Source organism: Lepus europaeus, chromosome 9 (genome assembly GCF_033115175.1).
Source record: "Lepus europaeus isolate LE1 chromosome 9, mLepTim1.pri, whole genome shotgun sequence".
In the NCBI taxonomy this organism is placed as follows: Eukaryota; Metazoa; Chordata; class Mammalia; order Lagomorpha; family Leporidae; genus Lepus; species Lepus europaeus.
In genome coordinates, this window is record NC_084835.1 from 3,203,460 (window position 1) to 3,695,163 (window position 491,704).

The window sequence follows — 491,704 nt, forward strand, 5'->3', positions numbered from 1 at the left end:
TGGTCACAGATGCTAGACAACAAGGCTGCCTTCCACGTCACTGAGACTTTGCCCAAGTTCCCTCTGCTCAAAGGTGACTGGCCGGCAGGGCAGTTCATCCTGCATTTCAGTGAACGGAGAACAAAGGCAGGGGCCTGCCCTATTCCTACCTCCGCTCAGCCTCACTGGATGCCCAGATCCTGGACCCAGGGAATATCTTACTGCTCTTAGTTTTATCACAAAATGTTCTCTCTCCTGCTCTTGCTCTTTTTTGGACACCAGCTACAATGTGCCTGTTGGGCAGCCACACGTGTGTGGGCTGTGTGCATGTGTGGACCGCGTGCACAGGCTGTCTTCTGGCCACCCTGCAGTTCTAACAGTTGCCAAGCCGAGAAAAGCCCAACACCTGCTCTGAAGCCAGAGCTGAGCTGGACACTCCAGAGGGTGCACAAAAAAGGCACCCCTGTTGGGGAAGAGTTATTATGGCTGGAGACAAACTCTCAGAAAGATGGAATTGAATATATGTGAATCTCGCTGGGGTGTCTATGAGTGAATTTTTTGGGGTGCATGGTGGTACAAGAAACTCCAACAACTGGCACCAAAACCATGAATGTCTGTGTTGTGCTGGGACAAGTGTCCCTGGGTCGCACAAGATTCCCAGAAAGGACTGTGTCACTCAGGAGGTTAGCCAAGACCAAGAAGGAGCAGCAGGACTGGCGATTCTCTTTCCAGATATTTCTCAGCATCTGAGACAGTGTCTGTCACATCGGGTTAGTCGGCACCAAAAACCAGGTGGAATTCTACAGTGGGGTGTCTTGCCATGTAACGAAGAAATCCAGTGAAACATTTGAGGCTCAAAGTGGCATCCACTGGGGAGTGAGGTCTTACCTGCCGCACAAGAACAGCAATGGCACCACCAAAACCCGAGCTTTGGTCTGCAGCCGAGGGCTGTATCGGGCGCAGCTACACCTCCTGCTTCAGCACTCTGAGGATGAGTTGGCCAGCCCTTCTTGGCGGGCAAGTCAGGTGGCCAGGCAAGGGCCAGCCAGAGAGGCTCTGCAGGTGCAGCTGGCTGTGAAGCCCAGTCTTGCCCGCCCTGCTCTGCCCGCCCTGTCTGGCTCTGTGGCCAGGCAGCAGTGGAGGTGAGCTTTGGGCAGGTAGATTCCATAGCAGTTCTCGGCTGCAGACGGCTAGCCAGGCCTGATCTATTTGTGGCTTCCCTGGGGTAGTCTGATGTGCTAGTTTTGGACTTTTGCAGACTTCTGCTCCATCTGTAGCTCTGGACCAACACGGCAAAGCAGTGCAGATCCCTTGTAGGGCGTTTCAAGGGCACGGTCGTAAAGGGCCATTTTCACGGTGGCCATCATCTTGACCCGTGGCCTTGGGAGTCAGAGTTTGGGTTTTCTAGGCCAGCACTGTACAACAGAACACAATATGGGCCATACATGTCATTTTTCATTTCGTGGTAGCCACATTAAACAAGTAAAATAGAGGCTGGCGCTATGGCACAGTGGGTTAAAGCCCCAGCCCATGGCGTTGGCATCCCATGTGTATGTCGGTTCAAGTCCCGGCTGCACCATTTCTGATCCAGCTCTCTGCTATGGCCTGGGAAATCAGTGGAAGATGGGTCAAGTGCTTGGGCCCCTGCACCCACGTGGGAGACCCAGAAGAAGCTTCTGGCTCCTGGCTTCAGATCGGTGCAGCTCCAGCCATTGTGCCATCTGGGGAGTGAACCAGTGGATGGAAGATCCTCTCCCTCCTCTCCCTTCTCTCCCTCCTCTCCCTCCTCTCTCTCCCTCTCCCTCTCCCTCCTCTTCCCCCTCTCTCTGCCCCTCTGCTTCTCCCTCTCTCTCTGTGTAATTCTGACTTTCAAGTAAACAAATAAATCTTTAAAAAAAAAAAAAAAAGATGGCTCCGGTGCTTGGCCCCTGCCACTCACATTATTGAAGCTCCTGGCTCCTGGCCAGCCCTGGCTATTGTGGCCATTTGGAGAGTGAATCAGTGGGTGGAAGATCTCTCTCTTTATCTCTAACTCTGCCTTTCAAATAAATAAATCTTTAAAAACAAAAGTAAAATAAACAGGCAAAATTCATTTACATTTAGGAAGCTATTGCTTCAACATGCAGTCAGCATGCGAATTATAGGTGGGATACTTTGCTTTCTTGTAGACTATCTCTTTGAAATGCAAGGTATATTTTACACCTACCTCACACCTCAGTTCCAACTGTCCACAAATTAAGCACCTAAATGGTTAGTAGCTTCTGTACTGAAAGGTATTAGTCTAGAAAATTCTTCCAGGAAAAAATGCTGTCGAGTAAAAGCAGCTCCCTTCCCTCCACGGATCATGGAGAATGACGTTCATCAATCGCACGTGATCACGGGAGCCTCTGCATCGGAGCGAAATTGCTGTGCAATGACCTAGCAGCACCCACAACCTGCAAAGTACTGAGCCGGTCTATCTGTACCTGCAGGTAGGCGGGCTCACAAAGCATGCGCATGGCAGCTGCCACATGTTCGGTGAACACGTTCTGCTGACACTGATTACTATACATCTGCTTAAATGTGCGGTGCAAGGGTCAAGACCTGCTGGGCTGGGGAAAACAAGCAGGAGTGGACATGGCCGCTGCCCCTGGTGAACCCGTGGTCTGAGAAGGGAAGATGGCAGGTCAAGCAGGTAGTGGACAACACAACTGTGGTGAGGATGGAAATCCCCCAGCTCAGCTGTCAGATGTGACAAGATGGTCATTGGGATGCCTTTGTGAAAACTACACCTGTATCTACGCTAGGAGCACATGCAACCCTAAGCCTAACCCTTCACCCTTTACCAGTCACATCAACACAGAACGCGGAAAAGCAGAGCCAAAGACAGAAAGTGGAGCAGGTTGTTCTCATTAGAGAGAAGACAAAGGTAGGAGCTGCTTGGATGTGGCAAACTGAGCGTGTGGGCTTATATGTGTACGCCTGTGCACGTGTGTGTGCACTTGTGTGCCTGCGTGTGCATTGGGGGTGCTGTCTGGACGATGGGGAAGGGTGGCATGAGGTGTCAGGCACCAGCTCTACTACCCATCGACTAGGGACAATGCTGGACAGAGGATGCCACGTGGACACACGACTTCCATCTCAAAAGCCCTGCCCATTCCGGACTGGGCGCTTCCATGACCTCGCAAATCCCAGGCGCACCGACCTGGGGAGGCGGCGGGACACAGGAGTTAGGTTCAGGGTTTGGGCATCAGGCGGCCCAGAGTCCTCGTGACTTGACGTTGCTGTGCCCCAGTTGTCTCAAGGGTCAGGAATGGTCCTTCGATGGGATCTGGCGAAGCTGGACACACAAAGCTTGCAGCCCGACAGCCGTCAGCACTCGCTATGACTCCAGCCAGGACTCACGAGGTCCCGAAGCCCTGGTCTCTGCACCCAGCACTGTGGGCAGCAGGCACCGGTGACCCGCTTTGAGACCACAACGACTTGTCCAGGGGCTCGGGGCGGCTCCAGAAACGCAAGCTGTGTGAGTGTCGCCTCGACGCGGGCTCAGGGTAGCTGGACATGGCCCTCAGTGTGGTCGCGAGAAGCTCCCCGCGTGCACCTGCGGGCGTGCACCTGCCTCACCGCGGCCGTCAGCGCACCTGAGTTCTGGAGGCGGAGCGGCAAGACGCCCCGCACCGGCCCTGGGGTTGGACGCCGCTGGCTCCCCGCGCCCCTCGCCCACTCCGTTCCCTCGCCCCGGCTCCTGCGCTCGCGGCGGTTCCTCCCCTCGAACATTCGCCGGCCCCGCACCGCCGGGGCGCAGTACCGCTCAGCCTCCCCGTCTCCGCGAGCGCGCGCGCGGCGTCAGGACGCCCCGACCCGCTCGGCTCCCCGGCTGAGCACCCGCGCAGAGCGACCCCAATCGATGCCGCGGGGCGCCCAGGAGCGCACGCACTCCGGGCCCGGGCGCCCGCGGCGGGGAACGGCCAGCAAAACTTCCCGCAGCTCCGACAGAGCCAAGCGCCGGCGACGCCCAGGCTCCCGGGAAGGAGCGCCCCGAGGGGACCCCGCCTCTGGGGCCCCAGCGCCAGGCCGCGCACGGTCGCCAGGGGCGCCCCGCAGGGCGCTCCCCGCCTGCCCCCCACCCCCCGCCGCGCGTCTATTTGGGGCTCAGCCCGCGGCCCCGGGGGATGCTGGGACTTGTAGTCCCTCCCCGCCCCAGGCGCCGCCGCGACCCGGGAGGCGGACTACATTGCCCAGGGAGCTCCCCGGCCTATATAAGGCGCCGGCAGCCGCTTCCCGGCGCAGTAAGCATGTGCCCGGGCTGCTGAGCCGCTTCCTCGGGCTGGCCGGGGCGGGCGGCGCGCGGAGGCGAGCGGAGGTGGCGGGCGGAGCGCAGAGCGAGCAGCGGCGAGGGCTCGCCTCGGTGGAGCGGAGCGCGCTCGCCCCGCAGACATGGGCTCGGCCCGCGGCCGCTGACCGGGTCCTCGCGCCGGCTCCCCGGGCACCAGGTAGCGCGGGGTGGGCGGAGGTCCGCGGGGCGTGGGCCTGGACCCCCGCGCGCACAAGTTTTCGCCCCGCTCCCGGGGAGTTCTGGCGGGCTTGCGCGCGCTCGGCGTGCACGTGGGGGCTTCTTCGCTGTTATTTCGTGGGAGTCTGGAAGGGCCCCGGGTGCCCTGGACCCCGGTGCGCGGCTCGGGGGGCTCCCCGCTCTGGGCCGGGACGGCGCCCCTCCGCCCCGGGCTGGGCACTGGGGCAGCAGCTGCAGGAAATAGGTGTGTGTGTGTGTGTGTGTGTTCGGAGGGGCCGTGGGGGTGTCCTCCGCGCGGCAGCCAGCTTCCTAAAACTGCCGCGCGTGGAGCGTTTTCGGGGGCGGACGAGACCCGGGCAGCGCCGCAGCCGAGCGCGGGGATGCGGGTTCGGCGTCTCGGCCCCGGCGCGGGGAAGCGGGTGCCTGGCCGGGGTGGGGGGGCCCGGACGCTTCCGCGCGTGGGACCCCCGCGCCCCGAGTTGGCGCGGGGCCGTGCGGTGCTGCCCCGTGGGCCCTCCTCAGTGCGTGCGTGCGCGCGCGGGGTCTTCCCGGGGAAGGGGGCGTTCCTGGGGGAGAGCTGCCCGCGGGGTCTCACGCTCCGCCCTCTGTCTTTGCAGGCTGTAGGCGCTGACCGCACCGCTGGCTGCGCGCGTTCTGGCCGCTCGGTGCCTGACCTGGGTCAGGTGAGTGCTGCGGGGCCGGGGGGAGTTTTAGGAGCTGGGGAGTGGGGAGGTCACGGTCGCCGCTTTGGGGCTGGGGACGCTCCGGAGGGCGCGGCGTGGCCCGAGCGGCGCTGGCGGCTTCCCTTCGCCAGGGTGCCGTGCGCTTCATCTGCGGAGAGATGTAGCCCAAAATTAACTGCCTCTTGCAAAAATAGTGCCTTTCCCCGTCGCTGTGTGTGTGTGTGTGTGTGCGCCCGCGCGCGCTCCACCGGAGTGGGCTGGACCGCGAGAACGGAGAGCGGCTGCGGGCGAATTGAGAGTTAGAGCTTGAAAAGGGGAAGTTCCTTCTGGAAGCAAAACACTGCGGCCGGACCGAGCCCGGGCCCAAGCCCCCCGCTGGCCCGGGCCGCCGCCGGGTCCCGTGGTGGGGTGGGAGCTGCGGGCCGGCGGGCTTGTGTGTCAACACAGCAGCTCCTGTGTTTTCCCCAAAATGGTCAGCCTGCGAGCCCGGGGAGAGAGGGAGGTTTCTCAGGCTGTCGGCTGAAGCCTTTTCTCCTGCTCTGGATCCCGGCGGGGTCTAGGGGTGCGGAGGGGCCGTGTAGGTGGCTGGGTCTCACCAGGTCTTTAACCTTCCTTCCAAATATTTAGCCGTTCCCTGGGCTACAATCTTCGGGCTTTGCTAATTAGGAAACAAAAGCCAGACGCTCCGTTACAGTGGGGCAGGGCTTTTGTTTCCTGCCGATAAGATCTTCAGGGGTCCTGGTGCAGTGGGCTCGGAGTTCTGGCTCCTCCTTGGAGTCCTCTTGTTTACCGGCTGTGCCTGCCCTCCCGGGGCTCCACATGGGGTCCGGTTTCTGCCTTCAGACCACGCTGGGCTGGAGAGAAAACTGGCCCCTCCGCTCTTGTCCACTGGTTGCTAAAAATAGTTGGGAGTAAGGCTTTGAGTACTTGTGGGCCAGGCCCAGGGCCATTCCTCATCGAGATCCCGTAACTCCAGGTGAAGAAGCAGGTGCAGAGGGCAGGCCTGGGTCTGGCGGCCGGTGGGGGAGGGCAGCAGCACCACTGCTGTGCCCCTCACCTGCCCTGGAGGGGAAGGGGAGAATGGTGAACTACTGCCCCGATGAAATGACGGGCGTGTGTCCACCCGTGATGCAATCACAGCTTTGGCCTTTATGTGAGGAGGAAGTGATGTGGCCAGAGACCTGGGGCTTTGAGGATGCTTTGGGTGCTAGGCTGAGTTCTGTTTGGAAAGCTGCGGGTTGAAAGCCTGCACCGGGAGAGTGAACAGAGACAGCACACCCGCCAGGAGCGCTGTTGGGGTTCCGTGTCTGGCTGGCCTGCTGTCGAAGTGCGGCGTGCTCCCCTGCACCCAGGGGTCGGAGCACGTGCCTCTCTCTCTCTGCACACACCCTCCCGCGTGCTCTGGGCCCCTGGTGTGGCGTGGTTTCCAGGGATTTCCTTCGTGTGTGTGTGTTGCACACAGTCTGATCTGCAGTAGCTCAAATCACTGCAGAAAATCCCATCAAGGCGTCCGTCTGACGGGGCGGGGCAAGACCCTTCTCAGTGAGAGGCTCCGGCCTCTGAGAGCCTCGGGTGGACGCTGGAGTCACTGCTTAGCACGCTGGGGCTGCCCTCGGGAAGCACTGGCTGCTGTGTTTCCGGGGAGAGATGGAGTTTCTCAGTGCCCTTGAGAAAGACCTCTTGTCTCCGAGGGAGACAGGACAGGAAAGGAGCCTGCCGTCCGGTGGTGGCCGCCCAGCCCACGTGGCCCCGCAGCTCCTGTGTCGTGAGCTCATGGAAATTCTATCTGATTCGTTCACAGGCTGCTCTTAAGAAACAAACTGAGTCGAACACACACCAAATATGAACAACAGGAAAAACCACCAAAATAATGCTGGGCCTGAAGTTAGGTTTCTGGGTCAGGCTGTCCTTGGGTACATCTAATTAAGGAGTGCACAAGGCCGGTGTCCCGTCTCATTTGCTGTTGGTTTCATCTTTTCAGATGAATCACGTTGCATCTGCAGGCTGTCTCTGACTAGAAGTGCATGTGCTTTTCAAGTTCGTTTCTGCTGTTTCCAAGTGTGGCCTGCCTGCTTTGATGAGCGCAGTGGAGGCTTGGAGTCACTGACACCAGCAGTGTCACTGTTAGGATTCCTCCCGATTGTCACCGTGTCTGAGGGGAGCACTGATGAGGGTGAGCTGAACACGCTGCTGTAGCTATCGCCTGTTGAACGTGGGGATTTCCCGAATTGCACACAGTTGAAGGCCGCTGGGGCAGTTGCTGTGTTTGACCCTAGTGCCTGTCAGTGTTGCTGAAATACAGATGCAGGTTTTTTTTTGTTTTTTTTTTTAAGATTTATTTGTTTATTATTTGAAAGGCAGAGCTATGGAGAGGCAGATGCAGAGAGACAGAAAGCTCTTCCAACTGCTGGTTCATTCCCCAAATGGCTGCAACGGCCAGAGATGGGCCGATCTGAAGCCAGGAGCTTCTTCCAGTCTCCCATGTGGGTGCAAGGGCCCAAGGACTTGGACCATCTTCTGCTTTCGCAGGCCATAGCAGGGAGCTGGATTAGAAGTGGAGTAGCCAGGACTTGAACTGGTGCCCATAGGAGATGCTGGCACTGCAGGTGGTGGCCTTACCGACTATGCCACAGTGCCGCCCCACCCCCTTTTTAAAAAATTTATTCCATGAAAAGAGTTACAGGGAGAAGTAGAGAGAGAGAAGTCTTCCCATCCACTGGTTTACTTCCCAGGTGGCCACAACAGCCAGAGCTGGGCCGATCTGAAGCTAGGAGCCAGGACCATCTTCCGAGTCTCCCATGTCGGTGTAGGGGTCCAAGGACCTGGGCCATCCTCTGCTGCTTTCCCAGGCTCATTACGGAGCTGGATTGGAAGTGGAACAGCCGAGACTCAAACTGGCACCCACAGGGGATGCCAGTGCTGCAGGTCGGGGCCTTAAGCCACTGTGCCACAGCGCCGGCCCTCAGGGGTTTCATTCCTTGTGCAGCACATCCCTGGGGCACCTGCTCTGGGCCAAGGGGTGTTCTGAGTGCTGGGGAAGCTTCAGGGGCCACAGTCCTGTTCTTCCCTGGGGACTGGCCAATCTGAATAACCAAGGGGTCTGACAGGTATGAGGGGGAGGGGGACACAAGACAACCAGTGTGGGCATGGAGGTGGCCTGGCAGGAGCCTTGTGCGCTGCTGGAGGGGACGCGAGATGGTGCAGCTGCTGTGTGTGTGGCATGGCGGATCTTCAGAAAGCTGAAAGGGTTGACATGGGATCTGGCTCTTCCCCTGGAAACCACGTGCCCCAGAGAGTTGAGGGCAAGGACCTGAACGCTGTGCATTGGTCACGGTGACCGAGAGGTGGGAACTGCCCCTGTGTGCAGACGGGTGAGGAAAACAGCAGGTGGATTGGGCACACCTGGCGCAGTGGCCCTGAACAGGAGGACGTTCTGACCGTGCTCCCGCCTGGGAGGCCTTGAGAGCGTGGTGCTGAGCGGCGTGGGCTGGGTGCAGAGGCTGCACAGCTGTAGTGCCGCCTGCACAGGGCGCCGTGAATGTGCGTATGTGCAGAGGTGGAAGGGCGTGTGGTGGGCGGGCGAGACTGTTTAATGGGTACACAGTGCGAGGGAAGACGCGTGAGAAAGGTCTGGAGATGGCTGCACAACAGAGTCCATGAGATTTTTCATTGTGGTTGTAAAGATTTAATTATTTGTTTGAAAGGCAGAGTTACAGAGAGAAACAGAGAGCTCATCCATCTGTTGGTTCCCTCCCCAGATGGCTGTGGTGGCTGGGGCTTGGTCAGGCAGGACCCAGGAGCTTCTTCCAGGTCTCCCATTGGGTGCAGGGGCCCAAGCACTCGGCCATCACCTGCTGCTTTCCCAGGTGCATTGCGAGGGTGCTGGCTGGAGTTGCAGGTGGCACATAGTTAACCCACTATACCAGAATGCCAGGCCCATTGTGTGTGAGCTTAATGCTGCTGAACTGTACGCTCACAAGCAGTCAGGCGTGTGTGTGTGTATTTTATCGCAGGAAAAAAAATGAACAGCAGCAAAACAGGGTACAGTAGAGTTAAGGGAGTGCTGAGGCGGAATTGGGAACCGGGGATGTGTTCTGCAGCGGGCCTCATGGAGCGGAAATCTGAAGCAGGTGAGCCAGGCACATACCTGGGGTTCAGCGTGTTCCAGGTGTGCAGAGCAGTGAGTGCCAAGGCCCTGGGCTGGGAGTGGGCGGCACTGAGGGCGGCTGGAAGCTAGGGTGGCTGCAGCTGGGGGAAGAACCGATGTCCAGGTCTGTAGCACCAGATTCTGCAGGTTAGTGATGGGCCTGTGCGTTTGTGAGCCCTTAAGGGCAGCTCAGCGCGAGTTTCTCTGTCACCGAGCTCCGTGAGCCTTTCTGAAGAGAAAGCTGAGGCTGGCAGGTGCGCAACCAGGCGGAAGCTGGTGGGGCACAACCCACGTTTCCAGACTGTCCGGTTCCTCACCTGGGATCGAATGCGCTTCAGTCGAAGAAGTCTCTGATAAATAGGTGGAGTTGTGGTGGTTTGGACAAACTCTGAGGCCCTAATGACAGTCCTGGGGCTCTAAGGTCAGCGTTCTGAGCCCTGCTGCCACTGGCCATGTGTCCGGCCAGGTTTTAGGGGAATGACGGCAGAGGCCTGCTGTCTCTCCAGCATCCTGGAGACATCTACGAAACAGATTTCCCCATACACACGTGGACCCTTTCACATGTGCGAACGGAACCCTCAGCTTGTGTGGCTGCATCGGGAGACGCTTAGGAGTGAGGCTAAGAACAGACACAGAAGCGGTGTCCCTGGGCCCAGGGCCAGGGTCCCGGGCTTTCCCCTCCCTGTGCTCCCGTGCAGGTGCTGTGTGTTTGAGTTTCATCCAGGGGCCGTGCACTGCCTCCCATAATTGACCTCTTCTGCCCAGTCGTACCCACGGATTCTTGCTAGCCGGTGGACACCTGTGTTCTGGTGTTTGCAAAGCTGTGGGTGCGCCTAATGGGATTTCACCCAAGGATGACACAGATGGATCACTGGGCTAACAAGGCCCAGTGTGGGTTTCGTAACCATCGCACAGCAGGGGTTTTCTATCTCATCTACGTTGTTCCTGTAAGAAGGCGGAGTGGAATCTGAGCCCTGTGCGCCGGTCGGCTGCCTGCAGAGCAAAGCCTTGTACTCCTCTCCCGAAACAGACCTTGTTCCGGGTGTTCTCGGGGGGCGGGCGCTCCCCTCTGGTAGTTTGTGCTTGAGGGGACCTGTGACCAAGAGATTCAGGCACAGCGGTTGAGAGCCTGGCAGGGTGAGCCACTCGTCCCTCGGCGTTCCGCGGACACCACGTGTCGCCAGGCTCCTTCCCGCCGTAGCCCTGTGGCGCACTTCCTCAGTATGAGTTTGTGTCTTTAGGTTTGGGATTTTTTTTTTTTTTTAAGTGTTGGCACATTACAATTACCACAGCTGTAGAAAAAGTACAACACATTTCCTTTTTAAGATTTTTTTCTTTATTTTGAAAGGCAGAGTTAGAGAGGGAGAGAGATCTTCATCCTCTGGTTCACTCCCCAGAGGGCTACAATGGCCAGGGCTGGGCATGGCCAAAGCCAGGAGCCAAGAGCTGCTCCCCATGGCTGACAGGGGCACAAGCACGTGGGCCATCTGCCCCTACTTCCCATACGCTATTAGCAGAGACCTGGATTGGCAGTGAAGCAACCTGGACACAAGTTGCTGCCCTTACGGGAAGCTGGCGTCACAGGTGGCGGCTGTACCTGCTACGGCACAGTGCTGGCCCCCTGCAGAAATTTTTTGAACATGTGTTCAGACATCTGCATAAAAATGCCTACAAGTATTTTATGTACAGTTAGTGACACATGTATTTAACAGTATTTTTAACCCAAAGCAGGTTTATTGCAGATGGCTTGTGTCTTAGTCTGTGTGTTTCTTGTACACTTCTTTTTTCTGTGCACTTTTTCAGTCATGGAAGAAGCTGGGGGTTAGATTGCTGCACTGATGCGTTCAGTGTAGCCTCCTGTCTCCTCTGTGGTCCTCATTTGGTGGTCAGACGGAGAGGCTCCGTCAGGGTCAGGTTCTGTTTTTCGCCCAGGCTCACTGTGGGAACACACCTCAGGAGTGTGTGGGTGTCGGGAGGTCTCCCCCAGGGGTGCCAGCGACCTCCTTGCTCACCGCCGTGGTCCTGAAGTTCGCGTGTGCTCGTGCCTCGTCCGTCAGCGAAGCTGTTGTGAGCTCTTGCTTGTTGATCACCGTGGAGTGCGGTTTGTACGGCAGAGGAAGCAGCGCAGGACTCTGCCCTGTGCTTTGCCTGTCTCAGTTTCTTGGCTTGCTCCCAGCGCGGCTCTCACCTGGGGCCGTGGCAGGGTGCGGGCACGCGATTGGAGAGGAAGAGCCGCCGGCACCCAGGCTGCCTTCCTGCAGCAATGCCCAGTGCAGTGTCGGCACTGCCACTGTGGGAGGGCCCTGCACCCGAGGCCAGCTGGGGTGTGGGCTCAGTGCTCTGTGAATGCTGGGTGTACACGTTTCGGTTCTCTGTGTCGTGTTCCTCACCGAGGGTGACATTGCCTGCTGTGGTCAGCAGGTTGGTCTGAGGCTGTCCACACAGCCCGGGGCGTCTTTGGCAGTGTTCTCGCTCTCTGTGTGATGGAGATGCTCCAGGCTTGTCCCAGCCCAGCCTTTTCTCCGAGAGGTCCTCTTCCTCGAGAGCGGGAGCTGCTGTTTACAGACCTGGGCCACACGGCTCTCTCGTCCTCATCTTACAGGGGAGAACGCAACTCCAAAGGAAGAGAGCTTACAGCTTGAACATGGCTTTTTTAAAGATTTATTTATGATTTGAGAGGCAGAGCTACAGAGAGAGAGACAGAGAGAGAGAGAGTTGTCCATCTCTATGGGTTCATTCCCCAAATGGCTGTGATGGCTGAGGCTGGGCCGGTCTGAAGCCAGGAGCTTCATCCAGGTCTCCCATGTGGGTTCAGCGGCCCAAGCACTTGGGCCATCTCCTGCTGCTTTCCCAGGCGCATCGGCAGGGAGTTTGATGAGAAGTGGAGCAGCCGGGACTCAAACTGGTGTCCTTGTGGGATGCCAGTGTCACAGGTGGAGGCGTAACCTACTCCACCACAGCTCTGGCCCCTGAACATTTTTAGTGAAACAATTGCAAACCACAGTGGATGTAGCCTCATCTTTTAATAAAGAATTCAGAACATAATCTTAGCTTTAAAAAAAAAAATTGGTCCGTGTTTTAGCCTCTGGGTGCTTGGACAAGGGCACTGGTGTCCTCCCCAGATCAGCAAGAATGTCCCTCTGGTCCTGCCTCTGTGTTGTCAGGCTCACTCGCTCCAGAGGCCCTGAAATCAGTTTGTTGGCCTTGCTAGATTCTTTCAAAGAAACCTGTCTTTGTAGAGGCAGGACAGAGGGCATCGAAGTGTTGTGCGCGTCCAGGTGGGGTGTCCACGTCTGAAATGCTCGCGCCAGTGGTGTTGGGGTTTCAGATGTTTTAGGGTTTTGGAATATTTGCATTTACATGAGACACCCTGGAAATGAGCGAGGACGTGGAGTTTATTTAAGCTTCATGTACACCTTGTAACAGGGCCTGGAGGTCACTTGATCCAGTACTTGAATGATTGTGTGTGCGACTGGGTTACATGGTGTGCACTTTTCTAGTTGTGGCATCATGCTGACTCTGAGAAAGTTGGAGATTCTTGGAGTTTCAGGTCTGGGATCAGGGAGGCTCAGATGATGGTGAAGAATGGTACCTAGCGACAGATCTCCCTCCGCCGTCCTCCGTCTCACGTACACACTCGGGGCGAACACTGGGTTTCGTCACTATTGTTTATGAACTGAGTTGCAGTGAAAAGTTGGACCCTCTTCGGCGTCTGTCCCCGTGTGCTCCTGAGTGGCATTACTGGCCCTGTGGCTGTTGTGTCCTCTTGGGCCCCATCTGAGACCCACGGGGCAGAACCTACGTTTTAGCAGCATCTCCAGGCGGCTGATTCACACCTGAGCCAAGGGTTTACCTGCCGCAGGCTGCCTGTCTCTGGCTTTGAGTTCAGAGACGGGAAGAAGGAGACCAAGAGCTGCACCTGCAGCCTGCTCAGGACTGGGAAGTTGTGGATGGAAGCCAGAGGCAGCCACCTGGAATCGGCTGTGGAGTGTGTGTTAGGAAGCCGCTCAGTGGCTCCTCTCCCTGACAGCCTCAGCTGTGTGTGGCTCCCCAGGAGGAGGAGGGCACAGGAAGACGATGGCAGCTTGTGGGTTGCTCCGTGTTCTGTGTGTCCCCAGGTACTTTGGGAAGTGATTTTTGTTTTGAAGCAACAGCTGAAGAGCGTGTTGGACATGTATATCTGCATTGCACAGCCTGGTGCCACTCCCCGACATGACATGGATCTGTTAGTGCACGTGTGTGCGCACGCCTGTCCGCATGCATGTGTTGCCATGTCATGCCTGCTGCACCCTCCGCACCGCTCGGCCATCTGTGCCTTAGGGCCCCACCCGGTTCTTCCATTCCAGCAGCTAAGGGCCCCTGCCGCTGTTGCCCTCGTGGGACTTTTTATGTTTTTTGAACCTGTGGGGTCACCTGGCCCCAGGAGGTGCCCCTAGAGTATTTGGTGAGTCAGGTAATTTGTGTCTGGTCCTGCTTAGGAGGTGGTCAGAAGCCTCTGGGGTGGAGACCCCTCTCCTGCGTCAGTCTTTCCCGAACTGGCTGATAGCCGGCAGGGCCCCCCTGTGTGGAGAGCAGGTGAGGGCCACGTGGCCTCTGGGTGTCCCTTGACTTGTGGCCAGGGAAGGCTCTCTGGGGTGCCAGCTGTGCCATGCTGCTGAACGGGGAGAGGGCTCCCCCTGAGGCTGTGCTGGCTTACCCAGCGAGCCCTGGGGTAGGGACACCTGAGTGCCAGCGCTGATGTCCTCTTGGACGTGCACAGAGCCAGGAGTGCTCGTCTCATAGCTCTTCTGTGGGCCGGGCATAGGAAGGCCGGCTGCAGGTCATCGCCACCATGCTGTGTAACACCGGATGCCAGCGGCAGTCTGAGCACACCCTGTGCCCGTGGCGCTGGTGCCCTTCAGGGGACGTTTCTGGTTGCCACATCTCAGGATTGGGCTGGGGGTGCTTCTGGCATCAGTGGCGGGAAGGGCCCCCCCCAGAACTCTTCCCCCAGTGTCAGTCACGCCAGGGCTGGGAAACCCAGGGCTGGAGTCGCTTCCCTGGACCTGGGGAGGCTTTGAGCTCCCTGAGGATGTTGCACTTGTTGTGTGGGCAGAGGGGGGTCTGGGGCTGACTTTAACGTTTTATCAACATAATCACAGCCTCCCAACTGCCCACGAGCACTGACCTCGCTGTCTGGGGCCCCGTGGTCCAGCTGTGGTGGCTGATTGGCCACCAGGAAATCTGTGTATCCCGGGCCGGTGGGTGCTGGCACCTGTAGTGTGAGGGATTTGGGGCGTGTGCCCCCCAGTGCTGGTTGTCTGTTCCTTCAGCCTGGGGGAGCAGGAGACGAGCAGAGGTCAGTGTGGGCATCTTGAGAAGAATCTGTGGGTTGTGCACCTGTCACTCAGCAGGCGCGTTGTGGAGGGCGAGCAGGTGTGTGTGTGGGGGAGGGGGGGTATCACGAGCAGTGTTTCCACCAGAGTCACTGAGCTTCCCTCGACACCTGCCGTTTCAGAGTCGGGACCTCTGATTGGTGACTTCCTTTGGGACAGCTGCGAGTGAAAGCGGAACGTGACGCTGCAGAAGGGCCTTTGTGTTGGCATGGGGACGCGCGTCTGAGGGCGCCCGGGGAGCCACGATGGGGCAAGGGGGCTGGGTGTGCACGTGTGTACACATGTATGTGCATGCGTGCACAAGCATGTTGGGGAGGGGCTGGCGGCGTGTCCAGGCTGTTTGTGCAGTGGATCTCACCACATGTCTGCCCAAAGCCAAGCCGTGGTGGTAACCCGGCAGTGCCCAGGGACAGGGCCGAAGACGCCGTGCAGAGTGGCTCTCCTCCCTCTGGAGTGTGCCCGTGGTTCCTACCCGTGTCGGCAGCCATGTTACCATATATGTCCCGGGCACGGGTGTCCTCCTGGGACTCGTGCTCCCCTGCAGGAGTCTCCTTGGCCCCAGGCCAGCGGCTCGTCCTGGGCGTGCTCTGCGCTTCCTTTAGAATGTCTCGTGGTTTGCCCGGCACCTTCGCCTCTCTACCTGGGACTGCTTGGCCTGCAAGTGAGGCCTGGCCTTTTTGTCTCAGTCCCTGGGCACGGGTTCGGGGGCGGCAGCTGTGGCTGCACGCAGCTCTGGTGCGGTCCAGCCTTTGTTTGTGAGCCCCTGGACTTTAAAAGCAGCTTTTCTGATGCTGCTGGTTTTCAGGCAAGCCGCGACAAAACCAGCACTGGAGGACTTGGCCAGGGCACTTTGGTGCTGGGCTGGAGGTGGCATGGACGGGCTTTCCCGATGCAAGGGGGCCCGTCCCAGTGCACGGTGCTCGGGGTGCAGGGGCGGAGCCTGGTGGCTGCAGGGTCCACGGGAGCAGCTGTCCTACCCGGCTGTGCCCGGAGGTTCTGGTTTGGTGGGGAGCGGCGAGGAGGGTGGTGTGCGGGTCGGTGCTGATGTAAGGTAAAGACCTCCCCTCGTGCGTCCTTTCTCTACAGCTGATCCTGCGCTGACCGGGAGCCCTGAGAGGACGAGGGGCTGATGGGAGTGCGATGTCCAGCCGAGGAGGCGGTGGAACAGCCCTGGGGGACAGCAGGCTTCCTGTGTCCTCCCTGGGGGCTAAAGAAGCGGGACTTGTCTCAGAGAGAGAGCGAGCGAGCGAGAGAGCGAGCTCCCATCCACAGGCTCACTCCACGAGCTGCCTGCCAGGGCCAGGGGTCCCAAAGCCAGGAGCCCACCCCAGGTCTCCCACGTGGGCGACAGGAGCCCAGTTACCTCAGCCTTCATCGCTGGCATCCCGGTCAGCGTCAGCAGGGAGCTGGAGGAAGGGGGAGCCGGAATCCCGCCGGGCACTGTGCTGTGGGGCGCAGGGGTTCCCTCCCGCCCCTTAGCTGCTAGCAGCCCCTGCCTCTCTCCTCTCACTGAATGCTCAGCACAGCTGTCATTCCCATTCTACAGATGAGGACACTGAGGCCCGCAAAGAGGAAGTCGCTAGAGCAGTGCTGTTAGAAGCACAGGTGCTGTCTCACGCCGGCTTCTCTCACCCCTGGCCCTGTCTGTGCTTGGCGCGGCTGGTCCTGAGGACCTGGAGGTCACTTCCTGTCTCTCGCCCTCCCGGGGCGCCTTCTGCCTCGGGGCCTTCGCATTGCCTGCAATGCTTCTTCCGACTGATGTGTTTGCTGCTGCCTTGGCTCTGAGGTCCTAGCTCAAATGTCTCACCTATTTTTTTTTTTTTTCTGACCAGCTAAAATTAAGTGTCGCCCAGTCATATCGTGCACTTCTATGCTTGGGTTTATGTAACTGCTGGCTGATTTGCTTGCTGGTTTCGTCTCTTTGGTTGGCTGGTTTATTCTCGGAGTGCCTCAGTGCGGCGGAGCTGTCACCAGAGCGGGACCTGGCCCGTCTGGCTTTGACCTGTGTCCCCGGCACTGGGGTGGTGGTGGCACCTGGTGTCGGCGCGTGCGTCCACATGAAGGGTTCTAATCAGGACGCCCTCTCTCTGAAGCCCTGGCCACTGAGGTGTGTGCGCTGCATTTTCGTCCTGTTGTGTCTGACGTGCGTTTGCTCAGTGACAGCCCCAGGAACTGGTGCCATAGCCAATCAGAATCAAAAGTGTACAGTCGCCAACGCGAGGGTCTCAGGAGCTCTGGCCGCAGCCACAACTGCGCGCTCAGGTGGCTGGGAGGTGCACCCCATGCATTTACCGTGTTCCAGACAAAATGCGACCTTGTTCCGCAGTAAGGAGGCGCAGTTTTTAGGAACAGAAGCTTAGAGAGGAGAGTGGCTTCCTTCTTGAGGGGAGGCCAGCGGATGGGCTTCGCGCCTCTGCTTTGCGTCGTGAGCCCTCTGGAAAAATCCATGTGCTCCTGGCCGATGCCGAGGCCCTGGTGCTGCTGGGAAAACTTCTTTGACCTTGCAGGTTCCCTGACGGGGTCCCGGGAGCCTGGTGGAGAGCCGCTGGCTCTGAGGTAGGGGGCTGGAAGCTTGGCTGGCGGCGTGGAACGCTGGCGAGGGGGAAGTGGAAGGCTTACGTGGCAGGGTGCAGATGTCCCCGTGTGTGGGTTTCTAGCAGATCTTTCTGTTCCGAAATAAATGCATGGGGATGCTTTTCAATAGTTTTTGCAAAACAAAACTGCCTCCCAGCTAAAGCTCACCCTGAACGCAAAGGAACACTCAGAACTTGTCCCTGTTTTCCTGTTGAGCGAGATCGCCCTGGGGTGCAGAGCTTGTGCGGTGGGCTGGTCAGTGAGAGCTCCGTGTCCGAGATGGGCAGCTTCCTTCATGGCTGTCTCACTGGACCCGTGCTGGGGGTCCCCGTGGCTTCGGCCCCCCACTGCGCTGTGCAGGGCAGGCCCCGTGAGGTAGCCCGGAAGCCTTTGTCTTTGGCTCTGTCACGGCTGGGGTTACAGCGCTCGGAGGAAGGTCCCCACAGATGAGAGCCCCTCGCACCCCCCAGCTTTGCTGTTCAAGGCGGGCGATTCCAGGTCAGGCCCTTTGCGTGCTCAGCACGTGACGGGAGGTGAGAGAGCGGAGGCAGGCGTGGCGGGTGCCCTCGGGGCCTGTCCTCCCAGCTTGCAAGGCCTCACAAGGGTTGCACGGATTCCCGGAAGTCCCTGCCCAGCCCCACTGGCCAGCTGCGTTCCTGCTCATGAGACCAGCGGCGGGCTTTGTGGTGTGGGGACCAGTGACTGCCGTGAAGATGGCCCCTGGTTTCCCCCAGACGTCCACCGCTTGTTGGGTTGTGTTGAGAGTTCAGGCTTTGCTGGCTTTTGAGTTCTGAATGTGTGTAGGTGAAACTCCAGATTTGTTTTTTTAGAAAACAAGGTAAAGCAATTAGTGAAGTGTATGCAAGAGAAATAATGGATGCGAAAAATAACAGCCCATGAGTTTTGTGCAACAGTCGACGCTTTTAGCTAAAATAAAAAGAAACAGACACAAACCCCAAGCCTGCGTGGCGTGGCCTGACAGGAGGCCGGCAGTTCTTTGGCTGTGAGCGTGGCTGCGTCTGTTTGAACACCACGGCAGGGGAGACTCTTGATCCCGAGTTGTTGAAGGGCCTGCCGCCGCCCGCCTCCCAGCGGGGCCAAGGTTTGAACTCTGATGTGCCTTCCGGGGGTCAGCCAGCCACCGTCTGCCTCCGGCTCTTGGAGGCCCCCGCATTTCCTGCCCTCTGGTCCAGCTGTGCTGATCCGTGAGAAGCACATTCCAAGTAGGGCACTCCCAGGTTAAGGGCGGAGGTGAGCGGACACAGAGAGGGAACGGAAGTGAAGGCTTCCACTAAGAAGGCAGCTGGGCGGGACCTGGCCATGGCGGAGCCCGGGGTGGGGGTCAGTGAGCCTTCGGGTTGTCACAGGGAGCCGAGGTCGGGAGGACGAGCGCACAGGCTGCGAGTTGGTGAAGCTGTGGCTGACACGCAGGTGCTGGGTCTGTTTCTCCGTGTCGCCTCTTGTCACCACTCGCAAGCCTTTTTGGACGTGGGGAGAGTGTGGTCCATGGGACAGAAGTTGGGTTCCTTCCAGGGGTAAGAGTTAGGGGTTTGGGGATGGGTGCTCGGCGCAGTGGGAAACCTGTGTCCCACATCAGAGCGCCTGGGTCAGAGTCCTGGCTCTGTACTGGATTCCAGGGTCTAGCTCATGTGTTCCCTGGGGCGCAGCAGGCCGTGGCTCACTTAGCTGGGTCTCTGCACCCACATGGGAGACCCAGATTGAGCTCCCAGATATGGCCTGCACTGGCCCTGGCTGTTGCAGGCATTTGAGAGATCGGCTGAAAAGTTGGGTGTCCTTGCTCCAGACAAGCGTGTACAAAGAGTGTGGGGCATTCAGGCATCAGGTGGGACCCCCAGGGCTGCGTTCACCTGCTCACCCGTCCCAGGCTCGGTGTGGGGACTGCGATGCCTGTGATCCTTGAATCCAAGGGCTGTGGTGCAAGGAAGCAGCTGCAGGGCAGCAGTGTTCAGACAGGGCTGGTGGACCCAGGGTGGCCCGGTGCTTTGTGGAGATGTGCGCCGGGGTCCCAGAGCCTAAGTGGCGACTTCTGGCTGGAGCTGCATCGGTGAGTGGAGTTGGCCGCTGCTGGGGGTGGGAGAGGAGCCTAGTGTCTCAGGCACCAGGGCCAGTGTTAGGGTGCCCACAACTGCTAGGACTGGGCCGGGTGGAAGCCAGGAGCTGGAAATTCAGTCCAGTTCTCCCGCGGGAGTGGGCTGGGCGCCATCATCTACCTCCCAGGGTGTGCATTAGCAGGAAGTTGGATTAGGAGCCGAGTTGGGACTTGAACCCAGGTCCTGCGGTACGGGACATCAGAGTTGCAGGTGCTATCTTAACCACTGCACTAGATGCCTAACCTCCCCAGCTGCCTTTTTTTTTTTTTTTAAATATTTAGTTGATAGGCAGAGTTACCAGGAGGGGTGGGGGGAGGAGAGACAGACACTGTTTCACTGACCAAATGGCTGGAATGGCGAGAGATGGGCTGGTCTCAAGCCAGGAGCCAGGAGCTGCTTCTGAGTCTCCCCTCTGGGTACAGGGGCCCAAGCACTTGGGCCATCCTTTGCTCCTTTCCCAGGCCATCAGTAGGGAGCTAGATCAGAAGTGGAGCAGCTGTGACTCAAACCACCTATATGGAATGCCACCCAAAAATGTCTTCTACAGATTTTTAATAAATGTTTCCAATCTGGGATGCAATCAAGGTTTACACGTTATAATATTTGGTTCGGTGTTTTTTTTTTTTTATTTAATTTTTTATTTGACAGGAAGAGCTACAGACAGAGAGACAGAGAAAGGTCTTCCTTCCATTGGTTCACCCCCCAAATGGCTGCTATGGCCAACGCGGTGCCGATCCAAAGCCAGGAGGCAGGTGCTCCTTCCTGGTCTCCCACGTGGGTGCAGGGACCCAAGCACTTGGGCCAACCTCCACTGCCCTCCCGGGCCACAGCAGAGAGCTGGACTGGAAGAGGAGCAACTGGGACTAGAACCTGGCGCCCACATGGGAAGCCGGTGCCGCAGGCTGAGGATTAGCCAAGTGAGCCCCGGCGCCAGCCCCAGTTTGGTGTCTTTTATCCTAGGTAGTCTTCCCGCCATTTTTAAGAAAAACGGGTCGGATTTATTTGGAGAGTCCAGGCCCATGGTGTTGTAGAAGGGCCCACATTCTGGGTTTCGGGTTCCTCCCCGTAAGCACTTGTGCCATGGCTGGCAGCTTTACCCACTATGCCACAGTGCCGGCCCTCCCAGGTGACTTATAAGTGGGTTCCTTTATAGAGATAACTAGCATTTAGGGATATGAGTATGCCAGCGACTGTACCAAGCACTTCGTTGTTTTCAAGTTGTTTTTATTTGATTTGAAAGAGCAGCAGAGACCGAGAGAGACACAGAGACAGAGATCTTGCATCGTGGGTTCATTCCCCAGATGCTGGGAGACCACATCCGCGTCTGTGTCTCCCTTGTGGATGGCAGAGAGCCCCCAACTTGTGCCATCCCTGTTACCTCCCAGGGTGCACACTAGCAGTAGATGGGAGCCTGCAGCAGAGCTGGGACTCACACACCGACATTGTGATACTGGGGCCGACGTCCCAGGTGGAGCCTCAGCTGCTGTGCCGAGTGCCCGCCCGCTGGTGCTTTATTTTATTTTATTTTATTTGAGAGGCAGAGTTACACAGAGAGACATAAAGCTCTTACATGCGCTGGTTCACTCTTCAAATTGCCGCAACGGAGCTGGGCCGCTGCAAAGCCAGGAGCTTCTCTCTGGTCTTCCACATGGGTGCACTTGGACCATCTTCTGCTTCTTTCCCTGGCCATAAGCAGAGAGCTGGATTGGAAGAGGAGCAGCCCGGATACGAACTGGTGCCCATATGGGATTCTGGTGCCGCAGGCAGGCGGCGGCTTAGCCTACCTCGCCGCAGCACCGGCCCTCCTCGGGCTTTTTCAGTTACTTCATGTGCTGCTCACGGCAGCTCCAGGGAGTGTTGTTCCCATTTTACAGACGAGGCACGGGCAGCGGAGGGGCTGATGGCTGACGTGGGTGGCTGACCGTGGACGCTGATAATGGAAGCTGAGGTGCAGAGGGCCAAGTGGGGCTGGAGCTGAGCCCGGCCTGTCGCCCCCTGTGGCAGAGGGGCGAGTCAGCAGAGGCCTGTGTGTCACCAGTGCCTTGCAGTTTTGTGGCACGTTGGCGCCAGCTGTTTTTCCTCCTAGGTGGTACCCAGCTACTGTGTGAGTGACAGGCAGGCCCCCCTTTGCAGGCACAAATGGCCCCTGATCAGATAAGGGGGCACCCCCACCCTGCTCCTGAGCAACAGGAAGTGTCTGGAGGCCTCTCCTCCTCCCACCCTCCAGCACAGAGGCCTTTGTTTTTCCTCCCAGGATGTCCCTGTTAATTGCACCAGGACCCTCCCCCACACCCCCATCAGGCAGAGACCTGCAGAGGTCTCCAGCCTGCGGAAACCTCTCCCGGGCTTGTGGGCCAGTCTGTCCTCCCCACGCCTGTCCCCAGGTGTGTTGCCTGGTGGAGGCTCACGAGCAGGTGGGCTGACCAGCCTGTATTTTGGGGAACACGTCCCACGTGGCTGCAGGTCACTCGTCCTGCCTATGTAATACGCAAATTGGTTCAAGAGAACAGGTTTCATGGTTTTATTTATGAAAGCGTTCTGTGACCATGGTAGAAAAGTTAGGGAATGGCACAGTGGGAGGATTAGAACTCAGCACTCTGCCTACAGAGGAGAGCCTACTCCCCGTCGTGTCCTCGGGGTGAGGACCTACGCAGTTCACGTCTGGGCCCGTGTCCTGGTGGCTGCTGTGGACGGCTACGTGGGCAGTCTCGTGGCTCTGGCCCTTCTGCTGGCCGACTGCGTAGGCCTTGGGCAGCTTCACCTCTTCGTGCCTCGGTTTCCCAGCCTTGGAATGGGCAGCGCGTGGTGCCTGCCCCTGGCTGTGGTCCTGAGTGTTCGGGCAGAGGACACTGTGAAGGCTTCGCCCAGTGCTGCCGTGAGGGTGCCTGATAGACACGAGTAGTTGCTCCTGGTCACGGAAGCCACGCAGACCTGTGCTGTGGGCGGTCAGCTGCAGGCCACACCGGGACGCCTCGCCCTGCCTGCTGCCCTGTGTGCTTCTCCCGTGAATGGCCTGGGCTCTTGAAAGAGCATCCAGCATCCACATGCATCGTGGCCTGGGCAAGCCTGCGAGGAGACTCCGCCATGCTGGAGGTCGCCCTGGCCCCCGGGCTGAGCACCTGCCTGCCCTCCGCGTTCCCCACCGCCCCTCCTTCCTTCTGGAGGCCGGCGTGTGCAGACATCAGTCTGGTCCCACTCAGAATCCACATTGATCTCCAGTAATTGGCTCCAGGAGTACACCGGCTTCCTAATTGTTTATGATAAAGCCTTTTTAAAAATTGTTATTTTTAATTTGAAAGGCAGAGCTGGAGAGAGTGAGATTGACGTTCCTTCCTGGTTTCTTCTCCACATGCCCACACAGCCAGGGCTGGCTCAGGCAGAAGCCCGGAGCCTGGAACGCAGTCCAGTCTCCCCTATGGGTAGTGGGGACCCAGGTGTTTACGCCATCACTTGCTACCTCCTAGGGTGCCCATTAGTGGGAAGTGGAGCTGGGACTCAGACCCAGGCCCTGTGACTCGGGATGCAGCTGTCCCAAGGGGCGTCTTGACTGCTGTGCCCCAATACCTGCCCTGGTTAAGTGTTTCAGTGTAAGGAAAACATGGATGTCCCTTGATGTCTGTCACCTGTGCCTTCTTTGTGGCTGTGGTTTACAACACCGGATGGCCATTAGGAAGAAGCTGTCTGGTTCCGGGGAGAGGACCTGGAGACCAACACGGAGCAGAGCGGGCTGGCCGCACTGTGCCCCCATGCACTGTTTCTATGTCTCGCCGAGGTGCTGGCCCGGCTCTGTTCTGTGTTCTCAGTCACTGTCCCTGTGGGTGACCGAGCCCTGTGTAGTGGAACGCTCTCTGACTCTGCCGTGTCTGGGTGCCGTGGATGCGTAGGGGCGTCTCCTGAGCTGCTCCCAGCAGGGAAGGCAGGGTCTTCATGCTCGGCTCGCAGCAGCTTCCCCTCCTGCTCGGGCTTCCACGCTGGTCCCCGCTGAGGACCACTTCCTTAGAGAGATGCGGCACCCACGGAGCGGCGGGAGGAGAGGGAGTCCTCTGCACAGCATCTCAGCTTCTGCAGCTTGCCAGGTGGACGATGTCTAGAGGGGGTCTGGGGAGGGGCCTGGGGTTTGACGAGGTCTGTGTTTCAGGTGGGTGTTGGGCAGACCCCGGTCGGCCTCCGCACCTCCACCCCAGGTGTCTGGGAGCTGCCGTCCGAAGCAGCACAGCCAGCCTGTGTCTCTGAGTCTGTGTTTAACGTCCTCCGTGTTTATGGCTGCAGCGAGAGCTGTTTGTGTGACCCGTGTCTGCGTTTTTGTTGCTCTTTGTGTGCGTGTTCAGTGACTTCTGGAGCGCCCCCGACAAGCCGTGAGCTCCTGGCCAGGGGCCTTGTTATTCCTGCCCTGATCCTGCGGGCTGTGCCGGTGGCTGCTCAGGCCTTCTGGCTCTGGAAGTGTGGGTGGGGAAAGAGGTTTGGGTGAGGCGTGTGCAGTTGCTGAGTTCTCCGGTGGTCGCTGGCATCTGGGGATTGGTCACCAGGTCTACTTTTAGTGTGTTTGTCTTGGTGTTTGGTCCCGCAGCCCAGGCATGGTAGCCTTGCCAGACCCGAGTCTCATCCCAGGTATTTCCTTCTGCCTCCCCATTCCGTGTGGGGACTGGAGGACGCTCACGTCTCCCAAGTCAGACTTTCAAGCGCCGTGATCACCGCCTTTGTGTCCCAGGGTCGTCAGTGAGTAGAGTCCGGTTCTGGGAGGTTGGTTAGAGACAGATGTTACTGTGCTTGGAATACCTGAATCGGACTCCGAGGCGGGATGTCGGCGCACGTATCCTGCGAGTGCGACTGCTAAGAAGGGGTCCCCGGCACGTGAGCTGGGCCAGCTCCTGGGACTGTCTGCACCCTCCCAGCATTGCTTTCCCGCTAACGATGTGCATGTTTTACTTTGTCTAGGACTTTGCGGAAAGACATGTCCGACAAAATGTCTAGTTTCCTGCACATCGGAGACATTTGTTCTCTGTACGCAGAGGGATCAACAAATGGATTCATTAGCACCTTGGGGTAAGAAAATGTGGCTTTTTTTTTTTATGTTTTAATGTGGCACGATTTGTTTCAGACATTGTAACATAAGCTTAAAAATTGTGATCCCCTCCCCCCAAGATAAAAATGCTGCCATTTTCCTCAGCATTTCCAAAGGTGGCAAAATCACAAATAGCGAATCTCGCGTTAGCCGAGTTTAGCCTCTTGCTCGGACAGAGGCTCCCCTCGGGCTGAAAGAGCCAAGCCAGAGTCTCTGTTCATTCAGAATTCCATGCAGTTGTTCTCCCGTGTGATGGGGGAAGTGCTGAGTGGGTGCAAGAGGAGGTGGGTGGAGGATTTGCCCTGCCAGCCAAGGGCCTCTTAGCGGCCACGGCTCCTCGCTCGCCACGGAAGCCAGGACCAGGCCTCCCGGGGTGCTCGTGTCTCTCTGAAGCAGAGCTTTTCCCCTTTGGAGCTGCCGTGTGCCGTGGAAAGTGACAAACCGGGTGCAGCCTTGGAAGTCGGTCCTGGCCTGCGTGCAGTGCTCCCCCCCGCCTCTGTCCACCCCTGAGGGGGAAGCTCTGTTGGATTCGTCTCCCCTCCTCGCCCCTCCTGTTGTCCAGAAGAGGAGGTGAGATGTGGGATGGCCACCGGGGCAGGCAGGAGCCCCGTGGAGACTGGACAGCCCTCTCTAGCACGTCACCATGCTGTGCCGGAAGGTGCACTTCGGCCCAGTGTGGCCTGGGTGCCTTTGGCAGGAGCTGGTTCCTGAGATGTGGGGGCAGGAAGGCTGCCGCCTCCCCGGCACCCCCGTCGTCACAGCAGCCAGCTCCTCTTGATGGCGGCCGTTGTTGGAAGCCTGAGTGGTTGGTTCCAGTTAGCGCAGCACTCCAGGGACTCGGGCTACGTCACCCGCAAGGAGCGAATTATTTCCCCTAGACGACCGTAGCTCAGTTAGACTGCACTGTCACCCTACGAATATTTTGTTTCAAGAAGGCCCCCTCGGCAGCCGGGTAAGCAGTCCCAACTCCTGTTTCCACCTCGGGCTTCTCCACTCCATGAGCCCCTCACAGATTAACTCTGGCTTTGCACACAGCCGCCGCCTCCTGCCTGGCCACCCTGGCTGCCCGCCCTCGCCCTGCCCTGTCCCCTTGTCTGGCTCCCTCCCCTGCCATCCCCTGGGTGAATCGTGCCCTCTTGTATTTTTCAGCAGTGGCATCATCAGTGATAAGTGGCAGTGGTAAGCGCCCCCTCGTGCTGTGGGTGTTCACGGTGTGCCCGGCACTGAGCTGTGTCTTCGGCCCCCTGCCCTAGTCCTCAGTTGGGGAGCACTGTTCTGGTCACAGGACAAAGCTGGACCTGTGGGCTTCAGTGGGTGACATCACTTGCCCAGGGTGTCGTGACTTGGAACACACAGGCCTCCATGCCCAGGGTTCTGGACTGCCACTGCCTGCAGGGCTGTCCCTCCCTGGCTTCCCAGAGCCGCCTCCACACCGCATGTCCACAGCTCCTGACTGGTGGCCCTGTCCAGCCTCACTCCCAGGTCTGCTGTGACCTCACGGCAGTGCCCTGCCAAGCCCCTGACACCTGGGTGCCTCCCTCCCTGCTTGCCTTTCTCCTGGGCATTCATCAGGTGCCAGCCCTGCTTCCTGGTGTCGGCCACCAGTGTTGGAGGCGCATCAGTGCCGAGCCCCTGCTCCCCGTGGCAGCGTGAAGGCTGCTGGGTTGTGTCTGGGCTCTGATCCTTCCTTCCTGTGCCTGTTCTGTGCCCTTGCTCCAGGACACACATGCTCAGGACAGCTGCTGTCAGAATGCAGTTGGAAGACTGCACGTGACCTCCGCTGCTGCTCTTTTTTTTTTAAGATTTATTTAATTGAGAGGCAGAGAGAGAGAGAGAGAGAGAGAAAGAGGTCTTCTATCTGCTGGTTCACCCGCCAGATGGCTGCAGTGGCTGGAGCTGTGCCTATTTGAAGCCAGGAGCCAGGAGCTTCTTCAGAGTTTCCCACGCAAGTGCAGGGCCTGAGGACTTGTGCTGTCTTCTATTGTTTTCCCAGACCTAAGTAGAGAACTGGATTAGAAGTGGAGCAGCCAGGACCCAAACCGGTGCCCATAAGGGATGCTGGCACTGCAGGCAGCGGCTTTACTCGCTGTGCACCGCGGCAGCCGCCGCCGCTGCTCTGACGTGGCTGGCTGACGCTCCAGCCCTGTCACGTTGGCGTGGGTGGTGCTTGCCCGCGAGTGGCTTCCTCTCTTCGTTGGCCATTAGAGCAGGACTTGGGAGATTCTGCCTGTGCCTGCACTGTACTAATGGGTGGTGGGGACACAGCTTTCCTGACCCGGGGGGAGCATTGGGAACATCACCCTAGTTGGGAATGCTGAGCCCGGCCGGGTGTCATCTACAGAGGAACAGGCCGCAGCAGGGGATTGAGACGCTTGTGCTAGGAGCTCGTGCCACCTGCACTTCCATTGCCTTCGCCCTTTCATGGGGACGCCCATGCTGTCCCCAGAGCCCCAGGGCCTCAGTGCGGGGCTTTCTCAGGTGCACGTTGTGCTTTGTGTTTGTGGTGGACTCAGCCACTGACCACACTGCCCTTGCTTGTGCTCCAGGTCCTGTGTCTTGAAGCTGAAGGAGACACCTGGTAGGGACTCTGCACGCTTGTGCTCACTCACGCCATACGTGTGGAGCGGCTGCCCCGGGCGTCTCCTGGGCCACGCTGCCGGCAGCTCCCTGTCTTCACCAGAGCACGTGGCCTGGAGCACCTGGGGAGCCAGCCAGCGAGGGCCTGGGGGTGCTTTGTGGAACAGGACGGGCTCTGAGCCAGGGCCTGGAAAGATGGGCGGGGCTACAGAAAGGGAAAGGAGTTTGGAGGGAAGGCCGCTACACCACGGGTGAAGGCTGAGCGTCTCCTGGTCCCGGTGCTTCCCGGGCGGCAGCTCGGGGCCAGGGAAGGAACCCCAGGAGACCTTGGCACGCGGGCTGGGAGCACGTCCGGGGCCGCCTGGAAAGCGAGCCAGTGTCGGCGACTTCTCGGAGCCGTCCTTCTTCATCTGTTTGGAGGAGTAGGCTTTGGGGGTGGTGCCTTTGGCGGGGCTTCCTTCTTCCCTTCCCCTGCGCCTGGTGGATCTTACTTCCGTCGCCATGCGTGTGGTCCCCTCACCTGACACTGCTCCCCGTCATCCTCCGACCCCTTCAGTCTCAGGCGTGCGTGCAGCTTCTTGGGTGGCTTCGCTCAGGGCTCCTCCCTGCCTGCACGGTCTTCTTCCTGCCCTCCCTGGGCTCCGAGAGGCGGAGGCCGGCTCCTGTTGCCCTCCTTCCCGGGACCCAGCACAACGCCTGGCGCAGAGTCCCCTCCTCTGCCACCTTCCGTTGAGTGCTGTGGCCCCCGCGTCAGCAATAGAGCAAACTGCTCAAGTCCGTCATGGGTGTGGCCGGGGACAGGGAGCCCCACTCCGTGGTAGCCTGATGTGTCCCTCACAGAACCGAACCCTGGGCTCTGGCTTGGGCTCAGCCCCAGGTGTGGGCTCACCTCCAGCATAAACAGCTCCCTGGCTGGAGAACGTGGTAGGCTAACGTTCGCACAGGGAAAGCCTGGGATGTTGGATTTTCGCATAGCGCTTGGAGTTTCATTTTCCTCTGTGTGTCCTGATGTCGCATTTATCTGTGTCTTCCCTGCAGCCTGGTTGACGATCGGTGTGTGGTGCAGCCAGAAACCGGGGACCTTAACAACCCACCTAAGAAATTCAGAGGTAAGACGGTGGCCCTCCCTTGTGGCCCATGGCTCACTGGGAAATTCAGCAAGTGCGTGGCCCCATGCATGCTTTGGATGTCTGTGAATAATTCCAGGTTTCTTTACTTTCCTTCTGTGTGGTTTTGATGCCCTCTGACTTGGAAGATGCATCAGGTCAGTGTTGAGATTGGGATCACCTGTGCTAGCGTGCCTGTGGCAGGTGCTCATTCAGGGAGACGCCCGGCACTGCCCAGGTGTCCCCGAACAAAGAGGATTTACGGAGCCAGCAGGAGGAGCGGCGGCCATCCCCGCTGTTCTCGCTGTCCGAGCCGCTGCTGCTGTGCTCTGAGCCGGCAGCCGGGAGGAGGTGCTCTTGGTGCAACAGACACGGGGCGGGCGGCCCCCCACGGCCACCGACTGGCTCCCGAGTCTCCTGTGTCGGGTGTCTTCCGCCTCAGACAGCCGGGTTTATCACAGGAGGTGCTGGGAATGGAGTTGGCGTCCGCGATGCTGAACACCTTGCTTCTGCGTTTTTGTTCCAGTGAGGGTCTCAGCTCTTGGCACAAATTAAAATCATCTGGGAAAGGTTCTGAATTTAGTAAGTGCTAAGGGCGCCACTACGAACACCTGTGGAGGTTGGCGCCTGGCCTCCCGGTGTCTGCTACCAGCAGGCCGGGTTCAGAACCCACTGGCTTAGGCGTTTGACTGCTTCACTCCCTAAGGGCTCAGAGCCGGCAATTTCCAGATTAGGTCGGCAATTTCCAGATTATGTCGGCAATTTCCAGATTATGTCGTTGGAGCGCCACATTCTTGTTGTTTAATGACTTAGAACCCTGTTGAATAAAAGCTTTTAAGAAGTGAGAACCTAGTAGAAGGTGTCAGACAGCTGACCCCAGACGGTTGACGTTTTCACCTGAGGTGGGCTGGCCGTTCGCAGCGGGGGTGGTGTGGTCTGGAGTGCCGGCAGCCAGAGGCAGCTGGCGCCTTCTCTACTCAGGGCCTCCCCGCGTCTCCTTCCTGAGCAGTCTGGACCGCGGCAGAAGTGGAGGGGCGGATCTAGTGAGCGTGACCCGGTCACTCGCGGAGTTGCCCCACCCTGGATGTGAAAAGGGACAGGTGCATTGGCTGTGTTCAGGAGGCTGCTCCGTGTGCTCGGGGGTTCTCTCCACCCGCGGGGGAGTGACAGACCGCATGGCCAGTGCCTTGTGTATGGTCCTATGGCGGCTATGGGCAGGGTGGCCACCGTGACCTGTGACTTCGGCTGCCCAGGGAAATCGCCTGGACAACTTTGCAAGCCTCAGATGCAGAGTTGCACCCTCGGGAGCTCTGGTTTCCTCATCGCCGTGGGCTTTGACGGCTCCCAGGTGATTCTTTGGTGCAGCCGGGGTTAAGGGCCCCTGCTCACAGCCTGGGCCTGCTGATTCGGGCGTGGCTTTGCCGTGAGGACCTCAGGAAGGGATCGGGGTCGGCCGCATTGCTTGGGTCCCTGGGAGCTCTTGCACTTGGGCTGTGGGACCTGGGGATGAAAGAGGGAGCGACTTCAGAGCGCTGCACTGCATGAACCTGTGATGCGTACACGCCTGTGATGCACACGCATGGGGCTTCAGAAGCGTCGTGTGTTCTGTTGCAAAAATACTTGGAAATCCATAGGTAGTAGTTTCATAATACAGATTTTCCACGAACTTCCAGAAGACCCCTTATCTGCATGGGTTTGGTTGTTTTTGCCATAATAAATACCATACCATAATAATCATACCATAATAAATGCACCTTTACAATTTCCATAAACTTTTTTAAGTACCCGCGAGTAACATGAGGTTTTGAAGTACTTATGAGCAGGATAGCCTGCTGCTTGGGTGCCTGCGTTCCCTGTTGGAGTGTGGATGTGAGTTCTAGCTGCTCCACTCCCATCCGGCTCTCTGTTAATGCGCCTGGGGAGTAGCAGGTGATGGCTCAGCTACTGGGGTCCCTGTCAGGTGGGAGACCCCGTTGGAACCTCTGGCTCCTGGCTCGGGGCTGCCCAGGCTGTTGGGGCTGTTTGGGGAATAAACGAGAGGATGAAAGATCTCTTTGTCTCTCCCTCTGTCACTCTGCCTTGTGAATAAATAAATGAATCTTTACTAAAAATATTTAAACATTTCTGGAGTGGCTACATTGAGCTAACTAATGTAATTATTACCTCATATACTTACCTCTTTATAAAGAACCTGTTCTGACGGTCACCACGTTGTGCAGCGGCTCCCCGGTTTGTTCCTCCTAGCTGAAGTCGCCCCACCTCCCCACCCCAGCCCCTGGTTACTCCTGCGACCTCCGTTCTCTCCGCTTCTGTGAATAAGGCTTTTATAGATGCCATGTGTGAGTGACCGCACACAGTCTCTCTGTGTCCTCCAGGTCCATCCGCGGTGGCCGCGTGAAGGCAGGGTTAGAGCGAGCAGATCAGTGGGATCCCAGCAGGGGAGCAGCAGGAAGGGATGCGAGTTCTCCTGACACTGGGCTGAAAGCGCCTTGTGCTGGGAAGTGTATCTGGCGGCTGCTCTCGTGGGACGGGTTTGGGAGAACAGCGACCGACCATCTGATAGAGGCTGTCGCTGGTCGCAGGACAGTACTTGATTTATTGACTGCCTTTATCCGTGAGTTAAACCCAGAGCTTTCTGGGGCTGAGCTGCTTTGTAGTGGCGGGAAAATCTGGCTCAGAGAGCAAGCTCTGGGCTGGCTTTGTGAATGTGGGTCAGGACCTGCTCAGCTCCGCCGTGGGCCAGCCCAGGGCCTCCTGGCGTGGACCGGGGGTCCTCGGGCCTCTGCCTCTGTGAGGGCGGGCAGCAAGCACTTAGGCCTCCTCCAAGGCATCCTCCGCTGTGCTGCAGCACACGGTAAAGGGGTTTTTTTTTCTAAAAGGAAGAGAGAGAACAGCCTGGCAGGCCCTGCTGCCTCTCCGGGTAGAAGCGTGCGGGGCTGTGGGGCCCTTTCCTGGTGGGGTTTGCGCCCTGGAGGTTAATAGCAGCGGAAGGAGCCCTTATCCGAGGATCTTGAGCCCGTCCCACTTGCTGTGGCTTCCCTGTGTCCTTGCCAAGTTACTTCCTGTATTGAGAGCTTTGCTGAGCCGGTCTCAGTAAGCGGGAAGCCAAAGCCGTGTTTCTGAGGTTCCCTGTGGCTTCGCCCTTGGGCTTTTCATTTCGTGAACTCTGCTGCCCTGGTGGTTACCGGCAGGATTCCTGGTGCAGACCCAAGTTCCGCTCATTCTCAGGTGTGTGACCCCTGTGTTTTGCCTGCTGTCTGCAGACACTGGTTCTCCCATCTGCGGAACGGGAGATGGTCATAGTTCTCACCTCCTGGGGCCGTGCGAAGAGCCTAGTGCTTGCTGAAACCCTGGTGTTAGTTTCAGAAGAACGTTGTTTGAAAGGAGAATCACCGTTGGCAGTGGGGAGAAGCTGGGGCCGGGGAGATGAGTTGGACACCTTTCCACGTCCCCGAGCGCTTGGTGCGAGTTGGGCGGGGTGGGGGGAAGTCGGACAGCAGCAGGCTAGCCCAGCAGTCCAGTCTGAGCTAACATATTAGGGGTGTTTTTTTGTTTTTGTTTTTAATTTCATAGGGAGGGAGGGAGGGAAGGTTCCGCAGTGGCCAAGGCTGAGTTAGGCGGAAGCTGGGAGCCTGAAACTCAGACCAGGTGTCTCCCATGTAGGTGCCAGGGACTCTACCAGAGGAGCTGTCACCTGCTGCCTCCCAGGGTGCGTGTAGGCAGGGAAAGTGGAGTCAGGGGCCTGAGCTCGGGATCTACCTGGGGCCCGCTGATGTGGGAGGCGGGCAGCCTGACTGCTAGGCCAGAAGCCTGTCCCGAGGCCCTGCTGTCCACCTGCTGCTGGCCTTGGTGATGAACAGGATGTGCTAACTACAGACTGCGTGCTGTAGGAGACCTCGGGCTTCTCGGAGAAGCACACCTGCCTTCCAGATAGTGAGTGCCGGCCATGCCCGGGCGCTGACCGGGTGCAGAACGTTGCCCACGGTGCACAGGTCCTCCAGGTGTGTGACCCCCCTGCGAGGTGTAGGCGCTCCTGTCCTGCAGGTGAGCACACGGAGGCGCTGAGACTTGGGTCGCTTGCCCACCTGGTAGGAAGATGATGGATTGCACACGCGCTTGTTGGCACCCAGTGTGTGCCAGCCTTCCGTCGTCTGCAGGGGAGAGGGGCAGATGCTCTTGTAGGCGTGCACAGCTAAGCCTTGTGGGGAGCCAGTTGAGAGTCTGGTGCTGTCCACTGCAGGTAGCAGAGCGTGGTGCGCCGTGTTGGTGCTGGTGTGCCGGATGCATTGGCTGGTGGCCTTTGCCACCGCACGTGGTAGCACCTCACACCAGGGCACATGGCTGTCATGGTTTTTCAACACTTGTTGTGTAGTACTTTATGTTTTCCAGTAGACTGTAAGCTCTGTGAAGACAGTGGATGTGGGTTAACTCCCCAAATGGCCACAATGGCCAGAATGGTGCTGATCCAAAGCCAGGAGCCAGGAGCTTTCTCCAGGTCTCCCACATGGGTGCAGGGGCCCACGCACTTGGGCCATCTTCCGCTGCTTTCCCAGGCCACAGCAGAGAGCTGGATCGGAAGTGGAGCAGCTTGGACTCAAGCTGGTGCCCACATGGGATGCCGGCACTGCAGGCAGTGGTTTTTACCTGCCATGCCACAGCGCTGGCCCCCCGGCTAGCTGTTTTGAAATAGACAACTTTGTTGGTCATGATTACCTTCCTGTCCAGTTATGCACCTGCAGGGTCACACCTGTTACACCTGACGCCATTTAGGGGTCAGGATTGGAGCTGGCTCAGCACCACTGACGTGGGAGGGGTAGGGTCAGACCAGAGCCTCCCAAGCTGGGTCCAGTGCTTTCCCGCTGCGCCCTGTGGCCTTGTGTCCCCTGCATGGTCTGCAGCTGAGGGTAGGCTGCTGTCTGCAGGGTTCTGCCTAGCCTTAGGACCACTAAACCCAGACGAAGGCAAGGGGGAGGATGGAGTACGGGCACTTTTGGTGCATTTTTAAGGCATTGCCAGGACCAGCAGTAGGATCAGTGGTGTGTTACAGCATCGCCTGTGTCCTGTCCTGGTATATTACCTACAGCATGGCCCGAGTCCTGTTTGGGGTGGAAGTGGGGGTGCAGCCTGGCAGTGAAACCATCTGGGGGCACTTGCAGGGTGAGGTGTTGGCTGAAGAACTCACTGCCGTAGTGTGTGCCTTGTAGAGAGTCGGGATGGCCGAGTGTCGTGGCGCAGGATGGGTCCCCTGTAGAGTCGGGATGGCCGAGTGTCGTGGCGCAGGATGGGTCCCTGTAGAGTCGGGATGGCCGAGTGGCGTGGCGCAGGATGGGTCCCTGTAGAGAGTCGGGATGGCCGAGTGTCGTGGCGCAGGATGGGTCCCTGTAGAGAGTCGGGATGGCCGAGTGTCGTGGCGCAGGATGGGTCCTTGTAGAGAGTCGGGATGGCCGAGTGTCGTGGCACAGGATGGGTCCCTGTAGAGTCAGGATGGCCGAGTGTCGTGGCGCAGGATGGGTCCCTGTAGAGTCAGGATGGCCGAGTGTCGTGGCACAGGATGGGTCCCTGTAGAGTCGGGATGGCCGAGTGTCGTGGCGCAGGATGGGTCCCTGTAGAGTCGGGATGGCCGAGTGTCGTGGTGCAGGATGGGTCCCTGTAGAGTCGGGATGGCCGAGTGTCGTGGTGTAGGATGGGTCCCTGTAGAGTCGGGATGGCCCGTGTGTCGTGGCGCAGGATGGGTCCCCTGTAGAGTCGGGATGGCCCGAGTGTGGTGGCGCAGGATGGGTCCCTGTAGAGTCAGGATGGCCGAGTGTCGTGGCGCAGGATGGGTCCCCTGTAGAGAGTCGGGATGGCCAAGTGTCGTGACACAGGATGGGTCCCTGTAGAGAGTCGGGATGGCCGAGTGTCGTGGCGCAGGATGGGTCCCTGTAGAGTCGGGATGGCCGAGTGGCGTGGCGCAGGAAGGGTCCCTGTAGAGAGTCGGGATGGCCGAGTGTCGTGGCGCAGGATGGGTCCCTGTAGAGTCAGGATGGCCGAGTGGCGTGGCGCAGGATGGGTCCCCTGTAGAGAGTCGGGATGGCCGAGTGTCGTGGCGCAGGATGGGTCCCTGTAGAGAGTCGGGATGGCCGAGTGTCGTGGCGCAGGATGGGTCCCTGTAGAGAGTCGGGATGGCCCGAGTGTGGTGGCGCAGGATGGGTCCCTGTAGAGTCGGGATGGCCCGAGTGTCGTGGCTCAGGATGGGTCCCTGTAGAGAGTCGGGATGGCCGAGTGTCGTGGCGCAGGGGGGTCGTTTCATCTCCGTGCACTCCCGGTGCGGTGATTCCCAGGATCCCTTCCAGGCGCAGCCTTGTGCGCAGTGGCAGACACCGGGTCCACGTTGTGTGGAGGGCGTTGAGTTCTGGAGCCCTGTGCAACCAGCCCAGAAGTGGGTTCCTGTGTCCTGGGGGTTCTGGTCTCTGTCAAGATCAGACGAGTGATGGACGCACCAGGCCTTGCCCCGAGGCCATTGTGGACACAAGCTGCTCTTGGGTCAGTAGGGGTCACCTTGGTGGCCGCAGCACACTCAGTGGCTTAGCTTTCTCTCAAAGCGCCCTGTTGGACTGCAGAGTGTTTAAGTTGTTGCTAAGCAACAGTATTTCTTATTTTTCTCTTTGGGGAAGTCATTGGGGGAATGAGCTCCTGTGTTATGGATGCTCTTGTGCATAGGGTGGGGTGTAAGTTACTCTGTTCCTCGGATTCTAATCCATGGTGGGTAGGGGACCAGCTTTCTGGCTGTCGAGTTAAGTCAGGAAAGTCAGCCTGTTTAAGGCATCTGTCCAGTGCATGCCTGAAGGCGCTGGGATGGGTTTGTACATGCATACAGCTGCCTCATAGGAGAGCCTTTGCAGGTTGTTCGGAATTCACAAAACCAATCCAAATTTAATCAAAAGATTAGTGTAAGTAATCTTCATTTCAGATTTCCTAGCTTACCTCAGTCTTGCACGAACAGACTCCATATAAAGGGAACAACACTGTCATTTAAATCTGTTTCCAGGCGACACAGGGGCCTCTTTGTGTGTCATGTCTTCCCTGGGGACGGTGCCACTGCCACTCACGCGGGCGTCCCTCACCGGGATCCTCCTTTGCTTTGAGGTGGGAAATGGGGTCCCTTAGGCCCAGGGAGCCCTTGCTACTTGGACAGCTCATGCACTCATGGAAATAGACCCCAGAGCCCTGCTGATGTCCACTGCCCTTATAATATTTTTTTGAAGATTTATTTGTTTGAAAGGCAGAGTTACAGAGAGGCGGAGGCAGAGAGAGGTCTTCCATCCGCTAGTTCCCTCCCTAGGTGGCCACAATGGCTGGAGCTGCGCCGATCTGAAGCCAGGAATCGGGAGTTTCTTCCGGGTCTCCCAGGCAGGTCAGGGGCCCATGCACTTGGACCATCTTCTGCTTTCCCAGGCCATGGCAGAGAGCTGGATTGGAAGTGGAGTGGCTGGACCTCAAGTCGGCACCCATATGGGGTGCCGGCACTGCAGGCGGCGCTTTACCCACCATGCCACAGTGCCGGCCCCTCCACTGTCCTTAAGATTCCGTGGCTCGGGGAGAATCCCTTTCTGATCGGTTTGCGGAAGATGCCTCCCGTGCAGGAAGCACACGTGCCTTCTTGTCCGCCCAGCCTGGCCACCATGGCTTCCTCTGCTGAGAGCGACACAGATTCGGGGACGCCAGCAGCCAGCTGGGCTGTGCCATCACCGTGCCGTCACCGTGCCGTCTGGGCCCCTGACGCCAGCGTGCAGTGGTTTGGGGCAGGCAGTTTACCATGCTGCCTTCTGAGCACCGATGAGTTGTGTGAGGATCCCTTGCTCCGAGGGTGATTCTCTGTCTTCCTCATTTGATAAATGAGGGAAGCAGAGAGATTGTGGACATTGCCTGGGGTCGCAGAGCGGTGCTGTGTCACAGTGGGGTGGGCACACCTGGTGTCCAGCTGCTCTTGGAGGCTGCTGTCTGGGCCAGTGATCAGAGAAACTTCGCTGTGTGTCCCATTACCCTGTGTGATGAGTGATGCGCTGTCTACAGATGCAGGTAACCATGACTACCTTGTTCAGTGCTTACGGGCAGTAGGTCGTCTGCTGATTGGATTTATGTGGCTTCCTTGGTGCACATCATTTAATCCTCACAAACCTCAGGAGGCAGGTGCCTCGTAATCTGCGTACGAGATGCGGGTTGTTGGTCCCAGAAGACAGAGCTGGAAGAGCAGAGCCAGGCTCGACACCATGAATCCTCCTCTCAACTCCTGCTCTCGGCTGCCTGTGAAAGGACCGTCCTTGACAGAGTTACCGGGTTTCTTAGTCACTTTCCTCTTTGCCATGTGGACTCAGCTGCGGCCTCACCGCCCGCTCGGCCTCCGTGGTGGAAGTGGCGCGCCCTGACCGGGGGATCCTCAGGCAGCAGGAGGTCCTGGGATCAGAACCCCCATCTGGAAGATCAGACGCTGTCTGAATCCGGAGTTCCAGTCCATGCTGTGCAGCTGCACCTTAGCGTTTTTAGGAAAGATTTATGTATTATTGATTTGCAAGGCAGAGTGCCACAGCAGGAGAGGGAGAGCCGGACTCAGCTTCCGTCTGCTGGTTCACTCCCCACATGCCCTCAGTAGCCAGGGCTGTGCCAGGTTGAGGCCAGGAGCTGGGAAGTCCATCCATGTCTCCCTCATGGGTGGCAGGGACCCAAGTGCTTGGTCTGCCACCTGCTGCCTCCCAGGTGCATGAATGGGACACTGGATTGGAAGCTGGGATTTCAACCAGCCATTGCAATGCGGGACGGGGGCATTCCTGCTGTTGCTCCTCTGTGCCTCCTTGTGGAATTGGTGAGAGGAATCGGCGCAGCTCTGCGGATGTCCTCTGCGGTTCCCTGGTGCACTTAGGCTAAGAAGCAGTGGACTCAGAGGGCTCCCAGGACCTGCACATCCGCCTCAACTCACCTCGTGCCCTGTCTTCAGTCCCCACTCCACGGTCTGAGCTCTGCGTGAGGGGTCTGCTTGCTCCTGACTGTCTGGCAGGGCCTTTGGCCTCTCGCTTGTGTCTGATGCTCCACCACCTTCTCTGGACCCTGTCCTTCTCATGCCCACTCCTTGTGAGCTCAGGAGTCCACGCTGGGGGTGGTTGGCTGCCCTTCTCCCAGTGTGGACTTGGAAAGGAGATGCCAGGAGCGTGACTGTCAGCCCTGCTTTCTCTGGCCTGTCACCATGGTGAATTGTTGAACCTTGCGATGGCTCTGTGTCCTCCTCTGAAGGTGGGAGACTGTGTGTGCCCCATGGGGTTTCACTGAGGATGGCATGACTCGAGCCCGGGAAGCACTGCACGGAGGGTCTGGCCCGTCTTCCATGCCGCTGAACCGTGTGCTGACGTTTGGGTTGAGCCTTTTGCTGTTCAGCTCTCATTTTGATGTTGGCCTCTCTCTTAACTGCGAGGTTGGGGTCCCCGAGGCTGTGCCCGGAGTGGGTGTTTCCGTTTGCGGACCGGGTGAAAAGAGACCTGCAAGGCGTTGCTTCTGGAACTCACACCTGCGTGGGAAGCGTCACGGTGCTGCAGTGGGTGTGGGTGGGCCCTGGCCTCTGCGCTTGTGGGCCACTCAGCTCCTGGGAGCCTCTGACAGATGTCGTCACCCTGGGTTCTGAGCCTGGAGCAGCAGAGAGCGAGGCCAGTGGGTCCAAGTGCCCAGGGACAGGGTCGCGGGTCGGAGTCACTTGGTTCTGTAAGTGCCCAGCAGAAGCCTGGTTCTCGGGCCTCAGTGGCCCCCAGCCCCCCTGGGCTGCCCATCTCTCGGCAACTCGGGACAGGGAACTCAATGCGCTGGGACAGGGTGGGGCGCGGTCCCTCTCGGCCGGCGGTGTGGGTGTTTTCCCACCGCCGGACCCAGCTGTTCCGCTCGCCTCGGCTTCCTGTGGAGCCTCTGGCCAGGAGCGCTGGGCCAGCAGCAGCTGGGGAGACTGCAGACCGCGCCGCGCCGGAGGAGCGCAGGAAGCCCGCTGGTTCAGGCCAGCAGGGTGGGGGTGGGGGACGGGGCGGAGTCCTGGGAAGGGGGAGTTTGTGAAGCTTTGCAGAGGTGGACGGCTGGAAAAAGCAAAGGCCTTTCCAAGCTGCGATCCTGCTGAAGCAGGTTTTCCAACTTTATTTTTACAGTGTATTTGAGAGGCTGAGAGGAGAGAGACACAGAGAGGTGTTCCATCAGCTCACTCACTCCCCAGCTGCCCGCATCAGTCATAGTGGGGCCAGGCTGAAGCCAGAGCCAGGGGTCCAGTGTGGGTTTGCCACAGCGGCGGCAGGGACCTGAGTGATGGAGCCCTCACCTGCTGCCTCGCCTCCCAGGATACATAGGAGCAGGAGGGTGGAATCAGAGCCTAGCCGGGGTTTGTATCCAGGCACTGTGCTATGGGATGCAAGAGTGCCGGGCACCGTGCCAAGTGCCTGAGTCTGAGGTGCACGGGGGGCAGTGGAACCGGTGGTCGGGAGCACCGGCTGGAGTTGAGTGTGGGTTCAGGTCCCTGCCCCACCAGTTCTCACTGTGTGGCCAGGGCAGGTCCCCGGGCCTCTGTGAGCCTTGGTGCCTGTGCCCGGTGGCTGTGGTAGAGAGTGGTGCGGAGGGTGGAGTGGGGGCTTCACTCAGCACGCAGGCACCGCATGGGCCCGGGCGCACGGTCGGCCGTGGCTGTTGTGACCGATTCTGCAGCCAGCGGCCTCAGGACGCCTCTTGCCAGGTTCGGACTCGGTGGCTCGGTGGGGAAGTTCAGCCATGGTGTCCACACAGGCGTGTGCAGGCGGCCAGACTTGGCTTTCCTGAAGGCCTGCGACTGTGGCCCTGGTGTCCTTGGGACGGCCTCGGTCAGAGCTCGGTGCTGAGGGGACACTTGCTCAGGCGGTAATCCTGCCTTCTGGATGGAGTTACAGAGTCAGCTCGGAGAGGAAGTGGTGTTTATCTTACTCCAAACAGCGGGGATTCCAGGGACTCTTGACAGACAGGAGGAAGGTGTCGCCATATGCTCCTTCCCCAGAGCTGCCCCTCCCACCCCGCGCACAGTTTCCAGTCCCGGGTAGATCCCACCCGTCAGTGTGCAGGGCGGCCCCGCTGGCCTGGCTGCAGGGTGTGGGGACGGCTGCTTCCATGGTGCTGGCCCAGGAGCCAGGGCGAGAGGCCAGCATGGCTCTCGGTGACACGTGTGCTCTTGGCCTTGCCCGGGGGTGACGTGAGGAGCGTGGCCGCAGGTGTGCAGCAGGGGTCCCCGTGTGGCCAGCACTGGTGGGTTTTCCTCGAGGAAGCCTTGGCCGCGGGTCAGTGCGAGAGAAACTGCAGCTTGAGCCGTCGTGCGGTTCCTCCCTTTCTGAGATTCATAAGTCCTCTCTCTGCCTTCCGTCTGGTATTTTTCCGGGTACATTTGAGTTCCAATTTGGGTGTTTCTGAGTTTTCTGGATGTTTGCCGCTGCTAAAATTACATGTGTCTAAAAATGTGATCAGTGGTGACACTTGCACGGAAGCTCGCTCAGACTGCTGCTCACGGGGGTCTGTGGCTGAGGTCCCCTCCCCCTGAGCCCTTGCCACGCAGGTGGCCCTTGGGGTCAAGGTAGGAGACGGGCCAAGCTGGCCGCAGTTAGCCGTCAGCCGGTCCCCTCGGCGCAGAATACTGCGGTTTTGTTGCCATAGTTTCACTGAAACTCTGACCTTAGCCACAATAACACACAGTTAGAAAGAACCAGCTAATCGGCTTTCTAAAATTAGTGTTCTCTACTACATAAACCAGGAGGAGCAGAGCATTTAATTAAATATTCCGCAGGCTCTCAGAGGGCCAGGAAATGTGGTCCCGTGGCCTGGTCGGGGGCGGAGGCGAGCCCCCGGGCCGCAGCCTCTGCTCCCTCGCAGGCGGGGAGGATGTGACTGGTTCTTTCCTAGCACAGATTTTATTTTCAGATCCGCAAGGAATGGGTTTATTCAGCGTGCGGAGGGAGCGGAGCAGGGCACAGGTCATGTGTGGCCATTCTACAGGGTCTGATGTGAAACCGTGCCGGGCCAGGGTTCCCTGGCTGGTGATCTCGCGGTCGGTTTGGTGTGAAGGAGTGATTTCTGGCTGCCGTCCAGGTGTTTCTGCTCGCGTGTGGACTGCTGTTCCTTTGTAGCTTCATGTGTGATACATGGAGCCACAGCCCGTCTTGGGTGCAGCTGTGTTCTGCTTCCCGCTCGCACAGCCCATTGAGCCCTGGGCAGTGTTCCGTCTGGCGTCTCTTCTACCCTCTTACCAAGAGCTCCTGCCATTCGCATCTTGGCCCCAGTAGCTCCAAATGGCACCCACTCTTCCTGGTCGCCTTGGAGAACTATGGTACTGGTGTGGCGGTGAGGTGGCTTCCAGGATTTTTGGGTTTTCTTGAACTTGCATTGTTGGATCTTTGTGTATTGATAAATGTTGATAAATGTTGTCGATTCCTTTTTTTTTTTTTTTTTTTTTTTACAATTTCAGCTTTTAAGTTTTACCTCAAGGTAATTTTGCTTGTTTCTAGTAAGTAGCGATGGAAAATATGTCCTTGGCAAGGCTCCTGGAAACACAGCCTGGATTGAGCTGGCATCTTGACGATTCGCAAGGTCACGGCACCTGAACGGGCGGCCACGGTCCCTGCCCCTAAGGAATTTGCCATCTTGGGAGGGAGGTGACTGAGAACTGCTTTGTGGATTGTTCTGGGGAATGTGGAAGCCCAGGCCTGCCTCTGCGCTCTGCCTGCCACTCGCTCGCTGTTCCGTCAGCTCCCTGTGCCCAAATAGGTTGAGTTCATGATGGTCATACCTGGAGAAGAATGCAGCAGAGAGCCTGCTGGGGAGGGACCACGCGCCCTGGGAAGGACTTCCTCTGCGTGCACGGAGGCTGTGGTGCTTAGCACCTGTCTGAGGCCGTGTGTGTCTGGTTGCGTGGTGGAAGGGAGCTCGTCAGAGCTCTCGATGAGGGTGATGGCTGGAGTGGGCTCGCGTAGGCAGAGGGCCTTTTCTTGTTTCCCGCAGTCCCCACCCAGCAGTGGGGTTCCACGGAGGGCGGGGCTGCTGCAGCCGCTCCAGGAGGGACAGGCGCGTGCCCTGGAGCTGGCGCACCCGCCGTGTGCCCTCCCGTCGTCTCTCTCAGCTTTGCTTTCTTGCCTGGTTTTGCTGGTGCGGTTAAGCTGTGTGTTGAAGATGATTCCTGAGGTGTTTGCTCTTTCCCTGGGAGAGCCTGTACAACAGTGCAGAGCCCTGTTTCTCAATGGCAAAACGCTGTGCACGGCTAACTGTGCATTCGTTCCCTTGGGGCTGTGTCTTCAGGGCCCCTTTTGTCAGTTCTGTTTCCTATAAGGATACCCTCACCCTCCGCACCCTCTGTGTGACCCCACGTCCCTGAAGTGGCTGTGATGGCTCCCCAGAGAAGTCTGCACCCTTGTCCCAGAACCTGAGAAGGAAAGAGAGACTGTGGAGGTGAGAGTCGGGGGAAGGTCCCCAGTTCTTCAGAAGGTGTGCTGCTTCCGGCACAGGGCCTGCTGGGAGGGCAGCAGTAGCCAGGAGACCTGGGGCTGGGAGTGAGGTGGCCATGAGCCGGGAACACGCTGAGCTGTAGCGGTCAAGGAATGGATTTCCCCGGAGGCTCCAGAGAGCACGCAGCCTGGCTGTGCGTTACATTCCGACTGCCGTGCCGTGGAGCGGTACGTGGCACTGCCGAGGCCACCGTGGTTTTGGTCATCAGTCACAGAATGAGGACACAGCAATGCTGTGTCTAGCTAGAGTTACACGTTTGTGTACTTGTTTTTCTGGGTGAGTACTGATAACATCTTTCTTGTTTGCTTATTAGTCATTTCAAAGAAACACATTTCTTTTTTTTTTTTTTTTTTTGACAGGCAGAGTGGATAGTGAGAGAGAGAGAGAGAAAGGTCTTCCTTTTTGCCGTTGGTTCACCCTCCAATGGCCGCTGCAGCCGGCGCATCGCGCTGATCTGCAGCCAGGAGCCAGGTGCTTCTCCTGGTCTCCCATGCGGGTGCAGGACCCAAGGACTTGGGCCATCCTCCACTGCCTTCCCGGGCCATAGCAGAGAGCTGGCCTGGAAGAGGGGCAACCGGGATAGAATCCGGTGTCCTGACCGGGACTAGAACCCGGTGTGGCGGCACCGCAAGGCGGAGGATTAGCCTGTTAAGCCACGGCGCCGGCCAAGAAACACATTTCTTTATTGATGTTTTTCCTGTTGCATGTTAGTTTTTTTAAGATTTATTTATTCATTTGAAGGAGTTAGAGAGAAGGGGAGACACAGAGAAATCTTCCACTCACTAGTTTACTCCTCACATGGCTGCAACTGCTGAGGCTGGGCCAGGTCAGCCCCATCCGGATCCCCAGCTTGGGTGCAGGGCCCAAGCAGTTGGGCCGTCCTCTACTGCTTCCCAGGCCCATAGCAGGCAGCTGGGTCGGAAGGGGAGCAGCTGGGACGAGAACTGGTGCTCAAATGGGATGCTGGTGTCATAGGCAGCGGCTTAGCCTGGTGTATCGTGACAACGATGCCTTTGTATAACTTTTGAAGTTCATTAATTTCTGCCCTTTTAAAAAATTATTTCTTCTATTTTTAAAAAAGGATTTATTGTTGGATAACTAACTTCGAAACCTCTGTCTTCTGGCATGGTGATGTTAATTAAGCGTCCTAAACTGTAAATGCCCCTAAACGCGGCTCTAGCTGCGTGCCACACATGCTGGTGTGTCGTGGCGTTTGTCCTCGCCGGTTCTGATCGTTTGCTTGTATTGATTATCATGTGCTGTGCTCGTGAGTTACACGGCTATGTTTTTAGTTCTCTGAATTGTGTGCAGAGTTTGTAGTTCGTTCGTACTGCTCGGATACGTGTCGGCTTGTGCTGGAGGGGGCCTGCAGACCCCACGGGCTTGCTCTGCAGTCTGTGTGATCGGCTTCTGCGCGTCGCCTGGTGGTCACGGGAACACGCGTGTCCCAGCCCGGGGTGCAGCGTCCTCACATGAGTTCCTGAGCTTTTTTGTGCTTCTGTTGATCAGTTGTTGGAAGCACTTGCTGAAGTTTTCCACTGCTAGTGTTTTGGGTTGTGAAGCTTCTAGACCCTGGTAATGGTGGTAGTTGTGTGAATTTATACGTGTGTTAGGACTCACCAGAACTGTGCGTGAGGTGAGTTTTATTATTTTATAAGGAACACTTTTATCTCTAACAGTGTTTTATGTCTTAAAGTCTGCTTTGTCTAATATTAACATACCCACAAAGATTTAGTTAATGGTATAATATTTTAAATTGGGTCTGGTGTTGTGGCACAGCGGGTTAAGCCACTGCTTGTGGTGTTGGCATCCCAAATCAGCTTTGGTCCGAGTCCCAGCTGCTCCACTTCCTACGCAGCTCCTTGCAAATACACCTGGCAGGGAGGTAGAGATGGTCCAAGTCCCTGAGCCCCTGCCACTCACGTGGGAGACCTGTGTGGAGCTCCAGGCTTCTGGCTTTGGCCCAACCCAGCTCTGACTGCAACCACTGGAAAGTGAACTCGTGGTGAAAGATCTCCTTCCGTTTCTCTCCCTCTTGGTCCTTCTGCCTTTGACATAGAAAAGTGTTTTTAAGATAAAAAAAATTACCTGTTCTTCTGTTTTAGACATTCATAAATTGTTCATAACAGATTTTTTAAAAAAGAATTTATTCATTTGTTTGAAAGGCAGAGTTACTGAGAGGCAGAGGAAGAGGTAGAGAGAGAGAGAGACCGACCTTCCATTTGCTGGTTTACTCCCTGAATGACCACAGTGGTCGGAGCTGGGTGGATCTGAAGCCGGGAGCCAGGAGCTTCTTCTGGATCTCTCCCCCGTGGGTGCCGGGGTCCAAGGCCTGAGACCACCCTCCACTGCTTTCCCAGGCCCATTAGCAGGGAGCTGGATTGGAAGTGGAGCTGGTGGGACTCAAACCAGTGCCCATGTGGGTTGCTGGCACTGTAGGTGGTGGCTTTACCTGCTGTGCCACAGCACTGGCCCTGATAACCAAATTTTTAAAAAACCGTGCTGAGCACGTTTACCTGTGAATGGAGATGTGTGGTCCACTGACATGTGTGGCCACTTCTGATCCTGCCCCCTGCTGACTTGGAGGTCACGCTGTGTTACAGCAATTGCCCCAGGTACTGCAGTGTGAGCACTTAATAAAGCGTGGAGTTAGTTGCTGTCCTTATTCTCTCCCATAGCATTGGAATTCCTGTCACCCTCCCTCCCTCCGAGGCCGCTTCAAAAAAGTTTGTGGGAAATGGAGTTAAAAGATAAGTTTATTTTGGTCCAAAAAGTTTTAGAAATCTTTGCATAGTTTTTGCATAATACTCATTTTCCGCGGGCATTTGGAAGACCCTTTGGCTGTGTTCATGTTAGTGTGTGTTTTAATTGGAATGTGGGTGTTAGTAGGATTTTGTTTTCTTCGGTCAGTTTTGAAAAACTGGTGCTGGGGAGCAGCAGGTTGAACCTGCCTGCCTGCATCCTGTGTGAGCACCTGAGTCCCTGCTGCTCTGCTGCTTTTTTTTCCTAAGTTTTATTTTATTTATTTGAAAGTCAGAGTTACACAGAGAGAGGAGAGGTAGAGAGAGAGAGAGAGGTCTTCCCTCGGCTGGTTCACTCCTCAGATGGCCCCAGTGGCCAGAGCTATGCCGATCTGAAGCCAGGAACCAGGAGCCTCTTCTAGGTCTCCCACGCAGGTGCAGGGGCCCAAGGACTTGGGCCATCTTCTGCTGCTTTCCCAGGCCACAGCAGAGAGCTGGATCAGAAGAGGAGCAGCCAGGACTAGAACCGGCGTCCATATGGGATGCGGGTGCCACAGGTGGAGGATTAACCTACTACAGCACAGTGCCGGCCCCTGCTCTGCTTCTGATCCAGCTCCCTGGGGAAGCAGCAGAGGCCTGGGTCTCTGCCGTCCACATGGGAGACCCAGACGGAGTTGCAGACTCCTGGCTTCGGCCTGGCCCGGTCCTGGCCATCGTGGCCATTTGAGGAGTGAGTCAGCGCATGGAAGATATTTCACCCCCTTCTCTGTCTCTGAGTCTGCCTTTCACATAAGTAAATAAGTCTTTAAGAAAACATGTTGTCTGTAAAAATTTGAGTAGGTGAAATGGCTTCAGGTCCCCCTCTGTCCTCCTCCCCTGCGGCGTCTGGGTATAGGGTGCCGTCTCCCTGTGAGTGCCACGCTGGGGCCTGGCAGCCTGTGGGTTTGGAGCTGCACCTGTGGGGTTCTTGGTAACCCAGGTGAAGTTAGGGTCCTCCTGCGAAGTATTTGTTCTGCTCCCTTGCCTGACAGGCTGCTGGCTCAGGACGGCGTTAAGCCAGGGGTTCTGTTTGTTACTTTGTTTTGTACATGAGTTTTGGGGGTCTCCTCCAAGACTCCTCACAGTGACAGCTGGGGCACGGGCCCTGTGGTCACGCCGTGCTGAGGGTTTTCTGTGTGGCGCCCAGTGCTGGAGTCAGGATGTTTAGTACCACACCCTCCTCCTCCTCATAGTGGGTGCATTGCAGGTGTGAACCTCCTGGGAGGAGGGTCGGTTACCTGGGGTAGGGCACAGCTCTCCCCTCTCCAGAGGTGGGATCTCGGCTGCCTGAGCCGTTGTTCTGCAGGTGCATGGCGGCCGTAGGGCTGACTCAGCCCGCGCTGTGGCCCGCGTCCCTGCCGCTGTCTCTGGGTTCCTCGCCAGCTGACCACCCTGGCCGCGTTGCTGTCAAGCTGTGATGCCATTCTCACCTTCCTGTGCCTCCTGTGCTGATCATTCGGGTGCGTGGGCTGTCAGCCACAGGAGTGGAAGGGAGTTGCCTGCAGCTTTTTGTCTGACTGCGCGCATTTTCTTTTCTTTTCTTTTTTTTTTTTTTGACAGGCAGAGTGGACAGTGAGAGAGAGACAGAGAGAAAGGTCTTCCTTTGCCGTTGGTTCACCCTCCAATGGCCGCCGCGGTTGGCGCGCTGCGGCCGGCGCACCACACTGATCCGATGGCAGGAGCCAGATGCTTCTCCTGGTCTCCCATGTGGGTGCAGGGCCCAAGCACTTGGGCCATCCTCCACTGCACTCCCTGGCCACAGCAGAGAGCTGGCCTGGAAGAGGGGCAACCAGGACAGGATTGGTGCCCCGACCGGGACTAGAACACGGTGTGCCGGCGCCGCAAGGCGGAGGATTAGCCTAGTGAGCCGCGGCGCTGGCCGCGCATTTTCTGAGTGACAGGGAGCAGGGCTCCTGGGGGTTCGTGCACTTCACTGTTGCACAGAGACAAACATGAGGACACTGGTGAGTTAGAAATCCGGAGGTGGGTGCCGTCGGGCTTGGTTTTGCTTTGCATCGTCAGAGTAACTGCTTTTCCTTCGTGTTTGTGTTACCTCGTGCTTACAGAATGGCTGCAGTGGCTCTGTGCATTGTTTGCTTTCATGATGAAGGGTAAGGGGTGAGGGCAACACAGGGAGCCCTCCTGTCTTTCCTTTGCTTTGTACATGGCAGCAAGCAGTTAGCTCTGTGCACCCCGCAGTTTGTTGTCACTTCAGTGGTCAAAGCTGTGTTTGGTGCTTAATACCCTACCCACGCTGCGTTTGGAGAGTGAGGTTCTGAGCCTGTGTCCGAGGGAGCGAGGTGTCGGAAGTGGGGTGGGTGGGCGACAGGTTTCTGAATTGGGCTGTTGGTGCCATTCTGGGAGGGCGGGTGTGGTTTGCTTCCATCTGCCAGGGTCTTGGTCCTTGAAGACCACTGGCGTCTCCCAGTAGTGTCTGTACTGCCTGTCCGTGTGATGGAGCAGGTGTGTCACTGTTGAAGTCACACGTGAAAAGTGTGTGCAGGCGACCAGACGTGTCCACTGCCTGCAGCGTCCATCATGGCCACATAGGACTGGGACTGTCGGTCACAGCAGGAACATTACCATAAAAATGGCCGCTTTCTGTGGTTGGTGGTCTTGCTCCGGGGAGTGCGGCCCCCGCGGTGGTGTCTGCCCTGTGTTTGCAGTGCCCCAGCTGCCCCTCTGGGTCACTTAGCAAAGGCTTGCTCTGTCGCCCAGGTGACAGCGCTGTCAGAGTGCTGCTCCGTCCTCTGCCCGGCTCTCATTGGAACAGCTGTTTACACCCGGGAGCACTTGGGGTGTCCAGGACAGTTTGTTGAGTAACTGTCAGCCTCAAAAGGAGAGAGCGAGCGCCACAGTAAGCACAGAGATCTGGTTTTCTTTCCACACCGTGGCCCATCCTGTGCATCCTTGGGCTGTGGGTGTGGGGGGGGGGCGCGAGTCCTTTTACTCCTGAAACCCTTTCCTTCTTTCCTTCTTTGTGTCTGGTGTGGGGGTGGAGGTTCCATGTGACTTACGAGTGTCCCTCTGGAAGCCCCTGTTTTGAGTTCAGATCCTGGCTACAGTGTGCTCTGGAGTAAAGGATTTACTGTCTGGATTGGCTCATGTTACTTGGAAACCACACAGCCTGGAAGGGTGTGGGGGTGAAAGGGAACGTGGACTGTGAGGAGCACGGCCCGGTGAGCTGTGGGCGTGCATGATCACCACTGCCTCAGTGTTTCCTGCCCTCTCTTCCTCCTCTGGTCAGAAAGGAGCATTCTTCTCCTGGGGAGGACGGGGCGGAGGGCGCAGGAATGTTCCAAGGAGTGCTGCAGCCCGTGAGCATGCACCCTCAGCCCTGCACTGCTCTGACCGTGAACACGTACACCCTCAGCCCTGCACTGCTCAGACTGTGAACACGTACACCCTCAGCCCTGCACTGCTCTGACCGTGAACACGTACACCCTCAGCCCTGCACTGCTCTGACCGTGAACACGTACACCCTCAGCCATGCACTGCTACAGCCCGTGAGCATGCACCCTCAGCCCTGCACTGCTCTGACCCTGAACACATACACCCTCAGCCCTGCACTGCTCAGACTGTGAACACGTACACCCTCAGCCCTGCACTGCTCAGAGCGTGAACACGTACACCCTCAGCCCTGCACTGCTCAGACCGTGAACACGTACACCCTCAGCCCTGCACTGCTCTGACCGTGAACACGTACACCCTCAGCCCTGCACTGCTCAGAGCGTGAACACGTACACCCTCAGCCCTGCACTGCTCAGACCGTGAACACGTACACCCTCTGCCCTGCACTGCTCAGAGCGTGAACACGAACACCCTCAGCCCTGCACTGCTCAGACCGTGGACACGTACACCCTCAGCCCTGCACTGCTCAGACTGTGAACACGTACACCCTCAGCCCTGCACTGCTCAGACCGTGAACACGTACACCCTCAGCCCTGCACTGCTCAGACCGTGAACACGTACACCCTCAGCCCTGCACTGCTCAGACCGTGAACACGTACACCCTCAGCCCTGCACTGCTCAGACCGCGAACACGTACACCCTCAGCCCTGCACTGCTCAGACTGTGAACACGTACACCCTCAGCCCTGCGCTGCCTCTGCCTGGGAGTGTGCACGCCCTCAGCCCTGCACTCCTCTGCCTGGGAGTGTGCACGCCCTCAGCCTTGCACTCCTCTGCCTGGGAGTGTGCACGCCCTCAGCCCTGCACTGCCTCTGCCTGGGAGTGCACACCCTTAGCTCTTGCAGCTCCATTCTCACCAGCTTTTCCTCATTTCAGCTTTGTGCGCTTGCTACATTATACCCATTTTCTTGGCCAATGGAAGTTGACCTCCTAGGTTATGTAACTTGGCCCAAATAATTCTAGGCACAGGTAGGCCTGTGGCTGGAGGCTAGGAGTCAGCTCCTGGTGGGTATCCTGGCTGGCTTGCGCCTACCCCAACTCAGACCTCTGACTGCTGGCTGCAGGTGGTGCCCTGCCTTCAGTACCCAGACGTCTGCCGGCAGATCTGTGCTTGAAGCCTCATCTGCTTTGTGGCTCTGCCTTGAGAGTGGTGAATAATCTAATGGCGGAAGTGTAGCGTGGTGCTGCAAACTCGGGGACAGAAACCCGCACCGAGACAGCCACGGCTTTTCTCTCTGGAGTTGCTGTGTGCCGTGTCGTGCCGCCAGTCTTGGGGGTCATCCTGGAGGCAGCTCTGCACTAATAGAAATGAACCCCGGCACAGAGAATCCGAGGGCTGGCTCATGGTGCTCAGGTTAGGAGCTGGAGCCCTCGAGTCCTAACCTTCCCTGTGCCCCTGCCCAGCACCGTGACCCCCAGTGGTGCCTCTACTCCTTCCCCTGTGATGTGTGTTGGACCAGATGATGCAGCAGAACCCAGCTTCCCTTGCATGTCCATCCCGCGCGAGCCCGGGCGGCTGCAGTGCCATTACAGTCGCGCTCACTGTCTTCAGTCGCGCAGGTGCCCTTGCCCTCCTGGGGTGTTCTGCTCTCTGCTTTGTGGAAGAGGAAGCCTGGCATTTTGCTCTTCTCAGTTTAAGAAGCTCTTAAGAATCTCAAGCTTATCACCCACTTTAATGCATGAATTAGCAGCATCCATGCATTCATTAAAACTGCCTCGCACAGAAGGTAGACATTTTGCTGAGCTTACTGTCGTGGGAAGCTCTGATGGACGCAGCGGAGAGACCGCTTGTCTTACTGCCCTCGAGTTCTGCTCCTGGCTTCCCTACGTCCCTGTGCCCCAGTGGACACGGCTCTCTCCCTCTGCGGATGTTGTGAGGCCTGGTGGCGAATCTGGAGACCGCATAGCTCAACCTGTGTCTGGTACTGACTTTGCTGTTCGCTGGATGCTGATGCTTTGGGAGCTCAGTGACTTAGCCGGTCCCCAGAATCCCCGTCAAAGAAGGTGTCTCCTGGGTCTGTTGCTCATCTTCTGGGTGAGCACGGACACTCATTCCCAACTGCCCTCCCTCCAGTTACATTTGGAGTCAAAGCCACTTTCCGGAACAAGGAGTTCACCCTCAGAAGCACCAGAAACATCCCCATCACCCTCCTGCAGGACTTACGGGGAGCAGGGGCAGGCGGTTGGTACAGTAGTTCAGAAATCACTTGGGCCGGTGCTGTGGTGTAGCAGGTAAAGCCACCACCTGTGACGCTAGCATCCCATATGGGCACATGTTCGTGTCCCTGCTGTTGCATTTCTGATCCAGCTCCCTGCTAATGGGCTTGGAAAAGCAGCAAAAGATGGCCCAAATGCTTGGGCCCCAGCATCTATGTGGGGAATGGGAAAAGAATTCCTGGCTTCTGGCTTTGGCCTGGCCTAGCCCTGCCTGGCCGTTGGAGCCATCTGGTGAGTGAACCAGTAGATGGAAGATCTCTGTCTCTCTCTGTGTCACAATCTCTGTGTAACTCCAACTTTAACATGGGCTTTTCTGAAGCCAGGCGCTTCTTCCAGGTCACCCATGTGGGTGTAGGGGCCCAAGTATTTGGGCCATCTGCTGCTGCTTTCCCAGGCACATTAGCAGGGAGCTGGATTGGAAGTGGAGCAGCCAGGTCTCCAGCTAGTGCCCATAAAAATCTTAAAAAAAAAAAAAAAAGTCACTTGGGTTGCCCGCATCACATACTGCAGCGCCTCTGTGTCCAGTTCCAGCTTCCTCCTGCCGCACGTCCTGAGAGGCAGCATGACCTGAGAGGTCATGGCAGTCGGGCTGGCTTCCTGCCATCCGTGTAGGAGACCCTGATTGAGTTCCTGGCTCTTGGCATTGACCTGGCCAGTCCCAGATGTTGCAGTCATTTGGGGACAGAACCAGTGGCTAGAGATCTCTATTTCCCTATCCTTGTCTCCTCTGTCTTTCTAATAAATAAAGTAAATAGATTTTTAAAAATCTACAGTGTTAGTTTTGTAGGTAAGATGTGAAACAGGATACTGGCCTGTTTCTTTGCAAGAGGGCCTTTGGCTGTCATTTAGATTGTTTTATTTCATTCTGTTAAATTCAAATTATTTCCCTATCCACTTAGGGGCGTAGCTACTCGACTATTTCAGGCTGGGTACCCCCTCCCTTGTTTCTCATGTCAAATTAATCGTCAGATGTTGTCTTGACTGCACACGCTGGTGAAGACTCCCTGGGGCAGTGGGTGGGCACTGGCCCCACTCACCAGAATGCATCATTTTTTCATTGCTCTCCATGGAGCGTTTCTCTGAGCTCAGCTCAGGTTCGGTTTTAGTAGTGGCAAAAGTTAATATTTAATCTGACTGTAAGTGGGAAGACGCTGCCAAGATAAAATTCCAGTTGCATGGAGACCGCTGGAATCGAATTTGGCAAAGTCATGAAGTTGATCTCCGTCATGCTGGTCTCCAGCTCTTTACCTCTGCCGCAAGCAGACCCAGGGTTTGGGGCTACACATTCGGTTTCCTTCTCCCCAGTGCCTTCCTCCCCCTTGGGAAGGCACAAGGGGTGTGCGTGTGTGGAGCAGGAAAATTCGCGTCTTCCCTCCAAGTACTCGGCTCTCCATTCCTCGTTTCTTGTGTGCTGTTTGGCTTTCATTCAGTCCGTCACGTCGAGCGGCTGTTGTCTCCCTCATGCGGAAAACAAACCTCAGCACCTTCTCCTGAGAGCCCGTATGGCTCCCGGCGAGGCGTGCAGGCGGCGGTGAACCGACTCTGTCCTGCTGTTTGGACCGGTGCCGGTGACCCTGGCCTCGGTCACCTCAGCTCTTTGAAGGTGACGTGAAAGGCGTTGTGGTGGGGGTGTCTCACTCAGATCACGAGTTCTGTTTTGGGGCAAGGGACTCCGTGACCCTGGGCTCTGAGGATCTCTGTGGACTGCGTGCTTTGTGGACGTCAGAGAAGCAGGTTGCTGTGTTGCCGCTCCGTTTCTCACCCCGGCACGAACCCCATGTAGACAGTCTGAGTGTGAGCTCCCCCTTTGCGGGGGTGGCTTCGCACGCGCTCTCTTTGCGGGGGTGGCTTCGCACGCGCTCTCTCCTTCCTGCTCCCAGGATGTGCCCAGTGCAGGGCACTCTGGGCAAAATCCACAGAAAACTGCTCAGGCCATGTCGCCTTACTGATATTTAGGAATTACTGGCTAATGTCAGAATCGCGGTTTTTACAACCAGCAGTTTCAATACAGGTGAAGCTTTTCCTTTTCCTGACAGACAGGTACTCCCATGGGAGTCTGCTGTTGTCCCCCTGTGCGTTTTGTCACCAGCACATGGAACACGGAGTTCACAGACAGCTGAAAGACTCCCCTAGGCTGCTTCAGTGCAGCCACTTGAAGTGGTTTCTTTTCTGAGTCCAGAAATATTTAAATCAGGGACTCCGAAGCTTCTGGAAATCGTGACAGCTCCACAGGAGTGAGCTTTCTAACGCTTTGCGTGTTGAAGTTTGGGTGTTTGGTGTCCGTGAGCAGGGCTGCTCCCGGGCGCGCGGACCCCGGCTTCGCAGAGAACTGGGCCACTCTGCCCCCAGTGGGGGTAACTGCAGCCTCTCCTGGCAGCGCGTGCTCCGTGCCCTGGGGTCCCGTGTCTTGCATTGTGATTGTGGCTTTTGGCTCCTTTTCCCCCAGAACTGTCTTTCAGGTTTCTGAGACACATTGTCGGGATTCGTTCGTGTTCACTGTCTGTCTCCTGGCCGTTTCTCTGTGGTTCCCGTCTGGAACATGGCCCGCGCCATAGGAGCCTTGGAAGAAGGAAATGAGCTAAGAGAAAGGGACACGGATGTTTCTGTTAACGGAAAAGCCCAAGTGGTTTTTCCCCTGCCCCCCGGGAAAACAGAGCGCGAGTCTCTCCTTCCGCAGCCCTTCGGTGCCCTGTTGGCTTTGGAGACGGCTTCTGCTGATGAAGTCAGCGTCTGTGGCGTTTCCTGTGCGTTCCGCCTGTCTTCCTCGTTACGACATTTCACCTGTCAGCAGAGCTGCGGCCAGCGTGGCACAGCCAGGAGGAAAGCCGTTGTTGGCAGGTGATCTCCGGTGCTGGCAGTTCCTGGTGACCCTCAGCTGTCTGAGCATGGCCGTTGTCCTGCACCTGGGCTGTTTATTTAGAGCCTCTCCCGGGAGCAGCACCCAGCTCCCTCCTCATGCAGGAGCGCTGCAGGTGCAGTGCCGGGAGCACACGGTGCGGACACACTGCCTCCAGAGTGCCTGGCGTCTCCCCAGCCACCACAGCCAGGGCCGTGCTCGTGGGCTCTTGGGGTTTCATGAAAGCCACATGGTGCCAGGTACATAAGAAATGCTCACAGCCCCTTGTTGTGCTTGCGTTGGGCGTATGATGGATGTGCTTGATTTGCTTCATGCGAACAAAAACTCCCGTAGAGCACAGTTTGACCAGTTGTCTTTGGGTCAGGTTCTGTCTGTGACCGCAGAGAGAGGCACACAGAGAAGGCTCATCGGCTGAAGGGAAGATGACCGTACCAGGAGCTGCGGGGCTGGAGCTGGATGGCACTGCCAGAGCTCGTGTGGCTGTCCTAGGTGTGCCGGGCGTGGAGTAGACTGCTGCCATGCCCGCTGTGGGGCGGCCACCTGCAGGGGGACGTACCAGCCGCAGCCCTCACTGTGCAAGTCGGGAGGCCAAGGACGACGATGCAGGAAGGAGCTTTTCTGCCACATGTGTTACGTTGGCTTCGTTCTGGTCTTGATGTGCTTGTAACAGAAAGAAAAGACCATGTGGAGTGTAGATGGAAGAACACTGGGAGAGGAGACCGTGCTGTGGAGTCGCACGGCGACTCTGAGCTCGTATGCTGGAGCTGGCTTTGGGGGCTGGGGTCGAGCGGCGTGAAGCTGTGGAGAGATTCAGAAAGGGCTCCCTAGGAAGAGTCCATCTCCTGATGGCCTTGGCATGCAGGATGTATCGCGAGCACGGAGCTTTCTGACAGTGCTGGCCGGAGTTGCCCATGCTTCTGAGTTAGAGAGCTGACCGGTGTTTTGTTCGTGAAGGGTTGAGATGTTGTAGTGTTGATGTTGGTCCCTGCTCATGGAACGCGGTCATAGCAGAGCTGCGCCCTGGCCTTGGCCGCGGCTTAGCTGTCACTCAGCAAACCTTCCTCAGTTCTCGCTCAGTTGGCAGCACAGGCTCCTTTGTAACGGGCGAGTACCGAGGTGGTTCCCCTTGTGAAGGGCTCTGAGCATCTCTGACTGCCCCAGGAGTCTGAAGAACAGAGGGGCAGGTTCTGCGGCTGGTGAGTGAAAGCGATCGCCTCAGCCGACCTTGCCTTCCTCTCTGCCACTTCTCTGAGACGGGGCCCTGCTCCCAAACAGTGTGACCTCTGATCGGCTAACTAATACATTACTCTGGAGTCTCACCTCGCAGGCTCGCAGTAACATGGGTGTCTGATTCTGACATGATTCAGTTTTAATGAAGAAACCATTTGGATGGTGACTTCTGTGGCTCCCCTGCTGGGCTGTGGGCAGGGACTCGGTGGACCCCAGCACAGCACAGCAAAGCGTGTGTCACAGGACAGGTCCTGCACGGGAGCTGCTGTCCAGGGTGCCATGGACAGAGGGAGTTGGCTGGGAGGGCCCGGCCATCACAAGCATGGAGCAAGGTGTATTGAGCTGCGGTCACAGACAGAGTGATAGGAGAGGTGGAGGGCCAATGACAGGACAGCGGCAGAGCCCTAGGTGCTATTCTGACAGGTGTACAGGTGTAGGGTGTGTGAAGTTGAGGCTGAAGTGGTTGTTTGGTGCCAGATTGCGAAGTCCTTGGTTAAACAAGATGTTTGCTTTTGTACTACTGTTATCAATTTAAATTTCCTATTTATTTTTATTTGCTTATTTGAAAGGCATAGATGGAGAGGGGAAGGAGCAGGAACAGAGGAAGAGAGAGATTTTCCATTCATTGGTTCATCCCTCAAATGCCTGTAAGAGCCAGGTCTGGGCCAGCATGAAGCCAGGAGCCCAGAACACACCCGCGTCTCTGTGTGTGGCAGGGATCAAGTACCGGAGCACCACCTGCTCCCTCCCCGGGCGTGCACTGGCAGGAAGCCGGAGCTGGGACTCAAACCCAGCCCCTCTGATACGGGACGCGGGCGTCTCGAGCACCATGTAATCAGCTGCACCAGTGCCTGCCTCCCGTTAGGATTTCAAGGAGAAAGCTTACTGCTCGCTTGCTTTGCCTTGGCGTGGTCCCGTGAGGTGTAGGGTGGTGTCCCGTCTTCCAGACGAGCAGTGGCAGCTCATGACTTTGATTAACTTCACCAAGGCTGCAGTTGGTGGCAGTCAGTGATAAATTCTGTTACTTTAAAAGTTTTCTTTTCTCATTTTATTTGGAAGACAGAAATGAGAGAGAGCAGGATGTTGCATCTGCTGGTTTGCTCCTGAAATGCATGCAGCAGCTGCGGCTGGGCTTTCCAAAGCCGAGAGCCCAGAGCTCCATCCGGGGCTCCTGTGGGTGACAGGGGCCAATCCCTGGAATGATGGTTATTTCCCAGGGTGTGCAGGGTGAGGAGGTGGGATCCGAAGCAGAGCCAGGACTCAAATCCTGGCATAGCAGCGGGGGATGCAGGCATCCCCAGTGGTGACTTCTCCAGACACCCTCTCCCCGAGTATGTTCCTGTGGGCAGGGTCAGAGGACACTGATGTCTCTGAGGTCATGAGCCCTGGCCTCTCATTATGGTCAGAAGTGAGCGCAGTGCCTGGCACATGGTGGGACTGTGGGCTTTGAGATAAGGAGTTTTTGTCCAGTCCCTTAAGTTACCAGTACTTTAGTTACCCAGTACTTGATGAAGATGACATGGCAATTGTATTGACCATTTTAGTAGAGCTTTTCATGGGCCATGAAGCAGTTGAATTAACATTTTAAAAAAAATATTTATTTGAGAGGCAGAATTGCAGACAGTGAAATGAGGTCTTCCATCCACTGGTTCACTTCCCAAATAGCCGCAGTGGCTGGAGCTGGGCCCATCTGAAGCCAGGAGCCAGGAGCTTCTTCGACTTCTCCCAGTGGGTGCAAGAGCCCAAGCACTTGGGCCATCTTCCTCTGCTTTCCCAGGCCTTCAGCAGGGAGCTGGATTGGAAGTGGAGCAGCCGGGACTCGATCTGGCACCCATATGGGCTGCCGGCGCCACAGGTGGAGGCTTACCCTACTGTGCCACAGCACTGACCCTGAATTACCATTTCTGATGCTTTCTGTGTGCCAGGCAGTGTCCTGGGTGCTGGGGACCTGTAGCGGTGAGCTCCATGGTGGGCTGGGTTGGAGCGAAGGAGGTCACTGAGGGTTCAGGAAGGGCAGGTGGGGAGGGGTGAGGGTGAGTGAGGTCGCAGGTTGGAGCAGTGAGAGAACCGACAAGGCCAGTGTGAACAAGGACTGCGGTTCTGGCTCACAGGGTGACCTCAGCTCACCCTGAGTGCCGGAGACCAGAAGTCCCTCTCAGCAGTGGCCATCGGATGGATGATGCAGGCATGGCCGTGATTTCTTTTAGTTAAAAAAGTTTATTTTTATTTGTTTGAAAAGCTGAGGGAGAGAGGGAGCAAGAGAGACAGACGTTTTCTGTTTGCCGGTTCCCGTTCCATCAGGGACTGGGCCAGGCTGAACTGAAGGACCTGGAATTCAGTCCGTACCTCCAAGTGGGTGGAACATCACTGCTGCCCCCAGAGTGTGTGTTACCAGGAAGCCGCAGTGGAGAGCGGAGTCAGGACTTGCACTCTGCTCTGTTAGCTGCTGTGCTGAATGTCCGCCCCAGCACAGATTTCTTGTCTTCCCACTTGTGGGTGGGTGGTTGGGTTGCACCTGTTGGTGAGTGACAGTATAGATGTGTTTCTGATGACGGTCTGAGAGAGCGCAGGATGGCGGTGTGGGTACCCTTGCCCGTCCATCCCTTGGCGGAGTTCCCTTTCCTCTGAGCAGGTGGCACCAGCTGGCGCCTGGGAGCAAGAGGATTCTCTTAGCAAGGGAGTGACGGGGGCTGTTTCCATCTGGCACCAGCTATGCTGTAACAATGTACCTTATACCAGAGGGCTTCCAGGTTGTGGTGTTGGAAACCTTAGTGATTTTATTCCCAGGCTTACAGAATCCCGTCTTGAAGATCATGGTCTCTGGGGGCTTGGACTCAGTTGGAGGTGTTCTGGTTTCAGCCATGCCTGCCTTCCCTCTCCTTTTAATGCAGAAGCTGCCTTAGGTGTGATTTCTGTGTGATGTGAAGGTGGAAGCAAAATTGTGTGTTCTTAACACACTTTAGTTTTTATGTAGTAGTTTTAGGCTCATAGGAAAAATGAGAGGAAACAGATTTCTCCTAAGCCCCTTTCCCTGCTCTGGCTACCCCTTTACTGATGTCCCCCACCAGACTGGTGTGTTGTTACAGGAGTTGAGGGGAGTGGTATTGTTGTTACAGATGTTTAGGGGAGTGGTTCATTGTTACAGGTGTTCAGGGGAGTGGTTTACTGTTACAGGTGTTGAGGGGAGTGGCATTGTTACAGGTGTTGAGGGGAGTGGCATGTTACAGATTTTGAGGGGTGTGGTGTGTTGGTGTGTTACAGGTGTTGAGGGGAGTGGTGTGTTGTTACAGGGGTTGAGGGGAGTGGTGTGTTACAGGTGTTGAGGGGAGTGTTGCGTTGTTAGAGGTGTTGAGGGGAGTGGTGAGTTGTTAGAGGTATTGAGGAGAGTGGTACATTGTTACAGGTGTTGAGGGGAGTGGTGCGTTGTTACAGGTGTTGAGGGGAGTGGTGCATTGTTAGAGGTGTTGAGGGGAGTGGTGCATTGTTAGAGGTGTTGACGGGAGTGGTGCGTTGTTACAGGTGTTGAGGGGAGTGGTGCATTGTTAGAGGTGTTGAGGGGAGTGGTGCATTGTTAGAGGTGTTGAGGGGAGTGGTGCATTGTTAGAGGTGTTGAGGGGAGTGGTACATGGTTACAGGTGTTGAGGGGAGTGGTGCATTGTTACAGATTTTGAGGGGAGTGTTGTGTTACAGGTGTTGAGGGGAGTGGTGCATTGTTACAGGTGTTGAGGGGAGTGGTGCGTTGTTACAGGTGTTGAGGGGAGTGGTGCATTGTTACAGGTGTTGAGGGGAGTGGTGCGTTGTTACAGGTGTTGAGGGGAGTGGTGCGTTGTTACAGGTGTTGAGGGGAGTGGTGCGTTGTTACAGGTGTTGAGGGGAGTGGTGCATTGTTAGAGGTGTTGAGGGGAGTGGTGCGTTGTTACAGGTGTTGAGGGGAGTGGTGCATTGTTAGAGGTGTTGAGGGGAGTGGTGCATTGTTACAGGTGTTGAGGGGAGTGGTGCATTGTTACAGGTGTTGAGGGGAGTGGTGCGTTGTTAGAGGTGTTGAGGGGAGTGGTGCGTTGTTACAGGTGTTGAGGGGAGTGGTGCGTTGTTACAGGTGTTGAGGGGAGTGGTGCGTTGTTACAGGTGTTGAGGGGAGTGGTGCGTTGTTACAGGTGTTGAGGGGAGTGGTGCGTTGTTAGAGGTGTTGAGGGGAGTGGTGCGTTGTTACAGGGGTTGAGGGGAGTGGTACATGGTTACAGGTGTTGGGAGTGGTTCATTGTTACAGGTGTTGAGGGGAGTGGTGTGTTACAGATTTTGAGGGGAGTGTTGTGTTACAGGTGTTGAGGGGAGTGTTGTGTTGTTAGAGGTGTTGAGGGGAGTGGTGCATTGTTACAGGTGTAGGGAGGACTAGAGTGGCAGCAGCTGGAATTAAGCACCCGTGAGCTGGACATTTTGACAGTTGACAAGCACTCTTTGACACACTTGTGTCTCCTGCCATCCGTCGTTGACAGAGGTCACTCTTGGTATTGCGTTCTGTGGGGTTGCGCAAACGTGCAGTGCTGTACAGCTGTCTTGCAGACTTGGAACAGTGTCACAGCCCTAAAACTGTCCATCTGCCTGTCCCTGCCTTCCTCCTGCCCCTGGCAACCTCAGAGCAAGTCACCGGGGCTCCAGGATGTCTCGTCAGCGGAGTGTGCGGTGCAGCCTTGCAGAGGGGCTGCTTTCCCTGGTGGTAAGCCAGGCTTCCTCCTGTCTCCGTGGTTTGGGAACGCAGTTCTTAGAGCGTCGGATGGTATTCCACTGTCTGGATAAAGCCTGGTTGATGTTGCACTTCTGAAGGACAAACTGGTTGCTTGCCAGTTGAGGCAATTGTGAGTAAGTCTGGGGTAGACACTGTTGTGCGAGCTTTCGTGTGCATACAGATTTTTAGTGCCTTTTGTTCAATGCCAAGGATTCTCAAAGAGACTTTTTTTTTTAAATGGAGAGATGGCTAGACATGCAGACACTGGACAGTGTTTGGGTGTTGGTGACATCCATCACCAGCCTTTATTAACGTTGTGCTCAGCGCTTTGTGTGTGTCACCTACTCGGTTCCTGTGACACTTGGCAGACGGAAACTCCTGAGGGAAGTGACCGCGGCATGGAACATCGAGGGTTCCCTGTCCCCATCTGGTGAATCGCCCATGTAGTGAGTCACACTGGGTGACTTGAACCCCGTGCCTCAGCTCTTCATCTCTGTTGAATTTCCTTCTGCCTGCTTTCTCTGGGCCTCTCTGATGAAATGTATCGGCTGAAGCTTTGCCTATGGTTCTAAAGCATTGACTTGTGGCTTTCTGAGCTGAAAGATTTGTATGTTTGTTTGTTCAGGGTGCAGAGTTCAGCCTGTGAAGAAAATGCCCTCAACATCCTGGGCTTGGCCGTGCTGAAGCTGGGAGCCAGAGACTCCCTCGGGGCTCGCACGTAGGTAGAGCCTCAGCACTGGAGCCTCCCAGGATGCACTGGTGGGGTGGGTGGGACTCACAGTGGCACTCAGTGGGATGCTTGTGTCCCAGGCGGTGACTCAGTGCTCCCACCCCTCAATTATTCAAAATGTAAATGTGACTTAGAGCATTCTTGTGGCCGCCTGGCTCACTTCATAGATGCGGGTACTTCACTCACCGTGTGTTTGCACGTTTGTGGTGTGGTCCACTGAGCCGGAAAGTGAGCCTCGTGGTAAGTACAGCAGCTGCTTTTCTCTCTTTTGTGCGAGCTCCCTCCGCGCCCTCTGAGTGTCTAGAACTTGAGGTAGCGTCAAGGTGGTAGGCCCTGATGTGGAGCAGGGTTCTGAGTGAGAACTTCTCCCGTCATTTCGTGGGCGTGGTGTGTGCAGGGAGTCTCCCAGCACGATGCCTGGTGGATGAAGAGTTTGGAGAAAGTTGAGAATGTGCGAAAGGCAAATAGTGTAAGAACAAAGAAAAGCGCTCCAAGTCCAGGAAAAACCCAAGATCTTCCTGTTACATCGGACGACAGTCACATGGCCATCAGCGTATGGGTGCAGAAATGATTCATAGACGAGCCCAGAGCCCACGCTTCCACAACAGTGACGCTGATGGTCGTCCCCAGAGATGTGAAGGTGTCAACGTGTAGTTGGGCAGAGAGGAAGGCACGCACGAGCCCTGGCCGCCTCAAGGTTGGGTGGCTGAAAGAGCCTGTGCTGTTGAAAATACAACGTGAACAGAAACGAGCAGGCCGGCAGCTGCACTGGAGGAGGGCAGCCACCGAGAAGTGACGGAGAAAGCGCTAGGCGCGGAAGGTGGCTGCGGGGCCGGCACAGGGCGCTGTCCTTCTCACCCTAGAGTGATTTATTCTGCAAGCTGCTTTTCCAGTGGGAATTCCCAAATCCCCCCCAGAACAGTGTGGTGCAGTCAAATAGCGTGCACCTGCAGCTTCCAGTGTTCCCCACTGTACCCTTGTGTTTTGCACGTGCGTGTGTGTGTTTTGCTACTGCATATCTTTAAAAACCCAAATACCATGCTGTTTCACTACCAAATAAGGGTTTAGTTCATGGGAAAAATAGCATTAGGAGATACGTTTATTTTGATGCACCATATTTTAAATCAATGTGTAGTTTTCATAATTCTCATTTCCCGGTTGGCACTGTGGTATAGTAGGTTAAGCCTGTCTGTGGTGCCGGCATCCCATATGGGCACCGGTTCATGTCCTGGCTGCTCCTCTTCTGATCCAGCTCCCTGTTGATGGCCTGGGAAGACAGCAGAAGATGGCTCAAGTATTTGGGCCCCTGTACCCACATGGGAGACCCGGAAGAAACTTCTGGTTTTGGTCTTTGGATCAGCTCAGTTCTGGCCCTTGCAGCCATTTTGGGAGTGAACCGGTGGGTAGAAGACCTCTCTGTCTCCCCCTGTCTCTGTCACTCTGCCTCTCAAATACACATGTAAATATTAAAAAATGTTAAAACATTCTCATTTTCTGTGAACTTTATGACGACTCCTTGTACTCCTTAATGCACTTGAAAATTAAAAAAAGTCTTGTGCTGAGGTGGTCACGGTTTCTAAGTGCTGCACTGTCGCCCCTCACAGAACTGACCACTGCCGTGCTGGGTTTTCTTTGTATCACAAGCACTTGGGTTCATGTGTTCCAGTAGGTTACCAGGATAACCTCTTCTTGTTAAGAACAGTTGATCTGAGTGGCAGAAACAGAGTGCTGCTGTCTGCTGGTTCATTCCCCAAGTGACACAGTGGCTGGGGTTGGCTGAGGCTGCAGCTGGACGCTGGGAGCTCGGCCCAGGCTGCCCGGAAGCAGGAGGGGCAGAGACCCGAGTCTTCACTGCTGCCCCAGGGTCTGGGTCAGCAGGACGCCAGACTCAGCAGCTGGAGCTGGGACCTGGGCCCAGGTGCTCTCCTGTTCCAGGTCTTCAGAACCAGGCCCAGCGCCCATCCCCCTCGTTTGTCATCCTCCTCCTCCTCTCGCGTTTCCGTTGAGCCTGTTTTAATCTGGCACGGTCTTCTTTCCGTTTCCATCATGCCACTGACTTCCTGAGGAATACTTGCTATTAAAATTGTTAGCCTGAGTTAATTTCACTGAAAACTTCTAGTTAAAAGTTCTAATTTGGTTAGGTTTAAAGGTTAAGAGTATATGTAGTTTTATCTATTTTAAAAATTCCTAATTCGGTCTCTTTATTTTCAATGTCTAAACGTAGATATCTGTGGTGCAGGGAATTGCTTTGGGTATTTGGGACAGGGTCATCAGTCTGGTGGGCGAGGCCTGCGTGCCGATGTACTGGGCCACAGCTCTCAGTGTCTGGTTCCTGATCAGGTTCTGGGGATGTGCTGAGAGCTTGGATTTACTGCTTACATATCCCTGCTCATGCACACTGTGCGCACAAGCAGCCCGGAGCCCAGGGAGGTCACCACGAGGGGTCACCCAGCACCTGGGCAAGGCCTTCGCGATACTGTGAGTGTATGAGCTGTGTGCTGCTCCCTACTGGGACGTGTGCCTCCTCGCCTCTCACCTGGCACCACACACTCCCGTGGGCTCTGGAACGGTGGGAGAGTCGCTCAGGCGTTCTGGGTGTCAGTTTCCCCATCTGTACAATGGGCGACAACCGTCCGGCCTCCTAGGGTCTTACGGAGATTCAGTGACTTCCTGTCTGTGAAGCACTTGGGACAGTGCCTGCATGAAGTACACGATTGGGAACAAGAGCTGCAGTGACTGTGCCCGGGAAGCTGCTCCTGGCAGGCATACCCGCGGGAGTGGCAGGTGTGGAACCCTGCGAGGCAGCTTCGGGGCTGCTGTCCCTGGGGGGAGCGCCCTCACGCACTAAGCTTTTTGTTTTTAAATCTAGTCCCAGAGTCATTTCGGTAACCTTGTGAACTTGGCAGTTACTTGTCGACAATTTGCATTAAGAGCTGAAGCCTGTGAAAATGCATTTCTGGGTTCAAGCTTACCACGTTTTTTGTGTTCACTGTGCTGTACTGACCTGAAGGAAGGGAGAATCTGTATTCATTTTATCTCTGATTTTTGGATTCATAATAGGCTTTGGGATGTTTTAAATTTGTCTGGAAACTTCTTTGCTGTGCTTTTTTCCCCCCATCATGGTTTTGTCCTAAAACGTTTATGGTTTAGTAAGGAAAGACTTAAAGGATTTTTAAAGAAATTGAATGTGCGTAGAGCAGCAGGAGCAGCAGACCTGCCAATAACTGTTTTAAAATATAAACAGACGGCTGTTTGCTCTGCTGTAAAGGTCACATTTAGAATTCAGAGCCCCTGAATCGCAGGGTGACTGTGGTTCTCAGAGAAATGATTTAGACAAGATGAATCGAACAGCTCCCAGGCCATTGGCATTTGTTCAGCTTTGTCGTTAATGCGTGCTTATTTTCTGAACATGTGTGACTGGGATTTCAGTAGCGTTCATCAGATACCTTGGTACTCTAAGGCTCCCGTAATCGCTGTTTTGTAAGGCAAGTGGCTAGGCTGCAGTGCAGAGTTGACTCAGGCAGCTTTGCGTTCTGCGTAGTGCACTTCAGGGTGTGTGCCTCTGCCTCTGTGAGGGTGGCGCTGGACTGAGTGCTCTCCTGTCCCTGGCGCTGATCTTGGTGCTCCTGGTGGCCTCGGCTGTTTGGGGTTTCTTGTGGTTCCAGGTGAATTTTAGGATTGTCTCTTCTACAACCTGTCTCCAGTTTTATTAAAAGCCTGGCTGGCATTAATCACCGATTTTCATTTTTATGTCTGCTGATTGTGTGTGCAAATTATACTGCATGGGAGAAGCAGTTGGACTAATTGTTTAAACTGGGGTTACTTAGGCAGGGCTGCCTGACGTGTTTGTGTTACACAGAGCACGTTGTTTATAGTGGAGATCATTTAAGCGTGCATTGCCAATATCTCGGGTTTTAGATTTACCAGCGCCTGTGTTGAGATTTTCCAGAATCTTCTCACCTCAACAGCTGGTGATTGTCCCCTGAGTTAACTGCAGGACTTTGGGTTTAGGAGCAAATAGCTCACTTCTGCAGGTGGCACCCATGTCTACACCACACCCACCGTCTGACAGGTGGACGACGCCCTCCAGAAGTGCCTGTGCCCTGAGGGGACGCTGTCCAGGGCCAGCAGGTGGATTTCCTACAGGGTCACCGCCAAGAGTGAGGCTCTTGTGGAGTGTGCCCGGAGCGGGACTGGGCTGGAGGCGGCAGTGGGGCGGAGTGGGTGGGCGGGACGTTTTCTGTTAAGGCTGTGAGGATCCAGCTCTGTGTGCCTGAGGTGTGTGTGAGGGACCTGAGGTGAGAGCCATGCTGTGGGTGTGGCTGTGAGCAGGACAGCGACTGGATGCCCTGGCCCGTCCACGCCACATGGACCAGCGTGCCCTCTGTGGACAGTGGAAACTGGTGGGGGAATTGGGTTCTTTGGTCCCTAGGGTTGAGGTGATGAGGTTTGGATTCTTGCTGAGCGCTTGTGCCCTACACCTCAAGGTGTGCTGTCCCTGGGAACACCGCTCCTGCTTTCCCTGCCCTTGTGTGTGAGGGGTATTTTGGGGGCCTGTGCACCCACAGGCCAGTGTACTTGGGTGTGGGAAGTGGCGAGTTTGTGGTCGTTGAGTACACCAAACTGATGGTGCTTACAGGTTTTAATAGGGCCGGTGCCGCAGCCCGAACGACAGGTGTTTGTCATCTCCCTGAATTGAGGTGCTGAAGAGTGGGTCCTCTTTGAGGGCGTTGCAGCAGTGCCTTGTCTCGTTGGGCTGCCAGTGGCTGCTGTGGCCTGTGGCATTTCTGGCCTTTGCTGCTTTGCTCCCCAGATTTCTGCAACAGGCAGGACTAGGCCAGGTGAAACCAGGAACTTAAAACTCCCCCCGCTTGTCCAGTGTGGGAGACAGGGACGCAGGTGCCATCACCGCCCCTAGGGTGTCCATTAGCAGGATGCTGGAATGGGGAGTGGAGCTGGGACTCAGACCCAGGGACTGTTTGATGGGAAGCCGCGACTTGACTGCTGTGCCAAGCCGTTGTCCTCAGTTTACCCCTTTTATAGGAACGTCAGTCACCCTTCTCCAGGGTGACCTCATCTTAACTACTTACACCTGCAGGGAACCCATTACCAAATCAGACCGCATCCCGCAGGCTGCTGGCACCTCGGTCTTGGAGCTGAGCCTGTAGAACCATAAGAAACAGCATTTGTGTTGCTTATGAGCTGCGCGGCTGGCAGTGCTGGCAGCAGCTGGCGCAGGCTCGGTTGTGTTCTGGCGTCCTGGGCTAGGGCTTCCACACTGGATGGACACAGCTGAGCCCACAGCAGAGCTACATCCAGTTCCTGCCCTCTCACACGGGACAGACGGAGAAGCCGCAGAAGCGGTGTTTCAGCCCGGGCACCTGGAGCCCTGACTGTGTGTGCAGCTGATAGTGGCGCACTGCCGGGCTCCGGACTTCTCTGTGATGGGGCCCGGGGGAGGCTTCCCATGGGGCATCTCAGCACCCCGGACCAGGCTCTCTGGCCTCACGTGGCCCTGCAGAGGCCCACTCGGCTGTGGAGGGAGCTGTGGCTCGGGTCCTCACCTTTCTCACTGACTTCAGACCCCATGCCTCGTGGGGTGGCCTTGCGTGCTGTGGGAGACTCTCAGTGCTGCCTGCAGCTTCCCAGCGTCTCCTCGGCTCTTTGTCCCCGAGTGATCCTATGCAAATGCCATGTGAAGAGTCGCCAGGTCGTGTTAGTGGAGCCCTCTGAGGCAGAAGCACTCACAGACGCTGCACGCTCCGCTCCTGCTGCCAGAAATGCCCAGTCGTTGTCGTTCCTGCGGGCTTCACCGGCTCCCCCCGCGAGCCAGCCTGGCCGTGTGGCTGACTGCAGGGGCCAGGTCCGCGAGGTGTCCGGTTCTCCTGTGCACCCGTCTGCATTCCGCAGACTGAAGTGGCGTGGAAGCGGTGCCGAGACGGAAACTGGGCTTCGGTTGCAGCTCCTAGGGCATTCAGTTGAGTGCAGCCCTGAGATTTGAGTGTTGGAGCAGTTTGGGAGGTGGTCGCCGTGTTCGCTGAGAACTGTAGCGGCCAGTGCAGAGTGGACAGCTCAGGACTGGAGGTGGTTCTGTGAACTTTCCATCGGTCACTGTTGGACCCAGGGTTTGAGCGGGGTGTTCAGCTGGGCTCCTAGTGAGTCTGGGGTGGTGTGAGATCGGCTCTGCTCTGTGATGGTCTTCCCGGGGACAGGACCCCTGTCCCAGGCACTTGGGCAAGTGTGGCAGTGAGGGGACAGGAAATGGTGAGTTCACAGGGCAGTAAGGAAGCCGGTGACTTGGAAGGGCATGGGAGCCCGGGTCCAGGCCAGAGGTGGCCCGTCCTCAGAGACCGCGACGACCACAATCCTGCCTTGGGCTGCACGGGTGTTGGTGCGCCGGCCCCAGCTCGTGCAGCCTGCTTTTCCCCGGCAGTGCTGGAGTGAACCCTGGCTGCAGTTATGGGCGACGCCGCGTTGCCCGGGAGCTGTGTTCCCAGGGTGTGTTGACCTTTCTCCCAGTCTCCCTCACTAGTGAGTTGCTGTGTGTCGGCTCCTGGAGCCTCAGCCTCAGCTCTGAGTCCATAAGGAGCTTAAAGGTGAGGAGCCAGTGGGTCAGCTGAGGCAGGAGTCGGCCAAGTCAGAGAAGCGGTCAGAGCCGGGTTAGAGTGGGGCATGCAGGGAAGGAGCCCGCACCGAGTGGCCCCAGGCACGTGGGTGTGCGCTTGCTTGCACGGCCACCCTCACAGTACCTGGACACATGGCACAAGCACAGGCATCCCCCAGATCCTCACCTCCGGCCCATACTACGGACTCCTTCCGCCCACCCTCCCTCCTGTCTCAGCTGTGGGCATGGCTTTGGACGGTCCCCAGTGTGTCCTGCACTGTGGCCACCACCAGGCGTCTGGCACCAGGAGCAGTGAGACCAGTTTGCCTTCTCTTTTCTTCTCTCTGCCTCTCCCTCTTTCCCAGATGGGTGCACCTGCCTGGGTATGTGTGAGCCGTGAGAGGGAAGGCACTGCCAGTGGAGCCGTCTGGCTTGCAGACTGGTGCTGCCACCTTGGCCCATGTGACCTGGCAGCGTCACTTCCTCTCCCTGCCTGGGCTCCCCGTCTGTGAATTGGAGGTGTCGCTAGCGCTGGAGTGGGGATTCAGTGAGTCTGTGTGCCGGCTCTCAGGGCGTGACCTGAGCCCTCAGTAGGAGTGAGGCTCCCGTTCGGTTCCTGTGGGGTGGGGTATCCTCCGCTCTTCTCTTCAGCTCTGCCTCGGTTTCCCCTTCTTGCAGCACCAGTGATGAGCAGGGAGGCCAGCTTGCTGCTGTAATGCTGCAGGTGGGTAGTGACAGGGTGATGACGAACAAGACGGACTCCTGTTTTCTTGGAACAGAAGCCGGGGGGGGGGAGTCTCACCTGCGAGGGTTCCAGCACACTGTGGCAGGGGTCAGGCACCAGCTGCAAGCCAGGCACAGATCCGATACCTGCCATGGCCTTGGGGGCTGGGCTCCATCACGGAGGGCTTCCCAGAGGAGGTGGCACGAGTTGGTTCTCAGGAGAGCGAGAAGTTTGCTGATGGAATATTTAACTGCGCTGACACCCAGGATGAATCCGATGTGTTGAGTCCAGAAAGGTGCCCATTGGAATTGGCAGAGACCTGGTCTCCTGAAACCTCAGCCAGAGTCGCTGTGGCCGTGTGTGGGGGCACCCAGGTCTGCTCCTTGGGTCGCACACTTGGGCCGCACAGCCCTGGCAGTCACGTGGTGCTTTGTGATGAGACCTTCTGGTGCACAGGATGTTGTGGAGAGCTACAGGAGACCCGAGGAGAGGACGCCTCACCGTGCTCAGCGCCTCCACGGCAGAGCCTGGAGCTCCGTTGCCGAGGGCCGCGTCGCCTCCCTGGGCCTGCACACACTGGTGTCAGCTTCCCTTTGACTTTCCTTCCTCTTCCTCCCCACCCTCGCTCACTCCCATGCCAGAGCTTTGCTGGACACCTGCTGGCTGCCCTGGGTGCCTCCCCGAGGGGAGGTGGTTGTGAGGGATGCGTGACAGTGCCCAGTGTGGCTGGTGACACGGAGAGCTGTGTGGGAGAGAACAGAGCCCGGCCAGAGCTGAGGGAGGGGGCTGGCTTCGAGGTGAGGCAGGTCTTGCCATGTGGACAGGGACCAACGAAGTGCAGGAGCCCCCGCCCCCAGCAGGGGAAGGGGCCTGGGAAGTCTCGGAGTTGGGACGGGCAGTAGCTCGAGTGCGGAGTGTGCTGTGGGTGTCCCTGGGTACAGGCACTGGTGCCTGTAGGTGAGGCTGGAAGCGTGGTGGAGGGCTCCGCGGTCAGGGTCTCGGGCTGCATACGGACTGGTGCTGCAGGATCCAGGATCCCACGAACACTGCGAAGCCAGAAAGTGGCATCATTAACTTTGCTTCTAAGGAAGTTAATTCCATTGATCGGGTGGAAGTAATGCAGTCTGTCAGTCTTTTGTGTAATTTGTGAAATTTAATTTTGATGACATTTGTAATTTCCAATGCTACGACTGTATAACATCATGGTGGCAGTTGTGCACATCTATAAACTGGTCATATGCTAGGTTTTTGTAAGAAGTCATTTTTGTGCCCATACTGAATGTCAGAGGGCAAAGCTTGGTGCACCAGAGGTTCTACGTGGGTGAGGGTGTGTTTGGTACAGCCAGCAGCTGCAGGGTCTGCAGCGTGCATCCGTGTGGCCTTGAAATAGGTGCTCCGCTCCGTGTCGGCCATCGGCTTGGTGCCTGAGAGGTCTGCGTCCTGCAGTGCCTTGCCCGATTCCTGCCTTCAGCTCTGGCTCCAGCTTCCCATCAGTGCAGACCGTCACGGCTCAGGTAGTTGGGTTCCTGTCTTCTCTGTGGATGGGAGACCTGGATTGAGGTCCCAGCGCCTGGCTTCAGCCTGGCCCTGTAGGCATTTAGGGAGTGAACTAGCAGATGGGAGTGCTCGTGCTGAGTATATTTTTGTCTCTCTAGGGCCCTGTACTTTCTCTGTGTGTATCAGTGGGGATTGGGACCCCATAACCCCCAGACTGGGAAGCATCTGCGAGCACAGCTTGCGTGGCCGTTGTGCAGCTGTCCTTGGAAGCATTCGTGGATGTTTTGGTCTCTGAGAACAGATCTTCGAGATGGTCATGGGCCTTGTATAGTTCTCGAAAGCAGTTCTGAACCTTAACCTTGAACTCGGTTCTCTTGGCGCTCTAGAACAGCTGTGGGGTTTGAAAACCAGCTAGTGAGAGCATCCCTGCGTATTTAATTACGGTTTCTGAATGACTGTTAGAGCTCTGAAGACAGCCGTATGCAGGTTCAGGGACAGCACTTTCTGGGAGAGTTTAATGTTTTAGGCCATTGGCCAAGCAGGACCGGTCTCTCCTGATACTCTGGTTTCTCTGAGTGTGAAGCCTGAGAGCAGGGGCTCTGTCTGTGTGCCCACCTCTGCTCTCTGCAGCCCAGCTTCCCTGTGGACAGGAGCCCAGTGTTTTTCCATGCTCGCGCTTGGAGGCTTCCTGTTGCAGTATGCGGTACAAATCCAGTTGCCAAGGGCAGTGACAAGATTCAAACTCAGTGGCAAAGAGGAGGCTCTGGGCTAGGCTTTTTTCCAGTGTTCTAAGCTCGTGGGCCTCGTAGTGTTACCAGGTTAGAATGGAGACCACTGGAATATCAGTTCCGGTTCATTGAGGACTTTTACCCTTCTCCTGAAATTGCCAGCCCTGGGTTCACGTGCCGGTGCACACTCTGCCAATGTGAGCGCAGAGGACTGGTCTCTGGGTGCTGCTTTTGGCGTGATACCCAGTGTAGGGAGCCCTGCCGCCACTCACTGAAGATGAATGTGCATTCTAACAAAAGGACTTTGTTTCTCGAGTCTGAATTCTGATTGCCTTCAGAATTACTTTGTTTATTTATTTTACAATAAACTATAATTATGGCTAATTCTGCAGTGGCTGGGGACAGATCAGGCAGATCCGGTATCATCTCAATCTTTCTGGAGCTCTTATCAGTTACATTTGTCTGCATTTGACCATTATGGGGGCTAAGTTCTTCTCAGTGGATGGGGAGAGTTGATGAAGCCCATCAGTCTTGTGTCTGATGTATCTGTTGGGGTGAGATGGCAGCATGGCTGGCTGTTGGGGTGAGGTGGCGGCATGGTTGCTGTTGGGGTGAAGTATTGGCTTGGCTTAGCTGTTGGGGTAAGATGTTGGCTTGGCCTGGCTGGGTGTTGGGGTGAGGTGTTGGCTTTGGCCTGGCTGTGCTCATGTGGTTCTCACTGTCCAGCACTTGTGATGATGGCTGTGGCTCCAGCAAGCAAGCCTTGGTGCACAAGCCTGTGAAGCCACTGCATTGTATTTGCTGAGCCCACAGGTCCCTGGACATCCACAGTCAGGGGCACGACAGGCCCCTCCTCCTGTGGTAGGTTGCCAGGGTCCATGGCAGAGGGCGTGGGTGCAGGGTGGACTGAGATCTGGGGACACATGATGCCACTCGGGGGTAAGGTTAGGACACTGTACTGAGAGTGAGCGCCTCACTGCTTCCAACAGGGCTTCTAGAGGGGTTGCTTGGTCGATAAGAGCAGAAACCCCCAGAGCTCCCTTTCGGATTCCTGTCCACCTAAGGGGTGAGCTGCTCCCTGATAGCTGGGGAGGCTCTTCCTGTGTCTGTGGGAGTCCGCGGCCCTTCCCTCCACTCCTATCCATTCTTGCCCTTATGACCCAGTGTGACTGCCTCAGTCCCAACCGTGTGTGACCTCGTGGCCTTGAGTGCACCATGCTGTCGCTGTCTGGGCCTGCCTCAAAGGCCAGAGTCCTCAGAGTGTCTCTGGCTGAGTCTTCTCTCCTTGCTGTCCTGCTCCAGGGCCATCTGCCCGGATGCTGACAACTTGTGAGTTTCTGTCCCCGGCTTCTATGTCTCCCTCCAACCCTAGATTCCTGTGTACCAGTGTGACTTCCTCTTCCACATCTCCGTGGGGCATATCTCATCACATCGCAGACTGACACTCAGAACCGGTCATTTGGCTTCCCCTCGTCAACCTGCCTCACCCAGTCTTCCCTCAATGATTGACAGTTACTGTTTCCCACTTGGTTAAGTCTTAGAGTGTTTTTAGCACAGTGGGTTAAACTACGGCTTGGGATGCCACATCCCATATCAGAGTGCTGGTTCAGGTCCCCACTACTCGGCTTCTGATGTTTCTGATCCAGTTTCCAGTTAATGCGTCCTTGGAAGCAGAAGATGATGGCTCAAGCCTTAGGCCCCTGCCAGCCACATGGGAGATGAGGATGGAGCTCCTGGCTCCTGGCTTTGGCTGGCCCAGCCCTGACTGTTGCAGGCATTTGGGGCGTGAACCAGTGCAAAGGTATCCTCCCTCCCTCCCTCCCTCTCATTCTGCCTTTCAAGTAGATGAAAATAATTACTTATAAAAACATTGTTAATTTAGAAAATTATTGTGGGTGGGGTGGAGAAAGCACACACACAAACACAGACACCTGCTCACTCCCCAGTGCCCACAGTGACTATGAGACTAAACCAGGGGCTGAGGATGGTGGGTACCTGGAGCCATCATCACTACGTCCCAGGATCTGATCTCGAATCAGGAGCTGGAGCTGGGACTCAACACAGGAGCTCTGTTGGGGGCATCTGAACTAGTGTCTTAACTGAGGGCAAATGCCCACCCTAATATTTTCTATACAAATGATAGTCCTACTGTAGGGCATACATTATAAAACATACTTTTAAAAAAAGATTTATTTATTTGAGAGACAGAGAGAGAGAGAGAGATCTTCCATCTGCTGGTTCACTCCCCTTATGGCTGTAATGGCCAGAGCAGGGCCCATCTGAAGCCAGGAGCTTCTTCTTGATCTTCCACGTGGGTGCGGGGGCCCAAGGACTTGGTCCGTCCTCTTTGCTTCCCAGGTGCATTAGTGTGGAGCTGGATTGGAAGTGGGGCAGGTGGGGCTCGAACCGTCGCCCATATGGGATTCCAGTGCTGCAGGCCAGGGCTTTAACCCTGTGCACCACAGCACTGGCCCACAAAGTGCATTTTTAAAACTTAATCTGGTAACAGATGGAAAAATAATTGAAAATCTTTTCCAGGTTGTTTAGTATGCTTTGCATTTTCGTTAGTTAACACTAGAGGGTTAACATGTGTTGCTTGTTTCCAGACTATGTTCAGAAACAAGATTGACCATCGCAGGCATTGTTCGGCGTCCAGTTGCACGTGTTAAGAACGTCTGTGCTGCTGTGAAACGGCTCCACAGCCTTTCTGTCTTGCAAATGTGGCCCTGTCCCCAGTAGCAGGCCATTCCCCTGCCCCGTTCCCCAGCCTGAGGTAGCCGCTACTCTGCTGTTCCTCTGAATTGGGCTACTTGTACTCATCTGAGTGTCGTCACGTGACACTTGTGTTGGGACTGGGTTATTTCTTATCACGTAAAGTCCTCACAGTGCATCTGTGCTGTGGCAGGTGGCAAGTTTCCCTTCCTCTGTAAGGCTAAAGAACAGCCCGCTGCATGGATGTGAGGGCCGTTTTCCAGAACCTCATGGGAAAATGGAATTGAAAGCTGTGTTTACTTTGGGGCACCAAAGCCTGATGTCCACGCGTTGGGGTTCATTTTCATAGTATGCGTTTTCCGTGAACTTTGTGTAGGTCCCCTGTGTAGTGTATTTTGTTCATGCGTTCATTCATCAATGGGCATTTGCTCTGTTTCTGACTTGGGCCCTTGAGAACCGTGCCGCCACGATGACCAGTGTGCAGCTGCCTCTCTGAGACCTCGCTCTCGTTGTCTGCGTGTATATTCCCAGAAGTCTGACTGCTGGAACACATGGGCGCTCTGTTTTTAATTTTTGAGGAACCTCCATAACTTTTCCCCATAGCGGTGGTACAATTTGGTAATCCCACCAGCCCTACATAAGGACGCTCGTGTCCCAGCTCAGCCGGGGCCTCCTTGTTCACATTGCTCTTGTCCGTTAATGCCGTCCATCAGCACACCTCTTGATTGCTGCTCTAAACACATCACCCGTGTGCCCGCTTCTCCTCGTCCCTCACTGGACCCGTTTTCCTGATCTCCATGGTCGTTGTCGTCTTCTAACGGCTCTGCCCCTTCCCAGCCTTGCACCCTGCAGTACGCTCAGTGGAACATGCAGAGTGGTCGTTTCAAGCCATGAGCCGGGTCTGCTTACCTGTGCTTAGCCCTTCCTGCGGGGATAAGGTCCAGCGTTGTCGTCCCGGTTTATAGTGTCCTCCCTTCCTCACTTAGTGTGAGACCCCTTGCTCTCTGTGCCTTACACTGTGTGCTGAGGGCCTGATCTGGGTGGCCACTGACAGCCATTGCTCGCTTCACCCTTGCCTTGTGACCTCTCCAGCCCCCTCTGTAACCAGACGCTGAGCCCTTGCCCCTCTGGCACCATCTTGGTGTATGGACTTTCCCTTGGCTGTCTCCAGCGGAGGCTACCCACACCAAGAGTGCAGGGCTCTGTCTTGGCATTGGCCAGTGCCTGGCGCTTAGAAGGGGCTCAGGAAATATTTGTGCAGTGAATGAGTCACGGACTGCTCTCTGCCCTGGGGTCTGACGGGCTTTGGCCGTGGTGGCAGACCACGTGACTGTGTGCACGTGGTACTCGTACTCCAAGGAGAAGGCCTCTGAGATGTCACCACCTGTAGCCGGTTTCTCTGGCTCTTGTTTGGTTTGTGAGACGTGGCTCCTGAGGATCGAGAGGGAGAGTAGCGATGTGCACCCAGGGTCTCCTGAGGCTGGCAGTGCAGGGGTCCCCACTGACCTGGGTCCCCATTCTTAACCAAGGCCAGGCTGCTCTTAGACCACCTGCAGTCACAGGAAAGGAGCAAGGACACAGCCTCATTTGCACAGTGAATGCTGGAAGTGTGTGAGTGTCGGTGTGTGTTTTAGGTTTACTTATCTGAGAGACAAGTTAGAGGTCTTCCATCCTCTGGTTTGCTCCCCAAATGGCTGCAACAGGCAGGGCAGGGCAAAGCCTAGGCCAGGAGACATTAACTCCATCTGCATCTCCCCCGTGGGTGCAGGGGCCCAAGCACTCCGGCCCTCTTCTGCTGCTTTCCCAAAGGAGTAGGTGGGACTCTAGCCCATGTCCGTGTGCCATGCTGGGGTCCCAGGCAGCAGCCTAACCCGCTGCCCCACCAGCCGGCCCCTGGAAATGGGTTTTGGGTGATCACCAAGGCGAGGCTGGAAGCTGCGCCTGCAGGAGGTTGCTGGGTTGACATGTCTGAATCACACGATGGCGTCTCCCTCTACCCTCCTTGTTAAAGCTTGTTCAAGAAACCAGAATATCTGAAAACAATGGCTTTTCTTCCCGTTTGCTCCGGTTATTCCTGCCATCCTCCTACCTGCGGTGTTATCCCTGGGGACTCTGGCATTAGAGTCAGGTGGACGAGCCTTGTGTTCCCTGCTTGGACTGGGGATGAAGTTATTCCGGTGGAAACGTTGTTAATGTTGGAGGACCTGCGCACGCGCACTGAGCTGAGTCCCGCCATGCCACGCGTTGCAGGAGAACGTCTGACGGGAGAGTTCCAGGTCTGCGCACGCGCACTGAGCAGAGTCCCACCATGCCACGAGTGCAGGAGAATGTATGACTGGGTGATTCCAGGTCTGCGCACGCGCACTGAGCAGAGTCCTGCCATGCCACGAGTGCAGGAGAACGTCTGACGGGACAGTTCCAGGTCTTCGCACGTGCACTGAGCAGAGTTCCGCCACGCCACGCGTTGCCTGAGAGCATCTGACGGGGCGGTTCCAGGTCTGCGCACGCGCATTGAGCAGAGTCCCGCCATGCCACGCGTTGCCTGAGAGCATCTGACGGGGCGGTTCCAGGTCTGCGCACGCGCACTGAGCAGAGTCCCGCCATGCCACGTATTGAGGACAGTGTTCCAGGGCCGATGAGGTGGGCCTGAACGCTGGCTCTGCCTCGTCCCAGGCCTGAGCAGTGCAGCCCAGCAGTGATGATGAAAACCTGGACTCTGGTCTCCGGGGCCTGCCAGGTGGCCAAGACTGTCCCACGCGAGAGATCCAGGATGGCTGCAGGCGCCGGCCCAGGGCGGCTTCGAGAGGAGGAAGCGTGTTTGTTTCTTGGTGTGGGTACCGATTTCACCTCCGGAAGATGCAGGTTCTCCGCTTAGGATTTGTGCGTGCTGCCCTTCGGGAAACAGGCTCCTGAGTGATTACCGAGCCGTGTGGACCGCTGTGAGGTTCCCTGCTGCGGTTGGCTGCTCTGCCCCGACCGGTGCTGGGTGAGGCCCGCCTGTCCTGTGGGAGGCTCAGGCCTCAGGGGGCGCCTCAGCGGGCGCGTCTGTCACCTGTTCCTGGCCTCCCTCATGGGGGACAGGGCTTTGCCCCCAGGGAACCAGAGCAGGCAGGTTCGATTCCAGCTTTACAGTAACATGCTTGGAAAATAAAATGTTGTTGTTGTTAGAAACCGGAGATAACACCAAGACATCAGAACTCTGAGGGAGTTGGGTGAAGGTGGTCTCCCCAGCCTCCCTCGCTCTTGGCGTGGATAGCTAGCTGGTTGAAATGAGTCAGAGCTGAAACACAAGTGTGTGTTGATGTTGGTGTTTTGTTATTGTAGAATATTTAATATTATTAAGAGCTGACAATGACCCTGTATTGGAGGAGGGTGCTGTTGATGATGATGTGTGTGCTAAACAGTGGAGGCGTGATAATGACTGAAACAAAATTGACTTATCTATTTAAAAATATATTGTTGGCCAGAAAAAAGGGCTTGTAATCCCGAGAGACAAAATGGTACCGTGGTTTCCTTTCATTGTAGTGAATGGATGATCAGCGTTGTAACAAGCAGTAGTTAGCAAGCATTGGAAGGTGGCATACAATGAACTTCTTGTCATAGCAGGAGCTCTGGGGGGTGGGGAAATGGCCCTGTTGGGCATTTGGGTCTGGTGGTGTCCATGGCACCGTTGGACAGTGGGTTGCTCTGGTGGAATTGATGGGACCCTTGCACAGTGGGTCTGGTAGAGTAGATGACGCCATTGGGCAGTTGGGTTGGCAGAGTTGATGGTACCCTAAGTGTGGCTCTGTTAGGTAGTTGAAGGATGTAAATCCAGACTTGGAGTGCCTAAGAATTACCTTGGTCACTAGTGAAAAATGCCAACTCCTACAGCTTCTCCCACACCCTGTGGACCTGGGCAGGGCCTGGGTTTATGCATCTTCACAAGCAGGTGTAGTACAGATTCAGAGCCATACTCTGAGCAGGATTACCGGGGGTTTCAGTAGGGAGAGAGGGCAGGGACTGCAAGTAAAAAATGGTAGCACTTAGTGATAAAGAAGACGTTCCTTTTTTTTTTTTTATTTTAAAGAAGATTTATTTATTTGAAAAGAGCACCAGGGGAAGGTGGAGATAGATCTTCCATGTGCTAGTTCACTCTCCAAATGGCCGTACCACCTGAGGCTGGGCCAGGCCAAAGCCAATAGCCTGGAACTCTGACCTAGACTCCCACACAGGTGGCAGAAGTCCAAGTACTTGGACCATTACCTGCTGCCTTCCCAAGTCATTAACAGAGAGCTGGATCAGAAACAGAGAAGGGGCCAGCGTTGAGGTATAGTGGGTTAACGCCCTGGCCTGAAGCACCGGCATCCCATTTGGGTGCCAGTTCTAGTCCCGGTGGTTCAAGTCCTGGTGGTTCGAGTCCCAGCTGCTCCTCTTCTGATCCAGCTATCTACTATGGCCTGGGAAAGCAGTGCAAGATGGCCCAAGTCCTTGGGCCCCTGCATCCACATGGGAGACCTGGAAGAAGCTCCTGGCTTCTGATTGGCACAGCTCCAGACGTTGCAGCCATCTGGGGAGTGAGCCAGCAGATGGAAGATCTCTGTCTCTCTGTCTCTCTCTCTCTGTCTCTCTCTCTCTCTCTGCCTCTCCTCTCTCTCTGAAACTCTGACTTTGAAATAAAAAATAAATAAATTTTAAAAAGAAGCAGCAGCAGCAGCAGCAGAGAAGCCAGGACTGAAACCAGTGTTCCAGTATGGGATATGGGTATCACAAGCAATGGCTTAACCCACTGGCCACAGTGCCAGCCTCCCAGGCTAATTCCTGAGACAGAAAAAGAAAATGTGTCCAGAAGGCACTCATGTGGCAAGCAGCCTGTAGCGTCAGAGGCACTGGTGGTGGGGCAGGGAGTGACAGTTGATTCTGTTATGCAGTGGATGCACAGTCTAGCTGATGTTCTCATTCGAAGTTGGCTGCAGAATGAAGTTAATGTTTCAATGAGAAGATCACTTTTGATGCTTTTACATATCTAACATGTCAGAGCTGGCATAAAACTTAGATTTGGGAGCCTGTGCCATGGCGCAGTAGGTTAATCCTCCACCTGTGGTGCCCGCATCCCATATGGGCGCCGGTTCTTGTCCCAGCTGCTCCTCTTCCAATCCAGGTCTCTGATGTGGCCTGGAAAAGCAGTAGAAGATGGCCCAAGTCCTTCGGCCCCTGCACCTGCGTGGGAGACCCAGAAGAAGTTCCTGGCTCCTGGCTTCGGATTGGCAGAGCTCCGACTGTTGCGGCCATTTGGGGAGTGAACCAACGGAAGGGAAACCTTTTTCTCTGTCTCTCCCTCTCACTGTCTGTAACTCTGCCTCTCAAATAAATAAAAAATCTAAAAAAAATTAGATTCACTTTTTGTTCTACCTAGTCTTTTAAGCATTGGCAGAGGTTTGGCTAAAATTTTGAAATTATTACTATTATTTTGATTGATTTGGGAGGCAGAGAGAAAGAGATGGATGGATAGAGTGTTCTCGTCTGCTGGTTCATCCCCAGAGGCCTGTAGTAGCTGGGGCTGGCCTGGGATAGATGCTGGAAGCTAGGAACACATCCAAGTTTCCCATATGTGTGACAGGAATCCAACTACTTGAGCTGTCACTGTTGCCTCCCAGGATCTGCATTGGCAGGAAGCTGGGGAAAGGACCCCAGGCTGCAAATCAAGCCCAGGACTCTGATGTGGGACTTGTGCACCTTAACTGCTAGGCTAAACGCCTGACTAATGCTTGGACTTATGTTATACACACACACACACATACACACATATGTATATGTATATATTTTTTTGTCAAACTCTAAGTGGGTACCTACTATATGCTCAGCCCTGGGCTGTGGGTTTCTACTATTTGAAAACATAATTCAAACAGTCCTTGCCCTCCTGGAGTTTACAGTCTGATGAAGGTGTCAAGCCCAGGAATTTCTGCTGTAGTGAGTTACCGTCTCATGGTGCCAGGCCATTATAGGAAGGTTGTTTTATTAGGGAACACACCTGGCGTTACATAGACCCCTGCTGACTTTGATACTGAGATGGGACTTGGGTGCCTGGTGAGCCATGCAGCTGTATGCACAGCTGCCCTGGAGTGGCAGTGCTGGCTGGCTCTGAGTTCTTCTGACTTGCTTGGGGGTATACGGCTGTGTTCCTGAACTTTGGCAGGATCTTGCTGAGAGGGGAGATGGCATGTGTCTAGAGGGAGGGCCCAGGGCCCGCCTTTCCAACCAGCTTCCTTAGTTTGGGGACACTGATGCTGTGTGGAGGTGGATGTCAGCACCTGGGAGGTCAGAGCCCTGCTGTGTCAGGGAAGGCGTCCTCATTTTGGTTTTCGTTAGTTTGGATGTACCGATTTGTATTTTTTTTCAGCTTTAGTATATCATATATATAAGAGCTTGTAGTAACAAGATATTCCATGGCTATAGAAATACCTCTGCTGCTGAAATTTGTCCAGAACAATGACTTCATGATTCAGAGTTCTCTTTTTTCTAACCCTAACCCTTTTTTACCACATGGATGAAATTATAATGTCATTTGAGGGAGAAACACCCAGGGTTTCTTAATTTGCCATTTGTCATCTTGCAGATGAGCCTGTGATCACAAGGGTGCCGATTCAGGAAGTGTCAAGGGTGCCAGGGGCGTCCCTGCGTGGCCTGCAACACCTGGCTGGTTTCCCTTCTCCTTGCCCTCAACCCTGCACGAGTGCCCGAGGAGCAGACGCTGCGCTGGGAGTCTTGCAGGGCAGTAGTCTCCCTGCCTGAAGCTCCCTCAGCAAGCCCCAGCGTAGAACTGCACATCCCGTGTGCACCTAGCAGCGTTAGCCCTTCTGGACCACAGTTTGTTCATAGGAAGCAGCGAAAGAAGCGCTGCGTTCAGACAGTTGGGATGCTTGACACTGTTCAGCTCTTTGAAGGTTGGAACTGAATAAAAAGAGCTTTTGTGTGGGCGCGACTCTTTAAAAATTGATACAAGGTTATTAATTACATAAGATTCTGTAAAAATAGATTTTTCTTCCATTTATTACCATTTTCTGGTTTCTGCCATTTTCTGGCTTGTCCTTTGAGTGACAGTACTCATGAAGGTCTCAGGGGGTGTCGTTCCCTTTGACCTCCTTGGTGTCTTCCTGGTGTGTGTTGGTCTCCACATCAAAGTGAGAAGTTCCATGCCTGGCCTCACAGGGGCTAACCTGGTGGTTCTTCCAGGATGCTTTGCCTGCGCGGTTTGTGAACGTCATGGTGTAGCTGAAGCGTGGCCAGCCCAGGGGTTTTGTGTGCCTGCGTGGGCTGCTTCAGTGCCGTAGCCATATGCTCAGTACTGTTCCCCCCGATGTTTGTGCTTGAGACTGGAGTTAGGAGGCTGTTGTGACTGCTGTAACAGAATGGGTAGAGTTTGCAGGGAGCATAGGGATTGTAGATGACCAAGCCTCCGTTTGTCCTCACTGTGGGTATTTAATAATACCTTTTAGGTCGTCCATGTCAGCACAGCCCTGTGTGGGCTTAAGCACTGCCGAAATGGGTGCCAGTGAACTCAGTGTCACGGGAAGAGTGGTACTCAAGGGCTCCAGGCGCCTTTTGCTCCGTACGTTGTCATTCTGCGGTGTCTACCTTTGTGACTAGAGCAGACACTTGGTTAACCACATGGTAGTGTTGGTTTCAACCATCAGAATGTTTCATTTGTTTCCACCTAATTAGTTGAGTGAGTCACTCAGTGACTGTCATGACCAGGACGTTCTGATACCAAGGGCTGTTTGGGGCTGGCTTTATGTGATAGACTTGGGATGAGACTGACTGGTATGGTACCCAGCCCAAGCTCATGAGCTGTGTGATCTTGGGAAGACACTTGACCTCACCCACCCAGCCTCAGCTGCTTCTAGAAGAGGAGTTGTTCTGGTGGTGACAAGAGATGTTGCAAAGCCCCTCCTCAGTGCGCTAAACACTGTAAGCCTTTAACTTTAGCCACACAGTCGAGCATTTGTTGAGCTCCGTGAGTATTATTGTGTGATGATGATTGTACATTTTAATGTCAATTCATGTTTCTAAATGTTTGTTATATGTGACGGCTTAATTTGTATATCTGTATAATACATGAGGGAACCTCACAAAGTTAATGGGAAATGGACCTCAAAGGTAAGCATTTTATTTTTTTGTTTTTTTAAAGATGTACTTCTTTGAAAGACAGAAAGAAGGAGAGGCAGAGGCAGAGAGAGAACTGAGACAGGCTGAAGCCAGGAGCTTCCTCCAGGTCTCCCACATGAGTGCAGAGGCCCAAGTACTTGGGCCACCCTCCACTGCTTTTCCAGGTGCATTAGCAGGGAGCTGGATTGGAAGTGGAGCAACTGGGACTTGAACAGGTACCCTATACATGCATCTTACTGTTTCTTGCACTAAAATAAACTTACCCCCCTCCCCCAAATAAAGTAAGTTTAGTTATTTGAAAGGCAGAGTGACACAGAAAGAAGGAGAGTCAGACATTTTTCTCTCTGCTGATTCATGCCCCAAGTGCTCACAACAGCCAGGCTGGGCCAGCCCAAAGTCAGGAGCCCAGCGCTCAGTTCAGGTTTCCCCACACGTGTGGCAAGGACCCAGCTACTTGAGCTGTGGCCTGTTGCCTCCCAGGTGCATTAGCAGGAAACTTGACCCGAAGCAGAGATGGAAATTGAACTCCTGTATGGAATGTGGGCATCCCAAGTGGCAGCTTAACCTGCTAGGCCACAACGCCTGCTCCTAAGCTTACCATGAAATTCAATTTTCCACTAACGTTTTGAAGTATCCTCATGGATACTTTCTACAGCTAAAAACCTTAGAGCAACAAGTTAGAGGAAGCATCATGTAGGTTCCGTAACTTGACCCACAAGGCCTAACTTTGTGGGAATACATTTTCTTCTTTCCGGATAAGTGGTGTGACATTGCTGGTCGCTTCCTAAGGTGGTCAGAGAGCAGAAGTAGTGGTCAGCTGTCAGTTGAGTATGTCCGTCTTTGGTGGTTTCCCTTTGAGTAGACAGTCTTGAACTGTCCAGGCTCTGTTCTGTAGCAAAGTTCACGTTAGCCGGTGTGTTGAGTGAGCATTCCCCTCGTGGAGTATGGAAAGTTGTGTCCTCACCTTGTGCCGTGTGGTCACCCTGGGCCCACACAAAGAAGGGTGGACCCAGACTCCACGTGGAGTTGTTTGCCTCATTGCTTTCTTTAATGTGCGTCCCCAGCTCTGCTGATCGCTGGCGTATTTTATCTGGATTGTATGTTAGGTATACTAGGTAGAATTGACTTTGACTGTTCAGTCAAGCCTTTGAAGAGATTTACTTGCTTGTTTTTACCATATAGTACGTTTCTCACGTTCCTGATGGAGCATGTTACCATTATCAGGCACCTTGGGTTGAGGAGGATGGCTGCATGTCAGATTATGTAAGGAACCGTCTAGCGATGGTTCAGATGGGTTTTGTCCAGTGTCTCACTGAGCTGTTCCTGGTACCCACGTCACCCCTTCAGAGGTGCCTGCCCACCCTCCCATGTGTTATTTGTAACAACTATGGAGCCTGTTGTTGCGTGGTTGTTATCACTGATGTCTCTGGCAGTGAGGATGGGGAATTCAGGAGGGATGGTGTGGACAGGTGGTGTGGCGAGGGTAGCTCGCGTCGTTCTGCACTCACTGGCTCATCCTGCTGCCCCAGGGTTTGGTCCTAGGCCCCCAGGAGACCACGGTAGGGACAGTTCCTGGAGCTGAGCTGATCCAGACAACCTCTCTATGGGCAAGCCATAGGATCCCAACTGAGCATGCCCAGTGTTCCTCCATGACCTGCCAGTCACCGCATGGAGCCCTGCCCCTGGGGAAAGGGTTTGAGGGGAGCACCGTGAGGCAGGAGCTGTGCCCTGGGACGATTACAGCAATGAAGGAAACAGCAGGCAGGGGAATGAGGGCTTAACCTTGGACAGGCAAGCGCTTGTTTTTTTTTTTCCTGTAAATGCCATACATTGCTTCAGGTGTTGACGCAGATTAACTCTGCATCTGGACCGCACAGCTTAGAGGACTTAACATCTGACATTCAGATGTAAGCCAGTCCTTACTCCTCTACATACCATATTCAGATACCACCTGCTTCAGGTCGTGATGCAGTTGCCAAGTACTGCCCCTAGGAACTGCTGGGAAGGGACCCACAACCTGCTCTGCAGCTCGGCCCCTGAGCCATCAGGAGCAGGATGAGGACGGAAGTCCAGGGCAGCCCCCAGCGTGCCACAGAGAGGCCCCAAGCTTCTTGTTTAGGACACTGCCTGTGTGGGTGAAGCACGCCCTACCATGATGCCCTGGGGCTGCGCGCAACTCTGGGAAAGACTTGTTTGTTGGTGCCAGGCCAATGTGCGGTGTGTGGGTTATACTGGCTTTAGTCGCTTGCCATATTCTCTATAAAGCTCCTTCAGGGAGATCTGGGGTGGAAGTGTAGTCTGTGCTGGGAATCAGCCCAATTCCGTATCAGATGAGTCTGGGACAACAAGCAACGCCCACCCCATTACAAGTTTTATATGAAGCAAACATCTATTTTTGCTTTGTGCAGACTCCACTGGATGAAAGGCTAAAAATAACCAAACGCTCAGAAACCATTTGTGATGCAAAATGACTGTAGGGAGAACTGTGCTGTTGTCTGCCCTGGTTATAGCTGAATGGTGCAGGCCAGGGATGATGCCCCAGAGTGCCCTGGCTAGGTCTCTGTAAGCCTTTTCTGGTATGGGAGGGACTCACAGCGTCATCTTGCCCACACAGACTGTTAAACCGAAAATAATTTAGAGGAGGGTTTTTTTTTTTTTTAAATTGTGGTGGAATATTGGTCCATTTCTTAAAGATTTTGAGTTTGTTTTTGTTTTTTTTTATAAGGAGTTATTGGAAAAAAGGGAAATGGAAACAAACAGATGAGAAGTTAGTACGTCCGAAAGAGTTGTTTTGCCTCTGAAAATGTTGGGTGCATTCTCAGTGCTGGGGTTGCTTCTTCAGCTGTGCTATGCACGGGACATAAGTTGTGTAGTGCGTCTGGGCTGGCCTGAGTTGCCGGTGTGTTGCCGGGAAGTGTGTCCCATCAAGTGTGTGGTGTCACATTGCACAACTGGCGTGAGAAATCCAACTCTGAACTTGGAGATGGGACTCCTCTTTTTTCCATCAAGTGGTTTCCTTTGCTCCCTAGCAAATGAACAGGCTTTCAGATCCACAAATGCTGGAACACGCCGAGGGAACCGCTGCCTAGTGCAATGCCGCCAGGCTGCGTTCTGTAGGAAAAGATGAGCCAATTGACCCGATTCCCAGCGTGCCGTGCAGGGGTGGATGGGCGCCTGCTCTGCCACCCCCCTCTGTGTGCACACTGCACACAGGATGGAGGCGGGCAGCCGTGGGTGCCTGTCTCTGCTGCTCGGCTGTGCTCCATCCTCATCCTTTAGGGAGAACACAGGCGAGCTCCTAAGTGGCTGCCTGTGTTGCGTGGAGAGGAAGTGGGAGTCGGGGCTGATGTTCTGGAAGGAACGTGCCACGGAAGGACCCAGTACTGTGTCTGAGCCTCTTAACCCTCTGTGCATGATCCTTTTAGGCGGTGGAAGCGTCTTACCATCTGTTAGATTCTGCCCTGAAATGCTTCCCTTTCAGAAACCGAAATGACTCAAGGAAAGTGAAAGCAGTGCAAGGCTTTGTGGAAAAATTTATGGAATGCGTCCTCCTTCTCCCAGCTCTGTGTGTGTGAGGGGAAGGCACGTCTTCCGGAGGGCTGTCCGTGCTGCTGGTGCCTCCAGGAACCTGTGGAAGACCCTGGAGATTGCCACTCAGGACCCCTGAGAGAGGCCACCCTTACTGCTCGCCCCCCCCCCCCCAACTCTTCAGGTTGCCATTCTTTCCAGTATTTGCTTCACTTCTCGTCAGCGTTGAAAGAACACTAGGCATGGGGGGGGGGGGGGATTTTAAATATCCAATCCTTTCTCCTGGAGGGGAGATTTAAGCCAGGAAATTGGATCTGAAGCTTCTTTGTGAGGGGAAAAAAAAAAAAAAGAACCACGGTTACGTAAATGTTAAATGGACACAGTCTCATAAATGTTTCTGCTGTGAGAAGTGGGAATGCGCTGTGTAATCTCCTGTGTGGCGCTGCCTGCGCTGTGTCTGGGTGCTGTGCTGTTGCACGACACAGACGCACAGTGAGGAGCAGCAGAGTGGGGTCCGCTGGTGGCAGTGACGGGGCCGTTCACTGCTGGTACTTCACAGGGGACGGCGCCGCTACTCAGGACTTCCTGCAGGCTGCCGTTGGCTGCGGCAGGGCCTCCGGGCCTGTCTCTGGTGAGGCATCCTTCCCCTCGCAGTGCAGCCTGCAGGAGATGGAGCCTCGTGTCTGCGTCCAGCTGGCTGGTTCTGGGGAGATGCAGCCGGGCCTGTTCCTCCCTGGCTTTCAGCTTTCATTTGCCTTATTTGGTAAAGCTGTGTGCTTCGTTATTCCTGGAAAGGGCTGTTTCTCCACACTCAAGGACCGTTTCCCGCTTCCTCCGGTTTTGAGCCGAGAGCTCCTGGCGTCCGCTTTGTACCAGGGGAAGCCTGCGGTGTCATCAGAGCGCTTGCTGTTCGCAGGGCTGCTGTACGCTGCTCAGCCTGCCAGGTGCTGCCTGGTGACGTGTGCATCAGTGTCTACTTGCTCACCACTCACCAGAGATCCTAGCTGTGTGCCTCAGTCTGCTTGGGCACGCCTTGCTCCTGTTTCCTGGGGTCTTTTCCGGTCTGCAATGTCCTCGGTTTGTCCCAGTTCCGCGTTCTGTCCCCTTGTTGGAGGCTTTTCCGTCCCCTTTAAGGAACAATTTGCTCATGTCAAGGGCCCCAATCCTGAGCTTTAGCAAAGCTCACAGCTGATTAGCCCTGAGCCCCTCCTGCAGTGTTCTTGATAGGAACATGTGTTCTTGTCGTGTTCTTTGTGTGTGTGTGGTAGATGAAGCCATATTCTTGGCTTCCCCTCCCTAACAAAGCAGAACAGACAACACATCTTTCTCTGAGATCTAGCTTTGTTTAAAAAAAAAAAAAAAAAAAGAGCTCAAGTTTGAGAGAGAAAGGAAAATGTGGCTGTTTTCTTGGAGCTGATACTTGTTTTGTGTTTTAGCCTAAAAAGGAAGTCTGTAGACCCTCGGTGCTTAGATAGTTGTGTCCTTTGTGCTAGAAGCTGGGGATGCAGGAGGGGCAGGCCTGAGGTTGGTGTAAGCAGATCCTGCCCTCTGCCCAGGGAGCAGCCCGGACTTTCTGTTTTTTCTAAGTAGAAGGAAGTTGAGTTTATTAAGGGTTTGCAGGGAGGGGGCGAAGGAATGTTCTTCCCTCTGGGAGGAGTGCGGAGGCTGCCACTCAGTGGGAGACTGGGAGAAGCTCCTGAACGCACTTGGATTTTTGAGAACTTGTTGGTGGAGCCTTTTCTGTCTGCTGCCGCCTCTCCTCCTGCCCTGCCTGTCACTGGGAGTCTTCCTGTTCTCCTCCCACCCCCAGCGCCCTTCCTGCGGTGTGTGTTAGCCTCTGGGTGCTGCGTCATCGTAGGGCATCTCAAGAGGCCAGTGAGGAGGCCCGTGGGTGACACCCAGCAGTTCCCAGGGTGAGAAGAGAAGAATGACGGGCACCAGCCTCTGGCGTCTCTGTCTGGTCCGTGCCTTCCTCACCCACCCAGACCTGTAGGAGAGTCTTGGGGGTAACCCCTGAGAAAGAGCTGCGTGCCGCCCCCTGCCTGGCCAGTGGGTTAGGCGTCTGCACCCTCAGAGCATTGCTGTGTGGTTTGGAGATTGCTTTCCTGTTGAGAAAGCCCGCTTGACAGCAACCTGCTGTGGGTGTGCGTTCATGTCTGCCTCAATCTGGGCAGGCCTGGAGACCCAGGCAGCAGCCTGTCCTCGCAGGACGGGCCCCGCCCTGCCGCTCTGGAGAAGCGGTCTGCTGGACACCTCGCGGGTCCTGGTCCTGGTCTCCGTCACACAGAGTGAGGATGACTGTGCCTCTAACACACGTTTCACGATGCCACTGTCCAGAGTGTTACGCACATGCCGACAGCACGAGGCTGCTGCTGGCCATGTCCTTGTTTAACTCTTGGGGAAACGGAGGCGTCCAAAGCAGCGCTGGTCAGCCCACACGTCGACCTGGCAGCCTGGCTCTAGAACCCGTGCTGTCTTTCCCTCCTGCCTCTGCCTCCTCTTCCTGTTGCGGTCACTCTTAGGCTGCATGTGGCTGTGCTTCTGGGACTCAGCTGACATCTGGAGCGTGTGTCGTTGGCACTGCCCAGATCACATGAGCTGTCAGCTGACTGCTGGTGGCTCTGTGAGGTCCCTGTTGCTCCCCTGCATTGCCACATGCTCGTTCCACTCCCTTCCAGTGCTTGTCTCTGCCCCTCCTTTGCCCACCTCTCATGTTGGTCTCAGACCTGGGCTCCATTGCGGTTTTGTCCCTGAGCTTGGCTGGCCTGGGAACCCCCCGGAAGACTCACGTAAATTATAGCCCTGGGGACTGGTGGAGGAAGACTTGGGTCCGAGTGCTTTTTCCATTTTTCCTGGAGATTGTGATGCCTGCTTACTTGGCTTGAGGACATTGCTCCTCAGACTGCACTGCATGGGGGAGCTGCATGGGAATCTTGTTAAAGTGCAGCTTCCGGAGTGGTCTGTGTGCCCCCTGATTTGCTGTGGGGCCCACACTCCTGGTGCCCTCATGCTACTGGCTCATGGTCTTCCTTTTGAGTAGCTAGGGCCTGGAGCACACATCTTGCTCTTTCAGTCGGTTCTGTAGGTTGTGTCCCAGGGTGGCTGGAGTTGGAGGCTCCTGACCACCCACTTGCCTCCAGGGTTAAGTGACAGGAAGGAGCAGCAAGGATTGGAAGTGCAGCCATGTGTTTGTGGAAGGACTGGTTGGAGAGGCGGGCAGCCTCGTTAATTAGTGCTGCCTGGAGTTGACTTGAAGACAGCTCTGCTGCACAGGTTTGCGTCACCCCCCTCCCCCCAGCTGTGTGCAGTGCCTGCTGGAAGCCAGAATGGGAGCCGTGTGGGGAGACTCAGCTTGAGGGCATTTCAGCTGCCTGGGTGTGCTCTGCAGAGGCCGTGTCAGCTCCCCTGGGGTGAGGTCAGCCATGTGAGTTCCCTAGGCCCACCGAGATGTTTGGTCCTGACACTTCTGCTTGAGTGCCCCTTGGTCATCCCCACCCAGTTATGGGAAGGCCTGGTTGCGTATCAGGAAGGTATCCTGTGCAAGAGAGGGGTGTCTGGTGTTGCCGTGAACTGGCGAGCTGCCCGGCACAGGTGGAGACTCCCTTCTCCTTTTCTGACCGTGGACTTGCATGTTCTCACCAGGGTGCTCGGTAACTTCCCAGGGTTTGCCCTTGGTGTTCTCACACCCGTATAAAACAGAGCTGTTCCTCAGGGTGTTTGCACTTGCAGTGGGTTTGGAAACCTGTATTCAAAGCAGTGGGCCCTGTGCTTGTGAGGCTTGCTGGCTGTTGTCTGCTGGCGCTCAGGCACAGCAGCTGTCCACACCTTCTGGGTCCTCATTGTCACTGTTTAGCGTGGGTCTGGTCCTGCCCTCACTTGTCCTTGGCCTCCTGCACTCCCTGGATGATTCCCTCCAGTCCTGGAGAGTGAGTGAGCTCATGAGTAACACCTTCGTCTCTCCTGCCCCATCTGTGTCCCACGCACTCAGCCTGTGCATCCCACTCTCTCAGCAACACCTCCACGTAAAGACGCCTTACGAGTGTCTACCGTGAACCTGGACCGTCTCCCTGCTGCACCCCTGCTCTGTGCCAGGTCTTCCCCTCCTCGAGTCTGGAGACTGCTTGTGTCTCACACCTTGCAGGGTCTGACCTGCTCCATTCTGCACACATCGCGTCGTGGCCCTCGAACGCATGTTTGCGCTGTCTTCCATCACGGCCCCCACCTGCCTGCTTCCCACCCATGCTCCGAGCTCTTGTCATCTCTCAGCCAGACCCAGATTTCTTGAGCTTCCTTGACAGTGTCCAGGAACTGTATTTCACGCTGCCACCTGGTGACACACTCATGTACAGACGAGCAAAACCTTCCCAAGGCAGCACCAAACCTTTCTGCTGGCATGGAGTTCTGGGAGCATTATTCAGTGCATTCTGGTCACAACATGGGTCTGTGCCTTTGTCCTTGAAGGTGATCCATCGAACTGGCAGCATTGGCATGACTCAGCTTTCCAGAAATGCCCATATCAGCCCGTCTGTGGGCACCATGGAATCGTAACCTGCATGATGGGAGAGCAGCTGGCAGGAGAGGCACTGGGCTGGCATGGCTGTGGGGGCTCCTTTTCCAGCCAGTGCCCTGGCGCCCAGCCCTGGTAGCCTGTGACCCACTCCACCGTGTGTAGAGCTGGACTGCCCTGCAGTAAGGTCATGCCTGGAGGAATTAAAAAATCAACATGAAGTGGAACCCAGGGTCTGGGATCCTCACAGAGTCGTTAGATCAGAACTCCCTGTGCAGCGGGGACTGAGTCCTGTTGCCCTAGGCCTGGCCCCTGCCTTCCTCTGCAGGTAGACCTACCTGTGGCTCCTGCCTTGCTCAGCTCCGGTCACACTGACCATGTTGCTGCTCCTTTGTGCGTGCCTGCTTCCTGCCCAGAGTTCTCTGACTCCGTCATTCTGCAGAGCTTCATGTCTCGGCACAGGTGCTGCCCGCCAAGGGTGGCCACCTTCCTTTCTTTCCCTCCTCGTCCCTTTGTCTGTCTCCGTCCTTCCCCGTTGTCGTCATAGCAGCCCTGCTCCTGGTGCCATGTTGGGCACTCTCTCTCCTGCTGTGGAATTGAAGCTTCGAGGATGGGGCCCTTTGTGTCTTGTTCACCACATTGTCCCTGGTGCCTGGGCCAGTGCCTAGCACAGAGACAGAGGCTGGGTCGGCATTGGTGAGTGCTTGAGGTGGGGGAGGGTGGCTATCTTCCACTCTTTCTGGCTTTTTCCCACCGGGCTGCCCTTGCCACACAGAGGCAGGAAGATTGCTTTGTCCCTGGTCATCCTCCATCCTGGTCCTCTGCGTGTTCCATCGCTTACCAGGGGTTTGCTCGGTTTTCCGGGGGAGAAGTAAATCCTGGCTGTTGGCTTGAGCAGCTCCACCTTTCCTGTCCCCAGGTCTTCACTTTGCATGGGCTTTGCTTTTGTGGTGGGCCTGACAAGCTGTTGCCACCCAGCCCTGCAGTTTTTTCCTTTGGAGGGATTGATGCTGTGTGTTCAGTGTCAGACCACATCGTGGTCTGCAGCTCCGGGTGTGCGTGCTCTTCTCAGCTCTGCCCAGCTCTCAGTCATGGAATCCGGTCCCTCTGGAGCCCCAGATCTCAGCACGGTGGCCAAGGGAGTGCTGTCCCACCTTCTCGAGCTGGGGAGGGGTCACAGGCCCATACCCTTGGAGCAGGGGCTTTGTGGGGCAGAAGGCAGGCTTGGTGAGGGAGTGTGAGTGGTGGCTTGGAAGACGGAGCTTGTCAGCAAGGCAGGCTGAGAATGACCTGGGCTGGGTGTTTGGTGCAGTGTTGAAGATGCTGTTTGGTTCGCCACCTTTCCGTGCTGTGCTGAGTTCAAGCCCTGGCTGTCGTCCCAGCTCCAGCTTCTGCACACCTTGGGTGGCAACAGGTGATGGCTCAGGTGCTTGGACCCCTACCACACAAGTGGGAGCCCCATGTTGAATCCCCAGTTCCTGCTTCCAGGCTTTGGCATGGCCCATGGCTTGTTCTTGTGGGCATTGGGTGATTGAACCAGTGGATGAGAGCTGTCTGTCCCTCTCACATAAAATAAAATAAAATTTAGGAAAAGAACCACCAGCTTGTCTGTCATCACTGGGGAACGGCCTGTGTGGTGTGCTGGGGTGCGGGGGTTCGGGGGAGGCTTGCTGCAGGGCAGAGGTCCCCGCGCTTGGTGTGGGGTCCCCTTCCTGTTACCGTGTTCGGGTGTGGTGCGGGGCTGAAGGAGATTTCCACTCTTCTGGTTGTGGCTTTGGCACTTGGTGCAGTGTCTAACAACGTCAGTCCTTGATGCTTTGCCTGTAGCTCCCCTGTGAGATGGGTTCACGTGTTCTGTGTATTTGGATGTTCATTTCCCTTGTCTGCGTCACTCCTCTGTGTAGACTGGCCGTGTGGACAGGGTTGCTTTCGCCCTGATGCCTGATGCTGTCATTGAGGCCACGCTTTCCATTTTCAGAGAATGAATGTGAGACCCAACAATGCAAGCGGTCAGCGCCTGTTTCGTTTATGACAAAGGAGTGACTACAGCAGCAGGGGAATGAGGGACAGATGACTCTTTTTCTTGTAGCCTTGAATTTGATTCAGAAATGTCAATTGAATAATTGTGTGTGAAGGTGTGACGTTGGCTCCTTGGGAGGGTACAGGTGTGAATAAGATGGCCATGCTCCCCGTGGGCGTGTTGAGTACCAGGAGGAGGAGGGGCAGCTTGTCCATTAGAATTTTATGTAAACGCCAGGCAGACTTGTGTCCTGCGTGGGGGCCTCAGTGCTAAAGGAAGTACAGTCAGACCGGGAGGCCATGGCTTCTGTACCTAACTGCTTGCTGAATGCAGGTGGAGGAGGAGTTTGTTTTCTGTGGTTTTACCCTGTTGTTCCCTAAATAATACAATTATTTGAATTGTACTTCTTCTGTGTTAGGTGTTACAAATAATAAGCCATATAGGAGGAAGTGTGTAGGATCTATCTTAATACTATGCCATTTTTAAAAAAAATTTATTTCTCTATATGAAAGGCAGAGTTAGAGAGAGGCAGAGAGAGAGGTCTTCCATCTGCTGGTTCACTCCCTAGATGGCTGCAACAGCTGGGGCTGAGAATCCGGAGCCAGGACCCTGGAGCTTCTTTCAGGTCTCCCACGTGGGTGCAGGGGCCCAAGGACTTGGGCCATCCTCCACTGCGTTCCCAGGTGCATTAGCAGGGAGCCGGAGTGTTAGTGGTGTAGCTGGACTTGAACTGGCACCCGTATGAGATGCCAGCACTGTTGGCAGAAGCTTAACCCACTATGCCCTAGTGCTGTCCTCAATACCATGCCATCTTAAGAGATTTATTTATTTATTTGAAAAACGGAGGTTGTTGATCAGTCTTCCGTCTGTTGGTTCGCTCACCAGATAGCTACAGTGGCCAGGCAGAAGTCAGGAGCCAGGAACTGCATCTGCGCCTCCCACTTGGGTGGCAGTGGCCTGATCATTTTCTGCCGCCCTCCCAGGCATGTTAGCAGGGAGTTGGATCAGAAGTGGAGCAGCTGGGACTCGACCCTGTTGTTTCACAGGTGGCAGTTCAACCCAGTGTGCCACAACACTGGTCCCAACCATGCCATTTTATGTAAGGGCTTGAGCGTCTGTGGATGTTGGTGTCCGCAGGGCATCCTGGACCTGATCCCTCATGGACACTGAAGGAAAGCTGCCTAGGATCTGTCCAGAACACACTGGAGAAGGGAGGTGAAGCTGGTGTGAGTGCAGACCCTCAGGTGATTGCTGGCCTTCGTTCTGGGCAGGGGGACCCTGTGCAGGTTTCTGTGTAAGGAAGCACACGGGCACAAGAGATGCTGAAAATTGGGAGACTGGAGGTCAGGAGACGACTGGGAGAGTCCTTATGGGAGGAGATGTGTAGGTGGTGGGACCAGGGCCTGCGGCTTTGAGAGGAGAGTGTGGACTCCATTCATTTTGTTCGTTGGCTTCTGTGGATGCGAGTCTTAAGGAATCGAAGGTAATGTGGCAGTCTTTCCCTACTGAACAGAAGACGGAGGTGCAGTCAGTCAAGATGCAGGGTTAGGAGAAGGGGTAGACTGGGCTGTGAACAGGGACAGAGACGGACTTCACGGTGGATTGTGAGCCACAGCCACGAGGCAGGTGGTGGTCTTGGAGATGCCTGGAGGATCTGCTAGGGTATGAAGCTGACTGGACACCTGCACCAGATGCTTTTGTTCTGCTCTGGGGTTGAGGAGCGAGGTGAGAGCTGGGGGTGCTGCTGTGGGTGGCTTCAAGCCAGAAGTTGTATTTCTGAGGAGGGTAGATCTGCAGGTCTGGAAGTGCAGATCCCAGGAACTTAGCTGTTCACATTCCAGGAAGCAGGAGGGAGAGAAGGGTGAAAGGTAGCACCTGTCCATCATGTGGCCAGAAGCCACTCTCCTTGGCCATCTCGGTGTGTCGGGCTGGGAAGTATCTGTGTGTGTGTGTGTGTGTGTTCAGTCTGGCCCTGTTACCATCTCCCTTGATGGAGTGATCTTGAATAAGGAAGGAAGGCGTAGTAGGGACTGAGTGAAGAGCAGCAGTCTTTGCCACAGAAGCGCAACCTGAAATTCCAGGTGTAGATGCTAGTGTTCCTGGAGGGTGTAGAGGGCGGAGTCATGGGAGAATGCAGCAGGTGTACATGGAAGGGCTGTGGGCAAGTGCCGATGGCAGGATCCTCGGCACGTGTGGGAGGCTGGGTGAGGTGGGGGATGTGGTTCCTTATTTGGACATCAAAGCCCTTCTCCAGTGCTCGTGTTAGACTGGTGTATAACTTGGGCCGGACTCTGAGCCTCAGTTCCATCTGGGACTCCCGGCACAAGATCATCGGGAGGAGTTGTTAAGGTGGCCGCCATGTGCTTAGCCTGGTCTTGCATACTTGGGTGTGTGTCCGTCCCAGCTGATGTTGTCACTTTGTGCAGGAGGAGCAGGGACATGGACTTCGGTGGTCTGTGAACAGAGTGTGACTGAGAAGGTTGAGAACTGCTTCTGGGGAGGGGAGGAAGGGGTCCCGCGGCCCTGAGGCGGAAGGAAGAAGCCGGACGAGTTCACCACTTGAGGAGCTGTGGGAGCGCTCGGGTGCTGTGGCTGGGCAGCAGCCTCTGAGATCAGGCCTGTGGCCCTCGTCTCACAGAAGGGGCATGGCAGGAGGTCTGTTTCTGTTCCGAATCTGACTGCGTGTGACCTGTGTGCCCCCCACGACTGATGAAGTTCAAACCAGAAGTAAAATCCAGACCCTTTGAGTTGTGAGGGCTTCCTTGTGGGCACCAGCAGCATTCAAAGAATTAGGCTGAGTCTGAATTCAGACAGATGTTCTAGAAGGGTCTCTGAGTGTTACGAAGCTTAACACTTCAGTTGCTGTCTGTGTTTCAGCACAGTAAACTGCTTTGAGCCACAAGTTGGGGGGAAGTCCCATAGAGTTTCTTTGAACGGATCTGCCTTCATAGGGAAAGCCAAATTGACATACAAGCTAATGAGCTCTTCCCATACGTATTCCTTTCTTGTTTTTAAGGTGTTAGATTTAAGTAATGTCCATGTCTGCCCTTCATGCCCTCATCTATGGGGACAGATCTCGGGATTTTTGGCTGAGTGTGCGCTGGTCTCCTGCGCTTGTCCCTGGTGTTTACCGTGCTGATGCCTTGTCTGCAGTGACATGGTGGGAACGTGGAGTCGGGGTCCACAGATGGGTTTTCAGGTGGTTATTACAACAGGTGGAAGGTGTCAATGTGCTAGCCTGGGGCTGTGTGGGTTCAGTGAGTGCCTCTTTGGCAGAGTTCTTTACATTTCGGTTTATGAAGACCTCTCCCCTCCCTAAAATCGCTCTTGTGATCAGAGCAGCTCCTCACCACCACCTTTCATTTTATAGCGTGGCATGCTGGAGCCCAGGCACTCCCCTGTGGTGGAACACTGGGTGAGACGGAAGTCACTCCAGGGACGGGCAGCAGTGTGGTTGTTACTCCAGTGGAAACATTGGTTTCACGTTGTTTTTCTGGTCAGTAAAGCTGTGCGGGCTTCTAGAGGCCAGCATCCCGCTGTGCTGGTGCGTCTGCCGCAGGGCCTGGGTTCTGACATGCCCAGGACGGGAGTCAGGACTGTGGGCAGTGGACAGCAGTGCAGCTTAAGGGGAAGCAGTGAGGAAGTAGCTGTCCAGCCTGTCCCGGGGGCCTCTGCTGCACCTCCGGGCACTTGCTGCTCTGCAGAAACAAGCCCTGCGCTGCCAAGCGCTGCTCTGGGTTTGTTTGACTGCAGAGCTGGGGAGGTGGACTTGAATATGGAATCGCAGGTGTAGTGGTAGTTAACGCCCCAGTCGCCATGAAGCTTCGAGCAGGGGGAACATGTCTGTGCACTGGGTGTGGCCTGAAGTCCACCAGCAGGCAAGGTCTGCTTAAGGTCCTGGGTTCTGAGTGGAGCTACTTTTCCATCCATGTGTCTGGGGGAGAGCAGCAAACAGGGTTCTTTGGGGCTCTGGATTTGTGTCTGTGATGAAGACATCCCTGAGGCCCCTGGGGAGCTCTGAGTGCAGGAGGGAAATGAGGCAAAGCACGAGGCCACAGGGATGCTAGTGCCAGGGAGGGGATCGGGAAGGCAGTCGTGGGGGCTTCTCGTGTTGCAGAGGACTCGTGGCTGGCCTCATGGAGGCTAGAGGGTGCTTTAGTTACACTGTGCAGCCGCTGCAGGGGCGCTGTTGTAGGCATCGCAGATCTGCATGGTTGAGCCTGCTGTGTTAGGGAAATGGCCAGTGAGCTGGTCTGCCAGAGGTCACGAGGTTAATTTCACCTGTGGACTCTGTGCGGTTGCTGTTCTTCCTGCCCACACTTCCTGGTGTGGCTGACCCTGGCTGGCTGGTGGCTAAAGTTCACTTATGTTCACCTCTGCACTTGGTTCTTGCAGACATGGCAGAGGCCTGTGCATGGGCAGCATTGGAAGGTTCAGGCTCAGAGCTGGGCTGCCAGCCCTATCTGTGAGGGTGCCTGCTGTGTGCTTCTCTGCCCACTCCCACCAGCTTGTTTCTCTTTGGTCTGTGCCTTCCTTAGTGACAACAAGCATGGCCTTTCAGCCCCTCTCCACAGTCCGTGTGGTTCTCATGGCTCTGGATTGCACCAGAGCTGGGCTTCAGTGAGTCCTCCCAGCTAGAATGTGTGGCGTTCACCTCCCTCCCGGGCTGCCAGGTCTTCTCCCCACTTGCTTCCCTGGCTGGATGAACAGGTATGAACAGGGAGGTGAAAAATACAGGTGGAGATGTTTGTGCAAGCCTTGTGATTGCCTGTGTTGCCTTTGTGTTGCACCTAAAGCAGGTGAGTAGCAGGTGAGTTCCCACTTTGGCCTGGGAATGTTGTCATACCTCGGGTCCCTGTGCTGCCGGATTCCAGCCTGTCCCTCGTTGTTCTTTTAGCAGTGTGGTGTCTGCAGCCACGGTCATTTTCCAGGAGTAGACTTGGTGCACGGGATCATTGCCAGTAGGTTTTTTGTGTTTTATTTATCTCTTTTTCTGGCCATTACCTATTTTTGGAAGAAAATCTATCGAAATACTCCCATTTGGAGAATGATAATGGTAATCATTTTTTAAAGATTTATTTATTTATTTGCAAGTCAGAGTTAGAGAGGGAGAGAGAGAACACGTACTCTTCTAACCACTGGTTTACTCCCTAGATGGATGCAACAGCCAGGGCTGGGCCAGTATGTAACCAGAGCTTCTGCATCTCCCACTTGGGTAGCAGGGGCCCAGTCACTTGGGCCATCTTCTGTTGCTTTTCCCAGTGCATTAGCAGGGAACTGGATCAGAAGTGGAGCAGCCTGGGAAATGAACCAGTGACCATATGGGATGCCAGCATTGTAGATGGCAGCTTTCCCTGATAACGCCACAGTGCTGGCCCTGATAATGTTTTCTAAGGGTTTCCTACACATAAAACGTGTCTCCTTTACTGCAGTTCTCAGATGCAGACCCATCACTGACCATGTTCCTGTTGAGGATATGGGATCCTGGAGAGGATGACGCTTTGTTTACCATCACAGACCTGGTGGCAAAGGAGCTGCTCTTGGATCAGAACCTGTGTTCATAGCCTCAAGTTTGCTGTTGCAAGTTAGCAACCCATAGGCTAATTCTTGTGCACTCTTGTTTTTTATTGTTTAACCTACATTGTGTTTTTCACTTAAACCTTATGAGATTTTATACTTTAAAAATCAGTTCTGACTTTTTGGGGGAAAGATTTGGAAGTTGAAACCACCCTGAGTTAGGTTCCCAGGTGGCAGCTGGCTGACCTCCGCCCTCCTGTGAGCTGCATCTTCAGAGCCTCGAGTAACCATTGTGGACCATTGTGTGTGTGATGCTGCGGCTGAGCCATGGCAATGGGGGACAGGAGAAGCCACTGATCCCAGAGTGACAGTTGTGGACTCAGACTGACTGAAGCCTTCACTTAGGCAGTGGTGCCATTTTTACAGCAGGGGTCCTTGGGCTTTTAGCCTTGACTTCTCTGCCCCTGCATCAAGACAGACCTGCTGTCCCCGAGTCAGTCCTGCTGAGGCGAGACCTTTGCGTGCCATTGTGCACTGTTGCAGGACGGTGCTGTGGTTGTTTGGTGTATGTATTTTAATAGCTTTATTGGTGTGTAATTGCATATAATAAAGTCCACCTTTTAGAAGTGTACAGTTTGATAAGTTCTGACGTACGTGCACGTCTGTGACACCAGCACCACAGTCAAGACAAGCAAGTTCTCTGTTGCGCACAGCTGCCTCTGCCTGCCCCTAGTGATCCTCCTGCTTCCTGCTTCCTGCCCTATCACCATAGATTGGTTTGCATTTCCTAGGACTGTGTACACAGCTGGAGCCCTCCAGCCTGTGCTCTGTCCTTTGACCTCTCAGTGTAACCTGTGCACGTGTGTCGCTGCAGTTCTGTGTGTCAGTGTTCTGGACTTGCTCAGTGCTGTGCACTGTTGCACTGTATACTGCGGTTTCCACTCAAGGTAGATATCGGTGCACTGTGTCTTCTGGTTTCTCGTTCCCACATCCCCAAATTCCTTGGTGGGGTGGAGTTGGTGTTAGGATTTCTAAGGGTTAAGTTGATTCCATGGTTCTAAGGCAGTACCAACCCCAAGGTTTTTGTTTGTTTTTTTTTTTTTCCTTTCAAGGTTTATTATTTGAAAAGCAGAGGGAGGGAGGGAAAAAGGGAGAGAGATCAGTCTTCCATCTGCTTTATTCTTCAATTGCCCACAACAGCCATGGCTGGCTCTGGCGGAATGCAGGAGCCAGGAACTCCATCCAGGTCTCCCATGTGGGTGGCATGGGACCAGGTCCTGGGGCCATCATCTGCTGCTTCCCTAGGTGTGCTAGTAGGAAGCTGGATTGGAATCCGAGTAGCCAGGACTCAAACCAGCACCCTGATAGGGGATGCCAGCGTCACAAGCAAGAACTTACCTGCTGTGCCACAACACTGGCGCCGACCCCCAGGGTTTCTGCTGGGTGGCCTTGGCAGTTTGAAGGTCTGTGGGCTGCAGCGCAGAAGGACGCCATCCCCTCGGACCTTCCTGTTTCACACTTGTGGTAAGCGTTTAAGTAGCCTCAGTCTTGAGCTTCCAAACTGAGAACACTTCTGGCGTTTATCCAGGGTATGTGCGTGTTTACGTGGCCGCTGTGTAAATGAGAGTCTGCGGGCCATCTCACAGTTGTGATGTGGAGGTTCTGGGAATGGAAAGTTCATGATGCAGACACATTCCTGGGAAGAAGGTCAGGATTGTGTCATTGGAGCTGACTTGGTGGCTGTCCCTCCGAGGGTGACCTGCTCTCGGAGAGCCGTTCCTGCAGTCACCAGGAACTGTCACAGTACAGGGATGGAGGAGAAGTGTGAGCACAGCTCATGAACCACATCGTGATTTCATGGCCTTCCGAGAAGTTCGTTCGGTGTTACAAATTGCATTTATTCCTGGAAGATGACTTGATCCAAGCTGACCTCACCAAATACGGTGCCACATCCATTGCCTGAGCGCCATTGCTGGAGGAGAAGAGAGGATGGGGCCGTTGTCTCATACCGGCCTCTGTCCCCAGGGCGCTTCTGGAAGACCTTTCCTCCTGCACTGGGCAAGCTGGGTTTTCAGTCCTGGGCACTGCCCCCTCACGTTCACGTACGTTGTAGTGCATCGTTGATGGCGATTTTGTTTGTGCGTGTTTTAACTTTCGGAGAGACTACGCTCATTTTACGTTTTTAATAAAGTGTTTATTTTTACTTGTAGGATTTCTTAGTTCCTGTAATTTTTAAAACTAAGTGATCAAGAAATCATTTTTTTCTCTTGGTGGTGACTGGGTATGAGGAGTGTTTGGGGAGGACATTAATCACCTATTAAAAGGGTGTCAGCACACGTTCTAAGACCACTAAGTGGGGACTAACGCTGTCTTCATAAGTGATCGGGACATGTGGGTTTCTTCAAGTCAGAGAATGGAATTGGATATTGGTCTTGTACTGTGCACAAGTGTTCACTCAAGGTGGACCAGATGTCTAAATAGTAGTTGATTTCCTTCTAGAAGAAAATAGGTGTAGATCTCCATGGCCTTGGGTTAAGGGATGTTTCTCGATATGAGACAAAAGTGTGAGTAACAAAAGACAGATCAGGTAGATTGTGCTTGATCAAAAATCAAACATCTGTGCTTGAAAGGCTCCCATCAAGAGAATGAAGAGACGGCCCCCGGGCAGGGAGAAATCATGTGCACATCATTTCTGGATATCACAGCAGTGTCCAGGATATGTGAAGAACTCTCACAGTTCAGCCGCCAGAGACAAATAACGAAGTTGAATAGCGGACAAGAACCTGAGGAGACATTTCTCCAGAGCCAAGGCACAAGTGGCCAGAGGTGCAGGAGGAGATGCTCAGGTCATCGGTCATCACCGGGGAGCGGGACCCTGCAGCGAGAAGTCGCCAGGGCGACCTGGTCAGAAAGAGGCACAAGAAGTGTTGGGGACACCAGGACGTCGGAGCACTCAGCCATCGCTGCTGGCGTTTCGTAAAGTGACAGAGCCGCGTTGTACGGCATTCTGGCTGTTGCTCAGAAGCTTACACTTAGAATTACCAAATGACTCCTAGGTATGTACACAGAGAATTAAAAACACAAAGCTACAGAAACGCACAGACGTTTTTAGTAGCATTGTTGATAAGAGCTAAAAAGCAGCCACAGCTGAAATGTCCGTGACCTGATGGACGGGTACATCGATGCAGCAGTGTGGACACGCAGTGGAGTGTCATCCAGCCAGAAAAAGGAGCGTGGTGTAGACACAGGCTGTGGCAGGGATGACCCTTACAGAGGTGCTTGGTGGAGGGAGCGTGTTGTAGAAGGCTCGATATGTTAGGACCCTGTGTGTAGTGCCCAGAACCAGAGACAGAAAGTAGACTACTTGTTGCCAGCCTGTAAGCGAGGGGTAAGTGAGGAGCCAGTGTTAACGGATGTAGGATGTCTTTTTAGGGCAATACAGATGTTCTGGGATTAGTTAGGTGAGGGCTGTCCCAGCTCTGTGAATTTTCTAGAAACTGCTGTGTTGCATGCTGTCAAAGGGTGAATATTGTTGAATATGAGTGAAACCTCACCTTCAATAATAACTACATGGAGAAAATAGGCATGGATGCTGATCAAACATAACAACATGTGCACCAAAAACAGATAAAGTCATAAAACATCAACTTGTTTTTTTAAAAACAAGTGAAGGGGCCGGTGCTGTGGTGTAGTTGGTAAGGCCACCACCTGCAGCGCCGGCATCCCATATGGGTACTGGTTTGATTCCTGGCTGCTGCACTTTGGATCCAGCTCTCTGCTATGGTCTGGGAAAACAATACAAGATAGCCCAAGTCCTTGGGTCCCTGCACCTGCATGGGAGACTGGGGAGAAGCTCCTGGCTTCAGATCAGCACAGCTCCGGCTGTTGCAGCCATCTGGGGGAGTGAACCAGTAAATGGATGACCTCTCTGCCTCTGCCTCTCTGTAACTGTGCCATTCAAATAAAAAAATTATTAAAAAAAAAAAAAGATGCAAGGAAGAGGAAAGAAGGCATGACCTGCTGTTGGGATGATGGCTTTCCAGTGTGTCTGAGGACTGGTTCTGAGGTTACTGAAGCCGAGTGACAGGCAGGCCCCAGGGACCCAGAGCCCTCTCCTCCCCACATGCTCTGCTCCCTCCAAGTGGGATCAGAGAGCCAAGTTGGGTGCTTAGGGGTGGGGCAGGCCTGCTGAAGGTGTAAGGCAGCAAGGGAACGAGGGGAGTGGAGTCTTACATTGGAGTAATCCTGGGGCTGATCCTCCTGGTTCCTGAGTTGGTGCTGTTGGCATCAGCTGCTGTTATCAACGGCTACACGGGCTTTTACAAATTCTTGCCTGGGGCTGGTGTCGTGGCACAGCAGGTGAAGCCGCTGCTTACCACGCTGGCATTGCACATCAGAGTGCTGCTTTGAGTTCTGGCTGCTCAGCTTCAGATCCTTTCCCTGCTAAGATGTGCGGGAAGACAGCAGATGACGGCTCAAGTAGTTGAGTCCCTTCCACCAGCATGGGAGACCCAGATGGAGTCCCTGGCTTCTGGCTTCAGCCCAGGACTAGATGTGGGTGTTGTGGACATTTAGGGAGTAAACCAGTAAATGGAAGATCTCACTCTGTCACCCTGCCCCAACTCTGCCTTATAAATAAATAAATAATCTTGAAAAGAAAACCCATTGCCCATTGACTAAGTTTTGTAGCGCCATGGGAGGATGCACATGTTCTCTGATTCTATCCCTTGAGTGGTGAGTGGTTGACATACCCATGCTGGGGACCAGTGGAAGGCAGGACCAGAATAGAGGCCATCTGGAGCGCTGGAAGGGGAGTGCTGACCGCTGTGCGGTTAGGAGAGGACAGGAGCATTCTCCCTGGGGAGCTGCACTGTGAGGTGCGCTCGAAGTGCAGTGCATGAAGCCTTCCTCTGTGGGAAAGGGCGGCGATGCGGTGGAGGCGGGGCAAAGCCCCGGGTGAGGGCCTGCAGCCGTGCTCTGGGGTGCGGTTCTGAGAGAGCCGATGTGCATTTGCAGTGACTGCAGTGAGACGTCTTGAGGGGACACTGGAGAGGACATCAGGGCCACCCATGGCATCTGGACATTTCCGTTGTTGCCAGCTTTTTGAGGCGGGTGCCCCAGGACTCGGGGATTCACCCTGGCTGCTGGCAGTGACTTTGAGCCTTTCCCAGAGTCACTGCTCCCAGTGGCCCTGCCTGGGGAGCCTCAGCGTCACCCGGAACGTGTTTGACATGTGCTGTCTGCTCCTCCCAGCTCTCCTGAGTCAAGATCTGCAGTGAACAGAATCCCTTGGTGATTTGCCTGCGAGCTGTGGTTTCCTTCAGATCTGTGTTTTTCAGTGTGGCTGGAGCTACTTGCATTAGAATCAAGGGGAGAACTTGTGGGGAAAAAAAAAAAGGATTTTGAGGCCCACCTCTCCTCACTGTGTGGTTGCTGCACAGCCTGGAGCAGGACCCTGGTGGAGTGCTCTGCCTTGAAGTGAGGCGTGGAGTAAGCACTGTCCAGACCAGTCAGTCTCCAAGGGCGTGGCCGGAACACTGTCACTTCCAGGCCTTCCCACATGAGGGTGAGGAACAGCCAGGGTTGGGAATCACAAGCCAACAGGATTTTAAGATTTTGAGAAAGGGCATTCCAGCCTCAAGTAGAATCGCAGGTGCGGGACCCTCCACCGAGCTGAGCGGGGGTGCTCTGCCCTCTGTCTCGTTGACTGACCCTGCTGTCCCTTGGCTAACTTTGCGGAGCTGGTGTCACACAGGAGGGGCGGAGGGCTTAATCCTGTGGTTCTGATGGGGGTCCTTTGGTGGAATCTGGAAATAGTTTGTTACTATGGGGAGTGGGGTGCAACTGACAATGTACAGGCCACTCTCCAGAGAATTAAAGGGGGGCCCAGATGGCAGGGGTGGCATGGGGAAACCAGCTAATCACCTGTCTTGTGGATTGATGGCTCATTTTAAAAAAAAATTCATATATTTGAAAGGCAGAGAAAGAGTGAGAGAGAGATTCCGTTGGTTAGTTCACTCTCCAGTGGCCACAACAGTCAAGCCAGGAGCCAGTAACTGCCTGCCGGTCTCCCACGTGAGTGCAGGACCTAAGCACTTGCAGTCCTGGGCTGCTTTGGCAGGCCATTGATTAGCAGGGAGCTTGATTGGAAATGGAGCAGCTATGGCCAGCTCCGCGGCTCAGTAGGCTAATCCTCTGCCTGCGGCGCCGGCACCCTGGGTTCTAGTCCCGGTCGGGGCGCCAGATTCCGTCCCGCTTGCTCCTCTTCCAGTCTAGCTCTCTGCTGTGGCCCGAGAAGGCAGTGGAGGATGGCCCAAGTGCTTGGGCCCAGCACCTGCATGGGAGACCAGGAGAAGCACCTGGCTCCTGGCTTCGGATCAGCGCGGTGCGCCGGCCGCAGCACGCTGGCTGTAGCGGCCATTGCGGGGTGAACCAACTGTCTAACTCTGCCTGTCAAAAAAAAGAAATGGAGCAGCCAGGACTCAACAGCAGCGCTTACATGGGGATGCCTGTGTCACGAATGTGGCTTAAACCCGCTGCGCCACATCGCTGGCACCTGGTTGGAGCCATTCGGCGGTGTTTTTCCTGAGGGTCTCTGCTGTCAGAAGCTGCTGTTTGGGGTGAGAGTGTGTGGTATCTTTGGGGTGGGTATTCTGCAGCAGATCAAAATCTTGGCAGTCATTGTTTTTGGCAGACACTTGGACTTGACAGTGCTGTTTGGTGGTAGGTGTTGGCCAGAGTAAAAATAAAGTGTAAGCAAAGGAGACGTAGTGCGTGAAACAAATCACAGAGCTGAGTTCTGTGTACAACAGGTGCGCATGCGTGGCTTCATGTGCATCCTGAAATGGTAGTTCCTTCCTCCTGGGCTGCTCGGAGGAGCGAGGGCCTCTGTGGAAGGAGTCTGTTCCTGAGGGTGTGCCTCTGTGTGGAAAGATCACTGTCTGTGACAGAGCGGACAGCCACTCTTGGGAGGGGGCGGGAAGACCACGGTGGGCGTGGCTGAGTCACCAAGTCCTCAGTGGGAGTAAGCAGGATGAACAGGCTTCCTGGGGTTCTAGCTGTGCATATGTAAGGGGTCCAGGCCAGCCGGGACAGCTGACTTGGTGGTCTTGCGGTGGCAGCCCAGTAGGGGATGGAAAGGCAGCAGTGGGGTCCTGGCTGTCCCTGCTCGGGAGCAGGCGACCTGGGCCACTGCACAGAAGAGCACATGAATTCTGGGGCTGCTGTGCCACTGTAAAGCAGCCGGTTTCTCACGGCCCTCTGACTGCCTGACCAGTGGCTTGCCCAGCAGATTCCGCCAGGCTGACGTCAGGAGCCAGCTCTGGCTGCCTCTTCCTCCCTGCGGAAGGCTGGCTGTACCTCTGCTGCAGTGCCCCCGGGTTCCCTGTTGGCTCCGCTGTGTGCAGCGGGATCTCAGGGGCTGCCAGGCTGCCCTGACTTTGTACCTGCAGCGCACAGGCACGTGCTGAAGTTGTCTAGGATCAACTGCTTTTCCTCTGTGTGGTGGGAGTAGTTGGGGGGATGGAAAGAGAATTTTCCAGCAGAGGCTTGGGTTGGTCAGCCCAGTGGTTCATGGACACGTGTGTTCACACCAGCAGGCCCCCTGATTGCTTTTCTGTAGGTGTGCTGTGTTCATCGTGGGCCCCGGGACTGAGCATGCTGGAGCCCCCTGTGCCTTCAACTCTGAGAGGTGTTGAGGACCGGACCCTGCACAGCGGGGTGTGAGCCTGAAGCCCGCGCTGTTTGTTATTCAGAGTCCAGCTTGCTCTCTATTTTTTGGTGAGCTGTGTGGGTTGAATTTCTTACTTGACAGCACGTACAGCTATGACCCCCTCTCTAAAATATCTTGGTTTGCAGCTGGATTGGAGACTTGGGCCAGGTTACATATAGAGGGGTGCCCCTCCCTTCTTCCCTCCCTTTATTCCTAAATTAGAAGAAAGACGACATTGCCTTGAATTGTATGGGTACTTGTTCAGTTTTTGTGAGAATTTTGTACTTGAAAATAAATTTCTTGTAGGTGCGTTTTTTTTTTTTTTTAAGGTTTATTTATTTATTTGAAAGAGTTACAGGGAGTTGGGAGAGGGATCTTCCGTCCACTGGTTCACTCCCCAGATGGCTGCAATGGCCGGAGCTGTGCCGATCCAAAGCCAGGAGTTAGGAGCTTCTTCTAGGTTTCCCAAGTGGGTGCAGGAGCCTAAGGATTTGGGCCATCTTGTACTGCTTTCCCAGGTCATAGCAGAGAGCTGGATTGGAGTGGAGCAGCTGGGACTTGAACCGTCGTCCATATGGGATGGTGGCACTGCTGACAGTGGCTTTACCTGCTATGCCGTGGTACTGGCCCCTGTAGGTGCGTTTTGAAACTTGGTGTTATACAAAAAGTGAAGGCTGTGTGTATTTAAAACAAGAAGTGTGTGGTCAGTGTGCAGGTGTCCAGCACCTGCCGTTGGCGGTTCCCTGCTCACAGCCAGTGGTGTTCTGACCCCACGTTCCTCCTCCTGGTTATCATGGTGCGGGTATCATGTGCCAGGGATTTTGTCTTTCGACTGCTGACAGTAATGCTGGAAGCTGTTTGCTTGGACCAGGGAGCTGGGGGCAACCCTCCCACGTCCTGGACATGAGGCTTCAGGCCCAGCAGACCCATGGGCTTGGGTGTCCAGGGGCCAGCCGTGCTGTGATCTCTCTCTCATGCCTTTCCTCTTCTCTGTGATAAACAATGACCCAAAGCCCTGAATCTGAGAAGACAAAGTGTGTGTTTCCCAGCAGTGCAAACCAACCAAGGGAGACCTGTTTTCCCACTATCAGCAGTATCACCCTCCTTTTTGTGAGTGTGAACAGTGTTTTACTGCTTCTTCATTTCACATACAAGGATACTGGAAAAAGTTTGTGGAAAAATGGAATTAAAAGTTAAATTTATTTTAGTGTGAAAACGTTGAAATCCACCTATAGGTTTTTCATAACACACATTTCCCATGAGCATTTTGAAGATCCCTCATTCGTATGGATTTTTTTTTTCTTTTTAAAGCTTTATTTATTTGAAAGGCAGAGTTAGAGAGGCAGAGAGAGAGAGAGAGAGAAAGGTCTTCCATCCACTTGTTGACTCCCAGATGGCCTCAATGGCCAGAGCTGTGCCGATCTGAAGCCAGGAGCCAGGAGCTTCTTTCAGGTCTCCCATGCAGGTGCAGGGTCCCAAGGACTTGGGCCATCTTATACTAGTTTCCCAGGCCATAGCAGAGAGCTGGATTGGAAGTGGAGCACCTGGGACTGGAACCGTCATGCATATGAGATGGTGGCACTGTAGACGGTGGCTTTACCCGCTGTGCCACAACACCCACTCCCTGTATGGATTTCAATGTCATTTGCACCAACGTAAACTTAAATTCCACACTCAACAGACTTTATGTAGTACCCGTGTGTGTGTGTGTGTGTGTGTTCATACCTCTGCATGTTGGTATGTCAGTGTCCACATGCCTCACACATGGGGCACGATGGGAATTCTTCAGGCAGAGACTCCCACATGGCCCCCACACAGGTGGAGACCAGCAGCACCCTCTGCACCCAGTGTTGCTTCCCCACAGTGGACACTGCTGTTGCGACCCTGTTGTCATTGATTTTGCCTGTTCTTGAGCTCGAGGTGAATGGGTGCAATCCATGTGATAAACAGACTCGTTGTGCTTGGGTGTGTTTGCCCTGAGCGATGTCGGTGAAGGCCGTCTGTGCTGCCTGGTGTGCAGTGACTTGGTGATTGCAGCAGCTCCTGGCGCGGCCGTGTGGCCCGAGCGTGCCATTGGTCTGGCCCTTCTGCCCTCAGAGCTGGAATTGATTGAGTGTTCACTTTGGGCCAGGAGCTTTTTGAAAGGGTTTGTGCGAAGGAGTTCATTGACTGTTTTAAAAACTAACTCGTGGGGAAGCCATTGTGGTCATTCCTTTGTTGGAAGCAGGAGACAGAAACATAGCACTCAGGTAGTTCTCCCACAGCTACGCAGCTGCCTGGGGGCGAGCTGGTCTGTAAACACAGCAGCCACGTTGCAGGCCCCAGTTCCCTCGAGCACATGAGGTTGGCTTTTGCTGTGACCTGTGACCCCGAGCATGAGCTTCTGCTTATGCCATTCCCACTGCTGTTGACACCGGGACAAGGCTGCTCAGCCAGACAGGGGTGGAGCAAGGCAGTGAGTGTGTTCCCAGATGCCCTGGCTCCTAGGTTTTCTGCACTCTCTTTGGCATCAGTGATGCCTTCGCCAGTTTCTACTGCCAGTGGAGAGTTGTTTGTTGAAGCTGTGGGTCAGCAGGCTGCAGACAGCGAAAACTGATGGACTCAGCCCTAGGGGTGGTGTTGAGATGCAACGGGTTAAGCCACTGCCTGGGATGCCAGCATCCTATAGCAGAATCCTGGCTGCTCTGCTTCTGATCCAGCTCCCTGCTGATGTGCCTGGGAAAGCAGTGGAAAGTGGCCCAAGCTTTACTTGGAATCCTGCCACCCATGTTGGGGATCTGAATGGTTTTCCAGGCTCCTAACTTCTGCCTGGCCCAGGCATGGCCACTGTGGACATTAAGAGAGTGAACCAATAGATGGAAGATCTCTCCAGCCCCTCCCACCCCCCATCCCCTCTCTCTTTTTAAAGATGTATTTATTATTTTAAAATAAGAGAGGGGGACACGTGTATATACACACACACACAGAAAGAGAAAGAGTGAGAATCTTCCATCCCCAAGTTGCCCCAGTGGTCAGCGTTGAGCCAGGCCTAAAGCCAGGGACCAGGAGCTTCATCCAGGTCTCCCACATGGGTGGCAGGAACCCAAGCACTTGGGCCATCTTGTGCTGCTTTTCCCAGTCCATTAGCAGGGAGCTAGATCAGAAGTGAAGCATCAGGATATGAACTGACAGCCATATGTGATGCTGGCGTTGCAGGAGGCAGCTTTACCCACTAAGCCACAACTCTGTCCCCCAGCTTCTATTGCTCTGCCTTTGAATAAATAAATAAATTTTAAAAATGAACCTCAAAGGAAACTGCTGACAGATGTTGGCTGGGTCACAGAATCAGCAGAGAGGGGGATGTAGGGACACAGCTAAGCTCAAGCTTCAGAGCCATTTGCAAGGATGCTGCCTGCATCTCAGGGGCCCCTCGCCCTATTAAGGCTGCTATCTACCTTGCACGTAGACATTCAGCCCAGCTGCCGCAGAAGGCTCTTCCTGACCTGTCTCTGTAGGGTCTCTCTAGGCAGGGCCAGGACAGAGCTTGGGATTATTCAGGCAGGCACTGCCTGTGCCCTGGCCACTGGCCTGGAGGGACTTCTAGTCCCTCTGTCTTCCACAGTTGCAAGGGGCCTGGCCTTCCCAGCTGATGTACCTCTGCCTTGCTTGGGTCAAGATGATCCATGTTCAGTGATGCTTACAGATTGAGAATTAAGAATATAATGGCCTGCGCCATGACTCAGTAGGCTAATCTTCTGCCTTGTGGCGCTGGCACACCAGGTTCTAGTCCTGGTTGGGGTGCCGGATTCTCTCCCGGTTGCCCCTCTTCCAGTCCAGCTCTCTACTGTGGCCGGGGGGTGCAGTGGAGGATGGCCCAAGTGCTTGGGCCCTGCACCTGCATGGGAGACCAGGAGAAGCACCTGGCTCCTGCCTTCGGATCAGCGCGGTGCGCTGGCCGCAGTGCACTGGCTGCGGCGGCCATTGGAGGGTGAACCAACGGCAAAAAGGAAGACCTTTCTCTCTGTCTCTCTCAGTGTCCACTCTGCCTGTCCAAAAAATAAATAAATAAAATAAAAAATAAATAACTGCCCCAGCTGGAGTTAATTCTCAGAAGTTTCTCCTCACTTGCCGGCTGCCCGACTGATGGGCCGGGGCGTGGGGTACCACGGACGGGACAGGTGAGGAAAGCGGTGGCAGCCTGCGTGTGCCTGTCTGAGGTGTGTGTGGGGCAGTGGAGCCATAGCCTTTGTCTACGAGTAGAAATGTCTGTGTTTTCTACAGACAGGTAACAGGAGGTATCTTTGGCAGTCCCCCTTGGAAGATGTCCCTTGTGGCTTGGAAGGGGGACTCAGTGGGCAGCAGATACGGGGCAGGTGGGATTAGAAACGTGAGCATGTTTCTTCCTGATAAGAACTGTTCAAGCATTCTTCCCCCTTCCATGTCCTGACATTTCCTCCTTGGCCCCGTAGTGACCGAACACATTGTATGCAGAGGCTGAGATGTGGCAGGTGAACCCTGTCCTCCCGAGGCTCGTGGTCTCGTGAGTCTGTGCCAGGGTCATTCTTAGGGGGTTATCTTATTTCCACCATCCCTGTTTCAGAACTCCTCATAGATCTTAACCACCTTGGTGGGGAAGGAACAGTCCTCCTTTCCTACGTTGATGATCTTTCTGCTTTTATCATATTCTGTTTCCTTTGACTGTTTTTTTTTTTTAAACAAAAAATTATTCATTTTGTTTATTTGAAACAGGGAGAAGGACAGAGATTTCCATCTGTTACTTATTCCCCAAATACCCGCAGTAGCCAGGCCTGGGTCAGGTCGAAGGTAGGACCCCAGAACTCCATCTGGGTCTCCACATGGGTGACAGATAGCTGAGTACTTGAGCCATCACCTGCTGCTCCCCAGGGTGTGCATGAGTAGGGAGGTTGAATTAGGAACAGAATTGGTAGTCAAACCCAGACACTCTCACATGGGATTGCAGTGGTGACTTAACCACTGCACCCGGTGCCTGTCTCCTGTCCTCCTTTTCTTTTCTTTTTTTTGACAGGCAGAGTTAGTGAGAGAGAAAGGTCTTCCTTCCATTGGTTCACCCCCTAAATGGCCGCTACGGCTGGCGCGCTGCGCCGATCTGAAACCAGGAGCAGGTGCTTCCTCCTGGTCTCTCATGCAGGTGCAGGGCCCAAGCACTTGGGCCACCCTCCACTGCCTTCCCGGGCCACAGCAGAGAGCTGGCCTGGAAGAGGGGCAACTGGGATAGAATCCAGCACCCCAACCAGGACTAGAACCCGGGGTGCCGGCGCTACAGGCGGAGGATTAGCCAAGTGAGCCACGGCGCTGGCCTCCCGTCCTCCTTTTCTAAACAGGCAAGTTGTGAATGACCAGATGTAGACCTTGTGCTGGCTGAGTGAGGATAGCTCAGCCAGTTCCAGCTCTGTGAGGGCTCTAGGATGGGGTTGGGGTGTGGTGGTAAGAGAATGAGATTTGTCTTCAGGGCCCTCCTGGGCAGGCTGTGGTAGGTACTGGTGCAGTGCACCACTGGCTCATTCTTCCTGAGTGTCACTGCTTGGCCCCCTTGCATCTCAGTGAGGTCAGGTGACTGCTGGTCACTGGGGAGCTCTGTGCATGAGCAAAGTGCGTAAAGCTGCTCAGAGCAGGTGTACCTCCTCCTTGCGCTGTTCCTAGACCATCCTGCTTGTGGTGCGTGTGAGGGTTGCTTTGCAGCCTGTGCCTACTGGGGGATGCTGGGTTGTCCATCACAGGCTGTGAGTGTGCACTTAGTTGAACTCTTGCTGGTTGCCTCATGGTGGCTGCCAGCCTGTGTACAGAGAGCTTTGTGTCTCCAGTTGTACTGGGCAGGGTCCTGTCTAGGTCTCAGTCCATTTGGGCGACTCTGCAGGATGCCCCGGACTGGATAATGCACAGTGAACAGAAATGTCTTTCATGGCTCTGGAGGCTGGGAGTCCAGGGTCAAAGGGTCAGTGTCCGGTGTCTGATAAGGGACTGGCTGTCTGTTCCCTGGATGGTGCCTTGAACCTCTGCATCTTCTGGAGGCTAGGGGCACAGCGCTGTGTCCTCAGAGGACAGAAGAGCCCTTTGGACCATTTGAAACCCACCTGGGGTTGCGCAGCCCTGAAGGCCCCAAGGGCCCGCCTCCCAACAGCGTTAGATTGGCTGTTAGGTTTTGACCCGAGTTTGGGGAGGCAGACAGTCACACCGTAGCATCTGGCTTCTGCCATCATCAGTCTTTGCTCACAGAGTGGGCTCTGAACAGCAAGTGCGCAGCTGCTGAGGACCATGCTTGAGCTGAGCGATGTGAACATGGGCACTGATTCCTGCTCATCTTTAAAGAGTGAAGTGTGGGGTCCAGGGCCGTGGGGAGTAACCGCCTCACATGTCTAGGGCGTCGTTGGGATCCGATGGAGAGATCCTGGAACTGAGCAGAGATGCGCATGTCCTCAGGGCCACGGTATTCTGTGCTTTAATTGGTTCATTTTATGTTCTGTGGATTTCATCTGATAACCGATCGCTGTCCAAGTCAGTCAAATACTGATTAAAACACAGCGGAAAAGAAACACCCGTGTCTGGCAGCTCATACCTTCCTGCTCTCCACAGGCAAAAGCACAGATATTTTCTTGTTTGTTTGTTTTTTTTTCCCCAAGTTTCCGGATGACACACGTCGGGACGTCTGTAGCCTGACCTGTTTGGAATACCGTTTGTGACTTATTGCTGCTGTTGGTTGTCTCCCTGACCCTGTTGTGTTTTTGACCACAGTAGCGGGTGGCCCTTTCACAAGCATGACTGAGTCTAGCCTCCCTTAAATGCTCACTGTGTTCTTGAGCGGACAAGTGCACGGGCTGTTTCCCTGTGACTCCACCCAGCCCCTCCATGCCCGACGCTCCCCCTCCCGCCCCCACCCTGTGCTGCAGTGTGCAGCAGAGCTGGGACCTGCACGGCGGTGTTGTGGGACTTCCTTGCCCACATCTGTTGGTGACACTGATGACCGGCTCTGAGTGGGACATTGGAGCTGGGCTCGACCTCCTCTTCGATACCCGAGTGCCTGTTACACAAAAGCTATCTTCATTTCTGGGGGAGTTTAGCTTGCCACAGCTTCCTGATTCGGGCTGGACTCTGCTCTGCTCCCCTAAGTCACTGGGATCAAATGCAGCTCAGCATTCGAGGTTGAGGGTTACTTGGGGTCAGTATTGGCAGACACCACCCACCCCATGTGTTGAAGCTGCCAGATGGTGAAGGACTGCTCATGTTGTTCCTGCGCCTGGTCTTGGTAGGAGGGTGGGGGATGCAAGTGCCCCATGAGACGCTTGTGCCAGGGACTCAGTGGGCTCTTTCACCTGCAGAGTTGTCCTCCAGTTCCAGGGTGCTTTCTTATTTTTCTCTTGGGTGATTTCTTTTTTTTTTTATTTTTTTTTATTTTTTTTTATTTTTATTTTTTGACAGGCAGAGTGGACAGTGAGAGAGAGACAGAGAGAAAGGTCTTCCTTTTTGCCGTTGATTCACCCTCCAATGGCCGCCGCGGTAGCGCGCTGCGGCCGGCGCACCGCGCTGCTCCGATGGCAGGAGCCAGGTGCTTCTCCTGGTCTCCCATGGGGTGCAGAGCCCAAACACTTGGGCCATCCTCCACTGCACTCCCGAGCCACAGTAGAGAGCTGGCCTGGAAGAGGGGCAACCGGGACAGGATCGGTGCCCCGACCGGGACTAGAACCCGGTGTGCCGGCGCCGCAAGGCGGAGGATTAGCCTGTTGAGCCACGGCGCCGGCCTCTCTTGGGTGATTTCTACACATTCGGTTTCTTGTTCAGAATCCTACTTAACAGGTGGGTTGACCTGTTAACTCCCTTCCTTTACAATCTTCTTTCTGCCTCCTGTTTTCCTCTCCATCCCTTTCTTTCTTGTTTTTTTCCCCATGATTTTTGCTTTCTAGGAAAGTGTTGCAGATTTCTATGGCTTTGTCATGGTGTCTCAGATTTCTTGGGATCCTCCTTGAGGGCCATCCATTGCTTTTGTTGTTTGTGGCTGTTGTTCATAGTTGTGGTTTGTGACTGTCTTTTCTATTTGTGGTCTGTGAGTATATTTTATAGCTTGTTTGTGGGTGTAGTTTATAGCTGTGTTCTGTGACTAGTTTATAGTTTGGTTTGTGACTGTAGGTTATAGCGTGGGTTGTGTCTGTAGTCTTTAGTTGTGGTTTGTGGCTGTCATTTATAGTTGTGGTCTGTGGGTGTAGTTTATAGTTGTGGTCTGTGACTGTAGCTTCTAGTTTGGTTTGTAGCTGTACTTGATTTGATTTGTGCTTGTAGTTTATAGCTGTGGCTTGCGACTGTAGTTTTTAGTTGTGTGTGGCTGTAGTATATGGTGGTGGCTTACAGCTGTAGTTTATAGGTGTGGCTTGTGACTGTAGTTTTTAGTGGTGGCTTCTGGTGATGGTTTATAGTGGTGGATTGTGACTGTAGTTTATAATTGTGTTTTGTGGCTGTACTTTATAGTGTGGCTATATAGTGTAGTTGCTAGTCTTGCCTCTGTGAGTGTTAATGACAGGTTTTGCTGTTGCTTTCTTCACCGTTTCCCCTGTTCTCTCTTCTCTGGACTCCTAGTCACTTTGCCCAGTGTTCTCTGTCTCTCCTTAGAGCTGGAAGGTTGCATCACTCATCCTCCATGCCTGACCACGTATCCTGATTTCACAGGGAAGCCCTGCATACGTACTGGGGGTTCTGGGAACTTGTAGGTGGGTTGCTGCATTGTGAGTGCCACTGTGAAGTGGCCACATCGTAGGCCATGGCACTCACGGGGCCTTACCGGAGCCTTGACATCTTTACAGGAGGACGTCTAGGTCAGGGGTCAGCAGACATTTCCTGTAAAAGACCAGACAGGAAATAGTTCAGACCTTGCAGTGCCACAGACAGAACTGAGGCTATGACGTGACATGAGGAAGACCGTGCTCCAAAGTGCTTTCTTACCCAGAGTCGTGCTATTTATGGATGCTAGAATTTGAGTTTCACGTAATTTTGTGTGTTATAAAATATTTGTATTTTTTTCATAACTATTTGAAAACAGTTGCATAAGAGCCATTGTTAGTTCACAGGCCACTCACAGCTGGCTACAGTCTGCAGACTGGGCTTCGGTGTTTGGAGGAGGGGAGGCTACTGGGGTGGGACCTGGGCCTCACACCCTGCTGTGTGTGCAGCCGTGTGGAGCCCCTGATGGCTGTCTCTGTTCCTCACTCCTCTAGTCCATTGTTGTGCCGTCTCCAGCATGCCGTTGAGAAGGGGATGGAAGGGTCTGACTTCCTCTCTGTGTGGTGCCTGCCTGTCAGTTGTCTGCTGCAGGCTCCTCACCTGACTCCTGCCACCCTTGGTGTCTGGCGCCACTGGTTCTGGAGGGTTCCGAGGCTGGGTGTGCACAGTGACTTTCTTCCCTTGGGGTCCTCTGTGCACACGCAGGCACCACTGCCTCTCGCCCTCATCCTTTTCCTGGAAGGAGCAATGTGGTTAAGGTTTTTTTTTTTTTTTTTTTTTTTTTTGGAAAGTGGGTAAAGGAATAGACCGGTTCTATGAAGTGGGAACTTCTCACCCTGCTTAAGCTTTCTGTAGCCTGCCAGGCAACAGAGTTTTGAGATTTGTGTGGGGGACAGGGCCCTCCCTGGTACAGAGGACTGGCTGTGCCGTGTTTCAGGCCTCAATTCCTCCAGCTCCTCTCCAGCCACCTGCCTTCCACTCCGCCTGCTGTCCCCGACCCTGCACTCTTAAATACCTGGCTCTCGGGGTTTCCAGCCTGCTGGTTGACGGACAGCCTCCTCGCTCCTCAGAGGCACCTGAAACACAGCCTGGCTGGGCTGAGCTTCTGGTTTTGGCTGCTCGCCCTCCGGCATGCTGGCCCCTCACTGGCATGAAAGCGCCTCAGACGCCCGAGCTGGACCCAGTTCTTCCTACGCCTGGGGCCCTGTGGATCTCCCCACTGCCTCTGGGATGACGTGGCTGCCACCTGCCTACCCAGTGCAGCTTCTGCTAGCCTTTCTGGCCACGTCCCCATCATTCTTGCTTCTGCCCTTGCCCCTCCAGTCCCTGTGCTGTTCTAACATGATCAGTGCATTTTCTGCCACAGGGCCTCCGTGCTTGCGCCCCCTGCCCAGGAGGCTTTGTGCAGATGTTCACCATGGCTGGCTTCTCCTCTCCCACCCATGAGTTCCATGCCCCCTGGAGCGCCCACCCCATGGCCTGTAGGATGCCAGCTGTTGCACCTCAGTGGCACCATGTCCACACATGTGAGCCTGCCCCTCCGTGCTTTTTGCCTGTGCTATCAGGCACCTTCTCTGTTGGGCTCCTTTGCCCCCAGCACTGGACTCACATACTCTGAGCAGCCTCCTCTGTCCCCGCCCACAGTGGGTCTTGAGTAAACAGCTTCTGTATTTGCGAGCCACAAGCTGGGAGTCACGTCAGAGGACCTGCCTGGTGTTACCCCTGGAGTCTGGGGTCTACAGGCTCCGGGGAGGGTGGCGTGGTTGGGGAGAGGTCTCAGCTGTTCTTGGCCTACTCGCTTCCTGACTTTTCGATGACACGGATACCACCGAGGACCTGCTGATGGTTTTGCTTTCTGCCCGCATTCTGCCCCATCTCAGGATGCTCCAGGCACATTGATGTCTACCCCGTACCTCTTTGCTCTTAGCTGTATCCTTCAGTGCTGATGAGGTGTTTACTCCTCTGTGAAGCAGTTGAGCCAGGCCCTGGGTCCTGTGTGGATGGTGGCTGTTTGTCTGTGGCGTCTTCTCCCTGCTGTGTGGCTCTTCCAGGTTTGAAAGACCCAGCCGCACCCCTCTGGCTAACTTCTCTTAGGCCAACTCACTCTGGCAAATGCTGAAACTTTGGAAGATTCCAAAGAAATCTCTTCAAAGCTTAGCAGAGTTGATTCCTCTACAGCCTGAAATAACACCTGTCACATAAGAAATTCTTCCGTGGCATTTCTTTGGGAGGAGATCAAACCGCACTCTGTGCCTGGGTGCACGCGTGCCGGTGTTGCCTCCCCTTGGACATAGTCTATGTGTGCTCTGGTTCCTCTGCTTGGCACAGGGCTGGGGCCCAGGGAACTCGAGTTTTGCCCTGCTGTGCCCTCTGAGGAGCAAAGGGCAGCACAGACAAACCAAATGACAAGTTTTGGAAGTCTCCTTGAACATTACGTTTGAATTGCTTAATTCAGTCTCCACTCTGAATCAGTTGCTAGGCAACCAGAAGACAGGGAAGAATCAGCAAGACTAATCTGGTTCTGTTAGTAGCATGTTACCGTGTCTTACATTTGCATTGACAGTTGGTTGTGAGTGCACCACATCCAGCACAGTGCTTGGCTTTGCCTAGAGGAAATCCTTGGTATGGCTGTGGTTGGGTTCGCCCAGGGTAACCCACACACACCCCTTGGGTGATGCACGGGCCTTTGCGGCAGTGGCGTCTGCTGTGGCCAGCGTTGCCGTCCGTCTGGTGTTAAGCAAGGTCATGTGATGAGCTGAGCAGGGTGCCGCCTGCTGCTTCTCAGCCCTCAGCATTGTGGATCCAGCCTGATTGTTCCAAAATCACCGGAAATGAAGTTGTTTTGAAATGAAGCCCATGTAGCTGTCATCCTAGGAAGTCTGTTAAAAAAAACAAAAACAAAAAAAAAAACAGAAAGATAGTTTTACTCTATCTTGTTGTTGATGGAAATTGAAACTGCTGGCCTCACTTGGTCCACAAGTAAGGGGTGCTGATGAATGAAACATGGTGAGTGCTTTTCTTGTTTTAAGTCATGTGCATACTTACGGGAGTCACCGTGGCCCAACCCATGCAGCACGTTTCGTCCTATGTTGAGGACAGGACATTGTGTGCTGGCTGAGAGCCTCGAGATCGTGTGTGGTGATGTACCGTGAGTGGAGAGCAGGGCGAGAAGCTCTGTTTCTCTGTGCTGTCATTGCGTCGCCACTGCTGGACACAGATGGCCATGACCTGGCCCTGTGGCATGACATGTGCAGACCATCCTTGTCTGAACTGGAGTCCTCCCTTGTCTGTTGTTCTCTGAGGACCTGGACAGCATCTTCCATATGCAGCAACAACCACTCTCAGCAAGTGGATAAGAGTCTTGTTAAGACAGGTGTCGCTGGTCTTCTATTTCCCTGGAAACCGGCCAGGGCATGGTAGACGTTTGAGTGATGAAGTTTACCCAAAAGGAAGAAAGTGCCTTTGGTTTCTGCAGTGGACTCACCTTGGGTTTCTCCCAAGCTGGGTTGAGTTACTGTGTGCTGTGTGTAGTAGCAACAGTTGGTGCTGGCTAGGACGCAGGCAGTCTGAGTTAGAGGAAAATCCTGGTGTTTAACATGCAAGTTTTTCTTACTTTGGGATAGTTACATGGCCAGGATGATAGCCAAGTGTTTACCCGTCCAAGGCCTTTAAAGGGAGCCTGCATACATATTCAGTTGTAGCCCACTCTCTGGGGGCGATTTTTCCAAAAGAGTGCTCACCCCAAGTCTTAATTTTGTGCTACGAATCCTTTCCTTTTGAATGCCCTGTCTGCCAAAATGTAAACTCTACAGGGTGTGATATTGAGTTTTTTTTTTTAAGGTTTATTTTATTTATTTAAAAGATAGAATTTGAGAGGGAGAGAGTTGGAGATCTTCTATCCTTTGTTTCACTCCCCAGATGGCCACAATGGCTGGAGCTGGGATAGGCCAAAGCCAGGAACCTGGAGTTTCTTCCAGGTCTCCCACAGGGTGCAGGGACCCAAGTGCTTGGGCCGTCTTGCACTGCATTTCCCAGGCACGTAAGAAAGGAGCTGGATTGGAAGTGGAGCAGCCAGGACTGAACCCAGTGCCCGTATGGGATGCCAGCATTGGACGTGAGGGCTTACCCTGTTAGGCCACAGCGCGAGCCCCAAGAGCAATTACTTCTAATCTGCTTTGATGACATAGCCCTCTCCAAAGATACTGAGTGTGTGTGTGCACTACCATCTTGATATTCTCTATGCACTGAAAAACAAGCAGGAAAACAAATTCTTGAAGGAGGTGAGAATGCGATGGTCGTGACCCCTGGGAATGGTGACTTCGTAGCATCATTAGTGCCTGAGATCTGGGGGCTGCCTTAGGGTAAGGTTCATTGTCAAAGACAACATTCTAAATGTTTTTTTAAATATGTTTTTAAACGTTGGGGTGCCTGTTTCTGGATCTGACTAGATCATTGTTTTTAAGTGTTAGTGTGGCGCTTCCATGTACTCGTTCACTTCCCAAATGGCTACAAGAGTTGGAGCTAGGCCAGTTCAAAACCAGGAGCTCCTAGGTCTCCCACTTGGGTGCAGGGCCCAAGAACCTGGGCAGTCTTCCACTGTTTTCTCAGGGACATCATCACGGGGCTTGGTTGTAAGTGGAGCAGCTGGGACCCTAACTGAAGCATCGCAGGTGTGCAGGGGGCAGCTGTACCTCTGTGTTACAACACCGGCCCCTTGATTTCTTTAGAAAAATCTTTAGAAGTCAACCTGCCTGCATCATGAGGCTGGCTGTCCCATGCAAGGCGGCGGGGAGTCACTATAGCCCAGGGTTTCCGAAGAGCCTGGTCACGGGCCACAGCCCATTTCCTTGTATTTCCTGTGTTGCTTCCGGTTCTCCACATGGTATCTCACCCAGAACACCCAGGAGGCTGCCTTAGGCTCCCCCTACACCATCTCTGTTGGCTTTAAAACATGGAATGGGACCAGAGAGAGTTTAGTGGGTGTTAGGAGAGGCAGGTCTGTGTGCATGGCAAGGGCTGTTGGAGAAAAAGAAGTGAGTGGGCTGTGGTGGGCTCCAGGGCTTTGGGTCAGAGGCCGCGTTCCAGCTCTGGCCTTCACAAGCTTTGGGACTCACTGCTGGCTTTTTCAGCCTCCATTTCCTCTTCTGGAGCCTCCCACAGTGCGGGTCAGGACAAGACGCGTGCAGGGCCCGGTCCAGTGTCACCTGCACCACCCGCGTGGGTGACCGTGGAAAGCCGCCATCTCGAATGTGTTGTGGCTCCAGCCCCAGTAACCGTCCCTCTGTGTCTTGCCTGCAGACTGCCTCTTCAAGCTGTGCCCCATGAACCGCTACTCGGCCCAGAAGCAGTTCTGGAAAGCAGCCAAGCCCGGCGCCAACAGCACCACCGATGCGGTGCTGCTCAACAAGTTGCACGTATGTATGGGTCTTTGGGAGGGGGTGTGTGTGAGACAGGTTTGTGGGCTTGAGATGGTATATGTGCTCCTGTGTTGGTGTGTGTGTGTGTGTGTGTGTGAATGTGTGTTGGGGCAGGGTGTGTGATGAGCTGGATGGGTGTTGATGTGTGTTTATCTGTTTTGGAGTGGATGGGATGTGTTCGGTGTGTGTATGAATGTGTGTTGGGATGAGTTGGGGGTGTGGTGTTTGTGTGTGTATGAGTGGTGCGTGTGTGTGTTGGGGAGAGTGGGATGTGTTTGTGTGGGAGTGTTTGTGTGTATCTATGTATTGGTGGATGGGAAGTGTGAATGTGTTGGTGTATATATGTGTATGAATGTTTTGGGGTGTGTGTGGTGAGTGTTTATTGGGGTGAGTGGGATGTGTTTGTATGTGTGGGAGTGTTGGTGTGTATGAATGTGTGTTGGAGTGTGTGGGTACATGTGTGCGGTGTGTGTGTATGAATGTGTGTTGTGGGTGAGGTGTCTGTGGTTAGGGTGGGTGGGGCGTGTGTAGTGGGGTGAGTGGGATGTGTTTGTATGTGTGGGAATGTTGTGTGTGTTGGGGTATGTGGGTGTGTATGAATGTGTGTTGGAGTGTGTGGGTACATGTGTGCGGTGTGTGTGTATGAATGTGTGTTGTGGGTGAGGTGTCTGTGTGGTAGGGTGGGTGGGGCGTGTGTAGTGGGGTGAGTGGGATGTGTTTGTATGTGTGGGAATGTTGTGTGCGTGTTGGGGTATGTGGGTGTGTATGAATGTGTGTTGGGGTGTGTGGGTGCATGTGGTGTGTGTGTGTATGAATGTGCATTGTGGGTGAGGTGTCTGTGTGTTAGGGTGGGGGGCGTGTATAGTGGGGTGAGTGGGATGTGTTTGTGTGGGAATGTTGTGTGTGTGTGAGTGTGTTGGGGTGTGTGGGTGTGCATGAATGTGTATCATGGGTGAGGTATGTGTGTGTTGGGGGGGTGTATGTGTATCTTCGTGTGTCAGGAGCTGGGGGACACTGTGCAGCCTCCACCTCTAGCCCCAGCCCCTCCTCCATGAGGAGAGAGATCTAGGCATCTGGAGCCATTGGGAGAGTTGTTCTTGGGACGTCTGTGGCCCTCAGGGTGCCTTTGGGTGGGCAGGGTCGTGCACACAGGTTCTGGAAGCATGTGCCTGAGCGGAAGCCCTAGCTTTCCAGCCCTTGTCCGCTGACCTTGGGCGAATCTGCCCCCTTGTCGGTAAAGTAGGGGCGATGGTGGCCACGTTGGGATTGCTGAGTGTTGCTTTATAGAAGGCAGCGGTGGCCCGTACTGGATGCTGCCTTGGTTTTGCGGGGCGGTGTGTTTCTTCTTTAATTGGCATTGAAGGCAGAGCTCGGCCCACGGCTGAGGGCTGTGTGACCGTGGCATGTGTCTGAGCCCGTTCTCCTGTAAGATGATGGCGTTGTTCCTCCCGTGCCTGCATCTGAGGCTCCAGGTGTGAGTCTGGTGGGAGGACCTGACGCATGTCCTGTGTGGTCTCACTGCCCTGTAGCTCCTCTCCTACCCTGCCCCCGCCCTGTGATGCTTGTCATGGTCTTTCTGACGTGTTTGCTCCCTGGAAGGTAAGCGTGGCAAGGGCTCGCGGTTCTGTCCCTTTTCCTTGTTTCTGTGTCCTGGGCCCACGGTGCAGTTTGTCACACCCTTGCTGCTTGAACAGTACCTGAGTGAACAGCGCTGCTTCCTAGGCGCAGTACCCGTGAGCTTGCAGCGGCTCCAGGGTCTCCCTCCCAGCCAGCCCTGTTTTTGAGCGGCCTGTGAGAGAGGCCCAGCACCCAGGATTGGCACAGGTTGCAGTGGGGTGGGGGTCGGTAGGGTCGGGCTGTAGGCACCCTCATTGCTCGCTCTGGGTACCAGGAGAAGCCAGGGCTCCTCGGCCCGGCGTGAAGACATGCACACAGCACTCCTGCTTGGTCCTTGTCTGCAAGGTCACCCCTGTGTGGGTCCTGCTCCTCTGAGACTGGGACCTGCGTCCCAGCGGTCCTCGCTCCCACCCCTGCCGTTGCAGTCCGTTTCCTGAGCACTGCAGACTCTGAGCAGGCTCCTGACCTTCGCTGCCCAGCTTGTCCTCTGGGGGCATTCTCCTTGGGGCCCCTCTTCAGCAAGGGCCTTGGGCCCTGGTGATGGTACAGGATACCTCCGCAGGTCCTCCCCAGCCCTGACCAGAAGGCTCCACTTGTTTATTCAATCGCTGTGCCCAGCTGGATCTTCCCAGAGCTGGTGTGCTCTGCACAGTGATTGGCACCTGTCACTTGTCAGAGGCCAGGGCATCACCTCTCTTGTTCACTGGAGTGTCCGTGCCCATGGATAGGGAACAAGAGCAGGCAGTGCTCAGGTATCTGCTGAGGGGAGCGGGTGGGGTGCTGTGCTGGATACTGGTAGAAAAATGGGCACAATGTTTGTACTCTGGGGGCTCACAACAAATACCCAAGTAGTGACAAGATGGTGCGATGAGGACTGCATCACAGGCCACAGAGAGTGGCACCAAAAACTACCTCGGCTGGGTGAGGATGTGTGGTCCAGTGGTCAGAGAGGGCTTCCTGGAGGAAGAGGGACAGGTCAGCCTCTGCCTGAGGCCCCTGTGTGAGTTCGAGGATTCTTTGACGGTCTTGATCCCTGCATTCTTACTATTCCAGCGTTTGTGTTAGACATTCTCGTCTCGGAAGACTGCTTGCTCGCTCTCTGTTTTTAAAAAAGAGATTATAATTTTACTTAGTTATATGAAAGGCAGAATGATAGAGGGAAAGTCAGAGAGAACGTGCTTCCATCTGTTAATTCATCCCCCAAATGCCCACAACAGCCAGGACTGGGCCAGGCCAAAGCCAGGAGCCCAGAGCTCCATCCGGCTCTCCGTGTGGGCGGCTGGGACTCAAGTGCTGGGCTGTCACCAGGCACAGTAGCAGGCAGCTGTGTGCAGGCGTCTCAGGCTGCAGCTGTACTCACCGCACAACACTGGCCCCACTGCTGCTTGTAGCCTACATTGTACAACCTTATGAATGTAAAATAAGACTAATAAAGAACCAAGACCCAGTTGAAGGCAACAGACTCTACAGGGAAAATAAGAGGGAAGTAGCAAACTGTGTGGCAGGCTGTGTGCTATAGCTGATGCGTGGGAACGATGCTGGGTGAGGCGTAAGGACGTCAGTGCTGGCACCTCTCTGTGCAGGCCCCGTGAGCGACGCAGCTGCAGTGGGCGACGCGGACAGCATGTCGCTCTGACATGATTTTCTAGAACAGTTGTGAAGCACGCAAACCACACGCTTCCCTTCATTAAGGAGGACTTGCACTTTTGGAAGATGTACAAGGGTTCTTCAAAAAGTTCATGGAAGCATGTGTTACGAAAAACCTGCATGGATTTCAAAAAATTCTTTAGCCCCAAAGCGAGCTTGTCTTTTAATTGCCCTTTTAGTTTGTCTTTTTGTTTTTGTTATTTGTTTGGAAGAGTTAGAGATCTTTTATCCTCTGGTTTACCCTCCGGGGCCACATTCCCCTGCCGAGGCCAGGAGCCTAAACCTCTGTCCAGGTCTCCCATGTGGGTGCAGGGGTCCAAGCACTTGGGACATCTTCTGCTGCTCTCCCAGGTGCATTAGCAGGGAGCTGGGTCAGAAATGGAGCAGCTGGGACGTGAACTGGAGCTCATATGGGATACTGGCACAGGCTGAATCTATTGTGCCCTGTGCCACAGTACGGGCTCCTTATTCACCCTTTTCTGTGGACTTTTTCAGGTAGTGTCATACTAGCAAGAGTATCAATGAAGCCGTGCGCAACTGTGCTTTGTGTGGAGAGGCAAATGGCGTGCGGTCCAGGTTCTGATGAGTTTTTAGCCGAGGTGACCATCCAGCTTGTGTGGAGTGACGGCTCACTCTTGTGGGGCTCCACCACCCACGTCCCTGACCCCTGTCTGCTGAGTAGCACTTCCTCCTCTCGTGCCAGTGCAGTGTCCGCTGAGGGCTGTGCTGGGAGCGGGAGCGTCAGCTGCACGGCTGGGGAAGGTTGCCCCAGCCTGCAGGTGTCCCTGTGGAGAGCGCTTTCCTGCCCATGTGGAAGGGCTGCGTGTCTTGGGTTGTCCCGCTCTGCTTGGCTGGTGTGATGTTCCTTCTGTTCGTGGAGATCTTGTCAGTGTGCCTCCCACTCCTCCTCCTCCTGTGCTCTTCACAGCAGGCTTGCTGGTTCACATTCCTCTTGGCTCTGCAGGACGCCACCGGGAATGAAGGGGGCTGAGGGGTGGGTCTCCTTCCCTGCTGTCACCGTGTGGGTGGCTGGCCGGGGCCACTGCCGCCCCTCTGGGTTTTCTCCAGAAGGTACACATCGGTGCTTTCATGTGTGGTATCTCGATTGAAATGTGGGCGGCTCATTCAGTTAAGGCTTCCAGCATGCATTGAGGGCAACACAAAACAGCCCTGGCGGGGAGAGGTCCTTCAGCCCCGTTGGCACCTGCCCGTTAGGTGTTGTATTTGGTCAGCAGTGATGCTTCTGCCTGCAAATGAGCAGAGGAAAAGCAGAGAGAACCTAGCCCTAACGATGCCCAAGAACTCCAGCTCCTTATTAAGAAAGGGGGAGGTTGAATGAGCTCTTCCATGCTGATCGCAGGTGTCTGAAACCCTGACACAGTGCTTTCTCCTGTATGATGCTGCTGAGGAGACTTCCGGGTCTGGAGTATGGACTTGGTGCAGGTCCGTGTTCCTGCGTGCTTGAGGTTTTCCCGCCTCGCGCCCGGAAGCCGTCCTCGTGTTTCAGGCAGTGGTCAGAATGAGCTTTTGGGCAGCCACCTGCCTCTGGGGGCAGTGGGTTTTCATTTTTATTTTTTGTCAACTGCTGTGCATCTTGCCAGCGCAAGTGAAGACTGTTGTAGATTACTGCCGCTTAATGGCTTTGCCGTCAGTGACCGCTCCACTGCCTTGTGGCGACGGGCAGCCCCGCACCCCTGAGGGTGTGGGCATCTCGAGGGAAGACGGCACCTCGAGCCTGGCGCGGTGTGTGCTCCTTCTCAGGAACGACTGCGCTGTGGCCCTCCAGGTGCTGCTTTCCTGGAGTCCTTGGCAGATGAGCTGCCCTGGCCCGCAGGTCGCGCACTGATCACTCCTTGGTTGCTGTGTGCTGACGCCAGACCTGTTACCTTGACTTAGTCACCAGCACTGCTCTGGTGCTGGGAAGCGACCGCTTAAGCGGAGCTGCAGCCTTGCCCAGCGGGGAAGCACCAGGCAGTGACCAGCCCTTCCTGTCTTGGAGGGCCTGGCCCTGCACTGCCTGCTATTAGAGCCGTAGCTGAGTATCCCTGACATGCTTCAGTTTGCTCACCTTAAATCAGAAGCCTTTCCTTGCAGTTCCGGTGACCTCTCTGGTCATTTGATAATGGCTTCTCTGTGTGAAGTGAAAGGACAGGTGAATGCCATGGGGCTGACCTCGATGTTGCTGGAGAACGTGGTGTGGTAACCGCAGGAGAGACTGTAGTGTAGACTTCTTTCTTCCTTAGAAGTTAGAAGCAGTCCTCAGCACACTGACCGAAGGAAGAGATTAACAGGTATCTCAATGATGAGACATTTTGAAAAATGAAAAGGTAATTTAGGATGATATTTTGCAAGATGCTAGCTACATGTCACAGAAACCTGGTGGTGATTTTTTTTTTAAGATTTATTTATCTTATTTGAAAGGCGGAGTTGCAGAGAGGAAAAGGCAGATACAGAGAGAGAGAGTGAGAGAGAGAGAGAGAGATTGAGAGATCTTCCATCCACTGGTTCACTTCCAGGATGACCACAACAACCAAGGTTGGGCCAGACTGAAGCCAGGAGCCAGGAGCTTCTTCTGGGTCTCCCACATGGGTGCAGGGGCCCAAGGACTTGGACCATCTTCCACTGCTTTCCAAGGCTAACATTAACAGGAAGCTGGATTGGAACTGGTGCCCATATGAGATGTTGGCACTGTAGGTCTGTAGGTGGTAGCTTAACCTGCTGTGCTACAGCACTGGCCCCCATGGTGGCGATTTTTTATTTATTTGGAAAGCCTAGTGACAGAGAGTGAGAGAGATCTTCTGTCAGCTGCTTCAGTCTCCAGAAGGCCACAACCCTCAGGTCTGGGCCAGTCCAAAGCCAGGAGCTCCACTCTGGTCTCCCACATGGATGGCAGGGGCCTGAGTACTTGGGCCATCTTCAGCCGCATCACAGGTGCACTAACAGGAAGCCAGATCAAAAGCAGAGCATCTGGAGCTCACGTTGGTACTCTCATACAGGATGCTGGCATTGCAGATGCTGGCTTAACCTGCTGCACCACAGTCCCAGCCCGCATGTTGATGATTTTGAAAAAAATTACACACATAAGTGTTGCAGGAAAAAGAAAAAAAAATTGGTATTCCTCAACCTTAGGCCTCAGCAGTAACCTTGGTTTTCATTTCCATTCTGTTCTGGTGTTGCTGCCTTTTACTCTCAGGGGAAGTTACTGCTCGCCTTCCTCCAGCTGCGTGTTGACACTCACATGTCCTGCCTGAACAGGACTCTCTGGCCTGACTGTTATGCTCACATGGTCACTGCACAGTGTGGCAGTACTGTGATTGTAGACAGGCAGTCCCAGTGGGGACCGGGGCTGGAGTGGGGTTGAGGATCCTTGTGGTTGCTGGCGTTTCGAGACAAAGGTCTTCTTGTGTCAGGTTCCCTGCTTGGGAGCAGCTCCCAGAAGTGGAGATGCTCAGTCCCTGGAAAGCCCCCCTGGCCACACTGCCTGAGCACCCAGAGAAAGGTGGCACCAGCTCACTGTCTCGTGGTGGGAGCTGTTCTTGGAATGCACTCCAGAGGTTTAGCCTGAGATCTCGTTCTGTCCAGGGGTGGAGGCCACCATAGCCAGCGAGCCGAGGCATGCTGTGCACCTTGCTGCCTTTTGGAGAAGTTAGAGTTTTGAAACGTTGATGAGAGACACACACAGGTAGTGTTTTGGTTCTGTCCCCAGGTGTCCTTGATGGCAATGGCAGGCGCTGAACTGAGAGGTAGGAAGGCAATCTGGGTCTCCCATGTGGGGGCCGGAACCCAATTAATTGAGTTGTCACTGCTGGCCTGCTGGGCCCCTGTGCGGGAAGCTGGGGTCAAGAGCACCAGGTGTCAAACCCTGCTCCTGCAGTACGGGAGACAGGCACCTCCACCTGCTCCCCACTCATCAGCCCGCCGCCGTGCTCATCATCCCTGAGGGTCCTGTCGGACGTTTTCTTCTGAAAACGGAATTTGACTTTGAGGATAGTTACCTAAGACAGAGGTGTGAACGCACTTGGTTATTTATGGGTTTTGTAAATGGTGAAATGAGTGAGGGTTTTCTTCCTAGGAACTTAACAGGAAGTCTGGTACCCCAGTGTGTTACACGTTTCAGTAGTGGTATTCTGGCTGGGTCATCGTGGAACTTTGTTAACGGATCTGACAGCTTTGACTCTTCGTTCAGCAGGGTTTAGAGGTGGTCTCCAAGAATATCTTAAAGAGAAGTCCTTAGGTACTTACTGTTCAGCTTTTTTATTTTCTGTTCTGACTTTACTTTTTGTATGTAGATAAATACCCTTGCTTTTCAGAGCTGCTGCTGGTTAATTAGTCTTAAGTACGGAATATTTGCTCTTTTAGTGGTCACTTTTATGTTTCTTTTTAGATAAACCAGTGAGCCCTGAAATGCTGCTTTTATACTTAGCTTCTGCATAGATAGGAATTTTATCATTTGGATTCCTGTTTCTTAAGCAGAAGCCCTTGGGAATCCTTAGGGTAAGCAGAGACCCTAAGAGTTTCCCTATTACAGAGCTGTCCTTGTATCATTTGAGTCCAAGAAATGGGACTGTGATGTTGAGCAGAGAAAGCTGCTAGACATGGTTACATTCCATTTCACTGAGCCCACGGCTTAGCTGCACTTCCCTCTTGAGTTTCCCAGCAGCGTGGCTCAGCAGAAAGAGCAGCTGACCCCCTGCAGACCCTCACCTCCATTCCCAGGGCCTGCAGCACAGCAGAGATCTTGGCAGGGCCGAGAACCGGGAGCAGTGTGGGAGAGGCCACATGCAAGGAGAGGGCAGGGGTGGTGTGTGGGGCAGGGCCGTGTGCGGAGAGAGCCTTCGCTGAGGACACCCAGGTGGTGCTGTTGAGGGCATGACTTCTGAATGCGTCTGCAGCACAGAGGGCTCTGTCCTGTCACCATGCAGCAGGCAGGTGCCTGGTCCTGCAGGCGGGGGGTGAGCGTCTCAGTGCACCATGCCCTTGGCAGTTGCACGGTGTGGTGGGCTGGAAGAGACCCACGTGAGGTGGGCTGGAAGAGACCCATGTGTGGCGGGCTGGAAGAGACCCCATGTGAGGTGAGCTGGAAGAGACCCATGTGAGGTGGGCTGGAAGAGACCCCATGTGAGGTGGGCTGGAAGAGACCCATATGTGGTGGGCTGGAAGAGACCCATGTGAGGTGGGCTGGAAGAGACCCCATGTGAGGTGGGCTGGAAGAGACCCCATGTGTGGTGGGCTGGAAGAGACCCCATGTGAGGTGGGGTGGAAGAGACCCATGTGAGGTGGGCTGGAAGAGACCCATGTGTGGTGGGCTGGAAGAGACCCATGTGAGGTGGGCTGGAAGAGACCCCATGTGAGGTGGGCTGGAAGAGACCCATGTGTGATGGGCTGGAAGAGACCCCACGTGAGGTGGGCTGGAAGAGACCCCATGTGAGGTGGGCTGGAAGAGACCCATGTGTGGTGGGCTGGAAGAGACCCATGTGAGGTGGGTTGGAAGAGACCCACGTGAGGTGGGCTGGAAGAGACCCCATGTGAGGTGGGCTGGAAGAGACCCACGTGTGGTGGGCTGGAAGAGACCCATGTGAGGTGGGCTGGAAGAGACCCACGTGAGGTGGGCTGGAAGAGACCCACGTGTGGTGGGCTGGAAGAGACCCACGTGAGGTGGGCTGGAAGAGACCCACGTGAGGTGGGCTGGAAGAGACCCCATGTGAGGTGGGGTGGAAGAGACCCATGTGTGGTGGGCTGGAAGAGACCCATGTGAGGTGGGCTGGAAGAGACCCATGTGTGGTGGGCTGGAAGAGACCCATGTGAGGTGGGCTGGAAGAGACCCACGTGAGGTGGGCTGGAAGAGACCCATGTGTGATGGGCTGGAAGAGACCCCACGTGAGGTGGGCTGGAAGAGACCCCATGTGAGATGGGCTGGAAGAGACCCATGTGAGGTGGGCTGGAAGAAACCCATGTGAGGTGGGCTGGAAGAGACCCATGTGTGGTGGGCTGGAAGAGACCCATGTGAGGTGGGCTGGAAGAGACCCACGTGAGGTGGGCTGGAAGAGACCCACGTGTGGTGGGCTGGAAGAGACCCACGTGAGGTGGGCTGGAAGAGACCCATGTGAGGTGGGCTGGAAGAGACCCACGTGAGGTGGGCTGGAAGAGACCCATGTGTGATGGGCTGGAAGAGACCCCACGTGAGGTGGGCTGGAAGAGACCCCATGTGAGATGGGCTGGAAGAGACCCATGTGAGGTGGGCTGGAAGAAACCCATGTGAGGTGGGCTGGAAGAGACACCATGTGAGGTGGGCTGGAAGAGAACCATGTGACCTAACGTCGCTGATCATGCGCCACCTGTGAGATGGTTGGTTTCTGTTGAGGTTTGTGTCCTGCGATTTACTTTTCTTAAAAGGTGAACCTTCCCACAGATGCTCCCACTCCAGGGAGGTGCAGCAGAGCTAAGCTTGAGGTCCTTGGACGGATTCTTAGCTCAGCCAACCCAGCTGATTATTCAGATCTTTCCTTGTCAGAGCATTCCTTAGTTTCAGAGACCCGTGCATGACGATGCTGGTTAAAGTTGGTACTGGGAAGCCTGTTACAGGTCTGGAGCACAGCTTGTCCAGTTGTCTCTGCTGTCCTGGGTTTGCGTTGGGCACATGGAGTGAGCCTCATGAGGTGTTATGATCTGGGCATGGCGACAGCTGGTACGAGGGAAAGCCTGAGGAAGTATAGACACACTACCCGGGAGCACGGGGCCCTTGGCAGCCCATGGATGGGGGAGCTCAAGGAAGGCAGCGTGGGGACACCCTGAAGCGAGCCCCTGATCCTCGGTTATGTTCATTATTGACTCTGTCCCTTGTACTTCGTCCCTCTTTTACCTGGTCTAGGTTTGGGTCAGCACAGCGGGTTACTAGTTGCTTTGGAGGAAAGTGGCTGCCTCTGGCATCGTGGTTGTATGGGCGCAGTGCCCTCAGGTGCACGAATGAACAGTGGCTGTCGGACGGTGGCTCTGGCAGGCTGTCCTGGAACCCTCAGCCTCACTGCATTCCTGGTGTGCCGGGTCTGAGCCGGGCATGTCTCCCAGCCTCATTTGTCACCGTAGAGACTTGGAATTGACCCAGGTCTGGGGTTGGGGATTATCTCTGCCACTTAATAAATGTATGATTAAGAAAAATGTTAAGCAGAATTTCACACGTAACAGAAATAGGGAAAACAGTGTTAGAACCCCTTCTGGGATGTTGAGCGAACTTTTTTTTAAACATGTCTTGTGTCAGTTTCTTCTTCCTTGAAATTGGGAAAACTGTCTTCCCGTTGAGTGGCTGTGACAGTGGTGAGGTGCTGACAGCTGCTCACAGGCCATGTGTGCCCTGGGAGTAGGCGCTGGGCTATGGGGCGCCTCTGAGGTGTGGGTGCTACATTTATCTTTTTTTTTTAAGACTTATTTGTTTATTTGAAAGTCAAAGTTACACAGAGGAGAGGCAGAGAGAGTGAGAGTGAAAGAGAGAGAAAGAGAGAGAGGTCTTCCATTCGTTGGTTCTCTCCTCAGTTGGCTGCAATGGCCAGAACTGAGCTGATCCAAAGCCAGGAGCCAGGAGCTTCTTCTGGGTCTCTCACACAGGTGCAGGGGCCCAAGGACTTGGCCAGTCTGCTGCTGCTTTCCCAGGAGAGAGCTGGATCGGAAGCGGAGCAGATGGGACTCAAACTGGCGCCCATATGGGATGCCGGCGTTGCAGGCGGCAGCTTTAACCGCTACACCACAGTGCCGGTCCCCACATTTATCCTTGTTTACAAGAGAGAACACTGAGGCTCGTAGATGTCAAAGGTCAAAGTCACAAAACTGCAGACCACCCAAAATCAGCCTGAAGATCCAGTTATATCTCCCTCCACGGCCTCAGAGAGGACTCTTTTTAAAAAGTGTTTGTTTTTATTAATTAGAAAGGCAGAGCTACACACACAAACACAGATCTTCCATCTGCTGGCTCACTCTCCAAGTGCCCACAATAGCCAGTACTGGACCAGACCAGATCCAGGAGCCAGAAACTGTCCAGGTCTTAGATGTGGGCGGCAGGGGCCTAAGTACTTAGGCTGTCACCTGCTGCCTCCCAGGGAAGTAGGAAGCTGAATCAGAAGCAGAGCTAACTCAAACCCAGGCAGTCTGAGATGGGATGTGGGTGTCCCAAGTGGAGCTGTACTGCTGCACACAGAGAGGACTCTATGAACTCATGGGGGTTATGCCGACTCCCTCTGACGCTTACCCATAATTGTTTGACTTTCCTCTTAAACAAATGTTCATGCATTCCATAAAGGGAAAATACATTTTAAAGAAGCTGAGAGGGCCAGCAAAGCAGAGGTGACAAGGCTTGGCTTTGAAGTGCTGGGCTCGTTTGCTGTGGTCTTGGGAGTCCCTGGAGGTTGGCGTGTTTCTTTGGCTCTTGTGTTAGGTGGGCACATGTGTCGTGCAGAGAGCTCTAACCCACTGCACTCTGTGACTGATCTTCTTCCTCCTCATACAGCACGCTGCAGACTTGGAAAAGAAACAGAATGAGACAGAAAACAGGAAGCTGCTGGGCACCGTGATCCAGTATGGCAACGTCATCCAGGTGGGTCGGGCGGGAACTTTCATGTGCCTGCGAATAGAAAGTGAGCCCTTGGCACGGGGCGAGACCCCTGCATGGCAGGAGCCGTGGAGACGGCCAGGAAGTACAGTTTCTTGACAGATGCTGTGGACTTGGGAGTTTGGGTTGGTTGTATCACAGTGCAAGGATCTACCCCTCTTCTGTTAGCTGATAATTGACAGGTCCAGACAGTTCACTCAAAAGGAGTCTGGCTGTTAGAGTTTTGATTTGTGTTGCTGGAAGCTTCTTCCTGTGTCGTAGAAATCGACTTCCCATCAGTTTTGTCTCTTGGTCATGAGATGTTCTCGGGAAGTCGTCGGGAGCATCCTGGACCTTCATCATTTTAAAAATCGATCATTCACTTGGGTGCACTTTTATTTGTAGCACGTGACTGGTGATCATGTGTATCTTGGTTCACATATTGTAAGGTTCACTTGGCTCGTGGGAGCCGGTGCAGTCCAGGCAACAGCTTTTACCAGCACTGCTCCAAGGATGTGTCTGATGGACTCGAGCCTTGCAGGTGTGTGAGCCGGCGCCATGCCCATGCCCTTCTCGACTTGTCCAGTTACCGGATCTCTGGCCCGAGCTCAGAGGGCAGATAGCACTTCCCAGCTGGGGAGCACCTGACCTGTTTGCTTATCTTGCTTTGTTACTTCTCTCATTGAAAGGTTTTGTTTATTACTGCCTTAGCTTGACTGACGACAAAGGAAATCCTTCCCATTTCCATCGGTGTTAGGAGTAGAGCAGTGCTAACCAGAGGGAAAACCAGAAACAGCGGTAACTGAGCTTTGTGTTTGAATGGGTTATTTTACCTTTTGAGACAATGAAAGTGGATGCCAAAGCTTCTTAGAAGGTTAGCTGTTGCCTGTCCACTCTTCATGCTTCAGTTCCACACAAGTGAGCATGGATACCAGGGCCGAGTGAGCTCCGAGTTCACGTGGCCCAGCCAGTGACCTGGGGCTCAGGTGCAGGACTCGCTGTTGAGGTCAGATTAGGCTTCCACCTGAACAGGAAAGAGGCACCTGGGACAGGAAGCCGGCACTCCTGGGTGATTGTGAGATTTGGGACAGGAGATCTTGCTGTGTCTTGTTTGTTCGTGAGTGAAATGGGGATGGTCATGGTGTCTGCTTCCCAGGGTGGCTGAGAGACACCCGCCACAGGGGACACTGTATTTGTAGACTAACCTTGGTCATCAAGACTCCCCCAGCCCGGGTCTTGGGGTCTGCCTGTAGGTACTGTAGGTTTGCAAACCTGTGCTGTCACCTTGACAGGTGTGTGGAAGGTCAGCGACCAGTGAGGGCTTGGAAGATGCTGGCTTCCCCTTGTCTGTCTTAGCCAGGGGATGTGAGTCAGACACATAACTGCTTCTGTTAGAAGATCTGGGCGCCTGTTAGGATGCCCCGACCCCTGTGTCTGTTGCCATGGGAGAGGGGCAGTGGCAGGGGACACCCTGGTCTCAGCCTTTCTCCAGGGACTGGCTGGGAGCGTTTCTCCTCTTTTCCCTTAGCAGCCTGTTGAGTAAGGAAGCCCTGCCTTACGTTTCCTTGTGTGCAGCAGCCGTCCAGCACCTCACTGCCTGCCTCGATCTGTTCCTCCCACCCCTTCTTGTCAGCACTGCCCAAGAGCCAGGTGCCTGCAGAGTCAGAGTGGCAGTGCTCCTGAAACGACAGCCCCTGGTGGAGCTGCCTTTCTCCTCCCTGAAGTTGCATCCGTCAGCCCCACCTGAGCGAGGCTGTGTGCGGGCTGCAGCTCCTTGGCCCCTCCCCACTAACAGAGGCTATGTTGAGAAAGAAAAATATTTCTTTGCTGTTCTGCCCTCTGCTTCTGCTCCCCATGCCCTTGGCTCCTCTGTGACGGTTCCCAGCCGCGGGCACTTCGTGCTTCTCTCAGTTCACAGCGGTGGGAGGCAGGTTTGATCCATATTTCATATGCCTGAGAGAGAAGCCGCGGAATACGCAGAGCCGCGAGGCTCACCTTGTTCTCTGGCTGGGTTTCAGCTCCTGCATCTGAAGAGCAATAAATACCTGACAGTGAACAAGAGGCTCCCGGCACTACTGGAGAAGAACGCCATGCGGGTGACACTGGACGAGGCGGGGAACGAAGGCTCCTGGTTCTACATCCAGCCCTTCTACAAGCTGCGCTCCATTGGAGACAGTGTAAGTCCCAGTGTGCCACAGGTTTCGCACTGCACCTCCCACCGCCCTGGCTGCCAGACTCACCTTGGGGAAGTTTGGAGTTGGAACCAGAGGCCTGCCCTGGATGCAGAGAAGGGAGCTGCTGTGGAGACGGGAGTGTGGACACGAGGCTGACGGAAATACACTGCGGTGTTTTGTTTCTGGGCCTCTGAAAGTATCACACACACAGCCCATTACCTCACTCACTGAGCCCAGAAAACAGCCATCCCGCTGTAGCGTTCAGGAGGGTCCCTGTCTCCCGGTTCCTGCCATGGTGCAAAACTGGCTTCTCACTTTGGGAATCTGGTTTGTGAAGAAGGGCGGGGCAGAAATAGCTGGTGTGGGGAGAAGTGTGATTTCAGGACCAACCTCACTTGTTCCCAGGTGGCGAACAGGTGGTGGCAGTGGTGCCTCCTACAGTGGCTGTCACCGGCTCTGGCTGGGCCCTGTCCCTGAGGGCACAGGCATCCCTTCCGGGGTGACTTTGTACTATGTATTTGTCAGCTCAGTTCCTAAGCCATTGTGTGGGCCCAGAATTAACAGGGAGTCTCTAAATGCCATCACCTGTGATTTTGACCTTGTAGGATTCTGAAATAGTGCCTTTTCCCTGAAAGGAAACAGGTGCCCAGCCTAGCCTTAACCTAAATCTGAGTTTGGACACTTTCTGGTAGTGCCATTTATGTTTATAAGCTTTCAGCAGTTAATAGTTGTGTGTGTGTGTGTGTGTGTGTGTGACTGCATTACATGTAATGTACATATACAGAGGTCATCGGTATCCATATCTATATCTACCTGTCTTTCTGTCTGTCTCTTAGATTGCTTAGGGTCCAGTACCGGACACTTGACTCACAGTGGGTGTGTTGGTTCCTGACTGAGGCCAGAAGGAAAAGTCCAGTGAACTTAGGTGTCACCACAGTGTGGGTGGCGCTGACCTCATATTCATTTGGAGTTGAGAAATTCTGTCTTGTGTGTTCCCCAGACAGATCAAACAGAAAATAGACAGGTTTTGCATCTTTTTTTTTTTTTTTTTTTTTTGACATCCAGAGTGGATAGTGCGAGAGAGAGTCAGAGAGAAAGGTCTTCCTTTGCCGTTGGTTCACCCTCCAATGGCCGCTGTGGCCGGCACAACGCGCTGATCCGAAGGCAGGAGCCAGGTGCCTCCCCTGGTCTCCCACGTGGGTGTAGGGCCCAAGGACTTGGGCCATCCTCCACTGCACTCCCGGCCACAGCAGAGAGCTGGCCTGGAAGAGGAGCGACTGGAACAGAATCCGGTGCCCTGGCTGGGACTAGAACCCGGGGTGCCGGCGCTGCAGGCGGAGGATTAGACTATTTAGCTGCGGCACTGGCCAGGTTTTGCATCTTAAGCAACCTTCTCCTCCCATTCCTCTTGCTTCTGCCCCCAGAATAAAATTGTTTTCAGTTCCATCTTCAGCAGTGCCGCTGCTTTCCTCTGCTTTAATCTCCTTGGCTGTGACCCGGCTGAGAAGAGATGAGGACTGGGACAGCGGGGCTTGTCAGGCAGCGTTTTAGAGATCCTGGGTCATGGGGTGAATTTAGTGGTTGTGACTGCTGTCTCAGAAAATGGAGTAGAGTGGAAGGTGTCAGGCTGTGTTACACGTCATGAGGATAAGTGTTGCTTTAGGGGAATGAGAAGCAGGTGCACACAGGCACATGACCACGCGTGGCAGGGTCATGGTAGAGAGTATACTTTCTTTTCATTTATTCATTTATTGGTGTTTGAATACTTTTATTTGAGAGACAGGGAGGGAGGGAGGAAGAACATGCTTCTGTCTTCTCATTCCCTTCCCAAATGCCCTGCATCAGTCAGGGCTGGGCTAGGGCCGAAGCTGGGAGCTGGGAACCCATTCCAAGTCTCCCCTGTGGGTGACAGGAACCCAAGTACGTGAGCCATTGCTGCTGCCTCCTTGGATTGGAATGAGCAGGAAGCTGTGGGCAGGGCTGGAGGTCAGAGCTGAACCCGGGCACTGCAGTGTGGCCTGTGGTGTAGCCAACTAAACCACGAGGCCTAACACGTGCCCAAAAATGCACTTTTTTTTCTTTCTAAGATTGATTGATTTTGAAAGAGTTACAGAGAGAGGGGTAGAAACAGAAAGAGATCTTCTGTCCACTGGTTCAGATGGCTGCAAAGGCTGGCACTAGGCCAAGCTGAGGTCAGGAGCTAGGAACTTCGTCTGGGATTCCTCTATTATGGCAGGGTCCCAAACACTTGGGCCATCCTCTGCTACTTTTCCCAGGCCATTAGTGGGGAGCTGGGTCAGAAATGGAGCAGCTGGGACTACTGAACACATGACTGGTGCCCGTATGGGATGCTAGCATCGCAGGCAGTGGCTTTTACCCTTGTACCACAACATGGACCCTTAGAATGTACTTCCTAATGAGGGCTGTAGTAGACACAAGTGTTACTGCTTTAAAGACACAAAGTTGTGGCTTTGTTTGTTCAAAGATACAGACTTAGCTCAGACAGTGTCCTGTTCTCCGTAGAATTTGGTTTGACCTCACTTCTGCAGAGAGCGCGGCTGAAGGTATCAGATGAGAGTGTTTTCTCCCCACTCGGGTTCCCTGGGAACAGATCTCTGACCACTGATGGTGCGGGAGAAAGCAGCCTTAGGCAGATGCAGGAGCCCACCGGTGCCTACTTCAGCTGGCCCACGTGGCTCTGCCCAGAGTGTTCATGGTGAGCCTGTGGCGTCGGTGCTGAGTGAAAGGCTCTGTGCTCCCTCCCTGTGCAGGTGGTCATCGGGGACAAGGTTGTGCTGAACCCTGTCAACGCTGGTCAGCCTCTGCATGCCAGCAGCCACCAGCTCGTGGACAACCCAGGCTGCAACGAGGTAAGGGGGCTGTGTGGTGACTGGGGGAGGGTCACATGCAGGAGGCGCCGTCCTGGGCCACGCTGACAAGGATGCTGGCAGTGATGTGGGGCATTGTGAGGAAAGCTAGACTCAGCATTGGGGCTGTCACATAAGACTGTGCAAGTCTGTGCTGTGGGTGGCAGGTGTGGGTCTGTATCCACCCCTGCAGCATGCTGACAGGTGTGGGTCTGTATCCACCCCTACAGCATGCTGACAGGTGTGGGTCTGTATCCACCCCTGCAGCATGGTGGCAGGTGTGGGTCTGTATCCACCCCTACAGCATGCTGACAGGTATGGGTCTGTATCCACCCCTGCAGCATGGTGGCAGGTGTGGGTCTGCATCCACCCCTGCAGTGTGGTGGCAGGTGTGGGTCTGTATCCACCCCTGCAGCATGCTGACAGGTGTGGGTCTGTATCCACCCTTGCAGCGTGCTGACAGGTGTGGGTCTGTATCCACCCCTGCAGTGTGGTGGTTGGCAGGTGTAGGTCTGTATCCACCCCTGCAGCGTGGTGGCAGGTATAGGTCTGTACCCACCCCTGCAGCATGCTGACAGGTGTGGGTCTGTATCCACCCCTGCAGTGTGGTGGCAGGTGTGGGTCTGTATCCACCCCTGCAGCGTGGTGGCAGGTATAGGTCTGTACCCACCCCTGCAGCATGCTGACAGGTGTGGGTCTGTATCCACCCCTGCAGTGTGGTGGCAGGTGTGGGTCTGTATCCACCCCTGCAGTGTGGTGGCAGGTGTGGGTCTGTATCCACCCCTGCAGCATGCTGACAGGTGTGGGTCTGTATCCACCCCTGCAGTGTGGTGGCAGGTGTGGGTCTGTATCCACCCCTGCAGCATGCTGACAGGTGTGGGTCTGTATCCACCCCTGCAGTGTGGTGGCAGGTGTGGGTCTGTATCCACCCCTGCAGCATGCTGACAGGTGTGGGTCTGTACCCACCCCTGCAGTGTGGTGCAGGTGTGGGTCTGTATCCACCCTTGCAGTGTGGTAGTTGGCAGGTGCAGGTACAGATCATCTGCTCCAGGGCTCATTTGCTGAACCTGCTTCACTGTTGGTGGGGGTGGGGCGTCCTTCTCAGTGTTAAGCTGGGGAGGATCCCTTCCACCATTTTTTTTTTCTGGGCAGTGGGGCATCTTTTTCTGATTGTCTCCCTAAGAAAGGTGCCTTTTCCTGATGCCTAGGAAGGGTGCACCCAGAGTAGCAGTGCCCACAAGGGGATCCAGTTGGGACAGCTCGTTCCAAGGAGCCAGACTCCAGAGTGCTCTCACATCAGAGCCTTGTGAGCCCTGTGTGGGTTTTGCAGCGTTTGGGGTTTCAGGTTTTCAAATTAGGATGCCCGTCTGGTGAAAGTCTCTTCTGATAGTAGAACACACACAGTGGTTAAGAGGGCTGCGTGAGAAACGGGCTCTGCCATGTCCCCCAGGTCAACTCCGTCAACTGCAACACGAGCTGGAAAATCGTGCTTTTCATGAAATGGAGCGACAACAAGGATGACATCCTGAAGGGGGTAGGTGGGCGCTGGGGGCGGGGCGGGGCGGCCGTGTGAGGTGTGGCATCTGTCGGGGTGACAGCAAGGTCCCCATCTCTTGCTGGCGCGCAGGGCGACGTGGTGAGGCTGTTCCATGCCGAGCAGGAGAAGTTTCTCACCTGTGACGAGCACCGCAAGAAGCAGCACGTGTTCCTGAGGACCACCGGCCGCCAGTCGGCCACATCGGCCACCAGCTCCAAGGCCCTGTGGGAGGTGGAGGTGAGGAGCCTGCGGTGTGGCCGGGTGGGCACGCGTGGGCTCACAGGATGCATGCCTGTCTCTGTCTCTGCGTGGTCCTGCGTCTCTGGCAGGCAGCTGCAGCCCGCCTCATTCTGGAAGCACACGGGCCTTCGCCCACAGGAAGATCGTGCAGTGCCATGCGGGTGCTCTGCGGCTGTCAGGGAGGGAGAACCTGGGGTGAGGTGTGCAGGAAGACTTCGCAGAGGCAGTGGTGCCTCACTGGTAGCCCTAGGGTGACGTTGTCTCAGAAGGGTTGTGCCTCCTGTGAGAATGACGTGGGGGTTGGAAAGACGGGGCAGGCTGGTGACTGAATGCAGTGATGGTGTGAGGTGGCTGGTATAGGGCAGGTGTGGGCAGTTAGCGAGGGAGTAGCATCCTCCAAGTACTGATTGGGAAGACAGGTCACCGTGCCCGCAGCACGTGGTCCTGCAAGTTGTGTGAATTTTCCCCGTGGCCACTGTTCCCCCTCTGCACACCCGCGATGTTGCGTCTGTTGTGAGGTCGCATCTCCCCTGTCCGTCCTGCTGGGTGGTTAGCTCCTTGAAAGCTAGAACTCTGTCGTGGATGTTGCAATTGAGAGTTGGCATCCCGTTTGTCCCTACCACAGGGTTTATACGTTCTATGCTGTGTCTGAAAACCACTTTCCCATGCTCTTTTCATGTGAGGAAAAAGACTTTGATCATCTTTCCTCTTCCCAAGTTATTTTAAAATAGTGAATGTAAACTAAAGCAAGAATTGCAAATCAAGCCACCAGGGACACGTGAGGTGTCCTTGTCCTAATTCAATGCGCTCCCACCACTGGGCTGTTTTTCTGTGGACAGGATATTTTTTGTGAAGTTGACATCACTTTGTAAACACGTCTGCCCCTTTCTTGAATGTGCTCTCACAGACCAAAAAAAAGCACCTGTGTCAGCCCGTGACGGAAGTCATTGCGGCTGACTTCAGCAGCATGAAAGCAGGTGCTGTGTCTTTTCTCCTGCAGGGGATGGAGGTGAATGGAAGATGGTGGCTTTCTGTGGGCAGCCTTTGAGGTCTGGGTTTGTACAAGTTCAGGGTGCTGACCGGATAGGCCTCTGGAGAGCCTTTTCTGTTTTTTCCTTCTAAGGAGAAACAGCTGTCTCATTCTTACTCCGCCAGACGCTGTCTCCTGCCAGTTTTCTCATGAATTTCCTAGGAAAGCACTGAATGTCTTTCTGTACATTTCTTTTTCCCTCGTAATTCCTGGGAATTCTGGTGGTGTTTTGTTGGTAGCCATCATGTTGGGTTCCTGTTGTACTTGGGCAGCTCTCTGCTGCTGGCTGGCACCATGCAGTCGAGCCTGGTGGCGTGCGCGTACTGTGGGAGCCCCACGTTGCCGTCTCCTCTTCTCCTGTCCTCTCTCTCCAGGTGTCAGAAGCCCAGTGCACTGGTACCTGCTGTGCCTGGTTCAAACGGTCACTGAACAACTAGCCGAGCACCTAAAAGGAGACCTGTAAAAGTGAAATGGACACTATGATAAACAATGACTTGATCAGCCCTTGTCCTGACTGTTGAGGAATAACTTAGTACTTTATTCCTTTTAGTATTTTTTTTGTGTGTGTTCTGCTTAATACCATTGGTTGAACTCATTTTCTTAGGCATTTAAATTTAACTGAAAAGTGATTCCTGTTAAATATAAGAGTGGGAATAAGAGAGGGAAGAGATGTACAGTTTGTTACATGCTCACTTGGACTTACCCTTAATGGTAGAGCTAAAAACATGCCAGGGGATTCCAATTCAGTCCCATCAAGGTGGCATGTACCAATGCCATCTTACTAGTCAGAGTGATCAGTTTAAGTTCATAATTGATCATAATGATAGAATTAAGTGTCAAAGAGATCACATAAACAAGACTAGTGTCTGCTAATACTAACTGATAGAATTTAAAAGGAGAGAACGATCCAACATGGGAAGTGGGATACACAGCAGAACTCATAGATTGGCAAAAGCCCTAAACAGCACTCTGGCCTCAGAATCAGCCCTTAAGGCATTCGAATCTGGCTAAAAAGCCCATGAGAGTTTCTCAGGCATGGAAAGCCAAAGCACTATGGCAAGAAAAATGACCTAAATGAAAGATCTCTGTGAGTGAGATCCCAGTGGAAAAAATAGGCCATTAAAGAAGGAGGTACCTTTCTCTGAAGAAAACTTCCACTTTGACTATGGCCTTGTCTAAATAAGGTTGGAGTTTGTGAACTCAAGAGGCTTCCATAGCCTTGGCAGCTCATGACAAGAGCCTCGGTTGATTACTGACGTCATCAATAGGAATGTCAATTGTTAAATCAGCAGTAGGAATCACTGTGCGCTCACTCACCATGTAGGATCTCTGTCCTTAATGTGTTGTACTGTGCAAATTAACGGTAAAACTACTACTCAAATAGTACTTTATATTTTGTGTGTCTTTGTGGGTGCAGTCTGCTGAAATCTTTACTTAGTATACTTAGTATATTCTAAGTTGATCTTCTGTATATAAAGATAATTGAAAATGAATCTTGATGAAGAATGGGGTGGGAGAGGGAGTGGGAGATGGGATGGTTGCAGGTGGGAGGGAGGTTATGGGGGAAAATCCACTATAATCCAAAAGTTGTACTTTGGAAATTTATATTTATTAAATAAAAGTTGAAAAAAAACAACCAATCACTGAAGATGTGAAGGCAGAAAGGAAGGCGAGCACAGGAGGCACCAGTCTCCATCCTCGCCCTGCTTTCATTGTCTGCAGATGCAGGTCGGCGTCGTCTGGCTTCGTTGCTTCAGCCTGAAGAACTACCTTTCTAGCAGATCAGGTCTGCCCATGACACATTGCCTCCTCTCCTTCACCTTCCTTGAAGAATTCTATTTTGCTCCAAGTAGCACTGCATTGAGCTAGCAGTTCCCATACCACACATTTAGAGGGCACAGTTCAGTGTTTCTAGGCTCGTTAGGTTGTGTGTCTGTTACCATAGTAATACAGGAGTATCTTCATTATCCCCAGAGAAACCCTGGTGCCTGTTGGGAGCCGTTCTCCATGACCCCTGGTGTTCCCTCCCTGCTGCCTCGGCAGGTGAATCCCGCCCGCCATCCCCCACCTCCATGGCTGAACCTGGTGGAAGCCTACAGCAGGGGGCCTTTAGTATCCAGTTTCTTCCACCTACGATGCTATCTGCATCCAGCTCGGGCTGCTGTAAACCAGAAGACTTAGAAACAGCAAAGCTTTGTTTTTCGGAGTTCTGGAGCCTGGAAGTGCAGAATGAAGCTCCTCCCCACCCCCACCCCCCCAAGCAAGATTTGGTGTCTGCGAGGGCACTCTCTGCTTCCCTTGCATGCCCGGGAGAGATGCCAGTCTTGGGGGTCCCACCCATGGTGGTGCTCCTCCCGTTTGTTAAGATTCTGTCCTGATACCTAAGTAACGTTCCCTCTTGTGGCCAGCTTTCAACATAGGGATGTGGAGGCGGCCGACATTCAGAGTTGGTTTCCAGAGCTGGTCCATGCTGCCCCCTGATGGCTGGCTCTTACGGTGTGTGCCATTGTTGATTTACGTTTGGTCTGCAGGCACTGGGGCCCCTGTGAGGTGTGCTGCTGTGAGCCATCACGAGCAGGCTTTTGTGTGGGGAGGAACTGTGGCCATGTGGTGACTGTGGTTGACCTTGGGAGTAGCTGGCAGGCTATGTGGCCCAGTGGCTACACCAGGTCACGATCGCCCCCAGGGCCACATGACAGTTCTCACTGCTTCTGCAGCCTTTGTTTTTGAAGGTGTTTTTGCTGGATGTGGGTTTGTAGGTGGAGTTTTTCCTTGTTGCAATTGGAAGATTCTGGTCTGTTATCTCTTAGCTTGGCTGTATCTGGTGTGAATTTGTAATTTTTGCTCCCTATCCTCCAGATTCTATAAAGATTTTTCTTTTGTCTCTAGTGATTATGATGGGTTTCGAGGTGTGTATCTTACTGGAGTTCCTTGGGTCTGCGGGCGTGCATCAGAATGGGGAAACTTGAAGTCACTGTGCTTTGGATCATGGAATCAGGTCCTCTTGCTACCCTGTATCAGCTCTAAGAATGTTGAGCTTTTGGCTTTTTCACTTGTTGTTCAGCCTAATGGGGTCTCTCTGGACCACCTGTGGTCCTAAGTGCAGAGGAGGCCCCTGTGCAGAGTTCTGGAGCTTCCCTGTATGTAGCCCTGCACCTGCCAGTCCTCTGCCTCCATCCCCCAAACTCCCATCCATCTGCTTATCCCCGTGAGCCCCATGTGCTCTCTTCCATTCCCCTGCCTGGGCTGCCCACCAGAGAGGATCCCAGGCCAGCCACAGAGCGTTCCCTGTTTGGTGCCTGTCCCGAGAGAACCCCGTTTACCGGCTGTCTGTGGTAGCTCCTCCACGTCTTGTGGTGTCAGATGTCTGCGGCACCACCAACACAGCCCGTTGCTGTGTCCTGGCGGGAAGCTGCCATGAAGTTAGCTTTCCTGCTCAGTTGGCCCGGTCTTGGTGAGCTCCTGTGTCGACGTGCAGTCCTGTGTGGGCATCCGGCACGTGAGGGCACACACACGTTGCTCCGGGACGTCTCTGACTTGGTGCACGAGTTCCACACCTTAGTTTCTGCTTTGTTGGGACTAAGGCTCAAAATCAGAAAAACCACTGACATTTTTCCTCTCCGTGGCATAGCGACTGGAGACTGTTCCTTCTTGGGATACACAGTGGGCATTGCATACTCACTTCTGTCCGTCTGAGCTGGAGGCTGCCTGCTCACCGTGGGCTCCCCAGAGGACACTAATGTTGTGGGCACCGAATCCCCGTGCTGAGCTGTGACCTCCACGCAGTGTCGCACGTGCCGTTTTCCCCTGGTGTGGTTCGCCTTTCTTCTGCCGCTGACAGCTCTTCCTCTTACAGGTTGTGCAGCATGACCCGTGTCGGGGCGGAGCCGGTTACTGGAACAGCCTCTTCCGGTTCAAGCATCTGGCCACGGGGCATTACTTAGCAGCAGAGGTGAGTGGCGGCCCTGTGGTGTTTTCCTTTGCAGGCTCACATGTGCGGCTGACCGCTCACTCACCTGCAGCCTCGGGGGACTCAGTCGGCTTGCTCTCCTTCCTCCTTTTCTGTTTCCTTCTGCCTCATTTCCCTAGAAAAGAGCAGGGCAAAGTGGTGTGCACTGTTTAGTGCTGGACAGGGGTCCTGCTCACAACGTGGCCTGAGAGTCCGTTACAAATCACAGCTCACCGGTTTGGCCCCTGTAGGCCACCTGCCCTGCATCTCACATGCCGGCCCCTGCCTGATGACAGTGCCTGCGCCTCAGCTGTGGTGGAGATGGGGCAGGTGGTATGTGAAGTCGGGAGCGCCCTGGTGCAGCGAGCAGTAGGAGAGCTCCTGGGGAAGTGCGAGCCCTCGACGCGTTACTGGAACAGACGGGCTTGTTGTGGGAGTTTCAGAAATCAGAGTTCACCCGCCCTTCTGTGTCTCTGGAGGGTTTTTGGAGAAGGAAAGTTCCCATGATGCAGGGCCGCACAGGTGCACTTTTATGTTAAACCATGAAGCAACCTGGGGTGTGGCAGACACCTGGCTCTGTTCCACTGGAGGGTGGTGACGGCCTCTGTGCTGTCTGCTGCCCCGCGACTGTTACAACGGTGCCAGTGCTGCTTCTGTGACCCACACCTCCTGAGCCCCCGCTGGGGCTCCCGATGCTTGCGTGAAGCAACCATTTCTGCAGCATTTAAAAACTGATGAACAGGACATCTGTGTTGAAATTTGAAATGGCGCCATAGGAAGTTAGAGACCCAGCTAAGCAGCTGTGAGACGTGTTGATGACGTCATTTGCCAAGGATCCCTGGTGGTGGCGTTTGTTCACTGTGTTCGAAGGTCAACCTAACACTTTCTCGAAGCGTAATTTTTAAAAAAATTTTCAACTCAAAACAAGATTGTCGATGGCTGTATATTGATCTTTTGTTTATTTCAGGCTTTCTGTTGCTTTGCAAGTGAGTTCATTGTGGTCTCCTCTTGCCCTTGGGAGCCGTGCAGTGGTCACTGGTGGCCTGTTGTGTGTACTGTGCTCGTGTGCCGCGTGTTGTGCTGTGGCATGCTGGTCCCGTGAGTGGAGGGAAGGGAAGCGGCGTGCGCAGGTGTTGACGTCTCCTGCAGGTGGGGGCCGGTCCTGAGAATGCCGCGGATGCTTTAATCTCCTAATGGTTCTTTCTCATCAGGTAGACCCTGACTTTGAGGAAGAATGCCTGGAGTTTCAGCCCCCAGTAAGTATGGGCACAGGAGCCTTCTGGTCTTGGTGCGGTAGGGTGAGGCCAAACCACCTGGAACCCATGGAGGAGGTGGGCGCTGTGGCCTCCGAGTGCTGGGGGAGGGGACAGCTCAGGCTTCCTTAAGAGGCGCTCTTTTCCTTGTGTCCCGTGGCAGGAGATGGAGCCTCCCGTGTCCTCATTGTTCCCAGGGCCCGTTGGCCATGGCGTTCTGCCTGAGTGCTTGGTCAGGGTCCCCGTCTGGAAGTTGGGGAAGCCCATGGGGTGTCTTGCACACCCAGGTGTGGACACGATGGCCTTTCACACCCTGTTGTCTCTGTGCTGCTCACTGTGTCAGGAAGAGGTCTGCATGGTGGGTTGTGACTCTGAGACCCGGGTAACGTGCACATCCTGGTGCCTTGGGCGTCTGACGGGGCCCTCTCCACGCTTCTGACTTTGCTCTCCCCAAGTCAGAGGTGGGCTTCTCTGTATGGTGTGGTTTGGAGGCCTTCTGGATGTGTGATTCTGTCAGGCGTTTAGGCCTCCATGCTTGCAGGTTGGAGAAGGCAGCGGCTGTGGTCTGGAGAAGTGACAGGGGTGAGTGAGTCAGGCTCCTGTGGAGCCCTTGATCCTGGTCTGGGGGGACTGCAATAAAAGGGCATTCCAAGTGGTGGCTGCTGTGTCGGGCAGTGCCCCCGAGTTTTTCTTTTCAAAATAAAGCTTAGGAAAATGTGCAGGTTTAAAACAGACTAAGGGAGGGGATTGGGGGGAGAAGACTGCACACGTGGTTGTGTTTGCAAAGTGCCGTGAGCTGGCTTCGGGAAGAACCTTGGCTCTGAAACGGAATGCGTTGGTGCTGGCTGGCGGTTTCTGCTCTCAGCACAGGCAGGCCCGGGAGCTTCTCCACTCTCTGCCCTCTTCCTCTTGGGACCCTCGTCACCCTTCCTTCCAGCCTCGCTCTGCTGCAATGAGGAGACTGAGGGGTTTCTGTGCTAGGGGCCTGCACGCTGCAGGAGGGAAACCCTAGCTAGCAGCTGCTTGTTTTCCCTGCGCTGGGCTTGTCCTCAAAGCTGCTCTGTTTGCAGAGGAGGAGCTGCCGTTGTGGGGACAGAGTGATCCTTTCTTGGGAATGGGCTGAGCTGGGGCCGCGGCCACTGAGGGCTGGCGTCCCTGGGCCCCGCTGGCCTCTGACGTGTGAGGACTGCCCTGTGCCGTGCAGGGGAAGGGTAGTGGGGGAGCAGACAGACCTGGCTTCCAGTTCCAGAGCTGCACTTCGTAGCTGGGGCCCTGGGTTGAGTGTCTTTGCCGCTCTGAGCCGTGCCTCCCTCGTCTGGACAAGCAGCATTTTGAGCACGTCACTCCCTTTGCATCCAGCAGGGGTGTGGGCCGCTGCAGGTCAGGGGAGGTTCCAGGTGGGAGGCAGCAGCCCTGCGAGGGGTCCCAACCCCTCCCGTGCTGGGCTCTGGTAGTGCGAGGTTATTCTGTGCTCTCCGGCTTCTCTGTGCCAGGGTGGTGGATGTGTGGGGAGGCGGGCTGTGGATCTGGACTGTGGAGCTCTGGGTAGCCCGATGCTGTGCTGGTGGTCTGTACACGCGGAAGGGTGTGGGAAGGGGGCCGACCCCACACCCATGAGGCCAGCTTCTGCCTCCATGGACCAGGTGAACATGGAGAAGCTGGGTTTGTGTCAGCCTAGGAAAGATGCCTCTTGCACCACCCTGCCCTTTGGTCTCCCCTAAGTTTTGTCTTGCAGGCACCTTTTTTTTCCACTAGGGGGCAGGCGCCAGCCACAGTTGATATTTCCCTGTAGGATGTCCTCGCCTCTCTTGGACTGCACTGCCAGCCTGGCTGCCCTGAGTCTCTGTGGTTGGGTCAGAGTTTGGAAAGTGGGATGAGGGGTGCTTTTCCGGGTAGCAGCAGTTTGGAGCCAACACCTGTTGGAGATCCGTCCTCCTGAGCCGGGAGCCACAGATGTCCTGGCGCTCACCAGGTGCTGCTGACACTGGCGCAGACAGGAAAGAGGTCCGGGGCCTGTCCAGGTAGAGGAGAAAGCGGAGGCGGGGAAGTGCCGAAGACCTGGGGCCTTGAAAGGACTGTTTTTCTGTTGTAGACAGCTGCTGCTGCTGCCTCCGCTGTCCCAGGTGGGGTTCGCTGCTTCTTTACCTCTGATGTGATTTTCTTTTCTTGATTCCTGGTCTTGCTGGTGCTGTCACCTGCTTTCCTGTTTGGGAAGGAGGCGTTGCTCAGGCGGGGCAGCCAGCGTGGAATGTAAGGAGGAAAGCGGGCCGACGTGGTGGTCTTCTAGGGACGTTCAGCAGGGAGAACAGTCCTGGGGTCCCAGAGTCGTGTGAGCTCCTGAGCCCTCGTGAGCAGGTGTCTGGGCCCGCCTGCTCCCTGATTCAGGCAGCTCAGATGGGGCCCAGAGCTGTTGTCCCTGTCTCAGCCACGGAATGGTCCTCAGGCCCCTTTCCCTGCGTGTCATCGGCAGCCCTCCTAACCAGTCATGGACGTTTGTTCACTTGTTTGGATTTCTTCTTTGTCCTGGGAAGGAGCCAGGTCTTACTGTTGGGTGCACCGTTCTCGCCGTCGGCTCGCACAGCCCCTTGTAACCAAAGCCACGGGCCAGGTTTTCTGCGGTGGGGCCTCCGTGGCTGCTGCTGGGGGCGACTGCGTGACACGCGTGCCCCATCTCGAGCTCTCGCCTCACATCTCTTACTGCCAGCCCACATGGCCATAGCGTGTGCAGGCAGCACGGGCCGCAGAGTCTGCGCTCTCGGCTCAGGCGGCTACAGGACGGCCCTGGAACTCTGGTCCTTGCCCTGCCAGCTGCTGACACTGCTGTTCCTTGCCCGTTCCTGCGGACGTGGCGTGATTGTGACGGGTGAGGACTGGCGCTCCGAGTTGTTGACTTGATCCCTTCCTCCTCAGGTGGACCCCGACCAGGACGCCTCTAGAAGCAGGCTGCGGAATGCCCCGGAAAAGATGGTCTACTCGCTGGTCTCTGTGCCTGAAGGCAATGACATCTCCTCCATCTTTGAGCTGGACCCCACCACACTCCGGGGAGGCGACAGCCTGGTCCCAAGGTCTGATTTTAAGATTGCTCATCCTGAGAGTTTGGGCTGGTCCAGTGGCCTGGCCACACGTCTGGGCATCCACGTCATTGTTGCCTTTTCTGAAGTTCTTGGGGAGGATTTGATGGAAGGTGCGGCCTGGCTGCCCAGTGTGTGGTCAGATTGTTTTCGTGGATGGGCAGCACTAGTCCCCAGCAGTCAGACGAGAAGCGCGGTCTCTCAGTCAGCAGCCTAAGCTGTGAGCCCAGACAGCGCAGGATCCCAGTTTCTATTACTCCCTTCCTCTTCCCCAAGCCTGGGGGGCCTCTAGGCCAGCTGAACAAATAGATGGCATTCTGGAAAACGCAAACTGTGAAATTCACTGTGTGCATAGGGAATGTTGTTTAAAGTTTTAAGAAGTTCTGCAGGTATTCTTTAGTTACATCTAACTTCCAGTTCTCTTGCTTGGATCACATTGTTTGAGCTATAACTGGACTGCGCATGGGATGACAGCTCCTTGGAAATTCAGAAGCAGTGTATTATTAGTAACGGCAGCACTTGCTGAGCCTGGCTCCATTCCAGCTGCAGTGTTCAGCACGTACTTGGCTTATGTTACGTGATTTCATCCTCGTGACAGTTTCTCTGAGAGGGCCTCCGTCACTCACTCGTCCTTACTGAGAGAGACGGAGGCTCAGAGAGCCGAAGCAGCTCACGCGGTCAGGGAGTCCTGCGTAGAGCTGCAGTCTAAACTGTGCCTGCCTTGCTGCGCGTCCACAGCCAGCCCGTGACACCATCGACTCAGGCTCGGGTGCTCCCAGAATTCCAGGAGAACCTCATCTTCTGCTGGGCTCTCCTGCTGTCCCTGTCCATGGGACGACGCTAGGCAGTGTCCTGGTGGAAGGCAGCCTGAGGGAGCCTGCAGGGCTTTGTGGCCGCTCAGTGAAATGGCTGCCCGTCCATAAGCTCTGCTGCGTCCTTGCTGCTCTGCTAATCTGATGAACGCCAGAGCTGAGAAGCCCAGGCTGCGCACCGCTCTGCACCGTCCAGGTGTGCACACAGCTCTGCAGCTCCGAGGCCCTGCTGAGGTCACGTGAGCGTGCCACGCAGCTGGCCTCAAGCATTCCATTCAGCGATTGCTAGGCCAGCAGAGCTGGGCCAACAGTTAGAAACGCCATGTCCCGTTGGTCATCTCTGCTTCCTTCTCCCAGGCTTAGGCTGATGGGCCTTCTGTTTCCTGTTGACTGGTCGGTTCTGGACGTTTCTTATACATGGAGCCGTATGTCACACCGCCTTCTATGGTGGTTTCTTTTCCTCAGTCCTATATTGGAGATTCAGCGTGCTGTAGCGCATCAGTACTTCACTTAATTGTATTACTAAGTCATAGTCCACTATTTGGCTAGTCCCATACTTGAGCCATCTGTTAGCTGATTTCCATTTGTCTTCATTTTTTGGGTGCTGTGTACATCTGTGTCACATTTTTGTGTGGTCACTTGTATTCAGTTCTCTGTACCTGGGAGTGAAATTGCCAGGTCATCTGTTAGCTTGCTGTGTAACCTACTCAGGAGCTACCGACTGTGTCTCTAAGTGGATGCCCCAGTTTGCATTTGCACCAGCAGTGTGGAATGTTCCAGTTTCTCTGTGTTCTGCCCAGCGCTTGCCACCATCTTGCTTACCCAAGCCCTCCTGGGCAGGCTGCGAAGGCTGCTGTTGTGGTTTGGACTGCATTTCCCTGTGCACTGATGATGTCCACCTCTTTGTCAGCTTATTGCCTGTTTGTATATCTGCTTTTGGAGAAATACCTATTCACAGCCTTTGCCCTTTGTTGACTACTTAAAGGAATTGAGTTGCCTTTTTCTTACTGAACTGTAGGTGTTGCAGATATGTGATTTGCAAATACTTTCTCCTGTTTTTTAGGTTATCTTCTCAGTTTCTTGGAAAAGAATCTTTTGAAACATAATTTTTATAGTTGATTTGTCTTTTTTTCCTCTTGATTACTTATGTACTTGGTTTTATATCTAAGAAACTATTTCCTAATCTGAAGTCACAAAGATTTATGGTGACATTTTTTCAAAGAGTTGTTGGTTTTTTTCTTTTTTTGACAGGCAGAGTGGATACTGAGAGAGACAGAGAGAAAGGTCTTCCTTTTTCCGTTGGTTTACCCCCCAATGGCCACTGCAGCCAGCGCACTGTGGCTAGCACACCGCGCTGATCCGAAGCCAGGAGCCAGGTGCTTCTCCTGGTCTCGCATGCGGGTGCAGGGCCCAAGCACTTGGACCATCCTCCACTGCCCTCGCAGGCCACAGCAGAGAGCTGGACTGGAAGAGGAGCAACCTGGACAGAATCCAGCGCCCCGACCTGCGCTAGAACCCGGTGTGCCGGCACCGCAGGCAGAGGATTGGCCTATTAAGCCGTGGCGCCGGCCTGGTTTTTTTCTTTACACTGCTGTCATTCCTTTTGAGATAGTTGTTACATGGCTTGCGGCGGGGCTTGTGGCCCCACTCCCTTCCTCTTCAACGTGCAGGATGGGACCAAGTTTGCAGGAACAAACCGTGTTTCAGTGTAACTTTCAGCATGTTGAGTGTCTGTTTTGCAAGTTGTTTCAGCACATGACTTACACCATTCTGTTAGTCTTGCTGGCATCCCTGGGGCCCTGGTGCTCTGTGCTCCCTTGCAGGCTGGAGCCCCACTGTGGTCCCGTGGGAAGGGACAGCTTGAGGTTCTGGTTCACTGCCGGGTGGCGTTGGCTGCTGGAGCCCCTGGTTCTCTGCTCTTTCCTTCAGTGCAGTGCCTACCGAGCTCTCTTTGTGGGCAGGTGTCCTAAGGTAGATGGGTTACAAACCCAGAAGCCCAGGAGTCGCGGGCCTGGCCCCAGCATGTTCACTTACCGTCGTGCACTCCATCTTTGCTTTTTACATGTTCATTTATTCCTGAGGTGGGCATTTGACGCAGCGGTTCGGATACCACTTGGAACACACACGCGTCCTGTGTCCGAGTGCCTGGTTGAGTTCCAGTTCCTCTGTTTCTCACGCAGCTTCCTGCTGATACACATCCTGGGAGGCAGCAGATGATGGCGGAAGCCCTTGCATCCCTGCCACTCATGTGGGAGACCTGGGTTGAATTCTGGGCTACGTGCTTCAGTCTGGCCCAGCCCTGGCTGTTGTGGACACAGGGGAGTGAATCAGCTGATAGGAGATCTTTCTCCATCTCTTCTGCTGTCAGATGAAAAAAGAGATTTATTTAAAACAGTTTTCCAAAAGAGTTTCCCTGCCTTGTCCGCCCACGTGAGAGTGAGACGCGCATAGGGCCTGCGGGTCACTGCTCTGTGGGGTTGTTCATCCCCTAGGAGGAATGCAGTGCTTTCTTTGAACAAGTTCAGTTTTGAAGATGAGAAAGTCCAGGGCTCGATGTGTGCGTGGCCATGAAATGTTCACGGCTAAGGGCGTCTGTATGGCAGCTGGTGGAGGGAGTCCTGAGCCAAAGGAAAGCAGTACTCCCGGGCTCCCTGAGCAGGAGCAGTAGATGTGGAGTAGGGACTGAGGTGGACCCCGGGAGACGCCTGCCCCGCGGCTCTCCTGCAGCTGTCCTGACGCCACGGGGGGACAGCGGAGGAGCTGGTGGACACTCTCTACCCCTCCGGCACACGTTGGTCTAGACCCCTAGACTGTGGTCAGCATGGCCCCGGCTTGGCTTATACCTTAAACGTGAGGCAGTTGGAAGCAAGTCACACTTTCTGTCATTCCTTTTTTCCATTTGTGGTAGTGAAAGTGAGAGCGAGTGGCCTCACCGAGAGCCAGGAACTCACTCTGTGGGTGCCAGGAGCCAGCTCCTGCAGCCCTGGCTTGCCGCCTCCCGGGATCTGCACCGGCAGGAAGCGGGGGTCAGGAGCAGGCCCGGGGTGAAAGCCAGGCACTGGGATGTGGGGTGTGGATGTCCCAGTGGCGTGCTTGTCAGAGTCCTTGCTGCCACCTCTCCGGCCATCTTGGCGGGCTCGAGACGTCCAGGGAAGGGCAGGAGAGGATCTTCGGGACCAGGCTGGGTCTGCCCCGCACTTCTCCTGGGCCCATGCTCTCATCTCCTAAGAGAAGAGCCTGAGAGTGGCACTGTGTGATGAGAAGATGGACACATCGTGTGTGCTCCGTTGGCCATGCTCACACCGCCAGCGCCTCTGCCGCTGCTGATCCTGGCTTTGCCTCTGAGCTCTTGGGAAGCAGAGGAGTACATTAATAACCTTTTCGTCCCGAGTTGTACTGTAGTTTCCTGAAACTCCTTTTTTTCTCAGCATGATTCGTGATTGTCTGTTTCTCCTCTACAGAGGGTATAAAATGGAAGCTGTTTGATAACTTATCTTCCTTCTACTTGTAAATTTGAAGGTCTCATATTTTGTTAAAAACACTTGAAAAGTTTTTGCCTGCCACCAGTTGAGTAAATACTTGGTCATATTTTCTTCTATGAATTCTATTTCAATTTTTTTCTTGATGGTTCCATAAGTAATGTGTCAGTCATTGCTTTATCAGCTCTGGTGACAAACACCAGTACACAATCAGTACACAGTAACACCAGTACATGGTCAGTACGCAGTCAGTACACAGTGAGCCTACATAGTCAGTACATGGTCAGCACACAGTCAGTATATGTTCAGTACACAGTAACACCAGTACACAGTCAGTACATGGTCAGTACATGCTCAGCACATGGTCAGTACACAGTAACACCAGTACACAGTCAGTACATGATCAGCACATTGTCAACACATGGTCAGTACACAGTAACACCAGTACACGGTCAGTACATTCAGTGTATGGTCAGTACACAGTGAGTATGCTGTCAGGACATGGTCAGGACATTGTACACAGTCAGCACATTGTCAGTATATGTTCAGCACATGGTCAACACAGGGTCAGTATACAGTAACACTAGTACACAATCAGTATAGTCAGTCTATGGTCAGTACATACTGAGTACCCGGTCAGTACATGGTCAGCACACGGTCAGCACAGGTCAGTTCATGGTCAGCACACGGTCAGTACACAGTCAGGACTCAGTCCTCTCACGGTCAGCACACGGTAACACCAGTACACAGTCAGCAGGCGCTTCCCATTGCCCCACCCCAGGAGGCTCTGTGCTGAGGGGCTTACTCGTAGGTGCCGTGTCATGGGGAGCAATGCAGCCTGCCACATCAGCTTGGAGTCACTGTGAGGGGCTTTCTGTTGTCAGTAGATCCCAGTGGGGCTTAGACTGGAACTGTTTGCTGCTGGGGCCCCTCTTTCATATGTGGCCCTTGCTGTTTTGAGTCCGTAGATAGCAGGCTGGTAGCTGCCACATGTACACACTGTGTACAGTGTCCCTTGGTGTCCCTGTCCCTCCATTCCTTCTTTTCTTCCCTGTAGGAACTCCTATGTCCGACTCAGACACTTGTGCACCAATACCTGGGTTCACAGCACAAACATCCCCATTGACAAGGAGGAGGAAAAGCCGGTGATGCTGAAAGTAAGTCCCAGAATTGGCTGTTCCCCTGGGTCACGTGCTCCTGATGGGAGGCTCCTGTGGGCACAGACGGGACGCGCAGTGTCTGAGGGTTTTGTTGCTTTGGGAGGAGTGAGATCTTCACATGGGATTCTCGCCTGGGGACCTGGGTGGAGCCCATCCAGAACCTTGATTTTCCTCTGTGGTTTCTGCCCTAGTGGTGGAGCAATGTCTGCATGTGATGTCCATGTGATGTCTGTGTGCAGCATGGTTTTGGCTGGATGGTGCATTGTGTCATTGATTTATTTCTTTCTTAAATGTGCACTTGTGTTTCCTGAATGTTCTCCCAGTCGCTCTCCTGTCCTTCTTCACTGTTCCTTCCTTGTCGTTTGTCTGTGGTGACGGCAGTGCTGATGGTGAAGGCAGCTGGCGTGTGTTTCTACCTTTGTGAACGTTTTCAGGCCTGCAGGAAAGCTGAAAGCACCGAATAGTGCCTCCTTTGGAGTCACTGATGACGTTTGCTGTACTCCCCTTCCTCTCTGTACTCACGAACGTGCTCTTCAAAGGCAGGGCTGTGGCCAGCTCCGTGTGACGACCGCGGCTGTGGAGTGGCCGCAGTGCTCCCTCTCCTGGCTCTCCACTGGCCCAGCACCAGCATGGGCACGGCTTTGGCTGGCCCAGAACCCTATAAGCACAGTGTTGAGTCGTCTTGCCTGTCCACCCTGGAGAGTCCCCCACAAAACCCACCTTGAATTTCAGATCGGCACCTCCCCTGTGAAGGAGGACAAGGAAGCGTTTGCCATTGTTCCTGTTTCTCCTGCGGAAGTGCGAGACCTGGACTTTGCAAATGACGCCAGCAAGGTGCTGGGCTCCATCGCTGGGAAGCTGGAGAAGGGCACCATCACCCAGAATGAGCGCCGGTGAGGGCCCCACACTCCTGCAGCCGTCCTCACCCCTGGGGCTCCCACGTGCACAGCCGTCCTCACCCCTGGGGCTCCCACGTGCACAGCCGTCCTCACCCCTGGGGCTCCCACGTGCACAGCCGTCCTCACCCCAGGGGCTCCCACGTGCACAGCCATCCTCACCCACGAGGCTCCCACGTGCACAGCTGTCCTCACCCCAGGGGCTCCCACGTGCACAGCCGTCCTCACCCACGAGGCTCCCACGTGCACAGCCGTCCTCACCCCTGGGGCTCCCACGTGCACAGCCGTCCTCACCCCAGGGGCTCCCACGTGCACAGCCGTCCTCACCCACGAGGCTCCCACGTGCACAGCTGTCCTCACCCCAGGGGCTCCCACGTGCACAGCTGTCCTCACCCATGGGGCTCCCACGTGCACAGCTGTCCTTACCCATGGGATTCTCTTGTGCACAGCCGTCCTCACCCACGGTGCTCCCACATGCACAGCCGTCCTCACTCACGGGCGTGTCTGCAGTCCTTGTAGAGGAAGGGAGGGGCTCTCTGAGCGTAGCAGGTCTTAATGTGTGCAGGTCTTCAGTCTGTGATTTCTACGAAGTAGCTACATTTGCACTCACTTTTCTGAGTCTCTACAGTGGTGCAATCTCTGTCCCAGGAACCCTGTTACTGAATGTCCGGGCTCTGGTTACTCTGAGATGAACTTGGGCGGCCGATGTTTTGGGAGGGGGCCATCTTTTGGTGGACAGTTTTTTGCAGATAGCTGTCTGCGTTTCACTCTTTTTGGAAATGGGAGGGAGGGCGAAGCCTCTGTTGCTGTGGCCCTGGTGCACTCCCACCTCTGATCATGTCCCCACTCCCAAGGTCTGTCACCAAGCTGCTGGAAGACCTGGTTTACTTTGTCACCGGAGGAACCAACTCTGGCCAAGATGTGCTTGAAGTAGTCTTCTCTAAGCCCAACAGAGAGCGGCAGAAGCTGATGCGAGAACAGAACATCCTCAAGCAGGTGGGTGAGCCGTGTGCACAGGAGCTGCCCTTGACTCAGGCGCTGGGTCACTGCTGTTGCAGGCACGGGCATGACGACTCTGGCTCAGAGGGCTCAGCCAGCCGGCTCTTCTGCGTAGAGCTGACTTGTTAAGTTGTAATTCACAGCAAAACTTAATTAGCAAGTGCTGGGTCCCCTTAGGCCCCTGTCCTGGACCAGTCCTGCCTCCCACACTGTGAACATCACGTCTAGAGGGTGCGTTGTTGGGATTCGTGGACCTGCGCTGATCTGCCAGCAGTTCCGGTAGTCCATAGTGTGTGCCAGGGTCCACTCTGAGTGCCATGAGTTTTGTCGGTCTGGGCAAAGGCCCGGCTTGGACCCCCCCTTTCTGGTACCACACAGAGGGGTGCCCCGGCCTGAAGTCCTCTGTGTCCTGCTGATCCCACCCTCCCTCATCCCTAACCTTGGAGACAGCTGAGCTGCCTCCTTGTTTCGCCTTTTCCCAAGTGGGACATCACTGGGCTCGTCCCATCTCGAGCCTGTCTGGACTGGCGTCTGTCGCCTGTTTGCTGAGAACTGGAGCCTCCTCCGTGTCTTTGCGTGGTACTCATGCTGGCTGTGTGTCCCCCTTGTGAGAGTTCATTGTCAGGAATGCGAGCAGCACTTGCCTGACAACTTGTGATGCACAACGGTGAGACAAAGGGCCACATGTCGTGCTGGCCAGGTCTCTTGTCTGCAGATGTGGGGTGTTCGGTAGACTCAGAAGGTCTTGGAGCAGTGTCTGAGTCCTGGGGAGACGCTTGCAGGGGATGTGTGGGGAGCACCGTTCAGTGTAAACCTGATGCACTGCGCGTGCAGACAGACGCGGAGGGCTGCAGGCCTCAGAAACGTGCACCCTGTTGTGCTCTAAACCTGCTGGAGACTGGCGTGTGCCTTACCATGGAGCCGCCGCCACAGCTAAGCGACAAGCATGCAGGTTACAAGTCCCACAGGTCACTCACCAAGGAGGCTTGGCCCTTGGGGCTCCCTCGTGCTTGCTGCTCTGTGACGGACAGAACTTTCAGTGCTCCATCGTGTGTCAGCAAGGTCGTCAGGCCGGGTCTGTTAGGGCCGGGGTTTCAAGTGTGGACTCCCCACCTTAGACCTGCAATCAGCACTTTGGTTCACCTGCACGGTAGTGGCTCCGAGTAGGCCCGAGTGCAGGAGACGTCGTCACTCACATGCCCACTTACTGTCCGCGTTGACCTGGACGACCGCCCTGGGACGTGCGTGTTACCTCTCCCATTTTGCTGATGAGAAGACAGACACTGACTTTGCTTGTGATCCGTACCGCTCGGAAGCGGTGAAGTCGGGAGTCTGTGCCCTGCACGCTGCCCTGTGGAGTGTCTGGGGGCCTTTACCTGCAGGGAGCCCGAGGCAGGGAGTGCCCTCTCCCGCCGAGAGTGGAGGCAGCTGCGGGGTGCTGATGTGTTTGGGGGGCAGAGCTCCCCAGCACGTGCAGTGAGTGAGCTGCTTCTCCTCTCTGCGCTCCCAGATCTTCAAGTTGCTGCAGGCACCCTTCACCGACTGCGGCGACGGCCCCATGCTGCGTCTGGAGGAGCTGGGGGACCAGCGGCACGCACCCTTCAGGCACATCTGCCGCCTGTGCTACCGCGTCCTGCGGCACTCACAGCAGGATTACAGGAAGAACCAGGTGGGGTGCCGTGGGCGGGCGTGGCTCTCTTGCCTCTTGAGTTTTCAGTGCCCCGTGTGCATTTCCTGAGTCCTTATGGAACTGGTCAGTGTTAAGCCTTCTCTTGGAGGGTGACACGGACTGGGAGCCTGGGACGAGTGTGTGTCACAGAATCCCTAACCAAGGTCTTAGAGCAATAACACATGTTGACCCATACATCTGTACAGTTTTGATGACCAGCTGGACAAAGATACCTAGGAGGACTTTCCCCTTCTACAACTGTCTTGAATGAAATTGCTGGCTTTGCGGCACCATGGCTCAATAGGCTAATCCTCTGCCTGTGGTGCCGACACACAGGGTTCTAGACCCGGTCGGGGCGCCGGATTCTGTCCCAGTTGCCCCTCTTCCAGGCCAGCTCTCTGCTGTGGCCCGGGAGTGCAGTGGAGGATGGCCCCGGTCCTTGGGCCGTGCACCCCATGGGAGACCAGGAGAAACTCCTGGCTCCTGGCTTCGGATCAGCGCGGTGCGCCAGCCGCAGCACGGCGGCCATTGGAGGGTGAACCAACGGTAAAGGAAGACCTTTCTCTCTGCCTCTCTCTGTCACTAACTCTGCCTGTCACACAAAAAATGATAATAACAAAAAAAAAAAGAAATTGCTGGCTTTGAAGCTGGCAGTGCAGCGATGGTGTTTTTATGTTGTATACCGTGAAGGTTTGTGGGTGAAGTGACTCCTGTCCCTGTGTAAATGTGCTGGGTTCTTTCCCTTCCTCCCTCTTGCCTGTTCTCTATCTCTGCTGGGAACTTTGCTTTTGTTTTCCCTCTGGTTTCTGTTTTGTGATAATCAGAAATCCTTCTCTGTGTGTGAGAGAGAGAGAGACAGACGGACAAATGCATAGGGCTGTGGCATTTTACCCGTGACAGAGAAAGCGGAGGGGGCCACCTTGGTCCACACCCAGCTGTGCTCAGTGTGCGTTCGTTCAGCACGAAGCCTTGGGCACAGTTAAGTCCTCTTGAATTAGTAACAAGTTCAGAGCTGAAAAACAGTTAGTGACCTTTCAGGAAAAGAAGTCGTTGGGTGGCAGTGTGCATGGGGTCTTCGTTTCTGCGTGCAAGAGGAAGGGGTTTTGCTGCTGGACGTCGTGCAGCAGGCCAAGGAGAAAGAAGGCTGGGAGGGCGCTGGCGGCTGCTGTCCAGGTGGGAGTTGAGGAAGGCGCTCTGTTCTCACTGCCCCCGTGAAGTCATGTTTGTCACGGATGCTGCTGCTTTGCTTGTTCTTAGCCTGACCGCGTTGTCTTACGTGCTGCGTGCTGATCTCTCTCCTCTGGCTTCCCGAAGGAGTACATCGCCAAGCAGTTCGGCTTCATGCAGAAGCAGATCGGCTACGACGTGCTGGCCGAGGACACCATCACTGCCCTGCTGCACAACAACCGCAAGCTGCTGGAGAAGCACATCACCGCGGCCGAGATCGACACCTTCGTCAGTCTGGTGCGCAAGAACCGGGAGCCCAGGTGAGGCGGGGAGCGCCTGCGCCCTGAACCTGGAGACGGGGCCGGGAGGGGCTTTGCACCTGGCTCTGAGCCACGCTGGGCAACAAGTAGCAGGTGTCCATGGCTCTGTGATGCGTGGTGGCAGGAACACGGTCCTGGATCAAGACCCTGGCTGTGATTCCCGGCTCTGTAGTTCACCGGCCAGTGACCTGGGCTGTTACGTGGAGCTGGTCGTGTCTTCTGTGAAATAGGGAGTTGTGAAAACTAAAGGAGAGTAAGTGCCTGGCATGTGGTCAGTGCCTAGGAAATGGCTCTCAGTGTAGCTACTTGTGCACTGGCCAGCGCCCCTAATGTTGGCCAGAACCCTGCCCTGCCCAAGTACCAGTCTCTCGCACATGAGGCTGCTGCCCAAGAGTTTTTATCCTCCATGAGTGAGTTCTGCCACAGTTGGTGAATTCCCATCATTGCAGTTGAGGGGAAGCAGTGGGCATCCGGGCATCCCAAGGGCTTGCACTGCAGTGCAGCTGTAAGACAGCACTTGCCGCTGCAGGAGTAGCTGGCGTCTCCCATAGTCCACCAGGAGCAGCTGGCATCTCCCATAGCTCACCAGTGCCCTGCGGTGAGCAGAGGCTGGGCTTTACCCGGGCCGTGTGTCTGAACCCGCGGCACAACTGAGAGGTTGTGCATTCATCCTTTCTTTTTTTTTTTTTTTTTTAATTTTTTTTTTATTATTATTATTTTTTGACAGGCAGAGTGGACAGTGAGAGAGAGAGAGACAGAGAGAAAGGTCTTCCTTGGCCGTTGGTTCACCCTCCAATGGCCGCCGCGGTAAGCGCGCTGCGGCCGGCGCACCGCGCTGATCCGAAGCCAGGAGCCAGGTGCCTATCCTGGTCTCCCATGCGGGTGCAGGGCCCAAGCACTTGGGCCATCCTCCACTGCACTCCCTGGCCACAGCAGAGAGCTGGCCTGGAAGAGGGGCAGCCGGGACAGAACTGGCGCCCCGACCGGGACTAGAACCTGGTGTGCCAGCGCCGCAAGGCGGAGGATTAGCCTAGTGAGCCGCGGCGCCGGCCCATTCATCCTTTCTGTAGAGGAGAAGCGAGAGCACAGTGGGGCTAGGTGATTTCTCCAGGGCACGGCCCCTCACAGTACCCCCAGCAGTGTCTGTCCCCGCCAGAGCCTGGCTCCTGCTCCGCTTGCCCAGCATTCCCCGCTGCTTTCTCGTGTGAGTTGCTGTCTTGTTGTTTTCCTTCAGATTTTTAATCTCTCTACTTGGCTTCTCTCTCATGTTGGGTGTCTGGCAGTGCCGTGGATATTGGCACTGAGGCCTGCGTTGCCGACCTCTGTTACAGGCATGGCAGGCCTGCCCTGGAGGGAGTGAGGCTGCAGGAGCCAACCTCCGCTCTGTCTCACACCTCTTCGCTTTGTTTCCGCTGCGCAGGTTCCTCGATTACCTCTCTGACCTCTGTGTGTCCATGAACAAATCCATCCCAGTGACCCAGGAACTGATCTGCAAGGCTGTCCTGAACCCTACCAACGCTGACATCCTCATCGAGACCAAGTGAGTGGGGCTGGGGACGCTGCAGGGCGAGGGACGTAGGAGGGCTGGAGGGCAGTGGGCAGTGCTTCCATGGGTGTGTGCCCTCCTGTGGTGTGCACTCTTTTGTGGTTTGCCTATTCCTGCAGGTGTGTGTGCTCCTGTGGTACACAGTGTGCATGCTTCCGTGGTGTGTGTGCCCATACGGTGTGCACTCCTGCAGGTGTGTACGTTCCTGTGATATTATGTACAGCATGCATGCTTGCATGGTGTGTGTGCTCACACAGTGTGCACTCCTGCAGGTGTGTGTGCTCCTGTGGTGTGTGCAGTGTGCATGCTTCCATGGTGCGTGTGCTCACATGGTGTGTACTCCTGCAGGTGTGTGTGTGCTCCTGTGTGTACAGCATGCATGCTTCCGTGGTGTGCATGCTCGCATGGTGTGCACTCCTGCTGGTGTGTGTGTTCCTGTAGTGTGCACAGCATGCATGCTTCTAGGAGTGTGCACTCCTGCAGGTGTGTGTGTGCTCTTATGGTTTGTGCTCACATGGTGTGTACTCCTGTGTGTACAGCATGCATGTTTTCGTGGTGTTTGTGCTCACATGGTGTGTACTCCCGTGGTGTGTGTGCTCCTGTGTGTACAGCATGCATTCTTCCATGGTGTTTGTGCTCACATGGTGTGCACTCCTGTGGTGTGTGTGTTCCTGTAGTGTGTGCATTGTGCATGCTTCCATGGTGTGCGTGCTCACACGGTGTGCACTCCTGCTGGTGTGTGTGTGCTCTTATCATTTGTGCTCACATGGTGTGTGCTCCTGTGTGCACAGCATGCATTCTTCCATGGTGTTTGTGCTCACATGGTGTGCACTCCTGTGGTGTGTGTGTTCCTGTAGTGTGTGCATTGTGCATGCTTCCATGGTGTGCATGCTCACACGGTGTGCACTCCTGCTGGTGTGTGTGTGCTCTTATCGTTTGTGCTCACATGGTGTGTACTCCTGTGTGTACAGCATGCGTGCTTCCATGGTGTTTGTGCTCACATGGTGTGCACTCCTGTGGTGTGTGCCGTGTGCGTGCTCTCACTGTGTGGGTGCTCAGGATGGGGATTCGGCAGTCAGTTCTTCAGAGTGAATCTCCAGGAGGCAGCAGGCATTGGGTCTTCGTTTGGTGCCTTCCTGGGTGTGGGAATTGTTGGAGTTGTTGTATTCTGGCTGCCTCTGCATGGTGATGTCACTCACTTGTACCTGGATTCAAACTCATGCAGAAGAATACTATAAAAGGTTCACATAAAGATGGAGAGTTAAAAGGTAAGTTTATTTCTCATGCCAAAATTCTTTGAAGAGTGAGAGTGTGTATAGCTTTTTATGGTATCCACTGTCTGTGAACTTTATGATGAGCCCCTTTAAAGCTATCAGGAAGCTTTTGACACACATATAGTGTTTTTAACTTCAAGGTGGAGAGCCAGAGATCTGCCCCCCACACATATGCACACGGGCAGGCAGAGTTCCCGTTCACTGCTGCGATCCTCAAATGCTCACAGTGGTGGGATCTGGGCCAGAGCCAAAGCTGTGAGCCAGAAACGCAGTCCAGGTCTCCCACACGGTTGGCAGGGACCCACTTATTTGAACCGTCACCTGCTGCCTCCCAGGGTGGCGTTAGGAAGCTGGAGAGAGTTGCTGGGCTGGGAGTGGTACCCCAGAACCCCTATGCGGAACACGGTGTCAAAACGGCTAGGCTAAATGCTTGCCTCAAGATTTGAACCTTCCTAAGTGTGATCAGCAGTGTAAAATTCTCAAGAGCCTAAGTCATAGTCAGTGTTGGAAAGAGTTTCCAGTGAGCAAAACATATTTGATGGTCCACACGAGTTTAGTTAACGCAGGTCACCCATTCTGGGCAGAGGAAAAGTTGTCATGGTGCCAGTCATACAGGAAGTAGTTTTAAAAGGCATGTATATTTGTATATTTGAAAGACAGAGACACAGAGAGACAAGGAGACACAGAGGGAGACATTTTCCATTTGCTGATTCATTCTGCAAATGGCCCCATGGCCAGGGCTGGACCAGATCTAAGCCAGGAGCCAGGAGTTTCTTCTGGGCCTCCCGTGTGGGAGCAGGGCCCAGCACTCGGCCGTTTTCTGCTGCTTTCCCAGGCACATTTGCAGGAAGCTGGAGCAGGAGTGGGGAAACCAGGACACGAAGCATTGCCCAGATGGCATGCCAGTGTCCAGGGGGTGGCTTAACCTGCTGCGCACAGCGCCGGCCCCACATGGATAGTGATGGTATTAACGAAGTGCCAGCGACCTCAGTGATTTCTGTTTGCGCGCACGTGTGTGTGTGTGTGTGTCTCATGAATGACTTAATTTAGGGTACAGGTCCACGCAGGGTTTCTCCTCCTCAGTGCTTTGGCTTTGGCGGCCAGATGACTGGGGGAAGGGTCCCTGCTGTGCTGTTGTCGGCCGTTCTCGCCACTGGGTGCCAGCAGCCCCTTCCCTTGCACTGGTATCTCCTGGCGTCCACTGCTGGATGTCCACTGGGCGGCACGGTCACCGCCGGGGGGACCCTGGGTCACAGTCTGAAGAAGGTGGCAGCTCTGTGGGTCTGTGCCGGCAGGTGGTCTGGTGCCTGAGGCTGAAGCGAAGCTGGCGACCAGCAGTGCTGAGTTCTCCTCGTCTCTTGCAGGCTGGTTCTTTCTCGTTTCGAGTTTGAGGGGGTGTCTAGCGGAGAGAGCGCCCTGGAGGCTGGCGAGGATGAGGAGGAGGTGTGGCTGTTCTGGAGAGACAGCCACAAAGAGGTGCGCAGCAAGAGCGTGCGGGAGCTGGCCCAGGACGCCAAAGAGGGGCAGAAGGAAGACCGGGACGTCCTCAGCTACTACCGGTGAGTGGCCGCGCGGGTGCCGGTCAGGGCACACTGCCTCGTGTCTGCTGGTGACGCCAAGGGTCTGCCGTGACCGCCAGGCAGGAAGGCAGGCGGTCTCCCGGGGGCCGAGTGTGTTTTTGTCCTAGCTCGGGGAGTTGGTTGCTGTCGGCTGTCTAGGCCCCAGGAAGGAGGATTGCTCCCTTGCGTCAGCCCTGAGTTGTGGCACATGTGGGTTGTAGGGGTCAGGCTGTGGGGTGAGGCTGCCTGGGTTGCAGTCCCGCCCTCTCCCCTCACTCGTTTTTGGACTGCTCCGATTTCTTCCTCTGCACCTGGAGGCAGTCGTGCCCGTCTCAGAGGGTTTACAGGCAGCTCGAAGGCGTGTGTGCATCTGTGCGCTCATGGATAGCTGCTTACATCTGTGTGTGTCGCCATGCGCCAGAGAGCACGCACTTCCCCAGCACCTCCAGAGGCCGCCTGGGCTGTCCTGGCTCCTGCTTTGCCGTCGTCATCCCCATGGTGGTCGGCACTCCCAAGTGTTTTCTCCTTGGTGCGTTCCTGCTTGTGCTGCTTGTCACCTTCCCTCTCTGGTGCCTCCTGGGTCCCGCTCTGGGGCCTGCTGGAAGGGACAGGCAAGGAGTGTGTTGAGCCAGTCAATGGTCAGAGAAGAAAAGGGAGGGGTAGGGAAGGTGCAGCAGTACTCCCAGGACCCCTTAATAAGACGCCTGAGACTGCTGCCAAATGCCCCTCCTCACTTCCTGTCTTCTGTTCTTGCGCCTCCCATTCTTGTGTGTTGTTCACATGCTCAGTGCTGTGTGTTTTACTACGTGTACACCTGTCTGTCAGAACGAGTATTCCGTGTGATGAATTTATCAGCGTGGCCCCGCAGTCCGGGTAACAGTCTAGAGCTTGCTCCCTTCCTCAGTGGTGTCTGTGTTGGGTGCTCCTGCCTGTCAGTCGTAGTACAGAAACCCCACGTTCGTGCTGGAGTTTCCCACACCAGAGATGTCCTTGTGTACATCTGTCCCTGTGTGTTCGTGTCTGTCGCTTGCACACCAGGAGCTGGGTTGGAGGATGCTCTGATTTTGGACTTCCCTAGAGAATCCTACAGCATATGTTAGCGTTGTCCATTCCCTTTGTTGTGAGTGGCAGCTTTTGTTTGCATTGGTCTTGGCTAACTTTGCTGTTGGGATGCTTTTTTTTTTTTTTTTTTTTGACAGGCAGAGTTAGACAGTGAGAGACAGACACACTGGAAGGTCTTCCTTTTCCGTTGGTTCACCCCCCAAATGGCCGCCATGGCCGGCGCGCTGCCCCGATCCGAAGCCAGGAGCCAGATGCTTCCTCCTGGTCTCCCGTGCGGGTGCAGGGCCCAAGCACTTGGGCCATCCTCCACTGCCCTCCCGGGCCACAGCAGAGAGCTGGCCTGGAAAAGGAGCAACTGGGACAGAATCTGGCGCCCTGACCGGGACTAGAACTCAGGGTGCCGGCGCCGGAGGCGGAGGATTAGCTTAGTGAGCCGCGGCGCGGGCTGTTGGGATGCTTTTTAATCTCTGCTCATCCTAAGATTATGGAGTGGAATCAATCTGCAGTTGCCTTTCCCCAGTAGCTGGTGGGCTGAGTCTTCTCAAGCCACAGTCACTGGTAGTACTGAAGGCCAGTGTTTGCCGGGTGGGAAGCTCCTGGTGCTCTGACCGCTTCACACGCAGGTGTGCCTCCTCTCTGCTTCCTGCATCTTCCTGCAGGTGCGTGAGGAGGGTGTCTGTCAGGTTCCCGGAGTTTCCTGGTGAGTGTGTGAGGAGGAAAGGGAGGCACCTCCCAGCTGTGGCTCAAGTGTAGGAGTTAGAGAGTGGCTGACATGACAGAGCATCCTAAACATATTATAAAAATTTTAATCAGACTCCGTGTTGGTGATACCTGTGTGAAGACACAGCTGAAGTGTACCAAGCAGACAACAGCTCAGGTCTCACTGTGTTTTGTAAGATAAACAAGGACGTAGTGAAATACGGTCAGAGAAGTCCCTGCCCGCCCAGCTGCATGGACGTGTGTAGGGTCATTCCCCAGCCACTGTCCCTTCCGGGCACAGAGCTGCAACCAGTTGCCACCTGGCCATCTAGGGAGTTGATGTCCAAGTCCTGTGAAGCGGGACCCCTTCCTCAGCCCTGGTGACTGCTGGACAGTGACCCAGGGGCTGCTCTTCTCACCTCAGGTACCAGCTGAACCTCTTCGCTAGGATGTGTCTGGACCGCCAGTACCTGGCCATCAACGACATCTCGGGCCAGCTGGACGTGGACCTCATCCTGCGCTGCATGTCGGACGAGAACCTGCCCTACGACCTGCGGGCGTCCTTCTGCCGCCTCATGCTGCACATGCATGTGGACCGAGACCCGCAGGAGCAGGTCACGCCCGTGAAGTACGCCCGCCTCTGGTCAGAGATCCCCTCCGAGATCGCCATCGACGAGTGAGCACCGCTCCTTCCCCTGCCCTGCGACCCGGCCACGCCCCCGTGCAGTGCTGGAGACCGCCTGCAGGGGCCAGTAACTCACAGCAGAGGGTGAAGTTCAAGTCAGACTAAGCAGAGGGCACCTATTTCATCCTCTGGAATATGCAGGACACACGACTGTTTTCCATCTTGTTTCTGTCTTTGTTCTGCAAATGCTTGTGTGTGTGGCATCCAGTAAACAGACGGCACAGCTGGCTGTGCAGGGTGCAGGCCCTAGACAGGTGCTGAAGCACACAGTTGGTTTGGTGCTGAGGACAGGTGCAGCAGGGTCGCTGTCGGGCGTTGAGGGTGTTGACTTGGGGCTCAGGAGCCCTGGAGGCCTTCAGTGGGAGGGGCCGAGGGTCTCACTTCCCTCCTTCCTCCTTGTCTTTCAGCTATGATAGCAGTGGGACTTCCAAAGATGACATCAAGGAGAGGTTCTCCCAGACCATGGAGTTCGTGGAGGAATACCTGCGAGACGTGGTTTGCCAGAGGTTCCCTTTCTCTGATAAGGAGAAAAACAAGCTCACCTTTGAGGTAATGCTCGGTGAAGCCATCTGTGTGTGTTGTCTGCTTCTTCTTGGCCGTTGTTATGTTTCAGTAGGTGGTGCTTTTTCCCACCATGCTCTGCTTTTAATGAAAAAGAATTGAGCCCAGTGTTCTTCCAGGATAACTCAGAACTGATAATCACTGGCTTTGCCTAACAGCTGTTAGGTACTTTAAAGGAGTGTGCAAGGTGAATGGAATCATGGGAAATGATGGGGTGTTAGGCCTGCTGTGTTCTTGGTTGTAAAAATGATGGGAGAGAAACACTGTGCTCGGGGTCTGCTGTGGATGAATGAGGTGGCAAACATGATAAATAATAAATCCTCATTACCTGGCAGTGAAAACGCGGACAGCCCTTGCCTTTTTGGAGGTTGGTTTTTATTTATTTATTTATTTATTTTAACTGGTGATGGTTCTGTAGTTGCTGATATCTGTGCCTTGCTGGGTGCAGCTTGGCTGGCGCAGTGTTGGCCTTGGGCAGCTAGGCAGATGGATTCATTTGATTGCTTTAACTATGAAAACAAAGAGTAGTTTGGCAGGTTTTTTAATTTTTTAAAAATTTTTCTCTTTTCTGAAATTTTTTCAGACACTGCAAGCATAATACATGGCTTCTCTTACATAGAGAAGGTTAAAAGAGCTGAGAAGTATAAACTGGTTGACATCCAGTGGAGCCAGAGGACATTGCTAGTCTAATGCCATCTTCTTTTCTGTATACAATAGGTTGTGAATTTAGCTAGGAATCTCATTTACTTTGGGTTCTACAACTTCTCTGACCTCCTGCGGTTAACCAAGATCCTCCTGGCCATATTAGACTGCGTGCACGTGACGACCATCTTCCCCGTCAGCAAGATGGCCAAGGGAGAGGAGAGCAAAGGTACTGTGGTAGGCAGGGGGTGGTGTGGGCGGGCCTGGCGGTGCCTACGTCTCAGCCCATCCCATGCTGCCCATGTCACACCTCCCTGTCTTCCTCCCTTCCCCACTCTCCAGTGTCAGCATTTTATAGACAAGTAGATGGCCAGTGCCATGGACACCCACACCCTGAGACTTTAGAGCTAGTGGTGAGCCCCATGTTGCTGTCTTTGCTCTGTGATTAGATATGGGAGTCTATTTGGCTGGACACTTTGAAAAATCACCTTGCTCAGTGATGTGTGTCTCTCTTTATGTACATGAGTCCATTGATGATGAAATAAAACCTGGCCTGCATCTTGGTATCTAATTATGTTAGGCAGAGAGAGAGAAAGGGGCCAAGGCAGACGGGGGCGTTAACAGTCCTGGTGTGTTACAGAGCACAGTCCTCCCCTGCCCCGGTCACTTTATAGGTGGTCCCAGCCTCTCCCATCCTCCCATGGAGAACATCCCAGAAGAATTCTCTCTGCTCAGGGCCAAGTGGGTTACCCAGTGTGATAGAGTCAGGTTACAAAACCTTGGAAGGAATTTGACCAGTTTCACACTCAAGAAGCCCTGTGTCAGGGAAGAGCAATGACTGGAAGATGTGGACCCCACGCCCTTACAAACCCCAGTGTGGACGAAGCCTGGAGGCGGTCTCAGATTCATCTGAAGGTGCCTGGCCACTCTGCCGGATGCACTGCCTCATGCCGCCTCTCTGCCTCACTTTCCCTCTGCTCGCTGCCTTCCGTGTGAGACTCCGACGGGAAGTGGAGCAGTTCTTCTCCAGCCACACCCACTCACATCCACACGGGGAATTCTCCCTGAATGGAGAGCCCTGCCTTGGTCTGTTTGTAAATACCTTGGTCTGCTTTAGAGTCAGGGTCTGCATGAGCCCGGCACTGGGTGTGAGTGACCGCTCACTGGCCTTCTGCAGCCGCAGCACAGGACACACATTGCTCTACCGCCCACGGCTGGCTGGGTCCTGGGCTAGGTCATTTGGCATTTGCAACAGCTTCAGTCCTGCCCTCGAGCGTCCTTATCCCCATTCGATAGACGAGCGGCCTGAGCCCTTGAAGTGGCTGTAGTGCACCCTAGGTGAAGCAGCGCCAGGCAGGGATTGTGCGGCGTGGCCTCTGTGGCCTCGTTCCCTGCACAGTGCACGTGCGCAGTAGTTGATCTGTAGAATTCCCACAGAAACGCTCCTGGTGGATTCAAGAGCCCACTGTCTTCCCACCCCTCTCAGAAGACCCCTTCTTGCTGGGCACCAACATCCCAGTCCCCGGATGCTGAGGGCCATGGAGTGAGGGTGCCCTCCCCACGTGTGCAGAGTGCTGTGGAGCGTCATCCCGACCCTGGTCTCTCCTGGCCCTGCAGGCAGCAATGTGATGAGGTCCATCCACGGGGTCGGGGAGCTGATGACCCAGGTGGTGCTCCGGGGCGGGGGCTTTCTGCCCATGACCCCCATGGCTGCTGCACCTGAGGGCAACGTGAAGCAGGCGGAGCCCGAGAAGGAGGACATCATGGTCATGGACACCAAGCTGAAGATCATCGAGATCCTGCAGGTACCCATCAGCCTGGGCGGGGGCAGGGCCGCGGCAGGAGGGTGCTGCCTCACTTTGCCTTGGTGGAGCCTGGGGAGCAAGTGATGGAGTGCTGAGCTTGTTCTTCAGTGTCGATGTGAGCGGCTCCTCTTAAACCCTTTAATTATCACCTCCTTCCCACCGCTCCCAGCAGCACCACTGTTCCTGCAGCGCCTGTGACTGCTTCATCCTTGGCTTCCACTCTTTCCCACCTGCCGCTTGGCTCGGACTTCACTCCCCTGCCCTGTGTCGCTGGATCCCTGCCTGGTGTTCGTCACTCGGTTCAGGGTTCCCTTAGCTCTAGACTGCTTCCCCCTCTCCTCCCTCTCATTCAGCAAGCATTTACTGAGACAGACGGTATCAAGTGTCTTTAAGCACTGGGGACGCACCAACAAGCGAATGGGTCAAATTCCTGCTACTTGGGGACCTGATTCTGGCCAGGGCACAGGCGTGTGCTCAGCTCAGCCTGAGCTGTGGCCGACGGTGGAGGGGCTCGGGCTGCTGCAGGATCCTGGAGGACCAGGGTGGCACGGAGGCCTCTGTGGCGGAGGGCGGGAGTGCTTTCGTCTCTGCGTTAAGATGATGTGGTCGGAAGTGAGGAGTTAGCCGTGGGGCCACCCAGGAGGTGCTCACAGCAGAGGGAGCAGCGTGAGTGTGGAGTGTGAGGTGCGGACACGTTTGGGAACAGGTTGGTCCCTGAGGGCATGAGAGATGAGTCAGGGGAGCTGGTCACCACTCAGGAGCTAGGTTGGTACCAAGCAGCTGTCTTTTTGTCGTCGTTTCAGTTGAGAGAGGATTCGTGTGAGAGAGCATGGTTGTCAGGGCCACTTCCTGTGTAAGCAGGAGGGGGTGCAGTCCTGGTGGGAGACCCCCACAGCTTCCGGGGGCCTTGCAGCTCCCCCAGCGGCCTGAGCTTCCCTCCTGCTCCATGGCGGAGGTGTCTGCCCAGCAGCGCCTGCTCCTTCCTGCAGAGAATCCTGCTGGCTCTTCTCCCCGTTGCTGTGTGGCTTATTCCCGTCCTGGGACACAGTCGGCACTCACATGCTCGTGCCTGAGACTGCACTTGCCACAGCCTGGAAAGCGTCGGTGGGACTGCACCATGTAGTTCACCCAGGGCGGGAGGAAGCTCATGGGGTCTGTGCCTGACCAGAAGTAAGGAGAGGCATCTGGGCCCTGGGCTGTGTGTCCCCAGAGACACAGGGTCAGGTTGATCAGGAGTGACAAGGCATAGGCTGTTGCCATGGTGAATGAGAAGCATAGGTCAGCCGGGTCCTTTCTGCACGTGTTTGCTGACTGAGTCGTGTGCGGGGCGTGGGCTGGCCCGGGGAGGGCTGCAGAGATGACCGGGACAGGTTCCGCCCAGGCCTCAGGTCTCCTGGGGCGTGGGTGTGCTGGAGCTGTGCGCACGGGAGGTTGTGTTGAGAGGAGCGGGCTTGTGACTCCGTGTGGCGGGGGCAGAGAGTGTCTGTGGAGGAGGCAGGAGTCCGGCTTTCAGCAGGGGTGAGATCCGTACAGAAGCAAGGGGACCTTGTTGGGGTTCTGAGCAGCTTACGCAGGTCACTTGGGGTTGCACACAGTCATTGGGGACGTGGAGCGTGTTGAGAAGGCATGGGACCCTAGGAGGGGGAGCAGTGTGGGGCACCCTCAAGGAGGCGCTGGTGCCTGCAGGGTTCTGTCTGCTGCAAGCCCCTGTGCTGGTGCTAACCTAAAACAAGTGCCTCCGGGGGATGAATGGCAGGGGGTGGGGTTGGTTCTGTAAGTGGCCAGGAGAGCATGATCAGGGGTCAGGACCTGGCAGGGTGGGGCTTGGGGGGAAGCCATGAGTGCGGCAGAGGGCGGAGCAGCAGGCTGAGCAGCCGAGGTGAAGTGTGTGGCACAGACAGAAGGGCCGGTGGTCCTGAGGTTGGCCAAGGTTGAGGGAACCCTGGCAGGCAGCAGTAAAGGCAGGGCTGCCTCCGAGGGTGTCCCAAGGTGGGGTCTGCAGAGGGTCGGAACCCGCAGAGTTGCACAGGGATGCCTGAGAGGGGTTTGTACCGAGACTGGCTCGTGCAGCTGTGGGGCTGGGCCCTCTGGTGACTCGTTCTGAGTCTCAGGCCTGAGGCCCACGGGGAGCTGAGGGCTGGGAACTTGAAGCTCTGAGGTCCCAGCTCCTGGAGGGAGAGGGCAGATCCACCCTCCCTGCCCCTGCCTCTGCTTTCTTCCGGCCCTCAGTGGCTTCGGTGACACCCACCCATGTTGGATGAGAGTGGGGCTTCCTCCTGCCGTGAGCCCTGTGACTCAGAGGCTGTCCCCTCACCGGCTGCCCAGGCATCCTCCAGCCCAGTTGCGATGACACCTAGTACCCCAAGTTTACCCAAGATACCAAAGAAGGTGTCTGATGGTTGGCGGGACATGGGCCGGTGACCGTGCCTGGAGAGGTGACAGCTCCGAGGTGGGGCCAGGTTGTCCCTTGGGCTCAGCATGGACAAGGGGAGAAAGGAAGGAAGGGTGTTCCTGAGCCTTTGAATGGTGCAGGCTGACGGGACTTGCCTTTCGGTCCTGCTGGCAGTCAGCAGACCAGGGACTCTGCCGTGGTGGGCGGGGGGTGGGGTTCAGGACTTGCAGGCGGAGGGGGCCAGTGTGTGTGCCTCCATCGGAGCAGGCAGCTACGTTTTGGTAGTAAAGAGTGAGTTTTCTCGTCTGATCCCTGCGCTCACAGTAGCTGCCTTCGCTCTTCTCAGTGCTGGGCCTGGAGCCGGTGTCCCGTGCTTGCTGTTTGCAGTGGCGCGTGATGTGGGTGTGGCCAGGGTGCAGTCTTGGTGCTGGAGGCCCTCAGCACAGCTCTTAGCCTGGTTGTGTGCGGACAACCAGTGATGTGGCTGTGTACCCAGTCTGTTGCTGTCCCCGATTGACTCCGCAGTTCATTTTGAACGTGAGGTTGGATTACCGCATTTCCTGCCTCCTGTGCATATTCAAGCGGGAGTTTGACGAAAGCAACTCGCAGACGACAGAAGCAGCATCCGGAAGCAGCAGCCCTGAAGGGCCCAGCAGTGTGCCAGGTCAGTGACCCTGCGTCATCAGGCGTGCTCGGGCTGGCCTCAGGAGAGCTGGGTGCGCATGGCAGCTTCCAGAACAGCGGAGGACGGAGGCCTCTGAGGATCACTGTAGTCAGAACAGCTTGCTGGGATTCGTGGATTTTGAGCCAGGGGCATCATGGGGCAAGCCCAGATTCCTTTTGGGCTAAGTCTCATTTCCTTCTGCTAGACACGTGGCAGCCAAGGTTTCCACCGTGTGTTTGCCTACAGCATACCCCTCCTCCAAATACCCCAAGCCCCCAAACAGAAAGTGTCACAAGCAAAACTCTAAGGGCCCTGGGTGTGCGCTGCATCCCGCCCTCACACTGGCCCTTTGTCCCTGCCCGGTCAGGGAAGCGTTGTTGGGCACTCCTGCTGCCAGGCCCCAGGCTTCCTTGGCACAAGGTTGCTGCTGTCCAGCGGCCTGGTAGCGGGCAGGGAGGGCAGAGCGCAGGCCATGGAGCGCTGAGTGGGGTCTCTGGGCTCGCCTGGCTCCCCAGCGTGGCAGTGTCTGAGTCTGGAGGATTGGGCATGAGCCCAGCAGCTGCGCCCCTGGAAGACCAGCTCTGTTCTGAGGCCTTCCTGACCCTGAAGTGGCGTCTCTGACTTTGCAGGTGCTCTCGACTTCGAACACATCGAGGAGCAAGCGGAAGGCATCTTTGGAGGAAGGAAAGTGTGTTTTCAGCTGCTGTTGTGGAGGCGGCTCTGCCGTTGGGAAGGCTGCCCTTCTGCAGCTCTCAAAGGCATTTCCGTGACTGTCGCAGTACATGTTTAGCCTCTGGGATTAGGTGGTGCTGGTGCCCTCCTGGGGATTCCTAGTACTCAAGCCAGAGTCACCTTAGTTGGCTGGACTGTGCACATGGACATGCACATGTGTGTACACGTGTGTGCGTGTGCCTGCACACATCCTGCCACAGCCAGAAGAGCTCTGTGGTTTTCTACAATAAGAGGGCCCTCAAGAAGTTGGTGGAGAAAGTGTGTTCTGAAGAAACGTTGCGTGGATTTCAACGTTTGTTTGCACCAAATAAACCTAACTTTTAATTCCATTTTTCTACAAACTTTTTGAAGGCCCCTTATGCATAGGTACATTTCAAGATTTTTTTTAAGTGAAGGGGAAATTGCAGCAGAACAAAGAGCTGAAAGAGAGCGAGCTAGAAACAGATCAGGGAGAGCTCATGCTGTCCCCTGGAGGAGACGTCTGACGCCCGTGGCTCTCCTGGCTCCCTCAGCAGAGAAAGCACAGGCGTGTCTGGCGTCCCTGATGCTGGTGTGTGAGCCCCTTAGGAGGCATCACGTTGCTCACTGCTGGCTTAAAACATTGTCTTATGTATGTGAACGCATCTGCCCAAAGCCTAAAGTGGATGGCAGTACCCCCCGCTCACGGCTCTGAGAGCCAGCACGCTGGGCTTGGTAGCCGGTTGCTGGTAGAGTGCGACTTCAGAAGCCGGAGGGGTCAAGCACCGGGGTCTCGTTACCTCTCGCAGCTCCCTGAGCGGAGGGGTGATCTGGCTCTTTCTTCTGTGCTCATCGCTGGGCCTGTGCTGTGAGTTTCCTGAGGTCACTTCCTGGGGCCATCATGTCCAAGTTGTTGCTTTCCTCAGCTTTCTGGCCCCTTGGCAGGGGTATCTGTCCCCTGCCCCGCTGCAGGTACCCTGGGCTTCCTGCCAGTGTGGCGGCCGGTGCAGGGACGAGCCTGCCACAGGGACGAGCCTGACGTATGCGGGTGCTCGTCATACCTGTGCTTGCACTGCACTTGCTCCTGTCCTGCTCCCCTGAGCAAACCCCACCGCTGAGCCTGGTGTTGGTGTGGGAGGGACTGCATGCAGAGCGCACGCTGCCAGGGAACCCCCCCCCCATGTCAGCCATGCTTAATATTAAAACCCATGGCATTTGGGTGTGCTCCATTCTTCCTAATGATGGAAAATGTGTTTCTGAGAAGCTACACGGGTGTCTGGGTCCAGTGTGATGGCCCTCCCGCAGGAGACCCGGGCCTGCCGTGCCCCTCACACCTCCCTGTTCAGCCCTCTCATCAGCCTGTGGCCAGGGAGTCCGACCCATCTGTCACCTCTCTGAGGGCAGCCAGGGGCTGGCACAGCCGTTGGGTAGCAGTGCCCACTGGTGATAGTGTCTGCAGCTTGACCCAGGATGTGCTTGTCAATCTTTCAGTGCCATAAATTAACACAGTTACCTCACAGGCATTGAGATAACCTCGGATAGGTCCACTGTGCCCTGTGAGGTTGGTTTGTGGCAGCGCTTCTCCAGGAGGGGCCTCTGAGTGCACGGTAATGCCTGTTCCAGTTTGTGACAAGTTAGGCACAGAACAGAGCGAGCACGTGGGCCTTGTTAGGCTTTAAAGCCTCCAAGTGCGTGATCAGGGGACTTGGGATGTGCCAGGACATCAGAGAGCTGCAGTCCAGAAACCCAGCAGGCTGGGCCTTCACTCGAGAGTCTGCAGGGTCTGGAACACACAGGAGTTCTGGGACAGAGGAGAACCACGTCTGTGTGCAGTCCTCAGAGTGCAGGTGAAGCCCTGTGGGAGAGCCCTGTGATCCTGGCGGGGGATCTGGCTGTAGCGCCAGTTTCCTGCCGCCAGAGGGCCGGGGCTTTGGTTTCAGGTTCAGCCCTGGTGACATATAGTCATATAATCTCTGCAGTGTTGAGGACACGTCCAGATGGTGTCGGCATAAGGAGAAGTCAGCACACGGGAAGTGGATAGAGCACCAGACATCTAAGTTGCCGGGGGTGGGTGGGAGAGGCGCTTTGTGGCTCATGTGGCTGTCCCTCTCATGTGCTCTCTAGTGAGGAGAACACGCCGCTGGACCTGGATGACCACGGCGGCAGGACCTTCCTGCGCGTGCTGCTGCACCTGACCATGCACGACTACCCGCCCTTGGTGTCGGGGGCCCTGCAGCTGCTCTTCCGGCACTTCAGTCAGAGGCAGGAGGTCCTGCAGGCCTTCAAGCAGGTAGGTGGAGGGCCGGCGCCAGGCTGCGCCTCTCAGATGCCCCTGTGCGCATCTGATGGCTCGTGTTCGTTCAGGTCCAGCTGCTGGTGACCAGCCAGGATGTGGACAACTACAAACAGATCAAGCAGGACCTGGATCAGCTGAGGTCCATCGTGGAGAAGTCGGAGCTCTGGGTGTACAAGGGGCAGGGGCCCGATGAGACCATGGACGGTGCTTCTGGAGAAAATGAACACAAGAAAGCAGAGGTGAGCAGAGTCTGTGTCGGGCTGCAAAGCAGACGCAGGTGTTGTGGGCCAGGGTGCATCCTACATGGGTTGAGTAAATGCAGGAAGGGCTGGGCTGAGGACTGTGTCTGAGAGACCAGCCTGTGACATCCCAGGGTGACAGCTGTCTCAAGATATCAGCTACAAAATCACCTGTGGAGTGGATGAGCACCAGGTCTCCTGTACAGAAACACGTGGCCATAAACTTGTCCTGTGGCCCTGGCTGGCCTGGCCTCTCTCATGGAGTGGGTGTGAGTAGATGACATGTACAGACCCCATACGACTGCTGGACACCGTGTACAGCCCCCATTCTTTCCTGAAGGGAGTGCTCACCCCAGCCAAGAGACAGTGGTTCGAAAGCTGCATGTACCACAGCTGTCTTTGCTTTGCTCCCTAGGAGGGGAACAACAAGTCGCAGAAGCACGAGAGCGCCAGCAGCTACAACTACAGGGTGGTCAAGGAGGTGAGCTGGCCTGTTACTGTGGATTCTCTGAGGTGCTTCCATTTCCTCCGACGGTCAGCTTGAAGCAGCAAATGCTTCAGGTTGTTTTTCTGGATGTGAAGCTGGACAGGGTGAAAGTAGAGATGAGAGGGTAAGGGTCAGATCTGGATTCTGACCCCAGCTCTGGCGCTGGGCCGTGTGTCTTCATTCCCTCCACCTGTTGCGGGCCCCAGGTCCTGCTGGAGCTTTGCACCAGTGTGACGGATTAGCTGTCGGGATGCCGAGGATTTAGCCCAGGACTGGTGTGCGTGTCTGCCACCAAGAGCTGCGGTTCCTTAGAAAGGGTCACATGAGGATGTTCAGACTAGGGGCCGGGAGCTGTGTGCATTGTTACCCAAGAGTGATCTCCCCGTAACATCCAGGCGGTGGTTCTGGTCGTCTGTTTCGCTTGGTCTCTCTCAAACTGCCCCTCTTGCTATTGAAGCCATAATCCCTGCGTGTTCTGGAAGTTGCATCCGTAGTTGTCCATTGATTGGGTTCCATGCAGGGAGGAGGGACGCTTTCCCTGTTGGCGGTTTCTGTGTGTTGTGACCCCTTGTGCGTCCCTGCCCCCTGGTCCTGCGTCCCTGGCCCACTCCGGTTGCTGTTTGCTGAGACTGGTCTTTCTCTGCCAGATTTTGATTCGGCTCAGCAAACTCTGCGTGCAGGAGAGCGCCTCGGTGAGGAAGAGCAGGAAGCAGCAGCAGCGACTGCTGAGGAACATGGGCGCGCACGCCGTGGTGCTGGAGCTGCTGCAGATCCCCTACGAGAAGGTGGGCACCCCCACGGCTGTGACCGTGACAAAAGCAGTTTCAGGGCAAGTACGTGAACCACACAGAGCATGGTTTAGATGCTCCTGCGAGCATGCGGCATGGCCACTCCGGAGGTCCTCAGTGGTCAGCCCACAGCAGGCCCTATGTTCAGGTTGCTCTGGGGCTCTGTGATCCGAGTTTCCTCCCCACCGGCTGGAGGTGGGGTTTGCCTCCTAGGTGTTGTCTTTGGTGGGGCTTGGGGGGAGGGGAGCAGTGCTTAGCGTCTGTGTAGGGTCACATGGCATCCAAGAACACATGTGAAATCCAGTGAGGAGCTGTGCTGGGCCCGCTTTGTTGATAAGCAGCACCCTGGGGTTTGGGGAGCTTCAACATGCCAGGGCTCAGCCTCCAGCCTGTTGGGTTCACGAGTGACCGTGAGAGAAGGCCTTGATGGGCATGAGTGGCCTGAAGAAGGCCGCCTGCCGACTGCTTGCAGGGAGTGGGCCTCAAGGTGCAGCCTTTGCATTATTTAGCTCCTGTTGTCCCCGAGAACACAGCCAAGGGGGCTGGCTGTGTCTTGAGCTCTGTGTTAGAGGAAGCTCTGCGGCTCCAGGGGCTCAGGATGGCCCACGTATGTGGAGCCTGGGCTGACTCTGCTCCCTGGAGCCTGGGCCTGCACCTGCTGTGCACCTGCTGCCTCTCACTGTGTGAGCTTCCCCAGAGGAACCCTGTAAAGCAGGGGCATCCCGCCTTTCCACAGCCATAAGGAAAACCAGGCTTCGTCCCTCTTAAGAGGGCAGGTGCGTAGCTGACTGGCAGTTCCTGTGGGCTTGCCTGCCCTCTGAACTCGCCTGGTGTCTGGACTGAACCTGCCAGTCCCTTTCCCTCCCCAGCTGTAAAGAACCTCAGGGGTAGTTTGTGACCATGGCTTTCTCTTGGCTGTTGTCGGTTTCTTTAGTGAGAGACAGACGTTTGCAGAGCACTGTTGGTCTACAGGCGCACATGTTTGTGTGGACACACACGCGGAGAGCACAGATCCCACCAGGCCACCTCCTGTGATAAGATGTCTCCTGAGCTTTCTGGCTTTGTAAAACTCCACCTCAGCTAGGAGCTCCTGAGTCCTTGATGCCAGCAGACTCGCTTTCCAGTGGGAGAGATGGACATGTGCGCAGCCAAGGCCACGGCTGCCAGCCGGCTGCAGCTCTCTGTCCCTCCCACTCTGAGTTCTTAGAGCTGGAAGGCCCCCCGTAGCCCCGGTTAATGAGAGACACAGGTAGTGCAAGTCTCTTCTGGATGGTCTGTGTATTTGCCATGTCACCTGCGCCAGACAGTTGTGTCCTGTGTTCTCAGCTGTTTTAGACTGGAGGTGCAGACCCGGATCAGTTGGAGCCGAGCACCTGTATACAGCACTTCAGCTGTGGGTGGTGGTTACATTTAGGGGCTTACAGGAGTACTTGCAGGGGGTCTTGGGCTCGGCTTCTGGAACAGGGCACCTGAGGTATGAACTGCTTCACCCCGAGGACAAAGCTTGCTGAGCTCAGTGTAGATGAGAACCAGTTGCTGACGTTCCCTGAGTGCTCGCTGTCCAAGGCTGCACGTGGGTGTTGTCAGTTCATCTTCATGACAGATAGAGGAGTCGTGCACTTCCGTGTCTGAGAAGGTCAGTGCTGCTCCGGCCCACACAGCCAGGAAACCGTCTACCCTGGTTGAGATGGGTGCCTGCATTCCTCACGGCTGCACCGTCCTGCCCGAGCGCAGCTGCTGACGCCAGAGTCGGGGACGATCGTGGGAGTGTGGGTAGGAAGGACGCTTTCCACTTGGGATTCTCGTCCCACTTCACTGTACTGAACACGTGCTTGTTTAGAGTTGGGCAGAGTGGCCGTAGGTTTCTGAAATGCTGCTCCCTCCGAGTGTTGAACTCGACGTGTACTGACTGTGCTTTTGGTCTGGTATGAGGATCACGGCGTCTGTTGAGTAGAATCACAGAGGCACGCGAGGGGACTGCCCAGGGCAGCTGTTGTCCCACTTGGCCAAAGGCAAACCTAGGGCTCAGGGTAAAAACTGGGGAGACAAAGGAAGGAGTCACGTCAGCACAGTTGCCTCAACTGAAACTCAGGGGCATTCCCACCCCACCAGAAGTTCAGGTGAGCCCAAGTGTGCTGGCTACCTTGACCAGGTGAGCTAGGGGCCTGGTAAGAGAAGGCCCCACCACGTGTGTGGTCAGCCCAGCTCTGTGGTCAATGCCTGCATCCAGAAGTGGCTGTCAGAAGGTTTGGTCATTGCTGTACAGTGAGATCTCCCGTGTGCACTCTTGCCTTTGTACTGAGTAAAGCTGTTTTTGCTCAGGACTAATGGGAAGAACTCATCTTTATTGGTAAGGTGTAACAGGACTGGGTGCTGCTCAGCTTGGGTGCTGCGGTGCCTCTGTGCTGCCGTCTACATGCAGCAGACCCTGAGCAGACCCTGCGTGAGCCCTACCTCGCTCGCTGCAGTGCTGGGATGCAGGAGAAGCTGGTGTCAGCCTGCGGTCACAGCTCTCTCTGTCCTTCTCCTCCCATACAGGCTGAGGATACCAAGATGCAAGAGATCATGAGGCTGGCTCATGAATTTTTGCAGAATTTCTGTGCAGGCAACCAGCAGAATCAAGCCTTGCTGCATAAACACATCAACCTGTTTCTCAACCCTGGGGTAAGGCGGGAACCTGTGTGCATTTCCCTGGGTGGGGAGTTGGGGGCGGGGGGCAGCACGGTCTGTGCCACTGGGCGCTCTGGAGGTTGTTCCTTCCAGAAGGGAACATTCCGACCACCTGCCTGGAGGACATCCGTGCACCTGGGGGTGCATAGGAGTGGCAGGGGAGGGGCAAGGTGGTGGGGGACAGTGGCCGTTGTTTCTGCTTCTTGGTCCCATTCCTCATTGTGTAAACCTCAGCTGCACAGAAGCAGGGGGTCCTTCTCCACCTGCACCCTACGGACAGACTTGCTGTCCGCCCACAAATGTGTATCCACAAGAAACAGCATCTGTCACGCGTTCTAGTTAGTTGTGTGTGACTTAAATTTGTTCATTGAGCATGGTATGATTTCTGGAGAAAAATAGCACCACATTCTACATATTGTCGTGCGTCTCGCTTTTCTCCCGGGGTGCATTGTGCTGCCCTTGCAGACTGGAGAGGTACAAGATTTCCTCATTGGTCTTCACAGCGAAGTGGTGTTGCGAAGAGTGGCCATAGGTTTTTGCAAACGTTCCCTCAGTGGTGGGCGTCTAGGCAGGGTCTGGATTTCAGCTGATGAGCAGGGCTGCAGAAGACACCTTTGTGCTCATACACACGCATCCACTCCTCAGCACTGGGTCGTGGTCACTACCTGTCACTTTGAGGAAAAGAAAGGGCAAGAGGTAGAAACGTAGAAGCCTCTGCTTCATACCAAACATAAAATTCAAGAGCTCAAAATGTTGGTATAAAAAAATAAGAAGTGAATCTTTTGAAAGATACCATGAGATGGCCGGCGCCGCGGCTCAATAGGCTAATCCTCCGCCTTGCGGCGCCGGCACACTGGGTTCTAGTCCTGGTCAGGGCGCTGGATTCTGTCCCGGTTGCCCCTCTTCCAAGCCAGCTCTCTGCTATGGCCCAGAAGTGCAGTGGAGGATGGCCCAAGAGCTTGGGCCCTGCACCCCATGGGAGACCAGGAGAAGCACCTGGCTCCTGGCTTCGGATCAGCGCGGTGCGCCAGCCGCAGCGCGCCGGCTGCGGCGGCCATTGGAGGGTGAACCACCGGCAAAGGAAGACCTTTCTCTCTCTCTCTCACTGTCCACTCTGCCTGTCTAAAAAAAAAAAAAAAAAATACCATGAGAATGTCTTCTTAACTGCGTGGTGAGCACAGCTGGCTGACACACTGTTGGGAGTACACTAATTATAAAGGAAAATAGTGTCGAGTTTGTCGTCTTCAAACTGTCACCAGCTGACCCAGTTAGGGACCAGGCAGAGAGGAGAGGCATTTGCAGTGCATACATTCAGCCGAGAATTCATCCCCAGCGTATTGGTAACAAACAAACAAGTCAGCAACTGACTTTTCAGATGGGCAGGAAGGGAAAGACTGCAACACTGCAGAGGAGCTCCCAAGGGGCTGTGAGCATTACGAGGTGTTCATCAGAGAAGCGGTGAGGTGTGACCGCCAGTACTAGCTGGTAGCAAGGATGTGGGAGAGTCGTGATGTAGAAGGTAGATGGTTGGCGTTGTGCCTTCTCAAGGCAAGCATGATTTTACTGTGACCCAGGAAAACCCGGGAGAAGGGTGGCCCTTCCGTTCACGCACACGCACGCCCAGAGCAGCACTGTGGGAGCATTTGTCACGCAGAGGAGGCTGCAGCTGGGGCTGCCCCGGTGCTCTCCGGCTGTGGACTGGATGCAGACAGCATGCAGAGTAGACTGGGGGAGGACACAGCTTCCATACCTGTCGGTGGGAAGAGTGTGTGAGGTTCAGGAGCAGGTGGAAACTCCCAGCAGCCACAGAGGCGGGAACAGTCACCGTGGAGTGAGACGGGGAGGCTGTGTTGTTGCTTGGTCCAGGGCTCTGCTTGCTTCAGTCCCTTGGCTGGGCACTCGGGATTGTATACTTTTTATGTTTGTTACGTGTCACTGCAAAGGTTGAATAAAGAAAGAACAGACTGAGATAGGGAGAGTTAGCTCCCAGGGTTGAAAAGCTTCTCTCTGCTTTTGGTGTATTCTTCTCTCTGTCCTTCGGCTCTGCCCCCACGTCCCTGACCGGTCCGTGTCCCCTGTGCTCACTCCTGTAGATCCTCGAGGCCGTGACGATGCAGCACATCTTCATGAACAACTTCCAGCTGTGCAGTGAGATCAACGAGAGAGTTGTCCAGCACTTTGTTCACTGCATAGAGACCCACGGCCGCAACGTCCAGTATATAAAGTTCCTGCAGACTATCGTCAAGGCAGAAGGGAAATTTATTAAAAAGTGCCAAGACATGGTCATGGCCGAGGTGATGATTGTGGATATCTCTTCGCCTCTATCTGTTGTTCTGTAGAAACCTAAATAGTTCTGTCATAGCTGTGGGAAGGCCCCCTCTTCAGGAGTCCAGGAAAGGTTGGGGAGAGTTACGTGCACATGCCTGTTGGGTTGTGCGTGTGCGCATCAGTTCTTGTTGGTGAGTTTTGGTGTTGACAGAGAAGCACAGGTCTTGCCTGACACAGCAGCATAAAATCTGTCTATGTGAGGAAGCCTGGCTGGAATCCCTCTGAGAACGGACAGCTGCAGCGTAGTTAGGGCCCTGCTAGACATCCTGCTCCTGTGGATTAAGACTTCACCTCTCACCATTCGCCTCACTGAGGGGTACAAGAGCAAGCTTCTGCTCGACAGTTCACGAGGAGACGCTGGTCTGTGCGCGAAGGAAAAGCCGTGCCTGCTTCTGTAGCGGAAGTGCATGTCTTGTGACACAGGCGCTGAAGAGAGGTGCCCGGTTCCGTGGTGTGGCGTTCTTCCATCTTTTTAAAGAGGAAAACCTTGAGTGAATCTGCCTGGTGCTTGCTCTGCAAGCCATGTCCGTGTGTCAGCCCAGTGACAGGTGGGGTTGTACGATGAAGAGAGTGAGTTTGACCTGGGATACGAATGACACTGTACCCTTTCTGCTGTGGGGCCCTTGGGCAGCTTTTCTGTAGAAGGAAGTGCAGTGGTGTGCACCTGAGGAGGTGATGGGCAGGAGAAGTGAGAGGGCGACATCTACTGGACACCTGCTGCACTCTTGAGTACTGTTCTCAGCAGCTGGAGTGACCATGCCCTTCATCCACACAACAGCACCTGACTTGGGTGTTGCCCTTATCCCCGTTTTTATAGATGAGAAAACTGGTCCATGAGCCCACGTGGAGTTTCCTTGGTGTCTGGACGTACAGTTGTGTTAAGGAGCCGTGGATGATGATCATACTTATTTTGCCTTCTGTGTCAGCCCCTCATGGCTTTGTTTCATGTAGTGCTGCAGTTGCTTTATTCCTTGGGATTGGGTGAGAGACCACTGCCTCTGGGACAGGTTATCAGTGGAAATGGCTGGAGTCTTTGTTGAGTGTTGAAGGGAGAGCACAGCTTAACTAGGAGTGGATCCTTGCTGACCGAAGAGGCAAGACATTGCAGAAAAGATTTGTAAAGGCGGTACTTCGTAAAGCATAAAAAGATGGGAGCGTTTAATTGAGAAGAATTAGTCTGATTGTCAGGTGTGGATGTGCAGCTGCAGCCGTGCAGTTGGTATTGCTGCATGAATGCCTGTGTGCAGACTTTCTCTGTCCCTAAGTGTTTTCAGGACCCCTGTGGTCTTCCTGTATCTGTGAGTTGGAATTATGTTGCTGAGGGTTTGTTCAGTTCTCCATGGGAATGAGATCCCAGTGTATACAGCTGTGCCGGTGAGACAGGTCTTGGAAGGTGTGTGCTCAAAGCACGTTGCTTTCTGCTGACAGATACCTCCAGGCCACCCCAGCCTTGTTCCTCCTGCAGCTGGTCATTCGAGGCCGCCCCAGCCCTGCAGGGCCGCAGTGTGACCCAGCCCTGTTCCTCCTACAGCTGGTCAACTCCGGAGAGGATGTCCTTGTGTTCTACAACGACAGAGCGTCTTTCCAGACGCTGATCCAGATGATGCGGTCAGAGCGTGACCGCATGGACGAGAACAGCCCACTCATGTACCACATCCACCTGGTGGAGCTCCTGGCCGTGTGCACTGAAGGCAAGAACGTTTACACGGAGATCAAGTGCAACTCCCTGCTCCCGCTGGACGATATCGTACGCGTGGTCACCCATGAGGACTGCATTCCCGAGGTGAGTGCACCCGGCCGCCGCGCCCCCTCAGCTCTCCCTCAGCAGCGCCTGGGCCTGGTCCTGCAGAGCCCCACAGTGTCCGTGTGGAGGCCTGCAGCTGATGGGAATTTCAGTTCACTCAGAAGATAGGCCCTTGAGCGTGTGGTGTGTATGGTAGGAACGCAGGGGACGTTGGTCTTTCCTCTGTGTCCTTAGGCAGCTAGGGAGCTCCTGCCTTCTGGAGCTGACTCACTGTGACGAGCGGAGGTAGCAGCTTCAGGGACGGGAGACAGAGTGTGTGGGACACAGGTCAGGCAGATGTAAGACTGCGTTATCAGTCATTCTCTACCACAAAACTGGCCACAGCAGTGATGGTCACCACAAGAAACAGTGTGGCAACGATAAGCCATCAGTAAGGAAGTTAAATAAGCTATAATTCTACCACGCACAGTAAGTACATGACTTTTTAAAGGTTAATTTCTATGTGAAAGGCAGAGGGGTAGAGTCATTCTCCAAATGCCCACAAGAGTGGGACTGGGCCAGGCCAACGCAGGGGCCAGGAACTCCATTCTGGATGTCCCACATGGGTGGCAGGAACTCAAGGATGTGGGTGGTCATCTGCTGCCTGTCAGGTGCATTAGTAGGAAGCTGCATCAAGTACAGAGTAACCCAGCCTTGAACCTGACTCTTGAATGTGGGATGTGGTTGCCCCTAGAAGCTGCCTAACCCACTGCCCCACAGCCCCCGCCCACCTGTAAGATTCAGAGCTGGTGCTCCTGGACCTTCCTGTTCCCGGTCATATATATTGGTAACCAAAAGACAAAGTCTTCTCTCCTAGTATGTTTAAAGATACACACTATTTCTTTCTACTTTAAATTAATGAATTCAGCATACACAGCATGTATGGTATCAGATACCTATGCTATCAAATATCTGTACTGTTTTTAGGGTTTTTTTGAGACATCCAAGTATCACAGATGCTGAAAAAGGAAGAATCTCCCAGTTTGTTTCCTCCACCCACCCCACAGAAAGTATTTATTATGTCCTTTGATATCATTCTAGAGTTTTGCATATAAGCACAGTGTATACGCTCTATTTCCCCATCCCTGTTTGGTCCTGTAGCATTGTTGCTTCTTCTATATCAGTCCCTAAAGGGATTACAGATTGCGTCTTTATGGTTGCGTAGAATTCCAGTCCATGAATGTCCCTTGGTTGCGTTTGTGAGTGTTGAACTATCTATCTAATGAGATGACACATGACACTCAGTAGTTACAAGAAAAAAGGGTGGCATGTTTGTCACGCTCCTGCCTGTGTGTGCAGCATGGTGTCTGACTTCTGGATGCTCGTAGGTGAGATAGGTGGACATGATGTTTCAGCACAGATTCACTTTGCACTCCTGTTGGTGTGGTAAGGGAGCTAGAGTGTGTGTTGCAGGATTGCTTGGAAAAGAATTAGAACAAGTGTTGGCTTGCTCTTGACCCTTCTTTATCAGAAAGTAGTAACTATCCATTACCAGGAGGATTATAACCGGCACAGCCCTGGGACTTGCACCCAGGTGAAGAACACAGAGAACGGCGTCCCGTGCTGCTCCCCTGGAAGGGCACCCTGCTGCACCCTTGAACTGTGGGGTTTTGTTTGCCAGGCGTCGTTCTTCCTTTGTGACGGTGGCACCCTGATTGACGTTCGGTGGCTGAGGTCCGTCAGTCCCAGCAGAGGCTCATGGTGTCCTCTCACGCTTCATGTGCTCTTTCCCTCGGTCTGCAGGGTGACTTGGCCTTCTCTCCTCCAGTCCTTTCAGTCCCAGCTCTTGGCTGCCAGTATCAGCACAGTGCAAGTGTCTTGGCCCAACGTGGAGGTCTGTGTGCTGTGGGTGTTGCCCGGTGTGTATACTTCTGTGCACTGTGTGCATCCTGGCCCGTGCCTACAGTGTGCCTGGTGCACATGTCCTGGCCCCTACTTAGGCTTCTGTGCGTGGTGTGTATCCCAAGTGTGCCTCTTGGCCCCTGCATTCACTGTGTGCTGTGTGTGTGCCTGGTGTACATAGCCCGGTCCCCGTGCACACTTCTCTGCGCTGGGCCTGTGTGTAGATGTGGACGTGCAGGGTTATGGGGTGCAGGTCTTCACTGTGACTCAGCAGGGCTCTGTCGTTGCTGGTCCGTTCCGCTTGCCTCCTCCTGCCCTCCAGGGCTCCTGCTGCTCCACGGCCTGCCCACAATGCCCACATCTGCTTGATTGCCTTCTGTGTGGTGGTATCTCAGCGTGGTTTAAATTTTAAAACTTTGTACGGATACTTACTGTGCAGTTCCTGCCTTTAAAGGCTACACGTCTGAAGTTTTCAGGATACTCTGACTTGCACAGTCGCTGTCACAGCCTACCCCCTGTTGCAGCCACTCTCTCTGTCTCAGCACCCCCAGCCCTGGGCATCAGTGAAGCTTCTTTGTGACTTCACGGGTTTGCATCATCTGCACGTTTCCTTTGAATGAAACTGCACTAGGCCGTCTTCTCTGTTGGGATTCTTCGGTTTCGTGGGGTTGTTTCAAGGTCTGTGCCAGGTTATCTCACATGTCAACACTTCGTGCCTTTTTATTGCTCAGTGGTACTCCATTGCACGGTTCATGTGGAGTTGTCCTTACGTACTGAGTTGCTTCCACCCAGTGGCTGTTGGGAACAGTGTAGCTCTGAATGTCCCCGTGCAGGATTTTGTTGTGGACATGTTCCCACTGGTCATAGTGGTTTTCATGGAATGCTAGAGGAGGTCCAGCTCTGCCCCTTCCAGAGTGCTTTCTAGACATACGAGGTTCCTCTAGGAACTGTTGGGTTGATGTGTTCCTTGGCGTTGCTCATGGGCTGCCTGTTGCTCCCAGACAGATCTGTAGATGGCCGGGGACGGCGTATCTGTTGCAAGCGTGGCCCAGCCTGCACCGTTTCACTAGCTTCACAGTGCCTTTTGAAGAAGAGGAGTTGTTTATTTTAATGCAGTCAGACTTCCCCACTTAAGTGGCCAGAGCTTTTGCATCATTCTTTGCTTTGCGGTCCTGAAAATACTCTGTTCCAAAGCCTTTTTTTTTTTTTAACTTCACAGGTGTGCATATTGAAAACTGGCACGTCACAGAACGCAAGCCGGCAGGGAAGGGAGTTGGCCGCGTCTGTCTTGCTTCTCACACAGGAGATGTGCGCTCATCAGTCCCACACTTACATTTGAGTTTTCATGAACCTTGTCTCTGTGGCAGGTGAAAATCGCGTACATTAACTTCCTGAACCACTGCTACGTGGACACTGAGGTGGAGATGAAGGAGATCTACACCAGCAACCACATGTGGAAGCTCTTTGAGAATTTCCTGGTGGACATCTGCAGGGTGAGGCCTCTAGGGGTGTGTGTGAGTGTGTGTGCACGTATGTGTCACGTGGCAGCCCGTGTGGATGTGCGGAAGACGGGTATGCCTTGTGGGAGATCACGCCATTTCAGGACTGACGTGTGAGTGAGGACCGGGGCAGGGCCAGTGCCCTTGGTCGGGTCTTCTTTTCCTTGACCACACGTGGCTCAGAGGACGTGGCTGAGCGCGAGCACTCCCTCCTGCAGTTTGGTGTTGAGAACTCTGCCGAGTGCTCCTCTCCGTCGGCTTCTCTCCTCCCCCAGAGCTGGCCAGGCTCCCAGGCATTTGACTTGGTTGTACCCTGAGCTTTGTGTTTGTTCTGCAGCCAGGAGACCGCTGTGTAGCAGAGCACAGTGTCCATGGAACTGAGCCAGTGAGGTTGGTCCCAAGATTACTCTTAGGATAGTCGTGAGCCACGTCCCAGTGTCAGAGTCTGATGTGAAGAGTAGGAGGTGCGTGGTGGTCTCCCAGAACATGGTGTTTTCTGCGTCACTGTGCAGTTCCTAGTGTGAGGCAGGAAGCCTGCGTGGACTTACTTTCCTTCTAAGAGAGAACTACATTTAATACTGCAGTATTGTTGTCACACACACACACACACACACACACTCTCTCTCTCTCTCTCTCTCTCTCTCTCAAATTTCTCCCAGTCTTTTAATCCAGTAATGGGGGGCTTTGGGCTGTATTTTTGTTTTGTTTTTGTTTTTTAAGATTTATTTTCCTTTTTTAAAAAATGACTTATTTATTTATTTGAAACGCAGAGTTATAGAGAGGCAGGAGCAGAGAGAGAGGTCTTCTGTCTGCTGGTTCACTCCCCAGATAGCCTCAATGGCTGGCGCTGTGGTAGTCCGAAGCCAGGAGCCAAGAACTTCTTCCAGGTCTCTCACATGGGTGCAGGGGCACAAGGACTTGGGCCATCATCTACTGCTTTCCCAAGCCATAGCGGAGAGCTGGATCAGAAGTGGAGCAGCCAGGACTTGAACTGGCAATCGTATGGGATGCCGGCACTGCAGGCAGTTGCTTTGCCTGCCACACTATAGGCTCCAGATTTATTTTCTTTATTTGAAAGAGTTGCAGACAAAAAGGAGGAGAGTTAGAGACAGAGAGATCTTCCATCTGCTGGTTTACTCCCCAGCTAGCTGCAGTGGGCAGGGCTCAGCCAGGCCAGAGCTAGTAGCCTGGAGCCTGATCTGCACCCCACTGCCACCCCCGCCTACTTTTTGTAATTTGGAAAGTTTTCTGGTTAGGACAGTGTGATGGATGTGTTCAGTTCTGTGTCTGTCACAGCCCCTGGTGGCACCCACACAGCCGTGAAGTGCGCTGACAAAGCAGCAGTCTGTGTGCAGTCACGCTGTGTTCATGGAGCAGCCCCAGCCATAGCTTGCGGACCCCTGTCCTGCCTGGTCCAGGAGCTGCCAGCCCTGACTCCTTTTCCTCTGTGAATGCCTCCTCACACTGCAGGCAGCGCCACCATGTGTCCACGAGGCTTGGTCGGTTTTTCTTTGCTTCATTCTTTGTTTTTGACAGAAGCAATTTTGGATCCGGAATTATGTAATTAATGCATTTGGATTTTTTAAGTCAGGTTTTACTACCAGCCTCCTAAGTGGCCAGTCTCATACAGCAGAGTTGAGTAGGGTGCCTCTTTCTGCTCCCCAGGGTCTAGACTTGCCAGACACGGGCACGAAGCTGCAAGCGATGGCCCTGTGCGCCCTGCGCCGTGGGAGTGTTCTGTGGTTCTGTACCGCAGCATCCACACCCGTTCTGCTTTTTTCCCCAAGATTAGTTTTTTATTCTCTCTCTTAAATTATGGACTTTCAGCTCTAGTTTTTCTTTTTAAGATTTTATTTATTCATTCAAATTTAGAGTTACGGAGAGACAGTGAGAGAGAGGGAGAGGGAGACAGAGAAAGATCTCTCCCATTCTCTGGTTCTCTCCCTAACTGGCCACAAGGGCCTGGGCTGGGTCAGGCAGAAGCCCGGAGCCCGGACCTCCATCTGGGTCTCCCACATGGGTGGCAGGGGTTCAGGCACTTGGGCTGTCATCCGCTGCTTTCCAAGGTGGTCTAGCCGGGAGCTGGCCTGGAACTCGACCAGCCAAGACTCCAGCTGGTGCTCTTAATGGGATGGCAGCACTGCAGGTGGTGCCTTCATCTGCTGCCCACAGCACAGGGCCCCTTTTGTTGTGCTCTTAGGGAAGAGTTTAGTGACCTGCAGACCTTTGCCTTCCATTTGTGGGGTCATGGTTTTCTTTTCTTTTCTTTTCAAAGTTACTTATTTGAAAGAGTTACGGAGAGAGAGGGAGAGAGCTGGTTCAGTCCTCAGATGGCTGCAGTGTCCAGCACTGGACCAGGCTGAAAGCAGGAGCCGAGAACTTCGTCTGGGTCTCCCAGGTGGATGGCAAGTTCCCAAACACAGTAGCCGGGAGCTGGATCGGAAGTGGAGCAGCCAGGACATATGGGATTCCAGTGTCACAGAAGTCAGTTTGACCCACTGTGCCATGGCACCAGCCGCCAGGGTTGTGGGCTTCTTGCTGTTGCAGGGTAGTTTTAGCTGTGAGGTTTTCAAACATGGGGTTGCCTTGCAGGCCTGTAACAACACAAGTGACAGGAAGCACGCAGACTCGATCCTGGAGAAGTACGTTACTGAAATTGTCATGAGCATCGTCACGACCTTCTTCAGTTCTCCCTTCTCGGACCAGAGCACAACTCTGCAGGTATGGCGAGGCGGGGTGCCCCAGAGACCCTCAGTTGTGGCACAGGGTGCTGGCAGGTGGGGTGGGGAGCACTGGCAGGGAGCCGCCTTGCAGAGCCCTGCCATTGGAGGACCTTGGCTTTTACAGTTTCTCTTGGGTAGGGAGGTATCCAAAGTTGTCTGCTACCTAGTGGCTGTTAGTTGTTGATTTTCTCCATAAAATCCTTTGTTCTTTTTTTTCCCCTCCATCTTTTCTACCCCTTTGATCCAGTGTTAGAGAACCAGCTCCAAATTCATGCTCCCAGATTATTAACACAGGATATGTGTGTAAACACCCGGGAACCTCGCTTTCATCTGAGGGCACACGTGCCTGCTGATTCTCACAAATGCTGTGGCCAGAGCAGGACGCTGTCCAGCTGTGACTGCACGCCGCGTGCATTTCAGAATGTGCACTATTCCTAGGGACTGGAGGTGGCCACAGAGCCAGCGATCGAGTGCAATGTACACGGTTGCCAGCAGCCTTTAGTGTGTCTCTCCAGCTGCCTGACTGTTGTTAGGGCCCAGGCACACGAGTTCATGGGATGTCCTCCCTGAGCGCTTTCCTGCCCGGAACTGCCAGGAAGCTGCTTTGCTTAGCAAGGTAGGATCTGCTTCTGTAATAATAGGAAGAGACGGTTTCCATGGCAACTCCCGTTCTCCTATAGGGCATGAGATGATATTGCAAAACCAAACTGTCAGAGTAAATCCATCACAGGAAACGCAGAGCCGTTAGCCACATCCTCGCCCCCTACTCTTTCCTTCTTACCCTGCTCTGTTGCTAATCCATTTTTGTCCTGCTGACGAGGAATTGTCAGGGAGGTGAGCCTTCGCCATAAATGTTACAAATCCCTAGCAAGGCCCACGTTGTACAGACGTGTTGAGAGTCCAGAGTCCAGTTTGCTCAGGAGGTGCCTTAAGAGTTTATGGAGCCTGGATTGCGAGCAAAACGACTTGCAGTGCTTTCGCAGTCTGTCTGATTTGGTTTCCTGTTGAAAGGCTGCCCTTAGCTCCCTGGCTGGATCGACCCTTCCTTCAGTACTTGGGAGGAAGGAACATGAACTTTGGTTTGGCTGTGTTTTGTTGAAGACGTCAGCGGATTCCCAAGAGGTAGCCAGAAATGTGGAATCCTGGGAGCAAGAGTGGGATTTCGGAGGCTTTGAAATAGGACAGGGTTGGGTTTGAATTCCAGTTCTGTCCCTTCTCAGATCTGTGAACTTGGCTGGGACATTCAGAGCTGCCTGTCTGATACATCACATGGTTATTCTGAGAGTTAGGCTGCAAGTGTGTGCAATATCCAGGGCCACACTTGGCATAGAGTGGGTGGCCTGCTGAGTCCCTCTGGACTGAGCTCCGTGAGAGCGAGACCTGAGCCCTCTTGTGCGTGGATGTCCCATTCTCTGCTCCACTCCAGGTCACTGGTGCTGTGGCCAGCTGCAGTGCTGACCGGTGAGGGAGCAGATGAATATGTAAGACGCAAGAGAGTGGTAGGAGCAGAGACAGCATTTCCCAGTAGAAGTCGTAGCCAGGACCACAAAGTGGCGGACAGGGGGAGGCTGTAGTGAACATGGGTAATGAAGGACGGCGTGTAGGAGAGGCCAGAGAAGGTCATGGGGTCATCGTGGAGGCAGGATGAGATGCGGGTGCACGCAGTGTCAGGAACTAAGACAAGGCAGTCTTGGGGAAGAAGGCATTGGGCCAGCCTATCGTTTTCCCCAAGAGGCTGAGCAAGCTGGTGCTCCCACGCTGCCCCCTGCATTTGGATGGTGGAGAGGCACAGCTCTGACCTGTTTACTCATCCTTGGTACTTGCGGAAGGGAGCGGTAAATACAGGTTCAGAGGAATGAGCATCACCAGAGGACACTGTTTCCTCAGACTGTGAGGTTCCCATCCCCATTCCAGTGCTCGCCACCCAGCAGGGCCAGTGATGAGGCCACGGGTGACTTCACAGGGTCATGGGATATAAGAAACACTTGGCTCCTGGCCTTGCTGCTAGGAAGTGCTTGGGAGAGGTGGCAAGGCCCCTACTTGGCTCCCTTGGAGTCAGCACAGGGACCACTACCCCACTCAGAGCTGAGCGTGAGGCTTTCTCAGTCACTTCCATGGAGGTGTTGGAAACCCATCTCTGATGAGAGACAGCAGGTGCACAGCGGAAGGGCTGTCCTAAGGATAGTACAGGACCCCGGCCCCCAGGCGCCCTTGTGGGAAGAGTGTGGTTGCTCGCTTCCTAGGGCTGAGGTCCACTCTGCTCCCCGGTTCCTCCTCAACTCTTCATGCTTTCGCGTGCCGTTTCTGGGCCAGTGTGCTCGTCTGTATGGAAGGGACTCCTGTGCCGTAGAACTGGCACCAAGGCCCAGATGAGCTCCTTTGGGACACCTACAGGGGTACTCCAGAAAGTTCATGGAAAGCCAAATTAAATTTTTTTTGTACATAGTTTTTGAAACCCATGCGTGCAAGGGGTCCTCAGAAGGTTTGCGCAAATGCGTTTTTATGAAAACACTGCTTGGATTTAAAAGACTTTCTACACCAAAATAGACATAGCTTTTCATTGCATTTTTCCATGAGCTTTTCAAAGTATCTTTGTACTGCAATACTTTGTGTAACTAGAATTCAGCTGAGCCATGTGTGCAGGGAAGCCTCTGAAGGTTTTCTCATCAGTTTTTAGACTTTGCTTTCCCACCAGCGCTTCCCACTGTTTTTCTTTCTTAGAAACCTCTTGAGAGTTTTTCAGCACTTTTGTACTGGCTGCTGCTGCTGCCTTTTTTTTTTTTTTTTTTTAAGATTTATTTTACTTTGAAAGAATTAGTACAGAGAGAGAAGGAGAGGCAGGGAAAGACAGAGAGAGGTCTTCCATCCGCTGGTCCACTTCCCAGTTGGCCGCAACGGCCGGAGTTGCGCCAATCCAAAGCCAGGAGCCAGGAGCTTCTTCTGGGTTTCCCATGCAGGTGCAGGGCCCCAAGCACTTGGGCCATCTTCCACGGCTTTCTCAGGTCATAGCAGAGAGCTGGATCAGAAGTGGAGCAGCTGGGACTTGAACTGGCGCCCATAAAGGATGCCAGCACTGCAGGCTGTGGCTTTACCTGCTATGCCACAGTGCCGAACCTCTGGGTTTTTTTGTTTGTTTTTGTTTTCTTTTAAGATTTATTTTACTTATTTGAAAAACAGTGACAGAGAGGGAGAAACAGAGTGATCTTCTGTCTCCTGGTTCACTCACCAAGTGACCGCAGCAGCCAGGGTTGGGCGAGGTTGAAACCAGGAGCTGGAATTTTGTCCAGGTCCCTTACACAGGTAGGAGGAGCCCAAGTACTTGGACCATCTTGTGCACTCTTCCCAGATGCAATAGAAGAGAACTGGATAAGAAGTGAAGCAGAGGGGACTAAAGCCAGCCCTCTGATATGGGGTGCTGGTGCCCCAAGTGCTGACCCGAACCACTGTGCCACACTGCCAGCTTCTCCTGCTGTTTTTTTGGGTGGCATTTTGTCCCTCATCTCCCCCAGCCATGGGTCAGAGGTGTAGCTGACCTCACGGAGGCATCTTTGCCTCATGAGTCTTAAGCTCCCCTTTGGGATCAAAATGCTAAGTTTTTGGTGCTTTCACAAAGTGAGTGAGGGGCTCTTTGAGTCTCTGCACTCTGAAATGTGTGCTGGTGTCTCCCTTTGTGGAGAGGAGTAATCCTCTCCTCAGCTAGCCTCTGAGTGCTGCTCTGAGGTGAGTGTTGCTGCACAGGGCCCACCAGAGCCCCCTGTCTGTTAGGTCATTGGGGACGTTGCCAGACAGAAAGAGGGGGGCAGACTCAGCTGGGAGCCGCTCATCATTTGTTTCTGCTGATGCCAGAGGTGGTTCTGTCTGGAGAGCTGCAGGGTCTGTGTGCCGCAGTCCGCGTGTCTGTACGTGGGGCGAAGCTGAACTGAAGAGTGGTTTCCAGGCTCACTTAGCTGGCAGCGCCTGGACAGGAACACTGGACTCACAGTGCCAGTCACGGTGCCTAGTGCCCCTTCCTGAGCTCAGGTGCATTGGTAGCATCGAGTTTCTGTGTCGCTTAACTGCTTCTGCAGTTCTCCCTTGGCCAGGCGACTTCTTTTTTTCTTTTTAAAGATTGATGTATTTATTTGAAAGGCAGGTAAAATTCAGACAGAGAGAGAGAGGTCTTCAGTCTACCGGTTCATTCTCGAAATGGCTGCAGCAGCTGGGGTTGGGCCAAGACGAAGCCAAGAGCCAGGAACTCCATCTGGTCTCCCACTTCGGGGACAGGAACCCAAGCACTTGAGCCATTCACTGCTGCCTTTCCAGACGAATTAGCAGGGAGCTGGGTCAGGAGTGGAGCAGCCGAGACTTGAACTGGTGTTCATGTGGGATGCCAGTGCTGCAGGCAGCGGCTTAACCTGCTCACCTAACACTGGTCCCACATCAACTTTATGAATCTGGATACAGCAGCTGTCCAGGCACACTTTTGTGCCACTTGCTCAGGGGACCCTGGGCCGTGGTCCAAGGCAGCACGTGTTTCTGGTCTGATCACGGGTGTCTGCCAAGGACAGCCTTGTGCTCACGCCGCCTCTCTCTTGCAGACTCGCCAGCCCGTCTTTGTGCAGCTGCTGCAGGGCGTATTCAGAGTTTACCACTGCAACTGGCTGATGCCGAGCCAGAAGGCGTCTGTAGAGAGCTGTATCCGGGTGCTGTCTGACGTGGGTAAGGCCTCCGCACAGCGTGGCTGTCACCTGGTGGAAACGAGCCCCTGTTGAGTAGGGAGTGTCTGCTGTGGCTCTGCCCGGGTCACACAGGCAGAGCCTGAGCCAAAGCCGTCATCTTGTGCTTCCTCAGCCTCCCTTGTATCTCCCAAGCCAAGTTCACCCCAAGTAAGAGCAGGAAGCCCCAGAGAAAGGCAGTCTTGAGAAGCAAGCTGTCGTGGCTCCGTGTTGAGCAATTCTTGGCAAGTGGCAGTGCACACAGCTCACCTGAGGCCCCAGGAGGTCTGTCTTTCAGGATGTCCAGTCCAGCAGAAGAGTTTGACCACACGGAAGCGCCCCTGGAAAGCGGCCCTCATGGTCCAGGGGATGCCTTTGCTCAGAAGTGGACCTCCAGCCCCCTAGCACCTGTGTCTCCCCTCCTGTGGGCAGCTCTGACAGGAAGCTGACAGAGTGGCTCCCCTCCCCAACTCGTCCCTCCGTTCTGCGGGGTCCCTGTGAGGCCCTGGAGGCGTGAGTGTCGTGCCTGCAGTGGCTGCCCGGATCCTGAGGCACCTGCAGAATGCGGGGAAGCGTAGATGGCACTGCGTGCGCCCAGTGCCTGGTGGCTCTAATGCCAGCCCACTCCTGTACTCACGGGGGGCGGGGGGGGGGGGGGCGGGTTCTGTTTGTTCCTTACGCGACAGCGTCTCACAGTCAGAGGTGAAGCTTTTGAAAGTGCATGCCCTGCAGGCCCATGGCACGAATGGCATGAGCTCTGAGAGAGACAGGGCAGAGATGGAGAGTCGCGGGTGGCCCTGTGCTCTCCGCACATCTGCCCCTCATCAAGATGCTTCTTGAGACCAGAGACGGTGTGGCAGTGATGCTCACTGAGGTTGGAGCTGGTGAAATCTGAGCGCGCTTGAAGTGTGGAAGGCTCAGTTGAGAGATGCACTCTCCATGGTCTTGGTAGTGATGAAAGACAAAGCAGGTTGATGTCAGTGAAACTGCATAAAAACAGCACAGCCTTGGTCGCTCATACACTCCAGAACTCTGCCTGTTCCCCTTGGGGAGTCTCGTGGCTAAAACCACACCAAGGTCACTTGTTGCAGTTACTGAATGGAAATAGAGCATTCCCTGCAGAGGGTTCTAGCTGAGGTCATTCATTTAAGATTTCATTTCATTTATTTGAAAGATAGAATACAGTCAGAGAGAGGGAAAGACAAAAAGAATGGTCTTGCATCTGCTGGTTCACTCCCCAAATGGCCGCAATGGCCAGAGCTGGGCCGATCTGAAGCCAGGAGCCAGGAGCTGCCTCCGGGTCTCCCACATGGGTGCAGGGGCCCAAGGACTTGAGCCATTTTCCATGGCTTTCACAGGCCATAGCAGAAATCTGGATCAGAAGAGGGGGCAGCCAGGACATAAACCGACACCCATATGGGATGCCGGCATTGCAGGTGGAGCCATAGCCCATTATGCCACAGCGGCAGCCTGTCAAAACTTTTTAAACATTTATTTATTTGAGAGAGAAGGAGAGAGAGACATGTGCGTGCATGCGCGCGCACACACACACACACACAGCTGTTATCCGCTGACTGACTCCCCAGATGCCCACAATGGCCAGGGCTGGGCTGGGCTCATTCCGGATTGCCCACAGGGGACTCAACTACTTGGGCCATCATTCGTGCCTCCTAAGGTCTGAAATAACAGGGATCTGGACTCAGGAACTTGAGCCAGAGATCGAACCCAGGCGCTCCAGTGTGGGATCCTGAAGTCTGAATCACTGTCTAAACCCCTAGGCCAGTGCCCGTCCCTTTATGATTCCTAGAATGCACGCACCCACCCGCAGCCCTACGAAGCTGTTGGTGAGGAAACACTTCGAACTTCAGCTCTGGCTTGCCCACACTTGGTGAGCAGGGCGTGTTTTGGTGTTGCTCCCAGCTGCTGTCCCCCACGGTTCATGCTGGGAAGCTCTCATCCACAGGTGGGTGGGGCTGAGATGGGCTCCTGTGGCTTCGTAGGGAGCAGGAGGCAGGCCGGCCCGGGGCAGGGGAGGGAATCCTCCTGTGGGTCCTACATGCAGGAAGTCTCCTGTAGATGTTGTGAGCTCACACGTTGTCTTTGTCCTGTGCAGCCAAGAGCCGGGCCATTGCCATTCCTGTGGACCTGGACAGCCAAGTCAACAACCTCTTCCTGAAGTCCCACAACATCGTGCAGAAAACAGCCATGAACTGGCGCCTGTCAGCCCGCAATGCTGCCCGCAGGGACTCGGTCCTGGCAGCGTCCAGAGACTACCGGAATATCATTGAGAGACTGCAGGTAATGCCAGTGCTGAGGCAGTGCTACCTATCCAGGCCCATGCTGAGTCCCACACACAGCTCAGCTCCCGCCATCCAGGGGACATGGATGCTTCGCTTCGGTCAGTGAACGACTTGCCCACTGTCATAACACGTGGAGGATCATGGGTACGGAGATGCTTGAAACAGGAGAGGTCCTCAGGAAGTCATGACCGTCAGAGGTTGTTTGCAGATTCACAGATTTCTTCATGAAGATTGAGGTCTCTGCTCGGACAGGGGAGGAATATTTAAGTATTAGAAGAGGTGGCTTGGGGTAGCACCATCAAGGTTCGTTTCTTTCCATCCATCTGGGATGGTTAACCGTTAAATCGGCAGGCACACAACTAGGCTAATCACTGAGAGCAGATGACTATGAGAATGAGCCAGGTGATAATGAAAGTGCTGCCCAGTGGGACCTGGACCCTCCCCTTTTCCTCCCGGTACCTGCCAGGATGTCTACTCTGTTTGTTCAAGCATGGTCTCGGGCCACATCCTGCATCCATGTTGTAGCCCTGCTGCTTAGACGTGGTATTGGCTTGAGTGCTCCGTGCCTCCCTCTGCAGCAGCATGCCCATGGTGGAGTCAGCGTGGTCTTGAAAGGGCTGGTAGCATACTCTAGCTCTGTGTGTCTGTGGGAACGTGCCACAGCGGTGACTGGATTCTTTGATTCTCTGGAGATTGACTGGGCTGAGGCAGGTGTTTCTTGCTCGGGACCTTAAGTGAAACTAGTTAGGTGGTGGCTGTGCAGGCCTCATGGGTCTGTGCTCCTTTGCTGCTGAACACTGGCGTTGGTTGTCAGCAGGCCGCTCAGCTGGAGTTGGTGGCTGAAAACCTAGTGCAGCCTCCTCGTGTGGTTCCTCACAGCATGCTGCATGGCTCCCAAGATGAGCTGTTCTGCAGAGATCAGCGGAAGCCACGTTGCCTAGCTTGGAAGTCCCACGGTGTCAGTCCTGTGCTCTCCGTCCCGGCACTCTGAACCTCAGGCAGGTTCAGAGCAGCCATGGATTAGTGTCCCGTTGTGAACGGAGTGTGTTATGGTGGCTCACCTTGGCGCACAGAACACTCGAAGTACATAGGGCAGCACTGGCTTGTGGTGGGTGCTGTTAGTTCAGAGTGGGCGTTAGAATCGTTACTGTTATTGCTGTGGCTAATGTTATTACCAGAGTTAGGTGGGATAACTGGCCCTGTGAGGTTACGTAGCCTGCCTGGTGACAGGTGAGTTCAGTGATTTGTTTGTTGGCCCTTTTCTCAGAACGGGCGTACAGTGGCGAGCACAACCAGGAATGGGCTTCGTGGCTATGGCCTCCTTGTCTGGAGGGGCAGTGATGTCCGTCCTCTCATTACACAGATGAGATCAGACAGCGAGGGGCCAGGTGCTGCCAAGGAGGAGGGGTAGTGTGGTGAGGTTGGGATGAAGGCCCTTGTCTGGCCTCGAGTGGGAGTTGAGGGCAAAGGAAGGCATTGCTGAGGGAGTGGCGTTCTAACCAAGACTGGGAAAGGAACCAGCATGAAGGAAGATTGTCAGGCATAAGAGAATGGGGGGCATTTGAAGACGAGAGGAAGCTAGCGTGGGGCTGGGGCTGGTAGAGGCGGCAGGGGTGGCCGGGCTGCTGGGGTCCAGTGTCGGCCCTTGTCAACACAGACTCCATTCTTGAGCAGAGCTAGTCCAACGGGTAGAGCACTTCCTGATGCCTCTGCTTTCTGAGCACGTGTGACCTGGACGCAGACTCCATGCCGTGCAGATAAATTACCTGTAGTCAAACAGGTTTTGCGTTCTCTTGTTAGACGTGTTATGCATGTTAGATAAAACACGTAGGTGAGTCCTTCCACAGCCAAGTTGTCAGAGAACAGTCGCTGTCAGGCAGTGCACTCGTGTGGGAATCCCGGGCAGGAACCCCCTAAGCTAACACAGGTGTCTCCTTGCTCATCACTTTGCTGTCTTTGTCTGTCTCTCCCTGATTGCCAAATGCTGCACATTTGACAATTCAGTGCGAACCCATTGCAGATTAATTTCAGCCTTTGCAAAACATGGGATTTCGTGAAATTCATGAGTGTGGTCTTAGAGAACCCCCGCGATCCCACGCAAGGCTGCAGACAAAGAAGACTTTGCCGGAGTTACGAACAGTAACTGCTGAACATGAAGAATTGCCGGGGGTTTCCTGAGGGAGGCTGGTGAGCGCCTCACAGGGCTTTGCACAAGTAGCCCTCTTTTTTCAGTGCCGTGCAGCCCCGAGTAAGGCAGGGGCTGCTGCGAACTAGCCTGGTTGGGAAAATCACCTGCTCTCCCAAAGAAACTGGATTCATTCATCCATCCTGTACGTGCCCCACATGCCACTGAGTGGCGACAGTTGTGTACGTTTTGTGAAATATGAAACTATCTCCGTGAGGTTTGACTTCTAGATAAAGGAGCATTCTGTTCGTCCTTGACCCCATTGGGTTCCCGACAGAGCTGAATGTGATCTGAGTGGCTCTTCCCACGCGTGTCTGTTAGGTTAGCCACACCCTCCCGGGGTGTCTGCCGTGTGGTCCCTGCCTCCTTCCAGCTTGCTTCGAGTCAGGGTCTGCACCAGGCACCGAGCCGGGCGCAGCGTCTCGTGAAGACGATCTCGCATCTGTTCTCTATCGTTTGCCTTTAAATGGTGTTTGCTGTGCTGGTTTTGCTGCCCGTTCACCTTCTCTGTTTTCCTTTCCTGCAGCTGTGTGTTTTACGTTTGAAGACCATCATGCTCTCGGGGTACATGTATTCAGCATGTTGATATGGCATGTTCTCTTGTGTGTGCTCTTGTTGATAAGACTTTGCATTACGTGATAACTCACGCTCACTGGAAATAATCAGACAATACCGACCAGCAGCACTGTGGAGGGGCTCCATTAGGTAGAGCTCCCAACAGGCCCGCCATCTGGAGAAAGCCAGTAGTGATGTTTTCCTAGGATTTGCCCTATCCCCTGTAGATAACTGATTCCAGTTAGAGAAACAGGGTCGTGGAACCTAGGCTACCGTTTGACCATCTATACGCTCATACTGTGCATATCTTTCCGTGTTGTTAAATATATTTTTGAGTCATTTTCAAACACATGGAATGACCCTTTGGGTAGCATAAAATCTCAGAGCAGGGGAGGAGGGGGTTATGGGTTTGTCTGTGCTTCGTTTTTGGTGTCGGGAGATAGTCCTTCAGGTAATGGCTAGGCAGTGTCTAATCACTGGGGAGTAGTGCCAGCCAGTGCTGCAGTGCCTCCCGCCTGGCCCGCCTGTGCACCGCGCTTTAGGACAGAAGCCAGTTTTCTCCACCTCTGTCTGCGCCCGCGCCGCCAACCCACACTCTGCTTTGATTCCAGGACATCGTCTCGGCGCTGGAGGACCGGCTCCGGCCCCTGGTCCAGGCAGAGCTGTCTGTGCTCGTGGATGTCCTGCACAGACCCGAGCTGCTCTTCCCAGAGAACACGGATGCCAGGCGGAAGTGTGAAAGTGGCGGCTTCATTTGCAAGTAAGCGGCGCTGTCTGAGGTGGGCACTGTCTAGAAGGAGCTGCGATGCCCAGGCAGACACCTGCCTTGCTGGGTTTTAACTTTGCTGGCTGCGAGGTCATGTGCCGGAGTTCTCTTCTCCCCTTCCTGACACGGGTGTGTTTTTAGTGAAGAGTGCTCATTGCAACCACATGCCCGTTCAGTCCCTTTCCATTCCAGTGTTGACAGCACCCAGCATCTGGGCCTCCCGTGACGTCATCATGACCTCACCATCTGTTCCTATTTTGCTGTTGCCTGGCCTATGCCTCGGGGTGTGATGGGATAGGAATAGCTGGTTCTGTGAGCAGCTATCTCCATTTAGTTTTCACCCCATGGTTGGTTGGTCGGCCAGAGAGTGGGCTCTGTTTGGTTCCTGTACCTCTGGGCCGCTCTGAGGACTGCAGATGCGGGAACAGTGTGTCAGCCACAGCCTCCTGAGGTTCTTCAGGCTTCTGGCACGTTTTAGGCATTTTACCAACAGTCCTGAGCGGGTTCAGCCCCTGAGCTGAATGGGCAGAACCCTACCCGGCCGCATCACCCTGTTGCCTGTCCCTGAACACAGCTGACTCCTGCTCAGCAGGTGTCGCTGCTGAGTCACGGTTGCCAGCCAGCTGTGTGTGCACCCTGGAGTACGCACGGCCATGGAGCTCTTCTTGTCCCATAGCTGACCTGGGATGGTAAGCTGAAGGGCGTTTTTCTCCGAGGCTCAGGACTGCTGGTTTTCCCACCCAGGTTAATCAAGCACACCAAGCAGCTGCTGGAAGAGAACGAGGAGAAGCTGTGCATTAAAGTCCTGCAGACCCTCCGGGAAATGATGACCAAGGACAGAGGCTACGGGGACAAGGTGCCGCCCTGCTTTGCTGTTCCATGGGCGGGAGAAGGAAGAGGGAGCAGCGGGGGTGAGAAGTCCCCTAGCTCAGGCGTGGCCCCTGAGGCGCTCACTTTTTCCCGAGCTGCTTGTCCACCAGTAAGGGAGGCTAAATCTGGGGACTGCGGCCCTTAAAGCCAGGTACTTAAGGGTTCCTCAAAAAGCTCATGGAAAAGTGGAATTAAAAGATCACATTTCATCGCTTCTTGGCCTTTTGGCTAAGATCAAGTGTAGTAAAAGACTACATTTTCCATGAACTTTCTGAAGTCCCAGATACGGCACCATCACTTCTGGGTTGCTGGCTGTGCAATCTGAGGCTGGAGGAGTTGGTGATGCCGAGACCTTGATGTGCTTGATGCCCCATGAGAAACGAATGCCCATGTACCCCAGGTCCCGTACTCCTGAGTCCTGGATTTGGCAGAGCTGCCTGCGGGTGCACCTGCCGCGCTCTGTGTGCGGCTGTACAGCCCTCCCGGGCACCCGGAAGCTGCCTGTGGTTCTGAGTGGAATTCAGGCTGGCTGACAGGTCACTGCTGGTGCCTGAGGTTGTGCGGAGCCGTCCTGGGGTGCGTTGCTCCTCCGTGTGTGTGTTCCTGGTGCCTCTGTGCTGGGTAGAGCAGGCATAGGCAATCCTGTTGTCTCTCCTGGTAGCCCCAGCAGGTGTGGGTTTAGGTCTCAGAAGTTTCTGTGTGAAGGTCATGGTGGCCTGAGGAGTGCAGGCCCAGCCGATGGGTGATGCGCTGCCTTAGAACACCCCGTTCCTCGTGTCCCAGCTCCAGGGAGAAGTCTGCAGCCTTCCTTGCCACGTGTGCGCCACTTGGGTCATGGCAAGCATGGAGGTCAGCAGGCCTCTTGCTTTCTAACCTGAGCACCGTCTCCTGTGCACGTCATAGCAAGTTAGCGAGAGTCCCGGACAAGAGAAAACAGAAAAGCGGTCATCCCTTCTCGCAGGGCACTTCCCACCACTGACTCAGATCACAGGGATGCCCCTGCGAGTTTTTTACATGCACAAAGAGTAGGTAAATGCTGACTGCCCAGAAAATGGGTCCCTGCTGCTCAGCAGAAATTGGTGGTGGACGTCTGCCAGATGGTTTATCAGCACCGGCAGTGGGAGCGAGACAGCCTGGTGAGCCGGCTCTGGGGCTGGCTCCACGCCTCTGCAGGCAGCTAGGCAGGCCTGCTCCAAGCAGAGAGGGAAGGAAGGAAAAGAGGGAAAGGCCAAGGACGGAGAACACACTTCTTAGACAAAGCAGTAGCAACCGTTGATTTCACAAAAGGGTCATTTTTCTTAAAGTAAGCTTTCAGGACTGTTCTCACACTGACTCTGGCTGGAGAAACCCACTCACCATGGTGGGGTCCGAGGTTGCCAGGGGGCCTCGCCAGCCCGGTGAATGTCTTTGCATCTGTGGGCGCCAGACTGACCTCCTCTTGCTTGGAGTGCCTGCTCCCCTCTCTGGCCAGGTGTTCCAGGCGTGGTGGCCCACCCCCACCGTGGCTGTGAGCAGCTGCGATCCTGCACGTGTTTCCCTTTGGTCTCCCTGGCGTCAGAGAGGAGCACCGGGAGGTGCTGAGTCTGGCAGATGACATCCTCAGGCCCTTTGGGACCGTGGGGAAGCGATGCTGACCCCTGCCCAAGCTTCCCCTGGACCCCACTGGGGCACCGGGTCACAGGCCACAGTGTTGTGACCCTGCGTGCTCCGAAGCTCAGAGTGGGTGATGGAGCCTGGGGTGAAGAGGTCAGAGAGGTGGGCACTGAGGAGGAGCTGCTTGTGCCCTGGCTCACGTCCCTCCTTGGCTGGGGAGGACACTGGCACACGGAGGCAGAGAGGTTTGGAGAGAAGCTGGCACCTCCCTTGCAGGCTCTCTGCAGCTTCCCTCCCCCTTTGTGAGCATGGGAACACTATGGGCAAGTGCGGGAATGCCCTGAAGCCAAGGGATGTGCTGGGATCCCGTGGGAGTCTGTGGCTGCAAACCCTGCAGGCGCCCCAGAGATCACGCAGAGCTGCGAGCTCAGCTTTCTCCAGCGGCCTGCTTGACTGTAGGGGGGAAGATGGGCCCAGGTGCTGCGGGTCCCAGGGCGTCTAGAGGAAGCTGTTGGCCTCGTCCCGTCCCGGTTTCCTCTTCATGGCTCTTATGAGGAGCTCATCCCATGACTGACACCTTCAAGCAGGTGTCCAGAGTTGCCCTGCTCCCCTCCCCTCCTCCTGATCTTCACAGCCAGAGAACGGGGTACGGGGGCGCCCTGACATCCTCTCATCCTGCCCCTTCTCTGTGGACCAGGAGGCCGGGCGCTGGAGCGACTGCCCAAGGTCACATGGGAGGTCACATGGTCACATGGTCAAGACCAGTGTCCAAGTGTCCTGCCTCCTAGCCCCACCCCAGGCCAGGTCCCTGTGTGTGGGCCATGTTTTCTTGTCTTCTTCCTCAACTGTAATCCATAAACAGAAGACTTGGGTGCCATCGCTTATCTTTTTCATTCAACTTAGAGACGTAGCCAAGGTCACAGATGAACATGAGGCTGAAGTGCCTGATTGCTATGCTGGTGTGCTTACTCGTGCCACCTGCCTGGGAGCTTTGAAAGGCCAGTGAGAGCCATCGCCCCTGTTGCCAAAGAGACAAGAACAGTGGATTGGCTTGCTCTTCGCTGCCAGCCACTGTAATAAGCATGTTCCTTCCTGTCTCAGACCAGCCTGGGAGTAGTCAGCACCTCTGGTGTTCACCTGAGGGAGAGGACAGGCCTGGAGAGGCTCAGAAACTTGCCTAGGGTCGTCTCCTAACCAGGAAGCCAGGGGAACACACCCAGTCTGCTGACCAGAGTCCTGGCTCTTGAGCACCACATCATGAGCAAGTGGGACGACGTCACTGGAGCATTGTGGGGCCCGCTGCGTGCAAATGCTCGTTAAGGTCACTGACAGGCGCCATGACACTGGGCGCATGACGCAGTGGTGCTAGAACTCCGGGCCTCGGCTCCGTGCTGACAGGCTGTAGTCTCTGGTACGCCGAGTGGTCGGCGCTTGTGATGGTGCCATGGCCATCCAGGAGCCTCCATTTAGGTCAGCTCTCATGCAAGGAGTCACATGAGCGAGTCTGCAGCTGATGTCCCCTTGTCTTGATCCCTGCCCCAAGAACTCCCAGAGGTGCTGTGAGGAGTAGGGCTGGCTGAAGAAGATTGTCAGCAGATTCTGACTGATCACTCAGGAATAAGAAAACACGAAACTTGAACTGTCACGACTCCAGAACACAGAGAGCCAGACGTGTGCATTCTTCTCAGTGGTAAACAGAAAAATACAGAAGTATTTACAGTTGTCACCAGGGGCGGATACTGTAGCACAGCAGGTTAGGCCACCTCTTGGGACAGCTACATTCCGTATCAGAGAGCCTGGATCAAGTCCTGGCTCCTCTGCCTCAGGTTCAGCTCCCTGCTGATGTTTCTGGGGGTCGACTCAGGGCCTGGGTTCTCTGCCACCCATGTGGGAGACCCAGATTAGGCTCCTGGGTCCTGGCTTCAGCTGGCTGTTGGAGCCACATGGGCAGTAAACCATTGGATGGAAAAATCAATCTCTCTCTCTCTCTTTCCACCTTTTTGAAAAAAAAAGGACATGAAACTATCACTAAAGTACTGGTGCACTAAGGTTTTGTATGATACTTGATAGTGTCTTTCCGTGTGTTCAGAGTGAATCCCTGTATAGTTAGTTCTAGCAGGGCTTTAAAAACAACCCTGTGTTGCCTGCTATGCTCTGATTTTAATCTGCAGGTTAAACCATGTCTGTGCTTTTTTAAAAATTAACCTTCCTTTGCAAAACATCTCTAAAGTGTGATCTGAGTCTGTCTGTAGGGCACCCGTCAAGCCCCTCCACCCTCCCTGAAGCAGGAGCCTGGCTGTGTTCATGGCAGCCTCTCTGGGGTTTGTGACGGGTTTTCAAATGAGCTGCTGTTGGCTTACGCTCCTGGTCAGGGATCTTCTTAGAGAAACTCAGAGGCCTAGAATGAATGTAAAAGGATATCTCAGCGTCTGTTTAAAATCCCCTTTTCCTCCTGGGTAGGTGTAGCTGCTTCAGTCCTGGAGAGTCCCTCACCTCGGCACTTCCTGGCATTTCATGTTGTGCACACTGACAGCCCCCCCTGTGAATAGCCACAGCTGCTTTGCCCCGTTTCTGACGGTGGCTTGAATTGGTCAGATGTGCTAAGTATTAACAGCAGGTGGCAGGAGTCAGACGCGGAACGCCCGGCGTCCTTGGCAAGCGTCCTCGTGGCCTTTGCCTGGGTCGGGATGCTGCGGGATGGCTGCTCCGAGGGCTCCGTTCTGGGGAAGCAGAGCTCTTCGGTCCTCAGCAGCACAGGGCTGGGCTGCGCAGGTCTCGTTTCCTGCCGAAGGTAAATGAGCCCCAGAGCAGTCCGTGCTCCTGATCCCACTGAACTGTAGAGCGAGTCTGAAGAAATAATTGTCTCCTAAGATGGCTTAGTGCCACTCCAGCCCCTTGGTCTCCTCTGTCCCCACCCTGCTCTGTTAAACACTCGTCCCTGGCCTGGGTCACAGTGAGCGCAGGGCTGGGGCGGATGAGTGATGTGAGAATCAAGTGAGGCTGCGTCGTACTCCTGTGACCCAAAGCAGGCGTCCCTGGGAGCTGCGGTGGTGCCCAGAGCCCTCAGGGTGGGCGCCCTCTCCCGCCACTGTGCGCGAGAGAGGCACAGCAAGCTCTGCGCTGGCTGCTCTGTGCTCTCCTAACACTTCTTTCTTTTTCTCCCCCCCTCTTCTCTTTTCTAGCAAATTTCCATTGATGAAGTGGACAATGCCGAGGTCCTAATTTTGTGTTTTGTTTCTTCATGTCCCCTGGTGGTGTGTCTGTGACACCCTCCCAGTTAACCCTGTGATCTGTGCCTCCTGTCTCTGCAGCGTCTGGTCTCTGGCTCCGTGGGGTCTGTCGTATCCATGCTTGCCTCATCCCTCAGCTTGTGTGCCACCCGTCCTTGGAGATCCTAAACCAGTCATTCAGGGAGTAGAACCCTAGCTGAATTTGTGGTTAATGCTGGCCAGTAACTCTGCTCTGAAATTTGATTTTGTTTCCTTCTGTTAAAATAAAGAGCTTTCCTATCTGAATGGAAGTCCTCTGATGTAAAAAGTTTGAATGTACCAGTAGAGTTGGAAAGCAGTGAGAAAACCCTACAGAATCCTTTGGTATTGAAGAGTGTTGAGTGTGAGGATCGTGTAAAATTTCTTGAGAGGCGTTGTGAATTCCCAAGTGTGGGAGCAGCGTGGGATTGGGAATGCATTGTGTCCATGGCCTATCTCCTAGGAAGGCTACCTACAGATTCAGAAATTGGGCTGTCAGCCCCTGGCTTCTGTAGGTGATGTCAGATCCGCCTCACGTGGCCCATAGCTGCCCTGGGAAGTGGGAGGAGGTAATTTTGTTTGGATTTTGGGAGCCTCATCAGTACTCTGTTTGGGGCATTTTTTCCTGCCGTACGTTGCTGTGATTTTAGGCAGCAGTGCATCCCAGGTCAGTGGGCAAGCTGTGTGTGTCACTGAGAAGGTTTTGTTGGTTGGCAGGTGGAGCACTCTGGAATGAAATCTTACTTGACTTTTGAAAATCATTTTTATGACCTGCTTTCAGTGTCTGATCAGCTGAGAGCTTATTCTGAATGGGGCAGAGAGCTAGCAGACGGAACGTGTTGTCTGTTCCGGAATCTACTCAAGCCATAGGCCATGAAGGCGGAGCCAGTAAGGAACGGGTCAGGCCCAAGGGAGGCTGCGGCACTTGTGGAACGCGCCCGACACTGGTGCTTGCGAGTTAGCCCACCGTGCTGAGAGAGGTTAAGTGGGTGCTCGGGGCTCCCATGACTGACCCAGCCCAGCGACCCCGGCTTGCCTCTTGTCTTCTACCTCCAATTGTTCCCCCTTCTTTTTATCCAGTGTGAGCAGCTGTGGGGACCATGCTTTCTGGGGGCAGCAGAAGGTCAGCGAAACAAAGGGGTCCAGCAGTTTCATTAATTACTCTCCTGTAATTTTTACCATTTCCTCCTCAGTTTTCCCTTTTCCGGCTTCTTTATGCTGTCAAAATGCCCTCTGCTGAATTTTCGTGTTCCCCTCCCGGATGCACCTGCTCCCGCCTGGAGCTGCAGATGCCTCCCTGGTTTGAAGTTTCCGTCTGATCTGCTGGGGCTGAGTCTGTGTGTGCTTAAGTCAGGAGAGGATGCCCTTCCCTCCACGGAGTCTGTGGTTATTAATACACTGTTTTGCACCATAGTAATCAGTTGATGTGTTTGCCTGCTCGAGATAGAACTCAGCTCTCCTGGCTGGGAGTGGACGGCTTGCTTATGGAAAGATTCCGCAGTTGGAGCAGGTGCGTTTATAATTATACTCTAGGAAACAGAATACTGTCTGTTTATAAAAGAAGAATGTTCTGGCAGGCACTTAAACCCTTTGAAAATTCCCTGAGGAAGCAACTGTGGATCCCCTCTGCCCTGTTACCCCTGGCAACCGACAGAGCCCTGGGACACCAGCACCCTGCTCCCAGCCCCCCGGCTCCTCTCTCTGGCTCTCCTCCAAGCGGAGCTGCCTTCTTGGCCTGTGTTCTGGAAACTGCCACAGCTCCCAGGGCTTCTCCCGCCAAGCCTGTGATGAGGGTGTGTGTGGAAACCTGCCGCTGTCAGCTGGGCCTCTGCACATGCCTCGCTAGAGCCCTTGCTGGCCCAGGGTAGGGTGGCCTCACACCTAGACTGCAAATTCTGAACCCAGAGGGAAAGAGCCCCTGAGACCTGCTGTGCAGGCCCCTGATGTGTGTGGCCACTGATGGGGGGAGGGCCTTGGAGAAATGTGCCCAGCTGCTGCCCATCAGGGCTTTGGGAAAGTGGGCAGCATTGAGCAGCAGTGACCCTGTAAAAAGCATGTCTGTTGGGGACCTTCCTGGCTGCCCTCTGGGACGTGTTTTTGTCTGGACCCAGCATGGGGAAAGGGAATTTTTTTTTTTTAACAAATAGGGAGGCAGCATGTCTCCATCTTTCCCCCCAGTTGGATGTTTCTGTTGGGGGCTGGGGTCGGAGAAGTCAGACATGTGTGTATTCCTGGGTGGCCACCACCCCAGTCAAGGTAGAGAATGTTTCGATCACCCCAGAAAATTGCCTCATCCACCCCCTCCCGGAGACCTTTAAACAGACACAAATTGGGGTGAAACATACGACCTCTTAGATTGAAGCACAGTACATGTGAGTTTGGAGTCAGTGCTGTCCCAGAGAAGCACAGTACCTGTTCTGGAGCTCACAGATTTGGGCGGGAGATGGTCACACAGATTATTCCACAGGGACGAGAACTGTTAGAGAGGGGGCAGACGTGCCATCTTGAGAACTTGTCATCAGGGACATTGGCTGGGCAGGGAGGTAGGGTTCTGGCCGAGGCAGTGAGTGAGCCACAGGCCGGTGCAGCCAGCAGGTGCTCATGGGTTCACACTTCCAGGCTTTATAGTACTGTGTGCAAGGTCCACGTGGTGAACAGAGCAGAGCCCTACCTCGTGTGCACGCATGGGTGTCGTGGGGAGTTGTGAGGGTGTTTGCCGTGCTCAGGGGATATGTCCTTTTCTCTGTGTGAGAGGTGTGATCTCTTTTGAGTCATGATTGCCAGGTGCCCTGGAGCTTCCGGGGCCTGCGGTAAAGGCCAGCAGCTGTGCCTGCCCTTCCAGACCCAAGTTCCTGGGTGCCTGCCGGTAGCTTCCCCCTCCAGAGACAGCTTCCACCAGCAAAAGATGCCACTGACAGGGAACTCTAAACTTCAGAGTATAGAGAGTGCTGTGAAAATTCACCAGTTTCACCTCAAGGGGGCGTTCTCATGACGTCCAAGGCGGGGTGGAGGTGTCCTACTTTTCTCAGGGCAGTGCACGGCTGGCTTGGGCACCTGCCAGCGTTCGGGCGGCAGTTACATAAGAGCTGCTTTTTCCTGGAATTCAGGCTCACTGCTGCTGTGTGACCTTCGGTGTAATTGCCAATAAACGCGGTGGTGCTGTTTACTGTCAGACGCCGGGGACCGCAGGGCGGGCTCAGGGCACGCACTGGCTCGCGCAGACTGTGGAGGGCTCTGGGTGTTGGAATGCTGAGGTTATTCCATCCTGACTGAAGTTGTGTGATTGTGTCGAGTCAAAGTACGTTTTTAAAAATGGACCTCAGCGTTGAGTTCTGATGAACTCATTCTGTAAAACACAAGTGGGGCGACTGTGTTGGAAGTAGGCAGCTTCTGCTTCTTGGTGTTCCCTAACCGCAGGTTTGGTTAGTACAGGGAACTGTGCTAGCAGATGCAAAGGCCCAAACTTGTTCTATTCGTGCTGTGCTACGAAGGAGTTGCAAAGGCTTGAGAGGGACAGGCCTGGCAAGCTTACGTGCAGCCCTTTCCTGGTCTCTTTCCCACCTTATATATAGTTTATGAGCTGGTAGAGAGGGACTGAAGACCAACTCACAGGGGTTGGAGGTCACTCGTCACCTTTAACATGCTGCTCTCTCGATCTGTAGAGAGGTCCAGGTCTGCGCTTGGGTTCCTGTTCTTCCAGGGTAGCTGTGGAAAGAGACGTCCGTTTTCGAAGGAACATTCTAGAAGCCCAAAAGAGCATGTGGGATCTCTGTGGAATGCCAGAGCAAGCAAGGGGTATTGGCAGGCAGGGCTCTGGGTGGACGATGTGGGAGGGCACCATTGTGCAAACAGCAGAAACAGTAGCCCTGGGCAGTCCGTAGGCTGCTGCTGCTGCTTTAAGAATGGCGAAGTCTTCTCTTCCTTGTGGCAGGAATGCGTCCCCGTCAGCTGGTGGGAACATGATGTATCTGAAGTGAGTGTGTCGGGGTCCCCCACCCACATGTCCGGTCCCTGCGGCAGCGCGGGGTTGCCCTGCCCTGAGAGGTGGCCTCATGGGAAGGGCACGTGGGTTCGGTCACTTGAGATGCAGTTGAGTTTCAAAGCCAGTCATTTGCAGGCTTTACTCTGTTGGTGTTCGTTGTTGGCGAGCTGGCCTGAAAACACTGAGGGGACTTGAGATCCCACAGCCTGACGGAGCAGGCACTGAGGGGCGGTAGCTGGTTCCCAGGTTCAGGGGTAGGCCGTTGTGGATCACCTGTCAGGCTGGGTCAGCCCATCCCAGGAGCAGGTGGCAGCAGCGGTCCTGGGATGGAGGAGGGAGATGAGAGGGAGTGGGAGACGTGCTTGTGCCCTCATTCTCCATTAGTAGGTGTTCCTTGAAGACCTGTCTTTTCCACTAAGAAAAGCAGTAACTCAGGATAGCACTGTGCCAGGAAACCCCACTCATTCATTTATTCACATTCTCTTTTGTTGTGGGCATTCCCCATGGGTGTGTGTGGCTGTTGGAAGGCTTACGTTTGCCAGAGTTACAGCTTGTGCCCGTGAAATGCCCTCCACCTCAGTGAATTAGGAGGAGCGCCCTCAGCAGGGGAAATGCAGGTTTAGGCTGTTGGTTATTTCACCCCATTCTTTACCAGGCGTGGTCTGCCCTTTTCCATGCCTGAAAGTGTTTTATGTCTCAGCAGATTGTAATGTTTTGGGAACTTGCCTGTTAGATATTATGAAATGAAGTTTATTGAAAATATGCCAGGCATTGCTTATGTTGAAGTCAAAAGGAATCCCCAGCAGTGTCTGCTCCAGTGACCTTGAGCTCCTGGAAAATCTCAGGAGGTGGCAGAAGCCCCTGGCACGATGGCTCAGGGTCCCACAGAAAGCCAGGGTGAACACGGCCCCGTGATGCCTGTCCGTGCTCTCAGGCTCCCATTCTGTTCCATAAAGGTGTGGCAGGAAAGATGGCAAATGTTGATTCCTGCACCTGTGCAGCATCTTCTGTGGTCTCAGACAGCTGCATGCAGCTCTCAAGGGGAGGAAAAAATAATCTGAATTTTAAAAATGGAGTAAACTGGTTTTAAGACAAGCATGATGGCAGTTTGGGGAGGAAGCAGACTCAAAAATGTCATAAATTTCTGTTCACTGAGAGGGAGCCCTTGGAATAGAGTTCACAGTGTTTGTCCATTGAGGGTGTGTGCAGGAGAACTGAAACAAAGAACACACCGAGGTTCTGGTTCTCTTCTTTCCCTGTACCGTGCTTGTGTCTGGCAGGGGAGCCAGAGAGCAGCTCTGGGCTCCTGTAGTAAATTCCCCCCCGTTTCGCCTCTGTTCTATTCTGATGGGTGACTGGGAGCGTGGCTGACGCAGACAGGGAAGCAGCTGCTTTGCCGTGTCTCTGGCTGCTCCGTAGTGGGGCAGTCCTTTCCCCCCAGGGCTGCTTCTCCTCTGTGTCCCCTCTGCAGGAAGGCTAGACAGCAACAGCGAGCACGCGAGTTGAATTCCGTAGTAGGCCGGATGCAAGGGTAGAGTTGACTGTGCGTTCATGGATTATGCCATTATGTCACTCTGGAAACAGCACCTGCTCTTTTCTTCTTGCCACACTGTGGTCCTGCGTCCCGCTGTGTCCCTCGCTGCCCCCTCAAGGGGCTCCCGCTGACTGAGATAGTGCAGCTCGTCGCCGGTAGAGGGGCTCTTCCGTCCAGCACTCACTGAGCTGCCCTGCGTGTTGGCTTTTCATAGACGCCTCAATCCTATTTCATTTCACCTGTTGGAAAATAGAAGAAAGATGGATATCATTAGGCTCTACAGCGAGAGGGTTTTTTACATTTTTGGGATCAGACTGCTGAAGGAGAGCGTGTTGAGCTGCACTGAGACCCCACCCGATTTCACAGCTTCAGTGTTCCTGTGCTTTCAACACCTGCTCTGGCCCCACTCCCAACAGCCTCCTCCTGGCCTCCAGACAGGTGTCCTGAGTCTCTGCAGTGCTGTCGGAGGCCAAGGTCACACAGTTGCAGCCTGAACATTGGCTTCACTCCAGTGCCCGGACGGCACCTTGCACCCATCAGCCATGCCGCCTGTGCGTGCCGGCTGTCCAACGTGGACTGGGTGGGGTCTGGCTTACCTCTGACATCAGGCCCTGCTCCAAGCATGTGTCCTTCTGGAGGACACAGCGTGGCACAGTCTTCACCTGGGCTGAGCCCTTTCCTCACCTCACCCTCCCTTAGCCGCCATACCCCACACCCCCACACACCCAGTTCATTTGCCCATCTTTGGGTTCGTCCTGTTGCTTCGTCTGTGGGCTAGGTGTATGAAATAGCAGCGTAGTGATGGAGGCAAATGTCTGTGGTGGCCAGGGAGGGGCCAGGAAGTCTAGGCCCTGAAGCTTCCAGGTAGCCTTGAACGCAGAGACCTCCGAGAGGTGTCGGAGGGGAAGCCTCGTCCCCTGCACCTGAGCCGAAGCCTGAAGTCGTACCCTGCGCTCAGGACAGGCTGCGGGAAATGGAGTGCGCCAGGAGAAAACCTGCGACCTTGGAAGGCACGTGTCGCCCAAGTGGCCAGGCATAGTGTTCTGAAGCTGCTGCCCCGTCCTCTTGGTCTCTCTGAGCATGGGTGGTGTCTCCGTCTCTTGCTGCGTGGCCAGAAGGACACAGAAGGTGGTGGCTCTTTCCTCCGCACCCTTTGGTTTTAGGAAATAGCTCCTCGGATTGTGGTGGGCTTTCTGCTTCTTAGGTGGTTTTAAGTGTGTGTCCCATCTCAGGCCAGTGTCTTGCAGCGCAATCACATGTGGCTTCCTTTGTAGGAGCAGGTGTGTGATCACCTGCACAGTGCAGCCGGGTCACCCTGTCTTTGATCTTCCCTTCTGTGTTCTGTCCTTGAATGTTGTTCTCTGAACTTCTCTGTGGCCCACGAAAGGCTTGCGCTGCGACTAACGTGCTCCGTTTTACTCCCACCCAGCTGCCACCAACTCCGGATTCCGACAACTCCACAGAGGTGTGTTGCCCACCTATATTTGTGGTGCCAACAAATATGGGTATTTCTCAGTTGTCATGGTTGAATGTCTGACCTGTTGTGACAGAGTGTCAGTCTCGGTGGTAGACGTCAGAGGGAGGTCTCCAGGCTGGCTGTGATGGGGGTGGCACTGGGGCAGGAGTGATCTCAGGTTCTCCAGGTGAGAGCTTGTGGCTGTGTGTTGTCGTGAGATGGTCCGCTGAGAAACCGTGATGTTGAGACCTTCTCACTGTCACATGGCTGGTGGGGGATCCTTGGCTAAGATGATGTGATTTTTTAGGTCTGAGTCTCAACAGTTTTGGTAAAAGCCGCCAGTGAGCCTGTGGTTCCACAGTGCACTCCTTCTGTCCTAGCCTCCCCTGCTAACTAGAATTGCCAGATGAGGCCCCGGAATTTACTAAGTGTGTGAGATCGTACAGGAACTGTTGGGGGAGGCATATTTCCAAATATCCAAATTGGCTCTCAAAAAACTGCTTTCAAATCCCAGTGGTGTGCGCTAGAGTGAAGTACACTTTATGTGAAAGGAGTCTATTGAGTTTTGAAAATGAAACACAAATGATGGCGTGGGGGTGTTCTCTAGTGATCCGCCTCTAGTGTTCCTGCCGAGCTCTGCATGGTTCCTGTCTGGATGGGGCACTTGTCTGCTGGTGGGCAGGGCGGGGTAGGGAAGGGGAGCTGTGGCCCGTGAATGTGGCTGCTCAAGTGTGGGCGTCCGTGTGCTGGGCATGTGCTCTGCAGAAATGCATGTATGTGTGTATGAAGCCTGCAGGACTGTGCGGATGTCTTGTGTCGCAGAATGTAACGGAGAACTTCCTGTTCACAGTCCTTGCAGAAAACGGTGTGCTCATTTTACACGGTGCTCCAGGGCGGGGGGACCGGGTCATTTGGGAAGCAGTGTCTGAAGTCATTGCACACGAACACTGGGGAGAAACACGAACAGGCCTGTTCTCCTGCGCGGTACCTGGCTGTGTCTGAGCTCTCGGTGTGTGTTGTTTGTGACTGTGGCTGAAGATGGCAGTCTCCTTGGTGTCGTCCTTAAAACGGAATCTCTGCATACTTAGCAGGAGCTTGAACCAAGTCCACCCCTGAGGCAACTGGAAGACCATAAAAGGGTACGTAGCCTTGAGTCCTGGTGCAGGGAGCCAGTGACTGCGACCCCTCCCTCGCTGTTCCTGGAGACAGCGGTTGCTGCTGTTGCTCTCGTTCGATCAGTATTGGTACAGGACCAATCACAGCGTTTCTGCCAATGGCCAAGGCCTTCCCGCCAGAGTTGTGCCTGGTCTGAGCACCAGCGTTCCTGCCCTCTCCTCTGGTGGAGGCTTTGCGCTCAGTTGATGTCCAACAGTTTGCTTCCTGTAATAACTGGTGATCATTACAGATCATTTATCATAAGCAAGAAAGTATGATTTAAGAGTTAGTGAGGGCTCTCCCCAGCCATAAAAGTTGCTCATGTCCTCATATCCCCTTGTCTCTCTTTTTTTACACATACGAGCGTGTGTGTCAGCAAGTGTGGTTACACATTCAGTGTCGTGGAGATTGTTCCAAGTGCACAACTTCCATCCCCTGCTTCTGTCATTTAAATCCTGTCTGAGGGCTTGAAAAAGAAAGTCTCTGAAAGTTCACAGCTGCCGAAAAGCACCCGGGTTAACAAGTGGTTTAGGGCTTCTTCCTTTGACAAAGAGATGAATAATTGTGTGCGTCTTGGAATGGATTCTTCAGGGGGGAATTCCTCATGCCAACGACACATCTCTTGTTGAGGCGGTGCCCTGCTAACCGTGCTCTAGCAGGCCGTGTGCGGGCATGAGCGTGCTGACCAGCGCTGCTCCTCACCACGTGGGGAAGCTGAGCTCATGCCATGGCTTCCTGCGAGCTGTCCTTGTGCCCGTTACTGCACTAAGGTGTTGCCGGGTGTCTGACTCAGCAGCGTGGCCTTGATCCTCATTGTACTGCTCAGGAAACTCAGACCGATAAGCTCCTTGTCCCTGGGGTGGGAAAGTGGAAAGGTGCCATGAAGATGGTGTTGGAGAGCAGGTGCCCGGGGATCCTGGCCACTCCCTGCCCAGTCCCATCACATCCCAAGTGCTTTCTGGTCTCTTGCTCTGATGAGGAAATATACCGTGTGATTTCTCAGACAAGGGACAGAGAACGCTGCAGGCCGCTGTGCCCCCCACCCCACCCCAGCTCTCCTTCTCCCTGGCCATGGCCACTTTGCATTCATGTTTTCCATTTTGCCTACCTGTAAGAACTGCCATGGTCCTGGAAATAGCTAGCACTGTCCCTGTTCTAGGGGCACACTCGGTGCAAATGACCCTCCCTTTGTCTTCATTGGGAATGTGAGTTGTTGGATTTCCTACCTGGGACAAATATCTGGTGCCTGAGTGCCTCCTGGAGGTGTCCTCACTGGAGAGGCCCCCTGGTGTGATTGCAGAAAGGGCTGCACAGCCCAGGGTGGAGCTGAGAAGTGAGCCTGCTGGGAGGTCTCCTGTTGGCTGTTGAGACTGATATTGAAACCATCAGGAAGGCTTTCCCAAATTAGACCTCTGGCTCAGAAAAACAGAATTTTCCTTCAACCTAAGTTTTCACACCAGGGATTTGCATAACTTTTAATAATCCTTACCCATTTTCTCTTTCTGTCCTCTTTTTGTGAAAATTTCTCATTCCTTGTTCTTAAAAAAAAAAAAACTTTAAAAAACTGCAAGCCCTACTTGCTCCTTTATTTATTTATTTTGGCTTTCTCTGCATTAAAATTTTGTAGAGCGATGGTGAGCTGAATATATGCCAAAAAGCTTATAATTAAGAGGGAGAAAGATAAAAGTTTGTGGGGCAGAATGTGTTCTTTTTCTTGCATAATGAGCACGTTTCATGAGACTCCTATGGGGGAAAGTGTACACTGGATGCATCAGTTGCTATGGCAATGGCTGGGACTCTTGGAAGGGAGAGCACAATGCTGACACACAGCCCAGGGAGTCTGCCCTGGCTTCCTGGCTGCAACCAGGGGGCGTCCCCTCGTGCAGCCCCTGCTCAGATACGGGCTGACCATGGCTTTGCTGTTTAGCCTAAAACCCTGAAGGGTTGAGAAGTAGCTGTTGTTGCCGTCCTGGGCATTAGGGGCCTGAACTAGTGAATGGACACAACCAACCAGTCTTCTCTTACTGCCTTTCAAATAAATGTTTAAAAAATATATAAACATTAAACAAAGAAAAGGAAATCAAGCTTAATGGATCACGTTCATCATGAACATCGTCTTTCCTTACGCACTCCCGTTTCTTTTTTATGCTTTCTTGAATGTTGCTTTCTGACTTGTGTTCTCTTAGAGCACTGGCCCCAGGTTCCCAGTAAGTGCTTTGCAGTGGGCTTCTGGGTTTATCCTGGTGCCTGACACAGGAAGCCACGAAGGCTTCAGCTTTACCCGAAATGCTGTTTTCCCAGCTGAAAAGGAATCTGGTACCAAAATTTTTCCCTGCCTAGCAAGCAGTTTAAATTATTTAAATAGTACTTGAGGCCTTAGAGGCAACTTCCTTATTTGACATGCTCCTGGAACTTCGGGTTTACATCCCATGCAGGTGGGAAGTGAGTCTGGTGAGTGGGTAGAATTACTGTCCGTTGCTCAGCTGCCAGGAAAGACACATACTTGTCAGTGCACTGGAGAAAGGCAAATCAAGATTTTTCATTTCTGCACGCTCATTTAAAACGTCAGCACCTGCGTATGTCCCCATCGCCTCTCTGCTGTTTGTCTTTCATCATGTGGCACCCCAAAGGTTTTGACCAGCAGCATGAGTTACAGAGATAAGCCTGGCCGTGCAACCCTGGGAGCACCAGGTCTCCAGGATTTCCACAAACCCTGCGAGCTGCCCGGCATCTTGGCCTCCCCGTGGCGCCCCTCCCCCGCTGTCTGGAAGCCTCAGAACTCAGGAAGGAAACCACTGTTCCTTCTGCTGACTGCCGTCACAGCTGCAGGTGTCATCAGGGCGACTCTGGGGTCTCTGCGTAGAGACCACCTCCAGATCAAGTCCTCCTCTCTCCCTCCCAGAGCTATGCTCAGGCTGCACCCACTCCTCCCCACCAGGGGTTCCAGACCCTGCTGCTTGTCCTGGGGAACAGACCAGGGGCATTGGGTGGTGGCCAGGAGTGCTTAGGAGCTGTGACTGAATCCTGCCTCTGTGTGCTGGCTGGCCACTGCAGGTGGGTGTTAGCGACCACGTCCAAGTAGGGCTCTTGGTTTCTTGGGTAAGAGAAAGAGTTAGTCCACCCTGTCCAGGAGTGCTTTGCTCTGATGTTGATCAGGTGTTGTGTTGTGATGAGAGGTTTTGGGGGGCTTGACTCGACCTCAGCACGCCCTGCTGCTGTCCATTCTCGAGCGTCTCCCTGTGCTCGGCCGTAGTATTTAAGGCACGTGGCGGGCACGCTGTCGTTTCCTTCCTCACGCTCAGTGCTGTGGATTTATTTCCGATGGCAGTGTTTTTTTCTTCGTGTGGCCCCTGGGCTCTTTGTAAGAAAGAGTGATCGTATGCCAGCTCGTGCTCTGCTGCTCTGGTCTCTTAATATCTTCCAGAGATCCTGGGAGCAGGCCGCACACACAGGGCGACGTTTTTATAACGCCGTGTGGGAGTTCACCTGTGAACTTTTCAGTTCCTCCAAATTTTAGCAGTTTACTCTAAAGAGATTCTTGTTGTTGGTGGTTGCCCTTTTAAATTTCTGTTCTTTCTTTATGACTGCGTGTGCCAGTATTTAAGCTATTTCATATCAAGTCTGCGCTCTGTGTGTGTGTGCGTGTGTCTGAGAGAGAAAGAGAACATCTGGTTTCCTGAGAAAATAGTGAAGTTCACGTCACAGTTCTCACATGCTTTTAGTAATTTATTTTTTCACTCAGTGAAACTAGGCCAATTATAACTGAGCACCCCTGTGGTTTTTTTTTTTTTTTTGAGTATTATTTGCTTAGTTATGCATTAAGTTCAGAACCTGATTTCATTATCCTGTTTGAATTAAGGGTGAGGCGCTCAGGCAAATTTTGGTCAACCGTTACTATGGAAACGTCAGACCTTCGGGAAGAAGAGAGAGCCTGACCAGCTTTGGCAATGGCCCGCTGTCACCAGGAGCCCCCAGCAAGCCTGGGGGAGGAGGTAGGCTGTGTGGTGTGCTAATGAGCATCCCGTGGGAACCCCGCGTGTCACAGGGCAGGTGCGCTCGTCTGCCTCCCAGGCTGACACGCTCGCAGGTGACTGCGTTCCAAGCTGTCCCTGAGCAGCTTGCTCTGTCTTTGGTCTGCCATCTAACTGTTGCCCACGCGTTTTCCCTGCAATTAGATATTGGCCAATCCTTCTGCCCCTTTCCCAAGCAGTGACCCTGCTGGTGATGTGAGAGTGATTCAGGGAACTTGATTTTCCTGAACATTTTCTTGTGGTCATTGGGAGTCACGTCTCCCCATAAAATGGTGAGGATGCTGGCAGCCGGGGTGGTGAGAGCTGCCATTGATTACATACTTGCTGAGTGCCAGGGGCTTTCCCAAGCCCTTTGAGTGCTTGATCTCATTCTCTCCTCCAAGTTACTCATTATGTAGTTGCTGTCTTTATCCCAGTTTAACAGAGGAAATAGCAGCTTGTTAGTGTCTGGTCTGTAATTGACAGCTGTGTTTCTAACTCTCAGGCCTATGTTCTGTGCACCTGTAAACTCTTAGGGGGTCTTACAGAAAATATCCCTGTACAGAGGTGCTTAGAGCACCAGGAGCTGTTTGGGATAGCTTTACGCATAATTATGGAGGAAGCTGGAAAAGCCCTGAGCAGCAGCGGGCCTTGCCTGGTTTGGGTTTGAGGACAGCCTGTAGCTCAGTGCTGAGAGCACGGATGGGAAGTCTCTGAACTGTGCCTTGAGGTGACTGGGGCGACTCAGGTCCCGGGTAGGCTCCGTGCCCAGCACACCGATGTGTGGCTCTGGAATAAAGGTGTCTGAGCAGCTTCTCAGGCCACGGGTTGGGTTTCTCGCCAGGTGCAACCCTACTGTGGATCCATGGGACTGTGTAGGTGCAGCTCTCAGGGCATCTGGAGCTTTGCTTTTGGCATCCTAGACTCGCCCACATTCTCAGGCAGAAGTTCCTCTGAAGTAGCTCAGCGTGATCCCCGCTCTCTGTGGTCAGATCTTCCAGCACATGGGTGCGGCACCACGGGCTAGAGAGGGAGCGCCTGGAAGTACGCCCACCCAGATGCCGTTTCAAGGAGCTGAGGCAAGGAGGATGTGCAGCCCAGTCCACTGCTGTCATGGTACAAGGGCTACAGGCATTAAACAGGGCCGAGAAGGACTCCTGGGTGGTTTTCTGCTTTCTGAGACCGAGGGGCGTATCTCTGCACGTGTGTGACCGGTCCAGTTCCTGCCGACAGTGACGCAAGGCAGGTGCTCAGAGAAGTGCTTTACAAACGCAGTTGGACTCTGGGCCACCAAATGGCTAGGCCTGTTCTTTTTGGGAGCGTTTGTCTCACCTGCAGCTCTGGGAGGACAGGGCCTTCATTTGTTGGGCTTACTCCCCTGTCCCAGCTCTTGGCCACGTGCCAAGCACTGAGGAACTGTACCTTATGGTAGAGTCTGACATTGGGGTTAGATGTGTGTGCTTAGCAAGAGGGGTAACAGTTGTGACTGGCTGTGTTGGACTGTGTTTCCTTGGGAGTGTTCTACGGATGCTTAGGTTTGGTTTTCCTCTTAAACTCAAACTAGCTCTGCATAAATCTGCCCTAAGTGGTTGTATTTTGATGTCAGGGAGCCTGCTGGATGGCGTGAGGTCACTCACTGGAAGTGTATCATGCTCGTTGCTCGGATCTGCCTGAATTCAGGTGCTTGTGAGTCGGGTGTCCCTGGATAGTGACTTCATCTCTGTTCATGATCCACACCCTCACCTGGGTTGTTAAGAGGGTTACACCAGGTGATGCATTAAGTGTCCCGATGTCGATGCGAACTTAAGTGTGCAGTAAGTGTTAGGTCCTCTGACTGTGCCTCATGCAGCCAAACGTTGTGTGTTTCCAGGAGGAGGTTCCGGATCCAGCTCCGTGAGCAGGGGCGACATGAGCCTGGCCGAGGTTCAGTGCCACCTTGACAAGGAGGGGGCCTCCAACCTGGTGATCGACCTTATCATGAATGCCTCCAGCGACCGGGTCTTCCACGAGAGCATTCTCCTGGCCATCGCCCTTCTGGAGGGAGGCAACACCACCATCCAGGTAGGAGGGCAGCCCGGCTGCTGGTGTGACATCCTGCCCGGCACAGGAGAGCCTCCTGTGGGAGCCGCAGCCGCAGCAGGTTTGTGCGAGGGACGGTTCCTTCTGAGAGCGCAGGTTTCCGTGATTTTGAAAAAAGCTAATTCTGCAGGTGTCCACTGTGATCATTCAGACTCATTTCCAAAGCATGGTTTTATCTGAAAATTGATAAAATGCTGAGGATGTGCTCAGAAAATTGTCCCGGATCTGGAGGTATGATAGGTTCTTCATAAATATTTACTGGATGAGTGATAAAATGGACTTTGTTTTCATTTAAGTTTATAGGAGGTCTTGTCACAGAATGACCCTCGGGGAGTCTGGATTGTGTGTGCTGTTCAGAAGGTTTGGTTTTTAATTTTAGCAACTCTTATCTGCTGGAAATTTCTCTGCCTTTTAAGGATTATATTTAAGAATAAAAAGAACTGGAAATCTTGGTAGAAGTACTTCAAGAAACAGTTATAATGATTGTAGTAGCGTATTAGTGACGTAACTTTGAATAGAAATAGCATTGGAAGTGATTTCTTGCACTTTCTGTTCTTTGCTGGCCCTCAGGACGAGGGTCACTTGGATATTTGTACATGGACCTGTGCACGCACACACACAACGATACAAGTGCTTTGATAAAAGTTTTATTGAGATACTCGCACGTATGTATTTGACTTGACGTTTTCTTGTCTGAGTTGAAATGTGGAGTCTGGGTTGGTGAAGTATTGATTCTTCACGCGAATTAGAAAAGGGTGTTTCTTCCTGTGGGCACAAGTACCCCTGGCCAGTGCAGCTGGCCTGGCAGGTACAGTCGGGTTGGATTTCAGCCTCCACTCCTACACTGACCCCAGCAGTCCCCTTTCTCACCCTCCAAGCCCCTGAGCCCCACACACGTGGCACCAAGTTGAGATTTGTTCCCATGACCAGCTCTGCTGCTTTTTGCTTTTTGTGGGAGTGTGACATGAGGCGTGTGCGGGGCTGCCTGGTTTGGGCACAGGTGCGTCTGGCCTGAGTTAGCGCTGCCCCCAGTGCTGTGTTCTCGGTGTTTGGGATCCATACGCTGGACGGAAGCCATGCATCCTCTGACCACATGGCCTGAACTGAATATCCCCATGTCCCTGCTGCTGTCCTGGGGTTCGAGGGCAACGGTTTCCAGAACTTAATCCTGACATGACAGATTTGAAAGGCATGGGCCGTGTGGTGGGTTTTTCATAAATCTCTGTGTTCAGTTTGAAGGGCTGTGTGAGCACATCATTCTGTGCTTATCGCCCTCCAGTTTGTATTGCTTGGTCCATTGTCGCTAAGGAAATGCTGTTGATAATGGATGATAGACCTTCTGCCCTGTGGCCATGCGAGAAGTCGGAAACCCTTGATGGTTCTTCCCCTTCCTCGTTGTTCTTAAAGCTTTACTCACTGAGCAGATTTCAGAATCTGAGAGCCTCAGACTTGAGCAAGTTGAGTGTGTGAAGGATTCAGAGTCCGTCACAGGCATAGTTGAGTGCTGAAGTTAGTGGGGTGCTTTGGAGCCGTCCAAGAAGTGACAGCTTCTGCAAGAGGCTGTCTGCTGAGATGGACTCTGGAGCGTAGCTGTGGTCGGAGAGGCAGAGGCTGGGCCTGGAGCTGGGCGTAGGCGGCTGGGCCGCAGCTGACGCAGGCGGAGGCTGAGATGCAAGGCCAACAGTTCTGTTCACAGCGCAGATGCACTGCGCTCAGGAGAGGCAGAAGGGCCTGAAAGGGGGCTGCGGTGTGTGTGTAGCAGCAGCGCAGCCTCTCGGGCCTTGGGCTGGTGTTGAGAACCAGGAATCTGGCAGTATGGGGCAGACTGATGGAAGAAGCAAGGTATGGCACAGGCCATGGTTACTTAAAAATTAATTAGCAGAGCAGCAGATGCGTCAGGCAGTCAGGTCTACAGATGGAATGTCCGCAACGCAGTCCATCAGTGATAAATCCGTGTGTCCACTGACCCAGGATTCCTGCTGAATGAGCAGGCATCAGCTGCTCTTGCCAGGGGTGACCCTGGGAGAGGGTAGCCGTGCTAGTTGACTTCACCCTACTGACCTTTTTGTTTTTGTTTTTGTTTTTGTTTTTGACAGGCAGAGTGGACAGTGTGAGAGAGAGAGAGAGAGACAGAGAGAAAGGTCTTCCTTTGCTGTTGCTTCACCCTCCAATGGCCACCGTGGCTGGTGTGCTGCAGCCGGCGCACTGCACTGATCCGATGGCAGAAGCCAGGTGCTTCTCCTGGTCTCCCATGCAGGTGCAGGGCCCAAGCACTTGGGCCATCCTCCACCGCACTCCCGGGCCACAGCAGAGAGCTGGCCTGGAAGACGGGCAACCGGGACAGAATCCTGCGCCCTGACCGGGACTAGAACCCAGTGTACCGGCGCCATAAGGCAGAGGATTAACCTATTGAGCCGCGGCACTGGCCCCTGACCTTTTTGGTTCCATGTGTATCCCATAGTATTTTGTTGTTTACCTTAAATATACACAGTGTAGCTGAGGTTTTTTTTAAGGTTTATTTTATTTATTTGAAAAGCAGAGTCACAGAGGACGGAGGGAGACAGAGATATAGTCCATCCAATAGTTTACTCCCCAAGTGGCTGCAGTGACTGGGACTGGGCCAGGCCCGAAGCCAGGAGCCAGCAGCTTCATCTAGGTCTCCCACATGGATACAGGGGTCCAAGCACTTGAGCCGTCTTTCTGCTGCTTTTCCCAGGTGCATTAGCAGGGAGCTGGATTAGAAGTGGAGCAGCCTGGACTTGCTTGAACCAGTGCCCACATGAGATGGCACTGCACGGCTTTACCTGCTGTGCCACAAGTGAATTTTTACAAGTTAGTGAGCAGTAGTTTAGCAATGAAGTGGCAAAAGCATCTGATGGAAGTTCCTGCTGGGGCCAGGGCTTTTGCAGGGAGTAGCCCAGGGAGCACGGGATGTTCCCATAGCCATCTGAGTCCTGCTTACCCAGGTGTGCACAGGTTTGGAACCCAAGAGCCACACTCTGAAAACTGGTGCTTTCCTGCCACCAAGTTATGACTTGGTGCATACCAGAAAACACAGGGGAGATGGCCTGAGCCTGTGGAGGCCCAGAGAGGGAAGAAGGATAGGATGTCCCCTGTGAGACTCCCATCGCTGCCTGCCTGGACCCTTGGGCACCTCCAGGGCCCCCAGAAAACGCTGGCCGAGACGGCACTGACATGGGTATGGGTACTGGGCAGGTCTGAGGTCCTCATTGGCTCTGGCAGCTCTGCTTAGTGGGACTGAGGTGGAGTCTGAAGGCAGCGTGGGTTTCTGGAGAGGAGGCAGTGGGGCAGATGCCGGGGCCCACAGTGCTCCCGGTGGTGACTCCTACTCCCGTCGGGTCAGGGTGGCTGCTAGTTTGCTGCGCACACTCCTGTGCCAGCGCCATGTGAAATGCTGCACAGTGGAGGGGGCTATTAGTGCTGGAGCAGGTGGGTGGTCCAGTGTGGTGGTGGCCTTGAGGGTGTCTCCCCTAGTCTGACCCGCCGCCCCATAGATGCCCTGGGGTTCCCAGAGGATTTCTTCCAGCCTGGGGTGACTTTGGGAGGGACACCTTGGATGCGAGGCTGTATCTGGGGCCAGCAAAGGCTAGGACCTGAGGCTTGAACTGATGGAGACTTTGCACTTCTCGTCTGGAGCCTCTTCAAAGGAGGGAATGACCAGTGGGAAGCGTGGGCAGTGGCTGCCACTCATGCCCAAGTACCTGGCCTACGGCGTGGCTTCTGCTGGAATGCCCCACCCCAGCCTCCCCGTCTGCCTGATGTGGTCTCAGGAAGGGGCACGGTGACAGGCTGGGCCTCCTGAGGTGGCTTTTTCCCAGGACCACGTGGAGGAGAGGGCAGCAGCTGGGCGGCACAGTTCCAGAACTGTGGGCCCCTGCCCTGGCAGCCCTTGGCCACACAGCACCTCCTGCAGGCTTTGGAACTGTTTCCCAGGGAGCACAGAGACGGGGCCTTCAGCGCTCGTCTCTCAAGGGTGACGCACGAGGGCTTCAGGTCACTTGCAGCTCTGGGCTGGGATGCGTCAGCAGCTGTTTCCCCAGGAGACTTAGCACTCAGCAGTGATGGGCAGCAGTTCCACTTCTGACATCTTCAAGGCCATTGCTGAGGCGCATGGTTCCCTGTGGAGCTTGGGCTTCTTCAAGCCGGGAGCCTGGGTTCTGAGGCTGGTGTTACAGACAGAGGAAGTGGCAGCTGCCTGTCCTTTTAAGGGGATGTCACTTTGGCCACCTTCTGCCGTTCAGAGCTAGCCCAGTTGCAAGGGGCATGTGCAGGAGAGAGGGGATGGCTGGGGGCCTCCACCCCTGTGCATGGTTGAACCTCTGCCATGGTCAGTGGAGCCCCTGAACTGGTCCAGAGCAGCAGAGCAGGGGTCACTGTTGTCTGCACGAGATATTGACTCACTGCCTTCCCTGCCTCAGGCTGAGATTCCTGGGGGCCGACAAGCCCTAGACACTCTGAATGTCGTTGTCCAGACCTTGGAGGAGAGAATGGATGGAAATCTACAGATAATAACATTACAAGCCCTTGGTTAGGCACCTTGATCCTGAAACCCTGTGCCTGAAGTGCCTGGAAGCCAGATGCAGCCTGTTTGCCAGTCTGACACCGTGGGCTTCGTTCTGGCACCTGCTGTCCCAGCCCTGACTCCTCTGTTGGTGGGAACAGCTGAACGCACCTCCCCTCCAGCTCTCCTACCTGCTGCTGTCAGAGCAGCTTGGCCTTCCTGCTGCGCCCTGTGCTCATGGGAACCAGGCTAGAGCAACACAGCCCTCCTGCGAGTCCCTTGAACTGGGCGCCCCTCGTCAGGCTGGGATTGGACTCATCTTGGAGAGCACCCTGCTTCTCTCCCCATGCTGGTGCCAACCTCTTCCTGCCGGCCACTGGGAAATATATTTCCTTTCTGCCTGATGCAGTGTGGCAAGTGGGGAACTATACAATAAGCACTTGCCTGTGAGTTAATCTTCGGCACACAAGGCTCCTGGTATTTATCCTGCGGCGGCCTGGCAGTTTCTCTTCCTTCCTCCTGGGCTGCTCCCACCAACCCCTGGGTCCCTGTCTGCACGCCCTGCCCTGCAGGAGCACTGGGCCTCCCTTACCTGGAACAGGGAGAGGGCGAGTCTCTCTTTCACCTTCCTGTTTTATTATTAAAGACCAGTGCAGGTGTTTGGGGGTGTTTGTTCCAGCGTGGCCTTGGAGAAGCACAGTGCGCGTTGTGGCTGGGGACTGGCTGCCCCCAGCTACAGAAGCACAGGGCTCCGCGTGCTGCCCAGGGCTGTCCTCTGCTGAGGGCTACGCCACAGACACACCCAGAGCATTTTCCTCTCTGCACGTCTGCAGTTCCACATGGAAACTGTGAGGAGTCTCGGCAGGCTCAGTGGGGACAGGGACCCTATAGGCACGGAGCCCCCCTCGCGCCGCACCTGGTTCCGAGGCTGGCTGCAGAAACCACCCCGAGAGCCAGCCTCGGATGCAGTCTCACGCCCCTCCTGGAAGTTGCCGTTGGTCGAGCTGTGGGGAGAGCACAGGAGGGCGGCCACCTCTGACCCCAGTGAGTGGGGGAAGGGAGCAGCTGGGAAGGGCGAGGAAGGCCGGCGTGCGTGGGAGACTGGCCTTGCTGTGACAGGGCCGTCACCCCGAGGGGGAGGAGAGCAGATGACGTAAATGGGTGTTGTTCCTGGCAGGGAAGTGAGAAGTGAGTCACTTGGAGTGGTGTTCTCTAACCTCAGCTCTCATCCAGTGGGCAGTGCGGGCAGGCAGCTCCTTCCCCATGCAGCCAGGCACTTGGCGCACGTGACAAGGGAGGCAGTCAGTGGGGCCCCAGCATGGCTCAGGGGCTGCCTCCTTGGTCCCTGGAGCTGCTTTGAGAATTGGTGGCATGAAAGTTGAGGTCTGGGGAGACCCCATCAGAGGGCCCCCTCTGTGGGAGTGAGCTTGTCCTCTGGGCTGGAACCGGGCTCTGGCCTCCCCGCCTGCCGTCACCTTGGCTTTCTCAGGACTGCCACGGCCCCTGTTCTTCATCAGCAAAGGAGCGCTGCAGACAGGGCGAGAACAACGCGGGGGAGAGGTGCACGGCCTGCTGACCCCTGCAGAGCCATGGCTGCAGCGGTGTGGGGCAGGCCAGGGCCATCCTTGACCCTGCTGGGCCTGGGGTGGTCATACAGGTGGTTCTCAGGGAGGGCCTCAGGCAGCACCTGGCTCACACAGGGTTCAGAACGGGGTGTTTCTCATCCTGTTAATGAAATTCCTGTTGCTGAAAGCCCACATTTTATCCATTTGCTTGCCATCAGGCATCCCCCTGCAGGTGGCTTTTTTGGGTGCAGGTTTGTCACCCTGTGGCCTCTGTCTCATGTTGTCTTTTTTTTTTTTTTTTTTTTGACAGGCAGAGTGGACAGTGAGAGAGGGAGAGACAAAGATCTTCCTTTTCCCTTGGTTCATCCCCCAATGGCCGCTGCGGCCGGCGCGCTGTAGCCGGTGCACCGTGCTGATCCTAAGCCAGGAGCCAGGTGCTTCTACTGGTCTCCCATGTGGGTGCAGGGTGCAACGACTTGGGCCATCCTCCATTGCACTCCCGGGCCACAGCAGAGAGTGGGACTGGAAGAGGAGCAACCGGGACAGAATCCAGCGCCCCGACTGGGACTAGAACCCCGGGGTGCCAGTGCCACAGGCGGAGGATTAGCCTGTTGAGCCACGGTGTCAGCCTTGTTGTCCTTCTTATCACTGTGTGTTTTAAAGGACTTGAGAGGTCACTTCCTGGGATGGTGTTACCTACACCGATACCTGGTCTGCTACAGCATGAGGTGGACACTTCTGTGTGGTTTCAGGTGCTCTCTGGAGCAGGTGTTTGGCACAGCACTTCAGACACCCGCATCCATACTGGAGTGTCCTATACCCATACTTGGGTTCAAGGCCCGGCTCCACTTCCAATGCCAGCTTCCTGCCAGTGGCCCCCCTGGGAGGTGGTTGGGTCCCTGCCACCCGTTTGGGAGACCCAGGTAGAGTTCCTGTCTTTTGGATTTGGCCTGGTCTAGCCCTAGCTGTTGTACAAGTGTTTGGAGAGTGAACTAGTGGATAGAAGCTCTCTATCTGTCTTATCCTGTTTTGTTCTTTCTCGGTCTCTGTCTCTCTCTCCTTCAAATAAAAATCAAAAGTTTTAAAATTTTTTGAATAAAAAATAGTATCTCAAAGCATAAGTATAAAAGAGAGAGGTAAAAGTTAAGGGTTTTTTGATCAAGACCTGTGTGTGTGTGTGTCCTCTTTTTTCCGTAATTATGCCTTTGACATCAACACTTACCTGTCTCTGCCTTGCCAGGAAACTCAGCAAGGGTCATTTGGGATAATTGGTCTAAACCTAGGTCTTGAGGTTGAGATCCGGACTTGAAAAGCAGTTTACCACCTGGCGCATACCGGATGCCTGGGAAGGTGGCCGTTCCCTGGCTCAGTCCACGTACCATGGACACTGGGTAGTGCATGGCTGCCTGACCCCACACTTCTGCAGTCCAGGTCAAGAGATCCTCGGGAGTGCCATCAGCTTCCCTGGTTGTGGATCCTCACCGCACATGTCCTCGGGGGAGTGTGTGTCCTGGCTGCTCTCTGTTCAGGAACTGGAGACCAGCAGGGCTCCTTCTCCTTTGCTGATAGCACGTGGCCCCTTCAGGAGTCTGCTCTTGAGGCCTTGCCAGTGAGCTGTGGGAGGGGCAGCGTGGGGCGGGGCGATCTGTGGAGGCCACGTGTTCTGTTCTCCCTTACCACCCCGCCTGTAAGCTGCGATTCATGTCTGTATGGAGATGGCGTCAGGGGGAACCTCAGGTTCTCCATGGCCTCTCAAATGTGATGGAAGAGCCCAGGGAGAGGAAAGAGAAGACGTGAAGGTGGCCTACTTCCAGCCTGACTTTGCCTGAACCCCTTTGGGCCTGTAGCAGGTGCACTGTTTGCCCATGGCTGTTTCTTCCTCTGGGTCAAACAGGAGGTCAGTGTACCCACCCCCAGCTTGCCTTAATGACCTCAGAGGCCAGACTTCCTCTTGCCAGCTGCCACGCCGGCATCAGATTCTGCTCTGTAACCTTCTGCTATGTTTAGAGATTGGCCAAGGATGGCCCCAGGGCTGAATCCTGCCAGCCTGCTGTGTTTATAAATAAAGCTTTATTGGGACACAATTCTGGCTATAGCTGCTGTTGTGGTGCGGGGTTGAGTTGCTGCCACAGAGACTGCCCGGCTCATGGAGGCTGAATGTGTGCTAGCATCTGGGTCTCTAATCCCAGCTTCCTGTATACTCAGCTGTTGATGGGAACAAGCCGTGGCTGTTCCCTTTTTCTGCATTCCTCATTCCCTAGCAAGGCAGTGACGGGTTTTAGGTGAACATGCATCAGGTGAGCATTATCCTGCGTCCCAGGATACTTTCCCCACACCTTGGCTAGTAAATGGGGGTTGGGGATAAAAGGTCACTCTGTGTGCTGGTTTGCTGAGCAGGTGGAATTCCCTGTGGAAGGTGTCCCTTGCTGCCATGCCCTCCCCCTCCCTCTTCAGGGCTGTTTGGAAGGCAGGGCAGGATAGGGCAGGGCAGGGCATTCCTTCGGGAATTGTGTGTAGATGCCTGAGAGTCCAGGCGTGGGGTGCCGGAGCCTCTCCCAGCGTCCTGCCCGTGAGCGACAAATTCCTAGGTTAGTCACTTCCTCATGGTGCAATGCTGGGCTGTTTTCTGTGCCTCCTTCGGAAGTTTTCCTAGAGATAAATACAGGGTCCCCTTGGCCACATAGGCTTACCCTTAGTACATCTGGCCCCCAGGAACCTGGTTTGCAACTTGCTTCTCTTCTCTCTGGTTCTGCCTCGTGACCTTACTCACTCCCAAGGCATCCCGCTGCCGCCATTAACAGCCAGTGCTCCCAAAGCCTCTGAGTTACCATGACCACAGGCACACTACCGCCCCCACCCCACACACACACTCTGTCTGCCTCTGGTCCTCCTGTTTGGCTCAGTGGAGTCCCACTGCCAGTCTCCTTGCATAAGTTGAAGTCCTCCATCTCGTCTGCCTGCCTTTCACCAGGAACTCATGCTCTGCCCGTCGTACTTGGCAGGGTTTAACAGCCAGGGATCTGGGGGTCTGTGGACTCACAGTGGGCCCGATCATGGGCCTGTGGAGTCAACGGTGTCCCCTGTGTGCAGAGCCTGGGTGCAGCTGGCTGTCTCCGTGCTGAGGCCCCTGCCTCCCACCTTTGCCAGGGGAATCCCTGAACAGGAACCTGACCACCTCTCTCACCATCCTGACACCTTTGGTGAAGGACTGAGTCTGTTGCCGGCATATGCAAGGTCCTGGCATCCTGCCTGTTGTGTCCACCCGGCTTTCCCACGGCCTCCCTCCGCCCATCCTCCTGCACCTGCACCCGCACCCGTGTGCTTGCAAGGCCCAGCCGTGCTGTGGTCCAGGTGGCTCTGCTTGCTCATGGGAGACATGCCTTCCTACCCTTTGCCTGGCAGGCTGCCCAAGCCCTGAAGGAATGCCCGCTCCCTGGAGGGTTCCTCTAGCTCCCAGGGGCAGGGCAGGTGATGGCTGCCTCGGAGTGTGCAGGGTTGACCCTCAGGCATGCAGACCACGTGTGTCTGCACCCGGGAGCCCTGGAGAGATCTCCCCAAGTGATGAGCCGGGGTGGACAGCCCTGCCTGGCGGCCTGTAGTGCTCACCATGGTGCTGGACCCTGCGTGTTTGTTCCTCAATGGCAGCTCTAGTTCCTCATTTTATTCTAGTTGCTCAGGAGTTGATGTATTGGTTAAGGCTTCTCACATGCAGGATCCTAACCCTAGGCACAGAGGCTTTCTGGGTGTAGGGTCTTCGCATAGAGCAGCCACAGGAGGACGATTTCCTGCCTGTCCACTCCCTGAGGGAGCTGGGGTGGGGACCTGTGTGTCTGTTCCCTGTCCCATTGACCCAGGCATGCAGCCCCTCCCAAGGCCAGGCCCAGTCCGCTCCTGGGCACCTGGCTATGATGAGTCCTCTGAGAGAACCTAGTGCCCCCCCCCCCCCCGACACACACACAAGCATGGGCAGCGTAAGGATGCATCGGTGGTGGCGATTGCTATGTCACAGGGTGCCTTCCTCGGGGCTGGGAGGGAGATAGTATCATTTGGGAGGGGTAACCCTGGCCCACCAGAGACGCTGGAGGGCCTGTCTCCCTGTATTTCTCACAGCGACTTTCGCCAGTCGTAGGAGCAGTGCTCGGGGCTGGGAGCCAGGCCAGTGGCCTCTGCCTGGTCTGGTCCACCCTGCACAGTGGTCTGGCAGTGGGCACAGTTCAGGCTGCTCGCTCAGCCTCTCGGACCTGCCCCCACCCATGAGAAGCTTCCCCGTTTCTCACGCAGGGAGGTGGCGACACCCATGCTTCTCTGAGCTGGGCAAATCAGAATTTGTGGCTTTGCTTTCTGTTGCTCACGTGGGTGGTGGGCCCTGTCCGGCAGGTAGCCTGCTCTCCTGGTCCTCAGACAGGTGGGGCAAGGGTCAGTGGCTGTGCTTTGTTGAGTGACGGAGCAGGGAGCCTGAGAGATGGCTACTTGCAGGCTGGGTACCTCATTTGACAAATCCAGACGATGCGTCCCACAGGCAGATCTGTGAAGGCTGGCAGCAGCAAGGCCACGTGGAGCTCCCGCTCCCTGGAGACGAGGCTTCTCTTGTGCTCGGGCCCTGGGGAGAGTTCTTTGGTGCTCACATCTGAAGGACCGTCTCTGCCTGGACAGAGGGTGGGGCTTCCTGGGGCTCAGCTCTCGCCCAGTTTTGCTCCCAGATGCCGAGTACGGTCTCCCAGGACCCCAGTCCTTGCTGTTGAGTATGCACGTATGCATGTGTGTGTGTACATGTGAAGGGAGGGGGAGGAGAGACATGTTGCCTTTTTCAAGATCCTACTGCTGTGCGTGTTCCTGGGCACTGTATTTTGGCCCCGTGGGACAGCCTGAAGGGAATTGTCCTGTGGTTCTCCAGAGTTGGGGTTTACCTACAGATCGGGGTCCCTCAGAAGTCTCCTGATTGCCCCCACCCCGGGCTGCATGTGTCCATGGGAGCGTACCACTTCTTACTTGGGTGCCGCCTCCCTGAGAGCAGTGTCCATCTTGTTATGGTTGGGGTAGGAGTCAGCTGTGCTGCTTGTTGGATCGAAGAAGTGGAGTCACACCTGGCTATCCACTGAGTTTCACTTATGTAAAGATTTATTTGTTTGAATAGAGCATCACAGAAACAGAGAGCGAAATCCCATCATCTGATTCACTCCCCTAAATGGTCGCAATGGCCAGGGCTGGGCCAGGTTGAAGCCAGCAGCCACGAACTCCATCCAGGTGTCACCCGTGGGTGGTAGGGGTCCAAGTGCTTGGACTGTCATTGGTCACCTTCCCAGTCTCACGAGCAGGAAGCTGGATTGGAGCTGAGCAGATAAGGCTCAACCCAGCGCTGAATTTGGGGTGCTGGTGCCGTGGACAGTGGCTTAGCCTGCCGCTCCAGGGTGCTGGCCCCCGCGGTGGATCTTAAGGGTACATTACAAACCACACCAAAGGAGCCCTTCAGCTCCATGACAGAGTGAACTGTTCTCAGTTTCTGCTCCTGTCCTCGTGAGCTGCCTTTCCTAGTTGGAAGTGAGCTGGTCCCACTTGTCGGAACAGCTCTTGCTCTGTTCTGTTACTTCAGGTTTTTGGGAATTCATCTTTAAGGGGGGCGTGGAAGCTGGGTGGCCCTGTGTTTCGCTGTCGCAAACCCCTCTACTATTTCCAGTGAGCGGTTATGTGTGTGAGTTGTATGCCTGGCTTGTGTTTACAAGAGGAAGTATCCCATTTAATTTTATTTTCACACCAGAAGCCCAAGTGTGAAGAGAACATGGTGTTTTAACACTCCCTCGGTTATCAGCTGCTGCGCGGAGGCTGTGTATTGTCACATACAGTTTTCCCCGTGTGTTTCTACATTTGTTACCAGGCAACGTTGCTGCACAGGCACGTGGAGTCGAGCCGGTGCCTGCCAGACCCCCGCTGCGCGAACCACAGAGCAAGGACTGGTTTTCCTCCATGGGGACCAGGAAGAGGATGGGCAACAGGGCTGGTGCACTGGGGTGAGGGACAGGCCTCAGCACCATGACCACAGGCCAGGGGTTGGGGCAGGAAGTGCGGCTTCTGGACCATGCCGTGCTGAGTGTGTCTCTCCCAGGTTAGACGAGAGTTTGTAGTGGGTCACCAGAGGTCTGCTGGGAGATTCTTGACCTTCTTAAAGCCGCGCCCACAATATACTCTTGCTCTGGTCGCTTTGGGTGCTGCGTGGACACTTGGAATGGTGTAGTGGCCAATGAGCGTGGTGCAGGGCTGCTCATGGTGGATGCCCAGTTCTCTGTCCAAGTTTGTGCCTTGTTAAATTTGACTCCCACTAGTTCTGCTAGAAAGGAAGTCTTGTGGTCAGAGCGCCAGCTGCAGCGACCCTCACTGCCGGCCCCTTGGACACTGCACGATGAATCTTGCTGTGTTCACAGATGTGTTGACAGCCCTGTAGAGTCTGAATACTCTGGTGAGGCGGAGCCCCGTCCCCCGCAGCCTTTGCTTTGTGACTGACAAGGGGACATTTGTGTCCGGGACCCTTGCTGCCAAGGGTCAAACTCACCTTCTCAGACTCAGAGGGAGCTGTTCGAGGCCAATACGTTGGATCCCCAGCCCGTGGTAGGTTTCTGGAAGTATCTCCATGGCAACAGCTTTTAAAAGCGTTTGGTGACACCAGCAGGTTAGGTGAGCAGTCGGAGTCAGCTCAGCTTCACAGAGTCAGAGAAGCACGCGGCCCTTGGGCGAGTCTGTGCTGCGCCCCGACAGGCACTGTAGGTCTGGCCAGCTCTGGGCCCTTGGCTCGCGTTTCCTTTGTGGGGGTCCTTGATGTCAGTGTCTTCAGGGAGACGACCCTTTGCCCCCACTGAGCACTTACTGTCTGTCTTTGTTAAGAAGGAAAAAGATAACGGGTTGAGCCTGAGTGGGGATTTAGAAACAGTTATCTTTAATTTTATATATTTCCACAGGCATAAATACAACTTCAGCTTCCTTTGGAAAATCGAATGTGCCTTGTTCACGGGTCTTTGCTCTTGGGTGTTAAATTCACTACTTAATTTTCATCAGGAAGTGTTCAGGGAGGAGGCCCCAGATTGCTCACCTGACTTCTACATAGCTGCTTTATTTTTCTTGTATCCTCGAGGAGGACTGGACTCTGAGGGCTCCTGCCTTGGGCTGTCCTGAGGGCCCTGACCTTGGAGATCTCTATCCTGCTGCTTAACCTCTGCGATGACTCCTGAGCAGATTCAAGTCCTCACCAGCAGGCTGAGGCGAAGCGGGGAGGGCCAAGGTCGAGCTGTGTGTTTGGGAAGCACGGGAGTCAACAGAGAGACGTTATGTAACTCCTATTTATATCCTACCCCCGCGCTGGCAGGCTGCTCGGGCGGGAGCCGCCGGCAGGGGCTGCAGAGGCTCTGCTCTGCATACCTTCCAAGGTGCTGGAGACCAGCTTGCCCTCCATGCCTGCGTCAGGGGGAATCTGGCTCTGGGTGGGTGGCCATAGGTGGGCTGAGCTGTTGCCATGGTGTTTTCAATCCCTCTGTCGCTCAGGGAACTCACTCCCCCTTCCTGCACTCTTTCCTCCCCACCCCTTCTTTTTTATTTCTTTTTTTTTTTTTTCCAGCCCATAAGCTTCCCTGTTTCTCAGGCCCACGCACGATTCTTGGAGCTGTCTCCGGAAACAGGATATTTTCCCTGTCCGTCCCATGAGCTCTGTCCTGAGGTGCATTGTCTCCCCTGTCCGCTGTCGCTTTTCCTGTTAGGTTTCACTACCAGTCCTCTGTATCGGGGCCTGGTCACTGTGTTCTCTCCCCTCTCCAGGGTTGGGTTGAACCCTGGAGGCAGGGGTGTGTGTGGTTCTCCTCTCCTCCCTCTGCCCCCACCCCGGGCAGCCTGATGGCTCCCCTGAGTCCTCTGGTCTGTTGTCAGAGCGACGCACAGGAAAACAGGAGCGGCCGTGTCTCTCAGTGACAGCTCCTGGAGCTCAGACAACTCCCATCACCTGAAGGCTGCAGGTTGCAGTTACTCAGCCTGCACTTTGTTAAAACGTGGCTGCTCCCAGATTCTGGGCAGGGAGGCCTAGGGAGCCCTACGAGAACCCGACTGCCCCGGGGACACCCGCCTGCACCCAGCCGCTGGTGGCCGCAGGTAGCCGAGGCAGCCGTGAGCAATCCCTTGCTTCCCTGCTGGGCAGAGATGCTGAAGGTGTGCAGGGAGGTCTCCGAAGGAGGAGTTCCTTGAGAACGGGTTTCACATTTTTTTAAAAAGCCAAACCCACCCTTGCCCAGCCCAGTGTTGTGCAGTTCCGCCGGCAGGGCAGAGCCGGCAGCCCGCCCCGTCAGCTTCTGTTAGAGACGTGTGCATGAGGCAGCCCGGATTCCAGACCCAGGCGGTCACTTCTTCCCTTCTGAGCAGTGGGAGGGACTTTCCCTTTGGAGATCTTCCAGGCGAGTCCGCCTTGTGGTGGAGGCGCTCCTCGGAGACGCCCACAGCTTGCTTCTGCCCTGGGGATGTCTGGGGCGCCCCACGCTCCCGACCCGGGTCCGACCTGAGGTCACTGCCCCAGCTCTGCTGTGCGCAGGGAAGGCCCTGCCCCTGAGGACGCCTTCTGCACTTGTCCACTGTCCTCACGGAGAGGCCCGGGTCACGGGCCCTTTGCTTGTCCTGCCAGGTGCTAGTTGGGAAACATGTTGGTTGAGCCTCCTTGCCACCCGAGCCTGCTGTGGTGGCGTCTGGGAGGGAGATGGGTCCTGAAGCGAGGTAACCACAAAGACCTTTCCTTCTGCTCCACAGCCAGCAGGCAGGTGGTGAGCCAGCCGGGCTGAGGGTCTGCACCAGGGGCCTGGGGGAGGTTGCACCGTCTCCAACCAGCTGCGTCCCACCCCCCGCCGCCAGCACACGGTTGAGCACTCATATAGAATCTGGTCGCTGAGCAAAACCACAGCTGCCGTGGATGCTGCGCCGTGCTCGGTGGGAGTTTTCCCACAACTCTGCCTCCTTCGGGATCCCTGCTCACTGATTCACAGTGAGGATTAGCAGTGGTGACCACCCTGGAGGAGCTTCCATCCTGTGGGAAGGCAGCTGGGCCCTGTGGGCTGCTCAGGGACGGCTTCACTCCTTCACTCCGGAGCTGCCCCTGAGGCTGAGCCCAGCGAGGAGAGCTGGGAGTGTCCCTGCAGATGCCCCCAGGCTGCTGGGGAGCAGGGAGGTCAGCCGGGGCTGGGGGAGCACAGCAGGGGGTGGGGACCAGAGGCGACTGCCTGCCCGTGGTAATGCGCCTGTCATCAGGAGGGAACCGGGTCAGGTGACCCCACGGACCCTGCCAGCCCCTAGTCAGTGCTTCTAAAGGGCACCGGGTTGGCTGGCGGAGCCCGGCTTGGGTCTCGCTGTGATCCCCAGCAGTGCTTCCAGAGCCGCGTGTAATTTCATCTGCCCGCCTCCACGGCCCCATGGATGTTACCTGACCAGCCCACACACAGGAACCAGGCCTGCAGGGTTGGGACGTTGGAATTCCCAGAGTGTGTCCACTGGGGGCCAGCCTCGGGCTGTGGCTGGGGCAGCTGGGGCTGACTGGGGGTGCTCTCTCTAGGAGGTGCTCTCTGTGGTGGATGGTCAGCTATTTGTGAGCTGTGTTCTGTCCCCTGGTGGGCCAGGGTTTATTTTTCTTTGGATTGTACGGTCCAGTGGACTTGTCACAGGTGTGAGCTGTGGCTGGGCCCATATCCCTCTGGCAGGACAGGTGCTGTGGGCTCTCACCTGTGTGCTCTCCTGTGCTCTGCCCCGCAGGCCTCTCGGGTGGTTCTCGTGCTCACCGCCCACACCTCCTGAAGCCCAGGAGGAAGGTGATAAATGCCCTGTGCAGACCCCTGTCCGTGCACGGGCACCTTGAGAAGGGTGCAGCATGTGCAGAGCCCTTGACTGGAGACACGCAAACGGGTGGACTGGGGGTGGCTGCTGGCACGGGTCCAGACTTCCAGGTGCGTTCCCTGGGAGCCAGGGAGCTCTGGAGGCAGCAGAAGTCAGTCGGTGTTGATCGAGTGCCCCCAGAATGGAAACAGGACCTGAGGTGTTAGCTCTGAAGACCAGCTCCTCCGACTCTGGCTGGGCCTGCGAGAGGTCGGCCCCATGGGGCGTGGGAGGAGCAGGGTGTGCGCACTTGCGGGTCTCCAGCACGGGCCCTCTTCCCTGCTGGTGAGTCAGGGCTTGCCCGAGCGCCTCCTTGCTGATGCTTTCCCAAGGCCCTCTGGCGTGGTTCTTTGTAGGTCTCGTGATGCAGCCTGGAGCTGCAGGAAGCAGGCCTCCAGGTGCTCCCCGCCGCCCACAGACCCTGCAGCCAGAGTGCACGGGCCAGGATGGGCCCCGAGGGTTTCTCACAAGCCGCCTGAAGCCACGTGCTGTGGAGTCCCGGAGCAGTCACGGAGAGTGCCCTCCACAGCCGCTGGCCCTCGGTTCTAAAGGATGGTGGTTGCACTTTTCCCCAGGAGTAACCGTCCTGGACTCCAGCGCGCTCTCCCCTGAGAGCTAACCAAACCCGCTTTGGCTTTCGAGTGACTTTGTATTTATTTGCTTATTTTTATTTAATTCATTTGTAAGGCAGAAAGACAGAGATCTTCCTCCATCAGTTCACTCCCCAGATGCCTGCAACAGCCAGAGCCATGCCAGGCTGAAGCCAGGAATCAGCTGAATCCGAGTGTCCCCCGGGTGGCAGGAACCCAAGTACTTGAGCTGTCACTGCTGTCTAGCAGGGTGGGTGTTCGCCCCAGAGGCTGACATTGGAAGTGGACCAAGACTCGAACCCAGGCCCTCCAGTGTGGAATGTGGGCATCTCGGGCAGCATCTTAGCTGCAGGGCCAAATGGAAGAGTCAGCAGAACAGCTTCCTGCTCCCCGCCAGGTCACCGCGGAGGTCCCTCCGTGGTCCCTTTCTCTGTGGGTGAATCTTCAGGGTCATAGTGTACGATTGGGTTTCACTTTTTTCTGAGGTCGCCTGTCCCTTGTCTTCTGTGTGTTTCTCCCTAGATGCTTTCCATCTTCCTCCTCATGGCTGTGGTTGGAAGACTCAGGTGGTGGCGCCAGTACAGCCCCACAAACCACAGGGCCCGGGGCACCGGTCAGAGGCGTCATTGCTGAACCCAGCAGTGTCCTCACACTGGGTTCTTGAGCCCCTGGGCAGTCTGTGTGCTGATGGAGACTGCGCACCGACAGCTTCACTGTGCCATCAGAGCTTTGTACAGTGACGCCGCCTTCATTTTTTTTAGAAAAGTACAGTTTGTTGGTTGCGCGATTGTTGATGACTGTGTGTGAACCATAGGCACCCTGGTTCGTACAGGGAACTAGTGTGCTTGGGAGACCAGGCGGAGCGTTCCAGCAAGTGCTGGTGTTCAGGGCAGAAAAGGAGAGGCACGGGGAGCAGGTTGGCCTTGCTGATTGCTGGAAAGTGCATGAATTCACCCTGAAAAGTATCCTGAAGATCCGCCTCTTGGCCTTGGCGCTCAGGCCCTTGGCCAAGTCCAGCGAGTAGACTGACTGAGTAAAGCTCTCCTCATCCCCACCTCGTCAGGAGCAGCAAGGATGACCCCCGTCCACACCTGGCCTGGCGGCTGGAAAGTGACGTGCCGTGTGCGCCAGGGAGGAGCTCCCTTTGGAAGAGGAAGTGGGAGCGTGGATGTGTTTCCGCGCCCTCGCTTCCTTGCCTCCACGTGGTAGAGGTTTCCTGTATTTCTGAGCACGTGGAGGCAGCAGGCAGCCCCTGAGGTTGGTAAACTGAGAGCTCCACTTGAAAGCCCTCAAACCTGGGAGACACTCTGCCTCTTCGAGTGGGTGACAGTGTAAACCGAATGCTTGTTTGGTAATTAACATACCGTTTTCATACACAGACCTTCTCATACAATCAAGAATGACTGAAAATAATGGGAAACAGTTCCTGCTGGAAGACCTGGACTGTATCTCAGCCGAGGATCTGACACCACACCGGCCTGAATTCTGCCCTGGGGTGTATTGGGCTTTGAGAAAGAGGAGCAAAATATTTATCCCTATGGCGACAGAAATCCAAGTGGTTCCTAGAGCTAGTGAAATTCCAGCCAGGTTCTTTTTTAACTTCCTGTGTTGGGACAGCTCCTACTGTCAGTCCAGAGGCCATCTTGACCCACCAGGACTGGCTGGATCTGTTTTTCTTCGTCGACCAGACTTTGGTCATCACGTGACACGCAGTCATTGCTGGCCCACTGGTCTCCTCTCTGCTGGAAGGGGCTTGCTGTGTCCGGTTCCAGCAGCACCCTGCGTTTCGCTAGGAGTCACACTTGTGCTTTCCTGCCTGCAGCCTTCCTGGGCTCCCAGCTTCCACGGTTGAGGACAAGGCGGGGCCCAGGGCCCAGGTGAGGCCGAGTAAGTCGTCCAGGGTCACGTGCCTGGTTATGGAGGCGGCCAAGCTGGGACGCAGGTTCCGGAAGGCCCGCTTCCCCAGGGCACCATGCCTAACCAGGTCAGGTGTTTGATTACCTAATCCATGGCTCTGGATGTTTGAATTTTGATTGCTATCACTGGTTTCTAGGAAAAGGACTCAGACCCAGAGCAGTCACTGAATGACAAGGCTTTTGTTTGACCCCTGGCCCAGGCACAGGTGGTGGTTTGGGGGCCCCTGTTAGCGAACGTGTTCAGCGTTGTGTGCTCACTCGTGCACCCGACACGTGGCCCTGCACTGTGTGGTAGCCTGGGTTTATGTCTTTGAGAGGTGTGGGAGTAAGAGAGGAGGGCAGCTCATACAAAGCCTAGGTCTTTGGCGAGCATGATGGGCCCTTGCTCAGGTGTTTCCGCAGAGCAGGGAGGGTGAGAGCGAGGACAGCATCTGGTATCGCCTCCCCTCACCAGCTGCAGGGCTTGGAGAGTAGCTGACCACCCCTGTGCCTGGGTTTTCTCATCAGTGAAGTGGGTGCCATGTCACGCCCACCTCGGGGGGTAGTGGGGAGGGCTGAAGAAGATGGTGTAGGGCACTCAGACAGGGCCTGGCACTCTGGTGCCTCTGTAATGTGATCCAGAGATCGTGTCCCAGAAGGCACGGATTTCCCATTAATCTCAGGTGGAGACTTGACACTTGGGTGACCACCACCATCCCTGTGTCACCCCTTCATCACCCCAGAGCCTCTGTGTGAGGAAGGCCAAACTGGCATACAGAGTTGTGGGGCTGAAATGGCTCCGGAGTCCCAGAGACAACACCCCTGCCCCGGGGCTGGTGTGAAAAGCAAACCCAGAAGCCTCCTGGAGGAGATGTTGGCTCACTGCCCAGCGGCTGCATTTTTAAAATTCTTGCACTTGGCCTGAAACCTGACACATTCCGCAGCAGATAAGCGACCACGTGCAGGGAGCATCCTGGGCCCTGCTGTCAGGGCAGTGCCTTACCTGGAGGTCAGGTGGAGAATCCTGTCTGATTGCCTCACCACCTTGCTCCAGAGGCTTTCCCTGGGGGGGAATCAGGACCCCCAGCTGTGCTGAAGCTCTGGGCTTGCCACTCCCCCAAGGCTCCAGCAACCTGTGGTTTTTGCCAGGACCTGTCCTGGAGCTGAGCTGCCACAAAGGGCATCTCACCTGAGAGTGGTCTCGTGGCCATGCAGGTGTGTAGGTAGGTGCGTGTTCTGGGAGCCCCGTGGCCCTTGGCGCTCACAGCTTATCTAGCCCTTTATTTTTGGATGGCTTGTGGGGGGGGGGGTGGAGTGGGAGTGGTACTTTCCTTCTTGACCTGCCTTCCCCGGGTCTGTGTCCCAACCAGAGATTTTTCTCCCTCAACCCCTTTCTCAAATCCTCTAACTGGTGCTGTGACCTCTGGAAACCGGGAAAAGAAGCCTGCGCCCCACCCTTCCCCAGGTCTGCAGCGTGGCTGCCACTGTGCACCAGGCCCTGCTCAAGTCCCCGAGCGCTCGAAGCCCTGTCCTGTACCTGGGCAGCTTCCTGACAGGTGATGTCTTCTTGGCCGTCTGCCCAGACGGTGTTGACAGTGTCTGGAAAAGCTTTGCATCAGACATGCCCTGTGGGGAACCAGAGGGGAGTGGACAGGGTGTCCAGGGATGGACAGTGGCAGCCAGCCTCCAGAGGTGGCCCCTGGTCTGGAGCGGTGCCCAATCCCCCAGCTCTCTGGGACCAAAGTGAGCTTTTTTCCCCTCTGTTTTTATGATGATGCGATTGATATAAGGGGCCATTTCACAAAGTTTGTGGGAAAATGGAACTAAAAGTTTATCTTATTTTGGTGTCAAAAATCTTTAAAAACCCATTCCTATTTTTTTCATAGGATGCATTTTCTGTGAACTTGCTGAAGTGACTGGGTACAGTCATGAGTGTTGATTTTGAGTGTAGGCTTGGTTAGGCTTGACCAAGGTTTGTATCCCTGCTGTTGTAGCTGTCTATAGCTGCTGTGACAGTTGCTACAACTTAGTAGCTAAAAGTGACCAAATGTATTATGTCCCAGGTTCGGTGCCAGTCCTACGCAGCCAGCAGGGCTGGGTTCCTCCTGGAGGTGTCCAGACCTTTCTTGGTTTCTGGGGGCCATCTACCCACCTTAGCTCAAGGCCCCATCCTCTGTCTTCAGGTTCAGCCACAGGAGGAGTCGGGTCCCTTGCATGCTGTGCCCCCCATACCTCCCGTTCCACTTTGAAGGACCCTGTGATTACAGGGACCCTTCTGAGCAGTCTGTGCTCGTGGTGGTTTAAGGTCAGGCCATGAGCAGCCCCTGCCGTGTTGGCCACTTTCCCTCCCGTCTGCCTTGTAATGGGACACACAGGTTCTGGGGCTGGACAGGCATGTCTGAGGGCACCAGGGTCTCTTGTACCACTGTGTCTGTGGAACCGAGTCCAGCAGGGTCAGGGAGAGGAGCAGGCCCGTGGCCGGTGGAAGCTGGAGGGCCATGGTCCTGGGTCCCTCAGGGCTCCTCCCTCTCCCTGCGAGGACTGCCTGTTCGGGAGGAGTTGAGTAAACAGGTGTGGGTGCAGGGCTTTGCATTCCCCAAGTCTGCCAGGCACCCAGCAGCAGAGAGGGCAGGTGAACATCCCCACAGCCACAGCTGTGCCCAAGCCCCTCGCTGAGAACCCTTCCCTCAGCCTTGCTTCCCCCCTCGCCCACCCTCAGAGGAGGGCCGTGTCTTGATTCTTCACTTGCATTGCCCTCCCCCTGCTGTGTACGTCCGGCACCCGACAGAGTCTTGGGGTCCCTGGGGAAGGCCAGGCTGCCCTCTGTCGGGGCTGACCCCTGAGCCACACCTGGCTTGGTGCTCTGCGTGTTGGCACCTGGGCATTCCAGCTGCCTTCTCTGGTTCATTCAGGAGTGTGAGGTGGCTGCTGCCTGCAGCCCCTTCCATCTCCTGCAGGGGCATCATGGCCCTAAGGACACAGCAGGTTTTGTGTGATGCTGTGTGGGCCTTGCCTGGGGCCCCGGGACCTCTCAGTGGTCAGTACATGTGGACTGCCTGCTGCTGTGACGGCTCATCCGGCCTCTGTGAGCACCAGGAGGTGCTGTTGCCATGTCCATTTTGTAGATGAGGACGCTCCTGTATCAGAGACTGTCCCTTTCCAAGGTGACACTTGCCAGTAGTAAGTGGTTGAGCTGAAGCTGCAGCCCCAGCGCCTCACAGGCCAGCCTTCAGGGTGGTGGTCTGAGAAACACAAAATAGTGCAGTGGAGGGGGTGGGAGGAGTGGTGGTGCCGAGCACTTGGCCTGCACCCTGGGGGCCCTTTCTCAGCGGTTCAGAGGCTGACGGCTTGGCCGTGGTCCCAGAGTGTTCAGACCAGGCGGTCAGGGGAACTGCTGCCTGTGGACCCCTCTGTAAAGAGCAGTGTCTGTCACTGGGAACACCGGTCAGGTTCCTCCTGTCCATCTGAGCAGCGTAACCAATAGGCCCCTCCTGTCAGCTTGCGCAGTGCTGGGTGCCACACCACAGCCTCCCTGATGGCCCCTTCCCAGCCTCCAGTCCCCACCCTCTCGGATTCTGGTTTTCCAGGCCCAGCCTTGTCTTCTGGACCCAGCTGTGCACTCTGATTTTATCGAGTATGTTCTTGCTAGAGCTGCTTCATCTCTTTTGAGTGAGTGACTGAGGCCTGGCTCAGGTCGTGCACAGTAATCTCCCGGCCACTGCAGGAGCACACGTGGGGCCCCGACTGTGTCCACTGACATCCCTTGGTGACCCAGCTGACCCTCAGGAGGTGTGGCTCGCAGCAGGCTGTCCCGAGCGCTGTCCTGCAGCTGTAGCGAGTAGCCCATCCCTCCCCTCTGGGCTGTGGGTGAGGTGTTGCCTGGCTCGTCTTGGTGGAAAATTTGGTCACCATACTCTGGCAGCTGTGGGTCTCGGGTTCTTCTTCCCCATTTGCCCCATTGTGTTTGTCTGTTAGTCTCATATTTGAGAAACTTCCCAGATGTAATTTCTTTAGGGGTTTACTTCTGTCACACCCACTGAAGAGAAGGCTCTGATCGGGGGAATCTGTTGGGAGGGGCCGTGAAGGTTGGGCTACAGTCGCTCTCCTGTCAAAGAGCCATGGAGGGCTTCTGTCTGTGGGGCCTCCCAGGTGCTTGGGGCAGCTATAAACTGGACAGGAGAGGAGCCTACCTTCCCAGGGCAGCCACACGAAGCACTGGTGAACCAGGGGCCTTCGCTGCTGTGAGGAGAGGCCAGCAGGGCACATGAGGACAAGCAGTTAGCTTAGGGAGCAGCTTTAGGGGTGGCCTCCCTGAAGCAGTGGCCACAGGGCTGAGACCACAAGATAGCACCCCCCCTCTTCCCACGGGAAGAGCCAGAAATGGCCCCGGGAGCAGGCGTTGGCACTAAGTGTCGGTCACTAGGTAGATCAGGATGTGTATTGAGTGCTGTGACTTTTATTCATGGAGCTCCCAGTTTCATGAGCAGAGGGCCTGGGCCCCTCTCTGCTCACGACCCATTGTGTCTCTGTAGCTCACGAAGTGGATCCAGCTCATGTCAGATGCACAAGAAATGGTGGGTGGGTAGATAGGTGGGTGGGTTGATGGGTAAGTTGGTGGATGCATAAATGGATAGGTGGATAGGTGGATGGATGGATAGGTAGATGGTAGATGGTAGGTGGGTGGATGGATGGATGGGTAGGTGGATGGTTGGATGGATAGGTAGGTGGTAGATGGTAGGTGGATGGATGGATGGATAGGTAGGTGGTAGATGGGTAGGTGGATGGATGGATGGATAGGTAGATGGTAGATGGGTAGGTGGGTGGATGGATGGATAGGTAGGTGGTAGATGGGTAGGTGGATGGATGGATAGGTAGGTGATAGATGGTAGGTGGATGGATGGATGGATAGGTAGGTGGTAGATGGTAGGTGGATGGATGGATGGATGGATGGATAGGTAGATGGTAGGTGGATGGATGGATGGATAGGTGATAGGTAGATGGATGGATGGATAGGTAGATGGTAGGTGATAGGTAGATGGATGGATGGATAGGTAGATGGTAGGTGGTAGGTGTTAGGTGGATGGATGGATGGATGGATGGATAGGTGGTAGATGGTAGGTGGATGGATGGATGGATGGATGGATAGGTAGATGGTAGATGGGTAGGTGGATGGATATTAGAAAACTTAAATGAGAATGAAAGGCAGGCAGGGGCAGTAGAGGACCCTCAAGGCTTGAGCTTGGTTCCAGAGCGGGAGTCTCTGAGGACTCAGTGAGACCCGAATGATAAGGCAGGTTGTGGGGGAGGTAGTGCTGGTGTTTGGCAGTGGCTGGAGGGAAGAGGTTGGATCTCGGGAGCACAGGTGGGAAGGACAGCTCCTGTGTTGTATGTAAGAAGGACTGAGACCCAGAGGAACAGCATGACCCAGAAGAGCCTGGTGGACACCCAGAGCAGTGTAAGGCGGGGTAGCTTAGGGGCCCTGGCTGGCAGAGGGCCGGGGACCAAGGCCCACATTGGCGGTCGGAAATGGGGCACCTGAGGACCGCTGAATCAGGCAGTGGAGGTGTGCGGTGGGTAGTCTGGGTGGAGGGCTTTGTTCTGGGACCAAAGCCTTGTCCTGCCTTCTGCAGGGAAGGGCTGTCTTTGCAAAGAGCAGATGTGAAACGGGAGGAGGAGATGCCTCCTGTGGAGCTCTGTTGTACTCTGGAGATGATCACATTATATTTTTATGTAAATAATCCACAACAGCATGTTGTTTGCAAGGGGTGCAAAGCAAACCCTCTTGAGGGAAGTTGAGACACCATATTGTGTTTCCCCATCAACATTGTGTACTGCCGTTTGTGAAGGGTCCAGAAACAAACTCGCATGCAAGAGGCGAGCTCCCTGTTGGTTTTGAGCTGCTCCGTCTCACCATTCCTTACCTGTCCCCTTTGGTCTGATATGCAAACACCCCTTTTCACGAGGATTCTGGGATCCCGCCAGCTCAGGGTCATCCATGCCCACTCTGAGCTCTGTGAGAGCCGTGTAATTGCCTGAACACTTTTCGCCTGACTGTGGATGCATCCTGCCATGCTGTTCCTGAACCCTGCTGGGGCAGATGGCCTATCTGAGTCCCCTCTGTCTGTCCCAGACTTAGCTGGGTGCATAGATGTCCTTGAACAAGTGGCTGGCCCTGTGGCAGTCCCATTTCCGTTGTTGGCAGGGTTGTGGGTCGCGTGTACGGTGTGGCTGGGGGCCAAGTCTGCCCAGCACATGGTGGCCGTGTGTGTGTGGCCACCCGCTCCGTGGGGGACACCTCCAGCATTGGGACCCGGAGATCCGTGGTGTGTGTAGAGCAGCTTTCAGCCATGGTCTGAACATAGGTGTGGGTGGGTTTTGTGCTGGCTGTGTTCTCTTTGTGCTTTGGGGGCCGTGAGTGGGGCTTGTCTGGCCCATTGCTCACCACGCTGAGATTCTCTGGTTTCCTCCCAGCATTCTTTTTTCTGCCGGTTGACTGAAGATAAGAAGTCGGAAAAGTTCTTCAAGGTCTTTTACGACAGGATGAAAGTGGCCCAGCAGGAAATCAAGGCGACTGTGACAGTGAACACCAGTGACCTGGGGAACAAGAAGAAAGACGACGAGGTGGACAGGGATGCCCCATCTCGGAAGAAAGGTGAGCGCTCTTCTGTGGCTTCTAGATGCCCACGCTTCTCCCCAGGCACCACGAAGAGGAATACCTCCCTGGCTATGGTGGGATTCTCACTGAGGCCCTGTGCTGCAGAGCCATGGCATCTTCTTCCAGGCCAAGCTTGAGGGTCCACCCAGAGTCTGGTCCTGTGGCTCCCATTTCGTGTCAGAGGAAGCTGGCCCCTGTCAGGTGACCTCCCTGTACCATGTGAGATATTTGGGAGTTGTCACAGCTTCCTGTCTGTAGTCTCCCTAGAAGTCAAGTCAGCCAAGGCCAAGGGTGTGGCCAGGCCTAAGGGGCTGGAGTGAGAAGGCCAAAAGTGCGTTGATTGACATCTGTGGACCCCACTGGCCCAGTTGGGGACTCGGCTTCTCTGCCATAGCACTAGTGACACCTGGAGGCTGCCTTGTTGCCAGATGTGTCCTGTGCAGCCTCTGTTCCCCAGCCCAGGTTGTTGGCATGCAGTGCAGCTGTGCCCTGGCTGGGGCTGGGGGAGATCACCCCTGGTCCAGAGTGGAGTGACAAGGGTGTCTGCATGCCCTAGGTGCCTGCTGTGAGACACTCCTTACCGTCACCACACTGCATTGCTGAGCCATTTGAGGCTCACAGATGGGATGCACTTGCTCAGGGCCCAAGGGAGCTGGTGTTGGAACCCAGCCAGTCTTCTCTGCTCACCCTCTGACCATGATTAGCTTCTGGGGCTAGTCTGACGATTGGGTGAAATACTGCACACCAAGTTCTGGGTCACGGTGCCGTGGCACTTGGGAAAGGGTTAATCAGTGGTGTTACTGTAACAGTTGTTGTCGTGACGAGCAGGATTTGGAGCCTCACAGGGACTTTGTCTAGGCAGAATTCACCTGTCCCATTGCACAGGTGAGGAAGCTGAGACCCAGAGCCCTAGCGTTGTGAGGATGTCTGGACTTGCGTTCTGGCTTTTCCTGTTAAACAAGTGCAGGCTGAGATCAGTGTTAAAACTTGGAGCCAGGAGTCCGGGCCCGACGCACAGTGTTAGTGCTGTCCAGGGACTGAGGGAGGCCCTAACTTCACAGTGTTAGCCGGCTGGAGGGTCTGTAGTGAGCATGGGGTCTCGGGTTGCTGACCGTCCTGAGGACACAGCTGCACCTGCCATCCCACACTTGCCTTGCAGCCAAGGAGCCCTCAACCCAGATCACGGAGGAGGTGCGGGATCAGCTCCTGGAGGCGTCCGCTGCTACCAGGAAGGCCTTCTCCACGTTCAGGAGAGAGGCTGACCCCGACGACCACTATCAGCCAGGCGAGGGCGCACAGGCCACGGCCGACAAGACCAAGGACGAGCTGGAGATGAGCGCTGTCATCACCATCATGCAGCCCATCCTCCGCTTCCTGCAGCTGCTGTGTGAAAACCACAACCGAGACCTGCAGGTGAGATGGGCGGGGCAATCAGGCCTTCCCCCACCCCCTCCCACTTCCCCTCCTCTTCACCCCTCCCTCCAGTCATTGTCCCACTGTCTCCACAGGGCTAGAGAGGGACCCTGAGTCTCCCCCACCTGCTCTGTGTGCAAGGGGACTTCAGAAAGTTCACAGAAAACTTAATTTAAATATAGGTTCATTTTGGTAAAAAATGCTTTGACGTCCGTGCATAGTTTTTCAGTAATACACATTGCCATGGACTTGATGGAGACCCCTTGTGTATTTGCTTAGTGTGCGTGGGAACGTGTGCACGTGTGTCTGGTGCCCTGCCACAGTTTGGCATCTGGGTTCTCGGATTAAAGTTGGATGGGTGATGAAGGGCTAAGTAAGCAAGTGCATCAGCTAGGTGAGATTGACAAAACCTCGGGCGTGGGGAGTTCTGGTGGCAGCACTCTGCTGCGTTGCAGGTTGTAGCACAACCTGGGGGAGGGGGTGCTGTGCCATGAGGGCTGGGTCAGGGACACCGATGCGCACACGACGACGGACTCAACTCATGACGTCCTTGTTGCTCAGGGCTGTGTGGCTGCTTCCAGTGTGTCATGCAAACAGGTGCTCAGATCTTTGACGGACTGACTGCTCCAGATACCTTGTGCTCATTTTGTTGTTGGTTCTGGGTGACAGCCGTGGCCCAGTGTCATCAGGCAGGTAGATGGTCTCGACCAGCGAGGGGTGTGGTGGGGCCGGGAGGCAGACAGGCCTTGGGAGCGATAGTGGCAACGTCAGTCTCGGAGGGTCCTTCCTCTTCTGCTCCTCCCCTGAGTGTTCCTCCCCCACCCTAGTGTGCGCAGGCCCGACCAGCCATCTTCCCATGGGAGGTGCAGCAAGCTAGACGTGCCTGGGGAGCCCTCTGGCTCCTTGGCCACTAGGAAGAGTCGCACGGTCCATCTCCCACTTCAGCCTGGACCCAATGATGGCTGTTAAGTGCAGGGACTTAGGTTAAGTTGTGGGGGAAAGGGATGTTTATTTGATGATGTGTTGGGTGTTCAACTCAGTTGCCAGTTACAGGTACTTTAATTGTGCCAAGAATATAGGAGTGTGTCCTTTTTACAAAGGTTTCAGTGAGGCCGGCGCCATGGCTCAATAGGCTAATCCTCTGCCTTGCGGCACCAGCACACCGGGTTCTAGTCCCGGTCGGGGCGCCGGATTCTATCCTGGTTGCCCCTCTTCCAGGCCAGCTCTCTGCTATGGCCCGGGAAGGCAATGGAGGATGGCCCAAGCGCTTGGGCCCTGTACCCCATGGGAGACCAGGAGAAGCGCCTGGCTCCTGCCTTAGGATCAGTACAGTGCGCCAGCCACAGTGCAGCGGCCATTGGAGGGTGAACCAACGGCAAAGGAAGACCTTTCTCTCTGTCTCTCTCTCTCACTGTCCACTCTGCCTGTCAAAAAAAAAAAAAAAAAAAAAAAGAAAGAAAGAAAGAAAAAAAAGGTTTCAGTGAAAGCAAGTTTTCAATGACAAGAGCTTCTTTGCACAGAGAGCTGTGCTGCTCTGGCCTGCCAGTCCTCTTCTGTGCCTTTGGATGGGAGTGTTTGATGGACACTCGTGTGTTCTTTGCCTTTTTCTTTACTTGGCCCTGGAGCAGGTTATGTTGGTGCACAGGAATGGATGCGGTGTTTGCCGTCGGTGCTCTTAATGCTGGCGGCTCCCGTGCCTAGTGCACTGCTGAGGGGCCTTTCGGCTGATTCCTGTCCCCACCGTTGCACGGTGAACAGTGAGCTCCAGCACACGCTCTGTGAGTGGATGCAAGTGTTTCCTAGCAGTGGGATGACCAGGTCCAGGTGACACATGCCACTTTCTACCATGACTGTATCCCTTGTGGAACAGTGCGATGAAGAATGACCATGGTCCTCAAGTTATGTTTATGAAATGCATGAAGTTTGTATACCTGAAATAAAAGGTTTTGGGGGGAAAAAGAAAAAGAATATTGTGGTAAATTGTTGCTTGTTTTTAAGAATTGATGCTGGAATCTGACAAAAACCTGTTCACTGCAGTTCGCTGTTTTGTGAGGCATTGAGCCTGGCTCTCCTTGCTTTGTTGAGGAAGTGCCTTGCTCCTGCACCCCCATTGGCATCCTCAGTACCTGGAAGACACATCCTTGGAGATGCACGCACAAGCACACACTCACACACTACTCTTGCCCCTCACTTTAGTGGTGGAAACAGGTTCCCCCCATGCCCTGGGCTGTCGCCAGCCTGTTACACCCTTTGCAGGAGAACTGTCTCCAGCTCACCGTCCAGACCACACAGTCGTCTCTTTAGCATGGTCTCTACCCTTGGCAGTGTCACATGCCTCTGAACTTAACCCCTGAAGGGAGAGCAGTACGCAGGAGCGGGGGCAGGGGTAAGGAGTGAGTGGAGAAACGCAAGCTCCAGAAGTGTCTTGGTGTCTGGGGTCAGTCCTGAAGGAGGCGCTGCTTCCCCTGAAAAGCAGCTGGAGACCCCCTGGAGAGCAGGCCAGGATGCTGATGCCATGCCGCAGCCCAAGGCCTCGGGTTGGTGACACTGGAGGGCCGTGCTGCACCAGCTACGTGGGGACTGCCAGCACAGTAGAGTGAGTGACTTTGTCCTCCTTCCCTGTCTGTCTTCCCCACCTGGGCACTGTCCACCTGCAGAACTTCCTCCGTTGCCAGAGCAACAAGACCAACTACAATCTGGTGTGTGAGACGCTGCAGTTCCTGGACTGCATCTGCGGAAGCACAACGGGAGGTCTGGGTCTCCTCGGCCTGTACATCAACGAGAAGAACGTGGCCCTCATCAACCAGACCCTGGAGAGTCTGACCGAGTACTGCCAGGGGCCGTGCCACGAGAACCAGGTACTCACACGTGGGAAGAAGAAGGGTGGTGTTTCGGGAATGTCGTTGGCAGAGACTGCTTCAGAGGCCACGTGGTCTCTGTCCGTCAGGAGTCAGTGGAACCAGGGGCCTCTGTCCAGCAGTCGAGAAGGTGCTTGGCATGCCGAGACTTCAGGGGTCAGCCTCGGTTTCTGCGTGGCCTGCACTGGTTTGGTTTGGTTTGGTTTGGTTTGGTTTAATGTAGTTTCATTGTCCTCCAGTAACTGGCCTGTTGCGGGGGCGATAAGGTGGGAGCCAAGTAAGAACCTGGAGACTGATCTCTTAAATGCTAGAAAAGATTGAAGAACTGGCTGCCTGAGAGGGCTTGAACCTAGCAGAGGAGAAAAACGAGCCACTGCCCACGAGGCTACTGGCAGTCACAGGGGAACACTGAGCTGAGATCTGAGTGCCCGGGTCCAGGGAGAGAAAGCCCAGGTAGCTTTGAGGGCGGCTCTCGAGGGGTGCCGTGGCTCCTCACTCAGGCGTCTCTGTTCTTGAGCAGGCATGGCTGAGTCAGGGAGTCGGAGACTGAGTCTTGGCATTGGTGTTAGTAGGGATTTTGACTCCAGATGTGGCTCCTTCCTGGCTGGAGAGGGCTGGGCAAGGCTTGAAGTGGTCAGACTTGACCCAGTGGGCAGAGGCCAGGGCAGGTGGAGCTGCTGTGGTCCTTGGGGAGCTGGGACCTTCGCTGGGGGAACAGTGGTGGTGAGGACGAAGGCCCCAGTACTCCAGATCCTGCTGGCTCTCGTCTGTAGCTGTGCTTTCTCTCTGTGTCCCTGATGAAGCGCGTGGTGTCAGCCTGATGCAGATGGAAAGAAGCAACAACACAGAACTAGGGCGGGCTTGGGAGAAAGGCTTTATTTGACGTGTAAGTGAATTGCCTTATTTCCTCAGGTTTGCATTTCTGCCCGACAGGCCTGCTCAGAGGAGTGGGCTGGAGTGGACGGTGCTACGAGGAGGAGCCCTGCGTGGGGGGAGCGATTAACTTTGATACTGTGTGCATTCACAGGAAACTGGCAAAAGTACCAAACATGAAAAATGAGTGCTGAGGGGAGAATGGAACACGCTTTTAGAGGGGGCTGCCCAGAACCTGGTGTACACCATGACCCCGTGTTCCCTTAAGAACAAAGGCCAGCAGCCCGCGCCCTGTGGATTAGACACGACCATTTGATCAGTTCCAGTGCATGGGGACTTTCCTGCTATTTACTGTTAATTCTGAAACCAGAGATCTTCATCTGTCTTATTTTTACCACTTTCTCACGGAAAATCTGCAGCTCCCCCTGAGACGTGACTGGGAGCGGCGAGCCTGGTGTTGAAATCGCACCGCAGCCTGCTGATCTTTGACGTGTGATTTACGACCGTGTCTGTCACTCTCTGTGTTTGTCAGAACTGCATCGCCACCCATGAGTCCAATGGCATCGACATCATCACCGCCCTCATCCTCAACGACATCAACCCTCTGGGGAAGAAGAGGATGGACCTGGTGCTGGAGCTGAAGGCAAGTAGCAGGCAGAGCAAGACTGCGCGTGTGGCAGTGCTCACCTCTGCGTTTTGCCCCCAGCGCATGCCATGGCCAGTGTTGTGAAACAGAACAGCAGAGGTGGTGTCTGTCCAGCAAAATGCGTGGTCCCAGTGCGAGTCTTTCCCTCCCAAACAAGGGTCCTGTGAGACGGTCAGGTCGCGTGGAACAAAGTCGCATTGCCCAGGCTGGGGAACAGCTGCAGACAGTGTCCAGCAGCTGGAAGCCACGGGCAGAGAAGCAGTAGAATCTCCTTTCCATCTGAGCCACCTGAGAAAGGGGCAGTTAGTGGACTGGACCAGCAAGCCTCTGTAGAGGAAGCGTGTTTGCACTGGATCAGGCCAGCGCTAGTTCTCCCCTGTCACTAACTGAGCAGACGGGCCAGTCGGTCGAGTGAGTTTAACACAAGATGTCCGCTGACAGAGAACGTGCTACAGGCCCTCCTAGTTTTCTGTACTTGTGTTCAATGGTAGATGCTTGATAAGGAAGCACCAGAAGTGGTCTCACTCCCTGATGAATCCCACAGTGGTTTGCAGGTGGTAAGAGTGGTGACCCAGGGGCGTCAGCCTCCCAGGTGTGCGGGAAGCCGATTCGCCGTTCCTGGCAGTGACAGATTACCTGTGCCCAAGAATCCCCCTCTGTCGAGGGCTTCCGTAGGCTCTCTAAGAATCCAAAGACTGTGTTCTGAGAATTGAACTCGCAGCCCAGGCTGATATCTCAAGGACATTTCCAAAGGAGACAGCCTTACTGAACATAGGTCTTGTGTAACCATCCCCGCACGGGACGTTTGCAGTGTGGCCCCGTCACGCCTGTGCATGGTGTGAAAGAGCCTAGACCTGCAGAGTCTCCTGGCAAAGCCACTCTGTATGCATTGCATTGAGGGCCTCTGAGGGAAGAAAGACCTTTAGGGGAGGTGGTGACCCAGGTCCCGAGGGCATACCACTCACTGGTTTTTATGTTAGTATTTAACGCTGGAGGTCCAAACTCAGGTGATTGGAGAGTGGTTCAAATGGGGTTTTTGTTAATGTCTCTTTTTCATTTATTTGAAAGGGAGAGTTAAAGAATGGGCGAGATCTTCCATCTGTTGGTTCACTCCCCAAATGGCTGCAACAGCTGAGGCTGTGCCAAGCTCAAACCAGGAGCCCAGAGCTTCTTCCGGGTGCTTTCCCAGGCACATTAGCAGGGAGATGGATCAGAAGTGGAGCAGCCAGGACTCGATCAGGCAACCATATGAGATGGCAGCAGCACGAGCTGCAGCTTAAGCTGCTGACCAGCAACGCCAGCCCCAAGATGGGATTTTGTGTTTCACTATTTTTTTAAAAGATTTTATTTATTTGAGAGGTAGAGTTACAGAGAGAGGGAGAGACAGAGAAAAAGGTCTTCCATTCACTGGTTCATTCCCAAATGGCCTTGATGGCCAGAGCTGGACTGAGCAGGAGCTGGGCTGTACTTCCAGGTGTTCTACCTGGGTGCAGTAGCCCAAGCACTTGGACCATCTTCTGCTTTCCCGGGCTACAGCAGAGAGCTTGATAGGAAGAGGAACACCCAGGATGTGAACCAGTGCCCATATGGGATACCAGCACCACAGGTAGAAGCTTAGCCTACTGAGCCATAGCGCCAGTCCAGTGTTTCTCAATTTTTAACTCCTTTTGGCAAGTTTTGGTTTAACTCGACTTGATCACAGTTTATATGCCTGACTGACATTGATCAGAGTACCTGGTGAGCCTGAGGCCGGTTGAGAATGGCTTGGGTACCTGCATCCGTGTTTCGGTGCCCTTCTGCAGTAATCTCTGGGTTGTGGCAGAGGTGTCTGCCCTGTGATGGGCAGCTCCCTGACCCAACTGCTGTGACCAGGCTTAGGGAGGGAGGGGAAGATTCCAGCAAGGAAAAAAATAGCACCAGCTTTTGAGTGCTGCACAGAAAGACATAGACATTATTGTAGCCCAGGACTCAGCGAGGTCAAGCCGAGAAGTCCAGGGTGTGCATACGTGGCTGTTTCAAATGTCGTGAGAAATGATGGCTTGGCAGGCGTCCCTGCCGGGGGACTCATGAGTTAACTACCCCCAGCTGTGCCCTCACAGCGGCTGTAGGAGGTGAGAGTGCAGAGCTGTGGGTTATGACCAGGAGGAATTGCCTCCAGCGCGTGTGTCCTCAGCCTGCAAGGCCAAGTGGCCGTGTGTGACCACACCCACCAGAAGACATTGTGGGTTGGTACAACAGGGTCATCATGGGGTCATCGTCATGGCACCCTCCAGATCCTGGGCTCCACAACCCGACTGAACCAACCGTGTATCAGAAATACTTGGGAAGGAAATGGTTTCTGTGCTGGACCTGTGCAGACTTCTTTTCTTGTCGCTATTCCCAAACAGTGCACTTCGACAACTGATTACATAGCATTAAGTCTTCCAGAGAGTTATGGGAGGCTGTGGGCAGTGACTGCGGGCAGCTGCTAAGCAGATACCAAGGGGTGAGGGGCCCCGCACGGCGCCTGTTCTTCCGTCTGACTCCTGCCAGGGCTTACTGTGGCTCACAGCACGGCGTAATGCTTAGGCCTCTGCAGATGATGCACACATGCGTCCTGGTCAGAAGCGCCTGATTCTCTGGGTGCAGAAAGCTTTTGATGGGCTTGGCCCGTGGCTGATGTCCCCGGGTGTCTGGCCAGGACGTGGGCTGTGTTCACCAGGCCAGTGCATTGATCAGCATCAGCTGTCCGTTCCACTCCTCCATGTGCTTTCCCTTTGCTTTTCCGATTAGAACAATGCTTCCAAGCTGCTCCTGGCCATCATGGAGAGCAGGCATGACAGCGAGAACGCCGAGAGGATCCTTTACAACATGCGGCCCAAGGAGCTGGTGAGTAGAGGGATCCCCGGTGGCGGCCCCACGCGGGCTCCCAGCTGCAGGTCTGCTGCCTTGAGCTGCCTGAAAGGGTCCCCATGTCAGAAGTGTAATGAGAGCGTTGACTCAGGCCTTGCCAGGGAGAGAAGGGCAGGACAGCGTGGAGCTGTTGTCCAGCACAAGACCACAAATGCAGCTCCCCTCCCGCATGGTCCCCCGTCTGGGAGCCCAGCAGACCCCGGTTCACGTCCACAGTTCTGCCCCTTTTGGCTGTGTTGCTTTGGGCAGATACTGGCCCCTGTGAACCATCATAGACAGATGGTGAGCTCCCCGGTCCAGACGAGAAGCGTGTGCAGCCCTTAGAGCCATGCCCAGTGTGTGTGCGACCTGCAGCAGAGGAGGCTCCTCCATTCTTGCCCAGTCGTGGCTGGGTTTCTGCTGTTGCTGGGAGGACTTGGCTCTGTGCCAGCAGTCTGGGCACCGGAAGCACGTGCGTTGGAGGCTGGTGTGTGTTCTCTTGATTTGGGGAGTCATTTGTAGAGAAAGCCTGATCTCATGTGTTCTTAAGGGGTGACATTCACAGTCAGTGGCAGTGCTGTCAGCTATGAGATCAGCCACTCTCAGCGACAGGGCCACCAGGCGAAGGCAGAGCCCTCTGCAGCTCCCCTCTCCCCTCGGCAATAAACCGTAAACCGTCACTGACAGACTGAAGTGAGGGCAGTAAAGCGTGATTGCCTCCTGGTGACCTGAGTCTGCACTTGGGGCTGGGCTAAAGTCCTTTTATGAATCACTTTAAATAACGTGAACAGCAGCCTGGACTTTGATCCCCGAGGTCAGGGCAGGTGTACAGGCGGTGCTGGGCGTCCTCACCAAGGTTATGTAACTGCCTGCATACTGGGTGGCCCAGTCAGTGGGGCTGTGGTTCTCGAGTGTGGACAGAGGAACATTGCAGGGGCCTGTGTCTGGATTCCAGGAGTGAGAACAAGCCCCTGCTCTCCTGCCTTGGGTGTAGGGCAGCCAGCAGCTGACAGTCTGGCCAGACCCAGCTCCCAGGGTGCCCTCTGGGTCAGACACGATCTCTTTGGCTCACTGGAAGAGTCAAAGCTACCTGGAACAGATGTGGCTGAGAAGTTCTGGTACCAGAATACATGTGTGAACAGGTGTATGTGCCTGTGTGCAGGCCTCCATGTGTGTGCCCTGGCCCCACCTCCTGTTCTGGAGGATCCTGGCAGGGAAAGGCCGGCAAGTGAAGCCCTGTCTGCACACCTGTTTCCAGGGCCGTCGCTGTGTCAGCACAGGCGTGCGTGGTGTGGTCTGCAATGACAAGAAGTCACTGCACGTCACGGCCTTGTGCAAAGGCAGGAGGCCCGAGTGCCTCCCCGATCATCAGAGAGGACTCATTTCTAGTCCAACATAGAGGGCAAAGGTACTTTCTTCTTCTTGGAGCAGTCAAATCTGAATGGTTCCTTTGATAAGCACTGGCCATGCTGTGGGGCACTGCACTTGGTGCTAGGGCAGGGTTCGGGTGTGACAGTCTCCGCCCCTCTCTCAGGGCTGCAGTGAGTGGCAGGAGGTCAGAACAGGAGGTGAGCCACAGGCCTGGCTGCTCAGGGCAAAGCCATGTCTGTGTGGGATGAGGAGCCAGGCTCAAACCCCAGCTCTGTTGCTGTGACTTCAGGTGTGTCCTTGTGTCCCTCTGTGTCCTCATCCCTGAAAGGTGGGCGTTGTCTGAGGCGTGTGTTAAGGTGTGGCTAAGCACGGGCTTCTCACTGGAGAGCTGCCTGGTACTGCTCTCGCTCAGGCTGCTGTTGCTTGTAGTGTAGGCCTTGGGGCCCAGGGGGAAGTCTGGAAGCAGAAAATAGTTTGCCCAGCTGTTCCTAACAGCTAAGCAGTTTCTTATTGGTCTTCCCTGAGATGGCCAGAGTTGGAAGTGGGGTGAGTGGGTGGAAGCAAAGGCAGAGACAGGAAAAGGCCGGCTTCCGGCCTACTTTGGTGTCATGTTTTTTTGAAGACACTTTTTCAGCCAATGCTCCCTTCTAACGTACAAGGTATGAGCCGGCCCCAGGAAGTCTGTTGGTCCAGGCAGAGCAGACGGGGTTCTGTCATGCTGTTGGGGAGGCGAGGCTGATGGGTACTTACTGCCCGCAGCAGTGTTGGGCAGGATTCTGAGCCAGCAGGAAAGGAGGGAGGAGATGTGCCCCAGCTGAAGGTGCCGTCCGTTTGGGTCTCCTCAAGTCAGGAATATGGTCTGGGCCCTTCCCGCAGGTGGAGGTGATCAAGAAGGCCTACATGCAAGGCGAAGTGGAATTTGAAGACGGCGAGAATGGCGAGGATGGGGCCGCCTCCCCAAGAAATGTGGGGCACAACATCTACATCCTGGCTCATCAGGTGCAGCCCCACCCCCACCCAGACATCCCCCCCACACACACACACACGCAGTGCCTGCCCTCCATAGTAGTAGTAGTAGGTGCTGTCCCACCCCCACGCTGACACCCCCTCAACACACGCACACGCACACACACACACACACGGTGCCTGCCTGCTGTGCAGAGTGGGGTGCAGCATCTTCATTGTGTCTGTGCTGTCAGCAGCCTTGCCTGAGCGCTGTCCTGTGCTCTGAGAGGGGCTCCCGGGAGCTCCTGGCAGCAAGACCCAGCGTGCTGAGTCCCAGGACTTCTCCACCCCTCGCCGAGACGGGGTCACAGCCTTGGAAATCCCCGTGCTCGTTAAAGGCACCCGCTGTGGAGCTGTGACCCTCCGACCCTTCGTGCCTTTGTCTGGAGACATTGAAGGGAGTCTCAGGCTCCTCGTGAATGTGGGTGAAACGTAGGGACTTGCTCCTGCGCCGCCTGTCGTTTGCCGTGTGGCAGAGATGGCGAGGCCCTCTGTCGTGCCATGGCACTCTGGTGCTCTGTTGCATCACTCTCTTCCCCGGTGCTGGCGTTTTGAAGGTACTTCTTTTTGGAGGCCAGTGTGCCTTGAGCTTTTTGGGCAGGTGGGCAGGTGTAACCTGCTAGTGGCTTGGGCTCCTGTCCGTTTGCCTTCTTGAACCTGGGGAGAGGAGTGAGGTCTGTGATGACCATCAGTGTTGGTGGGCCCCTGCTGCGCATGCTGGCTGAAGGACCTATACCACCTCCCTGGCAGCAGCCCTCAGAGTGGGTGTCTGCGCATTGCAGCAGAGGTTCTGTGGGGCTGCACAGAGAGCCCCATCTCCCGCCTGTGTGACTGAGGAAATGGAAGGGAGGCAGGACCTCAGCGGGCCTGAGCTTCCCCCTCCCCACCCCAGGCTCCCTAAGTAGCCCATGTGCGCAGTACCCTTGAACGGCAGGTTGCAAGCCTCCTGGGCCTGTGCTGTTAGAGAGGAGTGTGCGTTCTGCTGTGGAGAGGCCTTGACCGCTGTGACCCTGCCCTTGTGTTGCAGTTGGCGCGACACAACAAGGAGCTGCAGAGCATGCTGAAGCCTGGCGGCCAGGTGGACGGGGATGAAGCGCTGGAGTTTTACGCCAAGCACACGGCACAGATAGAGGTGAAGGCAGAGCTGGCTCTGAGTGCGGGTCTGCGTTGAGGCCTTTGGGGTGTCCAGTGCCGGGGCTGGTACATTTGCATTAGTTTGTATGAGAGGTAGAAATGTGAGCGATGACCCCATGCCCCATGTGAAGTGCTGGTGGGTAGGGAGGGGTAAGGCCAGAGAGTGAGTGGGCGGCGTGGTGGGAGAGGCCGGCAGGGGCCCTGGCTGTGGGAGCAGCACAGTGTCCAGAAAAGAGCTGCTCAGACCTGGGGAGTAACGGGAATGCCCTGAGTGAGGGGGGCTGCTGGAGCAAGGCCCGGGGGCAGGGGTCCCTGAAGAAGAAGGAGAGCTGTGGGAAGGCAGAGGGGAGGCGAGTAGCCCAGAGCCCGAGGGAGCTGCCTCCCCTCCCCCTCCCCCGCCCTCCCAGAGGTCTAGAATTCACAAGGAGCAGCAGGGAGCTCCTGGGGAGTGCTGTGATCACACCCGTATTTTAAACAAAATGAATAAATGTGGGGCTCAGAAAGGCTGGATCGTTGTCTCCTTGTCGGTGTGGAGCTGGCATGCTGATTCTGTCCGTCTGACCCCGGAACCTGGGCACATTTTGCATCACCTGCGTCGGCACTTGGCAAGTCTCGAAGGTCCTGTCCAGGCTGCAGGCTGTAAGGGCGATGTGCCGTATTTTGGTAATGAGGACATGCACAAATGTAATCTTGGTCCTTCAGACTCGGAAGGACTGACACACTCCCCTGGACAGTGTGAAATGTTCAGTATGGAGCTATTTCCAAAGTCTGCTCTCAGCCCGTGTCTCAGGTCCTTGGACAGAGTTCCTCACTTCAGCGGCTGTCAGCCCTGACAGTACATGTGAGCAATTGTTCTGTTGTCAGCCATGCCAGGGTGTGGGAGAAGCTGTACTGGTCTGTGTGAGGAGACGGTCCCATGGCTTATTGTCGCCTGGAAGCCGGGCCCAGGGGCCGGCTGTGTGCCCAGGAGGCCGTAAAGAGCAGCGTGAGGTGCCTGGGGGCAGTACATCGGGGAGACATGGAGGATTGGTGGTCATTGTGCTGAGCTGCTGGGCTCCCAGGAGAAGGCTGCAGCTCGGCCAGGCTGAGGCAGGGGTGAGGAACCTTTCTTCTGCCAGGGGCCATTTGGATATGTGTAACTGCTCCGGAGTGACTGCATTTCGAGTCCCTCCTGCGGTTGCCTTGGCAGGACCGGACCGCATGACTTCATGGGCCCTCCACGGAGGCTAGAACCCGCTGGAGCGTGCGGGCCTCGTGCCCACCTGCCTCGTGCGTATCCATGTCATGTCCCCTCAGCAGGAGCGGTCTGATAACTCCGGCCAGGCTTGGGAGCCCTTCATCTAAAGTCCACGCCCCTCAGGCCTTCTGGAGCCCGGGCTGTGGGAGCCTGTGGCACCTCTGGGACAGCCTCCCGCAGTGGGACCCGTCAGCTCTGGGTGCTTCGGGGAGCAGGGATGTCAGGAGAGCAAGCATCAGCTGGTCTGTCAGCCTGGGCCTCAGCTGCTTTCCTGACTGTGGGGAGGGAGGTCAGTGAGAGACCCTCCACGGTGCTGTGGCTGCAGCCCTCCTGAGGTCCCTGTGACCAGCACAGGCTGCCCGAGTTAGAGCAGGTGGACCAGCCGGGCACAGAGAACACCCGTCTGCTGTCCCCCTTGGAGCCCAGCCCAGCGGGTTGAAGAGCAGCAGGTGGAACCCAGAAGGGGCCAGGCAGAGTCATATGTGAAGGTTGCTGAGGCTGTGGTCAGAGGTAGGGGGGTTGGCAAGGGGTTGTTACCAGGATTCTTTTCTTCACAGAGGACCTCAGGTGAGGCTTGGCGCACCCCTGCAAGGTGCATCCCAGCCGTTAGCCACGTGTGGCTATTCAGTTAATATTAAATAAGTATTCCTTTGCTTGGATGAAGTAGCCCCCTGCACTGGTACTCAGTGGCCGCAGGTGACTGTGGCTGTCCCCTGGGCAGGGCAGAGCAGAGCCATCCTGTCATGGCAGGAAGTTCTGTTGGATCACACCAGCTTGTCTAAGTATGGGCACCAGGCTCTGTGTAAGTAGTTCCAGGGGTAGTGTTTAGCCTAGTGGTTAGACACCCACTTGCTGTATCACAGTGCCTGGGTTTGAGTCCCAGCTCTGACTCCTGACCCCAACCTCCCTCCAGTGCGTATCCTGAGAGGCAGTGGGTGATGGTTCTTGTAACTCGATCACTGCCACTCATGTGAGAGACCTGTATTTCTGGCTCCTGGCCCCATCCTAGCCCCTGCAAGCATTTGGGGAGTTAAACAAGGAATGGGAATGCTCTGCATCCGTCTTTGTCTCTCAAATGAAAAATAACTTTTTAAAAAAAATTTAGGCAGTTGAAAAAATTAAAAAGCACGTGGACCGGCACCATGCTTTGAATAAATGTGGGTGGCACAGAGCCTGCTGAGGTTAAAATCAGAGGAGCTATTTTTCTAGCCAATCTCACACACCTCGTGCATGCTTGCAGCCAGTGACCCCAATGACAGGTGTGTTCGTCTCGTCCCCTTCCCCACCTCAGATCGTGAGGCTGGACCGAACCATGGAGCAGATCGTGTTCCCTGTGCCCAGCATCTGTGAGTTCCTGACCAAGGAGTCGAAGCTGCGGATCTACTACACCACCGAGAGAGACGAGCAAGGCAGCAAGATCAACGACTTCTTCCTGCGCTCTGAGGACCTCTTCAACGAGATGAACTGGCAGAAGAAGCTGAGAGGTGGGCGGGGCCCTGGAGCGGGAGCAGGCTGCCGGCGATCCTGGTTGCTTCTGCCTCTGACCACCAGGATGTCCAGAGGCTCAGGTGGCCCAGTAGAGGGGCTCTAGCCTGGGTGTGGGGCTCCCCGGGCTCAGCGTGGATGGGCAGCTGCCTACAAGCTTCCAGTGGCTCTCTTGAGGTCTTGGTGTAGAAAATAACAATGGGGAGGGAGACCCGACAGGCCCACGCATGAGCCGAGGTCCTGAGGCTCTGGGCTCTGGGCTCACCCTCCCCTGGGAGCTTGGATTGGAGCCCTTGGGTAGTTTGACAGGTGACAGGATTGCTGGCCAAGTAAGATGTTCACGGCTCACTGGGGACATCTGGGCTGGGATCCTCGTTTTGAGCGTGTGTGGAGCTGCCTCGCTCTGGTTTCTGTTGGGGTTTCGAGGTGACCCTTCACTCTCCACAGGGCACTGGGAACCACCCCCAGGAAAGGACCCAGCTGTATTTCCATCTGCTCACCAGGGCCCTGGCTTGTAGCTCGCTTGTGAGCCTTGGACTGTGGATGGCTGGGGGTCATCTGTCTTCTCTCCAGTCCCTGCTGGTCTGGGTCAGCCTGGACCAGCTTCCCCATCTGTGTTTCTACTCTACTTCCCCCCACCTCTCTGCACCTCCAGATTCACCAGTGGCTGAGAAGCTGTGCACACCTCTGTGCACTGACTCCATTCTCACTCTTCTCTGAGGGGTGCCTTTAAAATACTCTGACACATCCTGTGGGACCAAAGCCATCCTCACCAGCTCCGTGTCTGGTGATGGCCCGAGGGCCAGGGCACCTTCAGCAGGTGCAGGCTCCTTGCCTTGCACTCAGGCATTGTATGCCGTGTAGTCAGAGTGTCCCTGGGCCTCCCATGGATCTGGAGGAGGGTCTTCCAGCTCAGCCATCATGTTGAGCACTGGGACTCTGGCCCAGTGCTCTGCTTGGGCAGTAAGAAAAGACACGCCCGCTTCCTTCATAATCCCGTGTCCTGGTGTCCAGTTGCACAGGGAGGAACTTACTGGTAGCTTCGGTCCTTCCCTACAGTGCTCTGTCCCTGCAGCAGTAGGGGATACCCCTGAATCCAGGTCTCCCATGCTCCATGACAAGCAACTGATTTTTATCCTGACTGGCATCTGACATTGATGAGCTTAGCTCATTCTCTCAGAATGGTGTTCTAAGATACATTAGTAGCATGTGGTTTTTATAGCTTCTCCAAAAGGCTTATGAATCAACACAGAGGTTCGGCCTCTTGTGAGGAGGGAGACGGATCCTCACAGCTCTTCCTGGGAGTGTGGGCACCTTGGCCCCAGGGCGAGCTCTGCGTCCTCGCCCGGTGCCTGCGCTGCTCCCAGATCCTTGCCTGTCAGGCGGGGACTTGGGGTGAGCCGGTGGGCAGGCGGGTGGTTCCGGGAGGGCCGTCTCCTTACTCCAAGCCTCGCGTTGCCTTCCCTTCCTGTGACCTTGGCTTTCTCAGCAGGTTTGGGTTTCAGGGAAGCCTAAGCACAACCATAATTGTCAACCAGCGGATTTTAATTGGCTTCAGAGCTGTCTGCTGGAAGCAGGGAAATTGAAAATAACGGAATTAAGTATGATTTGCATATTTAGGAAAGGGAGAAATGTACTCGTTAGAAGTGCGATTGAAGTCAAATGCGTTTTTCTCCAGTAAGTAGCTTATTTCTCTGCTAGTAAGTCAGCTGGAAGGATTCTCTGGCTTCTTGGTATAGCTGCTTTCCCCCTTTCCCCAGCTTGTCAGAGTGGTGATCACCTTTAAACCTGTAGTTAGGACTCCGGCACAGAGTGGGGTCTCTCGGCAGGTGCTTTCTTGTGCCAATTTTAGAGCACCCAGTTCCTCTGCTTCCACATACCCCCTTCTCTGCTCTACCTGCACAGCATGCACACGCACACACACACATATGCCTTTCTGTGCTGTACACCCCCTCTCTGATACCCTACAGCCCCTGTGAAGTGAGCACTTGGGACTAGGAAAAATGGAAGGCAGCGAAAGACGACAGCCGGGCCGAGATGCATGTCAAGAGCCTTGTCTGATGCCTCCCTGCCCCTGGGTTTTCTGTCACAGTTTTCACACTGATAGGAATAGAACTGGGAAATTCTGTTTCTATAGATGTGTGTGCTGAGCCGCTAAAGTCACTGGCAAGCCCCAGTTCCTTTAAGATAGAAGAGAGCTATGCAGGAGTTCACCAGGAGCTGCCTGGCCCTGCTGCCTGTCCAGGCTGGTGTTACTCCCATCTCTGGGCTACAGTGTTCCAGGTGTGTTGACCCAGCCAGCTCTCAGCCCCTGCCAAGTAGAAAGCATGCAGCAGGATACAGTGGGGAGTTCAGCAGTGCGTGGGCAGTGACTCCCTTCCAAAGGAACTTCCGTCCAAGGAGGGCAGATGGCACAGCCCCCAGCATGATCGCCAGGGCCGAAATGCAGCAGTGGCTACAGTCATGAGTGGGGAAGGGGAGGCCCAGAAGGACCACTAGGACTTGCAAAGACACAGCCTGAGAGACCGGGCAGGGCCGGCAAAGCCCTTTCCCATGGCATCTGCACCAAGTCACCACAAACCTGCAGCTGATGACAAAGAACCTGTCGGCTTCCCGCTCTGGAGGTCGAAGTCGGAGCAGGTTCTTGTCCACTGAAGTCAAGGTGCACGTGGGGCTGTGTCCTGAAGGCTCCAGCCTTTCCCAGGCTCTGCAGACCTTGGCATCCCCTGGCTCCTGGCCCCTTCCTCTGTCCTCGGCCCTAGGCATGCCCAGGGGAGACTTTGTCCTGCTTATCCCTAGCTCCCTGTCATTCCATCAGCACCCTCCCCTAATAACTCCAGGAGAGTCTCCATCTCCAGGCGCTTGGTTCATCCCACACACACGTGAAGTAGCACATCCATGGGTTCTGGGGCTGGGAAGTGGACGTCTTGTCCGGGGTGGTAGTGGGAAGCAGGGAGGGACTTACTTCTGCCTATCAGAGGCTGTGTTAGTGGCTTTCTGTTGCTTAGTAACAAATAACCTAGTGGGTTAAAATAAGCAGTACTTTCTCACAGTTTCTAGGGGTCAGGAATTGGGCGATAGCTTGGCCGGGTGGCTGTGGGTCAGGATCTTTGTTGGCGCACGGTCTTGGAGCATGCCTCGCTTGGTGCTCACACAGGGCAGCTGTCAGGGGCCTCTGTCCCTCTGCTGTGGGCATCTGTGTGGTCCTCTCATGTGACTTTGTAGCGTGGCATGGACTGATTCAAGGGAGAGGGCAAGGCGGAAGCCACGGTCCTTCTATGACCTGGCCTGGAAGCAGGCCCCCACATCTGCTGTGTTGTTTGCCGGAGGCGAATGATCAAGTCCAGCCCACACTGGAGAGGAAGAGGAGTGAGCTGTTCTCTGGCAGGAGGAGTAGCAGAGACTTTGTGGGCAGATTTGTAAGTCCCCAGAGGGAGCATGTGCAGCCTGGAGACTGCGGGTGTGTGCGGGCAGCAGCAGAGTGTGTGGCCAGGGTGTGGGAGCACAGGGCGAAGATAGGTGGGTACATCACCCCCTGGGCGGGGAGAGATGAGCGGCTCGACTCCTCCTGTACCTGGGTGCACACAGCTGATTTGGAGGTGGACGCCAGCTTCACCGTGCCCTTGCTGTTTGAGTAGAACGGTGGCCTCGTGTGAAGGTTGTTTCTGAGTCCTGTGCCACTGTTGGGAGAGTGTTTAATGCAGCTGTTGGGAGGATGCTCTGGTACTTGGTGTGGAGAGGCCCCTCTGTCAGGAATGCTGGCTTCCGCAGAACATCCCCGCGCTTTTCCAACTCCTGCTATTGTTTGTGTTTCCCTTCCTCTTCTTGTGAGCCTTTGTGTATATACCAGTGTGTGCATGCCCGGTGGTGTCCGTGAACCAGTGTGCCTGTACCCTGCTGTGTGCGTGCCCAGTTCTGTCCGTGCCTGGCTGTGTCTGTACCCGGCTGTGTCTATGAACCAATGTGCCTGTACCCTGCTGTGTGCATGCCCAGTTCTGTCCGTGCCTAGCTGTGTCTGTACCTGGCTGTAGCTGTACCCAGCTGTGTCCGTGATCCAGTGTGCCTGTACCCTGCTGTGTCTGTGCCCTGCTGTGTCCGTGCCCAGCTGTGTCCATGCCTGGCTAAGTCCATGCCTGGCTGTGTCCTTACCCGGCTGTGTCCATGCTCAGCTGTGTCCTTACCTGGCTATGTCCATGCACTGTTGTGGAGAGGGTGCTACAGGTTTTTTGGCTTCAGCAGTGGTCACTTGTCCAGCAGTTGTGTCTCCTGTCTGCTCTGGAGTTTCCTACCCAGATCAGATGTGGCCTACATCCCAGAAGAGATGGCAACAGTTGTGTCCGGAGAGAATTTGTCACCTTCTGTTTGCCTCGGCAGTAACTTCCCCACGTGCATTGTTCTGTTGAGTCTCCTGTAGAGCTGTGACGTGAGTCACTCTGCTTTATCTCTGCCACTGACCCCAGCAGGTCACTCACTGCAAAAATCAGGTCATCGCGGCCACTGCCTTTGGCTGGGCCTCACTCTGCCTCATTGTAGGAGGGATTTTCAACTAGAGGGCTGCTCAGAGCTCTGACACTGTACTCTCTGAGAACATTGCCTGTCACCCAATGCAGACATGATACAAGGAATCATTCAGTTACCCAGGGTTCTGCTTATAGTACTGTATCTTTATGTTGGATGGAAGCTTCTGGAAGCTTGGCTGCTGCTCCAGGCATCATTGTGGATCTGGTTTGGCCATGGCTGCAGTCCTGAAGTCTAATAGTGACTTCACAGGAAGTAGAGAGGCACAACAGAGCCACGGCCTCGCATGCTCAGGCTTCTCTCTGGAGGGAGACGTCATGGCGTGAGGCTGTCTCGTGGTGACAGCCACTTGCATGGACGTGGAAGTTACCCTGTCCCTCCCATCCGTGAGCATCAGCCTGAGCATAAGGTGGCTTGTGTCCACAAGTGCACTCACCTCCTGGTTTCCCGTCCCCAAGCCTTTTCAGGAGCAGTGGTGACCAGACGTAGGCAGAGGCATCACAGTCTCGCTTTGTGAGCTCATGCAACAGTCTGAGGAGGAGGCAGCATCCGTCCTGGGGCATGGCACAGCAAGGCCAGCTCCGAGTGCTGGGTCCCCTCCTGCCACCCACCCCACTGCCCACACTTCTAAAACCCTGACTGAATTCTTGGGCCCCCTAGGCATCTCCTCTGGTCCTAGAGAGAGCCTCGGGGGAAACTGAGGCCTCTGAGCTGAAGTCCAGACGAGTCCCTGACCTCAGGGCTGGCAGTGCTGACTGGGGCCCGAGGGCTTCCCCCTTCTCTTCTTCCTTGACCCTGTGCCTTGCGGCGTTCCCCAGACAGAAGTGTGCCCGTGTTTTCTCTGTGGTGGTCGGCGTAGGGAGCGGGTGGACTGGGGTGGTGCTGGGCGGGTCAGGCTGTGCCGCGGCCTCACCCTGCTGTCCCCACAGCTCAGCCCGTGCTGTACTGGTGTGCACGCAACATGTCCTTCTGGAGCAGCATCTCCTTCAACCTGGCCGTGCTCATGAACCTGCTGGTGGCCTTCTTCTACCCATTCAGAGGCGTGCGAGGAGGTACCGCTTCCTTGGTTTCTGAGGGCCGGGGGGGCGGGGGGGGGGGGGCGACGGCTCGGAGCCGCGGGGTGGCCGTCTCGTGCACGGGAAATTCAGAGGTTTCATCTCCAATGCTACTGAAAGTGAGAGGACTGTTCATCGGAGTGGAGCTGGGCGTCTCTTAAGTGTAGTTTATAGGCCTTGACTGTTCCCTGCTGGATGGTGGTCTTTATTTTTAATTTGTTGAATTCTTTATTTAGCAGAGTCATTAAGCCTTTCCCTATCATGTAAATTATGTCAAAAAAAGAAGCTGGAACCCAGCACATAGTAAGCACTCAATAAATGTTAGCATTAAGAAGCATAGGTTTTGGCTGGCACCACGGCTCATTTGGCTAATCCTCTGCCTGTGGCGCCGGCACCCCAGGTTCTAGTCCTGGTCGGGGCGCCGGATTTTGTCCCGGTTGCTCCTCTTCCAGTCCAGCTCTCTGCTGTGGCCCGGGAGGGCAGTGGAGGATGTCCCATGTCCTTGGGCCCTGCACCCGCATGGGAGACCAGGAGGAAGCACCTGGCTCCTGGCTTCAGATTGGAGCAGCTCACCGGCCACAACGCGCCAGCCATAGCGGCCACTTGGGGGATGAACCAACGGAAAAGGAGGACCTTTCTCTCTGTCTCTCTCTCAAAGTCCACTCTGCCTATCAAAAAAAAAAAAAGAAGAAGAAGAAGAAAAGAAAAGAAACATAAGTTTTGTATCCACGTGGGCTGTGCATGTGGCCTGTGAGGAATCGTCTGTTAGCACAGTGGTTTTCTCCACTGGGAGGTGACATCCTGGAGAGGTTGAGAAGCCCGGCCAGGGTCACACACTTCTGAAACGTGAGGCTTTTGATATTCCTCCACCACAGTTGAGAACTTGATTTCAGCCTAGAATTGCAGGAAGTGTCTGGAGCACATGCACATTTCTGTTTCCTCCAGGGCTTGGAGGGGAGGCGGGAGTGAGAGACGGCACACTGTGCATCCTCATTTGTTGAGCCTGTCCCTGGCCACTGCTGTCACTCACAGGCCAGTGTGGGAGGTCCCCAGCCTGTGTGGGCTCCCTCACTCACTACCTCTTCGTGCTGTCCATCGGAGCCTTACACTGTGCTGGTAAAGGCGGATGGGTGGGAGGGGCTTGGTCTCGTCGGTGGCAGTCTGGAGCTGTCACTTTTCTGGGGCTCTGGTGCCAGACGTTGAAAACGCTCCTGCCAACGTTCACGACCTCTTTTCTGGGAGGTAGACTTTTTTAAAGATTTATTTTATTTATTTGAAAGGCAGAATTACAGAGAGAGAGAGGGAGAGACAGAGAGGTAAGGGCCCAGCTACATGGGTCATCTGCTGCTGCCTTCCCAGGCACATTAGCAAGGAGCTGATCAGAAGTGGAGCAGCCGGGACTTGAACCAGCACCCACTGGGATGTCTGCATCACATGGGTCAACTTTTCAGCTGAATCTGAAGTTTTCCTTGGGACTTTGGGCAGAGCCCCTGTGTGTGTGTGTGTGTGTGTCAGGAGAGCCCAGAAGTACGACACAGAACCAGCGCCCGAGCCTGAGCAGGCACCTGTGGCCACAGCCACGCGTTGCAGGGCCAGCTCGGACATGGTGGCATGTGGGATCGCCCAGCTCAGACCTTCTCATTTAAGGAGCTGGATTTCTGTCTGGCCTTAAGTTACGGCGCAGATACCATTTGAGTGATGTTTTCCTTCCCAAAGCACGACCTCAACCCAAGCCCAGGAGGGAGTTTTTCTTACAGACACCTGGTCAGGGATCACAACCCTTGTGTATGAGGAGGGTTAACCAGAAGGCAAGGTTTCCCCCGAGGGACATCAGCCTGACTCAGGCTGCCGGTCAGCACTGGTGTGAGCCGTGTGGAGCCCCCGATGAACTCAGGCGGCTGGGACAGTGGCCGCTCTGCCTTCATCACGGAGACCGTCAGGCTCTTCACGGCTGCTGATTGGACCACTAGCCTCTGATCGCTCTTACTCCCATTTCCCACCTTGGGCAGGTGGTCCCAGTGTTTGTGCCTGTGTGTTACATGATGCTAAAATCGAGTCAGCGGCTCTGAGACCTCGGTCTGGCTTCAGAGATGCCTGCAGGGCCTGGGGGTCAATCGTAGCGGTCCTTGTCAGGATCCCTGAAGCGTCCTGTTCCTTGCCCATGGAAGTGTGACTCCCACTGCATGAGATGCCTGTCTACAGGCCTTCCACCACCACTCCCCCCCTTTTTTTTTTTCCTTAGGATTTTGTTACGTCTTGGAAAGAGAGAAATCTTGCATCTAGGTCAGTCCCCAAGTAGCAGCAATGGCTGTGGGCCCGGTGGAAGCCAGGAGCCAGGCACTCCATTTGGGTCTCTCCCGTGGGTGCCAGGGGCCATCTCCTGCTGCTCTCCCAGTTACTGGCTCACAGGCCACAGCTTAACCTGCTGTGCCACAGTGCCGGCGCCATCCCTTCCCCTCCAAAAGGGTGAGTTCTGAATGTGCCAGTAGCTCTGACTTCCCCCTAGAAGCCGAAGCTTCTGGTTTTGGAACCACAGTCCTTAGCACCTTGTGCTGGTAGACTATGTGAGACGTGTGGTGAGATCGGAGGGGAGGCAGGTAGAGTTCCTGTCACTGCCAAGTGGCTGAAACAGCCCAGACACGGCAGTTCCCCCTCGGGGACTTTGGTTCTTTGTAAGAAGTGCTGAGGGCCTTGCCTGGAACCAGTGCTGGCCGCCTTCGGGAGAGGGTTTGAGATCTAGCTGTTGACAGGAGGTTTTTCTTGGGTATCAGTATTTGTCAGCATTTGTTGCAGCCTGAAGATGGGATTTACAAAATGTTCCTCTTGAATGTGTGTAATGACCTTGTTACGTGTGCTGATGTGATTCTGTGGCTTACAGAGTTTGTGGCTGCCCAGAACACAGTGGCCTTAAAAGCTCCTTTCCAAGGGCCCATTCTCCCCTCCCCCTCACATTTATTTCAGAGTGAGGAGTCCCAGTCTTTGAAAAGTGCGACAGTTGGGCACCTACACATTGCTTGCTGTGAGCATGTCCTGATGATTGAAGTAAATAGTGGTACTTTGTGAACTTGATTGTTTCTGACATTTTCACACAGACAGGCAAGAAACCACAGCCTAGGTTACTGCCCCATATCTGCCAGTCCAGCTTTGACAGTGGTCATTCTGCCGGTCTTGTTCTATCCATTCCTCTGCTGTGTTTTCTGAAGCATTTTAAAGAAGTCTAGACATCTTGTTGTTTTGTCCATAAATATTTCAGCATGCCTCTCTTACTTATAAGCATACTTTAAAATATGTGTGATCACCATGCCATTATCATAGCTCTAACAAAACTAACAGCAAGTCTTGTAATAGTCTGTCCAAATTCAGATGTCCCCAACTGTCTGAAAGATGTTGTTCAAGAGTTGTTTTTCTGAAATCTAGCACTTTTTTTCACACTGCTTTTGTGGTGGGGAAAAGGCTTGGTTTTACGGTAGCCTCTTCAGAATTTGAGGTCCTTCCTTCTACTCATCACATTTGTTATCCTGAGTTCTTTTTTTTTTAAGATTTATTTATTTACTTGAAAGAGTTACACAGAGAAAGAGAGAGAGAGAGAAAGAGATCCTCCATTCACTGGGTTACTCCCCAGATGACCCCACAGTCAGAGCTGGGCCAGTCCAAAGCCAGGAGCCACAGCCTGGGAGAAGGTGTTTACAAAAGTTATTTGAAAAGCTTATATCCGAGATATATAAAGAATACTTCTAACTCATTAATAAAAAGACTGCGCTATTAAAACAGTGGACAGAATGCATGATCCAAAGTTCAAGAAAGAAGATACATAGAGAGATGCTCAATGTCACTAATTGTCAGGGAAACAGAAGTTAAAAACACAATGACCATCCCACTACACACATGCTAGAATGGCTAAAATGGGACAGACCAACAGCACCAAGTGGTGACGACGTGGAGCAAGTGGACTCCAGTGGGAAGGCGCCGGGAACACAGTGTGCTTGGTGTCCCACCCTCGCGTCCACGTACTTCCCACAAGAGTTGCAAGCATCTGTCTACCCCAAGATCTGTACCTAACTGTTGTAGTAGCTTCCCTCGTAATGGCTCCAGGCTGGACAGCACCTTGTTGTGCACTATTGGCTGGACAAAGCGTAGCCCATCCATGTGATGGGGCTCACCTCAACACTGAAACCAGCGAAATACCAGTGCATGCAGCAACTTGGGGTCTGGCCAGGGAGAGAAGGCAAGTACGAAGACCACCTCCTAATATGGGGTGTCCTCCATTTTTATGAAGTCCTAGGAGATGCAGGGAACAGATCATTGACTTGTACTGGGGATCAGGGAATGGTAGGGGTCGGGACCAGACATAATTGTGAACAGGCACAAGGGACGCAGTCGTCACTATCTCGAGGCGGTGATAACTGCAGTGGTTGGTGGTTGCACAGTTGTACTGACTACTGAGGTTCACCAAACTGTGCCAATACAAAGGGTGGTCAAGAACCACTGGCTTCAGGAACATAAGCCCTCCAGCCATTCACAGTGTCACCGTGGGCCATCGAAGGAAGTGGAGACTCTGAGTCCTTCAGAGCGAGATGGAGAGGACAGGGCCAGCCTGGTAGGCAGTTGGCAGTTGAGAGGATTAGATAAATGACAGCCAACACAGAGAAGGCCCTGTGACGGCTCACGGTCGTTCAGTGCACGCAGGGACTGATGTGTGCCCCAGGATCCACTTGCAGGATTTCTGTGGTGCTTCTGCCTCTTTGTGTCCGTGTCTCATCAGCTTTCCCCTTTGGAGGGTGTCGGAAAAGTAACAGTTTGGGGCAATGGTTGTTGAAGAGAAAATAATTTCTGATTGGCATGGACAGAGTGAGACAGAGTGGCTGCAGGAGGAGCTGGGGAGCTGGGCTGGCCTTGGGGCTGGCGCTGGGTCCCTGCCGTTCGGAGGAAGTGGACCCTGTGTGCAAGTGGCCTTGGCCACGGCCTGCCACTTGTTTACACCTGCAGGAGGCTCACTGTGTGATCACATTTGCAATCCGGGCTATTTTTTTAATGAATGTTTTACAGAACTGTATTTTTAGCCGAGTTGGTTCGTATTATGTAACTGAGCTGTCTTGTGGGATGTTCTAAATAGAATTTGCAAGAGCAGGAGATGACAAAAACCGGTACAAGTTCTGTGTCTCCCAGGATAATCCAATTGTAGGATGATGCTCATGACACGGAAGTTGCTTCCTCCTTCCCTGGAGGAGGCTCGAGGCAGGCAGGGCCCTTGCAGTGTTGTTCTGTGCACTTTTAATAGAAGCTGAGTGGAGGCTTCTGCATCGCCACTCGGAAGGGTGAAGAGTGCGGCACAAATGGGTTTTAGTTCTGAGCCAGCGTCTGTGAGTGCCTCCTGGGCACCAGGCTGTAGGGAATTTCCTTGGGGAGGAGAGAGAAAACTGGCAGAAAAGAGTGTTTGTCAGGCCAGCATTTGGCACGGTGGCCAAGGTGCCACTTGGGATCCCCGCATCCCGTATCGGGGTGCCTGGTTCTAAGTCCTGCTCTGCAGGTGCCCCCGTGCTAGTGGTGTGGACCCGCAGAGGGCTCTAGTGGTTGGATTCCTCTCATCCATGGGGGAGACCCAGATTGAGTTCCAGGATCCTCACTTATCTTTCTGGGTTACAGGCATTTGGAAGATCTTTGTCTCTGCCTTGCTAAGAAAAATGAATATAAATACTTGTTTTTAAAAAGAGGAGAAGGAAGATACTTGGGCCACAAGTGTACACACAGACACACACACATTTTAAATACACAGTGTTCTGTAGGGATGACCAGAATCTGAGGGGACCATGGTGAAGGAGGGAGCAGCTGGCAGCCCCTCGTGAGCAGGAGGAGCGGAGACCTAAGCCCTAAGAGGGTGTAGCAAGGAGAGATGGATTTCCCCCAGGCAGAAGGAGGCATGGAAGTCAGAACACAAGAGTGGCGCTGGGCTGTGCCTGGGGCAGAGGACTTGAAATGACAGTCGGAACTGGGGAGATAAGAGGAAGCCTGCCCTGGTCTGTTGTCCACCCTCAGTGGAGTCTGGTCCATGAGCTCCCTGCCTTGTCCCTTCAGGAACGCTGGAGCCGCACTGGTCGGGCCTCCTGTGGACGGCCATGCTCCTGTCCCTGGCCATCGTCATCGCCCTCCCCAAGCCCCACGGCATCCGCGCCTTAATCGCCTCCACAATCCTACGGCTGATATTCTCGGTCGGGCTGCAGCCCACATTGTTTCTGCTGGGAGCCTTCAACGTGAGTATGCCATCTCCATGGACACGTTTCTGTCGGCTTCTGTTCCATCACCTTGCACTCTGATCCTGGAAACTTTACCCAGGGCTTTTGTTGAGAACACCACCATTTGGGTAAGGCTGTTAGAAAGGCAGGAGCGGGGGACTGCTGCAGGTGCAGACCTCCCTCGTGACCCCCTCAGGGGACAGGGAGCCTGCTCAGGCCTCCTTGGAGCATCCGCAGCCTCGAAGTGAAGGCACAGCCCTCCTAGCAGGTGCATGGGGAGGAGGACAGTGGTGAAGGCTTGCTGGATTTCTTCCGGCTCAAAGGATTGTTGGAACGAGAGACTGTAGCCATCAGTGAGGTGATCAGAGGGTAGCAGCACCCACCTCTGGCAGGGGTCGCATCTGGTAGAGGGGCTGTTGAGACACAGGGATGGAGCAGGGGGCATGGAAAGGAGAGGTTCAGAGACGGTTCAGCGTGGCAGCCCTGGGGAGTGCTGGTGTGTTGCTTCAGTCACAGGCTGCTCCCGCAGGATCTTGGTTAGAAGGGGGCTGCCTGAAGCGGGACCCTGGCTGGGAAAGGAAGGGGGAACTGGGACAGGCGAGGCCTTGTGGGCACCTAGAGTGCTCTCTGAGGCTTCTGCTCTGGGCAGGTGAGGAAGCTGCATGCAGAGGGAAGTGATTTTTCAAAAGAAGCTTGGTTTGCTGTTCTGTGCAGCAGAAAGCATCTTCAAATGGCAACGGTCGCAAGGCCTTCAGGGAACCAGAAGCCAAACCAAGGGGCGGGCACAGGGGCGGGGCAGGGCCAGGAGCAGAGGAGCCTGCTGGTTGCTGTCTGCGGCCCCATCGGCCAGAGCAGCGGAGCCAGGACATGAACAGGAGACCTGCAGAGCTGAGTTCTGCCTCTCTCTACTGCGATCCAGTGCCACGCACAGCTCCGGGCCGCGGGATTCTGCACCCTCCAGGTCTGTGTGTCCACAGAGCGTTCCAAGTTAAGACAGGCTAGATGCAGAAAGGGTGCCGTGGTGCAGTCAGCGTGGGAGTTCTGGCTTAGAATGGATTTCCCAGACCTGAGCACATGAACGTGAATCCTCAAGCTTCAAGAGAGAGAACCAGTGCGTTGGTGCTTCTCCATCAGGACAAGAGTGGCATAGAAGAAAGGTTAAGAAACTATTTCCCGGAGTGGGAGGGGCCTGAAGTGTGTTTGTGTGTGAGCCAAGCAGTGATTGATCTACAGAAGCGTTCTGGAGGTTTGCTCAGCCCAGCAGTGTGCATTCAGGTGGGAGGGGCTGGAGGCGAGGAGCGCCCTGAGGCTGCAGTGGAGGAGTCGGGCCATGCCACACACCGTGCGGCGGGTGCAGGGTCAGAGCCTGAGCCCAGCAGGCTGCCGCATCGAGTGTCGCTGTCTTGACGGGGTGACATAGGTGAAACCATGGGGTGACATAGGTGAACCCATGCAGGCCAGGGACGACAGTGCCACTAAAATGGAATCACGCCCGGTCCTCAGGGGAAAATACACTGAATTTGTCGACTTAGGGGCTTGAGGTGATGAGACAAACTGGTGCTTGGCAGTGCACGGCCGGATGCCCGCGTTGGGGAGGGGACATGGGTGTGGCTGCAGCAGGAGGGACAGGACACTGGGAGTGACTCGGGACCTAAACTGGTCTCCCAGAGATCACCTGGATCTGGTGTGCCTGACCTTGAATCCTTCCATATTCACCCGTTCCGGCTGATCTGCTGGAAAGACTGAGAGTGCACAGTCAATATTTAAATGGTTCAGATGCTGGGATAATTACCTAGAGAGAATAAAGAGGGGGAAGAAATGCCCCCAAGAGCCAGGAGAGCAGCCAGGGCCAGACAGACAGGGTGTCAGTGGTTTCCGAGCTGGGGAAGGAGGCACCCAGTGCCATGAGAGCTGTGAGGAGGAGGGGGAGCTGGGCCCTGCCGTGCTGCCAGGAGCCAGGCAGACGCTCCAGGCAGGCGAGAGACATGCCACAGGCCCTACCAGCTGTTTGTCCAGGCAGGAGAGGCTGGAAAGACAGGTCTGTGAGCAGCCGAGTGTAGCCAGTAGGAAGTGGGGAAACAGGCTGAGGCCTTAACTAGGGGCGACTGCTGACGGAGCAGGGCAGGAGGTACAGGGGATCGAGGGTCCAAGGGAAATGGGGTGCTCTCTTGCCAAGAGAAGGAGCCTGGGCATGTGTGAGGCCCTGGAATGTCAGCCAGAGCGTGGTCCCCTACCTTCTGCCCTCCCCATGCACATGCAGTCGATGAAGTTTTCCTGTGCGCTTGTGGAGGTCAGGCCGAAGCTGGAGGAGGCTGGCAGATTGGGTGCTGAGCTGTTGGAGAAAGCCAGAGGCCTTTGTGGTGTGGCCTCCTCGTCTGTGTGAGTGCAGGGAGCTCGGATGCTGTGATGGCCCAGGTCCTGAGCGCAACTGTCCTGGCACCGGTGGCCCAGGGAGCTAGGGCAGCCACGTGTGATTTTAGCAAGTGTGTCCCTAGAGCTGTCTCCCTCTTTGTCCTCTTCTGAGTTTGCTGTTGTCCTGTCACTAGAGCTGGACCTGAGGCCTGGGTCTGCCACCCAGCCAGGGCAGTGCTATGCAGTGGATCCTTTGGGCTGCTCTGGTTGCGGGTGTCGACTGCTCTGGTCGCTGGGTCATGGTCACTGAGGTGTAGCTGAACCCAGGGACTCGGAGCGTGGCATCAGGGCCTGGCTGCCTTCCTGGTCTCTCAGATGTAGCCTGTGTACTGGAGGTGCCTGCAGGGCTGGGGACATGTGGGGGCTGCCAGCCTCTCCAGAGCTTACCTCCTCTTGGGTTCAAGGGCAGGAGGGAGTGGAGAACAATGGCAGGATTCCCAGGGAGGAACCCAGTGCATCTCATTGGCTGCGTTTGGTCACGTGCCTACTGCTGCACCTGTCATTATGCTTAAGGCAATGCAGCGTTGTGATTGGCCGGGCAGAGTCCCACCCAGCCTCCAGGACTGATCTCAGAAATGGTGGATCCCTGAAGATAATGTGGGAGAACAGAACTCCTCCCAAAGTCTCTTGGCTTTTTTCCATGAAAGTTCCAGTTTTCCCTGTCAACTTAGGAGCAAAGACCGTTGTTGGCTGCGGCTCGTTAAACTGAAATCATGAACGATGCATAGAGGTTTGTGACCTTGCTGATCTCAGGGCTCCTGGATTGAGGTGACTTCTGTGTTTGACTAACTCATGTAAGAAGCTTGCGAATGATTCATGCCTCATATTGAAAATCCTAATCTTGCTACGTGTTAACTCTGTTTTGGCTGTCGACAAACGCCGCTGATTACTCTTGCCATGAGGTTATATGACTGCCCTGCCGTCAGTTCCATGCCTGAAAAGCAGAGTAGTGAAATGACTTAGACCCACATGGTGGTTCTTAGCGGGCTTGCCAGGGCCTCCGTGCAAAAGACAGCCCGTGTTTGACAGAAGCGCCCTTTGCACACTCAGTCTGCGCCCTTTGACCTCTCCTGTCATTGTTGTCAGGTCTGCAACAAAGTCATCTTTCTCATGAGCTTTGTGGGCAACTGTGGCACGTTCACAAGAGGCTACCGCGCCATGGTCCTGGACGTGGAGTTCCTCTATCACCTGCTGTACCTGCTCATCTGTGCCATGGGGCTCTTTGTGCACGAATTCTTCTACAGCCTGCTGGTGAGTGCCTGGAGCCGGAATGTGTGTAGCTGCATAGCTGGGGTTGTCCTGTGTGTGCCGTCCCCCCAGGCCTTCTCGTCAGCGGGGATGACGTGCCTGGCCCTGCAAGATCGAGGCCCCACTCCCTCAGCCGTCAGAGGCTTGGAGAGGCAAGTGCAGGCGACAGGCCTGCCGCCAGCCTCCCGGAGGCCACACCCCATGCTGCCCGTCACCTCCCTCGCTGCAGGAGGACCACCCCGTGGCCTGGCTCACATATCCCTTGCCTTCATTTCAGAGAGTCAGCCTCACGTCCCAAGGGCAGTGTGTCGGGACCGTCGTGTAACTGTCCTCACAGGGCTCTTTCTCCGTGCACACCTGCAGTGACTGTGACTGAGCCCCGTGACAGTGGGTGCAGTGGGGTTTCTGGTCCAGGAGACCTTTTCAGTGGAAGGTGTTGTGTTCCTCCAGAGCCGAGTGGTTTGCATCCTGAGGGTCTGTAGGGTGAGCTGTTCTGCCTCCCTCTTCCTAAGCAGGGGTGCTAGTTCCAGGTGCAGTGACAGGTGTCCTGAGCGTGCAGGGAGCCTCGGCCTGCAGAGCTGTAGATCAGAAGCCATTTGCTCGTACCCACAGAAAATGAAGGGCACATAGAGTCGACCTGTGTGCTAGCAGAAGCATGGAAAGACTGGAAACAGCAAAGCGTTCATGAGGGTCAGGGACAGTCAGGACCGGGAGTGTGAAAGAGGGATGGACGCAAAAGGCAGGGCGGCGAAGGCCCTTGGGGAGGTGCTGCCCATGTGGATTCTGGACAGTTACTTACCTGCCTCATGCCTCAGTTTCCCCACCTACAAAAAGAGGAGATGGGTGTATCCCCCCCACACACACACAGGGCTGCTGTAAGAGCTACAAACAGCTGTTGGGTCAGGGCCTCAGAGCTGTGTCCACTGTCCTCGTCTCCCTGTGTTCCCTCCCCTGCCCGAGACAGTGTGAGGAGGTGGCCAGCATTCGCTCATCCTTTTAGTGGTGAGTGTCACTGGGCTAGGGGACTCATTGTAGAACGGGCCTGGCTGTCCTTTGAGGTCAGGATGTACTTGGACTTGCCGTTGTGTGGCTGTTCCGGTCCCTGTGATCCTGTGTCCATGTCTGAGTGTTGTGGCACATGGTCATGTCCACAGTGCCATGTCCTCCCTCAGCAGGGCTCAGGGCTTCTCTGTACCCATTGCAGGGTGTCCATTCCCAAAGATCAGACAGCGCTGCCTCCCTGGTAGAGAGCTGGACTACACTCAGTCTGCTCTCAGTCACTGTGGCGCCAGCCAAGGCAGGCGCCGGGGCAGGGGAGCATGGTGATGAGCCTGCTCCCTGCCCTCCCCGACCAGCGCGGTCTGCAACACAGCAGTCACCCTTTCTCTTGAGGGGCTACCGTGGCTCCGTCTCCACCCCTCTCGGCCCCCTTGGAGCTAAATGCCACCTTCCTGTCCACTGAGGAAGCTGGGACTCAGGTCATCCAGTCAGCACGGCAGCTCCCGTCCGAGGACATCTAAGCCTGGTGAAGCCGTGCAGCTCAGGTCCCTGCCGCCAGACCCCTCCCCGTGCCCAGAGAGGGAAGAGAAACTGGCGGCCCGGGCGCTTTTGGAGAACGGACAGGATCAGAACAGAGAGAGCGGGTCCAGGTGGTGCCCCTCGTGTGTGCTCCTGGGGTGTCTCCACCTCCGTGCCTGTCTGTGCAGTGCTGAATGTGGCGGGTGACAGCTGCAGACACAGCGGCCACAACAGCTGGGGCTGGGGCTGGGTCAGGCCAAAGTCAGGACCCTGGAACTCCATCCGAATCGCCCCTGTGGGTAGCAGGGGCCCTAGCTCTGTGGTCGTCTTCCACTGCTTTCCCTAGGCACACTAGCAGGGAGCTGGATTGGAAGTGAAGCCGCCGAGCCTTGAGCGCACGCTCGTGAGGGAGGCCGTGCCACGTCTCAGCCGTGACGTGCTGTGCCATAATGCTGGGACTGTTCGTGGTTTTACTGTCAGGAATCCCCGACCAGTGAAGTCTCTGGTTTGTAGCCACGGAGCACACGCACTTGGCCTTCGTAATCTGGAGTTGCTCTGAGTCCCACTGCCTGTTGAGCTGCTGGAAAATTTTTAACCGACGGTAACAGCCGTGCTTAGGCCTTTGTACGCTTTCCCCCCTCGTGGCTGCTCTTCACCCCCTCTGACGAACTCCCTCTACCCAGAGCCCTCCAGTCCTGCTCATGGCTCAGCTTGGTGTCAGGGTGGTGGGAAGTTAACTGAGAAGAGAATGAGCTCAGATAGTAAAACATGGACTTGGACCCGCAGACAGCTGGCCCCGTCCACTCATGTGTGGGTAAGGAAACTGGGCCCCGCAGTGGGCAGCTGGCTTCATCCCTTCTCAGCAGATTGAGGGGTGAGGACCCAGCCTGTGGGAGAGGACTAAATGTCTTCCAGAAGCCAGACTGCAGGCTAGCTTCCAAGGGGGAGATGGGCTCACTGCCCCGGCTTCATCATTGCACAAGTCCTGCGTGCTGATCCATAAAAATAGGGGTAGCCATTTAGCCTAGTGGTTAAGGCGCCCGAGTCCCACATCCAGATGCCTGGGTTTGATTCCGGGCTCTGGCTCCTGAGTGCATCTTGCCACCCCTGCAGACCCTGGGAGGCAGCTGTGGTGACTGAGGTGGCTGGGGTCCGGACCACCACGTGGGAGGCCTGCATTGAGTTTCATTTGCTGGATCTTGGCTTTGGCCCTGGACCAGCCCTGGGTACTGAGGATGGGAGCACACATGTTCTTTCTCTTTGTCTTCCCCCTTTCCTCCCCCCACCCCGATAAATAAATAAATAATAATTACAATTTAAGAAAGTAAAAACCAGCCTCCAGGCCCAAGAGTGACCCCAGACAACTCTCCTCCCATTGCTCCTTACCATCCCCCGCCCCAGCAAAAATCTCACCCTGGGCCTGGAGCCCACCCCCTCCCTCCGCCCTGGTTCTCCCCCCAGGGAGCCTCCATGTGCCATGAAGCTAAGTTCTTGGAAAGAGCAGAGGGCAAGCCTAGACTGTGAGCCTGATGGAGCCTGCGGGGATCTCCCTTACTAGGGGAGGGGGTTAGGAGTGTGGGCTCCCTGGTGTGTCCACCACACACGCCCCTGCTGTGTGCCAGGCATGTGCCCCTCCTGCCCCGGGTCTTCATCAGAAGTCGGTGGTGATGCCCACTGCACTCACAGACAAGTGCCCCTCTGTATGCAGCCGTCTGTGCGTTTCTTCTTGATCAGTCTGCAGGTGAGGAGATGGGCTGCGAGGGAGCGGGCAGCCCCGGCCCTGTCTCGGGAGCCTCTACAGCTGAGCTGTGACGCTCTGCCGAGTCTCTCTGGCTGGCGGGATGTCTGCCTTCCCCAGGAGAACTTGGGCTGCGGGAGCAGGCGCACGGCCCTGAGCCGGCACTCGGTCGGCCTGTCCTCGGTGCGTGTGGGCAGAGGCCCTGGCACTGCCTCTTCCTTTGGTGTCTGGAACTCGTCTGCCCGGTGGGGTCTTTCCCATTTCCAGGACCTGCAGGCTGCTCCGAGTGTTACCTGAAGTCGCGCCTGTGTCCTGCCCACCCCACCCCACCCCTCGTTTATATTTCTGATTTTTGCCAGACCTGTTTTCACTGCTGAGACAGGAGGCCGGGTGCCTACTGCTTTGGACTCCCAGGAGGGCGGGCAGCCTGGCAGCCGGCGGCTTGTTGTGTGGTACTGACGCGTATCAAATGAGAGGCATCTTAAAAACCACCTTGTCGTCCTTCTGTTTCTGAAGCTCTTTGATTTAGTATACAGAGAAGAGACTTTGCTCAACGTCATCAAGAGTGTCACCCGCAATGGCCGCTCCATCATTCTGACGGCAGTGCTGGCTCTGATCCTGGTCTACCTGTTCTCCATTGTGGGCTACCTCTTCTTCAAGGATGACTTCATCCTGGAGGTAGACAGGTTGCCCAACGAGACGGCTCTCCCAGGTGGGTATGGGATCTTGATTTTCCTGCTTTTCAAAGAGTATTTCCTGATTATGACGGAATTAAAGAAGATAGTGATGTTAGCAGTGTAGCCGTTCCCCTGTTGTGTTTCTTGTCACACATAGCACGCAGCGGCTGGGACCTGGTTCCCACTCAGTTCAGAGGGCAGTGCAGTGTATCAGAGGCTGAGGGTGAGTGGCCAGGTGTCCCATCCAGCTGATCACTCATGGCTTTTTAAACTAGTGCCACTCAACTTTTTCACAGAGCAGGGGACCACAAGTAGATACTGAGAGTGAGAGGAGTGTGCATTGGTAAATCCACTCGCAGAGATTTAACCTTAAACACAGACTGCTGACTCTGCACGTAGAAACAGACATGTTTGGCAGAGTGCGCATGGTGGTGTGGAATTGGGAACAGTGTCCGTGTCGGGGGCTGTCCCACAGAGCGCGGTAATTCCACGGCATGGAGTGCCCATCTGTGGTGTACATCTCTACAGACACGCATGCCGACCTACCCAGAAGGTGGAGTAGAATCACTGCAGTAGGGTCTTTAAAACAGTCTGCGTGGAGCCAGCGCTGTGATGCTGTGGGCTGAGCCAGCACTGGCAACACTGGCATCCCGTATCGGAGTGCTGGTTTGAGTTCCAGCTGCTCTGCTCCCAGTCCAGCCCCTGCTGATACGTTTGGGAAAGCAGTGGATGATGGCTCCTGTACATGGGCCCCTGCCACCCATGTGGGAGTTCTGGATGGAGTTCCTGGCTCCTAGCCTTGACCTGCTGTCTCTGGGGCTTGTTTACAGGTACAGGTTTTACCGTGAGCTTCTGCCATTTGTACACAGAGCACAAGCAGAAGATGCTGCCGGTTTTGAGAATGAGAGGTTGACCCTGTGCTGGAGCCCCGAGGGGTCGTTAGGACGGCTGGCTCTCCCCAGGGCGGTGCTCCCGGCTCTGCATCTGACAGCCTGAGTTTGGGGGAAGCACAGGACGTGGAGGGCTGAGCCAGGCAGGCTTTGTCTCCCTTCCCAGAGGTGGTCATGGCCTGTAAACTCGAACCGCCAGGTTGGACTTGGGGTCCGAACCGGGCTGGGCCAGGACGCTATACAGGGCCCAGCGATGCCACTGCTCCTCTTGCACCCCAGTGTCAGTCCTGCTGGGGTCTGTGCCCTCAGCCGCGGTTGTCTTGCAAGCTGGAGAGGTGCTGTGAAGTGCGGTATTTCTGGCAGGCTTAAGTGACACGTCACTGTGGGGAAGTGTACGTCACCCCTCTGCTGTGGGTTCCGTGTTTGTGGAAGAGCTGTCTCATCAGCCGTGAACTGGGTGCTTCACACATGCTAGCCATGCGCGCCAGGCTGCCATCACCTGCCATTTGCTTCTCCCTCCCAGAGTCCGGCGAGAGCCTGGCGAGCGACTTCCTGTACTCTGACGTGTGTCGGGTGGAGACAGGGGGCAACTGCTCCTCCCTGGAGCCCGGGGAAGGTAGGACCTCCGCGTGGCCCCCACTTAGATCAGCAGATGAGAGCAGCATCCAGCCGGGAGTGAGAAATGGGGGTGGGGGGCAGAAGGAAGTAGCTGCTTGGTGGGTCGTTCCTGTGTTCAGTGAGTGCCCGCTCTCGCCTGTGACTGTGGTGTCTGTCAGACACAGTAATCAGGGAGGCAGCTGGGCAGACGGACCCCCGGGGAGGAAGCTGCCGGCTGGGACTAGCAGTGTCGTGCTGGGGAAGGGTCACCCGTGGTGAGGCAGAGGAGCGGTGGCCAAGGAGGAAGGTGGAGTTGCAGGTGCAGGCAGCAGCGTATCCGAAGGCTTTGTGGCACGAGAAGATACGCGAGGAGGAAAGTGGCAGAAACCAGAGCCAGAGGTCTAAGCAGAGGGCCATACACGTCAGGACAGAGAGGTTAAACCTTCTCCAGAGTGTGATGGGGAGCTGTCGATGAGGTGAGCCAAGACGGGAGAGAGACAAGGCAGGCAGAAGGTGAGACTCTGCCTCCATCACCCAGGAAGACAGCACAGCCGCCAGGGGGGAGCAGTCACAGACTGGCCCACGGCGAGCGCTGGGTCCTGGACAGGACCCTCAGCCGAGACACGGCACCGAACCCCCGTAGCTGACCGGAAAGCACTGCCGTGTCCATAGCTGGGCTGGGAACTGAGGACCCCGAGGAGACAGGCGGCGTCTTGGAGCTCCACAGGCTGGGGAGGCAGTGGTGGGAACAGAATGGCCTCAGGCGGCCTTGCTTTGAAGGGAGGGGTTTGACCCTGGGCCTGGCGCTGCTCTGTCTCGTGCAGGCAGCTGGTGATGGCATGCGGGGAGGTGGGGGTGCTTCTGTCTGCGGCATGTGGGGGTGTCCTTGCCGCCTCTGAGCCGTGACTACGTGTTGCAGAGCTCATCCCCGTCGGGGAGACGGAGCAGGACGAGGAGCACACGTGCGAGACGCTGCTGATGTGCATCGTTACTGTGCTGAGCCACGGGCTGCGGAGTGGGGGCGGCGTGGGCGACGTGCTCCGGAAGCCCTCCAAAGAGGTATCCTCGGCCCCAGGGGAGGGCGGGGTGGGGCCAGCAGGTGCTGACAGAGACGAAAGGGCTGGCAGAACCTGCAGGACGGGGCTTCTCCTGTCTGTACCACGTGCAGTCCACACAGGGCGGGGGGGTGGCTGCAGACTTCGTGGTCCTTCAGGGCGACCCCATTTCTACGGTCCTCCCAGTTGGGTCCTGTGCACCTGGGGAGTTCAAGTGCAGTCCCAGGTGTGAAAAGAGGCACTGAGACCGTTTTTCAGTTTGTTGCCTGCTCTACAACCCTTCTGTGTTGACAGTGGTGCCCTGGGGGTGGGGAGGCATGAGGGAGCCCCCCCGCCAGTGCATACATCCCCCTCGCCCTGCCAGGAGCCCCTCTTTGCCGCAAGAGTGATCTACGACCTCCTGTTCTTCTTCATGGTCATCATCATCGTCCTCAACCTGATTTTCGGGGTCATCATTGACACCTTCGCCGACCTGAGGAGCGAGAAGCAGAAGAAAGAGGAGATCTTGAAGACCACCTGCTTTATCTGCGGTCAGTGTGTGCGTGCGGCTGCTCCGACCCCTCCCGCCCCTGCCCTGGCACGCAGTAGGTCAATGCCTCGCAGGCCGGCCGGCCCGCCCGTGGGCAGCCTGAGCGTGCCTTGCCCCGTTCTCAGAGGACCGCAGGAAGGAGCTCTGCTCCAGCCTTGGCCTGCGCACCAGGCCTGCATGGACAAGATGAGGCCCTGGAACTGGTTGTGGAGCTGAGAGCCGGTGCTCGGGCAGCAGCCCCGGGTCCTGACGGCTTCCGCCCTGCGTGGCCACGTGGCCGCAGGTCCGTCACCTGCACCACAGGTGCAGTAAGAGACACTTCACATTCTCATGAGAATTGGGGCCAGAGAACTTACTAACAGTCGTAACGTAGAGCTACAGGAACACACATGGTCACGTGGAGTGCCAACGTGCAAGTAAACGCAGGCCAGCTAGGTGGAGAGCTAGGCGCTGGGTGGTCATTTCAGGATTACTTAGGAAGTGATCAGTACATGGAGGAATTCCTTCTTGGTATGTGCATTTTTAAATGAGTGTTTTCCACTTCCAGACTGAAATGCTGTCGTCTTTGGCCCCTGTAAAGCTTTTCAAGCGTTCTGCTTGGGGATTTCAGGTTGCAGGGCAGGTGTGGGCAGCGTGAGGCATCTGTGCCTCACGCCCTCGGTTCCCCGGACTCTGGCCCTGTGCGTCTTGGCTTTGTTGTGCCCGTGCTCTGTGTCTGAGCAGTCTGAGTAGGAGCGGCTCACGTGACACATCTTCTCACGTGTGCACAGCGTAGCTGTTGCCGCCAGGAAACTGACACGGGCTCAGGACTAGCGTCTGAGCCGCAGGCCTCATTCCCACGTCTCCCTCATCCAGCCGTCCTCTCACAGTCCCCGTGGCGTCGGCTGCCGTGGGCACAGGGGCGAGCTCAGTGGCTGTGCTGTGCCCTGACGTCGGGCTCGTTGGAGTCTGCTCGTAGTGGGAGAGGGCAGAGTGTTTCCTGTAGGAATGCGTTGGGCCTGGTGTGCGTTCTGTGGAGAGGCCCAGGAAGCCAGCCCACCTCATACCTGGTGATGCCACCTTGGAGAGGGTCTGACGCCAGGCCTGCACTGGGACGTGACTTGGGGTGGGGAGAGGGATACGTGGGCGCTCCGAACACTCGCCATTCCCAGTGCTGAACTTGCCCGCTGCAGTCGGCATCCATCCGTGACTCGGCTGTCAACTAACGATGCTTAGGGTGCATTGTTCCTCCTGCATTTGTTAGCTGGCTTTTTATTTTAAGGAAGAATGTTATTGTTTGCATTTGTAACTTTGTAACAGCATGGACTCACGGGATTCTGCTTTATTTCGTTGGTTCTGTTCCAATGCTGACGTAGTTTGTTGTCTCGGACCACACTCAGCATGGCCGGTGAGAGCCCCTCCATCTCCCGTCCTGCCACCGTCATTTTCTGTGACTTGCTTGCTTTTTGGGCCAAGACAGTCCCAGCCCGGACTCTCCTCTCACCTTTGGTGACCCAGCCCACCTGGGACCTGGGTACCAGGTGTGCCGGCACTGCCAGGGCTTGCGAGGGCCCCAGCCGGGGGCAGAGGCCTGTGTGTGCATGAGTGTGCGTGTTCACACACGCCTGTGTTCACGTTGTGTCTGTGTGCGCGTGTGGACAGGGTGAGTTCATGTCGATGGCTCCCGCGCCAGTCCCCAAGGTGCTGTAGTGCGCCTCTCAGGAGGTTAGGAGTCTGTGTGTTATCCACAGCATGTCTGTGTGCTTGCTTGGTCCTAGAGAGGGTGGGAACTCACTTCAGGGTCACTCGGCAGGCCTCGGCAAGAGAGAAACCCGGCAGGTAGAGTCCCAGGCGCTCCCCGCGTCCGTCTGGGCGGGCAGCAGGAGCAGGGAGCCGGCCTCCTCCGGTTGCCTGCCAGGTGGCAGGCTTCTCACTGGCTGACAGCTGAGGCAGGCAGGGGTGACGCAGCACCTGGTCAGTGGCAGAGGTGGGAGTCGGCCTCCAGCCAAACGGACTCGCCTGTTGTCGTGGCACTGTGCGCACCACGACATGGGATGCGTTTGTGAGGCCAGCAGAGCCCACGTGGTCGTGAAGCGGGAGGGAGACCGTGGCTGCCTCCTGTGGACGGTGCCAAGGGCGTGGTTTCTGTGCCCGGGTTGCTCACGTGGGGCCGCGGGCTTTGTGTGTCTTTTAGGCCTGGAAAGAGACAAGTTTGACAATAAGACGGTCACTTTTGAGGAGCACATCAAAGAGGAGCACAACATGTGGCACTACCTGTGCTTCATCGTCCTGGTGAAGGTGAAGGACTCCACCGAGTACACGGGGCCCGAGAGCTACGTGGCCGAGATGATCAAGGTGAGTGGGAGGCGGCCACCCGGCGCAGGTGTGGGCACCGCCATTTCTGCTCGGCTCAGAGCGTGGTCCTGGCACGGAGGGCAGCTTCACGGTGGAAACGGGCCCTTCCCAGGGGGTGGTGCTGTCCCCTGACCTCCGGGTGCTGGGCCAGGTGACCCTGAGACCCAGGCAGCTGCAGTCAGCCCTGCCTGGCCCAGGGAGATCAGCCCTGGAGCGTGAGCAGGGGCCGGATACAGCCCACCTGCCCTCCTCTGGCCAGTCTCCATTTCTCCTTTGACGCCCCTGCTCTGTTCTGCAGGGAGCGCCCCAGTGTCTGTCAGCGCAGGTGCGTGTTGGCCTCCCCCAGCACTGGTCAGCATGGCCTCCACCATGCCTCTCACAGGCACTGTGTGACTCCTAGGAAGAGACCCTGTGCTGGAGGAGCCAAGTCCCACTTCATCTTCCTGGTGGTGGTGGGGCCCTGCGGGCTGCCAGCCCCTCTCCCGGGGTTCTGGGAAGGCAGCCAGCGTGTGCTGGCATGTCCCAGACCGGTGCCTCAGTTCCCTGCACGTGACGCAGTGGGAGGCATGAGCACCAGCTCACCCTGGGCAAGGTGGGCGTGAGCTTCCGAGAAGCCCCGGTGATTCACTGCCTCCGCTTCCTTCCCGCCGCCCTGGCCGGGAGTGCTCGTCAGGTTTTCCCGAGCCGGCCTTTCTGCGTGTGCATGGTCAGGAGAGTCTCTCCGGGCTTGTCCTGCCTCGCTCCCTGAGGTCAGCTGTGTTCCTGTAAGTGTCGCCATTCACGTGCCAGGTGCAGGAGTGTGTCTCACGCCCTGCCTCGCGGTCCCATTGTTGGCCGGGGCCCCTCCCAGGCCGGGCTGTCACCTGCACCCTGGGCTCCTTCTCTGCATCTGGTTGTGTGCGGCGCAGGTGTTAGCAGATGTGTGGGTCGTGCGGGAGCCTTGTGAACATTCACGTCCTGCTCAGTCTGCAGAAGCCGTGGGTGCCTGCATCCCCTCTGAGAAGTAAGGCTCGGGGGCGGGGCAGGGCAGGCAGCAGCCAGAGGAATTAGCGGCCAGGCCCATTAGGTGCCAGCGTGGAAGTCGTCCTGACTCTGTGTCCAGTCCTCTTCTGCAGTTCTTCCCCGTCCAGTCCTGTAGCCGCTGTTAGGACCAGGTAGGGACCAGAGAAAGAAGAGAGCGTGCATTTGACTGGCTCGCAAAGGGGCTGAAGGGGGAGGAGACGACGGAGCCTGAGACCCGCAGAAGGGGGAGAGAAAGATGCCGTCTGGAATGGGATGGCCGCTGGGAGCAGCTCGGTGGGGCTGAGCCAGGGAGCGGGGCTGACCCCAGGGCTCGGGCCCTGGAAGCTGTGCTGCTGTGGGAAGCCGCCGTGCTGCTGATCTGGGCCCCTGGTTGTCACAGGCGCCTGTGGCATTCCTGGGGCCCATCCTGCCTCTGCATGTCCCCTGGTGCCAGGTTAGTGCCTGGCTGTGCGGTCACAGCCCAGCCACTCTGTGGGTCACAGAGACCGCAGGAAGTCCTGTGAGTGGTCACCTGATGAGGATTACGGACTCGGTGACCTGTGTCCTGCCCCGGACCCAGCCAGGCCGCCAGCACCCGGTCCTTCCCCATCCGCCTCACTCGCCAGTTGTCTGAGATTTACTAAGAGAAAGCGCAGACCAGTGGCGTGTCAAGCAGCTTAGGGAAGCGTGACACACACCCCCACCCAGCCAGAAGCAGGGCGTGACCCTTGCCAGGGACTCGTCCAGGACCCTGTGATACCAGCGTGTGGGCTGCGTGAGCCTTAGCATAGTGGCAAAGCGTTCGCATTTCACCCACACGCAGGCTCTCTTGGGCCGTAAACGCTCTTGATGACTTGTGATACACAGTGCAGCCTGAACGCCATGCACGGAGCTGTTAGACGCTGCACTGCGAGGGAACAGTCTGCTCGTGTTCAGTACACAGTTTGTTAAAACTATCCTCCATCCACGGTTGGTTGAATCCACGTGTGGTTAAATCCACACAAGAGGAACCCAAGGAAGGACATGGAGGGCAGTCAAAGGCATCTAGGCCTGAAGCCACAGGAGTCCCTACCGGGCGCCTAAAGAGCGTGCCACCCACAGTGGGGCAGGGAGGGGCTTGGGTACTCCTCTGACTCCTGCAGCAGGGCCAGAGCCCCAGGGGTCCACAGAGCTGCGGTGGAGCCGTCCACCTGCTCTCGACTTGGACCCTACCTGCAGTGCCCCTGGGAAACAGAGCGGCCGGGGCTCCCGGGCCTTCTTGCCAAGGGGGAGACCTCCCACCCGCCGCTTCTGCAGGCGCAAGTCCAGCCATCGTTCTGCGGAGGGAGGAGGCCTGCCTGCACCCGTGCCCCAGGTGGGCAGTGCTGCCACACACACTCTCCCTGGTTCCCTCTGGAGCTGTCCTGCCGCCGTGTGACAGCTCTTCTCTCTCCCGCTGGAGATGGTGTGTTTCTCGCTGGCCCTGAAGGAACTCCGCAAGAACCGCTCGGGCCCTGCTGTGGGTGCGGTGGCCGCTGTCTGTGCAGACCCCACAGAACATGCAGTCTCTCCTGTGCTCTGCTTTCACTGGAGGTGGGACATCCCTGGGAAGCCAGCCTGGTGTCCACCAGTGTGAAGTGTGAGGTTCAGCCCTGCTCCCTCCTGGCCCGTAAGCCTGGGCAGATGGGACGTTGCTGACCGAAGTGCCCCATGTGCACACTCGTGGGTGGGAGGCGTGAGAGCCACGAGTGAGACCTGGTGGGTAAAAGGTACTCCGGGGTCCAGTCGTGGATTGAGAATACTCTGAGCAAAACCAAGTACTGAACAGGAACAGACTTCCTTCCTCATCATTGTTCCTAAGCACCTGCAGGCAGGTGTTTGCATAGCGTTTACATGAGTGGGTGGTCCTGCCATCTGGAGAGGAGCAAGGTCCCTGAGAGGTGCTGGGCTGGGTGCAGGTGCAGCCAGCTGGGGCCTGGCAGTGGCGATGGCAGAGGTGGCGTTTCCTGTAGCTCCGGGACCACGAGAGGCCCAGGCCCTCAGACATCAGATGGCCATCTCAACCCTAAGAACTTCCTCCTGTGGAAAATCCCTCTGCCTTCCTCTCTCGAAACTGTAAATCTTTCGGTGACCTTAACTTTTGAGGTTACAGTTCTTTGTTGAGTTGGTCGCAGATTCTTGTCAAGTCCAGCTACAGGTTTCGTTTTGCTTTCATGGCCCAGTTATGGCCTCATTCGGTTTTGGGAGCGGGAGCCTGCGTTCAGCAGATCACAGCCGAACAGTCGCGGATATCGTGAGATTACACTTGGGTCCCTGGCAGCTCTGTGCCTTAGCCCAGGCACCTGCTGGCGGGCGGTGCGAGGACTCGCAGGCCGGAGGAACCACAGTGTAGAGTGCCGGGAGGACCCTGGACACAGAACAGGGGTGCAGCCTCGCGCTGCTCATTCAGGCCCCAGCCGGCTGCGCTCCCAGAGCATTGTCACTGCAGGCTGACCACACCTAACCCCGGCTTGCAGGACAAACCCTTTTCCTTTTCCCGTAGGGACTTGAATCTTGGTGCTATCGGAGTTTTGGCGATAGCCTTTTTCAGTAAGCTTGTGTCGCTTAACCTTGATACGCACGTACATTTTCACAGTAACGGATGTGCTGCTCAGCTCTTTTTTGAGTGATTCTAGCACTGTTTGGCTGCATTTCTCCTGCTGTAGATGACAACGTAAAGGGATGTATTTGTGTGAATACGTAGGAAATTCATCCTGGGTGCTGAGGGTTCGGAGACAAGGGCACAGCTGCCCAGGTCCAGGGCAGGAGGCTGTCGTCCTCAAAAGCTACAAACTCGGGAAATGTTGAAAGGGGAGCTGCTGAAGATGAAATGGTATATTAAACCTAAGGCCTCTCTTTGGCGAATGAAATACAGATTTCATTTCCAGCCCGTGGACTTCTGCCTCGCTGCCCTGAGTCTTAAACAGCACACGTAAAGCAGGGGATCAGGTAGACGGCTGGCCGTCCACACTGCAGGTGCCCCGGGAGCTCAGGCTGCTCTGTGGCTTGTCTTTGCTGGGACAGCACGTTCACCAAGTGCTCACACGGAGGGTAAGATGGGACAAGAGCCTCCCGCACCGTAGGGGCCTGAGCAGCCGGGAGTGCACCAGTGTGCAGTTTGAGAAGGAGCAGGCTGAGCTGGCTGGATATTAGCTGGTAAGAGGTTGTGTTCAGGTTCTCAGTGTGGAATAATCCCCTTAGCTGTCCCCGCAGTGTAGTTGGTGGCACTCTCTGCATTCGTACCAACGGACACTCCAGGGCCACACAGCCGGACCAGAGGGGCTGGGTCAGAGCCTGACAGCGCGTGCAGGTGTGGCTGCCAGCAGGGTGGCCTCTGTGGAGGCACTCGCGGCCCTCTCTGTCACACACCTGCAGCCACTGGTCCGGCTGCACCTGGCTTTTCTGAGCAGGCTGGCTCATCCCCTCGGCTCCCCACTAGCAGTGCTGGAGTTGCTGACTGTGGAAGAGGGCAGCTGAGCAGAGGCCGCACGGGGCAGGGAGCAGAGGGAAGAGCTAAGCTGGAAATCAGCAGGACAGCTCTGTGGGCCAGGTGTTGACTCCCAGTGGATAGGGTTTCATTCTCAGCTCTGCCCCCAGCACGGTGCCACTCCTAAAAGTGCACGAGAAGTGGATTAAAAGATGTTTATTTTGGTGCAAAAAATGATTTAAACCCATGCATAGTTTTTTCTTAATATGCATTTCCATCAGCTGCCTGAAGACCTCGTACGCATGTATTGCAAACATTTGCTGACCAAAATAAACATCTCTGAATTGCATTATGCAGCAGCCGTGCTGACGTCTCCTCATGCTGCAGAGGGTGGTTGAAATGACGTGAGTGCTCGTGAGAGTGGCTCGTGAATGCCTGTTCACCTGAGGTTGCTAAAAGCAGGTAACTGCTGGGCCCTCACCTAAGCCTGACAGGGGTGGCACGTCTGCCCGCCAGACTCCGGGAGAGACAGCGGCTGTCAGTCACAGGGGAAGGGACTCAGCGGAGCCATAGCCAGATGGGAGCCCTGTGACTCATCGCGACAGAGCAGCTCCCGGCTCGGACAGCAGGGGCAGCCGTCACCCTGCAGGCTTCTGCTGACTCTCAGAGCTGGGAGACAGCCCTGTCTCCCTCTCTCTTCCTCTCTCCCTCTGCATTCCCACACACCATACACAGTATCCTATGGGAGGTCATCTTTTAAAAAATTATTTTCTTGGAAGATCAAGTGACACAGAGATCCTCTAACCACTGGGCCAGGTCCAAAATGGCCACGGCAGCTGAGGCTGGACAAGGCCAAAGCCAGGAGCCCAGAACTCCATCCAGATTCTCTGCATAGGCCACTCGGCCCATCTTCCGCCACTTTCCCAGGCGCATTGGCAGGGTGGCTGGATTGGAAGCTGAGCAGCCAGGACTGGCACCTGCGCTCCGCCTGGGACGGCCGTGCTGCAGGCAGCAGCTTTAACCCCTGCACCGCAGCGCTGGCCCCCGTGGGAGGTTCTCCACTGTGCTGCGTTCTCTGCGTGCCTGAGCCATGCGGGGATGTGGAAGCAGAGGAATGATTGTCCAGACCAAGAGGGGGAGCCCAGGTCCTGCACCCCTGTGTGCCCAGCGCGTTCCTGGCAGTCAGGAGTTTGCACCAGAAAGCACTGGAGACCTCTCCTGAGCATGGTCCCCAAGTGCAGGAGCTCTGCTGGGATTCAGCAGGGTTCAGGACATGAGGGGCACCGGGACGCAAGGGGCCCTGTCCCCAGCCCTTGGGTCGGCCAGTGCCGTTCACAGAGGCCAGACTGGGAGCTGAACGCCGCCGTCACCACCTCCCGCTTGGAAAGGGGAGCTCGTGGCAGCCTCACCCCTCTGACGGCCAGGAGAGCCGGGTGTGCTGCACAGCCGCAGACGCACAGCTTTCTGCCTGCGGAACCCAGCGACGCGGTGATGGGCCCGGGGAGAGGAGCGCTGGACAGCAAGGGCGGCCCCAGGCTCCTGTGGACCACAGTCAGATAGGATTGAGGCCCTGGGGCGCCTGAGAGCAGGGCCGGCTGGGCGAGGAACTCAGCCTGGAGACGCAGCCGTCGTGAGCTCAAGGACGTTAGAAACTGGAGTCCCTGCCAGACGAGACGTGGGCTGCAGGAGAGAGAGCGAGGCAGAGCCCAGAGGGCGCCCCTGGCCTTCCCTGCACCCGAGGTGTCCCTGTCGCCTGGCAGGTAGGTGGGCAGGGCCTGGCAGTCGGCGAGGTGAGTGGGCACCCTGTGCCTCGTGCAGGTGGGCAGTGATGAGCACAGACTTTCCCGCAGGCTTCTGGTGAGGCTGCGGGGAGGAGGGAGTGCCCTGGCCGGCTCCTGGGCCGAGGCTCTTGCTGTGACAGTGCTGTCACTGCTGTACCAGCAGCTTTCCTGCCGAACCCTGGAGTCCAGGGTGTCTGGTAAAGGTCACTTGGGCTCCCGACAGCCCTCCACGGGGCACAGGATACAGGCTGTGCTGCCCTGTAAACCCGATCCCCAGAATGTGGCCCGAGGGAGGGAGGCGTGAAGAGGGAGCTGGCGTTGGCTTCTGGGTCGTGGAAACGGTGCGTCAGCACCACCGGACTTGCTGGCTTCACGGCCAGCCCAGCTCTCAGCCTGCCCTGTGCTCCTGAGCTGGCGCTCCGAGGTGGCGGCTGCACCAGGCAGCCCCAGCTTCCCCGCCCGTTCTCACCATCCAGCGTCCAGGGAAAGCAGTCACTGCTCGTCCTGCGCCCACTTCCTGTTCGGAAGCCCCTGGCTGCTGCTCCTGGCACATCCTGCTCTTCCTGGAGGGTGCGGAGGGGGTGGGGTTGCCAAGCAGAGCTTGTTTGGGAAAGCAGCACCCAGGGAACCAGGGCTGCCAAGTCTGACCCTGGAGACCTTGGCCTTGGGATGTGAGGTTGGGCACAGCAGGTGTCAGGTACCACCCGAGGGGGCCACGCTCCCCGGAACCAGTTCTCCCCACTGGTTAGTTGACTGGGTCGGGCAGGGGGCTAGATGCACATCTTGGAAATGTGCATTCTGTTCTCGTTCCAGGAGCTTTGGGAAGTGCCCTCATGTAACACAGCTGTGCACACACACATTTCTGCCAACTCAGCAAGCCTGAGCGGCTCCGCCTCCGCTACCCCCTCCCCAGCGGGCCTGTCCCATTTGCCCTTCCAGTGCCACACCCCCTGGTGACAGTTTTAAGTCCTTTGCCTTACGTAACTCCTTTGTTTCCTGTTGGTGCTAGTGTTGGCCGAGAAGGACGGAGCTAGGCTGTGGTGTCACTTGCTGCTGACAAGTGTAGCCATGACATGCTCTCACCTGGCGTGCGCCCCCGGCCTGACTGGCCATCAAGCACGTCCCTGTAGCTGCCTGCCTTGAAGCGCACATCTTTGAGTGCAGCCTACTGGCACGTCTCGGGCACAGCGGGACCGGGAGAGGACAGCATCCCATCCGTATGGGATGCCTGGGCTGTAGGTCAGGGCTTTAACCTGCTGTGCCACAGCACCAGCCCCCTAACTTTTAAAGTTGAAACCGGTGAGCACGCAGGGAACAGGCCTGTCCAGCAGCTGGTGGCCCGGACTTCAGTCCTGCTGCTTGGGTCCCCTGGGAGCTGGGGGGTAGTGTAGTCACTGCAGTGGAAGGTTTCAGGGTCGGACCAGACACTGAGGTTTTTCACTTTGCACAAAACCTGTCTCCTCAGGGCCTCAGTGTTACCACCTGTAAAATGGACCAGGTCTCTGATGCCATCTGTAGCTCTCAGATGCCACGAAGCAGCTTGCCACATGGTGCCGGGAGTTTGTGTAGATGCACTAGGGAAGAGAGGGAGAGGGGCCAGCATGCAAGGGGCAGGCGTGGGAAGAGACTTGGAAGGGCCCGAGGAACTGGATTAACAAGGACACGAAGCCGTGTGGCCCCACCAGCCACGCACGGCGGTGGTGACTTCGAGCAGAGCCGCTTCAGTCCAGAAGTCTGCCAGAGACCGAGCCCTCGCCTGGCACAGCTTAGCGGGCCCCTGTCATGTGCACGCCGGCCTGTTTGTGCAGCTAGTGGGTGTGGGGGTGTGGCCAGACAGTACTTTTCCCAGAAATAGCAACAGAGAACTTGGAAAGCTGTGGAGGCCTCAGATAAACAGTGGATACTATATAAAAGTAAGAGATCAGAGTTCGGACTGACAGGGTCCAGAAGGGAACAGGAGAACCACTGGAAATGGCGACAGCCCCATAGCCATGAGAACATGATGGAGGTTTCTTTACCCTTCGCTGAATGAAAACAGTGGTGTTGCCTAAGCAGAATGTCACAAGATGGCTTGGATGCTGATTTGGGAGAAGGGTGACTTAGCTTGGTTCTTCGTTACTGATCTCAGCTGCTCGGGCCCGACCCTGGACCCGCTGGAGGGCAGCTTCCCCAACCCCCAACATCTGGTATCTCTAGCCTGTCAGCCCCAGGTGCCCAAGACCCTGCAGGCCACTCCCAAAGCGAGCCCGGCTTTCTCACGGTTGTACCTTTGGCCCCAGAAGGACTTGAGGAGAGTGATCCTGTAGTTGGCTCTGTCCAGGGATTTCATCAGAAAGGGGTGTGGTTCTCTGTGCTGGCGGGAGCTTGTCTTTGAACAAACCGTGTCCGGGAAGGGTAACTGCCCAGCCCAGCCCAGCCCAGCCCAGTGGGAGGTTTTATAATGTAACTTACTGGGTCACGTTGCCCAGAGCTTAGCATCTTAACATGAGAGCAGCTTAACAACCTTTACTGGCATAGTCGGTAAAAGAAATCAGTAGCTCTGAAAAAAATGTATAATTTTTTATTTTAAAGACAGAAGGGGAGACAGGGGTTCCCTCATGCCCTGGTTCACTCCCCAGATATGCACAACAGCAGAGGCTGGGCCAGGCAGAAGCTAGGAGCCAGGAACTCCATCTGAGTCTCCCATGTGGGTGACAGATAACCCTGGTACTTTGAACCGTCACCAGCCACCTTCCAGTGTTAGCAGGAAGCTGGAATCGGGAGTGGAGCTGGGACTTGAACCCAAGCCCTCCAATGTGGCATGCCAGTGCCTCAAGCAACATCTTGAACTACCGTGCCAAAAATTCACCCTGCCTAAAATTTTTTTAAAGATTTATTTATTTGAAAGGCAGTTACAGACAGTTTGAGAGAAGGAACAGTGGAGATCATCCATCGGCTGGTTTGCTCCTCCACGTGGCCACAATGGCCAGGGCTGGACCAGGCCGAAGCCAGGAGCCTGGAACTCTATCCAGGTCTCCCATGTGAGTGGCAGGGCCCCAAGCACTCAGGCAATCGTCTGCCGCTTTCCCAGGGGCGTTAGGGAGCTTGATTGGAAGTAGAGCAGCCTAGACTTGAACCAGTGCTGAGACGGGATGCGGCATCACAGGTGGTAGCTTACGCCTCTGCCACAATACTGGCCCCGTCTACAGTTTTATCCCAAAGCAAGAAAGCTCCCTTTGCACTGACATCGGAGCCAGTCTGTGGCCCACGGGGCTGCCTGTGCTCCAGCGCTGTGACCTGGCGCAGATGACAGCGATCTATGGCACACAGGTGCTTCGAGAAGCTCTTGGAAAATGGAATTGACAGTTGAGTTTATTTTGTTGCAGAAAACTGTTTGACATCTATTCATAGCTTTCGTCCATCAAATGCATGCTGTGAACTTTTCAAACACCTCTTATCTATTCGGAGTTTCTAAATGTATTTTTAATTTTTATTTCTTTTGAGAGGCAGAGAGAGAGGCACAGAGAGCCACCATCCAGTGGTTCACTTTCCAAATGCCAGCAAAAGCTAGTGCTGGCCTGGGGCTGCAGCCAGGAGCCAGGAGCTCTCTGTGGATCTCCCGCGTGGTGGCAGGGGCCCACGTCCTTGAGCCTTCGGTGCTGTCTCCTGGGGTCTGCACTGGCACGGACTCGGGCAGAGCTGGGTGCTGAGCCCAGGCACGCGGAGGCGGGACACAAGTGGCTTAACTGGCATCTAACTGCGAAGCTCAATGCCACCCGGATTTCTAAAAAGTTTCTGCAGCAAGATAAGCATCTCTGAATTCCATTTTCCATGAACCTTCCATCAGGCCCTCCTCCTGCTGCACGGTGCTTTCCGGTTTATAGGCAGCACACCCCCGTCAGACCCTTACAGCAAGCGCGGTAGCGGGCTGACTCGGCCCCTCTGTTCTCGGCCTCAGCTCCGGGTATGTGACGCTGCGGATCTTCGTGCTGACAGGTTGCTGAGTGTGGCGCAGACGCACAGAGCTCGTGAGATGCGGGATCCTCCGTGTGAGTCCGGTCTGCTGAGCTCTGCGCTTGGGGGCTAACCCACAAGTGGGAGGTGCGGGGTCCGTTTCCGACTTAGCAGACTGCATTTCTGGATCAGGACGTAGGCCGTGCTCTGCTCCCTCACGCTGCCCAGGTTGCCGTGAGCTGCCTTTTGCGTGGCTGTGGTTGCGACCATCGCCAGACCAATGCTGCGCCTCTTCCTGTCTGAACTCCCGCTCTCCTGGTGCTGATCGATGTGGGAGAAGTGTCACCCGGGAGAGTTTCCTCATAAAAATCCTCAGGGCCCCAGCTCTGTATCCCTCTCGCTCCGAGTCCCTGGTCGGGTGTGTGAGGTTGTTAACAGAGAGGATGTGGCAGTTTGAGTCACTGAACACAAATATCGCCGTGAACATTATCCGCTCAGGGCTACCGGGGTTGTTTTTTTTTTTTTTTTTTTTTAATTTATTTTTTTGCTCTGATCCTAGAAAAATGAGCTGGAAAGAGTCTGCCCTTTGTTCTTCCAGGTGGCAGTAAGCCCCTAGCTGAGCAGGAGCAGGTGACCCAGGGAACAGGGAGCGCGTCTGCCCCCCTCCCCTCTGCTCACTGCTGTCACCTGAGCATTCCAGGCGGCCTGGGGACATCCAGTTTGCCTGCCTTCCTGGTGAGGGAAGCAGAGGCGGTCACAGCAATGTGACAGCAGCCCCTGTTTCTAGGATCGCCGCCTGCCCCGGGACCCCCTGTTCCACCCTCAGGCCGCCCGGCCAAAGCGCCGCTGCAGGGGAGGCAGGACCCTGGCCCTGAGCTCACTGGCTCCCAGGTGACCGTTTGCTCTGCAGGCTTTCTCAGAGCAGCCTCTTCAGCTGAACCTAGCAAAGGGAAAAAAACAAACAAGAAAACCAAAAAACCGGCTTCTCAGAATGATTAGCATTTGCATCACACAGTCCGACTTCCTCCTCCCCCTCCTCTCACCCCCTCCCCTTTCCAGTCAAGAACACTGTACGGGGCTGGTCAGTGCCACCCCCATGTCTAAAACTCCCGTGTGTGCTCCGCGGGGACTTTTCCAACCTTACCTAGAAGAGAGCTCACCAGAACCTCAGCACTGCGGCCAGCCTGCTTCCTGCCGCGGCTTCAGTTTGGAGGAAGCGCCTGCACGGGCAGGGCTGCGGGAGCACAGGGCCGTCGCCGCCGATGGTGCCTCAGGCCTTGGTATGCGAGGTGCCAGCAGCAGGCACGGAGGGAAGCCGCAGCCCCTCCCTCCGCCCACGACCACACGCACTCACCCAGGATGAATCCGTGTGTACGCAGTGTCTGGGTGGAAGTCGACTTCCCCAGCACTGCACGGGCAGCCCAGGCAGTGAGCGGGAGTCCGGAGCTCGCAGACAAGCCGGCACTTTGTCCTCAGGTCTTGGCTGAGCAGGGACCCGCCGGACTGAGGTGCTCTCTCGGCTCCCGTGCTAGCAGTCGGGAGAGGCCGGCACTTTGATTCCAGGGCTCCGATCCCCTGCACCAAGGAACCTTACACCGCTGTAGCGCCCGCCCTTCGGCTCCGGATGCGAAGGCAGCTGGAAATGGGAGAGCGGGAGCTAGAATTGCTGAGTAATTTTAACTGCTGGGTCCTCCATGGTAATCTGAGATGTGATGCAACAGCCCAGAGTGATTATTTAATTAAAATACTGGCACTGCCCACTGTGTGCAGCCACGGTGACAGCGCAGCCTCGCAGGCTGCACCTTCTCGGTAGTTGAGCGTGTGTTCTGTGGCTTAGGGTTTCAGCAGGATGCCACCTACCCCCATGTTTCAGTATTGGGTACCCAGGGAGACCCTGTGGGAAAACACCTAGACCGGGTCTCCTGTGCAGTCAGAGCTCAGGGCCCAAGGTGACCTGCAGCGTGGAAGATGGTTCTTGGCAGTGTGCGGCTTGTTTCTCCAGACTTGATTCAGTTTGATGTCCTGCTCTAAGACGTGTGGGGTTTAACGTGGATGTTGGCAGCTGTTTGTCATTAACTAAACGTTCTAAAAAGCAGCGTTCTGGCTTCAGCTGCGTGCTCCATCTGGGCAGGACCGCAGGCAGCCCCCGTGGGGAAGCACAGCGTCGTCATGGCTCCCTTCTGCCCACGGCAGTGAGGGCAGGCAGCCGGGGCGCAGGGGCCTCCCTGCGTGCAGGCTGAGGCGCTTGGGCCCAGAGCTGGGGCTGCCGTCTGCACGGCTCATCTGCTCCTGAGAGCCCAGCACGCAGCCCCGGCCGCGGCACAGGAGTGTACGTGGCTGCTGGGTGCAGGCGGTCTGGTCTTCTTCACAGCCTTCCCTGCAGTCACCCACGCTGTGAATGAAGGGCGGCTGGCTGGGCAAACCGTCTTCCTCTGTCCTCATCCAGTCGCTTGTTCCAGAGAGTTCGGGCGCTGAGGGTATTTAAACGCCGTGTGTAGGCTTCAGCATGAGCTTCCCGGTGTCTCTGGAGGACCTTACTCAGGGCGACAATACGGGAAACCTCTGTTTTCATGTAGGGCTTGCTAAGCAAATGAACATAAGGAAGATTTTGAGAGCCAGGTTTTTGATGAATTTGCTAACATTTTGGGCAGTTGAGGCCCCTTTTGCATGTGACAGAAGGGACCCGCAGCCCAGTTCTCTGGCTGCTGTGTCTGTGCTCAGACCCACCCACCCTGTGGGCCTTCCCTCTCTGCTGCTCTTCCACCTGGCCTCCACGCTCTTGCCGCCCACACCAGGGTCACCTGGGGACACCTGCTCTCCCTTTGCAAGGCCAGGTGCCAGTGTGCCTGTGCTGTGAACTGCGGAGTAACACAGCCGCCCCCAGCCCATGTCCTCTCCTCCCACAGCCAGGACGCGCATTCGTCAGTGGTGCCCATGCAGGAAGCAGGGGAACCAAGTCCCTATTGTGTTCTGGTTGCTCAACCGAGCTGGGCTCCTACTTCCTGGGCCCCTGAGGTTTGGGGCAATTGCTCTGAGAGGAGTCGCAAGGTGGCTTGGCTTGTCTGTGCTGTTTGTCTTTTCCCCACTGGTGGTTCTATGTATGGCTGTGTTTGGTAGTACGCAGCCTGGAGTCCAGAGAGTTGAATGGCCTTACTGGAATACAGGGAATTGTGATTTACTGTAAACAGGTTACCATCTCCCGTGCATAACAGAGTGGCAAACCGGGGCTGGGGCCATGCCCAGCCTGCGCCAACATTTGTTAATAAAGTTTTATTGGAACACAGCTGCACCTGCCCAGTGCAGAGCACGTGCTGGACAGCAGAGACACAGTGCTGCCGGCTGCGGCCTCCCCATGACGCCCCTGCGTTTGTCTCCCCGTGGGCCACAGGAACGCAACCTCGACTGGTTCCCACGGATGCGAGCCATGTCCCTGGTCAGCAGCGACTCGGAGGGCGAGCAGAACGAGCTGCGCAGCCTGCAGGAGAAGCTGGAGTCCACCATGAGACTGGTCAGCAACCTCTCGGGGCAGCTGTCGGAGCTCAAAGACCAGGTGGGTGAGGGCGCGGCCCCGTGCACCTGCTGGTGCTGCCAGGGGCGGCTTCTCACAGGAAGCAAACCGGAGCGGGGGCGCTGTAGTGCGCTCCTTCCCTCGGACTGTGTAGATAGCAGCGTGCCACCGTCGCCCACACGCTGCCGAGGGGCCAGGAGAGGACCCCCGTCCGCTCAGCCTCTGCGCCCTGGGACCTCAGGCTCCAGTCCGGCCAGAAGCGTCTTGCCCATGGGCCGGCTCTGGCGTGGTCCTCGAGTTTCTGGCTGAGGTAGTTGCTCGGTGCGCCTACCTCTTCACTCCTCCGCACCCAGGAAGCCCGCAGGACCGGCTGAGAGCCAGCCACTCTTGGAGGGGCTTCTCAGGCTTGAGTGTGCACACATGTGTTTTTTTTTTTTTTTTTTTTTTTTTTTTGCTTTGTAAAATAATTATTTTTTGTTAGTTTGAAAGGTAGGGGGCAAGAAATCTTCCTCATGCTGGTTCACTCCTCAAATGCCACCAACAGCCGGGAGCCAGAAAGCAGATCCAGGTCTCCCTTGCGGTAGCAGGGACCCAAGTACAGGGGCAGTCAACTGCTGCCTGCCCGGGAGTGTTAGGCATGGGAGGCGGGAACCAGTCACTCCGTGCAGGCCAACACCCATTCTCCCCGAGTGTGTGTATTTTTGTCCAACCCCGTTATTCCAGAGCCCCGGGATACCGTCAGGCCCTAGGGTCTCACGTGCATCTCAGTACACACACAGGAGCGGACTAATGAGAAAAGCCCGGCCTGGGGTAGGAGGGCTGCCCACAGCTCTGAGCCCACTGACAGTGAGTAATCACCGGAACGCAGAGTGACGGAACACACCCCGATTACTGTGTCTTACTCACTCTGCACCCCTGCTGTGACACACGTGACCGAGCGGCCCGCGTGCAAGTTGTCGGCTCCCGCTCCTGCCGTGCCCACCCCCTGGCAGGCTGCAGCTGCCTTCTCCCCGTGAGACTGTGGCCACAAGAACGGATTCCAACCTGGGCGCCTGAGCTTCCACTTCAGGACACTGAGCGAAGGAAGGGCTCAGCTCTCTGAGCAGCAAGGCCAGTGGGCCGTGGCCGCCGCCCGTCGGGGAGGCACCGCAGCCCTCGTGTGCCAGCCCGAGCTCCGTCCTGCACACTCACCCCTCACCCTCACCCTCACCCGCTCGGAAAGTCTTTGCTGGTTTGTTCCTGTTGGAATCAGAAACCAAGCCTATCCAGTTTAGTACAGAGTTCTGGGTACGGGTGCTGGGGTGGTCTGGCCACCCTCGCCTACAGGGCTGCGACCTCACGGTGTGATGCGCTCAGGGGCAGTGGTGCGGCCCGCCTTGCTAACAAGGAGCCTCGCTGGAGGAGTGGGTGGAGCCGAGGGGTGAGCAGGACAGATGTGCAGCAGGGCCAGGGTGACCGCTGTCCTCTTGCCCCCCGCCCGCCTTTCCTCCCCACAGACCCCACCCAGCCCCACGTGACGGTGCAGGCGCTCCTGAACCCCCGTCGGGGCTCGCTCGTGTGCATGTTTTGGTCTCCGTCTGCTGGGTTCCGTCAGTTTACTCTGCCTGTCGTGGTTGGCTGTTGGAGGTGTTGGTCAAGCGTCAGGGCCGTGTCATCACTGAGGACACAGTGACTGTCGTGTGCCACCTACCGGATCACGGCACAGGCGTGGCATTCTCACGGTCCACGGTAGGGTTGTTCCTGCAAGTGTGCTTCCACAGCTTCGTCCAGGATGGGTTCACTCCGAAGTCCTTGTGTTGTTTTCTTAGGATTCTCGTTGTCTCTTCCCGTGCACTTTGTTTAGGACGCCTCGTAGTAAACCAGAGCATTGGCTTACGGGGTCGCACGTGGCTGAGGTCCGTGAAGGCACTAGAACCGCACTGCTCATGGCTGTGTTCCGGCTCTTGGTACCTTTTGGGTGCCCTCAGTCCTCCTGTCTCGCGTGCCTGTGCGGAAGCCTTCCAGGGGCAGCGCTGGCTAGAGATGGGCAATGTGTTCCCTGCCTCCGCGGACTCACACTGGAGTGTGGGAGACAGGACTGACGAACACACCGAGTGTGGGAGGGGGTGGCAGTCTGATGGCAGGTGGTGCCGGAGCTCGGTGGCCAGGGACAGACAGGCCTTCACCCCCTTCTGTCCACGCTCAGCCCTCAGCCGCACCAGGCACCGCGTCAGCTTTCTCTGTGCTCCTCGTGGCAAGCGTGCCTGACTGACGGAAAGAGCAGAAAGTACTTGTGTGCTCGTTTGCACGCTGTTCAGAGAGCACACAAGCCAGAGCCCCAGGGCCTGAGCGGCCTTTGTGACACCCGCTGACGCTCGCCTCGTGTGTTCTGGGGCCTGGGTGAGCGCGCACTCGGTTCTGGGCCCCCTCTGACTGTAACCGGTGTTCTGGTAGCTTAGACTGCAGCCCGGGCAGGAACACCCAGTGCAGGCTTGGATCTGAATGTACATACCTAGGGTTAGGGTCCCCCTTCTGCCAGTCCCCTGTGGCCAAATGGGTCCTTGCACAGCACCGAGGGGGGCTACTGTAGGCGCAGGGTGAGCATTCCTGGCGCGTCAGGTGTCGATCACAAGTCTGGAGAGACGCGAGATGCTGGTCCTTCCTCGCGTGTGTTTCGATACAGGTAAGAATGACACACTAGTGCTGCCTCGTGGCACGGTGCTTTCACATCGCATGTGTGAGAACAGGCAGAGGGAACTGATGGCAAGCTGTGTGGATGGGAATGTCGCCTGGCTTTCTTTGGGTCACCTCTCGTGTCCAGGGCTTTTGCAGTCTGAGGTCCTGGTGGTCCCCTTGTCATTGTGACTGGCTGACGAGCACTGTCCAGAGGCCCATGCACCTGAGTGCCGGCCCAGTGTCTTCCCATTTGTCCCTTCGATGCCAGCCATTGTGGTGACAGACAGCCCAGGCAGGCGGCTCCGCCCCGTGTGCTCTGCTGCCGAGACTCTTCTAGGCCTTCTCTCACCCAAGAACAAGGGTCAAGTGCCCCAAAGACTGTTTGGAAAATGTGTTAAAAATACACAGAGACCCTGCGAGTCGCCTTGGCCAGGCCGGGAGCTGATGAGGGAAAAGCTCTCGGCAAGCAGCGCTCTGCAGCTCAGCTCCTCGGCCAGCAGCGTCTACTGCCTGGCCCTCGCCAGCACGGCGGACGGCGCACGCACGGAGCACACCTCTGCCCGGCGCCTCGGATCCCGCACCCCACAGCGCCTTTCCCAGGGAGCCCCCAGCAGCGGCTGCCGCTCTGTCCTGAGCACTGAGAGACACGCCCAGGGGGCTGGCTCTTCCCAGTCCCGTAGGGATTTCATAGCACACATTGGCTCACGTGAAACCCACTGAAGTGTGTGCTGCGTGGCCAGCCCTGTGCCAGGGAGGTCAGGAACACGGTGCCCGCCTCTCCGCAGGGAGGGTGTGTGTCCCCCTCCCTCTGTGGACAGGGGTGGGTGTCGCATCGTCCCCGAGCCAGGCAGCGTTGCCCACGTGAACACTGGCTGCCACGCGTCTGGTGACTCACTCCTGCCCATAGGCAGCCGGGCACGGCCCCCACCCTGGTGTGGGTGAGGAACCAGACTCGGAGACGGTGGGCGACCGAGGCGTCAGGAACAGAGTCTCCCGGATCCCCACGTCTGCGTTCTGAGTCCTCTGGTTTTAGGAAGCCAGAAACCTGCGAGTCGCAGTTAACCCCTTGCAGCCACCAGTTCTTCCCTCAGCTTTCGCTCCCAGGCCAGGACGCGAGGGGCGAAGGGAGGAGCTCAGTGTGGCGGAGCCCCGAGGCAGCCCGGGCCGAGTGGAGTCAGCGTATCTGGGTGTGGGGAGCCGGCCTCGTGTGTGTGGCCGGAGGCCCTGGCTGTACCCACGGCCTGGACTCCTGCCCTGCAGTGGGGTCGTGTCCCCTCTCCTGCAGGGCCTGGCTCGTTTTTCCCTCTAACCAGCACACCCACGGTCCCTGGGGAGCAGTCCGGCGCCGCTGGAGCAGGCAGCTCCGTGGGCCTCCCCACTTTCCAGTGGGCCTGGGAACCTGTTGGAAAGCCAGATCCTGTGCTGCTTTCTGTATGAAAGCTCCCTCGCATGACTGGGCGGCAGAATTCCCCGCCGCGCCCTGGGCTGTGAGTGACGCGGTAGAAAGTGGGTTTCGGAATAAACCCCGACCACAGAGGTCAGCGCGCGGCTGCCGTGCAGCCTGACGCACAGGAAGCGTCTGTGTCTCATGATGAAACTTCTTAACTTTCCAGATGACAGAACAGAGGAAGCAGAAGCAAAGAATCGGTCTTCTAGGACATCCTCCGCACATGAACGTCAACCCGCAGCAGCCGGCCTGAGCCGGCTCGGCGCAGCTGTGGGTCCGCGGTGTAGGAGCGCTCCGCCAGGTCCCGGGATGCGTGTTGTAATCGCGTGTCGGCATGACGACGGTCATCTGTGCCAAAAACGTTACCATGCCTTTTTTGGAAGGACGAAACAAAGCACCTGATTTGCACTTGAAACCAGATGATAGATTTCAAAGTATATGACATGTATTTTGTATTTAAAGCTAGAATAGCCAGTATTTATGTTTTTTATACAACTGTGCAATACAAATTATGCAGTCACCACAAACTTGTAACTGCCGCGTGTCCTGCCGGGAGTCACGTCTTCGAAGCTGGTGTGTTCATTCTCTGTCAAACGGTCAGGCGTCCAGTGCTGCTGCTGCCAGACGCACACGCGGCCCGGGCTCCAGGCCTGCGGGGCCGTGCACCTGTCCTCCAGGGAGGCTGCAGCTCCTGGCACCAGGGCCTCGGGGGCAGTGCCCCACCCATGAACTGTAAAGTCAGCGCTTATTTTAGGAAAAGCAACTTTAGTTTCAAAGATACTTTTAGGCTTCTAAATGGATCATTTAATCTATTTCTTTACATGAAAGAGCCGTTTAGAGGCTCTTACTTTAGCTTGTGAAGAAGTTTCAGAATTTTTTTAAGGGAACTTTCTATGCAATGTTTGGGGTGAATGCGCAGCGCTGAGAGGTCAGTGTCACCTCATGTGTGAATTCTGACCACGGCAGGAAGAACCGCATGATGGATGGCGCCCAGGTTACCTAGTGCAGGCCGAGCCAGCGTAGCGCCGTAGCTAGACGTAGTAGAGCTATATGCTTCCGTGTAAGGGCAAACAGGAACCGTCCCGTTGGCATTCACAGTGGGACGCTGACGTGCTGTCCCTCTGGAAGCCACGTTTGGGTTTTGTTTCTTCGCCACACTGATGTCTTGATGGATGAGAAGTGTGAAAGGAGCCTTTTCTATCTGTTGCCCAGTTTTGTACCTGGATCTCATTTTACAAGAGAATCTCTGCACAGGAGTTTTAAAATGTACCGAAAGCAGAGTCCTGAAATGAGTAGTTTGTAAATGCATATATAAACTATTTAATAAACTGCGCGAAGTAAGAAACCGCGACCGGCTGCAGGCTCTCACTCAGCGTGCCGCTGCGCCCCGACGGCTCGCCCAGCCCCAGGCTTGCTGTAGCTCGGCTGCGGGCAGGCACGGGGGCTCTGCCCCGAACTCCACACCTGCCGCGGTCAGCCTGTGCTGGCCCCCAGAGCCAGAGTGGGGCCCGTGCTCGGTGCCCTTTTCCACACTGACTCTTCTCTAAACACCGTAAATGAGAATCATTACCACCATGTTGGGAACTGGGTCCCGACCAAATTCCTATTAAATGAGTAGTTTCATTGCCAGTGCCTCTACTTTACAAATCTGATAAATTATAAAAATAAATGAATGCTTTTCCAGTCAGCACAGCGAGGTGCTGAAGGATTTTTCCATAATAAGGCAAGTCCCAGATGGACACACTTCCAGCTATAATCCCAACACGATCCCCTGAAATCCCCCAGCACTCTGCCACCAGCAGGGACCTGGCCCTGCCTCATCCTGTGGTCTCCATCCTGCACCCCGACACTCTGCCACCAGCAGGGACCTGGCCCTGCCCCACCCTGTGGTCTCCATCCTGCACCCCGACACTCTGCCACCAGCAGGGACCTGGCCCTGCCTCATCCTGTGGTCTCCATCCTGCACCCCGACACTCTGCCACCAGCAGGGACCTGGCCCTGCCCCACCCTGTGGTCTCCATCCTGCACCCCGACATGCACTCCCACCAGCCGGGACCTGGCCCTTCCTGTATTGTGGTCTCCATCCTGCACCCCGACACTGTGCCACCAGCAGGGACCTGGCCCGGCCCCACCCTGTGGTCTCCATCCTGCACCCCAACACTCTGCCACCAGCAGGGACCTGGCCCGGCCCTGCCCTGCCCTGTGCTCTCCATCCTGTACCCTGACATGCACTCCCACCAGCAGGGACCTGGCCCTGCCTCATCCTGTGGTCTCCATCCTGCACCCCGACACTCTGCCACCAGCAGGGACCTGGCCCTGCCCCACCCTGTGGTCTCCATCCTGCACCCCGACATGCACTCCCACCAGCAGGGTCCTGGCCCTTCCTTGTCCTGTGGTCTCCATCCTGCACCCCGACACTGCCACCAGCAGGGACCTGGCCCTTCCTTGTCCTGTGGTCTCCATCCTGCACCCCGACATGCACTGCCACCAGCCGGGACCTGGCCCTGCCCGCCCTGTGCTCTCCACGCTGCACAGTGTGCCAGGGCAGCAGGCGGCTGCCGTCAGAGTCCATGCCATTCACAGCTCAGCATGTGACACCTTTCCCTGGAAGCCTGCCAATAGAGGGGTCTTTGTAAGCTCCGCCAGCTTTGGAAGAACATGAATTGGAAGGCACTGCCCACAGGCAGGAGCCCCTGCCCCTGGGGTTCCCCATGAACACCGAGCTAGCATGGCCAGGACCTCCGTTCAGGCTGCTGGGGCTGTGTGTGTGCTTCCTCTACTTGGGGCTTGAGTATCAGAGGCCAAATCACCTGCAGACACTGTCCCTGACAAAGGACCAGTGGCGTCAGGCCATGCCCCAGGAACAAGAAGGCCATTGGCTGTGCCCATTCAGAGGTGGTAACACTCACGTTTCTAGCTTTCATACCTGTATTGGGAGGGGGCAGCCAGAAGCCAGGAGATCTTCCACCTGCTATTTCACTCCCCAAATGGCCACACGGCCGGAGCTGGACCAGACTGAAGCTAGGAACCCAGAACTTCTCCTAGTACTTGGGCCATCTTCCACTGCTTTCCCAGGCACATTAGCAGGGAGCTGGATCAGAAGTGGAGCAGCCGGGTCTTGTACCGGCACCCATATGGGATGCCAGCATTGCAGGTGGAGGCTTAACCTGCTACTCCACAACACTGGCCCCTGCACATTTTCTTCACTAAGCCATTTGTTCAGTCAAAGGGCCTGGGGAACGCCACTCCATGTCCCCAGCAGTGGTGGCAGCATGCGGCCCCTGAGGTCAGTTGTGAACCTCTTTCCTGGAGGGGCAGCTCGCACCCTGGTCTGCAGCGGTCCTAAAGCTCTCATCAGCGCTGGAGAGCGTCCAGCCCATGGCCCCCACTACCATATGGTCTGGCCCTGCCAGGGCAACCATGGTGAGGCTTGAGGTTCAATAAACCTATAGTAGGATAGTTTTTTATATATTTATTTTGAAACAGGGAGAGCAAGCTTCCATCTGCTGGTTCATGCCCCACATGGCCACAGTGGCAGTGCTGGGCCAGGCCAGAGCCAGGAGCTTCATCCAGGCCTCCCACAAGGGTGGCAGGGAGCCACACACGTGGGCCATCAGCAGACCTCTGGATCAGAAGTGGAGCAGCTGGGACCCTCAGCGGCATTCATAGGGGATGCGGGTGTCAGGGGCGATAGCTTTACCTGCTATACCACAACGCCAGCCCCTATGTGGGCTAACTTTTAGGCTGATGATTTTGTATGGCCCACAAATGATGCTATAAATATCCAAATGGCCCTTGGCAGAGAAAAGTTTCCCCAGCCCTGCCCCAAGTGCCATTCCACAGTGCACACTTCTTCTCAGAATTGTCCATCTTCGCTCCCCCTCCCCCAACATACACACAAAACCCAACTTATAGTTCCATCCTTTAGAAACATGATTCAATAGCTTGGTTTTCTTCCAGGTTCATGCTCTGTAATCATTGTTCCTCATTCAGGCAATTACTTAAGTTAGGTTGTACTTCCTGATAGTTTGCTTGAGGTTGCACCTGTCACACCTGCTCGCTCTCTCTGTGTGAGTGTTCCCAACATCAATTACAAGCAGTCACTGTTTGTGGAACGAAGTCCACGACCCAGCCTTTGCAGTAGCCAGCTAAACAAAGCTGCTTCACCTGTGGCTAACTGTCAAGATCTTGACAGAAAATGAAGAAATTAACCCATGAAAAGCTGAGCTCTAGAGACCGGTATCTTGCTGTGGGTGGGCCGCAGGAGGCAGGCGTGGGGCCCAGCCAGAAGCTGTCTCCAGTTACCCCAAGGCGGAGCAGGAGGGAGTCAGTCCAGAAGGAAGTGTACCTCCCAAACAGTGGGGGCGTGTGTAGAGTTGGTTTTCACTAACACACTGTTGCTACATTTTTTTTTTTTTTACAGGCAGAGTGGACAGTGAGAGACAGAGAGAAAGGTCTTCCTTTTGCCGTTGGTTCACCCTCCAATGGCCGCTGCGGCCGGCACACCGCGCTGATCTGAAGCCAGGAGCCAGGTGCTTCTCCTGGTCTCCCATGGGGTGCAGGGCCCAAGGACCTGGGCCATCCTCCACTGCCCTCCCGGGCCACAGCAGAGAGCTGGCCTGGAAGAGTGGCAACCGGGACAGGATCGGTGCCCCGACCGGGACTAGAGCCCAGTGTGCCGGCGCCGCAAGGCGGAGGAATAGCCTAGTGAGCCGCGGCGCCGGCTGTTGCTACAGATTTTTTTAAAATGTGTACTGTGGCACAGTGGGTTGGACCCCTGCCTGCAGTGCCGGCACCCCATATGGACACCAGTTCCAGTCCTGACTGCTCTACTTCCGATGCAGCTCCCTGCTCATGTTCCTACGAAAGCAGCAGCAGATGGCCCAAATACTTGGGCCCCTGCACCCACGTGGGAGACCCGGACAAAGTTCCAGCTCCCGGCTTTGGCCTGGTCCAGCCCTAGCCATTGAAGCCATCTGGGGAGTGAACCAGCGGATGGAAGATCTCCCTGCCTCCCTCTCTGTAACTGTGTCTTTCAAATACATAGATACTCTTTGAGAAGCAATGATCTTAAAAAGAAACGTGCTTGTGAGAGGACTTGTAAGCGGGTCAGACAGGCGGTGGACAGGACGCTGCTGGCATCTCCCACGCCCGCCGCAGCACCGGGGACCTGACCAGAGGGCCGCTTCCCCAACAACCCCGCCCTCCTCCACGGTTTTGTAAGGAGGTGAGATGAGAAGGCCCCAGGGTGAGTGTGGGGGTAGACGGAGAGCTCCGAGGCGAAGGTCAGAGGCCAGCGAGCTCTCAGTCGCCTCCGCGTGGCTCCCAGCCCCAGGTAAGCACCCGGCGCAACCGCACACCTCGGCCAGCACGCGCCAGGCTGACAGCCGGGCAGCCGGCACCCCGGGCGCTGGAAACCCCCGCGAAGATTGCGATGTTACAGAAAGTACCCAAAATTCCACTGGTTTTGCCTCACAAAGCAGTGGTTACCGTGAAGTTCTGAGTAGCAGCCCTGCGTGTGGTTTCTGTGGGCGGCTGTGGCGCACAGGATGGGGGTGGCAGCTACCTGCGGGACAGGGCTCCGCGGGCAGGGACTGGCAGCCAGCGGCGGCCGGGCACGGGCGGCTCCTGGAGCCACTGAACTTCAGGGCACAGCTCGCCTCCCCTGCCGGACCCAGACCCAGACCCGAAAAGCCTCACTTCTGCTATGGCCTGGGAAAGCAGCGCAAGATGGCCGAGTGCTGGGGCCCCTGCACCTGCGTTGGGGACCCGGAAGAAGCTCCTGGCTCCTGGCTTCCAATCAGCCCAGCTCCCGCGATGTGGCCATCTGGGGAGTGAAGACCAACCTGTCTGTCTCCCTCTCTCATTCTCTTCCCCCTCTAACGCTGCCTCTGAAATAAGTAAATAAAATAAAAGAGGAAGAGAAGAGAAGACCTGCAGGTAGCGTCTTCAGGAGCGCCCGGGCCAGCTTTTTAGTTCCACAAATCCCCAGCTGTGCGGGTGTGGCCTCAACCACAACGCCGCCCCAGGACAAACGTGCACTCTGCCAAGGCCTCGCCAAGGCGTGAGAGAGAGCGAGAATGCTCACGCCTCCGAGTGAAACCACGTCCCCGCCCACTGAGAGAAGGAAGCGAGCGGAAACCCCAGGAGAAGTCTGAACAGCACCAGGGCCTGCCGAGCCTCCGCCCCTCTGCGGCCACAGCAGCCTGACGCAGCCCGGGGACTCTGCCTCCTCTGCCTGCCAGCCACCCACAGTGCCGCACCAGGCCCCGGCTGCACAGGGCTCAGGAGCCCATGGTGGCCGGCAAAGGCGCGGCCACGCTGTGAGCTTGGCAGAGTCCACGGGTGCCAGTCCCCGGGCCAGCTGCTGCCTCGTCGCAGCTCCCAGACGGTGTGTGTGGTCACAGCCCCTGGCTGTGTGCAGGGCCCACTTTGTAACGTTCTGTCTCCCAACAACACAACGCCGTTTCAATTATAAGTTTCAACTGAATAAATCGTAAATCGAGAAAGCGATCAGATAATTATGCTAATGGCTGTGATCCATGTCCAGCTCAAATCTCAGTTCTCTTTAAAAAGACCATCCCAGAAGGATGCTGATCGTGGAGGTGGAGACACAGGAGCGGGGTCTGCTCTCCCTGCACACTCAGCGGACCCTCCCACCCCTGTCCTTGACACCTGCCTGGCGTTCGTCTGATCCGTGCATCGCCCTCGACTGCAGTGGCCCAGAGACCTCTCTGATGCTCCCAGGCTCCCCAGGAGGCTGCTGGCACTGCCCTGGCGTCCCTTGTCACTGTGTGATCCCCAATCCTGATCCCTACACACTTCACCCCTGGGGTGCACTCGGCCCCCTCTCCCTTCTGGCCCCACAGTGCCAGTAACACCTGCTGTTCTCACAGGCACACCTGTGCTGGGGCCAGAGCACACGGATGGAGAGCCATTCACAGCAGACAATCGGCAGCCGCAGCCCGTGACGCCGCAGCCCTTACCAGCACTGGTTCAGGTCCCGGCTACTCCACTTCTGATCCAGCTCCCTGCTAATGGCCTAGGAAAGCAGCGGAAAGTGACCCAAGTGCTCGGGGCCCTGCACCCGTGTGGGAGACCCAGATGGAGTTCAAGGCTCCTGAGTTCTGTCTAGCCCAGCCCTGGCCACTACAACCATCAGTGCAGTGAATCAGTAGATGAAAACCTCTCTCTCCCTCCCTCTTTCTGCCTCACCTCCTCTTCTTCTTCTTCTTCTTTTTTTTTTTTTTTTTTTTGACAGGCAGAGTGGACAGTAAGAGAGAGAGAGAGAGATAAAGGTCTTCCTTTGCCATTGGTTCACCCTCCAATGGCCACCGCGGCCGCCGCACCGCGCTGATCCGATGGCAGGAGCCAGGTGCTTATCCTGGTCTCCCACGTGGGTGCAGGGCCCAAGCACCCGGGCCATCCTCCACTGCCCTCCCGGGCCACAGCAGAGAGCTGGCCTGGAAGAGGGGCAACCGGGACAGAATCCAGCGCCCCGACCGGGACTAGAACCCGGTGTGCTGGCGCCGCAAGGCAGAGGATTAGCCTGTTAAGCCACGGCACCGGCCTCGCCTCTTCTCTCCTTCACATAAATAAATAAATCTTAGGGGGAAAAAAACCACCATGAGAGCTCCCTGCTTCTTCCTCCTGGGGCTTCGCCCACAACCTTCTCCTTCAGCTTAAGTGAAAGGAAACCTTGCCTCTCACCCGTATGCTCCCCAGCCATGCTCATCTACAGCAGCTCTCACAAAAATCACTTATTTTGAAAGTCAGAATTACAGAGAGGAGACACAAAGGTATTCCATCTGCGGGTTCACTCCCCAGATGCCTAAAAGGGCCAGGGCTTGGCTAGGCCGAAGCCAGGAGCCAGAAACTCCACCCAAATCTCCCATGTGAGTGCAGGGACCCAAGTACGTAGGCCATCTAACACTGCTTTCCCAGGCCATCAGCAGGGAGCTGGGTCAGAAGTGGAGCAGCCAGGACTTGAACTGAGCACCCCATGGGGTGGTGGCTTTGCAGGCTGCAGCTTAACCCCCTGTGCCACAGTACTGGCCCCATACTTCTACCATCCTTAGATTACAATTCACAGAGCCAAAGAGCTTCTGAAATAGCAAGTTTTCTTTCTTATATGCCCCTTACTGTATAGAAAACAAGGAACTGCTTTAGGGAGTTGACATGATTCAGCCAAACTACAATCCAAGCCAGATCCCTTGATGTCACACATTTCTTTTTGTTTTGCTTTCGAGAGCGAGCACTTGCATTCACCAGTTCACTCCTCAAATACCTGCGACAGCCAGAGCCGGGCTGAGGCCTAAGCCAGGAGCTGGGCCTCAGCCTGGACCTCCCACGTGGGTGGCAGGGACCCAGCTACTGCAGCCATCACCACTGGCCCCTGGGGCCTGCATCAGGGGGTCCAACCCAGGCACTGCAACGGGGAACGTGGGCCTCCTCACCGGTGGCTCAGATGGCCCCAAGCCCTCCCCGCACACACGTGGCTCGTGGTCCCGCACCTCCACCTCACCACCCGCCTGCCTGGGTGAAATCTGAGGGTCTCGGATTCGAGTTCCCGGAGATGCCAAGGAAAGTCAGCGTTCCTAGGGGTCAGGCAGCCCAGCTCCTCCCAGAGCTCGGAGTTTGGCACATGGGCAGGGAGAAGGCTGACCTGAATGGCAGGTCTTCCGAGTCAGGGCCACTCTGGAGCGTCTAGCCGTGGCCCCGAGGGTGCACACGGGTGAGGCCCTCCTTGCCGTGCTCAGCCCTGGGACCACACCCCACACCCCGGACCTGCTCACCCCCTCCTCCAGTTCTTGTGAGTGGAAGTCCAGGAACCTGTGTGCCACCCCCACCTGCACGTCCTCAGCCCCTCCCCCACCGCTGCTCTGCTGCTCACTGTCCCTCCCGATGGCACCCGGCCACGCTCGGTGCACAGGGGAAGCACGGCCACTCCGAGGAGGGCGCAGAATCAGCACCCACTGCCGGGGAGTCCCGTGTCCATCCCTGAACCGCGTTTAACAAGCTGCCTCGGGGCCTCTGCTGTGGGAAAGGCGTGGGGAGGGGGATCTTCCCTGTCTCGTTCTGTACCATTCTCCCGCCCTGAAGCTGGAAGCCGCCTAACTTGAGTAGGACACGTGGTACAGCCACTGGAAAACCGTTTTCCAGGGCTGTTTTTTAATAAACACACACACACACCACAGAGGAGCCAGAAAGCCCACCACCCGTTATTTATTGAGAAACGAGAACTGTACACCTGCACCCAAACCTGTGCACAAATCACCTGCTGCCTTATTGTCATCGCCCCACGCGTCCAGCAGCTGGAACCGCATGCGGCGCTGGCAGCACAGGTGTGTGTGGGGGCTCGCCACACCTAGATCCTGCACAGCACACTCCACGCGCACCCCGCAAACTACTGCTCAGAGCTGGGGAGAAAGGGAAGGGCCGGAGCTGCGCTCACGGAGTGCCTGGTGAGGCTGGCACTGGGGCTCAGAACAGAAAGAACCGGCGCGGCTCTGCCCCCATCAGCGCACACGCGTGGTCCCGCAGGGGCGGGTGAGGAGCACACGTCTGTCTCACACAGCTCCCTGCGTCTGCAGCTTGTCTGGGAGAACCCCCTTCCCCGCCCCGGCCGATCCTGCAGGCCGCCTGTGTTCCTCCCCGTGGCCACATTCCCGCTTCCACAGCCACAAGAGGCCGCTGGGGCGTCCCCGTGCTGCCACTCACCCCTCAGCCTCCGTGTTCCCTGGGAGGGAGCCCGCTGAGGTCACTGTCTTGAGGGTCAAGGTCACGATCGGGGCACCATCAAGGGCACCACCATTCTGCAGAGCACGTGGGCCTAAGCAGAACTGAGGACCAGAGAAACTCTGCGCACTCCTGCCTCCGAGCTCTCACTGCTGTGGCCGTGAGCAGAAGGAACAGGTGGACAAGCCGTGGTCACACATAGCAGGAAAGCCACGTGGGGGCCAGGCTGCTGCCTCCTATGGCACCGACTGGGCACCGGGGATGGCCAGAGGCCACCGGAGCGTCCACCCCTCTGCACACACAACCCCCACTGGGAAGGCCCCACCAGCCGCCAGGCACCACCTGTGAGGATGAGCAGGTCCCAAGTAATTAAGACCCTGAGAGCTACAAAGATTACAGAACGGGGTCACACACGGCCCAGCCAGGCAGCCCTCGTGACGAGAGAACAGGACGCAGGCTAGGTAGGACTCAGCTAAATCCTGCGCCTCCCGAGCCACCGTGTTAGTGGACCATCTGCCCGCATTCTCGCTTCCTCTCTGATGACTCAACTTCCAAAGCTTTGTTTTGTGTACCCTGGTTGCCAGTTCTTTATTAATTACATTTTGCAAATTTCGTTCCTGCTCTGTGAACCTTCATTTTCTTCCCAGAGCTTTCTGCACACCACAAGTTTTTAATTTTGATTAAAACCCAATTCATCAATTTTCTCTGTTACTGCTCTTGCTTTTCCTGTCCTCAGAAGGCTTTGGCTGACTCGGACCCCAAGGGTTTCCTCCAGTGCTTTCTTCTAGAGAGTTCGCTGTGCGGAGGGAAGCACTGCCCAGCCGGTGCTCACCAACTCCGCTCAGTACCGCCACCAACTCGGCTCAGCACCACCACCCAGTTCCTGAGACTAGAACGAGCCACAGCTCCACTCCGTGCTTGTATTTAGCGTAATTAGTTTAAGCACCAAACAGCACAGGAAGCTGTAGAAGTATTACAGCTTTAGATGTCACATTTTGGTCTACAATACACTTGTTTAATTTGACAGGCAGAGTTAGACAGTGAGAGAGAGGCACAGAGAGAAAGGTCTTCCTTCCGTTGGTTCACCCCCTAAATGGCCGCTACGGCCGGCACACTGCGCGATCTGAAGCCAGGAGCCAGGTGCTTCCTCCTGGTCTCCCATGTGGGTGCAGGGCCCAAGCACTTGGGCCATCCTCCACTGCCCTCCCAGGCCACAGCAGAGAACTGGACTGGAAGAGGAGCAACCAGGACTAGAACCTGGCACCCATGTGGGATGCTGGCGCTGCAAGGCGGAGGATTAACCAAGTGAGCCACGGTGCCGGCCCCTACAATACACTTTTGAGTAATGTCTGTATCAGCACAAACTATGAGTCAAGGTTAGCTTTTTAAAATAGGGACGCTCAGTTTTCCCAGCTCTGTTTAGTGGAAAGACTCTGTTCCCCCAGGACTTTCCCGGGTACACCTGTAAGAAAGCAGTAGGTCACCCAGTCCCAGGCTCTGTTCTGGAAGGCTTCCCCGCTGCTGCCCCAGTGTGCATCAACAAGAGGGCCAAGAACACAGCCCACGGCGGAAGGGGGCTCTCTTCCACAAGGGGAGCTGGAGATACTGGACACCCATGTGCTTAACAATGACATTGCAGGCTTATACCATACACAAGAAAACCTCAAAATGCATTAGACTTAAAAGGAAAGACCTGAAATGCAGAAGCCCGGGGCGGGGTGGGGGCGGGGTAGGGGCGGGGGGAAAACATGACGCGGTCATGGCAATGGTTTCTTGAATGGGACACCTCGAGCACAGGCAACAAATGCAAAATGTAACCAAGAGGGGCTGCGTCAAGTCGGCAAGGTTTCGCACGACACAGGGAACCAAAAGGCAATCTACGGGCATTGTACACCATGAGAGAAAATACTGGTAAACCAAAAATGTGATGAGCTCTCATATACAACACACGGAAGGAACTCCAGCAGCCCAACGGCAATCACACAATGGGCCAAGGATCAGGCATTCACTCTGTCAGTCAAGACACCTGCCTCCCACACCAGAGGGCTCCGGCCGCCAGCCGAGCTTCTTGCTAACGCAGACCCGGGAGGCAGGGGTGACAGCCCAGGTCACTGTGTTCCTGCCACCTACGCAGCAGACCTGACCTGTGTTGTCGGCTCCTGTCTTCAGTCCAGGTCCAGCTCCAACTGTTCCCAGCCCTTGGAGAACGAAACAGCACCTGAGTGCCCTCTCTCTCTCTGCCTCTCAAATAAATACAAAGTGTTTTAAATGAGCAGAAGCATTTGAATAGACATTTCTGCAAATGATACAAATGGCTAACAGGTGTACGGAAAAATGTTCAACCTCACTAATCATCACGAAAATGCAAATTAAAACCGAGATGAGAGATCACTCGCATCTGTTAGACGTTCTCATACAAAAGACGTAACAACACCGTGGGGCTTTGGGTAAGTCTGGAAGCCTCGGGCACTGCTACTAACACCACGATGCCACCAGCACGGAGAGCAGGTTAACACCGCCAAACGATCCGGCAGTTCCACTTCCAGTTTATTTACACCAAAGAAATGATGTCAGGATCGCCAAGATGTCTGCACCACTACGTTAATTCCCAAGGGCTGAGAGGTGGGAACCGCGGGAACGTTGTTCAGCATGGACAACACCACCGTTGGAACAGACACATGAATACAGAAAAGGCAGCATGGGGGAGGGCGTCGTGGCACGGCCAGTCAGGTCTCTACATACAATGCCAGCATCACAGCACAGCACTGATTCCAGTCCCACAGGCACAACCAGCCCTCTGCCAATGCTCCTGGGAGAGCAACGGAAGACGACCCAAGCACTTGGGCTCTTCTACCCAGGTGGGAGACCTAGACAGAGCTCCTGACTGGTGTCTTCAGCCTGGCCTGGCCCCTACCTCGCAGCCAGTTGGGGAGTGAACCACTGGAGGGATCAAAGACCTCTCTCTGTTTCTCTCAATGTGTCACTCTGCCTTTCAAATAAGCATTTTGAAAAGAAAATGCAGCATACGGATCAGAATATTATTCAGCCAGGAAAAGGAAGGAAACACTGGTAAACAGTGTGATGAGCCACACGCCAGTGAACAGTTGTTATAAGTTGTTTCTATGTTGTCCAAGTGTTTGGAACAATGACAAGGAAAAAACCTGCACATGTTCAGGGTAGTTTAGTCTTCTTTTCCAAACACTTTCCGTTGTTGTTGGAATCCACGGATGTGCAGCCCACGGGTATGGAGCCCAGCCTTACGTGCGAAGCAGAATCAAAAGGTGAAAAGTTTGTGAAAACAGCACAGGACAGCTCGGCAAGGAGTGCACAGAAAATGCATATGGTAAACAACCAGGCACGGCTAGCCACTGAAACAAACCTCATCCCATCACACGCTCTGTTTCAAGGGCTTTCCTATCTTGTTTGAAAACGTGTCGTGTGCATGAAGGACATGGACCTGCAAGTTCCTCCTCACACCTCTGCCTGGGTTTGGTTTCAAGGTAATGCTTGAAGTTTCGCGATCACCTGGTCTCTCTGTGATGGTTTGCATGTGGTTTTAGCACGTTCCTCAAAGTGTCACAAGCCTGCCCCGGGGAGGGTGGCACTGGGAGGAGGTGTGAAGTGTTGAAGAGGCAGAGCCCGGCATAGCGTCCTTGGGTCAACTGCAGGGCTCCCCTCAGAAGGGGCAGGGCGTCCCCTCACTGGCTCCAGCGGCAGGGCTGCTGCCAATGCCTGCCCCAGGACGCCAGCCGAGTCTGTAGCTCCCTGCCCGGCACTGCCACTGCTTACTCACTGCCACGGGTGCTCCACGGCTGCCATGTGCCACAGAGCGACTCAGCCAAGCCGATGCCACACCATGCCTTGGGATCCACACAACTCGAGCTAAGTAGACCTCTTTCTCCTTAGTGGATCTGCACACGTTGTTGGGTCAAACGGATACGCCGCGCGGGAGGACGCACACGGTGACGTCCACCGATAGGACACCTGCTCGCGCTCCCTTCGCACAGACATGTGAGGCCCTGCAGGAGCAGCAGTGGGGCGCCCCTTCCCACCGTGGAGAGCCTCCGTCTCCTTCCTCTGCTCTCCTGGGATGTCTGGCTAGCGGCTCTTCAATTTTACCTTCAAATCCCAGCTCTGGTTTCCAGTAACTTTTTCTATTTTTGTTTTCAATTTTGTTGCTGCTCCAATCTTTCCGGCTGCCTGGCTGCTGCTCGTTTGGGGCTTTACGCTTCCCTTCCTGCTTTCAGGCTCACAGCACTCACGCTGGATGTGGGGCCTTTCCCGCTTCCAGCCTTAACGCCCACTGCTTCCATTCAGTGCTGCCTCGTGGTCCTCCCTGACCCCTCCGGATGGGCTGCACCTCCAACACCATCCCACTTGGAATTCTTTGTGATTCCCCTCATCTCTTTCTCCCTGACTCATGAGTTAGCTAGAAGTGTGTTGTTTAATTTCAAGAAAAATATTTGGCATTGTCTAGACTACCAATTTCTACTTTAACTCTATTTTGATAACAAATATATCTTGGGGCCGGCTCTGTGGTATGGCAAGTTAAGCTGTAATCTGCTTCACTTCCAATCCAGCTCCCTGCCTGGGAAAGCAGAAGATGGTCCAAGTATTTGGGCCCTGGCACTCCCGTGAGAGACCCAGATGAAGCTCTTGGTTCCTGGCTTTGGCCTGCCCCTGCCCTGGTCATTGTGGCCATCTGGTAAGTGAACCAGCAGACGGAAGACCTCTATATCCCTCCCTCTCTAACTCTTTCAAATAAAGACATAAATCTTTGGGGGGGAAAGTTATATATATGCCCATGCTCCAGAACAGGGTGTACCTGGGTAAAAAGGACACGTGAGCTGCTGCCGTTACGTGGAGCGGGCATACAACCCCAGCAGTCGGGCTAGCCACGGGGCTGCCAGCTTGTCCGGGCCGCTGCCAGGTTCTGTCTCGGGTCTGCGCAGTACTAAAGGAGGAGCACACGGTCTCCACCGCAGATCACGAACGTGTGGCCTCACCGTCAGTCCTCTCAGCTGTGCCGCCGACGGCTGCAGAGTCCTCACCAAGCCACCCTTCTTGGCACGCACTGTCCCCTCCTCCTGCTAATCCCCCTGGCTCTGAAGCACAAATTAGGCAAACCTGCGAGCCCGGAGCCCCGGCGCTGTGTGACGTAACGCTTCCTCGTTCTGGAGGTGGCTTACAAACTTGTCATGCAAATTCAACACGCTACCTTTCTTCAAAAAGAGCCAGAAATACATTTGACATTTCTTTCTCTCAGTCCTCAGAGAGCAAGCCGGATCTTCCAAATATCCCCGCAAGATCCATCCACAGCTCGAATCCCCCAAGTCACCATCAGGCCAAGTCAAGCCTCCCCTAGGCATGGGATCGAACGGGGAACGCCCAGCACGTGCCCCTGCGGCTCGACCCTTCCCCGGGAGAGCAGGAGCTCTGTGCCGCCTTCTCCCCCACCCCAGGGCTCACAACCACGTCAGCTCCACGGCCACAGCAGGACCCTGACTTGGCCCCATCGCCTCTGCCGTGCCACGCGCCGGTGCAGGCTGGCATCACTCAGCACCTGGACTTTGCTAGCTGTGCCTTCCTCCTTCTGGAAGTTTCCAGCATCTTCCTCCCTCCCTCACGGACTCTGCATCCTGTGCTCCCTCTCCCTTCAGCCACTACCATCTCTCAAAGTCCACAGCCTGTGGTCACCAGCACCGTGCTTCCCGGGCCCCTGCATCTCATCTTTCTGCCTGCAGCTCCTGTGCCCGGGTCAGCCAGCTCTGCCCGCCTTCACCTGACAACCTGACACATCCTTTGGGGTCCGTGGCTCTCGGTTGTGACCCCCATCGCCTGGGAGGCTTTCCCTGACACCCTCGCTGGGCCAGGTGCTCCTCAGCAACATAGAGTTACTGTACCCTCTGTCTCGCCCTCCCCATCACGACTCCCACAAGAGCTGGGGCTGCACTCTGTGCCTGCCACTGTTACATTCAGGAATCCTTACTGTATTCACAAAGACAGAAAATCAGAATGAGAGAGCCAACGGCACTGCAGGGGTTCTAATGGGAGGGTACTGAGCTTTGGCCGCTGCACCCCCCACGGCTCTGCCGCGGCCAGGCCACTGTGTCCTCTCATGGGGCTGGGAGATGTCACGGGACCTCGCCAAGTCCCCTCATCCCCTGCCAGCTCACATGCGCGGAGCACCCCCTGCCTCAGTCCCACAGGAGAGATGGAAGCAGACAAGGCGAGCGCCCTGCACCCGGAACAATGATAAGCACGTGCACATCCACCCGTCCCTCCCTCCCTCTCTCCCCCGCCAAGCCGCAGTGCGAGTCTAACGGACCCGTTTCCCCTAGCAGTGCTTCCCACTAGTACTCATTTTCCACATTTATTTTCAGAAAGCACAGGACCGACGTACGTAAACCCTGATGACTGTGATGCTTCCTTGAGGAAGACGCGCTTCTGTGCACAGGTGCATAGACTGCGCCCGCACCCGCCTCACCAAAACCAGTCATTCCCACTGTGAGAAGCAGGCAGCAGCGTCAGTGAAACCCAGCAACTCCTGCAGCAGCTGCTCAGAAAACTGGCCGCGGACGACGAGGGTCCCAATGTGAGTTTTAGACCCGAGACCACGGAAGGGAAATATCACAATTGAAAGGCGTCACTTGGGGCCGGTGCTGTGGCATAGTGGGCTAATAGTGGTGCCAATAGTGGCATAGTGGTGCCAATTCAGTCCTGGCTGCTCTACTTCCAATCCAGCTCTCTGCTATGGACCGGGAAAGCAGTGGAAGATGGCCCATGTGCCCGGGCCCCCAGACCCTCATGGGAGACCCTGGCTCCTTGCTCCTAGCCTGGATCTGCACAGCTCTGGCTGTCGTAGCCATCTGGGGAGTGAACCAGCAGATGGAAGACCTGTCTGTCTCGCCCTCTATAATTCTGCCTTTCCAACAAATAAAATCTTCAAAAAAACAAGGCATAACTTTCTAAGACTTTTAAAATATACATAAATAAATAAAGCAATGCACAAACGTCCCGAGCTGGAAGAACACTCAGCCAGCGCTGTCCAGTACAGCGAAACAAGATCCTGGACGTACATTTAAGGCGCAGTTCTCCCAGAGGAGCAGGTGCGGTGGCCACTCCGCACATCTCACTTGTCGCGGAAGCCGTCCTGAACCGGCCCACACCTCCGCGCCAGCTTCCACTGTCCGTTTGTCAGGCATCAATCAGACAAGACCAGCAAACAGTGCGGGCAGGGCCCGGCCCCGCAGGAGTGCGCCGACCTGGGGCAGGCCCAAGGGGCTCACCCGCCAGTTCTTCCAGAAAGTTCCACGTACCACACCGTGACCACGCGCGCTTCCGCAGCCCCGTGGCTTAGCCCTAGTTCCCGGCACGCACAAGCGAGGCCGCGGCCACGCTGACCTGAGGGCCACCGAGACACACGGCAGCGGGCAGGCGCCTCGCGGGGCTCCCGCCCCCCGAAACGAGCGCGGCGTGCGGGGCCGAGGTCCGCCTCACCCGTCTCCCCACCCGCGCTCCAAGAGGACCACGCGTAAAGACGATTTTCTGTTTAAATAACAGGTTTCCCTCAGCTTTTCTAAACCTGAAGATGGGAGCACAGTGCGGAGCGCGAGGAGGCTTCCCACGGCGGGGCCCCGGGGAGAGCCCCCCGCCCGCGCGCAGCCTGGACCCCGCGTGGGAAGCCCCGGGACGCCGGGCCGTGGCGCGCGGAGCCTCGAGGCCCGGCCTCTGCCCCCTGGACATCTGCTTGGCCCCAGGCGGGGCCCCGGGCGCCGCCCTCCTGGCCAGGCTTCCTCCGGCGGGGAACGGGCGGCCAGCGCCAGCGACACGGCGTCCCCGGCCACGCCCCCGGGACGCGCCACGCCTCGGCCCAGGGGCGTCTGCGCCTGCGCACCGCCCGCGCTCCGCCCTCCAGCCCCAAGCTCACGTGGGCCTCCACCTGGGCAGCCGCCGGGGGCGGGGCCTCGTGCTGGCCACGCCCCCTCCGCAGCACATCGCCCCTCAGGCCCGGCCCCTCCTGGAAGAGGCAGCTTCCCACGGTCCGCGGGAAACACGACCTGTCAGCAGGCGGAGTGTGTGGACGCCGCATGGCTGCGGGAAACACGACCTGTCAGCGGGCGGGGTGTGTGGACGCCGCAAGGCTGCGCCCCAAAGTCGTCCTCCAGTTCAGTGTTCCAGGAGCTCTGGCCTGGGTAGCGCGTGTGCTCTTCACCCGCGCGCAGCCACGCAAGCCCGGAGCGCGGGGTTCTGCTAATGGCTGGTTTGGGCCTGGCGCCGCGCGGGGCATTGGCGGGCGGGACCCGGTGACCACGCATCCCCACGGCCACGCCTGCGTGCGGGTCTGCCTCCATCCCCCCAGGCTCATCCCCTCTCTGCTTCTCCCGCCGTGAGGAGGCAGGACCCCGTCCTGGGAACACAGGGTCTTGGTTAGAGGCTGTGACGGCTCAGGGACAGACTGAAGACCCCCGCCCTGCCCCCCAGTACAGTGGATGGCAAATCTACCAGATAGACTAAGCCACGTTCTTGAGGGTGAGGCTTGTGTGCTGTGTACGGTGACCCCCAAACCGGGCTGTGTCCTCTCTCTGGGGGTCATTTTGTTAAACACCGCCCGAGAGACACTGGCGAGTAGGCTAGGAGGCGCACAGGGAGTGGTGGCAGCTCAGTGGCTCCGTCCCCAAGTCACATTGCCCAGCCCCCTGGTCTGGGGGTCTCAGAGCCAGGTACAGGAGACCGTGGGGAACCTGGGGTCGCTGCTCAAGTCCTAGAGCAGGTGCAGCCAGTCAGGGCGCACACGCGGCACCTGCCTGAGGTGCACAAACAGAAGGCACCCTAGCAGCTTGCCCATGGCTGGTTGCTGAAGGTACACACCACGTGGCCCTGGCTCAGCGATCACACATGCTGAGCCTCAGCACAGACTGGGCAAAGATCTCGCTAGGGGACCCTGTGGCAAGGAAGCCTGTTGACCGTGCGTGCATTGCATACTCCCAATCAAGAAGCACACGGCTGGAGGTGCCTAATCTGTTTGCTTTCCAAGTCTCTTCTTGCAGCAGGCTCCCTCCGGATGACGCAATGTTTATGGAGCTGTTCAATCAGCTATCTGGTCAAGATAGCAAATTCTGTCCAAACAGCAATTTCCATCCCTGGCTGGAATCTTTACCCCATCTCCCTTCGGAATCCTCAAGCTTTCTACTCCCCGTGAAAGACGGTATCCTGGCTGGAAAACACAACTCTGTCCTGATTTTCTCACTGGTGAGATGGAAGAGGAATTAACTGTCGCAGTGTCCCAAGAACAAGACCAGGCCTCAAAAGCTGAGGTCGCGTGGCTGACGACGGTCAGAGGGGACCACAGCAAAGGGTGGATGACAACGTGGCTGAGCAGGGCCCATCACTCAGCCACCTTGCTCTGTTCCCACCCCACTCTCTCCCACCCTCTGGGCTGTTGACGCGTCTGCCGAATGGTGGGGTTGGGCAAGAACTCGGAGCTCAGGGCTCAGTCTCCTCACCTGTCATTTGAGCACATGGATTAAGCGGTACTAAGTGCCTTGGCTAAACCACACAGCTACTTAACGTCAGAGTCGAGATGAGACAGCTCTTCCCGCCCAGTCATCCTCAGTTCCTCCCCCCACTGCGTGTGCCGGCACAGCGGTCATCAGCAGGAGCAGTCTCTCCCAGGACTTGGGGTGTCACCTCACTGGACTGACACGCACACCAGGAGGGGACATCCTGGGACCTGTGAGGTCAGGCCGTGAGAGCTCTGGCAGCCTCTGCTTCCTGCCCTGGGAGCCAGCCTCCATGCTCTGAGGAGCGTGGGACTCGGAGGCCACGTGGAAGGGCAGTGAACACACCAGGAAGGAAGCCTTCCGGAACCACCCTGCTCAGCTCCACTCCAGTCTGTGACCCGGACCCCATGAGAAGCAGACGCCGGAAGACTGCCACACCCTTGGCCTGTCTTAATGACCTTGAACACCAGCAGCTCTTTGAGACAAAAGGACTTTCTGCTTTAACTGAGATAATAAAACTGTAATCTGTATTTATTTGAGAGGCTAAGATAGAGGACAGGGGACCAGGGGCGGGGACGAACTTTCCTGTGCTCTGGTCCGCTTCCCAAATGCTCGCAGTAGCGGGAGTCAGACCAGGCCAAAGCCAGGAAGTCAGTCTAGGTCTCCTGTGTGGGTAGAGATACCCTTCTACAAGGTGGTGTAACTCCTGCATAACAGAACCTGCACACATCTTTCTGTAGACTTTAAGTTCTTTCTAGATGACCTAGGATGCCCAACACAATGTAAATGCTACCGAGCTGTAACGCAGGACTGCACCGTGCATGGGACAAGAAGAAGTGTGTACATGTTCAGGACAGCTGCAGAGTTTTTTTTGAGTTTTTTTATTTGACAGGCAGAGTTATAGACAGTGAGAGAGACAGAGAGAAAGGTCTTCCTTCCATTAGTTCACTCCCCAAATGGCCGCTACGGATGGCACTGTGCTGATCCAAAGCCAGGAGCCATGTGCTTCTTCCTGGTTTCCCATTTGGGTGCAGGGGCCCAAGCACTTGGGCCATCTTCCACTGCCCTCCTGGGCCACAGCAGAGAGCTGGACTGGAAAAGGAGCAACCGGGACTAGAATCCAGTGCCCATACGGGATGCCAGCCCTGCAGGCAGAGGATTAACCAAGTGAGCCACGGTTCCGGCCCCTTGAGCATTTTTGATGCACAGGTGGTTCATGCCACAAAGGTAGAACTCATGGATGTGGAAGGCCCACGGTGTCTCTTTTGCTGGCTACTTTGCAGCTGAGACCGGGCACCACTGGCCTCTGCTCCGCTCAGCATCAGCAGGGGCAGCGGGTGCTCTCCTGCTGAGGCTGGTGGTGGGAAGGAGACCAGAGGCCCTGGGATGTCCTCTCAATGGCACCGTTGGCGTGGTCTCCCCAGCCAGGGCTCCCACAGCACAGCTGCAAGGAGGCAGCTAGGTGAAGCTGCACACCAAGTCTAGACTTGGCATCCCTCTGCCCTGCCGTTGGCTCCCCACAGCCGGGGACCGGACAAGGCCCCTCTTGCAGGAGAAGCACCAGCGGCACGGTTACAAGAGTGAATGGGAGCAGCTCCACCCCAGGGGGAGGCACAATCCTGCTCACCCGGGATCCCACTCTGCCTCTGCATCTCCTTTTGTAAAAGATGTATTTATTTGAAATCAGAGCTCCAGATAGAGAGAAAACACTTCCACCCGCTGGTTCATGCCCCAGATAGCTACATCTGCGAGGGCTCAGCCAGGTCAAAACCAGCTGTTTTATCTGAGCCTCGCGTGTGGGTGCCAGACAGTAAGCACTGGGGCCGTCTTCCACTGTTTTCCCAGGCCATTAGCAGGGAGCTGCATCCGAAGTGAAGCAGCCGGGACTCCAACTAACGCTCACCTTGATGCCAAGTTTACCTGCTACACGACAATATCAGCCCCACATGCCTGCAGTTTTTGCTAGGAATAAAACTCTGTAGAAAACTAATTCCAGGAGGTTTGAATTTTTTTAAAATGCTATGACTAATTGTAACACTCATGAACGTTAATTCACTTCTCCCGTGGGTGACTCATGTGGGGCTACAGAGTGTGTCCTCGTCCCCTGGGGATCTGGATTAGCGTCTCAGAGAGGAAAACATGAATAATCCACTGTCAGTGCTGTTCTGTAAAGAACTCTCCTTAAAAGAAGTTCCATTCATGGCTTGTAGTTGACGGCACAGAGTATTCCTAGCAAGGATGGCACTTTACAAATCTAATCTGGTCCAACAGCCACACATTCTGAAGATAAGTAGTTATGTGCAGTAACAAATTATGGGGGAAACCGTACACCTTCTGCACACATGTGCGCACATTCATCACATACACGCACATTCATGCACACGCATGTTCATGTACACTCATACATCCATGCGCTCACACACACATTCATGTACACTCATGTACACTCATGCATTCGTGCACGCACACACACGTTCATGTACACTCATGTACACTCATACATTCATGCGCTCACACACATTCATGTACACACATGTACACTCATACATTCATGTGCTCACACACGTTCATGTACACACATGTACACTCATGCATTCATGTGCTCACACACGTTCATGTACACACATGTACACTCATGCATTCATGCACTCACACACACGTTCATGTACACTCATGTACACTCATATATCCATGTGCTCACACACGTTCATGTACACGCATGTACACTCATACATCCATGTGCTCACACACGTTCATGTACACTCATGTACACTCATGCATCCGTGCGCTCACACACACGTTCATGTACACTCATGTACACTCATACATCCATGCGCTCACACACACGTTCATGTACACTCATGTACACTCATACATCCATGCGCTCACACACATTCATGTACACACATGTACACTCATACATCCATGCACTCACACACACATTCATGCACACTCACACCATTACACACCCATACACTCATGCACACTCATACATTCATGCACTCACATGTTCATGTACACTCATACTTTCATGTGCTCACACACGTTCATGTACACTCACGCTCACATTCATACACACATTCATGCACACTCAGTTACGCATCCAATCACACATGCACTCTCATACTTTCAAGCACTCACGCATACACATTCATGCACAGTCATGCACTCTCACACATGCACACTCAAACTCATTCATACACTCATACTCACATTCATGCATACTCTCACACATTCATTCACACTCATAGTCACACACACACACACACACACATGCATCCTTTACTCCCAAGGGAATTCCAGCTTCTCAGACCGGCTTTCCTGGCATCATTTTTCTGAACCCTCACCATGCCACACCAAAGGGACATGGTGCCTTTTTAATTTTGCCTGGCAACACTTAATGGTCAGGACAGGCAGCGAAGTGTGAGCATCTTACTCGCCAGCAGGAATCCCATCATGGCTAGGATTCAGTCAGCCCGACTGAGGTCCCTGTGTTAACAGGAAAACTAACATATCTGTCCCTGCAGAAGCGTGCCCCAGAACATGTAGCACTGGAGGAAACTGCCTTCCTCTGCGAGGCGGCTCACGGAGCTGCTCCGAGCAGACACGGACCCTGGTAAACACTATCCACGGACTTCCCACAGACTGGTGTGTGTGACCTCTCGGCCCTCAAGTCCAGGATGAAGTAGGCTAACTGTGTGTCCACCCCATCGGAGGACTTCTCCACTACCTGTGGGGGTTGCACTAGGAAATTACCCAAACTGCACACCTGAGTACACGCCAAGTGTGTGCATCGCAAATTGTCTCTCAATAGATTTCAGAGATGGAGTCCCGGCATTTCGTGGTTGTAAATTAAATGTGTCACCAACAGAGTCCATCAGTGAAGAGAAACGTCTCCAACTGGCTGATCCCTTTGTGGCTGCTCCCTGGGAGCGGTCTGTTCTCAGCTCGTGTCTTCTGAAATCTGAGCAGGACTGACTCTGTCCCTAGCTGAAACATTCTAACATCTCAGCTCATTCAAAAAGGAATGCAACATTTGTTTTCAAATTTCTTATCCGGGAAAGGAAAACTGGGCAAAATGCCTAAGCAGGGCAAAAGAACTCTGTGAGGGGCAGCTCTAATGCAAAACAAGAAACAGCACCACTGAGGACGGCAGCGGGCACCTCCGTCTCACGTCCACGGGGGGCGGTGCCTCTCAAGCAGCTCTAGCCAAGGCCGTCCTAGTCCCAGAGGGCCGGCGAATCAACACATCCCCTGCCACGGGAGGCCAGGGCCGGCCAGGCTCCAGTTGTCTGCGTGTTCTGTGGTAAAGCCACACTGGCCAAGGAGTTTGGATTTGCCAAGTCACCTTCACAGGCTACACTTCCAAATGAGACAGCTATGGGAACCATTGCAACCCCCACCCCAGAAAAAATCAGGACCAACATGGAGCCCGCCGTGGGTATACAGTTCAGACACAACGCACAGGGTGTGTGACAGCGTCAGATCTTGAATGTCCTGGCTCGACAGGTGTTTCAGGTTCCCCCGTGTCTGCCCCACCCTAGAGAAAGGTGCCTGGGAACTCAGCCCAGGGCCTCTTGCCAGCTTTAACGCTGTGATTGAGCGTGGTTTGAAAACCAGAGTCACTTGTCACTCCAGCTCACGTCCCCGAGCACCATGCCCCTCCCGGGTAGGACAACGAGCATCCCACACGGCCTACTTTTTCACAGCTGTGCCGTGGGAAGAAGTCAGACATGGAGGAACACATGAGGTCAATGTGATGGCCACTCAGCCCCCCAGAGGGCATCATGAGCAGTGTCCCCCCAGATCTTCAGCCTGACCTGAGCAGATGGTTCCATAGACCAAACGGAGGTTTAGAGAAGATCAGGGCCCTCACCCAGGCCAGCGTCAGATGCTGCAACCTCTAACCACTGAGCTATGCCACCTCTGTGTAACACACAGGAAAACAACCATCGGGGCTGGCACTGAGGCATAGTAGGTTAAGCCTCTACCTGTGGTGCCGGCATCCCTACATGTGCGCCAGTTTGAGTCCTGGCTGCTCCACTTCTGATGCAGCTCCCTGCTAATTGTCTGGGAAGACGATGGAAGTTGGCCCAAGTGCTTGGGTCTCTGTACCCACAGGGGAGACCTAGAAGAAGCTCCTGGCTTTAGACCAGCCCAGCTCCAGCCATTGTAGCTACCTGGGGAGTGAACCAGCAGATGGAAGACCTATCTTTCTCTCTCTCCCTCTGCCTGTAACTCTCTCAAATAAATAAACCTTAAAAAATAAAAATAAAATAATGTGCTTATTAAAAAAAAAAAAAAAAAGAAAGCAAACCACCAGCAGTGGTGAGGCGCTGGGTAGACATCAGGTGTCATTGTCAGTAACACTCTCTGGTTTGAACCTTCATTTAAAATTCACATGATGGGGCAGGGGCTTGGCACTGTGCTGAAGATGCCACTTGGGACACCCACATTGCACAGCAGAGAACCTGGGTCTGATGCCACCTCTGCTTCCAGTCCAGCTTCCTGTTAAGGCACCCTGGGAGTCAGCTGGCCGGCTCAAGTGCACCATGCGGGAGACCTGGGTGTAGCTCCTGACTCCTGCTTTTGTAGGCACTGGGGGGGTAAACTGATGGATGGAGTATCTCTGTCTCCACCCCCTCAACCTTTCCAAATAAATACAAATAAAAATAGAAAACAGGGGGCCGATGCTGTGGCGTAGCAGGTTAAGCCTCCACCTGCAACAGTAGCATCCCACGTGGGTGCTGGTTCAAGTCCCACCTGATCTACTTCTGATCCAGCTCCCTGCTTACGCACCTGGGAAAGCAGAAAACAGCCCAAGTGCTTGGGCCCCTGCACTCACATGGGGCACCCTGAAGCAGCTCTGGGCCTCTGGCTTCGGCCTGCCCATATGGAGAGTGAACCAGCAGACAGATCTGTCTCTCCTCCCCCCTCTGCAACTCTGCCTTTCAACTAAATTTTTAAAAAAATCTTTAAAGATTTGTAAAAAACAGAATAAAAACAAGTACTCTGTAAAAGAACATATAGAAAAATGTTTAAAACAAAATCAAAATTCCATGACATACACATGTATATCTTTGTGTACTGTGTTTCTGTTTTTATTGACTGAGGGGCCTGATGTTTTTGTTCAGGTGACTTCTTTACGACAGCCAGTTATGACCAATGTACAAAACCCACAAAACCCAGAAGCGTCTGGACCAAAGGGAGAGCGAGCAGGCCGGCAGGTCACCCAGGGACACACAGCAACCGCCGTTTCCCACGAGAGGGGGCCGGGCACAGGCAGGGGCAAGCGCAGCCTGGGAACTCTGGCCCGGCGTGCAGAGGGGCAGCGCGACCTCGGGAGCAGGGCAGAGCAGCCTGTCATCCCGCGAAACCAACGGATCACCGAGCCGCAGGCAGCGTTTGGCAGAGGCTCCGATGTGCCGCCATCTCCCCCGAGATGTGCATTTGTGGAAAATCCAGATCTGCGAGGAGAGCCCTGCAGCCCAGAGTGGCCATGGAGCAGTCAGGATCTGCTTTTCGGTAAAGAGGGGCCCAAGTGCAGAGTCAGGCCACGTTTTCCTTCTGGGACCAGAGCAAGGGGCAGGAGGGTTCCTGGAATCCTGAGCCGCACCTTGGACCATGGGGGTTCACCGGAGGCAGACATTCAAGAAGAGAGCCGGAGAATGAACTCTGACCGAGCCGGCTTCTCTTTGAAGAGATGATCGCTCAGGTGAGCCGCCGGGCGTGTCTGTGCGGGCTTGGGGTTCCTTGCCGAGATGCCCATGGGCAGGAGGGGCGTCCTGGGGCCTGCTGGACGCCTTGCTCAGAGATAGAAGGGCCAAACAGTGGCTTCACATCTGGGGGCTACAGATAGACCTGGGGACAAGTCTGTCCCCATCAGCCTCTCTCAACCGTCTTTGCCACCATCAGACCCAATGTGAGAAGCAGGAAGTCTCAGAGGGAAAACAGACTGGGACAGGGAGGGCACACACTTCCGTCCTGCGTGGCTGCCCTCTGCCCCTGCCTGAGCCTGCTGTGAGCAGCTCCACAGCCACGCCATGCCCGCACCCTGCCGCACTCACTTCCTGCTCCACTGCGGGCAGCCGCGGGCCTGGGGGAGGCCACGCGGTGGGGCAAGCCCGTACCAAGGTCATTTCCAGACTCCAACACTGCGGCAGGGCCCAGCGCCAGGGCCTAGCGTTTCTCTAGCATGTGAAGCATCCACTTTAATTCCGGGATTGACAGTCTGACCAAATTTAGAGAGAAACTTTGATTTATCTCATGTTCTCAGTAGGATTCAGCCCAGGCAAGTTCCAGCTTGCTCTGACAGCATGGACACTCTTCCTCTTTTCTCACTGTGCTATGTGGTTCTTCCCCCGTGCACATATCCAGTCTCACTAATGCCCATGTCTCCATTAAACTTAACACATGTTTGGGACACAACTGATTAAACCCTCCAAAATTAATATCTTTGCCAGGAAGAGAGAGTGAGCTGAGTTAGGTTTGTGCCATTGGCAGTGACAATTCAGCAAACTAATTGAGGAAAAACAATATTCCAGTTCCTGTTCCATCAATTTCATTTACAGAATGCCAGCTGCTTTGAGAGCTTCCCCGTTTATGCATATACTAATTTCATGCCTTTTGAACAGACCTTACTTGGTGAAGCAAAGTCAGGAATAGAACATGAGCGGATGCTCACAACCAACTCAGGAGACCCGGGGCTACCGAGCTCCAGCCAACCTCCTGTTCTCAGGTGTGTAATCTTCCAGAACACGCCCCAGGGAGAGTCGGAGAGTCAGTAACCAAACAAACCTCTCTGCCTCCCCTTCCCACTCTCACACGACTCTCCATGTGAGGATTCAAAATGTGCAGGCCCGATGCTTTCACTAAAATCCTGCAAGTACAAGTGTTACATAACCAGCCTGCTGTTGTTTCCAAGTAAAAAATATTTTTTCAAGTGACAAAACCACACTGCAATGAGAGGGATGCAAAGTTAAGTCTGCCAATCACACGAGGGTTCCCACGGCAGATCTGACACCTACGCTTTCTCCCAACTCTTTGCCCGTTTGAGCCATCTTTCACAGTGGAATACCTTGTGCACAAGCAACAGGTATTTCCAGTTTGAGTCTACAGACGCACTTCAGGGAGTCCACAGAAGCAGGGCATCACGGCACAGGGGGTTAAGCCAGCGCTTGCGACACTCCTAGTCCCAGCTCCTCTGCTCCCCACCTAGGTCCCTGCTAACATCCCTGGGAAGGCAGTGGATAACGGCCAAAGACCTTGGCCCCCTGCCACCCCCATGGGAGACCAGGATGGAGTTCTTGGCTCCTGGCTTCCGTCTGGCCCAGCCTCTGGCCACTGCAGCCATTCGGGGGGCTGAACCAAAAGATCTCTGTCCCTTCCTCTCAGTCACTTTGCCTTTGAAATAGATACTTTAAAAGAAAAAAAAAAAGTCACGGATATGCAACTTAAAAAAGTCTGTCTTAGGGGGAAAAAATTAATGAAATCCAAGCACATGATGGTTCTTCACCGAGTCCACGGAAACAGCACATTATGAAAAGGGCAGGGTTTCAGAATGTGCCGCACTAACCTCATTTTCAAATTCCATTTTCCACTGAGGGAGGTTCCCCGAGATTGAGGGGATTTCACTTGAAATAGATTTTCCTTTTTCACAGGATTTCAGCGTTTTGCAGAATTAGCTCTGATATGAATAATATTTTCACGTAACTGCAAACACATTTTTCATTCCATATAAATCTCTAAAGATGTTGCTTAAGAAAGCAACTAACACAAACTTTGTGAGCAGGAAAAACCAACTTTACAACAAAACATCAAACACTTCAGGTGCCTGAACGGAACCTAGAATCACAAATAGCACGGGGAACATTTTCAAGAGTTGTAGCTTGTAAAAACATGTTCTTTCTTTCTTTTTTTTTTTTTTTAAAGAAACTAAGTTCAGAAATTGATCCAAAGAGATATGGGATAAAAACTGTACCACAAGCCACTTTGGAAGAGAGAGTTCAATGTGTGATGCTGACGTGACCAGGTAGCGTCCTAGCAGAAAAATCAGCCTGATACCAGGACAAATTCCAAATGGTGTCAAAGTTTAAAGGTAAACACTGAAAACCACGGCACACCCTGGAGGAAAAACAGGATACTCGCCTAATCCCCTTGGACGACAGCAGTCTTTGTAACTCCCAGTCCAATGCAGGAGGCATGGAATAAATTTTGATAAATTCAAAAGCCACCACGAACAAATCACAAGAGATAGGATGAGATAAGGTCATGTGCAACTCACACCAGTCATGAAGGACAATTTCCCCAACAAACAAGGAGAACGGAGAGCCCTGCAGGAAATCTCCAGAAAGGGTGAGACACAGTCTTCCCTAACCACTCACAAACCATGCAGCATGCAGTAACAGCGGTGGAAAAGCAGCACTCCCATGTGCGGCTGGCTGAAGAGTGTTCTGGCAACATCCCCCAAAAGTATTCATGGTTATTGCTTTACTCGGACTTCTCTGTGGCTATGCCTCTGAAGGTACCACACACAAGGCCTCTCACTGCAACCATTCCGAACGCCGACCGCTGGAGACTTCAGATCACCCCATGTCCATGTAAGGGAATAGAATACAGCCAGAAAACACAAAGCCAAGGGTCCAGGATGGATATAAAAAGACCTCCAGGCAAGAAGTGTAGAAGCACAGAGAGGGCCGGCGCCGCGGCTCACTAGGCTAATCCTCCGCCTGCGGCGCCAGCACACCGGGTTCTAGTCCCGGTCGGGGCGCCAGATTCTGTCCCAGTTACTCCTCTTCCAGTCCAGCTCTCTGCTCTGGCCCGGGAGTGCAGTGGAAGATGGCCCAAGTGCTTGGACCCTGCACCCCATGGGAGACCAGGAGAAGCACCTGGCTCCCAGCTTCGGATCAGCGCAGTGCACTGGCCGCAGCACGCCAGCCACGGCGGCCATTGGAGGGTGATCCAACGGCAAAGGAAGACCTTTCTCTCTGTCTCTCTCTCACTGTCCACTCTGCCTGTCAAAAAATTAAAAAAAAAAAAAAAAAAGAACCACAGAGGGTACAGCAATGCCTACAGCGGGCTGCAACTCAAGTTCATACTCAACGGCAGGTAGTTTTTACCCAATCTGCGTCTCGTAGATTGTTCCACGTATTTACCTTTCATTGTATATTTATTTAACGGTGCATTCTAAAATGAATTGTTTCCTGAAACCACTATTGAAAGAGTAAGCTACATTATTTTATCGTATACTTGACTTTTCATGTACTTAAGCTTCAAACAGAACCATTCCATTTTGCTTAGACAAACATGAGAACATTCACTCAGCAAGGAGCCTAACTTTGTCACTGAAGGAATCTGAATCGACATGAAGCTTTTCTAAGCACATTGGGGTCTTGTGGTTGTTGACATTCACGTGCTGTACCATAAGTGTGAAGGTGGACAGAGAAGTTAACTGGCCATCCGAGTCTCGTATCTATTTGGCTCCTTGCAAAGCGCTGTGTCCACCTGACTTTTACCACAGGGCTAAAAAGCATTCCTGCAAGCAGGTGTTGTCTTCGGGGCAAGCACAAATGCCTGGGTAGTTCAGGAAGCTCATGCAAAAGTGGAATTAAAATATCAGTCAGAAAAAAAAAATAAAAAAAAAAAAGATCAGCCAGGGGGCTGGCACTGTGGCGTAACAGGTGAAGCTTGGGCTGCGGTACTTCATCCCTTCCAGGTGCTGCTCCACTTCCGATCCAGCTCTCTGCTGTGGCCTGGGAGAGCAGTCAAAGACGGACCAACTGCTTGAGCCCCTGCACCCACGTGGGAGACGCAGAAGCAGCTCCTGGCTTCAGCCTGGCTCAGCTCTGGCCATTGCAGTCATTTGTGGAATGAACTGACAGACAGAAGACCTCTCTGTCTCTGTCTCTATCTCTTCCTCTGTATGTCTGTAACTCTACCTCTCAAATAAATAAAAACTGTTGAAAAAAAAGTCAAGTTTTAGTGCAGAACAGTTTTGAAAGTGACTCACAGGCTGGCGTCGCAGCTCAATAGGCTAATCCTCTGCCTTGTGGCGCCGGCACACCGGGTTCTAGTCCCGCTCGGGGTGCCGGATTCTGTCCCAGTTGCTCCTCTTCCAGGCCAGCTCTCTGCTGTGGCCCGGGAGTGCAGCGGAGGATGGCCCAAGTTCTTGGGCCCTGTGCCCACATGGGAGACCAGGAAAAGCACCTGGCTCCTGGTTTTGGATCAGTGCAGTGCGCCGGCCGCAGCACAACGACCGCGGCGGCCATTGGAGGGTGAACCAACGGTAAGGAAGACCTTTCTCTCTCTCTCTCTTTCTCACTGTCCACTCTGCCTGTCAAAAAAAAAAAAAGTGACTCATAGCTGATTTATGACAGGCACTTATTGGGGACCTTCAGTACCCTCGTGCCCATGTAAGATTCTCACCCAGGCTGCACCTTGTTTCTCTCGGAAATCTTTTGACCCTTGACCTCTAAATACAAGAGCTCTTCTTCTTTTAAAAAAAAAAACCCATTTGGCACATTTCAGAACTCACTGCAGTTTACCCCAAACACAATGTGAAGAGAAAGCTGCCTGCTCCACCAAATTCATTGTACACCCCCAAACCACCCTGTCACTATCTGTGACACACATCTCACCCAGCTTTTAATAATCACAGCACGCTCGCTCAGTTCATGTTTTTCTCCTGGATAGAATATGAGGACAGCAACCACGTACGTCTCCCCCATACACACCAAGCGGCGGCAGCAGCCTGCTGGCCTGCACTCAGTCAGGTCTCAATCTGTGTTGAAGAAACGAGCTCTGTTCCCTCCCAGTATCTTTCCATCTACTAGAACTGCAAACTTCTCGAGGTCAGAGATTGTTTCCAAGGAGATGGCTAGGTATGGCCAGCACAGTATGGCACAAAATTATATCCCTAATTCATTTATCATTCACCAGCAGCAAAACTAATATTGACAGACCCAGTAGTTCAACATCCTTGGAGACCTAGGACTCGGCTGGCTCGATGCAAAATAACGATAACATTTTCAAAACATCCTTTGCACTGATCACGCTGACAACGAACTTGCTTCTTAACTTTCCTATCAGCCAGAGCCAGGAGGCTACCCAGAAGGTAGCTCAGTGTTTTCAGAACGACCAGCAACCCTGAGCAAGGGCTGGATCCTAAGAATATTTGCAGTCGGTACAAACAAACGGAAAGTGTGTCTTCCATTCCAAACTGTTTAATTTTCCTTGGGTTGTTATCGTGACAACTTCCTTAACCTGATAACAGATTTTCTCAAATGTAATCATGTGTTTATTTTATGGTTTTCACAAGCTGTACCTTTAGTACATCCAGATTTTCAGAGCCCGTCAGTTTTTCAGAATGTGTTATGGCAGGATATTCTGGAACTGCCAAGAAAAGTGGATTCACAGAGCTGCCTGCAAAGCACTAACTATAACAAATTAGCATAAGCAGCTCCGTTTTAGAAGGCACACAGAAAGACAGTGTGGTTTTGCATTTCTACCATTAAAAACTGCCCATGCAGCGTCTGGCTTCCCCGAGAATATTAACCATGGCCGCATGAGTCAGCGCCGCCGGCCTCGCCAAGGTGGAACCTCCTCCACCGACCCTGTGCCTGCGTCTTGGACTAACCAAGAAAACTAGCCAACAAGTACCTATTTTTACGGATTTTTTCCCCCGACTTTAAAACATGCATATCGAAACCTCTCAACACTTGTCAGCTCTCCTGTGAACATACCATATAAATGGCCTGGCACCGGCCGCCAGGAAGCGCCAGAGGCCAAATGGCTCTCTCCCACCCGCGCCGCCAAGTTCAGAGAGAATCTGTCGTCACCCCACACCATGCTGAGCGTGCATGCGCGCAAAGCCACTGAGCTCTGCAGGGTCGTCTGCACCAGGGCCGACCCCTGCCCTTCCCCGCCACCTCGACAGCTCAGACACCTTGGCTGGTTGTCCGTGCACAACACACAGGTAGTTTCCAGTGTCCTCTGTGCTTGAACTCTTCACTCGGGCCACACTGCAGGGCCAGGGCGGCGCCACCACCCTCAGGCCTCTCACTTTGATAGGCCCTGTGCTCCCTGCCCAGGGGCTTCCACAGGTGTTCCCTGTGGCCCTGAGAACACCCCGTCTACACACCTGGGCAGCAGGTTAGCCCCGCCCAAGCAATCACTGGTGACAAACCCCAGCCCCGTCCCGGGCACCCCTGGTTTTGACAGCTACCTCCTGAACGCCCTCCTCCTGCCCACGTCATGTACCGTTTCCACCCCAACATCCGGTGTTTCCCACCATCCCTCGCTCCCACACTCGAGCCTGATCCCCCGGCTCACCTCCCTCTTCGGTGGCTGGCCTCTTCCGTCTGGGCGCTCAGGACGGCCTGTGGGTCAAGCCTGGAGACTCCGTGCCTGCGCTTCACCCTCTACCAGGAGGCCTGGCCTCTCCTGGTGCCCAGCGGCACCACCTCCTCAGGCACCCTACCTCCATGTGCAGGCCCAGTCCTCGGAGAAGGGAGCCTGGCGTGCTGCACACGCGCGTCTCCACACTGGGGCTGGGAGGCTGCTTCCTGTGGGAGGCGGAAGCTCCCGGGAGCTGGGCTGACCGCTCCCCACTGACCAGGCCTAGGCAGAGCACGGGCACAAGTGTAAGCACTTGTCAGGGTGGAGTCTGACGGACCTGATGCAGCGCACGTGAGCCAGCGAGGGTTCTCAGCTGCCCAGCTTTCTGCCCTAGAGTAGCGCAGCCCACACACAGCCCATGGAGGCAGCCCCAAGTCCTTGTCAAGCCGGAATAGGGACAAAGGAGAACGGGGTAAGATCTTATATCTGCAGAGAACTGGTGCCGAGGACCAGCAGTGGCCTTGCTTTGCACACATAATGTAAAATAAATTTACTTTCTGTGTGTGTGTTTAAAGATTTTATGTATTTATTTGAGAGGTAGAGTTAAGGAGATTTTCCACCTGCTGGTTCACTCCCTAAATGGCCGCAACAGCCAGAGCTGGGCCAATCCAAAGCCAGGAGCCAGGAGCTTCTCCTGGGTCTCCCATGTAGGTGCAGGGGCCCAAGCACTTGGGCCATCTTCTACTGCTTCCCCAGGCCACAGCAGAGAGCCGAATCAGAAGAGGAGTAGCCGGGATTCGAACCTGTGCCCATGTGGGATGCCGGCATGGCAGGCGGAGGCTTAGCTTACTATGCCACGGTGCCAGCCCCACTTTATGTGTTTTATAAATTCCTGTGTTGCTGTGAGAACAGGTGACCAGTGACAGGGAACAGGACGGTGCGGGGATGTTGGGAGGACAGAATCAGGGCACAGATATTCTAATCACATTCGTTGCACCTTCTGGAATTTCCAGTGATGTGGACTAGATGTCAGAGTTTAGAAATTAAGCAAAACCACAGACTTGCAGGTCCCTCCCTGGAGGTTCTGATTCATGAGGCAGGGGCGAGGCCTAGCACTCTGCATTTGTCACAAGCTCCCTGGACAGACGCTGGTGATGAGGCAGGTGGGGAGCAGTGTGGACGCCGGACCTAACGTCAGAGATCAGACAGCCCGCTGGTTCCAACCCTGGGCGACGTCCTGGCTCCGGAGACCCAGGGAGGGACCAGAGAAGCCAGGATCTGAAACACTCCTCAAAGATTCAGCTGCGGCGGCTGCTATGGGGGCCACCGATCCAGCTTCTGCTGCATCTCTTTCGCTGGGGTAGCCGGCTCCAACAGCCCCGCGAGAGCCCCTCCTCCTGGGGGTACAGCCTGATGGCGCCCCTCCCTCCCTGCACAGGGGGACTGTATAGCCAGCAGGAATCATGGGAACGACGGGCCTGGCCTCCTGGGCCAGGGTGGACGTGACACTGTGGTTCCTGCATTGCTCTCTTGGGTGGCGAGGGCACCTGGGCAGCCAGTGTGGAGCAACGGGACCCTCCCCCCCGGCAGAACCGCACTGAGGGTCTCCAGCACTGTCTGGGAAGTGGCTCCACGTCCACTGAGGAGGCGTCTGTGGCCCTGGTGGGCGCCTGGCTAAAACAGGACCTGCAGGCTAAGCGGCCCTTCAGTGCCCCCCGACTAGGACGGTGTGGGGCAATCCACTCAGTTTTATTCGCGATGTGGGATACAGACCCTGAGTACACCCCTCCAGCACGCAGGCCTCCGCTGGGTGTCCCTGTCTCTCACAGCTCCCGTGCCTGAGCCCCCAGGAAGGCGCGTCCCCCATGGTGCTGACCCCGGCTCAGCACGGCTGGTTCTCAGTGCCATGGGTGGGGGGGGACTCGCCGACCTAGGCCCTGCCATCATGCGTGTCCTCCGGGTCCCCATGTACACAGAAGGCAGGGGCCCTCAGCGCACCTGAGCACAACCTGAAAACACTGGTCTCTGTTCTGACAGAGGACACACGCACGTGATTTGCATCTGGCAAGTTCTACGTGTGCAACGACCCCAGCTTCAGAAGCAGCGTCACACAACAATGACAACGCCAAGTCCTGGGAGGACCTGGGTCCTTGGAAGGAAGCCGCCTCCTTACATCTGGGTGTCCCCTGCAGAGTCAGGGTGCAGGACCCCACAGTGTGCCCCCGTCCCAGGCAGCCCCCTGCCCTTTTCCGCCAGTGCCTGATCCTCAGGGCCGTTCTGCTTTGGACTGGTGGACACGTGGTTGTTACGAAGCCCCACTGGTGCCATTCTGCTTGCAGACACAGGCGAAGGTCCGCCCATGAAACCTCAGGCGGAAATGGGAAAATGTGGGATGCTGGTTGGCGTTGCCTAGCAATGCGGTTAGGGCACAGGAATCACAGGACGAAAGTCACACCCACAGGGAGACCGGATGATTCACAACACAGGCGCTGGCATCGCTGGGGGAGCGTTACGAACGATGAGCGCGTGATTGGCTGTTCACTGTCGGCGCCTGCGTGAGTGCGTCTGTCACTCAAACGCAGGCTATGTTATAGGCGTGTGCATGGCGTTACAACATCCCTCCTGCCAACAGAAGCACACACACTTTCAGAATGGACATGCTAACAATAAAATGGTAGGAAGTAAAGGGGGTCTCCAAACAGTTCACAGACAATGCACATGGCGCGCAAACTAGGCATGGAGTTCTAAGTTTTTGGACCAGAATAAACTGATCTTGAATTCCCTTTCTCACAAACTATGTGAAGTACACTCACATTCAACATCTGAAAACAACTTCAAATACCTCTGCTCATCCTTATTTTAAAATATTTATTTTAAAATATTGAGGTCAAGTCACCACCTGCAGTGCTGCCATCCCATATGTGCGCCGGTTTGTGTCCCGGCTGCTCCACTTCTGATCCAGCTCTCTGCTATGGCCTTATGGCCTGGGAAAGCAGCAGAAGATAGCCCAAGCCCTTGGGCCCCTGCACCTGTGTGGGAAACCCAGAAGAAACTCCTGGTTCCTGATCGGCGCAGCTCTGGCCACTGCGGCCAATTGGAGAGTGAACCAGCAGATGGAAGACGTCTCTCTGGTCTGCCTCTCCTTTTGTCTCTGTGTAAATCTGACTTTCAAGTAAAATAAATAAATCTTTCAAAAAATACTGAAGTTTGCCATAAGTCCTCCTCAAAGCTAAGTGTGGTGAAAAAAACTCAGCCAAAGGGGCTAGTGCTGTGACGTAGCGGGTAAAGCCGCTACCTGCAGTGCCAGCATCCCATATGGGAGCCAGTTCAAGACCTAGATGCTTCACTTCCGATCCAGCTCTCTGCTATGGCCTGGGAAAGCAGTGGAAGATGGCCTAAGTCCTTGGGCCCCCGTACCTGTGTGGCAAACCACGAAGAAGCTCTTGGCTCCTGGCTTCGGATCAGTGCAGCTCTGGCTGTTGTGGCCAGCTGGGCAATGAACCACTGGATGGAAGACCTCTCTCTCACTGCCTCTCCTCTCTCTGTGTAACTCTTTCAAATAAATCAATATTAAAAAAAAATCGACATCACATGCTTGATCCCAAATCCCAACTTTTTTTTTCTTTGTGTGACCAGAATTCCTTTCCCTCCCCTCCCCTCCTCTTCCTCTCTGAGATTTATCTATTTGAAAGTCAGAGTTACAGAGTGAGAAAGACAGAGGGGTCTTCCATCCGCTGGTTCACTCCCCAGATACGAGCAACAACAGAGGCTGAGCCAGGAGCCCAGACCTCCATCCGGGTCGCCCACGTGGGTGCAGGGGCCCAAGCACTTGGGCCGTGCTCTGCTGCTTCCCCAGGTGCATCTGCAGGGCGCAGAGAGCACTCAAATCAGCTCTGATAAGGTTCGCCTGTGCTGTTTAGCGGCCAAGCCACAGGCCGGCCCCCAGAGCAAGTAACTTCTTTCCCAGCAGCTGAGTTTAGTGTCCTCCTGCGCACGGTTCAGGCCCGGCAGCCTGGGTCAGGCCTTGATGAGTGTGAGCGGGCAGAAGGCTGTTCCCGGCTTCCAGCACCTGGAGGGGCCACCAGGCAGCCCAGCCAGGCTGCTCACTGGGGTGTCTGTGGTCAGAGAGCTTCAGGGCGATGGGAAGAGGCGATGATGGCCTCGGCCCCTCCCTGACTACGAGCAGCAGGCGAGAAAATCGCCCTCCCTTCCCTCCCCCAGCCCCATCCATGGCACTTCCAACGTCACAGCCAAGCACCCGGCTTTGCCAATGCGGCCACTTAGGGTGGACGCTCCTGCTACATGGCCCAGCACCCTCCTGGCTGCAGACGCCCCTCAGCCCAAGGCCTGCACTGCCAACTTACAGATCTGGGGGTCTTGTGGAAGGCGCCGGTCTTTCTCCTTCCCAGCTGGCCGTGGGAATGATCTCCGTTCTTCGTTTCCTGGACACCCATGGCTCCCCCAGCCAGCACGTGGGGAGGAGGGGCAGCCCTCAGCTGCCTCTGCAGCCTCAGCTCTGGTCCTAGGATGTTTGTCCCTCAGTTGAGAAAGACCCAGAACAGCTGAGCCGCTCGCCTTCCCTGCGGGAGCAACGGGAGCACCCGGGAAGGGGAATCAGCAAACGGGGAGCAGAGGGACCGAGAGACCCTGCGGACCCCCCAGGCAGAGTCGGAAGTCAGCCGAGAAGCATCTTTCAATGGACACACCGTAATTCACTCCTAATGCCGGTTTACTTGTATGAATCTGGGAACTGTTTGAGACAGAATTAAATCTGCAGCCGTCATTCCGAAGGCCTCGTTTATTCAGACACAACGAATGCTTTCCAGGCTTTTAAGAATTCTTGAAACAACGTCAGGTGAGCAACAGGACAGATCCCATCTGTACTAAACAGAAAAGAACATTACGTTCCTAGGAATAAACTTCAGAAGTGAAAAAAGCTATGTGGACAGAGCACTATCTTTAATTTATTTATTATTATTATTAGAGAGAAAGAGATCTTCTTTCACCTGATTCACTTCCCAAACGCCTGCCACACCAGGACTGGACTGAGATGAAGCCAGGAGGCTGGAACTCGATCCCGTCTCCCACGTCGGGGTCAGGGGCCCAAGTGTCTGAGCCATCACCTGCTGCCTCCCAGGGTGTCATTAGCAGGAGGGTGCACTATTACTAATTAGAGATCTGTATCTGAAAGTAGTATTTGAAAGGCAGAGTTACAGAAAGAGAGATCTTCCATCCACTGGTTCACCCTCCAAACGGCTGCAATGGCCAGGGCTGGGCCAGGCCAAAGCCAGGAGGAGGAGCTTCTGGTTCTCCCACGTGGGTGCAGGAGCCCAGGGACTTGAGCCATCCTCTACTGCTTTCTCAAGCCATAGCAGAGAGCTGGATCTGAAGTGGGGCAGCCGGGATGCCCCCATATGGGATGCTGTTAGCGTCCCAGGCGACGGATTAACCCATTACGCCACAGCGCCGCGCCCCACCTCCACCCCCACCAAGCAACAGCTCAACTGCAGCGCCCAGTGGCCACCTCTGGAGAAGACTCCCACACGTCGCCGAGGGTCAGAGAGGACGACTTGAAAGGGAGGGGTGAATGGGCTTTTAGTTACAAAGACTGAACTACGTGAGGACATCAATTCTTCCTAATCTGCACACACAAAACACTCACTTAAGACCGGAGTTGTAAACTGCCCAGATCCATCGCAACATTAATACGGAAGCTCAAACGAGCGAGAGTACGCAAAGAAATCCTGAAAAGAAAAAGCAAGGGCTTCTTCACTTGTCCCTGAACGTGGCCTGGGAACAGACGGGCAGCTCCACGGCTCCATCTCTGCAGAGGACATTAGCGCAGGATCAAGTAGCACTTATTTTTCTAAAGGTTTGTTTATGTGCCCGGCGCTGTGGGGCAGTAGGTTAAGCCTCTGCCTGTGGCACGGGCATCCCATATGGGTGCCAGTTCGTGCCCCGGCTACTCCTCTTCTGATCCAGCTCTCTGCTGTGGCCTGGGAAAACAGTGGAAGGTGGCCCAGGTCCTTGGGCCTCTGCACCCACATGGGCGACCTGGAGGAAGCTCCTGGCTCCTGGTTTCAGATGAGCCCAGTTATTTGGGGAATGAATGGAAATGGATGGACGATCTCTGTCTCTGTCTCTCTCTAACTCTGCCTCTCAAATAAATAAACAGATCTTTAAAAAAATAAAAAGTGTATTTATTTATTTGAAAATCATAGTAACAGATAAACAGAGAGAGAGAGAGAGAGAGAGAGAGATCATTCATGTACTGGTTCACTCCCAAATAGCTGCAACAGCTAAGGCTGGGCCAGGAGAAATCAGGAGCCAGGAGCTCCATGCAGGTCTCCGTGTGGGACCCAAGCATCTGAACCAGCATCCATTGTCTCCCAGGTGCACCAGCAGGAACCAGCGAGGAAGCAGAGCAGCCAGGACTGAAACCCACACAGCGACGCAGGTGCCCATAGCACCAGCCCAGCCTCCTGCACCACAATGCCTGCGCCTCCTCCACCCCCATCCCGTCCCCACATCTCTTGCTGTTGGAGAGAGGTGCACCATTCAATATATGAGGTCGCATAGCCTCATATCCTCTGGGCAGAGAAGTTCAAGTTGGTTCCAAAACTCACAGATCTCATCATGATAAATCCCAATGGATTGGGGGCCAGCGTTGTGGCCTAGCAGGCTAAGCTTTGCCTCCACTGTTGGCACCCCACATGGGTGCCAGTTCTGGTCCCGGCTGCTCCTCTTCCAATCCAGCTCTTTGCCTATGGCCTGGGAAAACAGTAGAAGTGTTTGGGTCCCTGCATCCATGTGGGAGACCTAGAAGGAACTCCTTGATCCTGGCTTTGGATCAGCTCAGCTCCGGCTGTTGCAGCCATTTGAAGAGTGAACCAGCAGATGGAAGACCATTCTCTTTGTCTCTCCCTCTCTCTGTCTGTAAACGTACCTCTCAAATAAATAAATAATCTTTTTAAAAAATCCAATGGATTAACGTTCTTAGAAAGAAAATCATGACCGTGCCAGAATAAACCATCAAATAGCTTTAAAAATTACAATCTTGGAGAGCATTTTGACATGTAGAATAAAATACAGAATCCTTGAAAGACAGACTTATACACCAAATCAAACATTTCTGTATGGCAACAAACCCCAAATCCCACCATCGGTAAAGCCGACCCACAGACAACAAGCAGAGGAAAAACAACTACTATCCACCGACAGGCTGAGCATCCCTGCAAACCAAGAAGAAAAACAGTCACATTTCCATTTTCTAAAAAAAGGCCCTCTGCAGTGAGAAACACCAGTGGGAACTTCCTTCCTTTGTGGGAGGGCAGCCCTGGGGAGAGCGCGTTCCGACACTGCCCAGCCGCACGGCAGGCGACGTAGCCACGCACGGGAAACCACCCGCAGGCTCGCATCTGGGCTCAGCCACCGCACCAGCAAGACCGCCCGTGCCGCCACAGGTGGACCTCGGCACTCAGGTCAGTGGACAGGTTTCCATCACGGCAGGGGGCCAGACGCAGCCTAATTGCGGAGTAGATGTGTTGAGTAAGCCACGCTGCACCTGTTCAGTGAAATCGTGGTGCCGTCTCCTGTGCAGCCAGAGATGACGTCCGTGACGAGAACCCAGAGCCTGCTTCGTCCTTGGAGAGCTGAGCCCTCTTGGTGCACTGCTAATCCAACAACACATACGTAAAACTTAAGATAAATAGGGGCCGGCATTGTGCCACAGGGTTTGTGACATGGCTTCCCATATGAGCGTGGGTTTGAATGCCAGCTGCTCCACTTCCGATCCAGCTCCCTGCTAATGGCCTGGGAAAGCAGTGGAAGATGGCCCCAGTGCTTGGGCCTCTGCATGTGGGAGACCCAGAGCCTGGCCCAGCCCTGGTCCTTGCAGTCATCTGGGGAATGAACCAACAAATGGAACATTTCTTTCTCTTTATCTCTCTCTTTCTCTCTCTCTCTCCCACCCTCTCTCTCTCTCTCTCTCTCTCTCTCTCTCTTTCCTTGCCTCTTTCTCTCTGTAACTCTGCCTTTCAAATAAGTAAATAAATCTTTAAAAAAATTTTAAGAATGGCCTTTCCCACTTTGGTTGCATCGTGGTACAAAGCTCACTGTTGCACTGGGGGTGCATGGCAACGCTTCGACAGCAAACAGCAACTGATCTTTCAGGAATTTTCTCATTAGCTTTGCGTTGAAGGAGTCGAGTTTTAGCTACAAATTGCACCCCAGCAAGGAGGAGGCCAAATAAAGCCCATTTCTCCTGCATGTGGGATTTCTTCCTGGGGAAATCACCTGGTTCAGTTGTCCAGGCAACGCAGGCGGTGAACGGAATTCCGCGCCTCCAAGTTTGCTCGATTAGAACACAGCCACACTGCCATGTCCACGTGCTCCAGGTGCTGCTTCTGTCACACACAGCAGCTGACACAAGAAGCTGGATGGCCCGGGAAACTTATTTTCGCACAAAGCTAAAGCTGGGAAGCTGAGGATGAAAGCACCGGCTGTCTCAGCGTCTGCCGAGGCCACTTCCGGGTTCACACTCAGCCACCTGCCTGCCGTGTCCTCCTGTGGCCCAAGGGGTGGCCCAGCTCCCGCAGCCTCTGTCACGGGGGCACTGGGGCACCGTGACGGCTCTGCCCTCATAGCTTCCTCACCTTCCCCATGCCCACCTCCCCATCCCAGAGTTCAACAGATGGACTTTGGGAAACAGGCATCCCCCTCAGCGACCCCGCCTTGCAGCAAGCCGTGCCTGACAGCTCCAGAGATGTGCGAGCCATTACCGTGTGGCTCTGTGAACTGTCACAAAGTGAACATATTTGTGTGACGTCGCCAAACCCAGATGCCAACTTGAGCCCCCTCGGTCACAACCCCCTGCTCCCAGAGACAGCCCCGTGCAGGCGTCTGCCAGGGCAGACCCCCACCGACTCGTCTTCCCAGTTCTGAGCTCCATGCATATGGCCTCATACGCTTGTGCCCTTTTGTGTCTGATTCCTGCTCTGGGGAAACTCCTCTCTGACGGGCAAACTCATGAATCTGACGGGCAAGATTCATCCATTCTCACGGCTCCATGATGCGCCACCATAGGACCACATCACGGCTTATTTATCCACCCTGTGGCTGACGGACACTTGCCTTGTTTCCGGTTTTTAGCTGCTAGGATGAGGGCTGCTGTGAACGACCTAATTTCTGATGCCTCTACAGATGTCCACCTGCTGCAAGGGAACTGTGGGTCCCTCACATGCGATGAACACAGGAAGGTACACAATGTAACCAGACATAAATCTGACCTCGTTCCCACGTGAACATCGAGATTAATTTAGCAGAGGACTGGGTTTGAAAGACCACATACAAGAAAGTAACTGAAAATTTAAAACAATTAAAAACAAACTGATTTCCCTTCCAGAACCTAAACCATTGCTTTAAGGAATTTCAAGCTGCCTGCTTAGAAACTGATTTTTTAAGCAGCTGAATTCACATGGGTGTTCCCTTGGGAGCGCCGAGAACAGCTCAGACAGACTTGGAGCTCTGGAGTCACACAGGCGAATCCTCAACCTTCTGCTGACCTTGAGGAGCCAGTGATGAGAAGTTAGGGGACCTTGGGTGGCAGCGCCTCACTGTCTCTGAGCTCCAACACGAAAGAAAGGCAGAGCGGCCACAGCCAAGTCCCACTGACTTCCCCTGGAACAGCCCTATCGCCAAGAAGAGCCACAGTCAAGACTCCCTTAGCAGGTGCTCCGCCCTGGCCCGAGCCCCACTGACTGCTACTTCCAGGGCCGGGGAATGGCTCATCCCAGGTGCTGCTGCTGTGTGCCAAACAGGGCGGCAGGGTTCAGACAGGGCTCTTAGCCGCTCAGGGAAACTGAGGCAACCAGGAAGGGGTTCGGTCACCGGGCCTGTGCACCTGGTCAGGGCTCCTTTACCCTCGCACTGGTGATCAAAGCAGCAGAGGGCTGGATCTGATCGTTATCTGCCTGAGTCACGGGTCAAGCTCAGGGCTGTGTGGTTTTGAGTGGCTCTCCTCCCAGGCACAGAGCAAATGCAACTGTCTGAGCCTGCGTCTCCGTTCTGCCGAAAGCCAACGCGTCTGTAGGAGAGAGGAGGGGAGACGGGAGGGGGTGAGAGGGGGAGAGGAAGAGGAAGGCCGGCGGCATGCTCAACAGGATCCCAGGAAACACTGCAGCACCCGCTCCCAGGCTGGCAGCGCTCACCGCAGAGGCCACGCCGCTGCCCTTGCGGCTCCAGCCCCCGCCCCGTCCTCACTGGAGATTCCGAAAGCCTCAGGAGGGGAAAGCACAGCAAGAGACGGTCCCTCCCGCACCTCGGGAGCAGGCAGGCGAGGCCCAGCTCCGAAAGCACAGAGGAGCAGAGGTGTGACCGCACTGCCCCGGGGCTGCTGTCCGATGCTGAATAGTCTCACCATCAGTAGACAAAAAAAGCATCATCAGAGAGGCGAGCTTAGCAATCTGCACGCGGAGAGTCGTTGAGCAGCAATTGCATCTGCTGTGCAAAGCTCCTGGGCTCGTCTCATTCCCCTCCAGACAACCGATGGGAGCAGCCCACCTCCGTCCGGGGGCACTCACGGCGAGCGGTCTCTGCAGACACCACACATCCACAACCCCACTCCCCAGAGGCGGCTCAGGGCTGCCCTGCCCCGGTTACTGCTGAGGAGGCTGAGAGAGCCAGAGGTGAGCTACAGGCCATGCACAGAGTCCAGGGCGAGCTCGTGGTGGGACCCGGTGCTCCTGCCAGCCTCGCCTCTGCTTGAAGCTCTGGAGAACCCTGCAGGGGAGGCCATATGGCCACGCTGCCTTCTCGGGAAACAGTGCTTGGGCACTGCCGTATTAATGCTGTGCATGGACCAACAGTCAGAGGCTGTGCCCGGCCTGGACAGATGCTGCTGTGTGACCAGGAGACTGCGCAGCACCCACTGTCCTGCCAGCCTCCAGGAACCGCCATCTCCCTCGTGCAAACTCACTACCTTCCCTTCACCTGCTGCCTCGGGCTGGCCCTGTGCCACCTGGGGCCAGGACACCTCGCTGTCCTCTGGGTCTCTAACCCTCCTCAGGCCACCTCCCTTGTCCTTCAAAATCTCTTATGGGGCTGGCGTTGTGCCCTAACAGGTTAAATCTCTGCCTGCAGCGCCGGCATCCCCTATGGGCTCCAGTTCGAGTCCCAGCTGCTCCACCTCCAATCCAGCTCCCTGATGATGGCCTGGGAAAAAAAGGCCCGAGTGCTTGAGCCCCTGCACACACGTGGGAGACCTGGAAGGAGTTTCTGGGTCCTGTGTTCAGCCTGACCCAGCCCTGGCCATTGTGGCCATTTGGGGAGTGAACCAGTGAATAGAGGCACACTCCCTCTAGCGCTCCCCCCAACCTTTCTCTGTTAAGGACTTTCAAACATGTAAAATGCAAAAAAGCAACCTCTTATTGCCGGGCCAGCAGCTGCTCCACTGCCACCAGCACCCTCTCCACTGCTCTGAAGCCCTTATCTGACACCATCATGCTGTTCTCACACCTCCTGGCCCTGCGCCCCTCTTGCTGGCCCTGACCTCACAGCAGGGGCTGAGCCGGCAGACATCAGGCCCCTGCGGGAGGCAGGTCTCCCTGCCAAGGCCCAGCCGCTGAACATTTTAGCCATGTCGGCCACCAATGGTTCTGGCTGAGTCTTTTTTACGGTCCTTGAAAAATATGAAAGGATGTCAGTTGGGATACCTGCATCGCATATCAGAGTGCCTGGGCTCTGCTCCCGATTCCCCAGCTTCCGGCCAACGCAGACCCTGACGGCTCAAATATCCGGATCCCTGCTACCCACGTGGGAGATGTGGATTAAATCCTCAGCTCCTGGCATGAGCCTGGCCCAGGCCCACCCCCAGCCCCAGCCTCAGTCCCAGCTCAGCCCTGCCTGTTGCAGACATCTGGGGAGTGAAACAGCAGATGGAAGATTTCTCTCTGTATGTTTCTGTTTCTCTGCCTTGCAAATAAATAAAACATTTATTTTTTTAAAAAAAATATAAAACCCTTCTTAGTTCCCAAGTCCGCTGGGGCCTGGGTTTCTGACATCATGAAAACCATTTTCCACACATACAGGCCAGATACACTTTTATACTCTTTGCATTTTGCACTTTTAGGAGCTTTTTCCCTGAACTTACACTTTTCAGTGTCTGCATTGATTCTGTTTTGGAAATCTAAGCAGCTAGGTCACAGGTGAAGCCCACCATTTACGGATGTTGAGAGCTCGAACTTGCAAAATCCAGGCATGCATCCTTCTGCGTCACAAAGGGGCCAAATTCCACGAGCTTCAAGGAGATTCTTCCCTGGCTAAGGAGGGTCCATGGCTTTTTTAGGAAGTGGGATCATAAAATGAGCTGGGCAACACTGATAGGATTGTTTTTTAGGGTGTTGCAAAATGTTTCACTTGACTGCAGGATCTCGGGAGAAGTTAATATTTATAGTGCCTGGAACTACAGAAAGCAGTTTAAACGGTGCCTGAGGCGCCTCCCTGACCAGGGCTCCCATGAGCACCCACACGGTGCCACGCACACCACCTCGCCGGCTCCGGGAAGACAGCAAGTAATGCGCACCAAGTGGTTAGTCATTTCCTGGTTGCCTGTCGCTGCTTCCCCGTGAGCATATCTGCCGCCTCACGGTTCAAACAGCCGTCTCCATGTCAGCGGCTGCTTGCCTTACCATCTTGTCTGCAGAGGTGCCACGGGAGCTGCCGGAACACCTCGGTGCCCAGTCCAGCCCGGTGCCCGGGGACACCCAGCTTGGCCCAGGGCCAACTTGGTGCTGCTGACCACTGGCCAGACTGGGACTTCTGGGCCGCCTTTCACAGACCAAACTGTCCCTAGAGAAGCCGCACCTGAAAACCTCCAAACCCAGGTGGAGCGGGACTATGTGTGCCACGGGCAGGGCCCGATTTTCTCAGTGCGGGCGCAGGTAGGGTCTGCTGTGCCTCCGTGACAGCCAGGTCCACCGAGCGCCACCATCCCCGCCCAGCCTTCGGCAGTGGTGACGGCACGCAGTCTCCTTCCTCTTGACCTCGACCGGGGAAGCCATGATGCTTCGAACAGAAAGTTTCACCAGCAAGGTGACTCCCCAAGGAAGTAGAACACAGCCAGAAGGAAGATAACAAAATTATCTAGTTAAAATGAGCTTCATTTGGTCCAAGGCAGTAAAGAATTTTATTAAAAATAACCTTTTTCTATAAAAGTAAACCTGATGTTATGGTAAACTTTTAAAATATCCTTGCCTCATTAAGAGACAGCATGCTTTCCTCCTAGGACTAACCATGGTTTGAAAATTACACCTTTTGATACTCACTTATATTTTACAGTTGGAAAACACCATTTCCTATACCTAAAACGGCTTTCGAAAACAGAAAAGGAAGCACACCGCAATTGTATTGAATTAATTACATTTTCTAAACTACCAACAACCCTGGTGAATCGCGATTTCCTATTCGTTTTATTCTTTGCTGTATGTTTGCTGCATGTTTTGAAAGTGGGTGAGAAAAAAAGATATTGTCTGCTTTGACTTGGAATTCTCAGCATGGATGTAACTGAATTCAGGGTTAATCAGGTCGAGTCACAGGAAATCGTTGTTTATTTAGTAGCACAGGTGGGGAACGTCCAGCCCGGGGCACGCTGACAGCTCTGTATGGCCTGTGGAATCATTCGGTGCAGCTTTGCCCAGGCAGCCACAGGTGGAACTCAAAATCTATAACAGGGTGATTTTTAAGCTGACAAGTTGGTAGGGCCCACGAGTGTGCTATGAAAGCAGAACACAGGTTGCCCATTCCCGAAAGGGTCAGCAAATCCAGACAATTTCTTAAGCGGTCGCTGGACTGCACTTCGATGTTTCTTTTTCTCTGTGTCATCCTGGTGGATTGGCCATGGGTCAGTGGGTCAGTGGCTGGGTAGAAAGTGTATTCCTGGATAATGGAGAAGGCAACAGATAATAAGATAGAAGACAGACAGTGATAGATAGGTGGTAAATAGGCAGGCACGCAGCATACAGATACGAAGTGACAGAGGAGCTGGGCGGGATTTCGGCTCTAAGCTTTTCAGACGAGTCTTGCTTTCTCTTTTTCAAAGCAAACTCCTTTGCATTCTGGAAACCTGCCTGAGTCAGGGGCTCTGACACTGTCTCTTTCTTTCCTTTATGTGCTGATCAGAATGATAACAGCGGTTAGCATCTACCGAACACTTAACTACGGAAGTGCCAGGGCAGCCAGGAAGGCCTTCACGTCTCCTCCTGTCTTCCTCAAAGCAACTCCGTACCGCGTGTCTCGGGACGAGCGTGTGCCACGTGACATTCTGGTCAGCAGTGGACAGCATGCACCACGGCAGTCCCACGAGGTTACTGCCGCCCTGATGTCCCTACCACCTAGCATTCCGTCTATGCCCTTCCTAGATTTCGCCATATTTTGGAGCACAAACACCTGCCACTGTGCTAACCTGCCTTCAGTACTCAGTACGGTAACATGTTCTACAGGCTGCTGACGCTGTTCCTGTGTGTGTAGCAGGCTGTGCCATCAGGTGTCTGGAACGGCACTGGATGATGGTCGCACAATCAAGAAATCACCTAAACACGCATTTCCCGGAACGTGTCCCCACGGCTGGTGGCACACGGCTGTATTATAATCCCCATTTTTGGAGATGAAAGCTTTGGGAGGGCAAGACAACTAAAAGCCAATTCTGAGCCTACACTAGATCTGATGCAGTGGAAAGAAGACAGGACCGACAGAGGAAAATTTCATCAAGTTAACCTGCACATCCGTATGCCAAATAAATGCAGCTTGGGGTTCGAAATCTAGAAGTCTCTACTGACGTGCTTTGGTGGCAAATCAGGCTTCCGATCCTTGAATTTGTACTTCGAGATCCTGCTTTGGGGTGCAGCAAAATGACTCCAGGACTTCACCTCTTGGTTCCTCATTGTCCCTCTCCACCTACCACCGAGAGACTTCGAGATTTCCACTGGTACCTGACATCTTCAGAGGAAAACACACGAAAGAGTACGACCTATTCCAAAATGAGAAAGAACCACTCTTTGGTTATTCTGCTTTCGTAACAACTGCTATTTCTCATCTGAGAACAGATGGACAGGAAAACAATTCTAATTCATGCAGAATATTCTGTTAGTGCTGCAGTTGGGGTGTGGTTGTCACCCACCAAAATGGGTGCTGAGCTTGGTGAGGGCGTTGAGATGTGGTGATTAGATCATGGCGCCCTACCCTCGTGCAGAAGCTAATGTGGTTCCCTGGAGAGTGGGTTAGTCCTCACAGAGTGGATTGTTATAGAGCAACCCAGCCCCTCCTCTCTCTCTCCCTCCCTCCCTCCTTCTCTTCCCTCCCTCCCTCCCTCCCTCCCTCCCTCTCTCTCTCTCTCTCCTGGACGCTTGCTTCTTCCACACATGGCTTTTTCCCTCTGTTTTTCCACCATGCACAGAGCCTTAGATAAACAGCCAATCAGATGCCAGCACCATGCTCCTGGACTTCAAACTACGAGGAAACAAACGAGCCAAAACCCCTTTTCCTTGCAAAGAGCCCAACCTCAGGTATTTCGTCCAGCAACAGAAAGTGCACGAGGACAGCGATCATTTGCACAGATTCACGGTCTCGTGTTTTTTGGCCTGGAGATGTGCGTATCAAGGCATACAGAATCTTAGCAGCGTCTTCTCCCAGCACGTGCCCCACATTCTAAATGGTAAAGAAGAGGAAAGAACAACAGATGGGGTGATCGCCATTCTCCAAAGAGCACCTGTTCGTGGGACCTTGCGACAAACCCTAATGAGCCACGGGGAAATGATTCAGCTCTCTGAAGAATGCACACGTATTGACAGCACGGCTAGACAATGTTGCTTAATTCTCCACATTGCAGAATTATCCAAAGAAAAGAGAGCTGATTTTTTAAAATGATAGCTAAAGACATCTTTGGAGACAGTTGAATCTGGGTTGGCAAGGCAAAAAGTCAAACAACCGATCAAAACAAGAGAAGAAAACTGTGACTAAAATAAAAGTGATGATATGCTCATCTAATTTAAACGCTCAAGTCTGGGTAAATGAATTACAGCATTCTCTCGGAAACCTTCTGGTAATTTCTCACCAGTTGTTAGATAGACCAAATAATTTAAAACAATCTGTAGAGGTTGGATGAAGGTTCTGATTTCTGCGACATTATTAGGAAGCAGATGGGAAGGGAGATAATTACCACCAAGCACTGATCACAGGCAACACACCACCCAGCAGCCCCGCCGGCCCCACGGCTTCTCCACCGCTGCCAGGGCGGTTCTCATCACCCCACACACCCCTGGCCCGGCCACTTCGCAGCTTCTCTCAGCCGGGACTGAGGCTGCCCACGTGAGGGAGGCCCCCCAGGGAGGCATGCCGCGGCTCCCATCGGTACAGCACTTCTCGGGACAACTCGGTGTTACCGCCGTTTGGGCCCCTTTCTCCACCTCAGCTACCTGGCTTCCCTTCCCGTGAGCTGCTTGGCTCGAGAGCAGAACTGATCTGTGAGCCATGTGGACCACCTGCCAAGGTGCTCTGGGAGGAAGCTTCCATGTACCCACAAACGCCCCAGACGGCAGCTGCAGCCACGCAGGGACGGGGCGGTCCAAGGCAGGGAAATAGCAAGCGCAGTGGCTGTGAGTGTAGGCCAGGCAGCTACACTGGGCCCCACAGCCAGACCAGCAGAGCTTAAAGACAGGGACAGAGCCTTAGCTGTAACCTTTTAACGGATCGGGCAATAAACAGTTAGCTGGTTAAGCTATAACCTGGTTGACTTACTGGGATGTAGCAAACCCCCTCATTTTCTGTGTCTGATCAAGCCGTTGGCTGGAATTTTCAGAGCCTGCCATACTGGAAAATCGTTTTGCTTTGTTCAAATAAACTGTATTAAACATAAGTGGTCTAAGGACTCTCCTCGTACCAGTCCTTTAGCCGGGATGGTTGAGTGGGTGAAGTCAGGGCCTCACTGGGGAAGGCAGCAATGGCCACCCCAGGCCCAGCGGTGTTTGGAAAGCGAATGGAGTTCCGGGTGCTTTCCTACGTGGCTGCCAGGGTGCACAGCGCTGGCCGCAAGCCCAGGCTGGCTTCCACCCCTGCCCTCCAGCCAGGCCCAGCCCAGGTCACGGACCAGGGCAAGGAGCACGCCGAGTTGCCACTACTGGATCCGTGAGGGGGTTTTGAAAACTTCCTGAATGTGGAATGAAAACGCATTTATTGGGGGGGAAAGATGTCGAAGTCTATGGATAGCTTTTTCACAGCAGGTGTTTCTGTGAACTGCTGGAGGATCAGCCAGATCATCTCAGTGCCGTGCCCACGGTCTTCTTTCCACAGACCCCACTGTACTGTACTGTTGGGCACAGCCAGTGCTGTGCTATTAAGTGCTTCAAATCCCTCTGGAAGCTGCAAATACGTCAGAGTCCGGGAAGAAGGGGGAGGGGCAGAGCGAGTGCTCTCTGCCCTTTGGTCCCTCCAGAGAGACAGAGGCCCCCGGGTTCCCAGGGTAACCCCGGAGGCCATGGCGGGAGCGTGGCAGGGGCAGGTCCTCACACACGTGGTCCGAGGCTGCAGAATCAGGGCACGGCCACGAGGAACAGCCCAATCTCCTGTTAAACTCCCAGCTTGTCCTCAGAGCTTTTCTTCCTTAGACAAGAAAAGCAAAGCAGAGCTGAAAACTGTTTTGGAAGTGGGCTCGCTCAGGCTGGGCAGCTCCTGGCAGCCCCCCCCCCCCCCCCCCAGCAGGCCACACGGTGCTCTGGGCCACGGTTTAAAGAGAAGGTGGAGCCCAGGGCTTGTCGGCGGCTTCCTCAGCTGGCACCTGAGCCCGCAGGAGCTGCCGGCAGGGCCCTTTCCACCCCGAGTCTCTGCCTCTCCTCAGGGAACACAGGACTCCACTGAGCGCTGCTTACGCAGGAGGGGCCCGGAGCAGCTCCTGGCCGCCCCAGCCGTGCCCCTTTGATCTTCCCAGCGAGGCCGCAGGTAGCAGCTCGGTTGTTATTTAACGAAGGAGGAAGTGGAGGCTCTGAGATTACACAAGGCGTGTGAGATCCCAGCGCAATCGGAACAGCACCCGTGACACACAGCCCAGGTCGGCCAGCCGGGGAGTCTGGCTCCACGGCAGCTTCGTGCAATGTGGTTCCGCCGGAGGCTCCTGCTTTGCTCGGCCTGTGAAACCAGAACGCTAAGGCATCCCTTCGTGCCAGTGTCGGTGCAGACCGCGATGAACACACTCCTCGTGCGTGAGCAGACAGACAGGGAGCACCCATCCACGGCTTCACTCCACAGGTGCCTGCAGTGGCAAAGGCTGGGTCAGGCCCAAGCAGGGAGCTAGGAACTCCATCTGTCTCCCATGTGGGTGGCAGGGACTTGAGCCACCAACTGCCTCCCAGGAAGCTGGATTCCGGAGCAGGAGCTGGGACTTGAATCGAGGGGCTCAGAAGCAGGGCTGTCTTAACAGCCAGGCACCAGGAACGGCTTGATCTTGTAAAAGAACGCGTGGAGCCTGCTGATTGACAGCTGGGGTGGGGTAGGTCACAGGACCCCACAGCGCTGGGGAGCCCGCCCTGCCCTGCTGTGGTGGGCGCTTAGCAACACTGCTACCCCAGGTGGCTCCACACGGCAGCATATGCTCAACCTTTCGGTAAAGGCCACTGTCTTATTTAAAAACAAAATATCCAAAATTTCTATTATGAGCTTCCCAAATCCCTGTTAAATAAAAATGCAGTATTTTCCTCACTCTTCTTCCTTTGCTGACATTTCAAAATACCATTCTCCTGTTTCACTCCATGTCTGGAGAGAGGAGGCCGCGCCACGCAGCAGGAAGAACCCGGCTGGGAATGCAAGCACCCGGGGTCCTCGCCTTGTGACTCGGCAGGAAGCTTCACCCTCGGGGGAGGAAACCTGGGGTTTTCCTCGCCAACCTGTGAGAGCTCTCGTAGCTCTTGAACTCTGATTCATTTCTAACTTGGGTTTCTCTTCCCGATCTTCGCTGTTTGTTCTCTTGGGTTTCAGTTGGTTCTTGTAAGCACAGCACGATCTCCTATTGATAGCAGTTTTACTACTTGCACTCCCCGAGAACGAGTAATGGGATCCCATCCCTGCTTCAATCTGCTCTGGTTTTTAGTGTAACCTTTGTTTTTAGCATTTTAAGAAGTTCTCACTTTTGATCTGAAAGGCAGAGAGAGAAAGAGAGATCTTTCATGTGCTGGTTCACTCCCCAAATGCCTGTAACAGCCAGGCATAGACCAGGCTGAAGCCGAGAGCCAGGAACACAGTCCAGGTCTTCCATGTGGGTGGCGGGGAGCCAAGTGCTAGAGCCACCATCTGCTGCCTTCCAGGGAGCATGTTAGCAGGAAGCTGGGTTGAAGCAGAGGAGTCAGGACTTGAACCAGGTTCCCCAGACACTGAGTGTGGGCAGCCCACATGGTGGTCTAACCACTGCACCACACACTCACCCCTTTCAGTATAATCCTTATGTCATTTATCATATTCTCATGGTATGCTTAACTCCTGTCTCACTGGGACAAGAAATGCTAACTTGAACTGCCTGAAATAATAATGACAATAAAAAGAATAACAAGAAAAAAGAATAAAAAGAATAATACTGACTTATAGAACTAAATGCTAAACAGGTGGGCAGCTGCAGGAAGGTTTGATCCAGGCTCTGCATCTATTTCTCTGTGAGTTTTGTGACAACAGATCCGTGTTGACAGCTTCTACCCTGGCACTGCACAGGTCCAGACCCTCCTATCCATACCCAACAGGGGCTTCCGGAACACCCCACAGCCTATTCTGTTTCGGGATCCGGGAAGCCTTCCTTGGAATCCTCAGAAAACTCGGTTGAACCAATGAGGTGGTTCCCACAACCATCACTGTGCCAACCACTGTGGCCTGGGGAAGGCTGTGTATGGCTTAGACCTCGGGGTCCGAACCAACCACTGGCAGGGGTTGGGGCCCTGTGACACGGCTAACCAATGTGAGCCCACCCCGGTGTGACACGGCTAACCAATGCGCGCCCACCCCGGACCTGAAGCCCAACCCCTCCACTGCAAGTGGATTCACAACTGGCAGAGGTCGGCGCGAGCCCCCGTGCTGTTCCACGAACCCTCCCTGGCCACCAGCGGGACCCTGGGGACAGCACACTTTCCGGTCCGCCGTGAGCCTAGCACTGTTACTGTGAAACTGTGTGGGGTTGAACCGAACCTCAGGTAGTGGTGCCGACAGAAAACCCAAACAGAAAATCGCCCAGTTCTCCTCACCCCTTCCTCTCCATCCTATTCTTGTCCTGGCCACTGTTCAGGCTCCCTAACTTTCCCCACTTACTCATATTTTACCCTCTTATTTCTAGCGGTTTTACTTAGTCTGAAGATAACCAAATATTTCCTGAATAATAAGTCTCTGAATATGCATATTCTCTAAATATGACTATAAGCCTATTTGCAAATCTAGCACTTACATTTAGAGTGTTGCTGGCAGGACTCTGAAAATAACGTGTTTTTTTTTTTTAATGGAAAAATGTACTACAGCAGAAGGGTTTGTTTTCCACAAAGCAGAACGAACTTTCTCGATTTCACTGATTTTGATACTTCCACGTATACAGTACTGATATACTCATCAAATATTAAAGAAGTATTAACTGAGACCCTGCCGGTTATGGGATTCTCCACCACTGAGAACGGAGCCTGTGATGGACGGAGGGCAGGCATTTGGTGTGCGGCTCAGACACCACTGGGGACACCCACATTCCATATTGTAGCACCGAGTTTGAGTCCTGGCTCTGCCTCCCATCCTGCTTCCTGATACTGCACACCCTGGGAGGCAGCGGATGAGGCCCAAGTCCTTGGCTCCCCACCACCCACATGGGAGATCTAGATTGAGTTCTGGGTTCCTCCCGGCCCCTCCAGGCCTGGCCCATCCCTGGCCGTGGCAGGCATTTGGGGAAATGAACCAGCAGATGGAAGCTCTCTGTGTCTGTCTGCTTTTGCTCTTTGCTTTTTCCAGTACAATGGAGGAAAAACGGAATGACAGGTCTGTGCAGAAAAGGGGCTGTGGAGCCAGGCGTGCTCTGCTCTTCCCTAGCCCTCTCCCACCCGAGGCTGGGGCTCCAGGGCCTTCCTAAGCCCCTTGGGCAGCTGTGACCTCACTACACGGGCGCCAAGGCCAGGCAGGAGGTGCCATTCGCACAGGACAAGGAATTATAAGCACCTGCGGGAACAGACTGCAGCAGCTAGCCAATGGGGATGCTCTGGGAGAGCGCAGGGCCGGACCACAGCCCACAGCCCTGGCGAGTCTCCACGGAACACGTGCACGCGGCACAGTACACGGCATCCGGGCCTGGGCGAGCAGGGCAGAGTGGCTTTACCGCCTAGTGCACCGCACGGGTGTGCAGTGTGGCAGCCCCGGGGCGGGGGCGGGGGGGAAGGGGAGGGCAAGCGTGTGGCTGGTTCACGCTGGGCCCAGACCAGAGGGTGCCCGCACCAAGCCAAAGCAGGGGTCCTCCTGCAAAACACAACAGTTTTAAGCCCGGATGTCTGCACAATGAGCTTATCTGTAGGCAGGTATGCGTGAACTTCCACTCATTAATAACGATCAAAACCCATCCTCGACCCCTTCCTACTCAGATCCACAGCCCTCTTTCTAGGACTCTCCTAACCCTAGCACTTACTCGGGGACTAGAAAGGAAGTCTTTGGCAATGAAAGCCAGACTCATGGATAGGTTTGCAGGACTGACTGTTGTTAAAACCACTGCCAAGCCGGATTCTGTCCCGATTGCTCCTCTTCCAGTCCAGCTCTCTGCTGTGGCCCCAGAGTGCAGTGGAGGATGGCCCAAGTGCTTGGGCCCTGCACCCGCATGGGAGACCAGGAGAAGCACCTGGCTCCTGGCTTCGGATCGGCGCGGCGCAGCGCACCGGCTGCAACGCACCGGCCATAGCGGCCACTTGGCAGGTGAACCAACAGAAAAAGGAAGACCTTTCTCTCTGTCTCTCTATCTCTGTCTAATTCTGCCTGTCCAAAAAATAAATAAATAAAATGCCTTTCAAATAAATAAAGTAAAAAAAAAAAAGAACTGCCAAGGGCCATGCGGGCATGTCAGCGTCGGAAGGTGGTCAGCTTGAAAACTTCATGGAGCTCCCACTGGTCAGAGTGACCGAAGCCAGGCTGACTGCCTTTTGTGAGTGGACAGGACGGGCAGGCACGGGGGAGGAGACTCTTGGAGCAGTTGCCACAGTTAGCACAAACACACTTGACCCAGGCGGGCTTTCTGCAGCGCAGTGTAACCTGTATGAGAGCTGCACAGGCTGAGGCTGCAGCGGAACCCAGAGCGACTGGGCATTCGGAGAGCGAGTCTTCGTCTTACGCCCCGCCTCAGAACCCCCTTCTGCATCAGCTCCCTATGGTCTGCTGGGTCTAGCCTTGGACACGTGAGCAACGACGGAGATTATTTTTTTTCTTAGCCCAAAGTACGATTTTGATTTCTATGCGTTAAGAGGTAGCCACGCTGGCGCCACGGCTCACTAGGCTAATCCTCCGCCTGCAGCGCCGGCACACCGGGTTCTAGTCCCGTTCGGGGCACTGGATTCTATCCCGGTTGCCCCTCTTCCAGGCCAGCTCTCTGCTGTGGCCCAAGAGTGCAGTGGAGGATGGCCCAAGTGCTTGGGCCCTGCACCCGCATGGGAGACCAGGAGAAGCACCTGGCTCCTGCCTGCGGATCAGCGCGGTGCGCCGGCCGCAGCGGCCATTGGGGGGTGAACCAACGGCAAAGGAAGACCTTTCTCTCTGTCTCTCTCTCTCTCTCACTGTCCACTCTGCCTGTCAAAAAAAAAAAAAAAGAGGTAACCACACGGTTTCTGAAACAATCAAGACTCAGCTCCAGCTGGAGAACCAGTCATCTCTGTCTCTTTGGGCAACAGCCCCAGTCTGTCGAAGGTTGAGTGAGCATTCCCAGACACGTGCCAGAGAGGACACATGGCCAAGCTCGGACGAGAGACCCAAGAGCAGCAGGACTCCCCACGGATGCTGCAGAAAACGTGTCGGCTGAGACTGAATTTGCAGGAAACGCAGACTTTCCCCTTGGTCATCTTAGTCCCTTCCTGCTGCTCTAATACCTGAAGCCGGGTCATTTTTTTTTTTTTTTTTTTTTTGACAGGCAGAGTGGACAGTGAGAGAGAGACAGAGAGAAAGGTCTTCCTTTTGCCGTTGGTTCACCCTCCAATGGCCGCCGCGGTAGCCATCCTCCACTGCACTCCCTGGCCACAGCAGAGAGCTGGCCTGGAAGAGGGGCAACCGGGACAGAATCGGTGCCCCGACCGGGACTAGAACCCAGTGTGCCGGCGCCGCAAGGCGGAGGATTAGCCTGTTGAGCCACGGCGCCGGCCTGAAGCTGGGTCATTTTAAGAAGCACAGAAGTTTACTCCTTACAGTGCTGGTGGTTAGAAGTCCAAGGTCAAGCCTCGGGCAGATTGGAAGTCGGCCTGGGGCTCGCGCACTGCCTTCGGGGCGGCACCTGTGGCTGCAGAGCTGGAGGGGCAGGAAGGGCGCACCAGGCTCCCGGGAGCCGTGAGCACACACACCGCGCCCACGTGGGTGGAGTCCTTGAGACCGAGCCGCCTCCCCAAGGCGACTGTTGCATCAGGGGATTAAGTTCCAAGGTAAATCTGGGGTGAAGACAGACCTTCTCGCCACGTGTGCAGGCCTGTGATCCCTTTGCTCTTGGCACGGGCTACTGTGTGTGCTCAGGACACGGCTACCAGGCAGAGATGCCCCGTGTTTTCATTTGCCCTGGCTGCTGTGGCCAACTTGGTAAATCAGGTGGCTTAAACAAAAGAAATCCATCGTCCCACAGTTCTGGAGGCTGCAAGTTCACGGGCAGGGTGTTGGCAGGGTGTGGTCTCTCCCAGAGGGTTGTTGAGGGAGCACCTGTTCCAGCCCTTCTGGAATCTTCCAGAGGTTTCCTGGGACTCTTTGGTGTTCCCTGACTTGTGGACCCCACCTCTACCTCTTTCATCACATGCTGCTCTCCTGATTTGTGTATCTCCATGGCCAAACTGATGTTGCACGTGAGGACGTTATTCAAGTCGGGTGAGGCCCACCAAGGGGACTGGCCTCATCTGGCACTTATTAATCACATGTGGGGGCCGTGGCACTGTGGCGTAGCAGGTTAAAGCCCTGGCCTATAGTGCTGGCATCCCATATGGGTACTGGTTCTAGTCCTGGCTGCTCCACTTCTGATCCAGCTCTCTGCAGTGGCCTGGGAAAGCAGGGGAAGATGGCCCAAGTCCTTGGGGCCCCTGCACCCTTGTGGGAGACCTGGAAGAAGCTCCTGGCTCCTGGCTTCAGATGGGCTCAGCTCCAGCTGTTGCGGCCAACTGGAGAGTGAACCAGTGGATAGGAGACCTGGTTCTCTCTGTCTCTACCTCTCTCTGTAACTCTGTCTTTCAAATAAATAAAATAAATCTTTTAAAAAAAGTGGAATGACCCCATTTCCAAATGAGGTCATGCTCTGGGACCCTGGGGCTCAGGTCTCGGCACAGAATTTCGGGGGGCTGCAGTTCAACCTGCGGCACTGAGAGAAAGTCACTTAGCTACCCCACAATTTTCCCGAGTCATGCGCAGCAAAAGGACTGCTTAGTAACACAGCAAAGGTCCCCCAGCCAGCGTCTTGAGGCTGAGAATTCCCAGTGAGCCGGCATTCCTCACTCAGAGGATGAGCTGACGTTCTCCAGTGCTGGGAGTTTCTTTTTTCTTTCTTTCTTTCTTTTTTTTTTTTTTTTTTTTTTTTTAAGAAATGAAAGTTACCATCGTGTGCCTCTAATACACACAACGTTTTTCTTTTTTGCCAAGTGGAATGGAGTGAAATTGCAGAATCATAAACTGCCAAAGAGCAGGGACTGCGAAGGCCACCTCTGGTGCCCAAGGCCTTGGCCCGGCGTTCTCTCGCACACGCAATGCCCCTTCCACCAGCCCACGGTGACAGCTGACTGTGCCCCGCCACTCCAGACGGCAGGAGGCCACATGGGCCACTGTCCCCTGGCTTCCAAATTTGTATATGGCCCTAAAAGATCCCAGAAACACTGGACAGAGTTGAGAGACTTAAGGATACTTCAAAAAGTTCGTGGAAAATGGAATGAAATGAAGTTTATATTGGTATAAAATATTTGAAATCTAAGTTTTGGTGGTTTTTTTTTTTTTTCATAATGTGCATTGTTCATGAACGGTGTGAAGAATCCTTGTGTACAAGAAGGAAAAGGAGGAGATGGCTCCTCCGCCCGCCCGCCTCCAGGCTTTGCCACCCTCCATGGGTAAAGGGGCGGCCGTTTCACACTGCACAGCTTCTAGGGGGAAAGGAGCCTTCTGAATTAAGCAAAGGACACATCTTACACCACTAGGGGCAGAACTCGATGTCACATCACACGTGTGACGGACTACAGTAGTAGGTGGCATCAGTTACTCAATATTCCCCCAGATATTTAACCTGGTTCCAACCATACCTTAGGACCAACCTCCAGGTTCAAGAAAACACTAGGGACAAAAAACCTGGGTATGACAACATCAAGACGAAACAATCAGATGGATTAAAAACTGGGAAACTGTAATAGACAACCCGCTCAGCCTATCTTAAGAAACTGGTGTTGGTGGGGGTTTTAAGTTTTTACTTACCACTTTATTTGAAAGGTAGAAAGACAGAGTTTCCATTCACTGTTTTACTGCCCCAAATGCCTGCAACAAGCCAGGAGCCCAGAATTCCATCTGGGTCTCCCCTGTGAGTGGCCAGGACCCAAGGACTTGAGCCATCCTCTGCTGCCTCCCCAGGTACACGATAGCTAGAAACTGGACTCAGAGTCAGGATTCGAACCCAGACACTTTGAAATGGATGCTGGTGTTTCAAGGAGTGTCTTAGTTGCAGTACCAAACCCCAGCCCCATTTTTTTTTTTTTTTTTTTTTTTTTAAAGAAAAGGCATCTGTCGTAGGTAAAAGAGATTTAAGAGAGTACCAACCAAAAATCAATGTGTGGACTTTGATTGTATCCTAGTTTTAAAAAAGAAGTAGCTTAAAAATATATTCTGGGTCACAAAGAGGAATTTGGAAATGGACCAATGATGACCTTTAGGAAAAAACTTTAATTTATGTGGGATAATGGTAGTGTGGTTAGGGAGGAGACTGTCCTTATTCTTTAGGGTAAAACAAGGAAATCCGCCACTCAACTCTGATGTTCCCTTCAGCAAAGACAGCCAATGATCACATCAGAGACAAAGGCGGCAAAACACGAACGGCCTTGAATCTAAAGTTCTGTGGACTTCCTCGCACCGCGCTCTCAGCACTGTGCCACGAAACTTGCAGTTGGCAGAAATGGTGCTCATGGTGTTTTTTTTTTCTTTTTCTTTTTCTTTTTTTTTTTTTGACAGGTAGAGTTAGACAGTGAGAGAGAGAGAGAGAGAAAGGTCTTCCTTTGCCGTTGGTTCACCCCACAATGGCCGCTGCGGCCGGCGCACCACACTGATCTGAAGCCAGGAGCCAGGTGCTTCCTCCTGGTCTCCCATGCGGGTGCAGGGCCCAAGCACTTGGGCCATCCTCCACTGCCCTCCCGGGCCACAGCAGAGAGCTGGACTGGAAGAGGGGCAACCGGGACAGAATCTGGCGCCCCAACCAGGACTAGAACCCAGGGTGCCGGCGCCGCAGGCGGAGGATTACCCTAGTGAGCTGCAGCGCTGGGCGCTCATGGTGTTTTGGTTGAAGTGGGGAAACAAAGGGAAGGAACGCCGAGCCCGGTTCTCTGGATTCATTTGTACGGCGCCCACACACCAACAGGAGTCAAGTAAACAGTAGGGTCAGGGAAGCCTTTGCTGAAAGTGAATTCATGCAACAGACGGACTGAACAAGCAATGCTGCATCCATAGCGTGGAAACCAACCAAGTACTAGTCGAGAAGATCTTCAGGATGTTGGGAGATGAAAAATGCAAACTGTAGAATGGGGAATACAGTCTAATATTTATGCTTGAATAATCTTATCTTTAGAACACTCTCAATGCTCTGGGCAGCATTTAAACCTGCAGCCAACGCCGTACGGAAGTAGTGACAGAGAGTAAACGCCCTCACACACTCAGAAAGCGGGTGAGGACCACGCCCACGCAGACCACTTCTGCTTGACACTGCGCTGGAAGTGCTAACCAGGACAACTAGCAGGAAAAATGAAAACATGCAGAAAACAAAGCAGGCCAGGGCTGTGGTGCAGCAGGTTAAGCCACCGCCTGGGACACCAGCATCCCACGTGGGCACCGGTTCGAGTCCCGGCTGCTCCACTTCCAATCCAGCTTCCTGCTAGTGCCTGGAAAAGCAGCAGAAACGGCCCGAGGGCTGGGGCCCCTGCAACCACATGGCAGACAAGGAAGAAACTCCTGGTTCCTGGCTTCGGACTGGTCCAACTCTGGCCACGGGGGCCATCTGGGGAGTGAACCAATGGATGGAAGATTCTCTCTCTCTCTCTCTCTCTCTGTGTCTCTATCTCTGTAACTCTGTCTTTCAAATAAAACAAACTTTTTTTTTAAAAGATGGCAATATTGGGGGCTGGCACCCTGGCTCACTAGGTTAATCCTCCGCCTGCGGTGCCGGCATCCCATATGGGCTCCAGGTTCTTGTCCCAGTTGCTCCTCTTTCAGTCCAGCTCTCTGCTGTGGCCTGGGAAGGCAGTGGAGGATGGCCCAAGCGCTTGGGCGCCTGCACCTGTGTGGGAGACCAGGAGGAAGCACCTGGCTCCTGGCTTCAGATCGGTGCAGCGCTCCGGCCATAGTGGCCATTTGGGGGGTGAACCAATGGAAGGAAGACCTCTCTCTCTCTCTCTCTCTCTCTCTCACTAACTCTGTCAAATAAAAAAAAAAGATGGCAATATTTCCCAAACTAATTTATAGATCCAATGAATTTTCCATCAAAATTCCTATTGCCTTTTCCAATTTGTCAAACTAACTGATCCTAAAATTTATATGGAAAAACAAAGAATCCGAAGTAGCAAAACACAAAAATGAAAGCAAACAAACAAAAACCTTGAAAAAGAATAAAGTTGGAGTTTTAATGCTGACTGATTTCAAAACATACTGGAAAACGATGATAACCAACACAGTATGTGACTACCACAAGGAGTGTCATGTAGAATAACTAAATAGAACTGAGAACCCAGAAATGAATTGATGTATCTGTGATCTACTGATGCCTGGCAAAGGTGACAAGATAATCCAGTGGAGGAAAATAATGGACTTTTCAACAAATGGTGCTGGGACAACTGCATATCCACATGCAAAACAAAAAAACAAAGCAAAACAGAATACTGACCTTCACCTCGCTTCTCATACAAAAATTAACTCAAAGTAGATCAAAGGCCTAAATGTAAGAACAAAAACTACTATAAAACCACTATAGTTGTAAACTAAATTTATAGTTAGGAGAAAACAGAGGTTTAAATCTGCCTGGCCTTAATGGCCTCTTAAATATGACACCAAAAACGCAACAAACAATAACATAGATAAAACTGGATTTCATCAAAATTTACATGAAAGGATACTGTCCTAAAGTGAAAAGGCAACCTACAGAATGGGGAAAAACCTGCCAATTGTGTTTGCTATGGTTTAGGACCTAGGCTCTATAAAGAACTCATAACTAAGGGGCCAGCACCTTGGCACAGTGGGTAAAGCCACTGCCTGCAATGCCAGCATCCCATATGGGCACCGGTTGGAGTCCCAGATGCTTCACTTCCAATCCAGCACTCTGCTATGGCCTGGGAAAGCTGCAGATGATGGTCCAAGTCCTTGGGCCCCTGCACCCACGTGGAAGACGGGAAGAAGCTCCTGGCTCCTGGCTTCGGATCGGCGCAGCTCCAGCAGTTGCAGCCAACTAGGGAGTGAACCAGCAGAAAGAAGACACTCCCCACCCCTACCCTCACCTCTGCCTCTCTGTAACTTTGCCTTTCAAATAAATAAATACATCTTTAAAAAAAAACTCATAACAATAAATAGAAATAAGCCAATTCAAGAAATAGGGAAAGAAATAAATTGATTTTTTTCTCCAAAGAATATTTACAAATGGCCAATAAGCACATGAGAAGACACTCAGCACTGTTGGTCTTTAGAGAAAGGCAAGGCACTGGCATCCCACATGGACACCGATTCTAGTCCCAGCTGCCCCTCTTCCAACCAAGCTCTCTGCTATGGCCTGGAAAAGCAGAAGAAGATGGCCAAGTGCTTGGGCCCCTTGCACCCACATGGGAGACCAGGAAGAAGAACCTGGCTCCTGGCTTTAGATCGGCGCAGCTCTGGTCATTGTGGCCATTTGGGGAGTGAACCAACAGATGGAAGACTTTTCTCTCTGTCTCTCCCTCTCACTGTCTATAACTCTGTCAAATAAGTAAAATCTTTAAAAAACGAACAAACAAACAAAGCACATGGAGGAGGAGGGTATTTAGCACTGAAGAGTGCCCGGGTCTGAGTTCTAGCTTCACTTCCAACCCCCCTTGCTGCGATGTGTACCCTGAAAGGCAAGTGACGGCTCAGGTAGTTAGGTCCCTCCCACCCCCATGACAGACCCAGCTTGAGTTCCAGGCTCCTGTGTTAGCCTGGCCCACCCCAGCTGTTGTGGACATTTGGGGAATACACCAGTGGACAGGTGACCATCTGTGCTTCTCCCTTTCATGTAAATAAAATAACTCACTTCATAAAAACACAATGAGGCTGGCGCCGCAGCTCACTAGGCTAATCCTCCGCCTGTGGCGCCGGCACACCAGATTTTGTCCCGGTTGCTCCTTTTCCAGGCCAGCTCTCTGCTGTGGCCCAGGAGTGCAGTGGAGGATGGCCCAAGTGCTTGGGCCCTACACCCGCATGGGAGACCAGGAGAAGCACCTGGCTCCTGGCTTCGGATTGGCACGGTGCAACGGCCACAGTGGCCATTTGGGGGGTGAACCAACGGAAGGAAGACCTTTCTCTCTGTCTATCTCTCTCTCTCTTTCTCACTGTCTAACTCTGTCAAATTAAAAAAAAAAAAAACCAAAACAAACAAACAAACAAAAAAAAACAAAAAAACACCACAATGAGATGCCACTTCTTACCCAGCTGGAAGGCTACAAAAACAAACAAAACCAGAAAACTAGTGCTGGTGGGCTGCGGACACTGGAACCCCCACACACTGCCAGTGGGGCAGCCACTGTGGAGGACACTCTGGCTACTCCTCAGAAAGTCAAGCACAGAGTCACCGGCCACACAATCAGGCAGTTCTACTCCTGGGGATGCTCGCTCCAAAGAACTTGACACTGACGTACACACAGATACCTGTACGTGGTACTGTCCAAAACAGCCCAAAGCAGCAGCAACCGAGATGTCCAGCCATGGACAGCCATCAGCCACATGAGCTAAACCCACACCACAGGACACTACCAAGTCACGAACAGGAAGACCACAGACGATACACATGGACCTGGGAGCCACTGTGCTTGGAGAAAGAAGCCAGACAAAAGCTCACATGCCAGGTGACTGCCTGCACATGAGCTGTCCACAGTGGATAGCCAGAGATGGACAGTGGTGAGTGGTTGCCAGCAAGTATGAGGGGGAGCGCTGGGGATGTCTGGAGCAGACGTAGGCACTCCTGACATTGGAGTGTGCAGCGGGGTGCACTAAAACCACTGGTTGAAGCAGCCAACATGGCTTCTTGTTAACTTTAAGACTAAAAAAGAAAAAAAAATGGTCCCAGAGAAGGAAACTAGACACTGGGAAACAAGAAGCAGAACTATCTCAGTGCAAACACCCTTGTCCCTGGGGATTCCGTGCCACGTGGATTTGGGGCTGGCCCTGTGCCATAGTAGGCTAAGCCTCCACCTACAGTGCCAATATCCCACATGGATGCTGGTTCCTATCCTGGCTGCTCCACTTCCAGTCCAACTCTCTGCTAATGGCCTGGGAAAGCAGTGGTAGCAAGTGATTGGGCCCCTGCACCCATGTGGGAAACCTGGAAGAAGCTCCAGGCTCCTGGCTTGGATTGGCCCAGCTCTGGCCATTGCGGCCATTTGGTGTGTGAACCTGTGGATGGAAGACTTCTCTCTCTTTCTCTCTTTCTCTCTCTCTGTAATTCTGCCTCTCAAAAAATAAATTAATTAAAAAAAAAAACAGAAACAATCAGATTTTTTTTTTAATTGCTGGGATTTAAATTTTACAACTAAAGGCGATACACTGCAGATTTGGGACCTAGTGGATGAGTAAGCCAGCTGTCAGCACTGGCTGCCGTGAGGGCCTTCACGGGTGGGATGGTTTCTACTCCACGTGGGCAGGCATGGGCGTCCTTGCACCACAAGTCCCCGTGGCCCCCTCCACAGCAGCTGCCAGGAGGCCGAAGCTTCTGCAAGGCAAGGCTGGTAGGGAGAGCAGCTGCAGCCTCTCGTGGGAAGATTTAAGTTCCTCCTCACCACCAAGGACAGCAGACAGTCCACATTACAGAGCTAAAGGGCTGTGTGTGTGTGTGCAGTGGCCCAGTGGGTTAAAGCCCCGGCTTGTGGCGCTGACATCCCATATGGGCACCAGTTCTATTCCCAGCAGCTCCACTTCCTATCCAAGTCCCAGCTAATGTGTCTGGGAAGGCAGTGGAGGGTGGCCCAAGTCCTTGGGTCCTGTACCCACACAGAAGACCGGGAAGAAGCTCCTGGCACCTGGCCTTGGAACAGCTCAGCTCCTGCCATTGCTGCCATTTGGGGAGTGAGCCAGTGGGTGGAAGACACCTCTCTCTCTCTCTCTATGTCTCTATCTCTCTTCTCTCTCTTCTCTCTCCCCTCTCTCCTCTCTCTCTATTTAACTCTGCCTTTCAAATAAATAAAATAAATCCTTAAAAAAAAGCTACTCAGGACTATGTGGAGGCCACAGCAGGCTATACCCATGGGCACCAGCACCATCCTCAGCTGAGCTGGAGTCTACACCTTAATTTCTTTATTTTAATTATATTTGAAATACAGCAAGAAAGAGACAAAGACAGACAAACCAATCTTTCATCCACTGATTCACTCCCAAAATGCCCGGAACAGCCAGAGGTGGGAACTCCATCTGCGTCTCCCATGTGAGTGCAGGGATGCAAGCACTTGAACCATGATCTGCTGTCTCCCAGGGTGCACAGCGGCAGGAAGCTGGATAAGAAACAGAAGACCTGGGATTCCATCCAAGGCACTCTGATAGGGGACGCAGGCGGCCGGAACAGCAACTTCACTCTACACCAAACGCCTGCCCTGAGGTGGAATCTGCACGTGTGTGTGCATACGTGTGCATGTGTGTGTATGAATTCCAGAATCACTAAGAAGCACAACAAAAACACAAACTGGCCACTCCTGTCCCCCAGGGCCCGGTGAGTCAGACTTTCGGCCTCCCTGTGGGCATTTAAATGAGGCCTGAAACTCTCAGAGACCCTGCTGTGGGCCAGGAGCAGCGGCATGGTTAGAGCTGGGAGACCCCTTCCTTTGTTCCTCTACCTCCAGGTCTACGTGCAGCTCAGGGAGTCAGCTCCTCCAAGCATGCCTGCCCTGGAGCCTCGATCGCCTCCTGTATGGAAGCTGTGCTTGGGGTCAGAGCAAGGTGCAACATCAGCCGGTTCTAACACATCAGCATGAACTAACCAGAGTCTGTCTCAAAGCCAGCAAGGGTCATTGTGAGTGAGACAGCCTGAGGGGCAGTGGTCCAGGGCTTACCTGGGCCGGCTGAGGTGCTCAGGGGCTGCTTGTCCCTTACACATGTGGGACAGCCTCCCCAACACTTGGCGGTTTCGACCAAGGCTTGTCGGTTCTGTAGGTTGTGCTCAGCAGGTGGGAAGCCAGACAGGGCTCCCCGGAAACGCCTGGGCCTCCTTCCTCTCTGAACTCGCAATCTGGAGTTCTTTGTATCCGCTGGTTTCAGGATAGCGTCCTGGAGACAAAGGCCAGGCATCTGAGGCCCGTGAATTTGCCTGCTGTGGCTTCCGGCCCATTCTTACAGTGATGAAAGCCACAGTCCGGCCCAGTCCAGGTGTGAGCAGACAGCCTGCCACCAGACAGGAGCGGCTGCCACGATTGCCATGCTCCCCAGAGGCATCCTGAAGACCCCAGAGATCCAGAGAAGGGGCCGCAAAAGTGGAGGGTGGGGATGGTGAAGACAAAGGTCAAAGTCACGAGGGGAGCAGCACGCAAATTCAATCTTCTATCCCATGCAGAACTTGAACTTGTACAAAAATTACAATTCATGAAAGTTAGGTTTTACTTTATACAAGGAGAGGTGTTTCTGTCCACACTCCACTTTGGGGGTCACTGCCTTCCACGCACCCCTCTGCACATCCTCATCTCTCCTCCTCTTCTTCCTTCCTTTTTTTTTTTTTTTTTTGTGGGGGTGGGAGGAGGCTCATTGGCTCACATGGTATTGGTCTGTCCAGTCTATATGGAAGCATGGGTGCCTGTATCCTTACTCTTTAACTTGGCTGTATTTTATAATATAATAACGGTGTTTTCCTTCTAAGTTTTCAGTTGTTCATCACCATTAATCTAGTATTAGTGTCCACAGCTGTTAAAAAGAACTGCAGAATGGAAAAAAACAAACAAACAAAAAAAAAAACACTGCCTAACTCAAGTCTTGTCCTTTCCCTTAAATACACAGGAGACGGGAGTCAAACCACACCCACCTCTGCCAACCATACCTGTCTCTGCCAACCATACCCGTCTCTGCCAACCACACCCATCTCTGCCTTGCATTAAAGCCACAGCAAGAGCAGCTTCCGTTCATTGGAAAGGGAGCTCGACGGTTTATCAACGTCACGTACAACTCAGAACTGAAGAGCACAGCGACTGCTTGCTGACCAAGAGTGGGGGTGGCCTGGGACACAGATCCCTAGGACCTGTACTGGCTGATAGTAGTTAGCATGTATACACTGTGTCATGCTTTTCACACAGTCTGGCATTTCCTCTCTACCAAAGGACAATGGTGTCATCATGATCCGCAACTTAGGAATGACAACAAGGCGAAAGGAAGCTAAGTGAGTGCCCAGGGCCACTGATCCAGTGAGGGCCCAGCCAGCAGCAAACCCAGGCACACGGATCATGCGTGCTCTCTTAACCACAGCCCCGTCCTGCCTCCATCAGTGTTGTTCGTGATGCGGAGGTAGATGGTGATATGGCTTTGTTCCTTCAAAAACCAACACACAGGTTTTTGGTCTTCATCTTAAAATGAAACAGCTGTGTCAAGAGAAGACCCGCCCACTCGGTGCAGGCTGGGGCCGACGGTGTGCTCCGGGGGAACAAGGCAGAGCAGGGTCGGCCTATGCCACACGTGCCTGTGTGTGCTGCCTGATTTAGCCCTCATGACACGGCCGTGCACACGTGCAGAGGACAGAGATGGGAGGGTGACTAGACTCTCCGGAGACGCCCCCAGGAAACAGCACCACAGGGCTAGACTTCATTCTTGGATTCTTCCCAAAGCACCACTTTGTAAAAGGACTTTTGCAACGTTGGCAAAGTCGCCAGCCTGGACAGGGCTGTGCTGTGGCATGGTTTGTCCCCCACAGGCTGGGCTTAGGCAGCTCAGTCCACCGCACATGGCCACGCTGAGACGTGGTGGGCAGAGCCAGAGCAGCGCCCTTGGGAGGGTGGTCTCATGGGGCAGCTCAGTGCCTGCAAGAGCCGGGTTGTTGTGGAAAAGCAAGGCTGACCCCTGAGCACCTCTGACATCCGGTCTCGCCCTGTGACCCCGCCTCATTGCTGGAGGAAGCCAGAGGGATGCTCACCTGAGGCCAAACTGATAGGGCCTCCCGGTCTCGGACCTTCTGCCTCCACTACCGGTGAGTTAAACCAGCCCATTTTCTTTACAAACACCCAGGCTCAGGAACTTTGTAAGCAAGAGGAAGCAGACTTGGAACCCTGAATATCAATGTCAAGGTCATGTAAGAAGCAGATCAGCGCAGCCTTGTGCGGCCACGTCGTGTAAATGGGCTCCAGGGTTGTGCGCCCGCTGTGTCTGGCTTCTCTCACTCACCTAAGAAGGCCCTGGTCCATCTTCAACACCAGAAGGATAATGACTGCTGGCTGACCCGCAGACGCAGCAAAGCTCCCTGGGCAAACTGGATGTTAGGGAGCAGCCAGCTCACAAGAGGAAGTTCAAAGACAGAGAAGGGAGGAAGGTAACTTTGTAACTTCGGCCAGGGCTGTCAGGGGAGAGTGCACACCCACAGCACATGGCCAATGAGCATCCAGCATGCTACGGTATAAACTACTTGCTGTGCCTGCTCCTGCCTGCTCATCAGAAACTCGAGCTTGCAAGGTGCGTAATAAAATGTTGCTTGCACCACCCCTGCTGAGCCCAGAGGCCACCTCTTGAGTGGACCCCTGGAGACGTTTCCCACACTTAGCACAGCCTTCGTGAAGTGCACCGGCGACACAGCAGGTGCCAGCAGCTCCCATCAGAGCTGAAAGGAATGCCACTGTGTGGACATGCCACATGGGCTAAGTGCTCATCACGGTGTGTCCAGCGTGGGGATAATGGGCACAGAGCTTGCGTGAATGCTCATGGACATACATTCTCACGTCTCCGGGGTGAGCAGACACCGAGGAGAATCACAGGTCACATGGCAACTTCAGGTTTCACTTTTTTAAAAAAAAGATTTTTTAATTCGAAAGGCAGAGTTACCACAAGGCAGAGGCACACACACACATACAGAGAGAGAGAGAGAGAGAGAGAGAGAGAGAGAGAGAGAGAGGTCTTCCATCTGCTGGCTTCAGATGGCTTCAACAGCTGGAGTTGAGCTGGTCCTAAGCCAGGAGCCAGAAGCTTCTTCCGGGTCTCCCACATGAGTACAGGGGCCCACAAACTTGGACCATCTTTCCACTGCTTTCCCAGGCCATTAGCAGAGAGCTGGATCGGAAGTGGAGCAGCCAGGACTCAAATTTGCATCCATATGGGATGCTGGCACTGCAGGCTATAGCTTTACCTGCTATGCCAAAGCGCCGGCCCCAGGTTTCACTTTTGAAACACTGTCCAAACTATTTGCCAAAATGACACGGCTTGATTTTTGAGAGGAGGAAGACCATTTTTTGGAACCAGCCACGGTGTCCTACTGGTCCCCATCTGGCAACCCTGGTCCCTGCTGAGCGCCTGCTTGGGTTACGGCTGAGGGGACCGAGGTGAGGACAAAAATGACTGTGGTTACACAGGTGCAGGCTGTAACTGTGAAATGTAGAGATTCAATGGGTTTCCACATTCAAGACTTCCAGATTGTACCACAGTAAATCATGCCCCAACATAACGAGAAAAAGACTTTAAAATTATGCTGTTTCTCAAATGGGTAGAGAAGACATGAAAAATTTCATATTCTATCTCTTTTTAACAAGAGGCAAGCTCATCAGACTGGGCACGCTGCCGCTCCTCTCCTGTCGTTTGTTCCACCCTCCGCTCACTCCTGAAATTCTAGAACTGACCTGAGTGCCCCCTTTGGGTTTCTATGTTCCACAACAAGACAAGAAAAGGGATGCAAGGAAAACCAACCGCAGCTACACAACAACATTTTTTTTTCCTGCTGAACACAACACAGACCTCTGAGTTACATCATTTAAAAGCATATTCCAAAAATAATTGATAGGCCAGGGAGACAGCTGATGGACCGACTTGAAAGTCAGATGAACCCAAGACAACTTCCACACAAGGTCCCCTCGAGACAACACGAGGCCTGACACTCAACTCTCACCAGCAGCCAGAACTCCGAGGCCCTGGGACACACTGGCTGCTTCTGACACGCAGCATCCCGCCCCTCCCTCCTTACGGGCAGGAGCACAGCTCCAAGGCCAGAAGCAATGACCCCAGGGGGCAGGGCTCCGTGTGCTTCGCGTCCCTCCTCCTGCTGCCTGTGGGGACACAGACGGTTGTGGGAGCTTCTGCAGTTACCCCATGGTCCTGAGACCAAGAGTGGGAACGCCCTGCGCTGCAGATGATGAAGAAATCCAGAGGCTCCTGGTGACATGGAGCCATCTCACCCTGGCCCCAGACTGTCCCTCCACATGAGAGGAGAGCAAACCTGTCTTCCTCACAAAACTACTGTGGATACACCCGGCTCAACAACCGTGCTCACACTGTGCGTCCTGCAAACCATGCCAAGATAATCATCCTCCAAGAACAGCAGACAGCGCCCGCCAACAGGTGAGCGGGTACGCGACATTCAGCAAACACAGGGTATCATTTAGCTCTAAAAAGAAAGGCGATTCTGACCGAAGTCACAACACAGATGAAGGTTCAAAATCTGAAGCCAAGTGAAATAAGCCAGAAAGCCAGCGTTCTGTGTTCCCCCTTACACGAGAACTTGGACTACGCAGTCACAGACACGGGAAGCAGAGTTCCCGGGCTGCAGGCACGGGGAGTTAGAGCTTCGTGGGGACAGTTTACAGGTGAGGGAGGCGAAAAATGTGCTGGGAAGGGCTGGTGGTGACAGCTGCACAACATGTCAGTACCACCGAGCTGCACGTTCACACAAGGCTACAAGGGGGCTGGCGCTGTGGCACAGCACTGCCGCCTGCAACACCAGCGTCCTATCATGTTCCAGTCCTGGCTGTTCCTCTTCTGATCCAGCTCTCTGCTGTGGCCTGGGAAAGCAGGGGAAGATGGCCCAAGTCCTTGGGCTCCTGCACCCACATGGGAGACCTGGGAAAGTTCCTGGCTCCCGGCTTCCTCCTGGTCCTGAGGAGTGAACCAGAGACTGGAAGATATCTCTTTTTCTCTCTCTCCCTCCCTCCTTCCCTCTCTGTTCTGTATGTAACTCTTTCAGCTAAATAAATGTCTCAAAGAAGAAATGGCTGACATTGTGAATGTTGTTCCGTGTACTGTTGCATAATCTTACAAAAGCAGAGGGTAGCATCAGGGTTTCCTCGGCCTGAACCCATCCTTGTCCTCGCATCACACCGATTCAGACTCTGGTTCCTCACCAGGCTCCCGCCCCTCGCAGCCCGTCCCATGCCTCTCACTGCCGGTCACCTCCCTGAAGCCAGCGTGGCCTCCTTTCTGGCCTCTCCTGGCTGCTGGCCCGTGCTCCGGCTGCTCCATCTGGGTGGGTTTCCCGGTGCTTATGGCAACGGCGTGTGTCCATCAGGTCCCAGCTCTGGGACTACAGCTGCTTCTCGCACAGCTTCCTCACATCGCCGTCCCAGGGGGCTCTCCCTCTCTCCGCCTGGCTCACTCACACCTGTCTGTTTCCTTCCCCGCTCCTGACGCCGCCGGCAGCCGTCAGGTTGTGCTTAGCCCCTGCCTGCCTTTCCCACCCGAACCGAGCTCTCTGCTGCAGCCCTCCTGACCCCGCGTCTCCTCCATCCCCAGCACCAGCCCGCAGTCTGGTCTTGGCAGCCTTCGCTAAGTACTCATTGAATAAATGATAAACACATAAAAAGAGCTTTCAAGTGTCAAGGAATCGGATGTAATTGCATTTTTAACTAGGTTAAGCTTGCGTTTAAACATTCATTTTGAAGTTAATTTTCTAATAAAAAATAATAGCTCTCATTGGCCTAGTTAGTTTCACATTAATGATTTTTACAAGACTTTCCCACATACAAGCGTGATGCGGTACAAATATAATCAGGAAGACTCATTTCCCTCGTACCTATTATTAGTTTAAAAAAACACACTTACAAGAGTGAGACACAAAAGGTGAAGCTATTTCTTCACCTCCTTGACACAGAAATTAAGGAAAAGCAAAGATCAGAGAAACGGGGATCACACCCCTCCACCTGAGAACTTCCCACAGGAGAGGGAGCTTCTCTGCTACCTGGGCGATGAGCTCACGCGGACTCCTGCGACCCTGGTGCAGAACGCACAGCACGACCCCTGAGCCGGCCGAAGCCGGCGCCAGGCACACAGCTCTCATTGGCACACACTGACCGTGATGGCCATGCTCCTGTCCCCGGGCAGTGGAAGGACCCCACCCTCTGTCCTCTGGGTTCTCTGTTCCCGGCCAGCTCGTGACCCACCACCCTGCCCAACTGGCTCCCTCCCCACCCCCTGCCCAGGCCTTCCCGCCAAACTACAAAGCCCTGTTAGTGGGCCCCAGGGTGTGGACCCCAGGGTGTTAACGGGCCTCTGGTGCCCACGTGGATGAAGACTTTCAAAGCCACAGCCTGAACAGGAAGCAGAGACTTGAGGTGGGAGGGGTTTCAGAGGGAAGAGATGGCGGGTGGGTGGCCCTGACACTCAGGAGAGGGGCCTGGGCTGGACAAAGCAGACTTGGACACTGCAGCAAGTGCCCCAGGGCCAGCCAGGGACAGCCACCCCACCGAGGCCTACACTGAGCATCCGGCCACCCTCACACCTCCCACACGCCCCTCAGCCATTGCTCCCTCTGCCTCGGCCAGGCCTCTTCCTCCACCTTCTAGATGCTCTGACAGCAACACCTCAAACACAACCGTTCTCTTCCTCCTTCCTCTGCTGTTTCTTTCCTTTTCTAAAGAACTCACCAACTTCCAGCTTCTGTAATAATCGGTGTTGTGCGCACATCTAAAAATTCCTCCAGCGTGTCCCACGTGCACACACCAGTGCTGGGCACAAAGCAGAATCCAGGCATGAGGGCCCCTCCCAAAAGCTCGTGGAAAACAGAATTGAAAGATAAGTTTGTTTGGTGCAGAAACGTCCTCAAATCCACGGAGATTCTTCACAATACACCTGCTTCCAAGAACATGACAAAGACTGTGCTTGCCCAAGAGTGAGGCAGGGTCAAGACCAGCAGAAAACTTAAATAGAGCTTTCAAAAAGTTGGGCCATGGACTGGCACTGTGGGCTTAGTGGTTTTAGCCACCACCTGCAGTGCCGGCCATCCCATGTGGGTACTGTTTGGAGTCCCTGCTGCTCCACTTCCCATCCAGCTCACTGATAATGTGCCTGGGAAAGCTGCAGAAGATGGCCCAAGTGCTTGGACCCCTGCACCCATGTGGGAGACCCGGTTGAAGCTCCTGGCTCCTGTCTTCAGCCTGGCCCAGCCCCGGCCAAGTGGGAAATGGAAGACTTCTCTCCCTCTCCCTCTCCCTCTCCCTCTCCCTCTCCCTCTCCCTCTCCCTCTCCCTCTCCCTCTCCCTCTCCCTCTCCCTCTCCCTCTCCCTCTCCTCTCCCTCTCTGTAAATCTACCTTTCAAATAAATAAATCTTTAAGAAAACAGTTGGGTCAGTGTTGTGTGCAATGGGTTAACCCACAGCACCCTGTATCAGAGCGCTGCCTCTGGTGCCAGCTCTCTGCTAATCTACCTAGAAGCCAGCAGATGATGGCCCAAGAACTTGCACCCCTGCCATTCACATGGGAGACCCAGATGGAGTTCAGGTTCCTGGCTTTGGCCTGGCCCAGCCCTGACTGTTGTAGCCATTTGGGGAGTGAACCAGCAGATGGAAGATCTTTTCTTCCCTCCCTCTCCTGTTCCTCATTCTCTTGCTTCTTTGCCTTTCAAACCAATATATCTTAAAAATAAAAGAGGGGTAAAAATAAAAGTAAAGTTTTAAGCCATGAAATCATAAGGCTCATAAAACACAGATTTTATAATTCGTAATTCGTTTCCTGCAACTGTATAACAAACTACCCTAAAACGTGGTTTCAGGTCACACCCACTGCACTATTGTTCCTGACACCACGGGGTTGGCCGAGCTCTGGTGGGCAGTCCTGTTTCACCTGAGGTCAGCCAGAGCTGCCGCCACCCAGGACAGTGGGCAGCAAAGCTTCTGAATAGGACCAGGAGTAAACGGTTGAGGCTCTGTGGGCCACAGTTCTCTGCCAAGGCCGCTCAGCTCTGCCATTTGTTGTGAGAAAGCAATGATGGCAAATAAATAAACAGGTATAGTATGTTCTTTTTTTAAAGATTTATTTATTTATTTAAGAGAAAGAGAAAGAGAGAGAGAGAGAGAGAGAGAGAATCTTCCATCTGCTGGTTCACTCCCCAGATGTCTGCAATGGCCAGAGCTGTGCCAATCCAAAGCCAGGAGCCAGAAGATTCTTCCCAGTCTCCCATGCAGGTGCAGGGTCCCAAGGACTTGTGGCCACTTTCTACTTGGGCCACTTTCTACTGCTTTCCCAGGCCATAGTAGAGAGCTGGATTGGAAGTGGAGCATCCGGGACTCGAATTGGCACCCATATGGGATGCCAGCACTGCAAGTAGAGGCTCTACCCTCTATGCCATAGTGTTGCCCCAACAGCTGTGTTCTGATAAAACTTTATCTGCAAAACATTAGGCAGGGGACACACAGGACTAAGAAGCACCCTTGACTGAGAAATTCGCTCTGGCTTGAGTGCCTTGGGACTGCCCGACGGGGCCGCTGTCCAAGCCAGGGCCTGTGCTGCAGCAGCTGTTGCAAGAGGGAGAAGCAGGAGTCAGGCTTGCTCCAGGTTTCAGTCAAGCATGGGCACAGCAGCCTTTCCACCACATTCCGTGACTTAACAGGGGCTGGGGCTGGTCCCAGGTCAGAGGAGGGCTTATGAAAGGGCAGCAATGGCAGGAGGCTACCACAAGTCACAGATGGCCACACAACGCTGAGCTCTGAGATCACCCCAGTTCTGACCAGAGACCCCCAGTGCAGGAAAATAAGCTTTGGTGGTGTGAAGCCACCCTTTGACCCCTCAAGAACTCTCAGCTTCAAGTCCCTGGACGAGAGCGTCTGGTTCTCACAGCGGGAAACAGGTCCTTCCTGGGAGCACGAGGAAGCAGCGTGTTCCAAAACCCACCGGAGAAATCTGCTTCCAACACACTGGACCTCAGCGTAAAGGCCTTTCCCCACTTCAACTGCAGATTATAAATGTGAAGGGAGGGGTTTAGTAGTAGAATTTTCCTTTTAAAGATTTATTTATTTATTGGAAAGTCAGAGTTACACAGACAGAGAAGAAGAGGGGGAGGGAGAGGGAGAGGGGGAGGGAGAAGGAGAGGGAGGGAGAAGAAGGGAGAGGAAGAGAGGGAGAGGGAGGGAGAGGGAGAGGGAGGGAGAAGGAGGGAGAGGGAGAGAGGGAGAGGGAGAGAGAGAGAAAGAGGGAGAGGGAGGGAGAGAGAGGAAGAGGGAGGGAGAGAGAGAGGGAGAGGGAGAGGGAGACAGAGAGGGAGAGGGAGAGAGAGGGACAGGGAGAAGAAGGGAGAGGAAGAGAGGGAGAGGGAGGGAGAGGGAGAGAGGGAAAGGGAGAGAGAGAGAGGGAGGGAGAAGGAGGGAGAGGGAGAGGGAGAGGGAGGGAGAGGGAGAGGGAGGGAGAGGGAAAGGGAGGGAGAGGGAAAGGGAGGGAGAGAGAGGAAGAGGGAGAGGGAGGGAGAGAGAGGAAGAGGGAGAGGGAGGGAGAGGGAGGGAGAGGGAGGGAGAGGGAGAGGGAGAGAATCTTCCATCCACTGTTTCACTCCCCAGATGGCCACAACAGCCAGAGCTGTGCCAACTTGAAGCCGGGAGCTAGGAGCTTCTTCTGGGTCTCTCATGTGGGTGCAGGGGCCCAAGGACTTGGGCCATCTTCTGCTTTCCCAGGCCATAACAGATATCTGGATCGGAAGTGAAGCAGTTGGTGCCCATATGGGATGCCGGCAGTGCAGGCAATGGCTTTACTCACTACACCACAGTGTTGGCCCCAGTAGTAGGATTAAAGCAACTGTACCTCTCTGCTTAAAGATCTATCCAAATACAGCCGGCGTTGTGGCATAGCAGCTGAAGCCATGGCCTGCAACACACGTTTCCCATGTCCCAGCTGCTCCACTTCCCAACAAGATCCCTGGCCTGCGATGGAGAAAGCCCCAGGATGCCCCTGCCACCCATGAGGGGGACCTGGATAGAGCCCCTGGCTTCTGCCTTCGGCTGGGCCCAGCACTGGCCATCGTGGCCATCTGGTGGGTAAACCAGCACATGGAAGATGTCTGTCTTTCTTCTCCTCTCTAACTCTGACCTTCAAAATAAATAAACAGAAATTTTAAAAAGAAATATCTATCCAAGTAATGTGATTTCGTAGAAGTAACTAAACTGAAAACCAGACGTGGCATATCGGCTACGCACTCGTGCTGTAGAAGTACTCGTTAACCACTAAACGATGTGCTAGGTTTAGGAAGATACAGACATCACCTTGTTCTTAACTGGGCCTGTAACCCATGAGGTGACCTTGCATCCTCAGAGTAAAACCCTGGCTGCATGGGATTCAGTATTTTCAGTAGACAGCAAAAAAAAAAAAAAAAAAAAAAGAAAAAGGAGGAATTTAGGAGCCTGCACTGTGGTATAGCCAGTAAATCTGCCGCTTGCAGTGCCGGCATCCCATATGGGCATTGGTGTTAGACCCAGCTGCTCCACTTCTAATCCAGTTCTCTGCTATGGCCTGGGAAAGCAGTGGAAGATGGCCCAAGTCCTTGGGTCCCTGCACACACATGAGAGACCTGGAAGAAGCTCCTGGCTCCTGGCTTCACATCACATCAGCACAGCTCCGGCCGTTGTGGCCATCTGGGGAGTGAACCAGTGGATGGAAGACCTCTCTCTCTCTCTCTCTCTCTCTTTCTGTAACTCTGCCTTTCAAGTAAATAAATAAATCTTTCTTTTTTAAGAAAAAGGAGGAATTTAGTTCTCATAAAATTACTGTATGTATACACATATTTTAGGAAGACGCTCTAGTGCCTGTACAGTTGTATTCATCCAGACCACTTTAATCAAATGTTACCTTTCCACAGATCAGAACGTGACCCCAGAACATTCTGCCTTTAGAAAGTCTGCCCCCAAAATGCCACCCCTGCGTCGAAGACAGGAGGACGAGACGCCACCAGATAAACACAGCACCCTCCCCATGTCGACTTTGCCTGAATGTTCTGGGAGGAAAAATCTTGAACCGATCAGTATTTCAGAACTTAATTCTTATCACACTACAAGAGCTCCCTTACCCTCCAGGGATTCATTCCAAGGCTCCCTGTGGATCCTGAATCTACAGACTAAGCCCTACAGACGACTACTTTCTTCTATATCAACATACACAAATGAATCGCCATTGCCATGTTAATTAAGCACTTATCACACACCATGGCACTAACTTCTATCGTATAAGATGTTACAGCCAAAACAATCAGCAATTTCTTCTCCCTGTTCATAACTCCGTAGATGGAATACTCATTCTTACCATACATCTGAGCAACCCCAGCATATCACTGTTTCTTGCTTTGTTTTTACTTTTTAAGTTATTTATTTACTAGGGAGGCAGAGTGAGCAGAGCGCCCACCCAGTGGCTCACCCCTCAGATGCCTGCAACGGCAAAGACAGAACCTGGGAATGCGATGGGGTCTCCCATGTGTCGCCAGGATCCAAGGGCTTCACCCATCATCTGCTGCCTCCCAGGGTGTGCACCTGCAGGAAGCTGGAACGCGGAGCAGGGCTGAAGCGGGATTCAAACCCACCATGCGGGACGTGGGACATGCCAGCCCTTTTCTTTCCTTATTAAGGAGAGACCTTTCTTTCAGCTTCTCACTTCGGAGAGGCACTTGCGCCTTCTCCGTGGCACACCTGAATGGCCAGCATCAGCACCTGTGGGCCGTGGGGCCATCACTGGGTAAGGAGGGGGCAACTGAACAAAAGCACAACAGCAGGTCTGCCAATGGAGACCGCTGAGAGCCGACGGGCACCTGGCAGACACACACGGTACGGAGACTCGGGGCAGAGGGGTGGTGGACGGCCTGGCTGGGAGGGCGGGGGTGGGCAACGGACAGAGATCCCATCACGCTGCTCAGCAGATGGGGCATCACGTAAAACTTATAAACTGCTTATGTCTGGAACTATCCACTTCACATATTCAGACCGTGGCGGACCGCAGTGAGCAGAAACCTCAAAAAGCGAAACAGGGTGAAGAGTGCAGCCAGCGCTGTAACGACCAGATGCTGCACAGGCGAGAATAGACCCTCCAGTCGACGCAGGCAGACGCAGAAGGACAAGCCACACCAGCGGCATCTCTAAAGCAGCAATGATGAACGCACTCCTGGGACAGACGAGAGGTATGGACGACATCCCAGCAGAGACGAGGGAAAGGCGTAGCTTTGAATGCGTGTATCAATAAAAATAAGTCAATGAATTACACTCAAAGTGAAAAGAAAAAAACTAGAAAAACAACTCGGTCAACCAAAGGAAAGCCTAAGAAGTCACACATACTAAAGCAGAGATTAACGGTCTGGAAAAGCAGACTCGGGCCGGCCTTGTGCCACAGGAGGTTCAGCCACCACCTGCAGTGCTGGCACCCCTTACAGGTGCCTGTTCAAATCCTGGCTGCTCCACGTCCAGTCCAGCTCCCTGCTAATGTGCCTGGGAAAGCAGTGGAAGATGGCTCAAGTCCCTGGGCCCCTGCTCCCATGTGGGAGACCTGGATAGAGTTCCTGGCTCCTGGCTTCAGCTTGGCCAGCCCTGGCTATTGCAGCCGATTGGGAAATGAAACAGTGGATGGAAGATCAATCTCTCTCTCTCTCTCTCTCTCTCTCTCTCTCTCTCTCTCTCTCTCTCTCCCCCTCCCTCCCTTCCTCCCTCCCTCTCTGTCTCCCTCTCACCCTCTCTGTAACTCTTTCAAATAAATAAATAAGCAGTACATCTAAGTAAACAAAAATGGTTATTTCTGGTGCAGATGAAAATACTAACCTACTCAAAAAGACTCAGAAAAAAAGCATGCATATTTAAAAGTGAGAAATATTTTAACTTCATATTTATGTATTTCCATTTCATGTGAAAGGGAGAAAGAGAGAAACAAAGAGAGTTCCCCAGATGCCCACAACAGCCAGGGCTGGGCCGGGCAGAAGCCAGAATTCAATCCAGATCTCCCATGTGGGTGGCCAGGACCCAAGCACTTGAGCCATCATCTGTTACCTTGCAGGTTTCACATCAGTGGGAAACCGGATCAGAAGCCGAGAAGCCTGGACATGAACCAGGCACTCCACCATGGGACGCGGCTGCCTCCAGTGCCACCACACCCCCCTCCACCTGCACAGTCACACACAAATAAATCCGAAAACTTACATGAAATGTATAACATCACATGAACACAATTTCACAAAATCACTGTAGTAGAGGTAAGATACATATGCAAATCACCATAGAAATGACAAAAAACACTTCTCAGGACCTACCAAAAAGTCATCACATTCAGATGTTCCACAAGGCAACTCACCAAACCTCCACATTCAAATAACACAAATGCTGCATCCATTATCCCAGAGCACAGAAAAGAGAAAAAAGTTTGCCAGCTTTTCATAAACAAAAATCAACATCCGTATAAATGTATTAATATTAAGTAATAAATGTATTAATGTAATTAATAAGATTAAATGTATTAATATTAAGCCTAATAAATATAGACATGTGCACACAAATAATTGAGTCTCACTCTCACTTATGAATGCTGTTGCAAAAAAACTAAATAAAATATTATCAAATGGGATCCAATGCCCCATTTTAGAAATCCTTCATGATCAAGTAGAATTTATGTTGGGAATGCAAGAATGGTTAGGTATCAGGAAATCTATTCATGTAATTTATTGTGTTAATAGAAGAACAATTCTGTTTGTATGAATGTGGAGAAGGCTTGACAAAATTCAACTCTCATTTCAAGTAAAAACACTCAATAAGACAGAAAGATGGGTATTTCCTTAACACGACAAAAACACCAACGTCCAGAGCAGCTTTGTCTGTAACTGGAAAACCCCCCACAGACGTTCCCACTGACGCCGGGTCCGACAAGGACGCCAGCTCCCTCTTCTACTACGGAAGGGTCAGCTGGACGTCCTGGCCAACACGCTCACACAGAAGGGGGCAACTGAGGCACAAACACCAGGAAAGCAGAAGCGAACGACTTCCCCCTGCAGAGGACGCCACGGCACACCTGCTACACCCGACAGGTTCCGCGCAAACCTAGCTCTCCTGGTGACAGAATTCAGGACAACAGAGTACAGATGAGCCCACAGCTTAATCTACGCCACACCGGCCAGTCAGAAGAGCAACAATAAAGATGAAATGCTGAGCCCTAATACAAGATGTGCAAAAGCTGGATGAAGACATTTCAAAACATTCCAGAGAGACAGAAAGGTGCACCTGTTGAGAGACAGTCCTTGTTTTTAGAAAGTCTGAATCTCAATCTCATACAGATGTCGCTTGTCCCTAAATTATCAATTTGGTGCCATCCCAACAAATATACTGAATAATTTTTTTCTCTGGAACTAGAAAAGTTGATTCTAAACTTCATATAGTATTTTTAAAAGCAAAGCACAGAATAACTAAAAAAAACCGGCGCCGCGGCTCACTAGGCTAATCCTCCGCCTTGCGGCGCCGGCACACCGGGTTCTAGTCCCGGTCGGGGCACCGATCCTGTCCCGGTTGCCCCTCTTCCAGGCCAGCTCTCTGCTGTGGCCAGGGAGTGCAGTGGAGGATGGCCCAAGTCGTTGGGCCCTGCACCCCATGGGAGACCAGGATAAGCACCTGGCTCCTGCCATCGGAACAGTGCGGTGCGCTGGCTGCAGCGCGCCTACCGCGGCGGCCATTGGAGGGTGAACCAACGGCAAAAGGAAGACCTTTCTCTCTGTCTCTCTCTCTCACTGTCCACTCTGCCTGTAAAAAATAAAAAAAAAAATAAAAATAAAAATAAAAAAAAAGCAGAAAACAAAGGCGAGAAGGAAGAAGCAGACCACAGAGACATCAAACTTGAAAATGAAACTCCATGGTGCTGGAGAAAACAACAGGAAATGCAGGGATGGACACAGGTGTGAGGAGAGCTGGGCCTGGCTGCACACTGGGAACAGACGCGCAGAGGCGCGAGTGAGGGGCACGGGGCAAATGAGGCTGTTTTTTGTGTCATCCAGCTCCCCACCGCAGGGGCTGTCTTTTGCATCCACCAGCATCGAGAAGGTCTGTTTTTCTCACAATATCCCCAAAAGTGTATGCCTCAGGTCCTTGACTTTTTTCCCTTTACATAGGTGAGAGTGATATCTCGATGCAATTTTCATTTCTGATTTTCATCAGTGAAGTTTCGTAACTTTTCATTTAAGAGCTATTTGAATATTTTTATCCCTTTTTTATTAGGATATAATTAGGATATAATTAGGATATATATATAAATATATAATTTATATTAGGATATAAATAATTTTTATTTATTTTCATTTATTTATTTTTTGACACAGTAGAGAGAAACAGAGAGAAAGGTCTTCTTCCGTTGGTTCACTCCCCAAATGGCTACCATGGCCGGTGCGCTGTGGCACTGGCGCGCATGCACCAATCTGAAGCCAGGAGCCAGGTGCTTTTCCTGGTCTCCCATGCGGGTGCAGGGCCCAAGGACCTGGGCCATCCTCCACTGCACTCCCGGGCCATAGCAGAGAGCTGGACAGGAAGAGGAGCAACAGGGACAGAATCCGGTGCCCCAACCGGGTCTAGAACCCAGGGTGCTGGCGCCGCAGGCAGAGGACTAGCCAAGTGAGCCGCGGCGCCGGCCTACATACTCTTTTTTTTTTTTTTTAAAGTCTTTTAAAGGCAGAGTTAGAGAGAGAGGTCTTCCGTCTGTTGGTTCACTCCCCAAATTGGCCACAACGGCTAGGGCTGGGCCAAGCCAAAGCCAGGAACTTCAACCGGGTCTCCCACATGGGTGCATCCTCCACTGCTTTCCAAGGCACACTGGCAGGAAGCTGGATCGGAGGCGCAGCAGCCAGGTCTCAAACTGGCACCCATATGGGATGCTGGCATTGCAGGGGGCAGATTAACCTGCTACACTACAGCACCAACCCGATAATTTATATATTCCTATAATAAAACATACAGAACTTAAGCTTCGGGTTCAATGCATTTTGACAATCGAATACCCCTGAGGGACCACCACCGAGAACAATGACTGCCACACTTCCATCACCCAGGAAACCACCCCCTCCCTCCGCTCCTTCCCAGTCAGGCCTCCCGGCTGCACCATCACCAGCTTCCTGGTTTCTGCATCACAGATTCGTTCGGCGTGTCCTGGGACTTGGTGTAAGTGGAATACACGGCAACGGGTGTCTGTCATTTAACAGGTCTGCTGCTCAGTATAATTTTTCAGGACTCATCGCTGTTTAACTGAGTGTGGACTTAACTCCTTTTCAGCACAGAGTAGAATTCTATCGTACGGTTTTCACAACACAATTGCAAAAGCTTCTATACGGGTTCTCACCACAGAAGAACAGAACTGCAAATGTGGACAGAAGCAGGGAGGAAAACACAGAAAACCGTGTGGGGTGAATGCAATTGGAGTTATCAGTGTGAGATCAAGGATTTCAGCGTGCACAGAGGGTACAGAATGGCTGTCCTCGACAGAGCTGGGAGCACTGTCACTCCAACAGCAACGAGCAACCTCCACCCTGTGCTGGTGTCCCAGCTCCTCATCTGTTGCTCTAACAAAACATGCAAGACAGGGTCATTTCTGAAGAGTGGGAGTGTATTTAGCTCACAGATCCAGAGGCCAGAACGCCCACAGGCAAGACACCAGCTCCGGCTGGGCACGGGCTAGGATCTTCTTCCTCATCACACCACGCAGAGGCCGTGCCGTGGCAAGGCAGAGCAAGCTGCTCTCGGGCCTCTCCTCCCCCTCTTAGGAAGCCACTGCGGGAGTTTGGGGATGAGTTTCCCACACAGGCACATATGGGGGGGGGGGGTATAGTCAAACCAAAGCACTTGCTTCCTAAACTCCATTCTCCATGAGGAAGAATCAGGAATCCTTGAAGAAATGGCCAATTCCAGAGTCAGGGTCAAGGAGCCCAAGGATGGGCCTGCAGCACCCCTGCTAGCCAGGAAGGACACTTGCAGCTGGCGTGGCCGGCATGGCTGTAGCTGTGCCGGGCGTGGCTGGCAGCCTCAGGATGGGGTGCCAGCCTGCAGGGACCTGTCATTCCAGACATGTGAACACCAAGATGAGTAAAGATGGGAATAGATTCTGATTTACTATCCCTAGTGGCTTCTAAAAATTATGAAAAGGAATGTTGAGTAGAAAATAAGTTTTTGTTTTCACCAACTTTTTAACCAACTAATAAATATGGAAGAAATGATCAAAGGAAAAAAAAAAAATCACCATTTACAACCACCAGAGTAGTAATTCCTCTTCATTGGGAGGGAATGTTGTTGGACTAAACAATACTCCCCCGATCTCACTTAAAATACTTACTAATTATACTCTTAAAACAGCAGACTTGGGGGCCAGCGCTGTGGCGTAGCAGGTAAAGCAGCAGCGTGAAGTACCAGCATCCCCTATGGGCGCCAGTTCAAGTCCTGGCTGCTCCACTTCCGATCCAGGTCTCTGTGATGGCCTGGGAGAGCGGAGGAAGATGGCCCAAGTCCTTGGGCCCCTGTATCCATGTGGGAGACCTGGGAAGTAGCTCCTCACTACTGGCTTCGAATCAGCCCATCTTCGGCCGTTGCGGCCATCTGGGGAGCGAACCAAAGGACAGAAGACCTTTTCTCTCTTTCTCCCTCTCCCTCTCTCTCTCTCTGTCTGTCTCTCTTTCTTCTTCCCTCCTCTTTCCCTCCCTCTCTGTAACTCTGCCTTTCAAATAAACAAATCTTAAAAAACAAAAAACAAACAAAAAACAGCAGACTTGGGCCGCCACTGTGGCACAGCATCCCATACCAGCACTGGTTCAAGTCCCAGCTGTTCCACTTTCGATCCAGCTCCCTGCTGATGGCTAAGAAAGCAGTAGAAGATGTCCCAAGTGCTTGGGCCCCTGCACCCATGCAGCAGACCCAGAAAAAGCTCTGGGCTTTGGACTGGCATGGCTCCAGCCGCTGTAGCCATTCAGGGAGTGAACCAGCAGACAAAAGACCTCTCTCTGTGTCTCTCCCTCTCTGTCTATAACTTAAATCAATTTTTAACTTGCTATATTTGGTGAGATATTTATTTATTTATTTATTTTGACAGGCAGAGTGGATAGTGAGAGAGAGACAGAGAGAAAGGTCTTCCTTTTTGCCGTTGGTTCACCCTCCAATGGCCGCTGCGGCCGGCGCATCTCGCTGATCCGAAGCCAGGAGCCAGGTGCTTCTCCTGGTCTCCCATGGGGTGCAGGGCCCAAGCACTTGGGCCATCCTCCACTGCCTTCCCGGGCCATAGCAGAGAGCTGGCCTGGAAGAGTGGCAACCGGGATAGAATCCGGCGCCCCAACCGGGACTAGAACCCAGTGTGCCAGCACCACAAGGTGGAGGATTAGCCTGTTGAGCCACGGCGCCAGCCCTCTGTCTATAACTTAAAAAAAAAGCAGACTTAACAGGCAAAACAATAACCCACTAATCAAAGTTAACATTACCAAATAATCACACATACACACACATGCACACATACACAAATATGCACACACATACACACATATGAACACATGCATAGACATACACACAAATACATACACATGCGCAGATACACACATACACACACATGCATTGCATACATATAAATACACATATATGTCCATACATATATACATGCACACATACATGTACATACATATACATACACACACTATCACATGGCCAAAGGGATACACTGACAAGTACACAGTATTCCTGCCAGAATGCTGATTCCCATCACAAGGGAAGAATCTCAGAGTTCCAAACTGAAGGACATGTGGCAAAACAACTGGAACTAGGGCGGCCTGAAAGTCAGAGAGAGGAGGCTGAACACCTACGACAACAACAGGCAATGCGTCTCCCTCGACCGGATTCCCCAGCAGGAGAGAGAGACATCACGTGGCATCCTCGAGACACTTGGGAAAACCTGCGTCAGGACTGTGTTAGAGGAGGCTGCACTGTTAAATATCCAAGTTCAATCATTACATTGTGGCTATGCAGGAGGTTCCTGGACAACGTGTGCTGGGGCAAGCGTGAGCTGGCCCCAGACCTACAACCCACTCATAACTGGTTCAGTTCAGATCAAACAGATACAGGCTTTCACCAGTCCCTGTCTTTCTCCACACGTGTACCAGGGGTCTTCAAAACATTCACGGAAAAGCTGTGAGACGAAAAAACTGCACGGAATTCAGAGTCCTTTGCACCAAAATACACTTCACTTTAAATTGCACTTTCGAATGAACCTTTAAGCTGCTGGTATGCACCTATGTGAAGAGAGAAAGCAAAAAGTGAGTGTGGAAAAACGTGAATCACTGAGTCTGAAGATGATGGGTGTGGCTGGGACACTTTTTTTTCAACTCTTCTGTAGTTGTGAAATTTTTCCAAATACAAATTAGAAAAAAAATATTACATAAAATAGATAAACCTCACAAAATGTTTTCTGTTTGAAAAAGAACACTTTGGAAGGAAGCTTAGACCAACCAGGCCTGCATGGAGCATGACAACAGACGTCCTCTGGGGAAAAAAAAAAAAACCCTGGGATTGCAAACTCACCCCAATAAGCAGAGCCTTGAAAAGGGAGACCCTAAGTTCAGCCTTGGGACAGGGTGCATCCCTCCGGGGGCCGGCAGCTAAGTCGGCTGCAGCAGGTCAACCTCACGGCTTGGAATAGATCCACTGCTCTGGCGCAGCAACCACACCTCTTTGTGAACTGACTGTTCTCACCCCACCTTCCTCTCTTGGGGCAGTCAGGCAATCCCGTCCCCCGGCCAAAGGAGGGACAAGAAAAGCAAGCCTGGCCACAAAGGTGCCCCCGTTCCTGGTCCCAGTGAACTGCCCAGGGAAGGGAGGGGACCCACACCGAGCCACCCAGGCTCCTAGACCAACGCCAGAAAATACTGCATTTAGCTACTGATGGATGCTGGCACTTCCCCTGGAGACCCCGGGTACAGGATGATGTAAACCTGGGGCACTCCAGACCATCACAGGCAGCAGCCACGCTGGGCCCCAGGCTGAGCTGCAGGCAGGGGGAGACTTTGCCCAAAGGACCCGCAGGCTGGGGACAGCCCCTGGAGACCCCGGGTACGGGATGATGTAAACCTGGGGCACTGCAGACCATCACCGGCAGCAGCCATGCTGGGCCCCAGGCTGAGCTGCAGGGGGAGACTTTGCCCAAAGGACCCACAGGCTGGGACAGCCCCTGGAAACCAGTTCCTTCACAGTGGCCTCTGGCTCCTGGGTCCCCCCATTTCCAAGTCAAAGGCCCAGCCTTACACCACAGAGGGGACTCTGGTACATCAACCCCAGCACATGGGCGTCCCCCTCTGCCTGGTGCATCAGCACCCCGTCTTCCCGCACACACTCAAGGCCAAGCTCGTCAAGCCAGTGAGCAAGTGTGCAACCCCCCGAGGCCATGCAGCCCGGCCCTCCAGGTCGCCTGCCCAGACTCTCCTGCGAGGGATCCCAGAGCTCAGCAAGCCGCCCGGGACCCTACAGCACCTGTTGTGGCCTGGCACATGCTGAGGGGCCGGCAGGGGCCCACCACGGACATGGCCCCGAATCTCGGAGGCAGCAGCGGGCTTAGTGGGGAGCACAAGGCAATGCCAGTGTGACTGTCTTCTGCAGCAGACGCCCTGACAGGCACCCAGAGCCCTCTGCGGGCCAGCTGGCCAGGAGGCTGGCGGTGCTGCTGAGGTACTGGTCCCACCTAGCCCCCACCTGGCACTGCCTCACAGGGCCTTCACCACCTCACGGCATGTTCCTGGGGCAGATCTGGGGAAATCGGACCTCAGGGAGCTGCTGCTGGTGCCTTTTATGAGCTGTAGGAAAGGGAGTGTGTGTGTGTGATTGTGTGACGCTGCAGATGCTGTGTGTGAGACTGTAATGCTGTATATGCCGTGTATGCTGTGTCATGGTGTATGTATGGAATAGTGCATGTGCTACGTCATGGTGTATCATGGTGTAAGTATGTAGTACTATATGTGCCGTGTATGCTGTGTCCACGGTGTGTGTGTATGTGTGTGTTTTAGCACTGTATGTGCCATGTATGCTGTGTCATGGTGTGAGTGTGTAGCACTATACTGTGTGTGCCATGTATGCTGTGTCATGGTGTGTAAAACATTGTACATGCTGTATATGCTGTGTCATGGTATAAGTGTGTAACGCTGTGTGTGCTGTCATGGTGTGAGTGTGTAACACTGTGCTGTGTATGCTGTCATGTTGTGAGTGTATAACACTACATGTGCTATGTATGCTGTGTCACGGTGTATGTGTTTAACACTGTAGTGCCGTCTATGCTGTGTCGTGGTGTGTGTTTTGTCTGTGTGTATATGTGGTTCTTGACCTACATGTGTTCACCTCTTCTTCTCAAGTTCATAGTCCCACAGTGCGAGCACGCCTGAGGGAGCCAAGGGAGCCCTAAGCGGCCTTGTAGTCAAATCGTAGCAGGGCCGCTGCCGGCCAATTCGGGGATGATCCCCCGTGCAGCACAGGCGTAACTTCTGTAGTTCACTGGCCACGGAATGTAAGAGCTGCCTTGCAAGCGCCCTGGTCTGATCCTCTGGGAACCCCACTCTGCAGAGGCACACGCTGACACAGGGGTCAGTACGGGACAGACAGTCTCCCGAAACACCCGTCAGCGAAGCTGCAGGAGCTCCCCTCGCCTCAGCACTTGCTGGACATCTACCGAGTTCCTGTCATGCGTGTGGCTGCTACGAGGCGTTACAGACTGAGAAACACCTCGGGCAGCCCTTCCTTGGCCAGCAGCCACTCTCGCCGGGAACGCGCCATAGCCCTCAGGGGCGTTACTGCGGCTGCTCACCTCGGCGGTGCGGCTCTTTGGCCACAGTTCCCAGACTGCATGTGGACTTGCGGCTGCAGAGGCCTCTGCCCACATCGGGACGTCTCGAACCCCTTGTAGCCCTGGCATACGGTAAGTGCCTAGTCACTGTAGGGTGACTCTACGAGTGGAAAAGCTGCATCCTTGGTTCGGATGCTGGTAGGCTCAGTGCAACTTGCAAATGAATCCAAACCCAGAATAGCAAGCAACAAAGAGATTCTGCCATTCAGCAAAGAGCACTTTTCAAAATAATGAGCACAGGGCTGGCGCTGTGGGTTAAAGCCCTGGCCTGCAGTGCCAGCATCCCATATGGGCACCGGTTCTAGTCTCAGTTGCTCCTGTTCCAATCCAGCTCTCTGCTATGACCTGGGAAAGCAGTGGACGATGGCCCAAGTGCTTGGGTCCCTGCACCCACGTGGGAGACCAGGAAGAAGCTCCTGGCTCCTGGCTTCAGATTGGCACAGCTTCAGCCATTGCAGCCATCTGGGAAGTGAACCAGCAGATGGAAGCCCTCTCTCTCTAACTTTATCTTTCAAATAAAAAAAAAAACTTTAAAAAATAATAATGAGCATACATAAGCACTGCGAGGTATTTCTTAACCAATGCCCTCAAATGTCCCATGAGTGGCTGATACGTATACTCAGGGCTGCTGCTGTGGCACAGCGGTTAAGCCACCACCTGTGACAACGACATTTCCATACTGCAGCGGTTTGAGGCTCCTGGTTCTGGCCTGGCCCAGCCCGGTCGCTGTGGACACTTGAGCGATGTACCAGCGGATGGAGGATCGATCTCTCTCTCCCATTTGCCCTTCCTCACTTACTGCCTTTCAAATGAATCAGCAAATCTTTTTTTTTAAAAAAAGAAAGAAAGAAAAGAAAAAAAAAAAAAAGAATTCCACCGTCCGACCTACTTGGGCAATGCAGGGTTGCACAGGATCACAGGATGTCTGCACTGTACACACTCTCAGAGCCTGCACTGGACACGTGCACTGTGCAGCACGGAAGAGCAACAGCTTCCAAACTGATGAGAGAGGGGACCCGTTAGGGCAGTAGGGAGGCGGGGCACAGTAAACAAAGAATGGCAGGGCCAGGACCAAGTTAAGTCAGTGAGGCCCCCCGGGGCTTCACTTTTCAGACAGCATTCCCATGGATGACAGCACTGACATGGCAGTGAGACCCAGGGCACCTCACCTGCCTGGGCTTGGCCCGCCGAGACACCGACACGTGAGCTCAGCGCACAGCAGGCCGGATGTCTCCACAGGACAATCCTCTTCCAGATGACAACAGCACTGCTGAACTCCCTTTTTCCTGTTTCACAGTGATTCTGGCTCAACTTCAGCAAAGTGGAGTCCCTTCCTGGTCCTGCCTGAGGCAGGGCCCTTGGCAGGAGTCTGGCCCAGGGTGTTCTGAGCAGGCCAGGCTGTGCCTTCAGACAGGGTTTGGGGGAGCAAGTCCAAGTGAACGCGTTGGTTCCACTCCCAGAAGAAGCTGCTAATGGCCCATTCTCCTGTATTCTTGAAAATGAGAAAATGAGAAGTCAAGAAAGGACACTAGGGTAAGGTGTGGGACTCAATGAGATGGATGGATGGACAGATGGATGGACAGACTGATGTACAGACAGATGGAGAGATGGAAGGATAGATGATGAACAGATAGATGGCTGGATGGCTGGACAGATGGACGCACAGACAAACATATGGATGGATGGATGGATGGATGGATGGACAGACTGACGGATGGACTGATGTACAGACAGATGGAGAGATGGATGGATAGATGATGAACAGATAGATGGCTGGATGGCTGGACAGATGGACGCACAGACAAACATATGGATGGATGGATGGATGGATGGACAGACTGACGGATGGACTGATGTACAGACAGATGGAGAGATGGATGGATAGATGATGAACAGATAGATGGCTGGATGGCTGGACAGATGGACGCACAGACAAACATATGGATGGACTGATGGATAGACAGACAGATGGACTGACGGATGGACTGATGGATGGACACATGGATGAACAGATGGAGAGATGGATGGATGGACAGATGGATGGATGGACTGATGTACAGACAGATAGAGAGATGGATGGATGGACGGATGGATGCACAGACATACGGACGGATGGATGGACAGACTGACAGATGGATGGATGGATGGCTGGACAGACAGATGGAAAGACAGATGGACAGACTGACAGATGGATGGACGGATGGATGGATGGACAGACAGATGGAAAGACAGATGGACAGACTGACAGATGGACTGACGGATGGACTGATGGATGGACACATGGATGAACAGATGGAGAGATGGATGGATGGACAGATGGATGCACAGACATATGGACGGATGGATGGACAGACTAACAGATGGACTGATGGATGGATGGACAGATGGATGGATGGACTGATGTACAGACAGATAGAGAGATGGATGGATGGACGGATGGATGCACAGACATACGGACGGATGGATGGACAGACTGACAGATGGATGGATGGATGGATGGACAGACAGATGGAAAGACAGATGGACAGACGACGGAATGGCAGATTGGCAGAGAAGCCAGGAAAGGAAACACAGAATCAGCAGCTGTGAATCAGACAGGGTCACTGACCCCTCCCTACAATGCATCTGGCCTGACGTGGGGCCTGGACCTTTGCTACCTCCCATGTGCATGGTCCCCTTGTGACGTCCCTCCTGACGTGGAGACTGGTGAGTAACGCTGGGCGGGGCAAGCAGGCAGAACACACTGTTCACTGTGTCCTTCTGCCGCTCCCGCACCCATTTTCCTCCCCTGGCTCAGGATCAAGACCGCCACCCCAAAGGGTCCGTGGCATCACCACGCGTGGGATGCAGACACCGGGGCGGTCAGTGTCTGTGGCTCTCCAGCCCTTTTTTGAAAGCAAAAATTCTTCAGAGTGAGCCCAATCTAAGTGTGGTAAAACATATGCCTTTTAAATACTGCGTTAACTGACCACCACACCTATTAGGGTAGCACGGTGAAATATTCAATAATAAATAAACAAAACAAATCTAATTACACTGCATTATAAGCAACTGGTACTGAAACCGCTGTACAGTATAATCTGGATTGTTGTAAGGATTAGGAAGCCAGAAGGGCCTATTTCCAGGAGTAAAACGACAACGGTATCCACTAAATCCCCGTATCCTCCCTGGGTGGCCATTCAGGGTCCCGAGAACTGGCCCCAGGACCTGACCACCTCAGGCCACGCTCCCCAGGGCCCTGAGTGACGCATGCATGTGAACGGCGGTCACATCCACACCAGGCCTCAAACCAGCCATTCTGTTTGTTCTCACAGACGACCAGCCACTCCCTCTCCTTTCACTGTGCACTTCTTCAGCTCAGACTGCAAAGCGACAATGCATATTTTCAGTCAGCACTTAAGATGACTGTAATACGCTCGATGATTTCTATCAGCAAGTGGTCGAATCAAAGATTGTCCATGTCCTTCAGAGTCGCCAGACTTCACCCTCCAAACACGCGGGTCAGAAGCTGCTCGTCCCCCCACAGCACTCGGGTCTCAGAGCTCTCCGCCCAGGAAGACAATCTCGGGCTCTACTCCCAAGCAGCAGATGATGCCGGGGAAGGGGCTGAAATGGCCAGGACACTCCACGAGTGCCCCCACGGGCTCTTCCGTGCCGCACGAGGAGGGAGACCCTGGGTCTGCTGGTTTGAGACTGGCTCAGGTACAGCATGTGTGCGTGTCACCATGCAGTGACCCTGTAGGGTCAGACACAGCCAGCCACCCTGCACACACACCCTGCAGGGTCAGATACAACCAAGCCATGCTGCACACACACCCTGCAGCCTCAGATACAGCCAGCCACCCTGCACACACACCCTGCAGGGTCAGATACAACCAAGCCATGCTGCACACACACCCTGCAGGGTCAGATACAGCCAGCCACCCTGCACACACACCCTGCAGCCTCAGATACAACCAAGTGATGCTGCACACACACCCTGCAGGGTCAGATACAGCCAGCCACACTGCACACACACCCTGCAGGGTCAGATACAGCCAGCCACACTGCACACACACCCTGCAGCCTCAGATACAGCCAGCCACACTGCACACACACTCTGCAGGGTCAGATACAGCCAGCCACCCTGCACACACACCCTGCAGGGTCAGATACAACCAAGCCACCCTGCACACACACCCTGCAGGGTCAGATACAGCCAGCCACCCTGCACACACACCCTGCAGGGTCAGATACAACCAAGCGATGCTTCAAACACACCCTGCAGGGTCATATACAGCCAGTCATACTGCACACACACCCTGCAGCCTCAGATACAACCAAGCCATGCTGCACACACACCCTGCAGGGTCAGATACAGCCAGCCACACTGCACACACACCCTGCAGGGTCAGATACAGCCAGCCACACTGCACACACACCCTGCAGCCTCAGATACAACCAAGTGATGCTGCAAACACACCCTGCAGGGTCAGATACAGCCAGCCACACTGCACACACACCCTGCAGCCTCAGATACAACCAAGTGATGCTGCAAACACACCCTGCAGGGTCAGATACAGCCAGCCACCCTGCACACACACTCTACAGCCTCAGATACAGTCAGCCATACTGCACACACTCTACAGCTCCGATACAGCCAGCCACCCTGCACACACACCCTGCAGCCTCAGATACAACCAAGCAATGCTGCACACACACCCTGCAGGGTCAGATACAGCCAGCCACACTGCACACACACCCTGCAGCCTCAGATACAACCAAGTGATGCTGCAAACACACCCTGCAGGGTCAGATACAGCCAGCCACCCTGCACACACACTCTACAGCCTCAGATACAGTCAGCCATACTGCACACACTCTACAGCTCAGATACAGCCAGCCACCCTGCACACACACCCTGCAGCCTCAGATACAACCAAGCCATGCTGCACACACACCCTGCAGCCTCAGATACAGCCAGCCACCCTGCACACACACCCTGCAGCCTCAGATACAACCAAGCCATGCTGCACACACACCCTGCAGGGTCAGATACAGCCAGCCACCCTGCACACACACCCTGCAGCCTCAGATACAACCAAGTGATGCTGCAAACACACCCTGCAGGGTCAGATACAACCAAGCCACCCTGCACACACCCTGCAGGGTCATATACGGCCAGTCATACTGTACACACACTCTACAGCCTCAGATACAGCCAGCCACCCTGCACACACTCTACAGCTCAGATACAGCCAGCCACCCTGCACACACACCCTGCAGGGTCAGATACAACCAAGCCATGCTGCAAACACATCCTGCAGGGTCATATACGGCCAGTCATACTGTACACACACTCTACAGCCTCAGATACAGTCAGCCATACTGCACACACTCTACAGCTCAGATACAGCCAGCCACCCTGCACATACACCCTGCAGGGTCAGATATACAGCCATGCTGCACATATACCCTGCAGGGTCACATATAGTCAGCCACGCTGCACACATACCCTGCAGCCTCAGATACAGTCAGCCATACTGCACACACACCCTGCAGGGTCAGATACAGCCAGCCACACTGCACATATACCCTGCAGGGTCACATACAGCCAGCCACGCTGCACACACACCCTGCAGGGTCATATATAACCAGCCATGCTGCACGCACACCCTGCAGGGTCAGATACAGCCAGCCATGCTGCACATATACCCTGCAGCATCACATACAGTCAGCCATGCTGCACATATACCCTGCAGCGTCACATACAGTCAGCCATGCTGCACACACACCCTGCAGCCTCAGATACAGTCAGCCATACTGCACACACACCCTGCAGCCTCAGATACAACCAAGTGATGCTGCAAACACACCCTGCAGGGTCAGATACAGCCAGCCATGCTGCACATATACCCTGCAGCATCACATACAGTCAGCCATGCTGCACATATACCCTGCAGGGTCACATACAGCCAGCCACACTGCACACACACCCTGCAGGGTCAGATACAGCCAGCCACCCTGCACACACACCCTGCAGCCTCAGATACAACCAAGTGATGCTGCAAACACACCCTGCAGGGTCAGATACAGCCAGCCACCCTGCACACACACCCTGCAGCCTCAGATACAACCAAGCCATGCTGCACACACACCCTGCAGGGTCAGATACAGCCAGCCACACTGCACACACACCCTGCAGCCTCAGATACAACCAAGTGATGCTGCAAACACACCCTGCAGCCTCAGATACAGCCAGTCATACTGCACATACTCTACAGCTCAGATACAGCCAGCCACCCTGCACACACACCCTGCAGCCTCAGATACAACCAAGCCATGCTGCACACACACCCTGCAGGGTCAGATACAGCCAGCCACCCTGCACACACACCCTGCAGGGTCAGATACAACCAAGCCATGCTGCAAACACACCCTGCAGGGTCATATACAGCCAGTCATACTGTACACACACTCTACAGCCTCAGATACAGTCAGCCATACTGCACACACTCTACAGCTCAGATACAGCCAGCCACCCTGCACACACACCCTGCAGCCTCAGATACAACCAAGCCATGCTGCACACACACCCTGCAGGGTCAGATACAGCCAGCCACCCTGCACACACACCCTGCAGCCTCAGATACAACCAAGCCATGCTGCACACACACCCTGCAGCCTCAGATACAGCCAGCCACCCTGCACACACACCCTGCAGCCTCAGATACAACCAAGCCATGCTGCACACACACCCTGCAGGGTCAGATACAGCCAGCCACCCTGCACACACACCCTGCAGGGTCAGATACAGCCAGCCACCCTGCACACACACCCTGCAGGGTCAGATACAACCAAGCCATGCTGCAAACACACCCTGCAGGGTCATATACGGCCAGTCATACTGTACACACACTCTACAGCCTCAGATACAGTCAGCCATACTGCACACACTCTACAGCTCAGATACAGCCAGCCACCCTGCACACACACCCTGCAGGGTCAGATACACAGCCATGCTGCACATATACCCTGCAGGGTCACATACAGTCAGCCACGCTGCACACATACCCTGCAGCCTCAGATACAGTCAGCCATACTGCACACACACCCTGCAGGGTCAGATACAGCCAGCCACACTGCCCATATACCCTGCAGGGTCACATACAGCCAGCCACGCTGCACACACACCCTGCAGGGTCATATATAACCAGCCATGCTGCACGCACACCCTGCAGGGTCAGATACAGCCAGCCATGCTGCACATATACCCTGCAGCGTCACATACAGTCAGCCATGCTGCACATATACCCTGCAGCGTCACATACAGTCAGCCATGCTGCACACACACCCTGCAGCCTCAGATACAGTCAGCCATACTGCACATATACCCTGCAGGGTCACATACAGCCAGCCACGCTGCACGCATACCCTGCAGGGTCATATATAACCAGCCATGCTGCACGCACACCCTGCAGGGTCAGATACAGTCAGCCATACTGCACACACACCCTGCAGCCTCAGACACAGTCAGCCATACTGCACATATACCCTGCAGGGTCACATACAGCCAGCCATGCTGCACATATACCCTGCAGCCTCAGATACAGCTAGCCATGCTGCACATATACCCTGCAGGGTCACATACAGACAGCCATGCTTCATGTACACACTGCAGGGTCACATATAGCCAGCCACGCTGCACACACACCCTGCAGCCTCAGATACAGCCAGCCACACTGCACACACACCCTGCAGGGTCAGATACAGCCAGCCACACTGCACACACACCCTGCAGGGTCAGATACAGCCAGCCACACTACACATATACCCTGCAGGGTCACATACAGTCAGCCATGCTGCATGTATACCCTGCAGCCTCAGATACAGCCAGCCACGCTGCACGCACACCCTGCAGGGTCAGATACAGCCAGCCACACTGCACATACACCCTGCAGGGTCAGGTTTCCCGTCCACGAGTGTCAGGTCTTAGCTGGTTACCCTTCTGTGCACAGATGCTTACCCCAGCGGAGCTCAGAGAGATGTCCCATGCTCTCAGAACCCATTACCAACACAGGAACAAAAGCCTGCCCCAGATGACAGTGGACTTGGTCCCCATCCTCCCAACGCCCATCTTCCTCAATGACCATTGCGGCTGAGGTATTGGGGTTTGCAAGGCCATCCCTGTAGGCAGAGTAGACATCAACACACATTCTACAGGACTGGAAGTAACAGTTTACCTCACTCACAGCCAGTGCCACGGCACCAACACCACCCTGATATCACTGTCTGTTACTGCACTGGCAGAATTCCAGCTAACTGGCCCTTGTCCACCCACAAAAGCTCCTCGTGTGGCTCTCACCCTGCAGTCATGACCTTCAGTGGCTGTGCACTGCTCCCTGACTGCGCCAGGCCCTGCCCACTGCAGGCCTTTGCCCTGGCTGTCCGCTGCACCCGGAGTGCCCTTCTGCTAGCTAATCATTGACCACTGCGCCTTCTCACTCCTGGGTCTCAGACTAACTGCTCCATCAGCAGAAGGCCCTTGTGTCCTGCTCACCTCTCACCCGTGAGCTGCTATCTCAGTATCTGGCTCATTCAGCATGGCAGTCACCATGTCTGCAACTGATCAGACTGTCCTTACTCGCTTACTCATTAACGGTCGATTTCCATCTGCCAGGATGAGCGCTCCTGTTTGTATTTCCGGTGGTGAGCATGGTGCCAGGCACGGGAAGGCATTTGCCATGGGCTGAATTGTGTCCCTGTCCCCAAATTCCAGTGTGCAAACCTGATCCCCAGGGGGAGGGAATCGGGATTAGATGAGGCCACGGTGCTGCCCCCACCACTCCTGCAAGTGATACAAGCTGCCCTCTGCCAGCGATGACGCAGCAAGAAGCCCCCCGTGTCATCAGGAGCCGGCACGACGATGATGGGGCTCCTGGGGTGCTCAAGGGCATGTGCTGACCAGGGCTTCCCACTTCAGATGCTAGGCCACTGGGACGTGAGCCCCACGAAGCACAGGAGGTCCCTTCTCTCTGCCGTCACGGCTAAATGGAGTCAACAGGGACACCCAGGCCCACAGCTGGCCACTAGCTCAGACGGCTTCGCCAACCACACTTATCTGCCAAACGCCTCTTTTCTCTTTAACTACTGGCCAATTGCTGGACTCAGTCAAGAGGTTCAGCCTCATACGGACACAACCACAAAGCTCCGAGCACCTCCACGAACATGTGAGGCTTTGCGGGATGGATTTCTACAGGTGCACTCTGCACGCTCCCTCCCACGGGAGGGTATCAGGAGCGGGTGGGGTCAGCCTGCTGTCAGTCCAGTCACGGTTCTGGTAAACACTGGTTCACAGTCCTCAGCATTGTCTACCTTTTTGGGAGCTAAAAGCTGAAACTTAAAAAAAAAATAAGTTTTCTTTATTTTTTTTTAGACATCTACTAGGTTATCCAGGAAATGTCACTATTCTGGGGAATGTCGATTTTACCTCTGTCTGGGTGCAAAGCTCAGGACTCTTGGTTGCTTCCCAGCTGCTGGTGCCGGCCTGCACACAAACATAGTCAGCCTGGGGACCTGAAGTCACCGTCTAAGGAAATTCTCGTCACAAGACAGGTGCACGGATCACAACTCTGTCACCAGATGAGGGGACATCAAACAGCTTGTGGAAAATGGAGTTAAAAGATAAGATTGGGGGCCGCCACAGTGGTGTAGCAGGTAAAGTCACCACCTGCAGTGCTGGCATCCCATATGGGCACCGGTTCAAGACCCAGCTGCTCCACTTCCCATCCAGTTCTCTGCTATGGCCTGGGAAAGCAGTGGAAGATGGCCCAAGTCTTTGGGGCCCTGCACTCATGTGGGAGACCCGGAAGAAGCTTCTGGCTTCAGATCAGCTCAGGTCTGGCCACAGCAGCCATTTGAGAAGTGAACCATCGGATGGAAGCCCTCTCTCTCTGTCTCTCCCTATTTCTCTCTGTAACTCTACCTCTCAAATAAGCAAATAAAATCTTTAAAAAAAAAAAAAAAAACTCTAGTGTGCTCAGAAACACTGAGCAATTACTGGCCTTTCACAAAAATAAATATATACCAGCTTTAACGGACTCCTAGCTATATGTCCTCGCAGTGTGAAAACTATTGTAAATGAACAATATGAACAATTTCATCCTTACAGTGACCCTATGAGATACAGACGCTGTTACCCCATTCTACAGATGAGTAAACTGAGCACCAAGTAAGAAAACGAGTCTTGTCGGTAGCGACTGCATAAACTTGCTTAAGTACTTAAGCGAGCAAATTATCTTCCAATTAAAAGTCCTTGTTCCTGTGCCAGGAACAACCCTTATCTACCCAGTGAACAGTGGCCCGGAGGGCCCGCCAGGCACTCCTGGGTTAGGGCAGCTGCGCCCGCTGACGAGCTTCGAAGCAAGAAAGGGCAAGCTGCAGGAGAGTGCAGGCGGAGCCTCCGAATGCAAAACCCAGAATCCGAAACTGGCCAGCGAGGTGAGGCCCACGTCAGATCCCGGGCTTTGCAGTCCGGGGGTGCTCAGCAGGGAAGTCTACGGAATGTTCTAAGGTCGGTGGGAGCCTGATACCCTCTGGGTCCCCAGCGCCTCGGAGGAGGGAGCCCCAGGGGAAAGGCTGCACACAGCACGCCTGGCACTCGGGAAACACTCAGCAAAGGCCTCTGATGACACCGAGGGAGGCGTCCCCTCACCTTCTCTAATTGGCGTGCCCACAGCTTGCATTTCTCTGAGTTTTGGTGACACCCATCACTGTCTCCGCCTTCTCCAGGCCCCCCTCCTTACGAGGGCTCTGTCCCCCAGGCACCGTCTGAGCTGGCGACTACGCCACCAAGCACAGAAGAGCAGGAAACATCACTCCCTTCTATAGGTGCAGTACGAGGCAGGAAATAGGGACCACCGATGACACCAGGGCTCCCAAGCTGCAATCACTAAGTATCTTCCAGTGAACAAGACAAGCATGGCGACTGAAGGAAAGCTGGGCCAGTGGACTCGAGCACCAACTGTTGACTACTGTGGCCGTCGGTGCTGCGGCCACTCTACATGGAGGGCCAGGCTCCTGCAGCCCCCAAAAGCTCCCTGCCCTCCCCCTACATCCCTGCTGTTTCTCTCTCTCCCAAGCTCAGGCAGGCCTGGGAACAGGGGTCTGAAAGGCCTGGTTCCCTAAGGCCACAAACTGTCCCAGCCCCAGGCTGCAACTGCCCTTTCAAGAAAAACCCAAACCACCTGCAAAGAAGCCACCTGGATGACTCACAGGCCTGCCCGGCTGGAGCCGTCCTCAACACCAGAACAGCACGCATCACTGCACCTGCCAGCTACTTCTGGAATGGTCCGGATTGTCAGTTTGACTTTGCTCAGTGTGTGTTCCCTCTGTGATTCAGGTCCACCGTGCCCGCCCGCCCAACACCGACGCTGGCCATGTCTTCTGGAACCATGCTTGCCAGGCACCACCAGGGGTACTGGGGAGCTGGCAGCAACGCAGGAGGTCAAGCCCGAACAGGCCAGGCAAGCCGGGCCCGGAGGGTGGGAAGAGCGAGAGAGGAAGGAACGCATCTCAGGACAGCGAGGAGCCCTCCCCGGGGAGGCCCGGGCCCTGCTCACCTGCGGCAAACAGGCAGAGGGGGGAGGAGGCAGCTTCGGCCAGCAGGGACAGAGGGGAGAACTCGGCCGAAGCCCCCAGCACCCCGAGGGCTGCTGCACAGCTCAGAGAGGGCAGAGGGCCCTCAGCTTGGCCGCGGCGTAGGGGGCTCGCCGGGCTACACGCGTGCAGTCTGACCGGGTTCCTGCTGCCGGCTCCGGTGACCCTTGGGCCGCCTCGGCGGCGTCCACAGCGTGCCCACCGGGCAGAGCGTGTGGTGCAGCTGGAAGTCTGCAGCCCCAGGGCCAGACTGGAGGCCGCGCTGCTAAAACAAGGCAGACACACGCACAGACAGCTGGCTTCCCGGAAGAGCGGGGAGCGGTGGTCTGTGGGGCGAGGGGTCGGGGGGAGTGGTGGAGCCCCTTCTCCCGGGCTCACGGGACGGGGCTGCAGCTGGCCCAGGCGCCTTGCGTGTTGTAGGAACCAGAGGAGCCGGTCCGGAGGTGCCCACACGCCGCGTCCCACACTTACCCAACTGAAGACACACAACTGTGCTCACTGCGGCAGCCACGTGACTGTGTGAGACCCACGATCAGCGCGCCTGGCCCGGGCGCACGGAGCCTCACACACGGAGCCCCCACACCCCGGCCCTCACACATGGAACCTCACACCCCAGCCTAACACACGGAGCCCCCACACCCCGGCCCTCACACACGGAACCCTCACACACGGAGCCCCCACACCCCAGCCTCACACACGGAACCCCCACACCCCAGCCTCACACACGGAGCCTCACACACGGAGCCTCACACCCCAGCCTCACACACAGAGCCCCCACACCCCAGCCTCACACACGGAGCCCTCACACATGGAACCTCACACACGGAGCCCTCACACCCCAACCTTACACACGGAGCCCTCACATCCCAACCTCACACACGGAGCCTCACACACAGAACCTCACACACGGAGCCCCACACCCCGGCCCTCACACACGGAACCTCACACCCCAGCCTAACACACGGAGCCCCCACACCCCGGCCCTCACACAAGGAGCCCTCACACACGGAGCATAACACACGGAACCTCAAACACGGAGCCCTCACACACGGAGCCCCCACACCCCAGCCTCACACACGGAATCTCACACCCCAGCCTCACACACGGAGCCCCCACACCCGAGCCCTCACACACGGAGCCCCCACACCCCAACCTCACACACGGAGCCTCACACACAGAGCCCCCACATCTCAGCCCTCACACACGGAGCCTCCACACCCCAGCCTCACACACGGAACTTCACACCCCAGCCTCACACACAGAGCCCCCACACCCCAACCTCACACACGGAGCCTCACACACGGAGCCCCCAAACCGCAGCCCTCACACACGGAGCCCCCACACCCCAGCCTCACACACGGAGCCCCCACACCCCAGCCTCACACACGGAGCCCCCACACCCTAGCCTCACACCCCAGCCCCCACACCCCAGCCCTCACACATGGAGCCCCCACACCCCCGCCTCACACACGGAGCCCCCACACCCCAGCCTCACACACGGAACCTCACACACGGAGCCTCACACACGGAGCCCTCACACACAGAGCCCCCACACCCCAACCTCACACACAGAGCCCCCATACCCCAACCTCACACACGGAACCTCACACACGGAGCCCTCACACACGGAACACTGACACCCCAGCCTCACAAACGGACCCTCACACACGGAGCCCTCACACACGGAGCCCCCACACCCCAGCCTCACACAAGGAACCTCACACACGGAGCCCTCACACACGGAGCCCCCACACCCCAGCCTCACACACGGAGCCTCGCACACGGAGCCCTCACACACGGAGCCCCCACACCCCAGCCTCACACACGGAGCACCGACACCCCAGCCTCACACACGGAGCCTCACACACGGAACCTCACACACGGAGCACTGACACCCCAGCCTCACACACGGAACCTCACATATGGAACCTCACACACGGAGCCCCCACACCCCAGCCTCACACACGGAACCTTACACACGGAGCCCCCACACCCCAGCCTCACACATGGAGCCTCACACACTGAGCCCTCACACTCCAGCCCTCACAAACGGAACCTCACACCCCAGCCCTCACACACGGAGGCCCCACACCCCAACCTCACACACGGAGCCCTCACACATGGAGCCCTCACACCCCAGCCTCACACACAGAGCCCCCACACCCCAACCCTCACACACAGAGCCCTCACACCCCAGCCCTCACACACGGAGCCCTCATACTCCAGCCCTCACAAACAGAATCTCACACCCCAGCCTAACACACGGAGCCCCCACACCTAAGCCCTCAAACATGGAGCCCTCATACACGGAGCCCCCATACCCCAGCCTCACACATGGAACCTCACACACGGAGCCTCACGTCCCAGCTCTCACACATGGAGCCCCCACACCCCAGCCCTCACACACAGAGCCCCCACACCCCAGCCTCGCACACGGAGCCCTCACACTCCAGCCCTCACACACAGAACCTGACACACGGAGCCTCACACCCCAGCCCTCACATATGGAGCCCTCAGACCCCAGCCTCACACACGGAGCCCTCACACACGGACCCTCACACATGGAGCCCTCACACCCCAGCCCTCACACCCCAGCCTCACACACGGAGTCCCTACACCCCAGCCCTCACACACGGAGCCCCTCACACACATGGAACCTCACGGAGCCTCACACACAGAGCCCCCACACCCCAGCCTCACACACAGAGCCTCACACACGGAGCCCCCACACCCCAGCCTCACACACAGAGCCTCACACACAGAGCCCCCACACCCCAGCCTCACACACGGAGCACCGACACCCCAGCCTCACACACGGAGCCTCACACACGGAACCTCACACACAGAGCCCTTACACCCCAGCCTCACACCCCAGCCCTCAAACACGGAGCCCCCACACACGGAGCCCTCACACCCCAGCCCTCACACACGGAGCCCTCACACCCCAGCCCTCACACCCCAGCCCTCAGACATGGAGCCTCACGCCCCAGCCCTCACACCCCAGCCTCACAAACGGAGCCCCCACACATGGAGCCCTCACACCCCAGCCCTCACACACGGAGCCCTCATACACAGAGCCTCACACACGGAGCCCCCACACCCCAGCCCTCACACCCCAGCCCTCAGACACGGAGCCCTCATACACAGAGCCTCACACACGGAGCCCCCACACCCCAGCCCTCACACCCCAGCCCTCAGACACGGAGCCCTCAGACACGGAGCCTCACGCCCCAGCCCTCACACACAGAGCCCTCACACACAGAGCCTCACACACGGAGCCCTCACACCCCAGCCCTCACACACGGAGCCCCCACACCCCAGCCCTCACACACGGAGCCCTCACACCCCAGCCCTCACACACGGAGCCCCCACACCCCAGCCCTCACACACGGAGCCCCCACACCCCGGCCCTCACACAAGGAGCCCTCACACACGGAGCATAACACACGGAACCTCAAACACGGAGCCCTCACACACGGAGCCCCCACACCCCAGCCTCACACACGGAATCTCACACCCCAGCCTCACACACGGAGCCCCCACACCCCAGCCTCACACACGGAGCCCCCACACCCAGCCTCACACACGGAACTTCACACCCCAGCCTCACACACGGAGCCCCCACGCCCAGCCTCACACACGGAGCCCCCACACCCGAGCCCTCACACACGGAGCCCCCACACCCCAACCTCACACACGGAGCCTCACACACAGAGCCCCCACATCTCAGCCCTCACACACGGAGCCTCCACACCCCAGCCTCACACACGGAACTTCACACCCCAGCCTCACACACAGAGCCCCCACACCCCAACCTCACACACGGAGCCTCACACACGGAGCCCCCAAACCGCAGCCCTCACACACGGAGCCCCCACACCCCAGCCTCACACACGGAGCCCCCACACCCCAGCCTCACACACGGAGCCCCCACACCCTAGCCTCACACCCCAGCCCCCACACCCCAGCCCTCACACATGGAGCCCCCACACCCCCGCCTCACACACGGAGCCCCCACACCCCAGCCTCACACACGGAACCTCACACACGGAGCCTCACACACGGAGCCCTCACACACAGAGCCCCCACACCCCAACCTCACACACAGAGCCCCCATACCCCAACCTCACACACGGAACCTCACACACGGAGCCCTCACACACGGAACACTGACACCCCAGCCTCACAAACGGACCCTCACACACGGAGCCCTCACACACGGAGCCCCCACACCCCAGCCTCACACAAGGAACCTCACACACGGAGCCCTCACACACGGAGCCCCCACACCCCAGCCTCACACACGGAGCCTCGCACACGGAGCCCTCACACACGGAGCCCCCACACCCCAGCCTCACACACGGAGCACCGACACCCCAGCCTCACACACGGAGCCTCACACACGGAACCTCACACACGGAGCACTGACACCCCAGCCTCACACACGGAACCTCACATATGGAACCTCACACACGGAGCCCCCACACCCCAGCCTCACACACGGAACCTTACACACGGAGCCCCCACACCCCAGCCTCACACATGGAGCCTCACACACTGAGCCCTCACACTCCAGCCCTCACAAACGGAACCTCACACCCCAGCCCTCACACACGGAGGCCCCACACCCCAACCTCACACACGGAGCCCTCACACATGGAGCCCTCACACCCCAGCCTCACACACAGAGCCCCCACACCCCAACCCTCACACACAGAGCCCTCACACCCCAGCCCTCACACACGGAGCCCTCATACTCCAGCCCTCACAAACAGAATCTCACACCCCAGCCTAACACACGGAGCCCCCACACCTAAGCCCTCAAACATGGAGCCCTCATACACGGAGCCCCCATACCCCAGCCTCACACATGGAACCTCACACACGGAGCCTCACGTCCCAGCTCTCACACATGGAGCCCCCACACCCCAGCCCTCACACACAGAGCCCCCACACCCCAGCCTCGCACACGGAGCCCTCACACTCCAGCCCTCACACACAGAACCTGACACACGGAGCCTCACACCCCAGCCCTCACATATGGAGCCCTCAGACCCCAGCCTCACACACGGAGCCCTCACACACGGACCCTCACACATGGAGCCCTCACACCCCAGCCCTCACACCCCAGCCTCACACACGGAGTCCCTACACCCCAGCCCTCACACACGGAGCCCCTCACACACATGGAACCTCACGGAGCCTCACACACAGAGCCCCCACACCCCAGCCTCACACACAGAGCCTCACACACGGAGCCCCCACACCCCAGCCTCACACACAGAGCCTCACACACAGAGCCCCCACACCCCAGCCTCACACACGGAGCACCGACACCCCAGCCTCACACACGGAGCCTCACACACGGAACCTCACACACAGAGCCCTTACACCCCAGCCTCACACCCCAGCCCTCAAACACGGAGCCCCCACACACGGAGCCCTCACACCCCAGCCCTCACACACGGAGCCCTCACACCCCAGCCCTCACACCCCAGCCCTCAGACATGGAGCCTCACGCCCCAGCCCTCACACCCCAGCCTCACAAACGGAGCCCCCACACATGGAGCCCTCACACCCCAGCCCTCACACACGGAGCCCTCATACACAGAGCCTCACACACGGAGCCCCCACACCCCAGCCCTCACACCCCAGCCCTCAGACACGGAGCCCTCATACACAGAGCCTCACACACGGAGCCCCCACACCCCAGCCCTCACACCCCAGCCCTCAGACACGGAGCCCTCAGACACGGAGCCTCACGCCCCAGCCCTCACACACAGAGCCCTCACACACAGAGCCTCACACACGGAGCCCTCACACCCCAGCCCTCACACACGGAGCCCCCACACCCCAGCCCTCACACACGGAGCCCTCACACCCCAGCCCTCACACACGGAGCCCCCACACCCCAGCCCTCACACACGGAGCCCCCACACACGGAGCCCTCATACCCCAGCCCTCACATAAGGAGCCCTCACTTATGGAGCCCTCACACCCCAGCCCTCACACACGGAACCTCACACACAGAGCCCTCACACCCCAGCCCTCACACACGGAGCCCTCATACACAGAGCCTCACACACGGAGCCCCCACACCCCAGCCCTCACACACGGAGCCCTCACACCCCAGCCCTCACACACGGAGCCCCCACACACGGAGCCCTCATACCCCAGCCCTCACATAAGGAGCCCTCACTTATGGAGCCCTCACACCCCAGCCCTCACACACGGAACCTCACACACAGAGCCCTCACACACGGAGCCCTCATACACAGAGCCTCACACACGGAGCCCCCACACCCCAGCCCTCACACACGGAGCCCCCACACACGGAGCCCTCATACCCCAGCCCTCACATAAGGAGCCCTCACTTATGGAGCCCTCACACCCCAGCCCTCACACACAGAACCTCACACACGGAGCCCTCACACCCCAGCCCTCACACACGGAGCCCTCAGACACAGAGCCTCACACACGGAGCCCTCACACCCCAGCCCTCACACACGGAGCCCTCACACCCCAGCCCTCACACACGGAGCCCCCACACCCCAGCCCTCAGACACAGAACCTCACGCCCCAGCCCTCACACTCCAGCCTCACAAACGGAGCCCCCACACATGGAGCCCTCACACCCCAGCCCTCACACACGGAGCCCTCAGACACAGAGCCTCACACACGGAGCCCCCACACCCCAGCCCTCACACCCCAGCCCTCAGACACGGAGCCCCCACACACGGAGCCCTCATACCCCAGCCCTCACATAAGGAGCCCTCACTTATGGAGCCCTCACACCCCAGCCCTCACACACAGAACCTCACACACGGAGCCCTCACACCCCAGCCCTCACACACGGAGCCCTCAGACACAGAGCCTCACACACGGAGCCCTCACACCCCAGCCCTCACACACGGAGCCCTCACACCCCAGCCCTCAGACACGGAGCCCTCACACCCCAGCCCTCAGACACAGAACCTCACGCCCCAGCCCTCACACTCCAGCCTCACAAACGGAGCCCCCACACATGGAGCCCTCACACCCCAGCCCTCACACACGGAGCCTTACACACGGAGCCTCACACCCCAGCCCTCACACACGGAGCCCTCATACACAGAGCCTCACACACGGAGCCCCCACACCCCAGCCCTCACACACGGAGCCCCCACACACGGAGCCCTCATACCCCAGCCCTCACATAAGGAGCCCTCACTTATGGAGCCCTCACACCCCAGCCCTCACACACGGAGCCCTCAGACACAGAGCCTCACACACGGAGCCCCCACACCCCAGCCCTCACACACGGAGCCCCCACACACGGAGCCCTCATACCCCAGCCCTCACACACGGAACCTCACACACGGAGCCTCACACCCCAGCCCTCACACACGGAGCCCCCACACACGGAGCCCTCATACCCCAGCCCTCACACACGGAACCTCACACACGGAGCCTCACACCCCAGCCCTCACATAAGGAGCCCTCACTTATGGAGCCCTCATACCCCAGCCCTCACACACGGAGCCCTCACACACAGAGCCTCACACACGGAGCCTCACACCCCAGCCCTCACACACGGAGCCCCCACACACGGAGCCCTCACACCCCAGCCCTCACACACGGAGCCCCCACACACGGAGCCTCACACCCCAGCCCTCACACACGGAGCCCTCACACACAGAGCCTCACACACGGAGCCCTCACACCCCAGCCCTCACACACGGAGCCCTCATACCCCAGCCCTCACACACGGAACCTTACACACGGAGCCTCACACCCCAGCCCTCACACACGGAGCCCTCATACACAGAGCCTCACACACGGAGCCCTCACACCCCAGCCCTCACACACGGAGCCCCCACACACGGAGCCCTCATACCCCAGCCCTCACACACGGAGCCCCCACACACGGAGCCCTCATACCCCAGCCCTCACACACGGAACCTCACACACGGAGCCTCACACCCCAGCCCTCACTTATGGAGCCCTCACTTATGGAGCCCTCACACCCCAGCCCTCACACACGGAACCTCACACACGGAGCCTCACACCCCAGCCCTCACTTATGGAGCCCCCACACACGGAGCCCTCATACCCCAGCCCTCACACACGGAACCTCACACACGGAGCCTCACACACGGAGCCTCACACCCCAGCCCTCACTTATGGAGCCCTCACACCCCACAGAGGGATTTGCTCTTTTTTGGGAGGTGAATATTCTTTGCTTTGTATCCTACTTTTTTTTCACACAAAATATCCAGCGTACAATAAAAAAAAGAAAAAATCAAGACTTGTGGAACTGCAAGCAAATGCATCTCGTGGTTTATACACAAAAGAATCAACAGATCCAAGCTAACTTAGAATATAAAATACAAAATACCTATGATAGACACACGTTAAAGGACCCATGAAGAGATGGAGAATTTCAACAACGTGGTGGCAACAGGATAAAAGAATCACATGGAAATGCTAGAAAAGAAAAAATAGCAAAAATAAAATCATCAGTAGCAGCCTCAGCAGCAGAAACTGAGCACCTGACAGCGGGCTAATTTTAAACAAATATATAAAGCCTACTGCCCGTCCAAAGCAAAAACCCCAACATATTGTGAGGCTTATAACACCTAGAACTGAAAAGTAAAATGTCAGATAAGAAAAACAAAAGGGCAGGGGAAGGAACAGAATCGCCGTGGTAAGAGGGCTCACGCGCCCTGCAAGGCTCTGCAATGTTCTCAGTGTGTGGTTTGAAGGCAGACTGTGGGACGACACAGATCATCACTGCAAAGCCGGCGCCCAGGTGCCTGTCACCAGTGTCGTCTGATGGCTCACCTCTAGTTCCGTCACACACCTGCTGCCTCAAAGGCCCCGGGTGTGGCCCACACACCTGTGAGGTAGTGACCAGTGTCTCCTACCCACAGCAGCATAAGAAGAGTTCTAGAACAGCCACTACAAATAGACCACAAGGAAGGGCAGCTGAAAAGGGGGTGTGGGGTGGTAACTGGAATGATTACAAAATGCCACACACCCAAAATGAGCAGGAAAGTGAGAGCAGAGAGAAAGAATAACTGGGATGAGTGGAGCATAAATACCACGCAGGAGAATTAAGCCCCTATTAGTAATTCTATCAGATATAAAAATGTCATACCCTCCAATTAAAACAGAGGGATTGTCAGATTGTTAAAAAGCAAGATTCAAAAAATGTGCTCTTTGCAAACGCAAAATTCAGTTATAAAGACACAGATTGAAAGAACAAGGGTAGAAAAAACAAACCCCACAAACACTAGCTACAAGAAAAGCAGCTACAGGGTCAACGCTGTGGCACAGTGGGTTAACACCCTGGCCTGAAGCACCAGCATCCCATATGGGCGCCGGTTTGAGACCCAGCTGCTCCACTTCTGATCCAGCTCTCTGCTATGGCCTGGGATAGCAGCAGAAGATGGCCCAAGTGCTTGGGCCCCTGCACCCGTGTGGGAGATCCAGAAGAAGCTCCTGGCTGCTGGTTTCAGATCGGCCCAGCTCCAGCCGTTGCGGCCAATTGGGGAATGAACCACTGGATGGAAGACTCACTCTCTCTCTCTCTCTCTCTCTCTCTCTGCCTCTTCTCCCTCTGTACAACTCTAATTTTCAAATAAATATTTTAAAAAAGCAGCTATGGTTTTATTAACATCAAAGCGGACTTCAGGATTGGTATATTACAGAATACAAAAATGACAAAAGAAAAAAACAATGAAGACTGATTGATCCTAAATGTGTAGCAACTAAGAGTGAATGAAGCAAACGAATAAAGCAAAGTTGAGAGAAATAGACAAATCTACATTCATACTTGGAGAGAGCTGAACACTCTTGTCTCAGTAACAGACAGGATGAATAAGAAAACATACCAGCACAGCTATGTTGTGTTGAAACAACACTGTCAACTAACTCAACTCCTGATTTTAACTCCTGGTTTTATAAAACTGATTTTCAGACCTGCATGGAACATTCCTCAAAATCAGCCACACACTGGACCATGAAAGGAGTCTTAACAAATGCCTAACAACCGAAACCCAATATGGTGCATCTTGTAACCAAATAGTTATTAATTAGAAATCAACAATACCTGACAAGACATTGTCATACCCATTTGAACAGTTGAGACTAAAAATAAGAGGTGCCAGCGCTGTGGCGCAGTGGATTGACACCCTGGCCTGAAGCGCTGGCATCCCATATGGGCGCCGGTTCTAGTCCCAGCTGCTCCTCTTCTGATCCAGCTCTCTGCGATGGCCTGGGAAAGCAGTAGAGGATGCCCAAGTCCTTGGGCCCCTGCACCCATGTGGGAGACCCGGAAGAAGCTCCTGGCTCCTGGCTCCTGGCTTCAGATCGGTGCAGCTCCGGCTGTTGCAGCCAATTGGGGAGTGAACCATCGAATGGAAGACCTCTCTCTCTCTCTCTGCCTCTCCTCTCTCTGTGTAACTCTGACTTTCAAATAAATAAATAAATCTTTTAAAAAAATAAGAACAATACCAAGTCTGGTAGGGATGCACAGAGACTGGATCACTCGTACACATGATGGTCACGTAAAAGGGTACAGCTAATTCTGCAGAATAGCTTGTATCTTACAGAAGGACGCAGGACTCAACAGCTGTACTCCTGGGCATATCCACACAAAAGTTCCCACACAAGTGTTCACAGCGGTTTTATTTCTAATAGCCCCAGACTGGAATAGCTCAAATGTGCTCCAGCAGGTGAACAGGTGAGATAGCAGCAGGGCATCCATGCAGGGAGTACTACGCCACAATGAAAACCTGCTGCTGACACGCAAAACCACATGAATGGATCTCAAAAGAATTCTGTTGAGTTAACAGCGAGGCACTGGGTTTGGCACAGGGATAAGGCTCTGGTGTGCATCACCCACATCACCACACCAGAGTGCCTGGGTCTCAGTACCGACTCTGGATCCTGACTCCACACGAATTGAATGCTGGGTTCCTGGTTTTAGCCTGGCCCAGCCTTGGCAGTTGAAGGCATTTGGGGGATGAACCAGTGGTTGGGAGATTTCTCTGCCTTTCAAAAAAGTAAAATTAATTAAAGAATTTTAATAAAAAGTCAATCTCAAAAGGCTACAAACTGTATGATTCCACTGATAGAACATCGTTAAGGTGATAAAATCACGGAGATGGAAACGAGGGGTTGCCAGGGAGGGGCTAGGGACTGGAGAGGGGGAGGGGATGTGGGTGACTGTGAGGGGATAGCAACAGGGAATTGTGTTGCAGTAGAAAAATTTTGCATCTTGATTGTGGCGGTGGTTACATTAATTTCACAGTGGTAAGACAGCATAGAACCACACGCGCGCGCGCACACACACACACACACAGTCAGTGGAATGTGAGCCTCTGGATTGCACCAATACTGATTTCCTGGCTTCGAGAGTATGTTCCAGTTACAGAAGATGTTAAACCAGGAAAAAGTGGACACAGGATAGGTGGAATTCCTCTGTATTATTTTTATAGTTTTTATGGCTTTATAATTATTTCAGGAAAAAAAGAAAAATGCACCTGAAAAATTCACAAATTATCGCAGATTAAACAACACCCTTCTAAATAATCCACAAGTCAAAAATCACGAAGAATGTTAGAACACATTTCAGTCTGAACGATGAGAAAAGCACACACATCTCAACCGTTCTAGGATTCTATGAAAGTAGTGCTTAAAAGAAAGGTTTTAGTTTTAAGTACTTTATTATACGTAACAATAGGGAAGGTTTAAAATAAAAAATACTGTCTTGACAGACAAGCTAGAAAAAGGAGAGCAAATTAAATACAAAATAAGTAGCAGAAAGGGAATAAGAGAAAGTCAACAAACTATAAGATGAACTAATAACAGAGAAAATCAAACTTTGATCTTTGTAAAGATCAATAAAAACTGACAAAATGCTGTATCAAGATGATCAAGGAAAACATAAAAATGCAGATTAACAAAAATTATAAAAAGTGAAAACATGTCTACCACTAAAGACTGTACAGATATTCAGAAGGACTAAACTTTACACCAATATATCAACAAATTTAAATGAAATAGACAAATTTCTTGAAAAACACTAAGTGACAAAAGAACAAAAAAAGTAACCATCTTGATATCCATTAATTAATAAGAATACATTTACAGTAAAAAATCCTTCCCCTGGGAAATTTTGAGGCACAAGAGTCTTCTCAATGCAAGGAAGAGAGAGACACTCCTGTCCAGTCGCCCTCAGAACTCCGGGACACGTCCCAGCTCCTGTGTGAGGCCAGCACTACCCTCACGCTAAAACCTGTCAAGGACTACAAGAAAAGAAACACTGCACAGGTTACCTGCTTAGTCGTAGGCATGAAAATCCTGAACAGCTAGCAGCAAATAAAACACAGCAGGAAAAAAGAAGGAGACCACATTATGATCACACTCGCTTGTCTCACAAATTCGAGGTGAGCTTAACACTGAGAAAATGTAACCCATATTAACAGGACAAAAGAGAGGACTCAGAGAACTGTCTCCTTGAAGGCAGCAACACAGCATTTGACAAATTCAACATCCTTTTATGACAAACTTCTCAACAAAGTAGCACAGGAAACTTCCTCAAACCGGATGGAAAAAGATGAATGTGATTTCTTTATTTATTGACAAAACTGAACGCTTCACTGATTAAACATTGAGAAGGCAAAGATAACAACCCCCCCCCCCTTTTAAGATTTATTTATTTGAAAAGGAGAGCATCCGAGAGAGCAAGAGGAGGAGAGGAGAGAGAGAGAGAGAGAGAGAGAGAGAGAACCATCTGCTGGTTCACTGTCCAAATGGTCCAAGCCAGGAGCAAGAACTCCATCCTGGTCTCCCACGTGGATACTAGTTATTAGTTGACTTAGTTATTGTTATTAGTTATTGTTGACTCTCACTTATTCCCTTTCTGCTACTTATTTTGTATTTAATTTGCTCTCCTTTTTCTAGTTTGTCTGTCAAGACAGTGTTTTTTATTTTAAACCTTCCCTATTGTTGCGTATAATAACCCTGGCAGGGGTTTTGAGCCCACAGGCCAGCAGCCTCCGCCTTCCCAGGCACATTAGCAGGAAGCCTGTAGGAAGCTGAGCAGCCAGGACCGTATGGGATGCCAGCACCACAGTGGTGGCGTGGTCTCCCATGCTGCAACACCGGCCCAAGGTTGTCAGCTCTTGGGATTTGTATTTAACACTACCCTAGAGGTCCTAGCCTCAGTACTAACGCAAGGAAAGGCAAATAAAAGCTGGTGCTGTGGCGTAGTGGGTAAAATCGCACCTGCAACACTGGTATCCCATACGGCCACCCATTCGTGTCCCAACCGCTCCACTTCTGAACTAGCTCCCCACTAACGCACCCGGCAAAGCAGCAGAAGATGGCCCGAGTGCTTGGGCCCCTGCCACCCACATGGCAGACCTGAAAGAAGCTCCTGGCTCCTGGCTTCAGCCTGGTCCAACCCACGCAGTTCTGGCCATTTGAGAGTAAACTGGCCAATGGACGATCTCTCTGCCTCTCCTTCTCTCCATAACTCTTTCAAGTAAATAAATAAATCTTTTTTGAGAAAAAGAAAGAAATGGTAAATAAAAAACTTCAAGATCAGGAAAGAAGGAAAGCTGTCATTATTCACAGGCAACGTCTTTGTGCATGAAAAGAACTGTATCAGAAACACCATCTGACTCAGTAAATGAATCTAGCAAGGTTGCAGACACTAGAGCACCACACAGAAATCAACCACAGAGGCCAGTGTGTGACTGAGCAGCTAGGGCCCTCTGGGGATGCCACATTCCACGTGGGGGTGCATAGCTGGAGAGCTGACTATGTCACTTCTCCTCCAGCTTCCTGCTAATGTGTACCCCAGGAGGCAGCAGCTGATGGCTCAAGTGCTTGAGTCCCTGCCGTCCATGTGGGAGACTCCTATTTCCTAATGATTTCTAGGCTCTTGACTTCAGCATGCAACAGCATGCCCAGGCTGTTGTGGACATATGGAGAGAGAACCAGCAGATTAAAGATCTCTCTCTCTCTCTCTCTCTCTCTCTCTGTCTCTCTGTCTCTCTCTGCTTTTCCAATGAAATGAAAACAAAAATAAAATTTTAATTCACTACAGTTCTGCATATACTCAATATCAACAATTGAATAATGAAAAAATTATAGTGGCATCAAAAAATCAAATAGCTAGGAATAAATCTATATGTATATAGTCTCCCCCAAAGAAATCAAATTCCGCTCAATGGAATGAAGAAAACCTAAATAAGCGGAACGATGTCCCACATTCATAGACAAGAGGTGCTGTTGTTGAAGTCTCCACTTTTCCTAAACTGATCCACAGATTCAATGTGATCTCTATGAAAATGCTAACAAACAAATCCGAGTAAAGAAAAAAGCTGAATCTAAAATTTATAAGGTAATACAAAGGTCCCCAAAAAAAGCCAATGCAAGCTTTAAAAAGAACAAAGTTGGAAGAGTTAGATCAGCCAGTTTCAACAGCTCTATAAAGCTCCAATTGTCAAGAAAGTGAAATCATGGTGGCACTGGACAGACACGTCTTTGGACAAGATAGGAAGCCGATAAACAGAGCTGTGAGAAATGGCTGATTGGCAGTACACAGTGAAGTTGGTCACTCGGGGAAGGCATTACTGCTTGAACAAAAAACAGGGTCTAAAATCTTCTTTCACTCTATAAACAAATTTTAAAGCAGATCCTAGAACTAAACACTAGAGTCATATGTATCAAGTGATTAGGGAAAAACTCAAGAAAATATCTTTTATGACTTCAGTCATGCAAACTTCTTTTTGAAAAAGACACACACATACAAACCACAAAAGAAACTACTGACAGATCAGACTTTATCCCAATTAAAAATGCTACTCATTAAAAGACATCATTCTTCTCTCTGTCTCCCTCTGTCTCTCACTGTCTATAACTCTACCTGTCAAATGAAAAAAAAAAAAAAAAGACATCATTCATAAAATCTTATTTCTGACAAAGGACTTCTAACTGGAACGGGTAAGTAACTCCAAAAACTCAACAATAAAATGACAAGGCTGGGGCTGGTGCTGTGGCGTAGTGAGCTAGGCCTCTGCCTGTGGTGCTGGCATCACATATGTGCGTCAGTTCTAGTCCCAGCTGCTCCCCTTCCGATCCAGCTCTCTGCTGTGGCCTGGGAAAGCAGAGAACATGGCCCAAGTCCTTGGAACCCTGCACCCACATGGGAGACCTGGAGAAAACTCCTGGCTCCTGGTCGTTGTGGCCATTCGGGGAGTGAACCAGCAGATGGGAGACCTTTTTGTCTGTCTCTCCCTCTCTATATAACTTTGTCAAATAAATAAATAAAATCTTAAAAAAAAAAAAAAAAAAACAAGGCGGCAGGAGATGAAGTCAGTAACCAAAATTGGGTTCTATTTCTATAAATAAAAGAGGCAACTAATGCAATTTAAAAACTAAGTAAAAACATTTGACAACTACTTCACAAAACACATTCCACTGGCCAAATAACACAAGAAAAGGGGCCAAATTCCCTCATCACCAGGGAAATGCAAATTAAAATGATCGTGTCCCAGATCACTTTCACTCATCAGGACGGCTAAAGTCTTTTTTAGATCTGTCTACACCAAGGGCTGGTGAGGGTATGCGGAAAAGAATTCTCATTCACTGTTGGCGGTGCTGTAGAGTGGTCACAGCTCTCCGAGATGTGCTTGGCGATATATATATATATATATATACACACACACACATATATACATATGGAGTCAAACATATGTTCAACCCCGACCCAAGAATTCCACTGCTAATATTTATCCAAGAGAAATGAAAACATGCATTCACAAAAAAGATCCGTCCTCGGAAGTAACTAGCAGATTCATTCCTAACAACCCCAACTGGACAGCACCCAGTCTGCTGTCAACAATGGACTAGATAGTGTTGTGTGTGTGTGTGTATACATCAGCAATTTACAAAGAACAAACGTCTTCTACGTGCAAAAGGCAGGATCTCAAAAGCAAACGAAGTGACAGAAATGTTACTCAGAAGACAGGAAAACCCAGTAACAGGCAATAATCCACGGTGAGCAAACAGAAAGTGACTGTGGACAGGGGCTCGATTGCGAGGGCCGTGATGGAACTTCCCGGGGTAATAAAATGGTGGGAATTCTTAGTTTTCTGAGGGAGCCTGTGCAGGACTGGTTCTAGTTGTGCCTTAAATGGAGAAGCCACCTGCACCTGAAGCTTTGTTTAGGGGAAGGATTTTGTTGTTTTGTTTTGCTGCCTATGTATTTTTGTAGACGGATATGAAGCTATTCACATTTTTATTTCTGTACCGTGTTTTGGATGGTGGCTACACTCAGAAACCAAACATTTCAGGTCTGTGTGTTTCCCTCTGCAGAACAAGGAGGCACAGTTATCTTTCCTAAGAAGCAAAAAAGAGGATGCGTCTACGTGTGGAACAAAGGGCACGCAGCCACACAGCCTTCGCACAGCCACCGGCCCGGCAGGCCCAGTGGGCTCCCTGCGCGTTTTCCTCGCCGATTTGAGGGGCTTCAACGCTGTGGGGGCAAGCCCAAACTCCAACTCCATTCCTGGTGTGGGGCGGCTCAGGACCTACTGCTGCTGTGAAACCAGTCAAGACCAGAGAACCGTCCTTCCAACCAGAAAGTCGGACGCTGCACCCAGGGGAAGCACTGGTCCGTGAAATGTTTGCCTGGAGGGCACTGGACCGCCTTCGCCCCCAGCGGTCTCACTTGGTTTTAAAGCAAGTAGAGACTCCTCGGGATATAGGAGCGAGAGAGGGCAGTGGTGGGGCCACGCCACAGCCACCTGGCCCTTCACCGTGTGTGTTGTCACACTGTAAACTGTACTCCTCACTGCGAGCTGGGATTCCAATGTTTGCGATTCCATAAAAGGGAAAAAGAGATCCCTGAGCAAGCAGGGGCACTTCCGGCCGCACCTCCTGTAGTGCACCCCACACACAGCATCAGCCTCCCAAGAGCCCCTCCAGAAAAAGTAAAACCCACCCTTCTTTGAGCCAAATGACTTTATCTCCACGCTGAGAAGACAAACCAGAGCAGACGGCTACAACAGGGCAGCACTGCGCCCCCAGCGCAGCGCGCAGGGTTGCACTGCACACCTCCAGGGGGCGCTCTCACAGAGGCTGCCCCAGGAGCTGAGCCCTGCAGGACCCGTACAGCTCCACCAGGCACCCACAGAAAGGGTTTAGGAGAACCGGGTTTGGAGTCCAGCGATCGTGGGGTCCTGTCCCGTATCTCGCCCCACACTCCTGCAGCCGGGGCAGATGACGTAACTCCCTAGCAGCGATGTCCCCGGGAGGGCGCGTCACGGCCCCTCCAGGACCCAGATCAGGTAAATGGAGCTAATGCTAGCCGGAGCAGTAAGCGCACAGCCACACGCGGACGCCCAGCTCCCGACAGCTGACCACAGGAGCGGCCGCCGGACGCGGCCCCAGGGCGCAGGGATTCTTCTGTCTGAGTTGGTTTTGAGAGCAGCCGCGCGCTGTGCGCAGGACAGGGTTTCCTAAAACTGACACGGTAGACTCTGGGTAGGACGGGGCAGCTCCCGAAGCCGGAGAGCACATTTGGAAGCGAGGAGGAGTGCGCATGTGTGTCCGGTGCTCACACCTGCAGCCCAGGTGAGGGTAAACGTGGCGCAACCGAGAGTCCAGCCGGCGGCGGGCGCGGGGCGCTTCCCGGAGGACCGCGGCTCCCCGCAGCGCGCAGTGGCCACGCTAGAGCGCGCCCCGGGGCTCCCGCTCCCCCAGACACATGTGGCCGGGGGTGGGGGAGGCAGCAGGCGGTCCTCTATCGCCGGCCGGCTGGACGCCAGGGCCAGGGCGGCCGAGCCCCCAGGGGCCGCCTGGAGGAAGCGCAGGACGCCTCCGGCGGGGCCAGCGCACGCATCCGGCTGTTCAGGTTGTCCGGGGCCGCGCCGCCAGCGACCCCGGGGCGCCGCGCTGCGACTGCCGGGGCTGGCCGTGGCGCAGTCGCCTGTCCACGTGCGGGGCGGGGCGGCGCAGAGGCCGCTCGGACGCCCCCGCCGGCGCCGGGCGGCCGCGGATTTCCGCCGGCCGCCCCCGGCTCTGCGCGCCCCGCACCGCCGCAGCTGCGGGTCTTTCCGCCCCGCGCTCCAGGGGCCGCTCGGCTCCCCTACGCCCACGCCGCTTCCTCCTCCCAGGCAACTCGGCCGGCGTAAAAAACACGAAACAAAAACACAGAAATAACTTCTTGACTTTCTCTTTCCTCTCCCCGGGTGGTCCCGAGCTGGCTTCCTCCTCGCGCACCCGCCTGGCCCCCTCCCGCAGGTGCCCGTAGGGTCAAGGGCAGGGCGTGGGTGCCAGCTCCCCACCCGTCTCCGGGCACCCGCACCACGCGCGGCCCAGGACTCGACACAGCCGCGTTCCCCGAGTGGCCGCTGGACCTCCCGCCGAGGGCGAGGGGCTGCGCGAGGCTCCTGGCGCCCGGACGCGGCGGCCCGGCGCGGCCCCCGACCCAGCGCAGGGCGCGGTCGTCGGCTGCGCCACGTGAAGCGCCAGGGCCGCCGCCGCCGCGGTTGTATAACGCCACGGCCGGCGGGGAGGCGACCGGGGCGCGCGGAGGGAGGGCAGGCGGGCACCGCGCCTGGGGCCCTTGCGCGCTCGGCCCGCGGGGCGCAGGCCCCCGGAGGCAGGGGGTGCGCGCCCACGGGCCGTGCCCCCGAGCGGGGCTCCCGGGGAGCCAGGGGCGCGCGGCTCACACCCTCGCGGGGCAGGTGCGCGCGGCGTGCTCGGCGGCGGCCTCGGCTGCCCCCGCGCCTGGCCGCTCGCCAGCTTCCCATGGGGTGACATCCGCCCCGCCCTCGGTCCCTCCCCAAGGCGGGCAATTCCTGGACGCAGCGCCGAGCGGTGGGGGCAGGGACGCGGGACGGAAAGAGAACCCGGGCCGGGGGCCGGGCGACTCCCCGCCGCTGCGCGCCGCGGGCCAGGCGGGGGAGGAGGAAGGCGGCCGGGCGGCTGCGAGCGAGGGGATATTCCTCTCCCGGCTTGAGTCAGACGCGGGCGGACCCGCCCTCCCCCGTCCCCTCCCAGGAGACGGGAACTTACTTCATTTCCCTGGGGCAGGTTCGCCCACGTTGCCAACCCCTCCCCTCCCCCCCCGCTCCGAGCCTCCGCGCCCCCCACCCGGCCGGGCTGGACCCGGCCGCGCCGCCGCCCCCTCTTCGCGGAAGGCCGGCCGCAGCCGCGGACACCTGGGGGCCGGGGCCGGGCCGGGGGGAGGGGGCTCCCTCGCGGCCGCCGAGCGCTGTCCGACACGTGAGACTCATGTGACGGCGGCGGGGGAGGGCGGGCAGGGCGCTCCTTCCCTCCCCGGCAGCGGCCAGACGTGCCTGGAGTCACAGGGTAGAACACGTAGCTCCAACCCACCCACTCGCTCCCATTTAACCCAGCCCGCGGCCTCTCCATTACTCCGCGCTCGCCCCCCCGCCGCCTGCCGCCTCCCCGCCCGCCCCGCTGCTCATTCACTCGGCTCGCGCGGCGCAGACCGCACCGGGAGCGCGCGGAGCCGGCGCCGGCGGCGGAGACCCCGGCCATGCACGCCCCCAACTGAAGCAGCAGCGCAGAGCCGCGGCCCGCAGCAGCGCAGCGCAGTCTCGGAGGAAGCCCCGCGGAGAGACCCCCTCGCCCCTCGCCCCTCCCGGGACGGTCCTCACCCGGACGCTCCGCCAAGCGAGCGCGGACAGCAGCGCGCAGTGGCCCCGGCTCGCCGCGCCATGGAGCGGATCCCCAGCGCGCAGCCGCCCCCTGCCTGCCTGCCGAAGGCGCCGGGGCTGGAGCACGGAGACCTCGCGGGGTAAGCAGGCGCTCCCCTCCCCGGGCCGCGGCGTGTCCGCGTGGGACGGCAGCCCGTGCTCAGGCCGAGTCACGACCCCCGCCCCGCGCCCCGGCCCCTCTCCCTGCAGGATGGATTTCGCCCACATGTACCAAGTGTACAAGTCCAGGCGGGGAATCAAGCGCGGAGAGGACAGCAAGGTGAGCGCATCCGCGGGGACCCCGCGCCCCGGCTCCCCAGGGAAAGTTTTCTGGCTGTGGGGCTGGCGAGGGGTGGGCGCGGGGCCGCCGCTGAGCGGCGTGGGAAGCTCGGGGTAGAAGGCGGTCCCGGGCGAGGCGCTGCTGGCCCGCCGGCTGCGCACCCCGGCCCCCCCACCCCGCACTCACCGCCCCCCGTGCGCCTCGCAGGAGACCTACAAACTGCCGCACCGGCTCATCGAGAAAAAGAGACGTGACCGGATTAACGAGTGCATCGCGCAGCTCAAGGACCTGCTGCCCGAACATCTCAAACTTACAGTAAGCGAGAAGCTGGCGCCTCTCCAGCCGCGCTCCGCTGCCCGGGCGCGGGCGGGGGCCACTCGCCGCCTGCAGGCCCCGCGAGGAACTGCGGCCCTCGGGCCGCTCCGAGCTGGCCGGGGGACTCCGAGCGGGCGGAGGGGGGCGCCTTGCCCTGTCCCTGGGATTTCCAGGCAGCTCCTGGCAGAGGAGGGGAGACCCTCCTGGAGCTCTCCACGTGGGCCCCCAACACCAGCCGGCCTTACTTTTTCAAAGTTGAAGACGGCCTGCTGCATACTTGCAGGGTTCTCCGTATTTCCTGCCTTAAAGGAGCAACGGGACAACGTGCAAAAAAATTTTTTTTTGTTTTTCTTTAAACTTTCTTTGCCTTTTTTTAAAATAAGGGGACTTGTGTGATTTCCATCCTGTCCCGGCTGGACCGTAGCCAACAGCCTTCTGGCTCAACAGCCTTTGGTTGGGAAAAGGAGGGAGGGAAAAGCTTGGATGGTTCTAGGGTGTCAGGAAAAAGCCTCGGAAAGTGTCCGGCTGCCAGGTGCGGAGTCCCTGCCCGGGCGACGCCGCTGGGGGAAATGCTATCTGCCGGTTCCCCCGCGCTAAGGTCAGCTGCGGCTGCCGGGGAAATGTATCCCGGGTAGCTGCCGCTTCCAGAGTGCCTCTGCTGTGGGTTCTTTGCTCCGATGTTGGGGCTGTGACTGGACTGATAGATGTCTCTGTGAAACCTTGATCCACGGCCGTAAAACTAAATTTAGCCAACGAGGAAAGGTGTTTTTTTTTTTTCTTTCACTTCCTTCAGAGACATTTCCCACTGCTCGTAAATGTCCCAGAGTGGGGACTGCGCACCCCCACCGCCGACCTCTCTCTTGATTTCAGACTCTCGGCCACTTGGAGAAGGCAGTGGTGCTGGAGCTGACCCTGAAGCACGTCAAGGCGCTGACCAGCCTGATCGACCAGCAGCAGCAGAAGATCATCGCCCTGCAGAGTGGGCTACAGGCCGGTGAGTGCCCCCCGGGGCTCAGCCTGGGGTGCAGGACCCACGCCCGCGGCAAACTGCGTGTGCCCCTTCCCTTTCCTCAAAGGTCAGGCTTCTCGCTGGGTGCCGCCTGGCGTGAATGTGGATCGCTCGAGTGATTAAATGTTTCTGTGACATTTTGGCTTCAGAGCCGGTTCTGGGAGATTTCCCCCAGTGCCTTTGCAAATGCCAAGACACCTAGAATTTGCATGGCGGGTGTTTCGCCGTCATCTCCCTCGCTGGGGAGCAGATCACGGGGATGCCCTCCGTGTTTGCCTGTTTGCTGGCTTCCCCCTCCTGGCGTGATCCTGGCCAGGCCACAGCAGAAGTTTTTCTTGTGCTTCATGTGGTTTCTTGAATAGCCACCAGGTATCGTGGCATATTGCACAATCTAACGAAACCGCTGCAGTTTCATCATTCGTTTGTACTGACTTCCAGAGAATCCGTCACCTTCCAACCTTCCAGTCTGACTGCTTCCAAATCCTGTGGCCTGGGGACGCTGCCTTGGCCCACTCCTTCGTGGCGCACTTCTGTGCCTTGCTTTCCAAGGCTGGGATCATAAGAATCCCCCAGACCCAGTAGGGGCTGTAATCTCTTCAAAATGCAAAAGTGACGCACCTGCTTCCTGGGGGGAGCATGAATGAAATACGTGGGGGAGACTTAGAGGGCCGGGTCTGAGTGTGCGTGTGCGTGCGTTGGATGTCAGCTTCCTGTAGGAGACGTTGCGCCTTCGTTCTTTGCTTCCTGTCGTACCTCTCTGGTCTCTGCGTTTTGCTACGATGGGATTGGCGTTCTGTAAACTGGCCCTTAGGTTTATAAACTAACGTTGACTGCCGTGTCACAACGCAAACTTGGGCACAGCCTGCCAACTCAGCCGGAAAAGGTGTAGTCCGGCCCTGTTAATCACGGCCCATTTCTGTGATGGGGCGTTCTGTGGACATTAAAAATCACCTTGTGTCTCTGGGTGGCAGCATTGTGGGTCATTTTTATTCTATTCTTTTTTTAAGATTTTTTTGTATTTATTTGAGAGGTAGATTACAGACAGAGAGAGAGACAAAGATCATCCATCCACTGGTCCACTCCCCAAGTGACCCCAATGGCCAGAGCTATCCAAATGGATCAGGAGCCATGCGCTTCTTCCGGGACTCCCATGTGGGTGCAGGGGCCCAAGCATGTGGGCCATCTTGCACTGCTTTCCCAGGCCATAGCAGAGAGCTGGATCGGAAAAGGAGCAGCTGGGATGGGCTGCTGGTGCCGCAGGCGGGGGCTTAGCCTACTACGCCACAGCTCTGGCCCCTCTCTTCTTTTTTTAGTGTAATTTTCCTTTGAGCACGTTACTCTGGGAGGTGGGAACCCACGTGAGCAGGTGCTGCATTGAACCCTGAGGAAAGCCCCCGGTGGTTGGCGCGTGGGTGCCTGGGGACACCCCGGGGCCTTCTGAAACATCTCCCTCTGGGTGTTTTCCCCCAGGTGAGCTGTCGGGGAGGAGTGTCGAAGCTGGCCAGGAGATGTTCTGCTCAGGTTTCCAGACGTGTGCCCGGGAGGTGCTGCAGTACCTGGCCAAACACGAGCACACCCGGGACCTGAGGTCCTCGCAGCTCGTGGCGCACCTGCACCGCGTGGTCTCCGAGCTGCTGCAGGGCGGCACCGCTAGGAAGCCGACAGACCCAGCTCCCAAAGCCGTGGACTTCAAGGAGAAGCCAGGGTCCCTGGCCAGAGGCTCGGAAGGCCCCGGCAAGAACTGCGTGCCAGTCATCCAGCGGACTTTCGCGCCCTCGAGCGGCGAGCAGAGCGGCAGCGACACTGACACGGACAGCGGCTACGGGGGAGAGTCGGAGAAGGGCGACCTGCGTGGGGAGCAGCCACACTTGAGGAGTGGTCACCACGGACGCAGGCTCGCCGCAGGGGAACGGGTCGGCACCATTAAGCAGGAGTCGGAGGAGCCCCCCACCAAGAAGAGCCGCCTGCTGCCGTCATCGGACGATGAGGGCCCCTTCGCGGGCGGGGACCTCCTCGGCTCCCCGTTCCTGGGCCCCCACCCGCACCAGCCACCCTTCTGCCTGCCCTTCTACCTGATCCCCCCGTCGGCAACCGCCTACCTGCCCATGCTAGAGAAGTGCTGGTATCCCACCTCCGTGCCCGTGTTGTACCCCAGCCTCAACACCTCTGCCGCCGCCCTCTCCAGCTTCGTGAACCCCGACAAGCTCCCGGCACCCTTGCTGCTGCCCCAGAGACTCCCCTCGCCCCTGCCGGCCCCCCCTGTCGACTCTTCCGCCCTGCTACAAGCTCTGAAGCAGATCCCCCCTTTAAACCTGGAAACCAAAGACTGACTCCCGACGGGATCCCACAGCTTCGCCATCGCGCCTCCCTGCCTCCCAAAACACAGAACTCGTCCCGTCTGTGAGCACAGCGAGCCCCCGCGTGTGTGCTGGGGGCCTCTGGGGTGCAGAGTGGATTCGGGGTGAGCGTGTGCACACGCGTGGGCCCGCGTGTGGGTGACCCATGGTGCAGGCGGGACGGGGAGGGCGCTCACTACCTGGAGTTGAGGGGCTTGGGGCAGACTTCTGGGAGGGCAGCCCCCTTGCAGACGGATCACACAGGGTTTGGGGAGCGGGGGTGCCTGCGCTGTGAGTCACGCCTCAGTGTGGGAGCCGGGTCTGTGGCCTGGAGGAAAAGGTACTTTGCACAGGGCTCTCCAGAGCGCGGCTCCAAGCCAGCTGCCGGGACCCCACCCTTCTCCCCTTACTGCCGACGTGACTCAGCAGACGGCTACAAGCGTCAGAGCCAGCTCCCCGGCACAGCGCAGGGCGCGGCAGTGGACACTGGCACGACTTGGTGGTGGTTTGGGGCGGTTTCCCCTGCCGTGCCTCGGATGAGCACAGAGCATGTAGCTCCCCGCTCAGGCTCTCCTAGCAACTGGCTTGCCAGGGCGCCAGAGCGGAGTTCCGCCGGCCTCTGGCACGGTCGCCACCTCTCGCCAGCCAGGGAACCAGACCAGGGCCTGAGAGATGCCCCACGGTGCACGCGGCTCCGTGGCAGATCGCTGCCTTTTAGCAGAGCTAGGCCTGGTTTCCCATTCTCTCCGAAAACCCCTTGTAGGCAAGCTTAGCTTCTCAAAGCCCTAACGAGCCCTGGCACAACGCGATCTTTCGTGGGCTGACCCTCCTGCCCGATGGCCCGGGAGGGTCCTTCCCGCCTGGAGGGACCCTGTCTGCCTCCGAGAAGTGTTCCTTTTGGCCCAGAGTCCCCGCTTGCCCGACCTGGCCAGCCAGCCCCCACCAGCTTATCAAAATGCACTATGCTTGGTCACCATCGTGTTAGGATTTTCTTTTCCTGTTTTTATTTTTGGTATAAAATTGTTGCCTTTATTTGTAAAGCTGTTATAAATATATATTATATAAATATATTGAAGAGGAAAATGTCTCAGATGTTTATTTGTATAATTACTTGATCTAGAAAGTGAGAAAAATGAATGTGTTCCTGTTTTTTGAAGAAAAGAATTTTTCTCTCGGGAGAGGTACAGTGTTTATGTTTTGAAGCCTTCCTAAAGGTGTGAAATTGTAAATATTTTTATCTATGCGTAAACATTAAGTAGTCTTTAAAAATACTTAATAAAACAGTCCTTTTCCTGTGGAAGAGAGAGATGGTCTCTGGCTTGTGTCTCGGTGTGATTTCGTTCACCTTGTCGCGGCCTTGTAAGCTTGGTCAGCTGGTAGGTGACTGCTGTCGTTTTTGTCGATTTACCGGTGCCAGCGGTTTGTGCTCACTCCTTGCCTCGCCCCACAGTTATTCAGCAAGCGCTTGCCCCCCAGCCAGCTCCCGTTACGGCCTTGAGGGCTGGATGGGAAACCAGGGGATGCCATCACGGAGTGTGTGGGCAGCTTGCCGGCGGGGCTGGCCGTGGTGGGCAGGTTGAAGGGGTGGCTGTGTGGGATCGCGGGGGCCAGTTGGCGCATCCGCCGGGGCCTCCAGCTCTTCCCGCCTGGCAGGTCTGAGGGATCCGCCACATCCTGTCCTGTCGCTGCTGGAGGCGTTCCGAAATTTCCGCATCCTTCCGAGACTTCCTCTCCTCGGGGGACTGTGCGTGGATGAACACTGGCATTCCCTAGTCAAGTGTTCTTACTGAAAAAGAAGAAATTCCATGGGAAACGAAGAGGAAAATGACCCAGCTGAGTCTGTGGCCTTTCCCTGTCACCTTGAGCGACTGCATTTCTGTCCGAGAAGCCCTCCCAAGGGAGCCTGGCCCTACCTGCAGCCTGCAGAGCGGGGTCTCCCTCTTCCAGACCCGTCTGGAAGTCTGTAGCCCCCTCAGGGAAGCGGCCCGCAGAGACTCAGCACCACCTGGCCCTGGACACCATTGCTTCCTATGTCAGAGGCTCCCCACGGGTGCTCATGTGAAGGTATCATTGTGCCCCGAGCCCGGGCAGGTGTCAGGCCAGGCGGTCAGCCCCTCTCCACCAGACAGGATCAGGCAGGTGGCCGGAGTCCTGCCTCCAGCCTCCAGGAGCGCCTTTGATAAGAGCCCAGATGAGGCAGGTTCCTCCCGGGTGAGGGAGGCTGATGTTGAAATCAAGGCCAAACTCCCTCCCGGGCTGTGAGTCCAGGAGGGCTGTGGGGACAGAGGAAGTGGTTGGAGCAACCTGAGCTAAAAAAAGACAGCAAGGTTCCAGGCGCTGGCCGCCAGGAGCGCCCCTGCCGAGCCCTCCCTTGTCCAGCGCCCCAGCCTCACAGCTGTCTCTCTGCCTCCTCGGCTTCCACGTTGCCCTTGACCTGGCCCGCAGGGGGTGCGGGGGGGGGGAGCCCCCTCCTCCCCACCTTGCGCCACGCCCCCTGGAGACCCAGGGCCTTGGCTGCAGGCAGGGGGCAGCGGCACAGACGGGCGGGCGGGCCTCGGGCCACCGGGAGGGTCTCACCCGGCGCTGACCCGCTCGCCTGTGGACACACGTCACGTTTCCCACTGCAGCCCTTTCATGTGCGGCCCGCGGCTAAATGCGGCTCCGGTTCCTGGAAGCAGACGTGCCTGGCAGGGCGTCAGCAGAAACCTGATCCCCAGGGAAGCTTGGCAAGGCCCCCAGACACAGGGCCTGGTGGCGGCGGTGACAGCATAGCGGGAGTAGACCAAGCCCCCCACGGGGCTTCCCACCGGCAGCACCCGCCCAGCCATCCTGAGACCGGGCTCACAGAGGGAAAGTGGCTCGCCCAGGGCACTCAGCCACAACCACGAGGCTGAGCCTGTAATGGGGTCCACGAAGCCCCTGGCTGTGAGCTCCTGTAGCCCCGCAGGCAGGGAGCTTCCCAGAGCGACCCGCATGCAGTGGCGTGAGCGTCACAGCAGTTCCCAGCCCATAGGTGACGACGTGCAGTCCAGAGAGGCCAGGTCACCTGCCGGAGGTCACAGGGAACTGGAATGCCCACGGAGGCACTCTGAACTGGAATGCGCACGGAGGCACTCTGGCTTTGAAGTCTACGTGCTGAGCTGTAAGACCACACGGCCCTCCTCGTTAAACTAAGGAGAAGTCACGGTGAAAGTGATCAGTGCAGCTATTCCTGCCACACTTAGAACGCGTTCCTTCTTCCGGATCCTGTTTCAGCGCTTGATGTGACTTACCTCGATTTCCTGCAGTAACTGGGAAGGGTAGATATTCACATCTGTCCTGTTTCCTTTGTTAATAAAACCAACGGTTCAATGTGCCCATTTTACAGAGGAGGAAAGTCGAGGTCAGAGAGGAGCACTGTCTGTCAAGGAACCGCTGCTGGCCTGAGCATCCGTGGGACTGGGCTTGGACACACGTGACCTCATTTCAACCTCCAGAGAGCCCTCGGGGAGGTGGGGGTGCTTGGTGCTGGGGTGCAGTCACCAACCCCTACACAAAGCCACTTGCTCCACTCTGACTCGTTGCAAACATCCCACCCCACAGCCGGGAGCAGGGCCCCTCTGTAGAAAGGACCAAGGGAGACCTGCGGCCTGGGGGAACTCTGCAGGCCCAGGGCACCAGCACAAGCAGGAAACGTTCTGTGGGAGGGTCCTGGGCCCAGGTGGCGCCACTCCTGTTCTCAGGGCTACAGCATGGAGACATGTGGTGGACGTTCAGGCCTCTTTGCTGGCAGGGGCCCCCAGGCAGGAGCCCGGCTCCACACTGCCTCAAGCCCCTATTGCCAGCCCCTGCCTGCTCCCTTCCTGAGGCCTCTGCCATCGAGACTCGGGTCAGAGCCAGCCTCGTCCCAGGTTCCCAGGGCCCCCGCAGCAGCAGAGACAGAAGCGCTGGGTCCCCATGTGGTGTCCCGTGAGGACGGCAGCGCCCTCTCCCTGGAGCCCATGTCCCCTGAGGCCCGCCTCTGGCTCGGGAGGGGTGACGTCTCGGGGCACCTCTGCCTGGTGCCGGGACAGCTTCCTTTCTGGCCTGCCTGGGTGCCATAGAGCTCGATGCGAACAAGAGCCCTGTTGCTGAGAAAACACCACCGCAGGTCTGGAAGGCACAAAACATGGCCCCTTCCACAGGCACTGCCCCTCCCTGGCCTCCGTCCCTAGGGTCCTGCTCAGAGCCACCCCCACCCTGAGCCACCCCTGTTTATCCCAGGCCATCTGTTTGGCCCGACAAGCGCACAGAACATGAGCCGGCCTGGCCTCTCCCATTGGCGGTGGACACGGGGACAGGGCCGTCCCGTGGCTGGGCCCGCCAGTCTTGTGATGCTGCTGGACTGGAGCCCAGAAGGCTTCCTGTGCTGCCGACCAACTGGCCCGCCCTTCCCGGGGTGGGGTGGGAGGAACTTAGGGCGTGAGCATCATCCAGCTACTGGGCTGGGCTGGGGGTTGGGGGCGGCTGCACCTGTTGCTCCCAAGCCCTGGCCACGCGCTCCCTCTCCACTCTCACCTCCATGGGGACAAAAAGGAAGAAGCCTCGGCCTGGTGACTGTGTCAAGCTGTACTACCTAGTACTGGAACTGGATTTCGGATGCAACCACGAGGGTGGGGAATTATGCAAGGGCCTCAGGGGAGTTTAAACAGAGAAATAGAGAAGCCCATCCTCTTGCCAGAAAACAAACAAACAAAAAAAAAGACACGTTTCCCAAAGTTTGAGGTAAAATATAGATAATATTTCGTATCTTTTGACTATGGGAGATTAAAACACACACAAATGTAGGCAGAAATAGCAAAAACAGATCCAGTTTTTAAACGAGCAAAGGGTCTGAGACACAAGTGTTCCAATAGCTCGTGAAAGCAGGCTCGAGGCGCTGAGCCCTCCAGGAAATGCAAATCTAAACCACAGCGAGGCCTTGCTTCGTACCCGCCGGGACAGGTGATGACAAGATCGAGAAAGGCAGAAAGTGGGAGGCCTTGTCGAGGCCGTGGAGAGGCCCGAGGTCATGAGGTTGCTGCTGGGCGCGCTCAGGGCTGCGGCCGCCATGGACAACGGCGGGGCGATCCCCCAAGAGCAGCGTGGAGAGGATCCCGTGGCTCGGGGCACTGGACATAGATGCCGAGAGTAGCACGTTCACTCGTGGCACGGGAGCCACCCTTGTGCCCGCCACCAGGCAACTGGGCAAGCGCAATGGGATGTCAGCCCGCTGTGGGCAGGACTGGCCATGCGGGTCATGGCCAAACCTCGGAGCCGTTGCCGTTTTGCCGAGCGCGAGGAGCCAGTGTGAAGCTTCCGCATTGTGTGGTCGCCCTCAGTGGGAGTCAGAGTGGCAAGGGGGCAGAGGTGGCACGGGGAGGGGGCACTGCGGGCCCAGGGGAGAAAGGGCATCGGGTGCAAAAGCGAGCGTGGTGCTCACTCTTCTCTTGTGCAGGGCACGGGAGCTCTCCTGGGATGCAGAGCCGTGCCCTTGCCCTCCTGGGCTCCAGAGCTCGGGAATTTGGCAACAGCAGCAGAGACCAGGACACCACCTCCAAACAGAGAATAATACATACGCTTTAAAAAGACGTGTGTGTGTGTGTGTGTATTTGAAAGGCAGAGAGCTAGAGAGAGAGAGAGGGATAGAGAGAGAGAGATCCTCCATCGGCTGGTTCTCTACCCAAATGGCTGCAACAGCCAGGGCTGGGCCAGGCCGAAGCCAGGAGCCCAGAACTCTACCTGAATCTCCCAAGTGAGAGCTTCCACTGCTTCCCCAGCTGCAACAGAGGTGAACTGGGTCACAAGTGGAGCAGCTGAGACTCAAGCTTGTATTCACATTGGGTGCCGGCGTCGCAGGCTGTGGCTTAACAAACACATTGCCACAACACGGGTCCGGGTGTACTTTAGATGTTGTCTCTCTGCCTCGGCTGCCATGGTGTAAGGTGATGACAACAGGTACCAACTCCCCGGGTCGCAGGGAGGACTGAGGGCCCTGAAACGGAGCAGGTACTGGCTCCAGGCAGCTCCACGCCAGGGCAGCTGACACAAGTGCTGTCGTCCTTAACATGACCGTGATTCACTGCATCGTATTTGTGTGTGGAAAGGGCCTGCAGCCAGTTCAGCAAACACGTGAGCAGGACGTAGAGTTCTTCTTTCTTTGAGAATTCTTGCTCTCCTGTGTTTTCTCTTCTTGTCTGACCGCGGACAGGTGTTTCTGCAACAAGAAAACAGGACGAGACGAGGTTCCGAGTGCGTCCGAGGGCCCTGCCCCCACCCCCAGAGCCGCAGCAGAGATGTGGGAGGGAGCGGCAGCATGCTCTTTGGTTTTGCCAGCTCAGCCACGGGCAGGGCCAGCCCCACACGCTCAGGCCAAGGCAGCACCCTCGGAGGGGTGGCTGCAAGGGTGTGGGGAAGGCCCTCCCTGCCTGCACGCACACAGACGCCTCCAGCAGGGACCTCAGCAATCAGCTAGAACCGAAACGTGCAGAAACGGGGCGCGGACACCCAGCAGCCCATGGGGGTCCTGAGAGGGGGCCCCGACTCCATCACCGCTGTGCCCCCTGTGTCCAGCTTGGTCAGAGAACAAAGTCAGGGCTTCCTGAAGGAACGAGCAAAACCAGGCTCTGCTGTGTGTCCTTGGGGTAGTTGTTGGCCTCTCTGTTTCCTCGATCAGCTGATGCTGCAGAGGCTGTCATGAGGGCACAAAGAAATCCTTCTACAGGATACTGAGCATCTAGCCCAGATCTGCTACGTGGTAGGTGCTCGAACGCTGTTGACTAAATGAAGGAAAGGACCTCAGACTAGAGTGTGAATGACTGACCCAGCATTCTTCGTAGGGTGTGAAGGAAGAAGCTGCAGGTCTGCTCCACGCACGTCAGAGCCCATGCTAGGGGCCGTGCCCACGCTCTCTTGTGCAGTCTCCGTTTCACGCTGGCAGAGACCGAGACTCGGTGAGACTGACTCACCCAAGGTCACACAGCAGGCAGATGGCACAGCCAGGATGAAAACCGATGCATGACTCAAAAGTCCTTGCTGGAGAGCCCTGGATGTCACAACGGACACAGCCACCAGGAGGGCTGAGCCTCAGAGGCAAACTCCCCCCAGTGTGCAGTGCCCCCTCCCCAAACTGGAACCCAGCTCGCACCGTTTGGAGGGAAACCCGGGCCTTCAAGGGTAGGGTTCTGTGAGCTCACGTTTTCTGCTGGGAGGGAGCCCACCTGGGCTCCACACCCCTACCCCGGGAGGGTCACTCCAGGCCACTGTGTGCCGGTGTTTCCCGGGGCAGCAGCCTGGGCTCCCCGGCCCCTGTGGCTTCTCATGGACAAGGCGCCTGCTGTCCAGGCGTGTTCCAGGCCGCCGGCCCGAGTCCCAGCCAGCCCGGGCCTGCAGCGGTGAGTCAGCCTTTCACTGGGGAAACGTGGTCACTGGCCTCCAATCACTCTTTCCAGCCTGGCCCTTGTCCTGGGCTGGGTGCCGGGCGACCTCCGGTTTTCCCCAAGGGCCACGTGGGGCTGGAATCCTTGGTGGGGGCAGATTGCTTTGGTTCAGTTAGACCAGAGTCCCCAACTCCCCGCCCCCATGCATAGGAGCAAAAGCAGAGATCCTGACGGTCGTGTCCAGATGGTACCAGGGCTGCCTGTGTCACTGCCCCCAGGCCAGGCTGGCACAGCAACCCCAGGCCTGGAGCTCAGGCACGCTTGGCCTGCTCCCAGCTACCGTGCTTTCTTGAAAGATGACGCCCCCGGAGGTGGAGCAGGCCTGCATTGTAAAGCAAGCACCTTTACCTTCCCTGAACCTCCAGTGGGCTCCCTGCCAGGGCTCGGGTTTCAGAGTGTCCACCTGATGCCCCTTGGACTCCTGTGGCCTCCCCATATAGCCGGCTTGGGGGGTCCTCCTAAGGGGTCAGGGGCACTGGGGAGGCTAGCACTGCCAGTCAAAGCCGGCAAGGGGTGGGAACAAGGCTGCTGGAGGTGACCTTAACCACCACAGGCCCCCAGGCCCAGACTCAGAGCCTCCTCCTCCTGGAGTTCGTGATTAGCAAAGGTCAATCAATCATCCATTCACCCGGGGCACTCACATACTCTGACACCCTGCACACAGCAGGAGCTAGGGGTGTGCAGAGGGAGGGCCCCGCTCCTGTGCCCAGAGCTGACTGTCTGAGGGCAACGCAGGCACTAACCTGGCAGCTCCTGGTACCTAGGAAGGGAGGGCGGCCACAGGGGATGCCTGCTCCAGACGGGAGGGGTAAGCAGGAGTCGTGGCTGGGGTGCAGAAGGTATGCAGGTGCTCTTGTCAGGGACTCAACTGAGTCCCCAAAACAGGTGCTGCGACCCCAGCCCCCGGTACCCCCCCACGTGACCTCACCTGGGGTTTCACAGGGCTCACAAGTTAACAGGAGGTCATCACGCGGGGCCTGATACTGACAGGTGCTGCTGCAAAAAGGGGAAATTTGCACAGAGACGTCACGGAGCATGGAGGCAGATGTGGGGCGAGGCACCTCCCAGCCGAGCAAAGCCCTGAACAGCAGCAAACCTGAAGCCAGGATAAGGCAGGCAGAGTCGGCCTTGCGCAAGGCCCAGGAGCGGAGGGCCCTGTCCCCAGGAGCTGGAGACGCTGCTGCTCACCCAGGCGCCAGGTGGTGGGGCAGCCCTCAGGGTGGATTCCATGGTCCCCTCAATGGCAACTGAAGGCAGAGGTGGGGTGGGAACTAAGATAGGCCACCATGGCTGGAACGCAGTCAAAAATTCCTTTATCTTGAATGAGGGGAAGTGGATCGGTGTGGGCGCCTCGGGTGACGATAACAGCAGCAATAAAAATAATGAGCACCTTGAAGAGGCACAGGATGCATGCAGTGGCCCCAGTGGCAGGAGGCGGCTGGCTCTGCAGGGGCTTCCCCAGCAGACAGGGAGCCCAGACGGGCGCTCGGAGGTGGCGCCCTGCAGCCTGGCCTGAGCGGTGTGGCTTTGGGCTAACTGTGCTCTGCTTTTGCACCTGTGCTGCTACCTCCTCCGTGATCCGGAACATCCTGTAATCCTGTGACTAACCTCCTGGGTACAGAGGGCAGGGCAGAAGGAAAGAGAAAATAGAGAGAGGATCAGCTCCCAGTCCGGCTGGGGCCGTGCCACTTACCGGGGCCAGTTCACAACCCAAGCGCTGGTGTGGCCCAGGACAGTCTCAGCCACCTCTGTGGCTTCCCCTAAGCCCATCTTTCATGGGCCGGCTCCCGAGTGGCTGCCATTGTGCTGCTCTGCCCCGCCCCTCATAGCTGATTGGTCCAGTGGGTCAGCACATGACGCAGGCTGGGCCAATCAGAATCTGGCCCTGGGATTTTTGGGGCCTGGATCTAGGAAAGAAATTTCAGTTTCTCTCAGAGGAAACAAAAGCTCTCAGTGGCCATGTTTGCTGCCATGTTGAGGGAGGGGTTGAGAGAACAGAGCTGACAGAAAGGCCGAGATAAGCAGGGATAGAGACAGAGAGAAAGAACTGGGGGTGCAGAGTGTGTGTGTTGGGGGGTAGATCAAGGCCACAGCCAGAGAGGGACCAAGTGGCATCGAGCGAGGCCCTGGCTGCCCTGAGGCCACCGCCTCTGCTTCTCCTGGCTTCCCTGTAGTCCCCTCCCCCACTGTCGCTGCTCCTGCCAGGTGAGCCAGGGAGGAGTTTCCATCCCTACAGCTGTGGAAGTTCTGAGTCACACAGGGACCTGCGGGGCGCCCTCAGCCCGCTGCTAGCAAGGTGCCCAGGAAGCTGCAGCTTGGAGAGGTTGCCAGGGCGTCTCGGGGACCGTCCTCACACTGCGGTAGCGCTGGAGTCTCCCGCATGCTCCGCAGCCGGCCTCACAGCCGAGACCGAGACGACACAGGCGCAGGCCTGGGCATCCAGTCCTCGTCAGGGAGAGAGAAGCCACCCCTTCTGTCGCTCATGTCCCAGGCTTGTGGTAGGGCCCAGTGTGGGAGCTGAGGAAGGCGGGCGCCAGTTTAACCTCAGCGGCCCCTTGTCATCCACGTGGGGCTGGGCAGAACTCCGGGGCTCGGCGGCTGTTTGCTGACAGCGGAAGAGCAAGGCCCAGTTTACTGGACTCTCACCGTGCCTGCCACTGTTCTCAGTGCTTGGCTCATTCAGCTGAGCCTCTCCCAAGCTGATGAGAACGGCACTGCTGTGCCCAGTTTGCAGCCAAGAGGCCGAGGCACAGAGGGGTCGCTAACTCGAGCTGCGGGGAGCTGTACCGGCTGCGTGGCTCCTGCGTGCACCCCCAGCCATTGGACGGCACTGCCTGTCCTTGCAGGAATGGGGGGAGCTGTGTCAGTGAGGGGCCCCAGCGTGGCGAGGCCTGGGGACATTTAGGCTCCAGAAGACGCTCCAAGAAGGTGGACGCGTCGAGGCCTCCATCCGATAAGGACAGCTGGGAGTCAGAACGAAGATGCGGACGCTCGCATCTGGATCTCCTTGTCCTGTAGTCCACGCAGGAAACTCGTCCCTGAACCGGCAGCTCTTCCTGCGGCCCCCACCCAGCCCGCTCGGTCTCGGCCATCTCTCCTCGTCCGTGTGCGTGTCCGAGGCCTGTCTGTCCACTCGCTGTCCAAGGCTCGTCATCCTTCTTCCCACAGGGCTTCCCTCGATGGTGACCAAGTCCCTGAAACACACCCGAGGAGCACAGATCCACTGAGGGGAGAGATGGCGCCAGGGCAGCCCCCACAGGAGGCCACGGGTTCCCTCGGCGTCTCCCGAAGATCTGGAGAGCACGCACTTCCCCCGGCAGAGGGACGGCTACGGCTAAGCCTCGAGGCCAGGCCGGCCACATGGCGAGAGGAAGCGCACCCCACTACAGAGGACCCCCGGGGTGCACCCTGCCGCAGGTGGCGCTGTGCCCGATGAAGCCGGCTATGGCCGGGCAGGGCGCTGATGGGAGATCTGCCGGGGGCTCGTTTTCTAGGGGAGCAACCTCTGGGGTCTTTCGGGAAAGTCCTTTGGGAGAGAAATGGCTTCTTAGACAAAACAGGACACACGAGACCTCGGGAGTGCGTGGGAGCGCCGGGAACTCTGGGAAACACTTCACACACGCCTGACCTCATTCCCTCCTCGGAGAGGTGGGGGCTGTGACTCCTAACTGCAGGGCTGGGGGGTTTTCCAGAGTCACTCAGCAGCAGAGCCAGAGTCACAGCGGGCGCTACTCCACAGCCTTCACTGAGTGGGAAACCTGTTCCCTGGGACCCAGGGGCTTCACCCTCACCTGGAATTCATTAAGCACCTGCTGTGTACCTAGGGACATAGCAGGACAACGAGACCACAAAGGCCCCGCCCTCTCAGGGCCTTCGGTTACTATAGTCCCGACAGTCTGTTGATCCCCCAAATCCTCTCGCTCTTAGGGCTTCTGTCAGTGGCGTCAGAGAATACTCAGATTGAGCTGGTGTTGTGGCCACAGCAGGTTAAGCTGCTGCCTGCAACACCATTGTTCCATATAAGCATCAGTTCGAGTCCCAGCTGCTCCACTTCCAATCCAGGTCCCTGCTAATGTACTTGAGAAAGCAGCAGCAGATGTCCCAAGTGCTTGGGCCCTGCACCCACATGGGAGACCCGGATGGAGTCCCGGGGTCCTGGCTTCAGCCTGGCTGAACCCCAGCTGTTGCAGCCATTTGGGGAGTGAACCAGCAGATGGAAGAACTCTCTCTCTCTCTCTCTCTCTCTCTCTCTCTCTCTCTCTGCCTTGCCCTCTCTCTGTAACTCTGACTTTCCAATAAAACAAAAATTTTTAAAAAGGAAAAAAAAGAGGAAAAGAAAATGTTCCTGGAAACCTGCCCATGTCAGGTCCTGGGGTTTCTGTGGGGCCCAGCAGACGGGGAGCTTGCCCTTGTTTAGCTGACTCTCTCCTCGGCTTGCTCTTGCTGCTCTCCCTTACCTGTGGCAGGTGCTCAGGGAGGTGGCCGGGCCCCTGTGAAGCCAAAGCAGAAGGGGCCAGGCTGGCCACACGGGAGGCAGCAGGGTCCGTGCAAGTGCTTGGGTCATCGGTGCCCTCCGTCCTCCTGGGTGGTGACTCCTGACCCGAGGTGTGTGAGTAGGAGCTCCAGAGCAGAAGAAGCTGGGGGGTGCTAAGCCAGCCCTGGATGCTCTCCGAGGATCCCTGAACTCATCCGTGCAATGGAAGTGGCAAGCCCTGGCCTTGTGGTAAGATTTCCAAAAACGCGGAGGCTGCGCGTGAAATCGTGGCTGTGTGCGCGTTTTTAGATTCGCCTCCTAAGCCCCGCGTTCTGCCCCAAGCTCTCTCGCTTTTCCACTTCCTGAGAGCTGAGGCCCTCGAAAGGGCAAACTCATCCACACACGGTTCTTCGTTATTCACCTATCTGCTACCTACATGACTGATGATGGAAACCTCAGGTCCTGCCTTTCCAGGGCCTAAAGCCTTTCTCATGCGGAAAAACTGATGGAAAGGGGTCTGAGATTCCAGCCAGAAGGGCTCATGAGGACCCAATTGGCCCGCCCACCCAAAATAACTGAAAAGCACCTTAACGATGCCCTAGACAGAGCTCAGTGAGAGCTGCTGTAAGAGTGCCGAACATCTGGTGACCAGGTAAACTTCCAACGTCTGCATCGATGGGAAGAATTCCCAGGGGGCAGGTGCTGGTGCCGTGGTCAGCACCGCTACATCCCGGCTCGGGTGCCTGGCTGCCGTGGGCATCTGGGGAGTGGGCCAGTGGGTGGAAGACTTCTGTCTGTCTCTGTGTGTCTCTCTGCCTTTCAGATAGGAGGCGGGGGAGTGCTTCTGTTCTGGACTGAAGCGGGAGCTCCCTGCAGACGGGGCTGCCTGTTCCCGCAGAGCGTGTGTCACGTGGTCGGCACTCAGGCAGCCAGGGAAGAGGATGGGAAGTTCTATTTGCTGCAGGGGCTGCTTCCGAAGGCCCAGAAATCAACCCGTGATCATTGTCCCCAATCAGCCCACACGTGGGAGGAGAGACCCCCCCACCTCCAGCAGACAGCCTGGCAGGGAGGGGGGACCGGGGAGGGGAGCTGTGCCAGCCCTGTGGCCACGAAGGGAGCAAAGGGGAAGCTTCGCTCGCTGATAACCATCGCTGTGAACTGCTCACCCTCCTGCAAGCCCCGGCCTGTTTACTGGAAGACTCGACCCTATTTCTACATCCTGAGTGCTGAGAGATTTCATCATCGGCTCAGGCAAGACAGAGAGGGCCAGGCAGCAAGGCTCGGTGACAAGTGGCATCAGGTTGGGGGCGGGGGCAGCCGTGGCTGTGGCCATGGCGCTCAGGCTGGGGTGGGGGGGCTGCTCAGTCCTGTGTCAGCTTTCATAGCACATGTCTCGGTCACGCCTGGTGTGCGGGGGCTTCAGACTCAAGGCAAAAAGGACAAAAATGAGAACAATGGTGATCGGAACATACGGTGAAAGCCACTGTTTTCTAAGCGATCATTTCGAAAAGCGGTGTGCGGCGTGGCTAGCAGCGTGGCTTGGAGCTGGACTCAGTTTCTGATCCACTCACCTGTTTGAGTCTCTACTTCCCCTTCTCTGAAATGGGTCTGTCGTGATTGAGTGAGTTCACACCTTCGGAAGGGGGGCTGCTGGTCCTCTGCTGGCGTTGGCCATGTGGAGCCAGCGCCGAGCACCTTCCCTGAGTTTCAGTGGGAGGAGAAGGTGAGGCCGTGTGTAAGGAGACTTGCATGAGCTGCTCAATGAGTAGCTGCTGCTACTCCTTCCACGTCTGACACCCAGCTCCAAGATAGCAGACGAGGAACCCAGAGAGGCCATCGAAGGGCTGTGTCCCCAGCCCACCATGCACAAGCACTGGCGGTGGAACTGGAACCCGGGTTGGCTGACATTGATGCTGTGGAGGAAGGGAGAGGGCCCGGAGGCCCCTTGGTGGGAGGCTGGTGGGCAGCGTCCCTGATCTGCTGGCCAGTGCCTGGCTTCAGGGCTGACTGTCACATCCCCAGGGTTCATTCTTGCTCCGTGGGAACCCACAGGCACAGACAGGCTGCTGAGCTGAGGCAGGAGTGGCCCTGCTTGTCCTGTGACGTACTGGGAGCAGAGGGGGCCACGGCCTGCAGAGACACCGAGGAGCCACCCTGCCCAAGCCCAGTTCCCATTCAAGGATGAGCCCGGCTGGCGACAGAGGCCTGGACCAGCCGTTTCAGTGCAGCTGCTGCTGATGCCAGTCTGGCCCTGCCTGCCTTAGTTATGGCCTTGCCTCTTCCCGCCTCCTGCAAACCAAGCCCTCCTCCACCCAGGGCTGTCGCTCTCACTGCGGCCCTGGGTTTCCTCGCTCCCAGCAGACCTTGGGGCAGGGTCACCTCCTTCCCTCACCGCACCCTGAAGGCCACCAACACTTAGTCACCCAGCCCCGGGCCTGCCTCCTCGCATAGGTGCCTGTGCATGTGCACTGAGAGGCCACCACACAGGCTCTGACTGTCCCTTCTGCAGAGTGGCCACTGCATGGCAGGGCCTCATGGGTGCTTGTAGAACCCAGGGACAGAGGAGCAGCTGCACGGCCCTGGGGAAACAGAGATGGGGGTCGAGCCCCCATGTCCCCATCTGTAAAAGGAGGTAGGACTGACTCCCCTCCATCCCTCCCTCCCTCCCTCCCTCCTTCCTTCCTTCCTCCCTTCCTTCCCAGCCAGCCTGCCCTGACAGGCTCCCGTGGTAGCCAACACCTACCTCACCTGTGTGGAGAGTTATATTGCATCCTGTGGCTATGGTTCCTTTAAAGTCTATATATTATTTATTTGAAGGCAGAGTTGGGGGTGGGGAGCGGAGGGAGCTTCCATCTGCTGGCTCAGACCCCAAAGGCCTGCAACAAGTGGGGCCAGGCCAGGCCAGGCTGGGGACTGGGAACTCCATCCTGGTCTCCCATTTGGTCGGCAGGAACCCAAGTACTTGGGCCAGTGTCTGCTGCCTTCCCAGGTGCACCAGGAGGAAGTTGGATGGGAAGCGGGAAGCAGAGTCGGGACACAATCCCTGGCACCCCAGTGTGGAATGCAGGCATCCCCGAGGTGGCTGAACCCACGGCGCCGCAACTCCCACCCCAGGGCGTGTGCAGGGCAATGAAGCTGCAATTCACTGCGGGCTCACTGCGTGCCAGGCACTGGATCCGCAGAGCCTCACGTCTCCAAACCACTCGAGCAATGACAGCTGCTCCTCACATGACAGCTGCTGGGCCTATGGCTGAGTGGGCGCCGGAGGAAGGGAAAGCAGCGGTGGTGGGGTGAGGGGGGTGGGGGGAGCTCCAGGAAAGGAAGTGCAGCCCCTCCGAGGGCTTCCTTCTTTCTGGACTCTCTGCTGTCTCCAACCCAGCCCAGCCCAACCCCACATCCACTCTGCACGGGCGGTTGACATGGCTTCCTGCTGTCTGCACAGCTGCTGGGCCCCCAGGGACTTCCCAGCTCAGACAGGCACCTCTGGTGGAAGCCAGGTCATCATTACCCAGTGTGCTGCGGGCTCGGACCAGGAAGCCCCCAGCAGGCTCCCCCAGCAGGCAGGCGGCTAGTATCTGCCAGGGCCACCCTGGCTCGTAGCCAACAGCCTCCAGCCTGCCCAGGCCCGGAACCAGACAGTCCCCGGCTGTCTGAACAGCCCACACCGGCCTGGCACCACAGGGAGTCCCGGCGAGAGACCCACCCTTCTGGGGAAGTCTTGCTCTCTCTCTGCCCTACAGACAGTGATCGAGGCTGCCCCGTGTCCTGCTGTGACCTCATGGCCACACGGGTGACATCGCAGGTCCCTGCGTAGCCTGTGCTCCTCCTTAGTCCTTCTCACCTAATTTCTATCCCTCGTATCCATCGACTTCTTGCGAACCTGCTCAGAGTCTGGTATCTGGCCTGGGTTCAAAGGTCACAGTGCCTGACTACACCCAGCAGGACTGCGCTAAGGAGCAGTCACCAGGAATTCACAAGAACAGGAACAGAAAGACAGAAGGTTGGCAGGAAACAAACAAGTGACACACTGGACACACACGAGGAGCAATGCTCGGTGCACACGGAACTCAGGGGCTCGGGGCACTGGGCAGGAGAAGGCAGACTGGCCAGCAGACGTTGCCACGCCCTCTGCAGTCCCCAGCGTCCACAGCTGCTGTGTATAGTCATGTGGGCTGTCGATGGGGGCTGAAATTCAGACCAAGGTCCAGCTCTGAAGCAGGGGCCTACAGGGCTGTGTCTTCCCAGAAGTGCACCTGCTACTCCTCAGAGGTGTGCACCACATCGCCCTGCCCCCACCCACTTGGCCCCAGCAACCTTTGGTAGAAGAGGATAGTCCTGCCCTCACCCCACCCAACATGCACACACACATGCACACACATGTACACACATGTACACACATATACAAACATATGCACACACACACACCCTTGCAAGTGTTCAATTATCCTTGGCGTGCTTCAGGTCCCTTCCTGATCTGACCAGCCCTCTGCCACCACCTCCTCTACATCCATGCCCCACCCTCCTCTCTCCACGTCTACACTGCACAGCCTCACCTCTCCCCATGTCTGCAGCCTCAGCTCCCTGGAAGAATCAGGTCCACATGGTCTCCGCACACGCTGCTTCTGTTCCCCACAATAGCCCTTCCCGTGTTGGGTCAGCCAAGGCCTCGCGCTCCTCCAAGAAGCCTTCTGGGCAGCCCCTGTGCCCTCCCCACCCGGTCACAGCTCCTCTCCCCTCTACCCCCCAGTGCCTGCTCTGCTCTGAAAGGCTTCTCGGGGCAATGCCGACCTGATTCCCAACGTCGTTGTTGCTGTTTGCTGCCTCCCCCAGGACACCAGGGACTGGAGCACGCGTACCGTGCCGGTGAAGCACCTCAGTCTGAAAGTCCAAAATCCCAGAGGGCTGACGGGACACCCACGTGGAAAATTTCACACGTGCCCTCCCGTGACAGACAGCAGTCAGAACACAGGTGCACTCCAAGTGCTGATTGAAGTTATCTTCAGGGTGGGCGTTTGGCACAGTGGTTAAGTGGCTCTGTGGCATGCCCCCATCAGAGAGTTGTCTTCAAGCCTCTGATCCAGCTTCCTGCTACGGTGTACCCTGGGAGGCAGCAGGTGATGGCTCTAGTATGTGGGTCTGTGCCATCCACACTGCAGACCAGCAGTGAGTTCTCTATCTCCTGGTTTCAACCTGGCCTGGTCCTGGCCATTGCTGGCATTCAGGGAGTGAACCAGCAAATGAAAGGTGTCTCTTTCTGCTTTTCAAACAAGTAAAAGTAAATTGATTTTTTAAAAAAGATTTACTTATTTATTTTGAAAGAGAGAGAGATCTTCCATCCACCAGGAGCTTCATCTGGGTCTCCCACCTGGGTACAGTGTCCTAAGCACTTGGACTATCTTCCACTGCTTTCCCAGGCCATAGCAGAGAGCTGGATCAGAAGAGGAGCAGCTGGGATATGAACCAGTGCCCACATGGTATGCCAGTGTTGCAGGTGGTGGCTTTACTCTCTACACCACAGCGCCAGCTCTGAAATTTAAAAAATTTTAAAGTTGCCTTCAGACTATGTGCATCAGGTGTGTTCAGAACAGATCAACTTCGTGTTTGCACTTGAATTCCATCCCCAGGATATCTCAGGATATAAATGTAAACATCCCAAAATTAAAAAAAAAAAATTCTAAACATTCTGGTCCAAGTATTTTGGATAACAAATACTCAGCCTGTCATATCTATCAGTCCATCTATCTGTGTGTCTACTGTATGCTATCCATTGTCAATCCAGTGCATACAGTTGGTGCTCAGTACACAGTTATTGAGTAAACGAGTGACTGTGGCTGGCACAGTGGGGAGCAAGAGCTGCTGACAGGCAGGGTGGCCTTCCGCTCCTGGAGTCAGAACAGAGGGAGTCCTGGGAGCTGCGGGCAGAGCCTCGCCCGCCCACCACGTGCACACAGTCTCCTCTTGCCCTATGTGCTGGATGATTCTGTGCTGGGAACACATCTAAGAGGTCTTCCGTCCGGTGACGCTGACCCCCGTGTGGCTCCAAAATCCATCAGAAACCGTCAACGTGCCGTCTGCTTTCTTGGATGCAGAGGGGAGGGGGAAAGGGCATGTGTGTGGCACAGGTGGCACCAGACAGGAGGCTGCCGTGAGCTGGGGCAGCACCCCCTGCCCAGGGCCTTTCCAGTGCCAGCTCATTTATCTTGAATTACTAATCCCATTTACATCGACAAGTCTCTGAAGCGCTCCTGTGGGCATCTGCAAACTCGCCCCAAAAGCAGACTGTCTGAGAAGAACTTACGCCTCATACCCACCCAGGGGCACCAGGTGCTGCACAGAGCGGTCTGCCTTATCTTTGTCCTTCCCTCGCTGGGCTCATTTAAATAAAACTCCAGGCAGCAGTGCATCGTGAGATCTGGAAAAGCTTTCACCGGTTGCTCTCATCAAACACAAACCATCCCTGTTGATTGTAGGGAGAAAAACATTGTTAATCGAAAAAGGAAATCCCGTGCGATGCGATCACCAGCACTGATGTGCACGGAACGTCTCGAAGGGCAGCCAGCCCACGGGGCTTGTCCCCTGCAGACACCTCTCTGGGCGTTAAATGGGTCCAAGGCCACGCGGTGGCGGGCGCAATGTGAGGAGGAAGGAGCTCTAAGCCCGGCCACAGCATGTGCTCGGGACCCGTAGGAGCTGTCCCTGCCGCTGGGACGGCCGGGCCCAGGTCCTGGGTGCCGGGCATCAGACTGCAGAAGGCACAGCTGGTGCACAACAGAGCCAGAGCAGAGCAGCTCAGGAAGGGAGGCGGCCTGTGTGGGAGGGAGCACTTCTGCTTGCCTCGGGGTCTGCCCTCTCAGGCCCCAGGGTCATCTCAACCTGCTCCACCGCCCGGTCCACAGCATCCGAGCCAGGCTGCCCTCCCCGGGGCCCTGAAATTCCGTGCCTTTGGCTAGGGAGGGAAGTGGAGGGACTGAAGTTGAGAACGGGGCCTGAACCCCTCCATTTCACAGATGGAAAAACCAAGGCCTGGCCTCAAAGGCACTAGGGCCTCAGCTTGCTCCTTTGCAGCCTTGCGTGGCTTCTAGCCGGGGGAATGCCAGCCACCTTCAGAGGCGGGGGCGCCCCAGAGGGGCCCCGCCCACGGTGCTGGCACTGGCAGATGCTCAGCGAGGGGGAGGCAGGCATCAGGGGCTGGGTTTTCCCCCAGGATACCTCAGAAAGCTCAACTTGCAGAGACCCCTGCTCCGAGACAGGAGGGCTGGCCGGGGCCGACGCTTCCCTGTCTGTTCTGTGAACACCGATAACAGGGCTTCCTTCCACATTCTCACTGCCGCCGCCCCCGCCCCCCCAAGCTGCTGGCACCGGCCCCTCTGGCCACACACCCCCCTCCACCCTCCACCCCGGCCGTGACCTTGCCCTGGAAGGTCAGCACCGGGATCTGGCCCACGCCTCCTCACCTCAGCTAGTTCCTTCTCTTCTTTCCTGGGCTGCTGGGTTCGCGTTTCACTTCTGCTCGGGCAGGGGTGGAGCGACACCATCACGGCGTTTCTGGCAGCTGTGGTGGGCCTGGCGGTGAGGTGGGGGAGGAGTCCTAGTTCTGGTTCTGCTGTTAGGCGGGCTCCTGCACCTGGCCAGCCCAGCTTCCTCCTCTGCACCCTGGCGAGGTCACAGCCACTCCCAGGGAGGGGAGGTTGACCCCCGTGAGAATAGCCCTGCATCTTCCGGGTGCAGGGGCCGCGTGGGACGCCCCCCTCGAGGAGGCCTCAGGCAGGAGAACAAGCCCGGAGGGGTCAAGTGGCTCCCCCCAGGGCACCGGGGGTGAGGGTGGAGGCAGGATTAGAACCCAGGCACCGGGACCCCAGGCTCATTCCCTCACGTCTTTCCAGCCAGGAGCCTGGGCACGGCTGCGGGACCCCCAGCTGCAGTGCTGCAAACAGACCCAGGGGCGGGAAGAGGGTACTGGCAAAGGGCACGAAGAAATGGAACTAGACGTGGGAGTCTGAGGCAGGCGCTTGGCCTAGTGGTTAAGACGGCTGCAGCCCAGATCTGAGTTCCAGGCAGCAGAACTACCTGGGGGGCAGCAGGTGGTGGCTCAAGTGATTAGGTCCCTACAGTGCACCTGGGAGATCTGGACTAAGTCCTCAGATCCCAGCTCCCAGGTGCGCCCAGCCCAGCCTCCAGCCACAGCAGGCATCTGGGGAGTGCATGAGACAGGAGCTGCCTGTCATTCTCTGCCTCTCAACCAAAAGTTTAAAAAAAAATTAACCTGGGGAGACCTGGATGGAGTTCCTGGTCAGATTTCTTTTGCTGCAAACATATTTTTGAACCCCATGCAGCTTTTCCATAACATGTATTTTCCTTGTATTATGAAGAGAATTTTTGGCACCAAAATAAACCTATACTTCAGATTCCTTTTTTCTGTGAACCTTTTGAGCTTCCTGGGATCTCCCCCGCACCCCCACCCCCGTCCCGTGTTTGAGTGGCACCTGCAGACCATGGGCCTCTGCCTTGTTGTCTCACAGCAGGCTGGTGCCCCGTCTGTGTCCCTGCAGGCGCTGTGCCTTGGCGGCTTGGAGAGAGGTCAGGGCCTGGGGCAGCGTCAGCAGAGAGGAGGGAATACTGTGGACCTGTGAGCTTACGGGGTGGGGGGGGCTCCCCTGTACAGCAGCCTGCCTGGTGAGCTAGAGGCGCTGTGGGGAGTCTACGGCAGGCTTCTGTACTCCCAGGGCTTACGACCGGAGCGGGGTGGTGGTGGTGGGACTGTGTGGCCACCGCAGACGTGCTGGGCTGACCTCATCCACAGGGCTGTTGTGGAAATCACAAACAGCTCCTGCCAGCTGCCCAGGCAGGGCCAGGACAGGGCCCTAGAGCAATCGGCCCCGGCCTCCCGTGGCCTGCTGTCTTGCCTCCTTGTGATAACAGCAGCAGCTGCCAGGCCCGTGGGCAAGGAGCGGCCTCTGGGCTGGCAGGGCTGGGTGAGGCCGTGACTCACAGCCACTAGCCAGCTTTTGTCTGAGCCCAGTGCTGGGGAGGTGAGGAGGAGGAGGGTGGGGCGGTGGGGACTAGAGCCTGGGCTTCCATGTCTCTGGGGCTCTCCCCGGCGGCCCCACAGCTTCACCCCTCCAGCCTCCAGAGCCCCTGCCCAGTACCCTCCGTTCCTGAGCGCGCGTCCCTCTCCATGTCCTTCCTGCCTGTGTGTGAACACGGCTGCCCCTTCCCGTCTGCACGCTACTGTTCCCCCACTGTCTTCCCCTTCAGAACACGCGCCCAGGGTGCTCCCTTTGGAGACACAAACTCAGAAGACCCCCGTCTCGGCAGACGGTGGTCTGCTGGGCAGGATCCCAGGGCCTGCTAGACGCTGCCCAGAGCAGGGTCCCCAGCTTGGAGTGTGAAAAGAGCTTGGGACGTGCACAGCTCGAGGCCTCGGGGTCCTGGCTTGTGGAGAGCCTTGCCAACACCTCCCCCAGGACCTCGGGGTTGAGTTGTGGGTGCTGAGCTGGAGGAGGCAGCAGGAGGGAGAGCAGGGAGTCAGAGGATTCACTCCAAAGCCACGGAGAGCCGTGGAGCCGGGAGGGCCCCGAGCGGAGCACGAGGCGGCCCAGGCCTGGCCTCCGGATCGCTTCCCAGAGGGGCTGCAGGGCTGGCTGTGTCTCCCTGCCTCGGTTTCCCTGTCTTGTCGCAGCCTTTTTAAAGGTCCCACATAGACGTGGATTTCCAGAGTCGTTTGCACCAAAATAAACTCTGCTTTTAATTCTGACTTCTAGGAACCATTTGCAGGCCGTCTGCAAGGTCTGCACAAGCGTGGGCGGCCGTGGTGACCCAGTGTGCAACCCGGAGGTGACTGAGACCCCCGCCCCGTCCCAGGGTTTACCGCGGGTAGTGATCACCCCCCGCCTCTCAGCACGGCCCTGATCTCCGAGGGGGGGCTCGTGTCACTGCCACTGGGGATCCCCCGCAGGGGACACCTCCAGCCTGCAGGTGAGGACAGATCAGCAGTTTCTGACCTTCCAAGAACGACCAGAAATCCAGACTTTTGTGTGAAATCATCCCGCTTTTACAGCAAGCTTTATGTTTTGCATTCTTTAAAAACAGGCCTTATTTTTAGCTGTTTATTTAGCTCACCGCTCAAAGTTCAGCGTCCAATTTAAAATTTCCCAAACTGCCCTCTGGCCCAGCTGAAGCGCACCTGTGCTTTGGGTCAGCAGGTGGTCCGTGTCCAACCTCAGACCAGAGGAAGTGGCGATCGATGGAGAGGAGCCCAGAAAGTAAACAGGCGGTGACTACCCAGGCGATAAGGGCGGGACGGCGGGGACAGGACCTGGCTGAGTCAGGAGCCAGAGGAGGGGCAGCCACACAGCCTGTGGGGGCATCAGGGAAGCCTTCCTGGGAGAGGGTGGCAGCCTAGTCAAGCCCCCAAGTGGAGCAGATTCCAGAAATGGCAGCAATAGTAGTGACGGACATTTCTGCTCATTGCTTTCCCAGGGTGAGGTGTTTCTGTAAACAACATTTAACGTGCACAATAACCCTATACATGAGGGGTTGTCTTCTTCCAGCACTGGAAACCAAGGCACAGAGAGCTCAAACCACCTACCAAGGGAGCGCGGTTAGCAGGTGCCATCCGTGCACTGACACATGGCTCCGGAAAACTCCGTGGAGGCCAGAGGGCATCGGGAGGCTAGACCACGGAAGAGAACAAGATATGCACGCAGAGCCGGAGACAGCAGAGGGCACGACACCACTGGGGACCCTGCATCCGCCTGGCTTTGAGTCCCGGCTCTACCTCCCATCCAGCTCCCTGCCCATGCACACCCTGGGAGGCAGCAGGCTGTGGCTCCATGGTTAACCTGAGGAGACCTGGATGGAGTTCCTGGATCACAGATTCACTCTAGCCCAGTCCCCGCCTTTGAGGCCATTTGGGGATGGAAGATCTCTCTATCTGTCTCTTCCTGTCTTTTAAATAACGACAAATTAATGTCTTTCTTTAAAACCTGAAGACGGCCACCGTGGCTGAGGTGTGGGCTCTGTTTGCCACGCACGGGGAGGAGCTGGGTCCCAGGCTGTGCCAAAGGCAGCAGGAGTGCCATGGGCCACACCCAGGAGCTTGGCTACACCTGGAAGCCTGCGGGCGAGAGGGAAACGTGAAAAGACGGAAGGATCAGTGTAACTCCAACTCCTCTCCACCTTACAGGAGACTGCGCCTTCCCCTGCCCTGCCTGCCCTGGACCACACAGCCCAGCCCAGGGGTCCCCGCCCCAGGGAGTGGCAGGAGGCAAGAGGAAAAGGCCCCAACCGGCGGCTTCCAGACTTGAGACTGAAGATTACAGGGCTCCGGCCCCGACCCTTGCACACCCCGGGAGCACCCAGTTGTTGCTGCGGCCTCACCCTCCCGCCCACTGGCCTCCTGCAAAGGGAGAGGCCTGGGACGTAGCTCTCCCAGAGTAACCTTGGGGCGGTAGCCCTTTGAAGCCCCTCCTGGGACCTGGCTGTGGCCCTGCCATCCCGCTGCCCACTAGCCACCTGGCCGGCCGGGCAGGCCACAGGGGCCAGGCGCAGAGGCCCCGCAAACCCTCCAGAGGCAGCTGGTCTCTGGTCTCCGGGTCCACGTGGGCTGTGGGTAGAGGGAGTGAGATGCAGGTATGAGCGGCAGGGGCAATATGTTAGGACCCCTGTGTTGCAGTCGGCTGGGTCCTCCCCTGATTTCGGGCCGCAGGGGTCTCCTTGCATTCCGAGGCCCCGGGCAGGTGGGCCCCGGGCTCCTTTGCAGGGATAAATCGAGGCACTGGCCTGCTCCCGTGCTTAGGGGGACACTCAGCATAGGGAAAGTAACTTCAGAGGCAGTGGAGGGGATTCTCGATGCGGGCTTCTCACCCCTGGCCGCTTGGCGTTTGGGGCGGGATCGTCCCTGGCCGTGCAGGGGGCACACGGCTGGGGCAGGCCTGCCAGCCAGGTGCCAGCAGCGGCCCCACCAGTGATGACAAATGAGCCGGAAATGTCTCCAGACGGTGCCGCACATCCCCTGGGGCCCAAGTGACCCAGCCTGCTTGAGACCACAACTCTAGACCACAGCTGCTCACAAACTATGTAAAAGCAAACCACACGCAGAATTTTACATTTTCTACTAGCCACATTAAAAAAAGTAAAGATGCAGGAAACCATTTTCTAATGTATTTCATTTTGCTCCCACACATTATCGTTTCCACGCATAATTCATATAAAAAAGGTATGTAAGACATGCTTCATATTCTTTTAGTCTGGCAAAAAAAATTTAAAATCTGATGTGTCTCTTACAGTTCGAGGCTCCAGGCCACCAGGCGTGGCTCTCCCCAGCACATCGGAGACAGCCAGCCGGAAACCAGAACCAGGACCAGCACAGCGCCTCGGCCACACCGGGCCCCCCACGGCCAGCCCCAGCCCTGCCGCGCAGGTCTGCAGGTTCAGAGGCTCCGCGGCTTAGCCGCGTGCCCGTTCAAGCGTGAGGGTGCCGGGCCAGGAAGCCAGGGTGTGCGGGCGTGGCAGTTCAGTGAGCAGACTCCCATGAGTCTTCCCACCTGTGTAAGGGGGCTGTTCACACTCCTTCTCCGGGCTGGGATGGGCACTCAGCCCCCTGCCCCTTCTTCCCTGGCCACAGCACCCCCTGAGCTCCCCAGGCACCCCACAGTTTGACTTTCTACAGGCTGAGGCCCTGGACTCGGGATGCCGCCCCATGGGGAGACCCTGAGTCCAGGGACAGTGCCCACCTGGATGGGGAGCCTGGGGTGAGGACCCCCTCTCAAGCAGAGGATCTGGGTGTGTGCAGAACCCCCTAGCCGGTCTCACACGCGTCCAGCAGCCAGGACAGTGTGCGTGCAGCCGTGTGGACCTCTCACTCCTAGGCTTAGGCCACTCGAGACAAACTCTCCCGAGGGAGCTGCAGGGTCAGTGTTTTGCGAGCTCCCTCCCGCGGCAGGGCTGCCCGGCCCCTGCTGCTGCCCAGGGCCGGGGAAGCCAGCTCTGCTTCTGCACCAGCTCCCTTGGTTTCCAGTCCCAACACGTCAAAGGGGAAGGTGTTTGTCGGCAAACCCCAGGCTTAGCCTGGCACTCACTTCCTCTGCCTTTCATCAGGACCTGGGCGGCTCCCCCGGGCGGGCGGGCGGGCAGGGGTGAGACAGAGGTCAGGCCCGGCTGCAGCCACAGCCTTGAGACAAAGGGTGCCCCTGCGCCCGGACACGGGCAAAACAAACCAATCAGGGAAAGTTCTCGGCAGAGCTCCACAGGGGTTGGGTGGTGTCCCAGAATCCCACTTGCCCCAGTTTCCACCTCCCAGTGAGCCCCATGGTGCCCGTCAAGTGGGTGCTGGGACAGGGGTCACGGCTGGAGGTCCCCCTGGGGGTAGCAGGTCATCCCCAGCAGGGGGAGGCTTCACAAAAGATCCAGAGTCCACCAGGGTGACTCAGGGACACCCCTGCCCAGAGAGAAGGGAGAGGAGGGGTCAAGAGAGAAAAGCCAGGACCTGCTGAATCCTCCAGACAGAAGGGGCGGGAGCCGGGGCTGCTGCACTCCTGATACACTGGGGGCATTTCCCCGCCTGTTGCTGCTTGGCCTCCTCTTCGCCCCTACCCGCTTCTGTCCATTCTGCAGGCAGCAAGACTGCGGCCCCGAAAGGCCACTGGAGTCTGAGTGTCCTGGACCTCGGGCAGGTCACTCCGTCTGTCTGGTTTCAGCTTCCTCCCCATGAGACGGAGGCCGCGCTTGCTCTCGCAGGCTGTGGAGTAGGTGGGACACACATGGAACACGTGGCTGTGCCTAGAGCTGGAACCCTGCTGCTCACGCACCGTCGCCTCTGAGTGGCCCGCCCGAGGCCACACAGCACACACATTCCACCCGGGCTGACTCACCCAGGAGTGATGGATCAGGAAAGTGGTGTGAAAACCTGCCCGCCTTCCCTGCAGCAGGCCCGTTCTGCTGGGAGGGACACCTGCTGTTTGTGCCTGCCTAGCAACCTCCCCTTCCCGGCTGCAAACAGCACCTGTCTCGCCGGCAGTCCGCGAGGTTCCCATGGCGTTCACGCCTGCCCCAGCCCGAAGCCAGGCCACAGTCAATCCCGGTATCTGTGTAGGGAAGGGAGCCTTCTTTCTCAGGAGGGTGCCAGCCAGGCCAGATGCAATCCTGCAGCTGCTAGGGTGATTCTTTGCCACCCTGTGGGCCTCAGGAGGCAGACTCAACAGGTAAAGAGCAACAAATCCCCGACACGATCCCCTGGGCACCTGGATATGGCTGTGCCTGAAGCCGTGAGCTGTCTGTGCATTCCCCCACCGGTTCACTGAATCCATTTTCTGTCTTGCAACCAGGAGTGTCTACTGACTAATTCAAGGCTTGTCTGATACCAGGTTCTTGTATCTTAAACCACACCAGACTGACTCAACAGTATAGAGATTAAAGAGAAAGAGGCAAAACAAATAAAACAAATACTTTCTCTTTCTCGCTTCCTTTCATCTCATACGTACTCACCTCTGCTAACAACTGCTGAATGAGTGTGCAAATGTGTCCAGAAACAGCCGGTCACACGAGCGTGCAAATGTGTCCGGAAACAGCCGGTCACACGAGCGTGCAAACGTGTCCAGAAACAGCCGGTCACACGAGCGTGCAAACGTGTCCAGAAACAGCCGGTCACACGAGCGTGCAAATGTGTCCAGAAACAGCCGGTCACACGAGTGTGCAAATGTGTCCAGAAACAGCCGGTCACACGAGCGTGCAAACGTGTCCAGAAACAGCCGGTCACACGAGCGTGCAAACGTGTCCAGAAACAGCCGGTCACACGAGCGTGCAAACGTGTCCAGAAACAGTCGGTCACACGAGCGTGCAAATGTGTCTGGAAACAGTCGGTCACAAGAGTGTGCAAACGTGTCCAGAAACAGTCGGTCACGCGAGCGTGCAAATGTGTCCGGAAACAGTCGGTCACGCGAGCGTGCAAATGTGTCCGGAAACAGTCGGCCACACGAGCGTGCAAACGTGTCCAGAAACAGTCGGTCACGCGAGCGTGCAAATGTGTCCAGAAACAGTCGGCCACGCGAGCGTGCAAATGTGTCCGGAAACAGTCGGTCACACGAGTGTGCAAATGTGTCCAGAAACGGTCGGTCACACGGGCGTGCAAATGTGTCCGGAAACAGTCGGTCACACTACTGCTGACTCACGACCTGGCTCCCAGCGTTAGTGTCACCTTCCTGGTATCGGTAGCACCACTGTCCACATAAAATCAGTGGCAAGTCCACAAAACCTATCAAACTTCATTTTTTTTCAAGATGTATTAATTTGGGGGCCAGCACTGTGGTGCAGCTGGGTAAAGCCCCAGCCTGCAGTGCCAGCATTCCATATGGGCGTCAGTTGGAGTCCTGGCTACTCCTCTTCCGATACAGCTCACTGATAGTGCACCTGGGAAAGCAGCAGAGGATGACCCATGTCCTTGGGCCCCTGCACCTACGTGGAAGACCCAGAAGAAGCTCCTGGCTGCTGGCTTTGGATCCGCTGAGTTCTGGCTGTTGCAGCCATTTTGGGAGTAAACCAGCAGATAGAAGACCTCTGTATCTCTGTAACTCTCTTTCAAATAAATAAAAGAAATATGGAAGATCTTTCTTCTGCTGGTTTCCTCTCCAAATGGCCACAACAGCTGGGGCTGAGTCAGGCCAAAACCAGCAGCCTGGAACTGCTTCTGGGTCTCCCATGTGGGTGGCAGGGGCTCAAGCACTTGGGCCATCACCTGCTGCTTTCCCAGGCACATCAGCAGGGAGCTGGGTCAGAAGTGGAGCAGCCAGGACTTGAAGCGGTGCCTCTATGGGATGCCAGGGGCACAGGTCGGGGCTTAACCCACTGCACCACAAGGCAGGTGCTGATGCTTTCCCCTCCCCCCCTTTTTTTTTTTTTTTTTTTGACAGGCAGAGTTAGACAGTGAGAGAGACAGAGAGAAAGGTCCTCCTTTCCATTGGTTCACCCCACAAATGGCCGCTACGGCTGGCCACTGCGGCTGGCGCACCGTGCTGATCCGAAGCCAGGAGCCAGGTGCTTCTCCTGGTCTCCCATGCGGGTGCAGGCCCCAAGCACTTGGGCCATCCTCCACTGCCCTCCTGGCCACAGCAGAGAGCTGGAAGAGGAGCAACCAGGACAGAATCCTGCGCCCCAACCGGGACTAGAATCTGGGGTGCCGGCGCCGCAGGCGGAGGATTAGCCAAGTGAGCCGCGGCGCCGGCCTGCGGACGCCCCTTTGAGAAAAGCAGAGACAGTGAGGCTAAGAATATGCTTCTTTTACTCATCGTCTGGGCCTCCAGAGGAGTAATCACGCCACAAGCATTTAGTGTCCCTTTTCTCGTGCTGGGCTCCAGGGCTGTGTGCCGATGATCAAGATAAGAGCCATTCCACCACCTCTCAGATACTTCGCATTCTTCCTGCTGCAAGCTCTCCCCTCGCCTGCCTGCCTTCCCCGGGGGCCGGGCTTCCTCGTCCTGCCGACAGACCGTGACTGGGCCTGCGGGTCTCCACCTGGCGTCAGCTGTGGTCGCCGGGGCCGTCAGAAGCCCCTGTGCCGAGGGTGCCGAGTCGCTGAGTCATCCACAGGAATGTCTCCCACCGAACTGGCAGCGGAGCAGCAAGACCTCCAGCTAAGCAGCTGGTGACCTGGCCGCCTCCGGCCCTGGGGCTGGCACCACCCCGAGGTGACTCACCTGCCCAGGCCAAATCTTGCTCATTTGGAACACCTGTGGGGAATACCAGTCTCCTGCGTTTAGTGAACACACACGATTCAGAGCTATTTTTACAGGTGTGACGCTGTCTTTCAAGTGCCGCAACCCCCTCCCTGGGCACGCCACGCTATGGCCGCCGGCTAAGGTAGCCATGCTTTAGAAGGCTCGCAGGTGTCTCCGTTCCCAAGAAATTTCTTCTCATCGTGGGAAAGCATGTCGCACAAGATTTACCACTTACACCACTCACCTCCGGTGCATTCCCAGGGGTGGGTGCCCATCCCCGCTCTCCAGATCCTGAGGCGTCCATCATCCCAAACAGAAATCCTGTACCCTGTACCCGTCAGATACGAATTCCCCACCCCACCCCTGCCTGGCCCAGGAGCCCTCCTCCACCCCGGTCTCTGGTCTAGTCCAGGTCTCTGTCCTGCACCATCCTTGTGTCCTCCGGCTCATCCCATCCCGGATGCGGCAGGTGTCCACACTGCAGCTTCCCGAGGCTGAATAAAGTTCTCGGTGCGCGTGCAGCGATCCTGTGAGGGTGGCTGGGCGACCTCTGGCCCCTTCTGTCTTCAGCAGTGGCCATGGCTTCTCCGCAGGGCTCAGACCGCTCGCCTGTACGCTGGGGCCGCGGTGCCAATTCTGACCGCCTCTGGGGGTGCTGAGATTGAGGTCCCATCCCGGGGAAGGAAGGTGTGGGGATCCACGAGAGCCGCACAAGAACCCCCTCCCCTGGCGCTGCTGACTTGGTTTTCTCCCTGGAAGAGAAAACGACCCTTCCCTAGCGCTTTCAAACGACGTGAATTCCCGAGCGCACGGCCGGTGGGCGCAGGGGCCGCCGCCACTCCGCTGAGGTTGCCTGGTGATGGCCAGGGTCAGGGTGATGGCTCAGGGATCAGACCCGGGTTCACTTCGCAGCTCTCACACTCTGGGTAAGACCGAGAGCGCCGCAGCCTCCCCAGGTGATGGCGAGACCCGGCTGAGCGCACACCTGTGCGGCCCCGCGCGCGCCTCGGGCCTGGCTCTGCGCCCCCCGCCCCCTGGCTAGGGTGTTGTTGTTTTTTTTTTTTTTTAAGCGCCACCCCCCCCCCACAAGGGCGCTTTCGCACGCGGACAGCCGCATCCGGCGGCGTGCAGGGCACCCCAGGGCGCAGTCCGGACGCGTGGGCTCCTCGGGCCGCACCAGGGAGCCGGTGGGTTCCCGAGCGGGCAGTGCCCAGGTCACCGCCGGGGCCGCCGACCGTCGCCGTGGCAACGGAGGTGGGTGGGGAGGGTCGTCCCGTTAAGGGACCCCCGCAGCCGCCCAGGCGGGCGCAGGGCTCCTCGCCTGCGTCCTGTCCCCTTCCGGCCGCCCCACCCGGCTCTCCCCGCCGGAGCTGGCAGATCGGGGCGGCTCCCGCCCACACGCCCCGGGCGAAATGCGTCGGCCCGCGCCAGGGCCGCTCCTGCCCGAGCGCCCCGCGCCCTCGCGACCGCCCCGGCCGTGCGGGGTCCCTGGTGCCACCGCGCCAGAGTCCGCCCCCGCTCCGGGCGCCGCCGCGGTGGTCTCTATCGCCCTCTGCTGGGCAGCCCAGAGGCCGGCTCCTAAGCTGCTCCCGGGACCTCCCGAAGACCTGGGGAGGGGGACTGGGTTGCCGGCAGGGTCCTCTCCCCGCAGAGCAGACGGGGTCACCGAGCCTCAGACAGGGCGAGGAGTCCCGTAGCCACCCCAGGACCGCGTCGGGGCCGGCGCGGAGCAGCGAGAGGTGCGCGGCGGGCCCGCACCTGCCAGGTCTCCTGCCGCCCCGCGCCCCAGCGAGGCTTCCAGGTGTGCCCCAGAGCCGCCCTTGGGGAGGGGGCGTGTGGCGTCACCTCATGTCCCGAGGGGCCGAGGCGGAGTGGGCCTCCCCCGGCACAGCAACTTGGCCGGCAGACCTCAGGCTGGGGCTGAAGGAAGCACACGGTGGGTGGTGGTGGTAGTGGTGGAGAGCAAGGCCTGGCTTCCTTGCTTGTGAAAACGGAGCTGTTGGCACGCACTGCATGTTACTACATCCGGGATTACCGTTCCATAGGAGTTCTACATCTTTTGGCGCTGATTTCTAGTGGGTGAAGACCCGCAGAGATAACCGGCCAGACCAGAAGCTCTGGGCCGTGGCTGAGTGAGACGTGGCCTCCCCAGGGTGGTCTCGCCCTGTGGCTGGTTCCCTGAGGACAGGACCTTGCTCTCCTTTGCATGTGCTGTCGATCACCTGGGAGTCTGCAGAAGGGCGGATCCTGTGCCTAGGCTGGAGCTGAGACTGCTCCCACCGGCTGCTGGACAAGGCAAGCCACAGTCTTGGGGACACCCTAGACGCCGCTGTGCCCTGGGTCCTGTTGTGGGCCTGGGACCCCCTCAGGGGAAGGCAAGGCAGATGGCTGCTGGGTGTTGGCAAAATCGGGGTTCCCTGGTAACAGCTGGGCTGCCTTGGAACACAGGCACCAAGTTTCTAACTGAAACTTAAAAAGCTGCTCTGTGAATAGGTATTAAACCAGCTAGGCCAGGGGCCAGGCTGCTGGAAACTGCTATATAAAGATATGGTGCCAGCTAGGTCTTGTGCTGACGTAGCGAGCATCATCCCCGGTTCGCAGAGCGCTCGGTGGGTAGCTGAATGGTGGGAACTGCAATTGTCATGAAAAGCTGGGGCGGGGGGCGGGGAGAGGACTGTAAATATGACACATGGCGTTTTTGCCGTGGGTTGGAAAATATATTTAAAACCAAACTACTTGTAGCTGCTTCTGCTGTCTAAATCGGAGTGACAGCATCATTGACATCAGTGGAAAAATGAATTTCTAACCAGGTCTTTCCACTCACAGAAGGGCAGAAGGGGGGCTGACGTCCCGCCTGGGCCAGAGAAGGGAGCGCAGACTCCAATGCCAGTGGCCTCTGGTGGCAGGAGCTGCCTTGCCCGGCTCAGTGGGGCCCTGGTTCTGCACTTGAACGTGTGGCCGCCACGCCGGACTGAACACCGTGTTGTGCATGAGGAATGGCTGTGTTGGCAGCCACGGGTTGAAAGGAGCCAGGCAGTGAGAGACGCTGGGGAAACAGGGTCAGAACACGAGCCCCGGAGGTGGGCGGCCGGAACCTGGGAAGAGGCTGGGGCCTGAGGAAGGGGGACAGGAAGTAGTTTCTGGCTACTGAGGCGGGGGTGGGGGCAGGGACTGTCCCTCCTGGAGGCCAGGGAGTTTGTGCAGGCACTAAGGGAGCAGCAGAGGAGGCTGTGTTCCAGCACCTGGCGTGGGAGCCCAGCAGCCAGAGGCTGCCAGCCCCCTGTGGGGAGGTGCAGGGGGCACTCAGGATGGGCGTAAGACCCTGCCATTGGCTAGGACGACACCACCACCGCCCAGCCACTGCCTGAGGAGGTCGGTGCAGCCTTCGGGGATTTTGACATTTCCAGGGGTAGGCAAGACCCCAGCAGAGACCCCGGGTTGAGGGTCCTGAGCTGTTGTGCAGGGCCGGCCCCAAGGCCACTGCTTCATGGCTTCACTTGAGGCCTGCATGGGGAGCAGTGGGGTAAGCCACCACCTGCCATGCCAGCATGCCGCCTGTCTGCTCAGCATCATGTCTAAATGGGTGGTGGTGACCCCTGCGGCCTCTGCACAGCTGGGACACTGTGAGAGCCCCACAGGCAGGGATGCGGGCCAGTGGTGCGCCGGCAGCAGTAGCAGCTGTGGCTACGCACTACGGTGAGCTGGGAGCGCGGCAGCATACTCTGACGGAGTCCTCCCAGTGGTGATGGAATCCTGCCAGCCCCACCAAGCAGAGAGGAAAACGCGGTCAGAGACAAAGGACCTTGCCCAAGGTTGCTTGGCTGTCCCTGGACGACTGTGCACAGCACAGCCTGAGATGCTTTGTGGTGTGTTGTTTTAGCACTCTGAGCATGGCTCTGGCTGCATAGTGGAGGACGTGCCTCCCTTGTGCTTCACAGAATCGTAGTGTGCTGGGATATAGCAGCCGGGCTTACTCTCCAGGGTTGGACAATACCGTCTGGGTCCTCCATTCAGCACACCTCCACTGAATCCCCGTGATGGGCTCGCTCCGTGTGGCAAAAAGGACAGAACTCAGAGGAGGACCTCGGGGAGCACCCTGAGCCCGCGCCCTCATGAAAGTGACAGTGTCGGGACAGAGGGAACGCGTCGTCAGCGACAGTCCCAGGGGTCTGGGGATGCACCCTGGGCTCGTGGAGAAAGGCGTCTCTTGTCTGAGGCCCCAGGGTGCCCGGGGAAGGAGAGAGAGTTCCAGGCAGGGGCTAAGCCGCAAGGGAGAAGGCCAGGAGTGGAGTGGAGAGGGCGTGGCGAGGGGAAGGAGAAGCGATACCTCGTGGTCCCCTGCGAGATTGGGGGCAGCGGCGAGCAGGCACCCTGGGGTGGGGAGACGCTAAGAACCCACCTCACAGGGCTGAGGGTCATGGTCAGAGGCCTACACACGTGCTTACTGTACACATGATATGCTAATCATATGGCAGGACTGTTCCTTACATGCAACTACATGAGAATGCACTGCGTGTGTGTGTATTTATATGCACATACCAGGTACTTCAAAACATCTGGAAAAATGGAATGAAAGTGAATTTATTTTGGTACAAAAAAATCTTTTTCATAATCTGAAAAATACGTATTCCTGAAAAATTCAAATATTTAAAACAGTTTTGCAGCACTGGGGTAGGCACTTGGCCCAACAGTTAAGATTCCACCTCTTACTTCAGAGCCCATGGGTCAAGTGCCGGCTCTGATTCTTGTCTCCAGCTTCCTGCTAATGGGGACCCTGGGAGGCAGCCATGGTGGCTCCAGTGGTTGGGTTCCAGGCTCCTTGTTTTGGGCTGGCACAGCCCTGGCGGTTGTGAGCACTGGGAGAATGAACCAGCAGATGGGGGCTTTCTCTCTGTGTCCATCCCTTCTTCCCTGTCCCTCTGCCTCTCAAACAAATAAATAAACATTTTTAAAGATGTGCCAGTGGGGCCAGTGTGGTGGCATAGTGGGTAAAGCTGTCACTTGCAAAGCCAGCATCCCATATCAGCGTGCTGATCTGAGACCTGGCTGCTCCACTTCTGGTACAGCTCCCTGCTAAAGTGCCTGGGAAAGCTGCACACGATAGACCAAGTACTCCGGCTTCTGCCACCCACGTGGGAGACGTGGATGGAGCTCCAGGCTCCTGGCTTTGGCCTGGCCCAGCCCTGGTCGTAGTGGCCATTTGAAAAGTGAACCAGTAGATGGAAGACTAATCACTGTCTCTGTCTCTATCTCTGTCACTCTGCCTTTCAAGTTAGATAAGTAAATCTTTAAAAAATGTTTTGCACCAAAATAAATTCATACTCTTAATCTCATTTTCCCACAAGCTATTTAAAGTTCCCTCATGTATCTACCCATGTGTGGATACAGATGAGTAAATTTTTCCTTAAAAACTATACCACAATCATACATAATAGTATTTTGTTTTTAAAAAAAATTTTAGTGAGATACAATCGTGACATAGCAACTGGCATTTACACACTCTGATGAGTTTTTATGACCATAAGCACCCATGATGCCATCCCCACAATCAAGACAAGTGGCTCAGGGCTGGAGCTGTGGTGTAGCGCTCTGAGCCTCAGCCTGCAGCGCCGGCATCCTGTATGGGCACCGGTTCATGTCCTGGCTGCCCCTCTCCCAATCCAGCTCTCTGCTATGGTCTGGGAAAGCAGTGGAAGATGGCCCACGTGCTTGGGCCCTTACACGCATGGGGGAGACCTGGAAGAAGGCCCTGGCTCCTGGCTTCAGATCGGCCCAACTCAGGCCGTTGTGGCCATCTGGGGCATGAACAAACATAGGAACGGATGGAATATGTCTTTCTCTGTTTATCCCTCTCTCTCCCTCTATAACTCTGCCTCTCAAATAAATTTTTAAAAAATTTTAAAAAAGACAAGTGGCCTTCACCCTGGAGGTTAACTCGTGCCCTCTGGGCACCCCTCTCCCCACAACCACTGCCCTGCCATCCCCTCCGTCCCACTTTCTCGAGTGGTGCTGGTATTTTCTGGAACCGTGCAGCTGACTGTGTCCCGTAAGCCACCTCAGACAGTCTGCCCACTTCCATCTCGCCTCTCTCTGCACCCGGCGCCGTGGTTTCTCCCTTTTCCTGGCTGAGTGCCGTTCCACGCTGTTCTGAGACCTGGCTTTTATGCTTAGTGCATTGAGGTTGCTGGGCTCTGGGTCATACCGCGGCAGCTGGAAGAGCAGCTGTGACCATGGGCAAGAAGCCACACGCTGTGACCCAGTTTCCCAGCCCTCAGTGACCACGTCTGTTGAAATGGGTTAGCAGTGTGGCGGCCTGCGGGGTCAGCATTGCACAGGCTGAGAGAGAGACAGTTGCTCGCTGCAGGTTACCTGCAGTGTTACTGCTGTTAGCACCATGACAGCTCAGACCTGGACACTTTCAAAGACCCACCCCCCACCCCATCAGACCCAAGGCTCGGAAGCAGAGACCAAGGGCTGCATCCTGCCTGGTGGCCGAAGCCCTTCACCCCCTGGTCCCCCAGATGTCCTCGGGCGCGACGGCACCTGGAGCAGGGCTGAAGTGGGAAGCCTGCAGGCAGCTGCGGCACGCAGACCCTCGGGACCGCCCGCTCCAGCAGCTGATGGCAGCGCCTGCCCCGCGCAGCGGCCTGTTGGGCTCACACAGGAGCTTCTGCGAGGCCTTACCCGGAGGGAGAGGCCTGCCTGTGGCCCGCAGAGACGAGCCTGCGAGAATTATCTACGCGATGCTATCTGTCCCGGCTCCGTTTTATCGGCTTCCAGGCCAGACGGTCAGTCGCCAGGAGAGTTGTGTCTTCTGCTGGAAACTCCTGAGGCCCCGGCTTGCCTTCGGCCCCTCTGGCATCGCCAGGTTGCAGCCTTTGTTTTTTGTGTTTTTCAGAGGGGCAGGCCAGCGACTCAAGTGGGTCTCACCATGGGGAAGAGAGACTGGACTCAATGCCCTGTCAGCTTTGCTTTTTCTAAGTCAAGTTTTACTTATTTACTTCTTTGTCTGAAGGAAGAGTGGCAGAGAGAGAGAGAGGTGTCTTCATCTGTTTGTTTACTCCCCCAAATGCCCGCCATAGCTGGTGCAGGGCCAGGCCAAAGCCAGGAGCCTGGAACTCCACCACATCTCTCACACCAGTGGCTGAGGCCAAGCACTTGGGCTGTCCTCTGCTGCCTTCCCAGATCCATTAGCTGGGAGCTGCATTGGAAGTGGAGTAGCCCGGACTTGAACTGGCACCACACGCTGGCCCCCCTTGTCATCTTTCACATGGAGGGAAAGAGTTCTCACTGGCCCATGTGCTGTGAGTGCTGAGGGCCGGATGGGCCCAGCTGGGCCGCACTGCTGGGCTGGTGTCACCAGAAGCCTTGGTGGTGTTCCCACAAGCCCTTCCTTGTTCCTGAGCCCTGTGTCTCTGTGACCCTCCTTATGTCCCACCTGGAGCTGTGCTCTGCAGATGTCAGGCATCTCACCGGCTGGCGGGCCTCGCCCCCTTAGCCAGGCCCTGAGTCAGCCGTGGAAATCAATCCTTGTGTTGAATACGCTGCATTTCACATCAGAGCACAGGGCTCCCCGCCTCGCCCCAGCAGAGAAGTGTGGAAGAGCGGGGAACTGCCCGGGGCGTGGGTGGGCATCACAGCTGTGAGCTGGGCTGAGGTCAGGGGAGGTGGGAGCAGAGGCCTGGCTCCCAGGAGCACAGGATGGGGCCTGGGGCTTGGGGGCTGCCCTCTCTCCCAGCTGCAGCAGCTCTGCCTCGTACCCGTTCTGCACCTTTAGGCTCCTGGAGACTAAAGGAGGCACTCACTATCTAAAGCAAAATGTCTTTCTTTCTTTCCCTTCCAGTCGCTGACCTGGATAACCCTTTGAGACCTCTGTAAACTCCGGGGCTGGGTGCAGATGATTCAGAACTGTGCCCTGTATCTGTCAGAACTCTTTTGGGTTGCAAGTGTCAAAACTCGTCTCGATTTGGCTAAGGTGAGAAGTCTGCAGGGCTGCTGTGGAGGCTGCAGAGGAACTGTGACAGCCGTGGCCTTGGGGACCAGGGCTGCTAACCGAGGCTGCCCCCGCCCTGCACGTAGGGCTCCAGGCCTTGCTTCCTCACCCCACTGTGGGTGGGCCCTGGTGGTACTCGGTGGCCTGCAGTCCCAGTTCTGGGAGAGAGACCGCTGTTAGCTCTTAGCATCCGTGTCAGCCCCAAGCAAGGGCCAGAATTGGCCCACGTCCTCCTGGGGATGGAGTTCTAGGATCGGCCTGGGTCCTGTTTACCTTCCGGTAGCCAGGGACCAGCTGTCTTCACCAGACCAGAGAGGGCAGGAAGGAGAGACGAGAGGTCCTGTTTATCAAGTGTTGATTTTAGCCCCACACCCAATGTGCGTTACCGCTGTGAACTTTAGTAACGACAAGCACTCATGTGGCTCTGGCTGCTGTTTTACAGATGAGAACCCAAGGCTGAGAGATGCTGATGACCCTGACCTCACAGCCAGACCTAGGAGAGCGGGGCCTGGGCCCAGGTGTGACAGCGTAGAGGATGACAACGCGAGTACAGGGTTCAGCACAAGGACTCGGGCCCAGCAAACCCTAGTGTGAGGACCAGGGCAGGTGTGGACACGAGAGACGCAAGTGTTGAAGCTCACCTCTGCCTCTCTGCTGGTTGGCTTAAGCCACTGTGGTCTTTTAAGAATGTAGATCCAGGGCCAGCACTGTGGCACAGGGGTAAAGCCACCACCTGCCACGCTGGCATCCCATGTGGCCGCTCGTTCAGGTCCTAGCTGCTCCACTTCCGATCCAGTCCCCTGGCTAATGGCTTGCGACAGCAGTGGAGAATGGACCAAGTGCTTGGGCCCCTGCCTGGGAGACCGGATGAAGGTCCTGGCTTCAGCCTGGCCCAACCCTGGCCGATGTGGGAGTAAATTTCCAATAAATATAGCTTTTGCTATCACTATTGTTGTTGTTAATAATTACTTTTTTAAAAAAGATTTATTTATTTATTTGAAAGGCAGAGTTACAGGAGGTCCTCCATCTGCTGGTTCACTCCCCAAATGGATGCAACAGCCGGAAGTGTGCCAATTCGAAGCCAGGAGCCAGGAGCTTCTTCTGGGTCTCCCTCGTGGGTGCAGGGGCCCACGCACTTGTGCCATTTTCCACTGCTTTCCAAGGCCATAGCAGAGAGCTGGATCAGAAGTGGAATAGCCAGGACTCAAACCAGTGCCCACATGGGATGCTGGCACTGCAGGCAGCAGCTCCACCCACTACACCACAGTGCTGGCCACAGTAATTAGTTTCCTTGAATCAGCAAATAACTACTAACTTATACACCAGGCACAGTGCCAGGCACTGAGACTTCTGAGCCACGTAAGAGATGCTTTGCATTTTAGAAAACAGCCAAAGTGGGCAGGTAACAGTGCGCAACGTTTGTGGGCATGGGGCTGCTGCCTCTTTCTTGCCACATGGCTGGTGCCCCAGCTGGTTAGCCCGGGTGAAGAAGCACCTAGGCAGGGGTTGGGACATGGGGCAGGCGATGTCTGAGGATCGAGAACCCAGGCAGGGCAAGAATGGAAGCATTTCCAATGAAGCTATAGCTGGGTGTGCCTACCGGGGAAGGGCTGGCTGTCCAAGGTGTGGGAAGGCAGAGCTAGCAGGGTGGCGCAGGTGAGTGGCAGGTTATAAAGAGCTGTGTATCTCTCTTTAGAAAATGATGCTCATGGCAACCCACAAGGCCTCTCCTGACCTGTGGACTTCACAGATCTGGCACAAGTAGGACCCACCTAGGAGTCCAGAGTGAGGAGCAGGTGTAGAGAGTTGGTGCTCACCCATGCTGTGGAGTACAAAGAAGGCTGACAAATGAAGTCATGCCTTTAGTACATGGAAAGTTTCTCTCTCTTTTTAAAGACTTCTTTAGTTATTTGAAAGACAGAGTTACAGACAGGGAGAGGCAGAGGCAGAGGCAGAGAGACAGAGAGAGAGAGAGAGAGAGAGAGAGAGAGAGAGAGAATGAATGAATCTTCTATCTGCTGGGTCACTCCCCAAATGGCTGTGGTGGCTGGAGCTGGGCAAGTCTGAAACCTGGAGCCAGGAGCTTCTTCTGAGTCTCCCACGTGGGTGCAGGGGCCACGCACTTGGGCCATCTTCCACTGCTTTCCCAGGCCATAGCAGAGAGCTGCATCAGAAGTAGAGCAGCTGGATCTCAAACTGGTGCCCATATGGGATGCTGGCACTGCAGGCAGCGGCTTTATCCACTATGCTACAGCACCATTCCCATATGGAAAGTTCTCTGATAGATTTGTGAACAGGGAAAGCCAAATGCAAAAGACTCCTGTCCGACTGTGTGTGTGTGTGTGTGTGTTAACATAGGTTTTGAAAGACTGCCTCACTGAATCCGAGCGCCTTCACTTACCAGCTGTGTGGTCTCCCAACAGTCCCCTGGCTTTTTGGCATCTCATGTTCCCACCCGAAGCCACTACTTCCCTTCACCCTGTGCAGCACTGAGGCCAGCACTTGGCTTCAGTGAGACCCCCGGCAAACAACACCTCATTCCCTCACTGCAGAGGGAAGGGGCTGGGTCAGCAAACACCAAAACGCTGGGCTGCAGGCAGGGCGCTGCTTTAGGGATTTCAGTCCACTCTGCACACCTGCCACAGTGCACGTCAGTTACTCACACAGATGAGAGAAGATGGACCTTGCTCACTGCCCTGCCCCTGGCAGCACCGGGCACGTGGCAGGTGCACAGGAACTGTTTTGGCAGAATAACTGAGCGGACATTCGTGTGCCCAGGTCACACAATTCAAAGGGTTTGACTCACGTCAAAATACAGTTCTTTAATTTAGCAAGGATCCCTGCCCCTGAAGTTTTAACAGTAACAGTTCCCTAAATGTTTTCCAAGTCACTTAGAACAGAGATTTTCAAATTGAGAAGCAAAAAGATTACATTTTATCTATCTATCTATCTACCTATTTATTTATTTATTTATTTGACAGATAGAGTTAGACAATGAGAGAGAGAGAGAGACAGAGAGAAAGATCTTCCTTCTGTTGATTCACCCCCAAATGGCTGCTACGGACAGCGCTGCACCGATCAGAAGCCAGGAGTCAGGTGCTTCTTCCTGGTCTCCCATGCAGGTGCAGGGGCCCAAGCACCTGGGCCATCCTCCACTGCCCTCCTGGGCCACAGCAGAGAGCTGGACTGGAAGAGGAGCAACCGGGACTAGAACCTGGCACCCACCACAGGTGGAGGATTAACCAAGTGAGCCACGGCACCAGCCCCGCAAAAAGATCACATTTTAAAGATAAGGCTTCCCACTGATGTGTGCTGCATTAGTCAGGACTCAGGTATTCAGACAAAACTGACAAAAGCCAAAAACCAAAATGGTTTATTTCAGTCTCATAGGTGAGAATCCCTAGGTGAGGGGCTTTTTGAGGGGGTCCATGTGACTGCATCATGCTTTCCCCTTTCTAGGCAGTAAATGAGGTAGATGTTGTCCCCACACACACACACACACACACACCACCCTGTTGCAATCTGCAAGAAGGTGATTGGTTCCCAGGCCTCTGGCAAAAGTCCCAAGGAAGTCTCTGATTGGTTAAACCTGGGTCCTATGACTACCCCTAGGTGAAGGCTGGAGGCAACAGACTGAGCATATTGCTATGGGATGAGGTGAGGGGTGGAGCCCAAAGAAGATGCTGCCAATCAGACCCAACCACAGCAGTCACTATCAATAAACAACCAGGCCTCTCACTCCCAAGCAAGATTCCTTGTGAGGATCTTGGGCTTCCTTGGAAGACACTGTGATAAGACATGTAATACATTGTGATAGATCTCAAGCTTGCCAAGTCCCAGCCTTTCTGGATCACGGGGAGAACCAGTGTAGAAGATCTGAGCTGAAATAATGCCTCGTGGTTGGACACCAAACGTGTGTGGCCACAGAAAACCCGGCCCTTGGCTCCACTCTGCCACCTACGGACATCTGCAGGCCCCAGGGGCTGGTTGGTAAAGTGAGGGAGTCGCTGTGGGTCCTTGTAACGTCTCTTTCTGCTTTAGGATGCTCTGATTGTACCATCGCTACACAAAAACAAATTCTGCCTAAATTTCAAAATAATTCTCATTTATACAGACCCTAAAAAAAAGTCTCAATGGCCTTGACCTTCAGGGAGTAACTTCAAAGAACGACTTTGGCTATTTAACTCAGTGGCAGAGGCTGCTGTCTGTTGCTTATTTGCTGTGCCAGACACTGCCCTACACAGCGCATTTGGGCTTCACAACTCTGAGGCAGGATGGGAGGCACAGTAAGTCTCCCCTCCCCCAGTGACGGGCAGGCACACCCCATTCACCAGAGCGCGTGTGCGTGTGTGTGTTAGGGCACCTGGCAAAGAGGAACTAACGCTGCAGATGGAGTCCAGTTGCCCTGAGAAGGGGAGAGTGTCCTGGGTGACTGAAATGGAATCTCGGGCCCCCTGTAATGGGAAGACAGAGGGAGAGAAGTGAGGACCACAGCAGAAGTCCCTCAGGGTCTCTGTGGGACGGCAGCGAGCAGAGGCCTCCCTGGGGCAGGTGGCCACAGCCTTGCCCATACCCTTGTCAGACTCACGTTGGGCCCAACTCCCAGCACTGCAGGGTAACACAGGTGTGCTGGCACTTGCATTCGTGGCCACGTGTTGCAACAGCAAGAAGAGCCTGATAACTGTGTAGGTGCTGGCCACGTAGGTGACCGCCATAAACCCGGCTGACCGAGGAGAGCAGGTTTGTGGAACACAGAGCGGCCTGCCCGAGGTGACACAATAGGTCCCAGGGCGGTCAGAGCCTGAGTTGGGGTGGATCTGGCTTTCCCAGCCCAAGCTCTCTCCCCGGGGCTGAGTTTTCTCAGAGCCGTGTGTGCGTGACAGTCGGGCTGTGCAGGACACCAAGACGCCCAGACACACAGCCCTCGCCTCGGGGACTCTGGGACCCTGGAGTAGTCAAACTACGCCCCAGCGTCTGCTTCTTTATATGGGAACTACTGGGTGCCAGGCCCTTCCCACAGGTGCTTGGAGCACTTGGAGAGAATCAGAGGAGTTTGTGGCAAATGGAATGAAAAGATAAGCTTATTTTGGTGTCGAAAAATTGAAGAAAACTGAAATCCATGCATAGTTTTTCATAATACACATTTTTCTGGGGCTGGTGTCACGGTGTGGTGGGTTAAAGCACCACCTACAAGGCCAGCATCCCATGAGTGCTGGATGAAGTCCCTGCTGCTCCATTCCTGACCCAGCTTCTTACTAATGCACCTGGGAAAGTAGCAGAAGATGGCCCAGGTGCTTGGGCCCCTGCACCCACATGGGAGACCTGGATGGAGTTCCTGGCTCCTGGCTTTTGGTCTAGCCCAACCCTGGCCTTTCCAGCCATTGCAGAATGAGCCAGCAGATGAAAGATTCTCTCTCTCTCTGTCTCTCTCTCTCTCCCCCCTCCCTCTTTGTGGGGGCACAGGAATTCGGGGCCCAGGGCCTGGCCTGGCGCTGTCAGTCGTTTCCCTCCTGCCCCGGCTGTGTCCCTGGGTCGGTTTGGTCTCCTGAGCTCGCTCCCAGCTTTTCCTCCCTTTGAGGCTGTCCATCAAGCTCTACCTCTGGACGGGGCCTGAGTCAGGGCAAGGTGGGGTGGGCTGAGGATGCCCTGCAGTACTCTGGCCATCCAGAGGACCAGGGAGAAAGGAAGCAGGCGGCTCAGGCCTTGAGCACCAGTCTTCTGTTGGCACGTCTCTCAGCGCTCCGTGTCCTCTGCCCGGTCTCCTCCGCCGGGTGGTGGATTCCCCAGTGTGCACCGGGCAGCACGGGCTGGGACTTGCTGCCGTAACAGGCGACTCCTGCTTCCCAGTGGCTTCCCACAACCAAGCCCGTCGCTCGCCCTGCTGCAGGTGTTATGTGGCTCCAGCTGCACTTCCTGGTGGCTCAGGCAGGGAGCGAGGGTGTGGACTGTCATGAAGGCAGGAACAAGCTGTCACCTGTGAACAGCAGGCACCACTCCCACACGTGTTTCATCTGCCGAACGAAGCGTGTTCCTGGCACCTTCCTTCAAAGGAGGCAGGGTGTGTGCGCTCCAAGCACGGGCCCAGACAAAGCGTGACAATATTTGCACACAGCCCCAGCAGCCTGTGGGGGTGCCTCTGGCTACACGCAGGGACAGATCTTTCTAGAAGGGCTGACACAACGAGGGGATCCATCATCCCATCACCAGCTCGGTCTGTTTCCTGGGCCGTGCAAGTCACGGAGTACCCGGTTTCCTCCCGTGTTCTGCCCTCCCTCCCATGACTGCTCTGCTCGTGGTCACAAGACGACTGTCTTCCTCCGCGTGTCACACACACAGGACAGCACCCTGGAATGCAAAGGGAAGCACGGCTGTCTCCTTTCTCCTTTTTAAAGCAATGAGGACTGTCCCAGCCGGAGCTGTGTCACGTGCTCGTGTTAAATCCAGAGATCAGGTCTCTGGGGTTGGCTTTATTCTGGGGGCCCGGCTTCCTGCTCCCCAACACCAAGGCTGTGGTCACTTAAAGGCAGGTTAATGAAACGAGGATCCTGTCTGTCTCCAAGACAGGGGTCTACGTTGTAGCTGAACAGAAAACTGACAGTGTCTGCCGCTCCCAGCCCCAGCACTGTGAGGGTGAGCCCCGTGAATCACAGATAAGCGCTGAGGTATAGGACACGTCTGAGCCCAGGGTCCCCCTGCTGCCCTTGGCCTGGCTGGCTGGCTGACCACAGAGCCAACATCTGAATTAATCATTTCTAAAACGCCTTTGGGGAAGGCAGGGGAGGAAGAGGTGGCTCCCAGCCTTGAGCTCATCAACAGTCAGCGCTGGTGAAAACAGGAGTTCAGAGAGTAGACAACTCAGTCCCTGGCTCCCCCGCTGACATCAGCCGCAAGGTGCTTTGAACAACGGATGGCGGCTGCTCTGAAGCAGCGTGATAAAGGGACCGCTCTGTGCAGGACTGAACAAGCCTGGCAAAGGAAGGCAGCCAGGCTGTCTCTGCTGCGACCCTCCAGCCTCAAGGCGAGGATCTTCCAGGACTCTCCTCCTGCCCCCTCCTTCCTCGGCCACACTTGGCATAAGAAAGGCTCAAGTGCGCTCAGCCTTTGATGCTGGAGGCACTGACCAATGGGAGGGTCAGAGCTGAACATGCATTTGGTGGGTGGTGGTGGTGGGCAAGCATCTCCCGGGAGGGAAGAAACACCCACCAGCCAAGGACCCTGGCAGCAGGCAGACCCTGGCCCGTGCCCAGAGGCTGCTGCCCACTTGCAGAGGGCACTTGATGTCAGACCTCAGACCACAGCAAAAGCAGCCCAGAGCCTGGCCTCGCCCACACTCAGGGCAGGGGCGGGGTAGGGGGTGCGGCCATTACCCTCTGCAAAGACTTTCTGTGTGCCAGACACTGGGTGAAGCGCGTTCCTGACCCATCACTGATGGTGCCATCCTCGGGGCAGGTGGTTTTCCAGAGCCAGAAAAACGGAGGCTCCAGGAGGCAGCATGTCCAAAGCCTCCGGAGGTGGTGTGAGAGGGATTTCCTCTCAGGTCTGGCCACAAACGTCATGTACAACCACAGCTGCCCTGAAAGCCTTGGGTTTGTTTTAAAATTCCCAGGAGGAGTCTACCCAGTGGGCAGTCATGTGGCACAGCAGTGAAGTCACTGCCGGGGACATCCGCGTCCCGTCGTCGTCTGAGTGCCTGGTTCCAGGGCTGGTTCCTCCCCTTCCAATCCAGCTTCCTGCTCCTCATACTCTGGGAGGCAGCAGGTGAGCAGCCAAGTGCTTGGGCCCCTGCTGCCCACGTGGGAGACCCAGATGGGGTTCTGGGTTCCTGGCTCTGGCCTGGCTGAGTTCCCCTGTTGTGGGCATTTTGGAAGGAAACCAGGGGATGGAAGATCACTCTCTGCCTGTTTCTCTCTCTCTCTTCCCCCCTCTCTATCTTTTAAATAAATAAAATGGAAATGTGTAACTAATTGATTTGAATTCTTCCAGGTGGATTTGGCTATGGCCACCTTGCGCCAGATCACACACCAGTGCGTGGTGGAGGCAGAGGTTGGACCCAGGTCTGAATGGCCCCATGCCCAGAGCTGCCTCTGACCCCACACTGCTCCCTGATATGCGGGCTGCTGGCTCTCGTGTCCCTGGTTGCTGAGGGGACTTGGGGCTGGCTAGCCTGCTTCTGTCTGATGCTGAAAGCGGCAGGCGGGAGAAGGTTCTGGTTGCCGTTACAAATACGCGCGGCTGCATTTTGTTCCCTGTCTCGGCGTCACAGAAACAGCTCCGGGTTTTCCAGAGGAGATGTCTGCTGGGGAACACGCCCCGTCCACGTCCCCAAGGGCACTTCAGGTCGGCAGGTTTAAAAACAGAAAGACTTACACTTGTCGCTCGGCTCTGGGATGGTGTGCGTCACGCTAGAGTCTGGTGGGGAAACAGGCTTGTTCCAGGAATCGGTCACAGAAAGTGGCATTTGTCACCTTCCCAGCTGCACTTTAAACCCCACGCGGGTGCTTGCTGGAGACCCGTGTGACGGTGCGTCGTTGACCTGGGGAGAACGGAGGCTCTGGGCGGTGACTGTCTCAGCACGCAGGTGCCCACGTCACCGAAGCAGCTGCCTCTGACGGTCCCCCAGGCGGAAGCTTCTTCCTGAGCCGGGGACCAAAACCAGGACTTCGGCAGGAGCAGCAAACATTTCTGCTGACTGCCCTGCTGTCCTGTTCTCTCGTTGTCACTGTGTGAATTGTCACAACCCCCCACAGTTAACAGTCGCCCCCGCCACCGGGGGAGGCACCAGCCTGTGGAGGCAGAGGCCTGGGCTTCACGCGTGCTGGTGCCTCTTGCTAGTGGAGGGAATTTTGGCAGGCCTCAGTTTTGCTCATCTGTGAAATGGAGGCACTCGCGTTGCGTGTTCTGCAGAGTTGCCGTGAGGGTTATCTGGGTCATGACAGCAGAGCTCTCGGCTCTTAGGCTCAGGGCTGGGCAGTGGTCGGCAGCTGTTACTAGTGAGGCCCTGGGCAACTCACAGCAGCTCTGCCACCACTTCTCCTCTGCCTGCTCCCTACCAGGACCTCAGAGGAGCGGAGCTTCCCGTCGTAGGTGGTGTGAAAGGAAAAGCACAGGCTGAAGTGACCTCCAGAAACAAGCTACGATTCCTGGCGCATGACTCAGAAAACGGGGCTCAGAGGTTTTGCTTGGCAGGTTTTGGTTTGGCCGGGGGTGGGATCTGGTTTTCCGCTTTCGTTTCTGCCTGGGAATCTCACCAGCAGGACAAACAGAAGGGGGAACGCTCAGGGGCGTGGCGCAGCTCATGACGCCTGCTGGACGGCAGGGGAGGGGACAGGGGCCATGGAGGGCAGCATCCGTCTGTGCTGTGAGCTGGTGGCCTGGTGTGCTCCGCTGTAGAGCTTGTCTAGGGATCTGAGGAGCTTTTAGGGCAAGCCTCGCAGCCCTGCTCTGTGCCTGGGGCCCCTCTGCTTCCCGCCTGCCTCCCTCCTAGCGAGGCTGACCCTGGCCAGGCCCTGGGCAGCACCGCAGAGGGCAGGGCTCCGGCACAGGACACCGTACCCCGCACCTGCCACTGCCGTGCCCTCTGAACCAAGAGCTGGAGGTGTGCAGGAAGCAGCGAGGTGGAGCGGCGGCAGGGGTGTGGGTGGGAAGCTCAGCATTTCTGAGAGGTAGGGAAATGGCCATTGTGGCCAGAGGAGGGTGACCCAGGCAGGGCTGGGGGTGGGAGGGCGCCAGGCTGGGTGGGACGTATCTGCCCTGAGGAGGGGCGGAGGCAGGCCCGCCGGTGGGGGCCTCGGGGCTCAGCAGAGGCAGCTCCTCTGAGGCTCCTGTCACCAGCGAGGGGGGCGTGGGGTGGGACTTGCCGAGACCCCGTCCTGGCTGTGACACCTCAGGTGCTTTCCCAGCGACTCCGGAGTTCCGGCTTCCTCTTGTGTCCCAATAAAGAAGCCAGGTGACCACGTCCTGTGCCAGCTCCTGTAACCGGCTCCCGCCCTCCTGGGGCCACACTGTGTCCTGATCTACAGCAGCGCACAGGTCACCCACGCCAGACCCATGCCAGGCACCTATGACCTCCCTGGGTCCTCACAGTCCCCCTGTGCCCTGGGGGCTATGATTCACACCCATTTCACAGAAAGGTGAGCCAAGGACAGGTTGAACAATGGGCCAAAGGGCTGGGAGGCTGTGGCTCTTCCACCACCGGGGCCTGTCCTGGGGGTGCAACCCTCCACCCGCTCCCGGCAACCACGGGGCACTCTTCTGCTCTCACGTGCCCTGCTGGTCTCACAGCAGCCATTTCCTGCCCAGATTCTCCTCGTCACCGGGTCTTTCCCCGCTGCTGCTGGGCTCAGCTTTGCCCAGTGCCCAGGGTGTACCCACTACTCAAAGATGAGGGCTCAGTTCTCTCCTGGAGCCGCCAGCACCTTCCGCCCCAACCACCCATGCATGCCACTGGCCCCTGGATTCCCAGCTGGGCGGCAGGGTGGCCAGCCTCAGACCTGAGGTGACGCCCCCTTAGGGGCGTGTGCTCCTGGTGGTCACAGCACTGCGGGGGCAGGGCAGAGGAGGGGAAGTCTCAGGTCCTCCTGGCTCCCCCGTGGAAGAACTGAAACATCCCACCAGACAGTGGGGCCGGGAAACTGACTTTTCCTTGTCTGAACTGTTTGTTTCTATATCGGCACAAACACTGGACTTCCCAGAAATGCTGCCCCCGTGTGAGCCCAACCAGGGCCCAGGGCTTGGCAAGGACGCCTCGGACCTGGAGCCGCCTGGGCCACGCGGTCTATCCGTCGTCATCCGTGGTTACTTCATTCATGGAACACTTCTGAAGTTTTATTGACTTATTTTTATTTATCTGAAAAGCCAACTGAAAGAGAGACCGAGAGACAGACTAGCAGAGAGAGTGAGCTTCCATCTGCTGGTTCACTCCCAAAATGCCCACAACAGCCAAGGCTGGGCCAGGCCAAAGCCAGGAGCCAGGAGCTCTGGCCAGGTCTCCCATGTGGGTGGCAGGGGCCCAACCCTAGGAGCCACCAGCAGCTGCCTCCCCAGCTGTGCAGGGGCAGGAAGCTGGATGGGAGGCAGAGCCAGGACTTGAACCAGGCACCCTCATCGGGAACTTAGGCGTCCCAGGTGGTGACTTAACAGGGCCCCAAGCCTGGCCCCGTGGAGATTTGACACGTACCTGTAAGTGTTATTTAAAAGCAGGAAACTTAAAGGAAGAGGGTCCAGGTCGCTCGGCTGCAGCCTGACTCACTGCTGGGGTCCCAGATGCGCTCGTGGAAAGTAGGTGGCAAGCGTGTGACCCGTTTCGCCATCTCCTGTACAGTCATCATCACGCCTGAGTGCTTCCCGTGAGAGCCACGCTGCACTGCGGACTTGCGTTGCCCTCTGGGTGACAGCTGGGATGCATCCTGACTTGGAAATCACCGTGTGGGCAGGTTCCACCAGCTATGAAGACAGCGTTCCCAAAGCACATGCTCTAGGAGACGAAGACTGTCGCGGAGCTCACGATGACAGTGCCGGGGAAAGGAGACCAACAGGGGGTGCGTGCTGGACCCACCACAGCCCCATCTTCAAGGGCAAGAGGGGCTTCAGCCTCCCCCCACCCCGCCCCGTGGCCATGTGAGAACTGGCCAGGTTTTTGTTCACTGAGAGGCTTGCTTTCTGTGAGCAGCCGACAGCTTTGCAAACCAAATTCTTCCCTCCCAGCGGGGAGAGTGAGCTGGGTGATGGTGCTCCCGGTCACCACCCAGCGGGGAGAGCGAGCTGGGTGATGGTGCTCCCGGTCACCACCCAGCGGGGAGAGCGAGCTGGGTGATGGTGCTCCCGGTCACCACCCAGCGGGGCTGGAGGGGGTGACACACGTGCGTCACAGCAAGCCTGAGCAGGACAGAGTGTCCACTGCTGCAGACAGGGACAGGGACACCTCCTCCCCTGCAGGCAGTCAGCGCAGTTGCAAGTCGGTGGGGCATGGGCCCGGAGCACTCAGCGTGATGGACAGGTGAGCCCCCTCCAGACATCCCAGAGTGGACATGGCTGGACGGGCAGCGAGCCCACACTGATGCCTCTGGTTGAACATTCCCCATCCCGCCCATCCCTCCCACCCTGCCCTGGAAGTCCAGTGTGCTGGCATGACTGTTAGCAGTGAACCATGTTAGCCGTGAACCATGTGGTATGTCCTCCCAGACTTGTACCTGGCAGGTGTGTGCGGCAGGGTGGGGCACGTGCTCACGGAGAGTGTGACAAACTTCAGTGTATTTATTAAGCGTATGAAAGGAGGCCCATGTCCCACCACTGCTCGGGAAGCCACTTGACCGTGTGAGCAGGTGTCGCACCGGCACGGCTCTGAAGGAGCCCAAGGCAAGAACACGGGGACGGGCAAGGAGAGGGACACGCACCTTCAGGTCCGCTTGTCTGTGCATTTCCCTCCCAGACCTGCCTCCACGGTGCAGCGGGGAACAAGAGCTGCTACTGGGGCACGAGGGACCAACAGTGGGCAAGCAGACCAGGAGGAAGCAGTGCCAATGCCACCTGCAGTCCAGGACGAGTGAGGGTGCAGGCTTAGGCTAGGAGGCATAGGTCAGGGAGGGCCGTTCTGTGCACATGACCCCTGGATCGGCTCCTGGATCATGCAAAGGCCCTGGGGCAGGAGATGGCATTAACAGAGACACCAAGACTCCAGGGCTTAGTGACTGGCCAGGGAGTCCTCAGGTGCCAGTCAGATCTGGGAGACCAGCAGGGGCCAGGCCTCCTAGGGTCCTGTGGGCCACCATAAGAAGGTCAGATTTCATTCCAAGGGGAAGGAGTTGCTCTCGTTGGGTTTCAAATGTTCTCTCTGTGGCTACAGCGAAGCGGTGAGAAAGGGACAAAGGTCGAAGCATGGAGACCAGACAGGGAGGAGCTGGGATTCCGTCGGCAGTGAATGACCGTGATGTCTCCAGGAGGTCGAGCCTGCAGGACGTGGTGGTGGGGTGACGGGGAATCCAGGAGGGCACCCACAGGTATGCGTGGTCACGGCCACGGGAGCTGGCAGCAGAAGGGGCTGTCTTCTCCAAGGGGCAACACCCTCATGTGAGTGATCGGAAAAAGAACCCAGAGGCGGGCCGGGGGAGAGAAGAGAGCGCACAGTTCCAGTCTTGCCATAAAATCCCTTTCCTGGAGCCGGCGAGGAGACGCCAGCTGCGGACCCGTGGGACGTGCACGCCACCTGCTGGCCACTTCTTAGCATTGTCCAGCACGCCCCTGACAGCCGGAAGAAGTTTCTAGGTGACCCAGAGCACAGACAGCCCTGGACACACCATGCTTAGACTTGAGATGTTCAGCGTGAAAGCAGGAACACACTCGGTGGAGCCCACGCTTGACGTTTGACTCTGGACCTTTCCCAAGCTAACAACACGCGGGCCGGACCCCCTGCTACGCCAGGCAGACGACCGGAGAGGCCCTGTGGTGTGCAGCACAGCTGAGCTGCGGCGTCCCGGCTTCAGGCATTTTCAGAGTAACTCGGTCCTACGTCGAGGAGCCTGGGAGTGAAGTGCCACGGAAACACCACAGACACAAGGGCCAGGCGGCTGACCTCGAAACCAGAGACGCCGTGGGCGTGGCAGGAGCGGGGGACGAGCCTGGCTTTGGAGCAGAGAGCCGGCTGGACTGGAATTCCCTCTCGCTCGAGCGGCTGGTGCTCTCCCAGTCTAGACGGTACAGCAGCGTGTCCAGTGGAATTTCTGCAGAGCCTCCAGCCGCGCGTGGCTGTCGAACGGTGGAAGTGCGGCTGGCACCACTAAGTTCAGGCTCAAACATTCACCCCCGGCTAGGGGCTTCTATGACAAAACACAGTTCCAAGGACTCACTTCCCTCACCTACAGGTACCCAGTGGGGATGAGAACGCCACCTACAGTCACCCGGCAGCTGCGAGCGATCACCTGGAAAAGCACACACAGCTTGCACTAGGGAGCCAAGAAACGGGTGCTGGGGTCCACACACGCTCCCCCAGCCCAGAACTGTTCATTACTCTTCTGCTGTGAGTGCAAAAGGGAAGACAGAGGAGACGCGGGGGCCTGGCGTGCTCCCCGCTTGCCGAGAGGGAAAGTCAAAGGCAGAGCGAGCGGGTGGGGGTCGCGGCTCCATCCCGGAAGCCACCGGCAAGCAGAGTGGAATCAATGGGCCCAGGCCCGGCAGGTGCTCACAAACCCTCGGATTGGTGAACTGGACCCTACGCTCCGCTTCACCCCTGCGAGGGTGAGCTGTGTGTGGTTTGCCTGGCGATGTCTTGCCAGTGTGCAGGAAAGGCGGGTCCGCTCTCTGCCCTCCGCGCCTTCCCCAGGGGGCTGCCTCCTGCTCTGAGACAGCCACAGGACGCCAGGCAGTCAGACCATCGCTCTGGGAGCCTCTCAGATAGCGCCCTGAGGGGCTGTGGGGCTAACAAGAAGCAGCCAGAGCGCACAGAGCAGAGCTCTGCTTTCTTTCTTTTTTTTTTTTTTTTTTTAGATTTTGTTTATTTATTTGAGAGGCAGAGTTACAGAGAGGGAGAAAGGTCTTCCACCTGCTGGTTCATTCCCCAAATGACTGCAATGGCTGGAGCTGGGCTGATTTAGCTGGGAGCCAGGAGCTTCTTCCAGGTCTCCCACGCAGGTGCAGGGGCCCAAGCACGGGGCCATCTTCCACTGCTCAGTAGAGAGCTGGATTTGAAGAGGGGCAGCCGGGATTCGATGGATGCCCATGTGGGATGCCAGCACCACAGGTGGAGGCCTCACCTTCTACGCCGTAGCGCTGCCCCGCGCCAGCAACTGCCCCGTACGAGAGCATCATTACTGTGGGAGGGAAGAGGGGGTCAGCTGGGCACAGCACTGTCTCGGGCAGATCTGAGCAGAAGGCTGAGAAACCCAGAGTATTAAGTTCTGTCCTGGAATGGCTGCCTTTAAGGGCTGAAGTTCCTGAATAAATAACGCAGGTCTCTCCTCCTCTTAACTCTCTCCCTAGTAGCGGTGTTGTAGAGAACAGAGCAGGAGCAATGGAAAGCCAGGAAAGGCCAGGCAACTCAAACGCTGGGCAGGGAGGAGGGGACACGCCCGGGCATCCACGCTGCCCGTCCACGCTGCCTAGCCTGGTGGCAGCGGAAATGGTGGCCTCGCGTCTGCCTTTCAGACAGGAGCATCTTGAGATTTAGGGGCGTCAACTGGGAGCCTGGCCTCTGCTCCTGTCCAGTTCTCCCTGTCCACCAGCTCAGGCACAAACCGGGGCATGGACGAAGCCCCTACTCCACCCCCTCCATACCAGGACCCACCCCCTCAGGCCTGTGCTCTGGACACTAGGAAGAACAGGAGACCCCAGAAGAGGGAGAGAGGTGAGTGCCGCGTTGGAAGGAGTGCGTGGGTGGACAGTCCGCCCGTGTCCCTCTGAGGACACCAGGAAGAACCTGCATCACCACGCCATGGAGAAGCACACTCAGCCCGGCCCACGTCTGCCCTGACGTGAAAGAGGAGACCCACTCCAGGGGAGGCCCACTCCAGGGGAGATCCACTCCAGGGGAGATCCACCCCAGGGGAGATCCACCCCAGGGGAGACCCACTCCAGGGGAGACCCACTCCAGGGGAGACCCACCCCAGGGGAGGTCCACTCCAGGGGAGGTCCACCCTAGGGGAGATCCACCCCAGGGGAGGTCCACTCCAGGGGAGACCCACCCCAGGGGAGATCCACCCCAGGGGAGATCCACTCCAGGGGAGACCCACCCCAGGGGAGATCCACCCCAGGGAAGACCCACTCCAGGGGAGACCCACCCCAGGGGAGATCCACTCCAGGGGAGACCCACCCCAGGGGAGATCCACCCCAGGGAAGACCCACTCCAGGGGAGGTCCACCCCAGGGGAGACCCACTCCAGGGGAGATCCACCCCAGGGAAGACCCACTCCAGGGGAGGTCCACCCCAGGGGAGGTCCACTCCAGGGGAGGTCCACTCCAGGGGAGGTCCACCCCAGGGGAGATCCACCCCAGGGAAGACCCACTCCAGGGGAGATCCACCCCAGGGGAGATCCACTCCAGGGGAGATCCACCCCAGGGAAGACCCACTCCAGGGGAGGTCCACCCCAGGGGAGGTCCACCCCAGGGGAGATCCACCCCAGGGAAGACCCACTCCAGGGGAGGCCCACTCCAGGGGAGGTCCACTCCAGGGGAGGTCCACCCCAGGGGAGATCCACCCCAGGGAAGATCCACTCCAGGGGAGACCCACTCCAGGGGAGGTCCGCGGCAGAGAAGGAAAGCAAAGGGAGAGGCCCGGGATGCACAGACGGGAGATGGATTTAGGCTTCGCGGGAAGAACGGGCAGAGGTGCTGCGCCTGCGTGACAGCTGCCTGCCCTGAGTGTGTGCGTGCAAGTGTGCAAGTATGCATGCGTGTGTCTGCATGTGCACGTGTGTGCATGTGTGGGCGTGCCCGTGTGCGGTGGCCACGCCTATGTGTTTGCACACGCTTGTGTGTGTGCATGTGTGTGGGTGTGCATGTATGCAAGTGCCCGCGCCTATGTGTTCGCACACGCTTGTGCATGTGTGCATGTGTGCATACATGTGTGTATGCATTGTGCGGTGCCCACGCCTGTGTTTGCACGCACGTGTGTGCTGTGTGTGCATACGTGTGTGGGTGTGCACGTGTGCAGTGGCCACACCTATGTGATTGCACGCGTGTGTGGGTGTGCATGTGTGCGGTGATGTGTTCGCGCGCGTGTGTGCTTGTGTGTGTGCATACGTGGGGGGGTGTGCGTGGGCACCGCGAGTGCGTGTGCCGTGGGAGGCCTCTCTTGTGCTCGGCACATTTTCCTCCCGGTGGTCAGCCTGGAGGCAGCGCACAAAACACAAGAGCTCCTCTGGTGCACCCTGAAGAGCCCCGCGCCCCGTTCCCTCTCTCTGTGGGGAGGACACGGACACGGACTCGCTTTGGGTGTGAGGGCGGGATCTGGAGACATGGTCTGGTTGAGGCGATCGACTCTGACGTCACCACTTGGACGTAAGGGCAGGCACGGAGAGGGCCTCCGGGCCGCGACTCCCGCGGGGCGGCTCCGGCCCGACGCTGCCGCGTTAGCCTTTCCGAGCTCGGTGAGTGGACAATGGAGGGGGCGTCCCAGACTCGCGCCGGCGGCCGAGGACAGCCCCGACGGAAGCGGCGGCGGGCGGCGGAGGACTCGGGTGGGGAAGGGGCCGGCCAGGCTGGCGCGCAGGCGCTGGACCGGAAGCCGGAAGCTGGCGTGGCGTCTCGGGGCAGGCGGACTTCCGGCCCCGCCCCTCCAGCTTAGCTCGGGGCAGAACGTTCTCCCTCGTCCTGAGGCGTTCGTGTCGTCGTCTCCTTGGCAGCGGGGGCTTCGCTGCCGGGCCGAGACCCAGGTGGGGGACCTGGAGCGCTGCCCCCGGCTCTGCCCCCGCGCGCCGTGGGCGCCGCTCTCCCCCTCCCCGGGGTCCTGGTCCCCAGTGGGGGCCCTGGGTGTGGGGACCTGCTGGAGCCGTCGTCCTGGCCCCTCAGGCCCTGCCGCCGGGGGAGTGGCTGGGTGACGGTGCCCTGTCAGTGTGGTGCCGTCACCACATGGGGCGGGCGATGGCCGTGGTATTTATTAACGCGCCCATTTTACAGGCGGGGAAAGCAAGGCCCGCAGAAGGCGTCCTGGCGGTCCCTGCTCTGGCCGGTGCCTATTGGTGGTGCCCGCTGCCCGTCTCCCGGAAGAGAGCCCCAACACTGGAGGGAGCTTGGGGCGAGAGCTGGCCTCTGGGTCAGTTAGGGAAGTGCTGGTCAATACGAGGATTGACCCCCAATTCCTTTTAAAAAAAAAAAAAAGTTTATTTGAAAGGCAGAGTTGAAAGAGGAGAGACAAAGAGATCTCCCATTGGCTGGTTCACTCCCCACATGGCCACAATGCCCAGGCAGGAGCCGGGAGCTTCCTCCGGGTCTCTGGCGGGGTTAAGGGGCCCCAAGGACTTGGGCCATCTGCTGCTGCTTTCCCAGGCCATCAGCAGGACCAGAAGTGGAGCCGCCGAGACTCGAACCAGCGCCCATCTGGGATGCCGGCAGTGGCTTTACGCCCTGGGCCACAGTGGCAGCCCAGGCTCCCAATCTGGATGGTTTAGTGCAGTAAAAATTACAGTAGGAGTCCCCAGTTACCTAAGGAGAGGGGATCCTACACCAGCCCCACCCCACCCCCATGGATGCCAAGCTCTGAGAAGCTCCAGTCCCTCCTGTGAAGGGTGTGACGTTTTCATAGGACCCATACCCTCTGACTTACCACAGCTGGGAGACTTTCCAACTTTATGATGGTGCAGAAGCAATCCACACTGCATAGGTGCCGAACTTTATTTGACCTTTTCCAGGGCCAGCCCTGTGTGGTACGATGCCTTCTCGCGGTGCTGAGTGGCGGTGGCTGGGCACGTCTCCCTGTCAGCCCCATGGTCGGTCGTGTGCTGCCTTCAGCGTGACAGGTTCAGCGCTGTTACAAGGTGGCCTGTGTGTCAGGTGATTCTGTCCGCTGCAGACCAGGGTAAGTGTTCTGAGTGTGTTTAAGGTAAGCGAGGCTCCGCCACGTGTTCACTAGGTGAGACGTAGTAAATCTTTTTTAAAAAGATGTATTTATTTGTTTGAGAGGGTTACAGAAAGAGAGAGATCTCCCATCCACTAGCTCAGGCTCCAGATGACCATACTGACGAGAGCTGGGCCAGGCAAAAGCCAGGAGCTCCTCGTGGTCTCCCACATGGTGCAGGGGCCCAAGCACCACTCATGCCATCTTCTACTGCTTTCCCAGGTGCATCGGCAGGGAGCTGGTTTGGAAGTGGAGCAGCTGGGACACGAACTGGTGCCCATATGGGATGCCAGTATTGTAGACGGCAGCTTAACCTGCTGTGTCATAATGCCAGCCCCTAAATGTATTCTCAGTTTATGACGTTTAGAACGTATGTTGGGTTTGTTGGATTGTAATCGCATTCCATATACAGGAGTGTCTGTACTTTAGTTTCTAGGTTACTTACAATACTTAATGCAATGTAAATACATACTATGTGAAGAGTTGTTGGACCCTACTTCTTAGAGCGGGGTGGGGAACATCCAGCCCGACGGTTGTATGAGGCCCACAGAGTCACTTGGTCTGGCCCCACCAAGTCAACCGTTGGCAGGACTCAAGATTCAAAAAATTATGGGTGGGTGATTTCTAAGTTGATAATTTTCTATTGCCCCCAAATGATGTTATAAATACTCAATGGCTTTTGGCAGAAGAAAGATTCCCCACGCTTGACCTAGGGAGTAATGACCAGAAAAAAATGTGCATGTTTAGTAGAGAGGCAATTTTGAAAACAATTTTATTTTATCGTTCATTTTCATTTTATATACATATACATATATATTCACATACAGAGAGAGAGAGAGTGAGAGACAGAGAGAGATTCTCCACCCACTGGTTCACTCTCCAGTTGCCCACAATAGCTGGTACCAGATCAGTCTGCCATCAACTTCTGCATCCCGGGGAAGGGCAGAGGGGACATGGCCCAGGCTCCCCTTCATGGCCTTGATCCGGGTATGACACAGTCACTTCTGCTCCCACTCCATTGGCCTCCATGGGTCACATGGGCTTGCCTAGCCAAAGTGAGGAGGGATGTGTTCCCACCGTGGGCAGCTACTGCTCAGGATGCTGCGTCCTCACAGCTTCTCCTCAGCAGTCAGCTACTCTTCACTGCTGTGTCCTCACAGCTTCTCCTCAGTGCTCAGCTACTCCTCAGTGCTGTGTCCTCACAGCTTCTCCTCAGCGCTCAGCTACTCTTCACTGCTGTGTCCTCACAGCTGCTCCTCAGCAGTCAGCTACTCCTCACTGCTGTGTCCTCACAGCTACTCCTCAGGGCTGCATCCTCACAGCTGTTCTTCAGTGCTGTGTCCTCACAGCTTCTCCTCAGCACTCAGCTACTCTTCACTGCTGTGTCCTCACAGCTTCTCCTCAGTGCTCAGCTACTCCTCAGTGCTATGTCCCCACAGCTTCTCCTCAGTGCTCAGCTACTCTTCACTGCTGTGTCCTCAGAGCTACTCCTCAGGGCTGCATCCTCACAGCTGTTCTTCAGTGCTGTGTTCTCACAGCTGCTCCTCAGCACTCAGCTACTCCTCAGTGCTGTGTCCTCACAGCTACTCCTCAGCACTCAGCTACTCCTCAGTGCTGTGTCCTCACAGCTTCTCCTCAGCACTCAGCTACTCCTCAGTGCTGTGTCCTCACAGCTACTCCTCAGGGCTGCATCCTCACAGCTGTTCTTCAGTGCTGTGTCCTCACAGCTGCTCCTCAGCACTCAGCTACTCCTCAGTGCTCAGCTACTCCTCAGTGCTGTGTCCTCACAGCTGCTCCTCAGCACTCAGCTACTCCTCAGTGCTGTGTCCTCACAGCTACTCCTCAGCACTCAGCTACTCCTCAGTGCTCAGCTACTCTTCAGTGCTGTGTCCTCACAGCTTCTCCTCAGTGCTCAGCTACTCTTCACTGCTGTGTCCTCAGAGCTACTCCTCAGGGCTGCATCCTCACAGCTGTTCTTCAGTGCTGTGTTCTCACAGCTGCTCCTCAGCACTCAGCTACTCCTCAGTGCTGTGTCCTCAGAGCTACTCCTCAGGGCTGCATCCTCACAGCTGTTCTTCAGTGCTGTGTTCTCACAGCTGCTCCTCAGCACTCAGCTACTCCTCAGTGCTGTGTCCTCAGAGCTACTCCTCAGGGCTGCATCCTCACAGCTGTTCTTCAGTGCTGTGTCCTCAGAGCTACTCCTCAGCACTCAGCTACTCCTCAGTGCTGTGTCCTCAGAGCTACTCCTCAGGGCTGCATCCTCACAGCTGTTCTTCAGTGCTGTGTCCTCAGAGCTACTCCTCAGCACTCAGCTACTCCTCAGTGCTGTGTCCTCAGAGCTACTCCTCAGGGCTGCATCCTCACAGCTGTTCTTCAGTGCTGTGTCCTCACAGCTTCTCCTCAGCACTCAGCTACTCTTCACTGCTGTGTCCTCATAGCTACTCCTCAGGGCTGCATCCTCACAGCTGTTCTTCAGTGCTGTGTCCTCACAGCTGCTCCTCAGCACTCAGCTACTCCTCAGTGCCACTTCCTCACAGCTACCTTCAGCGTGTAAGATGTTTGGGGCATTACTCGTCTCCACTTCAGCTTCAGTGACTTCTTGTTCCTTTCTACCCCATGACTTTTAAGTTTTCATAATTCTGTTCCAGCTTGGCCGTGGCCCTGTGGGGGATGTACCAGCGCGAGGACGGCTGTGGGGGCGCACCCTAGCCTGGCGTTATCAGCTTGAAGGGCGCCCCAGCCTTTTCTCAGGTCCTGGCTGGTATGGTCCTTGACCACGTTCCCACGGTGGGGAGGGGCTGCCGGGGCAGAAGCCGGAGGACAGAGGGAGGTTCTCCAGCACGCGGTGTGTAAGCGATGTTCAGGAGAAGCGTCTCAGCCCGTGCCGGCATCCTCTGCACCTGCCGGCTTCATGATGAGGCTGTCTGCACAGAGCCAGCCTCTCTGGCCACCCCGGGACACCTCTGCCGCTGGCGCAGCCCAAGAAGTGGGCTGTGGTTGTTCACCGCGCTGCCGAGGCGCAGCACCTCTGAACCCGTGGGAGCCGCTTGCTCTGCAGGATGCTGAAGTGCGTCGTGTGGACGCAGGTGACTTGTGAGTTCACATGGGTGCGGACTCCTCTCCCTCTCTTCCGTCTCATACTCAGTGTCTCTTTGATAGCTGGAGGTGCTTAAACCCCGAGAAATGCTGTGTGTCAGGATGTCACCCACCGTCTCTCCCACATGTGAGACCATGCCGGCCCCTTCCTGGCGGGGCTCTCCCGCACAGGTGAAAGCACACCCCCTTTCTTCCCAGTGCGGCTCTCATACGTGCGAGGGCCCCCAGGTTCTGTGTGCATGCTTGGGGACTGTCCGGTCCGAGTGAGTCGTACTGCCTTTCCTGCTCTGTCACTGGAACCCTGGCAGGGATAGGCGGTGTTAAGGCGTCTTGGGTGAGATGGGAGGGTGACAGGGAAGGGGAAGAAGGTGGTGCCCGTGTAAGGCAGTGCGTTCGTGTGGAGATCAGCAGGAGGAGTTCGTAGCTGCCTCAGGCCTGTGTCTGTACCTGGCCCCATGCCCTGAGCTGACCTTTGCAGCCGGCCCTGCCCACCCCATCCACGTCCCTCTGCCCAGGGCAAGCGCGTGGGGTTAAGGTTCCTTGCCAGAGCCCAGACTTGTTCTGTGTCACCCAGACAGTGGTCAGCTTTGTGCAGAGCCTGGAACTCGTGAGAGCTGTGACAGGCCCACACTGCTTGGAGCTGCGTAAAGGCCCCCTGCAGGAGAACCACTGCAGAGAAACCCGGCCCTTGGGAGCGCTGTGTGCTGTCCCTCGGAGATGAGTCGCCCCTCTCCGGGAAGTGGTTTTTGATTTGTTGTGGGCCTCAGAGGAGACCGAATGCCCTCTCCCCCACCCCCGTAGCCCTGTTACCACGACACCTGAGCTTTCCACCAGGATCGGGCACAGGGCTCCCTTGTACTTCCTTCATCGTGAGACAGCAGCACAGGGTGGCCTGCCAGACCCAGGCGATGCCGTCACAAGGATTTCTGCAAAGCTTTAGGAAGACCTGAGTTACGGTCCTCATGGGCATGGCCAGGTGACTGCAGTGTGCAGTCCCTTGTGTGCAAAGCACAGCCGTCACTGAGGAGTGCTGGGCGGGCCCAAGCCAGGGCAGCGTTCAGTCAGCTGGGATCCCCGAGCTGTCGGCCTGCGCGTGGTTCCCCACAGAGGGCCTGTGGGCAGGCAGCTTGCTGCGTGCGCTGTGCCTGCTGCTGTCTCGTGTACCTGCCTGCATCTCAGTTCTGATGTGCGTTGGGGGTAAGAGGGTCCTGGGGTGGGGGGAGTAGGTGTGTTGTGCCCCAGCTCCTGACCAGTGTTTTATGTTTAATGTAAATAGAGTTATAGGAATTTATAAAATTGGGGCTGGCAGTGGGCCTAGTGCTTAGGCCACTGCTTAGGGTGCCCACAGTGCCCACATCCCTTGCCTGAGTGTGCCTGGGTGGAGCTCCTGGCTGCACTTGACATTCCAGCTTCTTGCTGATGTGCACCCTGGGAGGCAGCTGTGATGGTTGTGGTCACTGGGTCCTCGCTTGCCATGTGGGAGACCAGGACTGGGTTTCCGGCTCCTGCCTTTGCCTCCGCACCCCCACTGTTGTTCAACCTTTCAAATGAAATAAGTAGGTACAGATTTTAGGAGAAACATAACCTATTTTTAGTGCAGACACCCGTGAAGATCATCTGGAGCCAGGCGTCCATGGAGCACAGCTGAGGAGGTTCTAAGTACTTAGTACTAAATTGAAGTGCTCCCTAAAGAGAACAGGCAGGAGTGAGGATGGCACAGTCCTACGTCTGGGTTTTAATGTCCACAGAAAACAGACGTAAGTTAAGGAGCCAAAGATGACATTACATGTGTGTTGATGACAGCCATGGAAAGTTGCATATGGTTCCTCTGAGGAGGAGAGACAATGAGAAGTTGGTAGTGTTTGAGAACTGTGGGATTGTTTTTCTGCTATTGAGGTTGGTGGTTAGAAGTTTCATAAACCATCAGGTGAGTGTTGGCCTGGATGGAGTGTTGAGGTGTGCGCCCCGGGTGGCCTGGGTGAGGCCGAGGTTAGCGAGGGAGAGCAGGGCACCAGGGTCTGCCTTTGGCTCCTCCAGAACAACCAGCTTGCATCTGAAGATGGAGACTCAGACAGACTCCTGCAGTGTTGAGTCTGAGTCTGCTTCCCACAGGTGTCATGTTGCCTGGTGTCTCCCTGACCTTCCACACTTCCTCTGTATGATGGAGAAAGCAGGAAGCTCCCGTGAGGGTGGGCGGGAGGCAGTGAGACCACCCAGGTCAGCTGCCAAGCCCTGCACCAGGCCCATGGCATCCACAGAAGAAATGTGGGCTCTTGGTGAAATCCTGCCAGGCACGGGCTTGCACCTGAGTGTGCAGCCCACAGAGCAGGGGCTCCGAGGAACCAGGACTTGAGTCTGCGTGTGTGTGTGTGTTGACAGGTGAAAGAACACACACACACATACACAATTCCCAAAAGCCCACAATGGCCTCTAACTGGGGCCAAAGCTGAGGGCAGGGCGCTGGATCCAGGTCTCCCACGTGGGCGTCAGGGACCCACTTGCTAGCAGGTAGCGGAGTCAGGAGCCGAGCTGGGCCTACCTGGGACACGGGCATCTCAGCTGCAAGCTCAGCCTCCACTCCAGGTGTTCTCCTTTCTGAGGTCTGTTTTCGTCTGATCCGGCTGAGTGACAGATCTCCCGGTGACAGAAAGTGGCCCTGTCCTACCATCCGGGTGTCACTTCCTGTCAGGGGAAGAACGCCCTCGGTGTGTAGGCAGCCCCTCGTTCCTCACTTTTGCTTGTGTGTGCTTCTTCTCCTAGGGAGGGGCCATCAGACGGTCACTCAGAGACGTCCACACTCTTGATTAGCTGGAAATGCCTCAGGGAGCAGACCAGCAGCTTGCGTCTTCACTGGAGAAGTTGTTCACTTCAAAGCAACATTTACTGTAAGCTGTCTGCATCCCAGAGCAGGACTGAGATCGAGGGCCCAGCCTGCTTCCTCCTTGGCCAACCACTCATTCTCATCAAGCGAATCAACTCTCAGGCCATCGTGCTGAGTGAAATAAACCAGGTCCGGAAAGACGCACAAGCGTGACCTCACTGTCATGTGGAAACCAAGAGGCCGAGCCCAGGGAAGCAGGGAGAGGAGAGGCCACCAGGGACTGCGAAGCGCAGAGGAGGCGTGGCCAGGTACAGAGGCACCGTGAGGTGGGAGGAATGGGTCCTGGGTTCCGCGGGGTGACTTCAGCGGCCAGTAATGCACACTGCAGAATGGCCGGAAGAGAGGATTTGAGCGCTCCCCTCACCAGGAAGTGGTATGTGTCTGAGGTGATGGATCTGCTAATTACCTTGCTGTGATCATCACACCACATGCACACCCCCTGAAACGCCTCCTTGTGCTCTGTAAATGTGTAGGAGTTTTTTGTTTTTTGTTTTTGTTTTTTATTTGACAGGCAGAGTGGACAGTGAGAGAGAGACAGAGAGAAAGGTCTTCCTTTGCCGTTGGTTCACCTTCCGATGGCCGCCGCGGTAGGCATGCTGCGGCCGGCGCACCGCGCCGATCCGATGGCAGGAGCCAGGTGCTTCTCCTGGTCTCCCATGGGGTGCAGGGCCCAAGCACTTGGGCCATCCTCCACTGCACTCCTTGGCCACAGCAGAGAGCTGGCCTGGAAGAGGGGCAACCGGGACAGGATCGGTGCCCCGACCGGGACTAGAACCCGGTGTGCCGGCACCGCAAGGCGGAGGATTAGCCTAGTGAGCCGCGGCGCCGGCCAAAATGTGTAGGAGTTTTACAATTTCTGATGTATGGATAGAAATGCAGGGAGAAAGAAGAATCTTCTGTCTACTGGTTCACTCAACAAATGCACACAGCAGCCGGGTCTGGGCCAGGCTGAAGCCAGGAGCCTGGAACTCCGTCCAGGTCTCCCACATAGGTGGCAGGGACCCAGACACTCGAGCCATCGCCTGCTGCCTCCTGGGGTCCACGTTAACAGGAAGCTGGATCAGAAGTGGAGCAAAGGAGACCAGCATTTGTGGTATAGTGGGTTCAGCCACTGCCTGTGCTGCCGGGCTGGCCTGGTCCCAGGGGCTCTGCTTCTGATCCAGCTCCCTCCTCATGTGCCTAGGAAGGCAGAGGAAGATGGTCCACATGTGGGAGACCTGCGTGGAGTTCCTGGCTCCTGGCTTCTGCCTGGTGCAGCCCCTGGCATCACAGCCATTTGGCGAGTGAACCAGTGGATAGAAGATCTCTTTCCCTCTCTCTCTCTGTTACTCTGCCTTTCAAATAAAATAAACCTTAACAAAGAAACGAAAAGAAGCGCAGCTGGGTCTGGTACCCAAGCACTTCAGTATGGGCTGTGAGCATTCAGACGTGTAACTTCACTGCTGTACCAGAAGCCTGCCCCAGAATGTCAGACGTCAACCAGAATAAAATGAAAACGGGTTTCAGTGGTGAACCAATTGTGGCTGTGCCTGTGAGAGCTGGAAATGCCATCATTCAGTGTCCTGTCCACCCCAGCTTTCTCCACCCTCCTGGGTCCTACCCTGCACGGGGGAAGCTGACCTCCTTGGACAGGTCCCTGAGTCCCCTCCCCACAGGAGGCCAGAGGGTGGAAGAAGGGTCTGTGTGTATCTTCCCCTGCACCTCCATCACTCAGCCTGGCGTGGCAGTGGCTGCCTCCCGCTGTGACATCAGCCTCACAGACAGCCCCTGTCCCTGGTGCCATTTCCCACTTGGCTGGCAGTCCCAGGGTACTCTGCCCACACCTCAGCGCAGTCACTCACCGGGTGGGGAGTGGGAGGGCATTCTGCCTTCTGGCTAAGACACTGGCTAGGGGAACGTGTCCCCTGTTTGAGTCCCCACTCTGGCTCTCTGTTCCAGCTTCCGGCTAATGTGCACCCTGGAAGGTAGTGGTGATGGCTTAAGAAGTCAGGTAGAGTTCACAGCTTCCAGATTTCAACACCCCCTGCAGCCACTGTGGGCATTTTGTGGGGAATGAGACAGTAGATAGGGCTCAGTCTTGCTCAGGCTCTCTAAGAAATAGCAAACTGTTTTAAAAGTTCATGGGGGCCAGCGCTGCGGCTCACTAGGCTAATACTCCGCCTGCAGCGCTGGCGCTCCGGGTTCTAGTCCCAGTCAGGGCGCCAGATTCTGTCCTGGTTGCTCCTCTTCCAGGCCAGCTCTCTGCTGTGGCCAGGAGGGCAGTGGAGGATGGCCCAAGTCCTTGGGCCCTGCACCTGGATGGGAGACCAGGAGAAGCACCTGGCTCCTGGCTTCGGAACAGCATGGTGCGCTGGCCACAGTGCTCCAGCCTCAGTGGCCATTGAGGGGTGAACCAACGGAAAAGGAAGACCTTTCTGTCTCTCTCTCACTGTCCACTCTGCCTGTCAAAAAAAAAGTTCATGGGAAATGCATATTGCAAAAAAGCCTATCATGCACATTGAAGTTACAGAAGGAGCTGCACGCGGATGCCTCCTTCGAAGCCCCAGCTGATGTTCCCACTGCTGTGACTGTCTGAAAAATGGGACAGTGAAGGGGGCAGTGGGTTCCCGGGGCTGTGGAGAGGGACGTGCAGGTAAGGCAGCAGGGGTTTTTAGGGCAGAAAAACTGTTCTGCCTGCTTCTAGCACCGTGGGTGACAGGCACACACACCTGCCCAGGTGCACAGCACGCACAGCTGCAGGGTGAAGCTCATGCCAACCATGGCTGTGGTAATCTTAGTGTCAGCCTAACTTCCTCCCTCATGGCAATGGACCACTCTGGTTGGGGTGTTCTTTGAAAATTTTTTTAAAAGATTTATTTTTTTAGTTGAAAGATGTACAGAGTGAGCTGGAGAGGCCTTCCATCCACTGGTTCATGCCCAAGATTGGTGCAATGGCCAGGCCTGGGCCAGGGTTAAGCCAGGAGCCATGAGCTTCATCTGGGTCTCCCATGTGGGTGCAGGGTGCCAACACTTGGGCCGACTGATGCTTTTTTCCCAGGCCGTTAGCAGGGAGCTGGAGCAGCTGGGACTTGAATGGGTGCCCATTTGGGATGCCAATGTTGTAAGTGGCAGCTTTACCTGCTGTGGTATAGCACTTGGTGCTGGGGGTGCTCTTGACCAGGGAGGCTGTGTGTGTGTGTGTGGGAGCAGATATACAGGAACTCTGTACTTTCCCCTCTGTTTTTCTGTGGGCCTAAACATGAAAAACCAAGTCCGTTAATTAGAAGAAGTCCTCACTGCACGATGACCACAGAGGAGGAGATGGGCCCGGCCCACAGAACAAGATGGCCCGCAGCCGTGTCAGGTGGTAGGGAGTTTCCCTGTGGCCACAGAGACCTGAGAAGGAGGTGGCTTCCACAGGAGCGGGGTGAAGGCCTGCACACACTTGTCCCTGTGGTGATGGTGATTACTGTGTGGCCCTGTCATCCCTGTGAGGGTGAGATGAGCGGCTGCATGAGTGGCTGCATCCTGGTCAGGGCCGCAAGGCAGGGCAAGGGCTCGGTCGGAGAGGAAGTGGGTGCCAGGAAAATGAAGTCTCGCCTGAGACTTGCAGGCTGCCATGACTGTGAGAGTGTTTAGGAAGTTTTGGAAGTTGCTCACGTCTCCTGGGTGCTTGGCTCCACGCTAAGAGTGCCACTTGAGGGATTCCCCCAACTCACACTGCAGGCCTGCCCCGCACTACGCACTCCTTCTTTGTAGGACAGGAGGCTGCTGGCGAGTGAGGGCCAGGTGTCTAATCTGAGGGCTCCTGGGCCCCGTGTCCCTGAGCTCACCACTGTGAGCACATTTGCTGTCCACCATGGTGAATTTTAATGTATCTTTGCTTTTCCAAGTAGATGATAGCAAATGAGGGTGGGAATGTGTCTAATTCCTCTTTAGAAACTTCTTGGGAATAATCACCCAAATCAAGATGTTTAGAATATTGTAGCCTCAAAGAGTCTCCCCTTGAGCTCCCTCTGAGTCAGAATGTTCGCAGGATAAGCACTGGTCTTGTTTCTGTCACCATGGAGCAGTTTTTCCTCCTCTTGAACATCATATAAATGGACTCATACAAACAAATGAACGATTCCTTGCGTGCCTGGGCACACAGCCATCTGCGTTTAGCTAATATACTCAGTCGTGTTAAGTAAATGTTTAAGGAATGCTTAAAGGACCGTGGCTACTGATGGCATGCAAAGCTATTCATAAATACAAATCCATATTTCAATCTGTGAATATGTAACATAAATATGAAGATGCTTAAAAAAAGCCATGGATGGGCAGGCATTGTGGTGCGCTGGTTAAGCCACCACTTGGGACATCCCCTATCAGAGTTCGGGTCACGTACTGACTGGCAGCTTCCAGTCCAGCTTTCTGCTAGGGCACCTGGGAGGCCTCAGGATGATCGTCCAAGTGCTTGGGTCCCTGCCACCCACATGGGAGACACAGATGGAGTTCCTGGCTCCTGGCTTCAGCCCGGCTCAGCCCTGCTCTTGCATTTGGGGAGTGAACCTGCAGATGAAAGACTTTTCTCTGTCCCTGCCTCTCTTCTTGTCACTTTACCTTTCATATAAATAAATCAATAAAGCTTTTTTTTTTTTTTGCAAAAAGTTGTTGAAAAATGAAATTAAAAGGTGAGTTTATTTGGTGCAGAAAAACTTTGACATCCCTGAACAGTGTTTTCATAGTCTGCATCTTCCTCGGGCTTTTTGAAGACTCCTCATACATATGCGTGTGTATGCACGTGCTTGTTTATGCAACATGTGTGTGCACACGTGTGTGTGCTTGTGTCTGTGAAAAGCTACCCAGTGTTTTCTCTCCATGGCAGCACCCATCACACTGCATTTCAGCCTGCAGCCATAATGACCTCAGGAGCACAGTTTTCGTCCTCCTGACCTGGCATGTATTTAAAATTCATGGTTTATTTGCAGGATGAATGAATAGAGCCTTCTTATTTATTTCCTTTTAGTTTTTTGAAAGGCAGAGTCAGAGATGCAGAGACAGAGCTCATCCGTCTTCTGGTTCATCCCCCAGATGCCCACACCCAGTGCCCCAGCTGGCTGTCCTCTGATTGGCCAGCACCTGTGCTGCACCCACAGTTAGAAATCTTGGGTCATCCCTATGGTGAGTGACTCACTTATGGCCTGATGACAACAGTTGTTGGAGCATTAGGACCCCTCCTGGTGGGAGCTGAGACTGCCAGGGTCCTGTGGTCCCTCAGGATTCCTGATGTACCCAGATAGAGAGAGTGCAACAAGAGATGCGTGCCAGATGCCCTTCTCATGCTGACGTGTGGGGCTGTGAGCAGGTCCTAACTCAATTTCAGAAATGCAGACGTAAAATCGCTTCTAACTCACATCATGAGGCAATTTGTATTGGTTAAGCAAGCATAAGGAATTGCTATTTTTATTTTTATTAAATTACTGTGTATGCCATGGAAAGGTGGCTCTGCTCCAAAAACAGGTCATCAGCAATGTGGCTTTTCAGGCCACAGGAAGTAGAAACTCCGAGGGCTTTTTCTCTTCTTTTGATTTTTTTCACTGCTGTCCCAAGAACCTTGGACAGTACCTGGCACATGATGTGTACTCGATAAATGTTTGTTAACTCAAACTCCAACTGCAAGATTCTAAGGTCATTGCTTAGTTTCAGGGGGACAAGAAGAAATTACCAGGAGACGGTACATCTATTTCTACATGGAAACATCCAGAATCTCTGACCCTTTGAGCAATGAGAACCTGCGTAGAAACTTGAAGATCAGTGGCTTCAGTTTGTAGTCTGTGCTGCTGGAGCGAACTGCACTTCACTGGTTCATGAAGCAGGAGCACCCCGGGGGCTGTCGGGAGACTACAGGTGTCCGCATGGCTCTCATGCCGCTCAGTGGACCCTGTGAACCCAGCAAGGATCTCCAGAGCTGTGTGCATCGGGTAGAGCCTTCTCTCTGCATCTTCTGTGGTCAGGTTGACTCTTGATTTCATTTGTTTTGTGTTGTCTCTGACTCTCTGAGCCTCATTAGATAGTCCCTTAAACATTCGTTCCCAGCTGTCTATTTTTTCCTTTATCTCTTGGAGCCCACGACGGCCCAGCCCTCAGAGCAGAACACCCAGAGACAGCTGGCAGGCAGCTTAAATGTGGCAGGTTTTTTGTTTTTAAAAAAATTCATTTATTTATTTGAAAGGCAGAGTTACAGAGAGGCAGAGGCAGAGAGAAAGAGGGACAGAGTGGTCTTCCATCCTCTGGTTCGTTCCACAGATGACCACAGTGGTTGGAGCTGTGCCAATCCAAAGCCAGGAGCCGGGAGCTTTCTCTGGGTTTCTCATGCAGGTGCAGCAGCCCAAGCACTTGGGCCATCTTCCAGTGCTTTCCAAGGCCATAGCAGAGCTGGATCGGAAGTAGAGCAGCTGGGAATCGAACTGGAGCCCATATGGGATGCCAGAACTTCAGGTGGCGGCTTCACCCACTGTACCACAGCGCTGGACCCACACGGCAGGTTTCAGTTGCTATACGACAACCACATTAAATTAAAACAAACAAAATGCACCTCCTCTCATGGCAAACTTGTGTGCACCTTAATTAGTGATAGCTGATTGTTGACAGCAACAGTTGTGATTTCTCGTCGACCTACTGAGTGCTAACCAGGTGCTTTGCATTTAGAGATTAACTTTGCATGTTGATAATAACAGGGAAACTGAGGTTTATGGAGACTGTTTTGGTCCATGGAATGAGGCAGAATCATAAATCCTGACACAAGTGTGCTTACACTATTGCCAGTGCCAAAGGGCGACTTTCAGGGTCGCTCGTTGTACTTTGCGTCATTTTAGAAAACCCCCTTAACAGAAAACACATATAAACACATGTGCACGCTCTCAGACAACATGTTTGTAAACCAACGCAAAATCCTGCAGAAAACTGCGGCTGGGGGCAGCTGCTGGGCACCGGGGACACCCACATCCCCTATCAGAGTGCCTGGGCTGAAGGCTGGGCTCAGCTCCCGATCCCTAGGAACACACACCCTGGGAGGCAGCAGATGATGGCTCCAGGACCTGGATGCCTGCCCCCCAGGAAGACCCGGATGGAGGTCCATGCTTCTGGCTTTGACCTGGCCCAGGCCCACCTGTTGCAGGCATTTAGGGCATGAGCCAGAAGAGAGGAGATGTGTGTGTCTCTGTCTCTGGCTGTTTGCCTGTAATAATAATAATACGTGTTTGAAATGAAAAGGAAAATTGAACTGCAGCGGTAGGCGAGTTAGCCGGCTTCCTGGGCCCTGGCTGGCATCTGGAACGTTCCAGCCCTCACCAGATAGGCGGGTGAGGGCTCAAGGACATGGACTGGAGTGCTCAGCCCAGAGACTCGGGCAAATGAGAGCCTGATACTGTTGGTGATACTAGTGCGGCTGCCGAGGAAGGACAATGCACAAGGCACCCTCAGCTATTGCCTTGGGGAGTAGCTGTGCTGAGGTCAGCCGGGCCACCTGCCTTAGGCCAGTCTGGGCTGTTCCCAGCCTCCACACCCATCAGGCTCTTCAGTTACACTTAGAATATAAGCTGCTTTAAAAAAATTTTTTTAAAGATTTTTATTTATTTGTTTGAAAGGCAGAGTTACAGAGAGGCAAGGGCAGAGAGAGGTCTTCCATTCACTGATTCACTCCCCAGATGGCCGCAATGACCAGAGCTGAGCCCATCTGAAGCCAGAAGCCAGGAGCTTCTTCCAGGTCCCCCATGTGTATGCAGGGACCCAAAGACTTGGGTCATCTTCTGCTGCTTTCCCAGGCACATCAGCAGAGAGCTGGATCGGAAGAGGAGCTGCCAGGACTCGAACCAGTGCCCATACAGGATGCCAGTGCTGCAGGGGAGGCTTAGCCCACTGCGCCACAATGCAGGTCCTTGGTTTTTTTTTTTTTTTTAAATGGAATGTGTGTATTATCTTTTTGATCCTTTCTTTCCTTCCTTCCTTCTTTGATTTTCTTTTCTCTCAGATTTATTTATTTGAAAGGCGGAGTCAGAGAACAAGTAGGCTTCCATCGACCTGGTCCCTTGGATATGAGGTGGGGGCTGGGCCTGAGGAACCCAGGGCCTGGAGCTCCATGCCAGATTCCCACGTGGGTGGCAGGGATCCAGGGAGTGGGGCCATTCCTGGGCGCAGCAGCAAGGCGCTGGATGGGAAGTGGGCCAGCCTGATATAAATGGCTTTATAAAAATACCTCTCAGGCCAGCATTTACGTCTGGAATGCGAGTATCTTCCGCTGCAGGCTGCTTCCATGGCTCAGGTTATTTTAGGCCACAGCTCAGTGGGAGGCGCGGTGCCATTCTTATGACTCCTGTGGCCGGCCCTGTGCACCTGCACAGGGGGTTTTTATGCTAATGGCTTTGAACCTGACTTGGCAGCAGATTAAACTCTGCAGGGTCCTCCACATGCTGCCCGGTTCCGGCCTCCCTCTGCGGGCACAGTGAGTGGGGTTTCACCTGCTGTGGGGTGGGGAGACTCACCTGCAGGAAGGCTCACCTACTGGCGGGGGTGGGGAGACTCACCTGCAGGCAGGCTCACCTGCTGGCAGACTCCCTGCAACACCTGGGGGGGGGGGATGGGCGGATGAGCTGTTAGATCACACCTTTCCAGACCTGCCGTCAAAGATCACTTTAGGGCTTTAACAAAATCCAGGCAAACGATGTCCAAGGAGAAGATATAAAAGGCAGAGGGTGCGGGCAGTGGGGGGTGGGCAGGCAGGGAGGCCTGGTTGCAGGAGAGCCCTGCCTGCGAGCTGCTCCCAGTTCCCGGCACGGCTGCTATGCCTCGCGCTGTCCCCTTGTCACAGACCCTGGGCAGGAAACTATGGGAAAAGCCAGCATCTGAAGGGCTCTGGGGAGGTGTCCAGCCCTCCCCCTCCCCCCACGCTGCGTGGAGCTCTTGTCTGCAGACTAAACCCAGGGAAAGAGCTTTCCTCC

At 55.5% G+C, this 491,704-nt stretch overlaps 2 protein-coding genes, 3 long non-coding RNA genes and 1 pseudogene across 9 annotated transcripts; 4 read left to right on the plus strand and 2 right to left on the minus strand.

Moving 5' to 3' along the window:
- Positions 1–4,432: 4,432 nt before the first annotated feature.
- ITPR1 (inositol 1,4,5-trisphosphate receptor type 1) lies at positions 4,433–300,439 on the plus strand. The gene is made up of 59 exons (XM_062200352.1): positions 4,433–4,451; positions 5,089–5,154; positions 24,297–24,404; positions 28,039–28,109; positions 117,281–117,396; positions 129,158–129,244; positions 131,257–131,415; positions 134,184–134,282; positions 135,730–135,813; positions 135,907–136,053; positions 140,943–141,038; positions 142,247–142,291; positions 145,199–145,353; positions 150,708–150,807; positions 151,543–151,703; positions 152,561–152,702; positions 154,216–154,374; positions 155,689–155,861; positions 157,282–157,401; positions 160,046–160,240; positions 162,426–162,677; positions 163,094–163,235; positions 163,965–164,118; positions 165,507–165,694; positions 168,612–168,750; positions 169,380–169,438; positions 171,569–171,730; positions 171,805–171,975; positions 172,391–172,456; positions 173,110–173,247; positions 175,789–175,914; positions 178,014–178,214; positions 179,780–180,031; positions 183,241–183,366; positions 185,965–186,093; positions 190,673–190,793; positions 192,903–193,087; positions 196,441–196,589; positions 197,340–197,451; positions 214,293–214,425; positions 216,314–216,504; positions 241,448–241,628; positions 242,791–243,038; positions 245,696–245,902; positions 247,308–247,418; positions 250,194–250,289; positions 252,540–252,662; positions 253,696–253,800; positions 256,331–256,523; positions 261,972–262,094; positions 268,170–268,345; positions 271,826–271,990; positions 275,760–275,955; positions 277,334–277,426; positions 278,327–278,466; positions 278,827–278,992; positions 281,165–281,325; positions 294,875–295,036; positions 299,263–300,439. The coding sequence occupies exons 3-59, from the start codon at positions 24,313–24,315 to the stop codon at positions 299,347–299,349; spliced, it is 8,130 nt and encodes a 2,709-aa protein (XP_062056336.1). The 5' UTR covers positions 4,433–4,451; positions 5,089–5,154; positions 24,297–24,312; the 3' UTR covers positions 299,350–300,439.
- Positions 197,674–197,762, plus strand: LOC133767407 (U2 spliceosomal RNA; annotated as a pseudogene).
- On the minus strand, positions 290,094–293,689 carry LOC133766723 (uncharacterized). The gene is made up of 2 exons (XR_009866740.1): positions 292,631–293,689; positions 290,094–292,426 (listed from the first exon to the last, which is right to left on the minus strand). It is a non-coding gene; the product is annotated as an uncharacterized LOC133766723 (long non-coding RNA).
- A 44,434-nt stretch (positions 300,440–344,873) lies between the features above and the next one.
- On the minus strand, positions 344,874–418,230 carry LOC133766726 (uncharacterized). Of its 2 annotated transcripts, XR_009866742.1 has the most exons (4): positions 418,145–418,230; positions 347,225–347,371; positions 346,442–346,694; positions 344,874–345,604 (listed from the first exon to the last, which is right to left on the minus strand). It is a non-coding gene; the product is annotated as an uncharacterized LOC133766726 (long non-coding RNA). The 2 variants fall into 2 exon arrangements; XR_009866741.1 differs by having other exon boundaries at positions 344,874–346,694.
- Positions 417,327–422,922, plus strand: BHLHE40 (basic helix-loop-helix family member e40). Its single transcript, XM_062200353.1, has 5 exons — positions 417,327–417,779; positions 417,889–417,958; positions 418,166–418,273; positions 419,144–419,267; positions 420,753–422,922. The coding sequence occupies exons 1-5, from the start codon at positions 417,700–417,702 to the stop codon at positions 421,610–421,612; spliced, it is 1,242 nt and encodes a 413-aa protein (XP_062056337.1). The 5' UTR covers positions 417,327–417,699; the 3' UTR covers positions 421,613–422,922.
- A 52,294-nt stretch (positions 422,923–475,216) lies between these two features.
- Positions 475,217–490,842, plus strand: LOC133766401 (uncharacterized). 4 transcript variants are annotated; one of them, XR_009866701.1, is made up of 4 exons: positions 475,499–475,589; positions 476,565–476,731; positions 482,627–482,995; positions 490,532–490,842. It is a non-coding gene; the product is annotated as an uncharacterized LOC133766401 (long non-coding RNA). The 4 variants fall into 4 exon arrangements; XR_009866700.1 differs by lacking the exon at positions 490,532–490,842 and adding an exon at positions 488,409–489,078; XR_009866702.1 differs by lacking the exons at positions 475,499–475,589; positions 490,532–490,842 and adding an exon at positions 475,217–475,304 and having other exon boundaries at positions 482,627–484,286.
- The last annotated feature ends 862 nt before the right edge of the window (positions 490,843–491,704 follow it).

What these genes read in the sequence shown, in the direction of transcription:
- ITPR1 (XM_062200352.1), top strand. Translation starts at nt 24,313, where the DNA reads ATGTCCGACAAAATGTCTAGTTTCCTGCACATCGGAGACATTTGTTCT. An exon ending in ACAACCCAGGCTGCAACGAG is followed by an intron (nt 134,283 to 135,729) that starts GTAAGGGGGCTG and finishes CATGTCCCCCAG; the next exon opens with GTCAACTCCGTCAACTGCAA. An exon ending in ACAGAGGCTACGGGGACAAG is followed by an intron (nt 197,452 to 214,292) that starts GTGCCGCCCTGC and finishes GTTTGAATTAAG; the next exon opens with GGTGAGGCGCTCAGGCAAAT.
- BHLHE40 (XM_062200353.1), top strand. Translation starts at nt 417,700, where the DNA reads ATGGAGCGGATCCCCAGCGCGCAGCCGCCCCCTGCCTGCCTGCCGAAG. An exon ending in AGCGCGGAGAGGACAGCAAG is followed by an intron (nt 417,959 to 418,165) that starts GTGAGCGCATCC and finishes TGCGCCTCGCAG; the next exon opens with GAGACCTACAAACTGCCGCA. An exon ending in CCGAACATCTCAAACTTACA is followed by an intron (nt 418,274 to 419,143) that starts GTAAGCGAGAAG and finishes TCTTGATTTCAG; the next exon opens with ACTCTCGGCCACTTGGAGAA.